This window comes from Pipistrellus hanaki, assembly GCF_964339955.1.
Source record: "Pipistrellus hanaki genome assembly, chromosome: 9".
Classification (NCBI taxonomy): domain Eukaryota; kingdom Metazoa; phylum Chordata; class Mammalia; order Chiroptera; family Vespertilionidae; genus Pipistrellus; species Pipistrellus hanaki.
The window spans coordinates 10,909,261-11,485,976 of NC_140511.1; the positions used below are offsets into that span (position 1 = coordinate 10,909,261).

The 576,716-nt window shown below is 47.6% G+C and overlaps 1 protein-coding gene across 6 annotated transcripts; it reads left to right on the top strand.

The window, feature by feature from the left end:
* The first annotated feature begins 64,933 nt into the window (after positions 1-64,933).
* On the top strand, positions 64,934-402,182 carry CADM1 (cell adhesion molecule 1). 6 transcript variants are annotated; one of them, XM_084893901.1, is made up of 12 exons: positions 64,934-65,099; positions 340,460-340,606; positions 342,411-342,563; positions 349,257-349,394; positions 351,609-351,767; positions 362,446-362,545; positions 365,735-365,907; positions 370,559-370,636; positions 380,502-380,534; positions 387,732-387,785; positions 397,280-397,411; positions 399,294-402,182. In XM_084893901.1, the coding sequence occupies exons 1-12, from the start codon at positions 64,970-64,972 to the stop codon at positions 399,410-399,412; spliced, it is 1,416 nt and encodes a 471-aa protein (XP_084750027.1). In that variant the 5' UTR covers positions 64,934-64,969; the 3' UTR covers positions 399,413-402,182. The 6 variants fall into 6 exon arrangements, with proteins under 6 accessions (XP_084750027.1, XP_084750028.1, XP_084750029.1 ...); XM_084893902.1 differs by lacking the exon at positions 387,732-387,785; XM_084893903.1 differs by lacking the exon at positions 370,559-370,636.
* The last annotated feature ends 174,534 nt before the right edge of the window (positions 402,183-576,716 follow it).

Below are 576,716 nucleotides of genomic sequence, written 5' to 3' on the forward strand. Positions count from 1 at the left end.
GAGACGAAGGGAGAGGGAGAGATAGGAACATCAATGATGAAAGAGAATCATTGATCAGCTGCCTCCTGTACACCCTCCCCCACCCCCCTCACTCCTACCCCCACCCCCCGCCGGGGATTGAGCCCACATCCGAAGCATGTACCCTTGACCAGAATCAAAACTGGAACCTTCAATCCACAGTCTGATGCTCTATCCACTGAGCCACACCGCTAGGGCAAGCCTGCACCTATTTTCACTTGCTCCAGGCTCGCCTGGATTTGAAGTCCTGTGTTATGGGGCTGGACAGAGTGCTGGGAGGCCTGGGAGGCTGCCAAGGGAACGCCCACTCCCTGCGGGCCTGGAGGCTCGTGGTGTGACCTCCGGTCCAAGCCCTGACCCCTGGCCCCAGGCAAGCCCATCGAGATAATTAGGTCAGAAACACAGACACTTGGCTGGCTACCAGCTGCCGCATCCGGCTGAGTTTCCCCTGGGAGGGGGGCAGAGAAAGGAAAAAGAAAGCAGAAGCCAAGCCGGGGAGATAAAATCAGGGCAGGGAGCTGGGCATCGGTGGGGAAGAAGGCGGGCCCCATGAGAACAGGCATCGCTGCGGCTGAGGAGGTCTTACCTTCCGTCAGCTTCTGATTGAAAGTAGTTCTCCTTGCAGCTCAGTGAAAACCTGGCCGTTTACAAGTTCTGTACCTGTTACCGCATTTAATTCTCACAATCACCAGTGCCAGGGGCGGGCCGTGGTGCCAGGCCTGTGTGTCGAAGGGGAAGATGCATATCAGGGAGACTCCAGGCCTCAGAATGGCTCAATATGTGTAGGTCTTGAGAAGCATGGAAAAGAGAGGGATGGAGGGTGACAGACAGAGGAGAGAAAGGAGAGAAGGGAGAGCATGAATGAGTGAGGATATAACAGGTGCTCACTGTTTGTCTAAGGAAAACTGCGTTAGGACAATGAGAACATTACCTTCACACAGCGCAACACAAAGAACTGTAGACCAGGCCCCCAACCTCCTGGTGGGTACCCCACTTCCGCACTACCTGATGGGGCAGCCTCACCTTGCTGGACCAGACTGCTCTGAAAATGTGGAGGTTGGGGTCTATCATGTTGGGGGCTCCTTCCAATTCTTGAATCTTGCATCTCTTTCTTTTTCAACTTCCCTGGCTGTTCAGCGCCAAGTTCGTGGTCACACGTTCTGGCCTATGGCAGCTGGGCAGGACTAAAAGGTCATTCCTTATGCAGGTATTTGTGACAATTACTGCATGTGCAACATCCCATTAGCATGTCACAGGCACTGGCTTTTCATCTTCACCACGACTTTCGGAGGAAAATGGGGCAGGGATGACACACCTCCCCTTGCTGGGAAGAGGAGACATCATAACAGAAAGAACACTGGAAGAGGGATCAAGAGATGCGCTCTCTCCTCCAGGCTGGCCATCCCCTTGCTCCAGATTCTCCCCCGCCTGGAGCACTCGGGCCTCACCGCCTGCAGTTGGACTAGCAGCTGGTCTCTCCCCTGCACCACACAGGGCCCACATGCACGGGCCCTGCCTCACTCTCTGCCTTATCTTCTCTCACTCCCTGCTTTGTTGCTTTGTGTGTGACACTGGGTCTCTCTCTGTTCCCTGAACGCACCAGGTTCCTCCCTCTCAGAACCTTCACCCTGGCTGTCCCCAGGCTGGAGAGCTCTTTCCCATCATTTCGTCTCCAATCCAATGTCACTTTCCTAACCGCTCTGGCTAACGTAATCCCCGAGGTCCTGGCTCCCCTCCCCTTGCTCTCTAGACCCTGCTTTTATATCATTTCTTCACAGATGTAGGAGGAGGTCTGGGGAAGCCCCCTGCTGTTTCCTTCAACGTGGGGATCTTTCCACTGGGCAGGAGACGCTACTGGTCTCTCCCCAGTCGTGGACTCACTGCCCTGCAGGGCGGGTGTGTCTTATCTGACTTGCAACTTTACAGAAGTTGCTGAGACCACTGGCTCAGCCTCTCCCTCTCCTTGCTGGATCTGCTTCCTGCAGAGCTTGAACACAGGTTTGCCCTGGACAGAAAAGCAGGGGTAGTGCTCAAGCTGCTGCCCCTTGGGGTGGGGACTGACCATAGGACTGGATGTGCAAGGCGGTCCGGTTCAGGGACGGCACCTGAAGCCCATGCTGCTGCGCTCCACAGCCAGGTCCCCCGCCCAGCTTCTCTGAGCCCGAGAGCCAGTGTGAGTCTCACCGTCTGACTCGTAGGTCTGTGTCTCTGGCCCAGAACTCAGGCCTGGAACAGCTACGTCACCAATGGGCCAAACCACAGCATTTACCTCTTCTTGAGAACATCATGCTTCTTGACAGAGTCAATTGTTTACATGGCTATTGTCTGCCACCCCTGCGTCGTGCCCCCCCCCCCCACACACACACACACGCCTCTCTCTCTTGCTACCACCCCCTGCAGAATGTAACTCTCTGAAAGCAAGAATTCTGAGTATATTCTGTGCCTGGGACAGTTCTGGGTTCAAGGAGGAGTCCAGGTGCATCAGCTGAATGAATAAAAGAGCCTTCCTGATGCCTCGGACTCCTGGCCTGTGCACAGCCTTAGGGTGGGTGTCCCGTTAATGACTGAGACTAAATGCTCAACTTGCTCAGAAGAACAGGGATTCAGAACTGGATTCACATTGGCTTTTTAAAATGTATTTCTTCTGCTCCTAAGTAGCACATGAGATTCACATCCATGAAGCCTGATTTCCCTGAGGAGGAGAGTGGCACCAAGCCTCAGTCATGCACTGAGGACTCGGCAGGGGGCCGGGCGAGCTCTGCATTGCTGCTTCACTCCACACCCTCTGACCCGCAGGGGAGGCCATTCTTCACTCGAAGAACCACTGGGTGAGTCTGGGATGGAAAGTGACCCTGAACCCTTGCCCCTTGGCCGAGCTTCCATCATTTCACCCGGCCCTCACCAGCTTCCTCAGCCCTAAATCGGAGCCACTGCAGAAGGTTTGAAACCTTAGGGAGCACAAAAACTGCCAGCCTGAGGGGAGCAACAGTAGAAACCTTCCCAAAGCAAGGCTCTGCCTCCTGATCGATGCCAAGAACCTCTCTCTCTCTCTGCAAAGCCCTGCTCTGGATGAAAGAGTGGCCTGGGCCACTCTGACTTCATCCCCAGGAGGGGAGCCCAGGGTAACTGTCCCCCTATTTCTCATAATGAAACCCTGGAGGCCCAGCCAGTCCACCTGCCAGCCTCCTCCTCAGGGCCTCCTGCCTGTGGGCTGGGCACCCACACTGTCTCAGCTCCAGGAAGGCCCTCCCTGTTGGGCCCAGCACCAGGGAGAGCCCCGCCTCCCGCGTCTCTCAGGAGCTGGCAGTTGTCCAAGAAGGGCGCTTCCTGAGCGTTCATGCAATGGGCTTCCACTCCTCTCTCCTCCCCTTCCTGTAAATTTCACATTTGAAACAAATATTGATTTTCTTTACTAATGCTCCTTGCCAGATTGTAAGGCACACCACACACACACACACACACACACACACACACACACACGGCCATCGCAAACAAAAAGCACGGACCTGCTCCCACTTCTGGAACAGAATGAGGAAGGGAGGAAAGGGACATCACAAAGATAGAACGAGATGTGGCTTCTGCCACCGTGGTCAGCCCCGTCCCTCCCTGAGGCAAGCACTCCCACTCCGGGCCATTGGTGTTAACAAGGGGCAGTCTTTAAATTTACAAGAGAGAGAGAGAGAGAGAGAGAGAGAGAGAGAGAGAGAGAGAGAGAGAGAGAGTTCTAACTTTCCTATCTTGTTACCAGAAATGAGCACGAAAGACTGGAACGGGCTGGATTCTGTGGCTGTAAGACTTCCAGCCTCATCACCCTCCCCCAACTCCCTTTTCCCTTGGCTAATAAGTAATCCCTGAGAAGGTCTGTGCACTTTGCTTATTGTGTTTGGCTCAGAAATACATTCTCTTTATCACTCCCAACCTCAGGCAAATGCTTTCTGGTCTCCATTTGTATGCCTGAGCACATGGCGCAATTGGGTTTGATGCCATTTGCTGGGGACCTGGAGGAAGCGGAAGGTCACTGGGCACAGCAAGAACTTGGCTCCTCGGAGGGAACTTCCGTGCCCAAGGCCTAGTCGGTTTCGGCCTCGGACCCAGCAGCCTCTCCCAGCCCCCATGACAGGCCTTTGAGAATCTACCTAGCGCCACACCTTCGTCCTGCTTCCCCAGGGTGTGACCTCTAATCCCCGGAGACCATGCTCACATCCCACAGCACTAGCACAGAGGGCAGTTGATTGAAACCTAAATGGAGCAGAGAAACTGATGCAGAAAGGCCCTGGGTCTTGTTTTTCTCTGCAGCGGGACAGCACAAAGGCAAGAAAGTATTTCCCTTCCTCCTCCCCTCCCCCTAGCCACCCCTCCCCTGGCTTCTGTGTCCTTGAGGTCTAAGTTTCTTCACGTGTTTAACAACATGTACCTCTGTTTTACCGCACAAAGGAGACATGGCCAGCTGCCATTATTTCTGTGGAAACGCGGGGACAATCAAGCGATTAAACAAGGTTTATCATATAGAGAAGGAGCTTGGTGGCTTTTGGGGAAGGGTCTGGATCCCAGGGAGCAGGGGAGGGGGGAAGGTGGAGCAGGAGGCCCAGAGTGTCTGGAGAAATAGAGACCTGAGCCCCAGGAAGCATAGCACCTCCGAGGAGGGAGGACTCTGTGGGGAGAGCTGCGTGGGTGCCTGTGAGCACTGGGCCCCCGGGCCATGGCGTGGGAACACCAGGAAGCCCCAGTGAGTAAGCAGCACAGACAGAATCAGCTGGCCTTGGGGCCTGAGCCAGGAGCACGGCCAATGACCCCACAGACCGAGGAGCACACTGACACCTCCCAGCACCTTTTGAGCGCTAACAAGCCCGACCATTCTTAGACTAAATGTGAGAATGCTCTGAAAACATGCCGACATTGGCAACCTTGGGGTCCGTTCGGCAGGTTTTTATCAGGTGTCCTCCACCCCGCTGATGGGTGGCAGGCCGCTGGACTCAGAGAACCGAGTGCAGCAGTGACCTCTGGGGTCAGGGTGGGCTGTCAGGGGCTCGCCTGAGCTTGGGAAGCTGCTTCAGGACACCTGCCGCAGGCCATCTGACATTGAACAGATCCTTATTAGTCTGATGGCCGCATCCAATTACTGGATTGCTCCCTGCTTGTTTCCTGACTGTCCCTGCATTGCTGTTCTCTGATCCTTGGCTCTCACTTGTGTCTATGAGCCAATGGCCTCCAGTGAGGTCTGGGCGCTTTCGCTCTTCCTGGCTTCGGCCTACTTGCCTTTAGGATGGAGCATATGCTTTTGGTCCTTCCCGTATAAATTTCAGCTACTCATGTGCTCAGCCTTTTGGGGCACCCCTCAGGCTGGCACTGTTTGTGTGCTCCCCTCTCCTCCTCTCTCCGGGTTTTCGAATACAACCAGCTGGGCTATCCTCACCCCGGCCCCAGTCCCACCGCACCATTCACAGCGCCTGTCCCTTTCACAGATGCCTGTAGAGCGTGACCCCTGGCACGTACACCTTCTCCCGCCTGGATCCCTGTCATCGTCCCCAGCGGCTTCAGTCTTCAAGTGGATGACTCATCTAATAACTTAACCCCAAAGGTTCTTGATTTCTTTTACTTCAACAAATTTGAACTCCATTCCAATTAAGTGACCCACTTCCATGGCAACACCCTAGACCTTGTCATCACCTCCGGCTGGTCCATCGCCAAACTCTGAAGTCCAGACAGCCTGCTCTCCAGACGCGACCTCCCTCCCTGTCACCCTCCCAGACCTTTGGTCTCAAACCTTCCCCACTTCTCTCAGCCAGTCTGTCTGCCTTTCCTTCCTTTACCCCCAGATCCAGCCATGTAACCATTCCTCTAAGAAGCTTGGCAAACACGTGGCATTATTTGTGCGAGGCCCCGGTAAAAGTCCTTTCTGAATATTAACTTCTTCTTTGTCATCAGTCTACACAAGAAGAAGATGAAGCTGAGTAACTTTGCCCAGTGCTTTCCTGGCAGAGCCAGCTCCCTGACATGCAGAGCCCAGGGCAAAGGGAAAATTCAGGTCTCGTTCACAAATCAGGGGGGGAATGTCCTTAAAGTACTACTAGAGAAAGCTTTTCCCTTAAAAAATTTTATTACTTGTAAAACGTAATAGGAGAAATCATCATTCTAAGTAAAGTTAAAAATGTTAATTATTAGTGTAAGTTTTACTATTTATATTGTGCAATGCCAGCCTTAAATGCAAATATAAGAGCATTAGCTTGCACGTGCATTTGTCTGTCATCCTTACCAGAACAGGGGGGACACGACACAAAACCAACCTCCCACTTGGTGACATGCACACCCACACTCCGCATCTTCACCATATGGTGAGCGAAGGCAGCCTGAAAGGAGAGGGAGCTGCACGTGCCACGTTTGTTTCCTTTCCTTGGACATCGTGACTTTCCCCATCCGTGGTCGGCCAATACAGGGAAGCAATGCCAGTAAGAGAGGATGCGATAGGTTCCTTGGTTGTGTGTATTTCTTAGAAAGCCCTGCCTTTCGCTGTGCTCAAAGCAAGTTCTGGCTGAAAGGAGAGCCCTGACTAGGGCTGCCGGTGCCCACTTACTCCGTTGCAGGTGTGCTGATATGAAACAGGAGCGCAGCATCTGGTGGGCCACGGTGCCTGACATTAGCAAGACTCGGAGGACACATTGAGCACTTTATGGGGCTGCATAGCTTCCCGGATGCTCCATGCAGGCGAGGCACCAGGAGTGAGGGTCCTGCACATGCTCACGTTTCCTCTGCTCACATGCATGCTCCATGGTCCTATCAGAGGGAACAAAGCACACGTTCAAAGGTAAAATTAAGAACTTCAAGACAGTGTCAGCAGCCCTAGCCAGTTTGGCTCAGAGTGTTGGTCTGTGAACTAAAAGGGTCCTGGGTTCAATTCCTGTCGAGGGCACTTACCTCGGTTGCAGGCTCCTCCCTGGCCTGGGCCCTGGTTGGGGCTCATGCAGGAGGCAATCAATCTATGTGTCTCTCTCACATCGATGTTTCTGTCGGTCTTTTCCTGTCTCTCCCACTCTCTCTAAAAGTCAATGGAAAAATATCCTCAGGTGAGGATTAAAAAGAAAGAAAAAAAAAAAGATAGTATCAGCAGAGCTTTTAACCAAGCACAGGACCCAGAGAGCAGGACTCTATCCAGGGCGCTGTCACACACCCAGAAAGTCAGCCTGCCCTTAATTCTCAAGTGGCGGTGTCAGGATTTGAAGCCAAGACTTTGCTTCCAGAGGGAGGCTCTGAGCCACTACAACCACACTCCTCTCTTAAACAACACCGCCTTTCTCTTTGCTTTGGCCTGTCTTCCTCCCCACTGCTTCCATGTCAGCGTTATTGGTGCCTCAGGCTCTGCGACCTCCTTTTCTCAGACTCCGGTCAACTCGCGTTCCTGTGTCCATTCCTACCCCCCTTTCCAGTCTCCTTAGATATGAGTCTCCTCACTCCCACCCACTAAATAACAGTTTTCTACGTGGATATATTGTTTTCTTAATTACATATTTTCTCCAAACAACATGTCAGAACCGACCTATTGTTGCCCGTGTAAGTCACTTGTTATTTTTCCAATGCCACCACAACGCTGCAGTGAACAGCATGTGTTCCTCACTCTTACAGAATGGTCGCCTCCAATTTTATAGATGAAACAGAACAAAGCAGGCACCAAATCCTTTTTCCCAAATTTATATACGTCCCCGCCCCAGTTCACACTCTCTGGGTTTCCTAGAAGCAGTCTCTGGGAGAGCCTACCGTTCAGGACATGTATTAGGGGTGCTCTCCAGAGCCACACCTGGTGGGAGGGAAGCAGTGGAGACTGGAAGCAGTGGTGCCATCCCAGTGAGGTCTCAGCCAACCCTGTGCAGCTCTGGAGCTGGGATGGCTCTCTGAGTTGTCTGGATTAAGAGGCTAGAGCTGGACTGTCCCATCCAGAGTTGACCCATTTGGTGATATCAGATGCCCTAAGAGAAGGTGTGGCCTTGCTTGAGGCAACCGTTGTCAACAGAGGCAATTCTCAAAAAAGTGGGGAATGCCAAGAAGGAGGGTGAATCATACAGTCCTAAAGGGCATCTGTGGGCAGCTCAGTCCAGCATCTAGTCTCCTTCCCTCACCCCCTCAGGAAAGAGACGATCTCCCGCTCTTCACGAACCTCTTCAGCAGCCCATAGCCGGTCCTTCCTCCCACAAACGCTCCTTATTCTTTTCTCTGCGACGTTCCTCAGATCTCATCCAATTAACCATCCCCACTCTTCCTCACCTCAATTTCTTCTCCGATAGCAGCTCCTTTAACGAAGCCTTACAGAATACTTGTTTCCTCCCATTCAAAAGACCTCTGCTTCCCCAGCTACTGTCCTCTCCTCTTCCTGCCCACCCAGACCTCTCAAAGCGGAGGCTCCATCTGCAATCTCCAGGTCCTCACTGTACATGGACACCCAGACCAGAGCCACCTGGCTGCCACCTCCTGGACTCTCCTGCAGCGTCCCCCATGGAGCCCACTTGGACTGCACATCTTCATGCCCAATGGCTGCACTCAGCCTGACTTCTGGGCTCCATGGGACTCAGCTGGCCACCTCTTTCTTTAAGACATCCCTCCTGCTTGGATTCTTATCACAAGACATACTTGCTCTTGTACCACCATTATTTCTCCACATTCTTCACATCCCTTTCCTGACTCCCCTTCACTAACACCACAAAGACTGTCATGAATCAGTCCTGGATTCTCTCTCTCCCTACTCTTCCTGGTTGATTTCACCCACCCTCACCCATCAGCCAAATACTCTCAAGGCTTCATCCTCAGTACCACCTCCTCTTAATCTTCAGATCCATTCCTTTTGTAAAAATAATCTTAATAACCCACCTACAATGTCAAGTATTAAGCTACTTTTTTAATTATAAAAGTAATGCATGGTTTCTACAGAAGATTGGGAAATATTGGTGAGCAAGATGAACAAAATGCAAAAACCTAAAATTCAAGTTTCCAAGGATAATCACTGTTGGTATCCTGAACTTCAGGACTTTTCTGCCAGTTTCATTCTTTATGGGCTTTTCTGTATTGAAAATTGAATTTTTGATGTAAAATTTCTCATTTTCAAAAGTCTTTATTGTCCTTCACATATGACTTTGTATATTTTGTATCTTTTTCTTTCAAATGGATAAATATAATTCTACATTTTAATGGCTGATAGCATTCCATGGTAAACTGTATTAAAAATTTTTTTTCAACATTTTTCACTACAACCAACAACATGGCAATGAGCATCTTTGTGGCCAAATTTCTGGGAGCAAGCGTACAACCACTCTTAAGGCTATCCATAGATATTATCCAGTTATCCCCAGACAAGATTACATACTGTGTATTCTACCAGCGGTGAGGGAGAGTGCCAGTGTCCGCTGGCCAAGAATACATAGCATTGTTTTTATTTTGCCAATTTTTTCCTACCATTTCAATAGTGTTTTGTTTTGTTTTTTCCTGTTTGCTTATTGTTCATTTGTATGTCTTTCTTTAAAAATTGCATTTTTTAAAATTTTATTCTGTAAGAGATGTTATTTCAGTTATTGGTTTGTAAATACCTCTTAGTATTATTTCTAAGGCCCTGTGAGATGACTACAACTAGATTTCCATTAAGGACTTGAAGATCAAAATTTCCAAAGCCCGGTGATTATCTTCTGCATAAACAACCTTCCCTCCTATCTCCCCTCTCAGTTAAGAGCACCATCATCTTCCAGATTAGCTACTACACCAACTTTGAACATGAGCACATCACCACCCCCTCTTCTAATCCACTTGCAAAGTTGTGTCCATTTTCTCTCAAACAGCCCTCAGCTCTATCCCATCTTCTCTGCTCTCCAAGTCACTGTCTGAGCTTGGTGGTAGTCATAACTCCATGTCTTCTTTTCAGAGGAATAAATGTAATTCTACATTTTAATTCTACGTTGTAATCATCTTCTGTTGGAACCATTGCAAAAGACCCCCCCTGATAGCCAGATGCCTCCTCCTCTATTGCAATTTCCATACTGACACAGGAATACATTTCTTATTCTGGTACAGAATAGCAGAGCACAAAGCTACAAGCGCCAGTCCCCCTCCTAAAAACCCTGCTGTGGTTCCCCAACACTTTCAGTGTAGCCTAAATGACGCCCAATGTGGTTCCAAGTTACTGTTCACATTCATCCACATTATTCTAGTCTTGGCACCCGCAGCCAGTCTTTCTGAAAACTGTTCCCTCAAAATGTCGTGCTCTTATACAACTTTCTGTTTAATCTTTCTTGCCTGGAGCCGCCTGGTTACCGCTCAAGACTTACAGCACATCTTGCCCCTGGAAATCCCTAAGAAATAAGTCAAACATATAAGCTTTGGATCGTTGGCTAGCCGGGAGCTGGGATAAAAAGCTGACCCCTTATAGCTGGAAGCCTGACTCAGAAAACCACTGAAGGAGTTCTCAGAACAGCATGGGACATAAAAGATAAACTGCCTGGGTTCACATCGCAGCTCTGACTTCCCTGGTTCTATGGTCCAGGGAAAGTTTCTCTGCTTTAGTTTCTCCGTCTTTGAAATGGTAACCACAATTACAACTCCTTTAGGTTCTCATAAATTCATATACTTAAAGCATGGAGATGAGTTAGCCATTATTTCATGCTACTGAATAGATGGTACATTTGGGATAACTAGCGTTGGTGTCATCTGACTGTGTGTGATGGTTAATCTGATGAAATGGCATAATGTTGATGTGAGCTCTTTAGAAAATGTAAAGCACTATGAATTGCCTGGCATTGTCCTCATTCCCATTCCATTGCAAACAAGGTAAGTCTCTATACTTTTAAGTATATATCAAGATCTAACCCATAAACTCATTATAAGGACTAAAGAAGGCTTTTTCAAGTTATTTATAGCTCACCTCACCCCAAAATGACTCTGAGTAGTTCATTTCAACCCTAAAACTTACACTGAAGCAGGTGATGCAGGAGAATCCAGGTTCTCCCACTCACCCACACAGGGACTTCTCCGAGGCCCAAAGGCATGTGTGAAGCACTGGGCATTGAGAAATGATCATTATTATCACGTGGATGACAGAGGGCCACAGCAAGGCACCCTGGGCAGGAGGAAGAGGGCAGTGGTGCAGAGGAAGGAACAGAAGGGTGAGAGCTGGTACAGAAGAGCCAGAGGACAGTGGCCAGCTTCGCAGGCAGCCAGAAGCTCAGCCTAAACTCAGACATCAGCAGAGTGATTCCAGGCAGAAGTCGTTCCCAATGCTGCTGGTTAGCCCTCGCTCCGCCCAGCCTTCTATCCTGGTTAACTGCATCTGTGTGTATCTCTTGCATTACGTTTTCCCTTGAGATCAGTGACTTCATCTTTGTAGACCCAGCACTTGCACAGCACTTGGCCATTCAGAATCACATACATGAAATAAATGCAAGAAGAATACCATCTGCCCAGTCAACTCTCAGACATGCACTAAGACCCAGTTCCCTCTCTATGCACTGAACTGAGAGAAGACAAACACGGGTTTCTTTTAGAGAGAAGTAATGAGGGACCAGGATGGAGCCCCCAATCCTGGGGACATTTTGCCAGAACCGTGAGGATACAGAAAGCTCTGCCAAGCTGGCCTCCACATGGACATGTGCTGTTCTACACCCACAGACGCCCGTGAAGTAGCATCTGAAGGTGGTCGTGGTCAGAACTTCCTCCGAGGAGCCGAGCATGGCTGTGAACAGCTGGTGTCCCCAGACCTCAGACAAGGGCCGGCACAGGCAAAGCGCAGTTACACCACAGGGCTGACCTGGGAGCCTACCCCCCAGTCCACGTTACTCCCCCAATTCACGCATCTTAATGGCGACAAACTCAAGTTCACCAGAGGAGCTCAGGTTCCTAGAGCTTCCAAGGATGGTTGGGTTTCTGTACCCACGTCCTTCCCCACGCTCCCTTTCCGGTGCTCTCTCAGGAACTGGACAGTGCTCGGAGGCAAAGTTACCAGAACACAGCAAAACAGAGTGGCTGAGGGTTTCAAAAACTCGACCTGCAGGGACGATAAGGGCTCCTCTCATCCCCACCCCCACCACACAGGCCTTCCTTCCTGCCCCCTTGACTCTTGAGCCAAGGTTGATCGGGACCTGGCAGATTGGGGTCCCAACCCCTGCATCTGGGTGTGTCTTCCTCTTCTTGTTTCTTCTTTCCCTGTGAATGTGTTCTTTCTTGGACCCGGGGGATGAGAGAAACGCAGCAAACAAACGGTTATTTCCTTCGGTAATGTAGCAACTTGTGCTCAGATTAGCCCTGCTGAGCTTAATCGGAGGCATTTGCAATTCCTGCAGCAGCCGGGTCCTTGGAATGCCAACCCAGATAGCATCGCCAGGGGCTGACGGGAGTGTGTCACCGGAAGATGGGAGCAGGGAGTGGCCAGGGGTGAGCACGGAGGGAGTCGCACACAGAGGGCTTTGTGTGATGGCCCTAGAGCAAGTACAACGTGAAACCAAAGAAGAGATAGAAGGGGAGGCCCAGCAAGGAGAGAACGGCCGCTGTGTTAGCCAGGCCCTGATACAATGTAATTTCTCCTCCATCCTGCTGATGTCTGAGGCAGGAAGGTCTGGGAGCTGGGAGCCTGGGAGCCTACAAACTTGACGGAGGGAGGGAGGGAGGGAGGGAGGGAGGGAGGGAAGAGGCCGTGAGCCTGATGTCTAGTTCCAGGCTATGCTCGGTCTCTGCTCGCTCTCATTTGGGGCACAGACAGTGCCGGCCAACCCCAGTCTCCAGCCAACCCTCTCCCAAGCCTCCCTCCCCTTCCCCTGCTCTCCAATCCCAGCGACCCTTTCCTTCTCCTGGCAAGACTGGAGAGGGTCCATCAGGCACAGAGGTGACACGGACACCTGACGTTGAAATAAGCTTTCTGCCCAGAATTCCAAAATGCCCGGAGCCCACGAAGCACCAGCAGCCCTGCGCCCCGAAGCTTGCACTGCAGCCCTCCTGTGGGTGCACGGACCCCTCGGTTAGGACGTCTCCCAGGAAGATCACTCACATCCCTCTGCACTCCGTTCCCGAGTCTACACCCCACAGCAACCTCCCCACCGCCCTTCCTCCCGCTGGCCCAGTTGCAGGAGCACCCTCCGGGGTCAGGCCTTCACTGCCTGCAAGTCAACCCTCCCCACAGCTCCCAGAGGCCCGCCTCCACAGCTGTGATGGGTGCGCCATGTCATTGCTTTGAGAAATTCAGATTGGGCTGACTCAGAGCACAAGAGAGGGGTCACTCCAGTCCCCCCGGTCCCTGTGTCCCAGGGGCCCTGTCACAGAGCTGGCCACATCACAAGGGGGGGACCATGCCGCAGGCCATGTCCCCCGGTGTCAGGTGGACAAAAGGACCGACTCGATTGACACCCCTCCACCCAGAGGCCTGACGCTTGGAAAAGGTGACCAGCATAGGCCATGGCACACATGTATTCCAGCAGGAAGAGGGTGGAACTTTCTCTAAGGACAATGGGAGGGAGCGATGCTAGTTATCTCTTGACCCCTGACCCCGCAAGCTCTCAGTAGAGGACATGGCTCCAACGTAGGGTGAAGGGCTGTGGGGCTGGGCTGACAAGAAACTATGGGCAGCCCACCATTTTTCTTAATTAGCCATGGCCTCTTGCCCATCATCGAAATAAATAGCAGGTGTCCCCTAAGGACACCACGTGGGAGGCACCATTTGTCCCACCCTGAGAGGGAACTGACAAAGTGACGGTGACACAGCAGAAATAATGAAGAAAAATGGCAGCGGCCACAGGGAGGCCTGTCTCAGAGCCTCGCCGTCAGTCCCCGCAGGGCAGCCGCCTCCTCAGGGAGGGCAGTACCGCCCGTGCCCTCTTCTCCGGCAAGTGTCTCATCTTCCCTTAGCCCTAGGCAGGGCAAGGCAGTGGCATTCAGGGCCACCAGCAACCTCTCCCATCCCATCAGGTAGGGCTGAGGCGGGAGGTCAGCACCCTGAATGGCCCCTGTGAGCGCTGCATCACTTCAGATATTTCAAGTTCAGGCAACTCTAATTTGTGTGGACTACCTCTGCCAAACCGGAGGCTGCCGGCCACCGTCTGCCACCGACAGCCTTCCAGCCATTCTCTTACCCTGCCAGCCAGTTGCCAGGTCATCTCCTGTCAAAGGTTTATCTCAGAGCCACCTGTGCTTGGCATCTGGGCCCTATCGCTTCACCTGGGATTTCTCTCCGTCAGCTCTCTCCTCTCTAACCATGATATCAAACTCTCTCCGTCCATTCCCCTCGGGGATTAAAAATACATAGATCTCTTCCATTAAAACCAAAACAACCACGCCGGACCTCCTTAGAGCCTTCACGCCTCCCCATCCGCCTCCCACCTCTGAGCCATGTTTCTGAAGCATCCTCCCTTCTTCCCATTGACTCACAGCCGGCTTCCTGCCTCCTGCCCCTGGGCCACTGAGACACCCTTCCCAGATCACCGGCCACATGCTGGACTAAATCCAGTTGTCGCTTTCAGCCCTCACCACCTTCCTTCCCATGGAGAATTCCTTACCTGACATTCCTTTCCCCTTGGCTTTGGGGGGTCACTCTTCCCAAATTCTATTCTAGTTCTTCAGCTCCTTCTTCTCAGACTCCACTGCAGTTCCTTTCCACTGCCCATCCCCTGACTGGGAATCTTCAGGACTCAGCTCCCCCTCTCACTCTGCATGATACTCCTAGGCAGACACATGGATCCAGCCAGGGCACATGTCTCCATGATTTCCAAATCTGTGGCTGTAGCCCAGACTGGTCCTTGCATTCTACTCTTCTATATTCAATAACCTACTGGAAATCTCTCAGAATGCTTCATAAGCACGCACACACAGCCAAAATTCCTGCTCGGCAATGACTCCATGCCCTGCTATTGTGAAGGAACAGTAGAGACAGGAAGGTAACAGCCATCTGCTTTGCACTGCTTCGTGTAGTCCTCTGTGCTCTGAGGACAACTGGGTAAACATTATTGGCTGGAATCTTGGGATAGACCCAAAAAGTCTAGTGCGTATATGCTTGGACAGAGGCAAACACAAGTCTAAGGGAATCTAAAGATTAGAGTTCATGTAAGGCCAAGGAGAAAGCTATGGCACTGACTATCTATCCACAGCACAGCTCTTGCAATGGGAAGAGGTATGTAGAGAGATAGACCAGCCCCAGAAAGGAAGATCAACAAGCATTCTTAGAGATCTCATCATGGATAAGTTTCAGGGCAGTGTTCTCAGCTGCAAGGGGCTTGGTCATCCTAGACAGGAAGCCCAGATGATTCTAGAGTGGGAGAAAACTCCAGAGTTGGGCATCAGGGCTAGGTCCTGGCGTAGGGACTGAACAATGGCTGAAGCACAGGAAGTGCTCTGACTAGTAGGGTTCTGGGTCTCAAGAGCTCATCTGAACACACCAAAGCCCGAGTCTAAGAAAACTCAATAGTTCAGCCTCACCAGATGGTTAGACAGAGGCCAGTGCCCCGTTGAAGGCTGTATTGGAAACCAGGGTGCGCAGGCTCACCTGTAGATCCCTTTGGGAGGTGGGAAGATGGAGAAAACTAAGGCAGGATAACAACACAGGGAGACTGATAGATAGGTTCCGCACAATGGTTCATTTGTATGCATTTTGCAGAGCCGCGTCTGAAGGTCACTTCTGCCTGGTGAGCTGGCCCTTTCTCTCCCTGGGCGCAGTTTGGTTTGGGGTTGCATATCTGGGGAATGAGCAGACCGGGTGGCTGAGGGCACTTTCTATAGACAGCAACAGTAGTGTGTTGTCCTACCAGAAGGTTTGGCCTGGGACTCATTGAGGAGCCAGAAGCGGTTTCCTAGTGTTTCAATTGAGGCTATTGAAGACGACTGCAGGAAAAAATAGCCGGGGTGCTGTAATGCGTGCACGAGCCGATGCCGCCTAAGTATAGATGCCGCGTGGGTCCTCTGTGTTGATTAGGAGCATCTTTTGTGCGAGGACGAGGCTGCACCCAAGCCCCAGGCCTGCCTCTGGGAACTTGAAGTGGAGTCTGGACAGGCCCAGGATGGGAAAAACAAGAAACAGGGCAGAGGAAGATAAGTGATACTTTCCTTTCCGAATACGAGACTGCCACTGGGTATCAGGCTGCTGGGTAGATGCTAGAGGACAAGCCTGCGCTGAGAGTTCCCAGGTTGGGGGAAGTGAACATGTAAATGAGACATCCTCATATTATAATCCCATGTGGCAAATGCAGTAGGAGAAGGAATGATGGTACCTGGCATGGATGAGCACTTACTACATAGTGGGTAATGTGTGAAATGCTCTACATTAGGGGTGTCGAACTCAATCAGAGAAGGGGCCAAAATCTAAAATCCAGCCTAAATCGCGGGCCGAATGGTTTACTGAACAGTCATAAACTGACAATGTCATAAACTGACAGCGGAGTGCAGTGATGACAGCGCGGTGCGGGCCACATTGCAAGGCCTGGCGGGCTGGATTTGGCCCGTGGGCCTTGTGTTTGACACATGTGCTCTACATGTACTATATCATGTAAACCCTAGGAGACACCATTAGTACATCCATGTTACAGATAAGGAACATCAAGGTGAGGTAACTCATCTGAGATCACTTAGCGACACACTGAAAAGCTGAAATTGAAACCCATGATAAGTGTGCCTAGAGTTCATAATTTAACCCCTCCACCTGCTTCTGCTTCCCTAGTTAAAGGCAGAGAAAGACAACAGAGAGAAGATTCAATTCTTTTTTGAAAATATATTTTTGTTGATTTCAGAGAGGAAGGGAGAGGGAGAGAGAGATAGAAACATCAATGATGAGAGAGAATCATTGATTGGATGCCTTCTGCACATCCCCTACTGGGGATCGAGTCTGCAACCTGGCATGTGCCCTTGGCTGGAATTGAACCTGGGACCCTTCAGTCCTCAGGCTGACGCTCTATCCACTGATCCAAACCAGCTAGGGCATTTCTTCCCAACTGATCTGAAAGGATGAGGAAACTGAGGTATTAGCCCCAGGTCAGTGGATTGGTATCCAGAGACTCAGAGAATCAGTAGCAGCCCCTGTCCTCCCTCCTGCCATGCAGGCCCCGGGCCAGCACTTACCACGCTGCTTAGGACTCTGCATCAAGGGTCCTTTTACTAAGCTGCATGAGCAAGCGTGTCGTGTCTACATGGTCTGCATGTATAAATTGCTTTTGTTTCCCTGCTTGTGGTCTCAGGAATGCAGGATGTAAATGGGGTCATGGAGAGATCACACCTTAAGAGATGGCTTAGGTGCGGCCCTGAGAGATTAGTTAAAGCAAGAAGCATAGAATAACATCTTAAAGACCAGGTTTCAGACCTTCTTTGTTCCAGGTCTGGTCCTGCCAGGTGGCACAATCTTTTCTCTTCATGTTATTTCCTCAACACATCGTCTTCCCTTCCTCCCCGACTCTTGGGGCCTCACACCTCAAGTCTGCATCCATGCTGAGTGGCTGCTCTCCTCCTTACAACATTCCTTCCTGAATTTTCCCTCTCCAGACTGAGTCAATTTACAGGCCAGAGTCCTTCCCTGAGCTGGGCAGAAAAATAGCAAGGAGACAGATGAATGATCCCTCCGCATCTCCCAGGAAATGCCAGCGCAGGAGTGAGACTGACACAGTGGACACTGGGAAACCTGCCTCCGTCCCTGGTGTGGCTGTGCCGAGCATGAACCCGTCAGCCCATGCCAGCACCTAGCATCTGGGGCAGGGAAAGGCCTGGAGCGGCTCTGCTCTCTCTCTCTCTCTCTCTCTCTCTCTCTCTCTCTCTCTCTCTCTCACACACACACACACACACACACACACACACACACACACACAGAGAGAGAGAGAGAGAGTCATATTTTGCTATATATATATGTTCACACAAAGCCATGTCCTCCTGGCCCCGGGCCCGGCCTGTGCGGGAAGGTACTATGGTTGGAAAAGTAGAAAAACACTACACCTTTGTGTCCCTAAGTCCCCAGCACACAGTCCCAGCTCCCTCTAAAGCCCTGGTGGGCTAGGATACCCCCCTTCTCCTTTTCTAATTATGATGGGCCCCAGGGGGCCGGAGCAGAGCGGGAAGGCTGAGTGAGGACGCAGTGGGAAAGGAGGGCACAGGAGGGAGGGAGGGTGGCACCTGAAGCAGAATTCTGTTCTGGAGAGAAACAAGAGCACGACCAGACGCAGGGTGTCCCCTTCCCTGGCTGCATCCTCAGGGAGCTGATCCTGCGGGATTCCCCGGCTCCCTGTAGGGCCTGTGCCACGGGAAAGGGAAAAACCCTTTAGGTCTGAGTTTCAATAGTAGGCCATGATAAAGTTCAATGTCATTTATCCAGCTGGCCCCTCTGTGAAGCTGGGAGATGCAAGGGCTTCTGTCATCACGTGCATGAAGGGAGCCTGAGTTAAAAACAAAAGAAAACAAAAGACTGGACTGAAGGTACAGGGAACAGGCCGCCTTGCTCCTAGCCTATGCTCACTTCACTGCTCTACTTCTTGGACGGCCTTCTCTTCCGTCCTTCTAGGCCTTGGACTGGCCTTCTCTTCCGTTCTTGGGGCTGGAGGATATTCACAATAATGTCTTACGAGTGAACAAACAGAGGCATACAAAATAACCCCTCAGCAATTATAAGGGGAGCCCGCAGTCTTTGGGAACACATGGTGATTGAGGGCTTTGCTCTCAAGAGCTCCACTATTGCCAGGCACTTGCGGAGTGAGCCTGGGGCGGAGCTCAGGGGGTGCCGCCAGAGGAGCCGTGGTCCCACGGAGGAGGCTCCGGGATGGGCGACACACCTGTTATTCCACTCCCGAGGCCAAGGACCACGGGAAGGGAACCTGCTCAGTCGTCAGCGAAGAGAGAGACATGCTGGTGAGCAGGCCTTCTCCAGACAACAGGGTCTGTCTGTCTCAGCCAGTCCCCAGGCCCAAGACTCAGAACCAAGGGGAAGAGCCAGGTCCTCTCCACATGGTAGCGTTTCTTCTCTCCCCAGATGTTTGGCTGTGGTCATGAAGACAGCCCAGCCAAGGGTTTGAAAACAGCAACTGCTCCACTTATGTAAAATGTGATTAAAAGAAATGGCATGGCCCTGCACACGTGCCTTTCTCTTAATTCTTGCCTTGCAACCCTTGCCTTGGCAGACAAGCACAATAGAGCTACTTGATGCATCTTGTGCTAAAATAAAAGTCTAGTCAAAAGTGCTTAGAATCCCTCCAGGCTGAGTTGGCTAATGATGCCATTACTCCACAGGGCCTGGCATTATTTTTAGGATGGCCATTTCCTCCCACATTAAGGCTCATTAGGACTTTTTTTCTCTGTAGTACTCTACCCACACAATAGAGGTCACACACACAATGAAGCCTGGTCTGGGCCAGAGGCAGCTCACTTACTCTTTCTGGAAAGCTGAGTTCCAAATAAGGCCACTTGACCTTTCAGGAAGCTTTCCCTTAAGGGTAGGAGAGCTGGCCAAGGTCAAAGGCTGTCTGGGCGAGACTTGTATCTGCACAGCCTGCTTGCCAATATTGAAAAGGCCAGGTTTGTGCCATCTACACGCCATTGGCCTCATGCCGCCCAGCTACCACAAGTTCAAGACATGTTTAGCCCAGCTCAAATCACACAGCTGAAATAGCCTTGCAATATTCCACCACCCAGGAGACGAATTCTCTGGACTCCCAGAGTATGGCAACCCCTACTTTGCAAGGAAAAAACATTAATCTCTTTCATCAGCATGCACTTTGCCATCAGATGGTTCTAGAATGTGTAACCTGGGGCAAGTTGCTTCCTCTCTCTGAGCCTTAGTCTCCCTGTCACCAAAAGGAAGACAATAATGCCAACCGCACAGGACTGTTGTTAGAGAACAAATACATACATGCAAGGCACTCACTGTCCCTGGCCCAAGGAAGGCACTTATTAAGTGCAACTGTTGTTATCATTCATCATCATCTTCAGAATTCTTATAAATCAACAACCTGTGACTTTGAAACCAAAAAGGCTCTGGATACTGAAAGATTTTTTTCATAACTCACTTGGCAGCAAGACCTGCCCTGAGCTGCCCTGAGTTTCCTTGTGGTCCTCCTTGATCCCACCCGGGATGAATATTTGCTGCCGAAATCGGAGTGGTTTTCCTGTGTGAGCTGCTGCCCTGGACTGCTCAGGGTCTTACATAGCACACCATAGCCGTGCCACGCTACTTTTCTGAAACCTAGAAAATCCTGAATTCTGGCCCCAAAGGGTTTTGCTAAAGGATTGCGGCCGGTCTTTTTTGAGCCTGGCCAATCTCACAGTGCCAGACCCAAGATACCATGGGTCCTCCCTACCTAGAAAAAGACATAACGTGGTGATTTTCTTCCTGGCTGCAAGGCAGTCACCCTTCACCCGGACAACCTTCAGGGAAGAAAATCCCAGGCAGGAAAAGTGGTCACTTACGACCAAATCTGTTACTAAACTTGGATCGTTGATTCTTGGCAAATCTGAACAGAAAGGGCAACAAAGGTAACTGAGAGTGATATTTTTCTGAAGATTTTATGCTCCCATATAAATAGCACTTTGGTTTACTGAACACCTACTATGTGCTAAGCTCATTACAAATGCCCTAAACTTCACAACAAGAACAAAGAAGGTATTATGGACATGTACAGGGGGGAATGTAGAGATGGTGGGAACTCAGATGAATTTCCATTTGATTCCAAAATCACGCCTTTTTTCTCTATAGCTCCGCTTGCTGACGCTCAGATCACCTACGGAAAAAGAACAAAAAGGCAATGCTTATTTTGAATTTAATTTTGTTTCATTGTTATTATACTAGTACTAGAGGCCATTCATGCACTGGGGAGAGGGAGGGTCCCTCAGGCCTTCTTGCACCTTCCTGCATCCTCTAGGGATGTCTGCCTGTCGGCTTAGGCCCAACATCCCTCTCACAGTCCTGGCCTCTCACAGTCTGGAACCTTTCACTCCTTACTGCCCGCCTGCAGCAGAGGAGAGACTCCCGCCATCACTGTGGTCGCCAGCCTTGAGCCTACTGGCGAGCCCGGCTTCTGGCTGAGTGGCCTCCCTCTGTGGTGTTAACCCTGGTGGTCGGTGCACATCATAGAGACCGGTCAGTCCGCTATTTGTTCAATTTGCATATTATGCTTTTATTATATAGGATTTTAGGTGTGTAGCATTATTTCTTTTAAGACTCAGGCCATACATAGGGGGTCACTTTGCAAATTTTGGAAATAATTACTTTTCCTACTGCCAAATGGTCTCTAAGTAGCAGTGGTCTCAGAAAATGGTGTTGACCTGTACTACTCACTCTCTTCCTTTTCCCCTTCTTCAATCTCCTGCAACTGGATCTGTAGGCCAAGGGTTAGGATTGGGGGGTGGAGGAGGTGGACACAGTTTTAGGAGAGGGGGCGTGTTTTGTAGCTATGTTTCCTGTTTGATCCGATGAGGTCATTTAGGCATGAAGGCCAAGAAAGGTGATCTGGTGACCTTGGCCCTGAACCCACGGGGGGAAACATGCCGAGTCACTACACTCCTCCAGCACGCTGAGCGATAAGCCAGCACGAGGCTCTGTCCATGACAACTGCCTTCCCTGGAGCCAGAGTGAAAATCAAAGGCAGCAGCAAGATTCAAAAGCAAGTGTCCAAAACCGGAGAGAGCCGCTCGCCCCCCTTGTGAGGCCCAATAAGACAAAGACCGCATGCGGGGAAGGAATCCATGCTCTGCCGCAGAAGCTGGGCCCTCTCCCCCACGGGCGGCTCCAGAAGCCTTGCCCTGCCCTGTGTTGACCGAGGCCTAAGGCTGGGGATGAAATGATGTCTGAGGGGCTTTGTTACCTCCTTGTTCTCCCGTGAGCCACCGCTTGGTCCCATGAGCAGCACTGCTCCTCTTACATCCCTGCCTTCTGATTGAGGACGAGGTTGTTGGTTAGACGAACAAGAACAGACCTGAAACCCCAGGTGGCTCAGGGCCCGTGGTCCACTGCATGTTGGACGTGTGGCTGGGCTCTGACGAGCCCTGGGGGGTCCCAGGGCTGCCAGGTGGCATGGCTGCCTGTGATCCGTGACGTCACCAAGGTGCAAGCCCCCGCTGGGGCATCCATGGTTGCATCTGTAACATGGATGTTCCTGCGGCATGTTACAGGCCAGGCCAGTGACAAAGCGGCTTGTCTTGGGGGGTTTTCTTTTTGTTATGTAATTCCAGGAGCAGAATATGCCATCAAGGAGATGGAGGGTGTGAGGCAGGAAGCCTGCCCGCGAGGGTGGCCCTGCGGCGTGGTGCACAGCTGGGAAAGTGGTGCGTTCTGGCCACTTTGTCCCTCTCTTTGACCCCCATAGCCACCTAAGGCCATCACCCTGCTCTGCTCCCTCAGTAGCTGCTCAAACACTTGGGAAAGAGTTTGTCTACTACCCACATTTTAGAGACGCGGAGACTGAGGACCAGAGGAAAGGGCTTTTCCAAGGTCCCAGGGGACAGTGGCCGAGCGTCTCTCTGGGTGCTTTCCAGAGCACCTCACTCAGGAGCTAAGACACTCCGACTTCCTGATCCTGGAAAAGAAACCTGTGCGGGAATGCACCTACTCCAGAACCCGGGCTCCTGCTGAGTGCGCAGGGTGCGGGGCGCCAACAGCGAGCCTCCTGCTGGCGTAGGCAGCTGTCCTCAGCGCACCCTCCAGAGCAATGACAGCAGTGAGACTCACGCTCGGGAGGATGGGCTGGTCATGTGTATGTACTGGTCAGCAACAGGGAGTTTTTCCATCCCCCTTTCTCTGCGCCTGAAGGTGGCGGGGTCTGTGAGCAGGAAGGGGGCTCCAAGCTTTTCACAGCTGCACCTGAGGGTCCATCCCTGTCCCCTGCCCCCGCCCACCCACTACCCAGGCACCTCTTGAAGGATGGCTCGAAAGACAGATGTGTGTGTGTGTGTGTGTATAATTCATTTCTTTTTTTTTTTTTTTTTTACAGAGAGGAAGAGAAAGGGATAGAGTTAGAAACATTGATGAGAGAGAAACTGATCAGCTGCCTCCTGCACGCCCCCCACTGGGGATGTGCCTGAAACCCATGTACATGCCCTTGACCAGAATTGAACCTGGGACCTTTCAGTCCACAAGCCGATGCTCTATCCACTGAGCCAAACCGGTTTCGGCAACAGGTGTGTGTTTTTAATAAATGAAGTAGTGACGACTCCCCGCGCCTTCCACTCCTCCTCGCTGGTGGTCCTGGGGCTTCGGGGTCCTTCGCAGCGCACCGTGTCCTGTCCTCCATCACGTAGTCACACATTCTCCTCACTCGGCGTTTTCAAAGCCCCTGCGTGGCACGGCCGGCTCCACAGGCCTCCCACCCCGTCTCCACAGCCAAGGTGAAGTCCCATGTGTCCCCACCGAGCCTGCGGCAGCTCCCTCCCAGGACGTCCCCCCGCGTCCTGCACCGAGAAGGCAAAGTTAGACTGACAACAACACTAACGGAGATTAATTCCTGCATCTCTGAGAGTTAATTCCTGTGATTAGAGGGCTCTCAGAGATGTGCAGTGACTAGGTCCTGAGTGGAAATATTCTAATGACAGCCGGGACCGGTTTGGCTCAATGGATAGAGCGTCGGCTTGGGGACTGAAGGGTCCCGGGTTCGATTCCAGTCAAGGGCATGTACCTTGTTGTGGGCATATCCCCAGTAGGGGGTGTGCAAGAGGCAGCTGATCGATGACTCTCTCTCATCAGTGTTTCTAACTCTCTATCTCTCTCCCTTCCTTTCTGTATAAAATCAATAAAATATATTTAAAAAAAAAAAAAAAGAAATATTCTAATGACAGAAGGCCCCAGGCAAGGAGGGCCATCACACCCAGCAGCTCGCCAGGACCTTCCTGAGAAGCCCTTTGGGGTCAGAGGGCTGGGATAGCAGCCAGGGCAGGGCTCTGATGGGCAAGGCATGTGTGTGAGGCATATGTGTGTGTGTGTTTGTCTATTTCGTTCCACTTATTTATTTATTGTTTCCATTCCTTTCCCGAGCTTCTGGGCAGGTCTTCTCGGAAACCTCCTAGGTTCAGGGAGATGACAGGCAAGGCTGGAGGCGGATCCACCTGGAGAACCGCACCTGGTCAGGTGGAAACGGATGCCTAACCACCTAACCGGGCTGCTGTGTTGGTCCATCCATCCCCCATCTCCCACCCCCGGAATCTGCTTGGGATCATGAAGGAGGAACAAGCTGATGGGACAGCCCACCTCTAGACAGCGGCCCCAGGGCACGTGCCCACAGGACGCAGGGGCAGGGCCCTCCATGTGGGTACAGCCTGCCTTCAGATGGAGCCCCCTGAGCGCGGGGCCCAGGGAAGCGGCAGGCGGCTGGGGAGGCGGCGCTCAGGGGCAGACTGGCCAGCACAGCCGTGTGGCCCTGAAGGCGGCACAGAACTTCCCACAGGCTCGGTCGCCTCCCCCAGAAAAAGGCCATCTTCTTCTCTATTAATTCCATGGCTACAAGAGTTGTCAGAGCCTGGCAACAAGGCCCCTTCTTCCCCTGCCACCCCGCCGGGGACCTAGTAATTGGCAGGTCCTCTGGCTTCTTGGGAGACGTGGAGGCTAGGAGGTCTGCTTGGCGCAGGCGGGGGGCAGAGGGACGGACTACTTTGCCTTCCCTCTCGTGCTGTCCCTGCCCTGCCCTGTCCTTCCTATCTATACACTCACAGCGAGTGCTCCCGGGGCCAGCAGCGGCCCGGGAGTCATCCATAGGTGACCTCCTCCTCCCTGTAGCCACAGGCTCCCTCCGCCCCCACAAAGATGCTCACCAGTTCCATAAGCAGATACGAGTGCCTGCTTTGTTCTGGCTTCCACACCAAGCCCCCGGAATAAGGAGACAGGGCCTCTCTCCTGGGCGACTCACAGCTTACTGATGGAAGGGAAGCTGGCCTTGGTCCGAAGGGAGCTCGCTCCTGGAGGTTTGAGTCGGAGTACCCAGCTCTGCCCTCCTGAACGGGGCCAGGCCGGACGTACAGCTGCCGTCAGCACACTGCTAATGAGGCTCTGAAAGTCTTCGCTTGATTAGGGAGTCCAGGAAAGCCGATTTCAGCTGCAAATGCCTTCATTGCCTCCCCAGCAGAAATGGCTAATACCTGCTTTCTGGGACAAGCTCATCAAAGGGAGATTCTCAAAGCCCCATTAGCAGTTGTGCTGACGCTGCCTGTACATCTTGAAAGGGCAGAGTCCAGCGAAGCTAAAGGAATCCAGCCTGTTTGTCAACACCAGAATGAACCAGAGCTCCCCACACCGTCTCAGCCCACTGCCCCATCCTCTCCTCCCTCCCTCTTACCTGGGGACCTTGGGGGCAGGGGAGTTACAGTTTCTCAGCAGGTGGCTCTGTAGTCACACAATCCACAGCTTCCCCCTCCTTCCTCTGGCTCACCATCCCCCATACCTGCCAGTCTCAATTAACTCAACAACCCCGCTGAAGCCTGAGCACCAGCACAAACCTGCACACCCAGGACTTCCCAGTCTACTGCCAGCTGACCACCTAGACAAGCTCTGGGCTCAGCTCTCCTGGTCCCTGCCAGTGGCTACCCAGGCTGCTAGCCTCTTGAAGCCAACCCAACCCTTTCTCTCTCAGCACCACTGACACATGGTCAGTCGGTCTCCTGAGAGTGAAGATGGCTGTCACCAGAGAGCCTTTGGAGGTGGACAGACCAGCCAGAAGCCGCGGGACCTTGCTAGTGCACATCGAGCTGAAAGGAAGGGCTGCCGTCACAGGCACAAGGCACCGTGAGCACCAAGAAGATGGCCCGGCCTGCACTTTTCACCAACCAGCTCTCCCCCAACCCCAGGCTTCCTATAACCTCATCTCAACTCCCACAGTGACCCGAGATCGCATGAGACGATGCCCAGGACCAAGAAGTATTGGCCTTGCTTTCTCCTTGCGCCCCTGAAAATGAAGGACAGAACAGGAATCGAGGTTTGCTCCTTTGTTTATCGCCCCATTATCCGATAGACAAGCGGAGTGATGTACACCACGTGGGAGCAGGAGTCATTAGAGAGTCTAGCAACAGAGACAGCATCTCAACACCACCGAGCAAAACCTGCTGGACTGTAGCCTGGGCTGGCCCCTGGGAATACAAGGCTGAATAATAAATTCAGTTCCATGGTTTAGTGGGTGAAGACCAACATAAATAGGAATTCTGGGTAGCCTGAAACACGCCTTATTAGCCACATGAACAAATGGCTTTGTTTTATTCCTTGTCTTATTTGATGTTGCTATGGCATCTATCATTGTTGACCACTATCACTTTCTTGAAATTCTCCACTTATTTGGCTTCTGATTTCACTTTCTCATGGGTCATCTTTACTTCTCAGTCTTCTTTATCATATCTTCTTTCTTTGTTTACCTCCCAAATATTGGCACTCCCCAAAGAATTAATTTTTTGCCACTCATTCTGCAACTTACATTCTCCCTGGAAAATATATTTTGCTTCTAGGCCCTGACAACACCAACACACTGACAGCTCCCAAATCCTACCTCCTATCCCGACTTTTCTTGAGTGGCATCTTTATAACTTATATTTGTCAAACAAATATTTCTTTAAAATGCCATGCATCAGTACTGTTCTAGATGCTTTTATAAACATTGATTTATTTAATTCTCCTAATAACATAACAACCCTCTGAGGTGGGTGCTATTATCCCTATCTCAACGATGAGGAAACCAAGACACAGAGAGGTTAAGAAACTTGTCCAAGATCACACAGCTAGGGAGTACTGAGGCTGAGTTCCAATCACATGTGGGCTAGCTCTAGAGGGTGCCATACCAGCTGTCTCTCCACCTCTGCATTGGCTACTGAGCAATCTTGTAGAATGAAGTAAGTTCTTCTCCCCAAGTCCACTCTTTCATTTCTATAACCAAATCTTGCACTTTTGTTAAACCTTCCACTCTCCAGTCTCAAAGAAAGTCACTGCCTGACATATCAAAAATGTTCAGTGAAAGCTTCTGAATTTTATTGAATTGAACTGTTCTAAGCTGAACTGAATTGAAGCATGAAAAGATATCAGAGTGTGAACTTCCACTGGAAAATTGGGGAAGCTTTTAGAGTAGAGCTGACATTGCTGACCAGGATACAGTACATTACATAGGGTGTTACATATTTGCTCTGTAAGTGGCTAGGAGATGAGGCAGTTCTATACCCTCATTGTAGAAATGGTGAATCTCAGGTAGCTAAGAGGAACCTGCAATGGGAGTAATTTGAGACCCAGTGGAAGAGAAGCCTTAGCTCCTAGAACTCGGTGTGGTCCACAGGCTGGTGAGACCTGTGGCACTGGCTTCAAATGGAAGCTTGTTCCCACAGACCTGCTCCGTGAGGATCTGCACGTTAACAAGATGTCCCGGTGACTCACTGTCCTTTGCAGGTGGAACAGCATTAGTCCAGGACTATTTTTACACTGGCCCAGAAAACCAGATTACAGAGGCAAACTTCTGAATCTTCATGCTTTCATTCTCCTGGATGGTAACTACATCTCTCCTCTGGCCTGCATCCTGCTCCTGACAACCTCATGCATATGAATCCATGAAGATTAAGATGAATCTGACTGCGTTTATGTATATTTCTACTGTAGAGAGAAGGCTTCACCCTCAGCAACTCAAAGGACACAGAGCTTAGTGGTCAGAAAACTCATTAGTCAACAGAGCCAAACATCAATAGTACAATGATTGAAATTTCTTTTGAGAGACACATTTTTTAAACTTAAACTTCTTCTAATGCCACTTCTTCAAAATAGACTCACCCAGGCTGTGGTATTTTGTGGAAGAGCCACACTCAAGGGGCCAAAAGCCGCATGTGGCTCATGAGCCACAGTTTGCCGACCATGAGCTAGAGGAATGCTGGTGAATGTCTCACAGATGGTCTTGAAGAGGGTGATTTTGCCCAGTTTCAAGCACTTGCAGTTAATGGGGCTATTGGGCCTGCTACAAGTTGGTCAGACATGCCAGGAAGGGAGTGGTCCAGGTGGCTATTGGTTAAAGTCCAGGAATGTGGAAGCGTTGGATGATCTTGGCCTGAGAGTTGTACTGTGGCTGGATGGGGACTTGAGGCCATAGCCACTTAGCCAAGACTCTCAGTGAAAAGGAAGTCGGGTTCTGAGACCTGGGTTAGTCTGAAAGGTGGGTGCCATTCCATAAAAGGGATGATACGCCGGATAGAACCAACAATGGAGGCTGGCAAACATGATAAAAAATTGGGAAAAGTATAAAAGCATAGGCTACATATAATACGAAAAAAATAGTTAATTCAAATAAAACAACCTTCAGCCACCACAGCCATGGTTGAGGGCTATTTAATGGTTTGACATGGGATCAGAGCATAGAGGAAAGAGCCTCGAAGGAGCTGTCAGCCTGAAGTTACTCTTTTCCTGTCTCAACCCATGGCAGACAATCAAACCCCTTCTCCAACAGCTGGGGAAGACATCCACAGGCATTTTCTAGAGGCAGTTTGTTGCAGAAGGTATTCATGGAACAGGTTTCCATTGGAAGAAAATTGCACCTTCTGAAATTTCTGCATTTGCATGAATATGTATGGTAGCAAATAGGAGCAGGAATAGCTAAAGTAGAAGAAATACAGAAACCTGTGAAGTCTGGAGTGAACAGTTGGGGGCCAACTTCAGTTCTGCAGTTGGCCTATCAGCTCTGCAGCAAGGAAGGGGTGGGCCCAAATTCCACCAGCAGGAGGTGCTGATGGGGACTTGTGCCAATCCAGCAAGCTAAGGCAAGGGGCTCAGAGTATCAGCACAAGGTGTCTAGGGGCCTCTAGCAGTTAACTATAAGTAAGCCATGTTAATCATTCCACAAAGTGAGTCCTGAACTAATTCTCCTTCTTGCTGTTTCCAGAACCCCTTCAATATTAAAGGCAGCTGGATGTGACCAGAGCGAGGAGGTCAGGGAGGCAGCATCCCTGGGACATGATGCCCACTGGGCTGTCCCTTTTCTTCTCTCCCGTGCAGGTCTCCTGTCCGCTTTCTTTTTCTCCGACTGCCACAGTCTCTCCTTTCCTTGGCCTTCTCACTCTTCTGGCTAGCAAATGAAACTGAAGTTTATATCTTGTTACATATTACAGAGAATTTTATGTTTCCTGGTCTTGGTTTAGAAAATGCACCAGTGAAGTAGCTTTCTTTATTTATACATTCAAATAGACTAAATTAACCTGATGTGTATTTTTATGTACCTGCCTCCCATGCCCTTTGCCCTAAAAGATGGCACTTTCTATGCCAAATGGTATCCACCCATGACTGTTACTACTAGCACAGCATTTGCCAAGGACCTTTACAGATGTTGTAGATGCCTCTGAGCCTGCCGGGCCATCCCGCCCTTCAGAGAGTAACAGGAAGCTTCTCATCTAACGCAGTGAGCTGAGGATAGAGCTGGGACACAGACAGCCAAGTCAGGGAGCAGCTCGACTGTGTCCACCGATGCCAGGCATATCTCTGTTTGAAGGTCACAGAACTCCTACTTGCTCACCTCTCACATCACGTGCTTCTGTCTGCAGGTGGTGACAGAGCCTCAAACAAACAAAAACTAAACTAAACTAAAACAGTCATCTTTCAGGGTGTACAAGGAGCTGCTTAGAAGCCCCAGCCTGACTGTCAACAGCCAATCAAAGGGAGCTGCCAGGGGCTCCCCGGAAAGGGGTTCAGTGAAAGCAGAGTGAGGCTGGGAGGCTACATATGGAGAAGAATGTTTCCTATGTGGGAACCCAGACCTGAAGGAGAAGAGGATGGGTTTTGCCATCCCCCCAAGCAGAACAGACCAGAACGGTCCCAGTGGGATGTCTGCAACCAGGGAAAACTTTCTACAATCTGGGGCTCGCTCAGTGAAATCCATTGTCCTCTCCCCATGTAATGGGTTCTCATTAAATTTCCCCCGAAGTCCTTTTTCTCCCCTAGCGATCTGTTTCTTGCAAGACTTTTTATTCAGATATGACAAGGTTGATTCAAATGAATGCTATAATTCCAGTCTGAGGTCAGATTCATGCCATGCCATTCTCTGAACATAAGCCTCTGTTTCCTTATTCGTAAAATGAGAACGTGTACAAATACAATATGTAGTAACACGATAACTTAGCCCCATAATAATTCCACCAGCATTTTAAAAAGAGAGTTCTTGAGACTAATGTAAACTGAAAGGGTTTTTCTCCAGACTCCTCCATAACCTTCTCTGCAAGTTCAGTGCAGGAAGGAAAGAGGCAGGACTACTCGTGACAGATGGCATCATACTGATAGACAGCAGAGGAAGTGCAGAACCCCTTACACTTCTGCCCAACCCCTTACACTTGTGTCTTCTCTACCTCGCAGATGCACATCCAGTCTGGGAAGAGACAATACACTCAAGTAGAAATACACTGAATCTTGATGGGTGGAGAGAGAGTAGAAGAGCAGAGGAGGTCAAGCCTTCCAGCCTAGAAAAGTCACCTCCCAGACAGGTGGGACTGGGAAGAGCCAATCCGGAATCTCAGGGGATGGAGAAAAAGAGTGGTGCCCAGTGGCTGGAGAGGAACACCTTTGTCCCAGTTCTCAGAGAGATTAAAGCTGCATGTGGAAATCACTCTCCGGGGAGTCCCTCGAAATCATCTGCTTCTGTCTGCAGGTGGTGACATAGAGATGGTCCTACTAGAGGTGGGGAAGCAGGGTCAGAAGAAGCTGGCCGGGCCCCACACAGTCAGCCCAGGAGCAACTGGGCTGATGCCCTGCCCGGTTGTGAGAGGTGAGCAGGTTATTTTTAAAGTATCTTTTAATAAAGACTGTATTAAAATATGTGTTGCTTATTCATTCATTCGTTCATCTGTTTATAAACTTCTGCTAGCGTGTCAGAGTCACACAGGCAGAGTCCTTGTTTGGGGCGGGGAGTTGTTCTTTTGTTCAGTGCTGCACCTGAAGCAACGTTCGGCACCTAGAAGACAGTCAGTCATATTGGTGAATTAGCAATATGTGTGCCTAATGAGAGACTAGAAGAAGAAGTAGCAAAAGTTAATGGGGATTGTCTCTGGGTGGTTAGATGTCAGGTGGTTTTACTTTTCTTCTTTATACTAGTTTTTTTCCTCTATTTTCGATATTCTCTATAATGAGTTACTTTTGTAATTACAAGCATAAAATACTATCCTCTTAGAAAAAGTCACACATGACAAATTTATCTTATTTAATATATATTTTTTTTAATTTTTTCATTTTCATTTTATTTTTTTATTTTTTTATTTTAATTTTAATTATTTTATTTTTTTAATTTTTTAATTTTAATTTTAATTTTTATTTTATTTTTTTTACAGAGAGGAAGGGAGAGGGATAGAGAGCTAGAAACATCGATGAGAGAGAATCATCGACAAGCTGCCTCCTGCACACCCCCTACTGGGAATGTGTCTGCAACCAAGGTACATGCTGCTGACTGGAATCGGTCTGGGCTTCACTCCTAAGAAGGCCTCTGAGAGAAGTCAGACCCCCATTTGAGGTAACAGGCCTGAAGCAGGGAACCAGAGCAGAAAAGTAGGCATCAGAGAAGAAATATGGCCACAGTCACAGGGCTGGACCACAGGGCTTACTGGGTCATCTTGAGCTGATGTGGCCTGGTGATGGGGCTGCGATTCAGGGGTCATGTGGGCTCCCTGCCACAGTCCCCATGTCTGAGCGGAGCTGGGCTGGCAGGACAGGGCTCAGGAAACAAGGGGAAACACAAACATTTGAACAGAAATCATTTGGAGAAGGAATCAGATTTATTCCAAGGGGTTTTGAAAACTAGGACTCAGGCCAACAGGAGAAATTATGACTTGGCCCCAATATTCAGCATTGCCCCCCAGTGGAGTTCACACTGGAGGGAAGCAGCGGGATCTCAGGGGAGGACGAGGGATGTGGGCAGAGGTATCTCTTCGGGCTGGCCGTTCTGTATAAAGCAGTGTTTCCCAACCTTCTCTCATGATGAGAATCACCTGGTGGAGTTGTTAAAACACAGATTCCTGAATCCCAACTAAGAAGTGCTAAACTAGAATTTTTGAGAACATATAGGTAAAATTGCATACCTAACTTAGTGCTCTGTATATAAAATCTGTCTTAGAGCACTAGTTAAGTATACAATTTTACCTATATGTTCCCAAAAATTCTAGTTTAGCACTTCTTAGTTGGGATTCAGGAATCTGTGTTTTAACAACTCCACCAGGTGATTCTCATCATGAGAGAAGGTTGGGAAACACTGGTATAAAGTGACTGCTGTTGCCTTTCACCTGAAAAACCCCAAGTCCCTTGTCTGTATTTTTCTTCCCTCAAGGCGCTCCCGGGGATTCCCCCACATGCCTGTCTGTCAGCTATACACTGTGGTTAGGAAGGCCACAGGGGCATTTGCATATAATTAGATTACAAAAGACTGAGGTTTGAATAAACTGTGCGGTGTACGCACAGATAATTTTCAGGTTGAAAGTACATCACTACTCCCCTTATAGTCATCATCTTTGATTTCCTTCTCTGTACCTCCTCCTGCACCTATACACATTGACCCAGATCAAACCTAATCAAATCAGTCACATTGGTAGAGTGCTGACCATGAGCGGTCTCTCCGAGGCACAGTCCTCACCTCAGAGGCCTGGGACACAGACGATGAACCAGGGAGCCAGGGCTGAGGGAACAAAGAAAGCCAGGGCCTTGGATGAACCTGCTGAGGCCACAGACCCCATGCCCATCCCCTTCTGCCCAGGGAGGAGAATAAGGGAGCAAATCCCCCAGATACGCTGCCTGCAACTCTCACTCTACCCCCCAGAGCCAGAATCAGGACAGGGGCGGGTCCTTGTATCCTCAGGGCTTTCACAAAAGAGAAGGTTCTCCCGGCAAGGAGGCCAGGCAGGCAGGCGGTTTTTGGGTGGACAGTGTGGGCAATGTCCCCTAGGAGGAAGGATGCCGACGAGCTCCTGCTGGCCTCAGGGCCTTCGCCTGTGCTGTTCCACGGAGCCCAAAGTGGCGTTCACGCCTCCCCACCTGCTCCCTAGCGCAGCCTCCGGAGCTGGGCACCTGGCTTCCTAAGTGCCTTCCCCGGGAAAGCGTTCCACATGCCCCAGGGGAAGTTGGTTGTCACCCATAACACCTTCAAGCTTTCCTGGGAGACAGCTAGCACAGCTGTAACCAGGAACATTGGTGTAATTGTCTTCTCTCTAGACCAGTGTTTCCCAAATTTCTCTCATGATGAGAATCACCTGGTGGAGTTGTTAAAACACAGATTCCTGAATCCCAACTAAGAAGTGCTAAACTAGAATTTTTGGGAACATATAGGTAAAATTGTATACTTAACTAGTGCTCTAAGACAGATGTTATATACAGAGAGAAGTTTGGGAAACACTGCAGACCACAGGTTTTTAACTGGAGTGCCACAAAAATTTTGAAAACATTTAGTCAGGGGCACTGACTGCTTTTCCCTCAGATTGTCGAATAAAAAAATGACAACAACCAACACAACAATAGCTCTCTGGTGTGAAAGAGTCAAAATTATACCTATTTTTTTTGTCAGATCAGCAAAAGACAATATATTTTGGGGTGTGCCACAGAATTTTAGTAATTAGTTTATGTGTGCCATGAGGTTAAAAGGGTTGAAAAATCACTGCTCTGGACTCTAAGCTTCTTTGGAGAAGGGATTGCAAATGAATAAATGATGAATGCCATACATTGGGGGTGGCTACAGCAGCAGCTAGCTGGGAGCAGGAGATGCAGGCCAATAGAGGCACCAAAGCCAGAGGCTGGGCTGGAGCAGACAGGAAGCCAGAGAGCAAGGCATGGGGTCAGGCACAGAGCAAGCACAGAAGGAGCAGGGCTGTTGGGTTCGGACTCTTGGGACAAAGCTGGCAAATGCTGATTTCAATAGCATCCCTCAGAGGGAAGGGCTGTGCCCCTTCCTGGATGGGAAGCAGGCTGGAGGGAGTAAGGCTCCCCCTGGACACCCTCACTTCCAGCACAAGAAAGAAAACCTTCTCCTGGCAGAACTAGGCATGGGGTACAAATTAGGCTGCACACACGTTTGTGGGATATCTGCCCTCAGACCACAGGGATGTGAGATCCCTACTGAGCAAGGCTGCCTTGTCTAGCTGCCCTGGCCTTCTTCTGAATTCTCTTCCCAACAATCGCTGAAGGGACTCCATCCGCCCCTCTCTCTGCACTGTGCTACCTGATGCCAGAGCACCCCTTGATTCCCAGAGGAGACATCTGGGGGAACTTAAGAGACGGAAGAAGGAGGGTACGTCCCCAGGGGCGGGCAGGGGCAGGTCTCAGAGCTCAGCTGGATATGGGCTGATGAACCGCTTTAGGACAGAGAAGACAGCAGGGGTTCTGAGATGTAGAATTAGACTCATCTGTGCAGGTAGGGCAAGCGCCTAGGGCAGTGGTCAGCAAATTCATTAGTCAACAGAGCCAAATATCAACAGCACAATGGTTGAAATTTCTTTTGAGAGCCAAAATTTTTAAACTTAAACTTCTTTTAACGCCACTTCTTCAAAATAGACTTGCCCAGGCCGTGGTATTTTGTGGAAGAGCCATACTCAAGGGGCCAAAGAGCCGCATGTGGCTCACGAGCTGCAGTTTGTCAACTATGGTCCTAGGGGGAGAAGAACTGCCAGTCCCGCAGGAGGAACACAGAACTCAATAAACACAGTGAGAGGCCGCAGGAGCGGGTGGTAAGAAGTCGCTTTGGGGCTTCAATGGAGAACATGGGGGGTCACTTGCTGGTGGATGGCACAGAGATACATGTAAAATATAAGTCAAACAGAGGCAGCACTAAAAAGTATCAAAAGGCAGAAAGCCATCCCGGAATGTCCTTTTGCAGGTAACAAGGTCAAAGGGCCCAAAGAACTGGAGGTCAGGGCAGGATAGTTAAGCAAGGCATGTCCTCAGCCTCGGTACAAGGAGGCCGATAGCAGAATGTCCTTATTTCACTTAAGGCGGTAAGCATGCTTCTCGCTCTGTTAGCCCAGTTACTGGACAGCGCTACTCTGGAGGCGTGCCAGACTAGCCACTGGTCAGAATGAGTCACAGGGTGAGGGGCAGAAAGCAAGCAGCCAAGGTGGCAGGAGCAAACCCACACTGATGGCCAGCAGCCGCTTGAGTTCTCCCGGGCAGAGTGGAGCTGCAGGTCTGGCCAAGGTCTCTGCTTCGGGGGAGAGGGCTGGGAGTGTGGCCCCCCGTGAGGCCTGCCAGGTGGACGGAATGCTGCTGGTCCCCTCCAGCCTCTTCCACAGCCTGGCTTCTGGCTCAAAGTTCAACGGGCTCCCCTGGAGCAGAAGAGGGAAGTGTGCGATGGTATCAGGGCTTCTAGATGCCCCGAGGGGCGAGGGGCAGATCAACCGCCAGGAGACAGTGACCCACTCTGCAGGTCTAAGTCCTGCCCTGCAGCAGGCAGCTGGCTTCTCCTTGCAGCCTGAGACAGCATCTCTCAGTCTGAAAGAGCCGTGCATATGGCCTCCTGCTTTGTTCTGATATCGTTTAGCTTCTCTTCCTCATTAGAAGCAGTGAGTGTTCTTCCTGTCTGATCCTCCTCTGTCACCTCATTGTCCATGGCAGTTCGGCCCAGGAGGTGCTGCTGAGTGAATGAGAGACTGCTGGGGAGCCAGGGAAGTGACCCGGGGCTCCACAGCCACAGTGCTTTCCGATCCACACTGCTCTGTGTTTCCTGGAGTGGCCGGGCCCCAGCCAGCCGAACCGGTTTAGGAGTGCTGGTCCTACAGTGGATCCGCTTTCCTACTCACACTAAGCAAGGGTGGCACAGCCCAAATCCGGATCAGGCTCCGGTCCACCTGTACGCAGGCCCCTCCCTGCCAGGCCCCAGCCTGGGCGGTCGGGTGTGTGTGAGGATAGGGGGCAGCTGGGGAAAAGCTCTGACAATTCGGAATGGCTAGCTTGCCATGGGTCCCCATGGTCAATGGACACGGCCTGTGCTAGCCTGCAGAACCGGAGTGAGGGAGCCAGGAGCCATTCGTCAAACCCAGTAACTGGGCTAACAGGGCGAGAAGCATGCTTACCGCCTTAAGTGAAATAAAGACAAAACAAAACCAGGGCTAGTGATGGGAATGCATTGATTTCCCTGGTGGGCATAAGCCTCTAATGGGCGAGGAGAACAATAGGCAATGGCTGCTATTCGCTGTGCTTCACTCCTTCACCAGTGCCCGCTGTGGCCCAGGCATTGTTCCAGGTGCTGAACACAAAACCATGAGCGAGGTGGCCAGTGCTGGGAGACAGACGGTGGGAAGCCGAGCACTGAGGAGCACCATAGGGACACACAGAGTGCCGTGGAGCACAGTGAGGGAGCATCTGTATCAACCGTGAGGGCTGGAGTGAGGTCAGGGTAGAAATGCCATCCAGGTTGAGGTGTAAACAAGAAAAGGAGTCACCAAGCTGCTAGAGAGGAAAGAGAATTCCAAGAGGAAGGAACTGCGTGATGATGCCCTGCGTGAAAAGAAAGCGTGGTGCAGAGGACACTGCCGCCATCAGCCCGCTTGGCATGTGCGGGAGAGCGTGGTGAGAGGTGGGGTAAGCAGAGGCCAGCTCATGAAGGATCCTCTATATTAGCTGCAGAAGGCTAAGTTCATCATGCTGTATCGGTGGGTGGCAATGCGGGGAAGTAGACAGTGAAGATGGATGAGTTTTAAGAAGGAGTGTGTGTTCTGGAATAATCTTTTTTTCCTACGGCTCTCAGAAAACATGCCTGGTAATGCTTTCGGAAGAGGTGTTTTTTCATTTCCCCCAGGTTGTTCCTAAATCCTCCTATTCGGGGACACTGTTTGCCAAGTGTGCATGCCCTGACACAGTGCCGGTGCATAACACACACTCACACACAGACACGGTTCCTTTCGGGAGGAGAGCAGTGAGATTTAAGTGACAGAAAGGACATGCTCACTGCTGCCCTGTCCTGACCAGAGGGACCGAGGGAAAAGGCCAGGCACACGGGCCACCTGGGAGAAGCCGTCAGAGCCAAAGGGCTGTCCACCTGTGGCAGAGGCTGCTCTGCACTCCCTGATTCCCATTTCCTCCCTCCTGGGCAGAGTGAGGTATCACCATGTGACTGGACTCCAAACACTGTATGAGGGCAGGAGAGATGTGTCTAACCCCCCCCACCCCCCCGCTTCTCCCCCTCTAATCTTCCCTCTAATCTCAATCTCCTGCCCTTCTTCCAGTTGGGTGAATGGGAATCTGAAGATCTGCAGAGGGTGAGACCAAGAGATGAAGAAACCGGAGTCTCCATATGACCACACAGAAAGCCACTTGGTTAGGGACGGTCTCCCTGGGGTACAGTGTGAGTGAGTAAAGAACTCCTGTTGTGTTGAGCCTCTGAGACTTAGAGGTTTATGGAGCATCATAACAAGTCTTACTTATCCTAACTAATAGGCAGCTTCCTTAGCCCACCATCACCAAACTCATTCCAAGGCAAACTCCACGCCAGGCTGGGTCTCCTTGAGATGACTAAAGGCACTCTGAAGCAGAAAAGGCCCCTTTCTCCCTGTGAACCAGTTCTCCTGCTGAAGAACACACACCCTCCCACTCGAGCGAGTCTTGAGACCTCTGGGGAGATTTTGCATTGCTTGGTCTGATGACCATTTTTAGATTTAAAAATAAAATCTCTAAGAGAAACAAGCGACTGATCACTCATATAACTCTGTGTTCTTCCTGCATATAGATGTTCACACGGGCATGAGCATGAAATTGTTCAGTAGAAAGCACCTAGAGATGAAGTAGTGCAAGATGTAATGTGTAGTCAATGAGTTCTATATGGTGAGGAAATCTTCTGGTCATCACTAAAATGAGGACTTATTCTCTTCCACCTTCCCTTCAAAATAAAAGTCAGAGACTGTGCAACTCCTCCCAGCACCTCCCATGAGCTCAGAGGGCACCCAGAGCAGAGACAGAGTGAAGTTATGGAATAAGAAGTTAATGTTTTCAGAGTTATAGGTAAGTTCGTAGAAAATTTATAGAGTGAATATACAAATGGTTCAGTATGGAATGGACCTATGCAGCAGCTATTATCAACAGCAGTAGCTAGAGTTATAGAGATACTGCTGATGCAGTTTCTGTGCTTAGAAGGAGAACTTTAAGAAGTTGCTGTCAGAGAAGCTGAGAATTTTTTACAATTGATATAAAAGGAAGTAACCATTCAAAATTTGGTAGATAATCTATAGTACTGGGGAGTAGAGCCAGATAAAGAATCAAGAAGTTAAAAAAAATAATAATTCAAACAAGAACTGGGCTTTCTTAGTTAAGATTATTAAAATCCCCCGGTGAGAAGGGAACTGGAGTGAGAGCCATATTAGACATGATGTTCTGCTTGAGGTATGTGTAGAGTTTACTCAGTCAGACAGCGTTCAGGATGATACTTGAACCGACAGACGCTGGCTAATCATTACAATCAAGTTTCTGTGTCCAAGAGTGGGGAGATCAAACCCACAGCCCTCTAAAAGGAGGCCTCAACCAGGTTTTATTCTGTATGTTACACGAAGTGAATGATTGAGTTCTTAGAAAGCAGCTTCAGATTACCAAAGCTGTTCCCCCACAATAACTCTTGTGGGGTTCCAGGTATATGCTTGAGCAACAATGATGGTTTGGGCAGTACTACCCTGTTTCCCCGAAAATAAGACAGTGTCTTATATTAACTTTTTCTCCCAAAGTTGCGCTAGGTCTTATTTTCGGAGGATGTCTTATTTTTGGGGAAACACGGTATTAGTGGGTGTTTCTGCATTTAGGAAAAGCCATGTCTCACCTCTCACTTCCTTTGGTTTCCCAGCCAACTCCAGCTCCCATCCTCCTCTCTAGCACGAGTCCTTGGCTCTCCTTGCCTAGAGCTCCAGAATGAAGGAACCAGCAGCCCGTTGTCACATTGGCTATGCCCTGCCTACCTGGCCTGATTGAGTGGAACACCTTTCTGCCAAGAAGGCCCTGGCCTTCTGCTGCAAGTTGTGACCATCCATGATGACCACCTCTCCTCCCCTTTCAGGCCTCAGTGACTGCCGGGAGAATACTTCTGCCTCACAGGGCTCAGCGCACATCCTGGCAGCCCAGCTGGGCCCCAGCACTGAGGGGACTTGGCGGCTCTCCGGGGAGGTAGAAGGCTTGGAGGGGCAGGAGGAAAGAGCAGAGGGAAGGCCAGAGGCAGAGAGATGAGGAAAAGAGTCCCTGTGACAGAAACTTCAAGACGGAGCTGCCTGAGCGGAGTTGACTACGTGACTGGGAGTAACACTCCCTCTGGACTCATGATACCACGGGAGCACTGGCTCGTCCTTGAGAAGGAGAACTATTTCAACACTCTGTCCCTGGACCCCAAGGCATCCCTTCAGCTAACTACCTTAGAGACGTGTCTTCACTGGGAGGCCGCAGCAGCCTCTGTTACTCCTTAGGAAAGCAACTCAGAAGAGGAAATCAATTGTGTCCAAGGTGATGGGGGGTTGGGGGAGTAGAGGAGATTGGAACGGCTGATCTAGCCTTCAGAGCATTAGCAACACAAAATAAACAAGATCTTATGAGCGCTGGCAGCAATAAGATGATCACTGCAGACTATGAAAAACTACTTGTCAGCTCTTACCACCTTCTCTGCAGTAATGCCACCCTTCCCGGCCCCTCAGAACCAGGTCTCCTAAGTGAATTAGCCGGATACAGACAGCAAATGTGTGATTCCATTTATATAAAGTATCTGGAATAGGCAAATTCACAGAGACAGGAAGTAGATTAGGGCTATCAGGGAGGCGGCAGTGATTACTCAGTGGCGTCAGCTGCTGTTTGGGGAGATGAAAACATTTTGGAAATGGATAGCGGTGATGAATGTGCACTCTGAATGTAATTAATACCACGGGCTTGTACATATAAATGGTTAAAATGACATTTTATGTTATCTATATTTTACCACAATTTTAAAAATTAATAATGTAATATATCAAAACCCATTGAATTATACACTTTAAATAGATGAATTGTATGGTGGGGTAAATTATATGTTAATAAAGCTGTTTAAAAAAAAACTAGGTCTATTAATGACCCTCACCTGCAGGCAGATGTAAGCCTGTTGTAGCATCTTCCTGCCCTGCTCATCAAGCAGCTTATATTTCCAAGGCACTGCTGAGGGGAGAGACGAGGCAGAACTTGTTCAAGCAGCCTGAATCTCCTCCTCCAGCCACCTGCCTGCGTTAGTGCTGGGCATCCCTTCATGTTATTATTCGGTTTTCTTCCTAATACAAACCCCAGAATGTAAGGTGAAGGTTCATTTCTTAGTCTCAGCTTCCTTGCCACACTGTACTCTGGGCAGAGTCTCTGTTTTCCTTTCTACCCAGAGTTCCTTGCCCACCAGCCTGCTAAGCTCCCATCATCCTAGAAGACTCTGCTTTGTACTAGTAAGTCTCTTTCTAACCACCCAAGGTCAGTGGTTCTGATTCAAACTCCGTCCCATTGTCTGGGGTTCAGATTCTTTGTGGAGGGACCTCACTGATGCCCACTGCCCACCTGTCTGAATCTCTAAACCCCCCACCCCAATTTACTTTCCCCATGTTCTTCTCCTTCCTGGAGGGGTACTTTGTACGAACCCCCTATTTTGACTTCCTAGCTGCACTGCAACCAAAAGAACACATTATTCAGTTATTTATGCTTGCAAATGGGTTGGCTCTCCTGTCATATGTCCTAACAAGTGCATCCTGGTACCACCTCGCCTACCTCGCTCCACTATGTGAACTGAGATAATCCAGAGCCATGGCCAAGAATCTCAAGATGTGACAACTATGCCCAGGGCCATATCCCAAACACAGGGGGTCCCACCTCTGCCGGGAGGTCCCTTACAAACACAAAGGCTTCCAGAGTGGGAGCTTGCAGTCTTTGCTCACTTCCTGTCACCACTGGGCCTTTAAACAAACAGATCCCAGGAACCCTCCAGCAGCCTGCAGAGCTCACCTGCAGCAGTGGCTCTCCCGGGGCTGGGCTCCAGCCTCCTGGCTCACACTGCAGATTTTGGGTTTGCCAGCCTCCGTAATCACGTGAGCCCATTAAAGACATAGACTGATTCCTAGGCCATGTCCCCAGAGATTCTGATTTAAATGGTCTGGATTGGTTTCAGGTATGGGAGTGTTTTTAAAGTGATTCTAATGTGTGCCCAGGGTTAAGAGCTACAGATCTAAGGAAACTAGAAAATATAGGAATATGTTCTTCCATTCAGTGAGTATTTACTGAGCACCTACTATGTGCCAGCCATAGAGTCTATGATGCAGTGAATTAGTAAAGTGTCCTGTTCTCAGGGAGTTTCCAATGGTGGGTGGGGAGTGGGGAAGGAAGCAAAGTAGACCAAAGAAGGAAACAAAGTAGCTGGTGAAGTAGAAAATATAAACTATACACAGCAGATTTTTATAACATGTACTCGGGTCTCAGGAACCCTGGATTGAGGTTTTCAGAACACATGGGTAGATTGCTAGCATCGGGGAGTGGAGACTGGGGCCCCACCAGTCTTCGGAGGAAGGCCTAAAGGAGGGATGTACTCTTCAGAGAGTCAGCTCTTCCCCTCTCAGCATCGCAGACCATTCATAACACCAGGTGGGAGCTAAAGACCTGCAGCTGTGTTCCATGGGGGACAGAGCCAATGACAGAGCTCCGCACAGTATAGCTCTTTGAAGAGAAACAGGATCAACAGGTTTGAGGGCAGCCTGCGGGAGGCGAGGGGAAGGACCCTTCCCCCTCCCTCCTTTCCACAATGGACTCTTTTTCTCTCTCTTCAGGCTCTTAGGAAGGAAACAACATGGAGGGGCAGGTTTTCTCAGCTCATCCTGTCTCCCAGGAACTCACCTGGCTTTGACTGGCGGTCCCAGGGGAGCCAGGCTGACTCACACCTTGCCAGCCCACGTGTACCGGATCCCGCCAGTCTGCACAGGGACCTGCAACACAAGGCCAGGGGAGCAGTGGTTTGGCTCACAGTCCAGGGGGGGCTCGCTGCTTTGGGGTGCTCCTCCTCCTGGGAATGGACAGGTGGGGAATGGACAGCCACGTGCTAAGCAAATGGAATAGCCTATATTTGCAGGGAAGAGGATGGAAAGCTACGTCTGTGTTATTTTAGATGGGACTTTCAGGGAAGCTCTGCAGAATTCAGCGGTATTTATTTCAGAAGAGGCCTGGGTGACATAAAACAATAGGCTTCAGATCCCTAATAAATAGGAAGCCTGTCGCCCGCACCTGGAACTTTTACTTTCAGGTGAAGCACCATCTGCCCTCCTCCAACCAGCCCCAACCCAACTCCTCCCTGTGGGCTGCTTTCCAACAGCTGGGGCATAAGCCGCTGGAGCTGGGATCTGGCTCAATACCTTCTTCAGGTAACCATGCTCCTGGCCCACAACTCCCAGGGCTGAGGTCACGCTTCTATAAAGTTTTAACCCCCCAAACTCGGCCCTCGAGGCCTCAAAGCCGCTCTAGGCACATTCATAGGCAGAGCTAAAAACCCTTTCCAGGGCTCAGTTTCACCATATTTCACAGGTTACCAGAGGGAGGCTGGTTTCCCTAAGGTGATCACAGTGCCGGGACCTCCAGCTTGGTGCTCCCCGGCAGCCCTGTTGCCCGGAAGTGGGAGAGCAGTGGGACCCAGAGGCGGCCTCCTTCTCCCCAAATCCAAGGCAGATGAGGTCTGTTCCCCAAGGAGGACCACTGGGCTGTCCTCCCACGTGATTTACTTCAGTCTCTTCTATCGCCTTTAGTTGTGCTTCAGCAATGAGCTAGACAAGGAAGGGGCAGGTCTTGCCCCGGCAAAAGTCACCCCTAAACTCCTGCTTCTGCCCTTGGGGGGGGGGGGTGCGCATGGAGAAGAGCCCAAAATGAGTGTTGAAGGAGAAGGGAGGGAAGGGAGGATGCAGGCTCTCCCAGCCACTCCTCCTGCAGGACGGAATTCAGGGCCAGAGGGCATGATGTAGACAAATTAGATAAAACTCAGTAAAGAGCAACACACACACACACAAAGATGATGGAGAGGCTGGAGGGATTGAGTGATGAGGGGAGATTAAAAGAACTAAATATGGACAGACTGGCTAAATACCGATTAAAAGGAGCGATCAGAACTGTCCGCGGGCATCTGAACACCAGCAGGGAAGGGGGCCACACGGGCAGGCGTGGGGTCAGAGCGGGGGAGTGAGGTAGACCGAGAATAAATGAAGGGAAAGTGTCAGTGGCAAACTGCTGGCTGGTGAAAGAGCCCCTATTTAGGAAGGAGGTGGGGGTGGGAGGATAGAGGGGTACTGGGCATAGAAGAAGGGGACATTGAACATAAGCACCTCCCTCTGAGCCTTCTAAATATATGCCCAACGATGATGTTAAGCAAACCCTGGGGGTGGAGGTCAGGCCCCAGCAGACTGTAGGTATGTCACGGGCTGTGTCCTCACCTAACATCTAAAGCCAGAGCAGTGGGTGCCTGCAGGCCTGGACTCAGGATGGTCAGAAGCCAGGAAAGACCATCAGATGAGGCCTAGGTTCAACACAAAGATCGGGCCACATGACTGCCTAGCCAACACTGACCTCCTATGCCCCTCTTTGTTTTAAAAGTAAAATCCTGAACCAGAAATAACCCCCCTTCTGCAGAGAGAGAGGCAGCTGGTCAGCTTGACAAGCGGAAACGCAGGCTTTCTCGTTAATGTGCAGTCCTGAAGCGGTGATGTATGGCTGGTGATAGATCATGTTGGGTTTCCAGAGAGCAGGGAAGGCGAGCGCCAGAGCCTAATTCATGATGCATGAACGCATTGATCTTCCTGGCTCTGAAAATACAGTGTAATGAACCCCCGCTAACACATCATTTTTATTCTGCTGCACCTCGCTAATATCTAATGATTTCACCTTCTACTGTGATCAAACATAATTGTATGGGAGTTTCAACTTTGTTCTTTGATACCAGAATGCTGCCGCCCAGCACTGTTTTGCTCTTTGCTATTGGTAGAGCAAGTCTGAAACTTACACATATAATGATTAAGATATTAAGACCCCACAGGTGAGCTATCCTGGGGTCTTTTGAGGAGCCCTATGTGTTCATGTGCGTGTGTGTGTGTGCAAGCACAAGAATGTTCTGTTTATATTGAAGACAGAAGCTAATTGAAGGGAGGGACGATATTCAGAGGCAGAAGGCTGTTCCCTGGGATGGTTATACCCTCCCCACCATTGGCTCTGGGAAAATGGCAGTGACTTAGAGTGGAGATCACATGGTAAATGTTTTGTTTGTGGAATCCCATCTGCTGATGGAAGTCACTGTAATAATTTGGTTTGAAGTCCATGAAGCTTCCTGCGGCCTCTCCCAGCCTGTCCCGACGGCCCCGCGTCCTCTGGGCATCTATCTCGTGGTTCTTGGACAGGACTCCCGGTCACGCTGTTCCACTCTCCATTTCAAACAGAGCTTTTTGGAAAGGAATTAATATTAATTTTACAACTCCGGCCATCTGTTCTGGGGTAGTTGGTTTCTGATGAAGGACCAGATATTCACAGCCCTTCTGTGGGTGAGTGGGACTCCCCTTTGCCAGCGCTGCCCCTGCAGGCAGGGCACCAGGGTGTGAGGTCACTTCGGACACTCACCAGCTGTGTGACCTTGAGAGAGTCCCATAACCAGTTACATCATCTGGACCCCAGCTTCCCCCAGATAAAAGTCTAATGTTTTCCTTGTCTGAATACAGTTCACTGAGCCAGCCGATATTTTAAGGTCTCAACATAACCTGTAAGCTTCTTCTCTCTAATGTCTGCAAGAGCCTGCATTTCTCAGAGACCTCACCCTTCCCTCAGCCAGGGCTGGATGTCAGTAAAAGCCTCAGAACTTGGATAAAAAGAGAAACCTGCACTTTTGGTGTCCCTTTTGCCCCCAGTCTTTTTTTTTTTTTTTTTTTTTTTTTTTTTAGGGAACAACGACAAGAGTAAATTAAGTACTCTTGATTGCCTGATTGTTTAGATTCTTTAAAGAACTGTGGCAATATTAAGTTAATGCAAAACTCAGTTCTCAAGGCCGAGCTCCTGCACAGCTTAATAGGTAAAACTTTGACCCCTGTGCAGACCTCTGTCCTCTGTTCCGTAAGGAGCTGCTGGAAGGTTAATACATAAAAAGCAAGCATTCCCGAGAAACACAGCCCGGAGCTTGTGATGCAGGTCAGGGTACAGTATCTGACTGAAATCAATATGCACTTAAATGTTTAGATCATCTGAGCCTCCACTTGGCACAAAGAATCTCTAGAGAGAACCTTCTTAGCAGCAGAGAAATCACTATTCCAGAGCTGACTGTGGGTCTCCTTGGCCATTTGGTTTTCAAGGGAGATGCTGGTGAAAGGGGCAAGGGAAGTCCCTTTGGGATGAATTAGCTTAAAAGTAAATAGTCCCGGGGTAGAGAGCCTTCCCTCACTGCTGGTCACCGCTTCCCAGAACAACTTGGCCCAATTCCTAATTATTGTCTCTCAGTCTCTGCCTCTGGAACAGGAATAATTATTTAGATGCATGAACAAAGTATGTTGAGACTGTTCGGTAGAAGGGAAATATCGTTGTTTATACTCACAGACTTGACAGAGCTAACAGAGAAAAAGCTTTGAACTTTCAGCCATCACATTGTACTGATGCTAAAACTGCAGGAAAATGTCATTTCTTTATTTCCATCTTTGCATTCCAAAACCTTATTAATTCCACAACCAAAACTGCTTTATTTTAGTTTTCAATAAGCATAGATCTGGATTAGAACTAGAATCTTTTTTTTTAATTACTTTGCCAACTTCTTGAGAGACATAAGAAATGGAAAGTGGAAAAGTAGATCAACTTCAAGAAGCTTGGAATCAGGGCCCAGAATGAGGGCAGGGATGCAGAGCTAGACTTGGGGTTGGAGGAGGGGAGCCATACTAGCTACTGTTTTGAGAGAAACAGAAAGCAGATCTATCACAGGATGGATACATATTGCACATACTACACGTGGACGTCGATGCAGACATTCCCTTAAAAGCTAAATGATACAATTATGGCAAAGCTCTTTGGTTGGGAGTGAAGTTTAATTAGAGACAATGTCTGAGATCAGAATAATGTGGGTGGTGGGTGCTTTGAAGGGCTAGGGGTAAATGAGAAGGTTAGAGACAAGGGAGGTCTTAAATTGAAAAGTGAGAGTTCAGAAGGACACAAGGCAGAATTCATTGGTCTTGCTCAGAGATTGTAAAGCAGAACAAGTAACTGAAAAAGCCAGAAAGTCACCTTCCACGAAAAGTTGGGAAATGCCCAGGTGGCCTGGCGAGGCTCCTCACAGGTCTAGGAGTAAGGGAAGGCATCCCCTGGTTTAGCGCACAGATCAGTGAATTTGTACCCACCCATTATTTGACTTTTTAGGACGCTTTACTCCATAAGAGTATTCAATATATTTTTACAAAGCACTTAAATGTTAATGCAAAACCTGGGGGAGGGTGAAGGATGTCAAATAGAAGAGCAACAGTGTCAGGCATGATGTCCCTGCAGAAGGGTGACCCCAGTAATCTAATTTGCTTTAAATTTGAAATGATCCTTCATTCTCTTGTTATAAGGCTCCATGTTGTTGGCTCATAAAGATTACAATTCCTTTTCTTCCAATTGCAATAAATCCAATTTAAGTGCCCTCTTGACTTGAAATTCGTCACAACTACACACAGAGGGCAACACTCCCTTGATGTGCCTCTTGGGGAAGTCTTCTCCACCGGAGAGAGATGATGCAAGACTGTAAGGCCAGTCTTTCTCTTCCCCTTTCTCTCTTTTACCCCCTAAACCTCAATCTAATCTGTGAAAAGAATACTGTGTCTAAATTATGGCTGATTCCTCATTATCCAGCAGTAAAAAGGTTAGGAAAGCCCAAAGCCAGACTGATGGCAGCTTCACATTTTATCTTTCCGCCTGGGAACAGTTCAGTTTCTCAAATTCATTTGAAAACACTTCAGCCCATTCCTTCCAATCTAGGGATTTTAACCTTTTTCTTTCTTCTTCTTCCTCTTCTTTTTTTTTTTTTTTTTTTTTAACTGGCAGCTTAGAATTATAACTGACCAGCCTAAAACTGGCATATCTGTCTGTCTGTCTATTGATCAGTCAAGGGTCTAGTGTCTTACAATAGAACTTGACTTTTGGATAACATTTGGTATTGATTCAGAGCTAAATTGGTTGGCTCTCTGAAGGACTTGGTTGAACTATCAAGGGTTTTCTGAGTGATAAATCATCCTAGTAATTACAGCACTTGGTATGAACTTCATAATTATAAGGCCTCTGTCACCCAAAGATATTGCTTTGACAACCAGTAACTACACCGATCTAGATGGGAAACTTGAGCTTCAAGCTACTGCAAATTGTTATATTGATTAATAGGGACTCAAGGAAGGCAGCCTTCTCATAAAGCCTGAAGATGGGGAGCAAAAACCCAGAGGAATTCCAGTGCTCTAGAAAGAGACTTAGTGCTCTAACCCAGACAGCACTAAGTCTACAAGCATAACCATTATCCACAGAGGAGATGCATCTCAATGACAGACTTCTCTGTCATAAACATTATTACCAGAGAGAGAAATATATGGGCATCAGAAAGATGTGTGCCAAGATAATAATCAACAAATGTTATGACCAAAACAATATTTAATGCTAACTAAAATAAAAATAGTAACGCAAATAACAAAGAATGTATCAGAAAACCTAAACCATGCTGTCTCCCTGGGGCAAGGGAAAGGAGGGGGAAAAGGCAGAGTTAATGTTGGGGGGATATAGGGGGTTCGAGGGAAGGGAGAGAAGAGATTTAACTCCAGAGTGGTTCTAAACATTGGCTATGCATCAGAGGATCTATCTTTTAATACAGCATTGTCCTTCCCAGAAACTCACAGCCAGGATATCTGGGGTGGGATCCAGGAAAAGCTCCCACTACCAGACGCTGTGGTTCATATCCAGGCATAAGAACCATTGCACTAGACTACATTTTAGGAACTAAGAGCAATACCTTATGTGCATCGTGTCTCCAGTAACCAGCTTAGTGCCTGGCTCATAGTGGGTGCACATAATGTTCATTCTAAGGGCTGACCAAATAGCAGACTGACCACTGGAATGAATGAGTGAATAAGCTTGTATGAAGCGCTTACCAGGTGCAGGCTCTGTCCTAGGAGTCTTGCTGACAGCATCATCTATCATTCAGGTTGCCCCAGTGAGGGAGATGCTATTTCTTTTTCAAAATTAGGTATCTAAACTCAGGAAGGCTAAGCAATCTGTCCAAGTTCCTGTGCTGGACTGGAGAAAGAACCCTAACCTGTAGTCAGGCAAGAAAGGCAGGGGGGTGAGAGTGTCTGGAACACTCATCCCAGAACTTGTATAAAGAAGGAGTGGGGGAATGGTAATTTAGTTGAGTGGGGTTTGCATACCTACATGTTTACTTGGGGAACTTGGCAGGGGGGTGGGTAACGGAGATTCTGGGAGGTCCCACTCCAACACCATCCTATGCCATTTCCCAGCAAGTCACTGGCTTGGAGGAAATAGTTTGACAGCCCCCAGTTCATCCTCCTAATGTCTCAGAAAGACAGTGAAGCTATCCCAGAGTTCTCTGAATTCCCTTCATCCTCCCTGTCTGTCAGCTAATGCCGGAAATATATGTGAATGAAGAAAAGGTTTAATTTCCCATAGTTAAATGTGAAAGACTTAAACACAAAGGCAGCCCTATGTTGAAACTCATTCACACTAACACCAATCTACCAACAAGGGTGAATGACTGATAGCAGATCCCTCCTTATTTTGAAAAGGAAAGTGAGGAAAGAGAACACGGACACTTGCCCCTGTGGGCTAAAGGCACCATGTGTACAGATTTGCCTGGGATGAGCCTCACTTACATTCGAAGGGGAAGCTGTGCTCAGGGTGTTTTTGTCACTGGCAGCTGTGAATACATGAAGCTTTTCTTCAAATGATTTGTGAAGGGTTTTTGTTTGCCTTTAAAAAAAATGTGGAATAAAAGTGATCCTTCTCCCGAGGCTTCATTGAGGCTTCATCTACAGAGATACCTCCATCCGTAAAGCCATCTGTAGAACCTTCAATGTGCGGAAGCCACCCCACGAGAAGCCTGGCATTGCAGTCAGAGGCTCAGCTCTGCCCTGCAGGTGAGGGACCCTGAGCAACTCGCTTATTTCTGCGCCTGGAATAGGATTAGAACAAGGGCACTGGCCTCCATGGAATAGTTATTAAGTGTCAGACAGTGTGAGCACATTTCCTGCATCATCTCCGTTCATCCTCACACCACCACCACCACAAAGTACACACTCCTGTTATTTTTTCATTTTTTTAAATGAGTCTTAGAGATCTGAGTGTGGCTTGCCCACAGTAGCACAACTAGTAACTGGGATATTGGATATTTGAACTAAGTCCTGCTGGACATTAGAGTTCACTATTGTAGACACACCATGTTATGATGCTATTTCATGGGGAAGTTATGAGAAGAAAATGAAACAATCTGAGTGTACATGCTTTGGACAGTTATATACACATGTTCCATATATTGTCCATTTAACACTGCCCCAACCTGCCCAGATTGGTTATATTATGTAGATCAAAAATAGGTACATAAGTCTATATCTTGACACCCGTGGTTTTCATAATGTGGCATCCAGGTCAGCATCAGCAGCATCTGGGAACTTGTTAGAAGTGCAAATTGTAAGGCCCCAGCCCAGGCTACTGGGTCAGAATCTCTGGGGACGGGACACAGCAACCTGTATTTCAGCAAGCACTTCTGGTCATTCTGATGCATGGTAAGGATTTTGAGACACTGAGAGCTATTGAGCTAACATGGCAGAGGGCACATTCTCAGCCAGAGACCATGGAGGCACAGACTGTAATACACTCATCCTTTGAGCTCTCCACTGTCCCATGGCTTGTCATCCAATCTTCATTTTGTATTCCGGTTTTGACCTTAATGACTAAGAAAAAACTTTACACATGATAATAGTGACTTTAGCTTAGGAAAGAGAGAATGAGTATTATGCTGGGTGCTAAAATAAAGGACCAGTGTGTGTTCAACAACATGGTCCAAGAAACAGAGAATTATGATGGGTAAATATTTTTTATATCACAGAGGGCATGCATGATAAGCATCACAGCATCCTGGGACAACTGACCAACTTTTCTAGAAAGAGTAGAAGAAAGAAATAGGTCAAAGGAGTCTCATGACATGGGATTATTTGAAGAAAACCAAAGTACTACAGAGAACAAGCTTCATAAGAATGTTTGTGTGTGAACAACCATATTATTTATCATGCATTTGGCAATATAACATGGAGCTTAGAATTAAAATACTTAGGTCCAGTTTCCTTACTGGATTTACCATTAGTAAATGGGTAAAGTACTTAATATTTCCAAGCAACATTTTCCTTATCTATGAATAAGGAACTGTGGGTAAGAATAGCAGCTCCCTATTACAGAGAGTATTAAATTTGATACAGCTCTTAGCATAAACCCTGGCATAGTAAGTGTTCAAGACATTTTAATTATTACTTTTTTAAAAGTTGGAAATTTTTGGAAAATTGATTTGAGAGAAAGGGAGAGAGAAAGAAAAAAAGCGCACTTGAGGAGTGATATTGATTTGGTGTTTCACTTATTTATGCATTTATTGGTCGATTCTTGTATGTGCTCTAACCCTTGGATTGAACCTACAATATTGGCATATCAGGATTATGCTTTAACTATCTGAGCTACCTGGCCAGGGCATATTTTAATTATTATTATTAATAAACATAGTAGCATTATTAATATTGTTTTCTTAAATTAGGAAGGTTTCTTGAAAAAACTGAGGTTTGAGTTGAATACCTAAGGAGAAAGTGGTTGGTGGTACATAATACTAGTAGAATCCAGTACCAGGCTCTAGAAGTTTCTACTGGAGTTTGTTCATGGCTGATTATTGTCTGTGAGAGGACATGTTTATTAACCCTCCGTGTCTCCTAATCTGTGGATTGCTACGCATGGTCCCTTTCCTCGGCCCTCACAATCTTTATGTGACTTCCTGGAGTCTCCAATTCTTCCTCCCTTTCAAAGCTTTTAGACTTGTTGTTAGACTGTGTTTTGCCTCCGTTCTTGCATCTGCACGTTTGATTGTTTCCAATCATCGGTCAGTGGAGTTGAACTTCTCTGGGCTCTGTTTTGTAGTCTTTGGGATGCTTTTGGTGGCTTTGAGGTGGGTGTGCTTCTGTAGGGAGCTATTCTCTAAAAGGATTTTTTCTTTTTCCTGCAGGAAAAACCAGGTTGGATTCCCTTTACAGCCCTTTGCCACCTGCTTGTTGCTTCTTCCATGAAGCCGCTGGGCTCACTCCTTTGGCACCATGCTAACTATAATATATAAGCCTTATTACAGTATAAACCCTAGCAAGTTGCATGATATATGGCAGGTGCTTAATGAATGCCTGGCCATGAAGAAGTTCACATGTCAACAGAAAAGAAGAGAAGACATAGAAAGGTTAGCCCATAAAACTGCAAAGAGATTTGGATAGGAGGTGGCTCCATGAAGAGGGGAAAGAAGCAAGAGAAAGAGACAGTGCGCCTTTGCCACTGGTCTCAGATGTCACCGATGATGACCCACAGAAGGGCGGCCCCCGAGAAGGCGATGTTGGAGTCAGAAAACCCCAGCCCGGCGTTGATCCTGCTGGCACGTGGAGACCAGCACACAGGTTGGGACTTATCTGTCAGCTCCCCGTGAGGAGGACCCCAGGGAAGAAGCGGCACTACAGGGCACACCTCCCAGTCTGCAGAGGGAGGCCAGCAGCTCTTCAGTCTCCTGCCAGCAGTGTCTGGGCAGCTGGCACCCCTCCCACCAGGCTGTGTGTCTGAGCAACTTCAAAGGCCAGGGCAACCATCAAAGGGAAGAGGAGGGAAAAGGCAAAATTAACTGCTCTCCCCACAGCCCCTCTTCTCTAGTAGCAATGTCCTTTGCCAGAACGGGAACCAGCAGCACGCACTGTCACCATCAGATACATGTGTCTGCAGCACGAGCCAGAAGCCGCTTTTCAATCTGGGCCCAAGACATGACTCCTCTGCCACAGGGCCTGCTCCACGGGAGGCTCAGAATCCCAAATGGCGGTCAGGTGCCCCAGCAAGGAGGCAATGGCGTTCTGTTTTGATTTGTGTCCTTTACACTAAGTCGGGATCTGCGTGTCTGTGTTGGATTGGAATGAAACCCATGGAGCAGACAGAAGGAAAAAAGTTGACACATGTACATGGTGAAGCGGGTACATGTCACATCAGGCTGGGTTATTCTAACTTGGCACAAGAATGATTACCAGTCGAGGAAAAAGAAAGGTCCTGAGAAAGTATGGCCTGGTGCAAAGAGCACAGGCTTTTGAAGTCAGATAGATCTGCGCATGTTACTTAGCCTTTCTGAGCTGCAATTTTCTCAATCATGTAATAATAATAATAATAATAATAATAATAATAATAACACTCAGCTATTGCAAGAATTAAATGAGACATCTTATATAGAATAACTGACTTGTAGTGAACATTTAATAAATATAGGTATCTGTATTGGTTCCTTGTGGCTGCTGTATCAAATCACCATAAACGTGGAGGCTTAAATCAAGTCAGATATATGGAGACCGGAAGCCCGCAATCAGTGTCACTGGGCTGAGCTCAGGTGTGGGCAGAGCAGCACTGTCTCCACAAGCTCCAGAGGGAATCTTCTTCCCTCTCCCAGCCTCTGGCTGCTGTGGGTGTATCTTGGTTTGTGGCAGCCTCACTCTAAGCTCCCAGACCAGTACCTTTAAATCACTCTCAGCTCGGTCTTCTAGTCAGCTCCTCTGTGTGTACGTTAAATCTCGCTCTGCCTTCCTCACAAAGAAAACTGTGATTGCATTTAGGGGCCCCTTGGATAATCTCATCCCACATCTAGATCCTCACAGTAATCCCCTCTGCAAAGTCCACTTCTCATGTTAGGTGATGGTTCCTCATGAAGGAACACTCACAAGCTCTAGGAATGAGCCTATGTATTTTGGCGGCCCTTAATCAGCTGCTGCCATGTCCTTCAGGGTTTTGAATGGTAGGAAAGATGTGAGAAAAGAGCTCGAGGAGAGAGGGTATCTTTCCACATGAAGTGAGTTTATATGCAAATTTGGCATCCAGTGCTGATTCTTTTTCAAGTTGGCAACTCAGAATAACAAGGCATCGGTATTAGAAGGTCTATCATTGGGAGGTATAAGTGTATAATGTTTTTTGAAATTTGGTTGTATTTTCAGTGGATTATCTATACTAATAATAGAGAAATATGCAAATTGGCCAGGATGTTGTCATGTAATGACCAATCAGGATGGGGGCGGGACCACAGTGGAGAGCTCTCTCCATGGGCTGGGAGAGTAAGGGAGAGCAGATAGGCAGTCAGGGGAATCAGGCCAGCAGGGGAGAGCAGTTAGGGGGATGAGGCCAGCAGGGGAGAGCAGCTAGGGCCATCACGCAGGCAGGCAGGTGAGTAGGTAGGAGCCAGTGGTTCTGAATTGCGAGAGGAATCCTGGATTAGAGAGGGTGCAAGGCAGGCACCCCCCCTCATGCACGAATTTCATGTACCAAGCCTCTAGTCCTATATAATAAATAGGTAACATGAAAATTGACCTTCACACCATCAAAAGATGGCTTCCTACAACCAGGCTGGCAGGAGGATTAATGAGGGACAACCAAATCACTGAACAGCAGGCTACATGGGACAACCAGGCCACCAGGGAGGGCGTGAGGGGTGACCAGGCCACCTGGGGGACAGTTGGGGGCAACCAGGTGAGTGGGGGGGCAGTTGGGGATGACCAGACTGGCAGGGAAGGGGGGTAGTGAGGGGCAATCAGACTGGCACACAAAGGCAGTGAGGAGCAATCAGGCTGGCAGGGGAGGGCAATTAGGGACAACCAGGCAGGCAGGAAGGTAAGCAATTAGAAGCCAGCAGTCTAGGATTGTGAGAGGGATGTCCAAATTGGAGAGGGTGCAGGCTGGGCTGAGGGTGACCCTCCCCACCTCCATGCATGAATTTTGTGTACTGAGCCTCTAATCCTAATATATAAAAACCTTGGTACACAAGGACCGGGAGGCTCAACCAACAGGAAGTCAGACATGCAGTCAGTGCTGGGTTGCCAGAAGAACCCGGCACTGACTACTATGGCTGCAGGCATGGTGACCCAGCACTTACTGCTGAGGGGGCTGTGAATCAGGCCCAGAGAGAGGCCTGAAGAGAGAAGCAGGGTCTATTCTGTTGATCAGCACTTGCCTCTCTCTTTCGCTCAAGGCCTGGTCAGCAGCTGCACCTCCATTTCTCTCCAGGTCACCTTTCTGATTAGGCCCCGTTGATAGCCCCAGAGACAATGACTGGCATAGAAACTGACCGATCAGAACCAAATCTGGGTCAACTGTGAGAAGCCAATGGCTGCTTGGAGGTGGAGCTTTTGACGCTGATTGGCATAGAAACAGACGAATCAGAGCCAAATTGGCTGGCAAAAAAAGACAGTTGGGGGCAAGATCAGGCCTGCAGGGGAGGGCAGTTGGGAGTGAGATTAGGCATTTGGGGGCAGTTGGGCCAGCTGGGCCAGCAGGGGAGCAGTTAGGTGTTAATCAGGCTGGCAGGGCAGTGGTTAGGGGGTTATCAGGATGGCAGGCAGAAGCAGTTAGGGGCAATCAGGTAGGCAGGCAGGCAAGCTGTTAGGAGTCAGCAGTCCCGGATTATGAGAGGGATGTCCGACTGCTGGTTTAGGTCTGATCCCACAAGAATTGAGCCTAACCCAGCAGTCGGACATCCCTCCAGGGGTCCCAGATTGGAAAGGGTGCAAGCTGGGCTGAGGAACATCCCCTCCCAGTGCACAAATTTCATGCACCTGGCCTCTAGCATTATATAAGATCTTTTGTTTCATTTGCATAGGAGCATAAACTGCTTCTCAAAGTAACTGTAACTGTATAATAAGAAATCATTTAGTCCTATCCAGGTTGATCAGTTGGAGCATTGTCTGGTACACTAAAGGGTTATGGGTTTGACTCTGGGTCAGGTCATATACCTAGGTTGTGAGTTCAATACTCTGTTGGGGCATGCACAGGAGATAACCCATCAATGTTTTTCTCTCACATCAATGGATATTCCTTTCTCCCTACTCTCTCTATAAAAATGAATTAAAAAATCATTTAACAAGGTTTTAAAATGTCTGCCTAGCTCTTTCCCTCTGCATACTATATGCTTTTCATATACTGCCTTGAGTTGTCAGTTAACTTTTCACAGATCTTGCCTCTTTAACACAATTATAAATCCTTTGAGATAAGAGGCCATGTCTTGTACAGATTTGTATCTTTCTTAGTGCCAAACATAGCATATTGTTCAATAACTATTTGCTGGACTGATTAATTTTGAAATACCCAGGAAAGCAATTGTGAAGGAAGTTGAAGGCAGATCTATTCAACATTTGAGCTTCATGGAGAGCGATATTAGGAAAATATACCTTAAACCTTGAGGGAAATATTGATGCTTCTCTTCCCTCATTCCATTTTTCTCAGCTCTCATTAAAATTGTAAATCTTTGTCAAAATGCATTTCAAACTGACCAAAGAGAAATAGCAATAAAGTATTTGAACACAGATTCTATCTCTATTATCCCTTTTATCCAGGGAAGTAGATTGACAATCTGGAATCCCCTCAGCAAAAATTCAAATAGTGTCCCCTTAACCTTTTTTAGCATCAAAATAAGCCTATTTCTGCCAGAAAGAGCCTTTATGATATGCTTATCAGTGGTGGGAAGAAAGGGAGAGCTTCTAAAACAGAATACATTATGCATGTAAGACAGGCTGGCACATATCCTGGCACAAGCGCTCTAAAATATTAATTCCCTCCTGCTCTCCCTTTTGCTTTTTCACCTTAATAAACAAACTTAATAGCCGACAGACTGAGCGACCTTCAGAAAAATGAAAATTCCTTCAAGAGAAAAGGGTTTCACTGAAATGCAAAGTGTCTGTAAATGATGACTTTTATGGGGCTCAGAGGCCTAAGAAGACATCCTGTAAGCACTCTGAGAGAAAGAGGCAGTTAAGCCATTAGTAGGGGGGCTGTGGACATAGTCTTCCTAATGTAACTTCTAGGATGTTCTCCTGGTGGCCTTCGGGGGTTCTGAGCTTTGTGGCTTTGCAGGAAAGCTAGGGAATAAGAATGCCAAGATGTCCTTAAGATTGTCCCTTCCCTTCCCTTTCCTTCCCTTCCCTTCCCTTCCCTTCCCTTCCCTTCCCTTCCCTTCCCTTCCCTTCCCTTCCCTTCCCTTCCCTTCCCTCCTCTTCCCAGCCTCTCCTCCTCTTCCCCTTTCCCCACCCCCTTCTCCTCCTCCCCCTCCTCCTCCTCCTCTTCCTCCCCCTCCTGTGTGTTGCTTTGCAATGCCTTTCAGAGTAGAGGAGCAATCTTTTGAAAATGATGACAATAAGGAATTGGCCATTGTAACCTGATTTAGCACACCAGTTCCATTCGGTTGATTTTTAGCCTGCCTCTGAGAAGCAGGTTGGAGTCTCCCCAGGCCCCCGATGATTGAGTTGAGCTAGTGTAGTGTACTCGATGTTTGTGCATTAGCTGCAGCCCTTTTGCCCTCTGCAAAACAGATCTCTTTTCTCAATTATTCAAAATAAATAAATCAATGATATAGTTCTAAAACAGAGGGGAAAAAACACCTCCTCTCTGTTTCCATACAGAAAGTGCAGTCTAAACTTCAGTGATTTTAAAGCCGATTTTAGCGAGGCGAGAGTCCATCTGTATGGCTCGGCAAATTAATTTTGAACATTTGAAGATAAAAAGGCTGGGTTCCTAGGAATTGGCATTAAAAGTCACAATCCATAGCATTTCAAGGTATTCACCGACCATGGGCTTTTCTGATTCTTCCAGATCCCCCCTTATCACTGGTTTGGAAAGAATAAAAACCTGCCAGTTGGTGGGAAATTAGATAATGAAGAAGTGATGCTGCCATGATGCCACGCCTTTAGGTCCCCGATAGGATTTTTCTTAAATCAAAAGACTGTGTCACTAGGGCAGTCGATGGAGGAAGGGGGAAAGAGGAGGAGAGCTTTTTCTTTTTCATCTTCTGAACAAAACACATATTTGGTAAAACCTCCTGGATGAGCCACAATGCAAACCCAGAGGGTAGAGGAGAGAACTTTGTAAGTTATAAATCAGAAATTCTATTTGCAGGAGACGCCGAGCATATGTATTACCGCGTAGCGCTGGTATCTGCAATAGCAGTGTGATGGATGCCCTGCAAGTTTGAGGAGAGGGGGCAGAGTCATTTAAATACCAGCATGATGTTCCTGGGTCCAGTGGAATTTCCCCTCCTTGGGAGATCTTGAGGAGCGAACTTGGGCCTTGGCAGGGCCTGGCCACAGAGGGCTTCACATGGCTGAGCACGCCCCCCCCCCCTCCCCATCTGCTTCATGCTCAGCAGGAATGCAACCAGATGAAGGCAGTTGGTGGCATTTAACATGTGGATGGTCTTGCTCTACAAAGTTAGTTAGGAAACTAACATCTCAAATGACTTCCCAACTTGGGATTCCTAACCATTCTGAATTTCGAATCGACTTCCTGAGACTTTTCTCCTTCTTTGCATTAACAAGCACAAAACACTCCTCTGGTTGGCTGTGTGAGCCAGGAAGCCAGGTAATTGACTCTGGTGGGAGGCAGGAGTGGACGGCACAGCAGAATACCATCCATCCACAGGCCCTGGGAATTAGCTCTGGGAAGCTCAGTGGCTCTGGGGCCCTGATCCTTGCCTCTTCCTCCTCTGGCATGGGAAGCAGCAGCAGTGCTATTTCTGGGCTAAAGCTGATGCTGACAAGAGGAACACTTTAGATGGGAGATAAATAACAATTACTAGAAATCATAAGGGCTTTTTATTTTATTTTATTTTTTTTTTGGTAATTGAAGTCATGAACTGTACTAATTGCCTCGAAACTATGTTATTTACTGCATTTTATTAACTGTGGTGTATGAGGGTCTGCCTGTTCTGTGTATTGGCATCTAGTAGATATATAGAGGTTTTGGCATAATTGTGTTATTCATCTCACACCAGGCCACATAAATAAAATATATAGAGAGATATTAGTATAGTAACAAAAGTCTTAAAGAAATAGCTTAGCAAGTGACAATGCTGTCAGCGAACATGAAAGACTAAAATTAAGCCTTGCTTTTCTTCAAAACACAATCTTTAAACAAACTGAACTTCAGTTTTCACAGTCTGGGGACCGGTAAAAAGATATTCAAAGCAGCACGTGGGGTTCCTGCGAGCTGATAGAAGGGCATCCTTGGAGAGCCAAAATAACTTTAAAAAAATCTAAACAAAATGCAAACAGGGAGATGATTATTCCTCTTCTGGAACCCTTTTGACAAACCCCTACATTTTCAAAGAGTTACATGGGATTTAGCCTGGCATTGACTTTAATGTGAATTGCATTGCTAAACTACATGCAGTCCTTTGGAAATTTAGGGTTTGGTGTTTTCCTATAATGCAGACAGTGGTTTGATCTAAGTTGACAGAGTATGAAGAACGAATAAACATGGGCACTTTAGTGTGAAAATACAAAATCTTTAAGTAGTCCACTAGTCACGCAGGGATAATCCGAAAGAGGAAGCACATAGACTGTCCAATTCAAAATGAAAGGGAGCGATCTGAGAGTCATTTGAAACCATAGTTCCATCATAAGAACCCAAGGATGGTTTTTTGAGACCAGGCTTCCTAAAAACTTTTCCTGTCTGGGACTACAAGATAGATTATCACGACAATTTCTATTCAGAGCTTGTCCTGTTTATAACAAATATTACAAAAAGTTATATTGCCATTGTCATATTTTAGCAGCATGAGTGATATAATCTCATATTCATAATATGGCTATTTTATATTTGCAGTTTTATGAAAATCTATAGATATCAATGTCTGTTTTTAATGGATCTTGCTGAAATCCGGCTGCCTGGGAAGTTGCGCTGTACTGCAGTGGGCTTATCACAGAGCTAGATCTGACAATTATGACATCATATCAGAGAAATATGACTTTGAAAGTGTGGAGAAAACTTTTGCAGCATCATGACCAATGATATTTTAGTTTGGAGGTAAAAACTAAGGTCTAGATGTGATAATTAGTTGAGTTGCCTCAGTTGCAACAATCCTTCTATGCCACCCAAGGCTGCCTGTCAGTACCAATGAAATTGAATGTCAAATTGAAAAACTCTAAAGCTATCTCTTCCATATTAGAAAATCACTAGCAAATTACATCTTCCTGCCCTCCTGGCAAGATAAGCAAAATTAGCACATACTGTATCTCTCTCCTTATTTTGTCAAACTTTAATCAAACTGTTCACACCAAATGTGAGGCTGGTAACATCCTGAACTTCAGAATTTTATCTTTAATGTCAACTCTTCATAATTTTTGTGAAATGTATTTACTTTACTTTTTTGTAGCAATTGAGATGGCTAATCACCACCTCTCCCTTGGTTAGCCACCTCTTGACTCCCAGCTTAGTCACTTATCTGAGTTCTAAACAAGCGTTTCAGATGATTTATTGCCCGGCTGAATATTTCATAGCCACCTCAAAGCCAACTTGTTCCAAAGTAAGATACTCATCTTCTTCTCACTGCCCATTCCCCAAACAAACAATAAGCAATCACATGAACCTGTTCCATACCTTTATACATATCACGGGTGAATGGTACCAATATCTACTGAAATGCTGAAAGTCAAATGTAGGATCCATTTTAACACTTTTTTAAAAAAATCGTATCAATGGAATACTCTTTCCAGAGTGTAAATCTGACCATGAAATTCTACTAGTTCAGTGGGTTCTCATTACCTCTAATCAACAATCAAAATTTCCTAGCATATCAATAAGGTATTTCCTGCTCCTATATATTTTCCCCAGCCTCTTCTCTTGCCACTTGCTGTCTGGCAAGCTGTGATCAGCCATTCTACTTGTCATTACCCCCCAACTACAGCATGCTCTCCTAAGCTTTTGGGCCTGGCAAATGGCCTTTCTCTCATCACACCTTCCCTCTCTGTTCATGTGCACTCTGTGGAGTCTTGTTCAGCCGCTCAGGGTCAGCCCATAAACATTCTCTATGTGCACTTTCCCCTCATGCACTGACATTCACACCTGCCCCTGAGTTGGGTAGAGTTGGGTGGCTCCTTCCTCTGTTCACAGAGAGGTATGTGCACATATTAAAAATAGTTTTGTCACATTTAATAATTGTGGTACTTGTCTGACTCCCCTACTGACTCTGAGTTCCTGGACAGTAGATATGGTTTCTCATCCATCTTTGTAGTCCCAGATTTAGCAGTGACTGTTCCATTGGAGAGCTCTATGATTTTTTGTCTTTTACTGAATATACATTTGGATCAGCCATGTATAACTAGATATATTTCTAGATATCTGATTGGAAGAAATGATGGCTTGGTCCCTATGGCAAACTTCCTTTCCAGAGGCATCGAGGCTGCTCCTTGGCCCAGGTTATGGGCAGTTTCTGCGATCTACTTCAGCACTTCTCTTTCTCCCAAACTGATATTCACCCCTTTCTATTCAAGAGTTTACTCTCCACTCCGTGAATCTAGAAGAATAAACCTGTGAGCAAAGTGTTTAAGTACTCATTTAGGAATATGGATTTAGCTGGATTTATATTTCATAAAGATTCATAGACTGTGCCCCCAAAGATGAATTGCTTAGTCTTAATATAAGTATAGATGAGCTGTCTACTGGACAAACCAATAATCTCCCCAGCCCATGCCCATTTGCCTCAGTGGAGAGTGCATTAGCCTGCGAACTGAAGGGTCCCGGGTTCAATTACGGTCAAGGGCAAGTACCTCGACGGGCCCTGGTGTGGGAAGCCACCAAATCAATGTGTCCTTCACATCTGTGTATCTCCCCATCTGTTCCACTCTCTTTAAAAATCAATGAAAAAATATCCTCAGGTGAGGATTAAAAAAAAAAAAAAAAAAAAAAAAAGTCTACCCAGCCCAATACTTTAACATAATGCTAATTTACTTTCTGAAAACATTTAAGAAAAAAGAAAAAGTTGACATTCATTATCATTTTAATCAGTTTTGACAATGAATCTGAGGCTTAGGGATTATTTTAGTCATCTCGGGTTGCTGTGACAAAAGGCCATGACTGGGTGGCTAAAGTAACAGACCTTTATTTCTCACTGTTCTGGAGGTTGGAATTCTGCCACCAGAGTTGGGTTCTGGTGAGGACCCTCTTGCTGGCTTGCAGAAGGCTGCCTTCTAGCTATGTATTCACTTGGCCTTTCTCCAGCGCCTGCATGTGGAGGGCGAGAGCTCTGGTGTATCTTCCTAGGGCATCAACCCGATCACAGGGCTCTCACCTTCATGCCCTCATCTAAACCTCTAACCTCTCAAAGTCCCCACCTCCAAATAGCATCATTTCAGAGGGTAGGGCTTCAACACATGAGTTTGGGGGTGGGGTGGAGGACAAAACCCTTCAGTCTCTAAGGCAATTAAATCACTTCCCTACTGGTACTCAGAGAATCCACTAGTAGGCAAATGCTGACTCCAAATATTGTTGTCTTTCCCCTAATAATTTGTCTTTATGGCTTTTTTATACATGGGTACTCAAGTAATTAGCATTTTTAAAGGCAGGATGTTACTAGTTTTCACTGATTATCTGTGATGTATTCCCTAAAACATTGATCTCCCTTCCGTGCTTATTTTTCATATATGTTTATCCATATTTCTCAGCTGAGAGCAAACAATATAGGGCCTCTCTGCCACTCACTCTTTCAAGTTTTCTCAGGGAAAAAAAACATAGAACTGAGCTCTAGGTGCTTCTGGCAATTTTATTCCAACACAAGTAGCGCCCAGATTGTCATTCTGAAAAGTATTTCCGTTCTTTCTTGAAAAATTAAATTCACAAAACAATTGATTATCAGTTATAAATGGCGAAAACACCATCTGGTTTTAAAAATTGGTTCAATCCATGCGGCAAGGGGGAAAATGTTGGAACTTGGAGTTGGCCAGGAGTGCTAGTCCACAAAGCAGAAAATGACGAGCTTTACTCCGAGAAAGCCGGAGTAGTCATAACTTGCATTTAGCGGCTGCGGGAATCTGATACGTGCTTCACATGTTCCATATGTTAACTCCCTTGGCGGTATCTCTAGTGTGAAAGAGCTGGGGTGGGAGAGGCATGTGGGTAGTGGGTAGGGCAGCAGCCGCTTAACCCTAAAGGTTCAGCTCCGGTGCTTTCGGTGGAGATGCAGTGACAAAGATGTCCAGGGCCTGGGAATTTGGATGTGTAAGGTCCTTACACTTATGGCACAGGTGGCATTCTTTCGGTGGAAATATCTAAAGCTATTTGCATTCCTCTGGCGAGGTAAGTCATACGGCATTAGCATTTCCTACAGAAATGTCCCGTGCTGTTCCTTGCCAACTGGAAATTTGAGTAGGTGTTCGTGGGACGTGCCAAGAGAATGAAGGGATGTGAAACCACTCCACCTCTTCCAACGTCCCATACTGTGTTCTCCGTGTGGGAGGGCCGGGCCTGATCAGATTCTCGTGGAGACGCAGCTTCATGTAGAATGTTTTTCCTTGGGAGTAAAATGAAATCCTGTTATTTAAAAAAAAAAAATGTTTCTGAACTGCTGGCATATTTTCACCTTATGTTAAAAATGTATATATGGCTTTGATTCACGCATTATAATGTGAAATGTATTCACCCACTGAACAAATATTTATGGAGGCCCAGTATTGCAGAGTGGTTAATTGCATAAGCTCTGTCTGCACTTGAGAAACTTTGACCTCGGGCCAATGACTTAGTTTTCCTAACCATGTTTAAAAAATATAAAATGAGAGAGAATAATAGTATGTACCATGGGGATTGTTCCAAAAATTAAGTGAGATTATGCAGGAAAAACACTTAATTAAGAACTCAATAAGCCCTAGCTGGTTTGGCTCAGTGGCTAGAGCATCAGCTTGCAGACTGAAGGGTCCCAGGTTCGATTCTGCTCAAGGGCACATGCCTGGGTTGCAGGCTAGATCCACAGGAGGGGGCCTGCAGGAGGTGATTCTTTCTATCGTTGATGTTTCCATCTCTCTCCCTCTTCCTTTCTCTCTGAAACTATATATATATATATATATATATATATATATATATATATATATATTAAAAAAGAACTCAATAAATGCCAAAGTGGTAATAATAACAAATAATATTATTTTGTGCTAGGCTCTGTGCAAGTGTGCCCGAGTTCCTGACATAAGGACCTTACTTTATGGTTCATACCTCACATTGTTTCTATGGCCTCCAATTGCTTATCCTGACTTTGTTGGGACTCTGCTTTGCATTTTAGTCTGATGCAGGTAGATTTACTTTCAGAGACATCAGAATAGGCTGGATGTCACAAACTGGACATGTGGCGACGGTTTCCATGTGGTGATGGTTTCCTGCCTCACGTGGTGCTATTTTCCTGCGGGAGCTTTCCCACTTCTGGAGGGCTGCCTGCAGTGCATGCATGTGGCCTGTAATTAAGAGCAGAAATTCCAGGGTTGTGGAGACAGGGCAGTCTCAGAATTAGTTCATGCATAATGGGTAATAGGAGGCTGTTTTAAGTGTAACTCCTTTGTTGGGTGTGCAGATCTCCACTTCCTTTTTTGATATATTTTATTATTTATTTATTTTTAACATGATGAGGACCCAGGGCCTGGCCAAGTCATTTCGTGCAGCTCTACCAGACTAGAGCTCAGACTCAGCAATTCACATTCAGTAATCTCTTGGTCATTTAGCCACAGATAATTTGTCATGGTTTGTTTTAGCTGTTGTGATATTGATATTTATTATGCAAATTGCATTTCCTACATCTTATTGTTCTGCATCCTATGAATACTTAAATTATTATAAACCTTTACACTTAATACAGCTCGTCCTTCAATTTGATGCTTGAGCAGCAGAGGGTCAGAGCGCACATGATCTTCTAGAGGAGAAGAAAATAAGTAATTAAGAAGCAAACAAACAGGAGAGTGGGCTTCCTGGTTCAAGAGAAAGCAAAGGCAATTTCCAGGAGGCAGGGCGAGTTCAGTGGGGAGCAGCCAGTCTCTCCAGCCAGGGACCCTGGGAGCTCAGAGCACCTGTTGGCCACCTGCCTGATGAGGGCCTGGGGGTGCAGAGCAGGGAGGAGTGGGTTTGAACTCTGAAGGAGGAAGATGGCCCACCGCTCCCAGCCTCTGGGACTGCACCCGGAAGCCTTGAGAGAATAATTTTTGTTGTTGTTGTTGAATGTGTGCATATTCATATGTATTACACACACACACACACACACACACACACACACACACAAGCCAGGGCGGCGACCTTCAGCAAGCCCGGGAGCCTGCTTCGATCCTCCTCCAGCTACCTTTCCCGACAACCTTTCACAAAGACGCGGGCTCGGAAATCCCAGAGCCCGACTCCGGCTCCTTTCTCCCAACTATGCCCCAGCCTGCCGCTAGGTTGCTGAGCAGGCTCTCCCGCTCGCCGCCGGACGTGCAGAGCACGCATGCACTGCTCCCCGATTGTTTTGTCAATCCGGGGACCTGCACTCTCCCTCTCCACTCCCGAACCTCCTCCCGGTTTCCCAGAGACCTATTCCTCCAGTGCAAGGTGAGTGACGGAGATGTGCAACGTCTGGCTTCCAGGCCGCTGTGCTCGGGGTGCCGCGCAGGGGAACCTCCTGGGGAGATGCTCCAGTCATTGGTTCGATATCGCGCTCGCTATAAGCCTCCCTAATAAAGGTTACGGGGAGCCAGAACCGCCCCTGGAGCCGGCGCCCCACGCACCCAGCGCAGGGAGAACACTTTTTCCTAGAGGCCCGGGAAGCGGAAAAAAGAGATTTAACATAAATGTATTTGCATACGCCCCTCCCCTTTGTCCCGCCCCTAGGTGGCGCGGGCGCGTCGCCGAACTCCAGCGCCAGGGGGCGGGGTGGGGGATGGGGAAGTCCTCCGAGAGCCGGGTTGGGCTCTCCGCGCGGTGATTGGCCGGCCCTGGCTCCGCCCCCAGCGCATGTCATTAGCATCTCATTAGTTGTCCGCGCTGGCTCCGGAGGAAGCCGCCGCCGCCAGTCTGAGGCAGGTGCCCGACATGGCGAGTGCTGTGCTGCCGAGCGGATCCCAGTGCGCGGCGGCGGCGGCGGCGGTGGCGGCGGCGCCTCCCGGGCTCCGGCTCCGGCTCCTGCTGTTGCTCCTCTCCGCCGCGGCGTGGATCCCCACAGGTAGGTGCGGGGCCAGGCCACTCGGCCCCCTACATCTCCTAAGGCACCCCAGCGGCCGTCGCCGAGGGGTGGTGGTGGTGGTGGAAACGTTTCCATGACAACCGTCCCCCACTTCCTAAGCCCGGAGCGCTGCGAGCGTGGAGGGGAAACTCGGGGCTAAGATGGAAGGGGCTGAGGGGATCGGTCATTCCTTCTCCCTTGTCCAGCCTGGGTGTGAATTAGAGTCCTGAGGGATGGCTGCACCCACATCGCCTCTCCGCGGCTTGGCGCGGCGTGGAGTGAGAACGGGGAGCCCGGGTGGGAGGGGGCCTGGAGGATTTGGAGGAAGGTGATGGATCCTAGGCACCACACCAACCGTCCAAACTCGCTGTTACCCCCGTAACTTGCAGCCCTTGCCTCTCCCAGGCCACCCATTCACCGCCACCTCTCCCGCGGACCCCCGCTTCTCCATCCCCAGATCCTCCAGGGAGACCCCGCGCCGCTTCACAGGACACCCTCGACTTGCCTGATGGCTCTGCTCTCCCCGCGCTCCGCCTTGTCCCCGAGCCGCGCGCCCCCGGCGCTCTCTCCAGCCTCCCCGCGGCCCCTCCGCCCTCCGCCCGCCGCTGCGGGTCTCCTCGGCCGGCTCCGGGAGGGAAAGTTCCCGGTCCGGCCCCGCGGGGGGCGTTCGCTGCCGCCGCCTCTGCGGTTGGCGCCGGGAGCCCGCGGTCGGCCTGCCCCACGGAGCGGGGACCCCAGATTTCAGCTGCCCGTCCGTCCTCCGAGCGGCCCGGGGCGGCGGAGGGCGCGTTCACGGCCTTTGCGCCACCGGGCACCCTCCGGGCCTCGGGGCGCCCCCTGCGTGCGGAGCTGTCCGGGGGGTTTGCCCGGGGGCGGCCCCGCACGCCCCGCGCTGCCCCCGGAGACGCCGAGCCCGGGCCGGAGGGGCCGGAGCGGCCGGCGCTGCGCGGTGGCGGCCGGAGCGCCGGGCGGGCGCGCTGCGCGGACGGAAAGAAGAGGGCAGTGTGCGCTTCGGCTAACAAAAGGGAGCTCTTCCCCGGCCCGGAGGCCGGCGGGGCTGCCCCCGGCCTCCCGTGCCCGTTCCCGCCACCGCGGAGCCCCGCGGCCGCCCGCTCCCCCGCGTCCCCGGCCTCCTGCGGCGGGCTGGGCGGGAGCCGGGACCCGGCGTGAGGCCGCGGGGGGCTGCGGGGACGGGGGGAGGTGCCGGCGGCAATGCTGCAGGGCTCGGCGCCCGCATGCAAAGCCCCTCCTTGCAGCCTCGGAGCTGCCGGACCCACGAGCAACAAGTGGCGGCGGACGGCGGGAGCTCAGCCCCCACCTGCAGATCCCGGGCCCGGGCCGCGCAGCGCGGAGCCGCCGTGCGGCTCGGGAGCCGCTCCCGGGCCGCCGCGCTCCGCCCGGGCTGTGCCTTTTGTTTACCCGCCAGAGGACACACCGTTACGTAAACACCGCAGGAGACACGCTGAATGAAGCGGGGTGACGGGGTGCTGGCTTTGGGTTTGGGGGATGCCGGGCTGGCTGTCTCCTCCCCCAGAAAAGGCTTCATGCGAGGGAGCTCTGTTCGGGGAACGCGGTGGGGTCGCGGAGGGGTGGGAATCTGGCGAGCAGCTTCAGCTCCAGCGCCCAGGATTTTTTTTTTTTTTGCTTCCTTCCATGCCACGGTCTGTCTCTCCGGATGTTGTTTATGTGTTTTTTTTTGTTTGTTTGTTTGTTTTTTACCCCCCTGTGAATTCTTAATGTATGAGTTAGGAGATAATTGGATGCAGCCGATGCCGGGGTGGTGACAACTTCATCTCGGGTGATGCCTCTGGCTGGATGGGCTCCATAAAAGGCTCCTGGAAGGGGTTCTTCGCGCCGCTGCTGCATGGTGAAGGGCGCCGGTGCCGGTTAAACGTGAGCTCGAGCAGAGCTGGGTCGCTGGCGCAGAATAGAGGCAACAATAGACTGGTATTGGCTGCGAAAAGGGGGAGGGGAGAGCGCCGGTCCGGGGATATTATTGCCTTTTGACAAAAAATGGGAGCCGAGCAATGCCGCTGGGCAGCAGGCAGGACTGGAGGGCACCCCTCCATCCGGCCCGCTCCTGGAAGGCGGCGCCGAGCTGTAACAGGCACTGTATTTGCCACTCTCTCTGGTGAGAGAGAAGTTGCCTTCCGAGCGAGAGATGTGTGCTGACTTGGGAAGGAGCGGTCTGGAACTCGGCCGTGCATGTCAGAGCGGCAAGAAAATTCTGTTGCCAGTTTCCATGGAAGCAGCTTCTTGCTCCCGGTTCCCTCCCTGTTTGTATTTTGGTTATCAGATGGTGTTCACGTTAGAAAGGGATTGGGCTTGATTTGTGGTGAGGAGGTGGGTGGTTTTCAAACCCTTATTAAAAAGTGCCTTTGTGTGTGTGCGTGGGGTCAGTCTGAGGAGGGGTCCTGGTCCTAGCCTACCTGAGAAGATTTAATCCCGCCAGCCCATGGTCACCTGTCACTTTTCTCCCTTCGGCCTCTCATTTGAAGAAGCGTTCGCAGAGGTCTCCAGCCCCGCTGCCAGGATGAGAGAAACCTGTTGGAGCTGGCTTCTAACTTCATTGGCCTTATTGCCTTTACATCCTTGCTGGGATAGCGACCCAGGGCCACTGTGCTCCTGGTTATGTCTTCCCCTGGAACCCAGTCCATCCTCCTCTGGAGAACATCTTCCAGCCCTCCCGTGGTGTTGGGGTGTTGATGAAATGCAGCTAAAACGGGGTCTTCTGAGCTCATTCCAGTGTAAATCGTGACTGTTGGGTTTTAGGTGCATGCTGTTGTTTCTGATCCCGAGCACACCGGTCCTCTCACCCTTTCCAGCATCCCAGAGGCTGGCTGCTGGGTGGGGCTCTGTGGCGGCGCTGGAAGCCCGGAGGCTGTGAGTTCTGCTGCCTGTGGCCTGTTGGGGCTTGAATACCAGGATGGGGACTGTGCAGAAGTGCCGCCCGCTATTGTTGCCTTTCCGTGCACCAAATTGAATAGCCACAGGAGGGACTCGCACTTGTCTGAGATAGCTTTGATAAAATATCCCTCATTAATGCCACTTTATATTTACAGTGTGTCACTGGAAACGCACAAGGCTTCATTTAGTGACTTGTGTGACGAGACAAGCTTGCATTATTTGCCTGGGACGTTTCGGAGGAACAAGAGGCCCATTGAGCCATCTTTAGAAATGAACAAATACGGAGAAAGGGGGGAATAAAAGAGGAGGCAGTTCTCCGGAACAAGAGCTTTATTCATATGGATGTTGTACATGCCTTATCCCGCTTTCTCCCGCCGGCCTCCTGGTGACGGGGAGTGGGACCTGGGAGGAGCCAACAGGCAGGGCACTTGCCCATCCTCTCGCTTCCTGGCTTCGTATTCTTATCCGAGCGGGTCCTCAGCTCCCTGCCTGCTCAGCTCACTGCACCCCCTCCAACCCCTCAACAGGTGACAGCGTTCCTGGGTCTCACAGGGAGACTTTGAAATCCTTCCCAGCTCTGCATTTCAACAGGAGAAAATGCTCGCTACCCGCCGAGGCTGAGGGCTGTTGGAGGACAGATAGATATGTTGGTTGAAGGGAAAGAGATGTCACTTTTCCGTGACGTGTGTCAGGAAGGTGGTTGGTAGGAAATGGCCGATTGGAAAGATGTCTTGCCATAATAATATCGGTCTGACTATTTATTTTCAAGGAAATGCTGTGAACACCAAAACCCAAATTGGATGGTGCTCCTGAAGTTTGCAGTGCCTTCTGCCCCCACTCGCTACATGTTGGCCGCCTACATATGGGAATTCGTATTCCTTGGCTTATGTTGCTAATGATTCTCAGACTTTAAAAAATTGATAATATTGCTGTGAGTGTAAACTGTCTTATTCCCTGGGTTTCTGTGTGTGCTAATCAGTCACTTAGAATTTACATTTTAAAAATGGTGTGTGTGTGTGTGTGTGTGTGTGTGTGTTTAATAATAGGCCCGTTTTTACCTGAGTGACCTTCTTAAATTGGGCCAAACTAACCGATGCTATGATTTGAACAGAAATTTACCAGCATATGAAGAAATTTCTAAAAAATAAATCCAAAGTATTCAAAGCTGTATCTCCTTCTTGGGAAGAATAGTACTGACCATTATGCTGGGCTTTTTAAACTGAAATCCAGCACAGAAAGGAGAAATCACACAGCGACATCTGTTGCAGAATTGAAAATTTGCTGCTTTGAGTTGGAAGCAATTAGTTCCGTACAAGGACCTAATGGTATCAATTACTGTGTGTGTGTGTGTGTGTGTGTGTGTGTGTGTTTGCACGTGTGTGTACTCATACAAATATGTATATATACACACATATGTACATACATGCACACGGAGAAACTCACCCAATACAGTATTCAAATTCACATTTTAAAAGTATTTAACATAAAATGTTCACTTTAGCACCAAAGCTTTTTTTTTTTCTCTTAATGTCACCTGTTGGGGAGTTTGAGATTTTTATAATCCTGGCATTTTTGAAAGGGAGGACATTATTAGAAATCACCTGGTGAGATCCCATGGCTTCGCTGTGAGGCAGCCACAGCCCGGGGAGGGCAGGGCCTCGCTCACCACTGCGCTGAGGCCCGTTACCCCTGCACCTGGACGGGGCCGGCTCCCTGGCTGTCCAGCCCATGGACCTCCTCTTCCACCTCCCCGCAGGGAGGCCCGGGAGGGCGTGGATCACGGGGAGACAGTATCTTGGCCAGGAGTGGGTTGTATTCTGAAGGCAGCAAGATTTATTGCTGTTTTAAGTAATAAACCCGTGGCTCAGAGGAGTGACCTCTGGGAGGAAAGGCCCAGTTCTTGGTGAGGTTGTCTTTGGTGTTGACAAATGATTCCGAAACCTCTGGACTTGATTTGGCAGCCGCAGCGTGAACGCCATCCAGAGCACCTCCACGGGGCGAGCGCAGGCTCCTGTGGCTGTGATGGAAGCCAGGTGACAGCCCTCAGCTTCAGTGTTCCACGCTTCTGACGTGCCTTTCCAAGGGTTCCTGTTTACAGTAGAGCTCTCTCCCCCTGACGAAGGAAAGGGGGTCCTTCATTAACGAACAAGGGCGCAGCCTGATTTCCTTACCAGGGCTCGCCCCTTTTTGCTACGCAGAGGAAAAGCTGAGTATGATTTCTTTCTTTTTTTTAGATATGTTTTTTTGCAAGATGGCTTTTTACATTGGTCATATTTTCTTTACTTTTCCATTTTATTATGAAAAATTTCAAATATGTACACGAGCAGAAAGACCACAATTAGTCGGGAAGTTCCCTTTTTAATTACGCAACCTGTAATGGGCTCGTACTCTTTCACTAGGACGTGTCAGTAAGTCACACCCGGAGGACGTAATTTCATATTATTATTATTTTTTTATTTGTACTTAATTAAAATAAATGATATATATATTTTCATTTATTTATATATAAAGCACAAAGGAAAATACAACATTACAAAAAAATAGAAAAGAATACCAACAAAAAAATGGAAACATCGAATTAAAAAATTATAAATTTTACAAACAGTTATAAAGATTATAAAAAACATATACCGTCCCTCTCAGGGCACAACATATATTTCCAGGACGTATTAATACGTCCTACCGGTTCCCGATAGTGTTTATGTTTGACGTATTTATAGGTCCCGCTCGGTTAACAGGTTAACCCTGTGTGCACATCACCCAGTTCAGTGATTATCCACCTTTGGCAACCCATCCTCTGTCCTCTGTACCTGTCCTCCCCTTCCCAGATTGTTTCAGACAAAGCCTGGACATCCCATTATTTCTTCCATAATTAACCTTAGAACGAATCTCTGTACAGTACAGTTCTTCCCCCCCCCCCCCCCCCCCCCCCCCCGCCCTCCTAGCCACAGTACCGTTAGCTTAATGCACATCTTCCCAACTGGCCCGCTGAGCTTTTGCCCTCCCCTGGCTTGACAGAGGGCAGCACCCAGCGTGAAGGCGTGCATGGTGGGTAAAGCTGAGGCAGAACCCAAGAAGCCAGGGCGTGGTTACCACCTGTATGGAGGAGACCCTTTTTGTGTGGTTGGCTTTATTTTGAGCAAGGTTCTGTTTGGATTGGGTACGGGAGTGTTATTGTTGTGTAAAGACGGTTGTGTAAACACACAGTAATTGTAGCTAATCCAGCCGCTGTGGTGTGCTCTGGGAAGCACCCTGCGGGATTGCCTTTCCAGCTCTCATAATGAATACCTCCTCCGGAGGACTCCTGTGAGCATGGCTGGGGGATCCGTAGCTCCATTTGTATGTTTATCTTAAAATGCCTCCGTGGTATATAAAAGCCTTTGCATTTTTTGAATATAAGGCTTAAAAGAAAAAAAAAATCCTTTTCCCATTTCTGACTGGCGTAGTGCTACACTCTCCCTGTATTCTGTAACTGAAGGGATCGCAAAATTCTCCTGCTCTGCGGGAGACCCGTACAGCAAGCTGTGAGGATTCGGGCGGAATTTTTGTAGGACAGGGCCGCCAGGTAGGGAGAAAAAGATGACTATTTTTACCGATCAGTATTTGCCCCATTGATTTTAAAATAGGAATTTTTAATTTTAACTAGAAATGTTGACATGCTTCAGTATTAATTTCTGAACTACTTCATTTTTTTTTTTTTTTAAAATACGTTGTTCCATTTTTCTAAAGTTCATGAAATGTGAGGCTGTGTGGGCGTGTGTGTGTGTGTGTGCGTGTGTGCGCTTGTGTGTGGGCGTGGGCGTGTGTGTGTGTGTGTGTGTGTGTGTGTGTGTGTGTGTTAAGAGGTTCTTTCTCAAATGTATTTAATGTGGGCTATAAATCAGAAGCATTTGGTTTTTTGGTTTCCAGCCAAACAAGCAATTACACAGGAGATGGTTTGGAGGGGTCTGAGCCGCCCGGCCAGGTGAAAAGCACAAAAGAAGGCCCACATTCGAGGTTCGGGGAGGGGAGCAGCACTACATTGGAATAAACAGCCTTTGTTTGGAAACCCGCAATGAGGGAAGGAACCCACTGGAATGTTTGTAATTACAAGTAGCACCTCCTTGTTTAAATTTCAGAAGCCACAGTTTCTTTTTCAGAGATTGAAATTGCAGGCTCCCGCCAGCAGCTGCTGTTGTGGTTAATGGGCAGCTTCTCTTTGAAGACCTTCCAGGGCTGGTCTGAAAAGCGGGGTGCGAGTGGCCTTGAACGAGGGCGAGAAGAAGGCCGTGGAGGGTCTATGTACACGCACAGCACAGGCGCCGCGTGGCCTTTCCTCCTGCAGAGAGAAACGCGCGCTCGGGTGGAGAGAGAATGGCCCTGAGATGTATGTGACAGGTGTCTTGTGTCTCGAATCTCTTAAGAGAGGTGTGGGCTGGGGAGACTTTTTTCTCTTCGAAGATGTTTTACCGGAATATAGTCATTTGACCCAGCATTTTGATCTAGATATTTCAGAAATGTTAAATAGGCTTGAATGAAAGTGCTCTGATATATATTTAAATGCTACTCAGTGTTTGAAGTTGATACTCCAATGACATGGACCTTTAGAAATGCCTAGAATAAGTATCGCGCTCTTGCCAGTCCTCCTGGGTGAGGTAGCGCTCTGATCCTCCTCAGCATCCAGCAGGGGCTGCAATGCCAGGCTGGAGTTAAGTGAGGAGGTCCCTGGAGGGGGCGGGGAGACATCTGCCCCAACACTGCGGGGCTCATCTGCCCCAGTCACATCTCCCATGGTCCCCGCCCTCTCCCCACTTGGCTAGGATTAACTCAAAAGTTAACATGTCAGAAATGGGACGTTCATCTTTTTCTGTCATTGCCTGTGACACCATTGTCATCCTGATCTCTAAGGCCCCTCACTGTGGAGTCTTTTCCGTCCTTAACTTCCACTCTTGGCTGAAATAAAGTGGGCTCATTGCTTCTCCACAGAGTTCTCTGGACGCCCCACCGCCTGCCTCTGCAGGTCATATAGTGCCAGCAGAAGCTTCCTAGCCAGGCCCCTGGACACTCTGTCAGAGTATGTCCACCTACCATGTGCCAGTTCTTCGGACAGGATCCTGCTGCGTCCCTGTCAGAAACCCTGTCTCACATGCTTGCTTCTTGTATCGGCTCAGCATCCACACTGTGTTGTCTTTCGGCTGTTCCTTCCTCTATTGTTGTCTCACTCCCTCTCTAATTGTCCTAATTTTTTTATTACTTTTTAGCCCAATTCTGATGGGACGGGAAGACTGTGATTCTCCAGTGAACCAGAGGAAGAAGTGGTTCCACTGATCAGTCTTCAGCTGTTGCCTTTTGCGTAAAACTGCGCTCTTATCTGTTTTCCTTAGGTTTATAGGTGTAAGACGCCTGGTTCTCCTGGCTTACCTTGAGAATAAACATCTTCCCTTTGCCTCTTTCAGTTTAACTAACACATCCTTTTTCTGATTTATGGATTTTATTTTTTTTTTACAGTGAGCGGAAGTGTGTAGATATTATGGCCATTATTTCACTGAAAAAATTTAAGGTTAGAATGCAGAAAGTGTGTCAGACCTGTTTGGTGATATGTGTTGAATGAGGGCAAATGACAGGCCGGCAAAGTAAGACCTTCAGACACAAAGGCAAGCCCTTTAGGATAGGAAGGGCTCGAAAGGTCAGGGTCAGGGTCAGGGTCAAGGTCAAGGGGGCTTCACCTGGAGCTGCTGCTGTGCAGTAAATGAGACCAGGCCCCTGCAGATGGCCCACAAAGTGAGCCATTTTATAAGGGTGGTTGGTGCTCACGTATGGCCCGTCTAGTTACCAAGCAGTACCTCCCGGAGGGAAGTGCGCTCAGCCCAGGCCGTGGCTGGCCTGTGTTTGAAATGGCCTGGGCCTCGGGAGCAGTTCCTGCCTGCACAGTCCTCTCTAGAGTCGCACTTAGCTGATGACATTGGGCTGACTTGTCACTGGCTCTCATTGCTGACCCCTGTTATCTTAAGGATCTGTTCACAGCCTTGACCTGGTAACAGTATGTGCCGCAGTTCACCCCTTACTTTTTTCCTTCTTTGGATCCTTCCTCTGCCTGGCTCAGTGTTTGCTGGTAGAAGGTCACACAGCATGATACTTCAGTGATAGGAAAACTTGATGACCCTGGAGCAGTGGTCGGCAAACTCATTAGTCAACAGAGCCAGATATCAACAGGACAACGATTGGAATTTCTTTTGAGAGCCAAATTTTTTAAACTTAAACTTCTTCTAATGCCACTTCTTCAAAATAGACTCGCCCAGGCTGTGGTATTTTGTGGAAGAGCCACACTCAAGGGGCCAAAGAGCCGCATGCAGCTCGTGAGCCGCAGTTTGCCGACCATGGCCCTGTCTTTGGAGACAGTCTTGGGAAAAGGTGTGTATTTGGCTCTTTGCTGAATGTGCCTGTGGTCAGCCAGCATTAGCCTGACTGCCTTATCTGAGCAGGCGAGCAACATCACTCCATCCCTCTTGCGGAACCCCTTTCCCACCCAGTAAAGCTTCACAGACTGGGAGGAAAACACGGTAATCTAGTACTAAATCACTGCCCCAATGGTTTTCTCTCTAAACAGGTTCCCATAAAGATTAACTTAAATGACTTCGAGCTTCACTTTTCCCCTTGCGTGTCCAGCGAGCGCCTGGAGCAGAGACCTCGGTTTCCTTCCTGAGTCAGTAGGCTAGCCACCTCGTGGATGCTGGTGGTTGATCACATCCCTTTTCTGAAGCAACGCTCCCCGACTGCTGCCACGCTGGCAGTGGGCACCCAGAGGAGGTTTCTGAGTGACGAAGCCCAGAGGGTTAGAAAGAGCAGAAACAAGCTGCCTTACAGGGCGCTAAAAATAAAATAAGATCATGTATGTGAACATACGTGAAAAGGGAGTTTTATGTGTATGTGTGGCTTTTATTAAAACTTCCACTGTTTAGTGATGCGGGTTTTATGTCTCAGACCACTGCTGATCATATTTGTAAATCTCATGTGTTTGGGAATCCTGAAACATAAATACCATGCTGATGGGATTAATTCAGCATTTAAGGTGAAACTGAAGAATAACCTGGAGTTTAAAATTTTTTTTTGTAAGTAAATGGAATCATCTAGTATAACCTCAAATTTCTGGACCTTTTTAACAGAGAGGGGACTATATTATTTTACCTAAGCCTCTTGTATTTTAATACACTATATTTAAATTAAGAATTTGGCCCGGCTGGTGTGTCTCAGTGGTTGAGTGTCGGCCTAGGAACCCAGAGGTAACTGCTAGATTCTTGTCAGGGCACATCGATCCCCCATAGGGGGTGTGCAGGAGGCAGCAGATGGATGATGTTTCTCTCTCTCTCTCTCTCTCCCTCTTCCTTCCTCTCTCTCTAAAAATCAATAAAAACGTATTTTTTTAAAATACTTTATGAAAAAATAAAAAATAACTTGGTAAGGCACCTGGTGGGAAAGGAGAATTTAAAAGTGACTTTTAAGCGGAGCACCTGCTTTACACCAGGTGTTATGTTTGGCGTATCCATAGTTGGGTGGGTTGATGTCTGTCTTCCAGAAGTTTACAGTCAATTTTTCCCCCAACTTTTATTTTGAAAACTTTCAAAATCACAGGAAGGATGAAAGACAAGTCCAATGACTGCGTGTACTTCCCCAGCTTCATAGATGGCTACAGCTGCCCATCTGCTTTCTCTCTCTAGCTCTCTGAATGATGGGGACACACATTTCTTTCTCACTGCACCCGGTGGGAGTAAGTTGAAGGCAGTGACACTGCCCCCTGGATGACTTCAGCTCCTAACTCCTGAGAATAAAGACATGTATCTGCGCGGCCTCAGTACCATTATTGGGTTCCAGAAACTCAACATTGATTTAATAATACCGAACATCTAGCCTGTATCCAAACTTCTCTAGTTGTCCCAGGAATACCCTTTCTATGTCTCCTCTTCCTCCTGACCTAGGCCTGGGTTTGGTTTTCCTGTCTTCCTTTCCCTAGTACTGTTTCCGCCCTGTACCTTTGCTCTCGAGGCGAGGTAAAGGGCTGTCTGTCATGGTGTGGACATTTGGATGCGTCCAGACCTGCTGCTTTATAGTCCGTCCCGCAGTTCCTCTGCAGATTGTTGGACCGCGTCCTCCCAGCTCCCTGCACACTGCAGACCTGGGCAAGTACGCTGCACCTCATGTTGCCTCTTCGCTGCCTTCTTACAGAACCACGTCAGAGGGATGTAATGTCAGTTTGTCATGTGATTGGTGATGGTAAGCTTGATCCCTTGGTTAGTGATAAAAATTTAGTTACTTCGTTTCCGTGGACTTATTGATTTGTCTATTAATGTCCCTTTATGATTAATAAATAATTTGTGGGCTATTTTGAGCTGAAGATCCTGTTTTCTAATAACATTTCATCTAGCATTTTTAGCAGCATCGATAAATCTTGTCTGAATCAAACATTATGGGTGTCGTCCCATACACCCAAAGGCTGGAGGTTCAATTCCCAGTCAGGACACATACCTAGGGTTGCGGGTTCCATCCCTGGTCCGGATGCGTGTGGGAGACAACCAGTGAATGCTTCTCTTTCTCTCTCTCTCTCCCCCTTCCTCTCCCTCTCGAATCAATATAAAAACATACTATTGGGTGAGGATTAAAAATATATGTAACGGTAGTTACTAAATTGTGTTTTTTTCTAATTCTGTCATTCCCCGCCTTGGCCAGAGGCAGGTTCGCCTGAAGAAGAGCTTGCCTCGCCTCCTCTCCTTTGATAAGAATCACAATGGACTCAGATTTTAAAAATTCAGTGTGATTACATTTCATTATCATCAAATTTGGCCAGTGGGAACCCCTTTAGTCTGGCTCCGATTCCTTTTGATATATCTCTGTTAATTTTTAAGAACCTTCTTATTTTATGTCACAAGATATCTGAGCTCACATTGTATCTTCTCTGCCCCAGACCTGGAATCAGCTATTTCTCCCAGATGTCCTGGTTTCTTTTTGTATTTAAATATCAGAGGAGCGCTCATTGCTATGGACTTACCTTTGTTTCAGTGGGCAGACTGAAACATATATTTGATGTCTTATAGTTAATACAAAATAGTTTTGGAATGACTCCACTAAGACCGCTATAGACAACGAATTTTTTGTCCTTAACCGTGATCCCACGGAGACTAGGCAGAGTACTGTGTTCATAAGATCACAAGTAACAAGGCTCAACAATCAAATCTATAAAAAGAATTCTTACTTCCTCCCTTACCTTCTGGCCATTCCCATCCATCTTCCTATATAGTAGCCAATCCATTCCTTTCTCAAGTATCATTTCGATTTGTCCTTTAAAAAAAAAAAAAAAAAAAAAAAGGGATACTATTGTTCTTTCTTTTCACAACTTCTACAAGCTGTGTTAACATCTGCTTAAATTCTGTCTCCTTATTTGACAAACCCTGGGTTCTCAGTTATTTTAATAAATTGCCCCCATTTGGCATTATTTTACTTTAGAAGCCTTTATATTTCTTTTAATTCTCCAAATTACTTATATGAAAGTAGGGACCGGTCAGCTCCTTCCCATACAGTGCGGTGTGGCTCTGATGTTTAGTAATGTCACCTATTCTGTCTCGCTAGTTATCTTTACCCTCTCCTTCGCCACTCAAGAGCCATATCTATTTCTCAGGCCTCACTGCCCACTCCGCTCCCTTTTCTAAGTTGTGTCCCTCGTTCCTCTGCACAGCCTTCTGCATCTAAACCTCAATCTGTCCTAAAACTGTCTCTTGGACATTTCCATCTGGATGTCCCACAGTTACCTCAATAACAGTACTGCCAGAGCAGCTATCGCTTATTTAGTGTCTTCATTCATGATCGTATTTAATTCCCACTGTCGCCCCAGGAGCAGTGACCCGTGCTGCTTTATTCCAGACGAGGAAGCGGAGAGGACGATAGATCCCTTGTCCAGAAGGCACAAATAATAAATAGCAAAACCAGATCTATTTCCAAAACCCATAGTTTTAAACACAACTGTATTTTCCTAAAATTCAAGGTGTCTGCAACGGAATTTTACATTTTTTTTCTCCCTAAACCTCCCTCCATCCCGTGGTTACTCTTGAGTAGAAGGGTACCAACATGGACCCAATCAGTTAAATAAATCTGGGAGACACTTCAGGCTTTCTTCCTTTGCTTTCCTTAACCCCTCTGTTAGTTACTAAGTCCTGCCTGCCTCTTGCATTCACTCATCTCTTTCACCACCACTGTTTTAGTTGACCCTTATTCTCATTTTACAGATGATGAAAGATTAAAATTAATATAACTGTCCCTTAATTGGTTTGTTTACCTCTAGTCTCATCCCTTGTGATGCATCCTTAATACTGCTTCTGGACAGATCTTTCTAAAATACACAATAGATTGTCACTCCCTTGCTTGAAATCTCTGCCCGTTTTCTCAGCACCTTGAAGACCAAGCTCGCACTGTGTCGTCATGGCCCGCAGTCCCTTCCTCACCTGACGCCTGTCTTCCTCTCAAGCTCATCTCCTGCCACCTGCACACACCGTGTTCTTGCCTGAGGTGCTGCACACTGTTCTCTACCAAAGTAAACGTGCCCGACATAAGCCATGATCTCACAGGCTCTCTGCTTTTTATATGTTACCAGCGCTTCCGGAGACACCCTCATGTATATGTGGCTGATCTCTACATGTCTTTGAGATCCAGTTCACGATTTTGCAAAGAAACTTCCATGGCTCTTCAGGTTGGTTAGAAGCCTTTTCTTGGTGCCTCTCCTGACTTACCTTCTTGCTTCCCATCAAGCGCCTTCCTCTGAATCGCCCCGTGTTCCTTCTGTATGCCTGTGCACTTCATGTTTGTCCAACTTGTTTTCGCTGCCAACAGAAATGTCCCACCCTCTGGTCTTCCGTGCCAGCATGTTTAAACCCTATGCATTCAAAAGACCCACGTCCAGTGTTTTTCAAATCTAATCTGATTGCCAGCCTGAATGTAATGTTTTCCTTTCAACTTCCATTACAATCTCTCTAGCCATTCCATGACATGTGACACCTTCGACATACATATGGATATGTGTCTGTGGATATATGTATCCTATCCTTTCTATAGGAGGGACTATTGTTCATCCTTGTTCTCGTAACAGAGCGCAGTGCCCTGCATAATATGTGCTCAATAAGTGTTTGTTGAAACAATGAATGAAATGTACATTAGGTATCCATCACCATTAAATCGATTCTGGCCTTTTCAAAATAAGTATGAGCAGAGGACATAATGAAGACTAGTAGAAAAATGAATCCCTCAAGGTGTTTTTTTTCTTCTTCTTTTTTTTTTTTTTCCCCTATTACACAACCTGATTTCAACATGTATGGCATCTCTCCTTTCTACTTGTTCCGAACCCTGATAGTTGGGGTATAGAATTTGTACTGGGCCTTTGTGTTTATAAATTTAACTTCTTGGCTTTTAGAACTGTACCTCTTGGTGGGAGTTGTTTATTCTCTCATTATGGATGAAGAGCTGTTGGAATGCCTGAGCTCTTCATAGTCTGGAGGACTGACTTTTAGTGTGTTTGTTCATACTTGGTTGTTGGGCAATCATTGGAGAGAGATTAGCCCACCAGCCCCGATAGGAAACCTCTCTCTGTTTATTTAACCACTCCACAGCCCTGGGGTGGCCGGACTCTAAGTCATCGCTAAGGCCATGCTGGCACTGCAGAGTTGTAGTGACAAACAAAGAAACGTGTATCTCAGGAGCCATCTGCCCCACTTCTGCTCAGTTTTCATGAGTCTTTTCCTAAAACTGAGAGATATTCTCAGGAGAGGCAGGGGAACACGGAGGTTTACACCTCAGGGTGACGGTTTTCCCATGCAGTAGTAAAGATATATGTGGAGTCAGTGGCAACAGGATCAGAAAACAGATCATAGTGGTTGGATCAGACGTGAGAAATGGCTTGATGCTGTATTTTAAAAACATGAGATGGGTAAGGCAGTCTGTTTGACGAGATGCTTGAGCTATTTGTGTGTGTAGTTGTAGTTGGTGCTAAATAAAACTGTGGCAAAATTAAGCTTGTAAAGTTAATTGTCTACTAACCAATCTAGTTTTAAACAGAAAGATTTCCTGCTGGTCGTTCATGGGAGATGGGGGAAATTTTATATGCAGGCAGAGGGAGAGAGTTTGCTAACACTACCTTTTAATTTAGAAGTTTGGAGTTTATTTTTTTCCTGTGACATAGAGTGGAAGCCACTCTAACCAGAGTGTACTGCTGTAATATTTAAAAAATGCATTAGTGATGCTGGTCTATCTGTGACCTTGTAAAGGCGTTTTTTGAGGGGGAGGGGAGCCAGTTTTTTTTTCTCACTGTCTAAGTGATGTCAGCTTAATAACTCTTAACTCCCTGTCAGAAGTGGGAGGGGCCAGAGGACTCATCAGAACTTGTCTTCATGGCTTATTTCTAAGGTGTTCCCTTCACATTTCCATCCATCCATTTAGAATTCCTTTCCCTGCCTAAGGCATGTATCCAGCCTAGACTGTGTTTGGTGTTTAAAATGCTCCGAGTTAAGGGGAATCGTAGCATTTTATGGAAGCTTCCTTTGTAGCTGTAGAGCTCTGTATTGTCTTAGGTTACACAGCTTGAGATTCTTAAGCATCGAGTATGAGTTATTGCAATTAGTTGAGGTTTTGAGGGGAATGACATATCTCCATGTACCTTTTCCTCTTTGTTGGATGATATTTTTTAGGGGGGTTTGACTTCTTAAGAAATCCTTCAAGGAAGAGGCATTAAACCCTTCCTTTCCACCATGAATCTTGGTAAATATATCTTTATTAGCATAGCCTATTGTCAAGTACTATAAATGGTTTGATAGCGATGTATGGTTTGTATCTTTCAAACACAAATTTTGTCAGTTTATTAATATATAGTATATGATAGATATTCCCTGAGAGAGAAGAGGCTAGTAAATTTCTTCTAGAATTAGTTGAGTAATGTTTCAAGCATCCTATTTAAAATCAATTGCCCTGGGTCCTGCTTATTTCATTATTTTGGTCATTTGCATGAAAACAAGTTGATTCTTTAAATAACAACCCCATTCAGTTTTCTTTTCCTTGTAAAATGTTATTCATCAAGTATTATATTCCATCCATGCAGTAGCATGAATCAGGCCTAAAATAGTAATGGAACTTTTTTTTCTTTTTTAACCAAAATTATCCTCCATTTTTATTTTCATTTACCTATGATTTATCTCTTTATTCTTGTTCATAAAGTGAATGCATACAGTGATATACTTTAATAGAATATTTTTAATATATTAGGATTTTTTAAGATAAGGTCATCACCTTGGAGATTTTGACCTGGACTTTTCATGAAATAAAGGAGCAGGAAAAAGACAGACTTACACAAAAAGATGAATATATAATCTGCTTATGGAATAACTGATAAGAGTAAAATTCATTTTATAACATTTATCTGGTTCTAGTTCCCAAAGCTCCACCATTTCAACAAGCGGATATCTACATTTATACATTGGATAGCTGAGGCATCCCCTTTGAAAAAATGTTCAACTCTTTTGAAAAAGATTTGAAAACCAAGGGCCTAAACAGAATGAGAGCTTTCAGGTTGAAAACAACAAAGCTAGAGAGAATGAATGACGGTTTACTAGAGCATGTCCGGGCTGAGGCTAAAACCACAGGCAGTCAGGAGGAATGCGACTGTAGCCTCAACAGAGGACTGGATTCGGAGCTGGGATTGCAGATCACTGTCATCTCCCTCTTTCTATCAGAAGGTTAAAAGAAGGGAGCTAACATGGAGTTGGAGTGTCTACGTGGCTTTTCATTTAAACGAAGTCTTGCAAACATGGGCAAGGTTTCCACCAAGGAAGATGGGAAGAAAGGACATTCCAGGCCGAGGAAGAGGGAAACCTAAAATGGCTAATGAGAGATGAGATTAGCAAAAGACAGCTGGGGTCAAAATTGTGAAAAACCTTTAATGCCAAGTTTAGATGTAGTTTAGGAGATCACGGGAATTTTGAACAATGAAGAAACATTGAATTAGTGCTGTAGGAATGTGATTAGGCAATGGTTTGTGATCAGATAGAAATGAGAAATTGGTTAGCAGTGTAGTAATTCAAGTAACTAGGGTGGAGGAGGAAGAGTAGAGGTAGAATTGATTGGATTTGGTGGCTAACTGGAGAATGGGGATTGAGGAAAAAATAAAAACTGGAAATGAAGCTGTGCTCTGAATTTGACCTTGACTGGCTTAGGAGAATGGCTATTCAAATGAACAGAAATACAAATATATGTTAGCTTTTATAAGGGAGGACAATTAGCTTGGTTTTGAATATATTAAACTTGAGCTGCCATTAGAACACGGTGGGAATGTTTGGAAGGTAGTTTGAATGTGGTGCTGGAATTTAGGAGAGAAGTTGGGAGCAGAGCTGGAGATAAGACTTGGAAGTCATCTGTGAAGAGTTAATAGTCGAAGTTCTATATTCTGCATTGATTCAGTTATTTATTTGATATAAATGTGTTGAAATGCCCAAAGCGTGCCAAGCATTGCATTAGGTGCTGGAGATGAGTGTATGAGAGGTCCCGAAGGGGTGATGCATTGAGGTAGAATGTTAAGGAAGGTTTGTGTTTAGGAGGCAAGATAAGGAACTGTGTGGTGAGCACCAGGAAGGCCTGGTCAGAGGATGGAGATTAGTGTTGCTGAAAGAGGAGGGATCAGTAGATGGAAGATAGGCCTGCTGATGAAGGATGGAAGTTCGTTAAGTTGCCAGAGTCAGAAAGTGGGGAGAGGAGTGAATTCTCTTGGAAGTGAATTCTAGGAAGGAGGTTGTGTAAGAATGAAGTTAGACTTAGGTAACAGCCAGTCACACAGCTAGGATGTGGCAACACTGGAACCGGATTCACATTTTTTGGGCTGGAACGCCAGTTCTTGTGGGGGACCAGAACACCCGATCGAGCCCTCGCCATGCTATAGGGAGCTGTGGAGTGTCCATGTTCCCTAAAATGTTTTTTTTTTTTTTTTTTTTAAATGCTTGAGGTTGTGATGTTGAATAAAGAACAAATTAATAAACCTCACAACCGTCCTTGTATTTTATGTAAAGAATGACAGCTCTGGCAGGCAGAAGCATGGAGGGAGGATGGTGAGAAGCTGTTTGTCTGGGATTGTGTTTCTTTAACAGCCTCCACCAGAGAGCAAAAACAAATCTTAGTGTAGTACAGGGAGCACTCTCAGGATGGCAGGACGAATCTAGGTCAACTTACTGGCAACTCTTACTCTTCAGGTAGATTAATGTTTGCATCCTGGTTTTCCACATACTGTGCAAAGTCCAGAAAGACTGGGCATGGTTCCTCCGAGAAGATTAGTCAGCAGGGGGCACGGATTAAATGGATGTGTGGGAGCATTTTTCTTTACAGCTGAGTAATGAGAGAATAGCTCAGGCCTAATGTGGTAACCTGCATTTCCTTAACGCTCCCATGTAACAGACACATCTCTGTGGAATTTTTCCATATTGTCTTTAGGAGATGACTGGTCTTCTGGAGGGAATAGGACCAGAAAGTAGCTCAATTTATCAGTGGAGCTCTGGATCTGGAGCTGGCTTGACTAGCTATCATCTTGAGCATACTTTCTCCTGCCATGCCTCTCCAGTGCTGGCCAAGATATCGCTCTGTGATGGTGGAAATATCCTGTATCTGTGCCGACCAGGATAGTAGCCACATGTGTCTGTTGAGCACCTGAAATGTGGCTAGTGTAACTGAAACACTAAATTTAAAAAATAAATATGTTTGCATTGATTTCAGAGAGAAAAGGAGAGGGAGAGAGGGATAGAAACATCAATGATGAGAATCATTGATCGACTGCCTCCTGAACTGGGGATCAAGCTCACAATCCTGACCTGGAATTGAATTGTGACCTCCTGGTTCATAGGTCGATGCTCAACCACTGACCCACACCAGCTGGGCAGAAGCTGACTTTTTAATTTTATGTATATTAAATTAGTAGCCCTGTGCACGAATCTGTGCGCCAGTAGCTTTCCACCTGCCTCCCTCCTGTAGCTCCCCCCACTTCCTTATCCTCTGCCCTCCCTGCCCTCATAGCTTGCTGCCCTGCTCCTTCCTACAGCTCTCAGCCACCTGCTTGTAGCTCGCTGCCCCTCCTGCTGATCCATGATCTGGTCCTTAGGTGGTTGGTCATTACATTTCACAGCATAACAACCATTTGCATATTATATCTTTATTACATAGGGTAGCCATATAGGGCCCTAGCTGGTTTGGCTCAGTGGATAGAGATTCAGCCTGCAGACCAAAGGGTCCTGGATTCGATTTTGCTCAAGGGCACGTACCTTCGTTTCAGGCTTCTCCCCAGCCCAGAGCCTGGTCAGGGCTTGTGCAGAAGGCAACCAATCGATGTATTTCTCATACATCCATGTTTCTCTCTGTCTTTCCCGTTCTCTTCTATTTTTCCTAAAAATGGATGGAAAAATATCCTAGGTGAGGATTAATTTAAAAAAAGCCACATATGGCCGATTGCTACCATATTGGGTGGCATAGCTCTAGACTAAAAAGTAGGATGCCAAATTGTCATGCTCATCAATAGCATTAACTAGTGAGAGGAGGTTGGAAGAGGGATTGAATTAGGGTATTGACATTCATTCCAAATTCAGTAGATTTGTATTGAATCTTGGACTCAGCTTTTGTGGGCATCCAAATTGTGCATTTCTCTCTACTTTTCTCTTGCTTTTCATGTCTAAAAGCTTCTTGAGTATTTTAATCGTCCTTCTTCATTTGAAGAATTGCCCCTTTTGGTTTTACAGGGTGTAGCTCATCTAGCACACAGATTAATAGCTCTATCTTTGTCCTTAGAAAGCTGAGTCCTGAAGTCCTGAGTCCTGTTACATGACTGTACTACCATATGCCCATTCACATTGTCATCTTGTGTGTGTGCGACACTGAGAGTGAGTGAAATGTGAAAAAACATCATTCATTTTAAATAGTTTTGACTGCCAAGTTAATGCGACTCTTAAGCAGAGCTTCATGAGGTCTGGCCATAGTAACTGCTTTTAACTTGATTTAAAGTTCTTAAACATTCTGAATTGCTTCACCTAATCTTTTTATACTGAACGTACAATTTTCAGGCTCTTTTTTATTTTCAAATCCATAACTGACAGCTGCTCAACATCTCATTCAAATAGTTTAAAGAGTTTTAGATAAAAATTGAGACAGACTGGATTTACTGACGTCCATTGGGTTGAGATATTATGGATTTAGAGTAGTGAGAAAGAAAAATATGAAATAATGATTGCACATTCACTGCTTGTCCAATGACAGTGATCTGAAGTTTAATAACTAAGAAACCTGACAGGAAGCAAAAGGACCCTGAGTTAACATCCAAAATTCAAAATAAGAAATGAATATTCCATTTGAAAAAAAAAAGTTTTATGTGTGGCCTCATTTGTTTTATTACATTTCATACCACACTAATATGCTAAGTGTCCAGTCATCCAGTCAGCCATTCAACCAATCAAAGTGTAATATGTTAATGATATGCTAAGGCCGCTCAACTGCTTGCTATGATGTGCATTGACCACCAGGGAGCAGACAGTCAACTGGTTGATCAGTTGCTATAATGTGCACTGAACACCAGGGTACAGATGCTTTGACTGGTAGGTTAGTTTGCTGCTGGGGTCTGGCTGATCAGGACTAAGCGAGATGGACCGAACATACCCTGGAGCCCTCCCAAAGCTGGCCGACCGACCTCCAGCATCCCTCCCCAGCCCCAATCGTACACCTGTGGGGTCCTATGGCCTGGCTTGCGCTCTCTCGCAATATGGGACCCTCTCAGGGGATGTCAGAGAGCCAGTTTCTGCCTGATCCTGCAGGCCAGGCTGAGGGGACCCTACTAATGCATGAATTCATGCACCAGGCCTCTAGAGAGAGAGAGAGAGAGAGAGAGAGAGAAAGAGAGAGAGAGAGAGAGTTGTGTGTTGTGTGTACAGATTCTATTAGACTGTAAGCCTTGAAGGAACTAACTCTTTAGAGGAATCTGTGATGTCTAGAGCACAACAGATATTTCTCAAATGAAATTGACCATTTTATAAGAGAAATAAGGTCATAGGTCTTCCACCTCATATGCAATGACAAATGAAACTATGAAACTGCCCAGTGGCTCAACTCGAGAAGGCTCTGTACTATCTATAGTGAATATAGAGAAACTGTTTGTCCAAGAGTTAAAAAATTAATGTGATTGTACATTTTGTTCTCAGCCTTTAAATGCTTCAGTGAACATAGGGGTGCATATGTTTTTGTGAATAAATATTTTCCAATATTTTGGGTAGGTATCTGGAAGAGGGACTGCTAGGTCACATGGTAACTCTATTATTAATTTTTTTATTAGCTTCTGGACTGTTTTCCCTACTGGATATGCCCCAGCAGCGAATGAGGATTTCTTTTTCTCCATATGTTAATACTTGTCTTATTGATAATAGCCATCCTAACAGGTGTGAGGTGGTATCTCATTTAGTTTTTTTTTTTTTTTTTAAATATATATTTTATTGATTTTTTTACAGAGAGGAAGAGAGAGGAATAGAGAGTTAGAAACATCGATGAGCTGCCTCCTGCACACCTCCTACTGGGGATGTGCCCGCAACCCAGGTACATGCACTTGGTCATAATTGAACCTGGGACTTTTCAGTCCACAGGCCAACTCTCTATCCACTGAGCCAGACTGGTTAGGGCTCATTGTAGTTTTGATTTGCATTTCCTTAATAGTGAAGTGGAGCTTCTCTTCACATATCTTTTTGGCCATTTGTATGTATTCTTGGGAGGAATGTCTGTTCAGGTCCTTTGACCATTTTTTATTGTGTTGTTTGTTTTGTTAGTGTTGAGTTGTTTGACTTCTTTATATATTTTGGATGGTATCTTCTTGTCAGAGCTGTTGTTTGCAAATATCTTCTCATTGAGTGGTCCCTTGTCTAAGTTTTATTTACTCCATGTTTTGAGTAAGTTCCCACTGGATGCCAGGCATTGTGATGATATAGTAGCACAGAATCCCCATGTCTCTCCAAGGCCTGTTGAGAACTGACTGTTATATTGTACTCTATCCATTAGAACATGGAGTTTAATATCAGTAAGTTGTGTATGCCACTTTGGGATCTGCCATCTACATCCTCTGTCTAGACAAGGACTAAGGAGCAGATAATAGCATGTCTGTTGGATAAACATAGGTTTGGCAGGAGTGATTTAGTGTGGAACAGAGGGCCCTTAACTAATTATCATGTTTATAATACCTTTTCCTCTTTCATGTTAATTCAGTAATATAATTGGTAATACATAAAAGATCGGTATGGTTGCCCTGGTACCTGTATTTTTCAGCAAGCGTTTTGTTTGCCACGCAATGCATCATGGGTAAATTAATGGAAATCAGACTGAACGCCATGACGTTTTGTGTTTGAGTTCCCTGTGCACGTATTCAGGAGTGAGCTTTGTCGGGTGCTTTTGGGGTTTGAGTTTGAAGCTGTACAGTGATGAAGTTCTTTGTACTTTTTTCTTTCTTTGGGAGACAAACAGGACACTGGTTACAGTGAATCTATTTGAGTTAAAGAAGAACTTTCAAATCTAGTTGGATTTAAGAGTATTTGAATGATTTTGGGGATACATAACATTTCTTAAAATGACTATTTTTATATAGAATACAGATAAAGTCTATTTTCTGATAAGTGATCAGAAATGTGTTAAAACATACCTTTTGATTTAATTTCTATGCAATTGATTTTGAGTAGAATAAATTATTCTCAAAAACAGTATTAAAGATGAAAATCAAAATAATTAAGCAATTAAAGCAATTGCTACCTTGAAGATTTTTGGTAGTATGAATTAAAGCTAAGTGGATTTTTTTTTTTAAAAGTTTAGCATGTTCTATGACCCCAAACAAAAACCTACTTCAAGGAATTTAGCTTATAGAAATAATTTAAATATATATGTACAAAGATGTAACTACTGGATTGTTTTTAATAGCAAAAGAATTGTCCAAATGTCTGCCAGTAGGAGACTAGTTAAATAAATTTTGGCCTCTGTAACGGAATACTTTGTAACCATTAAAAAGAGTAATGTAGATCTGTGTCTAGGTACAGAAAAAGATTTTCAAGATAAATACCAGTTGGCTGAGAAAAGGCACCTTGCAGAATGTTATATATGTGGAATGACCCTGCCTTTCTTAAAAAAAGTTATATTTTATGTATAATTTGTCGGTAACACATACTATAATTAGTATATTCACTAAAGTGTGAAGAACAGACAAAACTATTAGCAATGGTTATATCTGAAGAGTGGGATTATGAAGGATTTTTACTTTTAACTTATTTGCATATTGTTTGAAATTTCTATAACAAATATGTTATTTTTCTAGTTAGAGAAAAAGTATGATACAAAGCCTGCTGTTTAAAAGGTCTAGAAAATCAGTTGAAATGGGATGCTGCATGTGAATACATTGGCTTTGTAGAAACCTTTTATTTATTGTTTGATTTTGTCTAGATGCCTTGGACTTGGAAGTGATACACACACACACACACACACACACACACACACACACACACACGAAATTCATGGCGGGGGGGCAGGGGAAGGGTCCCTCAGCCTGGCCTGTGCCCTCTTGCAATCAGGGACGCTGCATGCACCAGTGACCATACTTTTCATACAGATGAAAGGCAGCTTGCTGTTGTGTGGGCAGCTACATTTTTTTGCCCTGATTATAAAAAATAGAACATAACATGACCCTTCTGAGGCAGTAGTGCCATCTTTCCCATGTTATGTGTGGAAAAACTGAAGCAGAGAAGAAGTTATATAACTGGCTTTGTCATGCAGTTATAAGAATTAGAATCAGGGCTGACACAAAATGTGCAAGCCAGAGTCCATGCATGTCATCGCTGCATCTTCCTATTTTTTCAATATTAGAGTAGCCTTGCCAGGTTTTCATTTTTAAATCTAAGAGTGTTCCCAATATATAGGGTAGGATTCCTAGGCTTAGTCGGTGATCAGGGCCATCTGTGGGATGATCTGGGGGAATGGGGGGAGGCGCCTGGCTGGCACCCGCCTTGGCTTGTGGCCTGATGGCCCCACCCCCTGATCGCTGCCACCTTTTGGTCGATTTGCATATTAGGGTTTTATTATATAGGATTTTTCTATACCCTATACACTGACTGTTTTTTGACTCTTTTATAGATACCATCAGCTATTTTGTTTTCTCACATTTCAGTTGTTTTCCAACATACCTTTTTCTTTAGATTGCCACTTTGCAAGGTAACCTGTTTATTTTTTTTTATTATCATTTTAAGATAGATTTTTCATTCATGTTTTAGAGAGAGAAGAAGGAAGAGGGAGGGAAACATCAAGAATGAGCGAAAAACAGATTGGCTGCCTCCTGCACACCCTCCTCCTGGGGATCCAGGAGTCAAGAGGGACCTCTTGGTGCATTGGAAGATGCGCAACCAACCGAGCCACACTTCACTTTTAGCTTTATAATGAGAATGTAAGTTACATTCTTGAAATTCTTGCTAGTATAGACACTACGTATCTTATGTTTACTGTAGAAGCCAGCTCCGTGCCAGGACATAATTGATCCTTGATAAATGTATTGATTTGATTCTAATATGAATTCCTGCTAGATACTATAATTAAAATGTACTGAGTGCTTACTATGAGCGTAGTTCATTCAGCATCCGTTGAGTTCTCTGGGGTGTGACTGCCACTGTCAGTGACCTGTTCCCTCGCTTTCCCAGACCCCTCCCTCCTGCTCCCCTTGTACCCTTTACAATTTTTACAGGGTTTAATTTGATTTTAAGGCAGATGTATGGTATTTCAGTGAAATGATTTGTAAAACAAACCTTTCATTTTGAATGTGAATCTAAAATTTTGCAATAATGCAAAATGGATATATAAAGGAAATATTATTAAAACGTCACATTTAGCATCCAGAAGACTAGTCTGTTAAAAAGTTTCATATGGTGTGCTTTTGTGTTGTTCTCTATGCAAAGGGTTTAGTAAATGTGCCCAGATTATAGTGAAGACAAAATTTAAAAAATACTCTGCATCTTCCGTGTGGGCACCTGGAGGTCTAGGTTTACCTTGACGCACATCTGCCCTCTGGATGGAGAGTCTGCTTCCTCTCCTGTGACATCTGCTCCTCTGAGGTTGTCAGTGCGGGTCTAAGGAATACTTTCCATTCACGAAGCTCTGAAAGGAACAGCCACCAAGCTGGTCTTCATTATTATAGTTTTGTGTCTTTTCCAAAAGTTCATATAAATGGAATCACGCTGGTTGCAGCCTTTTCAATCTGGCTTCTTTCACTTAGCACATTGCGTCTGAAATTAACTTCAGTTGTTGCATGGGTTAGCAGTTCATTCCTTGATGTTGCTAAGCAGTATTCCACTGTACAGATGTACCATGGTTTATCTTTTCATGTGTGAGAGGACATCTAAGCTGTTTCCAGTTTTTGCGCTCTGAGTAATGTGGTTATAAATATTTGCGTACAGGCTTTTGGTGGCCATAAATTTTCATGTCTCTTGGGCATATGCCTGGAGATAAGATTGTCAGATCATTCATTAAAATATATGTCTAACTTTTAAAGAAACTGCCAAACTAATTTCCAGAGTGGCTGTGTTATTTTTCATTCTTGCTGCAATGCATGAAAACTCCATTTGCTCTGCATCCTTGTCAGCACTTAATATTGTCAGTGTGTGTGTGTGTGTTCTTAATTTTGGTTCTTTCTATAGATATTGTGGCCTCTCACGTGGTTTTATTTTGTATTTTCCTAATGACTACTGTTGAACATCTTTTCATGTGCTTATTTGCCATCTGTGTATATTCCTTAGTAAAGTATTTTGTCATTAAAAACTTTTATTTTACTGATGAGTATTGAGAATATTGGGCATATGCCCTTTGTAGATGTGTGATTTGCATATATTTTCTCATAATTTATAGATTGTATTTTTGTTCTTTGAATGCAATTGACCCTTGAACAACACTGGTTTGGACTGCATGGGTCCACTTATATGTAAATGTATCTTCTGTTTCTTATGATTTTCTTAATATTTTTTTCCTCTGGGATACATTAGTGTAAGAATACAGTATATAATTCATACTAGAGGCCCGGTGCATGAAATTTGTGCAGGAGGGCGGTCCCCTCAACCCAGCCTGCACCCTCTTTAATCTGGGACCCCTTGGGGGATGTCCAACTGCCGGTTTAGACCCTATCTCTGGGATTGGGTCTAAACCAGCAATTGGGCATCCATCTCACAATCCTGGACCGCTGGTTTACTCACCTGCCTGCCTGCCTGGTTGCCTCTCACTGCCCCCCTGCCAGCCTAATCATCCCTAACTGCCCCCCTGGCGACCTGGTCTCCCCTAATTGCTCTCCCAGCCAGCCTGGTAGCCCCAACTGCCCCCTCCCCTCATGGCCTGATTGCCCTCAATTGCTCCCCCTGCCAGCCTGGTCGCACAGTCCAAAATGGAGGCTGTCTAAACTGTTCTTTGAAAAGATGACTTGTTTCTTCTCACACTATGCATATAAATTCTTTGGTTAACCTCTTCCCATCTCCCCTCCCTTCATCCTTCTGAGATTAGTCAGTCTGTTTCATGCTTCCATGTCTCTGGATCTATTTTGTTAGTTTATTTCATTCATTAGATTCCACATATAAGTGGGATCATGTGATACTTGTCTTTCTATGATTGGCTTATCCTCACCTGAGGACATACTTAGAGAGGGAGGGAGGAACGAGGAAGGAAGGGAAGAGAGAGAGAGAGAGAGAGAGAGAGAGAGAGAGAGAGAGAGAGAGAGAGAGAATGAACTTACACTTGGCTGAGAAGTGAAGTTGGCACCTATCTCCATTTTAGTTATTTTGCTCCTGGTTGAAATACTTGGTTTTAAGTAAATATTTAAGCAATATATCTTTTGGAAGAGTAGATGTGACAAGTAGGTCTCATTGAATTATCTGAAATGGGTATTGTGTTTTTGTATTTTTTTTTTTTTTTTTTTTTGCTTACCTGACTATTGGTTATCAAATAATAATTAGTTGTCAGTATCTTTAACAAGATATAGCATTTTTTCTCTAAATTCTGAGGACTGTATGCAATTTTCCATTATTGTAAAGAGAGCAGTAGAAATATATTTTCCTTGTATGGTAAGAAATAATGTTTAGGATTTGTGAATGTGAGAACACAGATGGGGTAAGAGTGACTTACATCCAGATGGCTTATGCGAGGAACTCAGTAAGAGGTGAGAGAGGGATGCTAATGTGGCAGAGAATAATAAATTAACAATTCAATATTGGCAAACTGAGGGATTTTGAAGAACTTTATATTTAGTTAACTTCTAATTTTTAAAAACTAAGCTTGCACATTGATAGGTTAATAACTAGCCACACACACACACAAATGAGTGTCATCTCTAATTACTTCAACCTAAGCACTTAAAAAAAAGTTTTTTTGAGGTATAATTAACATACATTATATTAGTTTTAGTTGTGCAACATGATTTAATATTTGTATACACTGTGAAAAGATCACCACAATAAGTCTAGTTAATATCTGTCACCATATATCGTCATAAAAATGTTTTTTTAAATTTTTTTCCTTGTGTTTAGGACTTTTAATATGACACTCTGTATATGCTTTTCCTTTTGGGAATCTATTTATTCACTTTTTTCAAAAGGCCGATGACTCCCAAACCTACATCTACATTCCATTATTAAGCCCACTTTCACTCTGTGGGCTCTGATGTCTGCATACCTGTAGATGACAGGTAAGTATTAGGGTGGCCCGTTAAAACATCTTCATTAACTATTTAGTTATTTCAGAATTATAGTTGACATATAATATATTAGTTTTAGGTGTACAACAGTGATTAGATGTTCATATAATTTAGGAAATAATTGCCTTGATAAGTCTAGTATCCACTTGAAACCATATAAAATTATTATATTATTGACTATATTCCCTATACTATACTTTATATCCCTGTGGATAATTTTATAACTGACAGCTTATAGTTCTATTTTTAAAGGTTTTTCTTAATATTAGAGAGAGAGGAAGGAAGAGGGAGGGAGAGACAGAAACATCCATGAGAGAGAACCACCAACATCCATCAGCTGCATCCTGCTGGGGACAAGGAATGGAGCCTGCAACCCGGGCATGTGCCCTGACCAGGAATCAAACCCTGACCTCCTGGTCCATGGTCAGGGCTCAACCACTGAACCACACTGGCTGAGCCAGTTTGTACTTCTTAATCTCTTTGCCCCTTTTTCCTCTCCCCACTTACCCCTTCTTCCCCAATCTGGAAACCATCAGTTTGTTCTCCTTATCTATGAATTTGTTTCTGTTTTGTTTTGTTTATTTAATTTTTTTTTTTAAGATTCCACATAGAAGTGAGATCATATGATATTTGTCTTTCTCTGTCTTATTTACTTAGCATAATACTTTAGGTCCATTCATGGCAATATTTCATTTTTTATGGTTGAGAAATATTTATTTCATAGTATATACATACCATATCTTTTTCCATTCGTCTATTGATGGACATCTAGGTTGCTTCCTATCTTGGCTGTTGTAAATAATGCTGCAGTCAGTGAACACAGGGGTGCATGCTATCTTTTTGAATTAGTGTCTTCGTGTTTTTTTCAGATAAATTCCCAGAAGCGGCCTTGATGGGTCATATGGTTAATTTTGGGGGAATCTTCATACTGGTTTTCCATAGTGGCTGCACCAGTTTGCAATCCCATCAATAGTGCCTGAGGGTTCTTTTTTCTCCACAACCTCCATAACACTTGTCATTTGTTGACTTTTTAATAACAGCCATTCCCACAGGTGTGAGATACTGCCTGATCGTGGTTTTAATTTGCAATTCCCTGATGATTAGTGGTGTTAAGTATCTTTTCTTTCATCTCTTGGCCATCTGTATGTCTGTTCAGGTTCTCTGCCCATTTTTTAATTGGATGTGTGTGTGTGTGTGTAGGCACATACAACTCAGAGTTGTATGAGTTCTTTATATATTTGGTTATTAACCCCTTTATCAGAAATGCATTTAAAAAATGTTTTCTCCCCTTCAGTAGGTAGGATTTTTTCTTTAGTTTGCTGTAGTCCTATTTCTTTATTTTTGCTTTTGTTATCTTTGCCCAAGGAGGCATATGTTACTGGATACTTAAACACAAAACTGACTCTTCTCTCTTCACCTCTTAAATAACAAACCATTCTGGATTTCCTCTTTGTCTTCTATAAGGTAGGCTTTTGGACCCTCAGAACCATTTCTGACCTGGCTTTCTCTGGCCCTGGTAGGATCAAGTCCAGAGCCAATCTCTGATTGCTTCCACCTGGCTGCATTGGCCCTCGCTCCTCTCACTTCTTACAGTGCCTCCCGCGCCTCTTGCCCTCTCCCTTCTCCCTTGATTTACAACTAGCAGCTTAGTGCAATGCCTTACCAGCTCCTGTACATGAACCCCATGCATGCCAAACCAATCTTTCTTGTTTTATTACCACCCTTCATGCTATTCATTCCATCCAGAAGGCTTTCCTTCTCCCACAGGACCTGCAGATTGAAATGGAGGGCATAACTCAACTGTTAACTCATCTTTGAAACGCCTTCTCTGATCTCCTGAAATACAGCCCTCACGGAGCCCAGGCCAGCGGTGTGGGCATGGCCTGGGAACTCGTCACAGGTGCGAATTCTCAGGCTCCACTCCAGACCTAGGAATTGGAAACTCCGTGGAGAAGACAGCAGGGCAGCAGTGCGTGTCTAACAAGCTTTCCAGGTCATTCTGATGCTTCCTTGTTTGATAGCCACTGCCCTCCGTATTCCCATGTCTACATTCTCAGTCCCAAATGCTGAGGAGTCTTTCTCTGCTCCTTATCCCACTTCTACTTTTTTAGCATGCTGGTTTTTTCGTTTTGAACACCCAGGCTCTTTTGTAGCTACTTCTAATTCCTCATTTAACATGTCAGGCTCCAAATTCACTTCCTTGAGAAATGCTCAGTTCACTCTTTGTAGCAGGCGCTCAGTTTCTACTGGGTTCACTTCTGCCTGTTGGCCATGCTGCTCTGTATGGACTTGGGCTGATGGCTCTAAGTATGTTCTGCCTTTTCAACAGGTAGGATGGTAAAATGTGTTCCTCCAGACCGGGATAGGATGTATTTGGTACGTATTTTTGGTATATCAGTTTCACTAAGAGATTTGAGAAAATACATTGAAATAATGTCAAAACAATCCTATCCTATAAAATAAAAGCCTAATATGCAAATTGTCCCCTCAACTGGGAGTTTGGGAATTTGGGAGTTCAGCCAGGGGCAGGGATAGCCAGCCAACATAGGAAGGAAGGCCCACGCTGGTGGCAGGCAACTGCTGGGGGACCCTGCCTGTGCACGAATTTCATGCACTGGGCCTCTATAAATATATATTATCATATGGAATGCAAAACATGCATGTATTTTCAAGGTTAGTGATATCTGTGCCCAGGTAACGTTTGACTGTGTCTTACGCTGCCCAGGGTCTTTATTAATTCCTTCTGCTCTGGTATTAGAAGTATGTTAGTTAAAAAGTCCGAGGCACTTTGGATGACTCCAGGGAATGGGAGCATGTGCCCTGAGTTGCTACAGTGATTGATTCACATGTTTGGCCTTTGTTTTCTCATTTGAAAAAATTAGGATAAGACCGCCTACTTCCTATGATTGTTGTATTGCAAGGATTAAGTGAGATTTGGTAGGTAATTAATGTTATCCTACAATCCGTGACCTACATAAGGGGCTTTAAAAATGGTACTTTTTTGTTTTGATTAACTCAGCTAGGACAGGGCATTTTAAAAAGATGTTCATTCCATAGAAGCCTGTGCTCTCTGCACAGTAGGCCCTTAGTAAGTGTGTTGACCAGCACGTGTGGTGCTTTCTGTTCTGCTCTGTGCAGGCATCCTAATTGTACGGGGCTTTGAAGTTTAGTGTTTTACACTCATTAACAAATGGTAAGAAATATCACTTGACTTTCTGACAAATCTATTCCATTTCTTAAATTTTTCATTGGACTTTAGTTTTAATGGATCATAGCTTACATCCTAATAGTATCTGAGAGGTTTTTATGGTTTTTCCGTAGAATAAATTAGGCCAGCTAAATGGGCTTTTTGACACAATGCCCTACCTACCGAGAGTGTGTTTCATTGTACACGGCCGGTTTAATCAGTGCTATTTGAAGACAGTTTCAAACTACTTTGGTGCTTGGTTTTCTATTTGGCTTTTATTCTCTTCCAGGCCGTTCCTATTAATTGAACCGTACAATGGCCTAACATAGAGAAGGTGAGCAGATGACATGAAAAATTTAATCATTACAGTGGCATTTCAAACAAACGTTATAGTTTACAAAGTACTTCGATGTGCCTTGTATCCTAGCTCCCAATATCATATGAAGTGGGCGTTATTGTTATTATATTTGCTGATTAAAAACTGAGGCTCAGATGAATGACTTGTCCAAGATCACAGAACCAGAGGTGGAACAGAAGCCTGGGAAATCGCTCTGACACCGTTATGATGAACATTCCCACTCTCTCGCGGGTCACCACATGCAGGTAGCAGCTTCCTGCCTTCAGAAGCACTGTCTCCAACAGTGTATCCACGTGGCACCAGAGTCAGACAACTTGGGGTTCAAATCCTGGCTTTACCACTTCTTTCTGTGAAACCTCAGGCAAGTCTAACCTCTCTGTCCAATAGGGGAATAATCGTATTCATCTCATAGAATTGTATTAAAGTAAGTTAATAAATAGAAATCTATTAAAACAGTCCTTGGACATAGTAAGCACCATGAAAGTGTTAGCTATTATTATTCTGACTCTTATCATTATTATAGTGGAGTGGTTGAAGTGTTTTACATGAAAGTACTTAGGCATAAGTGAAATTTATAGGAATGGAAGTCAGAACTTACGTAAAGCACTTATTCTGGCAGAACTATTGAATTCTTCATCCAGCCTCCGTGCACCTCCTCTAGACTTCACACACTGCCCTGGGGGAAATGGACACTTGGAGCACCTGCCCCTCTTTCTAAAAATTGGAATGTTACACGAGATGTCCAGTAAGGCGCCTCCTGCCCCTCCACTTCCGCCTTTCTGGAAGAAACACATACACACCACCCACACGATAACTGTGTTGTTGGCTTTCTTTAGAAACTCTAGTCTGGCTTGTAGAATTTTCACAAGTGGACCAGGTATCCTGTTCATGCAGTGGTGCCTGGTTTTCCTTCTGGCTTCGCCGAAGTACCTGTTCTCAGGGAGCCTTCCTTCTGGTGAGAGAGAGCCAGACCTGGCTGCCTTCCAGCTGCTGCTGCTCCTATCAGGCCGTGCTAGGCACAGCAGACTGCCCCGTGCTCACACTTCCCCCTGGTCATTTTCCGAGAGGCTTTATGCTTTTCCTCTGTGAACATGTATCTGTTTTACTCTTCAAAATTAAAATTCTGGTAAATGTTGGAAATGGGGAATTAAAATTTGTGAAACTGCAAATGAGTCTTAAAGTTTGCACTTGTCTTATGGATAGCATGTGCAGAATGTTTTTGTCTTAATTGCCTTTTCTGTATATGAAAGCTGGAAGCTGAGTGTGCCGCCTGGTTAGGAAATGAAGTACTTACAGAAACATACTCACTTTTAATTCATTAATGGCTATAATCAAGATGAAAAGCTTTTCTTAATAATTAATGTCAAGAGAAGTGTAAACTTACGACAGCTTTATGACTTGTCTCCAGAGGATGTATAGATGTGACTGGGTTTGTGAGTAATTTTTTTTTTCCAGTTCTTTTGATTTTTTTCTTTTGTGGAAGGTCTTATGTTTCAGCCTTGGCTTGCTGTAGAGTTAGGAACAAACCCTGTGTGTCTGCAGACTCATTCACTCTTAAAAGGGTGAGTGTATTTTAAAGTCTTAAGATGACAGAGGTATTTGGCCCCGGTGGTCTTGTTAGGCCTCTCTTTCCATGCCTGACTCCGCCTTTGAGGAGGGGCTTGCTGGCAAGCTGCCTGCTTTTAGAGTGTGTTCCTTTCTCGATACACCTAGAAAAACTCAGAATGGAAATTTGCGGCTTCCTCGTTGGGTGGCCCAGGAGCACGTGGGAAGCACTTTGTGGATCTATTTGTGGGCACCTACGTACTGGTTCTGGCGCACCTGCCCACTGCCCACTGTTTGGGGTCCTGGCTCTTCCCAGGAGAGAGCAGGGCTGCTCCCGCCAGCCCCTCCCCTGCAGGCAGTTACTGATGCTGATCCCTCCCCTGATTGGAGCTTTGTGTCAGGTGCTCTCTCTGAAGTGGTCCGTACTGTGCAGAAGGTTGAAGGCGCATCAGTGACTGAAGCCCAATCCAGATTCTTAACCTGGAGTCCTCGTTGAAGGGTGCAGCTCCTCTCCTGCACTGAGTGTTCACCAGAGCAAGTCCCTCCCGCTTCCTCGTGATATAAAAGCTTTTAGTTCCTCCTAACAGGTGCTGCCACAGTTTATTTACAACCAGTGTGTTCAAATGAAAAGTCCAGAAATATTGCAGTATCTCAACTGGAGTTTTGTCCGGCTGGTTGGGGAGGGACCAGCCGGCGTTGGCTGTAAGTGAAGTGCCTTAGCTTCCTGGAAGCTGGGAGGGGCTTTCTGTTGGGCATGGAAGCAAGCTGTGCAGAACCTGGGCCAGCGGTGGGACTGATTGCCCCCTTGTATCTTCATAATCGTATTCACATGTGGCGAGCTTTCGTGCTCTCTGACATTCCTGATCTTGATGGGGCATGACACACATTAGAACCCTCTGGGCCTTCTAGGCTTGTATGGAAGCACAGACTGGAGGTCCTTTTTGGGAGAATTGGCCAGTGTTTCATTTAACCCCTTCCTTCCCAGCCCGTTTGAGCTCACAATGGGAAAGGTGAATGTGCACTTGAATGTTGATGCAACTTCTTGGTGTGAAGGCTTGTTAAGCTTTTGAAGTTTTTGATTTATGTTTCCATCGCGTTTTCTCCTTCCTGAGAAATCTCCCCAGCGCCGGAAGTGGTTGGGCTGTATTAGTGGATGTTTATGTTGTCCTGTGGCAGCTGGTTTCCTTATTTGTTTTCTCAGGGCAGTTACAGTAAGTGAATGGCATGCCGAATATTTTACTGAGATTTCAGACTATCTGAAGAATACTTTCCGGTTTACTAATTGGTAGATAATACTGAGTACATTGATGTTGACACAAGCAAATGGGTCTGAAATGATTTGAAGTGAACTTCATTAAAAGATGCTCTAATCAAGTCAGCAGGAAATGTCAAACTAGTTCTGCCTTCAGTCACTGGAGACCTGGCACCCTTGAAGACTTGGGGTGCTGTAGTTTTTGTAGCTCTGGTTTCAGGATGACCCAGCCTGCGGGACATGATGGAGGCTTTTTCATAGCTTTTTTTTTTTTTTTTTCCCTCTTAAAGTCTTTGCTAGAAAGTGAGTAACATAAATTATTAACTACGTGTATGGTTAAATGAGCAGACTCTAAAAATCATGGTTGTAAGGCTGGATTCTCATCATGCATTATGGATTAGCTACATGGGAGTTCTGTGTGTTGTCCACTCTGGCCTGGAAGAGAGGAGCTTACCCGGTACCCATTTCAGCAGAAACCTATTCTAGAATTGACACTAATGTGCCCATCAAACACATCAGGAGAAATCTCCCCAAATGCGTTTAAATTCCCAGGCTAACACAGCGTCTGTCCTACTTTCATTCTTGTAAAGAGTTATAGAGACTGCTCCATCACAACTGACCACGGGGGCCCTGGTCTGGTGGCTCAGTTGGTTGTAGTGTCATTTGGTCCACCAAAAGGTTACAGGTTAGATTCCCGGTCAGGGCACATTCTTAGGTTGTGGGTTCGATCCTGGGTCATGGCCCATACAGGAGGCAACCTATCAATGTTTCCCTTTCGCATTGGTGTTTCTCTTTCCCTTCCTCTCTCTCTTTCCCTTCCTCTTTCTCTCTCCTTAAAAAAATAAATAAATCAATAAACATATCCTCTGGTGAGGATTAAAAAAACTGACTAATTGGACACAAAAATCTGAGGCCATGAAATTAAGTAAATAGAACAGTGAAGGAGTGAAGGCGGCTGAGTCAGGAAAGACCTTTCAGGATTGAGATCTCCCTTTTTCCCTCTCCGACTGTGTGATCTATGCAAGTAGCTTAGCCTGTCTGAGCCCTAGTTTCCTTGTCTGTAAAGGGCGATAGGAACATCTCCCCTGTGAGGTTGTGGGGACGTCTGTCTAGGTCTGTGTTTATACTTATGGCTCTGAAACATTTAGCACAGGACTCGCACGTGGTACGAGCCCTTCTAGCTATTGTAACCAATGGAAGTTATTTCTTCTTTGGGTACCTGTGGGTTTCATATACTAAGGCATTAGCCAGACATCTTGTTTCTACTCATTTTAAGTTTATAAAAACCTCTCCTGTCTCTCAGAACATAGCTGCCTAGATGATGATCTGATATTGGATTTGTTGAGCCTGTTACCCCCACGTTCATGCAGGAGAGTGCTGGCAATGCTTGCTGCAGTGATCTCATTTTTCCCTTTGAATTCCACCAAACTGCCTTTTTCCTTCAAGCCCGGACACAATGTGCTGAGGTATAATGCTCCCAGGCAGAGATCAAGGGTTCTAATTATTTCTCAGTAAAAATAATAGGATGCAGGAGTGTGTATAATGCTAATGAAATCTAGCTACATGGCAAGCAGCCTGTTCTTTTGTTCCCTCCTTAGCATCACATCTGCCCGCTAAGTGGCCTTACAGTTTGGGTATCTTCTCGGGAACATTCCTGTGGGCCCGCCTGACACTGTAACCTTGTAAGCCCCGCGCTTGATGGACAGCAGTGCCTCCTGGTAATCACTCTGAAGTGTCCTACTGGATTAGGAGACCGATAAAGTGTGCTGATACCAGTGAAGAATGTTCTGGATCACACAAACAGCGTCCCTCAGTGGGCTGGCGTTGGTTCTGAGCTTCTGGCCATATTGCATATGAATGTGGCCTGTGCGCTTGAGTAGAAAGGGTCTAACTCATTCACCCAGGGCCCACGGGGCAGCTGTGAGTTGGTTCCCTCCATCCCCTCCCCCGTTAATGCCACAGTGTGTTTTTAAAAGGCGGGGGAGGGAAAAACAAAACCAAACCTCTCCCTGGAACGACCCTATTAGCTTTTCACTGCTTCCTGTAAATGGGCTGGAAATGCAATAACCTGTGATGACTGGGAGAGGAGGGCCAGCCTCCGCTGACAACGCCAAATGTGAAATGTCACCCTGGCCCGCGGCTGCGGCCGGTGGGCTCCTGCGGACTGCCCCCCTCGGTGGGCAGCGGGCTTAAGTCAGGCTGAGAAAATGAGAAAAATGCTTAGGGAATGTGACTGATGTCTCCAGTGTGCCCCGAGCTACATAAACCCATTATGTGCTTTAATTTAATGTTCTCCATAAAGATCCAGGGCCTGTCAGGAGAAGGGAAGAGACAAGCCATCCATCTTCCGTGGATTGCGAATGGGATTTTATATTTTTTAAAATACACATCCACCTAACGCATACTTTCCCCCTTCACTCCGTTTTCTCCGGGTCAGCTGCGTTTCCCGTCTTGCCTCGCCTCGGCCACACCTGCCTGTGGGTTGCTTTGCTCAGTGGAATAAGACTAATGTGTGAAATATTTAGCGGGGCTAATTGACGCAGGTGAGGGAGCGGCCGCAGGTGCGGAGAGCCCGTGTCTGTCAGCGCTGAGCAATGCCGCCGCACACGTCCGAGGTGCCTGGCTCACCGAGGCCTGTGGGCGGCAGAGCGTTTCTCTCAAGTAGCCATGGGGCCGGGCTGGGGGGAAGTAACTCGCACCTGGAACTGGAAGAGGGAGTAACCCTTTCTGTAGAAACGTGGCTCTTCTTGCTGTTTTCCTGCTTCAGGTTGGATCCATTTGAACACTCGCCTGCACTTCCCTAACGCAGGCTGACATTTGCTGATGGTTTTAATTGACGAGTGAGGAAGTAGGCAACCCAGTGGGTCAGTGAGAATTTTTTTCACTATAAAAACATAACCTTTCCGAAAGTAGTACCCCGTGGTAGAGAAATGTCAGGTACCTGGGTTTTCATAAAGGAAAGGAAGGCAGATCTGTATTAATTTCCTATAATATGATTATGATAGACTAATGTACATATATACCTCATTCTCTTAGAAATATATTTTTCTATTGATTTCAGATAGGAAGGGAGAGGGAGAGAGAAAGAGAAATGTCAGTGATGAAAGAGAATCATTGATCAGCTGCCGCCTGAACCCCTCTACTGGGATTGAACCCCCAACCCAGGCATGTGCCCTGACCCGGAATGGAACCTTCACCTCCTGTGTGCTCAACCACTGAGCCACACCAGTCAGGTATATACCTCATTCTCTTATTTTTACTTTTTAATCCTCTCCGAGGATGATTTTTCAGAGAGTAGAAGAGAGAGGGAAAGACGGAGAGAAATACCCATGAGAGAGAAGCACATTGATTGGCTGCCTCCTGCACATGCCCCAAGGGGCTGGGGAGGAGCCTGCAACTGAGGTACGTGCCATTGAACTGAATTGAACCTGGAACCCTTCAGTCCCCAGGCCAATGCTCTGTCCACTGAGCCACACTGGCTGGGCATTTACCTCATTCTCTTTTTTTCGTTGGCCACTGTGTGAAGGTGAAAATAATTGTGACACAGATATTTTAGTTTGAATTGATTTTTTTTTAATCGGGGAGGGCTTACGGCATGGTAAGAAATGACTTAAGCGCAGGAAATATAAATATTGTAGCAAATGTTGATGTTGGGCATTAGTCTCGGCTGTTCGTACTTCTGGAGGCAGAGGTGGCTTTGTGGGTAGCCTTGTCTCCATGGCTGCATCAGAAGGAAGTTGGTGAGAGAAAGCAGGAGGCGTCCGTCCATGTGGGTCCCGGGGACCCCTCAGGAGGTCCATCCTGAACTCATGCCATGTTCTGTGTGTTTTCCCGCTGGATCCGTGCTGTCAGCGGCTCGAAGGGCTATAAAGAGCCGGAAATGGAGCCCTCGCTCCTGCCAGCTGTCTCAGTGGCTTCCCTGCAGGGTCACAGGAGCTTCTGTTTCGTGTTATTCATCCCCTGCCCCCCGTCACTCTCCCTTCTGCAGACCACACTGATGTCCCTGCCTCGTCCCCCTCCCCCTCCTCCCCACTCTCTCCTGCGGAATCTCCAGGAAAGGGTGCTCCTGGCGCCTGCCATATGGACTGACGCTCAGACTTGAAGGGCTTCCTTCAGTCTTCCTGCTTTGAAGTCACAGGCTCCGGGCCCTGCAGGGGCAAGGCAGTTAGGTCTTGTTTGATTGGACACTCACCTTGTTGTGCCCGGACACTTTCCAAACGGATGATGGTTTCTAGCATCCCTTTCCCCACTCCTCCCCCTCCTCCTCACCAAAAACAAATTACTTGGAGAATATTTAATTGGTTCCTGAGCTCATGTTTTAATTCTGTGAGGGGAGGTGCGCCCCTCGGCCGCAGAGGTCGCTGAGGGTGGTGGCCCATCTTGCAGAACTCAGGTGCTGCCTGCAGACCCGCACTGCTGCCCCGCAGACCCGCACTGCTGCCCCGCAGAGGGAGCGTCTTTGTCTTTTCCTCTGCTGCCCCAGTCGCTCATAATTAGGGCTCAGCCCTGCCAGCAAGCCTGCTCCTCCTGGTCTCATGGCCCTCCTCTGGTGAAGCAGCAGTTCCTTGAGCAAGTGGCCATGGAACCACCTCCGTCCTGAGATGCTACCTCTGAAGGCCACCCCCAACTCCGGCCTTAGCATTGCCCCGGGCCTGGCCTGCAGCAGTTGCCCTATTATCTCCTGTTTCCTTGTAAAATAGCCCTTTCTGCCGCAGCCCTGCAGCCCTCCCTGATCACACTGGGCTTCCCTGGGCCCAGGCCTTGCTGCCCTTCATCCCAGCCCCCCCTCCCCCCCCAGGCTTCGCCCACCTCTCCTTGTCCACAGCCCGCCTTGGGGTTTGGGGTTCAGGTTCGGGGTTCAGGATCTCATTCGCTCCACAGCTTCAGGGGGTGCTTCAGCCCAGCCTACTTTTTTCATCCCCGAACTGCATTGCCAGCTGCCTACTGTGCTTGCCACCCAGTGGACCCTACTGTCCCTCACACTCCTCTTGTTTAGAACAGAACATGTCTCTGCCTAGTCCCATCTCAGACACCAAACAATTAGACAGTTCCCCGGAAAGGCTGTCCCTGCCCCTCCCTGAAAGCTACCCCATCATCCGTGTGTCCTTGTTCCTCTCTCTCATTTCCACCGCTCACCATCCTCTGAGCCGCTGGGCTCTGCACGTCTCCCAGGCCCCGTGCACAGCGCCACCGGCTCTCTGGCCTCGCTCACGCAACGTGCCCGCAGCAGGCCTCCCCTCGCCGCCTCTCGGGGCAAGCTGCTCACTCCCTATTCCCCATGGCTTTGTCCACGTGGGCCCCACTCGTCCCACTGCGGACGGATTTATCTTCCCCAAACGCGGTTCTGACCATGGTCTGCCTCCAAAGCCTTTCAAAGCAAAATTCCTCGGCCTGCTGGGCTCACCAACTGCTCAGCTGTTCCAACTTGCCATCATCTGCAGTTATAGTTTCTCACTATTGTGAATTTTTAAAATAAATACTTGTCTTCCAGCATATCCTTACGTAGCAGCTGTTTTCAACTGGTGTGCGGCAAGAATTTTTCATGTACAATACCTGGCTATTTATCTTTCCCCCTAGATCACATGTGTCAAACACAAGGCCCGAGGGCCAAATCCAGCCCGCCAGGCCTTGCCGTGTGGCCCGCACCGCGCTGTCATCACTGCACTCCGCTGTCAGTTTATGACATTGTCAGTTTATGACTGTTCAGTAAACCATTCGGCCCGAGATTTAGGCTGGATTTTAGATTTTGGCCCCTTCTCTGATTGAGTTCGACACCCCTACCCTAGATTGTCAAATAAAAAAGTGACAGCACTCAACACAAGAGCTGCCCGGTGTGAATGAATCAAAGTTGCACCTATTTTTGGTCAGATTGGCAAGAAATACTTTTTGGTGTGCCGCAGAATTTCAGTAATGAGGGTGTATGTGTGCCAGGAGGTGAAAAGGTGGGAAATCGCTGTTAGGTAGAGCGAGTGTTTGCCCTGTGCATTTCTCTGCGGAGACCAAGCCTTTCCCAACCCCTGGCTGATCTGATCTATTGTTCAGGAGCACATACATAAAAGCATAGGTGTTAACTGTGTTAACTAAATCTTGTGAGCCACCTAGCACAGGACCACCTACATGTTAGGGGTCCAACAAATATTTATTGAATGAATCAATGAACATCTACACTGAAGTTCTGCCTCAGGTTAGCAGTCTAACCCAAAGTTAATAAAGATTTCTTCCTACTAAAGATCTCTTGTCTGATTGTTTTCGGAGCCTTTCTACTTAGCCATGCAAATGAGTGTGGGTTCACGGGCTCAGGACCTGAGAGAAATTGATCTATACTTGAAATAAATCAGACTGTGGCCAAGCAAGGATTTTAGTAAAAGAAAAATGGGGAACCGAGAGCCAGCGGCCAGTTGTCAATGTAAGTGACGTGGTTCTCTCTTTCTTTCTTCCGGGACATTCCCTGCAGGAGGAGGCTCTACCTGCATGGCCGGGGCAGAGCCTCGGCAGTCCAGTTCAAAGGGCTGAGACAGGGAGAGTGAGATACAGAGGGGAAAAGGTACAGGGCCTGCGCTTGCTAGCTAAATGACTTCATCACCCTTATTATTGCTATTGCTCGGTTTTCACCTTTCATTGTCGCTTTACAAAAGCGGGAGCACGCCGAAACCGGTTTGGCTCAGTGGATAGAGCGTCGGCCTGCAGACTGAAAGGTCCCGGGTTCGATTCCGGTCAAGGGCAGGTACCTTGGTTGCGGGCACATCCCCAGTAGGGGGTGAGCAAGAGGCAGCTGATCGATGATTCTCTCTCATCGATGTTTCCAACTCTCTATCTCTCTCTCTTCCTCTCTGTAAAAAATCAATAAAATATATTAAAAAAATAAATAAATAACAAAAGCGGGAGCACACCTTCAGAGGAGATGTCGGAGTAAGGAAGGGGGAATGCGTGCTCTCAGGCCGTCACGGGTTCTGCTCTGGCACCGGACTGCACGTGGGAGGATGTTGTCAGGCTTCCAGGTAAGGCTGCACAGCTGCACTGTGTTGTTCCGCGCTGTCGGTGAGCGTTGCATCGTGTGACACGCTGCCAGCAGGTGGGCAGCCTGGCCTGTGGGCTGACCTTCAGGGCCATTTGCAGTTATGGCAAACCAGGCCGGGGCGAGGCTCGCTCGGGGCAGCCTGGGTGGCAAGGGCAGGCATGCAGCTCGCCCGGCCCACGTCTGCTGGCTGTGCCCCCGCGCTCGCTGCCAGGAGGTAAGACTGCGGCGCTTACCAAAGCCTGCGCCTGGGCGGGAGCTTCTCCAGAAGCTGCGTCTCCCGGCCTGCGTGCCAGGCTCCGGTGCGGCTTTGCAGGGACCGCCGGCCCTGACTGAGCGCATGTGCCTTTCCAAATCTCAGTCCTCCTGTGGGAGACCCCGGAGGCTTATAGAAGGTTGAACAGTTTACTCACATGCACACAGAAATGGGGTGGCCCGAGTGCGGGAGGCCGGGAGTCTCAGTGTTGGGGGGAAGTACTCGGAGGCCGTTTATTTCCAAAATGTGTTGAACCCACTGACACTGTATGCACCTGCGGCCGGAGTCACACTCCGCTGCTGTCTGAGATGGGAGCAGCCGGTGGCTAAGGGCAGAGTCAGCTTTGTGTGTGAAAGGCTCCATGTACTCTCTAGGCTCACTGGTGAGGGAAGACACTGGCCACAGTGCTCCCTCAGACACTAGCAGGAGGCGAAGGAGCCCCTGCCCATCCCCGCTCTGAGCTGGCTCTCCATGGGGAGCAGAGGGAGCCAGGGGGCAGGGACAACACCTCTGCATTTCTTTTCTGGAGAGAAAAGCGGGTGTGAGTGAAATTCATGTATAATGTTGGGTTTCTCACGGGAAAGTGTTATTGTGACGTTGCAGTTACAAATTTATGTTTAGAAAGTATTCACTTATAGGAAGGGAACATACTTTTTGCGTGTGTCTCAGAGTCCTGCCCCTTGCCCGGCGGGGAGCGGGGGGAGTGTGTGTGCCGGGAGAGGACCGTGCAGGAGGCTCCGCCGGGCAGAGCCATCGGCCCAGACCATCTCGGCGGGAACACTGGTGCATTGTGGCAGCGGCCCTCCCCTCCACATCGCCGTTATAATTATGGAGCCGGCACACTGCTCTGGCACGGTGTGCTTCCCTCCTGAATGGGTGGCATTGTTCTGGGTAAAACAACCCGGGCATCGGGTCCACGCACATGCCGCTTTTTTGGCTCTCGAGAGGTTTCCTTGTTTCCACGATGAGCGATTAGCCGATCCTGTAGCCTCGCTCAGCATTTTTCGCAAAGAGGGTATCTGCTCCTACTTTGAAGGACTTGGATTACAATAACCCGTGAGATCGTTGTTTGTCTTAACTTAGAAATATGTCAATGGAAATAGCGGTTGAGGGAGCTACGGGCCAAGCGCGGAGGACTGGCTGGCGGAAGCGGTGTCGGGCAGGAGGCGTTGGTGTGTGTGTCTGTTCAGTGGCTCCCGAGGTGGGTGGAAGGGGCAGTGCGCCGTGCACAGGGGAAGGGCCGCAGAGCGCTTGGAGGCCAGGACCAGAGACTTCTCAAGGCAAGACGAGAAGGTGTGCGGACAGGGAGGGCCAGCATCCTGCAGATAACAGTTGTCATATCTGTTATAATTGCTGCAATCGTTTATGAGCACGGACTGCCTGCCAAGCGCTGCACTAAGCCTCTACATTCCTTGCTCATGGAGTTCTCTCCGCTCCTCTGGTGTCTGTGATCCCGCTTCCTGACGAGGAGAGCGAGCCTGGCTCCACCGCTGCATTTTCCCGTCTGGAGATCGCAGCCAGCAAAGCTGGGCCTGGGTCCCGCTGCCTCTCCGAGTGTGGAACACACGGGGAAGGCAGAGCTCGTGGTTTTATCCGAGTGTAGAACACTCGGGGAAGGCAGAGCTCATGGTGTTAAAGCCTTTACAATGTGGGTCATGTTCCTTACTACATGGAGAGGCATCCAGGTTTTGGAAAATTAATCAGAGCTCTACAGGCTGCCCCTGGCACGTCAGCTCCTCGCTACCCCAGCCCAGACTGATCGGGGAGGGGGGGAGGTTGTTAGGGGGTGGAGGGGAGACAGAGCAGGCCCACGGTGCTCTCCCCTGCTGCCCCCGGAGGCTGCTGCGCTGGATGCTGAGGGTGTCTAGTTCAATTTCTTTATTTTTTTTTTTAAATATATATATATATATTATTGATTTTTTACAGAGAGGAAGAGAGAGAGAAGAGAGAGTTAGAAACATCGATGAGAGAGAATCATCGATCAGCTGCCTCTTGCATACCCCCTACTGGGGATGTGCCCGCAACCAAGGTACATGCCCTTGACCGGAATCGAACCTGGGACCCTTCAGTCCACAGGCCGATGCTCTATCCACTGAGCCAAACCGGTTTCGGCAAGTTCAGTTTCTTGCTGGAAAAGATTCTTCCCGAATCAGGCTCGTCCTCCATGTGATGCTGACTCACGTGGATTCCTTCTGTGTTCCGCACTGTCCACGTTGGGCTTTGCTGTTTTTATATGTTCTTGCCAGAACGCACTTATTCATTCCCTGTCTTTATTGGTGTTTCCGTTGAGATGGCACTTTCCCATTCTCACCCCCCCTGTCCTGCGGCTTTTAATTTCACAAAACAGTGGCCTGTGGGGCTGACACTCCCGGGCTGGTCCTCCTCAGAGAAGCGGTTTGGGGGCAGGTTTGAAAATCTGTTCGGCTTCCCGTGGCAGCCTAGCATTTAGATTCAAGGAAGCCCTCTTTACATACAGTTGCAATTTATTAATTATTTAAATAAACAGGAGTTTGTTTATTTAAGGATTTTATGGCAAGACAAAAGGTTTGGGATTTTCTCCCCTGCCCTCACTTTTCCGTCCTGTTTTGAGCTGGCCAACCGCAGATGGGTGTCTCATTGGGTTTTGATGTGTCTGCAGATTCAGGCATATTTTCTGGAGATTTTATCCAGGCTAAGCACATGGGTTTTCAAAGTCAAGTGTGAAAATATATACTCAGATGCTTACTGTATGTCTCTATGTCATGTTACTGTTAAAATGAAGACTTTTATGAAATTCTGCTCATTGAGCACCTACGATGTGAAAGGGAGAAGAACGGAGGGGAGAGAGCAGCCCGGGAATGGGAAGACCTGGGTTGGGTGCTGGCCTGGCAGTGATGCGGCTCCGTCACCTTTGCAGCTTCTCACTGGACTCCCCTCTGAGCCACCGCAGCGGTGTGAGGCGGGGATCACGGAGCGCATGCCAAAGCCCACAGGCCCTAGCGTCTGGGGAGCATTCAGGGTGCAGTGACGGTGAGTCTGTGCCACGCGCTGTGCCCACTTTTAGGAATTCCGAGGTGGGCGAGCAGCAGTGCCTGTGCCTCCTGCACGGTGGCCTGGTGACGGCAGAGCCTTCCAGACGCAGGAAGCACGGGGGCGCGGGCAGAGGGAGGTTGGGAGCCAGGGAAGTCCTTCAGTTAAATGGTCAGCTTGTCAGTGCTGCAGTGTGCCTCCTCCCAGTGTTAATGTGATGGGAAATAGTCAATGGACGCCGTGTTATCGAGGTTTATAATACACGGGACCTACAATATTTCCTTCGATTCTTGGGAAATCCCTATTTGACTGACAGGGGTGGCTGTCTCTATGTTTCACTGGATTTGAGTGACTTTCCCCAAATCACATAGGTAGTGGGAGGTTTAGGATAAAAGTTCACGTTTGCGTTTCTGGTCCAGTGCTCTTCCTGCTGTAGCATTCATCTCCTCATATGTTTAATCTATATACATAGGTTAATGAGCCTTTAATTATCATTTAATGAAACTTTAAGCTGAAACAGTTTTACTCAAACTCATCTGACGTAAGATAAAATTATACAAAATCAAAGTGAGGTTATACGTTAGCCTCGTTATATCACTTGTGACCTTGTAATTAAAACCTCCCCCAACAATTATAGCTGTTCCTCCCTATTGCTAGGGCTCTGTAGAGTCCAGATTTCACCTCCAAACTTTACTTTAAGTGCTAGTTCCTTTTTATTTGATATGTCTTATGTGTTATAGAATGGACAAAAAACTGCTTATATGCATTCAGATCTGCCTGTATGCAACCAGTAGCCATATATACCTCGTTCTTACTATTATTCTGCATTAATGACAACAAAAGATAGTTTCATTATACTTGATTCAAACATGTTTGATTTTTGCAGAAACTGTTACGATTATAGTTCTTTTGCCATCACTGATTTAAAAAATATATATTTTTATTGATTTCAGAGAGGAAGTTAGCGGGAGAGAGGGGGAGAGAGAGAGGAGAGAGAGAGAAATACATCAATAGTGTGATAGAATCATTGATTGGCTGCCTTCTGCAGGCCACATACTGTGAATGGAGCCCACAAACTGGGCGTGTGCCCTGTCCGGGAATCGAACTGTGACTTTCTGGTTCATAGGTTGATGTTCAGCCACTGAGCCACACCAGCAGACACCAGCACTGGTGTTTAAAAGCAATGCACAGCAGGAAAGAACGCCCAGATGATTCCCATGCTCTTTGCTCTCTGGTAGCCACGCCGCTGAGCCAGGTGCAGGGCATCCTGGGAAGGCTGAGCGAGGCTCCCTTCCTGCCGGCACCAGGCCGCTCCTGGTCCCGCCCTGCATTTCCAAACCTGAGTGCCAGGCATTTCCAAACGTGAGCGCCAGGCATGCTGTGGCCCTGCTTTGAGGGGAGCTCTGTGAGTGGACAGACAGCTGAAGCCCGCGTGGGGCAGTGCTCCCGGTGCCGGGCACACAGGCTGATGGCCTCTCACAGGGAGGAGCACTGTCGAGGGCTGCTTTCCCTTGGTTTTCAGGGAAGTGTTTTACATTGTCCCTGTGGTCCGGGGAGGCCTGAGGCGGGAGTGTAGGCGCCATGGTGCAGAACCTGCGCGGCTTTCCTGGATACTGAGGGTTTCCTCGGGGCTGCCCTCCATAGGAGGCTTTCCGTAGTTGAGAGAGGCATTGAGGCACCGCAGGGCCTGGCCCTGAGTGGGTAATGTGTGGGCTCTTGACTTCCTGCAGGAAAAGTTTCACAACTCAAGTTCCAGGTGAGTTTTAAAGGACGCTCATTGAAGCTGGGGCCAGTGGGATAAGGAAGGCTGGGGATCAGCCTCGCTGGCTGCCTTGGCTCCCTGAGAAGTCAGGAGAGGGGCTTTGGGGACAGGATAAGGGGGTTTGCCGGGATAAACTGCCACTGCCCACTGCTGCCCTGGTGGCAAACCTGTGGGGTTCCAAGTTTAGGATGCACGCCTGTGGGGGGAAAGGGGAGGTGGGTGTGGGCATGCTCCTGGGGGGAAGAGCTAGCAGGTCGGGACCTTCCATTCGCAGCCTTTTAAAGGCTGGCTAAGTGCTTACAGGGGAGGATCTCAGTAGAATATCCACCAGCTTTGCTGATGGACCAAAATGAGATTTATTCCCTTAAGGAGCCTTTCTTGGTTGTGATTGGCACAGCTGGCACTAACATGGTTTCTACTACGGTATCTGTCTCCCTGCGCAGGTGATTTAAGCTATTTACCTTTTGGGTTGGGAGGAGATGTGTAAACCGTTTACTCTTAAGTGTCCCTGGTTAGGATAGAGCCGTGGTTCTCAACCTTTCTGATGCCGCGACCCTTCAATACGGCTCCTCATGTTGTGGGGACCTCAGGTTGAGAACCGCTAGCAGGGTCTCCTAAGACCATCGGAAAACACAGATATTTACATTAAGATTCATAACAGTTATGAAGTAGCAACGAAAATAATTTTATTGTTGGGGGTCACCACAGCATGAGGAACTGTGTTAAAGGGTCGCGCATTAGAGAGGCTGAGAACCACTGGGAGAGAGTCTTTTTATTTACCAGATGGCAGCAAACTGCTTGGCCGTCAAACTACCTGCCTCAGTTTCCCTATTCCCAGCTTACTAGCCTGCCTGATGTGAGCATTCCAAGGGCTTTGCTCACATTTGAGTTGTTAGTGGATATTATTTCGAGTGTACATGGAGATTTCCCAACAGGCACTGTATTTATATTTTCTCCTCTCCTCATTTCCCCCTTAAAATTATTCTATTCTTAGAGAGACCCCTACTACCCCCGGCACACCTTTTACCCCCCTTTCCAAATGCATTGAAATTTTGGAAAGGAATGATTCAATTATCGAACATTTCAGTGAGGGTGGCTCATAAATTTTGGAGCTTAATGTATGGGGCTTTTTGAGTTTCTATTTTGATTTTGCAGTTGTGAGGAGAGGCCAGGGCTGAAAGCGGTGGCTGGTGTGATCGGGAAGGGTTGGCCGCAGTGACAGACAGCAAGCTGGGAAGGCCGCTCTCCCTTCCAGGGCTTTTCCCACCACCACGGGGTGGCGGGAGGGTCTGAAACTTTCCTCTCCATCACTTCCCAGAAGTTGAGAGCTTTTATTTTATGAGCTGGCAAGAATGCTGGGAAGGGCAGGGAGATGGTTTCTTTCTGTCGGAAACATCAGAAGATGTGGTGCAGGACTTAACCTCGGAGATAGACAGGTGGACAGATACTCGATATGAAGCAGCACCAAGAGGCACATTTTTGGATGACGTTTTCCTAAAGGGACCCTCTGAGCCTCTCCTGTGATGCCTCCCCTGGAGAGAGCTCCTGGAACCCCAGTCCTCCCAGCTTCTCACAGAGGAGGTGGGCCTGGTTGGGGGGGGGGGGGGGGGGGCTGGCTCTCCATCAGGACAGCCGGGCATGCGCCTGACGTCCCTTCTCCTTCTCCCATCGGGATTTAATGTGCTTTTTGGTTTGTCATTTTGCCAAGAGCTTTGAAGGCATTTGAAAGGCGGTGTGATGTAGTGCCTTTCTGTTTTATGAGGTTATACGGAAACTCTCTTCCCTGACCCTGGGGCAAGCCCAGCTTCTCAGGGGTTGAAAATCTTTTAAAAACACAGCGCAGATGTGAGCAGGGAGCGCCCAGAGCACTGCCCGGCGCTCTGGTCCTGCCCAGGAGCTGCTGACTCCGCTGATGGGCCTGCCGGAAACCCTCCACAGACAGGCTGACGGTTTTCTTACATTCCTCCGCTTTGGATCCTGTCTCCGGGAGCCATTCATCTCTGTCACCTGCTCTGCTTCTGCTATTTTTAGCCCCGTGCCAAAGACCCCACCGCTTCCTCCAGTGAAGGAGGGAATTAAGATCTGCTGTAAATAAAGGCTCATCACGGCTCTGTGTTCCTTCTCCTGGGAGAGCTTCCTTCAAGTTTCCCCTCGGAGTCAACTTTAATTGCTCAGAACTGGAGGACTTGGACTCCAGCGGAGAGACCTTTGTCAGTTTTGATTCCAAATCCTAGCTCCTTGGAAAGGAATCCTCCCCCCCCCCCCCCCTTTTCTTTTTGTAAAGAACATTCTAGAAGTGTCCCACAAAAGACTACTTCGCTTCCACCTCCATTCTCTTGTAGAAATGATGAGTTATCGGTCAGTCATTTAAACAAATAAAAATGGATGTGGGGAGTGCCTTCTGCCCTGTCCTCGAAGGCGATCCATCGGGAATGTGCCAGGACTTGGTTAGCACAGGCGGTGAATTAGGTAACAAGGAATTCAACTCGTTTTAGGCTGCTGTGTGGAGGGGGTAGATGTGAATTTGTGATCAGCGAGCTTTTGGTGTTGCAACAGCCCCTGGATGGAGACAGTCAGGCACACGCCCCGTGGAGAGTGCCTCCCTCTGCAGCCAGTGGGCTTCAGGACTGCTGAGACAAATGATGTAATTGTAGGTAAGTAATTAACCCAACTGATTCATGGGATTGTTTTATGCAAATGTAAGATGCTTATAGGCTTGGTTTCTCCCGTTAAGAAAGTGAGACTGCCTGGCTGGTGTGGCTCAGTGGTTGAGCATCGACCTATGCACCAGGAGGTCAGGGTTCGATTCCTGGTCAGGGCACATGCCCTGGTTGCAGGCTCTATCCCCAGTGTGGGATGTGCAGGAGGCAGCTGATGGGTGATTCTCTGTCATCACTGATGTTCCTCTCTCTTTCTCTCCCTCTCTCTCCCCTTCCTCCTTTCTCTCTCTCCCTCTCCCTTCTTCTCTGAAATCAATAAACATATATTTTAAAAAAAGTAGGACTAAAATAAATTTTTTTTATCTCCATGTTGGTCACTCCCACCTTCCCCCTTTAAAAATTATTTTGGGGATTGAAATATTGTATAATAGATATTTATTTCCCAGTAGTGATATTTCTTTTCTATATAAATGTTGTACTTTTTTTTTTTTAAGAAATAGAGAAACAAATAGTGATATATTGCATATGTACAGTGCCCAGAATGGTACTTTTTTCTATTCCTCCAAGTTGAGTTTTGTGCTGGTCTTATTTTTATTTCTGTGTTTGCAGGACTGTCTCTTTCCCCCAAGTGTTAATGTAAACACATTTTATTTTGAGACAGATTAGTTCACTTCCCTCTGGAAATCCATTCCTATAATGTGGTAAACCTCAATATAACTCTCTGGTCCGAATGACATTTCATAACTATGTACAAATCAAACATACTGTTGATATTAAATGACAACATTTGATGCTTTTGTCAACAATTCACTTAAGTCTCATTTCATTAAAATACTCCTGATCTGCCGAGAAGCGCTGTCTGAGCAGACATAGCAGACCACCTCTAGTTCCCAGGTTAAAGTGCAGCTGGTGAGCTGTAATTCGGTGGATTTCATATCTCCTGGCCAAGAGGATTGGAACGGAAATCTAGTTCCCATAATCAGGGGAAACCTTGGATTGAGAGCGCATCAAAACAAGATTTTCAGTTGATTCCCTGTGTAAGTCAGCTTGTCTTTGGTGGTGATTTCCCCCCAAAATCTTAAAATATTTTATTTCTTTCCTTGCTCAATTTTGTTCAGTGGGTGGAGCGTTGGCCCTCAGACTGAGGGGTCTAGGATTCAATTCCCAGTCAAGAGCATGTACCTCAGTTGCAGGTCCCCCCGCTCTGGTAGGGGCACGTGCTGGAGGCAGATAATCGATCTGACTCTCATACATATATGTTTTCTCTCTCTCCCTCCCATCTCTCTCTCCCCTTCCTTCCTCCTTTCCATTCTCTCTAGAAATAAATGGGAAATCCTTGAGTGAGGATTAAAGACAAAACAAACAACATATATTATTTCTTAAAGTGAATATAACTTTCTTAAGGTTAAATAAGAAATTAGCTCTAGCTGGTTTGGTTCAGTGGATAAGACTGAAGGGTTCTGGGTTTGATTCTGGTCAAGGGCACATACCTTGGTTGCAGGCTAGATCCCTAATCCCTGGTCTGGGTGTGTGCGGGAGGCAACCAATTGATGTGTCTCTCACATCGATGTTTCTCTCTCTGTCTCTCTCCCTCCCTTTCACTCCCTCTAAAAGAAATCAATGGAAAATATCCCCTAGTGAGGATTAACAACAATAACAACAACAAAATTAACGTGGTTAAGAAAATTAGTACAGTTCACTACTCTGGCTTACATTATCTGTTCATCCTCATCTTCAGGCCCTTCATTCTTTTAAATTTAATTAACTAATTAATTAACTAATTAATTAACTTACATTCTTTATTGTTGAAAGTATTACATATATCTCCTTCCCTTGGCCCTTCATTCTTGCTTTGAGGCCTTTTGGAGAACCTTTCTGTTTTCTTCTAGCTCTGAGTGCACTCCAGTCTCTCCTCCCAGGATCCTCTTGGCTTTTGGAATTTTCCAGAGTGTGATCCTAATTTACGTGCCAGTCTTCTTAACACAGTTCCTCCTCCGATTGTTTCCCTGGAGCTAGGAACGGAGCCCAGCCCTGTTAGGAACCCCCTCTTCTGTCTAAACCAGCAAGGGCAGGTGCTTTCTGCACTCCATGGTCATGGTGTCGCCACGTTCAAGAACCGCCTCTTTTTGGGGATTGCTGGTGTCTCAAGCTGAAGCTAATAAAGAGTGTGTAATTACATGTGGCCTGTAAGGGTAATTTGAATAAATAATGGCAGTTGCCGCTGCTATATAAATAATCCCAGAACGTTTTCACTCCATATAATTCTTGAAGTTTAGGGCTTAGCTGCAAATCCCTGTCTAAATCCTTTTCGTCTTGCACTTCCTGTGAGCCCTCAGCAAACGCTGGAGAAAAGAGAGAGGGGGCACGAGCCTCGTGGCGGTAACTGGCATCTCACACGACCGCCCGTGGCTAACCTCGGGGCTGGTGCTGGATGTTGACATACTGCGTCGATGCAGAAAGGCCCTGAGCGGAGTCACACGGCGGGACGCGCGGAGTGGTGGCTGTGAGCCTTCGCTCGGGTCCCGGTGACTTGGGGAAGGCAGATAATTAATACAGCCAAGATGACAGGGCCGTCACCGGCGGTGTATTATGAAGCTTAGACATTTCCTTTCCTTATGTCTCTGGGAGAAAGAAATTGCTCGAGCATATGTGTATAGAAGACATAAAACTTACTACAGCAGTATTCTTATTTCCAAATTATTCTTAGAGCTATTTAAAAATCACCACAGAACATGCTTTCCAGTAGCAATTTCAGGGCTCCTTCAGGCTTTTGTGTAAATCCAGACAACTGACACGTGAGCCCGGATTCATTCTGGAAAAGGAAGGGGCCCCCAGTGCTGAGGCTGGAGTCTGGCTACAGTTCCGAGCGGTGGGGGTGGAGGGAAGGGTCTCACTGGACTCCTCGGATCTGCCTCAGCGTTCCTGTCGTGGTGGGTGACAGAAGGGGCATCTGGAATGTGATCATTACTTGAGAAATGTTTATGAATTCAAAACTTGCTAGCTTCGAGTCCCACTAGTGCTCACTGGCAATGAGAGCCATTTTCCATTCCACGAGATCAATTTGGAACTTGAGCATAATTTTATTTCTGCTTTACAGTTCTTAGAATCCTGTTTGGAAATGTCATTAGGAGGATAAGGGATGTAATGAAAAATACGTTTTCTCATGTATCAAATCAAAGTGTGTGGTTATGGACCGAGCTATCTATACTGAACAAGTTAAAATGAATTGGCCTCTTTCCGCATGTGAAGTTGTATAGTGTAAAATCCAATGAAACATTCAATAACTGGAAAGATCGCATCAGCATTGGGGCTGGTTCCTCCTACCATGTTACTGGAGCACAAGTGCAGCTTAGACCCGGGAATCACAGCTGCGATTGGAGTCAGGAACGCGAGTGGCCTGGCGGGAGGAAAACAAGCGGTGACTCTGCCTGGAAACCCCAGCTTGGATGCAGGGGGCAGAGACGGACAGAAAGATGGGCCTTCGGGGACCAGTACTTCATATGAATGGCGCTCTTGTCAGCATCTCCTATTGAAGCTTGAAAGTTATCTTTTAAAACTGGCATCTGCCAGACTCCTCCTTCAGGCAAAGGACCTTATTTTTAGTGTTTGAACTTGCTGGTCAGATAGAACGGGCGCCGACTCCTGTGAGGATGGAAAACAGAGGGTGACATGAAAGGAGCCTTCTTTCTATCCATCGTTTTAACAGCTTTTTATTTTTGTATGTTTGCAAACAAAATGCTTCATTGGGCTGCATTTATAGCAACTCATCAGAATTATTTTAAGTAATAAAATAATATTAAATGTTACTAATTATTATGTTTCCACCATGAGTCAAGTATTCAACATATAATATGTTATGCATTATCTCTTCATTTCCCTAATCTGTATGGCTTTATTTTTATTATTTTGTGTTGCAAATGGAGAAACTAGAGTCCTGCAAAGAAAAATTAGGTGTTAAAGTCATTTTATTAGTAATTGGCAAAGCCAAATATAAGGCCATATTCTTTTTGCTAGTGGATGGCTATTCCAATGGTTTTGCTAAATTTTTATTGTAAAGTTTAAAAAGAAATCTTTATTGTTGAGAGCATTAGAGATTCCTCCTCTTCCCCACCATTGGCCCTTGTACCCGGTTCCTACCCCACCCCTTGGCCACCCTCCTGACTGTGCCCCCAGGCAAGATCTTTGGCTGATCTCTTCCCAGGCCCTCTGAGATCCATCAGACTGTTCCGTGCTTCCATGCCTCTGATTCTATTTTACTCACCAGTTCATTTTGTTCATTAGGTTTCCCGTTTGCTTATTTTGACTTTTAGGTTCAATTGTTAATAAACATCTACTCTTTGCCATTTTTTAAAAATAGATTTTTTATTGATTTCAGAGATGAAGAGAGAGAGAGAAAGAATCATGATGAGAGAGAATCATTAATAGGCTGCCTCCTGCATGTCCCCACATTCGGGATGGAGCCTGCAACCCTGGCATGTGCCCTGACCGGGAATTGAACTGTGCCCTTCTGGTCCATAGGTTGATGCTCAACCACTGAGCCACTCCAGTGGGGCTTTGTTGCCTTTTTATTGTTCATATGTTTTACTCCTCCCCCTTCTCCTCCTCCTCCTCCTCCTCCTCCTTCTCCTCCTCCTCCTTTTCTTCTTAAAGAAGACCCTTAAACATTTCATATAATACTGTTTGGTGGTGATGAACTCCTTTAACTTTTTCTTGTTTGTGAAGCTCTTTATTTGACCCTCAGTTCTAAATGAGAGTTTTACTGGGTAAAATAATCTTGGTTGTAGGTCCTTACTATTTATCACTTTGAATATTTCTTGTCACTCCCCTCTGGTCTACAAAGTTCCTGTTGAGAAATCAGCTGACAGTTGTATGGGTGCTCTGTTATAGATAACTAACTGCTTTTATCTTGCTGCTTTTAAGATTCTCTCTTTGTAGTTAACCCTTGTCATTTTAATTATGATGTGTCTTGGTATGGGCCTATTTGGGTTCCTCCTGTTTGGGACTCTCTGTGCTTCCTGGACTTGTAAGTCTATTTCTTTCACCAAGTAGGGGAAGTTTTCTGTCATTATTTCTTCAAATAGGTTTTCAGTATTCTTGCTCTCTCTCTTCTCCTTCTGGCACCTCCATAAAGTGAATGTTAGCATGCTTGAAGTTGTCCAAGAGGCTCCTTACACTATCCTCATATTTTTGGAATCTTTTTTTTCCTCTCTTCTGATTGGATGGTTTCTGCTTCCTCATATTCCAAATCATTCATTTGATTCTCAGAATCCTCTTCTCTACTGTTGAACCCCTATAAATTATTCTTTATTTCATTTGCTATATGCTTAATTTTAGGCTGGTCCTTTTTCATGTGTTTAATATTCTCACTAAGATCCTTGAATGTCTCATGAAGATCCTTGAGTAACCTTATGACCATGGTTTTGAACTTTGTATCCAGTAGTTTGCTTGCTTCCATTTCTTCCATTTGTGACATGTTTCTTTGTCTCTGCATTTGGCTGCTTCCCTGTGTTTGTTTCTGTGTATTAGGTAGAGCGGCTATGTCTCCTGGAGTTGGTAGAGTGGCCTTGTGTATTACGTGTCCTGTAGGGGCCAGTGGCTCAGCCTCCCCAAACCCAGAGCTGGACACTCTATGTGTGCCCCTGTGTGGGCTGTGTGCACAATCTTGTAGTTGAGCCTCGATTGCTGTTGGAGTGAAGGTCAACTCAGTGAAGGTCACAGGGCCAGTCAGCTCTGTGACAGGGGAGATCTCAGCCTAGGAAAACGACCCCTGTGAGTACCCCCATCTGGGAGAAAGCGGCCCTGAGTCCTGATGCCAGACAGTCCAGCTCCTCACTGTCTGTGTTTGCATCCCTCAAAGCCGCCTGCTCCTTGGAGTCTGAGTAAATCTGTGTGCTGGCCTTTTAAGAGGAACACCTGGGTCTCTGCTATCCTGTGTGTCTCTCATCCACCCTCCCTGGTGATTTTTATAATCCATAGTTATGGGGACTGCTCTTCCCAGCTCTGGAACCCTGGGCTGGTGGTCTGGTGTGGGGCTGGGACCCCTTGTTCCTCACGGGTGGCCTCTGCAGAGATGATTTCACTCCTGATTAAAAAGTTGCCCACGTGAATGTAGGACCAGCCCATTTGGCGCCTCTACCAGTCTCTGTGTGCTTTCTTATTTACTCCTTTCGCTGTAGAACTTCCACTTAGCCAGCCCTCAGGGGGCTCTTAATGATGACTGTTCCGTATTTTAGTTGTAATTTTGATGTGGTTATGGGAGGTGGTGAGTACAGGTGTTTAACTATATCGCCATCTTGGTTCTTGTCTCTAAAGTTTTTAGCAGCATTTTAAAAATTATTCCATAAATAAATAAATTAAATGAATGAATGAATGAATGAAAAAAATCAATAACTAAGTTTGTTTTTCCTGGAATAAAATGAAAGCTAAAATCCAGAAAAATGCATACGTGGAGCGTGTGTGTGTGTGTGTGTGTGTGTGTGAGAGAGAGAGAGAGAGAAAGAGAGAGAGAGAGGGAGAGAGAGAGAGAGAGAGAGAGAGAGAGAGAGAGACAATAATATGCAGTGAGATTATGGAGCTCACTGAGATGTTGGGAACTGTAAAGTCAAGCCTTTTTGAAACATTGCTCTGTCACACCTTGGCTTAGGGAAATCCATGTTTTCATACAGAACACCAGGAGCATTAAGTGGAAACACTGCTGGGAAGTGCACCTTGCCATCTTGAGCAGTAGATGCAACTTCTTAGAATGCAAATGTAAAAAACTGACAGTGGGAAGCTGCTAGCAGCTCACATGTTTATTCTCGGGTTTTCTCCACCAGAGTTTTAAGGACAGACCGCTTCTGATTATGGTTCTTCCAGGGGGAAACAGGTTTACAGGACTCACCCGAAGTGCAAAATGGAAGGTAATTCAGAGCCCTGAGGGGACGTAAGAAAGGAAGGCGCCTCATTGGCTTTGGCAGGGAAAGGTCGGCCGGTCAGACCACGGAGCCCTGAGCTGACAGTGCTGACAAGCGGGGCGGCGTGTGTGTGCCGTGCCAGGCGCGGTCATTATTTTCCTCGGCGAAGTGTGTTGCTCGCAGGTTTGAGTATGTGTCCATTTTGTCAGTAATTTAATCTAGGTCGGGAAAGGCCTGGCGTACGCGATGGTGTAGCAGCCCCCAGGCATCCCTGGCGTGTCCGTTTTAATGAGGAGCCTGCTTTGTGCGTGGGCCCCGTGGCGGCTCACAGTCTCTATTTCGGGTTTTCGCACACTGGGGTCTGCGCTCAAACCGGACAAGGTGCCTGTCCAAAAGGTGGTGAGATCCCCCGCCCACCTTGGGCCTCTGCTCCTTGTTAGATGGGTAATGAGGGGAGACTTGCAGACAGAAGTGAAATGCAGGTGACATGGGCTTGTGTTGGAGGTGACGGCTTTTCTTTCAGAGGAGGAATGATTTTGAGGATTGGAAGTAAAGAACTGGAAGACAGAAACTTACACATTTGAGGATTTTCTGTGTCTTATATTAATTTCGTTTCACAATGTGTGACAATACATGACACCCTGAGTCTTGTATTTTTACACTTCTTACCTAAGATGTAAGCCGGTGCCCTCGCAGGATGAGGCATTGTGGGCTGACGGTGTGGTTCTGCCTTTCAGCTGTCCTGCTCCTCTCTCCCCAGAGTGCTCTCCTCGCCCTCCATCCAGACCCATCCCTTACGCTAAGGGAGGGAGTGCCTCGTGGCTTCTATGCTTTTTCAAAGTATTATAGTTTATTAACGTGAGTTGAGGAATGGGGAAATAAAGTGATTACTATTTAAAAACGTGAAAGCTCCGTACAGTAATGAGTGTGGCTCTTTAGATAAGGTTGGGAGCGTCCTTGCCGAGGAAAAGAAGGCATGCCACGTCTGGTGCCTTTGTCCCGAGGTGCAGACAGGCCTTCCTGAGCTGCGTGCTAAGTAAGGGACCATTAATTGTAGGCAGCCTTCATATTTTTTTTTTCCTCGTTAGATATCTGGCAGAAACTGTTCGGACATTCCTCTCCTAATTTATTCGTTACTCCACTTACACCACATAGGAATTTTTATAGCGGAAATAGGTTCGTGTTCTGGTCAGAGAAGAACAGAGAAGGGATTAGAAAGGATTGCCTTTTGAGAATAGGGTGAGAAGATCCCGATCATTGATAGTTATTGTGACCGCATGGACTGTTCACTGATCATTACAATGGACCAGGCACTTGTCTAGGAAACTGTAATCTGGGCCCATGAAGAGAGAGAATGCACACAGTAACCCAAACAGGGAGAAGTTCACCAGAAACTCACTTACTGGAACGGGATTAGGATGGTGCGGGGTTTGCTAGTAGGAAGGTAAGAGAACTCTCGAGAATGTAGGTGCAGCAGACACAGGCAGCAGCCAGGACAATGGGCAGAGGCAGCGCCCGGGGAGGAGTCCCGTTCTGTCCTGCCACTCTGGGCTCAGGCGCAGGCTGAGGGAGCGGGCACAGCTGCACTGGGGAACTGGCTGGAAATCTGCCATCTGGGGAGAACTTCCGGAGAGGGCTTGTCTTTGGAGGCGCTCTGCGGAGGGGCCTGGGAGCTGCAAGTCCCTGGGTGCTCTGGGCCTGACCACTAGGACTTGGGAGCGTTGGGGTGATTGTTCCGGGCCTGCCCGCTGGGACCTGGGAGCTTTGGGGTGAGTGCTCCCGGCCTACCCGCTGGGACCTGGGAGCTTTGGGGTGAGTGCTCCCGGCCTGCCTGCTGGGACCTGGGAGCGTTGGGGTGGGTGCTCCGGGCCTGCTCGCTGGGACCTGGGAGCGTTGGGGTGGGTGCTCCGGGCCTGCTCGCTGGGACCTGGGAGCGTTGGGGTGGGTGCTCCGGGCCTGCTCGCTGGGACCTGGGAGCGTTGGGGTGGGTGCTCCGGGCCTACCCGCTGGGACCTGGGAGCGTTGGGGTGAGTGCTGGAGGATGCCTTCCCTCTGCAGTGACCCTCCAGCACCGCTGTTGACAGCTTTGCGTTGTGCAGCAGGTAAAGGGAAAACATTGGGAGGGCCCCTATCCCTGTTCACAGAGCAGGCAAAAAAGGGTGCATTTGAAGTTGAGAGGCAGTAAGCCAACAACGAGCAAGGACTTCTGTGCTGCTGTGTTAATCACGCAGGGACCAGAACCAGGTATTGTTTATCCTCATTTGCAGGTAGAGTGATCAAATGATTTGCTCAGGGCCAGAGAGCTAATACATGGCAGACCCACATTTCAAACTCAGCGTTGTCATTTTCCACGGCCCCTGTGCTTGCCACCGGCCCCTGTGAAATACAGTGCCTGACACACCAATCTGGAGACGGACAATCGTACCAAGTACCCCTGTCTAGACATTATACTGCAGACCACGTTCCCTCTGATCCCACACACAAGGGTGGCCATGTGATAGATGTTCAGATTTTGAGTCTTGAAGGAATAACTTGTACCTATTTCCTGGGCGTCCCTAGAGCCTCCTTTTACCCGTATCTCGGCTGTGTGGGAGGCAGCTCGAGTTCAGGCTCCACACCTGCCTGGACAGTTGACGGCTCCAGGGCTCTCACCGGATCTCTCGGGGGCAGGGACAGAGGATGGCGGCTGCTCCTGGCTGCTGATGTGATCTGCTACCCTTTCTCACCCAGCCTCTCCCCACTCCTGCCTCTCCAGGGCACCTGCCTGGGTGGTGTCCTGGCTGACACTGGACCTGCTGATTGGGAATCCCGTGACTTTATTAGGCCGTGTCTACCTCATTTTGGATGGTGGATTTATTCCTCAGATATTTTGTAAAAGAAGTGTCATTTTTATTCTGATTTGCACTCTAATTGTTGGAACTACTTTACCTTTTGACGTTGGGTGAGTTACTTAACCTCCCTGGGGCTTAGTTCTTCGGTCCATTCTTTAATCTATAAAGGGGATGGCCTTTCTCACACTCCACTCATTTTAAAAACACTCAGTGGCCATTTCCCGCTTAACATCTCTTGGCAGCGGTTCCAAACGCATGAGTGTTCAGATGCCTGATCCTGTCCCTGGCAGCTAGTTGATGAATTACAAATAAATGGAAGACGGAGTGATCTACTTGTGTGAACATGGCTTTGGAGTCAGACCCGCAAGGGTGGAAAATCTTAGCACCAAAACTTAGCTGTTATGTGGTCTCAGCCAGTATTTCATTTTTATTTATCCTAGTTTTTTTACTTTGTATAATGAGAACAACAATGTGTGGCCTATTGTACGTATGTAAGAGAAATAATATATGTAAAGCACTTCAGTTGCTGGCACATAGTAGGTCTCTACAAATGGTAGTTATTATTACCCCTGACATGGTAAGCTCCCTGAGGGCAGGAGCCTTGTCTTAGTGGCCGAATTGCTTGTCCTGCGCCCCCACCTCAGGCCTTCAGCAACAGCACCTTTGGAATTGAAAGGCTTCCATCCATTAGGGGAGCACTCTCCAATCAGAATCTCTTTAAGAGGAAAATACTTTCCATATGAATAATCTGCTTGATTGCTCACATTCTTCTGTCTTAAAGCAGTACCTCTTGACTAACAAGAAATTTGATAAAATTACACTTTTCTTTCTGACTGCACGGTTCTTGGATTTTTAAAAACCATCACTACATAGTATAATAGGAATAGTAGTAACCTGATTAGGGATTCACGATGTGGTCATTATTCCAGGCTGTTTGCACTTACAGCTGACACCCTTCTACCCTTCCTTGTCTAGCTGAGAAAGTGGGGCCCCCGCAGGTGAGTGGGGGCAGCCCCGTGGCTCCAGCGCCCCTGTCCTTCACGCCCAGCTGCGTTCCTTGGTTCCACTCTGGTTCTGAGCCACTTCCTCAGAGGTCACGGACGAAAACCCAGTCAAACTCAAGCCAGCCCGAGTCTAGAGTGACAGAGAGTGACTGCAAGGCAGCTTGACACAAATCTGATCTTAAGCCTTTACATACATCTTGGGGGGTTTGCCTTCCCCTTCCTAAATAAGTTCTGAGATCATGACAAGCAAAAGCCAACACATGTGTATTTTGTGTTTTAAGATTAAAATGCCACTGACTCCATGACCTCTCATAGTCCTCTCCTGCTCCTCAACTCGCCCTGCCCGCCCTCTCCCTCCACATCCTTGCTCTTGGAACATGGCAGCGAAAAGGACCTTCAGCTCCATGGATTCCCTCATCCTTACCTAGGACCTAGGGTTAGCCCTCCCTCAAGGGCTTCTGCTCTGCTCACTGACATGATCTTCGCTATTTTTTTTAAACAAGAGAGAGACGAAGATTTTCTACTGACATGTAAGATGTTGGTAATTTCATTTCACAGCATTGGTAAGTAGGGCTGTGGGACCCAAAGCATGTTCCTAGCTTACATTCCAGGGCCCCCTCCTCCTGTTTGTTTGGAGGAGGAGATCCAAGACTTCGGGCACCTGAAGGAAGTGCATGTTCAGATGCCGACAGCTTTCCCCATTTCTCCTCTGCTGCGGGGGCACCAGCATTTTCCCGTCAGGAGAGAGGGGCGCGGTAGGGTTAGGAGCCACGCTAGTCAGCGTGGATAAAGGAGAAAACACAAGTGGTCAGCTTTCACCATGACAAATGGAAACTGTCGTTTAATTTTTATCCCCAATTATACTGCTCCAGGACCAATTTTTCAGGTGGAATGTTGGAGCCATTAAAAAGAAATAAGTAAACTATACCATATTCCATCATCTTTCTGGCAGCTAACCAATGATCTGTGGCCTTATTACATGTACGTTTTTATAAAGATATTTTTCTCTTAAGTTTCTATAGAAGGCTTATTAACTCCTTACTGATTTCTTCTGGAATGCATTTTTCCAAATGAATTCTCTCTGTATCCCAGTGTTGGTTGGAATTTACCTTGGTTTGGCTGCCAGTTATACTCGTTTTCATTTTTTATGTTCGATTACTAGAGTTGCATGGAGCAATATTTCTTTGATTTCAACTGGATCTACGGTACTGATCTTGGCTACAGACCACGCTCGTTTGGATTTCAGAATGCGGTTTATTAGAAACATAAAGTACATACAAAACCCAATCAACCTCCTCTCGTCTCCGACCCTGGCAGGACCGGAAACACTTCGCTACCCCCTTCCCTGCGCCTGGCCTGCTGTCCATTGTTCTGTTGCAGCATTTACCACGCCATGTTTTGCCTTCTCTGGCATCGTGACCGTGGTCCCAGTAATCTGAAATTTAGGGACTATAGGCATCTTTGATTTGGTTGTGTTTATTTATTTATTTAAATTTTCCCCCTTCACAAAAGTAGCAAAATGCTTGATAGTTTTTAAAGATCAATGAAATGCTCCCCCCCCTCCTCCCTTAGGAGAGATTTATAATAAAAAAATGCTTCAATGACATTGAGATATAGTGTCTTCTGGGGACCCTTTATAACCATGTGTTTTGTCATTTTTATTCCATCTAGAGCAGTTTTGCATGTGACAGGTAGACTTTGACTTTTACAGGTGAGAGAAGTTGAGCTCCAAGGTTACTAATGATTGGCTGGACTCTAAGAACTGTAGAGAGAGTTGTCACTGGGATTGGAACCATGACTCCTGGTCTCTGAGCCCAAGAGGTTAGGAAGGAAGCCCGGCTCCCCTGCCCGGGCTCTGTGCAGGCCATGACGTGTACTGTCAAAAGCGGCCGTGGTTGGCTGCTGCATAATTAATATACGAGTGGGGGTGGGAGATGGACAGAACACCAGGCTGTTGGCTTGTGAAGCTGATTGTTAGCTGCGTCTCTTCACATAAGGAGTTTTTGTTTGTTTTGGTGTTCAGATCTGTGCTCCTCTTTTCTCCGAATTAGTAAGTCATGGGTGCCTTTGGCCTAGAGCCAGAGGATGTGTGTGCCTGCTTTATACCAGTGTCCGGATAGCTAACCTGACTAGTCGTTTCCCACAGAAGAGGAACTGAAGTGCATTATGAACAATAAAGCAACCTGTTCTTCAGGTGTACGCCTTAGCATATGTTTAGAGGGTAAATGATACCCTCTGGTATCTACTTATAAAACTGTCACCTGGTCCGGTTACCATTAGAACATGCAAGTAAGCTTATAAATATGCTGATGAGAGGACTCTCTTGGCTGGGAACCTTGTTAAGTAGAAGGTGTTAGATCTTGTATCTGGTCCTCAGGGTACTGGCCTGAACAGCTGCACTTATCCTTGTTAATGCCTGCGGACTCCTGCTTCCGAAGGAGCAAATGGCTCTTTACGAGAGTCCCGATAATATGAGGTTACTTTCAGGCACGGTGTTTATTGGGAACATTAATATCTTAGTCTAGCTGGCAAACAGCAGCAAGTTTGGGAATGTTGTTCCTAGTTGCTTTTCCCTGCTAGTGATAGGAGGAGTCAAGTCAATGAATTAAACATCCGTGAGTGGATCTGTCATAAATCACTGCTTGTTGTCGGTGTCCTTTTAAGGCTACATTAGGTCTTCCAGTGGGGGGAAGAACTCTTGGATTTGGCTGATGGAGAGATGGTAATATTCGGTGTGTCCTCTTGTATTATAAATGAGAACTTCTTTGTGGCTTTTTTGTGGCTTTTTGGGGGCGTGTGGATGTTGGGATTTGGATTTGGTGAGTGCCAGAATCGCAGTGTTGGAAGTGACCTTAGCGATTGTACTCAGCAATAAATCTTTCATTTTTAGATAGCTGAAATAAAATGGTTTTCCACATGTTATGGTATTATCTGCAATGTCCACTCATCGGTCCCTTACTTTCTTCCCAGAGTCTAATCCTTGCCCATCACTGTCCGTTCAGGGTCACATCTTTGTGCACCGTCTATTTCCAGTTCCCTTATATATCAGATGCTTTAATATCCCGGTGTCTTTGCCTTATGCTGTGCCCTCAGCCTTCCTTTTCATCCTAACGTTGAACCACTCAGTTCAGAAGTCGGTGCCTCTGTACACCGGTTCCTCACATTGTTTTTCTATCCTTTTAATCCCCAGGTAGTATTAGCTGGTCTTTCCACTTGTTCACCATTCACCCTCCCCTTCTCAGCAAGCACATGCCTCTTCTGTGCTGCTGCTTTACATATAAAGCCTAGGCATATTATCACTTCCTATTTGTTCACCTGACTCCATGCTGGGCTGAATTCTGTGAAGACAGGAGTCAGATCTTAATGCCTCGTAGAATTTGGGTTCCCAGTGCACTGCTTTGCTGTTAGTCATATATGTTGCTGACTGTGAATTAATTGTTCCTACCAGCTTACAATGTAAGTATCCCTTTTCCTGTTTTTTCTTATAGGCGGAGCTTTTAAGATGGTGGATTACATTTTGCTCTTTGAACTCAGGATCCGTAGGAACTCTCAGGACTGTCAGAGTTGCCTGACAAAGGTTTTCCATAATATTGGGGTTTGTAAAATGACAAGAGGGGTACTGAAGGTGTCCCTGAGCAACTTTCCATTGCTTTCAGAGTCCCTATTGTTTTCTGAAAATATTACTTTGCAGCCTCCAGGTGGTTGGTGTCAATATCCAGCTTACTTTCTATAAAGTCTGATCGTGTTTATAAATGTAGCATCACCATGAATAATTTCCTCATCTGCTCTTGAATGCCATGATAAAATCTCACCCACTTGTCCCCAGTGGTGGCTCCCTCTTTTCTCCAGTGTTTCTGTAGTTCCATGTAGGCGTTAAAATTATTATTGTTAAGTGTTTGGTAGAAATAAAACCACATTCTAGGTTTTTTCTTAATCTTGATTTTGTCGTATGGCATATTCCGTATCTCTGTAAATGTTATCCATTTTATATTTGAATGAGGGGGTGAGCTAAAAGTTATTATTTTCATTGGTGTGTGTTCCATCCATCCTGGGAGGTACAAAACACCCCGCCCTTTTCACGTAACGAGAGAAGCCCTCCGCCAGCAGGTACAGTTTCTAAGCCTCTAGGACAGGCCTGAGAAGGCAGGAACTTCACTCTCGTGGAACCTAGTCATTTGCTTTATTGTTTATATTTTTCAAAAGAAAAAATAAACTCTATAGTTCTATGAGCAGTGTGTGGTTGCTGAAATGACTTTGGTTATTGTCCTTGAGGAGAGAAAGACAAAGGGTCCACAGTTTTCTCAGAAGCTCTGAAGGAACATTTGAGAAGTCAGTCAGTGGATTGTTCTTCAAGAGGTGGCTTCCCACTCCCACGGACCCTCGAGCCTCGTTTGATGGAGTGGGTGGCATGTCTCCGCTGCATTCACCTTTGCTGGCCGCGTGGCGTCGATCTGTGGATACGTGTATTGAGGAAGACTGGTTTCATGTCTATAGTATTATAGTAAAGCATCCTGCTGCTTCAAGATATTCCTAGGTGGGGGTATAATTTCATTCTTTGTAGTTGACTAGGAGCCCAGCACTCAAAATCGCGCGATGCCACCCAACCCCCACCTGCAGCCCTGCCTTGAACCTGTCCACACCTGGCCCAGCCCCCTCACTCTCTGACTTTCTCTGGCCACTTCAAGCCCCCACCTCAGTCCCTCCAGTCACCTGGGGCTGGTCCCGTTTTCTCTGGGCGCCTCCCTGCTTCCACCCCTCTCTGGAGCAGTGCCCCAGCTAATATGCTAGTGACCTGGTCATTACCCGTTAAGGTGTCCTGCTCATTAGCATGTTAGCCCTTTATTAGTATAGATTTGTTTTTTATTCAAGATTTTAGCAAGTATTTATTGAGCTCCTATTGTATGCCAGGCATCAAGTTAGATTTTGGGAAATAATGGTTAGCAATGCAGGTAGGATCCCTGCCCTTCAAGAACTTTTAGTCTAGCGAGAAAGCAGGCAGTTAAACAATCACAGCGCAGTGTGTGCAGCAAGAGAAGCTCTGTCAGGAGATGAAATGTTTGCTGTTCAGCATATTGGTACAGTGGTTATATATTCTGAACCAAAATTAGATTATGGGGAAAAATTATGCCAAAATTAATAACAAATATTTTTTTTGCCACGACTAAGTGTAGAGATAGAAATCTTTAAAATGTAGTTTGGGCATTAAAAAATGCGATTTTTCTGGAACATGTCAGTGATTTGTGAGTACAAAGGGGTGCAGTGTACAATAATTGAAATCAGGTCGCCCTGGTAAATCCAGGACAAGCTGTTGCTGTACTTTCTGCTTTCTGCCACTTGTGGAGCTGAATTTGTGGTGCTTGTTAATACAGGAAACTGATTTTAAAACAAATTTACTGGCATATAATAAAGGCATAACAGAATTTATTAAAATCTGATTTACTTCAGAAATTCTGAACCCTCCTCTAGTGTTTTGATGGGAAAAAATAAACCAGCAAAAAATGAGCCATTGTTCGTGCTCTCGGTGCAGGCATCATTAAAGCCTGTGCTGTGGAGTGTTATGGATTCTGCTCTCAAAACACCACTTGGCTGTGCTTTGTCACCAACGTTGATCTGACAATTTCCCATAGATAACCGAAATGAGTGTACATTCGTGACTTTGCATAATAATTGTATGCCTTTAATATTGCTGAGGTCAGCATGTAGACATTTCTGCAAAACATTAGTTAAAGAATTGGCCCTTTTAAGCTAGTCTTTCAGCAGACCGCATCCTTTGAGGCCACAAATGAAACGTGGAGTGCTGTAGTGCATTCCACACAAATCCGTGGTCCACAGGCAGTGAGGGCAGTCCAGAGGAACTGGATGGCAAGCATGCTCCAAGCAGTGAAGAGTTTCTGGAAGAGAGCAGCTATCTGGTCCATCTCTTTCCCGTAGTCAAGACCTAAACTGCCAAAGATGGGCACCTATCTAGGCTCCATTATTTATTCACTAGAGGCCTAGTGCACGAATTTGTGCACGAGTGGGGTCCCTTGGCCTGGCCAGGGATTGAGGCTGATCAGGGCTTGAGGGAGGTTGGCCTGTGGTAGGAGCTGCGGGAGATTGGCTATGGGGGCACACTGACCACCAGGGGGCAGCTCCTGTGTTGAGCATCTGCCCCCTGGTGATCAGTGTGCATCATAGCGACTGGTTGTTTGGTCATTCTGTCATTCTGTCGCTTAGGCTTTTATATATGTAGATATTTTTATTGATGTTATAGGAAGGGGGAGAGAGAGAGAGAGAGAGAGAGAGAGAGAGAGAGAGAGAGAGAGAAAGAGAAACATTGATATGAGAGAGAAACATTTGTGTGAGAGAGAAACATCATTTGGCCATCTCCTGCACCTACCCTGACTGGGAATTGAACCAGAAACCTGGGTATGTGCCCTGACCAGGAATCTAACCCACCACCTCCTCATATCAAAACAGAAATGTGCTCTCAAATCCCACAGACTTGCTAGTATGAAAACTAGTATGTTACAGTACATTCGGTGCTGGAGACAGGCCACACAGGCCCACATAGGCTCTTTTTAAGTGCAATGGCACCAGACCTTTGGGAACATGGCCTTCCTTATATCCATAATCTTTCCCACTGCCTCATTCCTTAGCTCTCGGGCCAGTTTTCTCTTTGGTGGTAATGAACACCTGGTTAGCCTTTTATTACAAAAGCATTTTGCAAAGTCCCTGGCTGGAAGTAGCGCTGGGGGCTCATGGATGGTGCGTTTGAAAGTCCTTTGGGTTTGGGTAAAGGCTTTGTGTGGCAGGCAGAGGACCCACTGATGCCTCACCTTGCCCCTCTTGGAGTGGGTGCTCTGATGATCATGCTTCACCTGTAATGCTGCTTGACAGGATGTAACCACACGTGACAAATCCATGCGGTTCGGAGCACAGGTGTGCTGGATCTGTGCTGTATGTCTTCCTCTGGCTGGTGCAGCAGAAGGAACGGTCAGGAAGCGCCTCAGTCAGGCAGCTTTGTTCTAGAAAGGAGGCAGTGATGAATTTAGGGGTGCCTGTGGCCCAAGGCCTGCGAGTAGGAGGTGTTTACCAGACTGGACAACAAATAGTCAATACCCAGCTAGACTGGGCTAAGGGAGTTCGGCGCTTTAGAACAAACCATGTTATATTAAAGTTCTCTAATAGTTTATTGGCATCATGGAAAAATATAGCTCATTAAAAATCCCAAGTGATCATTTTAATGAAAACTGTGGCAGTTGTGAGTGGCACTTACCTATACAATTTTTTTAGACATAAGACCGATGGTTTGTTTTTCTTTTTTTCTCCTCCTCCTCCTCCTCCTCCTCCTCCTCCTCCTCCTCCTCCTCCTCCTCCTCATCTTTCTTTCTCCTTCTTTCTTCTTCATTTTTGTACCCTTCCCAGACCCCCCTGAGCAGTTCTGACTGTCTGATCTGTTTCATCCTTTCATTCCGCTGCCTGTAGAACATAGTTGAAAAATAATGCCTGTCCTGTCAGTTTCCAGAATCAGCAGCAAGCCTAAATGCTGCTCCAGGTGGATGTCAGCATTACACGGCTGCTGCCACCGGGCCACGGAGAGACGGGATTAATCCTGAGCTGGGGAAAGGCACGTTTAAAAAAGGGCTAGGCACCTCTGTGTGGGAGTCGGAAGCTCATCCCCCAAATAGACCGAGCAGAACACTGGCCACGGGGAGATTTTTGTTCCAAAGGCACAACTACAGGGTGATTATGGCCTGTTTTTTCCTGGACAATTCTTTGTTCTCAGACTAGGTTATGCTGTTTTGCTGGAAGCACACAGCAGATCAATAGTAATTTTGTTATGGGCCAGATATCAAAACAGAAATGTGCTCGCAAATCCTGCCGACTTGCTGGTATGACAACTAGTGTGTTACAATCTATTCGCTCAGCAATCGGGCATCTCACGGTAGTCCATAGTTCTGTTTTCCTTCACGTGGGGCCTTCCAGTTGTGTATTGCTAGCGGGGATTCTCCTGTTTTTGTTTTCCTTTCTGTATTACATACGTCCTTTCATCAAGAGTAGAAACACCTCCTCAAACTCCCCCTTTTGTCCGCCCTGATAATGAACTGGGTGTAATGTCACCCTGGTCACTTCCGGTTACAGATGCCATTTTTATGGTAATAAAGAAAATCTGTGGTAGGAAAATGGCTCCTAAAGGGAAGCAGGAAGTCTGCTCTTTTCCTTGGTTCCTCTGTAGTCTGACTTTGGAATTCTCGTTTTGGTTTGGTTAGGATTTGGGAGCTAAATATTTTCTGATGAAAGGAAATCACAAGGGTGTGACTTGCTTTGGTATATTCCCATTTCTCTCTCCGGCTTCTCTTCCATGGAGCTGCTGGTGATCCACCAGCTTTTGGATGGAACTAGGATAGCATTCCCAGTAAAGAACACCTTGCTGTGTTGACATGTTTCTGTAGAAATATTTAGAATAAATCAGATAAGCAACAGTTTGTAGATGCAGCTTGGCAGTGTAATTTAAAATGGTGTTTGCTTCATCAGTCCAGAGAGAATTTGGCCTCAGCCTTGCGTCTTGTCTGGTGGGGTCCAGCCCCACGAAGCGAGAAAAGGAAAAGAAGGAAAGCCTTTTCTCCTCAGACCATGAAAGGACCGAACAAGCTCAGAATTATGTGTTCCGTGATTTGCCAGAGGCTCCCAGTCTGCCGGTGGGCAGGTTTAGCATTTGTTACCGTTACCTTGCTTTTGGACAGGAATGTTTGCAAGCGGGAAGAAGCATTGCTGCCAAGGCTGGGAGTTCTCCTAGAACGCATTGCCCCGCCAGGCTTTGTTGTTGTACATGAGCAGATCTAATTGTTGGAGCTGCTCAGCAGATTCCTCCAGCAGACATTGTGCTCACAGGAAGAATGACTTAGATTCCCTTGTCCTTTCATATCTTTGTTGCCGTTCAGAGCATTGAAGCTGATAGGGATAAAGTGAGGAGGGCAACATTCAAGTCAGACTTGGTACCTTGTGTAGCGGTTCTTCAGCTTCCTGCCTGCCCGCTGAATGGGGCGTTTTCAGCAGGAGTCAAGTACACGACCACCGCACCCAGGCTCTGCAGTAGAAGCAGGAGGGGTTGCAAGGCAAGCCTGTGCCTCTAGTCAGAAGGTACCCACGGGTTGTCCGTCATAGAGGCCCTGCTCCCATCCTGCGGGGTGGGTGCAGGGAGGGTGGACTGGATGCACCCGTCCTCCCCTGCCCCCCCGGGGCCCTCCTCTGAGTTGGTTTTGGTAACTGAGGCATACATTGCCAAATCATGGGACGGAGAAGTTAAATGGTCTGTGGAGAATGAAGTTGAAGACCTGGCTTCATGGGACAGAGTTAACCAATTACATCCCTTGTTATCACCTCAGCTGTTAAGTCCAGAAGAGTCAAAGTACTCGGCAGAGGAATTTGAGATGCAGAGTGGAGTCAAGAAGAGAATGCCAGTGGGTCTCCCCCCAAAACAAAACTCAGTCCTGGGTGGGGTTGAATAGAAGTGCATTTACAGTATTACCCAAGAACAGAGCAGCCGCGGAGCCCAGGAAGGTCCACCATGTTTCTGGGAGCACTTTTGGAAAGAGCTCTACTTTACCCAAATTAAAATTTATACAGGACTCAGAAAGACGCGGGGTCATCTTGCCCCTTGGTGTCGCATATAAAGTGGCATTCCTTTATGTGAGAAATATATAAATTATTTATTTTTATTTTTTTAATCCTCACCAGGCATATGTTTATTGATTTAGAGTGAGGAAAGGAGAGAGAGAGAGAGAGAGAGAGAGAGAGAGAGAGAGAGAGAGAGGGAAAAGAGGGGAGAGGGAGAGAGAGAAAGAGAGAGAGGGAGAGAGAGGGAGGAAAGGGGGGAGAGAGAGAGGGAGGGGGAGAAAGAGAAACATCAATGTGAGAGAGACATCCATCACTCACCCCACCAGTGATGGGAGCAGCCACTGGGTCTGCGCCCTGCCCCGGAATGGAACCCGCAGCCTGTGGGGTACCAGAGACCCCCATCCGGGGGCTCTCATCTCTGTCAATGGGTGGAGGGGGTGAGCCTTTGTTGGGTTCAGGCCCCTGTTACCATGGTATCAGTGAGCCTAAACCCTGTTAGAGTGTCTTTGTAGAGTTACTGAAGTAGTACCAGGTGAGGTTTTTTAGAGGGTTTTGTAGGTTTCTCCTATGTTATTATCATGTACTAAGCTTTTTTAAAACCAGAAAACATCAGTGCAGACCAGGGGTGGGCACACGTTTTCTGTGAAGCGTCCGATAGTGAGCACGGAGCCCTGGAGGCCTGTGGTTCCGCCCCGACTATGGCTCAGCGTCTGTGAGGGAGCAGCCTGGGGACACAGGAGCCCGGGCCGCGGGCCCCGACAGCTGTATTCCCAACGCTGAACATTAGAGTTTTGCTTAATTGTCATGTGTCATGAAATGTTGTTCTCCTTTTGATTGTCGTCAACCACTTAAAATATACAAACTATTCTTGGTTCTCCAGCGGAATATGCCCCATGGCCATAGTTTGCCAACCCCTGTTCCAGACCTACTGTGTGTGCTTCCCAGCCCACTGCGCTAGCCAACTCCGAGGCTTTACCGTATTCTAATTAGTCTGGTGGCCCCAGGCCGGGAGAGGGAACACCTATGGTAATCCTCAGAGAACGGGGGTGCATCCCTTTTAATAGGGGCTGGGCAGGAGCTGGGGTGGAGAGCAGAAGGGGTGAGAACTGGCGATCAGGGCTGTGCCAGTGCCTCCTGCTGGGCGCAGCCCTATGGTAAGTGCTAGCCAGGTAAGTGCTAGCCAGGTGACCGCACCTGGTTCACAAGGTTCTGTTAAGGGGGCCCTGCTCTCAGCCCTCTCATCCAGGAGGAGACCAGGCTCGGAGGCTAAGACACTGGCCGGAGGCACCCGGGTCCCCAAGGATAGGAGCAGGAAACATGCTTTGGGCGGTCAGAGCCCGGGCCGGTGCCTCGCCCGGAGGGTCCTGGATGCTCATCGGTGCCCACACCGGAGCGGCGTCCCGGCAGGAGCAGGCAGCGGGGACTAAAGAGCGGTGCCGCCGGAGGCTCCGGTGACCTTGCCACAGCCTGCATCTTGTCAGGCCGGATGTGCTTGTAGAGAGTGATAACCGCAGGCTCGCCCACGGCTTCTCCAGGAGACTGTGCACGGCAGCTGCCCCGCCGCCCACTCCCGCAGCTCTGGCGGCCGCCAGCTCTCCTTCAGAAATAACCTGCCCAAACAGCAAACCACCAAAATAAAAATAATCCGCCGCAGAGGGTCACCCGTGTGCCAGCACCTTCCCCGTCTGAGGAGGCTGTGGACACAAGAAAGGGAATGAGGAAAATGGGGAGCAGGAGGCTGACAGTGAGGTAGAGGGAGAGGGAAGGAGAAGGAGGAGCAGGAAGATGATGATGAGGAGGAAGGTGATGAGGAGGAGGAGGTGGGAAGTGGTGGAGAGGAAGAGGATGGAGAGGAGGAGGAGGTGGGAGGTGGTGGAGAGGATGAGGATGGAGAGGAGGAGGAGGTGGGAGTGATGGGGAGGAAGAGGATGGAGTTGAGGTGGAGGAGGGAGGTGGTGGGGAGGAAGAGGATGGAGATGAAGAGGAGGAGGTAGAAGGTGATGGGGAGGAAGAGGAGGGAGATGAAGAGGAGGAGGTGGGAGGTGATGGGGAGGAAGAGGATAGAGATGAGGAGGGAGGTGATGGGGAGGAAGAAGATGGAGATGAAGAGGAGGAGAAGGGAGGTGATGAGGAAGAAGAAGATGGAGTTGAGGAGGAGGAGGAGAGAGGTGATGGGGAGGAAGAGGATGGAGTTGAGGAGGAGGAGGTGGGAGGTGATGGGGAGGAAGAGGATGGAGATGAAGAGGAGGAGGCTGAGGCAGCCACAGTACAGGGGCAGCTGAAGATGATGAAGATGATGGTGCTGACATCAAGCAGAAGACCCAGGAGGATGATGACAAAGGAGAAGGTCACCGAGACCTCTTCCTTCTCCGATCTAAACGAGGTCACCTTGGAGTCCAGTCCCGCCTGCTCCCCAGGGACAGCGCCCCCGCTGGTGACAGGCGTCTCCCGCACCCAGCCATAATGCGAAGGGAATTTGCCACCAGCGAGGAAAAAGAACCATAGCTTCTAAGGCCCTGCTTTTTATTTTCTTTCTTAAAAGTACTTTTACAGGGAAAACTTGTTTGCGACTTTTATTTACATTTTATGTTTTTCACATATTGTTAGGGTCAGCCGTTTGTCATGACCTGGGGGTGACCAAACCAGCCTGGGAGAGTTCTCTGTCCCACCTCTGACTCCAGTGGTGCGACTATGGTCATTATAATCTCAAAGGAGAGAAAAACAACAACCTTGTAAAATATGCAAGACAACAACACAAAATCTTGCTCAGAGCATTCCAGAGGTTTTTGTGTACGTACTTAGCTGCACTGTAAGGAGCTGGTTTGTATGAGATGGTTGAAAAGGCCAACGATAAAAAAGGCTTCTTTTTTCCTCTTTATTGTCTATGAAGTTGCTGTTTATGTTTTTCGGCCTGTGTGATGGATGCGTGAAACAATGTTGTCCAACAGTAAACCAGAATTTTGTTTTGGGCAGTGGCGGGGGGTGAGGGGAAAGTCCAGAGAAACCCATGCATTTAAAAATGTGGCAACTCATGTACATGCCGGGGTCGCCAGGTGAAGGTCGCCGCTCTGCGATAGTGGGTGTCAGGACAGGAAGCTGCAGGAAGGTTTCTGACTCTTTGCCAGTCATTTACTTAAAAGATCTAAGCATTAAAGTTACTCATTTGAAGTGCTGGCAGGCTAATAAATTCACGGGGCTACTTTAAACATTGTCAGTCTAAAATGTAATTCTGCTAAAATACGTGGGTATTTTCTGAGGGTAGCATTCCCTTGTCCTCCTGCCCACAGATCGCAAAGGAACCACTCACAGTCATTCCAGAATGTCCTCTGGACACGGGACCAGCCAGCGTTTGCACCGTGTAATTCTGGCCCGCAGAGACTTTCCTTGGCAATACCTCTTTAAAAACCATCTCTCCAACTGAGTGACCCCGGCTTATTTTAAGGATGGGAAATGAGGACTTCATTTGGAATGATACCTTAGGTCCTGGGAACCTTCTGGGTCAGTTCACTTGTGCTCACTTCTCCGTGTGATTGAAGATCCTGTGTAACTTGAAACGTTTGCATTTTCTTCCTTCTGTTGGTTCCTTTGGCTCCTTTTCATCCAGCGGCTCGGGTTACCTTGAATTAAATTGGTTTATGGCATGGCGTTTTCGGTAAGACTCTGCGAGCGAAGCGGTCTCGTAACTCAGAAAGGCCTGCCCTTGGAGTGATTTAGCCTCTGGCTGCGGAGGCTTATTGACTGAGCGCCCTCTGAGAGCAGAACCACCGCCGTGCACTCCGCGGCCCCTGCCAGGCCCTCTGCTGCATCCATCCGCTGCGGCGGGCATTTCAGATCCTGGCACTTCTCCTAAGCATTTTGTGCGTGTTCGTACCACAGGGGGAGGTGGGGTTATTGTTGAAATGTTATGTCCCTGGCTTTGCAGAAGGAGAAAAGCCCACTGTACAAGATGTATCGAGACAGAAGTCTCAGTGGTCTGGAGTCTGTGCGTCTGGCCGCCCCCGGGCCAAGGACAGATAGACGGCTGCGTTATTTGTACACTCTTATTGGACTTAACAAAACTCATTAAAGGGATGTTGCACTTGGCAAGGTGGAGGTTGGCGAACATGATTTGGAATGTTAAGTATTTACTGGTTTTGTTCACCGGGTTGGACCAGGCCCATTGGAGCGAGTGGATTGTGCAGTCAGACAGGAGTGCGTTCCGGTTTCCTGTCGAGCAGATAGACTCCTGTTTAAATCAAAATTTGTGTGGACAGATTTCCATTTGTCACGTGTGCGCCGGGCATGTTGCCTGTCTAAAGGAAGCCGTTTTAAGTGGGTGGATGTGTAATGCCCTCAGGCTATCAGGCCTTATTCATTCCAGCAAATCCCTTCTCATGTTACAACCTTGAGGGAAGGTTGGTTAATTGACTCTTCCGAGCAATACAAATATTGGAATCCTTAATCATTCCAATAGCTGGGCAGAGCTACTGCTTTTATGTTTTAAAAACATCTGTTTAATTCTCAGGCATTCATTAAACAATCATTGATCGACTCCCTACCACGTGCCAAGCTCTAGGCTAGAGGCTGAGGATGTGAGAGGGGAAAAGGCAGGGTCTCTGACCTCATAGTCCAGTAAAGAAGGCAGATCCCAAATGGATGATGGCAATACATGCGTCCATGAACTTCAGACGCTTTTATTTAACTAGTTTTTATCTAATGCGCTAGGTGCTGGGATGGGAGGGGAAAGGGACACTGGTTGGCCTCTGCCATCATGCTCCTTCCAGTGCAGGAACAATGATTAAATATATTTAACATAATTACTTGTTAACCAGACTGTCACATAAAGTTGTAAAGGGTACCAGTGTCATGGAGCAGAAACCTATGGTGCAGTGAAAACGTGTGTGAGGAGACATTGATCTGGGCTGCTTGGCCAAGGAGGGCTTCGGCGAAGCAGCAGTGATTGAGCTGGATCTGAAGGTCAGGGTTGGTGTAAGCTAACCTGGCTCTGGAGGCAGGAAGAGCCGCGTCCCAGAAGGAACCAGGTGCATTGAAGGAACTGAAGTCGGAGAGCTGAGGGGCTTGGGGATGTGCGTAGTGACCTGCTGCTCAGGGCCCGGCAGGCGGTGGGGAAGGTGGGAGCTTTGGGTTTTAAGCAGGTAGTAAGCCATAGCTCGAGCCTGGTTGTTTTCTGGCGACAGTGAGGAAGGGTCTCAAGTAGATATGTAGGCAGATATTTAGTTCCAGGGGCTCCTGGCTGGACTAGAGGTCAGTGGTTTGTGTTGGGGTGGGGCGAGGGGAGTGTGGAGAGGAGGCAGTGGAGGCGAGTAGTGTTTCCAGGGTCAAAGTTTGATGATGGATTGGATATGGGCTGTGAGGAAGGAAGGTCACAGTCCAAGGATAATGTAGTCAGAGGCTATTTAGCGACTTTTTATATTGGCTGGGACATTAAATAACATAAAACAAATCCTTATTTTACTTCCAGGTTAAACTTTGTATATATTTTTATAGGAGTTGTCAATCTATTGTCCAGTTTTCTGGTACTGTTTCTATTGTTAGAAAGGAAATGCAGCTGTTACCCCCCCTTCCTTAAGGTAGCGGAAGTACTCAGTTATAACTCCAGAAAGAAGTGCAAAGAGAAGCAGACCCGAGCCAGGAGGCCGGGAAGACACCACCAGAAACCAGCACTTGCTGCCTCCTCTCTTCCCTGCTGATGTTCACTCAGAAAACGCAAAATGATTTTTCTAACATCAAGAATGAGTTAAAGTACTAGGAAGTCTTTTATTCTTCCTGAACTGAAGTTGGAGCAATTTATTTTATCTGGAGGAGAGTATTAAATTAGCTGTCAACTCTGCTACCCAGGTGGATGGCGACTTTTGAATGAAATGACCAAATCTCCAGTCCTGAGGCATTCATTTCAGTCCCTGCTTTCTATTGAAATAGGCAAAACACGAAAAGTTGAGATAATAGTACTAAAATTCCAAGTAATTGCTTTTGTTAGCTCCCCTCACGTTTACTCATATTAATTACCAAAATGGGACGCCCTCTTTGTTTTCCCCGAGCGGGCTGGGAGTGAGCACTCTGAACGCGGAGGCAGCGCTGTCAGTCAGGCAGGGGCCGCACTGCGGGCAGGAGCCGGCTTGGACGTTGGCAGCGTAAGGCTAGGGCCCTGGGCCTGAGAGGTTTGTCATTCAGGAAGACGTGGCAATGTAGGTGGAATTAATTTTTGACACACGTTGTAGGAAGTAGCCTTTCGAAGAAAACGATGAAGTTTTGAGGGGACCCTTAAGCACACAGAGACTGTCAGGCCCGTGAGCACCCACCTTCAGGGCCTCTGTGGGGTGGGTGCCCATGCCGACGCATCTCCACTCCTTGGCTGGGGACAGTGGGTGCTCCGGAATCCTTGGTAACGACCCAGGTAAAGACATGGATTTACTGTTTCCTCCCCTCTTCCTACGTTGGTTTCGCATGACCTTGTTTTCATAGTGACTTTTCATTCATGTATTCCTACACGTTATTGTGCCAAAACATACTTAATAGGTATGTGGGGATTTTTTTTGTGTGTGTGTTTTTTAATATTTAATTTAAACTATAGGTTGGTAGAATTTGGAGAAACCATGAATTTACCCTTTTCAACCTGCTGATTTGTAAATGTCTTCAACCTCTCATTCAGCTCGTCCACACCTTCTCCCCTCAGGATGTGCTGAGTGCCCTCACTGCTCTGGGCATGGGGGATTCAGCAGGAACAAGCCACATTGAGTACTTCCTCTTAATGAAAATTGTTCCAAAATATAGTACACGATTCTCTGCCTTTTAAGAAACCTAGCATATTGAACTGTTTTGCATAAACGACTTGGGACCTTTTAGAATACCAATTAACGCGTTTTACTTTGAGATTGTTTATGTGGATGGGCTGTCCATTCCGCACTCAGAGAGACTGCTGTGCTTTCTGAGTTCTCAGTGAGTTTTTAAAATACTTTTTCTTGTCTCTTCTTTTGTGCTCTCCTTTTCTTCTCCTTTTAAAAAAAATGTGTTTTGATTCTGTTGTAAGCTGGCAAACAAGACAACTGAGAGTATTACAAGTATATGAAATGTATGTTGATGGAATAAATTCTGAGTGCCCATCAGCTTCCGTTTAACAGAGTGAGTGTCCTCCATGGCGTCAGCAGGTCTCTGCCATTTGGGTGACTCAGACGATCCCTTCAGAGCTTGACAGTCCCTCCCTCTGACACTCCTGAGGGCTGGGTTTCCTGGATACCTGGCCTCAGAGATGAGCAATTACTAAAACTATCTTGCCCAAGACATGTTCTTGTGGAATCCTTTGAGGCAATAAACTCTTAATTGTAACTGGTATAATCCTTTTTGGATTTCTGCGTGCACACAACACACACACACACACACACACACACACACATACACACATCTCTTTTATTTTAGTTTTTCTCTACAGCTAAGCTTTGGTGAGTAAAGGCTTTAAACTGACATCTCTACATTCTGTCAGTTGAATATTAAGAATTATAACAAAGCAAGGAATAGTGAAAATAAAAACTGAGGAGCTTATAGACAGTTGCACAGCTCCTAGACTGGATACCAGATTGCATGAACACAAATATTGATTTGGAGAATAAGAGCCATATATAGTTCAGATTCAAGCTATGACAGATGGGGGTTCACTTGCAACCAATTTGATGACTTCTCGGCACAATTCCAAACTCTTACAGAAAATTTACCAGATTCAACGACTGACTCTTGCCATTCTTAATGGATTCACTTTTATATAAATGAATCCCATTTATATATTTCCTCCCATGGCCAATTATCCTGAAGGCGTTATAAGAATTATTATTTTATTGCTATTTTCCCATTTAACTGATCTATTGCCATGTGATGGTAGGGTAGTTATATTGTTAAATTTGCTTTTTCTAAAGGAACCCATAAATACGTAGATATTTTAAATAAACATCTAAATATTTTAAACTTAAATAAATTCACAACCCACTGAGAATTATTTTTCCTAAATACTTTGTCTCTGGTCTTGGAATGCTTTTCAAAATTAACTCTTTCAAAGGAAGTGGAATACATTTGATAGAATTTGTAAAACTCACACATTTTCTTTAATTCTTGACATTCCCTTTCATTACTTTCCAGCTCATTATAAATGTATTTTCTTTTTCTTTAATTTTTAATTTGTCAAAACATGAAAAATATTTCCAGTAAAGTTGAGGTCTCTATTGATCCCCAATTTATCTTAGCTTAGCTAACTTCTATTTTCTTCTCTACTTTTCCATCTATCATCCATCCATCCATCCATCCATCCATCCATCCATGTAAACAAGGTCTGTAAATCATGTCTGGCCGGATGTGTGGTGGCACATGTGCTGACCATTCTGTAGCTCGCCTTCCTCACCAGCAGTGCCCGCCCAGCCTGGCATCCTGTAACAGGCACACTTTGCTACTATCTATTCCATAGCACACACATTGCTTCCGTTTGACAGACCGGTTTTTCCTACTATAAACCGTATTCACTGAGGATTCCTATAAAGGTCTCGATGGGCACAGGAGTGAGAGTTCATTTAGGATAGAGACTAAGAAATATCATTGCTGGACCATGGAGTAGGCACATGTTGAATTTTAATTGATATATTTTATGTCTGGCTACCGGTCATTATAAAGTTTTTGTCAGTAACTAGGTGATTTTTAAAAAGTTTATAGAGTGAACCAAGTCTTGCTCTCATACGGAGCGGAAAGGAAGATGGTTTCAGTAGGCCCCTTATGTTTTTGTGCCCTGGCAACCCCGGCTTTCTCGGAGCTCCGGAACAGATGAAGTGAGGTTTAACATACATGTCCTGGGAGACAGTGTTGGTTTACTCAGCTCTCGCTTTATACATCACCTTTTTCTTCCCGTTTCATCTCAGTCTCTCCCTGTGAATGGAGAGGGTCCTGCCAGTTCAACTACTGATAATGCCTGAATTCTAACTGCACCCACGGCGGCCACAGTGTTCCAGCTCAACTAACTGTGTACATTCTAACCACACCCACGGCAGCCACACCATCCCAGCTCAACTAACTGTCCACATTCTAACTGCACCCACATCAGCCACACAGTCCAGCAGGGCAGAGACTGGGCGAGGAGGACAGGAGACAGAGTGAAGGAAAGAATTTCGTGATTGAAGCCAGCTCTGTTGTCCACGAGGACCTGTTGTGATGCACAGAGTAAAGGGTGTCCTGCTGCCAGAGGTCCTCGGCCGGTTCATCTAGGGTTGGCCTGGAGGCCCAGCCCTTGGAACTCTGAGTAAGAATGGCGGCTGAGAGGCAGCCGGGCCTGTGTTCTGGGAGACGCCTTGTGCTGGTGCTCAGATGCGGTTTCTCTGAGATGTCAGTGTCTGTTGCGGGCCTGCAGGCGGCCCCGCCTCCCCGGCGCCACGTGCTTCGGAGCCCAGGCCGGGCACTTGCTCTCGCAGATCCTGCCTTCCCCTGCAGAAAGCTGTTTGCTCGGCTGACAGACGGGGTGCCTGCTCTGGCCTGCATGCACCTACCTGTAGTTAAAGGGTTTCTGTGTGAAGCCTGCAGGTGAGACCCCACTCCGTGTGGACCCCTGCTCACACACCTCCCTCATGGCCCCGCAGAGCAGTGAGGACGTTTTTAATGGACATTATCTTCTGGTAAGAGGCATCCTGTGGACATCTTCCGAGAGGGCTTACTTTCCTGCAACGTCTCAGGCACTGGGCAGTGCCCTGGGCAGTGCAGTGCATTTGCTCTGGGGGAGAGAGGAGCATGGCGTAGTGTACCTTTTGGAATCTCTGCACATCAAAATGTCCTCAGGAGCAACAATCCCCCAAACCTCTGCTGCAATTGAAACCAAAGCTTAACCTGTTTGAGAGAGAGATGTGGGTAGAATAAAGTATTTAATGCCCAAAGCACATCGAATTTGGGTGAAGAGGATGCATTTTGCAAAATGCCTAGAGATGCCTCGTATGGTGTGGTTACCTAGCAACAAGTGGCAACTATGAAAATGAGGTGCTTATCTGTTGTGGAAGTGGGTGCAGTGAAACTTATTACGCTAGCCTGTTTGCTTGTCATGCTATTAAAATCACAGCTAATGTGGAAAGAGCTGGAGCCTGTTCCCATTTGATACAGAGGCAGTGTTAATGCAGCGGCTGTAAAATGCCAGCGCCTTGGTCAGGAAACAGAAGCCAGGAGCCTCCTTAAACTCCCGGCATTGAGAGGTTGACATCCGATCCATATTACCAAAGATTTCTTCATCAGCAGAGAGCAGACAGAATCTGCAGGGTCATGTACGAAGCAGCTGATGGTTTAGATTTCCAAAAAGGAATCAGGGACCATTGATAGTTTCTCTATAATGACAGCTTGCCCAAGCCCTGCGTCTCCCAGCCAGAGAGTATCTAACCGGCTGCTGACTGTCCAGGGCTTCTGACCACAGCATCATCGGTTTGGCTCATTTACAGAACTGGGTGGCACCGCCACGATCCTAGAAGGTTCTGCTTTTATTTAATTGCTTCAAAACAAGATGCATTTTTTAAAACAATATATACTTGGGTAAATAGATGATTTTTCTTTAGTGTATCATGAATTTTGTTGGTCCGGTTTTAGGAAAGTGGGCTTTCCTACAGGCCTGCCATTGCATTTTTTGTATGTGCTTCGGGTAGCTTCAGATTGAAGCCTTATTTCACATGTATTTAAAGAATTAAACTGAGAAAACCTGCCGGAATGTCCTCCCTGGGTGGCCTGTGACCAGTTACCCCAGGGGTGGAAAAGATGGGAGGACATTCTGAGGACACAGGGAGCCCGCACACAGGACCAGCGCGGTGAGCTGGGTCCCGCCAGCGCTGGGCGTGGCCGTGTGTGCGTGGGTGGCGGATGGCGCTGGTGGTTAGCGGTGCTCTCCTGCAGAATTGCTTTCCCAGGTAATCAGCTCTGCTCGTTTAGGATGTCGCTTCCCCACCTCGGCATGTCAGCTCCAGAAGCAGGAATGATTAATGGCTGTGACTGGCCGGTGCTCTGGAATAACTGGGCTCGGGGCACCACCCCAGCGCTCCCCTGCAGCAGGGGGTTTGGGGTGCTCTGATGCAAAGCAAACAAGATGGGGACTATGACCAGGATGCTTTCTGAAGCTTACCTTCAGTGTGTAGAGTTGCTGTGGCAACGGAGGATTTGCAATTCAGGGGAAGAGAGAGTAGAGTGAGACAAAACCTTAAGTCATGGCTGTCAGTACAGTGGAATGGGTGCCACCAACACCTGGCAACCTCTATTACTTCGACTTGTTTCTTTTCATGCTTGGAGGAATAAAATGCATAAAAAATTAATATGCACAGTAAACCTTTGGTAAAATATGTATGTGCTTTGCATTTCAGATGAGTAAGAACTTCGAGTTCCCCTTCACTTAAATAAATATTAGTTTGTAATGTTCAAAGTGAGCTTGCCGTCATAATCTGATAGAATAAGAACTCTGATACGAGGATGAGGAAAACACCACATTCTCTTTTAGTTAAAAAGTGGGTAGATTGCTCCGTATTTTATTTTTTTTAAATATATTTTATTGATTTTTCACAGAGAGGAAGGGAGAGAGATAGAGAGCTAGAAATGTCGATGAGAGAGAAACATCGACCAGCTGCCTCTTGCACACCTCCTACTGGGGATGTGCCCGCAACCAAAGTACATGCCCTTGACCGGAATCGAACCTGGGACCTTTCAGTCCGCAGACCTACGCTCTACCACTAAGCCAAACCGGTTTCGGCGATTGCTCCGTATTTTAAAATGCTTTGTAACATGTTATAATCTGAGTTCTGTGCCTTCCCTCTCTTTGGTCCCCTCACCTTGCTGAATGGAAACAAGAAAATAAAGTTCCAGGCGCCATGAGGTCTAAAGAGATATGTTTTTCTCTTCCTCTTTATTAAATGATGGGTGTTTTAAGTTTATCCACCCGAGTAGTGTAAAAGCTACAATGGAGGGTTTTCATTATGGGGGGAAAAGTCCACTGAAGTTTCTAAATATGGTGATATCATTTATGCATATTCTGCAATTTCGCCATTTAATGGAACCGTGGGGTTCCCAGCATCAAACTAATATTACAGTTGTTTTCCTTGGGGATTCCCTGGAATGTTGGAAGTGGATGGCTACATACATTAAAATGTATTTATACTTTAGTTGTCACTGAGGTTTAGCTTTTGTCTCTGCTGTATTAAAAATGCACAAGCATTTTAAAAAAACTGCCTGCAGCACTTCCTACATTTATATTTTAGTTTGTTTAGTAACTTCTCATTTTCTGCTGTAGAATAAAATGTTTTGTTTTTTCCCAACCATGTCTTTTAAAACCAGTTAAGCTGAACTTTGCTTGGAATTTTCCGGGGTACACAGAAGCTTTTGAAAATCTGTTTCTGAGTGTCAGAAAAATGTACAGTTGCAATAAAACCATAGCAGTCAGCTTCCTGGCAGGCGCATTAGACCTGGAATGAAACCTGAAGGGCTGATGTGTTAAAGACACATTAAATATTTAATCATAAAGATCAGCCTATAGGTTTCCTCTCATCTTTTCGAAGGGCAAAGAGAACTACCGGTGCTGTTCTAAGCAGTTGCACTTGTCAGAGGGTCCCTTTAATTTCTAGCAGGATCCAGCAGTCTGGGCTGCGGCCAGAGGCAGGGAGACGAGCAGGCCTCGAGGCCGATGGAGAGCTGGCTCTGCCTGTGCCTGGGCCTGCGAGGCGGCCATGGGGTAACGGGAGGTCATCTTCTTGAACATGGGGCCTTTATTCGGGTGGCTTTCAGGGGTGGTGTCATGCCTGCCCGCTTTTCCTTTGAATCAGAGCTTTGAGGCTACAGCTTCCGGTCAAAAGAGCAGATATTCTCACCCGGCTTTTTCAGCATTTTCAGTAAACCTGAGTGTTATGTTTAAATAGAAAATCATGTCGAATAGCCCCCTTTGGGAAATCGTCTGCCCTGCACGGCCCTTCCGGCGCTCGGTGAGTGTGAGAGAAGACACTGACCTATAATTTGTAACCCAGTAAAACGGTTCGCCTTGCCCGGACACACTGTGGACCAGGGAAAGCTGCTTATTTTACGCTTAGCTGTGTGGTTTTTACTTGTATGCCCAGATGTCCTTTAATTTATTTTCTGAGGAACTAATAGCAGTGGCAAGATTTTAGAGCTAATTGCCAGTTTCCAGCAAGGACTCTGTGAAGGGGCTGGAGGAGCGCCCCGGGGCCTGAGCTTGTGGGTTGTGACAGTGCTAATTTGAGCTCTTAATCAGCGCACAGACATATATTTAAGGTGAGGGTCTGGGGAGCCTTATCTGCTGAGATGTGGTCCTTTGTGTCTGGCAGGCCTCATGCAACACATTTCCTTTCTTTTATCTAAGGGATCGAGATGCCTCGCAGCCCGCAGAGGGAGCAGCGCTCCGGGAAGCCCGCCGCCTTCCAGGGGTGGCACACCCGGGTGACATATTTTTAGAATGAGCTTGCCCTCTCCCCCACCCTTCTGGAAACTGAACTTTTCTCTAAGCTCCCTGCTGGTAACATTGGGAAGGAAGTTTCCCGTGCCAATGTTTGCCCGGATGGAAGAGCGTGTTTGCATTTCCTAAGCTGTGTTCCTAAACTCCACCAGTCTGAGCAGTTTGGAGGGCGGACCTCGGGCTGCAGCATTGCAGCCTAGAGGTCGGCTCAGGCGCGCCCCCTGGAGGTCGGAGGACAGGACGTCAGGTTCCCTCTTCCCGGGCTTTGAAGGTCAGTACTGAGGACAGAGATCGCCAGTTTTGCCAAGTGGTTGTTCCCCCTTCTTTCCTCCTTGGGTTCAGGGGAACTGGGAGCCTGCCCCGGCTTGCCTTCTCCGGGCAGCTTTGTCTCAGTGGAGCTGCTCCATTCTCTCTTTCTAGACCTTTGCTTTCCCACGTGAAGATTTTGCCAAACTTGGGCAGGGGCAGCAGGGCCTTGCTTGCAGCCCTGTGCTCTGGCCGTGGCACCACCGTTCTCAGTGCCTGTAACATCAGAGCCACAGTGTAAAAAGTCACTGTAGTGTGATTTAACATAAAGTCAAAAACATGCTTTTATGTGCAATACAGAGTTCAAGGAACAAGGAATTAAAAAAAAATCCTTATATAGGGGAGTCGTTTGCATGAAAGTACCGATGTTAAGGAGTATGACAGGGAGTTAACTGATAGGTGTGTGTGTGATGACCCACCGAGGAGCCAAGCAAGAATGGCTTGTGCCAAGAACCCTCGTGAGGCAGTTTGGGAGGATGCACTCGGCCCCATTCTGCAGCTCTGGCTTTGCCTGGCATCTATGAGCCACGGAGAACATGCACGGGTCGTTAAGATCCACAGCTCAAATGTAAATAATTCAGGACCCACAACTAGTCATTAGGAAACCACTGTGGCACCGCTTGGAGTCAGGTTGTCTGGGCCTCCTCTGGGGGATGACCTCTTGCCTTCTGGTAGAGACCTGCCCGTCTGGGCACAGATGGTTGTAAGAGCGTTTTAATGACCCGTTCTAATGCTGGTGAATGTGTCTTTGGACACCATCGTAACCAGTGGACGAGGAGGGTGGGAACGGCAGAATGATGGCAGCTGAGGAATTAAGTGCCCTGAATTTGTGAGACAGCTGCAGAAACGTGCAATTTGCTGGGCAGGAAATTGTAAACAAAACAGACGGAGTCAATTATTAATACACCTGTGACACCCCAGGATGCCAGCTCCAGTAGAGAAATGGCAGCTTTCGAAGTCCGTGCCCCCTGGAGTGACCTGTTGAGGAGTCCAGAGGTATGCCAGGGCTGCGGGGCGCTCCCTGCCCTCGGGGCCAGGGCCTGGCTCGATGCTTTCACAGCATGAGGAGCAGAGGATGGTCACGCTCATCAGGAGGAAGTCAGGTTCTCCGCTATGGCTTGTCTCCTGCTTGTGTGGTGTCCTATGCGTGTGGGGTCCCGTGTTCTTTGTTACATTACACCCATGGATCTACGTTCTATGTCTGTGGTGGTTACCCACTGGTGTGTTTTGGTGTACTTAGGGAGCTTACAAAATTAGCTTCTCCTTGGAGAGGCTGATTCAGCAGTTATGGTATGGGGCCCTGGGCGTGTGCTTTGTTTATAAGTTCTCCAGATATTTCACACACACACACACACACACACACACACACACACACCTAGTTGAGAAATATGAGTGTCTCAAGGTCATACTGGAGAATGTAAGAGGTTCTGAACCAGGTCATGAGATGTCTCACATTGAATTCCTGGATCAAGAACGAACTCACGACGCAGAGAAATATCGTTATATCGTTAGGGCCTTGGGCACAGTTGAGATCAAAGTGGCTAAGGACAAAAATGTGTCCCCTCGGCCAGTCTCTGGAAGAGCCAAGTGGCTGACTTTGGGTTTGGATGGAAGCCACTTCCTGACTCGAGCATCTGTTCCAGCTCCGGCTCTTGCCATTCCAGGTCCACACCGTTGTCGTGTTCACCCATTCTAACTAATCAGATTGCTAAGTCTCAGGGGCTCATTTTCAGGTTCATGGTCAAAGACTTCTTCATCCTCAGAGGACTCAGTTAATTTCCTACGTTAGCAGACCAGATGGGGTATCTGCTTTATGAACCTGAAAAAATAGAGCCTTTGTTAACTGGGTGATTTTTGCAAACGAAAACTCTGATGATTGTAATTTGTAAGATTTATTATGAGTAGCTTGAGTTTTAAAAGTTCAAAAGGACTATGTCTGCTTGTGGTGTGTCTCTTAGAGGTAGAGAATGCCCAACAGAGGGAGTCTTGGTGCTCTCTTACCTTGTGCTGGGCCTGGGGAGGAGGGCAAAGGTGGAGATGGAGTTTAAAATTACTTGAGTGCTTCAGAGTGCTGAGGGGATATACACACTGCTGAGAAAGGAGAGCTGGGGAAGGATGGAAACCAAGGGGCAGTCTAACAGAGAAGCAAATGGTTGGAAATTCTTTAGGGACTGGAGAAAGCAAAGGTGTGTGATTATGAGTCTAAGGCTGGAATGAAAGGGGAGGGGGATTCTAAATTATAAAAACTTCAAAGGGTCTGTGTGGGAAGTATAATATAATATAAAATTAGAGGCCCGTTTTTATTTTTGGTAATGCACTTATTTACGTTTTCAACCCCATTGATCTTGCCTGTACCTTCAAAAGAACGTTCAGTGTGCATTCACTGTGCAGTCTTCCTTCCTTCCCCTCTGGAGCATTTGCATTCTAAATTATGATTTAATGGGTTCCCGAGTCTTTCATCTTTACATTATGGCGTTGTATGGTTTATGTAAATATTTGTCTTGAAGTGTTTTAAGTACTTGTTCCTGTAAAGTCTCACATTTGAATTGTTTTATTGCAGTCACTCTGTTTGAATTAAGCTCTAATCTTTTCAGTCCTATTGTCAATGTCTCACTCTTGGCTTGGGTTTAATGGAGATAGAATTCGGTTGGTTGCTTCATGTGGTATATTTAATTTAATTTTTCAGGTAGTGATAAACACCGGAGCTTGGGCTATAGGTTCTTTGACATTAATATGTATAAACCCTGATCTCAAATATGGAACAATTTAAAGCATTGCCCTGAATACAACTGGCAGCTGGGTTTTTAAAATGTATGCTATGGAATAACATTTCAGGTTCATATTCTGCTGGGCTCTTAGCTGAAGCAAATCCCTACTGCCTCATGCTTTCCTGAGGCCAATAGAATTGTTTGGAAGTCTGGAAGGGGCAGTAGCTGGATATTTATCTCTCCGCTCTCAGGTACTGTAGGTTTTTCTAAACATAGCCACTCGACTGTAAATAGATCACACGAGGCAGTAGGCCAGTGGACTGTCCCTTCTTGTTAAAGCTAATCATAGAAACCACTTGAGTGTTTCACTCCCCTTACACCCTGCATGATTAAAGAAGTTTCATTTTCTTCTGTGCATTATCAAAATACACCGAGCAGGGTAACCATGGAGCCACAAGTGGGGAAGGCAAACGTTTGTCTCTTCGTGTCGTCATAGAACCTTACTCTGTTAAAGAAAGACGTCTTTGTATGTGGAGGGAAGGAGAGGAGGGGGAACACGTTTCTTTCATGTCAAGTTGAATTCCTTTACTCCTCATCAGTGCCGCTGCTAACGCGCTTCTGAGGGAGGCGTTCGGGAGTCGGAGACGCACTGTAATTTGAGGTTTATGAATGCAGCACCTTTCCACGCGTGGAGCAGACCTGCTGTGTTAGAATCTGAGTTATGTCTGTCAGAGCTGATGCAGTTACTTCAGCGCAGTAATGAATGACTTCACCACGATGTTCCCACAAACAGGGAGCTCCCTCAGTCAGGGATTGCACGATTCAATTAAAAGTGTTTTGATTTGCATTTAACTTTGCAGGAATTGACTGTCAAGGTGATGTAACAGTTTAATGAGCTACTGGGGGGAGCTGTGTAGTCTCCCGTCAGCCCGTTTTCCGGTGAGGTGAAGTCTGTTTCCCCAGGATGGCTGAGGAAAGACGTGTGTTGGACCACATCTTTCCCTAAATGTGCTTCTTTAAGTGCAGCTACAACAGACACATGGGTGATTTTAAAATCTCTGCTTATATGCAATGTGTCCATCTCAAAAGCCACTCCGTCTGCGGACACTGCCTTTGCCACATTGCTTCAGACACTCCCCCCTTCTCATCTCCACTGTCGCGGTCAGTTAACACCCTGGGTCTGAGAAGATTCAGTCTCAACAATTAATTGAATAGTTTGAAAAATCCAGAAGGCTATGTAGAATATTTCCTAATTTTTTTCTTTAATAGCTGATCCCATCTTGTTGCTTGCGTGGATATTTAGACTGAGTGCAAAACCTACCAGTTTTGTTCTGTGCGTGTCTGTAGCCCCCGCAGTGCGTGGCCTGGGGCAGGGGGCCAGGCTTCCAGTCTCAGACTGTAGACCCGGCAGGTTAGTGCTGTGGCTGCATGAAGAGAGACCCTGTGGGCTGGTGTGGGCCGGGACGGCAGAGCACCAGGACAGCAGATGAACTCACGGTGCAGCGTCTTTATCTGCGGCTATTGGTTCTCACTGTCTCTGCTGCTTAAATACTGATAAGGCGAGTCTACAGGAACCCTAGATGTGATATGTGCTACTTGAGTTTCCTGTTCCCTAGCCGATCTATTCCTCCCCTGTTTACAGTCTGAGCAGTTCGCTGCGTGTCAGGGTTTAGTGGTTCTGATGGGCAAAAATAGAAATATGTTGTTTCATATTTTTTTTTTCCACTCTGGAGATTTAACACAGGAAAGCAGCAGACAATTGGCCAAAGATGCACAGCTTTGAATGGGATTCCTGCTTTTTACAGAAATGTGTCTTCGGTTATCTCTTCATAAACGCATGACCTGGAGGTAAAATTTCCTGTCAGTGTCTTCAGTGGAGTTGTGTATTAATGGTTTGACTTGGCATTATCAGCAGAAGAACGATGCCACGACAGTATTTACACCGCACGCCAGACATGGCAGGTGGCACAGCAGATAATAATGAATTGAAGGTCTTCACAAGCCCCATGGTGCTTTGTCACCATCACCTGTGTTCTGGAGGCTCCTTTTACAGGGGCACAACAGCAGTAGGTTGAACCAAATATAGTGAGGTGGGACATGAGGCCTTTTCCCCCTAAGATCGCCCTGCCCTGCCCTTCTTTCATGCAGCTTCTTCCAGGAAGCCTGCCCTGGTTATCGTATTTGGAATCAAACTGTTTGTTAGGATTTCCATTGTTTCTTGTGTTTACAGCTTTACTGTCATGTTTGCCTTGTATGCTAATTTTATTCACTTATGTTTTCTCTTATAACCTTTGAAAATTCACAAAATAAGCAGACTTAAAAAAATCTTGTTTTAGTTTTTAGCTACTTCCTGTAGCATCTGACATACACAAGCAGTAGTTGATCAGTATGATCAGTATGTAATATATGAATGATGAGTGTTTGGTGAAATTAACCATCACCTCATGGACATGCAGGCTGCGTACAAGAATACCAACATTTGGTTAGCTGTTTACTCACTAAACATTGCTGCACACGTAATCTCTCATGTTCTCTTCATAATAGCACCTCGAGTAGGGAACATTCCATTTTGCAGGCGTGAAAATGCCTGAGACAAGGTAGGAGATGATCCAGATGCACGCAGCAACTGTGATTCTGCTGGGATTTGAAACCAGTGCCTCAGACTCAGAACTCTTGCCTCATTAGACCGCTCCGCTGGAAGGTGTGCCAGCTCTCCCTCAGCCAGGCTCCGCGAGCTGTGAGCTCCCTTAGAGTGCAGGCCATACTCAGAGACCCGCCTGTTGCAAGGTAACTGGTGACTGGAAAAGGTCACTGGAGTGAAGTCACTTACAACAGCGACCAGATTTTCAGAGTCAGTGGAGAGAGGTGGGTTGCACTGCATTGTGGAGATTGAAACTAAACATTTGGAATATGTTTTATCCTATATTTAAAAACATTTAAAGTATAATTACAACTCTTTCATTCTTAGAATGAGCAAAGACCACATTGATGGTTGTTATAGCACCAATTTTCTGATAAAGTTGGATGACAGCATGTCCTCCTTTCACTGTAGTTAGTGCTTAGCCTGTTGTCCTGCCAGTTTCCCTCCTGGTTATTGTTGGTTTCAGTCTGCCAGACACTCCTTGGTTGGTGACTTTGCTTGTGATACAGGCAGTCTTCTCATCACCGTCACTGATTTCAGGACCTTCTGCATCTTTGAAAACACAGTTTTATTCTTCAGTCCCTTGTCTTTGTATATGCAGTGTGGAATTTTCCAGGGACCTATAAAGAATATAATTCTCTAAGAATAGAGACAGACTGTAGTGTTAATTGGGTAAGGATTGATTTTACAGGTGGTTGGTGTGGTTTTTATGTTATGATGACTTTTGACTTCTTACAACTCTGGGTGCTCACGTGGTGAATATTAAGATAACTAGGACTCCCTGAACTGATTAAAATACTATACTTAGATATCTTAAAGATGGTCTTCTTTACATAGTAGAAGTGTTGAGGTTCTTTTTCTATTCCCTAATCACATACTTTCATGAAATCAAGAGTACACCAGGTTGATGACTTTTATTTTCATGAAAAAAAATTTCATTAGTTATATGACTGAGGTCACACAAAAAGAAGCAAATGGTTTCAGAAGAGGACTTCATTTCAATGCAACATTACCTAGTGGATTAACAGTTATGTCTTGCGTAAGCGTAGTATTTACGTAAAGGATTACTCCTCCTGCAGGAGATATCATGAGACCCATGTTAGATATTGCCTGCGATGGATTTTAGCCTGTGTTTAAGCCGAAATTCTGGAGCCAGACTTCCTGGAATCATAGCTGTTGTAATCATGTTCAACTTATGTAACCTCACTGTGCCCCAATTTCCCTGTCTGGACTTTTGATTTCATGAACGTATGAGATTAGGGGAAATGGAGATACTTACAGTATCTTCCTCACACAGCTGTTTTGAGAATTGAATGGATTTAATATTTGTGAAGGGTCTAGAACAGTGCCTGGCATATAGTAAGCACTCACTAAATGTTAGTAGTCGTGATTTTATCTTATCTTAGATTATTATTAATATCATAGAGTTTTGCAGAAGGAAGGAACCTCAAGAAAACTGGTTTAAAAATAGGCTGAGAATGTTAGTTCTATCTGTTGTTTTTTTGTCTGAAAAGTAGTAATCTTATAAATATTTATTGAAGGAAGAAAGGCAATTTACTGTTGAATGATATATGAGAGCTCATAATACTTTTGGGCAAACAATTTTAGATTTTCTAGACATTTAAATATTTTAAAAAAATCTTTGAGGATAACTTTTCTATGTATTTGCAGAGAGAGTGAAAGAGAGGGAAAATGGGGGAGGGGGTGGAGAGAAAGAAACATGGACTCAAGAAGGACACATCGATTGGTTGTCTCCCACACATGCCCCACACACAGGAGACCCTTGGGTCCAAGGGCTGAGGCTCTAACCGCTGACCCAAGCCAGCCATTTTAAACATTTAAACGGGTACATTTTGCCAAGCACATCCTCTCTTCCTGCTCATGTCTCTGTATTCTCAGCCCCAGGTATTTCCTCAAGTCTTTACCAAGAAACTTGGGAGGGATCTATTTAACAGCTGAGGAAATGATGGTTTTTAATTTATTTCTAATGTGTAAACACTGGACGTTCAGTGAGAATTTATCTTCGGTTGATTACTTGCTTTGGGTTTTTGGAGTGAGGGTGACAGATGAACAGTAATTGAGGTGTGAATAACATTTTGGAAACAATAAATGATATCATTTCTTGTGGAAAATAATTGCATTCTTCCATTATGGTGCATGGGTATTTATTAGTTATTTTTAATGGGCAAGGGCGCTTATTGCTTATAAAATACCTATAGCTTTGAGTGGGCTCCTGGTATGCTAACAAATGAAGTCATGGAAGTAGGGACCCAGCTAACTGGCAGTGAGGCTGCCCTCAATGTCCATCTATCGATAGTACAAGACAAGTTTCAGCAACAAGACGTGGCTGTCCCTCTCCCTGAGGGAGAATGGCTTGCAGGAGGGCTGTCTCCCACGTGACCACCTGCGGGCCCTCTACCTCCTAATCAGCTGGAAGACCGTGGTTCTTCCTCCCATAGGCATGCAATCAGGAATCCTACTGAAAGGCAGATTCCGTATAATTTTAAAATACTTAGTTTGCTTCATAGGTCTGTTTTTAAAAGCAGATACAGTACTCCTTTCTTAGGTTACTTAAGTCCGCGTCGTAGGACTGTTTGTATGCTATCTCACATTGACTTGATTTACTTGTGAGCAAATAAACAACATATATACACTGGCCAGATTATTATGAACTCTGAATGGATAACAATCTGGCCACTCAGAGTGTGTGTGTGTGGTGTGTGTGTATGTGTGTGTGTGTATTAGAGGCCCAGTGTATAAATTCGTGCTTGGGTGGGGTCCAGTCAGGCCAAGGGCAGGGGACATAGATGGTTGGCTGACCTGCCGGCCAGTTGATCTCCTGGTTGAGGGGACAATTTGCATATTAGCCTTTTATTATATAGGATATACACTGAGTGGCCAGATTACTATGCATTCAGAGATCATCATAATCTGGCTACTTAGTGTAGTACTAAAATGGAACTAGAACATTTCCAGGCTTTACTTTGAACAGATCTTGGCATCTGTCAATTATGGTTTTGTATTGATTTTGTTTTTTTCTGGTAAGGACATGCTTCATAAAAGTCAAACAACAACCATTAGAACAAAGACTGTCATTACCGTCTTAAGTTATTGAGTTCAAAGTATTTTCTATGTCTTAATTTGTTTTTGCTTGGTGTTTTTTTTTGTTTGTTTGTTTGTTTTTTGTTGTTTGTTTGTTTTTTTTAAAAATCAAACTCTGGTTTCATTTCTCCAAACAAAACCAGCAAATTAGGAAGTTCCAGTTTGCCAGTAGGGCATATAAAAAAATCACAGGCAGCAAATCAGAATTGGTTATTACCTTTGACTTTGTGAAATTCTTCTAAAAGAGGACACCCACCATATTCACTTTCTTTCCCCAGGAATTATACTTTTTCTGATTTTCAGGGTGAGATTAAGTCAGAGACTCTAGGTCACCGATGGGTGGGCTTGTGCTGTTGAAACGCCATAGACTGGAGTCAGGCTCTCCTAATTTTTACCACATTTCAGTTTTTATTAAATTTTAAAATGTAAGCACTTCCAATCATGTCATAACTAATATAGTAATGACACTTTATCTGAAGTCAGGAGCATTATCCGGGTCTGATTTGATGTGTGTAAGACACTGCACACTCATTGAGTGGCGCAGATTGTGGTAAATGGGCCTGAAATAATGTTCAGGAAAGAGAATCACTTTATATTCTGTTCTTGACATAAACAGTTTGCCACAGATCTGCATCCCTCTCCCTACCGTGTCAGTGCAGTCCTTCCATTTTTCTTTGCAAGTTTTATGCACATCCACCCGTTTCCTTGATTAGGTTTACATGAGTCCATCACATTTATAGGCTAGGGCTTATTAATATGTGCGATTAAACATGTAATTAATATGTGTAATGGCATAGTGAGAGGCAGGGCGGGGCTGGGCTCTGTGCTGATGGTGCTGACATGTGCTCCCGTGTCCTCCCACGTAAATCGCAGTGGCCTGCCAGGGAGCATGCTTCTCGTTGAGCACAGAAGTCTTTTTGTGGTCTGGGAACAGCTGGGTTATGAATGTCTTTGACTGGGGCTCTGTCAATATTCTTTCCAGGAACCCACGGGAGAAGGGCCTGCTGTGATGTGTGTGACGGTCCTGAGTGTGAGCAGGGGCTGCGCTAGCCGCACTCGCAAGCACACACGTTTCCTGTTGTTATTTTGTGCGACTGACTTAATTAAAGAACTAACTAAGCTCATCTTTTAAATTGTGTCTTTCTCTTTTGTCTCTTACATGTTTGATTGTGTTCCCTCTTCGCTAAATCACCCCCTTTTGCACATCTGAGAGCACCTTTCTGCTTTAATTATTCCATCTGCGCCCATCGGATCCTCGCCCACGTCATTATCACCGCGCATTTCTTAAAGCTCCGTAAACAGGCATGCTGTAGCTCTGCTTCCTCTTTGGCTTTTCTTCTATTGCTCTTTTCCCTCTCCCCCTCCCCTCCCCTCCCCTCCCCACTGTGTGTTTCTTGTTCTCAGGAATTCTGAATTAAACTATGCCAGGAAAAGAACAGTGGCAAGAAGACAAGGCAGCATGACAAAAGGACTGGAGGGGAATAGAAGCAGGCGAGGCCTGGAAGTCTGAGGGAGGGAGAGCAGGGCACCTGAGGCTGGCAAGCTTGGCTTCAGAGCGGCGTGAGCGGTGACAAGAGGCACCCCGAGGCACGGCTCCTTCGTGAGCCAGGAGCCCAGGTCCTGTGGATTGGCGTGCACCCCACACCTTGTGGGCAGGTGGTTCCTGTGCTTCGGTTAGGACCTGGGGGCAGCTTGGGCCCAGTAGCTACCAGCATGTCATTGTGATGTGTGTGTGTGGGGAGGTGTGCTCTCCTGAAGAAGCATGCAGAGTGAAGGTTGGCGTGGTCTCCATTGGGTGTGTTTCCAAGGGGGACTGGGAGCAGATGTGTTGTGGGCTCTGAATGCACTGGGACCATCCATGTTTTGCTTACAGACCCCCTTCTGTGTGGCGCCCTCTGCCCTCTGAGAGCTTCCTGAATTGCTCTGTACACAAGGCAGCTACTACAGCTGCAACTGTTGGGGTTGGACTTCTGCCAGCTTGAAATTCATCCCTGCCCTCCCCTCCCGCTGTATATCGGGAGCAGGCAAAGTGGATTACACACACACACACACACACACACACACACACACACACGTGGAAGCCTTCCCTGAGGAGGACTGTGTTGAAGCTAATGGAGCTCAGATTCCTAAAACTGCATCATTCTCCAAGGGCTTGTGTTGATTCTTCCTCTTGGCAACCAGGTCAGAGTCCTCTCCTTCCCTCTCACTCAGGCGGGCTCCCGCTTCCTTAAAAACCCAGCTCCCTGACGCCCTTTATCTTGGTGGCCCGTGAGTCCAAGAGGACTTGAGTGAATGAAGACTGTTTTTCAAGATTCCTTTCTTTGGATTCTAATATTTAACGATGAAAGAAGAGATGGACAAAACAAAAGGAAACAGCAGGGCGGGGAGGGAAGGATAAAATGGAGAACGTGGCTTCTTTAAGAGGGCTCCTTTGGGGGTCAGCCCCACCTGCCCGGCTTCAGTGACAAGGCTGCGCAGTTTCAGGGTCTCAGGGTCCCGGTTCCTGCGTGCACAGAGAGCAGCTGCCACGTGCTCGCTGAGCGCCGAAGGCCAGTGTTCTTGGAAAAATTGATGTTTAGGGATGCTTTCTTCTGGTCTTGATTGGCTGATGAATTTCCCAGGTAAGCCTCTTCCTCTGACCTCCCCGCTCTGCCTCTGAAGTCTTCGGCCCAGGAGGACCCTCTATGCGACTCCCGGGGTCAGGGTGGGAAATGGCCCCCGTGCACCTGCTCCTGTGCGGGAGGCCGCCGGGCCGCTGGCTGACTCACCCCTTTGAACCGCTGCTGTGTGGCTCCGTATCTGCCAGGCCGTCTGCCTTTGGTTCGTTTCATGTGACCGGATCCAAAGGGAAACCTATTTCATTCCGGTAGCAGCAGGAAAAACAAAATCTTGAGGTTTCTGCCAATATTCTCCTTTTGGAACAGTATCAGAATGTGAGTTCTTTTTGGGATGAGTGCTTTCTGGCCAGCTCTCCGCCCTGCCCCAGCCTCTGTGCGGTGAACCACAAGCTCGGGATCTGAGCAAGAGGAGCCTTCACCGCATCAGTGACGTCTTCCTTACCGGCGCCCAGAGCACAGGTGCTGCGGGGTCACTGCTGGGAGGGGGCGCTCTGTGACTCAGGGATGCCGTCAGCGCAGTGACAGGACGGAGGGGGCTGCCTGGGCGTGGAGGGGGGGTCCTGCCACGTCATGTGATGTTAGATGTGTGGCTCCCCGCTCAGCACACGCTGGCCTGCACAGCCGGACGGAGACCCAGGGCCTCACGATTCCTTGCTTTGGTTTCAGCCCAGATTGTGAGCTGTGGAGGGATTTCACCTGATCAGGCTCAGCCAGCGATCCGTAGCCCAAGGAAATGCGCTGCTATGTTGGGGAAAATTTGCTGTTTGAGGAACTAAGTTGACATTTTTTTTAGGCAAAGGAAAGTTAATACATCGGACTGTTTGTTTTGTTTTTAAAAAAAATATATTTTATTGACTTTTTACGGAGAGGAAGAGAGAGGGATAGAGAGTTAGAAACATCGATGAGAGAGAATCATCGATCAGCTGCCTCCTTCACACCCTTACTGGGGATGTGCCCGCAACCAAGGTACATGCCCTTGACCGGAACTGAACCCGGGACCCTTCAGTCCGCAGGCTGACGCTCTATCCTTGGGGTGTCGAACTCAATCAGAGAAGGGGCCAAAATCTAAAATCCAGCCTAAATCGCGGGCCGAATGGTTTACTGAACAGTCATAAACTGACAATGTCATAAACTGACAGCGGAGTACAGTGATGACAGCGCGGTGCGGGCCACATTGCAAGGCCTGGCGGGCTGGATTTGGCCCGCGGGCCTTGTGTTTGACACATGTGCTCTATCCACTGAGCCAAACCGGTTTCGGCGCTGTTTTTGTTTTTAAGGGGGGCATCATTGCTTTATCCTTACTCCCAATGTTCGCATGGAAAAATACCAGTGTGGCTTTTGCTCATGATGTTGCCCATACCAATATTTCCCATGTCTTTTGATTTTTTTTTTTTTCTCAAGGGACCATGTCTGACTGAAAATCACTTAGGGCTAAAATTGGCCACTCGGTGTTTGAGGCCACAGGTAATTTAACCCCCCTTTAGAGCAAAACCACTTTTTTAGAAATTTGATAGTTAAGGAACTCATTTGCCATTTAAAATGTGTATCCTATCTATACTAATAGAAGGGTAATATGCTAATTAGACCAATGTCCTTCTGGAAGTCCTTCCAGATGGAGCCCTGCAGTGGGGGCCAAGCCACTTGCACGGATTCCGTGCATCGGGCCTCTAGTTCAATATATAAAAGCGGAGACTGTTTAGATGACAACCCATCACTTTTCAGTGTTAGCCGTGAAATCAAAGTTATCCTCCTGTGTGGGTTTTTTAATCATCGCTAACGTGGTCTGCACATTGCTGGGTGCATCCTGTCACGTCAGCGGCACTTACTGAGCACGAGGGCCTGCCCGCACAGGTGCGTGGCTCTCCCCTGGCTGTGCTTTGCTTCCTTTTCCTTCCAGTCCTGGCAGATTTGCAGTGAACGACCTAGTGGTTCAATGTGAAAGGCAGTAAGAAAAGGTTAGGGAACATAGGGTGATTTCCTTTAACTCTTTTCTTTGTGGAATGGTTATGTGACAGAGATGGATTCTGGGCCCTGGCCATGTTACTGACACTCTCAGCCAGTAGCCTCACTGTCTTGGGAGAAGCACAGCGAGGAGGTGAATGGGGAGGTCTCCACTCACACCTGTGTGGCACTTTATCCTAGTGTGCGGACTTCCAGGGAGGACTCAGCACAGTTACACCTGCTGAAACTCAGCAGCATCAGCACATCGCACTGAGTGTGAGAGGGAAATTGCCTCTCATACACCTGATACTGGATTATTAAGTTTTTATCACACTTCCTCAACCACGGGGCGTTTCATAATTATATATTGCTTTTCAACATGAAAATTGCACGGTAATGTATGACCTGGCACTTATTATGGAAAATGTAATTTTATTTAGTTATTTAATCTTCATTAAAGGCATTGTAGATTATCTGATTTATTTTTAAAATTAAACCTCTTGAAAACATCTTCACATCCTAACTATGTTCTAGGGTGCAGCATACTCCAGAGGGATTTGGTGAAATGTTTTCTGAATAGAACTCTTTAAGCAACTGAATATATGGATAATGAGGGAGGGAGTATCTGGGTATTTTTAAGGAAACAAAAGGCCACCTTAATTGTAGAATGTGGCATCTTAGATACCCTGTATGTTTTTGTATCAGTATGAATATCAAGAAACAAGAAATACAAAAATGAAAAAACTGTAAAAACCCATCAAATTTAAGCAAATCCTGTTGGAATCTGTTTAGTAAAGGCCCATAAATTATGCTTATTCTTTTGGAAATTATATATTTTGCATTTATAGAAAAGAATGTGCATAGGAAACACATAACCATCCTGACCTCCTGGTTCACTCGTCAATGCTCAACCACTGAGCCACTCCAGCCGGGCTTGTCTTTCTTTTTCATATGGAGAAAGTCTTTATGTTCTGAATACTAATCCTTTGTTGGTTAGATGCATTTCAAGTATGTGGCTTACTTACCTCTATACTTGTTTATGCTATCTTTTGTTGTTTTTATTTTAATGTAGGCGAACTCAAGATAATGAATCTCTCTCTCTCTCTCTCTCTCTCTCCCTACCAACTTCCCTCCCTAAAAGTTTCAGCTTTGTTTTTTACGCTCAGTTAACCTAATAGAAATTTTTGTGCATGTTATGAATTATGAAGTAATGATCCAGTTTTAGTTTTTGTCCATGAGAATTTCTGTCTCAGTGTCAGCATTTCTAAGCATATATATATATATATATATATATATATATATATATACTTTTTATTTTTATTTTAAGAAATGCTTTTTATTTAAAAAAAATTGAACACAATTTAACTTAAAAAATAATTTCAGACTTTCCAAAATTTTGCAGAAATAATACGAAAAAACTCCATAGGCCTTTCATCCAGGCTCCCCAGAGGTTAGCCTCTGCCACAGCAGGCTGGGTGGAGCTGCCACATTCTCCACAGTAAGGTGCCTGTGTGCTCCTCTTTAACTCCTCCATCTATTCTGGCTCCTGGCATTTGCCAAGTGCTTTTCTATCTCTGTCATCCTCTGTGTTTTTATTATTTTGGAATTCTATCAGCACTATCTATTGGAGAGTCCACTTTTCTCCACTCACTGTCCTTCCCTTTACCTGGTTCCCTGCCTGACCCTGCCCAGGCCCCTTCCTCCGGGCTTTGCACCGTCCCGCCTTCTCGCCGGCAGTACACACTGGTGCTGTTTCCCCTCCGCTCGCGCGGCATGTTGTCAGACTTCTGGGTTTTTGCCAACTTGCTCAGGAAAAAGCATGCACGTCTTTGTTGAGTAACGTTGAGTCTTTCACTTATTTCTGTGTACTCTCTGTGCATACATTGGCCGTGCTTTACTCTGGGGATGATGGCATTTTTCTTCATATATTTTGAGATGCTCTTTATATGTGAGGGATATTATCCTTTTATAAGTTGAAAATATTTGTTGCAAGTATATATTTGTCTTTTGGCTGGTGGCTTTTTTTTTTTTTTTTTTTTGCTATGCACAGTATTTTAATTTTAAAATAAAATTTTATGTAGACCAATTTGTTAATCTTTATTATTTCTGCGTCTGCCTTTTCTCATTCTTGATTTATACTGGAACTCACCCAAGTTTTCTTTCAGTACTTGTGTGACTTTATTTTTGGATTTAGGTTTGTGACCCATTTGTATGTGTACTTGGTATAAATGTGAGATACGGATGCCATGTATTTTTTTTTCCCCAGTGGCTATTCAGTTCTCCAGATTGGATATTAAGAAGTTCATATATTCCTTCTTTGATTTGAGATGTTACCTTATGCTGAGCTGTGTGTTCTGTATCAGTTTCTGAGCTTTCTATTTTGTTTCATTGGTCTGTTGGTCTGCTATGTTGTACTATTAGGGCTAGTCTCCCCCCCACACACACCCCAATCAACTTACAGCATAGACACACACACACACACACACACACACACACCTTTTCTTTTTCAGGTTTTTCTCACAATTCTCTGTTTGGCTTGCTTGTTTTTAATTTTTAAAATTTAGAATTTTTTAACCAACAGATCTAGTTGGCACCAAATACATAGTTGTCAGTTCTTTGCTATTTTTAGATACATCCTTTGTCTACCTAGTCTTGCCCAATTTTTTTGTTTATGTGTCACATGTGCTTAGAAAGAATGTGCCTGCCCTGGCCACGTGGCGGTTGGTTAGAGCGTCGCCCTGGGCACCATAAGGTAGCCGGTTGGCTTCCCTGCCAGGGCACACACCTAGGCCGCGGGTTAGATCATTGGTTGTGACGAGTACAGGAGGCAACCGATCAATGTTACTCTCTCTCATTAGTGTTTCTCTTTCCCTTCTCTCTCTGTAAAATCAATAAAAGATACAGGGTGATGATTAAAAAAGAGAATCTGCCTTTTCTATTTGCTGGGTGCAAAATTTTGTACATATAGTGCACACATTTTTAGGAATTTAAATTTTATGTAGGATTTTGACGCAATTTGAAGCATGTCCAAGAGTCGGGGATATCCTACAGTGTAGTCTTATAGGGTCAGAGGGGAGATTGCGGGGGGGACTTTGAACCCACAGTGTGAAAGGTGTTTACATGTAATTTTCTGGGGAGGGTTAATCAGTCTCCTAAGTATGTTCTTTCATCTCAAAACAGAAAGACTGTTCTTGGTTAAGGTGTGAAATGACTGGAATTTAAATAGTAACCAAGAACAGCCCTGAGAATGGGAGCTATGAAGAGAGTTTGTATACTCTGGGCGAGGGACACTCTGATTGTAACTCCAAGAGCAGAATCTCTGCGTTCACACTAATGGCGCTTTCTCTCTTCTCTCTTCTAGGTAAGTGACAGTCTCACGCCTGGGTCCATCCACTTCGGGATGGTGGATGTTTAAGGCTGGTCCTCGTCTCTGGTGCTGTGGGCGTAAGTTCCTGCGTGCTCTGCTCTGGTCTGGTCTGGGCAAGGTGCGCCTGGACAGGTGAAATAGATGGTTTCCGACGAACCTTTCACCGCTTACTGTTTATCTGTGGTTTGTTAAAACCCTCCGTATGTGTTGTCTCTGAGATTACACAGGAAAGTTAAAAAGCAGGGTTCCTGCTTTCAAGAAGCCTGGATTTCTACAGTAGAAAGAACTCAGGGTCCTGTTGTGTTGAGTTTGAATCCCACTCTTCCATCACTAATCGCCGGATGTTTCTGTCTTCCCCGGTGCCTTTGTTTGTAAAGTGGGTATAGTGATACCCAATCCATCAGATTGCTGGAGGATTCATAAGTCTGGAAGGATGGCAGCTTCTGAGCTTTCTGTTTTGTTTCATTGGTCTACTGTGTGTACTGCTAGGGCTAGTCCCATCCCCACCCCAATCAATTTACAGCATAGATACACACACACACACACACACACACACTCTCACACAACTTTCCCCCCCAGGTTTTCCTCACAATTCTTTGTTTGGCTTGCTTGTTTTTAATTTTTAAAATTTAGTTTCAAACTGTTTCAATATATAGGTATTTTTTTTCCTCATTTCTTCCTTTTAACTCAAATTTTATACAGAAAGAGAGAAGAAGGTGTGTAGAAAGCGAGGAAATAGAGATCAGCGCTCCTCTTAGCTGAAGTGTCTCTGGCTGGGACTTGGGAAATCCGGAGGCCAGGCGCCAGGGCTTTTGCGGAGGAGTCTGCAGTGGGCCTCAGAGGCGCCTTGCGAAGCAGCCTCTGAGGCTGGAACGTCCCAGCCCAGCGAGGCCGGTGAAGTGGGGCTTCGGTATGGCTCACAAGTGGCCCGCGCTGAATTCTGGTGGAAATGCGAGGACTTTATGTTGGGAAACTCTTCCTTTGTTTAATCTAAAATGGAATTCAAACAAGTGACAAGGAATGTAAGCTGAGGCCTTTTGATCTCATAGGATTCCATAAATAATTGTCACATTGTTGTGTTCAAGATGATCTTGCTCTCTAGCCGGTAAACAAGTGAGCATGAGCGGTGGTCGGTGGGGAGGGGGTGTAGGCAGTCTGGCGTGGGACGAGGAGGAGGATGTGCCTCAGAGGGATGCCTGGCAGTTCTGTGTGTGCGGCTCTGATGCGCTCACCCAAGGACAAAGGGCCAACTGGACTGTCCCTCTCACGGTGAGGCTGGGCCGAGGGAGCCCACAGTTCATTGCACATTCAGAGATTAAAATATCTCCAAATTAGTTCCAGTGAATCATTTGAAATTATTTTAAAAGTGCTTTATATTTTAATCAGAGCCTATTCATGACCAGTTAGATTGGATGGTGCGTTCTGAAATTACTTTCCGCCAATGGCGTGCTGAGCCGCGGCCTCAGCGTGTGGGCACCTGTGGAAGAGGCCGTGGGGGCCTGAAAGTGCCAAGGAGCCCAGGAGCAGACCGGCTGGCCAGGTGCTCACTGGCTCAGGGGCAGGGGGAGATCTGGTTCTTGCCGCCTGGCTCAGGTGGGGTGTGTTAAAACTGCTGCCTGCAAAGAGAGCGGGCGGCGCCACAGGATGCCAGATGTCTAGCAGTGAGCTCATTTCTCCAAATATTCAGGGAGAACGATGCTAGGGCATGATTGTAGTGCACGCTTTTATATTTGGATGTAGTCTTTGGTCTGGAGAAATACTGCCTTAGCAGTCTTTCATATGCTCAGAATGTTTATCAGCGTCTTGCTCATCTTTCCTGCAATTAGTGAAGTTGCCGGCCTTGTTACGAGTTCTAACTGCATTGAATGCTTTCTTCGTCATTATGGTAAACATCACAGAGCACCATGCCTTTATTGTCACTTTAGAAGAAAGGTCACATGTTGGTCCCAGTGTGACTTGCATGCCTCTTGCATAAGGTGACCAGGCGTCCTGCTTTTGGCGGGACAGTCCCGCCAAAATCGGGACGTCTGGTCACCTTACTCTTGCATAGCCCCATTCTACAGCCTCCACTGGCCTCTTGGTAATACCGGCGTCTCATCCAGCGAGAGGGGCCGCCCCTCCTGGAAGCTGCTCCCTTGGCAGTGAGGCGGAGAAGCCGATAGTGTTAGTAATTCTGTGCTTCTAACAGCATGGAGTCAAGGTACCGGAATCCGTTGTGGGATACTGTGTGTGTCTGTTAGTTACCAGCCTTCTGTGGGAAAGAATTAACACGGGAGAAGTGAGAGAGATGGGCAGGGTGAGTTTTCAGATTCCAGCACTGAGTAGCAACTGCTAGTCAAGAATTTTTGGCAGTTTGTTAGCATCTCATTTTAAAGCAATAACACACTCAAGTTGTATTCAAACACTGAGATAAATGCATCAACCTAAATTCATGGTTTTGTTTTTTACCATGTAGCTGTTAATTATTGAACATAACGAAGCTTATTCAAAATTCCTTTTCTCCTGCTTGATAGCCATAATCCTGCATTTGTGCCATTGTCATTCCCATGGTAACAGACTAATGTCTGAAGCATGAGATTATTAAGTACAGAGCAGAGCATTAAAATAACACTGAGCTTCTGACTTACAGAGACACTTCCACACTGGGCCAAACTTCAAAAGAGGGAGCGCGGACTAGCGTACACAAAGCCGTTTCCTGGGCCGGCAGGCTTAGTGTTCCCATCGCTGTTTTGGAAGAGGTTTGTGTGAATGACAGCCTCTGCCTTCCTCCCCGGCCCTCAGCCCTCTGGCTCTGCAGCCAAGGCTGAGGCTGGTGTTTGTGATGTCAGTCTGTGCATGGGGTTCCTCTGTCAGAGACGTATCCTGACTTCCCTGCAGACAGGAGGACATTCAGGATGAGAGAGAACAGCTCCAAAGTTAATCTCCAGCATATCTGTTCTGCCAAGAAGCATTCCTTCACCTTTATGTGCTATTTTAAAAACGTTAGGTAAGTGGTGGCTTGTGGAAGGTTGGCCCATTATAAATGTCCTTGAAATCACCAACGTGCCGTAAGCCAGTACAAAGGGAAACCTGTTATCTAGCTTGACCTTGGGTGGAGGTTTACGTTTTTAACGCTATGCTGCAGTAACGAAGCTCGACCCTGTCTGCAGCACATGCACTGATGCGCCAGTTTTTCTGGATCTCTTTTGAGAATGTCATGGATCTGAGATCTAATGTGGCCACATGCACAGGACATGCTTCTTAGAAATCCGATGGATGCCCTTTCCTGCCTTCCACCGCGTAGCAGGTCTGTCTTCCCCTCTCACGGCGATCCCTGGAATCGCAGCCAAGCTCACAGGTGTCTGTGAGGCCAGACTTTGGAGTGCTCGTGGCATGTTAGCATGATGGCCCCTCAGGGCCCGCCATCATCTGGCAGCTGGGACATTCTCCCGTTTATGGCATAGAAATAATCTAAGCTCTTTCCCACGGATGAAGGATTTCTGTGGGCTTAAGCTAAGTACACACATGGTGCTCTGTACGTGATGGACTGTGCATATCATGAACCTACAGTATAAGGGAACATGACCCTTCAATCATTGTTTGGCTAAGGATGTAGGGGGTGGAATGAGCTGGAGGTAAAGCAAATGTTATGTAATGAGTAAAATCTTTTGGATCATGTTTAAATAGTATGTATCATCAGAAAATTAACTTCAGTAAATTTTTTTTTAATTGTAATTACAAGGGTTAGGACTTTTTTTCTTTCCCTCCTTCTCCAGCTTTGAACTTCACAGAGTGTCTGAATGTCCATTCCCTTACTAGAAGAATGACTAAGATAGGGAGGTCCTCTCGAAGCTGCCATTTGTCACTAGAAAGTAGTGGTGATGAATCTACACTTGGTTTTGAGTTTGTGGTAAGACTCTCTCCCTTCTGCTCTCTCGCCCAAATCAGCGTGCTTGAAGGCATGGTGCTGAGCAGCATACACGCAGTCCCCGTATAATGCATGCGCCTTCAAAATGACTTTCTCAGCATTCTGTTGAGCTAGCTTCAGTATCAGCAGTGAGTGTATGTGCTCATGGTTTTCTTTAAAGAACATAGATACAGATTGATGCATTTTTAGTGATTTTTCTCCTTCCTATCTCTATCATCTACCTGTCTATCTCTATCATCTCTCTATCTCCATCTCTCTCTCTTTTTTTATTCCCTGGGGTGATCTGGATGGAAAATCTTGAGGGAGGTAGAAAAGAATTATTTGGTTTCTATACCAAACTTGGGGAGCTTCAAAAACTTTGATGCCTAATTTCACTCCCCAAAGATTGTGGTGTAATGAATTGTTTGAGCGTGTGGCATGGGCTTGGGCATTTTTAAAAGACTCCAGATGGTTCTCATACACAGACAGCTCTGCAGCCCTCTGCTTTCTATGTAGGAAAGGCTGAAAATGGCAAGGCTCAGGGTCACCGATGTGTTTGATTTTTGTCAGTCTGCTTGGCCGCTCCCTACTTTATGTTGATCCCCAGGAACTCTCTCCCTTGCTCTGTGGTAAATACACCATGAAATCACCCAAAGCTCTGACCTGTGTTTTCCTTTCTTCTGGAAGGAGAGCAATTGATGAGCACTCATGGTGTCCGATGTCTTCTTTGGCATGCTAGCTGCTTTTGTCATGTAAAAAAAATTGACTCAAAATTTTAGGAGACTTGGAATTAGGCCTGAAACAAACAAACAAAAAATCCTGCAGGTGGTAGGGGAGAGCAGAGTTCTCATTTTAGAAACTTGATTAGCACTGGAATTTGAACTTTAGTTTTTGACATTTTACACTATGCACCATCATGCTCAGCTGGCATGCAAATTGTTTTCCTGAAGCTCTTTATAAATGATGAGATGGCATTAAAAGAATAGTTTAATCATGTTTGTGTTTTCTCAATATGTAACGCTAGAGGAGAGTCGGAAAAGTAGATTTCTTCATCTCATAAAACAAAGTACCTTTGCAATAAAGTTCTGACTAAAACCTAGCCCAGCGTTTTTTCATTTATCTCGGTTATTGCTTTTCACATGTCTTGTGGTTCTTGTAAACACGATTTTCCCTCTGGATCTAGAGTCAAAGCAGAGGTTATAAAAGAAAGTGTTAGCACCCAAGCATCTTGCTTCTGATGTTCTGATGTTTAGCCGTAAGAAATATATTTGAGCTTAAAGAAAAGTAATAGGCTTGCTTGAATTGTCTACCTTTCCTGTACATTCTTTCACATCGATGGTTAGCCCTGCTACTTGGATTCCACAGAGCTTTGAGGCAATTTCATGAAGCAGAGCTGTCAGATGACCACAAAGGATGCCCACACTTCCGTTGATAGTGTTGTAGATTTCCGAAGGGCACATGCAGATGTTGTGTCTGTAGATCTATATCTGTAAGCACATCTTTGTTTTAAATGTTTGCCTTTGTTTGGGAATAGTCTAAATGTTTGCTTTGCCTGTGCAGATTAGGAAAAAGCGTTTCCACAGAGGGTGGGTAGTGTTTTCTTCTGAACCATCCATATGGATAAAGCTGTTTTCATAAATTCAGCCTTTTCCTAGCAGGTGATTTATCACTGTGATCAGTGACTCCGTATTTGGCTGACTTATTGGAAAGTCCATTTATTTTCAATAATTTTAGTTTATATTCATGGAAGGACAGTGATGATCCCACACATGCCTTATATTTTCTTTTTGTTTTTCAGATTTGTCCCTCTTTCATAGCTTTGTGAGTTATAAGTGTTCTGGTTTAAAAATTCCCTATCATATTTGATACTGCATTTTAAAATAAAAATTTAAATAATATAATTGTGGAATGAAAAGACCCTATACAGGGCTATGATTCATTATTTGCTATTTTTAATTTAAAGGGGATTAAAGATGATTTGCTTCTTTAAAATGCTACGAATATGTTTTTTCGGATATTGCTAACATTCGAACTTCTTTATCAAAAACTTTACTAGTCTTGTTAATAACTCAAAAGCATATTTTACCCTAACTACTCGATGACAGTTTTCATTCATTCATTTTTGTTATAAAGGTAGAACATGTTTATTTTGATCAAGAAAAGAAAATCATTAAAAGTCTAGATAATAAAATCTATCTATCTATCTATCTATCTATCTATCTATCTATCTATCTATCTAAAGCCATTGAGCATTACAGCCATAATGACTGGTCGCTATGATGCCCGCTATAGCCAGCGAACCTGCAGATCAGGGGGTGGGGCCGGCCGGCCAACCTCGCAGCCCCTCCCTCCTGCCAGCCTGTCCCTGATCAGACTCTCCCACCCCAATCAAGAGCTGGCCTCCAGCCAAATGCCCCCCACCCCCCTAGGTCAGACATACAGATTTTTATTTATTTATTTTAGCTGCTAATTCTTATTTCCAAATTACTATCTAGAATAGTGGTTTTAATTTCACTCCTACTGTTGGGAATGGCCATCTTCCTGCACTCTCATTGTGTCAGGAGATCTTAGTTTTAAAAGTCTTTCTTGTCAACTATACTTAAATAAGTAATAACTTTTAAAAGTCTTTGCTAATTACTCAGGAAAAATATCATTGTAGCGTTAGTACCATATTGGTGAGTTTATTTTTCTCTAACCATGTATTAAGCACTTGCTGTTCCTTTAGTGGTAGTATAGGTTCTTAACCTGCTTCTGAGTCAATGCTTAACAATGTGTATGTGTGGTCATTTGTAAATAGGCTTTTCGTAGTAAAGATAATAACCATTTATGTATCCTAATAAAACTCTTCAAAATTTCCCCAAGTTTTGCCTCTTTTGCTAGAATAAGAAGAGTTTCAAGAAATCATTTAGCTTGCCCTAACTGGCTTGGTTCAGTGGATAGAGCCTCAGCCTGCTGACTGAAGGGTCCCAGGTTCAATTCTGGCCAAGGGCACATACCTGGGTTGCAGGTTCAATCCCCAGTGGGGGGTATGCAAGAGGCATCTGATCGATGATTCTCTGTCATCATTGATGTTTCTATCTCTCTCTCCTTCTCCCTTCCTCTCTGAAATCATTTTAAAAATAGAAATCATTTAGCTTAATGAAGGACTCATTCATTTAATAGATATTTATTGAGTATCTACTATGTGCCAGGCACTAGAGTATATTAGTAAACTAAGCAAATATCCCATCTCCGATAGAGCTTATATTCAAGGAGGGGGGGAGAGGAATGAATGAAATATAAACCATTAAATACTAAAAGAACAAATTTTCTAGTGTTTTGAGGGTGAGAACAACCATGCAGTTTTAAATGGGATGGTCAGGATTGGCATAATGAGAATATGACGTTTGGACAAGGTGTGGATTTGTTGTTTATGCTTTAGTAGAATTATTCGTTTAGTGGTGATATTGTCACTGTTGGCCTATTTTTTAAACAAATCAGGTTTAATTCTCTTTTATTAAAACGAATACAATTAGATATACAATTTATGTAAGTTGTTCCCCCCTCCCCGATTTTTAAGAATAGCCAACAGGAGTCACCGTGGTCCAGAGCCTTCCATCTCCATTGCTGGAGGGTTTGGAAGTGTGTCTCACTGCCTGCATCCTGCCTGCGTCATCAATGGGAATTCTGCTTTTGGTCAGGCCCACCGGCTGCAGTAGCCGTGGCTTTATGGCCTCGATATGTCAGAATGCACACAGCTCTCATGAAGCTTTGTGAATGTGAGTTGAGGGAGGAGAGGTCAGAGGTAAAACTGGTGTGGTACTTATTCACCACTGGGTAGAAAGAATTTCATCTGGCCAACACCAAGGCCTCCTGTTCATTGTTATTCCCCCCCCGAGAGAAAACAGGAAGAACAGTGAGAGGATGAGTTTTCCTTTTTCATTATTCAGGGGTCTTCAAACTACGGCCCGCGGGCCACATGGGGCCCGCAGAGGAGTCTGATCCTGTCCGCCAGGTTTTTTGGGCAGTGAGCGCAGCCGAGGTGTTACAGTAGGAATTAGTAGTTCATATAGTCCAGCCCTCCAGCTCTCTGAGGGACCGTGATCTGGCCCCCACTTTAAAAAGTTTGAGGACCCCTGATTTATGTGTTGAAATTTCAAGGGTTCCCACCATCTCCCTCTTTTTCTTTTTTGCCGTCTCCTACTTTTATTTCTTCTCCTTCAGTCTCTGGCTTATTTAGAATGTGGTATTGTTGCTGGTGCTATTTATTCTCCGGCATAACCAGTTGGTTTTTGGAGCTGGGTTCCAAGGACAGTCATATTTCAGAATGGCGCTATGTTGTTTTGTCATTCATTATTCAAGTTTGAAAGTCATTGTGACCGTCTTGCTGATAAACAGCATGAGTGCAAAGAAGAAAGACTGGCAAACCAGCCAGTCCTGAGAGCCGAGCTGCGTGAAAAGGAGCAGGGCAGAGAGGGAAGCTCTTTATCTTTGCTCACTCAAGTTGATGAAGTCGTTAAAGTCTGTGTCTAATTGTACTCATTTTTTATAGTTTAGTGGAGATAAATTATAAGATCCTGGAAACTATTGCACATTGATTTATTTCACAAGTTTGGAGACAATTGTTGATTCATAAAACATGACAGGAACTTTGGGTAATTGTCAATTGTATGACTATTTTTCTTCTTTGCATTCCTATTGCTTTGCTATGACAGTCATTATTTGATTCAGTGTGAAATCTGAATGACAAATTAGTGTATTCTTATGAATGTTCCTCACATAAATTTTAGATGAAATGTTTGACTTTTTTTTTTCCAAATCAAGTTGGCAAAAGAATTTTAATTATTTTGTTGGCTGAGTTATGAGATCCAGTTGAAGTTCAAGATTACTCAAACCAGGCTATCATAATAAATAAATGTAATTAAGATGTTTTCAGATGTGTATATCTTAAACAAGAACTGAGCTATAATAATTGTTTAACTAAGAAACTTCCTCTTTTGTTTTGTTGCACAGTTCTCTTAGTAACCTCTTAAAAAAAAATAGCCAACCTTTGGCAGGGACTGTAGGAACCTCCTGTGCCATTAGAAAATGAATGATGATGCTCTTTCACTTTTACTTTCAACCTTTCAGTTAACCATACATTTTTATCTCATCATTGTCACCTACTTTTTAAAATTTCTGGTGTTTTCTCCCCTCTGCTCCGTCCTCTTTCTCTCCTCCCATCCCTCTTTCCCCCTCTCTTCTCCCTTCTCTCTCTCATTGAATACCACAACAAGCCCTAGGCAGAGACAGGTTCCACAGACAGGATAATTTGGGCTTGACCAGTTGCACCTGTAAAACTCCAAAGTTACTGACTAGGACTGAATGGAAGAATTTCAGCTTGCAGGATGCTACCCAGCATGTGAGCAGGAGTGGTAAGAAATGGGATTGTTGAGCTCAGCGAGGCCCAGTGCTGTAAAGCTGAAGCCACCATTATGCTCCATCCTCCTTAGAGCCTTGCCTCTCTTTCCCCACTACGAGGAGGGGTGAGGTGCAGTGGGATGTAGCTGGCGATCTCACCTCACCATCTTCTGATGCCTCAGAATAAGCAGAAAGGAGGCACCTGTGGCTCATGCATGTGTGTGTGGACTCACAACTAAGTAGGTTCTGCTGAAGACTGCCTTCTAGCATGACTTCCCCTTTCCTTGTTTAATTCCCCATCGTTGGGACCAGAAATAGATCAAACTAGATTTGTATAGCCGAGCATCCACAGTCAGGAGCATTTATTTTATACAGCAGGTGTCCGTGAAGAAATCAAGCGAATTAAACTTACTTCTATTTACTTCTATGTTATTATTCTAAGAATAAAGCTTATTTTATGATAGCGTTATTGTGCAAGCATAGTATATTTGGAATGTGCAGAACCAGAAGGGAGGAAAGTCATCCTTAAGCTATCTCCAGGAGACAGATGACAGTGTTGGCATTTTCTTGAATTTCTTTCTACTCTTTTTTCCTATGACTTCTCCCTTTATGTGTCTCTACTTCACTACATATGATCACACTGTACATATTTTTATTCCTGCAGTTTTCACTTAGTGAAATCACATCATCTGGTTCCAGTTGTCACTGTAGACTTTCATACATATTTAAAGGCTGCCTAGTGGTCTGTGAAAGTTACACAGCATAATTTGATTAACCATTACTCTGCTTTAAAAAAAAACATATATATATATATATATATATATATATATGTGTGTGTGTGTGTGTGTGTGTGTGTGTGTGTGTGATATTTTTAAATGTTTTGCTTTTATAAATAACGTTATGGCAAACACCTTTCTCCATATTTTTTTCTACATTTAGGTGATATTAATAGAAATAAAATGATGAATTTAGAAATACTGCCATAAGTCATTTTAAATTTACTCTGTTGTGGGGAATGGGGTGATTGGTCTATTTTTCTTCAAACTTTTTTTGGAAATAGTTTCAAACGTACTGAAAAGTTGTAGGAATAGTACACCCATATTCTCATTATCCAGGTTCTCTTTTACTAACTTCTGCTCCACATGCTTTATCATCAGGAATGTGTGTGAACATTCCTTCCCTAGTCTTTATATACATTTTCCTGACCCATTTGCGAGTGAGTTTCATACATCATGTCCCTTAGCCTCCAAATACTTGAAAGTGTATTTCCAAAGAATAACATTTATTATGCAACTATGGGTGTGATTATTACATGCTGGAAATTTAACAGTGACATGCTTTAATCTTCTGTCCATATTTCAGTTTGGTCATTTTATATAATGACATGTTTTTATAGCATTGCTTCCCCCTTTAGTACAACATCCATTGCAGGATAACATGTCACATTTAGTTGTTAATGAATACTTTTGTCTTTTATGACAGTGACATTTGAAAAAAACACATAGCCTTTCCCCTCCATTAAAAAGTATTTTTTAAATATATTTTTATTGATTTCAGAGTGGAGGATAAAAAGATAGGTAGGTAAAGAAAGGAGAGAGATAGAATCATCAATGATGATGAGAGAATCATCAATTGGATGCTTCCTGCATGCTCCCTAGTGGAATCGAACTGTGATCACCTGGTTCACAGGTTGGTGCTCAACCACTGAGCAACACCAGCATAGCCTTTTTTTTTTTTTTTTTTTTTTTTTTTTAAATTAATAAAGAGGCCCTCAGCTGGGTTCATGTGATGTTTCCTCTTGAGAAGATGAAGTCAGTGCATTTCCAGCTGGAAAAATGCCTTTGTGACCTGCCCTTAATATACATCCAGAGGTACCCAATGTCCCTTTCATTGGTGATATTAATTTGACTATCTGGTTGAGGTGTTGTCTGATTTTTCCATTATATAGTTACTGTATTTTTTTCTTACAACTGATAAGCAATTTGTGGAACACATTTTAAGGTCAAGCAAATGTCTGTTTTTCTTCAAAAATTCCTTCTTTGGTTTAACTTCTGTTGATAGTTCTTGCTTGAAACAGTCTTTCCTTCAGTGAATTTTTAACTATGGCATCAACATTGACCAGTAGTAGTCAGTATTTTCCTATAAACAACCTTTTCACCATCTGTCCATCATCTATCATCTATCTATCTATCTATCTATCTATCTATCTATCTATCTATCACTTATATTGACTCATAAATTCCCCCTTTTTTGTGGTTTATTACTTAATACTTTCCTTAAGTGTTTTATTCTCAAATTATCTCCGATTTAATCAGTTGGAGCCCCTGGAAGAAAGAATTCTCCCATGTTCTTCAGTGTGCTCCCACGACTTTTTGAGTTTTAACTTCCTTTCTGATACAAGACACTATAGGTTCATCTCTTATCTTCTCTGCTCTAGCCCCATACACAACCATTTCTGGAGGATTTCTGGTCTCCTTTAGAGAAGATCAATATTGATCTTGGACACCAATATTGGGGTGCTAGGTGTGCTGATTACTAATGGAGTTGATGCACGTCTGGGCCTTTTTAGAAGTCAGAGGCAGGAACAGTAATATGCACCTGCTGGCACATGCACATGTTGATATTTAGAAATTAGGAGTTCCGACTAGTACTTCCAAGGTCACACCATTTCCACAGGTGATGCTTATGTCCATCCTGTATCTGCTTCTCCTTTCACAGTGAAAACCCTGGTTCCTAACATGCTCACTCATTTACTTGGCTCTAAGTCAAGTAAATAATTGTGTCACCTATACTACGAGAGAAAACAAACCTACTAAACATATGTTAGGACGTGTTTGCTGGGTCCCCTCTATGCCTTCTTCCCATAGAGTATATAGTAAAATTCTGAGATTATATTTGTATTATTCTTTTTCTCTTCTGCCCTCATAGTAGTTATGTTACTGATTTGAAGTACATGGCTTCGGTCTGCTTTCAATTTTATGTTTTTCTTTTTCCTACCCATGTTCATTTAATATTAATGTTTGAATATTATATATTGAATATTAGTATTGTAAATAATAAAGCACTAACATGTTTCCCAAACTCCAAACTCTGTGTAAAGCTATAGTGACACATCATCATTTATTTAAAGGAAATGTGATTCACTCTCTTAAAGTTTAAAATCATTCTCTTAATATATTCTTATGTTTTTCTAATTAATCATAGTTCTCATAGCAAAAGCCATTCTTTATTCTTGCAGATAACCTAAGTGTTTGTATAGTAGAAAATAAGGAACTGAGGACTTCTGGTGAAGATGTTGGTGTAGGTAAAAAGCAGTACTTTCATTCTCCCACAACCACATCAAAATTACAACTAAACTACAGAACAACAATCATTTAGAGCCGCCTGAATGGAAGTTCAACTAGGGAATTACAGAAGCCACATCAAGACTGGTAGAGGGTGGAGATGCAGAAGGGGCTAGTCCCACACCCACGTGGGGTGCTTAAAAATAAGGGACATTTATCTCAGCTGCAGAAGCTCCCCTAGGAGTGAAGGGTTCCAAGTCCTCGGCCATCGTTCCAGAGCTGGGAAGAGAAGTCCCTATGACTTCTGGTTATGAAAACCAGTGGGGTTTGTGGCTGAGTGAGACTGACCCTGCTGGAGTACCAGGCAGTTCCTCTTAAAGGGCCTGCACATGGACTTTTTGCTGGGGCAGCTGCTTGAAAGGCACCAGGGACATAAGGAGAGTTCTGAATTGTCTGTGATCAGGGAGAGAGCTGGGGGCAGGTTTCTGTCGGACAAAAATGCTGGCAGAGGCCACTGTTCCTTTTCTGAGTCTCTCCCCCAATCCCAGTCCCTATCCAGCCATATCTGAGTTTCCATCAACCTGGCTCACACTGTTCACCCTGCCTTGATGATCCCCTGAGACCCCAGCTCACCCAACTTGTGGGTCCACCCAAACTATTTCTACTGGATTTTCCATATGAATGGCTTGTCTTGGCTTGTTCTTCAGAGTTTACTAAAAACTCTCCCACAAGCAGCATCAGGCATTGCCATATTCTCCTGTACCTCTTGCTACACGGTCCCAAGCGCAGCACAAGTAGCAGCATCTGTAGATTGCTGTGTAGCTCATGCTGGGTGGACCCTGGCAGAACAGAGGCAATGGCTGACCTTGGCCTGCATCTCCCAGGAGGTCCCAGGGCCAGCACACCCAGTGGACAACTTTAGACCATGTCAAAGCACCACCAACCACCTCCACAAGTGACACACTCAGGTGTGGACTCAGTGGGCATCAGAGCCCTGCTGAAGTAAGTCCTGCTCGGTGGTGTTGGCCCCGGCACAGCTGATCCTCCGTGGTGGTCGATGGTCACAGCCAGTCCTTGCAGCTCTTTGGCCTGGAGATAAATCCCTCCCGTTGACCTTTCAACAGCAGTCAAGGCTCAACTACAGCAGGAGGGTGTACACAGCCCACATGGTGGGATAATTGGGGAGACTGCACCATTGGACCCTACAGAACATTATACAAGACCTCTCTACCAAGCCCAGGAGACTTAGCAGCTCTACACAGGAACAAACACAGAGATGCTGCCAAATGAGGAGACAAAGAGACATGTCCCAAAGGAAAGAACAGAACAAAACTCCAGAAAAAGAACTAAACAAATGGAGACAAGCAATCTACTGGATCAGAGTTCAAAACACTGGTTTTTAGGATGCTCAATGACTAGAGATAGCTTCAATAGCATAAAAAAGGACATGGACACCCTAAAAAAGAACCAGTCAGAAATGGAGGATACATTAAATGAAACAAAGAATCAAGTGTAGTGTAGCCCTAGCTAGTTTGGCTCAGTGGATAGAGTGTCGGCCTGTGGACTGAAGGGCCCTGGGTTCGATTCGAGTCAAGGGCACATGCCTGAGTTGTGGGCTTGATCCCCAATGGGGAGCTTCTGGAGGCAGTCGATCAGTTATTCTCTCTCATCATTGATGTTTCTAGAATTCTCTCCCTGTCCCTTCCTTTCTGAAATATAAAATATATCTTTAGAAAAGCAATAGAGTAGATGAAGCCAGGAATCAAGTCAGCAATATGGAATATAAGGAAGCAAAAAAAACAAACAAACAAAACAAACAAACAAACAAAAAAACCCCAGTCAGAACAACAAAAAGAAAAAAGATCTACCCCCCCCCCAAAAAAAAAAAAAAAATGAAGATAATGTAAGGAGCCTCTAGGGCAACTTCAAGTGTACCAACATTCACATCATGGGGGTGCCAGAAGGAAGAGAGAGTAAGAAATGGCAAACCTATTTGTAACAATAATGACAGAAACCTTCCTATCCTGGGGAAGGAAATAGACATACAAGTAAGGAAGCACTGAGACTCCCAAAGATGATTAACCCAAAGAGGCCCACACCAAGACACATCATAATTAAAATGCAAAAGGTTAAAGACAAATAGAGAATCTTAAAAGCAGCAAGAGAAGAGCAGTTAGTTACATACAAGGGAGCTTCCAGAAGGCTGTCAGCCGATTTCTCAACAGAAATTTGGCAGGCCAGAAGGGAGTGGCAAGAAATATTCAGTGTGATGAAAAGCAAGGACCTACATCCAGCAGAGGACTTACTCTAGCTAGCAAGGCTCTCATTTAGAATCGAAGGTCAGATAAAGAGCTTCCCAGACAAGAAAATCACTTGAAATGTTAATGGTTCTTCTTTAAGAAGAAAGAAGACAGATGAAAAATATGATAGTAATAAATACATATCTATTAAAAATAGAATCTAAAAATAAAAATAAACAAGCTGAGCAGAAACAGACCATTTGATAGATGCCAGATGGAAGGTGTTGGGGGGAGGGGTGAAAAAGGTGAAGCAATTAGAAAGCACAAATTGGTTGTCACAGAATGAATAGTCATGGGGATGTAAAGTACAACATAGGGAATGTAGTGATATTCTAATAACTTTGTGTGGTGTCAGATGGGTGTGAGGTTATTGGGATGATCGCTTAATAAGTTACATAATGTCTAGTCATTATTATAATATTATGTCAACTTTAACTGAAAATTAAAAAAAAAAAGTGATTTAAGCCGAAACCGGTTTGGCTCAGTGGTAGAGCGTCGGTCTGTGGACTGAAGGGTCCCCGGCTCGATTCCGGTCAAGGGCATGTACCTTGGTTGCGGGCACATCCCCGGTAGGTGGTGTGCAAGAGGCAGCTGGTCGATGTTTCTCTCTCATCGACGTTTCTAGCTCTCTATCTTTCTCCTTTCTTCTCTGTAAAAACTCAATAAAAATATTAAAAAAATATATTAAAAAAGTGATTTAAATTTTAAAAAATAGAAAATAAACATTTGATTCACAGATGGGGCAAGTGCCAGGTACTTCATGACATACCCTTTCTTACCCTTTTGTCTGCATTCTGCATCTCTTGATGCCTGGTTTCCTGATCCCATCCACTGTTTGATGACCTGCTTGGCATTTCGTTTTTCTGCCTTCTTGACAAGTTTACCAGTGATGAATGTTACAGTTCCCACTCTTCTCGTTGAACTTTGAAATATCTTTGAGCGGTGGACATATCAAGTGTGTGCATTTCTCAGGAGTTGCTCCTGATTCAAAGTCCTTTTTTTTTTTTTTTTAAAGCCAAAATGCTTAAAATATGTTTAATATAAAAGGCTGATGTATTTGCCCATTCCAAATGGGAGAAAACTGTGTACTTCACACTTTGGGTAATTGTGACTGACCCAATTTATAGGCTTACTGAATTAAATATTTGGAATTTGTGGACTTTGCCCATGAGCAATTCTTGTATTCTCTTCTCATTCAAAGTTACATTTGGGGTTCATGGAATGATGGACTCACAACAGTCAATCCCAGATGACTTGAAGGACTGCCCCCTAGTAGCTTTAGGTGGAATGGCGTCCCAGACAGACCTTGACTTGTAAAATGAAGGGCGTCGCACACTTTGCAATTGCTCCTTTCATCCCAGCAGGTAGTTTTGTTAGAGAGAAGCTGTGCAATCTTACTATCTAAATGTGTTCAGTTTTATCCCGTTCTTAAATAGGGAAAATTCTAGTGCACAGAAGAATTAAAGTAGCGTGTACACTAAAGACACTTTAGCACCTGTGTCTGGAGTAAGCTTGGCTTGCACTGTTGTTGCTCTGCGGTTGTCACTTCCTTACCTCGAAGGTGTTGGCATGGATATGAGTGCAGTCAGCCTTTTCCCGCCCAATAGCTGTTCTGAGAGCCTGTCTGAATGGGAGGTTAGGGCTTGAGCTACTTGTCTCTGGAAGGATTTTCTGACGAACAGATTGTGAAGTCTTGATTATATTAGCCACTAGTCTAATATATGCCTAACGGAGGGTTTTTTTTTTCCTTTAGTCCATCGGAGTTTTCTAGCTTTAAGCAGTGAACTTGGCTTTATACTAGATAGACCTCATAGAGGTACATTTTACGACCAACTTAAAATAAAAGCCATTACTTTTGAGATGCTTGTCAGTATTTCTCCTGCTAGAGATGGATTATGGCGCTGATGCTCGGTGGAGGCATTTCCTTACACGAAGCCGGTTTCGCTGTAAGAGAAGTTAGAACATGGAGACCTGTATTACCCGTACTCAGATGGTGTAGGAAATGCTCTGCAGTATCGATAGCATTTTACTCAGGAGCAGCAAATCTATTTCAACAATTATATATGTATATATATATATGTGTGTGTGTGTGTGTGTGTGTGTGTGTGTGTGTGTATTTAACATGTCACGTTGTTGGGTCTTTCATTCCACATGCATTTTATTCGTTGTTTTTATCTTGTTCTTTTGAATTCTATAATCGAAAACTTATCTGTTCTTTTAAAAACATATTTAAAAAATTGAATGTATGCTGTTCTGGTAGCTGGTAGAATCTGAAATTAGTCTGAATGTATGTTTTCTGTAAGGGCTCTGAAGGCAGTAATGGGATCTCTCTAAGCTCTACTGTGTAGGAAGGCCAGTGATCCATCAACAGCACAGTGTTGGATTTGAGTCGTGTATTTAGATTAGGAACGGTCAGAAAGATGGATGGGCAATGTCTTTTAGCTGCATTGTCCCCAAAACATGAAATGAAATCTAAAGACTCAAAGAAGGTTTCCATTACACTAGCAAATGATTTGAACAAGGATTGGGCAGGAGGAGGTCACGGGCCGTGGGGTGCCAGTTGTGGATTTATATTGTTTAAAATGAAAACATTATTTCCATTAACCCCTTTCCACGCACGCCTCCACCAGGGTTGTTTTCAGATTGTCCGTTGGGGGGGTGTTACTTGACAGAAATACCTTACCGCTGGCGTGAATTGCACCGCCTGTCTGAGGGTACATTTTTTCTGTCCAGTACACAATCCAAGGCTTCATCCGGCTGACCTTCTGGAGCAGAGATCTTCAACCTTTTTCATCTCCTGGCACTCATAAACGCATCACTAAACTCCCGCAGAACACCAAAAAGATATATATTTTTGCCACTCTGACCAAAAATAGGTAAAATTCTGACTGAATCACACTGTAGCGCTATTGTTGTGTTGGCTGTTATTATTTTATTTGACAATCTAAGGGAAAAGAGGTCAGCGCCCCTGATGCATGTTTTAGAAATTCTCGTGGCACACCAGTTGAAAATCTCTGCCCTAGAGAGATCCTGGCTTCCCTGTGATCTCCAGACTTGATTTTTAAAAGGTAGCAATGCACTACCTCCTTGCAAAGAAGCATTTATAAATGTTTTCATTAAAAACAGAAGTTATGGGTTGTGTGTTGTGGCTTTCTGTAACAGTCCACACAGGGTCCTTGGGTTCAGGGAGGGAAGTGCTAGGTTTCCGGATGATGCTCAGTAGATTGGCCTTTAACCGTGGGTGTGGGTTTGAGTGTGGCTTTCGCCCTCTCGTTTCACATGGAGATCAGGAGTTGGTAAGCAGAAGACGCAGCATCCTTTTAATGAGTCAGCGGCAGCGTGTGCTCAAAGCAGGTACTTTACAGAGCACTGCTAATTTGAATAAAACAGGAGTAGGTAGATGCTCTGTACATCCATAAGGCACTGAAGGGGATAAATCCAATTATCAGTGCAATATTTAATGGCCATAAAGTTAAACATTTTAAAGGCAGTACCTGGGAGACTGCTTAGTCAATTCTGTCGGTGTTATTTTTGACTTTCCAAAGTCAAGGTGGAATAGCCATACTGATGACAGCTCTCTGCACTCTGGCCTCTGAGGTAGTGGTGGGGACCCTGGGGTCTGTGTTTCTACACAAAGATCCGCATCCCCCACCCCCCTTTTTAGGAACTTTTATGGCGTCCTTTGGTGTACTAGCTCCTGACTTGTTTTTAGTTCCTTACTGTTGGCTTTGGTGTGGAAGGTAATTAGGATGATTGACTAAAACAAAAACAAAAAAACAAAAAAACCAAAAGAACCAGGGTAAAGACCAGCTCTTTGGACTAAAATATTACTTTTAAAGAAAACTGAAGATGTTATTTGACATATTTTAAACATTCCTATCTAAGAAACTATTAGGAGCTCTATTCCATCCCAAACCTATCCTTACAGATTTTTTTTTTTTTGCACTGCATGTTTCTTAAAGGCAAGCTGTGAAGAAAAATGAGAATTTATTAATTCTCCCACCTTTGTTCACTTTTCTACAGCTGAACTCAGCCCGTGACACAGGTGGGCACTGCTCTGCCTGGGTCAGAGGCGGCTGAATCATAAATCTTGTAAGATAATCGATGCCCTAGCAAGAGTTAGAGTGAATGTCAGTATGAAGAGTGCCTTTGTGATGTGGTGAAGCTTTATTCTTCTTGCCTATTAGCGAACACAGGTTTCTAATTAGCCATTAGCATGCTCTCATCTCCTATGGTTAAACTGTAGAATCACGTCTTGTTTCTCCGAGAGTGGCACTAGCTGTCCTTGTTCTTGCTCAGTTTTATGTATTTCTTTCCCCTTTTGTACATCCCTGCTGTGAACTATATGCTCCCCGGACAGTGGATCCCTTTCAGTTGCCTGTAGCTTTTTACTAAAATATTTTTAAATGAATACTATGTATAGATAACCTTTGACCTGATGATGGTTTATCATTAAAATGTTATCAAAGAATTATGCAGTAAGACAACTTCAAGAGAGGTTAAGGAAGCAGACGTGAATGTATTGCATGAATTGTGAGATGATAATAGGACATCTGTTGTGTTTTGTTGTAAGATATGTGAGAGTTTCCAGAGGCCCTGCCTGCTGTGAGTATTTTTAAGGAGTCAGGGGTTTTCCTGGACATCATATAAAGCTTTTTCCTTTCTCTCCCTGGTTTTGCTGCTGGTTTCCCTCAAAAAAGACATGTACTTTATTTTACTCTGTTTTCGAATGCACATCCAGCTTATTCCTAGCCCATGGACAGTTTTTAGGGATGGCACTCTGTGCAACCTAGAACCTTTTCGTGTGCATGGACTTTATGGCTTTAAGTAGATTGCTCCTTGTTTGCTGCAAGTGTCTTGAGTGATTAGGCTGTTAAACCAGCAGAAACCTTTGTTAGTTTCCTATCAAGAAAATAAAGGTGAGAAGAAAATGATTTCTTGCATAATTCAAAAAGAAGACATTCCACATAGATCCCTACCATGCTTCTACTAGGCAAGGCCTTCTATATCAGCTTATGTTACAGCTCAGCACGATAACTAAATTCATTTACACTAGTTCCTGGGTTATGTCGGAGATCCTGTGTGACATCGTAACACTATTTCACCATAACTCATAAGCCACCTACATAAGCACCTCCGTCACTCACATGGAGCATATATACAGCAGTAATGAAGTGACACAGTAAAAAATAAAAATAAAAGAAAGAAAATAAAAGAAAGATAGCAATCCCTGACCTTTACTTGTGGTAAATAAATAATAAAAAACATAAAGCACATATGTACGTATGTCAAAATGACAGCACTTTAAAAATAAATAAATAAATTGAGGCATGGTGCATGAAATTTCATACACAGGAAGAGGAGTCCCTCTACCCAGCCTGCCCCTCTCACAGTCCAGGAGCCCTCAAGGGCAGGAGGCAACCTGGCGATCAGGGAAAGGAGACGCCCCATCACATTGCTGCTGCTGCCACTGCTGGCAGCGCAAGCCTCTGCCTGCCCTGGTTACCTGAGCCTCGAGTAGGTTTGGGTGGCCGGGAAGCGCCATCCAAGGCTTGCCTGCACCTCAGGCTGGCCCTGGGCTGCTGGGGGGCTGAGGGAACTGGGGTACTCTGGAGGCAGGCATGAGTCTGCCACCCTAGCAGGGCTGAGGGGACTGGGTGGCCATCTTGTGGCTATGGGCACCCCCATCTTTGAGGGTGGGGAAGCAATTAGCATATTCCCTCCTTATTGGCTGTGGGGGGGCTTTCATCTTTGTGACGGGGGAGGGTCAATTAGCATATTCCCTCTTTATTAGATAGGATGGGAGATGGTGATGTAACCACAAAAGGACCAACTTTGAGGACTGCCTTGGATTCTTGAAGAGCTTTTGTATGTGGTGCATGTTAACAGAGCTAAGGAGAGAGGGACTTTTAACACCGTCCTTTATAATGTGACTCAACCTGACATGGGAGGATACTTCATTTGTTCACTTGTGATCCACTCAACCCTTAGATTGTAAGCTTAAAAAAAAAAAAAAATATATATATATATATATATATATATATATATATATATATATATATATATTATTGACTTCAGAGAGGAACGGAGAGGGAGATAGAGAGAGAGAGTCATTAATCGGCTGCCTCCTGCACATCCCCCACTGGGAATCGAGCCCACAATCCGGGCATGTACCCTTGACCTCCTTGACCTTTTGTACCCAGGATCCTTCAGTTCGCAGGCTGGTGCTCTATCCAATGAGCCAAAATAGTTAGGGTGATTGTAAGCCTTTTGAGGACAGAAACCCTTTCTTGTGTTTCTACCACATAGTGTATTTTTCTTGTATGATTTTTTGCCATATCTTTATGTTGCCAATATTATTATTTATATGTTCCGTTTAATTTAATTTTATTTTGTTACCCAGCCTCATCCAAATCGGTATTTTCCTTGAAGTTGTAAGTTTGTTAGGCTGTGTTTTCTTTTAGTATGTGTTTAAATTAAAATCTTAAATAATAAGACTTTAAAAGTTTTATTTCTGTATCACTGGGAATTATTTCACGTGTCACACCTGAGAGACTCACCCAGCATTGCCTTCCTTGCAGGGAATCCATTTATGCACTTAGTTTATCAAAGATTCTTTTCAAAAGTTTACATATATGTATTTTCTCATTTAATTACTTTATCAATCTAAGAGGAAGGTGTCCCCATTTTGCAAATAAGAAAACCAAGCCTCAAAAAGGTGAAGTGACATTCCCAAGGTCAAATGGCTTACTAAGAATTAGAACTGAGATATGAGCCCAGGTCCATCAGATTGAGTCAAGGTCAGTGCTGTGCTTGCTCCATGGTACTGCCTCCCAGTAATTAATGAGTTAACCCCGTGCATCTGTGTGAAGGTCTGCTTCCCACTGTTCCCCTCTGGGGTGGGAGGAGTTCCTCTGAATGGTGTGTATTTGTGCTTTCCCTAGGGAATTGCTGGAATTGCGTTTTGCATGGTCTTGGGAGTTACCATCACCTTCCTTTTGGGGCTTGTGTCCCAGGGAGCCTCCCAGCCTCCAGAGAGGGTGGCCTCATTGTTTTAAGTGTTGCTAATTAGCTTAGAACAAATTTAAGGGAAAGCTAGTCTCTCGTCCTTGTTTTTATTGTATGGGGTCCAAATTGTGTTATACTGTGAGATAAAGTTTGGAGATGATCCCATCTCATTCACTACCCTTATCCAAAATGAGTGCTAGAGCCCCCTGATCAGCATGCATGCACAATCAGCTAGCATGTGCTTGATTACTCCAATTAGAGTCTCATGTCCTCTAACTGTTACTGAAAAACCAGAGGGCTTAGGCAACCATAGTCCTTCAGGACTAATTTCCTAGGACTTAAAAGTTGCAAGATATCCCAATGCTTGCTTATTTAATTTATTTTGGTAGTAGAGATTAGAAAACAAGTTTTAAAATTTTACTATTTGCCTTTTGACAAATTCAGAACACATTTAACACTTTCCCTTAAATCATTAGTTCCCATTTCAGATCATCATCAGGGTTTCATTTTCTTGCAGTTGGATGGCGTACCCAGGGATTGTTTAATGGGACCACTTACACTGACGGATGGTTTAATATTTTGAAGATAGCACACAGTAGCGCCTTAAAGAGCATCATCAGGACTGGCATGTGAGGGCTGTGAATTACTTTGCGTTTGACATCAGAGTTAGTGTAAAAACAGTTTTGTGGAACTTCAGGTACTCGCCAAACATTTTATACCTTTTTTCCCTCCCAGATTGTATTTTTCTTGGTTTGCTGTTTGACTTACTTACCATATTCACTTTGTCTTTTCAATTATGGGAAGTGGGGAAATGGCAGAACTGCCTGTCTGCATGTCTGGGTAGAGAGTCTGGCTGCTTGGCTTTTGAATGGGATGGGGCTACTGACTCCGAGTCAGAGTCTTACGAGGCTGGAACCAGGGCATCTTCACAGCGATCGCAAATGGGTTATTTTCACCTTTTGAGTAGGCCTATATCTGTTGATTTTATTATATAGTCTATACTGTATGGGGTGGAGAGGCTGCTGTTTTATTATTCCCTCATAAAATTAATTGGTGCCTAAAACAAATATTATTAAAGATATCTATTTTATAGTATTCCAAGATGACATTGATACAGTTTCAGTGTGAAGTTTATTTTCTGTGTGTTTTATGTCGATAAACTCATAAACTCTGTAAATTGAAATGAGCTAGAATTTTACTTTTAGTCTCAGATGGTGAAGTTGTCAGAAGGAGTGACCAACCACATAGTTCCTCCAAGGACTCAACCAAAAGACCTTTTCCCAGGCCCACAGAGGGTCTCGCTGGTTTCCAGAACCCCGATCCGCCCTCCCCTCCTCGCTGTGAGGAGCCTCGCTTCTCTGCTGCAGCCCGGTCACAGTGCGCCTGAGCCTCTGTGGCTGCATGTTGTCTTTCTCACTGATGTGAATGCTGGCATCCAGAAAAGCAGCTATTTTTGGTCTAACATGTAACTCCATGGTCCCCACGCTGAGCAGAATTTCTCCTTAGTGTGCTGTTTTCTCCCACCTAGCCTTTCTGTAGGGAGGAGTAATACGGTTATTGTCAGTATGTGGATATTTTAATTGAAGAAAAATGAGTTTTCTTTTTTAATGTCTTCAGTATTACATATCTTCAGCTTTATTATCCTAATTTCAGTAAGTTGATAAAGCCAGATAAGGTTAACACCCCTAACCGGACCGGCCTTCCTTTGGCTGCAGGAACGTGGCATTGGGGTGTGTACATTGTGTTGTGCCCACATGTATACACCAGGCAGAACTTCCTACTCAATCTGGAAACTCATGCCGCCCCCTCCAGCTAGCGATATTGATCATTTATTGTGATATCTCCTCTTTTCGGGGAAGTCTTTAAATTCTTAGGCACAGGATTGCTTGAGGGGAGGGATGCAGACGGGCTAACTGGCTGACAGGCCATCAGGCCTGGGTCCCCTCCGTCTGCAGCCTCACGCTTACATGTCTGGGGGGCATGGCAGGAAGCAGGTTAGGCCTCCGCTTCGAGGCTGCGCTCTAGTAAAACTTCATGCGGCTGAATGTGAATTTTGTAACATTTTCATGAATTGTGATACATTATTCTTAAAACAATTCTTTTCAACCATTAATAAACATTCCCGGCCCAGCAGAAGCAGACAGCTGGCTCCTGTCTGAGCCCGTTTGCCGACTCTGGGCGACAGGAGTCTCTTACTGCATTTTCTGTTTGCAATTTGTGGATTTCCTCACTCACCGGTCTGAGGTGGTTTGCTCTGTGTTGCTCACTCATCATCCATGCCCTGGGAGCAGGGTGGAGGGGGGGAGGGGGGAGGTTCCCTAGGGGACGTGGGGTAGTCTGTGCCGGCGCCCAGGCCAGTGCCGGTCCAGCCCGGAGCTGCTCTGCTGCAGCTGGCAGCTGCCCCTCAAGCCAGAGTGCGGACCGTGCAGCGGAACTGGCTGTGTCCTCGTCGCCTCCGGAGGCCATCATGTCCGTTTTCCAGTGCCACCCGCTCCGCGTGGCCGTCACCGACAGCTGAGTCCGAGACTGGCCCCGGGCGGAGTGGGAAGCCGCGGTGGCCCCTGGCCGTGGGGGACATGCCGTTGGCAGCGTGGAGCCCGCTTCCTCCTGCGCCCGCGCTGGGACTCGTGTCAGGAGCGCTCCGGCTGTGTTGTGAGAGGGTTCTTGTTCCTGACATTTGCTGCCAGAACTACTCACCTCAAATTTTTATGAGACAATGAATCATTTAAACTCAAGGTTGGCGTTGTCTTTTCAAAATGGTTCTCAAGAAGGGAAGGATTAATTTATAAGATCCAAATTTTGAGGACTTCTTTTCTCCTATAGTAAACGTTCAGTTTGCTAACAAATCAGCGAGAACTCTGCCATCTGACCTCCTGGCAGCTGGCCTCTTTATAAATGTGGAATTGGCCATTTAAGCTTGCTGTTGGCATCTTCTGCACAGCAGACGTAATCTTGTCATTCTGTGCGATACCTTCCAGACTCATCCTGGAAATAAAAGTGAGCGTACTGGTTTCTCTCTTAAATAGTGGGACTTAATGTTAGTTTTAGGCCTATGCGTTATTGTTGCCGATTAGGAAGGATAATTTGGCGATTGTAACCAGCTTATTTCCAGAATGACTTACTGAGTAAGGAATTTAACTGGCTGGCCCCTTTAGAAGATCAGCTAAGTCCTAAGCAGATTTCCTACACAGATGTTTAGTCCTTGTTTTGCATCATCATGGAAGAAAACTTAACAAAAAGGTGAGTTGCTTGCATTCTTATTTATTCATGTCTTTTTTGTCTTGTGGTCTCTCTCTCTCCCTATACGGTGATGAGAACACATGATACCTCTACGGGAATGTTCTGTTCCCTTACCCTCAGCAAGCAGAACACGCGCAACTGACGTGAACATGATCCGGGGTCTGGGAGCTTTCACACGAGGACCGCCAGCGGTTTTAAGGGGGAACACCAAGTTCTGTAGGTCAGCGTGGAACCATCATGCTTGCAAGGAAAAAAATTAGAATGGACTTCAAAGGACAACTCTGACATGGTCAATTAATAATTAAAACAGTTTTTTAATGAGCTCTGCAATTACCTGTGTGTCCCCGGAGATGATGGTTTATGGCATTATTGCAGTGCCCTTTCTTCAGTCACGGCGCATGACATTTGTAATTTAAAGCCAGCTAGACATTAAAGTGACAGAACTTTCATTAACCTTGTCTGAAGTTTGCTGATGACAAATGACTTATAAAACATGCTATTGTCAAAATACTCCACACATTTAAGCACCTTCCGAGTTCTGTGGGCTCGGAGGCTGTGGCGCCTGAGAGAGACCAGGGCCACCAGCACCCTTAGGATTACCTGACGGGGTCCCCGGTCACTGGCCTATTGCTACCTATTCAGGAAGGTGGGAAGTGCTACAGAGGAGAGCTAATGGCTTTGCGTGGCTCTCTGGTTCTGGCGGCTTTTCCCATCGGGATTTTGTGCCCCGTGGCTTGATTCTCTCAAGCAGTGCTTTATGACTGCTGAATAATTTCTATCTGCCTTGGTTTGTAAACTTTTAAGTCTAAGAGCAGTTTTATTTTTCAGCTTGAAACCATTTCAGCAGCTCTGTTTTGATTTTAGCTTTTCTGATATCTTGCTTTTAAATTCTTAGCCTCTGCTTCTCTATGCCATGCTATATCTCCTTTATTTTTTTTAGGTTTTCTCCTTCTTATTTGAAATTAAACATTCCTTCCCCCACCTCCCCATCAGAGAACCTATGTAGGAACAATCTCTGTTTTGGAATTTTAAATTCCTTTCAGAGGAATATTTTGAAAGTACTGAATGGGATATTAAGAGGGATATCTTTTGATAATTATAACTAGTAGCCCTGCACATGAATCTGTGCACTAGTAGCTTGCTGCCCCGCCCTCCTGTAGCTCCCCGCCCCCCATAGCTTGCTGCCCTGGCCCCCTCCTGTAGCTCTCTGCCCCATAGCTTGCTGCCCCACCCTCCTGCTGATCCATGTTCCTGTCCTTACGCAGTTGGTCTTTACACTTCACAGCGTAACGGCCATTTGCATATTACATCTTTGTTATATAAGATAGTAACAAATATACAGTAATTAACATTCACTGAGCAGCTACTGTATGCCAGGCACTGAGCTAAGAGTTCTCATTTACTCTGTGTAGTAATCAGAAATGATAGTACTACTACTCCACCTACACATGTGGAGACTAAGGCACAGAAAGCTTAAGTACTTGCTCACTGACACTCAGCTTGTAGGCGAGGGAAGATGGTTACTGACCAGAAGGGGACCTGGTCTGGAGAGGTCTGCCTTGGCCAGCCTCAGTGTGTGGCTCTTGATTCTGTGCAGGAGCGATTTCACAGCATGAGGCCAGGTGAATGGGAGAGGATGTGTATTCCAGCGGGGACAGGGGAACAGGGAGGGCTTAGGGTAGAAGCAGCAGCAGGAGAGCCAAGCGGTGCTTTGGTTCCCTGGAAACTTAGTAGGAAAGAAGCGAGCCGCTGGGCTGCGTGGATTTTCTGGGAAGTGCAAGACATAGGGACAGGAGGGAGCCACGGTGGGCTCTTCAGAGCTCACTGAAGTCAGAGGAAAGGGGACCTTGGAGACAGCTTTGGCGGGAAGCCCAGGATGAGCTGCTGCTGCTCCCCTGGTGGCAAGCCTCCTGGGGACCCTTAGAGTTTAGGAGAAAGAAAATAAAAAGCTCAATCCTTAGGAAAGGCACGACATACTCTAGAGCAGTGGTTGCTAACCTCACGGACCTCACGGACCACCAGTGGTCCACAAACCACTGGTTGGTAACTGCTGCTCTAAGCATGTCAAACTCACGGACTGCAAGTGGCCCACAATGAGTATCTGTGCAACTCAGCCAATATGTAAGAAACATTTTTAAAAATACATATCTTATTGTTTTGTTTTTTGTTTTTTTTTACAGAGAGGGAGAGGAATAGAGAGTTAGAAACATCAATGAGAGAGAAACATTAATCAGCTGCCTCCTGCACATCCCCCACTGGGGACATGCCCACAACCAAGGTACATGCCCTTGACCGGAATCATACCTGGGACCCTTCAGTCTGCAGGCCGACACTCCATCCACTGAGCCAAACCAGTTATGGCTGTAAGAAACGTTTTAATAAAAATTTGTAACATAATTTTTACAATATCTTGTTATACATAATCTATAATAATAAAAACATAATATGCTAATTAGGCCGGATGACCTAAGCTGGGCTGTGGGGGAAGCCAGGGTCCTGGGTGCCAGAGGGAAGCTGGTATGCCCGTAGCTGGGGGAAGGAAGGCCTAGTGGTGCACGAATTTCGTGCATTGGGCCTCTAGTTATTAAGAATGAGCTACAATGTTCACTAATGACTGATGACTATATCATGTTGCATTCATTTCCCTTACATGCCTTATGCATGCACAGGCACACCATTTCTCTCCACTAATACCAGCAGCGAATATTTTAGCAGCCCATGGCCACGTCATTAGTCTTAGACTGACTTGTTTGGTGTGCACAACAGGAAATATTTCGCTTTCGGCGAACGAGAAAAATAGGTTTATTTGCGTTAGCTTATTTGTGCAATTACTCAGTGTCTGGTAAGTGAATGTTCAAGAAAAAATACGAATTTTTATTATAAAATGTTCTATTATTTTATGTTAATGATTACGCATTTATTTCAGTCCTTTGTATTTAGCATGTCTCTATGGAAATAAACCTACGCTTCTCTGAAAATTGAAGCTTTTGTTTTTTGCAGCCACATAAACTTAAACCTTGTTTATTTGGCCTTTGAGTTTGACATCCTTGCTCGGTAGAGAGTCTGCCCTGGGTCTTTTGTCTGGAGGCTTTTATCTCTTTTGTGACTGGAAATCCTAGGGGAGAGCTCAGGGAAGGCTCTTACCAGAATATTCGTTAGTTCTCCAGGTGTGTCCTTCAACATATTGATTCATCAAAATGAGTGGATAGAGGGACCAGCATCATTCTCTGGTCAGTTCCATCTTTAAAGAATGTCATGGAAGAGGGACTAGGACCAAGGTGGTCTGCCCCACATGGTGGTGGGTGTGTGAGTCATTTGCTCCTAGGCGTCCTTGGTTAAGGAAGGTAAGACCATTAGATTCACTAGCTGGCTGGAAATTGCTAGAATTGTTTGGCCTTCTTTCATTATTTTGTCCCAGTTTCCCTCATTCCACTTCCCAAGGAATTTGCCTAGCTCCTTACTCCATACCAAAGATCTTGCTTGCAACCATTTATAAACATGGCCTCTTAACTCTGGCTTTTTCAAAATAAATTACGTTTATTTGCTTTGTACAGTACAGTAATTACATGGATGTACTATAAAATTCACGAAGTAAATAAATGTCTACTAGCTAGTATATCAGCAAAAATGAACTTAACCACTCTAAGTGCAAGTTGAGTATACCTTATTTGAAAGAATGGTTGACAGACTTTATAACCACCTTTTGACTCAACTAACAATGTGATATGAAGTGACAATAACTCATTAGTGTTTGCTTTTATTATTAGCATCTTCCCTGCCTTGAATATGTCCTGATTGTGTTGTGGGTCTGTCTTTTGATTAGTTTCATAAGATTCAAGGCTACAATACAACATTCACAGCACTTTGTCTTTTTGCTTTTGATTAAGGTCCATAATTTCTTAAACATTCTCTAAGTATTATGCCAGATGGGTAAAAACAGATTTACACTTGTGAATACACAAAACAGAGCTTATTCTTGTATTATTATTTATCGATTATTGTGTTATTTTCCATATGAACAACTGTAAACCTACTTTTGCCCCACCCTGTATGTTACAAAATATTAAATGCTTCATACTTCCATCCTGTGAAATACATTTCCTGCATTTATAGCACTGAATACCAGGCTAGATTTCTGCATACTACTATGAACTATTTTTTGGTTGAAGTATAATGCTAAAAATATAAATGTACAGTTTAGTAATTATCACAAAATAAACACCTGTAAAACCATTACTCATGTCAAGAAATAGACTTTTGCCAATACCACAGAATTTTCCTTCACATCCTCTCAAAATTGCTACTCTTCTCTCCTTCTCAAAGATAAGACAGATTTGAACTCTAATGCCATAGTTTTGTACTTTTTATTTGCTTTTGACATTTTTAGACTTCCTATTGTAGAAAATGTCAAATATACAAAGGCAGAGGGAATATGTGTTGGACCCTCATGCCCTCATCACTCAATTTGAACAATTATTAACTCATGCCCAGGGTTACTTTATCTAAAACCTCATCCAGTTCTACCTCTGACCCCAGAACCCATCAGTTTAAGCAAATGGTAGGCATTATATCATCTCATCCACAAATATTTCAGTATATTATCTCTAAAATGCTATATTTTCATACCTAAATAAATTAACAGTAACGTCTTTGTATCAATATCTGGTTAGTATTTAAATTCTATAATTATCTCATGTTATCATTGCCTTTTACAAAAATGTTTAATTCAAGATCTAAATAAAGTCCATTTATTACAATTGCATGATAAATATGTCAAGTCTTTTTATCCCTATAGCTTCTCCCTCCCTCCCTCCCTCCCTCTTTTTTCTCTTTTGAAGTTTATTTGTTAAAGAAATGGAACTGTTTTATAGTTTCCCACAGTCTGATTTTTCTACTATGGCCTCGGGATGTTGTTTAACATGTTTGTTCAGTTTGATTTTCTGCCATGGGGGCATGAGTGTATGAAGGGCAAGAATATTGCAGAGGTGACAGGTGATGCCTGCACCTTTTTGCACGTGTGTGATGTCAGTAACGGGATGAAGATTACTGCTTATACTCATTCCTTCTGTAGGGTTTGCAAGATGGAATTCCTTTTTCATAAAGAGAAACTTTCATCACTTACCTTAAGGTGCAGTAATACAGGAAGGACAAGATAAATGATTGGTTCTTTACCTTTACTTATTAATTTTTGAATAACTAAATAGGTTCTCTAGCATCCCTCAGGGGTGATCATGGTTTTTTGTTTGTTTGTTTGTTTGTTATTTTGAACTCATAGCCTTTAACTTACTTATGCTTCTGCCCATTAATGTTATCCTAATACTGCTCACATTACCCTGCTTTGCCAGTAGGAGCCTCTTTATGTTGTTCCCTGAGACCTTTTAACAGGACCCGGGATCATTGTTAACATAGTTCCTTCCTGTTAATGAAAAGATAGCCCAGGTTTACTTCATAAGGATTTCTTTTTATGCCTGGATCCAGCTATTTCTTGTAGGAGCTTATTCCTTTAGTGTGAAATGTTAATTAGAAACCATAATCTGTTCACTAGGGCATACTTACTGCTTACTTACTTACTGCTTTTGGGTAGATCATTGTTTTGAGATCTTTTAAAAGTTTGTAAGAGCTATATATGCTTATGTTTTCTTTTCTTTTAAAAAAATAAATATCTGCTGTAACAAGACAGCTTGATTCTTTTTTTAAAAACGTTTTTTATTGATTTCAGAGAGAGAGATAGAAACATCAGTGATAAGACAGAATCATTGATTAGCTGCCTCCTTCACGCCCCCTACTGGGGATGGAGCCTGTAACCTGGGCATGGCCTAACTGGGAATCTAAGAGTGACCTCCTGGTTCATAGGTCAACACTCAACCACTGAGCCACACCAGCCGGCTCCTTATGTTTTCTTAAGAATAAAATGTATAATAACTTCACCTTGACTCTTTGAACTCAAATTTAAAACTATTTAATTTTTACTTAACATCACACCTTTACTTTAGTCACATATTTGTATTTTCATTAACTGTGCTAAAAATCCTGGTTCCTAATGATGCCAACATTGAAGATTCTCAAAAAGAGATACATCAGACATGAGCTGCTACAGCTGCTGGTAGGTGAAGGTTGGCACTGGCATTTTTAAGTTCTGCAGGTGCTTCTGTTGCTTTCCAAAGTATGAGAACCACTGATCTATTTTAGAAACCAGTTTAAGCTCTCAGTGTTTTAACTGTGCTTCCCATTTTTTCCTAAGAATTCCCCTTTTCTCTTGACTGCCCATAGTCTTTGAGCCGCCCATGTGCCATGTGAATTCTTCTTTCTGGCTTCGCCCAGGTAATAGCAGGCATTTCCCTCCTGAGCCAGTGAGGCTGCGGCTGCCTTTGGCCACTGACTGCTGAGAGGCAGGTGAGCCTCACCGCTGAGGCTCTGCCTGAGGCCAGAGGGAGATCCTCGGTCTGAGCACAAAGCCTGCCATGGAGCAGATTTGCTGTAGGGCAGTTCTGTGTTTGATGAAATATCAGAGCCCTTTATGTGCCTGCGCCCTTGTTCCCTTCCTTCCCCTTATGCAGAAATGCTAATTGACAATCAGAGGAGTAGCAAGTGCATCTCTGAATGCAAAGCCTTTGGAGGCCCGCCTTCCATTCTCCCCAGGCTCTGGCCAGGTACAGGTACGGCCAGGCCTGCCTTCATCCATGGGCACCCGCACCCCAGCGTCACTGTTTGCCTTGCTCCTGCTGCGTATTGAGTTCTGAAATCTGACTCTGGCAGGTTATTTCGTTGCCCCTCTTAGAACAGACTCTAGGTCTATGTGGGTCCGCTTAGCTTTTAATAGATTTATTATGGATAACTGGAGGAAAAAGTTCATTATTCTGGAAATGAATACATCCTAAGATAAAGGTGACCAGACGTCCCGCTTTTGGTGGGACAGTACCACCAAAAGCGGGACGTCTGGTCACCTCATCCTAAGATCACATTTTGGTTTAAAAAATCTAGCCACATCACTTTTGAGAATCCTTTCATTTCATTTAATATTAACGTAGCTCTGTTCTGTGTTTTAAAATGTGCAAACTTTCTCATTTTATTCATGTTTCTTAGAGCAGTGTTTTTCAACCTTTTTTGGGCAAAGGCACACTTGTTTCATGAAAAAAATCACGAGGCACACCACCATTAGAAAGTGTTAAAAAATTTAACTCTGTGCCTATATTGACTATACATAAAGTAATTCTCTTGAATAGGAATCAAATAAACACAAAGAAAGTATTTTATAATTACTTTATTATGAAATATTAAGTAAACAAAATAGTGAAAAATTATAAAATTCTTGTCTCGTCTGCACCTACGGCACACCAGGCAACATCTCCCGCGGAACAGCGGTTGAAAAACGCTGTCTTAGAGGGAGATGAAGTGACCATGGTTATTCTCACTTCATGGTACAGAACAGAACTTCATAGCAACTGTTCCTGTTTGACTCACGTGTGTTAGAAGTGGTGGAACAAATACTCCTGTCTGATTCATGATGTTCTTTCTGTTATAAAACACAATTCTTAAAAAGAATTTAAAGTAGCTTCCAGCATTACAGTGCAAGAAAAATAATTTTAAGAGAGGTCAAACACCAATTAGAAGGAGAGAGTGAGAATCTTGCTAAGTGCCTGAGATGGAATTATTTTTAGGTTTTGGCTCTAAATTGAACTTTCTGATTGTTAGCCAAGACATAAAGGAAAGAGGTTGGCTCATGTTATACTTATCTGATGATAGAAGCCTCATGAATTCATAAGGAATGCCGACATTTTCCTGGCACTGAACTGTGTGAAGAGTGTTCGGTATGATCCTGCTCAGGGGTATTAGTGTCAGTGCGTCACATCTTCACCAATGGTTTTGTACGACATATAAAGATAAATTCCAACGAACCATTGTCATTCTCTCTGTCACCAATGTCATGTGAATTCATTGGCATAGTTTCACAGTTGAGACATATGTAAAACAGTAGAAATACAATGCTTACAGGGAGCATTCATACTAGGTTTTGGTGCTGGTATGATCTATTTTTTCCCATCTCTTTGCTTTTTTAAAAAAATTCCTCACCCAAGGAGATATATATATATATATATATATATATATATATATATATATATATATAGAGAGAGAGAGAGAGAGAGAGAGAGAGAGAGAGAGAGAGAGAAACATTGGGTGGCTGCCTCTCATACCTGCCCCAACTGGGAGTGAACCTGAAATCTCTCAGAGTGAGGGACAGGGCTCAGACCAACTGAACCACGCTGGCCAAGGCGCCATCTCTTTACTTTTAACCTGTTTGTGTGTGTTTAATCCAACCTGGCAATCTTTGCCTTTTAATTTGCACATCAAGGTCATTTATTTCTAATGTGATTATTGACATGGTTAGGTTAATTAATCTTGCTATTTTATTTATTTGTCCCATCTGTTCTTTGTTCTCCTTTTCTTCTTTTTCTGCCCCCGTCCCGCCCCCTTTTGGGAGCTAATTGTGTACTTTTTGTGATTCTAGTTTAGCTCCTCAGTTGGCTCACTAACTATAATTCTTTTTATGGGTATTTTAGGTTTTAGTGTATGTCTTTAGCGTGTCAGAGTCTATCTGCATGAGGTATTATACCACTTATGTGTAGTGTAAAAACACTATATCCTTTACTTCTGTTTCCCTCTCCGACCTTTTTCTGCTACTTTGGCATACATTTTACTTTTGCCATTATGTATAACCGCAGCAACCCATTATTGTTATTTGTGTTTAGAGTCATTTAATTACCTTTCAAATAACTAATTTAAATCAATATTTAAAGAAATCTTTTAAATAATAGAGCATTCTTATACATTTACCCATGTAGCTATCATTTTTGGTGTACTTTATTCCTCTGTGTAGACTTAATTTCCATCTGATATTTTCCTCATGCCTGTAAATCTTTCTTAACATTTCTTATAGTGAAAAATCTACTGATGATAAATTCTTTCAGCTTTTTGTATGTCTAAAAAAGTCTTCATTTTGCTTTTGTTTTTGTAAGAGAATTTCAGTGGACATGTAATTCTAAGGTAACAGGTTTTTTGTTTGTTTGTTTTTTACATATTTTAAAGATGTTTCACTGGTCTTTTGCTTGAGTTATTTCTAATGAGAAGTCTTGTTTCATCCTGTTCTTTTTTTCTATGTATATAAGGTTATTTTTCTCTGGCTCCTTTTAAAGTCTTCACTTTATCACTGTTTTTTGTTTTGTTTTTAATTTACATTCCTTATTGTTTAAAGTATGTCTCCTTTCCCCCCCATTGACCTCTCCCGGGCCATTCCCACTCCCCAGCACATGCCCTCACCCCACTACTGTCTGTGTCCATGGTTATGCTTATCTGCATGCATACAAATCCTCTGGATGATCTCCTCTCCTCCACCTTCCCTCTGAGGTTAGGCAGCCTGTTCAGCGCTCTATATGTCTCTGGCTCTATTTTTGTTCATCAGTTTATATGGTTCATTATATTCCACAAATGAGTGAGATCATGTGGTATTTATCTTTTTCTGTCTGGCTTATTTTGCTTAGCATAATGCTCTTCAGGTCCATCCATGCTGTTGCAAATGGTAAAAGTTCCTTCTTTTGTATAAAGGCATAATATTCCATGTGTGGATGTACCACATTTTTTTTTAATCCACTCATCTACTGATGGGCACTGTTTCCAAATCTTAGCTATGGTGAATTGTGCTGCTATGAACAGAGGGGTGCATATATCCTTTCTGATTGGTGTTTCTGGTTCTTGGGATATAGTCCTAGAAGTGGGATCACTGGGTCAAATGGCAGTTCCAGTTTTAATTTTTTGAGTAAACGCCATAGTGTCCTCCACAGTGGCTGCACCAGGCTGCATTCCCACCAGCAGTGCACGAGGGTTCTTTTTTCTCCACATCCTCTCCATCACTTGTCCTTGGTTGATTTGTTGATGATAGCCATTCTGACAGGTGTGAGATGGTACTGCATTGTCATTTTGATTTGCAGCTCTCAGATGATTAGTGACTTTGAGCATGTTTTCATATGTTTCTGGGCCATCTGTATGTACTCTTTTAAAACGTGTCTATTTAGGTCCTTTGCCCATATTTTGATTGGATCATTTATCTTCCTTTTGTTAAGTTGTATGAGTTCTCTATAAATTTAGGAATTAAATTCTTATTGGAAATAACATTGGCAAATATGTTCTCCTATTACTGGTTTTGAACAATTTTATAATGACATGATTGGGGATGGTTTTCTTCACGTTTTTGTGCTTGGAATTAATAAATTTCTTTCATCTGTGTTGTCCCACACCTTAATGATTATTTTTGTTTTACATTACTTTTCTCTTTCATTTTGGGCAGTTTCTATGGCTTATTCTTGAAAACAAATCTTCCTTCTGATCAGCTGTTAATCCTATGTGTTCTTCATTTCACTCATTAAAAAAATCTACCTCTAGCAGCTCATTTGGACTTTAATATGTGGTGGTTTTTTTTTTTTTAATTGATTTTAGAGAGAGAGAGGAAGGGAGAGAGAAATAGAAACATCAATGAGAAAAAGACATCAATTGGCTACCTCCTGCATGCCCCCTACCAGGGATCGTGCTAGCAACCCTGGCATGTGCCCTGACCAGGAATCTAACTGGTGAACTCTTGGTTCAGGGGTCAAGGCTTAACCACTGTACCACACCAGCCAGGCTCATTGGTACTTAAAAGAAGAAGAAGAAGAAGTCTTCCATGTCTTTATTTGGAACACGTGGAATACAGATATGTTATATCTTTTAATGTCATTGCTAATTTTATCATTTGTGTCATTCTGGGTTGGTTTTGATTATGTTTTATTCTCAATATGGGTCTTATTTTTCTGCTTCTCTTTGATTAGATGCTAAACATTGTGAAGCTTCCCTTATTTGGTGCTAGATTTTTGTATGTACTTTAGAGCCTTGTTCTGGTATGGGGTTATGTTCCTTGGAAATAGTTTGATTTTTTTGGTTCTGCTTTTGAGATTTACTAGGTGGAACTAGGGAAGCTTGTAGTCCTGGGCTAATTGTTCCCACCCCCCAGGCAGTACCTTTCTGAGTCCTCTGTCCAGTGACTGGGAATTCTGAGTTTTGCGTTCTGTCCAGTGGGAACAGGACTGTTCCCAGCCCGGTGTCTGTGCACACGTTCTGCCCAGCTTTCCAGGTTGATTGTTCCCCCGCCCCCAGTAGGTGATCACATTCATGCAATGATTAGGTGCTGGCTGAATACCTGTGAGGGACCTTCTGCAGGTCTCAGCCTCCCTCTCTCTACAGCTCTTCTCTCTTGGCACTTGGTCCTGCACAATCTAACTGTCTTAGTCTCTCTGGACTCCAGCAAGAGTCTTTACCCTAGACAGAGCCCTGGAGACCGTGCAGGGGGGTAGGGTAGAGCCTCATGTGATGTGCTTTCTGTCTCAGGAATCACGTTAATATCGCGCCTCATGCTCAGTGTTTTGAAAACCATAGTTTGTTGTTTGATGTTTCATGCAGGAGGGTAAATCTGGTCCCTTGTTATTCCATATTGGCCGGGAGCTTAAGTCTTGCTTAGTTTTAAATGTAAGTTAAATAGCCAGGAATGTAGGCCGAATCCTGTAATAGCTGGGTTGTGGTAACATTGGGTATTATTCACTGTGGAAGCTTCTGACTCTTCCTTCAGAGATAATTATAAAGAGATCAGAGTAGCCAGCTATAAAACCAGAGTTGAGGGTGCATCTGTATTCATCACCTTGGGCTTCTGTAACAGCAATGCCATCGATTGGGTGGGTTAAACAACAGATGTTTGTTTCTCACAGTTCTCCAAGATCAAGGGGCCTGCAAAGTAGATTTCATTCTCAGACCTTTCTCTTGACTTGTGGGGGGCCGTCTTTCTGTGTGCTCACATGACCTTGTGCCTGGAGAGAGGGCGAGCTCCCTGGTGTCTCTTTCTGTAAGAGCATCTCATCCATCATGAGAGTCCTGTCTTCATGACCTCCTCTAACCTGCTTACTTCCCAGAGGCCCATCTCTAAACACAGTCACACTAGGGGCTGAGGCTTTCAACATAGACTTGTGTCAGATAGAAGCATCCAGTTCATACCGGCAGCTGTAGGGAACCCCAGTTTTTTCTCTGCATAGCTTGTGCCGTTTGTGCTTAAGGCCCCTGGGCCATGCATCCGCGCTGATCTCGTCCTTCGGCTCCTGCAGGCTCTGTGGCTGCATAAGGAACACTTGCTCTGAATAGACTAGAGCCCACCTGAACTCTCCTGGTCAGAAAAGCTTGTTCCCATAATTCCTTAGAAGTGCCAAGAACTCCTGCGGTTCCACTGGATTAAACAGAGCCATGTTATCTCCTGGAATCAGGAGCATCCTGTAGGGAGAGATCAGGGCTGTGCAGCCTGTTGGGAGTGTTGCATCTGTAAGGAGATGGTCCGGGAAGGATAAGTCGTATCATAACATCTTAGTCTTAAGTGACAGATTTGTTGCAAAGAAAATGGAAGTGGATGGAATGAGTGCCCTGTCTCCTTCCTGAGGCAGCATCTCAGAATAATGGGCCGCAGCTCTGTTTCTGCTTGTACTTCTCCCTTCAGTCAGGATTAGAGCAGCCTGCCCAGACACAGTGCCATTTTGTCTCCCTAATCAGAGCTGCGGACAGGTGAAATCCGTAAGGCATTAATGAAAGCAGAAATCTCTGAGAGAGGCGGGTGGGTGCTATGTCCATTGTTAATGTTGTCTGAATGCAAATCTTCTTCTTTGGTTACAGAGATTCCCGGGTGCCAATAAGCCCTTAGATTTTTCCAGAATTCTATGTTGGTGTCAGAATTGTGTGTCTTAATTTGCTGTACAACTTGTTAGCTGCCTTTTCTCTGAACATCTGAGAGAGATTTTCCTTCCCAGTCTTAATCATTGAAAAGTAAATTGTGGCCATTGTTTGTTGACAAATGCATCTCGTGCCAGCTTTCAGTAGCAAATGGGATTGTAAACACTTTCATGTCCGTTTGCGTATTGCTCGTTCTGTCAGCACTCAGATGGACTCCCAGGACTATTTAAAAATAAAATAATGACCTCTTTAATGTTGTGCAGCAGATTTGCCCAAGATGATGCAGATGGTGCCGTGTGCGTGGACTGTGGAAATGGTCTTCTCCTCAGCAGCTGCTCTGCAGTGTGACGGGGCTGATCGCTGACATTTGGGCCCCTTTGCATAGGACAGTGTGCCTCTTACAGTGCTTCTCTGACTGCTTCACTGGGGAAGATAGGCTTCACCTGACAAATTATCATTGTCTGCACAAAACCACAGGGCAAAACAGAACAAAAAACAGTTTTCTTCCCTCTGCTCTGCACCAGGGAGCTGTAAGGCTGACACACTCCTTTCCTTCCTGAGCTGCAGGCAGCAAACGGGGGAGCCACCTGTGCTGTTTGAATTTAACGAAAAGGAAAACGTGGTTCCTCAGTCACAGTAGCCACATGGCACGTGCTTGGTCGCCATGAGGGGCCGCAGCAAGCTCCCAGGAGCTGCCCCGCCCCGTGTCTGCCCGTGAGGTGGTTGCCGTGTTCCCAGCCCCAGAGTCACAGCTACAGGGGCCAGGCAGGAGAGCGCCAACAAAACCGCGCTGCGAGGAGGAGAACTGGGCTGGGTGTGTTCTTGTCACTCTCCGTGCTCCTAAGATTGGGACTGTATTTCCCCCAAAATACTTTTTCACTTTTTTGGTGTTTTCTTTTTAATCCTCATCTGAGGATATGTGTGCTTTTCATTGATTCTACAGAGAGAGGAAGGGAGATGGAGAGAGAGAGAAACATGGATGTGAGATGAGACATCCATTGCTTGCATCTCATACGTGCCCTGACCGGGATGGAACACTGCCACCTGGCTACCCATCCACAGTATTATTTCTCAAGAAGAAGAAGTATATATAGAAGGCCTTACCGGAGAGCTCATATTACAGATCAATCTCTCAGTTACATTTTGAACATCAAAATGGCCCTCACGGACATCTGCTCATGATGCATAAAGAAGTCACTTGGCGAGTCAGATGTACAAAAGAGGACAGGAATGTAACGCAGATTTCGTAATGTAGGCATGGCCGCTCAGGCAGGTGTGTGGGGCACCATTGTGAAAGGCCTTTCAAAAAGCAGCGCAAGCAGCACCGTTTGCCAGAGACCACATTGCTGTGCCTTCCCTAACTGGAAGCTGTCCTGTTAGCCAACTGCTGCTCATGGCGGTGGCGGCGGTGCCATCCATGGGTTTTTCAAAAGTGCTGTGGCTCAGAAAAAGGAGGTTTGCCTGAAAAGTACCCCTAGTGACAATGCAAACACCTGTGCGTCTGGGAGTCAGTCCTTCATGAAATGTGAGAGGACAGAGAGAACAAAGCACCTTTCTAAAGTAAGCGGGCTCTGTCATATTCCCTGTGATTTTGAATATGTACATATAATTACACAAAGAAAATACACCTGGACACTTAGCAGCTCCTTCACAGTCCTGGAAGTTAATGTGGTCAGGCTGTAAAAAAGAAAACCACACCGCACACAAAACAAACACTTCTTTTTTTGAGGGAATTATTTCATATGGAAAATGGGAAATTTTCTTACATTAGGATTCACTTAAATTTGGATATATAAAATGTCTGATTCTAGAGGTGATCTTACTGTTTTATTTCCAAAAATCATTTAAGAGTCTCAGAAGAGGATTAACTTAAATTTATTACAGCAATGGAAGTAAAAGGCAGCTGAATAATCTCCTTAAAATCATGTTAATCTACAAAAGTGTATGCTTATATTTTTTAACAGATTTTTATTGACTTCAGAGAGGAAGGGAGAGATAGAAACATCAAGGGTGAGAGAGGATCATTGACCAGCTGCCTCCTGCACACCTCCTACTGGGGATCGAGCCTGAAACCCCAGCACATGCCTGACCAGGAATTGATCCATGACCTCCTGGCTCATCGATCTATGCTCAGGCATTGAGCCACGCCGACCGGCAGTTTGTGCTTATATTAATATGCTAAAAGTGAACGGGAAAATTAGAATTTGAAATGAAAACAAGTGTTAGCAGTGGCTGATCTGGGCAGTGGCGTTCCTGTGATTGCTTCTGCTCCTTTGTTCTTTTCTGTTTCATTTTCAATGATGACTATGCATTACTTTTATAATTAGAATAGAAAGAAAGCAAATTATTATTTTTAAAAGCACATACTAAAGGGAACTCTTATTTGAAAGTAGCTCCATACTTGTACCTTACGTACCTCCAGCAGAAGGGAGAGCTTCGCACGGGACTCGTTCTGAGAGAGAGTGCCGTGTCTGACCAGCCCTGTTTGATTCATTTCTGACAGGACTCAGAATGTCGTGCAAAAATTAAGTCTTGGCAATTGTCGCGTAAATTCTGAAGCTTTTGTTTTCTTCAGCATTTATGAGTAACGTTTCAAGCCCATCCAAGCTCTGAAGTGCCCCATGCTCCAGCTGCCAGGGTACCAGCATCTCAGAGGCAGGCAGTACCCATGCAAAGAGTGTACCAGTGCTCAGACTTTTCTGCCCGCTTCACGTTAGTTCCTGGTGAAATCATTCGGAGGAATACTTTGGAGATGGAAGTAATTTAGGCCTCCTTTTCTTTTGTCATTGACACACTGTGACCTTGAGTAAGTCAAATCATATATTTCTAGTTCCCTCTGTATTACTTCTCATGTGATAGTTTAAGGAAGCTTTTTTGAGGGGAAATTATTTTGACCTGTTTGGGAGCAATGCATGTTCTGAGAAATTTGAAACAAATCTAGTCTTGGAATGCTGTTTCTCTTCTCCCCCCCCAACCCCCCCCATTCTCCCAACCCCCAGTGGCACTTGTCACATCACCCAGACTCAGTCATAAAATGGCTTATTTCTTCGCCTGTTGTGTGAGCAGAAGAAAGAGACTAGAAAGTCCCTGCCTTTAGAAAGGGGCTTTTCCCAAGGTGTCCCGGGGTGGGAATTCCTGGGAACTAGGAACAACCCTCGTTACCATGTACAGCGTGCGGTACAGGTGACTTGAGTGTAAACGCCCTGCCTGTTGCTTTGGACATCACTTGACACTAAGAAGCTATGCGTCTTGCATTTTTTCACGTTGTACTCTTAGCCAGAGGAAGTAAAACTAAATATTTAAGTGGGTTCCCGGCTTTCCTGTGAAGGAAGCACGGAGACGGACAGTTTGCTGAGCACGTCTCTCTTTGGCCTGGTTTTGTGCAGCAGAGGATGGTGATGTTGGTTCCGAGGCCCCTCACTGCCCAGGCCTCATGCCATCAGAGCGGAGTGTAGGGCGTGCCGGAGCCCTCTGCGGAGGGTTGTGTGATAGCGTGACCCTGGTGATAGAAATAAATATGATTGGCAAAAAGGAGCCGTTAATCTGGATGAAAATATTACCACCCAGTGCATGGATTAATCCTGGTCCTTCCGTGGGAGCGGCCCTTGTGTGTGAACCTACTGTGTGTTTTACAAGTCTCAGCTGTGGCTGTAGGGGGCACTTAGCTAACATCTCCCCATGTTATGGAGACTGAATTTCTAAGTGCTTTGGTTATTAAAACTGATTTTTAGTTTAGACAAGATTAACTAGCAATGTGGGCATTTTAGCGTTTTTAGTTTGGTATCCTATGTAATAAAAGGGTAATATGCAAATTGAACCTAATGACAGGACCACCAGGGAACAACTGGTTGCTATGACATGCACTGACCACCAGGGGGAAGATGCTCAACACAAGAGCTGCCCCCTGGTGGTCAGTACGCTTCCATTCTGCTCAGCTAGAAGCTGGCTCATAGCCGGCCAGCACAGCTGCAGCAGCTGGAGCCTCTCCTGCCTCCTGAGCAGCACTAAGGATGTCCAACTAACAGTGGGCCTAAGCTGTTAGTCAGACATCCCCCGAGGGCTCCCGAGCTGCCAGAGGAGTGTCTGACTGCCAGCTTAGGCCCTATCCCCTGGGGAGTCAGTTGGACATCACCCGAGGAGTCCTGGACTGCGAGAGGGCATAGGCCGGGCTGAGGGACCACCCCCCCCCAGCCCAAATTTTCATGCACTTGGCCTCTAGTTTTGAAAATAAATATTTATAATTTTGCTACTTTTTAGGACACCTGAGCTAATACTATATGAGGTGATTAAAAAGTTAACAGAATTCTTCTTGTGCAGTTTGGCTGGTGCTAGTAGTAGGCTTATCAAAAAATTTATAATTATAACAAATTATAATTATGTAATTCACCTTTTTATGTTAACATTTATATCTATATTTATTGTATACATATATATTTTTAATTTGCCAGTATTTGATATTATACTATAGCAAATAGGTTTGGACCTTTTCTTTTAGAGTTGGAATCCTTGTCATCTTTCCTCTGTAAACTACACCCACAGTTCAGTGTCTATGACTTCTTACCCAGGTCTGCCTAAGCTGGAGCAGTAATCTAAAGAGATTGCAAAGCAGTTTCAGTGCAGTCTATTTAGAATTTTACTAAATCTCACCTGAAACTTTTTTTAAAATCTAACTTACATCTGATTCAATGATACTTTTTTTTATTTATTTATTGATTTTGGAGAGAGGAAGGCAGAGAGGAAGACAGTGAAACATGGATGTGAGAGTGAAGCATTGATTGGTTGCCTGCCAGGCCCCGACCCTGGTTTGAACCTGCAGCTTTGGCATGTGCCTGACCTGGAATCGAGTCCGCCACCTTTCACTGTATGGCTGATGCTCTCCACTGAGCCACACTGTTTAGGTTCACTGGGCTTAATTTTGATAGAAATGATGGGTCATTCTTTTTACATTTATGTTTCTTTGATTTATATGGTATTATCTGTTTAATTACATTTTTTATTGTTTAAAGTAGTATTACAAATAGTAGTACATATGTCTCCCCTCTACCCCCCATTGACCTTCCCCCAGCCTCCCCTACTCCCTTGCACATGCCCTCACCTTACCCCCCCACCACTAGTGTCTACGTCTATTGGTTATGCTTATAAGCATGCATGCAAGTCCTTTTGGTTGATCTCTTACCTCTCCCCTTTTCCCCCTTCCCCCTGCCAGCCTTCCTGCTGCAATTTGATAGTCTGTTCCATGCTTCTCTGCCTCTGTGTTTAATTACATTTTGAAAGTCCATTAACAAACATAACTGAAATAAACAGGTTTAGAAACAAACCCAGTGAGTTCATGGCAAACGCAGCTTAGCTGGGGAGCTAGTCACGCGTGCCCATGCGTGAGGAGCCCACCGGTATGGCTGTTCAGAAGACCCCGAGCGCCGGGTAGCTTGTCCTGCAGAAGGATGCTGTTTAGTCAAGCTCCTCAGGGTTTTCTGTAAACATCTACAAGCAGCTACAGCTGAAAATGGGTCCGGTATTTAATTTCTACCCTTGTCTTCCTTTCTCTTGTCCAACTTAAAATTCAAGTGTGGGTAAGTAAATGCTAATGAAACTGTTGTTAAATGAGACCATGTCAACACGGGTGTAAGGCTGCAATGGGTATGTTACTGTTTGGGGTATTTATTTACAGATGTGGTAGGTTGTATTAGTTGATTGGTACTTGATGCTATTCAAAATTCTTAAGAGTAGATAGTGATATGTGGCCAAATGTAAAAGAGAAAGGGGGAAGTGGAATTGTCATGGACTTAAATGTAATACTGGTGTTGCAGAATTCTAGCAGTATCATGGATCCTCATGCACTCCTACATTGTAGAGACCCATGTGCTTTGTCAGAAGTATATTCCCCGAGTGAATCTGACCTCTACCGAACAAGTAAAGGCTTTTCCCCTCTGCTTTTTCAGCTTCCTCCTCCTCCTCCCCCCCTCCTCCCCCTCCTCCTCCTCCCCCTCCTCCTCCTCCCCCTCCTCCTCCTCCTCCTCCTCCTCCTCCTCCTCCTATTTCTTCTGTAGCCCTCCTCTTCCCCTTCCTCCCTCTTGCTTCATCGCTGACTCCCCTGTAGCAGATGATGGGACAGTGGCATTTATGGATGGGATAGGTGTGTGCTTCTGCTGGTTCAGGCCCAGGTGTTTCCCCTGGGAATGCGAGGAAGGAGGTGAATTAAGCAAATGTTTACTTAAAAAATAAAAAGGAGTGAAAGAATGATACAAGCACCTGTTAATTGGGAGGGTTTCAAGTGTAAAAGAGCTGGAATGATGGACGTGAACATAAATGTTATGATACTTTGGAAAAGAAAACTTGGCCTGAGAAGAGGTTATATTATAGAAGCAAATAATTTAGGAACTGTTGATTCTGAGACTGACACACTCATTGCCCAAGTAAGAATGAACATATCTTAAGTTCCACTGAGAGGAGCTACAGATAAGAGTCAAAATCATAAGAAGCAATTCCAAGGCCACCTGGCACGGGCCCCAGTGAGGAATCTCAGCCTTCCCATTGGGGACCGGCCTCTCCTGGTTGAACTGACCCAACGATCTGTGGCCCTTCAGTGTAAGGAAACAGGTTTCTGTTTTTCTTAAACCTCCTGTGCTGTGCTTTTGTGTGCATTCATCTTATTTTTCCCATTATTCTTAACTTAGTCATCCAGAGTACTGCTTAAAAAGAAAATTACCCTAAAACGGACCTGGCAAACAAACAAATCTATCACTGTCCAGGTTTCTGGATCTTTCTTAACACGTTTCTTGTCAGAAGAGAGGGGGCTGTCTTCTGTAATACTGAAAAGGCATTCCCTGCCGCACTCCTAATCAACCTTGGTCCACGAGTTGAATGATTCCGTAGACTTCAGAGGGCTCTGACATTCAGAGAGCAGCAGCCAACTGTCAGAAACGGCGGGAGCTGGTGGTAATGACCTCCGCTTAAGGTCGCTGGCGCTTGGATGCATGTGGCACTTTGGCGCTAGCTAGGCCACATCCCGCTGGCTGTGGAGCTCGTGCCAGGTTCGCTCTGTGGGGCCAAGAGAATTCTGAGTGTAGTGACGAGAGGCTCCGGAGCTGCGCTCTGGGCGTGTACAATCTGTCCTTAAGGGAAGAGGCCTCTGCACTGGGCGTGTCCATGATTTTTCTGTTGGCGGGGATGTGAGGAGGTCAGTGAGGGAGGTCTGGCCCTTTCACAGGTAGATGACAGCTGTGCTCTGTGTGCCTGCCACCTCGCACCTAGTAGGTGCTTGGTTGTTGAAAGGAAGATCAGCTGAGCCACGATTTCTGGCTAAGAGCACTGCGGAGCTGTCTAATAAAATTAATGCTTGCTTTGGATTTCAGAAGTGGCGATGTTGCTGGTACACATCTTAAGCAATGAGGAAAATTTCTCCTGGGGTCATAAGCATACAGTTCTCAGTGACCTCATAGCTTTATTGATGCTTATTTGTGAAGAAGGATTAAATCTTTGCCTATTTTACCTTGCTTTTTATTCATTTATTGCTGAATAATGGAGGCTCCAGCCATCTGTCTCTGCCAAGAGCTGCGTGGATGGAGGACTGCATTACAGAGATGCTTAAAAAAACACTGTTAGCATGCAATTATTCTCCAGGCATCTCCCTGCAATGGTTTTAAGTACATTTCCTACCAACTAAAGTACAAATTTATCTGTTAATTAAAACTATTTTTGTTGACTGGGTCTTAATGCTCTTGAGGCCTGAGGGAATTGTACTTAGCGATCTTTTCTCCTGAAGATAAGATAGAAAACAAGAAGCCTCCTCAGGTTTAAAAGGTAAAATGCAAAACTGTCAGTTTCCTGGTACCAAGGTACCTTCTTCTGAGAATCAACACTCCAAATGGCTCATCTAGTTAACTCTCGGTGGTACATGTTGGGGCACCGTGAGTGACCTTGTTGGATAGCTGATCTTATTTTATTTTATACCAAGTGCTTCTTAGGCTGTTCTGCCTCATCTGTATTCCACGGGTGTAGGCGTCATTAACCTCAGTGAAGAGTTTATTACAAGCCATTGTTAGAACTTGTTTTTGAATAATATTACTCCATTACTTAAATGAGACAAACTGCCCACACCCAAACTGAATCAACAGAGTTTAAAATGGTCCGGAATATGGAAGGATAAGGTTTGGGTGTATGATTGCGGCAGGTGTGTGTGTGTGTGTGTGTGTGTGTGTGTGTGGTACAGAATGAATTTTCCTTGAGATGAATTTGGTTTGTAGAATTGCTTCCTTCTCAGTCAGATGTAAAATATGGTGAAGTGCCATAAGCAATCATAAATAATGGCTGTCTGCACCATTCAGGGGCGCCTTCCACAAGATACGGGTCACCCAATCTACTCGGAGGCCCCAGCACTGAATCTACTCCGGGTCTCAGATGTTTCAGTGGGGAGCGGGGTAGGCATGGGGACAACCTGAGGGAGGCATTTGGATTTCCTTTATGGGCGGAGGTCAACTGCAGCCCTGCTTCTGCTCCCCATGAGCCTGCCGCCTTGGCTGTGGGAGAGAATTAGCAGGCGCCCAGCTCTGCGTGTCTGGAAAGCTGTCAGTAGCTCGGTGTTAAAGGATTATTGGTTAATGAGGTTGTGGGGACCAGCACCGGATATTGATGGTGATTTAATGTTGTGCGGTGCAGAGGGTGTTTTACATAAAGATGCCTTTTTCCTTACCGTGTCTTCAGCAAGCTCTCCGCTCTGCCCCCACCTGTTAGTGGGATTTGACACCCAAGAAGTAGGGCATTTTCAATCACATGTGTATGTTATTGAGGTCCTTGAAGTGTAAATTCTAGGTTAAAACATAGTGTGTGGACTTTAATGCCAGGGACATTTGAACTGAGAAGATATCAGCGATGGCCGGAGGACCACCGAGGATCAGGGCAGTTTTGTCTAACTGCTGAATTAAAATCCTAAAATACCAACTTCCTGTTGCACCTTGTGTGTGGGCTCCAGGAGCCTGGTGAGGCTTGGAAGTCCGGGCGCCTTTCGGAGGGGCCCAAGGTCACAGCCCTCCCTGACTTTGAAACACTCGTATTTTGCCTTCAGACTGCAACTGCGTTCCCGGGGCTTCTGCTGACGGCAGGGCCGCAGGAGCGCAGTCAGCACAATCAGAGGTTTCGGGCTGCGCTGCGTGGCGGTGAGGATCCAGTCATGGAATGTAAGGAATTTTCAACAGCAAATGGATCTGGCTTTGAAATAGTTTCATCTGCTGCAGTCCCGTAACCTGCCCGCCTTCTGGGTGTCAGCACTAATGCTGGGATTGCATCTGGAATGTGTGTGCCGCCGCTCGTGCACAGCCTGCTGCCATTGATGACCATGGAAGCAGCGTTAGCAGCTTTTGGCAAATGCCCCGTTTCGTCTGTGCCCGAGAACATAAAGCCTTTATCGCGGCGCAATTTCATTTCACTGTGCGTTTTTGGTGAGGACGCAGCCATGGAGTCAGCAGAAGTACAAGATGTGTCCGGGGGCTCATTTGTATTGTGGTTGTACTTACATGATTTATCTGTGTTGGAGTCTTCAGCAACAAGTACAATATCAATGTCAGCCTTTAGATAAGTGGTTTAAGCAGAAGTCACAATAGCAAGGCATATGATTGTATTGCCAACGACAGGCTTGTTTTTGTCCTCCTCCGTGATTAATGTTCTCGGCCGATGTTCTCGGCCGTTGGTTATTGAAGACTTCCAAAAACTTTGGCGTGAAGAACACCTAGGAGCCGAAATACCAAGGCTGTGTGAGGACCCCTGGGGAGCTGTGGCTGCAGCTGGTGTGGTGTCATGGTTAGTGTGTGTCTTATTATTCTCAAGGCTCTCACACTTAGCCCCACCAGGAGACAGATTGTCCCTGAAGCAGTGCCAAGTTCTTGTGAGTGTGTTTGCATGTGCCGTTCTCTTATATGTAAGCCCAAGACATTTAGAACATTCAATAAAGATTGAGTCTGGACTGCCTTACCTCACCCATCCTTTAAAAAATCCTGTTCAGCTTAAACTGGTTTGGCTCAGTGGATAGAGCGTCGGCCTGCGGACTGAAAGGTCCTAGGTTCAATTCTGGTCAAGGGTATGTACCTTGGTTGCGGGCATATCCCCGGTGGGGTGTATGCAGGAAACAGCTGGTCGATGTTTCTCTCTCATTGATGTTTCTCTCTATTCCTCTCCTTTCCTCTCTGTAAAAAAGAAAATCAATAAAATATATTTAAAACACACACACACACACACACACACACGCACACACACACACGCGCACACACACACACACAAATAAAAAGTCCTGTTCAGTGCTGGCACACAGCAGACACTCAGTAAATACTTGTCCAGCTAGCTCGGGCGGATTGTGTAGGAGATGTGCAGTTCTGTGGATGACTGATTGAAAAGGGGGGTTCCCTGTGATCCAGGAAGGGACCCGTTCCCTAAGGAAGGGTGCCTAGGACTATGGCACATCTCTGCCCGGCCGGTCTTCCACCAAGCATGGTGCCCTAGGGCTGGGCTTCATCGAGGCACTCCTGTATGGCAGCCTTTACACTTGGTGCCTGAGATAGAGCATCTCATCACGACATATTAAACTGGTTAGAAATGGAAGAAATTCCGTATTGAGACAGAGGAGAGTTTTTAATCCAATATTTTCCCTGAAATTGCCTGGTCGCTAACCTGTAAAGAGAGCTGCTTGCCTTGAGATGCGGGGCTGGTTCTGTGCGGAGCTCCCCCGGGAGCTGTGTGACCTGACCCCTCCGCTGGGAGATCATCAGGCTCCATGGGGATACATTCCACGTCCTGGAACATCGGAAGGCCAGATTCCCGCGGAATTTCACCATTTTCTGACACTCCGCACAGACGTGTCTCTCAGATGGTGTGTTTTTAAAAATGGTGATGGAGATATCCACCGACAGTTATCCTGAGGGTCTCCTTTGGTGATTGATTCAAGATTACTCATCTTGGTTTTGTTTGCTTGATGTGAGGAGCGCAAAACATTTGTCTTTCTGTTCTGACAATAAAAACAGCGGTCGGTATGAAATTCTCAGTGGGCTTGTGAAGCATTGAATAATAGGGAAATAGTGTCTGGCATGCGGCACACTCTCAGGAAAGCGGTTAATTCTGGATGTATCTGTACTTCTCAGTGCTGATAGGTTTAGTGGGAGATGATTTTTGAAAGAAAAGGTACACATTTGTGTATGGTGGACTAGATGGGATGTAGCACTGATGAATCTCAAAATAATTACTCTGAGTGAAATTAGCCAGGTGAAAAGAGTACATACATACTCTACGATTTCTTTTATATAAAGTTACAGAAAAAATGCCAAGTGAGCAATAGTGAGAAAAAGTGGACCAGTGGCCCCGTGAGAGGCAGGGGGCTGGGGGAGAAGGGGGAGGGACAGGAAGGAGGAGTTGCATGCAGGTGGCCATGGAGACTCCTGCTGGGTAGATGATACATTCTCTGGATGGTGGTGATACTTCCCCAGCAGCATATATCATACCATCATACATACACTGAGTGGCCAGATTATTATGATCTCTGAACGCATAATAATCTGGCCACTCTGTGTGTGTGTGTGTGTGTATTAGAGGTCCGATGCATGAATTCGTGCATGGGTGGGGTCCAGCCAGCCTGGCCAGAGGGAGAGGTCATGGGTGGTTGGCTAGCCTGCCTACTGGTCGAACTCCTGGTCGAGGGGACAATTTGCACATTAGCCTTTTATATATAGCATATACACTGAGTGCCCAGATTATTATGCATTCAGAGATCATAATAGTCTGGCCACTCAGTGTATGTCAGATTGTACTAAACTGTACACTTTAAATACATGGGGTTTATAGTGTGTTAATTATACCTCAATAAGGCTGTTAGAAAAAATAGAATACTTACCACATTATAATCAACTAATTAACTGTTTAGCATATGTCTCTCATGCTACACTGTAAGCGCAAGAAGACAGGCTCCCTCAGTTCTTATTTTATCAGTGTTTTCGGTGTCTGGCTGTGCGTGGTACCTGCTAAGTACTCACTGCAGTGTGATGAATGGATAAATGGCCATGTTATTTACTAGCTAAACCGCAGACAGCTGCTCTTTACTGAGCAATTGCTATGTGCCAGGAACTGTACTCTGCTACAGATACATTATTTTATTCTTCTTTATGAGAGGCAATCTTGATATCCCTTTTCTAGACGAGGAAACAGAGCTTAAACAGTTCAGTAACATGCCCCAGACCACTGGCTACTAGGAGGGAGAAAGCTGAAACCAAGGCTTCTGATTGAAAGTCTGTGATAGCCTCTGCCAAGGCCCTCTGGCATTTCTTCATGGTGTATGTGGGAGCATTAGAAATGAATGAATTTATCTCTAGTTGTGTGTGTGTGTGTGTGTGTGTGTGTGTGTGTGTGTGTGTTTACATTTTAAAACCAATGAATGAACCCAGGAAGGTCTTAGTGGAAGTCCTTGGCCTTCTGTGTATCTTCCCAGGAGCAGAACAAGGCTGTCACCCACAGCTCTGTGAGTCTGGGGGCGTGGCCAGCAGAAGGAAACAGCCGAGGGCGTGGCTTTCTGCTGGCAGGTCTAGCTGCTCTGGAGGCCTGGGGAACAGCTCCACTGTCAGCCTGAGGTTTGTTCCTGGAGTGGGAGGGAAACAGCATATGTTGAAATTGTCTTCACACTTGTGTTATTAGATGGGTTTCTCTAAAAGCTAGTTGTTTTTTTTTGTAGGGCAACATGAAAATTCCAAAAAGGGATTATAAAAATTTTGCATAGTAATATAACATGGTTGGAATACACATTTCTCCCCTTTTGGTTGTAATGCCAACTTGTAAGACCTGTAGAATACAAAGAAAGGTTACATTTCTGAAAATATATAATTTTTTTAGGTAATAGCATTAAACATTTTTAAAAAAGCTGTTTTGGCCCTAGCCTGTTTGACTCGGTGGATAGAGCTTCGGCCTGCAGACTGAAGAGTCACAGGTTTGATTCCAGTCAAGGGCAGGTACCTCAATTGCAGGCTCCATCCCTGGCCCTGGTTGGGGCGTGTACTGGAGGCAATTAATTGATGTGTCTCTTTCACATTGATGCTTCTCTCTCTCTCTCTGTCTTTCTCTCTGGCCTCCCTCCTTTTCACTCTCTCTAAAAGTCAATGGAAAAATACCTTCAGTGAGGATTAACAACAACAACAACAACAACAAATTTTAAAGCTGTTATAACGAGAATTTATCTCTAGTTGTGTGTGTGTGTGTGTGTGTGTGTGTGTATTTAATGCTAGTGCATTACATTTAACAATACTGCCAACATTTTTTGAGTTTAGCTTAAAAAGTAGTAGTTTCCAAACAGTGGTGTTCTCACATACTGCTGGTAGAGGCCACATTAGGGTGTATGTGGACTGCTGTTTTCCCTGAAGTACTACTCAAAAAAATTACTAGGATTGCTTTATAGGGAAGTGGAATATACCGTGGACTTCATTAGATTCAGCATTCATTCACATGCTCTAATTTTTTTGTTTATTCATTCAGAATTATTTATGAAGATTACACCATGTGCCCAGATCTTGTTCGGTGTTGAAAGGTAAATGGGGAATGTTCATAAATGCCTTCTGCCTGAGCGGGCTTGACCTTCTGCCTCCTGCTGGTAGAGTTGCTTTTGGAGATATTAGGAATACCAGGATTGTTAATACCTGTACACTGGCACACTTCAGAGATGTGGTGGGTATGGTTCCAGACCACCTCAATAAAGCAAGTAATACAATAAAGCAAGGCACACAAAGCTTTTGGTTCAGAGTGCATATAAAAAGTAAGGTTTACACTATACTGTGGCCTATTAATTGTACAGGAGCATTAGACGTTAAAAAAAAAAAAAAGACAATGTACATACCTTAATTTAAAAATACACTATCGCTGAAAGCTGCTAACCACCCATCACCTGAGCCTTCGGGGAGTCATCATCGTTTTGCTGGTGGAGGGTCTTACCTTCGAGCTGTGAAAGACGCGGTCTCTGCGAAGGGCACACGGCACAGGAGGTCTGCCTGCGTTCACGCGCAGCTCTGCCGGGGGACAGGCCACCCAGGTGCCGTTGTGTGACCTCCCTGTCCTCATTTTTCATTTTATAAAGCGCACATAGTAACTGCTTCTCCAGGCGGATTGTATGACAAGTGATGTACTTTAGGGAGTTATAAAAATACATAAGTATAAGAAAAATTCAGCGAGCAACCCACTTTCTGAGTTTGTGCATTATTGAGTTAGAGAGGGGTGGGGGAGATTTAAAGTTGAACTGGGTACTTTGCCTGTAACTTGATTTCTCTTGAGATGATTCTGTTTCCTTCTGCTTGGATAATAATAATAATTATTCAAGTTTTTGGTCTTGATAACTTTGATTAGTATAATTCTGGCAAATTAAACTTCTCCAGGATGTACAGGAGTGTTTTTGTTCCAGTAGAAGGGAAATGGACAGGCCCAGGATTTATTTTAATGGCATAGGTGGGTACATTAGAGATGTTTAGGGAAATCCCCTCTACAGTGTTTGGTGAATTAAATGAATGCATAGTATCTTATAATTAAGCTAATGATCACTAATTGGCAGAGAGTCCTTCTTTTTAATGATATTGAGGAATGCCCTGGAGACTGTTGGTTTCCCTTAATTTCAGTGCTAATTCTAAACTTCCAGCCATTACAGTTCTAGAGTTTCCAGGGAAATTTCTTATGCACACAAACTTGCTTTTTCTCATGACCTTCCTATTGCCATTTAAGGTTGAATTTATCTTATGCTGTAATTATCTGGCCACTTGCCTTCAAGGCAAAGACTACGTCACATTGAAGTTTGTGCCTCCAGTCCTTTGATCAGGGCACAGTCAGCTGTGGAGATTGTTGGCTCACGTAGCAGAAGGCTTCATCACCAAGGCTCAGACACCTCCCTGCATTCTCGGCCCGCCCCCTCACCCTGCTTCATCCACTTGATTTCCAAGTCTTGAGAATCAGGGTTGTAAGGTCTCCAACTCAGGCTGATCCAAGCTTGCATCTATCTCTCTTACCAGCTATGTGACCGAAGGTCAGTTACACATGATCTGTCCTTAGTTTCCTGACTTAAACGAGTGAATGGTCATGTTTAATTTATAGAACTGTGAAGAATCTATACTAATAAAAAATTAATATGCTAATTAGACCAGGAGACCTTCCGGACATCCTTCCAGACAAAGCCATGGTGGCAGGGCCGAGGCAGAGGCAGTTATGGGTAATCAGGCTGGCAGGGAAGGGCAGTTGGGGGTGATCAAGCCAGTAGGAGGGGCAGTTGGGGGTGGTCAGGCTGGCAGGGGAGGGCAGTTGGGGGTGATCAGGCCGGCAGACGAAGGCGGTTAGGGGTGATCAGACTGGCAGGCAGAGGCAGTTAGGGGCAATCAGGTCGGCATGCAGAGTGGTTAGGGGCAATCAGGCAGGCGAGTGGTTGGGAGTCAATGGTCCTGGATTGCAAGAGGGATGTCTGATTGCAGGATTGGGCCTAAACCAACAATTGGACATCTCCTGAGGGGTTCTTCTGGATTGGAGAGGTTCTTCTGGCTGGGTTGAAGGATGTCTCTTCCCCCCAACCCCCATGCATGAATTTCGTGCACTGGGCCTCTAGTAATTAAAATAATGACTACCAAAAGGATAGCCACATGTTTGGTCAGTGTAGCTTAGTGGTTAAAGCGTCAGCCCATGCACTGAAGGTCTTTGATTCCATGTCAGGGGTATGTACCTCAGTTGAAGGCTTAATCCCTAGCTCTGGTCGGGGCATGTGTGGGAGGCAGACAATTGATATGTCTCTCTCATATTGCTGTCCCCTCTCCCCACTCCATTCCACTGTCTCTGAAATCAATGGAAAAAAATAACCTTGAGTGAGGATTAGCAAAAAAAAAGATTGGCACATAGTAGGACTATGATGTTAGCTGTGGGCTTGTTATAGATGCTCTTTATTATGTTGAGGTATGTTCCCTCTCTATCCACCTTTTGGAGAATTTATATAAATGGATATTGAATTTTTAAGTGGTTTTTTTTTTTCTTCTGCATTTATTGAGCTGACCATATCATTTTTATCCTTCACTTTGCTAACGCATTATATCATGTTGATTGATTTGTGGATGTTGAACCTGTTCCCAGTCCTAATCTTGGGATTGTACTGCCTTTGGCCAACCATAATAGACAAATTGGAAGAGGGAAGGGACAGAGCTTACGAGAGGAAGACTGATTGTACGCAGCTACATGGAAGTGAGTCTCTCAAAAGTCCGGGCCTTGCCTACCTCTGTTTGCTACAGGGAGTCAGGAAGCAAGAAGGTTAAGAACGCCAAAGCCGGTTTGGCTCAGTGGATAGAGCGTTGGCTTGCAGACTGAAAGGTCCTGGGTTCGATTCCGGTCAAGGGCATGTACCTTGGTTGCGGGCACATCCCCAGTAGGGGGTGTGCAAGAGGCAGCTGATCAATGTTTCTCATCGATGTTTCTGATTCTCTATCCCTCTCTCTTCTTCTCTGTAAAAAATCAATAAAATATATTAAAACAAACAAACAAACAAAAAAGAAGGTCAAGAATGTGCTGAAATAGGCGCCGGACATTAATACTGAGAGGCCCTGCCCTCTTGTAAGCCTCCGTGCCTTAGGAGCTGCTGTCATGAACGGTTAAAAAGCCTTCTTGCGTGTGAGTTGGATGGTAGCTGGGAAGGCAATGGCAGAGGTGAATGGCACAGAGAAAATGAGACAGAAGTTCCATCCTTCCTGCCCTGTTCCATGACCTGAGGTAACTGATCATGTTTGTGATTTTGCCTTTACTTAAAATTTACTCCTTCACCTTAGGTTGCCTTCCCAATTTACGCTTTATTCCTCTCCCTATCAGTTTTTAAGTTACTTGTATGAATTATGACAAGCATACCTTCCATCTTTGATTGTAGTTTTCTTACATTTTAATTACCTCAGTCAGCGTCTGTGCAATGGCTGCTGCCTGTCAGGTATTGTTCTCGACACTGACGGTATACAGTACAGGGCTTGATTTTCAGACCTTGAACAAATTAAGGTCTGCAAACATAGATGCAACACCATAGGGACTTTGTTATTTAGCAAAAGAGGCAAGTGAGTGATGAGGGTAAAAAATGACCCCTGGCCCACTTACTGCGATCATGGTGCCCAAGCTAAGGAGCGTGGACTTGGTCTTAGAAGACAGAGAACCCTCCAAAGGGTCCTAACCAGAGTGTGGCAGGTCAGAGCTGCATTTTTAGAAGATAGTTCTGTGACTTTTGTCGAAGATGGATGTAAAGAAAGCAGTCTTGAAGGAAGGGAGACAGAGGCTGTATCAAAGATCTATTGAAATGGGGCCAAACTGGGGCAGGGGGAGTAAGGACCAGTCTATACATTGGTCTGAAGACCAGAAGGGAGACAAAGCAGCATGATTCAAGGTGACTTTAATTTTTTGGCTTGTTGGATGGAATGGATGCCGTTGATAAAGCCAACGGGCAGCAGGTTTGAGAGGGAAAGTGATAATGTTTTATAGTGTCTTCTTTCCTGGGTTATAAGTTTCTTGAGAATAGGGTCCCCGCATTTGTCCATTGGTCCGTGTATCCATCCATTCATCTGTCTGTCCAACATTTGTGTGTCAAATGGTGGGCCAAAAATGTTGTATAGTTAGTGTGTGAGAATGTGTTTTTGTTCAACTGTATCTGTTTATCCTCATGGTAGCCAGTAGTACATGTCTAGTAATATTTGTTGAAAGAATTAAGTGAAAATGTTCCCTAAAGATTGTGTTCCTTAAGAAAAAAGCCTTACAATGAGTATACTTGCTATTGCCTTTATCTCCCCCACCCCCACCCCATCACACACATATATTTACAGGGAAATATGAACAAGGAGAGGCTCACTCTCTGTGCATGTCAGAATTCCTTTCACACTCCTGGCACATTGAGTAGTTATTGAACTTTGACTTGTGAACTCATAGACAAAATCGCAAAGAGTTGATTCACAAAGGGTGGCATAAGTGTAAATAATGACATGTGGCTGTTACATGTAGACTTCAGTAAAGTTAAAACTTGCACTCTGCAGCTGCACTTCGTTATCGAAGCTCAGGAGCCGCAGGCTTCTGTGCTGGACATTGAGGCGTGGACACTCCCATCGCCGCAGAGCTCTGCTGAGCAGCGCTGTTGCTCCTGGTTTAGCGTGGGTTAAAGCAGGGAGCAGAGCTGGGCTGCATGGCCTTGAAATTTGGCTGTGCCGGGCATGAGCTGAATGAGACTTACCTCTGTCTTGACTGCAAGGTGTGCATAACAGTAATGCCTATCTCATATGATAGTTACAAGACTAGACTACTAGGTGATTTGTGTATGATAGTGAGAACAGTGTCCACACAAATGCCCACCCCCTCACCCACCGTCATCATCTCCTGTCTTCTTATTGAGAAGCACATGCTCCTCAGTATGCAAGAGAAATGAATTCCTTGCTTATTCGCTAATGTTTTTTCCTGGAAACGAGCTCTTGGGTGGCTTCGAGGGGGAAAATGTTTTCTCTGGATTAGCCAGCACTCTGCATAGTCTGTGACAGGTAAATGGAAATGTCAGCGCACCTGTCTTAGAGGCTGCTTTGGAGACCATTCCATATAAATCATCCACTCATTCCTCCCACAAGCGTGCAGGGGCTGCTTCCTCCGTGCAGGGCAGCCTGGCTGTGTGAGCTGGGGCTGAGGAGCACCCCGGTGCTGGCAAGTCCTGCTCCAGGGGACGGCCCCCTCCCTCCATCGCCCCCCAATCACTGCACAGGCTTCCTTCACTGTGTGAGAGGCTGGCACCGAGCTGTTGCACTGAACATCCTTCTATAGGTTTCTACCCTTCCCATAGTTTGTTATGGTAGCTGGGGCCTTTAATTTGTATGCATTATAGTTTTTGAACTCCTAAGGCAGCAGCTTTTATCACTGCATACGTACCATTTGTTGGTGGCGTCAGTGGGATTGCTGATGGAAAGTGGTCCGTGGCATTTGGGAATATGAATAAGCCTCTTAGGTATTTCTTCACTTAGGCCTCTGACCTGCTGCCCAGAGGTTGTGCTTCATTCTCTGAGGAGGCTTCCGTGGTCCTGCCCGCCCCCTGTCTGCCCCTCTCCGGTCCCTCTCTATCCGGGCCCTCTCCCCGGGAGTGGAGGCGGCACTGGACGCCTGTCCAGACTCCTGAGGGGCTTTCGCGCTCTAGGTTTTACCTGGCGATTGCGTCTACGTTTTACTTAAACAGTGTTTGCATATCCAACCTTTGAAAGATTAATCACTTGTTTTACTTCGGTGGAGCACCGCTTCTTTCTTCCGCAAGCACCGGGGTCGGAATGTGCGTGTTATCTGCATAAAGGGTGAAGTGTTTTCTTTTGGGTCTTACTGGAGTGCATTCCGAGACCCTTGTTCCCTGGTTTCAGCCTCACTGATGTGGGCCTGCGGGTCTGCTTGCCCAGGACAGAGGCCGCCGTGTGTGATGCGGGGTGAGCCCTCCGGGACTCCCAGTGGACGGGAGACTTGCTCGTGGTCCCTCCTGCTGTCAACCACCGACCTGCCTTGAGGTTCTTCCCCTGTCAGAGCTGTAGCTCCCCTTTCAGATGGTTGAGCATGTGATACGGAACATGAAGTCTGTCCTTCCCCAGTCTCTGTGCCAGGAAAGTGTTGGGGAAGGAGGAGGAGAAGGGCCACACCAGACCGGGCCGGCGGGCAGGACATGCAGGACTTTGACGGCTTCCTGTTTTTTGAAGTCACGGATAATTTTAAAAGTATTCACTTTTACTTTTGTTTGTTTTGTTGCTTGCAGCCACGTCTATCTGGCAACCTTTCTAAAATGTCATGATGTAATTATTTTAACAGGCACTGTATGCTCCTTTATTTGGGGGGTATTAACCTTTCTAAACAAAAGGAATGTTAATATACACTGGAGACACAACTAATGGGATTTCATTTTTCTTGTTAGGCAAGAGGCTTGATTTTTTTTTTTTTTTTTTTTTTAACTTCTCGTAAAAGAATGCTGCAAGTGAAATAATTGCCTTAAGCTAATCCACGATAGTAATTTTAAACGTGACTTTCCAGATCACTTTTATACGGCTTAGAAAGAATAATGTGATTTTCTTGTTTTTGTTTGCTTTAGCTAAACGGTGTTGAAGGATGATATGAATTCAATGAATTCAACACAAAGCAAATGCTAATTGCTAATGTGCCGAGTTGAGTTCTTTTAAGGCATGAAATATAGTGTTTAATTCATGAGCATTGTTTAATTTTATATAGATTTAGTTAATTTTTTGAAAGTTTGAATAGGACAAACTCAGAACAAATTAGCCAGCTTGCCATTTTCGTAATCACTGTTTGATGTTTAAATATACATGACCCGAATCTGCTGTCCTTTTGATAAAACGGCGGTGGGCACGAGCTCGGCAGGGAGACACAGTGCTGGAGGTTTCTTTCAGGTCCTCCTCTGCCTTGTTCTCTGCCTTTTTCCCCCCTCTTCCCCTTCCTTCCCTGGCTTCCCATGTGATGATCTAGGAGCCATGCTCATGCACTCCCTGAGTCACCTTTGGCCAGTAGCATGCATTCCACGGGATGGCTTTCTGAGATGGCGAAGGCAGTGAGACAGGAGAAAACCAGTTGGGCGAGGTGGGTCTCAGGCCCATGACTTTGGCCTTGTTATTGAGGACCCTCAGGCACTGAACTGCCCAGCCTGAGTTCTACACACATGTGGAGTCAGAATGGAATGTGATCCTTAGTCTGCTGAGGGGACGGGTGGGGAGGGGAGGCAGGAGGACGCTGTGGAATGGAACTGTGCTCTCTGCCACAAAGATGACAGGCTTCTGCTGCTTTGGATTAGAGAGACAGCTGAGTGGATCCCTCTCCTTCCAGCAGAACCTGCCTGTGGAAGGAAAGTGCTGATTTCATCTGGTGACTTTCAGATTTGAAATCCGTGTGGGAACTGGGCTGGTGCGGCAGTCCGCAGAGGCGGGGGAGGTTATTTGCAACCCGCTCTTCGTTACTCCATGGCTTCGGGTCCTCTTCCCTCAGACCCCAAACCGGCCATTGTTTGGAGGCCAGAATTGGTTGGGTTGTCAAGCCATTTCTCAAAGACAAATCTTACTATTTTTATGGGTAGAAATACCTTCCTACAATAAAGAAGGGAGCTTTAATAAAGAGAATCTTGCATATGAAATGCAATCTAGATACATATTCAAAACCATTGGTTAATATTTTAGTCTTTATTTTTAAACTTTTTTTTTTCTGACACCCCTAATTGCCTTGCTATGTCTGCATTAAATTTAATCCGTTTTACTAGGACACAGCGGAGTTTTTGTCCCTCAGGTAGAACTTGGGAGTGATCCGATGGTTAGCACAGGCCTGCGGAGGAGATGCAGTGCGGCCCGCGGTGCGTGAAGGGAGGCGAGCGGGAGGCAGGGCTGACTGCGCATCTGTCTGACTCCTGCTCTGATGTGAGCACCGGTTTCCTTTGTGATAGTGAAATGTCACATTAGCATGTCCCTTTCATAATCGATTGGCTGCCGGTGGCAGGAAGTACACGCACTGAGCAGGGCTCAGCCCTCATCGGCCCGTGACCCTGCCCGGTGTAGTGAGCTTGCCCAGATGACTCTCCTGTCATATATTTTTAATTGTAAAGCACTTGGAAGTAATGATGTTTTATTTCTTTTTAAGTAAGCACCTCAAGAGCGGTGGTGAGCAGTTCTGCTCACAGCACTTATCCACTCTTGAAGAAATTAAAGATTGGAAAGGCCCTGGGTCTCAGTGGCGGCAAAGCCATTTACATGGGTCCGGGGTGGGGTGGGGGAGGGGGGTCCTGTGGAAACTTCTCACGCCTCTTGCCTGCGCACCAGGTGAACAGAACAAAGTCAGTGCTTCGTGCGTGATGGCTGCACATCTTCCAGTGGCCGTAACCCAAGACCAAGCGCTGCAGCGAAGCGGAGGTTTTCTGTAATTTGTATGGTAACTGAGTGCCTTTAATTTGAATTGCACTGAGCTCATCTTTAGGAGAATTGGAACCTGCCTCTGAACTAATTATGATTTACAGAAATTGATAATTTGTCTTCTGCATGTGTCTGCAGGAAGAAGTCACTATTAAATTTGATTAACAAATGACAGATTTCGGCCCAGTAATTTACCATCTTCATTAGAAAACTTCCAATAGTAATTTTTCCACTCATACGAAGTCTATCCGGGAAGTTCCTCTGGAAATCACAGGCGCGTGTGGCGCCGGCATGGGCGACGTCACCTTCACACAGAACCCCTGCCGTGGTCCATCTCAATCCCCACGCACAGCCGGGAGCTCACGCTGCTTCCCATGCTCCCTGCGGCAGGATGCCGTGCAATCAGCTCCTACAGATGAGTGCTCTGTGTTTGTAATACGTTCCTGGAGAATTTCCTCAACATATATAAAAGTGTATAAAAGAAAGCAGAGCATAATGCTAACCTTATTTTTCATGCACCACTTTGCCAAATACGTGTTTGCCTTCCTGTGTAAGCAGGCGGTGGTTGTGTGAAGTGGACGGTAGTGTTGGGGAAAGCTGAGTCAGTCACAAGACATGATGGATGTGAGCGATTCTGAAACCTACCTCGTGTGCGCAGAACTGGATGTGAGACAGTGCAGCGTGTCAGGAAAGCACGGGCGTTCAGCTTTCCCTCCATGGGCGGCGTGTGAGTGTGCGTGTTTTTACGCGGGCGACAGAAAGAATGCGTTCTCCTGAGCAGCCTGGTAGCATGGTCACAGCATTAAGCATGCCCTTTACTGTTTTCCTGAAGGAGAACCTTACCTTCCTCATGTCAAAAAGGAGAGTTAAACGAGTAGCCTCTTAAAGGCCCAGAGGTAGTTCAATTTTATAATGCCACGAAGTAAATGTTCTGTTATCTCAGTAACAGCTCACCAGAAAAGTCTGAGGCGGCTCCTTTCTCAAGGCTGCTCCTGCGTGATGCCAGTAGTAAAACGGCCTGCCACTCTGAGTGATGGGAGGCGCTAACAGCTCCAAACGGGAGAGGAAAACAGCATATTGCACACACCTGCTCTCAGCGTTGTGGGTCTCCTTGGGTTACTGTGGGGAGTGTGATGGGAGGGAGAAGGGGGAGCCTGGGACAGCAGGAAGGTCTGGCAGTGGGTAGCCCTGTCTCGGAGTCTGACTGTCCCCTGGCCCTGGGGCGTAACCCTTGACCTTTGACTTGAGAGTGCAGAGGCAGCACAGATTGTGAACAGCAGCCTGTCCTGGGCTGTGGTGCTGGCCATGAGGGTGAGGGTGTGTTAGTCACTTGTGCTTGCCCTTACTTCATGGGTGTGGCATTGAAAATGTGTACGTAGGTACTCATTCTGTTGAGGTGCCCTCGATTTTGTTCTATCTCTTCGACTTTTTAAGTACAGCAGAGGCATTTTTTCCTGACAATGTGTGGTGGTATTATTCTTTTCAAAGCAGGGCTTTATAAAACCTGATTAAGTAGAAGGGATTACTTTAGGGTTTCCTAACAGTTGTTACTACAGTAATGTTCGCTGTTATAAACTGTAATGGTTTAACAACAGACAAAACAAAGCTTAGGAACCGAGTTGTGGAAGCAGCCCTCGCAGGGATGGTGGGTCCTCAGGGACGCCAGGGGAGACCCTCTCTGTTTGGCCCGATCCAGGCCCCTCCCTGTCAGCTCCTACTCATGCAGGGAAGCCAGGGGACATTGAGTTCCAGAAGCACGCTGGTCAGCTGTCCATTCACCCCGACGGGAAAGAACCCTCATGAGGTGTCTTTCAGCAGTGGGTTCCTAAAATCACTCGAAGTTGGCTTTGCATGTGTATAAATGTAACCCCTGGAGCTTAAAGTGGTTGGTTTTTTGTTTGTTCTCATGCTGACATTCATTCGCAGTCCCTAAGCACGTAGTGCTGGAGTACAAATGCAACCGTGCCATGAGTGGCAAAGCAGGGCAATGTGGCTCCAGGAAAAGGCCGATGGGGTGATACCAGCCGCGTGTGGGTACCTGAGAGGGGGCTGTGTCTGTGGTGCCCTGTCCAGCAAACAGGCCTCTAGGGAGAGGAGCGTCTTCAGACAATAGGATTCCCCTGAGCAGAAGGCGCAGCAGAGTGGTCTGGTCTCAGTGGTGATGATCCACTGACCACGCGGGCCGAGTGGCCGGTGCGATGCGGGGTGAAGGAAGGGCACCTGGAAACCCAACGAAGATGGCTGCAGCTCATGGTTTCAGGGGGACGGGTCAGTGCGCGGACTTCTTCCTTTTTAATTCAGAATTTTAAAAATCAAATTGAAATGCAAACAAGCAAAAGTGAGTGAAAAAAATGCTTGAACATCTGGGCTGGAAAGCAAGAGGGTTCTTGGTCCCGATGGGTAGAGCCCTGACGAACGGCACTCCAGCCACGGGCCTCTGTCCACACAAAGTGCTCCTTGGAAATGAACATGAAGCAAACAGGATGCAAACAGCAGCGACTTAGTACTGGCCAGCTCAGGTGTGGGGCTGGAGGTAAAGCTAAAGGTTCAAGACCGCAGGGCCAAGTCCTCCAGACACCCTCAGAGGTGCCACAGGGCAGGAGGCGCGGGCAGAGAGGGTGTTTACAGAGGGGTGCTCAGCCCCTGGGGGGCGCTGGGCTGCATTGGCCGTGCCAGGAGGAGTGCAGCCTGCAGGTGAGCGCACGGACTTCAGCTTTCCGGTCCATCCGCCCTTCCCCTCAGACCCTCTGTACTTGTCCTTCCCTCGCTGAGCGCTGGCGTTTTCAGAGCAAAAGGGACTCTGTCAGATGTGCTTGTAGGAGGGTGTCTGCGTTGCTGGTCTCTGGTTTTCGGGGTTTGGGCTCCTTTGTTTAGGCCTGCCCTTGGTCTGGTTTGTGGTTTCAGAAGAGCTTAGGAAGCAGAGCTGGGAGGAGTCTAGTTGAGATTCTCCTGTCCTCTGGGCGCTTCTACAGGCCCCTCTTAGCCCCAGGTAGAGCCCACAGCAGGGCCACCCCAGCCCTTCATCCCGACTGTGCTGCTCCATCAGTTCCATGCATCGGGGTTTTGCCTGAGACTTTGCTTGTGAAAGAGTTCCACAACTGAGCAAGACCTGCAAAGGCAGATTTGGGCCAAATTGTAGAGGATCTTGGGCATCTAACAATGGAGAATGTTATTATTTTACCGTTTCTAAAGCTGGAGTCCTGCAAGTTTGCCCACAGGCCATGGGAGTGCTGAGAAAGGCTGAGGTGCAGGGGCTGCGTGGGCATGGGGGTGGAGGGCGCCTGCGGGCCTCCCACATGGTGTGCCGGCGCGTGGTTTGCATGGGAGCAGCGGCCCCAGCCCTGGCCAGCCTGTGGAACCCGCAGTGGCTGTGCCTCCCGGAGCCCCCGTCACTAGAGGGATCGTAAAGTTACGTCAGCGCCCAATGGGGACTGCTGTGGTCAGGTAGTGAATGAATAGGGGACAGCGGCCCCTCTCTGTGCCTCAGCTGCCCTGGTGACGATCCCCAAGGCAATGGGAGAATTGGGAGTTGGTGACAGACCGCTGGGAGAGTCAGGATGAGGGTGAATAAAGGATGGCTGCCAAGTAAGCCTGGCTGATCTGGCTTAGCAAAGTGCCAGTCAAGGGAGGACTGGCCAGTGAACAGAGATGTGGCACTGCAGTTGGGACTGAGATCAGAACCAGTGATTCGGGCCAGAGATGATCGATCTGCATAGATGTGACCGTTGATTGGCTCTTGCCTTTCGATTGGTGGAGGGGAGCAGGAGAGGACTGGGAAGGAAGTTAGTAGGGACCAAGTTGAGCCAATATGTTTATGTTGGTGCTGAACTCTGAACATGGACATTTTAACATCTTGGGTCACATTGCGAGAAGGGCACTTGGCAGTGCTAAGCTTTTGGAAGTAGTTGAGTGTTTAGGGTGCTATGCCTGGACATTCAAATTTTATCAAAGCTCCAATGGCTCTTTCTGTTCATTTTAAACTCTTAAACTCTACCCTGTCTAATAATTGGCAAATCTTAGTATTGACTTGAGATAAATGTCTTCTCTGCTATCTTGAAGTTATATTGATTATGATGCTAAGAATAAATGTAGTCTGAACCTCTGTTAAAACAAGGACTCTGAGTGGCCAAGGTTTTGCCTAACAGCACAGAGAATCGGTGGTGTGGCTGGGGCTGAGCCAGGCTCTGCTTTCCCTTCTAAGTGTGCTCTCTGTTATTCTGTGCTGTCTTTTCTAGAACATGTATGTTAGCGATTTGAACTTTATGTATAAAATAAAGGGTAATTCATGTACATAATCTGATGGAATAATTTGGAGAAATAGAGATACTGGCAGTCCACTGCTTTTTGCCCTTTTACATTTTGCTGCTTAATTCATATATTCATAAATATATTTAAACCAGTCTTTGGATATTTAAGTCATTTCTAGTCATTTGTTGTTATCACCAGGAAAAGGCAGTGTAGGTTAGCCTAGATTTAAACCCAGATTTATTACTTCTTGCCAGTGCGATCTTTGACCAGTTCCGCAGTCTTTGTATCCCAGTGTCCTTCTCTGTGAAATGGGGAGGAGGACGTGCTTGCTTCATAGGGTTGCTGTGGGGGTGGTGAGGGCGGCTGTGTGAAGTGCTTGGGACAATCTCTGGTACGTGGCCAGCAGCTCTCTCTAGTGAGAGCATAGCTTTTGGAGTCAGACTGGGTTCAACTTTTAGCTCCATCTTTTACTAGTTGTTTGACCTTGGACAATCACCTTAACTTCTCTGAGCTTAGATCATATCTACTTTTGGAGAACTAAGTGAGGTGATGTAAAGTACTTCCACAGTGCTTGACTTAGAATAAGGGCACAATATGTGGTAAAATTTTTTATTATTACCATTATAATCGTAATTACGGATAATGCAATAATGAACATCCATACACATAAACCTCTGTGTGCCTTTGCGAGTGTTTCCTTGGGGATGAATTCTTAGATGTGGAATTGCTGTGCTCCTCTAAAATGTGTGGGGCTTTTATCCTCACCGAGGATGTTTACTGAGTTAGAAGAGAGAGAGAGAGAGAGAGAGAGAGAGAGAGAGAGAGAGAGAGAGAGAGAGAAACATTGATCCCTTGCCTCCCTTATGCACCCTGACCGGGGACCAAACCTGCAATCTTTCTGTGTGTGGGATGATGCTCAGCTACCTGAGTCACCTGGCCAGGTCTAAAATGTCTTTAATTTTCTTTTGAAAAAAAAAAATCTTTAATGAAGCATTGCATATTTTGAAAATAGCAAAGTTTTACTGAGCACATACTGGGCACAAGTTACCAATCTAGGCATACCTACTAGAAGATTATGGGAGAGTGAACGGTTCCTTGTCTGTAAGGACCTTATATCTAGTGTGAGAATGAAGAGGTAAAACGAAATAACTGTGATAATTATGCAACAGGACGTGTCTTTGAAAAGGGATAAAGTCCCGTGGAACACATTGATTGGGAAGATTAATCCTGGCTGAGTGCAATCAGGAAAGGCTTCTCGAAAGAGATGACACAGGCGGGTATTGATGAGGCCCGGCGCTCTGATAGACTGAGACAGGGAAGGTTATTCTCGGCTGTGGCCCTCCTGCCTCGGAGCCCTGGGTTGAAGCACGTTCACCAGCCACTGGCTTTGGAGCTTTAGGGACAGTAAGGAGCTTACCTGCTCCTCTCTACTCGCTGCTCCTTCCCTGGATGCTCTCTGTCTGCTGTCATCTGCCTGAGCACAGAGGCAGCCTGTGGACTTCCTGGTTTCTCTTAGAAACAGGACCCTGCACCAGGTGTTACTGAAGACCCACTCAGGCCCTGTGATCCGATCCGGGCCCTGTGATCCAGGCCCCTGCACTCCTAGGTTCCGCCAGGTTACTGTGATCTCATTTTGCTGAAGAAAAACTGGTCCCCTGTTGTAATGAGAATACCCTTTGGTATTTAATGTATCAATAGTTGCAATCCTTAGGGAAAGTTGAAGCCATTGCCATTGTTACTTATTTTTCAGTGACAGTTTTGACAAATGGCTGGCATAATTTAGTTTTGCTTTGTAGATGGGTGTAACTGGAGGTGTTCTATATTAGATCTGCTTTTTTTATGAATTCATAAAACTTTAAGCCTGGAATATTGGCTTAGATGTTCAAGCATTTATGTTGATAAGCAGGAAGTAAATTGCACTCTGATCCAGTTTGTATACTAATGTGCCACCCGGTTGACTGAGTGGATATGGTAATTCTGCATGGCTCGGAGAGCTAAGTTACATATATGAGAGCTGACAGTCATTTCAACACGTTAGACTTGGACTCGAAAAGGTAAGGAAGTTCTGCTACTTCATTTGTGTTCTACAAACAGTCAGAAACAGGTGAGAGAGGATTCTCACATAATTCTCTGCCTCATACTTAGAAGCGGTCTCCTGGATCCAGTGTGAATCAGTGCTGGGAGACACTCCGTTGCTTGTTTCCTTAAAGCTTTCCTGTGACAGGTTTATCATTTTCCATGTTATTTCTAGGTCAGCAGTTAGATTAGTGTCTTATCTCCTCAGCAAAAGCACGGGGCTTCTCTTGGTAAACTTCGTTATCTCAAACTGAAAATTGCAAAACAAGACGTTCTGGATTTCACGTCCCTTGGTGGAGAGCTTTGTCTCCAGAGGTTACCTTCTACTTAACTCTAACTGTTCTGCTTGTGGACTAAATGCCTCTTTAAAACTTTCTAATCTTATTAATCAAAGCTAGTTGCCATTCCTGATTGTTTACTGACTTTTATTTTATTTTATTTTATTTGCTATCATCCAGCAGGAGGCCACTTAAATTGATCAGAAATTCAGTCGGTTCTGAAACTAAAGATACCTTAATGCCTGGCCAGAGAAAAATACTCAAGAAATGTTTGTTGGGAAAAAAGAAAAAAGAAAGAAAGAAAGAAAGAAAGAAAGAAAGAAAGAAAGAAAGAAAGAAAGAAAGAAAGAAAGGGGAAAAAAAAGAAATGTTTGTGGAATGAGTAACTGACGATGTCTCTGACCTAGGAGGGTAGAAATCTGGAAAGAACGTGACAATGTGCAGCTCTCTCTGTCAGCCGGGCACCTTGGGGTTTTCTTCCACTGGAGCTGGGGTGAAGTTCAGGTTTTCTGAGGAATGCAGTGTCATCGGTTCTCACGTAGGCATGGGACCTCGTTAATGTTGCTTTTGGAATACGTTAGATTTCAGAGACTTTATACCCATGCTAGAGGCCTGATGCATGAAACTTGTGCAAGAGCAGGCCCGTGCAGCCCTGGCTGATCTGGAAAGACGTCTGGAAGGTCGTCCGGACAGTTGTTCCACGGTTTGGCCGTTCAGGCGATGTGCATCTTACGCTTTTATTATTACAGATTTTCTTTCATTTGCATGGATTAAAAATTTATTTTTCTGTGACTCTCAGACTGGGAAATTTGATTTTATTTTACCACATGTATTATGATCTGACTTTTTCTCTTGCCACAACCCACCCTAAAATCTAATACATTTCAGCAACTGCATGAGCGTCACCATTAGAAACTGGTTTTAGTATAGCCAGGGCTAGTTGTTGGTCAGAGAGGTCCTGGGAGGAACACATCACACAAGGGATTGTCAGAAAGGTTTGCATCTCCTCACAAGACAGTGGAGCTTACATTGGTGACCAAAGATGACCAAAGACAGCACCCAGTGACATAAAAGCAGCGATGCAGCCATGAGTCTACACTTTTAATCTTAAGATCCGAATCTGCTCAAAAGCTTTTCTCAGTTTTTGAGGGAGGAAGGCCTGGTCGGGGCAGACTCTGGAAGAGCCACGGTCAGGCAGCCGGTGCTCAGCTCACACTGGTTCTACGGCCTCGGCTAAGCTGAATCCCACCCTCATGATGTGGACAGAGCAGACATGATGAATAGGCTGATTTTTTCATTTGGTTCCAGGTAGTTTCGTGATCTTACAGGAAACAATTAAAATGTAGAATACCTGGAAGATCAATCCTTTCTCCTCTACTCTGGTGCACATATTGTGTTATATATTGAAAGGAAACTCATTCTCTAGCTGATGGCTAAGAGACTTGCCAAAATGAAAGTTGCCTAACTGATAACTACAATAACTTTGGATCTAACGCTCTTTTCTCCACTTCCTGTATTCCAATATTACATAGCTGCTGTATGACCATACATCTTTAAATGTAAAATATGAAAACCAAATTCTGAAATAAGTCACATTTGTGAAGAGACAAAAGGTAAGAGCGGCTTTTATGAAGCGAGTATGACAAAAGCTCCATGAAATTGTGATTAGATCTGTTTGCTCTTTTAATGGTAAGATTTTTAGAGGGTGAAAAAGATGGAACGAACCCCTTCAGAATAGAAGGTATGGGATCTTATAGCATATACAGCACTTGCTATGCCCTTTCCCAATTTATCAGCTTTACTGCAGGAAAGATTGAGGAATCTGGACTTGGAGAGAAGCAGAGGGAAATGCCATGGCCCGATTTTAGGAGAGTTGAGCCGTGGCTACAGCAAAGCAGGGACTGTGGGGCCCTTGGCGGCGGGTGTGGAGACCGGGACTGCTGCAGTGTCCTTCCTGTGGGTAAGCATGGCCATGGTCACTGGGAGCCTTCCAAGGGCTTAAGTGGTCACGAAGGTTGGGCTGAAGGATTATTAATATTCTTTTCAAAGGTGCTTGGCCTGCATAGCTCAGTAGTTGAACTTTGACTTGTGAACCAGGAGGGTACATGCCTAGGTTGCCGGCTCAATCCCCAGTGTAGACTGTGCAGGATCAATGATTCTCTTTCATCGTTGATGTTTCTTTTTCTCTCTCTCCCTCTCCTTTCCTCTCTGAAATCAATAAAAATATATATTAAAAATTATTTTAGCTCTGGCTGGTTTGGCTCAGTGGGTAGAGGGTCGGTCTGCGGACTGACGGTCAGGGGCACATGCCTGGGTTGCGGGCTCAGTCCAGTTGTGCAGGAGGCAGCCAATCAATGACTCCCTCTCATCATTGATGTTTCTCTCTCTCTCTCCCTCTCTCTTCCTCTCTGAAATCAATAAAAATATATTTTTAAAAATATTTTAAAAGGCAATAAATTCAAGGTTAAATAGGGAGAGCGCACCACAGTTGCCTAGATATGAATAGTTCTTTAAATCTTTCTCCAAATGGTAATTTTTCTCAAATTTGAGATATAAGCACTATGCAATTTTGTGTTAGGTGAATATTTAAACAATTTAAATGAATTTATTGTATCCCAGCTCTACTACTACTTACTAGCTATGCTTACTAGCTGTGCAATCTTAGATAATTGTTTGAATTTCTCTGTGCTTTAATTTTCTCCTATAAAGTATAGTCAATAATGGTTCCTACCTCTTTTTGTGAGTGTTCAATGAGTTAAAATATGTCAAGAATCGTGTCTAGCTAATGCTCATACTGTATATGTATTAGCCATTAGCTAGGGGTGGTGGTGGTGGTGATGATGTATTCCTCCTCCTCATTCTCTTTATGTTCCTCCTTCCTCACCCTTTAGCATTTGAATTGAGCTTTCTCTCAATTCATTCTTTTGCTCTTCAGAAAGACCAATCTTCCAGACCAGTATTTTATAACCCATGATATTACAGTGCACTCAGGGCCGATCAGGATGCTGCCAGCTTTGTGCTTAGGTTCTTCCCAACCAGCCTCTTGGAAGCTTACAAATCCGACCTCAGTTAAGTGGTGGCCATTGTTTATCTCTGGTTTTCTCTAAGGTGATTTATTACTAGAAGCACTCCTATGATTCTCTTATATTAGAACACTAGAAGCCTGGTGCATGAAATCTGTGCACTGGTGGCAGGGGGCATTTGGGGGGCGGGCGGAGGATGTCCCTCAGCCTAGTCTGCACCCTCTCCAATCTGGGACATCCATCTCACAATCTGGGATTGCTGGCTCCTAACTGCTGACCTGCATGCCTGCCTGATTGCCCCTAACCGCTTCTGCCTACCAGCCTGATTGCTCCCCGGCCGACCCAATTGCCACCAACTGCCCTCCCTTGCCGGTCATCTTGTGGCGGCCATCTTATAATGATGCAAGGACGGGATGCCACCGAGGCTTTTGTTAGTATAGATGTTTGTCTCTTATCAGTTCCTTAAGAAATGGATTTTTTAGAAATCATTATCACAGTGCCATGGACTATTAAGGCAACATTTGTGGGCCTCTAATTTATTTACAGTATTGTGATAGAAATTGTGGGCACTACAAAGAGGGCAAAATATTACACCTTAGCTGCAAAGATACAAGCAATGACATGAAAAGTTCAGTAGCATTAAGAAAGAACATAGTGCAGAGCCCAGGGAAGCTCCAGTAAGGAAGAGCACCCACCCACAGTTTGAGGCAAATGTTGCTGGGCTAAGTGGGTCTCAGCACCGTAGTTGCCAAACCCGTCGAGATGACTGTCAGTGAGAACGGGATTGTAAGCCAGCCAACCAGCAAGGACACACTGGCTCCCAGAGCAGTACATCCCCAAGCAAAGGACTGAGTTCATCTTTATTCAGGCAACTTGTGCATAAGCATGGAGGTGAGCTTCATCACATACAGGTGGGGCATTCCTGCACAGGCACAGTTAGAAACATGCTGCCCTAGCCAGTTTGGCTCAGTGGATAGAGCCTCAGTCTGCAGTTCCATCCTGGTCAAGGGCACATGCCTGGGTTGGAAGCTTGATCCCCAGTGTGGGGCGTGCAGTATGCACCGGTCAGTGTAGACTCCTGCAGGCTGCTGTGGGCAGCCACAGGGGGTTTGAGCCGGATTAGCCCTCTGCTTATCCCTGTAAAGAGGTCTGGCATTCGTCAGTGTCAGGAAGGCATCAGTACGGAGGAAAGTTTAAATCTCGGCCCTTCTGTTAAACTCTGAGCAAATCACAGGTTGATTAGAAAAGCACATCTTATAATTAGGGTGATCTGAGTGGGTTTACAGGTTAATCTAAGCAGTTATGAATTCTAAATAAAAGTTAGTTTATGTTAGGCTGCCTGCGAAATTGTGTCTGTGTGTGTACATACATACATAAGACGTGTAGATTAGTCACAGGAAGACTTCACAGAAGTGTAAAAGGCAGAACCTCAATAGGCAGAAAAGGAGAGGTGCACTGGTACAGGAAGGCTGTGTCTGGTGCATTCAAAACAATCAGGGCAGCCTGGTTTTACTGGAAAGGAGTCTGTGCTGAGGAAAAAGGAAAAGCAGGCTGGTAAGCTAGAAAGATACAGTTATATGGCGAGAATGGAAGTTGTGTTAACTATGAGACTCAGTGTCCACAGCACATCAAATTAACACTAGTATTAAGTGTCATTGTCGATTCTGCTAGCTAAATCTCAACAGGAAAGGAACTAACGGGAGAACATCAGGGCTCTGGTTGCTGGTGCGGATCAGAGCTGCTGGCCCTGGGAACCCCTGAGAGAGGAAGTCGGTCACCTGAGACAGACTTACTTTTAAACTCAGCTCATCTACTTCCCCCGTTAGTGGACAGGTTAGTCAGTTCTTCGAACCTCATCTGCCTCATCTGTAAAGTGCTGACATGAAGGTGGTGACTTTGAAATGTGAGGATTAAATGAGATGGATAATATTTGTAAAGTTCTCACAAATTCAGGCATAGTGAGCACTTAACAATAATAGCAACACAGGCTGTTTCAGCCAGACAGGATAACTTGCTTTTACTTTCATATTGAGATGCTGTGTAAAATGTTAACTATTAGTATTCCACTTTAAGAAAAGTTGGAAAACGATTAATAATAGTTTTTTGCCTTACTACTCTGAAATGTTATTGCTTCTAATTCTGGCTGTGAGATCTGGTACTCCATTTTAAAGGAGTAAATTGTAATATACACATTAGGGAAGGACTTACATTTGGTGTTTACTAAGTTCATGTTTTGGTGCCAATCAATATATTTAGATTTTTTAAGAAGGATAGAAGCCAAAGGAGTATAGATAATTGGAGAGTTAACAAGAAAATTAAACTAAGGTTCTCCTTAGCCAGGTGTGTCAGTAATAGATGCTTTTCTGTGCTGGGAGTCCCTGCTCCCTCTGCCCCAAATTTGTCCCTCAGTGTTTTGGTTAAATGGTGATGTGAATCCATTTTAGTTTGCTTCTTTTCTTTTTTTTAAAAAAAAAACATATTTTATTGATTTTTTTGACAGAGAGGAAGGGAGAGTGATAGAGAGCTAGAAACATCAATGAGAGGGAAACATCGATTAGCTGCCTCTTGCACAACCCCCCCTGGGGATGTGCCCATAGCCAAGGTATATGCTCTTGCCCGGAATTGAACCTGAGACCCATCAGTCCACAGGCTGACGCTCTATCCACTGAGCCAAACCGGTTTCGGCTCCATTTTAATTTTCTATGTCATTCAATATAGTGGAAAGACTACAGACTGAACAAAGCCCGAAGTTTAAGTCCCTCTGTGCCATTCTTGGCCCTGTGAGCTTGCGTAAATAATCCATCGCACATTCCTGAGCCTCACTTTCTATCACTTGGAGAGTGAGGGCACCAACCATACATATTTCACAAGGTGCTCAGAACTGTAGCAGGGCACAGTGCTGCCTTTGTTCAATCTTGACCCTGGCCATGGTGTTGGGCCAGCTGATGAACAGGAAGCTCTCACAGGACTCGGCGTGTTTCACGGGACACTGTTTGCACTGACAGACCCGTCAGCAAGCTGCGGTTTTCAGACTCAGGTGTCAGGCAGACGTTTTCTCAAAGGTGAATGCGCCCGGATTCGTCATCTTACAGGAAACAAGGAGCAGTGTGTGTTGTGGGTGATAAAATTACTTCAAATGAAAATGAGAATCTTAGGAAGCTTTGTATTCTCTACTGTGAACTTGACCGCTTCCTCATACTCTTCCGGTGAGACTGGTGGCGATAGTAATGAAGGTGATGTTTAACAATAATAATGAAGTGTGTCAACACCTGGAAGAGCTGCGTAACTCCTGACTATTTTCCAAATGACCAGTGCCTGGGGTTAAAAAAGTCCGCAAAGCACAGGACAGGACGATGGATGTTAAGGCAGCAGAGTGCGGGAGCCTGCTGTGGCTTTCCTTCCCACATTCTGTCTGCAGGAGGAAGCACCCCCTGCTGAGCTCGGGGCGGTGTCAGAGAGGCCCATTCCTAGTTGGCTGCAAGCACTATTAAAACCCTCTCTCTCCCAACTGCATAGCTCCATGGTGCTAGATTCTCTTCATATATTTCTGTCAAAGCCAGCCTGTCTCACCAGACTGGATGAGGAAGCAGATAGAAGAATCCAGCTGCTGCCTGTTAAGGTAGACATTAAAGCGATTTGCAGAAGTAAATTTTTTGCTTTTCGAATGTAGTTACTTTTACAACAATATATACTATGTACATTAACATGTAATGGATTTATTATTTTAGGTGGATTACTACAAATCTTTATTTTTTTTAAATTTTAACTTCTGCGATGGTAAAAGTTGGTAGCTATTAGCTACATAAACATTGAGGTCTGCAATAATTCTTGAGAGTTTTAAAGGGTCCTGACATTATGAAGTTTGAAAGCTGCTCTTCTAAATTGAGAAATTAAAACGATGATTTCTATGGTTTACCAACACGTGATATACCATCTGGTGACAAAATAGGGAAATGCAGGCATTTTTGAAAAGACCCTTAGAATGATTTGGAATGAGCGCTTCTTGGAAATATTTTAGGGGAAAAGAAAGACATAGTGTTCATATTTCCAAGGGCTATAGCTTAAGATTATATGTGCCCAAAATATTAATTTTTAGGGGGCAAGCAAAAGAGTTAATTCAGTGGCTATTTTTGAAGGCCGTTTCAGGCCGGTCTCATGGTAAAAACACATAGTTTTTATATTCAATGTGTGTATTCCACAATACGCAGAGCCCCCTGGTCTGTGATGGTATGGGCTGCAGAATGCGTAGGTGCTGTTTGCAATAGCGGTAAGCGTGTAGGGTGGTGTTTTCCTTTGCCTGTATGTCCCCACCTCCTGTGGCTGACCTAAAGCTCAGTCACTGTGAGGGACACTGGCCTAAGCAGTTCTTCTGTGTTGAGGGTGCGGGGCCCACGCTGCAGTGGGTGTTCGCACTCGCTGCTCTGGGACCCTGCACCCAGCAGCTCTGCCGCCTGCCCTGTGCAGACCTGCAGAGTAAGCATCGTCCCTGCCTCAGCGTTTCTGAAGGACTACACCAGGGAGTGTACATATGCATAGCCATGTAGAGGACATTTGGACAAATAGGGCCTAAGCCAAACTGACAGGATGCAGCTGCAAGGACCCAGCTGGTGAATAATGAGCACCTACGCTGTGGAGCAGCGTCAGCCAGCCTGGGGGAGCCGCTCCGAGCCATGGGAAAGGGAAGGAACCTCGTTTCATTTCCATTCCGTTCGAGGAGGGTCCACTGGCCAGTGTTTAAAAAAAAACAACTCAATTCAGCCGATTGTTTTCAAAATTACCTGTTCTTTTCAAGCGGTTGTGTGTGGGGACAGCTGTGCCCAGATGAAGGGAGTGAGCCTGCACTAGCTAACTGCTGTCCTCATTGTGTGCCTCTGGCGCCAGGCGCCCAGTGGCCCTGCTGATGAATACTTTGGACACCTGCATGATATGCACACTGCCCACAGGAGAGCCGCCTGCTTCTTTGTGAGGCAGGAAATGCTGTGGAGCCGATGCTGACTCTCATTCTGTGTACCAAAGTGAGATCATACATAGCTCCCCAAGTTCTTAGTCTGATTGTCTTTGAGCATCCGTGCATGCTCTGCAACTGATGCCAGATTTTACTTGAGGTGTGTGTGTGTGTGTGTGTTTGAGAGAGAGAGAGAGAGAGAGTGTGTGTGTGTGTGTGTGTGTGTGTGTGTGTGTGTGTGTGTGAGTGTGTAACTCCGGAGCTTTCATCAGACTCTCCAAGTGGATTGTGACCCCTTAAAGGCTAAGAACCAGCAAAACTGTTTTGTGGTTTCCAACGTGCTTTTACTTGCGTTTTTGTTTGATCCTCCCAGCATTTCTGAGGGAGAAAAGGCAGGTATTCTCTTCTCCTCAAGGAGAGCATGACTGGGGGCTTAAGTGGTTTCAAGTTCCATCTGTAGGCACAGGGAGCCCTAGGTTCCCAGTGAGGAAGTGATGGAATCAGATGGTTGTTTGGGGACCACCCTGGCAATGGTGTCCAGTGGGGAGCTAGCCAGGAGGCCACGTGGAAGACCAGATGACAAAAGTCCATCAGCCCTAAGTTCATGGCAGTCTGATCGGAAAAGAGCCGTGGATTTGCAAAATAATTGAAATCTTTCAGGTTTATTTGCTGGCTAGCATTGGAGGAAGGGAAAGGGAAAGGAGGAAAAGAAAGTTTTTGACAACGACTTTCTGGCCTGCTTGCAATAGAAGTGAGGAAGCAGCAAGATGTATGTTTGATTTTAGCCATGTTGACTTGAAGAACTCATGAGACGTCCAGAAAGGCCAGAAGGCGTTGGCAGTGCCTGTGTGGGACCGGTGAGGTGGTGTGGCGTTGCTTAGACTCAGATTGTGCTGGGTGAGCAGTGAGGGATCAAACAGTGAGAAAACCAGCCAGTGCTCAGCTAGCTGGCGTCAGGGTTTTAGGAAAGCCCTGGGAAATCCAACAATGGCTTTTAAAAAATGTCTCGCTATTCCTGAGTAGAGAAGTAGGGATTAAATATTTCTCGACTCCCTTTATTTACTCTCAGGTCACTCCATTATTTCTGGATGACCTTAAATTAATGACATTTATGTAAATTAGATGCCACTGTAACTGCCTTCACGTCAGCAGGGCACATCAAGCCGAGGATGGGTGGTTGAGGGTATACCAGTAGCTTAATAATCTCTGTAATCTCCCCCGTTTTAGACATGGGAATTGACACCTTATCAAACACACGTGTCCATCTGACTTAGGGAGCCACACCCTGCCTCCCTCTCCCTCCCCTGTAAGGACCTGGACCACGTTTGCTCACTCAGCGCAGCCTCCCTCCTGAGGACATTCCCAACGCCCGGTCTCCTGCTCCCCTCCCTCCGGGGAAGTGGCCATCTTCACTCCACGTCAGCTGTGGACACACATGCCACACTCCGGGCCTGCGCCACTTCCACATTCCATACCCTGTGAGTCTCCTCTTCGAAACGGCCCCCCAACTTCTACCTGCCCCCCGCCCCACTTTTTCAGGAGCCTGCCTCTTCCCTTGTTCCCTCCTTCCCATTCCTTGTTCACGTCACTTGCTCTGTCCTTGTTTTCCGGGGGTTTAGCGGGGGAGGCACATGGGTGAGTGGAGGCTGGCTACGCCTTTTGAATATCCTGTTTCAGTACCAGCTCAGGAATCATCAGATGGCTCAGTAATAGTCGCGTAGCCTATAGATTTTCTCACACAGAGTTCCTTGATCATTTCCAATCCAGTTTCCTTCCTTAGCATCTGTTTCCCCTCCTCCTTGCATTCAGGCAGCTGGACATTGTTAGAAAACCTCACAAAAACTGGGGCAGCTGGATCAATAAATGTATGTTGAATTTAAAAAAAAAATATGAAATACCCTCTCCCTCCTCCATCCACACACCTCAGAACTGTGCTAAGGAAAAATAGATCCGAATTTCATTTTATTGTTTCTGCTGGCTTTTGCCTGGGTGAGTATTTGTAAGGGTGTGTGACTAATTGTACAATATATGTGTCAAAATAGATGGCTCAGGAATTTGGGGTCTTCTGAACTATTTTTATTAGAAAACCAGCCTTGTGTCCCGTTTTTGAAGACTGGTGTAGACTGGGAGAAGATCTTGATAAAAGTCCCCCCAGATATCTGCCCTTTGTGAGCTAGGAGAGGGACTGTGCAAATGCCTTTTCTTCCTTCTCATGAGAGCGATATTTATTTATTTGTTTATTTTGCTGGTGCCGGTTGGCTCCATGGCTCATGAATCCTTTCTTAGGGAAGGAGTCCGCCGCTGGATGCAGTCACTGACAGTGTAAGGTTAGGTCAGGAGTGGGAGTGCCCTGCACAACGTGCGACCGGTTGGGCCTTTGCGATAATTTAAAATTAAATGAGCCTTACGATGGCAGCCTCACAGGCAGGGCTGCCGGCTGCAGGTGGGATGGGGGGGCCTTTGTGTGCAGCTGGACAGGCCAGGGGCTCGCGGCCTGAAAGCACCCTGGGTTAGGGCGGGAACATAACTGGACAGACATCAGCGAGGAGTCTCATGTAAGTTGAACCCCCGACTTCCAAGAGCATGGCGCAGGGAGTGGAAGTCTGAGAGCACTGACTCCTCGTCGCCTCCAAACACCCGTGGCCTGGTCTGGAGAAGGGGCAGATCCCCGGAACCAGCCACAGGAGGGGCAGGCCGGGAGCCCGCTCAGTGCCCGAAGGGGTTTTTCTTGCTCCCTGTGCCTGAAGCTAGGTTCAGTAGTGCCCCCTTCTTCAGCCCCACATCCTGGCTGATCCCCTCACCGCCCACCCACCCCTCCCCAGCACATCCGGCCTCCAGTCCTGGAGTCCTGCTCTCCTGAGACCGGCCTGCTGGCCCTTTGTTCATCTCCATGTTTGGTTCCTCTCCATGCTGTTCATGGCTTCAGCTGACCTGGTAAATACAGAAGCTGCCACCTGCCACTGCTCTGACTGATTCGGGGGTCAGGGGAGTGGCGGTGTGTGTGGTGGTGGTGGCAGGGGACAGGGTGGAGCCTGCTGTCACTGAACAGACTCGTGGCTCCCACCCAGCTGCTGGCGTGGTCTATGCCCTTTGGGGTCGGAGGTCAGGCACCAGGATTCGCACCTGCCAGGAGTCACTTTTTGTCCCCCAAACCCAGCCCTGGGTCCACTAGCGGGCTTTGTTTCCTCCATCGATAAGCTCATAAGGGCGGGAAAGGAGCCGCCCATGGAAGCTTGGCAGAGACTTGTCAGCTCGTTAAGGAAGCTCCAGTTTGGGAAAGAGCTATAAAGCAGGCCTCAGAGTGGTGAGCGTGGTACAGACGAGTTAACAGAAGTCAACTGCTGCAAGGCCAAGTTGTGGGAATCTACAGCCGGATCTTTCCGAAACAGATCTGATTATGAAACAAACTATTAGGAAAGCTGTGCTTTGTAAACTCAGTGAGATATGAGGTTGTGTCTAATAAGTGGAAACTGTAAAGGGGCAAACTGAAACAAAACCCTAATAGGTAAAATAAGTCTTCACGGTACATAATAAAAAGCAGATTTTACTTAGGAAACCCATCTGGACCATAGAGGATAAACTTGAGGAAAGTTCCAGAATGCAGCTGAGAAGCCTAGACAGACAGCGGTCCCACCTAGAAACAAGAGAGGTGACAGAGGAAGATAGAGAAAACATTTGATGATTGTTGGAGGGACATGTTCCATGTCTGAGGGAGCTAGTCTTGGGTATGATGTGCCCTATCACATCCAGGCAGAGTTCTAATTACAGAGCAGTGCTAAAAAATTATCCTGATGATTTTCTCTTTAAATCTATATATCTATATATCTATACATCTATACATCTATACATCTATACATCTATACATCTATACATCTATATATCTATATATATATGTATATATCTATATATCTGTATATATCTATACATCTATACATCTATATATATATATATCTGTATATATCTATATATCTGTATATATCTATATATCTGTATATATCTATACATCTATACATCTATATATCTATCTATATCTATATCTATCTATCTATCTATCTATCTATATATATCTAGATAGATAGATAGATAGATAGATAGATAGATGTAGAGGCCCAGTGCATGAAACTAGTGCAAGAATAGGCCTTCCGTCTCCCGGCTGCCAGCACCAGCTTCCCTCCGGCACCCGGGACCTGGGCTTCCCTCACAAGTCTGGCTTCCTCCAGAAGGACATCCAGTGTAATTAGCATATTACACTTTTATTATTATAGATATATATTGATTTTAGAGAGGAGGGGAGAGAAACATCATTGATGAGAAGAGGATCATTGAAAGGTTGCCTTCTGCCCCCCACTAGGGATCCAGCCTGCCATCCAGGCCGGTGTCCTTGATCAGAATCAAACCCAGGACCCTTCAGTCCACAGGCCGACACACTATCCAGTGAGCCAAACAGCTATATCAGTTTTTTCTTTTTAACTGGAAAACTGGTGATAGAGTAAGGAAAGTCTTATTTGATTATTAGTCTTTAATTGAAAGAAGACAAATGTCATCGTTTGGGGTTACATTGTCAGTAAATAATAGTGTTTTAAGGTTGATTAAAGTTTTTATAATTAGTAGAAGAGACAGGATGCCTATAAAAATCAATATAGGAAACAGAATCAAACAACATAATCCCATCTCACTGGAGAAAACAGAATAGTTTCACATTCCTTTGACCTATCTGCAGCCCCACATTTATACCTTTTTTTTCCTTTCTTTTTAAAAAATTATTGACACTATTACAGATGTCCCTCCTTTCTGCCCCCTTTTGTCCCTCCCCAAGCCCCACCTCATACCCGGCCTCCTCCACAGGACTGTCATTTCCCATTGGCTATCTGCTCTTCTTCACCTCTTCCTGCCCTGAGGTCTGTCACTCTGGTCCATGCCTCCGGTCCTATTGAGTTCCTCAGCTCATTTTGTTCATTAGACTCTACATATGAGTGAAGTAATATGCTATTTGTCTTTCTCTGGCTTATTTTGCTTAGCATAATATTAGGTCTCTCCATGGTGTTGTAGGAGTAAGAGATCTTTCTTTTTCACAGCTGCATAATATTCCACCATGTAACTGTATCATCTCCCTTTTCAAAGAGAGATTGAAGTTGGAAATAGAAATATGCTCTATAGACTTTGAAATAATATATAATTAACTCTTAAAAATCTTTGAAAACTTTTATCTTTTTACTACCGTGTTTCCCCGAAAATAAGACATCCTCCGAAAATAAGACCTACTTACAGGTTTCCTTCTGAGTGAAATATAAGGCATTCCCCCGAAAATAAGGCCCCCCTAGCCTAACATGAGAGATTTGGTCCACTGATTCTGAAAGAAATGGAGTCAGAAGAAATTCACCAGGAAACTCAGGAACTGGATTGTTATGATGATGTTCCAAAAAATGGTGACATGATTGTCATTGAATAAATGAGTAAATTCTTGATACTGTAGAATTCACAGTTTGTCTGGTTTGTGTTGACAACTATTATATTACCGTACCGTATACAGGTAATAAATTTGCTTTATTTTCATTTAACAATCAATGTGTACCGTATTCTTCTTCATGGAAAAATAAGACATCCCCTGAAAATAAGACCTAGTGCATCTTTGGGAGCAAAAATTAATATAAGACACTGTCTTATTTTTGGGGAAACAGGGTATTATTATTTTAATCCTCACCCAAGGATATGCTTTTTTTTTTTTTTTTTTTTTTTTTTTTTTTTGAGAGAGAGAATGGAAGGTAGAGGGAGAGAGAGAAGCATCGATGTGAAAGAGAAACATCAACTGGCTGCCTCCTGTATGATCCATGACGGGATTGAAGCCAAAACTCGGGTATATGCCCTAATTGGAAATTGAAACCTCAACTCTTTGGTTCACAGGACAACACTCCAACTAACTGAACCATACAGGCTAAGGCAAAATTTTAAATTTTTTAAATTACAGTTTACATTCAATATTATTTTGTATTACTTTCAGGTGTACAGTATAGTCATCAGAGATAATCATACACTTCACAAAGTGGTCCCCCCGATATTTCAAATACCCACCTGGCACATTCAGTTAATATAATATTACTGACTATCTTCCCTGTGCTGTCCTTCACATCACCATGACTGTTAGTAACTACCAATCTGTCCTTCTCAGTCCCTTCACCCTTCTCACCCAGTTCCCCAGCCCCCCTCCCTTCAGACAAACATCAGTCTGTATCTATGAGTCTGTTTTTATTTTGTTTGTTTAATTTGCTCTTTAGATGCCACATATAAGTGAAATCATATGGTACTGTATTTATCTTTCTCTGTCTGACTTATTTTATTTAGCATAATATTTTCTAGGTCCATTTCTTTTTACGGCTGAGTAATATTCCATTGTGTATATATACCTCAACTTTTTTATCCAGTCATCTATGGATGGACATGTGGGTTGCTTCCATATTGTGGCTATTACAAATAACACCACAAAAAACATGGGGCTGCATATGTTTTTCAAATTAGTGTTTTGGATATACACTCAGGAGTAGAATTGCCCGGTCCTAAGGCAGTTCAATTTTTAAATTTCTGAGTCACCTTAACACTGTTTTCTACAGTGGCTGCACCAGTCTGCATCCCCACCAACCACACAAGAGAGTTCTCCTTTCTCCACATCCTTGACAACATGTGTTGATGATTTATTAATGGTAGACATTTTGACAGGTGTGAGGTGATAACCTCATTGTGGTTTTAATTTGCATTTCTCTGATGATTAGTGATATTGAGTATCTTTCCATATGCAATATCTATTGGTCATCTGTATGTCCTCTTTGAAGAAGTATCTATACAGGTCCTTTGCTCGTTTTTTAATATGGGTTTTTATTTTTTATTTTTTGGTGTGTGTTGAGCTTAATATCCAAAATTTATAGAGCACTCTTATCAGATATCAGATGTACCATTGGCGAATATTTTCTCCCATACAGCGGGTTGTCTTTTCATTTTGTTGATGGTTTCCTTTGCTGTGCAGAAGCTTTTTAGTTTGATATAGTTTCATTTGTTTCTTTTTTCTTTTGTTTCTCTTGCTTGAGGAGATATATCACAAAAAAATATTGTTGGGAGAAATGTCAGAGATTCTACTGCCTATGCTTTCTTTTGGGAGTTTAATAGTTTTGTGTCTAACATTTAAGTCTTTATTATATTTTGAGTTCGTTCTTGTAATATGGTGTAAGAAGATGGTCTAGTTTCTTTTCTTTTTTTGATATGTATTTGTCTAATTTTCCCAACACCATTTATTAAACACACTGTCTTTACCTCCATTGTATATTTTTGCCTTTTTTGTTATATATTAATTGACTACATAGATATGGATTTATTTCTGGGCCCTCTGTTCTGCTCAATTGATCTATGTGTCCATTTTTATGCCAGCACCATATGTTTTGATTACCATAGTCTTATAGTATAGTTTGATATCAGGTATTTTAACACTTTCAACTTTGTATGTCTATCTCAAGATTGCTGTGACTATTTAGGATCTTTTGTGTTTCCATATAAATTTTTGGATTATTCTAGTTCTGTGGAAACACAATTTTGATAGGAATTTGATGTTGAATCTATAGATTGCTTTAGATAATATGGACATTTTAATTATATTCATTCTATCCATGAGCACTATTCATGCTTCCATTTATTGGTATCTTCTTCAGTTTCCTTCTTGTCTTATAATATCCTAAGTACAGGTCTTTTACCACCTTATTGCAATTATAAATGGGATTGTTTTCTTAGTTTCTCTTTCTGATAGTCATTAGTGGTATCTAGAAATACAGCTGATTTCTGGATATTTACTTTGTAGCCTGCTACTCTTCTAAATTCATTTATCTGTTCTGTAGCTTTTTGGTGAAATCTTTAGGGTTTATTACATATGGCCTTTATTATGTTGAGATATGGTCCCTCTATTCCCACTTTTCTGAGAGTTTTTGTCATAAATAAGTGCTGGATTTTATGAAATGCTTTTTTGCACCTATTGATATGATCACATAATTTTTATTCTTAATTTTGTTTATATGGTGCTCCACTTGGATTGCAGATATTGTACCAGACTTGCATCCCAGAAACCCCCGCACTTGATCATGGTGTATGATCTTTTTTAATATATTGCTGAATCTGGTTTGCTAATATTTTGATGAGGATTTTAGAATCTGTTTTCAGTTTTTTTCTTAGCAGTGTCTTTATCTGGTTTTGAGATTAGGATAATGCTGGCCTCCTAAAATGAGCTTGGGAGTTTGCTCTTGAATTTTGTGGACTAGTTTGAGAGGGTAGGTGTTAGTTCTTCGAATGTTTGGTACAATTCACCTGTAAAGCCGTCCAGTCCAGGGCTTTTGTTTGTTGATAGTTTTCTGTTTTGTTGGTTACAACCGGTCTGTTCAGATTTTCTGTTTCTTCTTGATTCAGTCTTAGAATATTATCTATTTCTACGAATTTATTTCTTCCAGATTTTGTAAGCATATAGTTATTTGTAATATTTTCTTATAATCCTTTGTAAATTTTGGTGTCCATTGTTACTTCTCTAATCATTTCTGATTTTATTTATTTGGGTTCTCTCTCCCTCTCTTTTTCCCTTTTTGATGTGACTCTTAAAAATCTTAAATACTCCTTTTAAGCAATTTGTGTAATATAGGCAGACAATAGTATTTATCTAAAATACTGTCTTGTTGTTGCAAAATGTATGATTAAAAAATAATGAAAAAAGTGTATGATTCATCTGTTATGGCACATAGTAGGCACTAAGGAAATATTTGTTAAAGAATGAAGACATATGTAATTAACTAATTGTATACTTGGAAAATGTAATTTCATCTACAAATAGCTTTATAAGTGATTGCACGGTTTCTTCCTTGTTATAAGAGAGAAAGATAAAAACGTTTATCTGAGATCTGGACAGGCATCTGTCATGAGGTAAGACTTGGAGGGAGCGTGGAGATTAGGGAGCATTTGTGGACTTGGCGAGTGCTGGGGAGCGGGAATCAGAGCGTAAACCAGCACTCACTTCAGGCTCTCAGTGATCCCACAAGGCCAGCTCAGATTGTTGTGGATATTGTCCTGTCAGAAAGATTTGTCCAGTTCGGTAGAAATTCAGAGGTCAACAGAAGTGATTAAGCAGCTAGAAAAATCAACTCAAAAAGAATCTTTTAGTATATAATCTAGGAAAGAATTTGAATCTTTCTAAGCCCAGAGCAACAGAAAGGTAATTTGGAATGATTTGGAGAGCTATAGAACTGATGGTGTAAAATTGAGTAGAAAAGCACTTACTGAGTGTAAGACAGTTTTTAGGGGACAAATAAAAGAACCACGTAGCATGTACGGCAGCAGGGACGATGGTACAGTCCCCAAGGAATCGAATCGTACTGTGTGAGCGCACAGTGTGGCATCATGTCATTTAAGCACAGCAGCATGTGAGCAGGTGCTGAAGGCTTCGTGTATGGGTGGGGCTGTGGACGCTGGTCACATGGCTGGTGGGAGGTGGCGCTGTATTTGGAAATCAGGCTGCAGAGCACAATCACAGTGACTCCCCACTGCTCTTGCTCTGTGGTTCCAGGCAGGGCAGTTGGGTGGAACAGGCATACTGTGCAGAAATCTGACCGAGGAAGCCAGCTGGTCTCCCATATGCTAAATAGGTGATCCCACAAGCCACTTTAATTAAGTAAAAATCATAATAATACCAGTACTCATGTGTTCTAATCAAAGGCGCACTTCTGTTTAGTCTTCTGGATGAATGGATCTTTGCAGAAATAAGATTTGTGTATGAGAAGGCCTTCCTAATGCAAATGTAAAATAAATAAGTAGTAAACTCCCGGACCCAAGAGAGTGAGCAGTATCCAGCAAATGTCAGCCCTTGAAGAGGTTTTACATGCCCTCGAGCTGGCTGCATAGCACTGTGTAGCGGATTAGAGAGATAAACCTGAGTTAGAATTCCCCTTCTATCTTTCATTTGCTTATGATCTCAAATAAGTCATATACCTCTCTGAGGATAACAATACCGCTTACCTCGCAGAGCAGAAAGTTAGATAGGGAACTGAGTAAAGAGAGCTTGCATGTATGCAAATAAATAGTATGTCTGTAAAGATGGCATGTGGATAGCATGCATCTAGAAATAGCATGTATGCACATAATGGCTGTTTGATTAACAGCAGCTAGTGCTACTATTCATCGTTCAGATGCAGTTCTCCGGTAAATACTTAAAGCTACAGCCAAGCAGTGCTGTCAGGTGGGAGGTTTCTACAAAAATTTTATTTTTGTGCAGTCCTCTCAGCTGATGTATTTAACCCCGGAAGTAGAATGCCCCCCTTCTTTCCCCTTTCCACAGTTGGGAAGCTCACAGGAGGCTTCGGGGTTTTAGAGGCAGTAGTTGTCCCCTGAAAACATAGCTGATGACAAATGCCATGATCGCCGAGCTCTAATACGTTAGCAGACAGAAGCATGCTTTTAATATTCATCATCTCTAAGTGCCACCAACTGACATGCAGAGTAAATGTGCAGAGATGGGTGCTGAGCAAAACAGAGCAAGGAAGGGAACTTGCTGATTTGTATTCTAGATGGAAATCTTAAATTAGCTTCCGAGATTTTTAAATGGATTTTTAAATGCTGGGCACATAGGAAATTGAGTTTATATTAATATTTATAAGGTTCGGAAGATATTTAGTGAAATATTTGTATAATTTAATTTTGGTCGTAATCAAGGAGGAAAGCATCGTAAGAAGGACATTGTATTTTAGCTGGCGACTGTTGAGCCTCCTAGGAATACCCTCTGGAAACCAGGAAGACATGCATTTTTAAAAGCCTTCTTTATTAGTTATCGGGACTCAGAAGTCAGAGGTTGTCGGATTGTTTTATGTTAATTTCATTTACATCAATTAATTTAGAAATTGGTTCTGATGATGATTTTTAAAAGTGAGTATTGACCGTTCTGCAAGCGCTGTAATCTGCCCGCCTTCCTGGCCTTTATTGCCGAGAACAGCTCCCTGGCTCCCGGGAAGCCTGCTCCTGCAGTTTGGCTTCGGGCTAATTGAGTTTAATGCAGTTCTGTGTGCAGAAGGTATTGACTTGTGCATAGTATTTAATTTGTGTAAATATGTGTGTATGTAATGTTTTGCCCCTCTGAGTTTTATTTTAAATGTAACCCTTGAAACTGGGATAATAGGAATTCGTGGTGCAGGCCTTCTAGCATTTGCAGGTGCCAACGGTTTAAACTGCTGTAGAAATACAATTATGAGCAGCCGAGAGCAAATCTTGTTTTAAGGTCCATGTGTAATGAATGCCTGTTAGTATCACGGAATACAATTAAAAAGAGGCTTGCCTCTCTGGAGCTGTGATTGGTTCTTCCTGATGGAACAGCGGGGTCCCTCCAGTGGAGTGTATTCAGCTGGCGGCGATGTGGGCTCCAGCGAGCCTGGTCTGCCGCAGGCTCGGTAAAGGCAGGGCAGTCACCGTCGGGTGGGGATGGGACAGACAGAAAGATTAATGAGGGAGCTTCAGACAAAGCCCCACCAGAGAGCGACGCTCTGCCCGTCTTATGTAATTGTGCCGAGTGGAAGCCGGTCTTGGCTGCGGCTGCCTAAAACCGTTAGGAGCTTGGCAGGAAATGTTTGTTTGTTACAAAAACTGATCTGGAGGAGGATAGCGAACCTCGCTTGCCCATCTATGCCCTTAGAGACACGCTCCCCTTCATGCCCGTCTCCCCACTGCTCCCACTGCTTCTCTTTGGCCAGGGCCCTTTCCAAGGCCTCCTGAGCTCTGCCCAGGGCCGCCTCCCAGGCCAGGGCCATCAGGACATGCTGTCTGAGATGCATGCCTGGGAGCTGATGCCTCTGCCACAAGGGCTGAGAGACCCTGAGCCGAGCTGGTGGGAGAGCCTTCTGAGAAGGTAATCCGGGTTATTGTTGGTCACCTGTGGCTATTGTACGTACTGGAAATAGGGTTATTTCCCGTGAATGGTTGTAAAGAGCAGTTTTGTTCCATTTCTTCCTACAGATCTTAACTTAAGGGATCCTACATAGCTTTAAAATGCCATTTTACCTTTGGAAATCTTCTTAATAGCTGCTGTAATGAACCTTCCATTTATATGATGGACACAGGTGCTCCCTGCAAGAAAGCTGGTCACATAGTCAATGTGAGGCCGGGCACTGGGAACAAGAAGCTCATAAATAACGAGGTGGAGGGGAGTAACTTCTGAAATTTAGAGCTTGCCAATACCGGTAAAGAAAAGCTGTCTGGAAAGAGAAATTGCCAACGCACAAGCAAATTCTTCAGCGCTTCAATATAGACACACACACCAGCCTTTTAACTTGGCTTTGTTCCTTCTTCAAGGAGTTTGGCGCCACCTGCAGGAAGCAGGAAGCACAGAAACCAGTCAGCCTCTGCCCCTAGCACCTGGGTTCTCCCCTGGTCATTCCTCATCCTTAGTTTTTATAAATGTGATCACTTGCTCATCACGTAGTGTTTCTCAGGCTTCCTCGTGGCCATGGAGTGAAGCTAAGCCCTGTGATGAAAGCCTGCATCTGTCCTAGCCGTTCGGCAGGCCGTTCCTCGCCCTTAGCTGCCTTTTAAGGCCTCGGTCTGTTTCTGTGGCCATGCCCCTTTCCCACGGACACACCAGCCAGGAAACAGCTATCCATTGGGGGCCCCGAGTGTACGCACGTGTATACATGTGGATACACAATGTAGCATCCGAAGCATGTTTATTGTGTATGTTGTGTATTTGTTTTATTTGTCTTATTTGTGGGGAAACGTTACACATTTTAAAAACCTACACAGCAAAGAAAGTTTAAGGTGCATGATTCGGTTCCGCGAAGTCTAATGGGGGCATGTGATTACTTTTATAGGCGCAGTTAGTAGGATCAATTATTTTCATTCTTTAGTATCTCATCACTCTATCACTGAATTAAATACCCTGTTGTTTCAAACTAGGATGATTTGGCTTGGACGGTATTAAGGATGATGTTGTTGTGTGAACACACTGCAGCCCTTTCTTTTCCCAGGAGCCTCTCTAACCCAGACCCTCTTCAGAGGTCTCTGCCATTGGTTCTGTGTTTGGTTCTCCCCTCTCTGCTCTAGGACACCACCTCACATGTCCCAGACCAAATCCACCACCCCAGGTTGGATCAACTCCATAATTGTTTCTTTTACCAATTTTCTCTCTTTAGAGCAGCAGCCCCCACCACTACATAACTGTTTAACCTCCAGGGGTCTGCGTTGTGTGTTGTTCTCCCTTTTCTTCTAAGCTAATCTTCTATATTAATACAAGGGCAATATGCTAATTAGGCCAGGACACCTTCTGGGAGTCCTTCCGGATGTCATTCCAGACAAAGCCATGGTGGCCGGGCCGAGACAGAAGCAGTTAGGGGTGATCCTGCCAGGAGGGGAGGGCAGTTGGGGGTGATCAGGCTGGTGGGGAGGCACTTGGGGGCAAGCAGTCCAGCAGGGGGCAGTTGGGAGCAAGCAGATCTGCAGGGCGGGCAGTTGGAGGTGAGCAGGCTGGCAGGTAGGGGCAGTTGGGGGTGAGCAGGCCAGCAAGGGGGGGGGGGCAGTTGGGGGCGAGAAGGCTGGCAGGGGGGGGCAGTTGGGGGAAAGCAGGCCAGCAGGCAGAGTGTTAGGGGTGATCAGGCAGGCAAGCAGGTTAGCGGTTAGGAGCCAGCAGTCTTGGATTGCGAGAGGGATGTCCAACTGCCAGTTTAGGGATTGGGCCTAAACCAGCAGTTTGGCAGTCAGACATCCCCCGAGGAGACCCAGATTGAAGAGGGTGAAGGCCAAGCTGAGGAATACCCTCTGTGCATGAATTTTGTACACCAGGCCACTAGTCCTATATAATAAAGAGCTAATATGCTAATTAGATCAAACAGCAGAACGTCTGTCCAGATGACCTTCCAGACAAAAGCCTGGGCTGTGAGGGCTGGCCGAGCCTACAAGGGGCTGCAAGGGCCAGCTGAGCGCTGAGGCAGCTGGGGCTGCGAAGGCCAAGCCCCTTGTATGAATTTAGTGCATCAGGCCTCTAGTGACACCATAATGCACTCACCTAAGATGGCTTCTAGCTACCTCAGCACTCTCCACTGCTGAAGTCCACATCAGCTTCGTTTTGCTGCTTGTTCTGTTCTGCAGCTGGACTTACTCTTCATTCTTCTTGCCATCATTTCATCCTCTTGCATTTCCCATCACTCACTCACTCCCAAGCCATGTATCTTCTTCTCAAGTTCTTATTAGTTGACTTCAGTGGATTTGGGAAATGGACTATTGGCTAGAAAGAACTAGTCAAATTAAAATTTACCCACAGTCACCCCTCTAAGTTATGCTATAGAATTTCAAGACTTCTCTGTGTTTGGACATTTGTGTTAATAAATTTAAACATCAAAAGGAACATTAGGGTAAGAAAATATATTAGTGACTTTATGGAAAATATTACATATTAGTGCTGGAAGATTACAAATATAATACTTCATATATTTCTAACAAATGGTTGATTAAAAGTTGCTCAGAATATATAATACATCTTTTCAAAAAACATATATAAAATGCCCAATAAGCACATGATCAGGGCCAATTGGGCAGGGCTGGCCGGGGGGAGGGGACAGAGGAGGATGGTGGGCCAGCCCACCCCTGGTGGAACTCCGGTCCAACTCCCAAGTCGAGGGGACAATTCGCATATTACCCTTTTATTATATAGGATATGAATTATGATATCTCAATAAAGCTATTATACGCAATCTATTGGGGTCATTAGCACCAGTACATACTTAGTATCAGAATCTGATTCATCTTTATATTGTCCAAAATACTAAACACAGTGCCTTACTAAATCTTTGAAAAATGGTGGGAGGGAGGAAGGATAGGAGCGAGGGAGGAAGAAGAAAGGGAAGGAGGGAGGAAGAAGGATATAGATGGATCTAACAAACAAATCCCTGAGTGGTCTTACAATGTGTAGAAGAGTTTTTTACCAAGTGCTATCGGAAAGGTAAGGAACAAAGAACATGGCCAAGAACTGAACACTGTTCATCGGTCCAGCTGTCCTGTTGTTGGTCTGATATCAGACTGATAGAATCGTGCTAGGTTGCATTTCTTTTTTATTTTGAGTGATAGGTTGGCAAAACATACTTTAGCAACTGTATGTTGTGTGCATGATTCATGATGCTAATACTCTGGTGTGACCTTTATTTTTATGAGCTATGAGAATTAAGAACCTACAGTTTTAGTTTAATTAAGCAGTAAGACACAGCAGATGGTGTATTTGTGGGTGATGATTGCGTTCCTCTGGTTCCCTCAAGCCATGCTCTAACCCCACGGAATGCTTTGCCTAGGGCAGTGGTTGGCAAACTGTGGCTCGCGAGCCACATGCAGCTCTGGAGCCTCAATTTGCCACTTTGTTGACTAATGAGTTTGCCAACAACTGGTCTAGGGTGTTGTGCCTTTGTAAGATTGCTAGGAAGACAAGCATGCGGTGTTAATGTTGTCAGAAAAAGCTTGGGGGGCAGCTTACAGCAGGACTTGAATACCCCAGGACATGCTAGTGGCTGTCGGGACTAGGGTTTTGGGAAGAGGATTCATGACATTATGTGGCTGTGGTGGTTTACTGCCTACCTTTACTCTTCAGTATTTGCAGGTAAGACTTTTATTACCCTGGCGTTCTTCTGTGTAATCTGGCCCAACATTAAGAATGCATTGGAATATGATTTGCATGTTTTAAAGTACTCCGAGAAGAATAGGTAAATGGAGAAGCACTGCGTCCATGGCAGGTTGTTTTATTATGTTTGCTTTTAGTCACTCCGAAGAGCCCAGAGTGTCCTACAGTATGCATTTCCTCCAAGCACTGTGCTCACCGCCGGCGTGTTTACTCCAGAAGATGTGCAAGGCATACACTCACGGAGCGAATGCGGAATCAGGCCGGTGCTCTGCACCGATCACGCAGTTCTTCGGGGAGAGAACCAGATTGCTCAGTTGAATTACTTCCTCCTTGTTAAGGGAGAGACTATCTGTCTAGCTCAGACTCTCTTCCCATTGCTCTCTTTGAAAAACTGAATTACTTGAAAGCTGGAATAAAACTTGTAATTACACAGTATTTTAGATTCTAAGATAATAGGCCTCAAATTTTCTCATTAATGCAATATATGAAATCATCAGAATGAAATACAGTCACTTGCTGGCTGTAATGTTGTTAGAAGTATGAGCTATGTGAATATTTTAAAATATAAATTTCATTGCTTTGGATAGAAGAATCTATTTGTCTCATCTCTTTGCTACAAAGACTAGATTTGGAATTGTAGTTAAATCATGAGCTTCAAAAAATAATATTTTAACAGAGGGTGTAATTTCTCTTTGGGAAAACCCACATTTTATATTGATTTTTTTCTAAATTATATAAAGAGACTATTTCCCCTGATTTTTAAAGGTGTTGTCACCACAAAACTACGTTATCTTACCAGATATTCTTTTTGGAGACCTTTTATAATTAAATGAAGCATTTCTTTTCTGGATTCCTACCAACTTCAATACACTCAAGCATTGAAGATATAAAACTGATAGTATAAACACTGCTTAGCGATTCTTCCTGTATGAATATAAGGTTGTTAACCTTTTAGTTAATACTCACCAGAGTGTACTATAGGGAAAGATCTATAAACATGTATCTGCACAGGAAATCTAATATATAACTAATTTTAGCTTATAAATTATTAATGACTTTGACAGGAGAAATTGCAAATTATTTTTATATGGAAAATAATTTGCAATACTTTATTGCAAAATTATTGTTATTTCATTTCATTCAGAACTAAATTTTCATCTAATTAAATTTTAGAAAAGAAGGAACACTAGACTGTTGCCCATTTACTGGGTATATAAGTACCTTTGCAATTCTTTTGTAGCTCTGTTTAATAAAAACATCCTAATGGACCCCAAAATAAGACCGTAACAGGAAGATTAAATTATACCTTAGAATTTTAGGAATATTAGAATTATTTATTTTAATTCTCTAAAATCAGTAATAGGTTGATTACCATCCAGCTTGTTTACTTTACAATGTTGCTGAATATTTTACATTATTTTCATATTAGAGGAAATAAGAAAATCTGTCCAGGGATTTTTAGCCAGTGTGCCACAGGAATTTTTAAAATATGTAATCCCTGACTAGCCAGGGGCACTGACCTCTTTTCCCTCGGATTGTCAAATAAAAAAGTGGCACCACACAGCAATAGTTGTTCAGCATGAATGAATTAAAATTCTAAATTGTACCTCTTTTCTGGTCAGAGCATTAAAACCACGTTTTGGGGTGCTGCAGAATTTTAATGATTAGTTTATGCGCCCGAGAAGAATACGGTTGGACATCGGTGGCACACACCTGAGTGTGCACCTGCAGCTATAGTCTCTCCCGAGCAGTTCTGCCCTTTTGCTGAGAGGATATAGAATCGGAAAGACTGGCCCTTGGTCCTCACTGTGCTGCTATGAGCTGTGTGGCTGTATTACTTAGGATTTCTTTTGTCTCTAAAAGAAACCCCAAGTGGTGGTGTAAATACTAGTTTATTCTGTCACCTGAAGGAAGTCTGGAGATGGGACTGTAGGGCTCCACCCTGTCTTCAGGAACTCAGCCTCCTCCTTGCTCTCTGCCTCCCCAGCCCAGAGGTGACTTTCTCAGAGGCCATCTGGGGCCCAGGGTGACTGCTGGAGCCTGAGCTGGAGCTGCAGGAAAGGAGGAGACCTCCTCCTGTATAACCCGCTTCCTCCAGCCCAGGCACCACTTCTCCTTAGAGCCCTTCACCTACATGTGAGGGAGGAAGGACGTGTTGTCTTTTCTGTTGGTGTTGTTAATCCTCACCCGAGGATATTTTTCCATTGATTAAAAAAAAAATGTTTTTATTGATTTCAGAGAGGAAGGGAGAGAGAAGAGAGAGAAAAACATCAATGATGAGAGACAATCATTGGTTGCCTCCTGCACATCCCCCTATGGGGATCGAGACTGCAACCTCGGCATGTGATCTACTGGTTCATGGGTCAGCACTCAATCACTGAGCCACACTGGCCAAGGCTGTGTCTGTGAGTTTTTTATTTTTATTTTTGCTTAATCCCTTCACATTTTTCAATAAGTCCCAAACCACTCCTCCCCTCTGACAACTACGGTAGCTGTCAGTCTGTTCTCTGTATCTAAGTGTCTGTCTCTATTTTGATAGTTTATCTTGTTCATTAGATTCCACATGTAAGTGAAATCATATGGTACTTGTCTTTCTCTGACTGGCTTATTTCACTTAGCATAACGCTCTCCCGGCCCATCCATGCTGTCACAAAAGGTAAAATCTCGATCTCGATTTCTATTTATGACCGAGTGGTATTTTAGCATGTACCACTTACCCACTAATGTACCCTTGGGCTGCTTCCAAACCTGGGCTATTGTAATAATCCTGCAGTGAACACAGGGTGCACATATTCTTTCAAAACGGTGTTCCAGGCCAGTGTTTCAGGTTTCTTGTCAATATTACCAGAAGTGGATTGCTGGGTCATAAGACCCATTTTTAATTGAGGGAAGTTCATCCTGTGTTCCACCGGGGCTGCACCCATCTGCATTCCTACATCCTAGCCAATACCTGTTGTTTGTTGATTTATTGACTATAGCCATTCTGATAGGTGTGAGGTGATATCTCATGTGGTTTTCATTTGCATCTCTCTGATGATTAGTGGCATTGAGCATCCATTCATATGTCTATTGGCCATCTGTATGTCCTCTTTGGAGAAATATCATTGAGGTTCTTTGCCCATTTTTTAATTGGATTATTCTTTTGGTGTTGAGTAGTATGAATTCTTTATAAGTTTTGGATATTAGCCAATTATCAGATGTATTATTGGCAAATATGTTCTCCCATTTAGGGGATTATCTTTTCATTTTGCTGATGGTTTCCTTTCCTGTGCAAAAACTCTTTATTTTTATATAGTCCCATTTGTTTATTTCTTCTTTTGTTTTTCTTGCCCTAGATATATCAGAAAAAAAATAGTACTGGGAGAAATGTCCAAGATTTTATTATTTGTATTTTCCTCTAGGATATTTATGATTATGAGTCTAACATTTAGGTCTTTAATCCATTTTGAATTTATTCTTGTGTATGGTGTAAGAAAGTGGTCTAGTTTCATTTTTTGCACATATCCAATTTTCCCAGCACTATTTATTAAATAGACTATCTTTATACCATTGTATGTTTTTGCCTCTTTTGTCAAATATTAATTGACCATAAAGGCATGTGTTTGTTTCTGGACTTTCTATTCTGTGCCATTGATCTACATGTCTGTTTTAATGCCAGTACCATGGAGTTTTGAATACTAAGCTTTACAATACAGTTGGATATCAGGTGGCGTGCTTCCTCCAACTTTGTTCTTCTTTCTTAAGGTTGCTGGGGTTATTCTATATCTTTTGTGCTTCTATCTAAATTTTGGGAATATTTGTTCTAGCTCTCTGAAATATGCCATTGGTATCTTGAAAGGAATTGTATTGAATCTATAGATTGTTTTGGGTAGTTAATGATTTTAATTTCTCCTGTCCATGAACATGGTATATAGTTTCACTTATTTGTGTCTTCTTCGATGTCTTTCTTCAGTATCTTATAATATTCTGAGTACAGGTCTTTTACATTCTTGGTTAAATTTATTCCTAGGTATTTTATTATTTGTGTACTAGTTCATTTTTATTGTTGTTGTTAAACCTCACATGAGGGTATTTTGTTTTTGTTGTTAGTCCTCACCCAAGGATTTTTTTTTTTTGTCCATTGCTTTTTAGAGACTGGTGGGGCGGGGGGCTGGGGGGGGGGGGGAGGATAAGAGAGAGAGAGAGAGAGAGAGGAGAGAGAAACATTAATGTGAGAGAGAAGAATCAATCAGTTGCCTCCCTGTGCCTGGTGACACTCAACCTGAGCCATACCGGCCAGGGCAGTATTTTTTTAAATATATAATTGCAAATGCATTGTTTTCTTAGTTCTCCTTTCTGATAGTTCATTATTGGTGTATAAAAAATGCAACTGATTTCTGGGTATTTCTTTTGTATTCTGCTACTTTACTAAATTAAATAGTTTTTGGTAGAATCTATAGGGCTCTCTACATACAGTATCATGTTATCTGCAAATAATGACATCTTACTTCTTCCTTTGGGAGCAATCTTTGAATAGTTCCTTATTACTGTCAGTACCCAACAATCATCGGGAATAATTCTACACAAATGTTCTTCATGGATTCCCCAACCCTGCCCTCATGTCCTTTGACATTCTCTGAATTCAAGCTGTCTTCATCTACCAGATAACATCCACACTTTTTACGATAGTATTTTAAGTATTTCTAGAATCTGACTGCTGTATTAACAGCTTTTGTCATGTTTCAGCCACCCCTCGGTAGTCTCTCCAAGTCACACATTTCTTTTTCCTCCACTTCAATGAAAAGTCACATCCTCCAAATAGGTCACTGTGACTCTAGTTTTATCTTCATGATAAATGTTGAATAATTCTCAGGCTTTTAATTTTGAACACTAAGGTGTGATTTCTAGAAACCCTTTTTTTATTTCATTTGGCCAGCAGATAGTTAGGCAGACCAGCCTTCCTTCTCATACCTGGCGTCCACGTGTATAGAAATGAGAGATCAGAGGCTCTGGAGTGACAGGGATGGGTGGGGGGAGTTAAGGTCTCTAATGGATGGCATGGTGTGTTCAGCAATTCTCAAGGTATAGGGTTTAGATCTGGAAACTCATTATTTTTACTTTGCTAGACAATAGCATTAGTTTAGCTCCTTAATGTGAATGTTATGCATTTTGCTTTCAAATTAAAATAAAGAAGTAGAGAAGGCTCGCTTTATTGGTATGTGTATGTGTGTGTGGAATGCGTAATGGGGATGTATAATTTAAAATCCCTCTGATGCAATATTTTGAAACTAAGTTTGTAGTACAATTAAAACATATCTTTGCTTATAGATTACTTGGCCTTTTGCCATTTTCATAGGCAATGTCCTACTTAAATAGCCTGGATTGGCTGAGAAAAATAATTGCTGCTATGAAATAATTTTGCAATTACCGCTGTAATTAAGGGCAGTTTGTTAATGAAAGTGCTTGGTGAATAATGACTGCGGGGCACTCCATCTTGCAGCTTCATGCCAGATGATTGGCTCACGTGGCGGAGGCAGCAGGGGAATTAGTGACACAGCTGTCATGGCTGCAGGATGGATGTAAATAGCCTTCGCCGCTGATGATGAAGAACAGTCATTAGCCTCCTGCCCCTTGGGAACTGGTCAGGAGAACAAAAATAAACTTCACACACGATGGTAAAAGCCATTCCTTCTGTCTCCTTTTCTCCGGCTTGAACAATTAGCATTCCGGGAAGTGCGGGGAGCGTGCGGAGGAGCCCCCTGCCCGGCCCAGGCGAGTTAGCGTGATGGATGTCCTCCCACTCGGGCCCTGGTGGTTCACGGTTTATAGCTGCTCTGATTAGCTTACAGGCCAGTTAAAGACTGCTCTTCACAGGCCCATGGGCCCCATTTAAATGCCTCCTGCTCCTCTCCAGGTGTTGTGCGTTCAGCGGGACCCTGGAGGAGCTCCAGGCTGGGTGTCTGCAGGGCAGAGGGGCAGGGGTCGTCAGCTTCCTGTCTCTGGGCTGATCTGCCTGCGGGAACTCTCCATCCTTATGGCGATGACCTGGGTGCCTAGCAGATCTTGCTGGGTAGATTGGAAAAGTCACCGTTGAAGATGGAAGATCCTTTCTTTTTTCTTCTTAAAGTAAGTCCTCCTAGGTTCATAGTTGTATTCATTGGAGTTTTGATGTCATTTTTTCCTGTAAGCTGCTTAAGTAATCCTTTGTAGAGCAGGTTCCTGCCTCGCACCCACTGTGTTTCCCTCGGAGGGCGTGTGGCCTGCAGCACGCTGGCTTTGCTGGCTGGGAAGCAGGACAGCGTGTGGCGTGTGGCTTGTCCTCTCGCTTTCTCTCGCGAGGAAGTCAAGTTCCATTCCCTGTGGAAGGCGTTAGTAGAACACTTCCCAGGACTTCCGGGCTCCTCTCCCTGTCCGGAATCCGCTCTTGAGGGCCCCTGAGGGTAGAGCGTTGGAATTTTGTTCTTATATCTCAGTTGGCCAGACATCCTCGCTAAAGGAAATAACAGTTTTCTAGGGGTGGGGGTAGGGCGCGGGGGGGGGGGGGGGGTGTGGAAGGGGGTTTGCTCAAATTACTTCATGGCAACACTCCGTTTTAAGAATGCGTCTTGCTCCACGTGTCTGAGGAAAATCCCCTGTGTGTGCTCACTGCTGCTCTGATGCCTGTGTCTCCGCTTGGCTTTAGCAAGAGAAGGTGCGGGATGGATGGGGTGGGCATTCTGCCTCAGACTGACCCACACCACGGCCCGAACCTCTGCCTCTTCTTTCCCTTCTCTGGCTGCCACAGAAGGAATGAAAAACGGAGCAAGCGTAGGTGTGGCAAGCCTTGTTCTGCTGTGAAATGCTCTCGTCTGCCCAGTGTTCCCTCCTCCAAGCGTCCTTTCCCCGTGCCCTGGGTAAGTCACTGCTCTGCCCAGCTAACTTGGTTGTGACCAGACACCACGGGGCTCAAGTCAGCCTGCTTGTCTCCAGTTTTGTGTTAAGTCTCTATATGCCGGGCAACTTGGAAACCAGTTAGAGGAGGAAGGACAGCCCCCGGCAGGGCCATGGCTGGCAGGCGAGGTTGGTGGCATGTGACGTTCTGGGCACCTTCACAGAATGTGCGGGCGTGGCTCTGCCTTGTCAGCACTGGGAAGAGGCAGGGAGACTGGCGCTAGAAAACACCCTCCCAGCCCAACCATAATTGCGTTGTGTTAGTCCTTTCTCTGGTTTTCACTAGTGTGGCCTTTGTGGTGGGTCAAGGCAGCTAAATAAAAAAGACATACTGTGTCCTATGTGGGTGTAGCTCCGGGGAAGGGTGGGGCCTCTCCTGCCTTCTAGAGAGATGTGGGGATGGGGAGATGTAGGGGGTGGAGAGATGTGGGGGGAGGGGTGTGGGGATGGATGGGGAGATGTGGGGGTGGAGAGATGTGGGGGGGAGGGGTGTGGGGATGGGGAGATGTGGGGGTGGAGAGATGTGGGGGGGAGGGGTGTGGGGATGGGGAGATGTGGGGGTGGAGAGATGTGGGGGGGAGGGGTGTGGGGATGGGGAGATGTGGGGGTGGAGAGATGTGGGGGGGAGGGGTGTGGGGATGGGGAGATGTAGGGGATGGAGAGATGTGGGGGGAGGGGTGTGGGGGCAGATGGAGAGATGTGGGGGTGGAGAGATGTGGGAGGAGGGGTGTGGGGGCGGATGGAGAGATGTGGGGGTGGAGAGATGTGGGGGGAGGGGTGTGGGGGCAGATGGAGAGATGTGGGGGTGGAGAGATGTGGGGGGGAGGGGTGTGGGGATGGGGAGATGTAGGGGATGGAGAGATGTGGGGGGAGGGGTGTGGGGATGGGGAGATGTGGGGGTGGAGAGATGTGGGGGGGAGGGGTGTGGGGATGGGGAGATGTAGGGGATGGAGAGATGTGGGGGGAGGGGTGTGGGGGCAGATGGAGAGATGTGGGGGTGGAGAGATGTGGGGGGAGGGGTGTGGGGGCGGATGGAGAGATGTGGGGGTGGAGGGGTGTGGGAGGAGGGGTGTGGGGGCGGATGGAGAGATGTGGGGGTCCAGGGATGTGGAAGCTGCACTATCAGGGCAGGAACCTCTTTCTGCCCAGGGCCATGTGAGTACTATCACACCACTCTGGGGCCACACAGGATGATCAACTTCAGAATTGGCCGCTGCATTTGGTCAGACATGTAATTAGCTCCCCCTGATGCCGGGGTGGGGGCCAGACCAAAGGATTTCACAGGCCTTAGCCCCAGGCAGATGCTCCCATCCCTGATAGATATTCAGTGTGTGTTCTTGTTTCTGTTTTATTTGGTGGCATTTTGAATTTTCTTTTATTTTTAACTAAACATGTGAGACTTGAGCTTAATTGAACTTCCAAGCCAACTCTACAGGCACCCTTAGTGCAGTATCTGGAAAGATGCTCTGCAGGTTCTTGGGTATGGTGGCCATGCGGATTTAACAGTCTGCAAAGGGGGGCATAAGGGGGGGGGCAGGCTCTGGGCCTGGATAGGGGGAGAAGTTCCCAAGTAAACCCGAGTGTGTCCTCGGGGCTGTTCTCTGGGCTGGTTTGGGCAGGAGAGGAGCTCTCGTGTTCACGGAACAGACTTGTCGGGTTTCCCTCGGCTCCCAGGACAAGTCAGACCCTCCACAGTTCTCCACAGGGAAAAGCACCACGTCCCACCTGCCCTGCGCCATCCTTCCCATCCGGCAGCACTGACTATAAACACAGCACAAATGCGTGCTGTGGTGTAGGTTTGGTGATTTTGCCCCAGTGGGAGGACATGTGATTAGAACACCCCCTTTGCTGGTGCTAGAACAGCCAGCAGAGGCACAGGAGATGCTGCAGCGTCAGAGGACACTGCCGACAGGACTGCGCTCCGGGCACCTGTTTCTCCCGCACGCAGGCCCGGCTGCTGGGAGCACTCCCAAGCTCAACTGCCCAACGAGTCGGCTCCAGATCAGACCACAATTTTAACGTTTCACGAACTTCCACCCCTAATTTACTAAACAAGTTCTCACTCAAAGCGATCATTTGTTCCAGTGCCAATATGTCATGGTCGACATTGATTTGGCGTTAGCCTTGCTGTCCGTGTGCGGCCACCGTGCCCGGGGATGGATCCGCTCTGCGGGCTGCACTCGGCAGGCTCTGCAAGGACCGCGGGGTGTCTCTCTCTGGTGTCTGTCACACTGGCAGGCTCGGGGGCTCCACTGCCCATGGTGCCCCGCTGCAGGAGCCAGTGCACCCTGTTTGCTCCCACGTGGCACCTGGCGGGCACCTGCAGTGGTTCCTGAGTGATTGGGGAGTGAGTGAGCACTTTCCACAGGATCACGTGGAGTCTTAGACACTCGTCCTGCAGGGCCCACGGGGCTGCCCCTGCTCATGTTTCTGAGACATTAGGGAGGCTGGCTTACCTCAGTTACACTGAGGCATGTCCTTTGATGTGGAAGGGCAGAGGCAGTTACTTTATGTGCATGGGATTTTACATCCGTGGAAGAAATGCTTCACTGGGCACGAGAAGGAAGATGCTTATGTTGGTGACAATAGGGAGCTAAGCTCAGTAACTGAATCGCTTAGTGGTCCCTGATAACGATATCCCCCACCCCCACCCCGTGTCCACCGCTTACCCTTCCCCGACCAGTGAGCATTGCTTAGGGAAGTCAGGAGAATGGCCTGTCCTCCTGCCCTCCCCTCAGCCCACATGGACAGGGACACTCTGGGGCACTGGACTCCAGTGGACTCTACTGGTGGACTTACTGTGAGTGACCAGTTGAGGACATTATCCATAATATTAGCATACACTCGCATCTATCTCTATTAGCAGGGCTCTGGGACTGTGTTAGTGAGGGTAGAAAGCGTCACATGTGCAGTGACATGAGTATTGGGAAAGCTTCTTTCTTTGACTTAGTGTATAGGTTCCTGTCTGTGGACAGCCTAGCTCCTCTGAGCCATTCAGTGACCGAGGCTAATGGTGGCTGTGACACTGTCTACAGAAGCTTCTGGAGTCTTCTGGCCATACAGGTCCCACCACCTGTACAGGACGAGCAGCCTGCTTTTTGGGCCCACATCACCTCTGCTCACATTGGAAAGGACTTGGTCACCTGGCCCACCTGGCTGCAGGGAAGGCTGGGACATGCTGAGGAGCAGGCCAGCCCCTGCAGGTGCGTGGGGAAGGGGATTGTGACTTAGGGGACAGTCAGCAGTCTCTTTGACTTCAGGCTTTTCCTGACCCATTAGCTGTCCGCCAGCTTTATTTTGCAAAGTCCCACCATTGACCTTGGACTTAAACAGTAACTAATGTGATCTATGATGATCATTGACCCCATTAGTTTCTTTGGGCTCAAATTATTTATAAAGATGATTGTGATAACCGGTTAGAGCATCTGGCTCACCTCTTTCTAGTGCAGGGGTCTTCAAACTACGGCCCGCGGGCCACATGTGGCCCGCAGAGGAGTCTGATCCGGCCCGCCAGGTGTTTTGGGCAGTGAGCGCAGCCGAGGTGTTACAGTAGGAATTAGTAGTTCATATAGTCCGGCCCTCCAGCTCTCTGAGGGACCGTGATCTGGCCCCCACTTTAAAAAGTTTGAGGACCCCTGTTAGTGAATATCAAGTCCTTTGTACACACACATTGTTACCTTTGAAATCTCATTGTAAATCTGACAAATACCCATTATTTTATCACACTTGAGCATTTCATTTCTTCCCACAGTTTTGTTTCTGAGAAGCAGAGATATTGTGATAGATTTGCAACCCCTTTTCCATCATCTGGAAAGATATTCTACTTACTGTTGGTATGCTAATCATTATTCAGGAAAACCCAGCAAGCACAATCACCATTGTCTGCAAATATTATTGTATAGTGTATACAGATGGTCACTGTCTATTACAAAATTAGGTTTCAACTCAGGATCTTTGTTCAAGAATAGTTTTTGAGTTGACAGGAGAAAATGTTGTCAATAGCATTGCTTTTTGGCTTCTCTAGTATACCAGAGGCCCGGTGCACAAAATTCATGCAAGAGTAAGCCTTCCCCCGGCTACCAGCACAGACTTCCCTCTGGCCCCAGGGACCCAGGCTTCCCTCCAGTCTCCAGCAGGCACCTGGGACCTGGGCTTCCCTCGCAGCCCCGGCTTTGTCTGGAAGGTCGTCTGGAAGGACGACAGGAAAGATGTCTGGAAAGATATCCGGTCTAATTATGCTTTTATTATTATAGATCTCCTGCAAGGATCTTTCCTACTTCGGTTAGATTTTAGAGACGATGTCTGGCTTTTCTGCTCATGTTGTTCAGCCATCTCCTCTGCTTTGGGATGAAAAATGCCCAGATCTCGGAGACATTTAATCCGGTGTTGAGGTGGCTCTGGTCTCCTCTGTTCCTTCGATGCAAGGAAGGGATTGTCAGAGTCTGGCTGTGCCATAAATGATGTGTTCAGACGGGGTTTAGATGACAGTCATCTGGCTTTTAGAGCATTAGCACAACCAGACGGTTTGGTTTTGTGCTGACACAAATCACCTTGAGTTTTGTTTTATTTTTGGTGAGAGAGGGGCAAGAAATGTCAGCTGTAATCTGAGCAGGATCAATATATGGTCTGTATTTTATGTAAGAGGGTAGTTTCATTTTAAATACGAATCTTGTTGCTCTAGTATTGATACAATAGTAGATGTTTCTGAAGCGTTTTCTGAGTATGATTTACTGTTAGTTTATAGTCCTGTGATTTCTGCTACACTGAGGCAACTGTTAATGGTTTATTTCAGCAGCAATTTTTATAAAACATCCTACCCCAGTGATCAAAACATGAGATTCCGTGCGTACTGCTTGCTAAGTGAGGGGGAGAAAAGCACACCTATGGAGTAATGATATTAATCTGTTTTCAGTGTATTGGGAATGTGCCTAATGTCTACGGCATATTAAATTGAGGTTTTTAAAAAGTAGAGCCCTTTAGACATAAATGACGTAGCACTGGAACAAGAAACAAATCGTGTGTGTTTTCTGATGGTTATCCCGTCGCCACCTCACCCGGCTCACCCACAGCATCTCACTCGCCTGTCGCTTCCTCTCACATCCCACCGTCCTGCCCGTCTCTGTCTGCATCGCTGTCCTCCGTGCTGGACCACCTTCCTGCAGGCTGGGGGCGCGCTCGGTCCCAGCCTGCCTGGCACAGCTGCTCAGCCAATGGCTGGTGCGTGAATTCAAGCAGGAACACGTGTCTTCAACTAGGAAACCATATCCCCATGTCAGTAAGTGGGAACGAATCCAAAGACTCTCCCTCAAAGTCTGTTCTCTCTTTAGGGAATTTTTGTTGCCCTTCTCTGCCCATCTGATGACTTCATCTTTCCTTAAAAATCAAGGAAAGATACAGTGGTAGGTTGGTCAAAATGATAAAACCGTTGCTTTATTCACCTCCTTGAGAAAACAGAAGCTTCTCCCAGTCAGCCCCTTGCTCCCTCACGGAGCCTCATGACTCATCCGTGAACCCGGAGTGGGAGGACCGAGCAGGGGCCTCAGCCCAGCGCTTGCATGTAGTCAGCTCCCAACAAGCACTAGCCATGAAGGCGGTGAATATTAGGGTTTGTTCATTTCCTCAGCAATCTTCCTTGATTAAATACTTGAAATTCCTGTTGCTGGTTTATTGCTGTTGTTTTACTTCCTCACGATCTTGAGTGGAACTGCTCTCACCAGTGCTGCTCCACGTCCCTCTGCGGGTGCCAGGAAGGGCTGTGGGAGGCTGGGCGAAGGCAGTGCTGCCTGGGGTGGGAAGCGGGATGCAGGACGTCGCTCTCTTCCTGCTCTGCGGGGAGGTCACACCGCAAATGGGTTGAGCTGTGTGAAGTGGCATTTGTTTGTTTTTCCCATGTATACCGCATGTACCCGATGGAGTCACTGCTGCAGGACAGCTTTAAAAGCTTGCTCTCAGCGCAGAGAAATGATAAGATGCCACAGCCTGTGGGTTACCTGCAGGCTTGGTGCTCTTTTTTTCTTATTGGATTTCTGTGTCAGAGAACGGGATGTGTGTAAGGGATTCTCCCCCTTTAATTGCAGAGAATATTCTTTATTCTCTCCGTGATCTAGTGATGTGTGCAGGACTGCCTCACTTACCTGGAGGGCGTGAACTGATGACCTCGCTGTCTGAGCACAGCTGAGGGTAGAGAGTAACCGGAAAGGCCTGTGGCGCTGCCATAAAAGATGTAAAAAGTGTTTGCATTAACATTGGTGCAGATTACTCAAAGAATGCCCCTCTGTTTCACCAAGACCGAGATTCCATCAAGTCTATAATCCTATAGAACTTAGATAAAATCTTACCGATCTTATTGACCCCCTCTCCAGGCTCCACACCTCGAAGCCAGATTTGAGGTTCAAGAAGCACTGGATGGGGGGGCTGCCGGCCACAGGCAGCCTCAGGCAGGGCAGGCTCCTTGGTAACCTGAGCAAGACCCCGTGCGGCCTGCATCAGCCGCAAAGGTGACGCTTTATTTCCTCTGTTTGAGAGGACAGGGACCATATAAACTTTTGGGACATTGCCATCAGCATAATTTAAGTAAAAAGGAAGCTTCCCGATGATGGCAGGTGAACTGGGAAGTCCCGCCAGGCGTGGAGCTCCAGGGGTAGAACGCTTGGCCTTGTGATTTTGGTTAAGTTTCCTCTTTGCCTTTCACGATTGTGCGTATATGATCCTCCCCTACCTTGTTTTTCCACCTAAAAGAATGTAATATAAACATTTAGGGATAGCAGAGAAACTGAAAGTGGCTTGAGTATCATATTTACCAAAATTTGTGGTGTTTTTTTTTTTTTTTCCTTCGTTTTGAGCATTCCATCCTGCATTAACTCTCTCACCCAAATACTCCAACAATAACAACAGCCACATGAAAACAATAATATGGGCATCTGCCTCCCGTCCGAGCTGGAGGTGAGGGGTGACTGTCCTGAGCACCGCTAGGCAGGGCAACGCCATGCCTGGCACCCGGAAAGTGCCGGACGATGGGGTGTGCCAGGAAGTGCCAGGGAGGGGCAGGTGAGCAGGATAAGGTGGCGACTGGATCAGAAAACACACTTGGTTTGTTTCTTGCTCCCATGAAACTTAAAGTTCGAGCAGCAATTGTTTGAGGTAGACGCTGTCTTATCCCATTTCAGATGAGGATGTGAAGGTTCAGGGATGTTGAGGGCTTGCCTCCTGCCACGCTGCCTGGACAAGCCAGAGTTGCAGTCCATGTTGCCAGCTCTGTATTCACTGTAAGACTCACTGCTCAGCTTCAAGAGAAACTTGGTATTTTACTGTCCCTGCCATTTTAATGCTCCATAGCTTAAAAGAACTGAGTTCCTAATTGACAAAAATAAGAAGAAAAAAAGGCCTGACTGAAATGTGCTATTAAACTTCTCTGGTTGATTGAATTGACATAACTGCCTAGCTCATAGAAAACGAAATCAACTGAAAGAAAGCACTGATATTTCATGTCCCTCCCGCCCCAATTCATCTACTCTTTCATTTTCTTTTTCACTTTGACAGAATTCTTGGGTTGTATACTGAAAGCCCATGGGTTAAAGCTAATCTGTGTTTAAAATTATGCATTGACAATCTTTCTTTTGGTTTTTCTTTTTTCACATTTTTAGAAGGTTGACAACTTTAAAAGAAATGGCACATTCCTTTAACCCCAAGAATATTTTATTTAAACTTAGTTACTGATTTGGAGAAAGAATAAACAGAACTTTCAATTAAATGTTCCCATGTCACAGAAGAATGAATGGGTAGTGATATGATTTATAGCTGGTATGAGAATAAAGAAGATAAAAGAAAATGGAAACCCAAAATTATTGGTTTTAGCAGAGCATTTCTGATTTAATTCTAAATTGTGAATAAGGTTTACGCCTTGCTTAAATGCTTCTTGCCAGGTTTTAGAAGCAAATATCTACCTTTTATGTAACATGTAGCTAAATTCGATGTTCATTGTTTATGTAGATAATTTAAAGTGAAGAGAGGCCCTTTAAGAGGAACTTATTTATATCTGGAGCAATGCTTTAATATTTGTTGATTAAATAAATAGATGAGTGAATGAATTTCATTTAAAAGTACCCGTGTTTCCCCGAAAATAAGACATCCCCTGAAAATAAGACCTACCACAACTTTGGGAGAAAAAATTAATATAAGATACTGTCTTATTTTCGGGGAAACAGGGTAATGTATTAGCATTTATGTATTATCATTCATGCTCTGTGTACCAGTTATGTTTTATGAAAGTTAGTGGTAAAAGGAATAAAGCATACTACAAAAAAAATTTTTAGTGCCATGGACAGCTGTACCTTGCTACAAGAAAACCGAAATAGGAAAAGTAAAATAAGTTATTTCGGTAAAGACTTCACTCTAGGATTATAATTTTCCATAGGGGCCCCAAAGGCCAGCTTTGTACTAAATGGAAATTATCTTTCATGGTCTTCATTTAAATGCTTCTAGATATATTTAGTGAATGAAAAAAGATTTAGAATTAATAATGGTTTGATTTCTGTATGCGCAAATCTACCTACTGCTGTCTCTGACTTCTTTTTCTGAGGTCTGAACTTCTACCATGGGTTTCCAAAATACTACTTCTGGAAAAGTGGTAGATTTCTTGATCTGATAGGAAAATGCTTTGCTCCAGAATATTGAAATCTTCTTATCTTCTTCTATTGTAATGTTTATAAGTTTCACCTATTAAGGACAAAAACATTTGATAAGTAAAAACAAACACACACATATATACATACTTTGTGTCTTTTACAGTAATCATTTTAGATCACACAGACTTATTTCATTGAGGCTGCTTTGAGCAAAATCATTTTTCTCTTTCTCCTTATGAACTTTATTTGAGTTATATGAATAGCATATTCTCCTTTGTTGGGATAATTTGATTTATTTGGAAATAGCCCACAGTCATTTGGAATCATGTTATGAAGGTGGACATTGGGCTCTTTTCAAGATGCCAGCATAGGTAAATGTGACACTCACATCCTCTCACAGCCATATCAAAATTAATAGTAAACTACAGGAAAACCATTATTCACAACTGCCTGAAATCTAGCTGAAAATAAGTCTTATAATTAAGGTTATAAAGAAAAAGCCACAAGGAGCCTGGTAGGAGGGGCAGAGACCCAAATAGGGAAGGTCTCATACCCACATTTGGTGGTTAAAATTTGGGAGGGGTATCTCAGATGCAGAATTTCCCGCTGAAGAGCAAGGAGTCTCAGCCCCACACCAGGCTCCCAGCCCAGGGCTCCAGTGCCAGGAAGAGAAGGCCTCATTAACATAAACTGTGAAAACCAGTGGGCATGTGATTGAGTGAGATGGAGTCTCCTGGAGACCCAGGCAGTACCCCTTTAGGGCCTGAGCACAGATTTACTCACTTCCTCTGAGCTCAAGCATTGGGGCAATAGGTCAAAAGGCTCCAGTGACATATGGAGAGAAACTGGAGGGGCAGCTTTCTCCCAGACAGAAGTTCTGGCAGAGGCCATTGTTCCTTTGCTGAGCCCTCTTCCCACAGGTCCAGCTAGTGGGCATTGTCTGGAAAAGCCTTTTCCATACAAATGGCCTGTCTTGGCTTATACTTCAGATTTTCCTAAAATATTTCAAACAAGCCCCATACTTCTTGAACTTAGGGGAAGAGTAGAAGAACTTAGTTAGAACTTCAACAAAGAGAAACATAAAAAGGGAAATAGAAAATATAAAACAGAACCAGTCATAAATGAAGAATACATTAAATGAAATGAAGAATATATTCCAGGGGATCCACAGTGGAATAGATGAGGCAAAGAACTGAATCAGAGATTTGGAAGAAAAGGAAGCAGAAAACACTCAATCAGAACAGCAAAAAGAAAAAAGAATCCCCCCCCCCCCCCCCCCCCCAAAACTGAGGATAGTTTAAGGAGCCTCTGGGACAATTTCAAGTATACCAACATTCACATCATTGGGGTGCTGGAAGGAGAAGAGATACAGCCAGAAATTGAAAACCCATTTGAAAATATAATGACAGAACACTTTTCTAACCTGTTAAGGAAATAGAGTCCCAAACAAGTTGAACCCAAAGAGGCCCACACCAAAATACATCAAAATTAACACAAAGAGAGGATCTTGAAAGCAGCAAGAGAAGCAGTCAGTTACCTACAAAGGAGCTCCTATAGACTGTCCACTGATTTCTCAACAGAAACTTTACAGGTCAGAAGGGAGTAGCAAGAAATATTCAAAGTGATAAAAAAAAAAACAAGGACCTAAACCAAGATTAATGTATCTAACAAAGCTGTCATTAGAATCAAAGGACAGATACAGAGCTTCCCAGATAAGAAAAGGCTAAAGGAGTTCATCACCACCAAACTTGTGTTACATGAAATATTAAAGGGTCTTCTTTAAGAAGAAGAAGAAGAAAAGGATAAAGAATATGAATAATAAAATGTCAATATATACATATCTATCAACATATACTTTCAATACAAAAGGATTAAATGCTCTATCAAAAGACATAGGGTGGCTGAATGGATAAGAAAAGAAAGCACATTGACCTTTTCATACGCTGCCTATCAGAAACCCACTTCAGATCAAAAGACATACTGAAACTGAAAATAAAGGGGTGGGAAAAGATAGTTCATGCAAATGGAAACAACAATAAAACAACCTGGGGTAACAATACTTACACCAGACAAAATAAACTTTAAAACAAAGACTAACAAGAGACTAAGAAGGACCCAGCACATCTGGCTATCTATCTAAAGACACCACAACACTAAATTGAAAAGACAGATACATCCATATGTTCATTATTTAAACCTAGGGGCCCAGTGCACTAATTTGTGTACCTTGAAAGAAGCTGTGGGCTGTGAGGCTCCAGTGCGCACAGGGGCGGGTCTTGGCCCATCCTCTGCGCCCCCACCTGGCCCCTTCTGCCACGGGCCCCAGTCCTCTCTCTGCCAGCAGCCCTGCTCCTGCTGCCACTACTCCCACACGCTATTGGCACTGGCCCCAAATGTGCGCCATCAGCGGGTACTAGCGGGCCTGGCACCATCAGCGAGTATGAGTGGCAGCTGCTACCCCAATTGCCCCTCAGGAACAGGAGGAGGTGGAGAAGCCCTCAGGGGCAATCAGGGCCAGCAGCCACCACTCACACATACTGAATGCGTCGAACAATAGGAGCTGGCACCAGGTACTGGCAGGGGGTGTGAGTGGGGCCAGCGTTGGCAGCAGATGTGAGCACCAGACAGGAATGCAGCGTGTGGGAGTGAAGAATTTTCAGTGACCACCAGAGGCTCACCCCGATGACATTGACTGTGCCCTGCCTTGGTCTGGTGCCCCAGCTCACCTGCTCTACCATCCCGCCGCAGCCGATGCCCACCATATTCCGTGTGAACCCCTTGGTGGTCAGCGCACATCATAGTGACTGGTTGTTCCATTGTTCTGTCATTCAGTCTATTTGCATATTAGGGTTTTATATATTTATTTAGCTAAAGTATGGAAGCAACTTAAGTGTCCATCATTAGATGAATGGGTAAAAAAGAAGTAATTTTATAAAGCTATATAATAAAAGGCTATGCAAATTGTTCCCTTGACCAGGAGTTTGACCAGGGGGTGAGGCCAGCCGGCCAACTGCCTATAACCCCTCTCCCTGGCTGGCCCTGCCCCCGATTGGCCCCCAATCCTTCCTGTCAGGATAGGCAGGCCTGACCCCACTTGTGCATGAATATATGCACCAGGCCTCTGGTATATATATAATGGAATATGACTCAGCTATAAAAATGAATGAAATCTTGCCACCTAAAACAACATGGATGGATTTAGATGGTATTGTGCTGACTAAAATCAGAGAAAGACAAATGCCATACCATTTTCCTTATATGTGGGATTTAAAATACAAAATAAATGAACAAATAGAACAGAAAAAGACTCATACAGAGAACACTAGAGGCCAGGGGGCTGGGACACTGGATGAGGGGATTGAGAAGTACAAATGGGTGATTACAGAATAGTTACGGGGTTGTAAAGTACAGCATAGGAAATATAATCAACAATGTTCTAATAACTATGTCTGGTGTCTGATGAGTACTCGATTTGTTGGAATGATCACTTCACAAGTTAGAGAAATGTCTAATAACTGGGTTGTACACCTGAAATATAATATTGTATGTCACCTGTAATTGGGAAAAAAAATAGTTTTTTAAAAAGCAGACATTGTATTTGTGGCTTAAAAAAAGGAGAGAGCCAGGGTCTGACTGTAACACACCGGGCGTAGGTGTGGCACACGGGCTGTCGTGAAGGGAGGGTAAATGGTGTGATTCAGGGGGTGCTGGGCTTTTCACGGCCACGGTTTTGGAAGATAATACACATTTAAATTTTAAATCTGTGAAGCCCCCTGATTTTCCTATGAAGCTTTCACCTCATAAACTAAAGCCTCACCATTTGCAGACGGACAGACTGATGTGCAGCAGGAGGGCAGGGGGAACCGGGGTGCTTCGGGCCTCATTGGCCCTGGAGGACTGAGCCAGAACGGGAGCTGCAGTCCGCCTCAGTGTGCGGTGGGTGACGGGAGGAATCACCCCTCAGCGCCACGGTGGGTTCAGTGTGGGTTTTTGCTTTGGTTTTTTGCTTTTCAGTTGAAAGTCCTTTTAAAGATGTTCTTCTGACTCACTCTCTCGTGTTAATACCTTTTGCCTTTCAATTCATCTCATTGGAAACAGAAACTGGGGTTTGGCCTTCCTATCTTGTCCACCTGGGGGGCATTCTACCTTTTCTGATTGTCTTTGTAATGGAAACTTATGTTTTTTAAAAACTATTTAGGGTCTAGTCATTATACATGCTTGCTTCTGCTTGAAGTTTTTACCAAGCAGGCAGGACCAACCACACTATTAATGGCTTAGAGGCGTATCTTTTTAACGAATACCGCTGCCATGTGGGAAATTCAATTTGCCTTCCAGTATGGGAATCCAGATCAACAGAAATGGAAGCATTTAAAATACATTATAAATATCTTGCAGGGAGTGTTTGACTGGCCTGAGATACTTTCTTTAGCTGTTTTGATGGGACCGCATGATGCAGCGCTGACATCCTGACGGCACGCGCGCCCACCCACTCACTCCATCGATCGCGGTCGCTGCTCCACGAGGCGTATTGATGGGCAGCTTAAATACTTCTCATTTTGAAAAGTGAAGCAGGAGTAATTAAGCGATGCATCTCCAAGTTGGATACCAGGTTCTTAGTCCAGTAATGAATAAAAAGTGCATTAACCAAATTAAAACTCTTGCATGTCTATATATTGGCTATTGATGTGTCTTTGTGAATTTCATTAGAGTATGCTGGAGTCTTGTTTATCAAAGAGCTTCCCAGAAATTTCCCTTGTATGAAAGCTTTTTGTTTACATCTGAATTGGTTAAGGGAAATAGTCCTGTGACCGTTCATCTTTCTCACTAATGTGTGTAAGATAATCCTAATCTTCGGTGACTCGGAAACGTGCAGAACATCAACAGGCCTTTTCTCTCAGTCGTGCTCAGTATACGGATAAATGTTTTCTCAGATTCTGTGCTGTGTCAGTGACTTTGGGAATCTTTAAGACGGTGTGCCGCTAAAGCGAATGCACATCTACTGATGTCTGTTCATCTCAGCAGGGGAGGCATATGTATGTATGTGTATGTGTCTGTGTATTTCCCTCACAGATCTACCTGAAATAAAATGTTGAGGTTAAGTGATGCTTATTGCTGAAAGTTCTTTGATGCAAAGGAAAATGTGCCAGAATTGTATGTGATTGAAATTAGGTACTACACTGCCTGCAATTTTACATTGTATATTCTTTTATTTCTCTGGTAATAGAATTCGGTCAGAACTAAATATCCCGAAAGGAACGACCGGTCTGTGTTTAGCTCTAACATGAGTCGCAAGTAGACCAGTGAGGGCCCCCGCAGTGCCTCGCCTCTAAGGGTGTTTTAGGACCAGGCTGCTGCTCCTCCGAAAGAAACTGCAAGTCAAGATGCCGGCTGCCTATTAGCGGCAGAAAACACAAAAGGGAGGGCGCTGGTGGTGGAAGGAACTAGGTCTTAATAGAACTCTAAAAAGTCCCTCTTCCATTGTGGCCAGCCAATGCTCTATTTTTTTCTTTATCTCGTTGTGCTGTGACTCCAAGCTAGAGGAGAGAAAAGACTCCGAATAAAAAATGTGGATAAGAGGCAGAGACCAAAAGAACAAAAAAGCAAAAATTGATGAGAGGAGGCAGAGGACGGCAAACACAGAAAATGAGAGGAATTTCAAAGCCAGATTGGATGGATTCATGTTGAAACCTGTGAGAGAGAACAGCTCTTTCTGAGAATGCCTCCTGGGTGGAGGTCTGTGTACCTAAGCAGAGACCTGTCAGAGCGGGAAGGAACCCATGAGCAGGAGTCTAGATAGTCTCTGGCCTTCTTGGGGTCGGATGGCAGGGGAGGCTAGAATCAAACGTTTGTCTGTCTACACATCATCGCCATTAAGCACGTGCCAAGCAGTGTCTTGGGGCTCCAAGGGATTTGGGATCTGTTGTGTCTCACTTGCCCGGTTGAGTTCTCATCTCACCAGGGAAGCCTCTGTGCCTCCCGTGTCTGGTTCCTGCGTGGGGAGACAGGCCGAGCAGACCTGGATTGTGGTACCAACTCTCAGGAGTAGTCATCCCTCCCTCTCCCTCTCTGATGAGAGGCGGTAGGCTGATAGGCTTCACTCCATCCTTTACGTTAATCATTGTGCATAAAGGCAGTGATCTCATAGTATCAGACTCCACAAATAAGGACAAATGCTGACTTAGGAAAAAGACCTATAAAAATTTAATCAAGTGGAGCTTTTTATTTATTTTATTTTTTTATTTGAGTTGTGAATTTAAATATATTTGGTACCCATGTTATTAATTTTTATATGTGTATGTAACAAGGGTTTACTTATCTTGGGCAGTTTTAATTCTCCGTGTGTCTGTATACCTGTTTGAAGCACGATACCCAATCAGATTATTTCTTTCTTTGATAATTCTAAGATGAAATGCATAGCAAGCGATATGTCATTTTTAGCTGTCTCTATTTAAGTTTTCTTTGAAGCCAGGAAGTTTGAACATAAGCTGTTTGTGATGCCATAGTTATCTCTCTCCCTGAAGGAAGCCACATTGTATTAACTTTTGCATAGTGTATTTCTATCAAAGCATTTGATCCTTGTTTTTTGCAAGATAATCCCAAGAACTTTTTATTTTGAGAATAGAAAACCATGATGGATTTAATTCATAAAGAGAAGCTGCTGCAAGGAATGTAAATGTAAGCACTTGATAAGGTAGGATTTCCTAGTTGCTATGGCAACCTTTGGGTCATGAGCCTGAGAAAATATAAAATAAGTCCTGAAGCTGTGAAGATGATTATAAAATTTAACTGTCATTCTTCATTTAGAGTTGATGGCAAACATTATTTACTTAAGTTTATCTCAAGGCAAGTGAGGATCTGTTTTTAAAAATCTGAGACTCAGATCACAAATGAATCCGTGTTGCACTTGTCTAACATTATAAAGCACATGCAGCGTTTATTATTCTAAACAGTCTATTTGTACATAATATCCCTGTAGATTTGGTCACCTTCGTATGGAAGCCAACAGTTTTTGTCTCTTGAATTCCTAATGAAAGCTGGAGGATGCAGCTGTATACATTGAGTAATTTTGCAAAAATGTGTGCGCTTTCTGTGCCAGAAAGCAGGCCTCGGGGATGGTGTGGGAAGGAGGACTGTGTGCCTTCTTTCCAGGTTCAAATATAAATAAACTGTGCAGGGTGGACCGGTGCCAGGCAGGGATGTTAATACAGCAGTGTGTTTTCAAAATATATAACAACCCGAGATGAAAGAGGTGGGCTGGAATCTCTCTGTTCAGGCTGCCCCTCTGGCCAGGGCGTGGCGGGTAAAAGCCCCTTCTTCACTAGGAGAGGGGTTGAATACAAGGTGTCAGATTTCCAAATTGAAATATGGGGCTTAACTGTGCGCTATGACAGTTTGAGTTTTTCTTGCTTTGCCTTTTACGGAATGCTGTTAATTTACCTTAATAACCTAGGAGGCCCGTTACAGATTATCCAATCTTGCACATTTGTGAGTCTGTGGACAAACACTATAAAACTATCAGACGCCGCATCAGACAAATGCAGTTTATTGCAGGAAGAAAAACAGACTGGCGTATTGAGAGGGAACACATTTTTACGACCAGATAAGTGCTTCCTTGTCGTCTGCTTGCCCATCGGGAGTGTCAACACATTGTATGGTCTGCAGCAGCCAGTGCCTCACTGACTCTTGAGCAAAAGCACCGTTTTTTTTTTTTAAATGCAGGCACGGAAAACCTCAGTGATAGCATGCAGGCTGATACCCGGTATTGAATTTTTCCCATATCCTTTGCCTCCTTAAAAAAATTCCTCTTCCAGCTTTGTATGCTGAACCTTTACATTAAGCAGCCACAGGATTTACGGTAATGAAGAAAAAAATGCACGCTCGGCTAGCTTTTCTGCACTGCGCCCCTGTGAGCCTGAACCCGGGGTTGTTGGGGCCTCCCTTCTGGAAGATGAGGTAGACTCCTGCCCACACACCCCGCAGCGGGTGCTGCTCCTCAAAGCCCTCTTCTCAGCTGCATTGTTTTCATGTCTTGCGGCAGAAATAGCTGCTCGTTTTCTTTTCTGTTTTCCTTGGGCATCTTGTAATTGCAGCTGCTAATGTGTCTTCCTTTTCAGCAGCACAGAGATGGCAGCCGTCCCTGCTCACACACAGCCCAGCTCCCAGCGGGACCCAGGCATGAGCTGGCGGGGCTCGATGCTCATTGCTCCCTGCACTGCTCTGCCCCCTTCATCATCAGGCCATACCTGGTCTCCCAGCTTCCGCTTGGTTTTTGCCACCGGCCCACGTATTCACCTTGGTTCATGGGTAACGGTAACGTAGCAGCAGCCGCAGCAGTATCAGCCACAGCGGTGATGAGCATTTTTATTTATTTTTTATTTTTGTTTTGTTTTGTTTTGTTTTTTTGCATAATTTTATTTATTTTTATTTTTTTAAATATTTTTTATTGATTTTTTTTGCCCCCCTCCCTCCCATACATACTCTCCCTCACCAGAGTTTTATGTCCATTGGTTGTACTTATATGCATGTATACAAGTCCTTCGGTTGATCTATTATCTCCCCAGAGCATTTTTAAATGCTTAGTATGTGCTAGGCACTGTGATAAGCTCTATGCTGTTTACTTGTGTTTGCTGAATGCTTTACCCAATATAATTTATATACATACGTCCATGCATGTTTTAAATTTTACTTTAAAAGGATCATCTCGTGAGATTTCCATGTTATTCTTTTTGTGGGGTTCTGTAAGTTTTAACACATATGTATGTTATCAAGCTACAGAACAGTTTCATCATGCCCAAATTCCCTCGTGTTAGGTGATAAGCATTTTGAATGCATTTGCTATTTGATTCTTATAATGTTATGGGGTATGTATCATTACCTCACTTTTTTTACTTTTTAATTTAATTTGAATTTTTTTTGGTGAGAAAAGTGAGACTCAGAGAGATGAAGTAACTTAGTCAGGGTTGTGGCCCAGACCTGGGCTTGAGCTTGTGCACACTGTGCCGCACTGCCGCTCACCGGAGGGCTCAGCGCTGGATTGCCAGTGGGACACGAGGGTCTCCGTGTGGGTTTAAATGACACACGGTGATGTTGCATTTTGTCAAGGACCACAGGCATGTCTGTGTGATGCACTCTCAGAAGTCATTAGCAGACTGGGGTTCTGTTGGTGTTTTCTTTTGCCTTGACTTCAGGTAGGACTGGTGAGAGGATGGAATTGACCATTCTCTCGGTTCGGCGGGGAACCATTGACCAGTCGTGCTTTTTGGACGACACTCCCCAGCCCCCGCGCCTCACCGCGGCCTGCTTATTTCCCCGCGGGCTGTCTCCTGCCGCCGCGCGCAGACACCGAAGCCGGGCTTTTCCATTAGCCGTGGTCAGCTCCCACTATCCCATCTCTCTTCAGAAATAAAACCCATTTCAGTCGCTCTGGGCTCTTCTGTGAGGGCGACTCAGCTGTAGGAATAATAACCGGAATCTTTCATCCATGCTTTCACTCTAATGTGCTGATGCTCCAGTCATCCTAAATATCAATATGGAATTCTGCTTTAGACGAGGGATTCTTCTGCCATCATTCAGTGTAAATCCCCTCAAGTGCAAAAGAAACTGTGAGCAATAAAGGAAGTGCTGAGGTTCTATCCGGAGGGGAAAAGTGGAGGGGGATGGGCAAAATGCTTTGTTCAGGGGAAAGCTAGAGCTTCTAGGTGGGGAGAGGAGGTCTAGTCCCAACAGTGTCCCCGACTAGAGTGGTACCTTACACAAAGCTTGACGAGGATGAACGGTTTTGGGTCCAGAGCCTGCATGCATGCTCAGCCGTTCACGGTGGCCGTATCAGTGATGATCCTGCAGAGACTCGGAGGAGACAGCCCCCCCTAACCTCGTTTCCTTTTCCTATTTTCTTCTCGTGATTTTGCTTCTGACATAACCAGGCCTAGGCTGTTGAGACACATCGCGGATCAAAGTGCCACCCTTTGTACAGGTTCAGGAATATCACTGGGGAAGTTTGAAGAGTTCTTCAGCGCAGGCCGGGCCTCCTACTTGCTCCGTGTGATGCCCTTGTCCGTGCTGAAGAAAAAAGATCCACCTGGCACTGGAATGACAGAAGGAAGGAAGCCAGACATCAATGGGAAGTTGTGTTTTGGGTTTTTTATCCCTTAATTTGATTCTTCTCAAAGCGGCATCCAAGAACTCCCTTCTGTCAGAAAGGCGCTCCTGGGTAACAACAGATGGCAGGTCTGTTTTTTGAGGTGAAGATGTGGGCATCAAAAGGCCAAGAGCCAGTAAAAGAGTCTCTTTCTTCTATTTGTGACTATTTCTGATGAAGAGGGTAGGAATTCTGGCTATCACTTAGCTGAGGGAGCCCTGAAACTTGTCCCTAGGAATGTCATGATTGTCATCAAGCAGCTGATTGTACTGAGAGTTTATGTATCTATTTGGCTATTTTTTTTTTTAATTACTATTTAACTTCCCTAACTGTAGCCTAATTCAGGCCGGATCAACTGGAAAATCTTTTGCATTTGCCTTAACAATACAGTTAAAGTCACTAATCTGCAATCAGCCTTCAGTCAGAGAGGGAAGATGACCATATGCTAAGTGTTCTTCCCTTTTTTCTGATTTAGATTCCTGGCTTGCACTTGGTTAATGTTGAACATGGAGTCCAACAGTATGTTCCTTTCATTTTTAAGCATTGCAAATTCCAGGCAGGGCCTCCGCTCTGTCTTCAGACGAATGAGCGCCCCGATCTCGGAGACGCGGCTGCGGTCAGTGCTCCGTCACCTCCATCAGGGACCCTGATTACGGTGGGGACGGCGGCTCTGGAGGCCGAGCCCATCTCGCTCCTGCTGCTTAAGAATGGATAATGCAGTCCGGCCTTAAGACAAATAGGTCAAAGCACGAAACTGCAGGAATCCAAGAATGAATTTCAAAAATAATACAGCGGCCCAGCTCTGAGCTTCCATCTGCTGTCTGAGTATTTTCTGACTGAGAGGCAATGCCTCCTAACTGGCTCTTCTGTGACTTGATACGTGTTGGTGTCCAGGCTTGCCATTCTCACTCACCTTCAGCCCTGGTTTCCAGACCTCACTAAGCGGTATTGGTCATTGAAGGGGGAAAGGTACATACACATTGATCACCGATTTTTGCTGCTAATGAACTCTGGAAAAAAAGTTGTTCTCCTGTGCAGCAGGAAATGATATTTTGGGGAGCATCCCCTCTGAAGATAAAGCAAGTGGCCCATTCTGGACCTGTCAAAAGGAAAAATCGATGCGGTGTTAGCTGTAGCACATGCCACCCTTGAGCATGGGGAGCCTGTGTGCGTCTCCTGTCACCTCTGCCCAGCCGGTGCCAATCAGGCAGCCAGCTGCTCTTCATGGTTCCCTCCAGTCCTGAGTTGAATTTTTTTTTTTTTTTAAGAACTATAACAGAAGCAATGTGAGTTATTGATACCTTGAAAGAGAACCCAATTCAAGGTGACCTTTATGGTTGATCGTTGTTGCCTACAGGACACAGGACGCAGAGTCCTGGTGATCTCCCCCATATTAGTACCCTGAGGGGTGTGGCCTGACAGAGTTCAGGGGGCACTACCGACGGGGCTGGGATACTGCGATTTTAACGGTGGCACAAAGGCTGCCCTCACCCGTCAGGTGCAGAGAGAACCACGGGCACATTCTCGTTTTGCTTGTGCTCTGTGAATGCTTCTGTACTTAGCCAATGCCACGTGACCTTATTGAAGGTGTTGGAAATGGGTTTTGTGACTGTACCTCGTAGTGAGGGACTGGGAAAACGCTGGTGTCTTAGCTGGTTTTCTGACCTGTGACTTAAAATGCCGTATCGTTCCATTTCCTTAGCAGAGGCCCACCATGCTGGTGTGTGCAATTGGATCTCTCAGAGTTGTGCCATTAGAATTGTAATGTGATCAATGATTCATGAACATCTGGAGCCACCGTCTTTCACAAGATGAAGTGATGGCTCTGGAAGGGGAAGCTGTTAGAGAGGACCATCTGTCTCTGAGAGTGGGATTTCCGGGGGCATCACCTCTGTCCCGATCATAAAAATAGGTCTGGTGACTGCATCTCTTCCTCAATCTGCCCTGTCCCTGCCTTCTCCTCCTCTTCTGCCTCTTCCTCTCCCAAACCCTACCGCCAGGTAATCAACAGACTCTCAGAAATGATGCCATGAATCATACCGCTTCTTCTAAACAGAACAGTGCCGTGTACTGGCATCTTATTTGTACTCGGAAAATCCCTGCCGACACATAACAGGTGCCGGTCCTCTCTGCGAATCAGAGGAGGAACCCCAGACAAGGAGCTGAGTGGGTATCCTAACACAGAAGGTGCCATGGTTAGTGCTGAGGCTCATGCTCAACCTCCCTATGTAGATTATTCACAGCAACTGTTACTCCCCAAGAATCCCTAACCACCTCCCGCATTCCTATCAGCGGCTTGCAGTCAGGAAATCTGCCCTCATTTTCACTACTTGCTCTGTGGCAATGAAGGGTACTTACTAATAAGGGCTATGAGGCACAAATGTAGTGGCATTTAGTTCTGCCATTCTTGGGGGCGGAGGCGGCGTCCACGTTAGGGCCCCTCGCCACTCTACTAAGGAACCAAGGGTTAGTTATCCTTGGCCCCAGCGTCCTGCCTCGTTGGCAGTTCACCTGCCCTTTCCATACGTATCGGCCGGTGTTTTGTTTGGCTTTTATATTTACTTCGGAGCTTACAGTTTGTGTCATGTTCCTGGCCCTTGGGGATGTTTTGGATGGCATAGGATATGCTATGGAATATATATATATATATATATATATATATATATATATATATATATATATATATGCTTCTTCATCTCGGCAGAGTCACGGCTGCTGAAATATTTCAGAAAGAATTTTCTGTAAAGATGCATGAGCTGCCTCCTCCGCCTGTGTTGGAAGCACAACACGTATGATTTTATTTGTGGCTTAATCAGCGGGAGGAAATGCCAGGCCGCGTTGACTAGCAGGCAGCGGGCTGTCGGTGTTTGCCTTATTTCCTCTCTGAGACCCGCTGGAGATGAGAGCTGGCAGAAATGCCAAGGAGCTATCCGGGGCTCCGGCAGAGCGGCATCTCTAATGATCAGAGAAGCCTTTTCATGCCGCCGTGTTCCGGTCATGCCGCCGAGCATCTGTCTACCTGTCTGTCCACCTTTAACTGCATCATCCAGGTCTCTCTGATCCTAGACAGTTCCATCAGTGTGCCTCTGCTTTTCCCATTTCTGATCAGTTACCACAACATTTCTGCAAAAAACTAGTAAAACCAGGTGGTTTCGAATAAACTCGAATTGAACCATTTTATGAGAAGTTAATTTTCCATTGCATATCCAGTGAAGCCCTATGCTAAGTTATTCTTCAAAGCCAAAAGGAGCTTGTTCTTCCTAGACGCTGCAATCTGCTAAATACTAATTTTGTTAAAAAAAAAAAAAAAAAAAAAAAAATGGCCGAAGCCGGTTTGGCTCGGTGGTAGAGTGTTGGTCTGCGGACTGAAGGGTCACAGGTTCGATTCCGGTCAAGGGCATGTACATTGGTTGTGGGCACATCCCCGGTAGGGGGTGTGCAGGAGGCAGCTGGTCGATGTTTCTCTCTCATTGACGTTTCTAGCTCTCTATCTCTCTCCCTTCCTCTCTAAAAAGTCAATAAAATATATATATTTTTTAAATGGCAGTAGGAAGTCAGGGATTTAATTCACTGATTTATTCATTAATTTATTTGTCAAATACTAAGTAAGACATACTTATTATGGACTGTGTGTGATTCCAAGATGAGATATTGTTTCCCACTCTAAAAAGTGATGAAATATGTATAGATTAATTATAAGAGGACCATGATGTATTGATTTCAATATGAAAATACTCAGAAAGTGGCAGGACATCCCAGCGGAGAGAGGACTCACTCTGGTTGGGCCCACCGGAAGTGGCGCGATGAAAGGAGGATCTGTTAATCTGGTATTGGCAAATGGGGAGGGTTTGTGAGGTAAGGTAAACCAGTAGGAGGTATTCTAAATGGAGGATCAGATAAAACGAGGTCCAGTCACGTTGAGAGAGTGGTGTGCTGTGGGCTGGTTGACTGACACCTGCTAAGAGTGATCCTGAGAATTCATGCTGTTGGGGATTGTAGGAGGGCCTCTAGAGATTTCAGGGGGATGTTAGGAGCTTTGGGTTTCCGTTAGCAGAAAGCCAGAAGTCACTGAAGACATTTTGGGAGAGGAAATAACAGAGTATGTGTGGATCGCAGAGGGGAGTACCTCAACCGTCCAGCCAAGAGTTAGTGAGAACCCTACTCGGGGCAAACACAGCGGGGACTAGATACGAAGACCTGCCTGATATAGAATGTACAAAGTCAGTTAATCAACGGCAAATCAGAGGTGTCAGATGACCTGAGAGGATGCCCTGATGGTGAGGGAGGGGCCAGGAGAAGGGCAGCTGGGCGGAGCCATGCAGTAGATCCTGTGGGACTTATGGAACGCTTTCATCAGGAGAAATGCCCAGGACTCTGCTGTCAGTGTGAACACTGAAGTGAATGAAGTGTGGTAGGGTGTTGGAGAGAGTTCAGAGTCTTCTATATGGAATTAATAGTTGAATTGTTAGCAAATTTGTGATGAAAATGCGTGTAACTACTTAATGTTTATTAAGTAGTAAGCATTGTGTTTCATCCTATCTAATAAAGAGGAAATATGCAAATTGACTGTCATGCTGTAACAAGATGTCTGCACCCACAGTGGAGGCAGGGATTCCTTAACACAAGATGGCTGCACCCACAGCAGAGGCCGAGTTCCCATAATGAGATTTAAGGAGCAATCAGCAGGGACCTGAGGCTGCGTAGTGCTGGGCTGGGGCAGGAGACCTCAGGCCGCACCCCCCACCACCACCACCACCCAGCAGGGATTGACGGAGGACCTCAGGCCTCACCCCCCCATCCCAGTGCCAGGCCAGGTGACCTGAGGCCTTGACCCCCACCCGGTGGGGCTTGACGGGAGTGGGGCCAACCAGGACTGGATCTAGCCCAATGGGGCTTGGGCTAGGACTGGGTCTCATGCAATTTTAAGGGTGCACCTAGGTGGGCGGGGAATTGACTCTGGTCCCTGTTGCGCGTCCCAGACTCTGACAGAGGAAGATTTTCATATACATTTTACTAATTTTCTTTCATCTCTGACACTTCTATTATAGGGAAAGGGCAAATAGCAATATTAAAATATTTCCTCTAATTAATTGCCTTTTAATGTGCATGAATTTCATGCACCCGGCCACTAGCTGAGCTGATAAAATTCTGTGCAGGAGTCGGGAGCTTTATCACAAATACTTTTTGAAAGTTTTACAGTTGCCTGAGACTCCTTTCTACACTTTATTACTTACAACACATGTATCAAACACAAGGCCCTCAGGCCAAATCCAGCCCGCCAGGCCTTGCAATGTGGCCCGCACCGCGCTGTCATCACTGCACTCCGCTGTCAGTTTATGACATTGTCAGTTTATGACTGTTCAGTAAACCATTCGGCCCGCGATTTAGGCTGGATTTTAGATTTTGGCCCCTTCTCTGATTGAGTTCGACACCCCTAACTTACAAGGACCCTCAGAGGAATCACCACATGGATGGGCACAGATGGGGTGGGGAGGGATACAACAACTGGAAGCAGTGGCTAACGGGGACTCCCGAAGTTGAAGGGGGAGGGTGTTGAGTCAGGTGGTGCCATCTGGTAGGGTGAGGGAGCTGAGAGCAGACGAAGGAAGAAGTTGCTTCAGGAAACCCGCTTCCATAGTTCAGTTATAATAAAATTTGTAAGAACGGAGGTGAGGAGTGTTTGGTGAAGTACAGACCGTATTAATGAGGGAGGCTGGATCTGGGGAAGAAGTTGAGGCCTCCTCTTGGAAATGTTTGACTTGAGAGAGCAGCTCAGATTTCCTCGAGGAGCCTCCTGTGGGGGCTGTAGGAGCCCCCTGAGGCTGCATGGGAAGAGGCAGGGTGCTTTGAGTATGTTCCCAGCCACAGTCATGTGAACGCTGCCCGGGTTATTGCCTGTGCTGCCCACATACTGAGGTCTCTCCCCCTGGCTCCCCGCTGAACTTTGGGCAGGTGTGGGAAGCCACAGTCACCTGCAGCACCGGATCGCCACCTGTCCTGTGCACGGCCTGAGGCGGCGCCGCCCTGAGCTTTGTTTACCTCTCCATTTCAGAGCCTGCTCCGAAAGATGATTCACGAAGAATAGCTGGCCTGATAGTTTTGGAGAAATGGTTGCTTTTTATTCTGTTCTTATGCCTGAAATTGGGACTTGAATCAGAACATGTTGATTATTAATTGAAATCTGCAAAATTCTGGGCAGTTTCTTAGCTTAAGCAGTGTAACAGAACTAATCATAGCCAATTATAATAAATACTATTAAGCAATGATGAGACAAAACCGCTGTGGTTGTCTCGTTCAGCAATACTGACTCCAGAGTAGTCCAGTATAATGTTTATGTGTTTGATCAAATTAACGGTTTGAATTAGATGAGCGTGTCGGGTATAAACTTTAAGTAAAGTTAATTTTTGTCGTTTATGTGGTGTGGAATAAGGAATAAAAACCCCTATGATCTTTATTTTAAATTGATTTTTAGAGAGCGAGAGAAAGAAATATCCATGAGGCTGCCTCCTGCATGCCCCCTACTGAGGATTGAGCCTGCAACCCAGGCTTTGAACCAGCAGCCTTGCAACCTTTTGGTGCTTGGGAGGTCACCCAACCTACTGAGCCACACTGGCCAGGGCTCCCTGAGATCTTTAAAGGATTTTGTGGAGTCTCTATAGGACAGAATAGTTATATTTAATATTTTAGCTATAAATAAGTCATATAAAATGTTGGTTTTCTGCTTATTTCCCTTTTTAATATTATTTTTTCACAATGACAGCTAATTGTGCTGCAGCGTTGGGTAAATGTCAGGTATCCACTTCTCTAAAAGCAGTGAAGGAGGGTAAGCACGTGGCTCTTACAGTATGCAAGAAGCAAGGGGGTTCTTGTCCCCTAAATTAGGATATCAATATTGATTCAACATGTACAGAAAGAAAACAGTATTTCCGACCAAATGTTAAACTTGTTTGGAGAGAGTGGAAAGAGCACTGGTGTCAGGATTTGATGAGGGTTTGCGCTCTCGCCACCCTGCTGAGCGGGCTGGTACCGTCATTTGCTGAACTCCTGCCCCGGCTCCATCCTGCTCACCTGCAAACGGACATGCTAGCGTCCGTCCTGCCTCGCGCACGGCATCCTGGGAGGGTCACATGTGACCTTGGACTCCATGCCCCTAAATGTGCTAAACGTGTGCAGATTATTATTATTTCAGAAGAAACGTCGTCTCTGGATTACTAATTATTACTAAATTAAAATATATTAAGCACCTGACCTGCAGTGGCTCCCGCAGAGAATTAAACTGGCCTTGCATAGGGAGGTGACCAGGTCCCCTTCGTTCATGGTAGGGAAATGGAGGCGCACAGAAATAAACTTGCTGGCTTTCTGTTTTGCACTTAAGCTAAGGTGACCAGACATCCCTCTTTTGGCGGGACAGTCCCGATTTTTAGCAATTTGTCCCACGTCCTGCAGCATTTTAAAACAGTCCCGATTTTTGGAAATTCTTTCCAAAAATGGGGACTTTTTTAAAACCCCGAGGGACATGGGACAAATTGCTAAAAATCAAGACGTCTGGTCTCCTTAACCCAAACCCTTTCCCCTGTCCGTCATTAATGACTTCATACACTCGGTGTAAGTGACATTCAGACGGCCTAAAATGACCGCATGAAGCTACAACAGAGGATTTCCTCTGAGGATGACGGTACAGCCGTGCAGCGGCCTGCCTTTGCGTGTGGCCAGGATGGCCCGCAGCCGCGGTGCCTCCCCGGCGGGGAGCCTGTGTGCGGAGGCCTCGGGCTGCAGGCCTGGGCCAGGCTGTCAGCGACTGTGTACACGGAAGTGTATTACTGCCACGACAGGTCATGGCCCCTCCAGCTGCTGTTTCTGTGGGTGGCAAGATGCAAGACAGGGCCCCCGTTATCATGACGCGAGCATGTTTCTCTCCTGGTGAGGTTTCCGGATCCCTACCAGGGCCGCTCCGAGGCCGGCACTCCTTCCGCGGTCTCCCGGAGTCCTTTTCCCAGCTGCAGGTGTCAGCCACGGTGGAAGAGCAGCATGCAACGAAATATTCATTTTTAATGTTTTTATTCACTCACTGCTCCAGATGACAGGTTTTCCAAGAGCTCTCTGACTCAGTCCCGTGTCCTAAACTGTATGTGATCATTATTAATACATATTTCTGCTCGTGCCCAAGTGGCTGGGAGAGATGTGGCTGGACATTCGGGGAAAGTGATGCTAATTCCAGGGTCCTTTCGGTGGCGTCTTCTGGAAGTGCGTAGCGATAATATCAGCACCACGCCGGCTTCCCGCGGAGGAGGCAGGCCGGCCTGGAGCGCGGGCGCTGCTCTTTGTGAGGGAAAGGTCGGCCATGCGGGTGGGGAGCAGGGAGCCCCCTCGGCAAGGCATCAGAATGAGTCTATCTGATTTTCCTTCACTCGTGACCTTTCGAGATGCCGCTTTTAGATTGATAAGCAGGTGGATGCTTTTAGTAACCAGCGCCGAGTCGGTCTCACACAGAAAGGCTGTCTCTCAGATACAGAGACGTCGCCTCCACAAAGGGTTTTCCTGCCGAGAGAAATTCAGTGATCATATCTTATCTGTCACACGGAGAGAAAATTCACAATCACTCTGTGTTCAATTAGACAATTTTTTCCCCCTCTCTCGGTGCATTAATCATTTTCTGGAACGTTCATCCTCCAGTCGAGGGTTTGGAGGAAGGCCTGGGAGTGGGCACCCCTCCCGGCTGCCCTCCGGATCTCCGGCTCCCCTCCCCGCACCTCCTCCCAGATCAAAGCTGCTCGGTTGCTATAGCGACCCTTCCACGTGGGCCTGCCTTCTGGAAGGAGAGCGGAGTGGGAGCCTGGAGTCCTCAGGCAGCCAAAGGTGATGTGATGGGCCGCAAACCCCTTCCCCCCGCCCGGCCCACCCTAAATGTAGGGTTTTTTATGATGCCTGCAAACTCTAAACAGTCTGTGCCTGGTGTTTTAAAAGGGTGAAGTAGTTTACTTCCCACGGCCTACACACTCACATCTCTCTTCCTCCCTGCTTGTTTTCGGTTCTTAATTACACCATCCATCTTGTTTGTTCTAATTTCCTCCTTTTATTCTCCTTATCCCTTCAGCCATCCATAGTTCAAGCCCATCGGCGTCTTTTATTTTGTCAAATGCTGGTGTTTTATTGGGCTTCTGAGCTGTTTCTGTTTCTCATTTGATGTCCTGCCTGATACTAAAGTCTTCATAAAGCACCCGGGTCACACACGCCAGGCTCCCTCCCCGTCCTGTGGACAGGTTTTCATTTCCCACTGAAATCACAAGCGAGGCGAGGAGCCCCGCCCGCCGCAGCGCCCCTGACTCCGGGTGCGGGGAGCAGGAGCGAGCTGAGCGCCCATCCTTCCAGGCCTGGGCAAGCAGGCGAAGCAAGAAGGATCCGCCAGTGAGTGCCAGCTTTTTCAGAACAGGAGTTCTGCTCACTTAAAATGCTCTGTTTAAAAACGCCCCGGGGTGCATTCAGGAGTCCACGTAGAAAAATGGCCCCCACCGGAGGTCTGGGCCTCCCAGCCGCGTGTACAGACAGCGCGGCACACGCCTGGCGAGCTGGGCCAGTTGCTCCCTTCCACCCTCTTCCCCATCTGCTCACTGTCCACTCTGAGGCCCTCACTAAGACCCCTGGGCTGGGAGGTGGCCACAGGGCTCCGCCCTCATAGAGCTGGCAACCCAGTCACTTTGGACCTTCAGGAGGGGACCTGAGAGAGGAGGCTCAGGGCCCGCCGTGCCTCCCAGAAGCCTCTGGGCCCGTAGGGCTGTGTGACTTCCAGCCAGGCAGAAGTAAGGCAGTGGCCCCCTGCTGGACAGGGCGGAGCCCGGACATCCAGTTACCACAGAAAGTGTTACTACGCAGCGCTGCCCATCCTTAGAGGTGGTAAGCAGGTATCAGGGAGGCAGATCTTAAACAATAACGCTGTCATCTCCAGAAAAGCCATGTGTAAGCAAAATGAGCATCCTGCTCCTGGTAGCTGGGGGAGGGGGAGGGACGGAGGGCTGAGGCCTGTACCTCCTGGCGGAGCTGGAGAGGCAGGTCAGGATTCAGAAGCTGAGTGCCTAGCCAGCTTTTCATGCATCCATTCCACAAACTTTTCTGAGGAGAGACCTTGTAGAGAAGTAAATAAAACCTTTTATCTGCAGTGAAAGGAGACCGGAGTGGAACCTTGACAGCAGGGCAGGGCAGTGAGGGCCAGGACACAGCCCTGGGCGTCTGGCTTCCCAGGGGGTGAGGGGGAGGAGAAGGGAAATGAGCGGGCTGTGTGTCTGGGGGATTCCGTTTGTTTTGTCTTTGATGCATTCTTTTTTGGAGCAAGCTAGTTTAGAATCTAGGTTATATAGAAACAGGTTGGTGATTGCCAATTACATAAAGTATAATCAATTATAAAATTCAAGTGGCAAAGCCTGGTGGTGCATTTGGAATATTTGCTGTAAAAAGGCATTTTCCCGCTGGCTTTCTGGAAGGAAGGACTGTTCTCCCGGCCACGTGTGAGTCCCCAGGAGGTGGGCGGTGCTCTCACCTGGCACTCCTGCTGCCTCCCTGCTGTCTGGGGACACACCGAGCCGCCCTCCCCTCCCCAAGGGCCTTGCTTTATCGCTCTGTGTGCCTGGGACTAAGCCTGCTTCCTCCCAGACATCCATCTGCCTGCCTCCTGCATGTCCTCCAGATTTGGCTCACTGTCACCTCACACACACACACACACACACACACACACACACACACCGCCTTCCTGACCACCCTATGTAACCACCAGCCCGCACACGGCACTTCCCGCCCCTCAGCCTGAAAGCGCTGGGCACCTGGGTACGGAGCCAGCAGAAGGCGGTTCACAGCGGTGAGTATGTGAACCAGAGCTTACTCTTGTAGTGTCTATTGATTACTGCATTATCTCCACATGAGCAGCCGTAGACCTGCTTTGCCCCACCCTGCATTGTATACCGGTGTTTCTTTAGGGTCTGACTCCCATCTTTAGGATGTAAGCCCCATGAAGATGGGGATCTGCACTGGTTCACCGTCATATTCCTAATGCCTAAGAAGTAGTGGCGCATAGTAGGACTCAGTACGTGTATAGTGAGTGAAAACTTCTATGTTGACATCCTATAGATCGCCAAAGGAGTGGTGAGGTTAGCCATTCTTCCGATTTTTTTTTTTTTTAAATTTTGTAAAGGTTACTGAGAAGTGGGCCTTGGAACAGTTGGTCATGCTCTGTAGCCACGTCTCAGAGGCCACTGCCACCCTCACTCCCAGCCAAACCCTGGGCGAGGGAGCTCCATGCAGCCCTCAGACGCCGGGCCACGGGCGTGTCCGAGTGTGTGAGCCAGCAGCATGGCATCTCAGAGGATCCCTGCATTTCTAATTTACATAGTGACTCTGGGCTTGCTTTCTCCTCCCTCCTCCATCGTACACTTCCACAGGATGGCAGCCACTAGCAGTAAGGCAGCCCCTGCGGAGGCCTGTTCCCGCTGCCCCAGGAACCTCGTGCCCGCGGGTCCTTATCCGTGTAGACCACATGTGTCAAACACAAGGCCCGCGGGCCAAATCCAGCCCGCCAGGCCTTGCAATGTGGCCCGCACCGCGCTGTCATCACTGCACTCCGCTGTCAGTTTATGACATTGTCAGTTTATGACTGTTCAGTAAACCATTCGGCCCGCGATTTAGGCTGGATTTTAGATTTTGGCCCCTTCTCTGATTGAGTTCGACACCCCTAGTGTAGACACTTGGGGAAACCTCGTGCAGGGTGCCCAGCCCCTTCCCTTGCACAGTGAGGGGCTCTCAGCAGAGAGCGCACTGGCCCTGCTTCCCTTCGGATGCCTGGCCCGCCCCGTCCAGGAGGAAGGCGGGGCAGGGGTCCCCACGGCACTGGGCAGACGGGTCTGCAGGGGACTGACTGCTCTTCTTCGGTGGGTTTTGTGAAATTGCGGAATGACTCAGCATTTGGGGGATAAAAATAACAGCTCCGAGTCGCTTTTCAATTAGGCGAATGTTCTTTGCTGAAAGGCTCTGTTGCTCTTGAAATGCTCTCCCCTTCTGTGGCAGAGCCTCTGCAATCAGTGGTGATGTGGCAGGCAGTGCGGCCACCCTCCACCCGCCTTGCCCGCTCCCGCCCTGCCCGCCAGCTCCTCCGTGCGGCTCCTCGCCAGGAAGGCAGATTGGCGGAATTGGTCCTTAATGGGGAGAAAGGTAGTTCTGTAAAGACGGGCTCCATCCGGAACCTAACAAATTGTACTATCAGAATGCGCTGTACCTGGTTAGGCTTTGTTTCAGCAAGAAGTCCTAGCAGCTGGGATTGGGTTTGAACAGGCTTTTCTCTTAACATGAAAACATTATTCAGGCTGTTATTGCATAGAGTATGGCAGGGAGGGTGTGCTTCAGTGTGTGCCCATGGCCAGGCCTTGACCTTCCCTTTGCAACGCACGTGGGAGCGAGTGTTGTAGGTGAGCCGGATGCCCTGGCTTTAACAAAGAGGCCTGTCAGTGTTTAGTGGCCTAAGAAAAAGGAAACTCCCTCTGGTTTCCCTGTTTGCTTGTTTGTTTGTTTGTTTGTGGGATGTGTGTGCATGTGGGTGTTTGTGTCTGTGTGTGAATACGGTGGGGGGCGGGGGGAGGTGGGAGAATTACCATATAGCGTTACATTATCTTTGCTGAATACTAATCACAGTGGGTGATACAGGTTTGTCTTACATGCAGAATAAACCTCAGTGGGTCTGGGGCTAGGAACAGGTTTAAGATTGCTAATTTTTAAAAAGCATTAGTTGTGTTATGCCCAGATTTCGTGATCCCCACGGACCACCAGGGAGCCGAGTCCGATAAAAAAAAACAAAAGAGCCTCTTATCCATGCTAGCATGGGCTCTGCCCCACATAGTGGCGGAAGATCATGGGCTTCCACAGGTCAAAGGGTTTTATAAGCGTGGTGATATCACTGCTTTGGCTGACCCTGATTGGTTGGGTGAGGGGCTAGGGTCCAGTTACACAATATGGAGGATAGCTCCACCCTGCCCCACAGTACAAAATGGAATCAGGAGTTAGCCCCGCCCCGCCCCGCCCTCTCAGTCACATCTAAAACACCACTTCCCTTAGAACAACTGAAGAAGACCGATTGTGCTTATTACTGCCTGTGGCTTTGGAGTGTGCGCGATGCTGTCTTAGAGGCTGTAGTGACCATGTGAGGTGATGGGCGCGGTGACGGACTGGAGCCTGGTAATCCTCCCACAGCGTGTCTTCCAGCAAGCAAGCGCACTGTGCACCTTTAACAAAAGCACATGTACAACCTACAGACTGCAGTCCCTCCTTTATCCACGGTTTTGCTCTCCACTATTATAGTGGCCTGTGTCAACTGCAGCCGAAAATCTTAAATGGAACATTCCAGTAATAAGCAGTTCCCAAGTTTTAAATTGTACATGAAGTAGTATGAGGAAGTGTTGCTCTGTCCACTCCGTTGTGTACAGGACATGAGTGGCCTTCTGTCCTTCTGTGCTCCCCCCGCCCCTGGTTCTCAGCCCACTGTCAAGGCCCCCATGCTGTGTTCAGCTCACCTCCTTTTACGTTGTAGGGGCCCCAGGCTCAGAATTAGGATGCTGACGGTTCATATAAGGTGAAGAGAAGCCGGAAAGTGTTTCCTTTAAGTGAAAAGATGAAAGTTCTCAGCTTAATAAGAAAAGAAAAAGATTGCGTGCTGAATGAGCTTGCTAAGATCTGTGGTCAGAACAAATCTTCTCCTCGTGAAATTGTGAAGAAGGTAAAAGAAATTGCTGCCAGTTTTGCTTTTGCACCTCCAGCCGCAAAAATTGCGGCCGCAGAGCACGATCGGTGCCTAATGAAGACAGAAAAGGCACTAAACCTGTGGCTGGACAGCGGACAGAAGACGTGTTCTGACCAAGGGCAGCGTGTCCACCAGGAAGCGCTGAGCCTGAGAAGACTTCAGCAAGGGTCCCCGGAGCGAGTGACACTGCGCGTTTACTGCGCGCGGATGGTCACACGTTCAGGACCAGGTCTGCACAAAGTCTGCCATTACTAGAGAGACTGCCGGTGAAGAGGCTGCCTTCCCAGCAGAGAGAGGCTGACCGGGGTGGTTCTGGCACCGGCCCTGTGCACGAGGGCGCTGCTGTGGGCATGACTTGTGTTCGTTAGTGATACCGTGATACCTCGTAAAGCTGCGGGGGGAAGGAATCATGGCATTTTCTCCTCACAACAACCGTGTGTCTGGTAATTTCACAGATGAAATGGTGAGGCTCAGGGATGGCACCATCACTAAGTGAGAGCAGAGAGCCAAGGTTTCAGGCTCCAGGCCCACGCTGGGGCTCCTGGAGGGAAGAGTCAGGCTGTCCCAGAGGAAGGCGGTGGCTGGAGAGCTGTGGGGTGGCGGGGAGTCGCTGAGCCGCTGGGAGCTGGGGCTCAGCCACCAGGTGCCCTTGGACATTCCTTCACTCTGCCTGCCCATCTATCACAATGAGACCCACTCTGAGTTTGGATGGAATGATAGATGTGAAGGCATCTAGCAGCCATTCAGTGAATGTTAATTTTCTCCTTTCTCCAGCCAAAGGCTAATGCTTTCCCGTATTTACACCCGTGAGCCTCTAGCGAGCTTCCAGGCTTCTGAGCTGGTGACCTTGAACAAGTTAGGAAGCTCATACTACTTCCTCACGTGTAAAATGGGAATGGGAGTACAGCTTCATTGGGCTTTGAGCACATAGGACTTAACGCATCTGTTCCCATCACAGAGAAAGTGAACGCATGTTGGATGGTATGAGCAATAATATCAGCCTTTCTCCTTTAAATTATACATCGCATTAACAAGGGGTGTGTGTGTGTGTGTGTGTGTTTGTGTGTGTGTGTGTTTTCTGTAATGCATCTATTAAAACACTGTAGTAAGTCTTAAAACACTTAATCTCATTTTAAACTTGAGTCTTTGGACTGTATAAATCAGGGGGTTGGCAGTTGGGTTTCTGATTCCTTGGCATTGACTGATCAACATTTGGTTCATTGGTGAGCATTTAAGAACCACCAGTGAGAGCATAAGAAATTAGCAATCCTTCATACTGTCAGGAAGCGTGGAGCTGGAGCTGTCAGAGGCCAAGGGCGGGAGGCTGCACGGGATGGAGCCACGAAGCCGGCTGGGCTCTTTGTCTTCCCCGGCACTCTTGGATGGAGTCCATTTCACTAGGAAGTCAAGACTGGTCAGTTCATTTAATAGGAACAAACTTAGAAAATCCCATTAACCACTTAGACATATGGAAAATAGGAGAACAGCCTCAGCATTTGGCTCAGTGGGTAGAGTGTGGACTCACAGACTGAAGGGTCCCAAGTTCAATTCTGGTCCAGGGCACGTACCTTAGTTGCAGGTCTGATCCCCAGACCTGGTCAGGGTACATGCAGGAGGCAGCCAATCAATGTGTCTCTCTCACATCAATGTTTCTCTCTCCTGTCTCCCCCCTCACTTCCACTCTCTCTAAAATCCAATGGACAAATATCATTGGGTGATGATTAACAAAAAACAAACAAGCAAACAAACAAACAAAAAAAAAAAGAAAGAAAGAAAGAAAAGAAAAGAAAGTTGGAGAACATTAGTTATTGAGCTAACTGCCTTTAAAAATATTAAGGCACAAACTAATACATAACCTCTGACTTCAGTATGCAGCCTAAACATGCCTTTAAATCTTTAGACAATTTTCTTTCAATAAAAATTCATCAGAATGACCATGTTGATTGGATGCTAGTGTAGTGGTGAGAAGACAGGAAAAACAGCATCAGGAGTTGTGGTCAGTGACAGCCTCTAAACACATGAATGAATGTGCTTTATTCTTTTTTGAAGGCCATCTTCCTTTATGTTTTCAAAAAAAAAAAAAAAAAAAAAAAAACCACACACCTATCTGACTGACTCTAACCTTTAAATAATTGGTAAACTGGAGCAAGGAAAGTGGCATTAAAATCCACAGAAGAAAACAGGTTGGGAGGATGGAGCATTCTCCAGGAAGGGACTGGCTGCTTGGGCCCCCGCCTGAGAGGTGAGGGAGGTGGAAATGGAGTGATTTCTGCTGGCTGGGGGCAACATGGGTGTGGTGGTGTTTAAATAACTCACACCCATTTCTGTTGGTAATGATCCAATATAATAAAAGGCTAATATGCAAATTGACCAAACTGCTGAACAACTGGTCACTAGAATGCGCAACTGACCACCAGGGGGCAGATGCTCAATGCAGGGGGGAGTGCCGCTCAGCCAGAAGCTGGGCTCATTGCTGGCAAGCACAGCCTCCTGGGGAGCAGGCCTAAACTGTCAGTTGGACATCCCCTGAGGGCTCCCACACTGTGAGAGGGCGAAGGCCGGGTTGAGGGACCCCCCTGAATGTACAAATCTTGTGTATCGGGCCTGTAGTGTATTAGTGAGTCATCTCGAGGCCTTGAAGTAATGAAGCCATTTCTGGTAGTAGAAAGTTTCAAACTCCAAGTGTGACCTGTCCAACCCCAGCCGCCCGCTTTGCCTCTCTCCCTGCGCCCTGTAGTCTGTGCTCATAAGCCCCGCCCCATCCCCCCACGAGCCCCTGCCCAGAAGACCTATTTCAGCTCAGCAATTCTATCATCCTTTAGGAGCCAGTCCAAGGCCCCAGCCCCCTAAGAGCTTTTCCTCCCTCTTCTTCCCTGAACAGCATTCAATTCCAGAGCCATTACTGAGTGCAAGGCGCTGGGGGCCCGCCCAGAACAGGTGGGCGTGGCCTCTGCTCTCAGGGCTCATAGAGCTGAGGATGCAGGGGAGGCGGGCATCCACCGCAGGGGGTAGGTGCCCAGACAGGGGTGCAGGGTGTTATGGGAGCTCAGAGGGGCACCTTCCCCAGACCCTGGCCGGTATTCTTCCCGGATCTCACCTACCCTGAGTGTCTGGAGTGACTGTAGCAGCTTCCAGGAAAACGGGTATTTGATTCCGTGCTGCCTGGCATTGTTCTCTTTCTTGTCTGCTGTCTCCCTAGCTCAGTGGTAACCCTGAGGGGAATGGCCTTTATTTTGTTTTGTTTTGTTTTATTATTTTATTTTATTTTATTTTATTTTATTTTATTTTATTTTATTCTATTCTATTCTATATGCTGCTTTTTAAAACTGTAGGGCCTTGCATACCAGTCAGTGGGCGGAAACGCAGTAAACACTTGGGCTTTACTCAGACCCTCTGCCTTCCTCTCCTCCTCCACTTGCATAGGGTGAGCTTCCCCTGGCTGTGGTTCCCAGGGTCTGTTCACGGCAAATGGCTATTTCGGAGCTTGTTGCCGGAGAAGTGGACTCCGGAGGCTGGCAGCACTGTCTGTGCTCCAGACCCGGCACTGCCTTCCCTCCCCCCAGACTCTCCAGGTGCCCTTGTGTCATTAGGTCTCGGGCTTGGGCCAGACCTGCCCTGGCCTCTGCAGGCCCCAATGCTTTCCTCTTTCTGGGGCTGTTTTCCTAATGAGGGCTGAGCATAATTCAGAGGCTTAGTTTTAGAAAGTATAGTAAGCAGCGGCCCCATAAAACGTTATGATTCACGACCACTTGTTTTGTTCTCATAATGCAACCTGATCTAAAGAGCCATCCATCAAAGCTCTAAATGCTGTGCGGGTGTCGCGCAGAGAGTAATTCAGCCCCTGGGCGGGGCGGGAGGGGGAGGGGGGGCAGGAACGGAGAAGGAGAGATGGATTCACCTTTGCCTGGGTGTATGGTAAAGGCCAGTGGCTTCTAAGCTCCGTGGGAGACCCTATTTTAATCTAAACCCTGGGTTATTTCTTAACGCCGCTTAGTTTTTCATTCCATTTCGTTGTCAATGTCTGATGATTCACAAGCCCTTCTTCCCTGTAAGTAATTGCCAGGCCCTGGCTGTCCCCTCATCATAGCCTCTTTGCTACCTTCGCCTGTTGAGGGAACCGGCAGATGTGAAGATTCCCTGGTGGAAACCCAAAGTGCAGCCTCCTTGGAGAGCCACCTGGTGATTGTCAGCTCCAGCCATCCCCAGGAGGAGCCTGGGGCCCCTCCAATGCCTGGGCTGGCCCTCACAGCGCAGGGCACCAGCATTTCCCTAGAAGCCAGTGAGAACTGCCCCAGCGCGCTTTTCTCTGCTGCATAGGAACCCACGGCGACTGTCACTCAGATTGCTGATGGTCCTCGGTGAACCCCGGAGGCCACCTGTATTGTGACTCCTATTTGGACACTGACGTCAGGTGCCTTGTCTGGCCTCATGTGTTTCTCTGCTCCCGTAACTAATCATCACACTGTAAGAATTACTGATGGCACTGCTATCCTGGAGGTGAGATGGAACTGGGTTTGAATCCTGGCGTAGGCACCTGCTCAGCCCTGCTCCTCGGCTATTTTCTCATCTGCAGACTGAGGTTAACCACTGAGCCTATCCCACAGGATTACTGAGCTCAGCATGAGTAACCCTTACCAAATACCACCGTAGTACTTGGCATGCAAGAATCAGCAACACCTCAATATCAGTTCTTACTTTCTTTTTAAAAAATATTATTTCAGAGAGGAAGGGAGAGGGAGAGAGAGAGAAATATCCATGATGAGAGAGAATCACTGATTGGCTGCCTCCAGCACGCCCTCCCCCCCCCCCCCCAATTGGGGATCAAGCCTCCAACCTGGGCTTGTTCCCTTGACACGAATCGAACCCAGGATCCTTCAGTCTGCAGGCTGATGCTCTATCCACTGATCCAAACCAGCCAGGGCTAATTCTTACTTTTATTGAGTCTACCAAGAAATAATAATTTGAAGGTGAGTCCGATAAACTAGTTTCAAGAGGATGGCTTGTGTATCTTTGATATTAGATTTCTAAGCTCTGTGGAAGCGGTTTGTAAAGCGATTCAGCGTGTGTTGTAAATAGAAGCAAGTGCACGTAAAAAATGAACCAGTTCTCTAGCCCCATGACTAAATGTCGGGCGACGTGGTGTTTCATCTCTCAGTCAGCTATGGAATGCAGTGTGATGGCTTTAACTTTCCTTCTGCACATCAATTGTTCAGCTGAAATGTAAATCCTTCTTTATATTAAGAAATAAGCTTGTTTCCTGTTGGAAATGGCTCTAGTTGTAGACAACTCGTGTGTTTCCACTTACGGTGTACCGCGAACGGCGTGTTTATCAGGCTCATCTTAGACTCTCAGAGCACTAAAGGACTTCCTTGAAGAACAAGTTTCATTATTTAGCAAATGAATCTGGCAGTAGCCATTCATGAGCTTAAGTTGGATAACAAAGATTTTCAAAAGCCCCCAAACTTTGAAATAAGTTTATGCATAATAGATAATAGGAAATTTCAACCCCTTTTAAAAATCCATTCCCCTCTGAGAGGCCAAAGTGGCATTTATCTTGGTATTCTCTTTAAGTGGAAGTCTTGAGGAGGGACATTCACTAGAGCTGAACTCTTGATGTAGACCCAATACTCCTATTTATTATTATTTGTTTTTATTGGGCAATCCTGGGCCTTCCCTATCGTTTGTGTCTGCCTCCCACTCTCTGGAGCAGGTGGTTTGACAGAACTGCGGCAGGCTCTCCTATGACCCGTGGCCTTAGGAGGCCCAGGCCGGAAGGGATGGATGGCTTCAACCTTTCTTCGCCCTTTTTCAATGAGGGAAACTGATTCTATTTGGACTGGGACTGACTGGGGTGGGTTTCCCCATCTACGGGGGAGTCCAATCCATTTGGAGTGAGCATTAGGTCAAGGTCAGGGAGCCGTGGCCCTCACTGTCCTCATTATTGAGCTCTTACTTCTATTCCGTGGAGGAGCTGAAATTGACAAACCGTCGAGGCGATGCGCAGGTCCTCGCCACGTGCTTTTTAGGAGGGTGCATTAGGGATACGTTACTTGTCATGGCGGAGCTCCTCATCATTAATCTCCGAGAGGCCACATTCGCGGGTAAATCAGCAGACGTGATGATAAAGCCACATCTTGATGGGAACGTCCCTTTCTGATGTCCTCTCGTCTGCCCGGCTGGTCAGCAGGCCGCCTGCTTCCTCCTGACGACGGCCTCACACTGCGGGCCGGAGCGTCCGAGCCAGAGCCGCCGCCCGAGGCCCGCTTTGATTTGTACACAACGTGAGCCGCTGTCTGTGCATTAGGCATGCTGCAATGTTTTCATCTTGTGAGCCTGTGGGGACTGTATTACCTTATCAGGGTGAAGTTCATTCTGTAGGACTGATAATTAATCCCCTGTTCCCTTTCTTCTCTGCCTTCTTATCGGGTGGCTACATTATATACAAATTCCGGCATTTTCATCTCTGTGCCAAAGAAAGCAATTTGGAGATGCAAGCAATAAAGAGCTTATTGTTTAAAACCCCTCTAGAAAGAAAACTGCTCAGACTCCATGTGACTGAAAAAAAGGCAATCCATTCTGTGGCCACATTTACATCTGCTCCCCAACCCAAGTGCTGGAAGAGGGGACCACTGGTGGCACCAGTAGTCCTGGTTCCCGGCAGCACCCAGAACAGGACTCTGCTTGTTGAGATAGTTCCCCTGCATTCCACACGGTGTGCCCTCCCTCTCTCTCTCTCTCTCTCTCTCTCTCTCTCTCTCTCTCTCTCTCTCTCTGTAACATATATATACATATATATGTATACACACACACACACACACATATTATATATAATTGATTTTTTACAGAGAGGAAGGGAGAGGGATAGAGAGTTAGAAACATCGATGAGAGAGAAACGTCGATCAGCTGCCTCCTGCACACCCCCTACTGGGGATGTGCCCGAAACCAAGGTACATGTCCTTGATTGGAATCGAACCTGGGACCTTTCAGTCCGCAGGCTGACTCTCTATCCAGTGAGCCAAACTGGTTTCTCTGTAACTTAAAGCATAGAAATGAGATAGTCTGAAGACTAACTACCCAGGACTCACATCCCTGCCTGCATAGCGAGTGCCGCACTAATCGGGGCTCGTGTGTAACTGGTTAAGTCAGTGTCTTGATGGTAGCGTGCAGGGGGCCAAGTCCTCCTCCTCTAGGAGCAGCTGGGCTTTGTGGAGCCTCACAGCAAGTGGGGCCGTGCTTGTCCCAGAGTGCTGGCTGGGCAGGCTTTATGTGGGGGCAGGGGAACATGGCCACACAATTAGCTGGGTAGGAGCAGAGCATTTCAGATGTGGGAAGGAATATTGTCCTAATCAGTTTAGAAAACGAGCAGTTTTTGCACAAAGTCGATCTTGGATCTCCTCTTGCTTACTTAGCCTGACACTTGTCTGTTAGGTGAACTGTCTTGAGGGGTCAGCAGTGTTAAATTTGTCTGATTTCACTGGCTAACCCATTGGTTGGCATTGACTATACCCCTGCTCCATTTTTGCAGCCTTGGAATGTCGGTGTAATGACACTGTAATTAGAAATAAGTGCTAATGTGTCTGGTTTTCTGATCTGTGGGTTGTTAGAGTGTCTGCCCACAAAACGCCCAGTGGAAGGTGGGTTTGAAAGGGATGGCTTTCTTAGCAACTGTCTTGACCCATCCTGGGCATTTGCCTCCTTCCCAGGGATCTCTGAGGATGTGACTCACTGTCATCTCGATTTAGATGGTCCCCACCTCTGCGTCTCTCTTTGCTCTGGAGCTCATTTTGAAAACGTGGAGCTTCTTGAGTGCTTTGTCTGCTCTTCCCCGCTCGCGTGCCCCCTCTTCTGCCTTTACTCGGGTCCCAGCCCTCCACACTCACTCCAGGCGGCTCCCTAGCCCCCCTCCTCGCTCGCCATTTAGGGATTGACCAGGAAATGGCCCCTTTAGGATTCTAGAAGCCGACCTTTCCTATTTGTGGCTGTTGCACCCCCACCCTCGTGCAGGTCTGCGCCAGCTTTCTGGCAACAGTCCAGGGGCCTCTTAGCTCATCTCTGCACTTTCGTGGTCCCCACTTCCCACCCTCATCACAAATGCAGCATTCAATCCATCTCATAAACCCCAATGGAATTCTTCCTGGAGTGAACGTGATACTGGATACCTCTTTACTGCATTTCCCTGACACCCAGACCCCAACCACCTTCAGTCACTTTGCAGCTTCAGAGATGGAAGGCGCTTCTTTCTCTGACAATGAGAGCCCTCCATAGTAATCACAGACTATGTCCCTCCTTCTTCCATCTTCACTTCTGCATCTTCCTAAAATATTCATTGGGCCTTTATCAGATCCCCCCCTGCATCCTAGTTGTAAAAAAGACCTGTCTTCTCTGCCCTCCTGAATCCTGAATTGCTAGGGGACAAGTTATTTTTCTTAAGCATGCTTATGCCTACCACATGTGATTGTAATAAATGCTGACCAGCCCTAATTACAGGTAGCGTTTGCTATGTGCTAGTTGCTGCCCTAAGTGCTTTGTGCGTTTTTCTCCTATTAGCTCATGAAGCGTGTATCATTATTTTTCTATTTATAAAGAGCATGTGGAATTCAAAAAGGAAAAAAAAAATGTCCCTTCTACACAACAGGGCCAGGCAAGGCTTCGTGGCAATCCACAGGGACAGAGGAAGAGGGGCTAAGAGGAGAACCCGGCCAGTGAAGCTGGCGTGGGAACAAGTGCTGTGCGCCAGCCAGCGGCAGGGAGGGAGCCCAGAGCTCCAGGCCGCCCCTGGCTGGCACAGCGCTTCCTGCTCCTCCTCCATCCTGTTGGCCTGCCCCCACCACGCTAAGGTCCTCGGGGAGGAGGAGGACGGTTCATTTGTGTTTGCAGTTTTAGTGTTCCATGTAAAGTAGACTCACAGTCACTGTCGCTGGATGTGACTATGGAGCAAAAAGTTAAAATGTCGCAACAGGCAGTCTTTTCTCCAGTACAGAAGCCTCCTTCCTACCGGCGGGGCGGGAGGAGCTGAGCCGGGCTGCAGCAGCTGCAGGGGCCTCTCCCTCTCCTCTCTGCCCCTCGGGCCAGCCTGACCCCAGTCATTGTATTGCTTTCCCCTCTTCCTGGGGCTGGGGCGGGGCCTGAGCCGCACTCACTCCTGGGGAAGGACTGCTTCCACGTGGACTCTGCTGCCTGCGCAGCCCCCGTGCCCTGGCACTCCATCCTTCCTGTAGATGGAGGCGCTCTGCCCGCCTATGAGAGACAGCTAGGAAGCATGCTGCTCCCGCCTGTCTCTCAGGGAGCCCCAGCTCCATGGAGCTCTGGCGGCTGAGGGCAGTGCCAGGTCAGTGCTGTGTGGTTCTATAGGGGAGCAACAACACCAGGCAGACCTCACCGCAGCCAGAGCGATTCCCCTGGCGGACTGCGTGGTGGCACGCGTTGCTGGTCAGCAGTATATTCTTGTCTGCTCAGGCTGGCTGCCGGCTGCCCGCTGTGAGGCACTCCCTTGCTGACAAGCCTCCCCCATTCTGTACTTTGCCTCAGGCCCCCAATTTGCTGGATGCAATCTTGTTGAGAAAACGTGGTCTTTATTGGTGTTCTGCACAGACAGTCCTTTGTCCGCTTCTGCAGAGCTAGGAGGATGCTTGGTGCAGGGAGCAGGGGGGACACGGGAGTGGGGTTTGCAGGGCTCAGACCAGACTCTCGGGTAATGTGGAGATGAGGTGAGCAGAGAGGGTAGAAATCGCTCCTCTGTACTCAGGGAGCTTTTCGCAGCATTCCAATCAACGGCTAATTGTCAGAGAAACAGACTTGTCAATAAAAACAGAGCTGGTTTCAAACACATTAAAAAATAAAGAAATGCATATGTAACAGGCAGTTCTTACCCTCCAGATGTGTATGATGTAATGAGAACATAGGACTGATGTGTGTGGGGGTGTCCTCCAAGTCGCCATGGGCTTGTGCGAGTTAACACATCCCTTTTCTTTTTCTCCGCGCGGACGGATGGATGCGCATATCCTGGCGTGTCTTTCTCGGCTGGCCTCCACTTAGCGCTGCCTGTGGACGGGCCGCTTTATTGGCCTAATGTATTCCACCGAGAGAGCGGGAGTGGCCGGCCGCCGAGGCTGCCTTCTGCCACACGCCCGCTCGGTACCGGACGCCCACACAGGTGACTTTTTTCCGTCCTGATCCTGCTGGTGCCCGTTGTTTTAAACAGCTCCTGGATGCAGAGGGGCTGCTGGGTAGCTTTCTAAGGACAAATACAAATGTGTTGTGAGTAGGAATTAAATGCCAGGGAGTCTGTAAAAAAATACAAATCACAGTCATTTTCATTTAAAACAGTCCTTCCATAAAGAAGTGTAGAAATGTGAAATTAATAAATACCAGCACAGGCATTAAATATTCACCGCCTGCTCCCTCCGCAACGGCACCACGGCATCACTTTTTAATGACGGGTAATGATAACACCCATCAATTTTAAATAACCTGCTTCTCCTTCCCACCTCTGAAGCCAGCGCTAGGCAAGCTTGAAATTAAATACAGGTAAAGACAACCACCGAGCTTCTGCTACCCTTGGGCACGGAAGGGACACTGTTGTGTGTTTCCTGGATATTGTGTGGCTAATCAAAAAGTCAGATTAAATGGACAGAAAAAATACATCTGTTGGTGGGAAACAAGAAATGTAGACCCTTAAATAGCAAATGCACCGTTATCTCCTAATGCGTTCTTATTTATCACCTTAGTGAGGCTCACGGAGTTCCCTTACCATAGTTCAAATGAACCTTGAACTCAAATACATTCTTATTTCTTCCTCCCTAAAGTCCCTCTTAGAACACCGTTAGTTGCAGCTATGTGTCACGTCTTATTGGATAAGTTACTTGCAAAATACCAGAGTAGGATCAGGGAACAAATGATTATAATGTCTTGAAATCATATGTTTCTTTTCTATCGCAGAACTGTACATACCTTTTATTTTCGGTCTTTAAAGCACACATTTGACTGACAGATTTTTCTCCCCGGCGTACAGACGGGAGGGAAACAGGAAAGCATTTGTCTTCCAAGGTCCCGTTGGAAAGCAGTCTCCCAGGCTGTCTAGGGCCGAGTCACTTCAGCCTCGTGCAGGACGTGGTGTGTGAGCTGAGCCCTTGGAGTTAAGTGGGCAGCAAAGGGCTGAGAAGGAAGCGGGGGACACGAGGTCGCCCTGAGGCACCTGGCAAACCAGCTGTGAGCCCGCAGCTGTGGCAAGGCCCAGACCATTGTGGTGCTGTGGGCGGGCCTGGTGCTGGGCATGATGCAAAGTGGGAAAGGGTTTTTGTGGAATTGAAAGAACTGGGTTTTCCCAAGAGTATTTGGAAAATTCTCTCTTGAGCTGACTGAGAGAATGGTGCGGGACCATTTAGAGTGGCTGAATCTTGATTGAAGGAGAAGGACCCCTCAGTTCCCTCAGCGGGTAAAGACCATGCTGCTGGGTTGGGGTTCTGAGTCTAATTCCTGGGAAGGGGTTTCAGGGAGGAGCCAGGGCATGTGGGGAAACTCAGCCAGGGACGAAAGGGGGGCGCATGTGATAAGAAGGCCCAGGTCAGGAGAGACACAGATCTGCCCTCCAGCGCAGTTGCTGGGTTTCTGGGAAGCTCTCTGCGGGAGAAGTCCGGTATTTGTGGATCTCTGAAGCGCCGGGCTGCAAAGGGAAGGCCTGATGGTGCAGTTAGCAGTGTGAGGGCTTAAGCCAGGCTCTCTCCTTGGGCTCAGCTTCCTGCCTGGATAAGAGCAGCTCTGGCTCTCCCCTGCTCTGGCTCTCCCCCTGTTGCTGCCTCTTCCCCCTCCCTCCCTACCCCTTTCCAGGTGTTAGGCACCAGCCGGGGAGGACAGGAGGGGCTCTGAGGGAGGACAGGAGGGGCTCTGAGGGAGGACAGGAGGGGCTCTGAGGGACCCACTGTGCCATCATTACCTGGGGCCAGTGGCAAGGTTTCACATTAACAAGTTGCGTGAGACTGAAATGGGGACAGGAAAGAAGTAGACTTTTCAAAGCCCAACCATTTTGTCTTTCAAGAGACAGATTCACCTGGGCGACCACCGGGTGGACCGGGCCTGGGAACTGGTGCCCAGAGGGGAGGCCGTGAGTGCAGCAGCGGTGGCAGGGACAGGCCCTGTGTGTCCCTTTGACGGGCGAGGCTCCCACAAAGGGATTCCTAACTAAGAAGCACCGAGGCCCGTGGCTGAGTGAGCAGCTGAAATCAGCCCTGAAGCTCATCCACAGGAACTCACACGTGCTCTACCTGCGGAGGGGGCTGGCATCCCACACCTGCGTCCCCTTCCGAAGCGGGTGGCTGTGGTTTTCCCGGAGGAACTGGACCTCGAAGCTCCACAGAAGCACCCCGTGGCCGGGGCGCGTCTGGAGAGCAGGTTTCCCTGAGTGGGTATGAAGATTGCCACCGTGGCGAGTGTCTCTCCCTGGGACACTTCCTGGCCGTGTGCTTTCGAAGACGGTATTGAATTTGTCACTAGCTGTGGCCATCTCCGTCTTTCTCCGGGCAATGTTTTGATAAATGCTGATGAGTTTATAACTGTGAAACGGAATGGCATTTGCAGTCTGACACACCCTACCCGCTGCATAATTATATTGCATGGCCCTGCGTGCGGATAGGCATTTACCACTTACTTTTGTGTAAAATGACAATATAAGCCCCCAGGCCTAAATATTTTTTATTACACAAAGATAAAGACTTAATTAAAAGCCAAACACAATTTGTTTTGTATCTGGCATTCAAGGGACCGAGTGTGTGGTGAAACACCCGATGGAAATCCCGACGCTTCCAGAAACAGCATCCTGGGGCTGCTCTCCCTGCCTGGGAAACCTCCGTGAGCTCAGCCATCAGGCTGATGTCTGCTGTGACTTCTCGCCTCCCGTTTCCAGTTAAAAGAGCTATTTTGAAATTTAGCACAGAATTGAATAATGGGTTCCGTTAATGAGGAACATTTAAGAGACATTTCTAGCTTTCACGTGACAGCGAAGGCCCCACCAGCAAGCGGTACAGGTACACTTTCCCCGATAGCGATGATGCTTCAGGCTTGCTGCTGTGGTCAAGCCATTTAATTTTATTTTTTACTCTTTATTTTTTTAATATATTTTATTGATTTTTTACAGAGAGGAAGGGAGAGAGATAGAGAGCTAAAAACGTCGATGAGAGAGAAACATCGACCAGCTGCCTCTTGCACACCCCCTACCAGGGATGTGCCCGCAACCAAGGTACATGCTCTTGGCCGGAATCGAACCTGGGACTTTTCAGTCAGCAGACTGACACTGAGTCAAACCGGTTTCTGCTGTTTTTACTCTTTTTTTTAATTTTTTATTTTTTTATTATGACCTCCAGCATAGAGATAACCATTTAAATTTTTAGAGTGATTATGGCCAAAAACTAGGTGACTTTGTAGGGAAAAGAGTTTTGTTCTTTAGCCTTCACCTTGGAAATACAGCTCTTAGTACCTTTTCAGAATAGTGACTGAGTAGACGGCTGAGAGCTTTCTGGAAAGCAGGCCTTCCGTGATTTCTCCCCACCCTGCTGACCCACCTCCTGGTGCAGGCCTCTGACCCGCTCACCAGGGGGCAGAAGTTCAAGTTGCTCTGTCTGCCTTTCCATCAGACACACACAGTGATGTTCTTTCTTCAGGAAATAAAATGGAAGCAAAACAGGTCTCTTTTCAAGTGTTGGGTCATAGGAATGTTTTTGTTGAATGTGCATACTTCTGAAACCCACTTACTAAGTTATTTGCGACTATCATGAAGTTCATCCTCTTCTTCATATTTAGTGTTGGATCCTGTTGAAAAATTAAGCTCCATGGAATGCTGGAGAGTTAAAATATTTTTAATGTTAATCTCATAATGACCTAGTTGTTAATTCTAAGTGATTTTAAAATGGTGATCTGTTTTCGTCTTGTATATTAAAACACGAGCACTAGTTATTTATTGGGTCGGCAGCTAAGTAATTGCGGATTTTTTAAAGAAAAAGACAATTTTTTCATGGAACTAAATAACTTTATTCTTTAATGTATTGCCCATTTTGATCAATGACCTTTTGCCATCTTTCAGGCAGCATCATAATCCCACGTTCAAAAAACTTCTGTTTTTTATTAGCAAAAAACTGAATCAGGTACGATTTGACATCATCATCATTATTGAAATTTTTACCATTCAAGGAGTTTTGTAAAGATCGAAACAAAAAGTAATCAGATGGTGCAAGGTCAGGACTATATGGTGGATGTGGCAAAACATCCCAACCAAGCTCCATTAATTTTTGCCGAGTGACCAAAGATGTGTGTGGCCTTGCATTGTCATGATGGAATACAACACCTTTTCTATTTGTCAATTCAGGCCACTTTTCTTCAACTGCATTGTTTAATTTCATTAGTTGTTCAATGTAGACATCAGAATTGATCGTTCAGTTGGGTGGTAAGAGTTCAAAGTAGACAATTCCTTTGTAATCCCACCAAACTGATAACAAAACCTTCTTTTGATGAATATCAGCTTTTGATGTTGTTTGAGTTGTTTCACCTGGCCTGCTCCACGATCTTTTCCGCTTGATATTGTTGTAAACAACCCATTTTTCATCGCCAGTTATCAGTCGTTTTAAAAATGGATCATTTTCATTACGTTTCTTTAGCAAATCGCAGCTGCTAATGCGTTGCGTTAACTGTGATTCTTTCAGTTCGTGAGGAACCCATGTATCGAGTTTTTGAACATAGCCAAGTTGTTTTAAGTGATTTTCAATGCATGTATGTGATACATGAAGCTTCTCTGCAATCTCACGTGTTGTACTGTGACAGTCCGAATTGATTATTGCTTTGATTAGGGCGTCATCAACTTCAACTGGACGACCAGAGCGTCTTTCATCTTTGAGTGAAAAATCACCAGAACGAAATTTGGCAAACCAATTTTGACACTGCCGTTCTTTTAAGGCTTCGTCACCATAAACAGCACATAACTTTTTATGAGCTTGCGATGCGTTTTTCCCTTGCGGAAATAAAAAAGCAAAATATGACGAAAATGTTCCTTTTGATTTTCCATTTTTTAACGAACGCCAAACGAAAACTACAAAACAGATCAAAAAACTTTTTTTATTGATTAACAGCTGAATAGCCAACTATCAAATACAAAATGTGTTTTACATTTGTACTACGTCTGCAAACCTAAAAATTCAACTGAAGCCATATATGTGTGAAACCCGCAATTACTTAGTTGCCGACCCAATATATGAAACTAGATAATCCGAAACCCAAGTACTGTAAACTATTTGATATTGAGCCAGAAAATTCTGTTTATAATGAGTGTGCTCAACACACTGCTTTCCGAGCTGGGATTCAGGGGAAGAAAGGTTGCCGCTGAGTGGGATCCTTGGCTGGGAGGCTTAATAGAAATGAGAAATGCTCCGGCTACAATTAAAATGCTGGGCTGAGACTCCTGCTTGTGTCTCAGGTCAGAATTTTAATAACATCTTTGAACTGCTTCCCTTTGCCTTTAACAAGATCATAGAGCAATAGTCTTTGCAAGTTCCTTAAAAAGTGTTCAACAGAAGAAGTGATGTTAAGCCAACATGTAAAATCTCCCCAAGATCCTCAAAATTGATTGGAAGAAGGGGCAGTCATTGTGGGGGGTGAGGAAGCTTGTAGGCTGGGACAGGCGGTGCCGGTGAGTGCTGAATACACACAGAACTCACTGCGGCTAAGGAAAGGGGCACAGCCACATGGAATGCCACACCTCAGTGGATCTTTGGAAGCCAATCCAACCAGCTTATGGCGTGTGTATACCAACTACTTTCCAAAGTTAGCCAAGAATGGTATTGGTAAAGGTTCTGAAAGCTGCCCTAGAAAATGTTTAGCCTCTCTGTATTGCAGAGTCTCTCTTAAGAACCCCCATCTCTAAGAAGGACTTCTGACGATAGAAAGGATGCCAGCCTGTGTTCACCTATCATGGGCCCGAATGCACAGCTGTATGGAGGTGAAAGAGCGGGCCATGCCTAGCCCAAATCTTACAGGCAGAGGAACTTGGTGTGACTGAATTACTTGGCAGCGGCTGTGTCATCTTCCTGGCCCTTTGCGCCCTGGGAGGGCCTGGCTTCTAACTGGGTGCCGAGCTCAGTGAAGCTGGAGCGTGCAGGACTGCCTGCTGTCAGACCAGAGGAGGGAACGCGCACACCGGCTTCTATCCGCACCACGGCTCCCGGACGACCCTGCAGTGACGCGATCGTTTCTCACACACGCCAATGAGCAGCTCACCTGGCCCCGCGGACAAACACGCCGCCGGCTGTGTCCAGGTGTCTGCGCTCCTCCAGGGAAGGGCTCCCGTGCTCCGCGGGCAGCTGAAGCAGAAGGGGTGTGAGGTCAATCCCACAAGGACACGTCCGCCCGGTCCTCAGTCAAGCAAACAGGGTATTAGAGAAAGTGGGAGTGTCTTGTTCTAATGCCAGGGTCAAAGTGAGGAGGACTATATTTTAAACGAATGAATTTAATAAATCATAGCTAGCACTTGCTGCTGACGTTTTTATTGGGAGGAGGGAGCATATTCAGGCAGATAAGAGTGCCTGTCTATCCGTTGGCAAAAGAGATGTCAACATTTGTCCGTAAAGCCTTCTGGTGAATAAACATTGAACTGGAGCTACTCCGTCAGTGATGGGTTTCACGGAGGCCACCCATCCCATTTGTGTGGATGCAGCAAGAATAAGGGGGGAGTGTTCCGGGAGAAAAGGGAGGGGCCCAGGACATATAGCAAATAGATTAATATTTATAGACATCAGCATTGGTCTCTTACCAACATTTATAACTTCAGCAGTGGCAGGTTGAGGGCTGAATCCACATTTTCCCCCTCAGTAAAATAATAAATACGGTGAAGTAGCTCTCAGAACCGCCTTTATCTTGGGCATAAATCAGGACAGTTTGTGTTGCAGGAGAGACTTAAAACTTATACATATGTTGCCCTTTAGGCTACTATTCATCAAAGTGCCTGATAGGAAATCTAGACGAACGGCATTGGTTATGCGTGTGTGCGTATTCTCTTTCCGAAGGAGACAGTGGAAAGAGTGCCGTCATCTTGGTCAGGCCGGCCTGCCGTGCTGCCTAAATGCAGGTCCCTTTCGGGGTGCGCTGGAGAAGGAAACAGTGGGAGCTGACTGCTGCACGCTTCCATACAAATCCTCCTGGCCTACCCTTCCTCACACAGGCCTGATTTCCAGCAGGAAAAGCACGCGCATAACTGCTTGGCAAATGACCCTTTTTGGCGCAGTCAGATTTCTTTCTCAGATACTAGAGCAGAGAAGTTGTTCCTTAAAAGCCTCAGGAAGTCCAGAGAGACCTCCCTTTTCCTCTTGGGGCTGGCTCCTTCCCGGGTGTGTCTGGCTGGGCCTGGCTGGGGATGCTTCCACTTCAGAGAACGCATGCTGGGCTGGGGCAGGGGCTCCGGGCCAGGGGCCTTGATGGTAATGTGTAAGGAACCTCATAGCACTCTGCAGTTCGGAATCCAAGTGCTCGGCTTCTGTGACTGCGGGCCTGTGGCTCTGCCCTCCCTACCTAGGGCCGCTGGCCCTGGATCACATATGGTGTGAGGAGGCACCTGCCGTGCGGAGGCCCAGGAGCGCACACTAAGCAGTTTTCCTCCTGCGTGTGGAATGCAGCTCCTGGTTTTCAAGAACAGCTAATTGGGAGCATACACCTCACTTTGCCCTTGAATGGTGTGCCTCGGAGGAGACCTGAGCACAGGGGCGGGGCCCACAGAGGCGGCCGTGCCCACCTGCCACTGGGCCACCGAGCCGTGGGCCAGCTCCGCCCAGGGAAGGAAGGACAGGCTCAGGCTGTGGGCTGCTTCGGTGGCGGCCGGGGGATTCAGAGCTGGGCAGCTCTCAGCAGCCACTCGAGGTCTTCACCTGCCACACCACCTCTCACTGGAGGAGAGTGGCCCCTGGGTGTGCAGAGCGGCCGCAGGTCAGAGGTTCCTGGTTAGCATGTGAAATGTGGCCACGCTATGTTCACGGCTGGAGAGTGGCTCTTAGATTCCAGTCTGGAAGCCATGTTAAGGTGGAGAAACACTTTGAAGGGGAGCCCCGATCTGAGGCCGAAGCACTCTCCTCCTGCTGGGCGGTGCCCGGCCAGGACGCGGCAGTGTTGTCACAGTGTCCCCTGGTTCTGTGGGGAGGTGGCAGCGGGGCCTGCTGCCTTCAGTGCCCAGTAGGAGTCAGGATGCCATCTCATCGCCGTCGCCTGACTGCCTGCACGGGGCCTCTGGCTGCAGAGTGTGGGCTTCCTCCACCAGAGCCTAAAAGGGCGCTGGCTCAGCCCTGCCCACTGCCAAGGGTGGAGAGGGACCGTCCACAGGGAGGTAGAGGAGGAAACAGGCAATTCCAGCGGCAGGCGGGGCTGGGCCTGCTCCGCCCTCCTCCCCTGCCCTCCCCAGGCCAGGCCGGCTCTGGGTCCTTTCCTCCCGCCCCCTTACCAAGCACAGACCTTACCAAGCCCCTGCCAGCACTCCTGGCTGACTGACACTCTGAAGAGAGCTATGCGCTCAGCGAGGGAGATGGTGACTATGCTGGTAGGGATCTTTTTCTTTGCATGAAGAGGATAGTTAGAGAACAGGCATTTATTTATTATTTTCATTTATTTTTTCATTTTTTTTATTTAAGTATTATATGTGTACATACCTTACTAATCCACCCGCACGCCTCAAGCTGGAATTCACATCCCTAAGTCTGCAAACATCTCAGTCCAGTGGCCAAATCAGAGCAGCTCAGGTGTAAAACTCAGGAATGTCTTCTGAGGACCGGGGCTGTGTCTGAGGCGTTAGCAGCTCTGATGCAGGCCTGGCCTCTCCCCAGCCAGCTGCTGCGGGATGGATCCTGCAAGCTGTGGCTGCAAGGCCAGTGTGTGAGGGATTCCGTGCGAGCCCATCAGCACCCCTGGAGAAACAGCTCTGAGTGCAGAGGACGGAGGTGACTGTGCAGCCGGCAGCAGCAGGCCGCGGCTGTGGGAAACCTCCGCTTCTCGGGCTGATGCACGTTAACCATGTATCCTCAGGAGGAAGCCATCCGTTGCGAACAAGAAGAACCTGACTCAGTTTTGTTCCCTGGAGACTTGCGTTTAGCCCAATGACTGTCATCCATGTGGTCCTGACCTCCGAGGGGTTGTACCTAACCTAAGGTGACCAGACATCCTGCTTTTGGCCGGATAGTCCCCGATTTTTAACAATGTGTCTCGTATCCTGTGGCATTTTAAAAAAGTCCCTATTTTTTTATCCAAAAATCGGGACTTTTTTAAAACGCCGCGGGACAAATTGTTAAAAATTGGGACTGTCCCGCCAAAAGCGGGATGTCTGGTCACCTTAACCTAACCCTTACTTCTCCTGTGAGCGACCTTCTTGACTAAAACTTGCACCCCGCTCTGTTGCCTTGCAATCATCGTATTCGCTAAAGGAACCAGGGGGTTAACCTCGGGAAGGAGGCTTTTGTCAGAGAAAGCTGTTTCGGGTAAGTGTGTGCGGTGGCCAGGGAGATGCAGCGGGCAGAGCGTGGAAGGCTGTGCAGATAACCTACATTCTGCTCGGGAATGTGTGATTCTGGCGGCTGCTAAAATCAGTGCCTGTTTGATTTATCTCCCACAATGGGATGGCATTCTCCTCTTAAGTGGCATTTCATTCGCCAGCCAGGCACTGTAAATTTGAACGGAATATGTAAGTAAATATCCCTCCAGGAGACAGCATACTGCTGGCCTCGTCTGAGACGGCCCAGCTTAAGAAGCAGGCTCTTGGCTTCTGGGAAAGGCTCAGCAGCTGACATGCATCCGCTTCCAAAAGGGTCGTGGGGCAGCCAGCCGGCGGGCGGAAAGTGCCTCTGGGCTGTAAGCATGGAGAGTCCCCCTCAAACAAAGCAACACGGGGCTTAGCGCTCTCCCTTCACCCTCACACACTTCGCCGGACATTCGGTCCATCAGAACTCGGCTTAGAACTGCCTGGTCTGGGCACGTGGCTTCCGGGCAGGGCAACGTGGCATGGAGCTTTTGTGTAGCATCTTTGTATGGCAGAGACAAAGACGGTGACTGTGTCCCATCGAGTCCCAACTGGACCGCGTAATGTTTAATCGGTGCGTAAACATTGCACTAAAAGGCTGTTGGTCTGCTGCTGTGGATAGGCAGGAGACTTAAAGAACAGGGAACAGCCAGCACCGGTTTGGCTCAGTGGAAAGAGCGTCAGCCTGTGGACTGAAGGGTCCCAGGTTCGATTCAGGTCAAGGGCATGTACTTTGGTTGCGGGCACATCCCTGGTGGGGGGTGTGCGGGAGGCAGCTGATCGATGTTTCTCTCTCATCAATGTTTATAACTCTCTATCCCTCTCCCTTCCTCTCTGTAAAAAATAAATAAAATATATTAAAAAAAAAAAAAAAAAGAAAGAAGGAACGGGGAACACCCATGATCACGGAGCAACTTGTATTCTGGTTTATTCATCACATCCTCGTTAAAACCGTTTTCTCTAGTGTTGTGTACTTTTAATATTATTTTGACATTGAATTTTCATCTAATGAAAAGGCAGGTTTCAGGAACTTTTTAAAACATTTATATATTCCCGTCGTTGAGGGGAGGGGGGAAATCCCTTTTTTTATTAAGATACAGAATGCATGTTTATCAAAATTCATCTCAGATTCCACTTAGAAATATAGATATCTCCTGTTTGAAAGAGCTTACTGAACTACAGAGAGTGGCAGATAGTACTGACAGAACAAAGTTATGAATGATGAAAGAGCCAGGAAACGCTTATACACGTGTGGCCGTGAATTAGCTGCTGGCAGGAGAAAGCGTGTGCTTGCTGTTGGCACAGGGCAGGCGGGGGGCCGGGAGCACAGCGGATGCCGCACGGGCCCATGCTGTGTGCTCCCAGCCTGCTCTGGCCCAGCGTGCTTGCTGGGGTGCAGCACACGGCCCCGCCTGGTGTGACTGGGCTGGCACCAAGGTGACTCACCTCACAGGAGTCCTTGCGGGAGGCCATGGACGGAGCAGAGAGGCACAGTGAGGCAGTGCAGAGATCCAGCCGCGACCCAGGGAAACTGGGACTTCACAAGTGCTAGTTATGGTTCCTGTTCTGTTTTGCTTCTGTGTTCCACTCTACGGGACAGTTGCCTAATCCAGGGCACAGCTCACCAACATTATGATCATTTGAAGGACAGGAACTGATTCACTGGACCAGCTGGTGCAACCCAGGCCCTCTGCAAACCCCATAGCTGGTGCTCAGGGCACAACAATGCAGCTGGCGGAGGTTGCCCATCTACCCGCACCTGCATATCTCCTCTGTCCTGCAGTGCTCCTCACGCTTTAGGAGACGTCAGGGTCACCCCGGAAGCTTGTAAACAGCATGCCCAGTCCCATCTCTCTCCTTATGGATTCTGGAGGTCTGGAAGGAGCCGGAGAATTTGCATTTCTAACATATTTCCTTGTGATGTGAGGTGTGGTCCAGGGACCAAAATTTAAGCATTGCTGTCCTACTAGTTGAGTTATATTTTTCATTGGTTTTTAAACCACCTCAAAGAGAAGGTTGGACTTCACACCAAGAGATTAGTCATGAATACACAGCTGTATGTTTTAAATGAAAGCAGCCCTGGCTGGGTGGCTCAGTTGTCTTGGAGCATCATCCTTTATATCAAAGGATTGTGGGTTTGATTCCCGGTTGAGGTGCATACAGAAGACAACCAATCAATGTTCTCTCTCCCATCAGTATTCCTCCCTCCCTCTCTCTCTCTCTCTCTGTTTCTTCACTCCCTCCCCCTTTCCATCTCTTTCAAAATCAGTAAACATACCCTCTAGTGGGGATCAAAAAATAAAATGTTTACAGTATGTACTTTTTTATGTCATTTTTTTGATTGGCCCAATGAACTGCTGGTCCCAAACACGTCTGATGAGACAGCCTGTACTTGGGAAAGCATCTGTGCTCATGGTGTAGCAGGCGTAGTCAATGATGGAGATGGAAGTTTTTTCCACAATTTTATGAAGTGATGAGTGTGGGGCATGTGAAAATGTGAGAATACCTACAGAAAAGCATCCTTCCTCTGCTGTGGTCTCTGTGAGGAGTGACGAAAATGGAGGCACTTCAAACCTACAGCAGCAGGGATGCATCCGCTCTGGCCAGGCCCAGGAGGTAGGAGCCAGGCACCGCTCCAGGCCCTGGAGGGGGAGCAGAAACAGAGCACAGGGGCGGTTGCACTCACTTTGTGGTTTTAATAAGAAAGAAGGAAAGCTCAGTGTTGGTATTGGATTCCTGAAAACAGGGAAGCATCAGGATTCTTTTCTTTTAAAAACTGGCAGAGCATTGTTCTGCAAAGACAAGCATTGTGTACTCAGGAAGGGGAGGGGTGTGGCAGGTTGGAGACCCTCTAGTATACTTTGTTTAAGTGCAAACACAGTCTAATGAACGCATTAAATTTTCTTAATGCTGACTGATTTTTCATAACTAATGCAATGGTTTTATGTATAATACTAATTTCCTTACAAAGAGATGGAGAAATACAATTCCCTTACATCACGGCATTCCTGTTCAGTGACTGGGGTCCCCCACCTCTGGCTTCTCCTCATTTTTAGGTGTGGAAGGGGGAATAGTAAGGGAAGTCATCACCGTTATCATATACCAGCTGGCGTTTATTGAACCCTTAGCGCCAGGCCCTAGGCACATGCATCATCACATGTAATCTTCATGTCTGTCGTTTGCATTGGCTCCCGACACATACTTCCATTTTGTAAGTAACTTCCTTGCATGGTCACACGTTTACACAGTGAACCAGGATTTGAGCCTACAGCCATCTGTTGCTGCCATTACCACAGATGTCTTTGTACAGGTACTTCCAGGGTGTTGGTGGAAAAACTGGTTCTTCTGAACCTGAATTTTGAGCAGAATGTTTTTCTGTGGTCTTGAGATAGGGTGTACTTGTTCTTGGTCACTACAACAGATGACAGAGATGGAATGACTGTTCTGGAACTAAATGTGCTGTATTAGCCCACAGCAGGGAGCCATCCTATATGATAAAAGCCTAATATGCTAAGAGTCCAGTTGTTCAGTTTGTCCGTTCAACCAATCAAAGCATAATATGCTAATGAAATGCTAAGGCCGCTCAGCTGCTCACTGTGACATGCCCTGACTACCAGGGAACAGAGAGTTGACCAGTCGACCAGTTGCTATGACATGCACTGATCACCAGGGGGCAGACTCTCTGAACAATAGGTTAGCTGCTGGGGTCTGGTAAATCAGGACTGAGCAAGATGGGCCAGACATGCCCTGGAGCTCTCCTGTGGTCCCTCCCAGGCCCAAATCATACACTGGTGGGGTCCCTCAGCCTGGCCTGCGCTCTCTTGCAATCCAGGACTCCTTGATGAATGTCAGAAAGCCAGTTTCGGCCTGATCCCACAGGCCAGGCTTTCGTGCACTGGGCCTCTAGTCTTTGAATGTTTGTCTTTTCTAATTGTGTGTTAAGTAAAGTGATTGGACAAACAGTCCTCTCCTGCCTGCTAATCTGCTGTAAATCAACCTTCAGATGTTAATAAAACAAGTCAAGATGACACAGGAAGTTCCACTTGTATTTTAAACTTCCAATTCATCGGGGTCTCCTCCTTTAGATCTTATGTGAGTGTCCTTGGTCTTAATGCAGCTGGGAGATAAAACACAGATAAAAGAGCCATTGTCTCCAAAGAGCATTAATAAGAGGTGGATGTTGGTCCTCATTGAGGAGTGTTTATATATGCGGGAGGAGGGGTGGAGGCAAGGTCTGCAGGGAGCACCTGACTGTTAGAATCTGACTCTATCTCATCTGCCTCCTCTGGTACAGTGCCCTCCCCGCCCAGCTGCCTCCTGGTGTAACCTGGAATTAACAAAGATACATGGGCGTATATTACAGCCCATTCCTGATCTTTCCCTGTTGATGTTCTTATTTTGAAACAGTGCACTATTCCTCTCTTTATCGCTTTCTAAAATCTGTTTCTGAAAAGCTGCTCATCTTCTATCCTTGTCATCGTTGGCCTATTTCTGCTGGCCCCTGATAACTGACTTGTAAGCTCTCCCTGATTCTGTTCTGCTGGATGGGACAGTAAGAGCTCCCAGTGGCCGGAAGGGAGAGGGATAGAGAGTTAGAAATATTGATGAGAGAGAAACATCTATCAGCTGCCTCCTGCACATTCCCCTCGGGGTAGGTGCCTGCAACCAAGGTACATGCCCTTGACCAGAATCAAACCTGGGGCCCTTGAGTCTGTAGGCTGACGCTCTATCCACTGAGCCAAACCAGTTAGGACTCAGCATATTTTGAGGACATCTTTTTAACACTGAAAATGTCATACAGACCAAAATATTTTTATTATTCAATTTAAAAATCACCAGCATCTAGATATTTTGCTACATAGTTTTACTGCTAAATAAAATTCAAAATAATAAAGATTCCAACCCAAAATGATTTGAGTACTCTTACCCCATTCAAATTCTGTAGCCTTCCCTATGATCCAAAGTACACACAAAAACTATAACACTGTTCTTACTTTTAAGGCATTTAGAACCCAAGAGGATTTAGAACTCAAAATGGAAGTAAAAAGTATAACATTCCCACCCCATGCATGTGACTGGGTTGGTTGAAGTGTTGTCCCGTACACCAAAAGGTGGCAGGTTTGATTTCTAGTCAGGGCACATCATAGGCTGCAGGTTCTATCCCTGGGCAGGTGCCTATGGGTGGCAACCATTGGAGATCTCTCTCTCTCTCTCTCTCTCTCTCTCTCTTTCTCTCTCTCTCTCCCTCTCTCTCTCTCTCTCTCTCTCTCTCTCTCTCTCTCTCTCTCTCTCTCTCTCTCTCTCTCTCCTTTCCCACCCCACCTCCTTCCCCCACCCCTGGATCCTCTCTCTCTGGAAACATATCCTTGGATGAGGATTAAAGACAAGTACACCTTCCCACTGAAAACACTGAAAGATGAAACAACAGATTTACCCATGTCACAAAGGTGACCAGGGAGCCCCTACAGCTCTCACAGCTGGGTCAGTGCCACTCCATGTGTTTTCATAGCACCCACTTGTCCTATCTCAGCCCTCCTTTAACCGCCACGTGCCCCACCAGGCTGCGATTCTAACAGAAACAGGAGGTGGCCCAGCATTTCCTCTGGACCGGGCCGCGTTGCCAAGCTCTACCACGGAAGAGTTCACAAAGCCCTGAGCTTCCTGCTGGGGAGGGGAAAACGTTGCTGAAGGAATACACGGAGGAGTGAATCAGTGAACAAGCAAGTAAAAGAAAGGATTCACCAAGACTGGTTTGGCTCAGTGGATAGAGCGTCGGCCTGCGGATTGAAAGGTCCCAGGTTTGATTCCGGTCAAGGGCATGCACTTTGGTTGTGGGTACATCCCCAGAATGGAGTGTGCAAAAGGCAGCTGATCGATGATTCTCTCTCAACGATTTTTCTAATTCTCTATCTCTCTCCGTCTCTGTAAAAAAACAATAAAATATATTTTTTTAAAAAGGATTCTATAACCTCTTTACTTACACTCGAGGTGTAATTCTTTTGTTTATACATTTCTGTTTCACATGTCCTTCCATGAGTATCTATAACTTTTAGGATTGAAATAAAAATTAGGCCCTAGCTGGTTTGGCTCGGTGGATAGAGCGTCAGCCTGCAAACTCAAGGATCCCAGGTTTGATTCTGGTCAAGGGCATGTACATTGGTTGTGTGCACATACCCAGTAGGGTGTGTGCAGGAGGCAGCTGATCTATCTTTCTAACTCTCTATGCCTCTCCCTCTTTGTAAAAAATCAATAAAATATATATATTTTTTAAATTAGAACATTGACAAAGATACTGATTCTTAGAAGGCGTGGCAGGAGGTCCTGGGTGCGGTGCAGAGGAGGAGCGGGTGCTCCGGGAAGTGGGGTCCTCCCAGGCAGGCACCAGCTCCCTGTGCAGCATGGACAGTCATTCCGCACGACTCCCTTTCCGCCCCGTTTCTCTGTGCTGTTAGAGAATGTCTTTGGTGGCGGTGTGGGAAAATAGCATTCATTATAGGTGACTCCTCAGGCTTCCTCTCTAAGTGCTTAAAGAAAAGCATTTGGCCTATATAGCAAGTGGGTGAGTTCTACATACACAATCTGAAAATGTACTGGTAGTCTCCTTGGGAGCCTGGCCGTGGTAGCTCAGTGGATTGAGCATCGTTCCATGGACCAAGAGGTCCTGGGTTCGATTCCCAGTCAGAGCACATGCCTGGGTTGCAGGCTCGATCCCCAGTTAGGGGTATGCAGAGGGCAGCTGATCAAAGATTCTCTCTCATCATTGATATTTCTATCTCTCCCTCTCCCTTCTTCTCTGAAACCAATAAAAATAAATAAATAAATAAATAAATAAATAAATAAATAAATAACGCACTGGGAAATCTTTGTCTCAAGATTGCTTACAAGGTGGCACACAAGCCCCGCCCCTCGTCTATCAGCATCAGTCATTCTCTTGTGGCCATTCGACCTGTTGACGGCAACTGTAGCCATTGTCACTGTGAAAGCCCAGGTCTGACCTAGGCCGTGTAGGTCAGCAGACACAGGACGGAGGCCGCTGACCACACGGGAGCTCCCTGAAAATGTGCTTAGGGAAGGAGACAGTTCTTAGAGTCTCGGGCCCCGCCCAGTGTGCATAGTCCACTGGAGTCTGTCCCAAAACCAAGCCGGGGCTAAGTCCCTGACATTCACACCCGGGGGAGGTGAGCCGTCATCCTGAAGACAAATCTGATGTTGGAGGAGCAAGCTAACTGGTGGAGGCACCAGAGCTTGAGACAGGACTGAGCAAACCGCCCGTGCAAGGTGCAAGGTGAAATGAGGTGGAGACGCATAGAGCCAGGGGTAGGAGAGGGAGCACCCAGAAGCGATCAGATCTTGGGGTGGCGGCAAGCTTGCCCACTGGGAGTGTTTGAGGACCTGTCCTGTAGCTCCACGTGGGCCTCCTGGGATGTGAGGGGCAGGCTTCTGACAGGCAGGTGGGGACCCTGGCCTGCTTTGTTCTGTAGATACAGCAACTACCATTTGGTTGAGCTACAGGCATCTAAAACATTAATAAGACTCTGCTTTTCATGTTTATTTTCTTCACAATTAGGACTCTTCCTAATGAAAGGAAAAAATGAAAAGTTTAAGTGAGCCTGCCGTATCTCCTTACGCTGAGTTAGCCTTTGCTTCCGAAGAGCTCAAATACGCTGGTGATCTTGGCAGTGCGTGATAATAGAAGGAGTTTTAGCCGCTTGAATCAACTTCCAGTGTCCAGGACAAGGGTCAGCAGAGGTGGTTATTCTAAGTGAGCACCGCAGCATTGCGTGGGTCACGTCGGAAATGGTCATCAGATCCAAAGCCGGCTCTGGGGCAGGCCGGAAACAAAACTGTGACACAGCGCATCCCGGAGTTCTTGCTCTGACCCGTTCTCGGGCCTGCCGTGGAGCCTGTTTGCCATGCTTTTCTTGTGGTTTGTGACAGATAAGAACTGTATTGATTCCGGGCATCTGCTGGCAGTAACCTTTGAAAGGGCAGGTGATGCATCACGGCAGAATTTTATCTATCAATATCGGAGTAATAGAAAGACAGGGATGACATCTCATCACAACGCCGCTGGCAGATCATAAATCTGAGCCGATGCTCATTGGTGATGGGCAGTAGAAAGGGGACACGGATTAACACTAGGATAAAGTCAGGGATGTCTAGATGGGAAGGACGCCCTTTGGCCCAAGGGAAGTCCCAGTGGGCACGGCTCCCTCACAGGGACCCGGAAAAGGTAAGAATTCTGACCTGAGTTTACGCAGCTGGTGGTGGGAGAGCCCATCTCAGCCGTGGTTCCCTCCGATGTGAAGTAGACATGGCGAAGGATTCAGGAAGGTTATGCAAGCCAGTTCCCAAAGTATGGTACCTGGATCAGCAGCAACAACAGCACTTGAGATCTTACTAGAAATGCAAATCCCTGGGCACCACCCCCGTCCTGCCAAGTTAGAGACCCTGCGGGGTCCAGAAGAAGCCGAGACCCACAGACACGTGCAACACTGCAGCCCTGGGCCCAGGCAAAGCTGGGGGCAAAGGAACAGCACTCAATCAGCATTTTATTAGAGGCCCAGTGCACGAATTCATGCATGGTGGGGTCCCTCAGGGTGGCCTCGGGATCGGGCCCCAGCTTATGCCCCCAGACTCGCAGCTCCAGCTCATGCCCAAGCCTCACCTGGCACCCGACCATAGCCTAGCACCACTATCTCACCTGCTCCACCATCCCACCTACAAAGCGATGGATTGGGGACAGGACCCCCCCCCCCACCCCCTAGCTCCCTCAGCACCTGGGGGCCAGGCAGTGGCCCTGACACACACCGCCCCCCCCCCCCCCGCACCACCACCACCACCACTGGCCGCTGTCTTCAGGACGATGGGTGGGGTGACCAGGCCCCCGTTCACATCCGCCTTGTCCTGGCACTACCCACTCACTTGCTCCACCATCCTGTCATGTTCTTGCTCTCGTTGGGGCCCATCAGTACCAGTAGTGCTTCCACTGCTGCCAACACCAACCATCTGCCATGCTGCCCCCTGGTGGTCAGTGCATGTCATAGCCAGAGGTCGAACTCCAGGTAGAACAATTTGTATATTAGGCTTTTATTATATAGAGGCCCAGTGCATGAATTTGTACAGGGGAGGGGAGTCTGGACGGCCTGGCCCCAATTGGGGCGAATCGGAGCCAGGCATATCAGGAGGAGGAGATGGTGGGATGTTGGCCAGCCAGCCCCTCCCCCGAATGGGGGGGGGGGTGGCAGCAAGATTGGGGGCTAGTGGCGATGGGGAGGAGCCATGGGTGGTTGGCCAACAGGGCCCTGCCCCTGATGGGAGTGGGGAGACTGATCTAGGGTGGGGCCGGGCAGGGGGATGGGGACTACAGGAGGTTGGCCAGCCAGACCCACCCCCTACTGGCCACAGTGAGTGTCATAGTGATCAGTCATTCTGGTTGTTATGGCGTTAAGGTCACTGGCTTTTTATATAGATAGATTATTTAGTTCCACTGTTCATACTAAAACCTTGTTCTGTGACAAGCTCTGCAGTACTCGTAGCTCATTCTTGCTTTTGATTCTTGGGTGAGTTAGTGGGAAGAGGAACCGTTTTGGGAAGGCAGGCATTGGTGACGTGGGAGCATGCCCAGGACCTGGAAGTATGTGTGCGCCCGGGACTCCGCAGGCGGAGGGTGCGCATCCTGAGGGCTCCTGTTCTGGCGTGCGCCTGGGACACGCTAGTGCCTCTGACATGTCAGGGAGTCTGAGCCCAGCCAGCGAGGCCTGCTGCAGTTCAATAACATAAATGGAGTGTGCCTGACTCGGCAAAGAAACGGCCCTCCTTGGGGCCGGAATATGTAGTCCCTTCTGCACTTACACTCACAGTATTTTTAATCATTTCATGTTTTTGTTATATCCCAAGTACAAGGTGCTACGAAGAGTCCCTGGTGCCGACCGACAGTCACTCAAAAATGGACAAATCTAAAAAGTGAATAGAACAGCCAGCCACCCATTAGGGGTTTTCTTTTATCTTTTTTTTTTTTAATACTTCTTTAAAAAAAGCACTGCCTTATAATGCTGAGAGAGTCGGTCTTGGCTTCTTACTCATGAATAGTAGTAATAAAGTCCCCCCATTGTAGGTCTTTTTCTGCAAAAATTATGGCTGTGCCAGGCGGTGGGGGTTTCCCTGTGTTTCCACGAAGTCCGTAACTCACACCCTGAATGTGACAGGCGTGACTGCCCATAAACCTAACGGCTTTTTTAAGAGACTGGAATTTGGAACATTATTCTCTCTGCAAGTGTGCTTCAATCACCAGCCGGAAGCTGCTCTGAGACTCGCGCCCATGGCCGCAGCTGGTGCCCCAGAGGCCGCGGTGCTGGTGCTTACACGCGGGAGCAGGCGCACATGGCTCAGGAGCGAGGGGCCAGCAGTTGCCTTTGGGACTGATGAGGAACAGAAAGGAGAGCATGCGTGCCCGTTCTGCTGCTCCACCCTCTCCCCACCCAAAGGCAGTGCGAATGCCTTTCCTTTAGGAAGCTGACAGAGGGTGCAGGTCTAGGCATTGCAGCTTCAGTGATGGTGAAGAGCTCCCAGCTGAGAGTTCCCGCTCATAGGCCAGCCCTTTGCTTCTGTTCTTTCTGGAGAGTGCATGCCTCCGCCGAGCAGCTGCTGGGCCTGCTGTTGGCCTTGTCTGGAGACGAGGCGCCCTCCCCCAGCCTCCAGGACAAGCCAGCGGTCCAGGCCACGCGGTGCCCGGGAAGAGGCGTGGAAAAGGGGCTGCTTACCTGTTGGTCCCCCGAGCCTTCCACTGGCTCTTTCCGTGCCTGCTGCTTTTTGCCTCCAGCTCAAGACTCTTATTAGTTCTCTTAAACTAATTTTATAAAAGCAAAATCATAAAAACGCTTTGAAATTTGAAATTCAAAAGTATATTTAATGTGGGATGTGGGTGCCGCTTAACGTTGTGGTATTGTTAGGCTTGTTATCTCCAGTAATGAGAGTGCCTAAGGCCCACGAAGGCCTAAACATTTAGTAACTATTCAACAGGCCTTGTAAGCACTTGCTGTACAAGCTGACTGTGTTATGCCTTAGGAGACAAAGAAATTAATAGCGGCTCGCTGTGAGTCACAAGGCCACTGCACGCGAGCTGAGTTCAGGGAGGTGACTGTTCATGCTGCCACCTGTGTGTGTGCAGTAAATTTGATCTACGAGACACCGAGGGGAAGGCCGGCTGTGATGGGCAGTGTCGCTTTGCTTTGCTTACCCCTTCAGACCACAGAGTTGAATTGCATCCCTTTCGGAGCACAGCTCAGCAGCCTGCTCGGCTTTCATTGGGACCATTTGCTTCGTTTTTCTGTTCCTTGTGTCTTCCTAGCTCAGGGTGGTGAGCAGAGAGCATGCTATGGCCGGGAAACCACAGCAGCAGCCACTTGCCAGGGTGCAGCGTGCAAAACGCTGCCCCTCGGTATGTGAGGGACCCCAGGGTGTGCGAGGTCTCATGGGTGTTCAAGGCCCTGGGGGTTGCGAGCACAGGCGCAGCGGTGGCTTGCAGCGGAGTGGGGAGTGTCTGTCTGCTCCGGCCACAGTTCCCGCTGTCCTCAGCTGCTGTGGGAGGGGTGTCTCAGATGTAAGGTTATCCCAGCCCTTTGCTTCTGTGCTTTCCGGAGAAAAGCACATTCTTCCTGGAAACTTGAGGAAGAATGCTAGCTTCTACTTCCTGTTGACTTTATAAATGGCCCCCCTCCGTTCATCTCCACGCAAACTTGAATTTTTAAAGATTGGTTTTAAGTCAGGAGAAGATGTCCAAGCCACATGTCTCCTGGAGACGGGCCTCCTGGTTGTGGGCGGGTGGGTCATCGCCACCCAGGACCCTGTTTCACCAGGGCCCAGAACCGGGTGTCCGGGAGCTCAGCTCCTTCTGCGGTCTCCTGGGTAAGTTCAGGGCACCCCAAAACCATCAGATGTCCTGTCCTCGAGGTGGAGCTCCTCAGATTGTCTGTGCACAGGGTGACCGAGTCTCTTGTTAGGACGTAGATTCTGACTCAGGTCGGGTGTGACTTTGAGATTCTGCACTTTTAATACTTTTCCAGGGATTTTCAAAACTCCTGTCCACCATACTAACTAGCAAGGCTCCAGTGGAGGTGGGTGGGTGAGACACCCAGGTTTCCTAACCATATTTTTGGTACAAGTGAGTGCTACCAAAACCCTTTCAATATGAACAACAGAAGTGACAGAATGTACGTGCAATTTGCCTTCTAACTCTTAAATGCAGCTCTCTGCTGGTCTTAGAAGGCCACTAGACGTGAGCTGAGTTTGGAAGAGATGCTGAGGAACGTTAGGGTAAGTCCTTTGCCAATGGAAAACCTGCTGATGCCAGAGGCCTATGCCTCCCTGGAAGGATTCTCGACGACTCCTCGCTCTGTTCTCCCACCCCAATCCCTGCCGTCGCTCTGATTCCCTCGCCTGGCCCCTATCAGCTGTGAGAAATCTGGGCAGAAGCTCTTAACTGATCTTCCTGGCTCCAGCCTTTCCCTGCCTCCAGCCTTCTCTCCTTCTCCTCACAGACGTTATCTTTAAAGTATGGGGGTGATTATATCACCCCCTGGATTCAAATCACATAATGGCTCCCTATTAATTACAGGATGAAGTGCAAATTCCCTAGCCTGCATGCAGTGTCCTTCGATATCTGGACCTGGTGACCTTTCCAGCTCATGGCACTTTGTTGTAGACATGCCAGTGCCTTCAGATTTCTCCTCCCTCTCTGGAACCCGCACCCCGTCCTGGCCTCTCCCTCCTCCAGGTTCCCGAAGCAGGTTAGCAAACTATGCCCTGAGTCCCCTCACTCCTCGCTCCCACTGCGCATGGCTGTCCCCCACGGGGTAGGCTGTTGTCTGCCCTGAGCACCACGGGCACAGAGCCCGGCCTGTTTCTTTTCACCAGCCTCGCGGACCTGCCTGAGCCAGGGAGAAGGAAATGTTAGGCTTCAGAATAAAGTATAATTGAAACGAACAATTTCAAAAGCAAAATCATAAAAATGCTCTGAGATTTTAAATTCAAAAGCATATTCGATATGGGATAGGGGTGCCACTTAATGTGGTGGTGTTGACAGGCTTGTTATCTCCGGCAATGAGAGTGCCTAAGGCCCATGAAGGTCTAAACAGCCCTTCATTTAGTAACTACTCAACAGGCATTTTTAAACACTTGCTGTATACGCTGACTGTATTAGGCCTTAGGAGACGAGGATGAAGAAGATAGTATACTATCTCAAGGAGCAAAAGTAATTATTATATTAGTATTTTGAGGGCACACTACCTTACGTGCCAGCTCTCATGCAGTACAGATGCGCTGGGTAGCCCGTTTAGTTTGCAAAATATCCTGGTAAGGGAGATGTTTCTATACTCATGCACGCTTGAGAAACTGAGGCTCAGAGCCCAAGTGACTTTTCCAAGGTTTACCCAACTGGCAGAGCTTCCATTTGAACCCAGATCCAATCCAGAGAAGCAAACACCCCTATAATCAGATGAATGACCATGGAGCTGTCTGAGTTGTGAGTGCCGAGACTGAGGCAAGAACAGCACACGCAAGTCAGAGTTTGAGGGCGGGGTCAGAGCTGCCCAGGGAAGGCAGGCGGCCCTGGCGGGCTCCTGCGGGGGGCGGGCAGGAACGCCTCCATGCCCATGCCCAGCTGCTGTGACAGATGTAATGGATGGGCTTGGAGAGTGGAAATGGCAGAAAATGTTAATGTCAATAACAAACTAATGTCAGTCACCAGCTTTTTATTGACTTGCTTCCTGCATTCAAAGGTATATTTTTACCTAAGAATATATCTATTGGCATCAAAGTATATAACTGTCAAACTAAACCTAATATTATTAATTAAATCTTGTGTGTGCACTATTCTTTCCTCTGTGTCACATGAAGGGGGGAAATTACAGCACAGGCACCTCCCCTCCCCCAATGCCACAGAAGCACACCACTGAGTGGAGGTCAGGTTTTAGGGACCTCAGGCACCCCGGACACCCCGGCTCGGTAGTGAGCAGGAGCAGTCTCAGCACCTTCCTCGGAGCTCTCACACTTGGTCGTGAAGGAGGGACCGTCGGTGTGAAGTGGCAGCAGCCTGGGAGGGAAGCAGGGAGGACACAGCCCGGCAGGCTGAACTTGCTTAGAGAACGGCCAAGCCGGCCTCCAGCTTTCATCAGCACATGGGTCCTCCCTGCACATGACAGAGAAGGCAGGCAGAAAGCTGTGGACATGGTTTTGCTTCTAACGTTTCATGCCATTTCCATGTTGGCCTCAGCGGGAGAGTCGGTTCTGCGGAAAGCTCCTTCCAGGAGCCGTGCCCCCGAGGCCCGCTGGGTCTCTGGGGGGTTGGCCATGGCGGACCCTCGGGAGGAGCTGGTGCTCCCTTCCCAAGCTGGTGCTGGTGACCTCCTCTCCTCAGAGCAGGAGACTACCCTCCCACCCCGTGTGGCCCAGGCTAAGGGGGGCGCCAGAAATACTTCATCATTAGTGCTAGAGATGGACGCCGGCTAAAGGGTCCAGGCCTCTGCATACCACCATACACTTTTCAAGGTTGTGGTGGTTGGATTTACATGATTTCAATGGAGTGATGAAGATGTTTTGCCTAACTCTGCTTTTCCGTCAGCCTTGGAGTGAAAGAATAATGGCAAAAGCTCTGCAGTGGGAAGCCCAGCAGGTTTGGGAGGTCAGAGGAAGGTCCTAAGTTAGACACAGGCTGCGTGTGGACCGTGCTGACGCTGATGAGGGAGCTGGAGGATGCAGCGTGTACCCGTTACTTAGCGTTGCTGGAGCGTACAAATACTGCTGCACACATCTCCTTGCTTGATGCTCACAATAAACCCGAGGAGAGAGAGCTTTTACCCTTTTCAAAGTATAAACCCAGAGTCCGATGTCCAGTTTTCCCAGCTCCACCGCTGGTCAGCTCAGAACTGCAGCAAACTCCTGCTCTCCGAGTCGGATGGTCGTGTTTCTCCCTAGATGGCCCCTCACAAGCAAACACCAGGCATAGCCACGTCCTCTCAGACATTCCTCAGTTCGGTGGTCATTCTCAAGGTGGTGTCATGGTAGCACCGATTTGGGACTCGGCGATCACGGAAGCAGCCTCTGGCACCTCCGTGGGCCCCTCTCCTCTCATGAAGCTCGCGCTTGCAAAGAGTCTTGCAGCTCTGGTGTCTCTTCCCAGGCTCAGCTGCGGCCAGCAACTCAAGAGCCCAGAGCCTTCAGAACCACTGCTTGCTCTATGACGGACAGATGATAGAGGGAATAAATAACTTACCAACGCCAGGGCCTTCGTCACAGGACCCACTTTTCTAGCTAAGAAATTGTCCATTTCTTATCATCACCCAACGCTGCCTGGCTTCCTGGTAGGAGACGGAAGCTGAATGGTGCAGAATTATTCAGCACGATGATTATCAGGGATTCACAGCTGCTACTGAACAAACTATGTTACGCACACTCGGAACACTCTCTAGAATAAGAATCGGAACACTCGCCCCTCCCCGCCCCCCGTTTCCCACTTTCTGTTTCTGTAGTAATGTTAGTCGAAGCTGACATTCACTCCGAGTCCATATCTGATGTGTTCCAACTGATATTCTTGCTTGCTTGTCCTGTCAGCGCTAAGCTTTGAATTTGGAAGGTTTTCAATGGCTCTTGTTGGCAGAAAGAATGCACAAGGAGCTGAAGAGAGAGACTGCTATTACAGCCAAATTTCAGCCACATGGCCTGCCAGTGCTAATGAACGCCCTTGAAACAGATACTGCAAATGCTTGAGGTTGGAGTTGAGTGGCCTTTTGAGTCCAGATCATTCGGCAGAAGAGCCATCTTTCTTTTCTCTAAACACCAAAGGCCCAGTATTTGACTCTGGTATAGAGCTAATTTTATCAGTGTTGCAAATTGGAGCATCCTGATTGCTTATAGCTTCAAATTCCTTCAAACGCTGAGAGTATTGCTTTCATTTTATTCCAGAATCACAGGAATGAGATGTAGCTTCTTCTACTAGTTCCTCCCTTTCCTTTTAGCATTATAAAGCCTCATTGATATATTTCTTTTTAGCATTATAAAGCCTCATTGATATAGTAATATTGTCAATAGCACCAGAGAGCTAGCCTTAAATAGACATTGGTTCAGATGTTGGTTCCAACCACATAGTTAACCTTTTTAAATCTCAGTTTTCTCAGCTCTGTAATGGGGGTGATGATACGATTGAAGCTCAGGGGACTGCTGTGAGGATTAAATGAGATAATGTACAAAATGAAGCATAGCACCTGGCAGGGAGGAAACACTGAAAAACTATGTTAGCTAGTGTTATCATGCAGATGGTTAAAATAACGCCCCCTCCAGAAACAGTGGGGACTTTTTTTTATACTAAAAAAAGTAAATCAGTAACCCTTTGCAAAAGAAAGAAGGTGTTTCTCTGGCCTCCAGAGGTGGGGAAAAGCAGCAGTCACTTCCCTTTTCTTCCCTGTGGCGGTAGCCATTGTTACCTGTGATAGCCTTGGGATCTTAAATATCTTATACTAATTGTCAGTGTGCACTGAAAATCAGCTTATAGTAAGTTGAAACAAAAAGTGCCTCCTGGCCAAGGGGAAAAGGATATTGAATGGAGTACTTAAAGGCAGGGTATAAAAATCAGGGAAATGCACATGCCATCTCAATTGAGACCTGAGGTCGGGGTCGTAAGGAGGAAAGTCAGTGTAAAAAGCTGTAGAGCAGTTAGCAGCAGCAAGTATGACAAACAGTCTGCATGTCTGACACGCTTAGGACTTGGGGGAATTGAGGGGGATCCGTTAAGCCTGTGGCCACAGCACAGCCAGTCGGCATCTCCAGGGCTTTGAAATCTGACATCTCTCTCACAGAGTGGGAGCTTGGTTGTGGGCACTCAGGTCTGTTCCGGAGAGAGAGAGTCTTAGTTCCCTTAAGTCTTTATAGGGGTAATAGAGCCAAATGTTTGTATCTTCCTTTGTGGTTTTCAAATACTTTGATATATATTTTGAGCTATCATCCTGTAAACTTTTGTTTGCGTTATTAATAGCGCGTAGTTTGGGAAATGTAAATATCTCGATATGTGAATTAAATTAAAACGGTGGACTCCCATTATCCAGGCTTAGCTAACTGGGTGATGTAAGCGTGTGATTTGTCAGCTACCAGCTTCTGGCTGCACAAGGCATCCCTTTTGGAATGCCAATCGCTTCCCCTTAGTCCACACTCACGGGCAGCCACGTTTTGTGGAACTGGTTTCCACTTTGCAAAGGAGCCGTTTGGTACCAGGAGAGCCCAGAGAACGTAGCCACACTTCATCAGCTCATCAGCAAGTGGTGGATGCGGAAGACCGCAGAGGGCCTGCCACAGGCTTTGTCTAGCAAAGCAGTGTAGTCTGAAACGGGGGATGCCATGCATATTTGCATTATTACTTTTTCAGCCCCTCCAAAGGCTGTCCTCTCCTTCCTGTGCCGTGAACGAGCATCTCGGAACCAAATCTTGACGGAGGCACTGCTTGCCTGGCCAGCAGTTAGTTCTGGAGGAAGCCTCTGGCTTCAGACTGTTCTCCCGAGTCCAAGGCGCGGGCGGTGGTTCTGTGTCAGTCAGTACTTTGGAGAGCCCCTTCCTCCCGGAGCCTACGTCAGGTGGACCCGCTCACAGGCCCTCCTCAAGGTGATCTCAGTGCGGCCGCACAGCACACACACAGTGACCTCCGGCTTTTGCAGGGCTCCCTTCCCTCCACCTTTTCACTCTCATGGAGCCTGCCAGCTGGAGGGAGTTTGCTTCAGGGTCAGGCTATCTTCTCTCCAAAAGAAGATGCTATCTTTTTGATGAGCAAAAGGGCCATGAAAGCTGTCCACCTACGAAAAGGAGCGAGAGGAGAGAAGTCGGGGGTTTTTACCTTTCCGTGTGAAGAACAAAGGGCTTTAGGGATGATGATTGTGTTTTATGGTTTATTTTTATACTCCTGTTTCTTTTATTGCCCTCGGCTCCTTTGATATGTGCATTTTAACGAAGAAGCTCCTTGGGATCTTGTTTAGTGGGTGGGATCGCCGCACAGGCCGGCTCCAGCCTGGCCTGCACCTCTGCATGGTACGGCTCAAACCTTAACATCACAATCCTTTGGCCCCTTAGTGCTTTGGGCATTGATTGAAAAGGTCTATTGAGCTCAGGGTCTTTTAACAGGAAGGAGGCTAATGCGATGGTTAAAATTGAAATAGCGCAGGCACAGCTGCTGTAACCACTTGCCACTGTCACAGTCTTCCTGGCAAAGGGTCTTCACGCGCCCGATCAATGCTTTCCTTCCCAAGGAGGTGCCCATCCTCTATGGAAATGCGGGGTGGACTGTGCCTGACCTCAATCCTTCAGCCTCCGTGTGGAAAACCAACAGATGGGAAGGTAAAAACAGCTCGATGCTTATTCATCTTGGGTTGAGACTCCGTCACCTTTGGTTGGGATGGAGTGAGGGAGCCTGTTCTCCGAAGGGAAAGAAGTGGCTCCTCTTGCAGATAAGTCGTGTAAGGCTCAAGGACTTCATGGGGATAGCGTTCTTAAACCTGACTACTTCCCAGTTTATTAGGTGACGGTGGAATTAACAACAATCTGAGTAAGTTCTGTTGGGAACTGGCTGTGCTATTCCATAGCTATCTCTCCCAAGGGAGCTGCAGAAGACAAGGGACATTGCAAGCCCCGAGGCTGGGGAGCTGGCCCTCTGTGTGGCTGGATGAGAGCTTGATGCTCCGTTAGCCCAGCTGCCTGCACAGAGGCCAGCCACCCTGAAGCATCAGTGTGCTGGCTGTCTCCCCGTGAGCATTTGGGAGTTAAAGGTGAAATTCCGTCTTTAACCCCCTTGTGGTTATCTGAACAGTGATGAATGAACTGATGTGATTCCCTGCAGACCTTTCAAAGGTGGATGAAGGATGCAATCTGAGCTTTTTTTTTTTTTTAACCCATGCCTTTTGCTTAATACAGCTTTTAAAATGAATGTCCTTTTTTGAATGCTGAGAAAACAAAGAGAATTTCTCCAAAGTGTTTGCAACTTGACACAATGGGCTTAATTGGGGTCGAGAAGATGTTAGGACGGATGGAGAATGCCCACTTAGCTGATAAGACTGAGAAGCAGGGCCCTGTTATGAGCTGTCATCTCAACGTGTATTTAAACTCCAGCAAAACTGAAACATGTTTGCCATATAGATCATAATGACTCCAAAGGAGCCATTATGCTCTATTATGTAATTACATAATCAGAGCATGCATAGTAATCAGCTTTTGGAATTCAGTGCTAATCAAACATACCTATAGTATGTGTTTAAGCTAAAATAGAGAACGTTAATTTGCCATTAGTCAACTCAACAAGAACGTGTGTACAGAATATCCACGAATAGCTTCGTGTTGAGTCAGATGGTCTTTTTTGTTTTGCATTCAGAGTACAGCAACAATTTTAGTTGAAGAAAAACCAGCACTGAGGCCTTCCGCTTTACCTTGCAGTTCAAAAATGTGCCCCACCTTGTACTGATTATAAAAGGAGATTAGATTAAAGTCAGTATTTTTTTCCTTCCCTAAGCTCAAGTGACTCAACAGTAATTATATTACAGGAGACCTTATAAGATCTCTGACCATCTTCATGTCATAGTGTTACAAATACTACATATAAAACAATAAACCTTGAGCATATATTGCTTTTGTAATTAGAATTAAGCTAATCATTGAATGTTAGTTAGAAATAGCCAAGAACAGAAGTGCCTTGATGACCTCTTAGGACAGTGGTCGGCAAACTGCGGCTCACGAGCCACATGCAGCTCCAGAGCCACGGTTTGCCGCTTTGTTGACTAATGAGTTTGCCGACCACTGCTAGGGAAAAACACTTAAAAATTTTTAATAATGTACTAATGTCTTTAACTTGAAGTCAAAAGTTCTGGGTAAGGGTGCCTTAGCAGTGGTTGGCAAACTCATTAGTCAACAGAGCTGCAAACTGTGGCTCTCGAGCCACATGTGGCTTATGCTGCAGTTTGCCAACTACTGCATTAGGAGGTGCGGCCTCCGGGCCTCCCCCTCTCCATGTGGTTGTAGGCATGCGTCCTCCTGGATTTCATAGGGTTTTATGAAGAAGAAGGTGACCCAAATGCTTTGGTCAGTGTCACATACTCCTGCCCACTCAGTTACTTGTTGAGTTGGTTTAGCTTAACTCTAAGCTTACCAGCTATCTGATTTGCGTTCATTATTTTGGATGCAAACAATCAACATATTCAACTTTACTATTTGGGATAGCAAACCACGGAGGAGGGTCTAGAAGGGTAAGAGTAGCTTTGCAAACAGCAGACTGAATTTTAAATAAATGCTCAGGTGTTCACACAGGTTGATGTACTGCCTCTCTTTGAATCCAAGACTTGTGTTTATGTTGAAGAGGTCTCCCCCTTAACCTTGATCCACGGTTGACGGACCCTCTTTCCGGACACTGGTTCTCACTGTCTCTCATCTGCACGTTAGATGGCTAAAACTGTTGCTGTGATATTTAAATGGAACTAAATCCTTTCATCAAAAGCCTTCGTGGTTTGAACTTCAAATAATTTATTTTCAAATTACTTTTATTGTAATTCTTATTAATTCAAATAGGTTTCTGATTTGATATAGAACTGTAAATGCAAGGGACGGTTTAATGAATTGAAAGATAGGATTGAGTCTTTTAAAGGAAATGTACAAAATATGCTGGCAATACTTGCTTAGATAGAAATCAGATCTTAATGGGTTTGTTAATGATTTGTAGTGAACACTGTCTGTACGTTGACTTGAGGGGACTTAGGCAGCTAGGAAGATTTTTCCCTCTGGCTTTCAACAGAACCTTCATTTTTTTCTCTTTTCCTGAAATGTGTTCACTTCTGGTGCTAGCCCTCGGAACCCTCCTTGGTGGTGGTGTGACATGGGTGGGGGTGGTTCAGTCTAGGTGGGGATATAACCAGCGGTTGTAAAAATGGGATCTGCTAGAAACAGGAGTGGGTGAAAAGCCGCTGGGAGCTTGAAGGCAGAGGGCTCACACAACAGTAGAAAATAAGGTTTTCAAAGACATACATGTTTTTTGACTCTTTGATACCTCTTAGAGGGAAAGGCTTAATAATCCCACCCTTTATAATAATGAATGTAAAATTTCAAAATTTCTTGCGGCTTTTAAAAATGAATGCCTCACATTGCTCATCCGGAGGAGGTTTGTGGGGTACCTGTGGTTTGGGGCAGACTTTGGCTGTTTAGACGGCCTCACTGTGCTGCTTTGCGCTGGGTTCAGACTTCATTGAGCAGAGGGGACAGAGGCTTCCCTAACACGGTTCTTACAGAAGAAGTAGGTCGGGCCTTGATCTGCTCCTTCTCTGGGCAACTGTCTTCCAGCCACGAGTCCTCGGTGGCCCTCCGTGTCAGGAAGTTTCCATCGTGGCCACGGGATAGGCCCAGTCCTGCTCTAACTGGGACTTGCCCTCTCATTGTGGACTCGGTGGAGAGACTCCCCGCATAAATGAGGGCTTTATTAAGAGCAGGCGGGGTGGGGGAGGCGTCCGCTGGGCCCAGTGTGCTGAGCAGAGAAGGCAGCAGCGGTAAACAAGGCGTTTTACATGCAGGACACTTCCTCTGTCATCTCCAAGTGTGTAATTGTGTCCTGGATAAATTATCGAAATAAAAAAAAACAGAAGTTGCTCAAAGAGAAATAACCCCCTTGAACAACAAGTGCATGTTCCGCGGCAGCGCCAGGAGAGCCTGGCAACCAGTCCCCATGCCGGCGGGTTCCAGAGTGCTGGGGGGCTGGCAGAGCTGAGTTCAAAGGCCAGCAGCCGCTGGGCCGAGGACACTGGGCAACTTATTAAAGCAGCTCGTGTCTCAGTGCTTCGTCCTCAAAGTGGGGATGCAGGAGACTCCAGGGGTCTGAGAGGGAGGAGGGCCCAGAGCAGAGGGGCCAGCTCAGCGCCTCAGGCTGGGTAACCTTCTCCCTTCCTCCCTCAGGGGCAGCAGAAGGCCTTTCTCAGTTCAGCTCCTGCTGGGGGGTTCACCCCTCCCCCGTCAGGTGGTCACATTGTGGACCGAATAGATCCCGTCAATGGCAGTGCTTCGGGTAGTGCCATTCAGATAGCGTGTATAGTGAACGGGTGTTTCAGGAAAGAATCTGTGCCTTAAACTAATTGAAGGTTGAATTAATAAGGGGTTTTTGAGCCAGCCACGCCCCCAGCCTCACTCCAGTCCTCACCAGCTCAGCTTGAAATGGTCCTTTCTGGTCATCACAATAAATGCTACTGTTGTTTCAGACAGTATGTTTTCTGTCTGGTAACCTGTGCGTGAGTGGGCCTCTCCGGTGCCACAGCTTAGTTTTAGGAATCGTGGGGCCAGTAGGGAAGTTGTTGGAAGCCAGTGGCTGATAGAAATGGAAAGTGGGTCTGGTTCTGTCTCCGGACCCTCACCCCGCTGCGCCGGTCAGCAGTCACAAATGTCCGCATGTGCTGTGTCTGCTCGTTCTGTGTCAGAAAACCGGGAAGATTTTAACAATGGGGTGTTTAAGAAAAGCTGCCTGTTTGTACTCTTCTGCCTCACGTCATAGTGCGTTTTGTAACAACCTAATTGTCATATCGATTTCAAGGGGAAACTCACCACGTCACAGTCGGTCTCCTGTTTGGAAGATGTATTTGAGGATGTGGGCAGAAAGTATTTTTACATGAAGGCTGCAGGCAGTTCAGAGTACCAACACGCATACATTTTCATCCCTGCCATTCACTCCCTGCCTCACGTAAATAGGCCATTATTTCACGTCAGCCATCGCAGTGTCTCACAGCATGGAGCTCTATTTAACGTAACCGCTGCCCAGCTGCCCCGGTAATTTATGGGTGACATCCCTGGGCCACCGTCATCAGCCCAGGCAGGTAGATATCTTTCAGCAAAGTATTTCATTATCACTTATAGTAGTTTTAGATTAGTTTTACAGCCATGTTAACATGGCTAGGAATTGGCATTTTCCGAGACAGGATTTCAGGTCGGCCTTAGAAATTTACGAAGATGAATACAGCAGTGATGGTCCCGCCGTGGGTGTTCCGGGCACAGCCAGGGCCAGCACTGCAGAGGCCCCCGCTCTCCCTGAGTGGCTTCCCCATAAGGACACATTAAGGTGATCTGGTCTTACATTACTTCATTAGAAGTAATAATTAAGAATATTTAGCCAAAACCGGTTTGGCTCAGTGGATAGAGTGTCGGTCTGTGGACTGAAAGGTCCCAGGTTCTATTCCGGTCAAGGGCATGTACCTTGGTTGCGGGCACATCCCTGGTAGGGGGTGTGCAATAGGCATCTGGTCGATGTTTCTCTCTCATCGATGTTTCTAACTCTCTATCCCTCTCCCTTCCTCTCTGTAAAAATTCAATAAAATATATATATATTTTAAAAGAATATTTAGGCTTTCTCAGAAACAAACAACCCCTTGGATTTTGTTTTGTTACCTTCATTGCTTAAAATCATGGTCAACTCTCTCAACTCTTGGGCAAATATTTTGTGGCCTGAATATGAATAGAACATGCCACTCAGAATATGCTAGGATTCCAGGTAAAGACTAAGAGTATCTAGTTATTTCCATAAGAACTATGTATTAAGAGCGCAATCAGATTGCAACTGGCTTTCCATCACAGTAGGTGCGCGGAGCAGTCTGCCAGCCTGGGTGTGTGCAGTGAGTGGGGCCTGCCACCTGTTCGCTTTTTAAGTGGAAGCTTCTCACTTGTGCCGCTAATAAACTTAACTTCCTCCGCACAGAGCCAACTCCCTCACCGCCCAGCGGCCCAGTTTGTATGCCAGCCTCCTCCAGGCCAGCCCCGTGACTTGAGACAGTTACAGCATTTGAATCGCGCAGTTTAATGTTTCCTTTGCTTTCTTACCAGACTGGGTTTCCCCAGGAAAAGGGCTATTGTCCTTCCTGCACACCCTTCTACCAGGACTAGCCAAACCACCTTGTTCTTTTCTCAAATCCGGGAATGAAGTGCTGCCCTCAGAGGAGGGGTTCTCATCCACTGGGAAAACTAAGCAGTCCTTCCTTTCTCCTGGCCACTTTTCCTCCTGCGGCTTCGCTGTCATACTTCAGCCCGCTAAGCTTCCCCTGTGCGGCAAGCCAGGCGGGCCTGCCCTTACGCGCCCCAGCCCCTGGGCCGCGTGCTCACACCCGGATGGGGGATCTCAGGGTGGGTTTCATTTCAGTTTATTTCTCAAGCACCAAGAATTATTTATCTGTGGAGCTAATGATTTCTCCTTATCCCTCTCGTTTCCTCTGTTCTGATCCTTACCAGGGGCTGGCTTATTTCTAGGTGGATTAGGCTGAAAGACAGCTCAGACACCCCTTCGCAAGCTTTCCTACCGTGGCTTGTCGAAAAGGGTCCCCCGGCAGAACCAGGGTTAGCAGGTGGAAACCCTTCATTTGCTCTAATTGCATCTCTTCCCGGGCTGTCTGGTTGTGTATTTTTTTTTTTTTTTTTTTTTTTAGAATAGTATTTACCTTTGACCTTTGTTTCTTAATGTGACTGTTTTGTAAGGGAGTGAGTGACTAAGCTATGCTGAGTTGATATATAATTATATAGAGAGCAGAAACACTGAGCCTTAGTTCTTGTAAACACCCTACCCCCAACATATACTAGTTGCTTGATAACTGTTTGGATTTGACATCTAGAGAAATTATGGTGATGGTGATGGTGATGGTGATGGTGATGGTGATGGCAGCCGCCACGATTCAGTTATATGAGAAGCTAGACACAGTGCTATGTGCTTTATATATATCTATCTCAATCCCCCAACAGCTTTATGAAATAGCTTTTAATTGCATCCCCATTTTGCTGAGAAACTATCCCAAGGTCTTTAAAAGATTTGCCTGAGATCCTTCAGCTCAAAGGCAATCTCTCTTCCTCTTCCTGACCAACCATATACCTTTGCCTGCACTGGGATGGACCGGGGGGGGGGGGGGGGGGGGGGGAATGTAGGTCTCAGTTTTCGTCCACATTGCAGCTTCTTAAAGGCCAGAACAATGTCATATTCTTCTGTATGAGCGATTGGACATTGGACAATGGCTTCATCTTTTGCTTTTCAATTGCTCTCCTACCTGTGCTGTGAAGCATTTAGGGCAGTGATGAGAGACCCTAACTACAATACTAAGGTTGGAAGCACGAAACCAAAGCAGATTTGCAGGTGCCCCTGAGGCCAGTGGGCCAGATGCCCTGCCTTTCCGGCGTGTTCTGAAAGGGGTTTCCGAAGGGCTCAGTGCGGTATTGCCTAGGGCTTCACATAAGTCAGGAGGGTGTGCGTTTCTGAAAGCAGAACTGTAAGAAACTGAACTGTCAGCCTCCTCAGGATTCTATTGGGATTCCAAGGAATTAGAGTTGGTAGGTCCCCATTCCCACACAGTACATATTGAACCTGCCTATACAGTAGACACCCCTTGTCCATGGTTTTATTTTCCATGGTTTTATAATAGTTACAGTTAACCGTAGTCAGAAAATATTAAGTGGAAAATTCCAGAAATAAACAATTCCTATGGTTTAAATATGAGCATTCTGATAAGCATGATGAGATAGCATATTGTCCCGCTCTGCCCCACCCAGAACATGCCTCCTCCCCTTGCCCAGCAGCTCCACGCCGCAGTGCTCCCTGCCCACAGCCGCTTAGCAGCCGCCTCAGTTGTCACATTGATGTTGCCTATCAACACCAGTGCTTGTGTTCAAGTCACTGCGGTTTACTTACCAATGGCCCCAAAGCGCCAGAGTGAGGACGCTGGCGACTCAGTGTGCCAGGGAGCCCTAAAGGCTCCTGTGGTGACCAGGTGGGAGTTCTCCACCTCATGAGGGAAGGAAAACATTCTGTGCTGAAGTTGGTAAGATCTACAGTAAAAACGAAGCTACCATCCCTGAGATTGTGAAGAAGGAAAAGGAAACCTGCCCTAGTTTTCTGTTGCACCTCCAGCTGCAAAAGTTCTGGCCACAGTGCACGTTCAGTGCTTATTGGTTAGGATGGGAAAGGCATTGAACTGTGGATGGAAGCCTTGGATGGAAGACATGTTCTGATTGATGCCATGTGTTGTGACAGACAGCATTGAGGCAACCAGCGAGGGGTCCCCGAAACGAGTGACACCAGGTCACTTACTTTAAGTGAGGGCTGGTCACAGATGCAGGACTAGGTTTGTGCTGGGAAATGTAAAACTGAGAGAGAGAGAGAGAGAGAAAGAGAGAGAGAGAGAAGAGACCACATTCAACTTTTATTACAGTGCAGGTGACCCTTGAATAACCCAGATTTCCATGAACGTTTTTTTAATAAATACATATAGTAGTCTAAATGTGTTTTCTCATTCTTATGATTTTCTGAATAGCATTTTCTCTCCGTTCACTTACTTCAGACTAAGAACAATACAAGTATATAATATACACTTACTACATGTATATAAATACATAGAACATACACAGTACATGTTACTAGAATGTTCACACGATTGTTCCGGTCAACAGTAGTCTAAGAGTGGTTAAGTTTGGGGAGTCAAATGTTATATGTGGATTTTCGACTGCATGGGTGGTTCAAGAGCCAGTTGTATATTGTTATAATTGTTCCATTGTATTCCTGTTGTTTATCTTTTACTGTGACCAGTTTATAAATTAAACTTCATCACAGGTATGCATGTATAGAAAAGAACGTAGTACATACAGGGTTCAGTAGTATTTGTGGTTTCAGGCATCCACTTGGGGGTCCTGGAACTTACCCCTGTGGATAAGGGGGGACCACTTGCATTGGGAATGCTGACAGCCACCAACAACATAAGATTGTTCAGTGGGCCGGCCGTCCTACCTGCTTCTAGTAGGTGGTCCTGTGAGTCTTCTGTGAAGTGGTCAAACAGCTCAGCTGGAGGGCCTGTGAGCAGAGGCTGAGGACACAGGCTGCCCGACTGCGCGGTGTCAGCTCAGCTCATCATAGAAGCGGCACTGGGACTTTTCCACTCACACAGGTCTCGGGGCTGGACCGAGAGCGCCTCACCCTGGGGGCAGGGGGCATCCAGGCTGCTGTCTTGTGCCCCCAGACCCACGTGGACATTAGACTCAGGCTGTGGCCCGTGCAGAGAGGAGGGGAGCTGACCCAGTGCTGCCCCTGGTTTCCCATTCTCAATGCGCCTCCTGCTTCTCATTTTAATTGATCCCATTAACCAAATTTTAATTTATGGAAAATGCTTTCTGATCTTTTCTCTCTCTCTCTTTTTTTTTTAAGGCAATGGGCAGAATTTGTTTACGAAAGACGTGACAGTTATTGAGGGAGAAGTTGCAACCATCAGCTGCCAAGTCAATAAGAGTGACGACTCCGTGATTCAGCTCCTGAATCCCAACAGGCAGACCATTTACTTCAGGGACTTCAGGCGTAAGTGTCCGTCTCTGCAGTGTTCGGCGGCAGCTGATTTCCCTGCGTGTTGTCTTGATAAAGAGATTGCCACAATCCTCTTTTTAGCTTAATGTTAGATGCTTAAAGTTTAGCCAATTCTTCAGGAGGGGAAGAGATGTGCAATCATAATCTTTCTACTTAATAGAAACCTTGAATGGTCCCTTTTAAAAGCAAGGAGGTCTTGCTTTGCAATAGGAATTTATTGTAGCCATTCAAGGCGAATTGCAATTGAGTCCCAATACTTGGCTGATACAAACAACTCAAATAGGGGAAGGCCAGGAAAGTAGGGCATACTGAAGGGTAATCTGTTTGGTTTGAAGATTGAAATTTTCAAGGCAATCTGTACCTATAAAGATAAAACCAAACCTATCATCATAGCACCTCGGTATGTGGAGGTGTCCCTGTACGAAAAACATTGCAAATGGAGGGTCACAGAGGTGAATACTGGACACTTACCTGCATAAACCAGCAAGGGTGCAGATGGGTGCCCGGGCTGGTGGAGAGCCAGAGAAGGTCTTTTGAAACCTGGTTTGAGAGTCTTGGTGCCCAAAAAACAGGTGTGGAGAGTCCCCTTTGCCTTGTCTCCTCCCACCGCAGTGTTCATGACCTGTGGATAGTTGAATAATCTAAAGAATATCTGAGACAATAAAGGAGAGAAGCCAGGTTTTTTATTCTTAGAGTAAATGTTTGTCCTTATGTAATAACCTAGCCTTGGCCAATATTAATATAAGGACTTTAAACATGACTATTCTATATAATAAAAGGCTAATATGCAAATTGTCCCCTAGACCAGGAGTTCAACTAGAGTTTACCCAGGGGGTGAAGCTGGCCAGCCAACCACCCATGGTCCCTCACCCAGCTGGCCCCACCCCTGATCACCCCTGCACCCTGATCCAGGTAGGCTGACCAGATACCACCCATGCACGAATTCGTGTACTGGGCCTCTAGTTCGCTATAAAGAAGTAAGTCCACATACACTGCTTTCCTGTGTTCTGCCCAATTGGCTTCCACTGTTCTTAGGAAACTACAGGGTGATGTCAGTCAAGGCCTCCGGGGGCACCTGGTCACCTTCTATCCCTGTGAAGTTCCACCTCAAATCATATCAATAGCTAGAGGCCCAGTGCATGAAATTTATGCACTTGGGGAGATTTGGGGGTCCCTCAGCTCAGCCTGCGCCCTCTCACAATCAGGGACCCCTTGCTCCTTACCACTTGCCTGCAACAGAGGTGGGAGAGGTGCCTGCCACCATTGCTGCGCTCACCAGCCGTGAGCCTGGCTTCTGGCTGAGTGGCGCCCCCCTGTGGGAGTGCACTGACCACCAGGGGACAGCTCCAGCATTGAGCATCTGCCTGCTGGTGGTCAATGTACGTTATAGCAACCAGTCGTTCTGCCAGTTGTTCCACTGTTTGGTCAATTTGCATATTAGGGTTTTGTAATATAGGATACCAAATACAAAGATACATCCAAACCATTTCAGTAAGTGCTGAACTCTGATGCACTGAAGCAGAGGGCATAGGGGGTGGGGTGAGAGTGTGTGTGCATGTATATATACACACTCACACGTGCACAGGTTACTTTGGACAGGTTGCTTGTCCACGTGTGGTTAGTACAGAAGCCCCGACAGTAGTAACTCGGGAAGTACAAAGGGTACCTCCCCTCTGGGTGCGGGAGACTCGGCGTTTCTACTCTGCCGCTGCCTTTCCGGGCGTCTGCATCTCCCTGCGCTGGGGTAGGGAAGCAGACTGTCCCTGTCTCAGTCACAAACCCTGTGCTTTGTTCACAGCTTTGAAGGACAGCAGGTTTCAGCTGCTGAATTTTTCCAGCAGTGAACTCAAAGTGTCGCTGACAAATGTCTCCATTTCTGATGAAGGAAGATACTTCTGCCAGCTCTACACCGACCCCCCACAGGAGAGCTACACCACCATCACAGTGCTGGGTGAGAGGCAGCGTCCAGGGAAGGGGCTGTTCTTGTCTCAGGCAGGCCCGCCGCCCGTCTGGCGGAATTTTTAAAGTAGCCTGTTTTGCCAGACACTCTGGGGACATGGCCAGTCTGTGCAGACCCCACCTGCTCTGGGGCTGCAGACCTCAGGCTCCAGAAGCAAAGATCAGGAGGATCTGGAACCTCGGATGAATCCCTCACCATGGACAGGCCATTGCTCTGGCTGCTAGGATTGTTCCCTTCTGTGCAGGAGGGGCTCTGCTATGAAACCCGCCTAATGGTTTGTCCTTCTGAGTTACACCTTTAATACTGTCCTCCTTTCCTTATCGCCTTATTGCATATATTCTAGATCTGTGGTCAGCACACTCACACGCCACATGCGGCTCTTTGGCCCCTTGAGTGTGGCTCTTCCACAAAATACCATGCAAGTCTATTTTGAAGAAGTGGCATTAGAAGTTTAAGTTTAAAAAATGTGGCCCTCAAAAGAAATTTCAATTGTTGTACTGTTTATATTTGGCTCTGTTGACTAATGGGTTTGCTGACCACTGCTCTAGATCATGCAGTAGAGATCATATACTTTGCCCCAGAATTGCCACCATTGGACATAAGAGAATTAAGATCTCCCAGGGGGAGAAGGCTGCTGAAGGGCCGCTGGGGCACCTCTGGAGAGTCCGTGTCTTCACTTGAGGGCACCAGATTGTGGCTTTCGGCAAATCCCAGTGGCCAGATTGTCATGTGTGTGTTTTGTCAAGGACCCCCTGTATTGGGGGAGGTCAGAATTCGTCTCCTTTTACACAGACTTACACTCCAGTGCTCACCACCAGCTGATCGGATTTCGAAACCAAGTTTTCAAGGACGCACACTGCAGCGTGAGGCAGGCTCTCTGATTTGCACCTTCGGGGAGGTGATGAATCAAAGTCTATTTGAGGCGGCAGGCTGCAGCTTTCGGTGGAATGATGGGAAGATTAAAGAGGAAAGATAAATATGAAGGACGGTTTTGCTTGGTGTGTGTGACCATATATGTATGTATGGATGTACACATTGAGCTACTGCCTCATTACTTTATTTAAACACAGCTGTAGAATGAATTTTTCTATTCTTTAAAGTAAAACATGTCCCTAACACTTACATACGTGTTCTTGATAAGAGGACTACTGACTTCAGAAAGCCATATTCCAGGTCTGTTCATACAGTTTTGAATGTGGTCTGTGTTAATGACGGCAGCTGTCAGGTGTTCCTGTTTGACTGTAGCTTTGGCCCATGCAGACCTGCAGGAGTAAGGAGCGTGGGAGGTTTGGCTGAGACGGCTGTCCGGTATTTTGGAAATGTACCAAAATCTTGAGCATGCATTGGACCTTTCCTGTGCATCTGCTTGTACAGAAGCATCTGAGAACATTGTTTGCTGATTGGAGTACGTCATTAGTGGCCTGGACCTCAATTTCACCATTCACCCACTTCCCACCATAGTTTATGGCTTTTCAACAAATGACGGCAAAAAAAATGGAATATAGTTACAGATTCTGAATGTCTTGTTACATATGCCTTTTAGTATGAATGTCTTTATTACAAGGAAAGAAATAGTAATAGCAGAGCTTGGTCATCTGCCCAGTGACAAGCACAGAGTGAGAACCAAGAATGAAGGCTGACCCAGACCTCATGTTTTCTCAGACCTCGTGTCTTCTAGCCTAGGTTGCTTTCAGTCAAGTCCTGAACCTGCCTTTCCGGATGTGTTCCCTGGAAGTTTTCAGGAGTGTCTCTGCCCCTTGGGAAGCAGTATATTCCTGTCCCTGTACAGCGTCTGGCACATTCGTCCTCAGGCCCCCTGGGCACGTGGTCTGACTGCGCACACCCAGTGCTTTCTCAGGCCCCTGGCCAGGAGGTCTGACTGTGCACATCTAGTGTTTTCTCAGGCCCCCTGGGCAGGTGGTCTGACTGCGCACACCCAGTGCTTGGGGGTCAGCATGCCAGCACTAGGCTCTGAGAGGTCTACCTATAATGCTTTTGGAGGCCTGATTATTCTAGAAGAAATAGGTTTCTGCCAATTGTATAGAAGCATTAACTTAAATATATCTGAAAGTAATGCTACTAGATACTCTTTCTGCAGATAGTATGCATTCATCTAATATTCTTCCTATTGAATTTGCTGTAGGATTTCTTGATGGAGTAAAATTGTTGTCATCAATGTTTGAGTCTTTCATTTTCCAAAATCTGGCAAATTTCACTGATACTCAATATTCAAGCCTTTCTTCTGCGGTGTGGGATTTGTAGGTACACAGTGAAGAAGAAGGCTGAGTTAGCATCTCCGTTTCTGTCCAGTCCTCTGGAGAGGCCTCCGTGTGGCCACGCACAGATACCCTGCCTCGATGGGTTGAAGATGCTCATGGTAGTGCATCTGTTAGTCGTTTGAAGCATCAGCAAAGAACTCAGCATCATTAGAAGACATAGAGATGGGTATTTGTTAGTTACTATCATGTTTATGTTCTTACCCACATGAAAACTGAAAACCCCTATGACGTTTTGCATGCATTTCTTTCTCCGATTCACAGTGTAGGACTCTTCTATGTGTTGCTGTTCATTGGAGGAGGTGAACAAGAGAGAAAATGCACTGCTTTAAGGTTAATGCAGTTACTGATAATAGTCGCCAGTATTATTACACCCCTGTCCTTCCAAGATTAGTGCTCACTCTTAGGATTCCAGGAACTGGAGGAACTAATTACTTTAAAGGATCTTAGAGTGAGATTTCACGTGCTGATCTGTTTTAGACCCCTCTCATTGTAATTAAGGTGGCATTTTGAAATTGCTGATTTTTTTTTTTTTTTAATGCTGTAGGTTTAATGCTTATAATTGGCACTCGGATAGATTTGGGGCTGGCTAAGAAAAACCATACCATTTCTTTGCTCTTTTCTAGTATTTCCTTCTATGTGACTTTCATTCAGGTTTTTATCCACACGCACTTCCTAGGATATAGTTTTGGTTTTTTGCATTAATGACCGCAGGCAGTTTTTATAGTAAATGTGCCTGTTTTGTGGGACCATGTGTAAGTGTATTCTCTGATTAGTAACAGTTTTCATTTATTTTTTTCTAAATGGATTTTTATACTTTGCTAACCTCTTTTATATTAGAGTAGGCAAAAGGGAAAATAGGGTAGACTTAATAGACCAAAGTAAACTTTAAGATTTTCTTGTTCAACCCCCATTTTTGGAAAGATATACCTAAATCATTTCATTTCTATTTTCCAAAGCTTTCTTGCTTTTAAAGAAAGAAAGAAAGAAAGAAAGAAAGAAAGAAAGAAAGAGAAAGGAAAGGAAAGAAAAAAACTGAGCCCTGGCCAGAGTGGCTCAGTTGGAGTGCTGTCTTGTACATTGAAAGGTTAGGGGTTCGATTCCAAGTCAGGACAGGTACATAAGAAAATCAATCTCTCTCTTCTTCTCTTTCTCCTTCACCCCTCCCCTCTCTCTAGAATCAATAAGCATATCCTCGACTGAGGATTACCAAAAAATCTGAAAGAAGTCACCTTTATAACTGACATCAATATAAGCCATTGGGATTCACATGATCAAATTTCATTTCATGTTTGTAAACCAAACAACTCCTATACTTGACTGTTTCTTCTAGGCTTAGTAAAGATCAGAGACACTGGCTACGGTCTTGGGGAAAGTGTGGACTTGGAAATAATCACTTAACTGCCTCTCAGGCTGCTGTTGTTCACAAGGAACAAGTCCTTTATTTTTCTACATTGGTCACCGTTTCCAACACTTTTGAAGTTTTCCACAAGTTTACCTCAGCCGTCCACGCAGAGATGACTTCAGCTCTTCAGGAAGGCATGCCTGGGATTGGCATCGTTAAGGAAATCGCCCTGAAGGGTTAGGGAACTTTGGAGCACAGTTAACCTTTGAACAACAGGGTTAGGGTCATGACCCCCTCCACCATCAACCCCCCCCCCCCCCCAGAGGAAATCCACAAAGAACTTTTAGTCAAAACTTAGCTGCGAGTAGCCTACTGTTGACTGATAACACAAACAGTCCATTAACACATATTTTGTATGTTATAAATATTATAGACTGTATTCTTACAATACGGTCAGCTAAAGAAAAGAAAATATTAAGAAAAGCATAAGGAAGATAAAATATATTTACAATATTTATTGAAAAAAGTCTGTGATAAGTCAACCCACACAGTTCAAACTTGTGATATTCAAGGGTCAACTGTATATCCTTTGCTAAAAAAGGAAGCATTAACAGGAAAATACTGACAGTAGTTAATCCAGATGAGGACCTGTTTGCTGCCATCACTCTGTCCACCCCAAGCAAATTCCAAGAGGGATTGGTAGTTCTCTGGCCTCGTTTTATCCACCCTTTCCTCATCCCCACTCGGAACCAGCAGACAATGTACTAATGTGGAAAGAGCGTTCCGACCGTCTCAGTCTTAGGGGGAGCATAAGAAACACCAGTGGAGACAAACAGCTGGTGGAGGTGATGAGGAAAGCTAAGGTATCAAAGGCTCAGCATGAGAATGAAGGAAGAATACCCGGCGTCACACAGAAAACAGACATCTGACAAAGATCTCATTGACAGTTGAGACATGCCAGTGACACACTGGGTCTGTCCCATCACACAGAGACCTTCATGTGTGCTCCCGGAGCTCCCTGGCTCCAGGCTCTGACCATCTCTGGGCTTACTCTTTCCAGGAACGGGAGCTCCGTGCATGGCACCATCTTAGCCGCTTGCCTCTGTCATGTCCTCAGGGGCCCACCTCGCACTGGATCTAAGTTTCCTTACACAGAGCGGCATCCCATCAATCACAGTGATTGACTCTCATGCCTTCATTTGTGGGGAAGACTTTGCTAGTTTATTTTTTTACTCCTTGGTTGTTTGCCTTTTATCGTTTCTTATTCTGTTCCTTTATAGTTCGCCAAAATCTTATTATCTTTAGGCTCGGACAGTCTTTTCCTCTCACATTCGCTTAAACAGCATTTTCTTCAGTATCGCTAGTGTACTGCACTCAGAATTCAGTAGTCCTGGTTGGTGCCAGACATCTATTCTGTGTTCCCTGCCAACTGTGTAGGTACATGCAACGAGAACCTAGAAGCTACCTGATTGTCCTCCAGCAGAGATAAGCTACGTTTAGGAAATGGCTAGCTGAAGTTGTTCCGTTTACTTTTGTAACTGCCTTTCGGTGTCTCTAAAATGCTAACAGACGTGCAACTCCTAATTGGAGATTAGACTCTCTCTTTATGCTTATTTTTTCCTAAAGTGTATGTAAGCTAGGGTAGTTCTTTCTCATGTTTAACTACTCATTGGGGCCATATCACTTTAGCAACACATCCAATTGAGCAAATGTGCTGTTTTTCTCTCTCACGGGGAATGGCAAGGAGGCCTGCTTCGGGTCTAGGAGGCACCATCACCGCCACACTGTCTTGCTGAGAAACATATGCAGCAAATCATCTCCTTTTCCACCGTCCTCTCCAGGCATTTCCACCTGCTTTACCTCAGCATAACGGTCCTCCTGTGGGAAGAAGCCTTCCTTTTTCCACATTGGACCAGAGCAGGTGGAAATCCCAAATACGTGCTTTAATCCCATAATTTTTTGAAGCAGTGTCAGATTTATTATTCAACTTGATCACGGGATGGCATGTGTATACATATTTAATTCCTTGTTTCTCTTCTGAGTTGAGGGACTTATTAATCATGTCTCAGAAGTGCCTGCTTCTTCGTGGTGGTCAGGGCACATACTCCTAGATTCATGCCACGAATTTGGCATTCTTACTGACTTCTGTTTCAAGAAGCCGGCGCCTCATATGAAGTTTCACTGTTGCTCAGTGTCATAAAAATAACATAATTTCTTCATCATTGTCATCATCTTACATACTCTTGATTTGATATTTAGAATTTTAGCCACAAAATATTTTTATTTTATTACAGGTATGTTTAATATACTTAGAGAAAGGTGGTTTTAATTCTGGCTAATAAAACTACATGCAACTACTTAGTGGTTTTTTCTACCTTTGGTTTCCAAAATCTGGGGCATTTAGAGTATGGAAAGTTACTGCTAATGAGCGGGCATTTCCTGCATTACTGCATCTTCACAGAAGGATTTTATTATGTGCCGCCCATCGGAGGTAATGATTGCATTCTGGATCTCTGTGAATGGTTCTGATTGAATGGAACTCGTTCTGAGGCGCACTTTTCTTTGGATGCTCATGGTGAGGGATTCTTTTAAGGGACTCCAAGTTTCTGAACTTTGCTGGTTGACTGTAGATTCTTTCATATGACGATTGAAATCCAAGGGTTGAGTTTAAGGAGAAAGATTTCTTTCAGAGACTTCCAGGTAAGGATGACACCTTGAATTGTGTGTAGTCCTCTTTTATCTCTTCTTCTGGTCAATCTTTAAATGACTGTAACTAATCTAACATCTATGTTGTTATAACTTGATCTCTGGTAACTGAGGGGTAAGAGACTGGTCATTTCGTGAGATACTTTAGGACAGAAATTCTGAAGAGAGCGATTGTGCCTAATTCACTTTATTTGATGATGACTTTGTATTTTTCCTTCCCAGTGTCAGTGTGTTTTACATTCCCATCAGAAATGTCCATTACGTGTCTCTCATCTGAGAGCAGTGGTGCTAGTTTGAATGGAAGGCTGCGTGCAGAAGTAGATTCTGTGGGTAAACACACACACGTTTGCTTTGCAGTCCCACCACGCAATCTGGTCATCGACATCCAGAAAGATACGGCTGTGGAGGGCGAGGAGATCGAAGTCAACTGCACGGCCATGGCCAGCAAGCCAGCCACGACTATCCGGTGGTTCAAAGGCAACACGGAGCTCAAAGGTGAGGTGCCGCCAGGCCCCAGGGGCGTGTCCCTTTGGGGAAACGAGGGAATGCAACCCATGTCCCAGAACAAAGACATTCGTCTAGAGGTGGTCTACCATCACGTTCTAAATGTGTGGGGGCAAAGCATAACCCGTGTCCTCATTCTGTGGTGTGAGAGTTTGTGGTGGTGGAAGTCACTGTGACCTGGAGCCACTGTGAGAGCTGCCCCAGGGCTCAGGCCACCCATGCTGTTCCCTCCATTCTCCTTGCGTTCACCCGACGACTCAGGGTGGTCAGAACTCCAAGTCCTCACGTTATCCATTTAAGAAACAACATATGTCAGCCTTTACCATGTGAACTGCACGTCGCCTACCACCGGCTGCCCTGTCAGCTGTCCAGTGTGCCCTCTGCACAGTGGCTGCGGGGGACGGAGACAGTCACCTTCCTTGTGAGTTAGCAGACACCACCTTGCCTGTGAAACCTACCGTTCAGTCGCCCGTTTCCCTGGCTGTGCTTTTGTGCAGTGTCTGGTGCGGTGGCCAGCAGGCGGCCCCTGCACCCTGCTCCCCCTGTCTCCCTGGCTCGGCCATTTCAGGCTTCGGTCCTAGAGCTCAGAGAGCTGCTACCTTACCCTCTGCCTTGGCCCCTCCCTGCTCTTCCTGCCAGTTATCCTAAGCCCTCCCCTCCCCACCCCTCCTGTCAGTTATCCTAAGCCCTCCCTCTCCCCACCCCTCCTGTCAGTTATCCTAAGCCCTCCCTCTCCCCACCCCTCCTGTCAGTTATCCTAAGCCCTCCCCCTCCCTGCCCTTCCTGTCAGTTATCCTAAGCCCTCCCCCTCCCTGCCCTTCCTGTCAGTTATCCTAAGCCCTCCCCCTCCCTGCCCTTCCTGTCAGTTATCCTAAGCCCTCCCCCTCCCGCCCCTCCTGTCAGTTATCCTAAGCCCTCACCCTCCCTGCCCCTCCTGTCAGTTATCCTAAGCCCTCCCCCTCTAGGCCCCTCCTGTCAGTTATCCTAAGCCCTCCCCCTCCCCCTCCCCACCCCTCCTGTCAGTTAACCTAAGCCCTCACCCTCCCTGCCCCCTGTCAGTTATCCTAAGCCCTCATACATGTTAGCATCCGGTTCTTTCCTTGGGGAGGTGGCCTTGTGAGTCGCAGCCAGCACAAAGGACTAGGCTGAGCTCCTGGTCACATGACAGAAATGCCGCCTTATGCCTCCATTCCTCTTATGGGGATAGTGATACCATATACAGCATGTGGTTCTTATGAAGATGGAAGGAGTGAATATTCACGAGGCATGGAGCCAGTGTCTGGATGTGCTTGTTGAGTAGATGAAGGCACCTGGAGGAAAGGAACAGTCCTGAGAAAGGGGGCGTAAAAGTCTCTACGTAGAACCAGATAAATGTGTGTAGCAGCTCAAGTTTCAAAAAGCTCGCTCTGTTTCACTCTCCCGTTCCTGGGTGTGGTTTTGGAAGGAAGGAGTTTCTCATTTCCCCTCTGCTTTTCTGTCTGAGTGAATTGAGCCATTAAATGTGTACCGATATGTACAAAACATTAAAAGAAAGTTAATGGTGCGTCTTGTCCCGGGGAGTGCAGTTAGGAATGGCTGCCTTGGCCTATTCATCCCGTCCGGAAGCCGCCCCCGTGGGCACGGCTCCCCCGTGGGCACGGCTCCCTCTGGCCTGGCGCCCGCGCTCGCTCTGCTCTGCCCGCACCCCGCGCCTGTGGTGGCCTTCCAAAGGTCTCAGAGCTTAAACATTTCAATTACATTCCAATTATGCAGATCCATTGTGTTACTTTCCCCCTTGATTGAGGCTGGGGGGTGGGACAGGGGCATTTATACTTCTCCTGGTTAAGCTCCTGGGGGGTTCTGGGTGAGGCCCTGGAATTTCTAAACCGAATGACAGCCTAGTGGACAGGTCAAGTTCAGATGACCATAGGTGGCATGCTCTTCTCTTCTCCTTTCCTGAACGGAAATGTGTAATGTATTTAAATGAAAATGGTATGTTATGTGTAGTTGAAATGTATCCCTCCCAATATATCTGAAAGACCACCCTGCCGGGTTGAAAGTAGGAAACGATCATTTTCTCAGCCATCTCCCCACAGGTTGTTCCTCTGCCGAGTGGCTTCCATCCTCTTTGTGTGATGATGTGGGGCTGGGCAGGAGAGCGGAGGGTCTGAACCCAGCCATAGACATGCTCTCAGCTGCCGGTTTCTCGGTGTGGTTTCTCCCCAGGCAAATCGGAGGTGGAGGAGTGGTCAGACATGTACACCGTGACCAGTCAGCTGATGCTGAAGGTGCGCAGGGAGGACGACGGGGTCCCAGTGATCTGCCAGGTGGAGCACCCCGCCGTCACCGGGAACCTGCAGACCCAGCGGTACCTGGAGGTGCAGTGTGAGTACCCGTCGGGCCGTGCTGGCTGCTGTCACACATACCCAGACAGAGCGGCTGGTGCTAATACACAACAGCCATGGCTTTCTCAGGGTCCTGAAGGCTGGGGGTCCGAGATCAAGGCTCAGCACGGTCACGTTCCGGTGAAAGCCACTTCCTGGTGCACGCAGGCACCTTCTCGCTGTGTCCTCACACGGAGAAGGGGCTGAAGAGCTCCAGGGAACCTCTTTGAATCCCATTCATGTGGGCTCTGCCTTCATGACCTAAGCACCTCCCTAAGGCTCCACCCCCTGGTCCTGTCCCACAGGACACTGGGGCTGCAGCATACGGATTTGGGGGACACACCAACATTCACGCTGTAGCAGTGCCCCTGTGTTCCGTTCTGAGGGTCCAGAGCAGCAATTGCTTAAAACACTTCAGAAGCCGTTTTTTGAATGCATATGTTTTAGGCAGTATAGATAGAGTTTTTATCTAGTTGTCTTGGTAGAAAAATAAGCAAAGGATTATTTCCCTGAAACACAGCCATATTACTGAGTGCCAATGAGGATTTTTAAAATACTAGATTTAACCTAAATGTGAAACTTTAAAATGATTCCAATCTGCTCTAGCATATGAGTTAATTACATTTTTTTTGATATTGACTATAATCATTTCCATGTCAACTTCAAAATCTAGGGCAATCTCCTCTCCCTGTTTTCTAACCCCATCGTAAGAACTGAAGTTTTTATGGGAGAGACTGTATTTGCATTCGGCAGTTTGCTTGCACATTCTCCGTTCCATTTTTAGCTTACGTGATACAGTGAGTCTAAAAGCGAAAGGAACCCTTTGGGCTCAGTGCCACAGCCCTGCTGGCTTCACCCATAAAAGCCACCTCGTGGTGAGTGAGCTATCTCCTCACTGTGCCCCGTGGACAAAAGGTGTTCTCTCCGTCTTCTCCCCTGGGCTCTCCTAATTGTGAAAAAAATACCTGTTTTCTGCAAAAAAACGGTCCCCACACCAAGGCTGAGCCTGAGTAACCACCTCTCATTTCCCATCAGAGGCTCCTGGAGCTTGGCCTTGGGTGTGCAGGCTGAAAAGGCTGCCGGCGTTGGGTGGGGTGGCAGTGCCTGGGGTCCGGGAAGGAAGCGCGTGGTCCTCCGTGAATCCTTCCGTTACCTCCCCAGGCCGCTGTCACATGGCCGCGACCCGGTGGCTTAACGCGGCAGCAATGCACTGTCTCCGGTGCGGGGAGACCGGAGACCGCAGCCAGAAAGCGGGGTGTGGGCAGGGCCCGACTCCCTCTGACAGCTCCGGGAGGCGCGGCCTGCCTGTTGTTGCTGCTCGAGGCTCCAGCTTCCTTGGTCATGGTTACATCCCTCCCTTCTCTCCTCCATCTGGACGTGGCTCTCCTTTCCTGTTTGTCTCTTATAAGGGCACTGGTCATTGGACTTAGGGCCCCAGACAAGTCCAGAATATTCTTATTTCTAGATCCTTTTTAACTAGTTAAAATGTAAAGTCATCTGTAAAGACTCCTTTCCCAGGCTCCCAGGGTTAGGAAGTTTGGGGACCACCATCCAACCTCCTGCAGCCTCTGTGTGTTTAAACGGAGCAAAACAAGGGATTGGGCAGGTTACAAACAGTTTCTTCTAAAAGACCACCGTCCCATTCCAAGCCTTGCTTATTTACTCTGTGAGCTTGGCTCAATTTAACATTACATAACTCAGGTTTTCCTTGTTAATTCATTTCCTTACTTCATTATGTAGCTTCATTATGGCAGCCGCTTATAATTTTCATATCACTAAAACTATTGTGGTGTGATGTCCCTATAATGGGAAAACATAAATGATCAGATGTTATCTAAATTGGCAGTTAGTAGATTTCTTTTGACTTTGCTAATATGTAATTCACTTAAGCAAACTTAATATCCATTAACTTCCCTTGTAGGGGCCCATTAGCTTCAATAATGCATTAGCTCCTTTGTGAGACCTGCGTGGTACTCTCCCAGTTCCCACCCCCAAACTCTTTCAGTAGCTTCCCCAGAATACCTTCCAACAGCACCCAACCCACCCACCTACAACATGGCACTCACACCCGGTGCTCAGCGCTCTGAGCACTACCCTCCGGCCCTGGGGAGACGTGATAATGATATTTATAAGCTGCGTCTTCCTTACTGTGTAGATTCAGGTGGCCTTTGTCCCTTAAGAAAAGAAGTAAAGCACCACATCTCCATGCATTTTACTTCAGCCACAAAGCGCTGCCAGCCCCTCGCTGCAGGGGAGGACCGCAATGCCTCCAAGAATGAAGACGCAGCTGCTGATCCTGTCTCTCTAAGGCGGCATCTCCTTATGGGAGGCTCTGCTCCCTTCTTCCCATCAGCCACACACACATTCCATCCCTGATGCTCCGTGATTTGGAATGTATGTAAAGAAAAAAGTTTCCTTGCATAAAAGAAGGCTAAGAATCGCAAAGCATTACCGTAATCTGCGGGGAATTGGGAGTCTGGTTTGGCGCCTAAATGAGACTTGCTGCTCAGGAAGGTCGCTGCAGGCTCATTCACACCCCTGCATTCCCAGAGCGCAGTGAGGGCTTGCTGAGTCAGCCAGGAATGCCCCAGTAGCTTCTACAGACGGCGGGATTCTCTCCATCACTCCCACGGCTGCACTCTTAGGAACCCAGCTGCTGTGCACAACAAGGAGCCTCAGGCCTCAGACGCCCACGGTGCTGGGTCACTGGGCACCAGGCTTTCTCCGTCGTTGGCCGTGGTGTTGGTGACTGGGCTCCGTTCTCCCAGGGGAGCCTCTCTCCGCAGACAAGCCGTGCCGTCTGGATGGCCGTGAGGAAAGAAGAGGCACTTTAATGCCTGAGGATCAGTAGCCAACCGGCATGGACGGGGAATCATTTTGGATGCCCTGTGAGAAGGAACTTTAGCCCATTATTTATTTATTGGCTCAGGCCCTTAGAGCCAGCAGTCCTTAACCTTTTATGGGGTCACTGACCTCTTTAAAAACCTTTGATAGCTGCAGACCCCGGAAAAGATTAACAAAGTTACATATTCACTGCATTTTGCTCACGATTTAAGAAGTCTGTTGACCCTCCAGTTTTCCTAACTTCAGTTACTTGAGGGCCACTTTCACAAGTTTTGCCATATCAACACGTTATCTGTGTTCCTGCCCCGTTTAGAATTTATCTTTACGTCACTTTATTGCTTTAGCCTACCCAAAACCCATGTAAAAGATCTATAAAATTATGAGTTTTATTTGCTATGCATATCTAATAAATATTACCTAAATAAATATATAACTTAAAAAGACATACAACTATTAGGGTTTTTTTTTAATATATTTTATTGATTTTTTTACAGAGAGGAAGAGAGAGGGATAGAGAGTTAAAAACATCGATGAGAGAGAATCATCGATCAGCTGCCTCTTGCACACCCCCCACCAGGGATGTGCCCACAACCAAGGTACATGCTCTTGACTGGAATCAAACCTGGGACCTTTCAGTCCCCAGACTGATGCTCTATCCACTGAGCCAAACCGGTGTCGGCCTCAAAGGATTTCTTATATTATTAGTGATAAATATGAACTTATCACCAGGAAATACTGAGTTCACCCACGAACCTCAGAGGAAGAATCGTTCTACTCAGGGTGAATTCGGCTTCCTCGGGGGCTGCGCTGACCTGATAGGATTAGCACTGAGTATACTCACTGGGCTCAGCTGGGCCCATTTTGTCACATGACAGCTTATGGAAACCTCTCTCTCATCTGAGAGGATATGAACAGGGTTAAATGACACATCAGGGATTAAATTCTATATAAATGATGTCCTCCTAAGAATACTATTTTTAAAAAGGAAATGAAGTAATGAGAATCTACATGGTATGCCATTACATATTTTATGTTAAATGCACCAGGAAAAGGAGAAGAGAGAGAAAATGCTCACAGTGCCCCCAGACCGCGGAGAAGACAAGGCCTGAGCTACAGCTTGGAATTGCTTTTGTCTTGTGGATTTAAGTCCTAATTAACTGAACACAGAACTTTGCAGCATTTTTTGTTGTTGTTGTTGTTGTTAGGACCCTGTCTGTATTTTGTGGTATCAGGAGAAATTGTTTTGCCCAATTATGTGAAAAATCAGCCCGAAGTGGAGGCTGTCACATTTTTAATAATCCTTAGATTTTTGTGGTGAGTGTGGATATTAATTGTGCAGTATGCATTGAAGTGATTAACGTCAGTGTAATTTATCATCTGGAGATTTCTGAACATAAATAAACGAGCTGTTTTGTTCACAAGGTGTTGACCCTTTCAAAAGCGGAGAATTGGAGCGGCCCCACCCCCCTTTCCGTATAAATATGAAAGCGCCACAATCAGCCAAGTGTTCAGTTATTTGATTTTCTGGGGCATTAGCTGCTCTTGTTTGTGACATTTCCCTGTTGGGTGCTCGTTTGCAAGCTCATTAGTAAGGTTTTCTCATAGGAGCGTTGTGGGAACGGAGAGCATACAGTAGGGCTCTCGGCTTCCCGAGCTTTCGCGCGCAGCCCGACAAGGACACAGCAGCGTGCAGCTAAATGTTTAAAACAGGAGATAATTGTACTTGCCCGCTGCAATTCAAAGCTCTCTTCCCTTAGCTGTTGGGCAGGAGCCGGTTTTGCTTTTGAATGTTCTGAGCTACGTGACCCTGGGTTCTCTCTGAGCGTTTTTCCTTGCGAGGTGCGCGGTGTTGGTTAATTATAGCAGAGCCGAGCCCGGTGCAATGGGAACCGCTTAGCGCGGCCTCCCGTCCGAGGGGAGCGCACGCTGGTCACATAAGAGCCGGTGTGAGCAGGAACAGCTCGCAGTCTGTGCCCTGAAAGAAAGCTGTCTCAATAGCATCAAGGTGGCCACGCAGCCACAGGAGCTGGGAGCTGGAAGGCACACTGGGACCTCGGCGCGGAAGCCAGGTCGCGGCTCCGATGGGAAGCCTCCCTGTGGACTGAGGTGACCTCCGGCTCTTGAATTGCCGCCGTGTCTGTTGCTTTCGCCCATCGTAGCCTTGCTCGTTAAGATGTTCTTGCTGAACTCCTCATCCTGTGAGGGTTTTGTGTGTGCGTGTGCATATTTGTAAAAAATAAAATAAAAATTAAGAGATAAGTCTTGGAAGGGAGCATGAGCAGACCCAGGGGTGGGTGTTTGGGTGCCTTCCCTGCTCTGATTACCATCTGACTGTCAATCATGGACGTGGACATGTTTCAAAGCGCATACCAATGAGGCAAGCTGGCAGGTATTTCGTAAACCCATATCTCCTTCATCCAGGTCCAGAGAAGGCTAGAGGTTTGCTTTCATTCCCTCCACTGGGGGAACTTGGGCACGGAGGGGACAGTCGAACCCTGCTCTTTATCTGCATCAGAATAAGTATCGCCCCTGTCCTTGGAGCCCTGCAGCGGGGGAGGGAGGAAAACCTGCAAGTTGGAAGCATCCTGTTGGAAGTGGCAGGTTGAAGGTTTCTGGGAGCAGCTTCTGCTCTCAGGTGCACTCTTCACAGCGGATGGCTGGGGTCCGACAGGCCTGCTTCTCTCTGATCGCCCGTCTCGCTCTTTTCCCCCCAACGAAATACACTCTCCCTCCCACTCTTCCTTTCTTTCATTTTGTGTAAAGCAATGCTCCCTAACCATTCCCACACTGCTCTCTAACCACCTACCCCTGCTCTCTAACCACTCACACTGCTTTCTAACCAGTCTCACACTGCTCCCTAACCACCTACCCCTGCTCTCTAACCATTCCCACACTGCTCCCTAACCACCTAACCCTGCTTTCCAACCACCCACACTGCTCTCTAACCACCCACACCTGCTGTCTAACCAGTCCTATACCTGCTCTCTAATGGTCCCACCCCCACTCTCTAACCACCCATCCCTGCTCTCTTATCATCCATATCTGTGTTAGAGTTGCCCTCCTTCAGGGCAGACTCCTCTCCCAACAGTCTAGGCACCATCGTAGGTGCTGATTCTTGCTTCTAACACAAATAGCCCCTAATACTCACCAAATATCAGGTGAATCTTTGCATTGTCACCTACTCCAAGCTGCGGTAATCCTCCATGATTGACAGACTCTTCATACTCAGTGCACCCCACCCGAGTGCACGAGCCAGGCTGTACCTCAGTAAGACCACCCCCAGCCATGGCATACCCCAGTGGGACCCTCCCCTGGCCAGGCTGTACTGAAGTGGGACTCCCCTGCCAGGCTGTACCACAATGAGGACCGCACCCCCCACCCTCCCACCCGGCCTTGGGACATTTGACACCAACATTCTTGAATTAGAATGTCAGGGAGAGAAGGGGGTGCCTGTAGTTCTGGGGGTGACCTGTCTGCTGGCTGAGGGAGGCCTCCCCTAGCCACAGCTCTTATTGCTAGCCGGATGTGAGGATGGTGGCATCGCGCCCTTTAAATAAAGGCCCGATGCGCTGGTGTTGGCCAGCGAGGAGGCTACCGTTAGCATAGGAGAGGGAAACACAAAGCAGATCTTCTGAGAAGATCATAGGCTGTGTGGCTGGCGTGGCACCAGCTGCAGTCTGCCAGCAGCCACCCTCGCCTCTCTCAGAGCTTCCTTTTATATGTGTACATGGCCCCTCTATGGAGGGCAAAGTGCATTTAAAGGAAGCTCATCAAATCAGAGCACCTTTCTCGTGTTGTTTTTTAATTGGCTGCTCCTGTGGAGTGACTGAGGCCTCGGTATTTAGCCCTCGGTGCACCTTTGGCTGATGAAGGGACGCTGGTGCTGTGGCAGCCTTGCTAGGTGTCTTCTACGGGGGAAGGGGGGAGTTCCGGTGTGTTTTTAAAACCTCAGCTTCCTCCACCTAATCGGTTGGCTCTGGGCGAGGCCATCTCTATAATTGTAAAATTCCAAACGTGCATGGATTCTACTGTTGTTCTTACTTCTGGAGCAGCTCCATTTTGCAATGACAGGAAGCTGCTCTGAGCATCACATGCCTGGACAGTTACTGCCCTGGGATAGAAAGTGTCCCCAGGCTTTCAGCCTATGCCCGCACCACCAGCCGATACAGAAAATGGTCACCAGAAAACGGACTGGGCCTTACCTCAGTATTTCAAAACACATCTTGGCATCTGCTTCCGTTTCAGAAAAGATGTGGTGGGGCATAACATGTGATTTATGAACATAATTAAAATATTACTGATGAGCCTGGGCTGTGGAGTCAGACGTCTGACTGCTCTGTGTTTTGACGGTGATTCTGCCGTCAGGATCCTTCTGAGAAATGTTTACGACCCTGAGTGAGAGGTTCCGGCGGTACCACAGGGCTTCCTTCCAGGCTCCTGCTGAGAAGACGCGAGTTCCTCTCCCAGGGGAAGGGACAGGGCCCGGACTGGCCTGTGAGTTGCCTTCACTCAGGGAGGGACCTGGGCACACGGACCTTCCGCTTGGTCCCTCTGGGCGAGAGGAGAGCCCGGCTGCCCTGCGGTCGGTCATACACTGAATGTAGACCCTGAATGTGTCCTCAGAGGAAGGCATGTTTCTGTGTGACACCAGCAAGATGCATGTTTACCTTCTCACGTGGCTGTTGAGGTAACTGTGGCAGCTGCACCCATAAGTACAGCGTGGTGTGTCTCCAGAAACCTCAAGGGTAAATGAGGAAAATCATTTACCAAAAATGAAGGCGCCTTTTCTATGGCATAGTATATGACTTTTAAACATAAGTTCCAGATATAGCAAACGTATAGCTTGTTCTTGTTCTTTCTAATTTATGTGAAAATTGATGACCGGTAAGCAGCCATTAGTAACATAAAGAAACATTTACCTAAAACAAATTCAGTTGTACTGAAAAGGCGGAGGGGATTAGATGTTCAGCACTCTCTTTGTTTTTAACTAGAGGCCTGGTGCATGAATCCGTGCACAGGTGGGGATGGGATCCCAGCTCAAGCCCCCAAGCTTGTAGCCCCAGTTCACACCCCCCAGCGTCCTAGCCCCACAGCCCTGCCTGGCACCCTGCCATGGCCTGGCACCACCCTGTTACCTGTTACACCATCCCATCTGCCAGGAGATCTGTCACAGCCGGGCAACAGCCCCAGTCCCCGCATCACCACTGGTTGCCTTCTGCAGATCAATCAGGCCCCCACTCACACCTGCCTTGGCCTGGCACTGCCCGCTCGCCTGCTCCACCATCCCGCTGCGGTCCCGCTCTCGTTGGGGCCCACTGGGGCCAGCAGTACCTCCACTGCCGCCCACTGCCAGCGCCTCATCGCCGATGCCCGCCATGTTCCGCGCCACCCCCGATGGTTAGCACACGACATAGCAAGCAGTCAAACTCCTGGTGGTCAAACTCCCGGTCGAACAGTTTGCATACCAGGCTTTTATTGCGTAGGGTGGACGTTGAGCATGTAGAACCCTTAGTGGCTATGCTGAAAGCATTCCCTCTCTGATTGCTCGTGAATTACACATGGGGAAAGAAAGCCTTGGATACAACCTCTGCTTCCCCTAAATTGCCGAGCTGAAGTCAGCAGCGCATGGAAAACCTAGCCCTTCCGTGAGTCAGAGATTAGCCCCTAAGCAAACATGACATTTCAGCCCGATTAGGGGCTTTACCTTCAGTCTCACCCAGAATGGTTCACGGTGAGAATGACAGAGGCTCCCGACCACGGACTCTGTCCCTGATGCTGCTTCTGAGAATGAACTCCAAGGGAGCGGGTCTCGTGTGGTCTCTGTTGTTGTTGTGTTTGTTTTTCATAAACTTCCCCAGCCAGCCTCTATGTGTGTGTCCCATCACCAAAACCAACAGGCATGGCGGCATGTAGCTTACGGCAGAGCCCGTAGCTCTCAGAGGAGCTCTAGCGCCCTCCAGCAGTCCGTCCTCGGTCAAGGTCATCCTGCTGGCCTGTGCCTTTCTTTACTGATTCGCTTCCTACACAGTCATCAGCTGGAAACCCTCGCCATTTTGCTGCTAAGCATCTCTTTCGCCAGCAGGTCTGAGAATAGAGCCGTCACCTGCACCTCCTCTGGCACTCAGGCCGGCAAGCCTGTCTCTGAAAAGTGACCCAGCTTCTCGGGAAGCTCTGCCCACTCACCGTGTCAGCGTGGGGGTGGGGAGGGGTGCTTCCCAAAGGCCTCGCGTGCCTTGTGGTTTTCAGCCATAAGAGAGAGATCTCTGATGGGAAGCAAGACCTCTGGTACACCAGGAAAGCAGCCACCCAGGAGAAGGCCTCATGTGCAGCCTGGCCAGCGGGTCCGGCTGAGACAGGCTGAGCCCCGGTCCGGAGTCCTCCCTGGTTCCATAGGAGGAATGCTAATGAGCGGCCACCGCTTGTAAAGGCCAGGGGGCTGTTGTTTGGGCCTGTGATTGCCTGACAGAGGGGAGAAATGGAAATTATTTTGACCTTTCAGCCAACTGATGTCTTGCCCTCTCACATTTATTACGCTTGGGAATATTTTCAAAAATATACATTTACAGAGTCACAGAATTAAATGAGAAACTGATTTAGGGATTAATAGCTTGTTCAGAACAGACAAAAAGTAAAACCCCAGTTTCATCTAGGTTTTATTTGTAAATGTATCTGCCTGGGTATTTAACTCCAAGATCGTCCTCTCCCCTTCTTAGTCCCTGCCCCTCCCTCACTTAGCTCTCATACGCTTACAAACTCTGTTTTGTTTTGTTTCTTGTTTTGTGTGTGTGTTTTTTTTTAAATATATTTTTATTGATTTCAGAGAGGGAGAGAGAGAAACATCAGTGATGAGAGAAAATCATTGATTGGCTGCCTTCTGTATGCCCTCTACTGGGGATTGAGCCCGAAACCCAGACATGTGCCCTTGACCAGAATCAAACCCGGGAACCCCAGTCTGCAGTCCGATGCTCTGTCCACTGAGCCAAACCACTAGGATACAAACTCAGTATTTAAGTGGCTAGTGGAAGTAAGAATAGCCGGATCACCTACCTAAGTACTTCCCTGCACACTTGGTGTTAACATGGATTGTTATTGGAAAACATAATTTTGAATCAGAAATTTCCCCCAACATGCATTTCTTGGGACCCTCTCTCAGGCTTATTTCTGCTCCATTCTCCGCACCAGTGTTCTCATCCACAAAACCCGGGCTGTTTCTCCACCGGTTTCCGTCCCCAGGTCAGGCACTCAGGAGACTGTGGGAACCCTTCCTTTGTGCTTTTGTTTACCTGCGAGAAGTCCGAGTTTAACTATTTGACTACGAGCCACCAGGACTCCCATCTCCCTGTCTGCAAAACCGCTCGAGTAGAACGGGGAATTGTGCCTTTCCCATTTGAAAACGAGCATAGAAGAGGCAAACTCATTAATATGCAGCGTCACAACGCATTGTCGCACAGTAACATATGATATATGATAAAATGTATCAATTCCGAGCGCCACAAATATCTGCGGCTTCACCTCAGCATGAAAGCAAATGAGTTTCCTTTAGCTTGAGTGAGTCTGGAGATAAACTTCAATGTAACGAAATGTATTTCACAGGAAATATTTGATGTGGCACAGTTGGCTTATGAATCTCTTATCTATTCTGGTTCACTCCTTAGCGTTATTAGGCTATTTAATTTGAGCAAATGCCAGGATTACTAACTAATTAGAAGGGAGTTAGCGAAGGCGGCGGGTGGGGCCGGTGGGGGCTGGCACTCCGGGCGGGTGGCAGAAGCTCGCCTGATGGTGCCTGACGATACCATCCTCTAAACATTGTCCTTTGTGTTGTTGTCACACAGATAAGCCTCGGGTGCACATTCAGATGACTTACCCTCTGCAAGGCCTGACCCGGGAAGGGGACGCGCTTGAACTAACCTGTGAAGTCAGCGGGAAACCCCAGTAAGTTCTCAAGGCCAAGGTCAGCCGGGGTGGGAGAATCGGGGGTGTCACAGCAGCAAAGGTCACCACGCAGAGATTGGCCTGTGAGTCTCTCCTGCTGTAAAGGTGGAATATTTTTTCAGGAAGTAAAAGAATATTCAGTGGAATAAATATCTGTGGTTCTTAATGGTGACCTTAGGGGGGGAAAAATGAAATACCAGCTAAGATTGAAATCTCAGCTAATTCCATTTTATAATCAGCACATGATTGTTAAAACTGTTTTCTCTCCTACACAAAAAAATAATCCCAATAAATGGTTGGTGTGCCCACAATCTAATGATATATCTACTGCCCCCGTGTTAATGTCTAAGCCGCCAGAAGGATAGCTTTTAGACAAAAATTAAGCTGCTGTGTTTAGGGCCAGCCGGGGGAAAATGAATATGCCCTACCTTTGATTTTGCTTCTCTTTCCTGCAAAGAAAAGCAACTACTGGGATTATTTTAGTTAGTAAGGAATGATTCAGGAACTTTCCTCAAGATATATACAGCATCTCCCCCACCCAAATGTATACACACCTTAACAGCTAATAGCTCAGTTTTGAAAATGAAATGTATTTTAATAAACACTGCCTTATAATTATTCAAAGTGTGTGTATCTGTTCTGGGGGGATACCCTATATATGTGTGTGAAAAGAACCAACCAACACTCTAGTTTCATTGCAAGTGTGAAGAAGGTGCTTGCCCCTGCTAGACGAATGAAGGCAAATTAGAGAAACTGCGTGTCATCACTAATGCGGCAAAGCCCACCGCAGTGTAGCCGGGGAGGAGGGGGACTCCCTCCCTCGGAGTGAAGATGGGTGTTAACTGCTTCTGAGGGGAAAGAAACCCATGGAACCTAAAGGGGCACCTCGGGGCAGTGCCAGGACCCGCACTCAAACTCCCAGCGTCCCCAACAGCACAGCCTTGAGCTCCCCCTGCTGTCCCCCCGGCATGGTTTTCTCCTCTCAGTGTTGCGGACCAGCGTCATTGTCACCGTCTTCCTGTGAGGAACAGGGAGCATCTGAACAAGAAGCTGTGGAGAGGGCTTTCCCACAGCAGCTAAGGAACGGCCCGTGGTGGGGACGGGAGCCGCGAGCCTGGCCGCAGGAGGCTCTCTTCTCACCCCACCGCTCCAGGGCCGCGTCTCTCTCCCAGGGCCCGGCCTGGCTGCTCTCTGTCCTGGCCGCCGCCCTTTGCAAGGCGGCCTTCGGAGGTAGCAGGCGTCTTGCGCGTCTCCTGGTGTCCAGAGTTGCCTCTCCTCTGTGAATGCTGGGAGACTCGATGTCTCCTCTGAAGACGGCTTGAGCGATGCCCTGGTTAGCAGCTTGCCCTCTCCCAAACAATCCCAGGAGAGAAGATTGTGCTCACGGGCCGCTTGCCGCTTGGGATACCTGTGTTCAGCCACATTAACTGCGCTCCCAGCGTGTGGCTTGCTGAACTATGTTTTGTCTGTTTCTTCTGCTGAAGAAGGTGCTGTGTTCGATGGAATGTGCCACGGGGACCGAAATGACCCGTTTCCTTGGCACATGGATGCCAGAGAGGCTGTTTGTTCCTGTCGCAAAGGAACAGGTGCAAGTCTGAGCAAGCTGGCATCGCTGCTGCTGACCCAACCTGCACGTGGCCTGTTCGCTTCCTCCAGAAATGGCAGAGAGCCGTGGCCCACAAACTTCGGCTCCAGAGCCACCTGCGGCTCTTTGGCCCCTTGAGTGTGGCTCTTCTACAAAATATCACAGCCTGGGCGAGTCTGTTTTGAAGAAGTGGCGTTAGAAAAAGTTTAAGTTTAAAAAATTTGGCTCTCAAAAGAAATTTCAGTTGTTGTATTGTTGGTATTCGGCTTTGTGGACTAATGAGTTTGCTGACCACTGGCCTGGAATGAAAGGGGTCCTTTGACTTGCCCTTAGAGCTGCGCCCGTGCCCAGCACACACCCTGGTGGTGGTCGCAGCTGTCCGGCACAGGACCCCAGTCTGGGCTCAGATGGGCCCGCTGGCCGCTGCCCGCACGGAGCACCTGCGGTGCTGATTCTTAAATGACATACCAGCTGTGCCAGCAGGCACTTGTGTCGTTAAAGAAAATGGTAACCTCAGGTCCCCTTTGGAGGTTGGGATGCTGCTGGACAGGCGCCTGAGTCTCCGCCCCCAGCAGCTCCTTTGTCGCATCGCTGCCCCCGGAGGTGGCTCCTGGAGGTGGCGCCCGGAGGTGGCGCTGGGACAGGGATGTTCCCCTGCACTGGAGTGGGCCCCACTCTCCCTTCAGCCCCATTCAGGTACAGTCCTGTCATGGCCGCGATTTCCTCGATTTCCTTGATTTCCTTGGAGGTCGAAGGAGCCGCCCGAAAGACGCTAGTTGCAAAGATGCTGTGGAAGAATCATTTGTGTGGGCAGTTCTGGCTCTGGTGCATCTTGGGAAATGTGCTTCTTCCAGATGGACCAAATGTGGTACTTAAATCACTCATGCACCGTGCTCCCTGCAGAGTTGGCCCCAGGGTCCCTCGGGGTGGGGATGCCCTGAGGCCTCCAACTTTGGGTGCACACAGGGCAGAGCGGGGCAGGGGGCCTGGCAGAGCCTGAGAGGAGGCACTGCCAGGAAGCACAGCACCACGTGGCCGCGGGCAGCGGGCGGCACGGCTGGATTGGAGGAGGGCAGAGGAAGCGATCGCATCTTTCCACAATGAGAAAAGGTGGTCCTCCCAGAGCAGAGCCCAAGGCATGGGCTCCTCGGGTGCGGAAGCCCGTTCCTTCTTGTGAAACTGGAAATCCATTTCAATATCACACGTGTCTTCTAAGCAGGTGTCTTGTGGTGCCGGTCACCACCAGATTAATGCCTGCATCGCTAGCCCAGGGTGCAGGCTCCCCTCGTTAATGAGAGGAATAACAATGGGTGAGCTCCGTCCTAGCAGAATTGGTGTGAAACCAGACCAAATAGGATGGCTGGTTATTTCCTGATTTGTTGAAGGTAAATTGGAAATAATGAGACTCCCACTTGCGGCGTGTTGAAAGTTTTTCAACACCTGATCACGTTGAAAGAAAATTATATCCCAAACAAATGTTTTGGAGACTTCACAGCTGGTAATTCTGTGAGCGTAAGCTGCCTGCCGTAGTCCCCTCTGATGGTGTCGCCCTGCGTGCGGTTTACCGAGGGCGATGACGCGCCTGTCCCCCCTCTTCCCGGCAGGCCTGTCAAGGTGACCTGGGTGCGAGTCGATGATGAGATGCCCCAGCACGCCGTGCTGTCCGGGCCCAACCTGTTCATCAATAACCTCAACAAGACCGACAACGGGACGTACCGCTGCGAGGCCTACAACGTCGTGGGGAAGGCGCACTCGGACTATACGCTGTATGTATATGGTACGTGCGATGCAGCTCTCCTCCCTCAGCCTCCGCACACGCTGCTGCTGCTTGTAACTCTCTCCCCAGGTCTTTGGTCGAGTGGAAAGCCCACAGCCCAGTTGTTTCCTTCAAGAACTTGAAGATGCAGGGCCTGGGGCAGACCCTGGCGTCTCCCTGGGAGGGCGGTGCCAGTCCTCTCCCTCTAACGAGGGGCCTGCCAGCCAGGACGGCGGGGTCCCCAGGCACCTGGGAGGGAGATGGCGTGAGAACTAACGACTGCAGAATCCAACCTGAGCAGTCCATGCTTTTCAGCTTAGGAAGTGTATTCCCCTGGGTATTTTCTAGGATGCCTGGGCTAGCCTTTCTCCTGCTCTGATGAGCAAACCACCCTACTCTCTGCAGGAACCTGTTAGATTACAAGAAGTTGCTAGGTAGTAAATAAATGGGGAAAAACAGAAGGTCCTTGGTATCTACCTTAACAACCTATAGGTACTGCTTTAGACACCTTTTTTAAAATTTGTTTGCTCTCTTAATATCTTTTTACAGGATCGTTAAAGCACGTTTCAATGAATATCATTCTCTAATCACATTTTAGTGAGCATCCCGCCGTGTGCCGGGCGTTTTAAACCTTTTCCCCACTTACATCTTCCTGTCAGCTGTGTGTGGCGGCCGTTCCCCCTTAGCTGAGGGAGCACCGCCTGTCCGGTCTAACTATGACAAACCGGGTCACTTCTGCTCCGAGGCGGTGTCTTGGTTAGGGTAATACCAGGAAAAAGAGCCATGGACTGACAGGACACAGAATGAGTAACCATAGGCGGGAAAATGCCAGCGTCTCATAAATATCTGAGGGTGTGAGTGCATGTCTTCCTTCTTGTTAGGAGTGTAAATGACCCCGCTATGAGTATACTAGTATACACATATGCACACATGACATACTTATTTACAGCATACTGTCTCTGAACCTGGCTACTTTCCTTGTGAAGAAAATAGAAATCGCATTCTTTTTGATGAGATGGAAGGAGGCTTTACACCCTATCTAGGTGGATATTAGAATAAAATCTATAGCCCACCCCTGAGGTTTGTCCTTAGCATAATGCACAATTCCAGGATCACTTCTAGTCCCCATTAGTAGACCCCTGAGGTCAGGGGGTGCTGGCTCACTGCCCCGTTACCTGTGCTCTGCACACGATGGCATTCCTTCCCCCCGTGGTTAAGGCAGCCAGAGTGGAGGAATGGCTTTCCCAGGTGGGTGCCCTCCTTTTGGGTGACAATCCACAGAGCTACTCCATCCCTCAGACTACTCAAACGATGTGCCACTGGCAGCACTGGCAGGTGCATGCCTCCCTCTTGCTTCCAAACTCGCCCCTCTGTTCTGTGAGGCAGGGTGTGAACCTCAGGTGACCCCCACGTTGCTGTTACCCAGGTTTAGACTTTGGTTCATTTCTCCTTAAAAGTGCAGGTTTTAGAAAGCAGTGACAGATTCCCGCCAGCCTATTATATGCTTCCTTGAATCAGAAGACTCAAATACCTAGAAAAACAATGTTGATTTATTGTACTTGCCGCTCCCATACCTCCAGATGAGAAACACTTTATGGGTTTGGTGGACAGCTCTATGTGGATAATTTGGGGTACTAGCTCATGGCTAGGATCTATTCCACACCATAGTGTGACTGGCTGTTTTACATGCATAATCACCTCTGATCTCCACAGTATTATTAGGAGGGAGGTAAGCATTGTCTTCATCCCATTGTACAGATGATAAAATGAGGCTTAGAAAGGTCACATAACTTGTCCAAGTTCACAAGGTTACTAAGTCAGAGTCTTGGTACTTTGACTCCCAAGTCCACAGGGACATTTATGTCTTTCTTTGTAGTTCCTTTTATTCTCACTGATTTCTACTAGAAAAATCCCCTCCAACATAAGACTGCTTTTTTTGGAATTAACTCCACTGGGCCAGAGTGCATTATTGGAAACCCAAGAAACATAGAGACCTGCATGTTAGGTTAGCACCGTGGTTGGCAAACTACAGCTCGCGGGCCACATGAGGCTCTTTGGCCCCTTGAGTGTGGCTCTTCCACAAAATACCACGGCCTGGACGAGTCTTTTTTGAAGAAGTGGCATTAGAAGAAGTTGAAGTTTAAAAAATTTGGCTCTCAAAAGAAATTTCAATCGTTGTACTGTTGATATTTGTCTCTGTGGGCTAATGAGTTTGCCGGCCACTGGGTTAGCACATGTCATTCACACGTGTCCCCCCCAGAATAGGGCCTTGTCCTTGACAGGGGCCTTGTGGGGTCTACACTGTACCGCCTACCTCTGTGCCCCTCGAAGGCCTTGGACAGCCGGCTAGCATACTCACCTGAGGTGTTGCTAGTCTGTAGATAAAATATTCTAGCAATCTGAGAAGATGGTGAATAGGTTTTCTTTTCAAAGCTGATTTACTGTGCTACTACATTAACTTACAAAGTGCTTTCTGAGCTAAGAGTTAGCATTCCTTTACGATGTTTAATTCTCTGGAAGTAACTTCTGTACCTCGAGAATCTGGCTGCTTCGTGCCTGAGCCCCAATTTGTTTTTGTTCCGTTGCTTCCGTGTGTCAAGCCCAGCTCATTAGCTCCCACTCCGCATTTTTTAAGTAGCGGCTCGTGTTGCTCTTGATGCTGGACACGATCGGAGCATTGCGGTTTTACCTGTTAGCGGAATCTAATTCAGTTAGGTCACTTGAGCCAGATGTGAAGGACAGCGTGTTCCCGACAGTGATGAAAATAATTGAAAACGTGTGATTGTCCACAAAATGAAAAGAACTGTTGACCTGAAGTCTCTGCCCTCATTAGGATGGCCTGGTCCTTGTTTATAACCATTTTTTCAAATCACCTTCAGGTCCTCTTTGATTGACTTGTGGACATCACATATTTGTGCCAATACGTTTACAGACAGGTACAGAAATAGCAGCCTAGAGTGTCAGGGGAAGCCCAGGTACAGATGGGGCCATTTGGTGATACGTGCTGGAATTGAACCAGCACATTAGCTGCCCGCTGCTGGGCAGCAGGCGCCTCTCCGGTGCAGTGGGCTGGGCATTGGAGGGAGCGGAAGTCTTCAGCGCTGGCTCAGGGCCCACGCGCCTTGCTCGTCTGTGTCTGCACCGACACGTGGGGGAGGGGGCAGTAATTGCATCCAGGTGCGCAGCCAGGTCATACCTGTGGCCCCTGAGAGGGTATCAGGAGCAAGATGGAGCATGCTGCCCATTCTTCTTAAAAGGAAGTCTTGAAATCATCAACTTAACGATTTCTACTTGGAGGAGAATGAGATTTTGTTTTGTTTTTGTTTTTAGTGGCTTCCTTCTAGTCTTACATGAGGCTGCTTCAACAATAGTTCAAACCGCTTCTGTCCTCAACTTAAATAAATAATGTCTCCTATAAAACGGAACGATTTGCTGTTGATTCTTCCCTGTCAAATGAGTACATATGTGTATGTCTGAGAGAAGTCTGTGAGGGACATTAAAGCCTCAGATTATTGAGGTAGGGATCACTTTAAACAGGTATTATAACCAAGAACCAAGATAATGTTTTCGTAAACTTTCAGGAAGTTGCACAAAGCCCAGTAAAGGTGCAGTATACCGGTATAATTAAAGTTTTGATGTATTAATTAGACATCTGAGAGCTCACTGGAGATTAAAGGACACCAGATGTGTCAGGGAGAAAAAAAAATGACATGCTTTAGATAAAATTTAAAATCAAAAGCCTTCAAGTCATCTTCTGCTCTGTTACAGCGGAACGGTGGCTTAGTTCAAAGTCTTGCTGACAGTTAACACATTCGGTTTGATCATTTGGGCTTGGAATTTCTCTCCTTCATATCTGCCCTTCCCTTTCCCCCCAAATCATTTTTGAGATGACAGACGGATATACAGCGCTCAGCACCTGACAGAGGCTTCCCTGGGATCCCGGCCCCGAGGGCCAGGCCTCACTGACTCCTCCTTCTCTTGTTCACAAGACTGAAAGCGCTCCTTCGGTTTCATCCTTGTTGTCCACTTAGGTCAAGCTCTTAACAGGAGCAAAGCCAGCTAACTTACCCATATCGATAAGTTGTAAAATGTTACTGGCTTTTAAGAAAGAAAATCTCCTGTGTCTTGGAATGTGGTATTTAGTGGCAGCATCCTCTCTTCTCCGAGTGGAAGTGTGCAGAGAGCAGAGCGTTCTCGCCTGCTGCTGGCTATGTTGATGGAAATGACAGGGTCAGCGTTCCTAAGAGCAGGGACGCAGGAGCACACCGAGGCCACGGGAGCCTGCAGACAGAGCGCTCCACCTGCTCCCTCCCTCCCGTCTGTGACAGTATCAAGTGAACAGCACCCATCGCACCCGGAAGTGGGGAGCTGGTTTAACCTCAGCTTTGAAATTGGATCCAGTGGGATGCCCTATGTTTTTTTGTTGTTGTTTTTTGTCCTCCCTTTCTGCTTCACATCTCCTCATCTTCATTGATATCATTCTTTTCTTAGCTCTTCCCACCAGGGCTTCGTGATGTCATTGGAAGACACAGATCTTTGGAGGAGCCTTTTGGTTTTAAAGGGGAATCATCAAACAAACATCTCGGTGTCCTTGTGCCTTTGTTTTGTCATTACTGGTCATTGTTGTGTTCAGCATTGTGGGTTTGATTTTCCTTTTTTTTTTTTTATCCAGATCCCCCCACAACTCTCCCTCCTCCCACAACAACCACCACCACCACCACCACCACCACCACCCTTACCATCATCGCAGGTATGGTACTTCATTCCCATGGAAATGTCCTGCATGGTGTTGTCTTTCTGGTATGTATACAACGAGGCCTCCATGTCCCCTTTCAGTCATCGGGATGTCATTGCTCCTGCAATTTTGAACTCAACGACTGTATTCTTAGGCTGAATCTTAAGGACCTCCAGCAGATCAGAGATCTTGCAGCTTATCCGTAAGAGAACTCTTTTTTTAAGCATCACTATGTAAGCAGAATGGTAGGGACAATGGCAGCCTGTCTTAGAGGACAGGCTGGTGGCGTAGGCTCAGCCATGGTTGTCGAATGGTAAGTATTCTGGCCGTGCATCTTCTCCTTGTCTCAACTTCATCTTAATCCCCATGAATGAAAACGCACCCCCTTTCACATGCCCGTGTGGCCATGTTCCCAACGCGTCGCCATCCTTCCTGCTTGAGACTGCCTGCTGATCATGCCGCCCGTTCGGGCCGCCTGCGTAGTGAGGAGAGATCAGAGGCAGCCACTGCCTTTGTGGTGCTGGGCACCTGGCTGCCCTCGGAGAAATGTGGAGGGTGGAGCCGCCGTAGCTGCGGGAACGGCTTTCTCTCTGCACCGTTTGAAGCTCCTGTTCAAAGTGAGATTCACAGTCTCCCATTCTGTCACTGAGTGGGGATCCCGCCATGTACCCCTTTCTCAGACCCCAGCGGCTCTCAGCTCATCCGGGAGCCTCAGAGGCCTCTGTCCACCAGGGTAGGAAGGTCTGGGTGCCATGTCCAGCAGACACGCAGGATTTCCTTAGGTAAGGCCTTTGCTGCTGCACAGAAACACGTAATTCCTCCTGTGAGAAAAACTCTTTGAAGGTGACTCTCTATTTCATTTTGTTGTCTGATGAGACTGCAAGGTCTCGGAGCCATGTGCCCACGTAAACAGTCCTAGCACTGGATTTCTTAAAATCCCGGAATATTCCACTCTCCACCCTTCATGCGAACGCTCTTTCCCGCCCAGCCGTGGCGCATCCCGTACGGTGGCTTTCTGGGGACACTTCGGTTCTCACCCGAGTCCCTGAGGTGGATTCAGAAAAAGTCAAAGTCTTCAGTGAAAGGGAGGCTCATCGAAACTGTTTCCTCCGCCTTCTGTGGAGCAGAGAACTGTCAGCCACTGGTGAGGACGTGTTGAATGTTGTTTATAGAAGCAGCAGTGCCTTCACATAGGGTCTTGGGGAAATCCATCCATTGGTGCTGTGTCACTCGGAGCTCACCTCCGTCCAGCTGCGTTGCAGTCCTTGTCTGGGGAGTTCTGTTCAGCTTCTCCCCCTCCTGGGCTCAGGGAGCTCGCTTTTTGGGTGTCGTGGCTGATTCCTCCACTTCCTCGGTGACTGACTGAGGTGCTCCTTCCCAGCTCCCTTTTCCAGAGCAGCCGTCATCCTCCGAACCAGGCCACCGCCTTATGACCTCTGACCTCTCGTCCAAGGTGCCCCTTGCAGGCTGCGCTCGTGTCCCCGTGTTTCCACAGCCCCTGGGAGCTGCCCTGTCGGTGTCATCAGTTTTGTCACCCGTTCTCAGGTCCCGCGTCAGGAGCCCGTACCCGTTCAGGGCGCCCTGCAGCGGTCCATCTGTCCGTCCTGTAGGCATGGCTTTGGTAGCTCCTTGGGGCGGGGCCCCGAGGGAACCAGCAGGCACCCATTCAGGGCAGTGGAGCCCGCCTGCTGTACGGCTCTACCTTCTCTCATTGAGGGGCTCCCTTTGTGCTGGCCTGTCTTTGGCTTTAGCTTTTTCTTTTGTTAAGACCTGTCCTCCCGTTCCCTGAGCCCTCCCCACTGTCAGTCTCAGCGGAGAGGTGCTTGGTTCCCAGCCCCCACTCTTCACTCCGATCCTCAACCCCCAATCCCCGCTGCGCTTTCTCTGCTGCTGTCAGTTCACGCAGCGCGTTGAAGGACCCTTTAGAAACAAGCGCCGTGTTCTGCCCACGTGGAAGGTGCCTGTGACAGGGCCTGTTCCAGCTTCGCTGTGCTCCCGGCCCCTCGGTCAGTCACGGCTGTGCAGGGCGATCTCCCGGGTGGGCGCTGTGGCTCCTGTGTCGGCTGCTGGCCCCTCTGACCACAGTGCTCTCGTGGTCGTGAATTCCCAGAGCAGTGGACAAAAATGGCCACTAACACAACAATGGAGAACCTGGGCCTTAATGGTGTGATCTTACCTGCTCGCTATGTCTTAGCAAGTTGCTTTGCATCTGTTTCTCTTGCCCGGAAAGTACACCCTGGATGTAACACTGGCTCCTTTCTCCAGACACATTGAAGGGTATGAGCTGAATGGTCCTGCGTCCCATTGAGTAAAGTCCAGGCTGTGCCCCGGACTTGGATCAGGTCTTACAAATTGTCCAAACTGAGCCTTGCCAAACGGGCAGCCAAGTTCACGTCCACTCTCCTCTCCTGCACTGCTCTGTACATTGCAGCTACATTAGCCTCCACAGCTTCAACAGCTAAATCAGCGACAGTGACAGAAAGCCTGGACTTAAAGAAGCAGCAGCCCTCAGCCCTCTGTTGTTTTTCTCCCCGTCACATGCAATAACTGAAACCCGCTCCCAGGTCACAGTTTCATTAGGAAAAAATGTACAGATTCGACAGAAAAATATTGGTGAACTCCACAGGTCATAGTTGATTTCTGGTTTCTCTGAAAGGAAGTATTCCATTGCCACCTCTCGTCTTCTGTAACCAGGGCGTTCCCCCTGTTAGGAGGCAGGCTGCCCTTGAGTTCCCTGTCACCCCTCCCTCGGCACAGCCAGCCCTTCCTCCTGGAGACCAGAGCTCCCTCCTGGAGACGCTGAGAGAGCAATGCAGACCCAGTCTGAAGCCCGGGAGCCACAGGCGCGCAGGTGGGAGGAGCAGGGCGCCCGTCCCCCCTCAGCTCCTCCGTGGGCGTCTGTGCAGGCTCTGGAGCTGAGAGGAGTATGTGGCTTCCCAAGCCTATATGGCCATTCACTGCACGAGAATCCCTGTCCCACTTAAAAAGCAAACGCACACCCAGGCACAGACAGGGAGCCCCGCAGAGCCTCGCGGGACCCACCCTTAGGCGCTCTGGTGTCTTGATGTCTTTCATGGGGGTTGATGACCTGACCATCTATTTCCGTTCCCACCATTGCTATTGGCTGGCACCCCCCCTTTTTGAAAAGTCACCCAGGTTGGGGTTTCATTCGGGTGGATCTGTGCTCTCATGTGGAGGAGCACACTGCCTGCCTGGCGTGGTCCCCAGAGTCCGGAGAACAAACACGGCCCGGCTGGTGGGAAGCCCTCGCGAGGTCCCTCCCAGAGACCAGAAACCTGCCTGGGAAGCCTGGGCCGGGGGTCGGCGCGTTCTGTTTAGTTAGGACTTTGCTGAAGGCAGTTGACGTTGGTGTGAGGTCCACACGGGAGGCCTGCTCTGCGCTTGGTGATCGGTGACCACTTCGCCTGCCGGTGTGGTCACCTTTCCCTCCCTCCCCCTCCCTCCGGGCCCGGGGCATGGGCGCCCAGGCCTCTGGACTGCGTCTCCACTGGCCACGCCCTGAGCTGGGCTCCCAGCCGCCGGTGCCCACGCTCGGTCTAACACCTCCCCGCTCACGGCCGCTCAGGCCATGGCCTCGGCCCGCAGGTCACACTGCATGCGACCCCATGCATTAAACACGGAGTCGCCTCTGAATAAGAAATGAGTAGCTAAGGGGCCAAATTCGGAAGCACATTGAAATCTCCCTTCATAGCAGTGACATAGGTCATTTCTAAGTGAGGTTTTCCCTTTTTTTAAGTACATATCCAATTAGAATGGTTTGTTTCTTGGAAAAGAAAACGGCAAGGTTTGTCTAATTGGCATCTCAGAACTGAAAGCCCCGTTTCCATGAGGCAGTGAGTCCCGCCCTCAGGTTCCCATGGCTACCTTGATGCCTGTCCAGTGGCAGGAGCCGTCCTGTGCGCGGTGGGTACCGAACATCAGCATAGGACGACGTGATGCGGCCCGTCTGCTGGGCACCTATAGGGGGGCGGGGTGGGGGGGTGCAGAGCAGGCCCTGGCCCGGTGTGCAGCCTCTTACTCACGCCTGCGTGCAGGTGGGCAGACAGGCGCCTCTGGGGTGGGAAGCTGCCTGTAGGGCCACTGCTTCGGAGCCTGACTGCCGGCTCCTACTCAGCCTCCTGGTGTCTGCTTTCAGGAAGGCATCCCACAAACACCAGGCCCCCTAATGCACTGTGCTAGCGCCTGTGGGGCCGGAAGCCTCCCATAGCCTAACACTGGCTGAGGGGGATGAGGTCGTGCACGTTGGGGTGCTGTGTAGTCAGCAGAGGGAGGGTCACAGGCGGAGACCGAGGCCAGGGTCAGAGGTCAGTGGTCTAAGAATATGTGTGAATAAGAACGGATGGCAGGCACCCTCCCGCCTGAGGGCCCCTTCTCTGTAGAATTGCCCTGAGCAGGTCCTGGGTCCTGCCCCTAAAGCGGTGGTTCTCGGCCAAGGACAATGTTAACGCACCCATCCCTCCGGTGCCCCGCCCCCTCCCAGGGACGGTGGGCAGCTTCTGGAGACACTTTTGGTGTCACCCCTGGGGCACTGATAGCTCGTAATGGATGGAGGCCACGGATGCTCTAAGCATCCCATCATGCACAAGAAAGAATTCTCTGGCCCCAGTGCTGATTGAAACCCTGCCCTACAGGGAACCAGACTTGAATTTTCTAGGGACTTTGCTCTGGCAGAGGAAAAACCCTTCTGACTTTGGGAAGTGAGCCAGCGGAGAGGAGCAAGGTTGGCAAGCGTGGAGGGGGAAGAAGAAAGAATGGCATTTTGGAAATGAAGCCTGAAGGCCAAACTGTGCCCAGCACTGCCGTGTGTGTGTGTGTGTGTGTGTGTGTGTGTGTGTGTATGTATGTGTGTGCTCTGTGTGTGTGTGTGTGTGTACTCGCTGTTCGAACGTACACCTGCCATCGGTGTTGGAAAGGGCTCATAGGTCCTCCCAGAGTGTCCCAGCTTGCCTTTTCTCTGACGCTGGCATCTGCTCTGTGGAGACGGCTTCCCATCCAGCGCCTCCCCAGCTTCCCGATGCCAGTGTGGCCGCAGACGGGAGATTATTAGGACCCCAGTAACCGCTTATGCCGCCTTTTGTGGAAGAACCACCTTTTAAGTTTTGCCCCCAAAGAACATGGCCATCCTTTTCATACCGTTTTCATTTTACTGATAATTGTTAGCCCGTGACAAACAGTATCCTAGCCCAGCAGTGTGGGCCCATAGCGATTGTGAGGGAAGGGAAGAAATTAACATACTATAGTGACGAAGCTCCTATGAGTCTGCATTTTTTTTTAAAGGAATGAGAGACGGAATGTAATGCTACTATCATAATTCCCATACTTTTCTGCCCCTTGATTAAAAATAACTCGAGATAAAGACTTCACATGCTTCCATACTGAAGCTCTACGGACAGTGCAGACAGTAGCATCAGACATGCAGGCTTCTCAGGCTGAGGAAGGGAAAGCTAGAATACGGACTCGGCAGGAAGGGCCCAGGCCCAGGTCTAACCCGGGAACAGCAGCTGCCGCCGCCTCCCTCTCTGTCCATCACCTCCTCGCAGCACCCTCCCTGCCCCGCCTCCCTGTGCCTTGCCCTTTCTCCCACCAGCATTCTCTCACAACATGACACCGGGATTGTTTTCCTTGTTAAATGAAGCCACTGTACAGGTTCCTATGGTTTTCAGAACATCTGGTTTTCCAATGAAAAGATCTCCGGGCACAGCAGCACCAGCGGACACTTCTGAAGAAGCTTTCAGCAAAGCTTGGAGCTGCTTCGCCTTGTCGTAGCTCTGGCCGGGCCTTTAGCTTCACTTTGTCCCTGTCTGCTTCTCCCGCCTCTGAGGAATCAGACTTTAGTGAAAGCACGACACAGGTGGAAAGAAAATTAACCGCAAAACCAGTAGAAAATAAGTTTTGAAGTTTAATTTTCAAGCACGTGCTTTTGCTTCCAATAGATTTCAAATAAGTATAAACAAATAAATAAACAGAACAATGGTTTGTCCAGGGCAGCACAGCAGTGAAAATAAAATGGTTAGGGGGATTCCTTCCCTGCCCTGGTGTCTGGATTAGAGGCAGCTCCCTCACACACACTGAAGGGGAATTCAATTAAGGAAACCATCGGCTCCTTATTAACTTTAGTTAAGAAAGCAAACTGGGGGGAAGTGTATTAAAATGTGCCTGGACTGCTTAGTATGCTTTCATTTAAGCTTATGACAGTCAAAATGGGAGAATTTAAATTCTTTACAATTAAGCGCTGCTCTGGAGCAGATTGGGTTATTATACCGCATTGTTCTGTACCCGGGCCCCCCCTCCACCCCCCCAGCCTCTCAGGGGCTGCATAGCGGAACAGGGGCTGCGCTGGGCAACTGGAGGAGAGAAGGTATTTAAGGTTGTGAATTTAATTTGGTTCCAGGATTTTCATTTTCATTTATGGCCCCCGTTGTGTGTGAGACCACGGACTAATTTATGGATTAGCTTTAAGCCCCAGCCTGTCACACTCGCTGAGCAGTTCTAAGTTGGAGAGAATCCATATGACAGGATTAGCATGTGCCACAGCAGCGCTTACACAGGACTGTTTCCACTGCATATCGCCCAGCTGCCTCTCCGGCAGTGATTTCCTTTCTACTTGGTTAAATGGCTAGTGTCTCCAGTATCACCCATTGTCGGGGCCTTTCATTTTGTGACTGTCATCTACCGCAACAAGAAATATAGACGATGTTTAATTTATTCAAGCCAGGGCGCCAGGCATCGCTGGTGTGGTTGGGAGACTAAGAAGCAATGCCCACGTTTAGTGAAATGGCATCTTCCAAACAGCGGGGTGGGCCCAGCCTGGGGCACCTTGAGGAGTGACTGGCACAAAGGGGCACGCGTGCTGGGTTTTCAAGAACACGGGATTGTTTGGTGCTGGCCATATAAAACAAATGTGCCATACGTTTGCCCTCATTATAATTAACATTTTTAAAAAACTAAAATAGAGACAATAGCTGGCAAAGTCTTTTCCATTTCCAGCCCTGCAGCACCGCAGTCAGCTCAGCCCGCGGGGCCTGGCTGTCCCGTGGACCCAGCTCTGAGGTGACCCCTGACAGGCAGCACCAGAGGAAGTTGGAAACGCCTCTGAGGGTAATTAGGCGCTCTCACTTTTCCAGTCACCACGGCGCTTGTCACTCATATTGGAAATTTGCTGTTTGCAAGTTGCCTGGTGTACACGGAGAGCGGGACCAAGCCCTGCGCGGCCCCACCCGCGGATTCGCAGGAGTGGGCTTGCACATCGCCCCAGTCTTCTGATTAAGATCCCCTTATAATCCCGCCACACAGGCCGCGCCGCTCCGGAGCCCGGGCTGGTTTCTGCATGAAGTCGTAATGCAATTATGAAGGAGAATTAGATTCTGTCACAGTGCTCTCCTGTGGGGAGCACAGAGTCACTTCTAAAGAATTTTTTTTTTTTTTGTAGTTCTTTATTTGAGATAGCCTCCGTTCAGGTAGCACACCAGATGCTCTTAGAGAAACGGGACCGGCGGCCTGGGCACACCCCCTCCGGCGTGTACCCTCTGCAGCGGCCTCCTTTCCGCCACCTCTCCCGCTGCACAGCCGGTCCTGGTGCTGCCGTTACCGGCTGCAGGAACTGTGCTGCCCCACTGGGCTGTCTGAGAGGCGCTTTTTCCTTCTCTCACTCCCTTTCTCCTGCCCTTTTGGGTACAGCTGATGGGTTTCCCGTCCCCAGAACGGGGAAGCACACTGCACTGTGAACTTGCCTTCATTCATGTTCTCTGCCCACCTGCAAGCCAATGGCCAGCTCCACGCAGTCTGACTTCGTCGACACTGGCATGAGGTGGTGATGGAGGGCGACAGTGCACGTACCCTGGGGAGTCACCGGTTAACCCGCAGCTGTTCTCTGTGAGGGCTCCACCCCCTTGCTTTCATTTCCTGCTAACGATACCCCTGGTGAAATGAAAAGATTAGAAACGCTACTCCGAAAATAACGAGCCCAAGCGTTCACTGCCTTTTGTGAATGTTGAGAGGAGCAGTGCTCAGCTACACAGTGTATGGACATGCATGTATAATACATGTTTCAGCACAAAGTGCATTGCATTTGCCCTTGAAGTTGGGAGTGTCTCAAACTAACATTGAACTTGGGTGTTTCAAGTAAAGAGACGTGTGGACTGTGTCACGAGAATCTGGTGTAGATGTTCCAACTGTACAATTTGGGGTGTTTTTACTGCTGTTTTTTGCTTACAGACTCGACTTGTAAGTATCATGTTATTATGTGGTGAACGTTATGCTTTTCTCTCCTTCACCTGTTCTTCAAAAACCCAGTGAAAAGTTAGGCTGAGCTACAGGAGCCACTCAGACTGCTGGTTAGTTCTCGCTCCTGGGAAGGGCTGTGCGTTCTGACGGAACGGGATCCTGAGGAAACGATGCCAACTGCAGGGGAACACCAGTGCGGCTCCCGGGCCGTGCTTGTGAATGGGAAGCACCAGGCTCATTGGACCAAAACAAAACTATGTAGCATCCCAGTGCATTGAAACATTGCCTCTGTTGAGTCCGAAATTGTCCTTTGAAATCTCCAAAACTTGTGAAAATAGTGACCGCTAGCTGCATCATAGGATGGACAGGTCACCACCGCAGTGCTGCCCAGAGCCCCGCCTCCGCGCCAGGGGACATGGGAGGACATGCCCTGGCGAGGCGTAGAACGGAAATGGCAGCTGGCCAGGCGGCTGACATCGGGATGGAGCTGGTGAGAAGAGTGGTGTCGAAGCGCCTGGGGAAAGAATGTCCCTGTGCATTTTCTAGATGTGTGTGCCCCTTCCACTCTAGCCAAGAGGAAAGAGCAAGTTGATGGAGCTGTGAGTTTGCTGTGAAGAGGAGCCAGTAAGGCCGGCCCAGAGGAAGAACATGCACCTGCATCGGGACTAGAAGGAAGACAGACACATTTCCTCCCACAGCGAGTGCACTTGGCAGTGACAAGACCACGTGCAGTCTCCTGAAGCAGCCGCGCAGGCAGGACTCCGGCGGCTCACAGCACGCATGTGCTTCTGAGTTGTGAGCCGAGGGTTGGCTGGACACTTTAATTTTGGGAGTGTCACATGATTAGAAGTGGCATCTGGCAAGTTGACATGGGTGTTTCCATGACAAACTCCTGCTCTTCAAATGTGCCATAGTAAGATCTGCAGAGTGAGGAATGGCTTAGTGGTGCGTGTGTGTACATGTGTGCACATGTGTATACTAGTGTGTGTGTAGAAATTAATCTGAAAACCTTGACCATATTCCTTGCCAGGGCCTCTCAATTACCAGAACTGCCCAGCTAAGCTCTGCTGAAACAACACTGGGTAGAAAACTGGGACCCATATATCCATCTGCTGGCACCAGAGCATAAGCCATAGGTGACCCAAAAGCTGACTCGGGGACCTGGATTCAGGGAGGCCTGACTGACAGTGCTGCCCCCAGTGCCGGCGGGTGGGTGTAGAACAAAGGCAATGTTTGAATGTATGAATGCATCGTTAGCTTCGACCAGCTTCTGTGTCAAGTCCTGAGCCTGATGCCTTAGGAGCCGTCCGCCAGCTACTGGGCTTGCACTGGTGTTTCTCGTCACGTTGCATGTTCCCTGACTACGCCAGCAAGGAGGCGTGTCCTGGCAGGACCCGAGAACCGAGAGGCTTACCGTCCTCCCCACTGGCTCGCAGCTTTGAGCTAAAGGCATGTCTTAAAACAGTGCAACTCACTTCAAATGCTTTTTTGCTTTTCATTTATTATTGCTTGTCATGCGATGTTCTCTGAAAGCTTGCTCATATATTATCTGTTCCATTTTTTTCCATTTTCCCTTTTTTTGCATGCCGTTCCTCCTGTCTCTTCCCTTCCTCCAATCCTCTGTTCCTGTCTGTAGACACAACGGCGACGACCGAGCCAGCAGTTCACGGTTGGTATCACATTACTGTTTATCTACTTGCTCAGCACTGCTGAGAGGCAAGGCAAGCCTGGGAAAAGAGCAATGCAGTCTTCAAGGGCGGCCGTGTTCCAAGTAGACGGATCGCACTAACATGCCACGATTCTTAAAGCTTGAAAGATGGCGAGTCTTGTCATTTCTGTTGTGAGCCCAGTGCCAGAGTGGCAATTGGAGGGCAGCCTCCTTACTGGCTAGATGGCAGGAGCCTCAGTTTGCACGTGTTCCTTAGTCACATTACCTGCCCAACACTGTAATCACATTATCCACCCAACACTGAAGTCACATAACCTGCCCGACACTCAAGCACCGGGAACTTCAAAACACAGACACTGGCCCATAAACTGTAGCACCAGCACTGCAGGCCCAGGCCGGAGTCCCCGCTGCCTGAGGAAGGGCAGTCACCTGTGTCATTAGCAGTTGAGGCTGGAGGTGGGGATGAAGCATCCTGGCAGTCATGGGGGCTGAGGAGGGCCATGCTCTTCGGTTACCTATGCCCTCGATACCCCACGGCCCATTCTGGCTCACCCTTCACCTCGGTGTGCATAATCGCTTATGCTAACATTTGGCAGGAAACATCTCCAAACCAAGAATGACACCATTTGTATATTGTAACAGCATAACCTGGGATTTTTTTTTAAAATCATTTGTGTGTAGGTATCTTGTAGGAAAAAAATATAAAAACGTTAGTTAAGATTTTCACCAAAAGGTAATAAAATCAGAGTAAAGCTCAGGATGGGCAGGGAGACATCCTTCCCCCATTCCTCCGCTGACGAGGTGGAAGAAGTCTGTTAATTCATGTCGCTGCAGTCAGAAAACCACCATCCTGTGTCATCTGTGGATCACTCATTACTCAGCCCAGCTCTCACCGGGCTGGTGCTGTGCTGGGAGACACCATGTCCGTCTAAAGCAGGCTGAATTTAATCATTGGATCCAAGGCGATTGCTCAATAAGGGGCCTACTTAAATCACTGCATGTCCTGCAGGGTTGGAATCTAAATTCCAACTTAAATGGCAAGAGGGGATCAGCCAAGCCTGTGCCGGTCATTCAGCTTTAGAGAAACAGCTCTTCCTCGCTCAGACTGGCTCCTTAAACAGACCTGCATGGGAGGACCTGCCCTCTGGAGATCTCTGAGCAGAACCTGTCCTCCGAGCGGCCTTGAGGGGCAGGCTTGGCGCCTGGACACGCTGGTGGGGGATTCTGAGAAAGCAAAACAAACTTCAGGGTGCAGCCCTCGCTCACCCTGCTCTTCCCTGCCATTTGCACAGAGGGAAAAGTTCATAAAGTAAGTTAAAGGGCCAAATACACTGACAATCATGAGAAATCAATTAGGTATAAACTTCACTTTCTAAGGTTAATGCCCCATAGTGCTTGTTACATCTCCAGGATCGCACTCCATTAAGCTCAGTTATTTGTAGGTTTCATCATTAATTGAGCACTTCCTGACTTTTATCGATTATTCTCAGAGCTTTAAGGCTATTTTAATGTAGTTCAAGAGATTTTCCTTTATTCTTTTTAAGATGCTTTGAGTTCTGAGCTTCCCATAATTAACTCCAGGGTCAGATGTAACCATAAGATTCCTGAATTTCTGAGATCCCTGAAGAAACATTGATCATGTAGCTCCTAAGACTCCAGAGTTCTGTTTTCTAGGCCCCTTCCCTAAAGTCTATGTTCTTATGTGCCTCTAAGGCACATGTGTCAAACACAAGGCCCGAGGGCCAAATCCAGCCCGCCAGGCCTTGCAATGTGGCCCGCACCGCGCTGTCATCACTGCACTCCGCTGTCAGTTTATGACATTGTCAGTTTATGACTGTTCAGTAAACCATTCGGCCCGCGATTTAGGCTGGATTTTAGATTTTGGCCCCTTCTCTGATTGAGTTCGACACCCCTACTCTAAGGGGAGAAGCTGGAGTTGTGTGGGGCATTCACAGTAGGAAACGTGCCCCCTGACCTGGAAAATGGGAAGTTTTCTAGGGCCAGTCCCGAGTGTAGGACACCATTCTGAGGAGGGCTTCCTCTCTGGTGACCTCCTGATGTGATGCAGTGAAGGCCCTCCGGGCAGGCTTTATGGCTGTCCTCAGGCAGTAAGGATAACCATACTCAGATCATACACATATACATATACATGTATGTGTATATATATATGTTCCAAAAACAATGTATACACACTTTACAGTGGATAGCATAATTTGAAAATGAAATGTATTTTAACAAATACTGCCTTTATAATTATTCAAAATATCTATATACATTTTTTGGACACTATATATGTGTGTATATATATGTATGATATTTTAATCATATCTACATGATTCCTTAGCATCAGGAGAGAAGTGAAATCCCAGGCTGATCCTTATATGCTACATTTATGAATACATTCTCCAACTCACCTAAACTCCTCATGGCATCCCCCCAAAAGGATCCAGCCACTATTTTGAATAGCATATTCTTTGGCAAAGAGCTTTAATGAAAACCAAACTATTGTTTAGAACCTTACGGGCCAAAGGGGAAAGTCCCCTGTCGGGAATGAAATGGTAATCGGAAGGTGGCAGAAACTGCAAAGCAGCTGCCAGATTTCCAAGGAAGTGAAGCTAGAAAACGGACTTTATTTGAGTGAATTCTGGCTGAAACCCCACTCCAAGGTAGTTACTGTCTGACGTAGAGGCACCTCAGAACAGCCTTGCTATGTGCACTCTGGAGACCTGGGCCTGGGAAACGTGGCAACTGAAATGACAAGACTCGTCAGGATGGCCAGTGGCTTTACTGGTCTTGAGGGTTTTTATCCTGGATTTCCTTCCATATTTCTCTTCTGTTAAAAGAAAAAAAGACTTTTACAAAAAGCTTTCCCTTTGAAGACTCGTTAAAACACTTTATTCAAGCTTGTGTTGCTAAAAGTATGTATGAAGTAAGCTGGTTGTTTATGTATGTTGACCATTTGTTCTTAGCAATACCTGATTGGAACAATAAGCATGTTTTGTAAGGTTAGAAGTGCATGGGCATGATTCAAAATCAAATGGATTTTCTCCAAAAAGAAACTAAACAGCAATTAGCCACTCCGTGTTTTTAAGGATCTAACTGGTAGGGCAGATAGTGTAAGAATGGAATGTTTAGCCTAAGGTAGCCGGAGGGGTTTTCTCTGGAGAAGGACCCTGAGCCTTTGTGTTTTTGGAGCTCATCCTTGAGGCCTGGACAGGAAAGCTCCTGTGCTGCGTGTGCATGTCGAGCATTGCTAAGCACACCCCGCCATACCCTGGTCCCCCCTGGTCTGAACCCCATGGCAGAAGTGCATGAGTGGCCTCCAGCACGGACGGTGTACCTGTCATGATGGTTTCTGATGTGTGGGTGCGTGCGGCGGTCTTTCCTTGTCTGTTCAAATGTGGGTGCTTCTCTGTCTGTGTCTTGTGCCTTGTTCTTTCTCTGCCCTGTGTGTCCCCTCTCCACCCCACCCACCTCCCCGTCTGAGGGTTTGGGTGACGGCATGCCCATGGTCTGGAATAGTGCTTGTGCTTTTGCTGCACTGCTGTCAGCTGGCCTCCCCCCGATTCCAGGTGTCCCTCCCTCCTCCCTTCCCTCCCTCCCTCTCTCTCCCCTTCCTTCCCCCTTCCCCCTCCCTCTCTCCATCCCTCCCTCTCCTCTCCTAATTTATTATTATCAAATCTAACTGTTCTTTTGCTTTCCACCTCTTGACACATTAGATGCTGACGATTTCATGAATTTTGATCTCCCAAATGAGTTTTTAAATATTTTTAATTCAGCATGTAATTGTGGTAAGACTCAAGCTTGGAACCCCTCTGAAATAATTTTTCCCTTTCCCTCTCAGTTTCTAAATGTTTATACCTTAGTCCACTGCCCTTAGGTAACCGCCCCACGAATCTTCCTTCCCCTGACTTATTTTCTAAGTAGTGAAAGCCATGATGAAATTCTAAAGGCACATGAAATTCTCACCTTTCTATCCTAATCTTGGGGAAATTCTGAAGCCCGTTTTAAAGGAAAGTGGCCAGCAGTGCGCATTATTACAACCTCTATGTCCGCCACCTGTGTGTCCCCCTCTGCACACCTCCGTCTGCGCGTGCAGTGGCATCCCGAGGCTGGTGTTCCGCCAGCTGGGGCTCTGCAGGCACGCGGGCCGCCGGCAGCAGGCGCGGTGCAGGCTGCAGCCGCCTCGGCCCTGGGGCTCAGCTTGGAAACTGTGTGCTGCTGTCAACCGTGAACCAAATTTCTGCTCCTGGGAAGAAGGGAGGACTCTCCACAAAGCTGACCAAGCAGGAAGAGCAGGAGGCCTGAGCTTTTAGGTTAAAACCCGGGGCACCTGACATCTCTCATGGCTGGTGATGGAAGTGAGTTTCCATAGGCGGCCAGGGAGCAGACGCGGGCCTTAGGTAAGAGAGATGTCTGCTGCTTCGCACAGTGGGCCTGTGCCCAGGGCCAGAGGGCCAGGTTTTGTTTCCATTGGATCATTCTATTTTGAAATTTTCTTTTTTAAAAGATAAAGGAAACTCTAATGAACTGAACCCACAAACATTCACACTTTGCTTGACCTTGTCTTTGACCTTGAGTGTATTGAACTATCTAGGATTTCTTGCAGTTACTAAGTTTTAAAATTTTCCTTAACCCGGTTTAAAAATCAAAGAGCTTTCAGAGGCCAGCGGTCTCCACGCAGAGGAGGAATAAGCACGCAGAAGCTCTGTCTGAAGAGGCTGACTGTGCGCAGCGCCTTGCAGCACACTGAGAAGCACAGTCCATGTGTTCTCAGAGCAAAAATCATCATGTTACCCCTTAGGACTTTATTAATTGCTCAAAAAAAATCCCATGGACCAAAAGTAAACGCTCACTTGTTAACAACATTTCAAGAAATGTGCTGAATAGATTTTAATGAGAAGTGATGAAAGGGTTTTAACAGTTGATACAAAAGTTTAAAAAGAAAATTCAAGATGTGCTTTCCTCCTTATTGTTAAGCTGTGAAGACCCCTTTTGAAGACTGTTCTCTGCTTTATAAGATGCACCTCTGTCTTCTCTGATAAAACGAGAGGTCTATAATTTTTAGCGTGGAAGAAAACTACCTCAGTCACAGCAGTTTGGGGAGGTAAATCCTCCATGTCCTCACCAGCACATGCCGTGCTTCAGTAAACGCTCCCTGATTATATTTACTCAGAAATGATCCGACTGTGGCAGAGCACATCGATTCATAAAGTACAATCGTGGTGCAAAAACAAATTTAATGCCACTGACGTAAATGACTTCCTACTTTCAGATGTAATCTGAGCAGTAGATTCCAGATGACTTGGTATATTTTAAAGTTTATGTCATTAAAAATGACAGTTCTGTCTTTAATGAGGTGTATATCAACTGTCTGCTGCTTTTTAATGGGAAACTGCATATCAATGATATTTCATAAACACATTTGTCTTTATTTTTTTAAAATTAGCTCTCTAATGCCCTCTCCAAGGAAACGCGCTTGAGCGGTAGCGCTGCCTACTTGACACATCCTTGGTTAAGGCGGTTCGGTGGCGCCAAGCACGTATGTAGCACGCTTTGCTATTCAGTGGCCACGCAGACGTGAGGGATTAGCCTTCCAAGAAGTGCAGACTCATAATTAACTACAGAGAAGTGCTTTATGTTGCCCATTAATAACAATCACTCAAATAATTGTATTCATCAGTCTTTATCCAATGGATCAAGCCACTTAGACACAAGGACACTTTCAGCCAATCAGATTTCAGAACAAATGGAGAGATGGCGTCTTTCCTCAGCTGCCTCTATAATGCATTGCATTGCTCACCGCTTTCCCTTTAGTTGCCTACGTCCATAGTTGGGAGCCTTCATGGACTCAAAGCCTTCCTGAGGCTCATTGGCACCTGCCCTTGAATATTGGCCTCAAGAGCTGATGATGCGGCCACTTCCTTTGATAGCACCAGCCTAGCTATGATAGTCATGTGGCTTGTTTAGAAAACACCTTACAAAACCCAAACTTCTGTGAGCATTTTTACAAGAGTGTTTCTGCTGCTTTGAGTTTTCTAAAGAGAGTGCCATCGGTCTGCACGGCTTGTTTCCCCAGCATTTCTTTTGGCTGCTTTTGTGCTCTGGTTGGTAGTTCCCTGAGTGTTACTCTCAGATCCTTAATGCAGCAAACACTGGGCATGCCCTCTGTCCTTGGCTACAAGAGAAGGGAAGGATGGAAAAATAAACACGCTGTCCCCTCTCTTAAAGACCTTGCCATCAAATAGGTCCACACCTATCTTCCAAAGTGACAAGTCCCCTTAGAGAAATATTAGTGACTTGTGTGAATTAGAGGGCCTGGAGCAGTGGGACAGACAGGACTGGAAGCAGGACATTGAAGAACAAGTAAAGGCCTCCAGGATTGCCCAGCACTGAGTGGTGTTTAGTAAACGTAACACAGGAGGAATGGGAGCCATCTCCTGGCTGAGCCCCAGCCATGCCTTCTCCACTTTGCTCTTTTAACTCAAATCAGAGCCCAGCTGAGAGCCGTCACAGCCGGCCTGCCCTGGTGGTGAGGGGGATACCGGCCTGTCAGACCCCCACTGGAGCATCTCCTGACCTAACTGCTTTTTCAGCTTTGAGAGTTCTATTTTTCAGGAATACCTCTGATTTTTTAAATTTTCTTTTTTTAAAAAAAACACTTTGCAAATCAGATTTTCTGATGAAGGCTTAGCCTGCAATCTGCAGTGAGCAGATGCTATACCATTTAAAACAAGTGATACAAGAGCATCATAAATTGATCATAAACTGCATTTGTCAGTACTGGCAAAGGATTTCAACTTACAATAAAATGTGAAATGAAACGTACATCAGTATGTAACACGTAAATATATTTGTATTTAAAAGATCTATCGGCATCAACAGTCACAATCGGGCTTTATTTATTTTCCTTTTTTGCATGCTGTTATGAATGAGTGATTTTTAGACATTCACCTTCATATTTCATGTGCTTTGAAAGTGGAGACTGAGGAATCCTTCTGCCTTGATTGTGTATCAATAACAAAATCAAATGATTGGAGAAATGTGCTCACCTATGAATACATTCACGCTATCCAAAAAGAAAGAGATGGCAAGAGATTTGGCTCATGATTCTGAGACACTCATCCTCAGTTCTTAAGTGTTTTGTTTATGTCCCTTGAGGAATGAAAAGAAAAACGATTTGTTTTTACTTGTAAGGCCTTACTCAGTTGCCCAATTCCGCAGAAGAACTGGACAGTGAGGACCTCGCAGGTAAGGGCTAGTCATTAGGTAAGGCACTGCGGTGTCCGACCTGTGGGCGCTCCGTCCACGCCTACAAAATGCCCATTTGGTTTGTTGAGCAATCGATGAGCAATGGTGGATTTTGAGACTAAAGAAAAATCAATGTTGTTCACCCTGTTTTCCTCCCGCCCACCCCTCTTCTCTGTGGCAGTGGCATGTATATTTCACCCAGGGGCTGATGCTATGAATGGAGTGGAGGTCAAGTGCTGGTGGGGGTTGTGTGCAAGCCACGCAGTTCAGTAGCTTTAATTGGAGTTTATGTCCTCGGTACAGGATGGGTCAGGAGGAATCTCGTTGCATTATAAAGCAATTTAAGGATGTTGGGTTATGAGGCAAGATCTTTATTTTTAAAAGCTCGCATTGACCTTTTACTGCCGTGGAGTAGACTAGAAACGCTTCGTCACCGTGTTCTCGGAAGTGGGGTGGGGAGGGACAGGAGGAAAGGGGGCAGTTGTTTGTCACACACCGTGATGTCAACTAATGATCCACCTCAGACCCTTTTCACCGCACACTGAGCTCTTGCAAAAGACGGTTTCATGCTTGATCCCAGGGTTTGGGTGTTACTAATCCAGAATAAGAAGCATATCCTAAAGGGGGGCCATTTAAAATGCTCAGAGCTAAACCATTTCATGAGCTCCCATGAGGTTGCAGGACTTCCCTGCCAACCAGCTGTGGCTCCGGGCTCATTTTGATCAGTCACTTCCTGGCGAGTCAGTGAGGAGGAGCCTCTCTCTTCACTGGGAGGTACCAAGACCTGGTGCTGTAGACCCCTCCCCTCTCCTCCCCCTCCCCAGTCTGCTGGGAAGAAGGCTCCCTGCTGCCCCTTTGTGCAGCTCCCTTGAAGAGCCGGTTGTTGAGATAAAGTTTTAAATACGGGTCCTACTCAGGGAGAGGAAGGCAGCACCCACCACCCAGTGCTTCCAAAGGCAACGGGTGTATGGCCTCCTGTGCTTCTGCCAACCCCCAGGAGGCCCTCAGCTTTCTGTGAGACAGCGCATCTCAGTCGGAGATTAGCTGTTGGATGTGTCCTGGAGTGGGAGCTGCAGGACATATGGACCTCGCTCCCTGCTGTGTGCCTGCGGCATAGTAGGCCCACGTGGATGAATAAGTGATTTCCAAATCCAGTGAATTTAGAGATAAGTAAATAGAATATTGGAAAGACAACCAGCACATCAAGGAAGTGCTTCCGTTTTGCCTCTTATTTGGGGTGTATTTGGAGAAGTTGCAAACCCATTAACCTGAGTTTCTGTTTAAATGCGAGTACACAAGTCCTCCCTGCATAGAAGGCAATGCAGGCATGAGGGGTCTCTGCCTCAGTCTTTGCCACTCTTACTGACAACACCGACACAGTGGCTGTGGCATTTGGATCTTCTCAAGGGTCCTAGGAAAGGGCGTTCCCTGTCCCTGACCCTTCCTGGCTGTGAGCCACAGGAGGATCCTTGCAGAGGTCTTTCTTCTCTAGGAAAATGGGATGGAGCAGCCATCCTCCCCTTCCCCTCTGCATCATCAGTTAAGGGCCAGTCTGGGTCTCTGAGCGCCCTGCCGAGCCAGGCGCTGCCCTGCTGCAGTCCTCTCAATCACCCCAAGTCGGGAGCAATAAACCAACAACTGTTTGTGTTCATCATAATGCGGTTAAATTAATCATCGCGCAGCTCCCTCCCCCGCCTCTGGGAACCGCCATCCCACTGCTCAGGAGCCCGCGCGGGCCGAACGCCATGTCCATCAGGCGGCCAGGCTGCCTTTGCGTCTGGCTTGATGAACTAATCAAAAACTGATTAGCACCTTTGTTCAAGGGGGATGCTGATTAATCAATTACTATTGATTGTGAGCCTGACTTCGCTCGGCAGCAAAGAGACATCTTGAAGGGGCAAAAAACAACCAATAAAATTGAGCAGCTGTCATACTGTTTAAATTTATTAAAACAAAATACATTATTTTTTATGAAGCTGTCTTGAAATGGGTCAGTGAAGGGGAGCATATTGATTGAGAAAGGATGAACTTCTCAAATTTCTATAGCCTAGAGACCGAATTCAATTATAATACAAGACAAACAGGTTAACACCTGCCTTAAACAGTCCATCAATAAATTAGAGTAGGTGTTGCCCGCTTAATGCTAAACCGTGGTAATGAATCATATTTCCATTCATTCCTGCTCTATCTCGGTGGAAATTTCATTCTTTTCTTAATATGGATAAATGGTATATTCTACATTTTCTTCAAAATAACGATAGTCTGTCTCCTCTCCTCCCCTCTCCCCACCTCCCATCAGCACCACCCCCTCAACTCACGACTGTTTCCTCAGCAACACAGGGCTCATCCTCACCCAGCGAGCCCAGCCCATGGCCTGTCTCGTCCATCTGCATTAAGCGCTGTGCTTGTGTATAGCGCCGTGAGTGTTGCAGACCTGGGAGCTTACACAGGTTGACTTTGAACCTCTCACTTGCTTTGTGGGTATTAACTTTACAAGAGTTTTGAATTGTTTTATCAGTTACATCTGATGACAGCTGGTGGGTATTTGCCACCCATGTGGAATAGAATAGCTTTAAGCATCTTTATCTTTCTGTTTTATTTCAAAACTTTTAAACTCTGGTCCCAACTGCCTCAGCAATGGCCGGGCCTCGGGGCCTGTGGAGTGGAGTGCGGTGGCAAGCGCTCCGTGTGCCTAGGGCAGCCCGTCAGTCGTCTGGTTCTGAAGCGAAGGCGTGGACGGGAAGTTCCAGGGCTGCCAAGCTTTCCCAAAGCACTTCTCAGCTCCTGCCCTACAAACGAGAACGAGATCTGGGGAGATCCTACAATGTGCCACTCACACTCCATGGGAGAGTGTGGGTAGAGGGCACGTTCTAAATGGCTTTGGTAGTCCATCCAGGTGAGCCACCTCTGGTCTCCTAGATGGCTTCAAAGAAAGCGTGGTCACACACAGAGCCCGAGTCTAGATAATGGAAGCAGTTAAAGGTCTTTGGATCCAGGTGATCTTCCAGCAGGAACACGTGACCGTCCGGTTAGTGTGAATGTGTTTTGAGGGACTGTTAACTAGCCCCCACCTAACGTGTGGCTCCGGTTTGGCAAATAGGCTATTTCTCTTCACCGGTAGACTAGGTAGTAACCATGCTGACGATAAAACAGCCAGAGCCAGCTGGGCTTGGGCGGTGAAGACGCAGTCAGGGTCTGCCTCATAAACGTAAAATGTGGCGTCGTTTACTCGTATTTATACAGTACTGGTATTTACAGCTTAGAAAGCCCTCACATCTATTGATGATCTCATTTGTTCTTCATTCACTCAACACAACTGACTGAGCTGCTGGCACGTGCCAGCTCTGGGCTGGGCGCCGGCGATGCCGCCATGAGCAAGGCCAGCAGAAGCCGAGCTGCTGCAGAGCCCAGGCGCGGTCAGGGGCTGGTGAGACGGGCTCCGAGCACAGGAAGTCCGTGGTGAACACTGTGAGGGAGCAGAGCCGCAGCGGGACAGTGGAGTGGGTGTGGGCTGGGGAGGGAGGCCCCAGGAACAGAAAGACCGTGGCCAGGATGAGCCAGACCTGGGAAGGTTTCCAGGAGAGGTGGTCCATCTTAGCTCGCCGATGAGGAGACTGGCTCCAGAGGTTGAAATGATGCACTCCAGAGGCAGGGGGAATTTGAACACCTGGCTCCTCCTGCCTCTTTAGGAGCTGGAGGCTGGCTTAAAGTGGTTTTCTTCCCTGGGAATTCCATCCTTCCTCTGCTCTGGGGCCTTGGGAATCCTTCTGCTCTTGGGCCCTTTTCAGTCCAGTCTGTGCATCCAGGACGTGAGGAGGGAGAGTCGGGCCCTCCAGACCCATCAGCCGGACAGCCACGCGCTGACTGCCCTGGATGGTCTCCCAGCATTAAATCCAGTTTCTCCCTTCAAAGCCCCAACTCCCCTGAACTGTGGAACTCCTTTCCCACTGAGATGGCGCTAAACACCATGGGACAGTGCCTGATTGCAACGGTTACCCTGGAGATCCCCTTACTTTCAAATTCCATTTAGTACAAGGCACCGCTGACCAGTCAGATCGGGCCCACCCACGCCAGCTTGTCCATGATGTCCATGATGTCCACTGTGAGGCTCCTCATCACATTGCTGATCTCCCCATGATCCAGCATGCTGCTGTTCCCCCCCTGGGAGCACCGAGACCATCCAATAGGAACTTTCCCTCCAAATTAAAAAGTCGGTGGGCTGCAAGGCAAACTGCGAAGCCGGGGTCTGCAGGTTGAACACTGCTTTCGAGTGACTCTGCCACATTCATTAATCCACCCTCACCCCCCAAATGCCCGAGGTCCACAGAAGCATCCTTCTCCAGAGAGAGATTCCAGCGGGAAACATGCGCTTGAAAATACTCTGCAGCCCTGTCCTCTTGAGCGGATGTATCCTCCTTCAAGGAGAACTCTGGTCCCACCCCAGCGCCTCCTGGTGCTTAAAGTGGAGAAGGCGTCGCCCTCAAAGCCCTGTTCCTGTGAGACCACAGAGCGGGCTCCCTGCGCCTCTCCATCTCCGAACGCTGGCGCTGGGGGACGTCATCCCTCTGCCGCTTGGATTCACTCCATCCGTTCGCTGGAGGAGGGAGAGAAGTGGGTATTAAAAGCCCACGTGTTCCGATGTGTAGCTGGCAACTAGTACTCAATACCTAGCACTTGGATGCTTCACCTGTATCATGACTAGGTGGCCTTCAGCCGCCAGGCTGCAGCCTCGGCCACAGCAGGCAGGTGGCCACAGTCCCCTGTGCTGCTCTGCATAAGGAAGGGCGTGGTGACTTCAGCTGGGCAGGGGCTTATGGGCCTCGCACCATCAGAAAGCCGTGCTGCGTGTTCAGTACCAGCCTTACCCTAAAGAGCTGGTAGGTGTTTGCCCTGAGTCAGTGGTAAGAACTCAATAGAACCTCAGGCTTTAAGAGGGCAGGCACTCCGAGTGCCTCCCTGTGCCAGCCCTGGCTGGGGAGGCCAGCGCATTGCAGAGGCTCGAAGGACCCTGGGAAATGTGTGGTGCTCAGGGCTCAGAGTAGCCAACAGACCACCTGTGTCCCAGAACAGTAACAAAGCCCAGCTCCGCCCTGATGGCAAGGCCAGTGTACTTGCCTGGGGACCCCGCAGGAGCTAGAGCTGAATGTCTCCCCGGATCTGCCACTCAGGCCAGTTTCTGGAGGCTGGCATAGGCAGGAAAAGCTACGCACGCGCCCGATCCTGCTCGCTGGGTGCAGTGTTCTCACCCAGATGAGCACGTGCTGAGCCTGGGCTCACCGTCTCCACGTGGTGCGGGCTGCACACGGTCCTTCTAGAATGTCAATGTGGCCGCAGTTACACTGCACGAATGGGATGCATCTGAAGGGATGCGATCCCATGCAATGCAATACCCAGGATACGGAGTTCCCCTGGCCCACCTGACGCCTCCCCATCACTGAGCAGAGGAAGGTGAGCTGCCCAGCAGCCAGTGTGCCCAGTATTAACATCTTAATGGGCGTGCTGGGCACGTGCTGGATGCATTTACTGCTCTCTGACAAGAGGGAATTAAATGTCAGAAGGATTTGTAGCATCTGTAATTGAATTGGTGCTGAGAAAAGCAAATCTTAAAGAATAACAACATATTAGGATTAGCAAGTAATGTGGCATTTTGTCAGTGGTGCCATTCAGTTCGTTCCCCTTGAGTAGTAAAGTTGTGCTTTTAAGATGCACACTTATTTTTGTTGTTGTGACGGGAGCCGCGATAGGGGAGGAGAACGAGCAGCTGCGTGACTCGGGTGGTGCCCGGGTTTTGGTTTGTTTTGTTTTGTGTTTGAGGCCAGATTTTGTTTTTTCGAGAGATTAGGAAAATCCACTGTCAGGCTTTCCCTTTTCCAACAAGTGACACCCTGATCATTAAGCTGCTTCTGAGATAGACTAATCCCCCCTCCAGCCCTAGGAAGCCGGAGACAGCCTTTCCATCCTATACCCCGTCTCAGAGTTTTCCACACAACTGGCCCATCCAGCAAGACTCCGTGCGGGGAGGCGAGACAGGGCCCGGGGCAGGACTGTGGCAAAGAATAAGCGATCAGAACCCTCAGCAGCCCCCAGAGGAGGGCATGGAGGTGGAGCATCTGACTTGTTCCATAAATTCAAGCAGGAGGCCCGATATCCTCAGAGCCTGCTAAGGTGGTTTGTCACCCGGGAGAGAACAGACGGAGCGTTTCAGGGGAGGGTCTAGCTCTCCCCGAGTTTTCCATGTGCCTCTCGCCCGAGCGGAGTGTTCCCGGTGGGAAGGAAGCAGCACTGTGTGGGACTGTGTATTCCTTATGGTGTCCCACTCGGCTTCTCTGAGGTGGACGACTCGGTGTCCTTTTGTAAAAAACAAAACAAAACAAAAAAAAAAAAAGCCTCAGGCTGCAGCCTGGCTGCAAGGTGCCAGGGTGCCCTCCCTGTTTGCCAGGAGCTAGTCTTGGCCCCCGGCGGGCCCCACCCTTGGCAGCAGAGCCTCTGGGCTCTCACAGACCATGGTCGGGCGCTGGTGTGGAAGGTTATGTTCCGAGACCCTGGCCAGGCTGCCAAGTAGCCACAGCAGCCGGGGCCTGGCCTGGGCAGGGCGCTCTAACAGCAGTGAGAGGCAGCCAGAGAGGGGAGCCCTGGAGGGGGGCACTGCCCCTCGCCAGCCGCCACTTTTCTTGTCAGCCTGGGAGCCAGGGCCTTCGTGTGTCCCACACAGTGCCCTGAGGAACGGGCGGCCGGTCGCCTGGCCAGAGGAAAGGCCTGAGCAGCCTGCCGGCCCTCCTGGAGTTCCTTTGACGTGGGTTGTCCTTTCCGTCCCTGAGGCCAGCGGGAGGCCAGTGGTGAGAGAGCATGCACAGGCGCGAGCTGGGGTAAAGGAAAACAAGAACCTCATGTGTGGGGTGGCAGGAGGCACCAGGGGCTCCCAGCCCGCAGTGTCCCCCGGGATTGAAGCATCGCCACTCTGTCCATCTGCAGTGACCGGAGGCGGTGGCTACCCATGGAAGTGAGCCTTCCCATCGGAGTATGGGAGCGAGCAGGAGCCATGGCCTCATCGGCAAGCACCCACCGTGTGCCTGACCTGGAGGGCGGGCGGAGGTGGCACCGGGTGTGGATGTGGGCAGTGAGCGCGGGCAGCCTGAGCTCCCGCGGCTCCCGCTTCACAGGAGCAAACGCCGAGGGAATCGTGTGGGCTAGAGAAAGCTACAGACACTGCCCGCGAGGTTCTTGTTTTCCTTTACCCCAGCTCGCTCTCGTGTGCGTGCGCGCTCTCTTTTCCTGGGCTTCTAGAACGTTCCTGTGCCTCAATGTGGAGGAGGCGGTCTTCTCCACGCCGGCCTGGTCTGTGCTGGGCCAGCCATCACTGCTGCTCTCTGCTGTCCCCGGCGGGCCCTGCCTTCCCCTCCTGCCTCAGTGCCTGGCACCCTCTCCTCATGGCCAGAACAGCTTAGCTCCCCTCGCCAGTTCCCCCAGGTCCCCGGCATGTGGAGATGAGTTCATTCTCGCTCCCACGGACCCGGACTTCACAGCTCCCCAGGAAGTCACAGTCCGCTGTCTTCCCTGTGGCTTGTGTCTCCCTGTGAGCAGTTTGAATCGGTGCCGTTGGGGTGAGTCTGGTGTGTAAACACAGCCCCTCTGCGCCCCCCCCCACACACACACACACACACACACAGGTGCCAGCATCCAGGGGCTCCCCTAGGGCAGTCTCCCCTTCAGCAAGCCCTGGTGTCTCCTGGAAGTTTCCATGGCCAAATTCCGCCTTGTTGAAGAGAATTCCAAGGCTGTAGCGTGTGTTGTAGGCAGTGCTTTGGCCGGGAGGGGTTCCTCCTCCGATTTCGAGCCCCGCTGGTTGGACACGGTGCTGGGGGCTGGCACGGGGCGGGCGGGTGAGCTCACTGGCGGGCGCACTCACGCCCACCTCCATGCTCCGCTTCAGCGCATCGCCTGTGGCCTGGGTGGCCGCCACAGCTCTCGCTCGGCATTTCTGTTTGGGGTTGGATTCGGGGGTTTTGTCGTCCTTTTGAAGGTAACTTAATGAAACACTTCAAATGCTTCATTTTAAAATGTAAACTCTTTTAATGAAAGCCCTGTCCATGGACCCCCTGGGTCAGGAGTCATTTGCCCACGCCCGTCAGTCAGTCGTTAACCTGAGCGCAGAATTGGAAACATAGAAAGTGTAAACCCTGCCTCCCACCGAAAGCGTGCCATCAGGCCTCGGCTCAGAGGAGCGCCATTACCTTTAGCTGTCACGGATCCGCACACTTGATCGATAAACTTCAAATATTATTAGAGGTGGAGGCTTCAGAGATTTGCTCTGTTCTTTGCCGAGAGTCCGAGATAAATCTTTCTTAAAAATGGACTTGAATCTGCGCTCTCGGTCTCCATTCCTCAGGCGTCCAGCAGCTGCGGGGACAGATTTATAGGCCATGTGCTGCTTGTACTGAAAGATTTAAATGGTAAATCCTTCACATATGACTTCACAAATCATGTAAAGTTAAAAGATTTTTACCGTTTCTGTTGCTGCTGTGCTTAAATTGTAAGGTACAGCCAGTAAATCATTTTAATGGAGGTGTCGTACTTGACTCAATAAAAAAAGAGAGACAATGGTTTAGCTTCCACTCCAAAATGTTAATGTATTAATCAACGGGAGAATAATTGTTTTTCACTGCATTATAAATCCTGGGTGCCATTAGGATTTCAGCAAGGGGTGATGTAGCCAGTCCTAAATTAAAATTGTTTACCCCGCCATACATCCACTCCACACGGCCATCGCTCACTCCGGTCCGTTCCGAGCTGCTCCCCGGCCAAGCACGTCACTCCTCTGTTGGAAGAAGACATCCTGAGGGAGTGATGCTTATGAGGGAGAATTAATTGCGTTGCAGAGTGCTAAATAAATAAAACGGGGGCCGTCCATGGTGACGGACAATCACTCCTCGCTGTCTTTCTGAAATAGGCCTTTAGGTTTTAGATGGAGGCTTACTCCCGCACACATCCTACATGTAGCAAGCATGCCACTTGTCTTTAGTCTCATAATCCTGCTTTATCTCTAGGCAGCTGTGGCTCGGAGCGCCTCGCTTTTCCTCTGCCTGTGCCCAGCAGAGATTAAGACACTGGGCGGGCGGCCCGCCTCCCTCCACAGCTCCCGTTACTGCCCAAAGGTGCCATCGGCTCCGAGCGCGCGCCCTTGGTCAGGGCGGTGCCCTGGTAGACTGGCACCTGGGCAGATAGCGTGATGCTCAGAGCAGCCGGGCGATGGGCCCTTCCTTCCCCGCTCCCGGCCTCAGTGTTCCAGGCGCATTTGCGCCCCCGTGCGGCTCTGGTGAAGTGGCCCGTGGGCGGAAGGGCCAGGGCAGCACTGGCCCGGTCAGTCTGGTCCCGCCTGTAGCTCCTCCCACCTCCCGATTGCTCTCTGTGACTCCTCCGGCCCTGGAGGCCGTGTCCCCGGGGCTTCTGGTGTCTGTGATGAGCTCTACATCCCTCTTCCTCTTCTGCTCCCGCAGACTCCCGAGCAGGTGAAGAAGGCTCCATCCGGGCGGTGGACCACGCCGTGATTGGCGGCGTCGTGGCCGTGGTGGTGTTCGCCATGCTGTGCTTGCTCATCATTCTGGGGCGCTACTTTGCCAGACACAAAGGTAAGCAGGTGCCTGGCAGGCGGGGCCTCATGCCCCACCACCCACATCCACATCCGGGAACTTGACAAGGCTGCCCCGGACGGGCCGTTTGGTTTATGTGTCCACGTGGCCTCTCTGAGTTCTGAAACAGGGAGAGGGAAAGAAAGAAAATCTAGCAGCTGCTGATGACGACTCAGAGAGCTGATGAATAGCAAGCACTCTTTGATTTGGGTTTCTTCTAAATATAAAGCTTTATAGATTGTTATTCTACAATTTACAAATGGGGATAGAGGGGAAACCACAGAGTCGGAGCTGGTGTGTGAGGTGGGGGTGAACCACACGGACATGGAGAGAGAACGCCCGTGACCTAGAGCTTCCGGCGAGCGGTGGCCTGGCTCTGCGCCTGCCCCAGGCTCAGGTAGCCTGCCCACAGTGGCCAGAACTCTTCCTTGGTTTGATGTGCCTGGAAACCCACATAAATATGTATTTTTTTAATTGTCGGTGCCATTGATGTAAATTGCCATGAATCACACACGTATCGGCTGTGCAGTCTTAATGGGCATCACCTTTTCCAGCCCTTCCCTCCTGCCCCCGCTGCCCTGACCCTCCGCTCCCCAGGTAATTTATTCTTCCTCCTCTCCCTCCGCCCTTGTCTCGGCTGTTTCTCTCCGCGCTGTGCCATGAGCTTGTGGGGCTTCCAGTAGATGGACTCTAGGCGCTTGCATACTGCTCGCTTGTAGAACTTGGGTTCAGAGAGGTTCCCTCAAGCTCAGCAATGGAAGTCCAAGGTCCTTGACAACTGCCTTCAGGATCCACAGGGCCAGTCCCAGGCGTGAAACTGTTTGGGATCTGGGGCCTATGCATCCTCCCCCTTCTGCCCACACCCAGGAGTGGGCTGGCCAAGTGCCCGCCGCCTCTCGGGGTTGAGCCAGGAAGTCAGGCCAAAGAGCAGGGCAGAGGTCTGTGCTCAGCTGGGGAGAGCCGGGGAGAGGCAGAGGAAGAGGGGGGGGTGGGGGTCCTCGGGAAACCTGAGGGCAAACGGGTCAGCCTTCTTTACCCAAGAGCCTCTACGAAGGCAGTGTACAGTGGCGCAGGGCCATTGGATGCTGACATAGGCAGGGCAGGCCTATGTCATAACGTACTTTCTTCATGTGAACTCCTGGGACTTGGTGGGAAGAGTGTCACCAACTTTGTACCGTCCTGTCTGTTGTCACTATGGAGTGGCCATGCCAATTAGCAAATCCATGAATCTGCGTCCGGTTATGGTTGCTGTGAGAGAGACTCGCCCGCAGCCTAAGGCAGGCCCAGTCTTGACATACATCAGGCTAGTTCTGCACCTGGAACCCACCTGCTGCGCAAGCAGGAGCCCATCAGACACCCTGGCGAGGGCGAGCGCCTCCTGGCCCCCGGAGGCACCAGTGGCTGTGGAGACAGGAGGCCAGGCTCGGTGAACCCCTCGAGGGGGCAGTGACGTCATCAGGGCCCTAATCCATTCACCGGCTAATTGCTCTTTCTTGCTTTGGTCCTCAACCATGTCTGTGCATCTATCTGGTCATTGGTCCTGGGCGTTGACTGTGTATGTGTTAGCCAGCCGCTCTCCAGCTTCTGCATTTTTAGCTCCCACCCACGTCTTCTCTGCCGGCATCCCCTGGTCATAATCACTGCTCTAATGTCTCATTTGCTGAATTATATCGCAGCGGTTCAGCCTTTGGAGTGGTGCCTTTGGAACCCCGGATCCCCATCTGTCTCACCCACCCCCCGCTCTCTCCTTCCGGCTGTTTTCTCCCCTCCGCCTCCTGCACACCACTGCGCTGATGATGGCCATAAAGCAAGTTGCCATCTCTGTACCACTTGACACAGAGGCCATCAGACAGTCACGGTGCTTTACCCCTTCATCTTGCAGGTACATACTTCACTCATGAAGCCAAAGGAGCCGATGACGCAGCAGACGCAGACACAGCCATAATCAATGCAGAAGGAGGACAGAACAACTCCGAAGAAAAGAAAGAGTACTTCATCTAGAGCAGCCTTTCCTTTCAATGAGGTGTCCCGCTGGCCCTATTTAGATGATAAAGAGACAGTGACATTGGAACTTGAGAGACATTCGTGTGATTTTTTTATGAATGGGTGGAAAGGCGCGAGACCTGGAAGGCTTGGGATTTGCTGTATAAAAAAAAATGTTCTTTGAAAAGTACACTCTGCTGATTGACACCTCTTTTTTTTGTGTTTTTTAAATTTTTATTTCCTTCTACCAAGTCAAACTTGGATGCTTGGATTTAGTTTGGGTAGACTGCAGAAAATTCTGTGCCTTGTTTTTTTGTTCGTGTGTTGCGTTCCTTATTTTCTCTTTGTGCGCATTTATTTTTCAAAAGCCTGTTTGATTTTTTCTTTTTTTCTTTTTCAAAATCTCCCCATTTTGGAATTTGCCTGCTGGGATTCCTTCGAATCTTCCTCCCTCCCCCTATTTTGCTATTGTTTTTACTTTTTTTTGTTTATTGCTGAAGTAACTGCTTTGTGTTCAAAATTCAGTTTCATAAAAGGAGAACCAGCACAGCTTAGATTTCATAGTTCAGAATTTAGTGTATCCATATGCATTCTTCTCTGTTGTTGTAAAGATTTGGGTGAACAAACAATGAGAACTCTTTGCTGCTGCCCATGTTTGAAATACGTAGAGCAGTGAAGACTAGAAACTTAGACTGTGATTCAGAAACTGTTCTGTTTGCTGTGGAACTACATTACTGTACAGGGTTATCTGCCAGTGAGGTGTGTCGCAACGAGGTGGAATCTGTCCGTAATTCTGTGTCTTAGACGGCTCATGTAGCGCCCCCACACTGTCCAGGGGGGTTGGGCTGGAAGGAGCTCCTCCTCTTCCGGTGCCCCGACAGACCTGGCAGGGAGGGCTGTTCCTTTTGTGTAAGTGGACCAATGTGAGTTGCCGCAGGAGGGGACACAGGGAGGGGGAGCGATAGTTCTGCTCCAGCTGTTTCTGTTCCAAATGACTCCATCCGCCTTCCCCAGTCGGCCTTACTTCTCACTCATTTGTAGGCAAGAGCAAGTCCGTGCGAAGGGAGCATGGCTGAGCGGGACAGGTTTCCCCTCTGTGCTCAGCCCGGAAAGGGTGGGATGTGGCCTGCATGTACTGTATATTACAGATATTTGTCATGCTGGGGTGCCCGACTCAAACCCGTGTGAGACTGTCCTTCCTTCCGACCGGGCTCGGCGAAGGCAGGAGGTCCAGGAGGAGGCCAGCGCTGTTCTCACGCTGGTCTGCGTGGACCTCCGAGCTCAAAAGGTCAGAGCAGAGGTGGGGAGCCGCATGCAGGGCTTTTCAGTTACTTAATCAGAACTCAGACGTGAGTGTTTTTATCTTTTTACCTTTCATACACTATCCTTGGCCTCTTTCCTCAGCCTTAAGAACCATCTGCCAAAAAAATTACCAATCCTCGCATGACAGCAGCCATAGTGCATAGCTACTAAAGAAGCCACCCACTGGAGGGCGTCGTGGGCGGAGCCTTGGGGAAAGGGGAGGAGTCAGTTGTTCTCTACATTTTCTGAAGGCGGTTACGTCTAGGAACCTAGAAGTAGCCCTGAAGAACAGAGACGAAACTCTTAACCAGGCGTCCTGGTGAGGCTCCAGACTCCAGAACGCAGTCCCTATGGAAAGATGGCATCAAAAAAGATAGATCTATATATATATAAATATATATTATATAACATTTTCAGTGAGTAACTTTGGATTTTGCAAGGTGCATTTTTACTATTGTTACATTATGTGGAAAACTTACGCTGATTTATTTAAAGGGGGGAGTGTCAACTCTTTGTTATTTGAAAGCGTGTTTATTTTTCTTGTCTTTATTTTAACCTTTGATAGAACCATTTGCAATACGGGGCCTTTGGGCGCGGACTGGCTCGAAAGAGGAGGCCCGCCCAGCAGCCCTGCCTCCCTCTCCCGTCCCGAGGCACTGACCCAGACAAAGGCCACAACCAACGTCCCTTTTTCACGGGATTTTATAACGTGCAGCTCTCTCCCGAGCCCTTAGCTCCCATTCCGACCTAGCGTGACCAGATCAAAGGGTGAGAATCACTGGGCATGTTGGCGACAGGGTTTTTTCAGTCGTTCTTTTGAGGAAAAAAAAACAAAAAAAAACGAAACGTAGCATCGCTCACAGAATTGGCATCTCCGTTTTGGGACCGCCCATCTTTCTGTTCTGAAAAGTGTACAGTAGTGCAGTGTTCCTGATGTAACTTTATGGCTTACAATGTTGACATGTCTCAGGTCCATGTGTTTCGATTGGTGTTTTTTCCGTCTCAGGTAGATTGCTAAGTGTAGGCCCCACACATTGGAAAAAATAAAAAATAAAACAAAGCAAAAACAGGAAATTCTGGATTTTAGTTGTATATTGGTTCATGTATTTTTCTTAAGTATACAGTGCACTGTTTGAAATGTATTGTTGAGTATTACTTTGTACAGGTCGGTCACTTTTTTAGAGTGAAGAAAGAACAAACTTGTTTTTTGTGTTTTTTAAAGGAATATAAAATAATGAAGGATGTATAATTGATGCCAAATAAGCTTGTTCTTTAGTCACACCGATGTCCTATCTCCCTCTAGGCCAGTTCTGTTGCTAAGGTGTCCATGGACGGTGTTACGGTGTAAGAAACTCCATATCCATATGTCCCATTCGCATTTTGTATTGGTTCATGTATACCATTTTTACAAAAGAAAAAAAAAAGAAAAAAAGAAGTACTATAAGGTATCTGTCTTCTTAATAAAAAAATTAATGTTACAAAGTGATCCTTTAATCTCATTATGGACTTTTTAACTAATGATGCTTCACGTGCGAGAAGAGACGGGCCCGGTCCGGCTTCCTCCCCAGGACCTGGCGGACCGGAGTGGGGTGCTCTGATCGGACCTCTCCCGCTTCCCCCGCTCATCCTTCCTGTCCTGTTCTCTCCTCCTCAGTGGCCAGGCGGGCCGGGTGCCTGGCAGCGCGGATCAGCGGTTTGTGCAGGTGCGGGATGCAGCGGCCAGCCAGCTGGGATGGGCCCGCCCTCCGTGGACCCGCTCCGCCCCTCCCCACCCCCCCACCAACTTCACTGTGTTGGCTGCTCCACCTGTCTCTTACTTCGGGGTTCTGTGTCTTAATAATCCATTCTGCCTTCTTCATTTCAAGCTCTCTCCTTTAACGGAAAGACGTGCTGCTGCGAGGGACTGGCCGGCCGCCCACAGAAGATCGTTCTCACTTGCTGTCTAGGCTGCGGGGCCCTCCGGCCCGTGCACTGCGCGCTCCCATCTGTCCTTGCCTTGCAGGCTGGGGTGAGCCGAGGCTGGGCTCCCGGGGCCGAGCTGACAAATGCGCGGATATGTCTGAGCTGCCTGGCGTGCCCTTTTCCCTCCAGGCTCCCAGGGTTCGCTCTCCCCTCTCTGGGCAGGGCCTGGGGAAAGGCAGCCGGAGACCAGGTGAGCTCTAGAAAAGCCAAAGGCCAGGTATCTCATTTCAGCATCCTCCCTTCCGGCCTGTCTCTTGCCCGTCTATAAAAACCAGTCGCCCAGATGTGCAGCGGCGAGCCCCTGCAAGAAACACGGCGTCGGTCCCACCACCCCCGGCAGCAGGAGGTGGCCCTCAGCCGGGGCCCAGCCAGCATGTTAGAAGGGAAGTCAGTGAAGATGGCTCTCCGGAGGAGCCGGGGCCCCAGCCGGACCTCAGAGGAGTCTCCAGGACAGGGAATGAGCCGCAGGGGCCCAGGGCAGTGAGCCCAGCGGCCTCGGCTTGCATGGGTAAATAAAGGGCAATGGGATAAGGTGTGGAAGGTGGGGCAGTCTTATGGCTCAAGGAGTGGAAATGCCAGGGGCCTCTGTCCCATCACAGCTGTGTGGACCGTCTGCTGGAGGGGATGCTGAGGAGAGATGGAAACTGCATCCTGAGGGGGGCCCGGCCTGCTCCACCCTGTTAGCCGAACCTCGGGTCTGTGGGCACATTACATGCTCTTGAACTTGCCTTTGACCCTTTCTCTTCACCATTTGGCAGTGCTGTTATTCCAGACCCTGGGTAGTCACATGGTATGTTTAGTGCCACCCCCGCCCCGTCTGTAACATGAGGTGGGAGTTTCAGCTGAAACCTGGCAGAGACCCAGGAAGTCCCTGCCCAGCGGCACACGGCGGGCGAGCCTGGCCGCACATTCCCTGTGAGTTCCACGGGTATGTGCGTGAGAAGGTGCCAAAAGAGCCCAGGCTAGCGGAGCTTAATGCATTCCTGGGCCTTTGTTCGGTCTGGGAGGGAAGTGGCCATTTCCTCCGGGGAGTTTTCCAGTGTTTGGGCTGCCTGCCTTCCCCAAATATGTCACCTGGAGCCCTCAGGTGAAGTGCACATGTGAACTGGCGTCTCTCATTGTCCCGACTACATGAAGTGGAATTCTTACCCTGCCCGGCCCGACTCGAGAGGTGTTCCTTTGATTCTGTCGTCCAGAACCTTAGAGCGGCCTGCAGCCTGCACACTACAGACTGCACAGGGGAGGGCGCGCTGCAGTATAAAATCCTGCCCAAGGCAGATACGCACACCTTTTTTTCCAGGACTCAAGGGTCCAGCCCTCAGGCGGGAATAACTGGCAGCAGGATCCTTTCAGAGTGGAATGTGCATCCACAGCCACACGTGAATTGTTTGGAAATGTTTCCGAAGGAAGCCCTTGGCTGTCCTGACCCTGCCCAGGAGGAGGCAGTAGGGATGGTGGCCACCACCCAATGACCTTGGGGGCCCAGATGTGAAGTCAACGTGGGCACACCAGACATGAGCGAGTGGCACTGATTACAGGGAGGCTAGGCAGCACCTGGTGCGTGTCTCCCTCGTCCTTAGCCACCAAGTCTGTGTCTCAGACCGTGACATCTGTGAGTCCCTCCTCAGCATGAGCAGCTTTCAGGTTGGCCTGGAAGAAGTCAGCCTCCAGCCCCAAGTTCCGTGCTGTTAATCCCGTCATTCTCCGGGGCCCATGGGGGGTGGCATCCTGGGTAATGGCTAAGCAGAGCCATGTGAGGGGCCTTCCGAAGGCGGTATGGCATGGGAGAGGAAACCATATTGCTCACCTTACCTGTGTTTATCTCAAAACTGTGAGATATGCCTCTGATAGGATTTAATGCACCCACATCACACACCCACCAACACACACACCACCACCACCACCACATTAACGTGTGCTCAAATCAGGATGCAAGGGTAATATGAGTGCCCCAAAACGAAGGCTTGAAAGCAAGAATCTTCTCAATTCATGTGGTCCAATCCTCCACTTCCAGGTTCTTTTTGTACACAGGAAATTATATTTGTTTTGATTTTTATATTTTTTTAATGTTTCGTTCCAAAATAAACATAAAATGTATACTGCCCCTAGTGGCCAGTGCTGGGAAATACAACTCCAGCCTCATTTAAATTTGTAAATCATTCCTACAAGGAACCTGACTTCCAGTCGCTGGCTCTTTGGGTCTCCACCTGCACAACCACCCTCAGCTACCATTCACCTCCGACCTATTCCTTCAGGGTGCTGGGCTGTGGGGCGGTGATGCTGGGAAAGGCATGCTCCGGGCCCAGCACTCCTCCAGGTGCCCTCCAACCCCACAAGGCTCACAGCCGCCTTTCAGCCTCCAATCACCTTCCCTAAGTGCCATCTTCCTCAGGTTAATTAACCACCAGACGTAAACTTGCTGTCAGCAGCAGGAAATGCATCCTGAAGTCAGCAATGTTACGATTGCAGCTCCTACTACTGTTTATCCTGCGTTAGTGTTTACTTAGGGGGGGGGAGAATTGATCCAAAATAGATATTTTAGTCTTCCAGGGCTGGTGTTGGAAGAGCCTAATGCAAGCCTTTGATAGCAAGCAAATATTTAAATCCCTTAGTGGTTGCTGAATGTTGAAATGTGCGGCTTCATCCCTCCTCTTGGTTTGTTTTCTCTATAGTCGAGTATTTCATCGTTAGACTTGCACGGGATGCTGGCAGGCTCAAGTTCAGCTAATCCACAAAAGCTGCTTGCCCAGACACTGCAGACCTGATTAAAAAGTGTTGCTATGGAAGGAAGTCTTCGCACTAATCAGCCTTTGTTAGCTAGTGACCGAATTACTATCCATCTCTCTCTCTCTCTCTTTCTCTCCCTCTCTCTAGGCCCGTTCTCTCTAACCTCTCCCAGAATAAAGTGATGGGGCAGCCATAGTGTTGCAATTAGGAGCATGAATCTTTTATCGTTTGGACAAGGAAGGGAAAATGCCATTCCTGTCAACCGAAATGTCCTACTTGGGTTTTTGCTCCTGCTTCCCTGCCAAAGCTCATTGCTGCTGCTGAAAGCGTAAACCATTCACAGCTGTTCTTGATGGCTTGATTCTTAACACAGCCAGAAATGTAGCCCGGGAGATGCTTAAGACAGTTTATGGAAAATAATAATTTCCTTGCAGAGACACCAAGGCATGGAGAAGGCGTTGCGTCCTGTTAGACCCAGCCAAGATCACCAGTTTCCTCCCTTTCTGCCTTTAGTTACAAAGGCGATTGCTTAAAAAAAAAAAAAAAACAAAAAAAACAAAAAAAAAAAAACACGCAGGGCCTCTTCACTCCTCTGTGCTTTCCCGGTTGGTTTCTATCCGCACCCACAACCTCTGGCTGTGACCGCCATTGTCTCGCCACTCACCTCCAGCAGCCGGGAGACCGGGACGAAGCAGTGCCTACCTACCTACGGGAGTAGCACAGAAAGGAAGCTGCGGAGCGGAGAAAAGCCCGGGAGAGCTCGCCGAGGAGACCTGAGCCTGGGCCCACCAGCCCGGGGGCTCCAGAGACGGGTGGCCAGCCCATCCAGCACCAGGATGGGTCCTTCCCTCGGTGGCATCCCCGTGTGGCCATCGGGAAGGCCAAGGAGTGGTGCCATTAGCTCAGCTAGCTTCAGCTCTGCAGCCCCATCACCGCGCTGCCTCTCGGGCCCAGCCTTAGTTAGCAACCTCTGAGAACGAAGCCCCCTCCGGCAGGCCAAGGGGGCGTGGCCGCTTGGTCACAAACGCTTGGGAGGAGGCGAGGATGAAAGAGCAAACAAATGGTACATCACTGGGTTGCAGCTTTCAAGCTGTTCCTGCCAATGTATGTCCAAAGCCATGTGCTTCTTCACCCCCGAGTGCCTCCCTCCCCAGCCGTGCCCGGAGGGGAAGTGGAGGCAGGCACCGGCCACACCTCTGGCCCTCCCTCTCCAGTTGCAGCCCAGCAGCCGCTTCTCCCCCACTGTTTTCCTTCTCAGCTTCTCCTAAATGGAATCCATTAATCATACTAAATTGTGCAGTGATTCTGTGATAGGGAGAGTGCTGATGGCAAAAATCATTCTCCTTTGTTGTGCCAGGCAGGCAAAAGGCAGAGGCATTAGCTCATTGCCCTGCCTGGCTCCTTGCAAATGCTGACCGTGTGTTTGCCCACGCAGCTGCCTCTCCGCACACGGCTTATTTTAGGCCTGGGCGGAGGCTCTCCCACTGTTGACAGAAAAGGAGGCGCCCAGACACCTCTTCCTGACGGTAGGGACTGCCGGTGAGACATGTCTCTGGCCACTCCCTGAAGCCCTTCCGAGGGAGGGCCCCAGGTCAGGGCAGGGGTGCCCGAGGGGGGAGGTCATGAGTGAGCCGGTTGGCGGGGGACACGGCGCCCCCCAACACGCTTCTGCCAGCTGAATTTCAGAAGCAGCCAGGTGTGGGTACCAAGGAGGCATTTTGCCTTTCAAAACGTGATGCCTGCTTCGCGTTCGACAAGCCTCTTTGTAAGCCACCCCTTCTGAATTAGAATCATTTTCCAAAAGCTCTTAAGCTCTGATTAATGCCGGGACTGTTTTTAACAATCAGCCTGCCAGTCTGCGGCAGCGGCATTGTGGAGGACGGGGAGTGCTCACAGGCCAGCCAGGAGTTTGTTGACAACAAAACCCGAGAGAGCCCAGCCAGGCGGCCACAAAGGACCGAAAAGCAAAGGAACCGTTTGGGCTTAGCGGACTCCCTGCTCCCAGCATTTCCCTCTGAAAGTCTGATTGAACGCACACAATGCACTCAGGAGCCGGCTGCGAGCATGCCTAGGTGAGCGGCTGCCAGCCTGGCTTTTGTGTGAACAAGTGAGCAACACGTGTGGAGGCCCTGGTTTATTTATGGACGCACGTGGCTCGCTCACATCACCCTCAACACGGCCAACATCAAAGACCGGGGAGGAAGCACGGCTGCTTGGCTCTGGGCGGCTTCCTCCCAGGAATGCTGAGCAAGGCCGGGCCGGCCACAGGGCTCCAGCTCCGGGTGACGGGTGACCCAGCGAACTCGGTGTGATGGGTAGATGTGTGTCTCCGTCCAGCCCCTCCGCTGCACTAGCAGTTCCATTGCAGCACTGCCCAAGGAGAGCAGCTTCTGAGGTAGCTTGGCCCGCTCATTAGCTAACGTCCAGTAAACTCCTGCCAACCGGAATCAGACAGGAGCCCCGCCCTGGCTCAGCACGGCCTTAGGGATGCCGGAGAAGTTCCCTCACGGTCCCTGTGGACTTCCAGGCCCTGCCTTCAGAGGCTGACTGAGTAGATGACTGGTGTTTGCTCTCTGGGTCCTGCTCCTGCCTCGGCGAGGAGGGTCCCAAAGGAAATCGTAATCTACCAGGGACCCTCCGCATCCCCACTCTGCTCACTGAGATTCTGAAGGGCCTCGGGGGGATTGCATCCCCGCTAGCACAGCGCCTGCCTTAAGATCAGAGGCTTTGAGGAAATGAGCCTGCTCCAACCACGTTCTCCATTAATAGCACCTTCAGTCACTCAACCTAGAAAACTGGGAGTTGTTGTAGATCCCTCCCTCTTCCCAGCTCCCCTTTGCCTGGCTCCCAGTTCCTGCCCACAGCCCCCCCCCCCCCACACTCCCCCCAACTCCACCCAGCCTCCCCAGTCCCATGGCCCTGGCCTGCCCAGGCCCTGCCTCCAGCCACAGGAATGCAACAGCCCAACCTCCAGCTTACACTGTGTGAAACAGGGTCCCTCCGCTGACCGGAAACTGCTCCTGGTGACCTCTAATGGCTGCATGCACCCAAATCCTCACCCTCTCCCATCAGTTCAGTCTCACCAGGTGACCCCTGCCCAGGCCCTTCTCACTTCCATTCGCACCTCTGTGCCTTTGAGGATTCCAGAAGAGTCCTCCCTCCCTGGAGGCTTCTGAGCTTTCCCAACCTGAGAGTCACACTTTCCTTAATGTGTGTCCTTATCACATTCCTGAACCGTGTGCTCACCTCTCTGTCTCCTTCAATAAAACCCTAAGTTCCTTGACAGGAGAGATTGTGTCTGATCCCACTGAGTCCCCCAGCCATGGCGGGATCTGAGTCTGTGCCCAGGAAGTGGTCAGAGAGGGTTTGTGCCATCCTCTCAGCGGGCCGTCCCTTCCCCCGAAGCCGCTTGCTTTCTTCTTCCTTAACCGGCGATGCCAGTTTCCTGAACCCCTCTGTCTGCTGGGTTACACGGATCGGGTTGGTTTTGATTCTGCTCCCTGCTGTCCCCATCAGCACCATGGCCCCCGTCTCTCCTTCCTTCTCTCTCTCTGGGTTGTTTTAAGGTCAATGTGGACGGTTCCCATGTCCTGTAAACACGTCAGGGCTCCAAAATGCAGAGAAGAAAACTATCAAACAAAAGGATTAAACGTTTAATTAAAAACCTCCAAACCCATGTTTGCAACCAGCACACTGCAACCAACCTAAACTGGTAAGGATGTGTAGATTGTGTTCGATGCGGGTTATAACGTATGTTATATAATTCGGAACAGAGCCTCTGTCCAAAGAAGTCCTAGAGCCAGCAGAGGTTTTGAAACAGCCCCACCCCTCTCTTTTCTTTTGCTCCTTCTTTCACCCTCTCGCCCTCTCATCTCTCCTTCTCTGGGTTTTGCACCCCAACCCTGGGCAGACAGACCGGGCCCAGGAGGGGGCCGGGGGCAGCCGCCAGCTCCGGGTTTGTGTGTGATGCTGGGAGGGTGGCCATGAGCTCTGACTCCCGGAGCTGGCAGCTGGGCTTGGATCCGTCCCACGACCTTGGGCAAATTGCTTCCTCCCAGGGCCCCGCTCTCCATCTATGAAGAGCCTCCGTCCCAAATTGGTTGGTTATTTGTCTGTGAAGCGCGCTGACATCCCAGACCCAGGCATGGGGACAAGCAAAAATACTGCTGCTGTTACAGTGCGTTTAAGACCCCCAATAAAACGTGTTGCCAACTCTTGGAGCTGAAAATGTAAAAGCTGTAATAACTGACGACTGATGCCACTGTTGCTTTACGTTTACAGTATCCTTGCCTTGCTGAGATCACCCCATTTTTTCCCTTTTTCTTTAAAAAAAGAAACGAATAAAGGTTCCTTTGTGAAGAATGGATTTCGCTTAGTAAATAATTTTGACTTGTGTGATTACTTCTGTGACTTCTCCCTAACAACTTGGCGTCGCTGAAAACGCCTCCCCACCCCGTCCCCCCGTCCTGCGGCTCCCCGAAGTAATTGTGCGATTAGGGAGAGGCGGCGGGGCGCCCCGCTTCCCTGTGTCCGCGCGGGGCGTCTGGCCCGGACTCCCCGCTCGCCGGGGCGGGCGAGCCAGCCTGTTATTAAAAAAACAATTATGCTGTTAAAAACTCCGAGCTCCACAAGTGCGGAGCATCGATTGGGAGCGCCGGTCAGTTATCACCAGAAGGTCCTGACAACACACTAATAGGTTTTTCTGAAGATCCAATCACATTTTCTAGGCAGAGGCTTGAGGTGTTCCACATGGGATAATGCTTGTCCTGGCTGGTATCGATTTCAGCGCCGCTCCTCTCCCCTCCTGCCTCACTCCCTCCTGCTGCTGCCACTTTTTTTCTTTTGTTTTTTGCAATAAAGACTTGAGCTTTGTATTCCACGTCCACAGTGTGAGGAAGGGGGAGGAACCCCCAGAGCCCGCTGCCCAGCCAGGGCCTCTCTGCACTGCCTCCTTCCCTGCTCCAGCCTTCCCCTCAGACACGGCATCGCTGCCTCCGGTTCTGCCTCCTCTGACCTTGTGGGTTGTATTCTCACAGCTGCCCTCACACAGCAGCCCTCGTAGAGAGACTTAGTTAGAAAAGTCACAGAGGCTCCCCATTGCCCAGGGAGGTGGACTTCCTGGCAGGGGAGGGTGTTGGTCTGCAGGTGAGTGTGTGTGTGTGTGTGTGTGTGTGTGTGAGTGTGCCTGTGATTGTGTGTGTGTGTGTGTGTGTGTGTTTGGGGGTGGGGGCCCACAGAGAGGCAGGGCGAGCAGACACAGTTGTATAGATTGTTCCCTTGACCAGAGTGTCAGATTTAGGGGGTGCCCAGGGACCAGAAGCCACTTACTCTCTGCTAGCCAAGCCCAGTGCCCTGGTGCCAATGGCATCTGGGAGGAAGGCTTGCCATCTTTAATTCACACAAACATGCAGTATGGCCCACGGTGGCCTGGAGACAGGTGGCGGAGGCCCAGCACCGCCGGGGTCCCAGGTAGCTCACTCTTGCACCCTGTCTATCTGGGCCCCGGCCACACCCCACAAACACCCTTGATGGCCGCACTAGCAACTTCACACACGTCTCACCCGGCCCCACCCTTAGGAAGGACTGCTGTTGTGCTGGTGTGTCAGGCTTCCCGGATGTAAGAAGCAGGCATGCACCCCGCAGCCACTGCTGCCTTCACCTCGCCAGGACCCTCCAGGGCTGGGCGGGGCCACGTGGCTGCCTCTGCCTGTGCCCTCTCTCTTGCTCCTCCCGGCCTCTGGAAGAACAGCCTTTGTCACCAGCGGACTTGGGTTCATCCCAGCATTCCCACTTAAGCCAGTCAACATTGGGCAAGTCTCAGAGTGTGTTCTTCCTCCTTAAAATGCCCACCTCACAGCAGAGTTGCGGGCTTGGAGATGAAAATGCATCAGCAGACTGCAGGCTCCAGGAACCTAATTCCCGGCTTCCCACCCTGCCCGGGCCCCTGAACAGGGTGGCAGCAATAGCCCCTGGTCTGCCTGCAGCGGTCCTCCCTCTCAGGGTGTGCTCCTCTGCTGCCTGTGCCGCATGCAGGGTTGCAGGGTCAGGCTTGCACTTGTCCGCAGTCCCCAGGGCCTGCAGGAGCTGAGCACAGCGGCCATCCACGACCCCTGACCTCCTGGCGGCGACTGCTGCACCGTTGTCTGTCTCCCCGCACTTCCCACCAGGAGAGACTTACACAGACTCACAGAACACAGGCCGGCAGCACCTCGGAGCTTGTCTGGTACACCCCCTGTATACCCCTCTCTGCAGCAACACCCCGAGAAGGACCAAACAGCCCCAGGCGAGGTGTTTGTTACCGACCCCCCTCCCCAGGTGTGGGTGACTGACCCATTCCCAGGTGTCAATGACTGACCCCCTTTCCAGGTGTCAATGACTGACCCCCTTTCCAGGTGTGGGTGACTGACCCCCTTCCCAGGTGTCAATGACTGACCCCCTTTCCAGGTGTCAATGACTGACCCCCTTTCCAGGTGTGGGTGACTGACCCCCTTCCCAGGTGTCAATGACTGACCCCCTTCCCAGGTGTCAATGACTGACCTCCTTCCCAGGTGTCAATGACTGACCCCCTTTCCAGGTGTGGGTGACTGACCCCCTCCCCAGGTGTCAATGACTGACCCCCTTTCCAGGTGTGGGTGACTGACCCCCTCCCCAGGTGTGGGTGACTGACCTCCTTCCCAGGTGTCAATGACTGATCCCCCTCCCCAGGTGTGGGTGACTGACCCCCTCCCCAGGTGTGGGTGACTGACCCCCTCTCCAGGTGTGGGTGACTGATCCCCACCCCCCACTTCCCACCCAGACCCTCAACCAGGTAAAAGGGGCACGCTCCTTACCATCTCTCACCAGCTGCACACTGCAGGCCAGTGGCCCTCCGTGCTGGAGGCACCTGGAGCTCTTTAAAAATTTGGATTTCAGGCTCCACCATCTTAGGGATTCTAAGTTTGGGGGCGGGGCCTAGCAGGGGCTGCATGCCAGGCCCTGTCTGAGTGGTCACCTGCCCACCCATGGGTGCACATTATTTCCTGGTGGGAAAAGCTGAGCCCGGAGCGGTGAGCCTGCTTGCTCAGGGTCACACAGCTGGTCAATATCGAGGCGAGGCAGGGCTTACCCCAGACACTGTGACTCTAGTCCTCACTCCTAACCACCATCCTCACTGCCTCTTTAAAAAAAAAAAAAAAAAAATGGAATTTTTAGGGGAACAAAGTGATCAGAGACCAAAAGGGTGAGTGAAATAGAGGGGCCCAGGCTCTGACTCTGAGCAGACTGCCCTTGGGAACCATCGGTGGATCATCCATGTTACAGCCATCCGCCCCAGCCAGGCGAAGGCAGACCCTCACGGCTGAGCCAGGTGGCACCAGGACCCCCCACAGCCTGGCCGGGAGCGTCTCTGTCCCCTCCACCAGCACCTGCATGCCCCTGCCAGCGAGGGCCCGGCCGGAGCTCCCCATGGCACACAGGTCCCGCTCAGGGAGGCCCTCGGAGCTACACTGAGGCCTTAGCAGGGGCATCTCCCTGCCAAGAGGACCCCGTGGGTCGGGGGAGCGTGCCCGAGGCTGTCCTCACGGGGCTTCCGGCAGGCAGGAGGCCGCCCTGCCCTGCCCTGCCCGCTCCGCGTCCACCAGAAAGCCAGGAAGTGTGCCCGAGCACCAGGACGCAGATGGCAGAGGATGCCTGTGTCTACAATATTCATGAAACGGGAGCAGGGCGGTGCAGCGGCTGAGGCTCCGGTCCCAGGCAGGGAGGCGCAGCCCTGTGTGGTGAGCAAGACTGCAATTGCGGTAGCTCCAATTTACTAACCATTTGCAGAAGATTACATACCTCTCACGTGTCATCCTCTCCTCATCTCACTCTAATGAGCACGGTGCTATCTGTATGTGTAATTTCAGGGCGGGGGGGAGAGGGGCGGGGAAGGAGAGACACAATTTCTAGCCCAGGAGGCAAAGTCGTAGCTAATACATGAGCATCCAAATTACGGAGAGGGGGTGTAATTGTGAGAGCTACCGCTCAAGTCATTAGAAGCCCCTTCCCTCCCTTCCTCCTTTCCACACGGTAAAGCAGATACGCAGGGAGTCGGCTCCTGTGACAGCCAACGTTCCCTCCAAGATGGCAGCCTCCCCTGGAGCCTGGGACAGCAGGGGAAGATGTGTCTCTGCCGACCTTCCCTGCCAGCTGCTCTTGCATGAGGAGGGTGGTGAGTCAGACCAGTAGGAGAACTCCCAGGAGCCAGGTTGCTGGGAAGCAGGCCTTCCCTAAAAGCCTACCGCTAGGAGGGACTTAGGAGTGAGTTAGTGAACCCATCTCTACCTCCGTGTCATCACCTGGTGGGGCAGGTGGGATAGTCATGCTGCCTAATTCGTATTTTTATTTTTTATTGAGACCTTCTATGCGCCTGGCACTCTTTTATGTGCCAGGGAGACAGAGTTGTGAAAAATGGATGTTTCCGCTCTAGTGAAGCTGAGACTTTCCTGGGGAAAGGAAAGCTGATTTGTACTTGGTAGGCGGGATTACCGGACAAGGTCAGCTCCTGCCGCTGCAGGACAAGGGGCGAGCGGGCACTCTCCGGGCGACAGGCCTGACTGCCAGACTCCGGACCTGGGGAAGGCCTTGAGGTGGCTGCCCTGCCTGTGGGGCCGGCCCAGCACCCAGGCCGCCTCCCTCTTCCACGGGTTCCCTTCCTGAGGCGGGGTTTGCCTGTGAAGTCTGAGTGACATCACAGGCTTAGGAAGAGGCAGCAGCTGCCAGCCCCGCTGGAGAACGAGGGTGGCTGAGAGTCCACACCAGTGCTCTCTCCGGCCGGGCGAGCTGTGTCCCTGGCTGATGTTAAAAAGACCGTGGGTCACCCACCCGTCCAGTCACCAGGGCAGCTAAGGGACCCAAGGAGGAGGTCAGAGAGCACAGCCAGTAGGGAGACCACATTTGCAAACCTGGACACGTCCCTCGGGAATGCCTTCCCTGCTTCCCATCTGCAATGCACAGCAGGACTGGGCCGTGGGAAGAAGGAGGTGGGGGGTGGATAGAGACACTCGGCTGTGCTTGTCCTTTCTCTTGTGACACATCAGCCCCCATGAGTTGGGTGAAGCTGAGAAGCGGGGCATGAAGAATAGCCAAAGCCTGGCGATCAGTGTCAGAACCTCTGTTGTGCACCTACTGTGCGCTGCATCCTCAGCCAGAAGTGTCCTGGCACAGAGTTCAATCCCTGACCCCTGGAATGGCAGGGAAGGGTGATGGCACCCATCTGTATGGAGCCTTTTCCTATCCTCGACCCTCTCCCTACCTCCCCCCCCCCTACTCTCCTGTTCTCCCTTCCATGCTCACCTAATTGCCTCTCAACTGTGTGAGGGCTCTGCTCACAGATCTTGTCAATCACACCTGTCTGCTTGCACACACACACACACACACACACACCTGTCTACTCTTTCCTGCACTCCAACCGTTGGCTTGCTCTCCATCTCCCCCCTCTCTCTCTCTTACATGAGCACAGATACCTGGATGCAGGCCAGGAGAAGCTCCATGAAATCAGCAGGTATTGAAACCCATGCTGGGAGGAAGGGGTGTGGGCTGGAGGCGAGGCGGCGCTAGCTCCTCTCCACCCCCCACCCCCACCCTCTCAGCCGCCTCAGGAGCCAGGGCCTCCAGCCTCTTCACCACCCGAGGGAGTGTGGACTATGGACTTTGGTGGAAAACGCTGCCTCCCTTCTCCCCAGTAGGAACCTTTGTATTAATCAGCAAATTTGAGCGGTGCCCCTTCCACACCCAGCCCCCGTGATTTGACAGGCTTCTCCCCAATCTCTTAATAGCTGGCTCTGGTTTCTGCTTGTGTGTGTGTGTGTGTGTGTGTGTGTGTGTGTGTGTGTGTGTATACACTCGCGCGCATGCACGGGTGCACAAGTGTGTGCAAAGGTCCACCAGGTAAGTACATGAAGGGGGAAAGGAGAGGAGAATCTGGGCTAAATATGGAAAGTAAAAGAAGGAAGAAAGAGAGGAAGGAAGGAGATTAGGGAGGGAGGGAAGAGGGGAGGAGGAGTAAGAAAGGAAGGGAGGGAAGAAAGGGAGGAAGGGAGGGAAGAAAGGCAGGAAGGGAGGGAAGAAAGGAAGGGGGAGGGAGGGTGCTGGGTTCCCGGTGCAACGTCAAATTCACGGCTGGCAGAGCGGGTGTGCGGCCCACTGGCTGTGAGTTTGACATGCTTGATGTACACTAATCACCTGCATTGGTGATGGACTGTGTGGCCCCTCCCTGTCTTCTCAGAGTTGTTGTCCATGCAGGATGACCTACCTTCCCAATTTGCCTGGAAATAAGGAGGCTCCTGGGACTTTTTCGGCCCAAACCTGGACCTCTTGGTGATGTTGGACCACCCATTTCTGTCCCCCATCAGCCGTGCTTTAGAGTAAGGCCTTGTCTCTCCAAAGCTGGTTCTGGAGGACCAGATGGAGCTGGCTCTTGGGTGGTGGGAAAGGACCACATTACAAACAAAACGGAGACCTCTTGTTTCTCCGGCCCTGCATTTGTACCTCCGCGGCTGTCTTTCAGAGCGGCAGTTGTTGGGGCCACTGCAGGGGGTGGCATGCTAAGAGCAATCACAGCTACCACCACAGAGGGCTGAGCTACAGCAGGTGTAGCTCCCAGCGCCTGGGGGCCTAACCCTTTCACCTTCCTAACCAGCCTTGCGGAGCTTTACTGCTGTGGCCAGTTATGGCTGAGGAGACTGAGGATAAAGGAAGTCACATCCCCAAGACAGAGCCAGCTGTCCGGTGGGGGTTTGCCCCTGGCAGTCTGTCTCTAGCTGCACTGCCCCCTTGCTCATCTGCAGCCAGGCCTCCCTCTGAGCCCTGGGCCTGGGGGCCCCATCCAGCACCCAGAAGCATGTCTGTCATGGGTTCTTATGGGAACCAGTGGGTTGATGGAAGCCGGGGCAGTGGGCTTTTATCTGGCAGTCACATGATCTGAGAGTGCTGCTCCTGGTCAGAGGGCCAGGGCGAGGGCTTGGGTCCTTAGAGCCACTGAGGCGCTGAAAGCATCCAGGCCATTCATGGGGCTGCCCAGGACCCAGCACAACTCCCGGTCCTTCCAGGGCTGATGGCCCAACCTCGCTCCCAGGGCTTAATGGTCTGCTCCTCCCGCTGTCATGTGGCCTCTCAGCAGCATTCTCCAAGCCCCAAGCAGGAGCAAAAGGAATATTTGATCACAGGTGGCTCTGGCAGCCCACAGCCTCTGAAGTCCCGGGCCAGGTGCTTCCTGCACTGGGAGCACTGAGGCCTCGCGTCCGTGTCCACAGCCCCAGGCAGGCTCTGCAGCCGCCCCTGAAAAGCCAGAGCGACCTACTTCTCCGTGAATGCGTCCCTCCAGGAGAGTGGTGAGCAGTTGGCTCCCACCAGGCTGCCTGGAAATGCTCAGCGCCCTCAGGACCCACCTCCCAGCTCCTTTCTCACAAGAGAGGCAGCGTGCCTCGGGAGGGGTGTGACTTTTGAAACCAGCCAGATGTGGGTTCAGATTCAACCCCCATATGTAGCTCATGTTGACTTTGGCAAAGCCAGACTCTTCGGGTGCTTGTGTTAGGGATGAACACCACCTGCGGGTCTGAACCCAGGTCAGAGGAAGCCCTGTATCCGGGCGGGGGTGTGCCCAGCGGCAGTAGGAGCCTAACAATGCGGCTGGTCAGGAAGCTCAGGGGGGTCCATCCACGCCCTCCGAGGAGGCACACAGTCCACAGTCGATCCCCGACTCCTATATTGCTGTGATTCTTCCACTTCTGGAGAAAAGGATGTTTCAAAGCTTCCTGTTGCATCCAATTTCATGTTTTACCAACTCTCCTTTGTGGTAATTCTTCTTTCGGTCTAACCCGAGTCCCTCATGCTGCAATTCAAGTTGATTGTCTTTTGCCCTCTTTTCAGAAGAGACTGAGAGATCTGCCATCTCCTGAGCTCCCTGGGAAGTCCCTCTCTAGAGAGCCACCTGAGAAGGCACATGGACATTCTTTTAATTCTTATCAGCTGAGCCCAAGGGCACTGGCAGAATCCTGTTATCAGTACTGATTTCTTAATCCATGTGCTTGGAATGAGGAACAAATTAGACCTTGACTCACCCAGGTCTTCATTTGCTAAATCTTGTACCAAAAAATGAGGAGCTTACCCAGATTTTGATGAATAGGATCTGGACACACCCTAAACTCCTTTTGACCTTAAACTCCCCTTTGGAAGCCAATAAATATGCTGTGTTGTCTGTGGTGAGTGTGACTATCTCTCCATCAGAGAGATGGCACCCACCTAGCTCCCAGCTTTATGAATCTATTTCTGCCTCTTGTCTCTTTCTTTCTCTAATTTCTTAATCCTCAGCTCCTCCCCCCAGGAACCTGTCGTTTTTCCTTGTGGGTCTTGGAAAAAGGAGAAACACCACATCCCTCCCAATGGCAGTGCTGCTCCGGGCTATGCCTGTCAAGGCATAGCCATGGGTGTCAGAGCTGGGCCTCAGCCAGACCTGCACAGGGGCATCTGTGGCAGGTGTGGGGACCAGGACCAGTGCCTCAGATTCCATCCATCTGACTCCACAAATTGCACCTGCTTGCCTTCTCTAAATTCTTTGCATTCTAGAACTTTCTTGGATTAAAAGAAGAGTGGGGATGAAATAAAGGGGGAAAGGACTTAACTCCATGCAGGAAAGAGAATGTGACTCCAGCTGCATTTCCAGAGGGTTGAGGGGACCCAGGAGCCTGGGACCAGCGAGGGTGTCGAGGGACAGAGGAGTTCTTGGAGCATTCCTGTGCATGGGGGATGCGTACCCCGTTCCTGCTCATCTGCAGGTGCTGGTGGCACTTCGCAACCGCTTGCCATCCCATAATCAGCATCATTATCTCTGCATAATTTCCCCATCTCTCTGCAACGTGGCCTTTGAAAGGAGCCCGAGGAAGGACCGGAGTTTCTGGGACTGGGAGAAGGGGCGACGTGGCCTTGGTTGCAAATGAAAAATTAAGCCCACATGTTTGCCTTTGTGCTGGCCTGATTCCGTGAAGCACTGCACGTCCCCGCCCACCCAGCCGCCTGCAGGGCAGCAATGACTGTCTACCTCTTCGTAGGCTCACCTGGCGTTTAGCAAATCTATACTGCATTTAGTCTCCGAAAGCACCTGCTTGGCTTTAAATGCCCAACTTGCTATGGAGAGCACCTGCTACTCTCTCTGCTGTTCTCTGACTCCAGGCTTTTGTTTGTTCCCTCCGCTGGGCTCTGCTGGGGAGGGGCACACAGAGTTGTGCCTCTGATTCCAACTGGAGGGGCAAGAGAAAACAATCGGGAGGGACCCAGAGATTAGCTGTTCCCACCAGTTCGCCGGCCCCGCCCCCACCACAGGTGGTCATCAGGCGACTAGAGGGTGGGGGAGAGGGGGAGGAAGGGACCAAGAGGTGGTCAGTGCGCCTCGTAGTGACTGGCCCACCGGTCGTTCTGGTTGTTCTACTGTTAGGGTCAATTTGCATATTACCCTTTTATTATATAGAATTTTTATATAGGATAGAGGCCTGGTACACCAGTGGGTGCCGGCTAGCCTGTCCTGAATTGGACCTGCTGGCGGGGGGGGGGGGGGGCAGCCTGGGCGAAGGGCCTGGGAAGTTTGCAGGCTAGCCACACCCCGGCTTTGTCAGGAAGGATGTCCGGAATGACATCCAGAAGACGTCCGGTCTATCTAGTCTAATTAGCACATTGCCCGTTTATTAGTATAGATGGACTTCCAGCTTCAACAGCGGAATTAGTCCGTTACATGGAGGCTTACCATATTGCATCTGTTTGCTCAGCAGCCATACGAAGTGTCACAGACCGGGAGGAAGGCTTAAGCAAGAGCAGTGTATCTTCCCACAGGTCTGGAGGCCGGGCGCTCAAGACGGAGGTGTGTGTTTTCTTCACAATCTCTCTCCTGTTTTGTAGAAGCTGCCTTCTCCTCCCCCACCCCTCCCACCCAGTCTTCACCTGGTTCCCTCTGTGTGTCTGTCCCAATCCTTTCTTTCCTGAGGACATCAGTCATGGCAGTCATGGTGGACGAGGCCCAGATGACCTCATTTTACCATAATAACCAGTTTAAAGGGCCGTCTCCAAACGCAGTCCCATTCCGAGGCACTAGGAGTTGAGGTTCAATATATGAATGGGGGATGGGGGTTGGAGAGGGGGAGAGACACAGTTCAGCCATAACAGATGAATTGACGCTTACACTTGTGTGTATGTAAAACCACCTTCCAGCAGTGCTCCAGGGCCTGCCTTCGGAGCAGTGGCTCCGGCCCTGGCCTCCCAGCATCAGGGGCCAGTCTCCACCTCTGTGGGCGGAGAAGGGCTGTCACAGCCACCTCAGGCTTTTAGGCTCTTCAGCCTGGTTGTCCCAGTGGCCCCAGATGGGGTCTCTGCTGCCAGGGAAGAAAGCACAGGCACCCCTCGGTTCAGAGGAGCAGGGATCCCCGGAAATGCCAGTCCTGTGGTCTCCCCTAGAATAGAAGTCTCACTTGGAAGTGGCTCCCCTGCCATGAGGAGGGGCTGAAGCCAGGTAATCGGGCTTCTTGACTCCTTTTTGTGAACTAAAGAAGGCAGGGAAAGTCCCCTCATTGTGAGCATTACATGGGATGATGTGTACAAAGCACTTAGTATGCAGAGCTGGCTCTGTAAATAGCTGTTATTATGTTTTAAATCCTCACCTCAGAATGTGCTGAGAGAGAGAGAGAGAGAGAGAGAGAGAGAGAGAGAGAGAGAGAGAAACTTCAATTGGTTGCCTTCTGTAGACTTCCCAACTGGGGATCAAACCCTCAGCCCAGGTGTGCACCCTGACAGTGTATCAAACAGGCAACATTTCAATGCACAGGATGACGCTCAACCAACTGGGCCACTCTGGGCAACAGCTGTTATTTTTTTAAAAATATATTTTATTGATTTTTTACAGAGAGGAAAGGAGAGGAAGAGAGAGCTAGAAACATTGATGAGAGAGAAACATCAATCACCTGCCTCCTGCACACCCCCCCACCAGAGATGTGCCCGCAACCAAGGTACATGCCCTTGATCGGATCAAACCTGGGACCTTTCAGTCTTCAGGCCGACACTCTATCCACTGAGCTGGCGACCCAGTGTGGCCTTGCTCGCGGGTTGATAGATGCGCCTTGCTGCTGTGTCCTCTCATGGCAGAAGGGGTGTGGGGGCTCCAGGGGCCTCTCTCCTAAGGCACGGATCCCATGTATGAGTGCTCCATCCTTGAGAATAAGCACCTCCCAATGCCCCTGCCTCCTGATACCGTCACCCTGGGCTAGGATCTCAACGTAGGAATGGGGGGGGAGGGGGGGAGGCACATGAATTGCAGTCTCTAGCAGATGCCATGAAGATGAAATAAAATGATGTGTGTGAAAGCTTTTTTGTAAACCGTGACATTAAAGGTTGATACCAGGGGAGGACCAGGCCTGCTGTGGAAGGAGACGGCCACAAACAGGGGACAAAGCGGGGCCAACAATGTGACCGTGAAGCATGCCGGGAGGCCAGGTGCTGCAGAGGGAGGGGCAGATGTCAGTGTCCTGCTGTGCCCTTGTGGTCAGCCCCTTCCCCTACACCCGTGGTCGGCACACAAACACACACACACACACACTCACTCACTCACACAAACTCCCGCCCCCAGCAACACCAGCCTTATCCAGATGCCGTGGTGAAAGGATCTGGAAGGCCATTGAGATGTCGCGAGGTACCTCCACTTTGACCCTGTGTCACCCAGGGAAGGAGGCACTGAGGCACCAGGCATGACAGGAAGCTCCCAGGAGAGAAGGCCGCCAGCTCCCGGCACAGGGGCCACTGGTTCCCAAAGCTCTCTGCCCAGCACAACCCCTGGGGGGGAGGGGGGTTTGAATGAAAGAGCACAGGGATGCAGGGGTCCTCCCCAGGCTCCTCTGACTCCAGATGCTTGAAGGGGGCCCGCAAGCCAGGCTCTCGTACCGCACCCCGAGGATTCTGACCCACAGCCAGAGGGGCCTCTAAAGGAGTCACTGCTGCCTCTGGAGCCGGCCCTCTCGAGCAGCCCCCCTTTCTCCCGAGTGTCCCAGCCCCTAGTTGCAAACCATCTCTCCCAGACCCTGTGTCAACTGCTTCTGAGAAGTGATCAGCCTTCTCCAGAGGTATATGTGGCTCCTGGCAGACCAGGCTGCCACGTCCCAGGAAAGCCTGGTGTGGGTGGTGGACAGCTGGCATAGGCCCGCTGGGGCTGGGGTCCAGCCTGCAGATGCCCATATTTGCCCTGGTGGCCTGGAGGCACCAGGATGCTGAGCCTGGCTCTCAGGACTCTGGACAGCTGGCCCTGGACAAGCACCGCGGCTCTGCTTCTGGACGGGATGGGTGGCAGCAGCACGGGGTGACAGGTAAGGACCTCGGTCCTCCTGGCTTTTTCTGCCAAACTGGCATCTGTCACCTTCCATCAGTGTCCTCTCCCATTTGGGTCTCTGCCTGTGTGTTCCTTTAAGTAATAAAAAAGAAGGCAAGGGAAGCAGTCTGTGGCAAGGCTCCAGGCTTCTCTTAATTGCAAATTCCCTTAAGTACCACTTCCCTGGAGCTGCAGGCCTGTCCGCGAGTCAGAACTGCTTCAGCCCGGCTGACTTTAATGGGCGGCAGCCTTCCCAGCCTCTTGGAAATCTCCCGTCCGCTCATTCGCAAATCCTGGCGTGTCCTCACCCTGTGTGAGGGATCTCAAATTATCGGAAAGAACACGTCTTTTTTTTTCATCTTTATATTAAAAGGGAAGAGAAAGGTGTAGGAAAAGGGGAGAGAATGAGAGAGAAGAGGAGGGAGGGCGAGGGGAGGAAGAGTGTGACTGCAATTGCTGCTGGAGGAGGAGCACCCTCAGGCCAGGCTGACAGAGCAGCCGCAGGACTGTAAGTTGGTCAAGGATCAAAATATCTACGGACTCGCTGCCCCAGCTCCCAGGAGCGCACTCCCCTTGCCCGGCCCCTCCTCTCAGGCCCAGACCTCCCTGTGAACAGCAGCACTGAATGGTTTAACCTGGCCTCAAGAGGGGAGCCTTCAGGGCCACATTGGGCCCCAAAGCATTTGTTCTGACACCACTGGAGAAGAATGGGGTGTCTTGCTTTTTCTCTTGGGAAAAAGGAAAGAAGAGTGGAAAAACCCTGACCCTGGGAATCAGTGGGCAGATCCAGTGTCTGGCAATGTTTGTGCAACGGTTTCGCCTTGTGAAAGGGCCCCGGCACGCTTGCCCTAGAATGCTTGGAAGCAATGCAAGTGCATTATCAATGGCCCCAGCCACCCCCAGAGCCACGAGGCTGCTCCCCAACAGCCAGGCTTGGAGTGGGTCAGTGTCCCCGCTGGCTTCAGGTGTCTCCCGCCACTGTCTTCTGCAGCCAGGAGAGGTGGTGTCAGAGGGGAAGCCTGAGCAAGCCCAGGTAGAGATTATGTCAGAAATTGCTGAGCTGATGCAAACACACCTGTTCCGTTGTCCCGGAGCTCAAGGACACAGCTGCACAGGAGGATGTAGGGAGTGAGCCAGCAGATGGGACTGTGCCAGACACTGCATTCTTCCCGACGCAATGGGCCTCTCTGCTGTAGCTGCCAGGTCAGTGACTTGGCTTGGAGGAGCCTTCCAGGGTCACCAGCGACCAAGAGCAGGCTCGTGGTTCTCGGTGGAGTTACCAGGCAGCCACCAGGCCGAGGAAGAGGCATGGCCCGCCCCCATGGCTGCACCAGAGCTGCCCCGAGCTGATAGATAGCTCTGGGCAGGACCTACAACCACATTAGGCTCTGGATTTTTTAAATGTTTTAATATGTTTTTATTGTTTCAGAGAGAAAGGGAGAGGGAGAGAGAGAGAGAAACATCAATGATGAGAGAGAATCATTGACTGGCTGCCTCCCGCATGCCCCCCACTGGGGGGTTGAGCCCACAATCCAGGCATGTGCCCTTTGCTGCAATCAAGCCCGGGACCTTTCAGTCTACAGGCCAACACTACCCAGTGTGCCAAAGCAGCCAGGGCGGCTCTGGAGTTCTTTATCCAGAATGGGAATAGCAACACCTACTCTTTGTGGGAAGGAAATGCAAAATGGACCAGGGAGTGCTTTGCTGAAGGGAAATGGATTTACGGAGACGATAAGGTTCTCTTCATTGCAAACCACGCTGCCCACTTCCGTCTCCCCGCTAGACTGCCAGTGGCTTCCCAGGCCCACTGCCCCGTTCCTCTTGGAATGCTCAGTGCAGAATGTGGCGCTGAGCAGGTGCTCAATCAGTGTTTATTGATTTGGACTAAATTGTTTATTAGGATGTGGGTATTACTGCCCTGGGGACTGCTCCCTGCCTGCCCACCTTAGGCTCCCTTGGAATCCCAAGGGTTGAAATTACCCTCTTTGCCCCTTGTATTGGGCATGCTTTTCCCTTATACGACCTTTGGGGAAAGAACAGCGCCCTTGAGGAAGATGGGGTTGGGGATTGGGCTGTGTCTGGGCAGCCATGGTGGTCACTGCAGGTTGTGGTCTGTGTGAATAGCGCCCCCTGGAGTTGTGCAAACAGGATGCCCTGGTGGAGGAGAGGAGGCTTGCCAACTATGGTGAGAGGCTCTCCCACCAAAAGAGCTGCCACCTGTTGACCACAAAGACCAGAGTCCGGGCCCTGGAGGCTGGCTGGGCTGGGGCCATGGCTTGAAGAAAAGGGTGGAGAGAGCTGAGCCCCCACTTGCCCCACATACAGACTCATTTAAAGCTCAGGTTCTAAGGCTCAAACCAAGTTGCAAGCTCCTCCTAAAACTCCGTGGCATTGAACCTGCCTCCCGCCCGCGAAGGCTGTCTGCGAGTCATCCAGCGAGGCGAAATGCAGTTGGGAGCCAGACATAACTGGGACCACGGCTTTTTGAAGCTGCATAGCTTGCCTCCCTGAGTCCCAGTTGCCTAATCTGTAAAAATGGGGTCACTAGTCCCCACAGCCTGGTTGTGAGGAATCAATGAGCTAGATAAAGAATCCTGTCAAAACCGGTTTGGCTCAGTGGATAGAGTGTCAGCCTGCAGACAGAGGGTCCCAGGTTTGATTCCGGTCAAGGGCATGTACCTTGGTTACGGACACATCCTCAGTAGGGGGTGTGCAGAAGGCAGCTGATCGATGATTCTCATCGATGTTTCTAACTCTCTATCTCTCTCTCTTCCTCTCTGTAAAAAATCAATAATATATATATATATATATGAAAGAATCCACACAGTGGCCAGACCAGGGGGAGAGCCCAGCCCACTCGCTCATCCTCTTCTCTCTGTACCCAACCTCACGCTCATGAGCCCCTGTGCCAGCCGCCTTTCTGTGAAGCGTGGACAGCAATGCCCGTCTCAGGGGCCATGAAGAAGGGTGGGTATGAGGTAGAGAGATGTTCCCTCCCCCCTCATTTCCATCTCCCACTGTCCCCTGCCAACTCGAACGTCCTTTGTCTGGAGAGGACATGCTGGTTGGGTGGGTTTCTGGATATGCGTTCAACCTGCACACAAGTTCCTGCAGCCACGCTCTGTCCCAGGCACAGGAGCACTGGCTCCATCTGCCTGCTCTCGGCGCCTCTCCCGGCCCCGCTCTGTGGCGGCAGTGCCTGACCTTGCTCTTCCCCGGTGCCTCTCTCCTTGGGGGCCCTGCAGCCCCATTCCCGCCAGTAATCCTGGCTCTTGGCTGCCCCGCGCCAAAGGCAGATGGTGTTGAGTAATGGGGCTTCTCCCTCGGTTGGATGGGCCGCCTCAGCAGAGCTGACTTCAGCACTGCGCTGGCAGGCAGGCTGGGAGCTCAGACTCCTCCTCCTCGCTGTGGGTGGGGAGGGAGGAGAGCAGGGATGGCTGTTTTTGGAATCTTTCCTGAAGCTGGGTATTTGTGGGCAGATTGCATTCGGAGCCTCCAGCTTCCCTGCCATTGAACTTCTCCAAAGACATCTCTCTTTGTTTGCCTGTATTTCACTCTGACGGTGTCTGGACGGCTTCTTCCATTTGCTTTTATATATTCATTTGAAATGACTCCTCCAATATTTAATCTTTATCAGAACCTGGAAGCCTGGTATTTATTTTGCAGGTCAGCTGCTCATCCATTTTCCCTGAGGCCTCTGGCAGGAGGCGGGAGATCCCGGGCCCCCGGTGCTGCCATCAGCATTCGTCCCGGTGACAGGAGGACAAATCAAAGCTCCGCGGGCCACGGAGAGAAGATAAATCCGGCAAAAGGCTAACAAGCAAGCTGGCTGTCGCAGAGGGCCTCCGAGGGTCGCCAGGCCTTCTGGTGCGGGGGGCAGCTTGCTACTGGACAGAGTGAGGGGGCACAGGCTGGGTCTGAGTTGGGTTTTTCCAAATCGAGGCACCAGAGCTCCAATTTCTAGGCAGCAGCAAAGGGCAGCGAGGAAGGCGAGCCCACTGTTCAAAGCACGTGGCTTCCACCTCTCACGGGAAGCTGTGGCCTGGCTTTCCCAGTTAGGTCCAGGGACATTTAGGGCTCATATGTCTAGGCAGGGCCCTCGTCCTCTATTCATCTTTAAATACACAGTGAACACTATGGGATACCAAGCCAGCTTCTTAGAACACAAAGGCAGCGTCTGACTGTAAGGGACTTACGAGGGTTTCCAGAGAGCCAGGTTGGCAAATAGTGTCTCTGTCCTCGTCCATGTCTACTGATTGGAAGCCGCTGCTTGGAGGCTTGTATTAAGAAAAGTTGGAAAGCTATGTCTAGGTTTTAGGGGGGAAATGGAGAAATCAGTTAGTGGTACCTGAACCAGTGCATCATCCGCTGCTCCACCTCCATGGAATGGGAGCATTTTTTCAGCAAAGGTTTTTGCAACAGCAGCCATGTGCCCGGCCCTGGGCTCCGAGCTGGGAGGGGCTGAGTATTCGCTTTTAAGCAGAATTCAGTCCAGTTGGGGAACAGGCAGCAGTGGGAACACTGGCCATCCCTTGTCTGAAGTTCTCGGAGGGCTGCGTTCCTGGAAGGAGAGGAAGGTGTGTGGGAGGGCTCGGAGAAGCGCTTTGAAGCTGCAACAGAGAAAGGAGCCAACCCAAGGACCAAGAAGTCTGCCGAGTCATAGGTATTCTCACCCACAGAGGTTCTGTGAAAGCAGGTGAGAAAGGAGGGACCGAGTGAGCTTGTGTGTTCTTTCCTTTTAACCTTCTCTGCCCCTCTCCAAGCAGCCTCCCCTGCAGGGGGCACCCCTCAGCGGTGGGGGCTCCCAGCCCGCCTGGGCGGGTGCATTCCCAAGAACTGCTGGGCTGAGCAGCTCTTCCTGGGAGGCAGGGCGGGCCGTGATGAATATTGCAGATCCCAGATGGAATCCTGTCCACCATTTTCTCTCCTTTTCCTTACCAGCACCGCTCTCCTACAGTCCTCCACCCCTACCCCACCCAGTCCCCAACCTTTCCTTCCCAAGTCAGGAAAATCCGTCAAAACATTTATCAGGAATCGGTGGGAACCAGCCAAGCGCTGTGGAGAGCTAATCTGTGCAGAGCTAATAAGAATGAACAAAGTCACCACAGACGCCGCCATGGGCATCGCTGATAAGGATTTGTCAGAAGAATTGCAGGTGCAATCTGAAGGGCCCTGGGAAGTGGAATGCAAATGCCTCACTTCCCATCCCTCTGCTGGTGGCCTGGGAGCAGCCCGCAGCCCTCAGGACCCTCAGGAACTAGCCTGGACAGACTGGACAGACGGACGGCTAGGCCATCCAGACAGATGGCCAGGGCCGGGGTTCGTGCAGAACCGTGGGGCAAGCCCAGCTGAGCCGGGTGGCCGTGGCCCCAGACTGCACTGTGGGGGCAGAGTCGAGGCCAGAAGGAGGAGGAGTGGGCTGGGAAGAGTTTCTTTCTCCGTTCGTGGGCAGAGTGGGCGTGGTGAGGATGCCAATGGCGCTGAAATTAGACACAGGAAGTTCATTCCCTGACACCTGGAAGCTGCTGGAACTGGGATGTGGGTTTCGAAATGTCCAGCCTGGAGGCTGATGAGGTAGAGGGGGTGGAGCTGTGGAGGCAGACATGGCTGCGAGTCCCAGTTCCAACTATTTCTAGCTGTTGGGCCTTGAGCATGTTCTTAGCTTCCCCGAGCCTTGGTTCCCGCAACTAGCGTTTCCTACCTCATAGGGGCCACTGTGCCTGGCACAGAGGAAGGCCCAAAATGTTACATTATTTTGTTGTTAGTTGTATAGGTAGTTTTGCCTAAAGACAACCTGTAACCTAATGGTGTAATTCAGATGGCAGAAAACTTTTTTTGTAAAGGACAAGTGAATATCTGAGACAGTCCAACCATGTGGTCTCAGTCCCAACTAGCGACCTCTCATACGGTAGCATTTGCATTTCACTTCCCAGATGGAACGAGCTTGGCCGTGGTCCAATAAAGCTTTATTTATAACAACAAAAAGCAGCTGAATTTGGTCTGTGGGCTGGACTTTTCCAGCCCTGGTGTAATGGGGTCCTGGAATTGTTTCAGCCGCATATCTTTTTCTTCTTTCTCTCCTCATTAAACTTTGTTATTTTCACGGGTCTCAAAATTCAGTGACAGATTTTTGGTCATGCTGTTTCCATTAAGACGTACTGATTTTAAAAACTAATAACTTAAAAACTGCCACACACACCAAAGAACTAAATGGTCCTCAAAACATAGAGACTTTGCAGGGAGGCCATGGTCGGCTGTCTCGAGGGCCCCAGGCTTCCTGCAGAGGTTATGGGGTGGGGGGAGGGGCAGCTCCCGCAGGTAGCCAGGCTGTTCTGTAGGCGGATAGTAAGGCCAGGCATACTGTAGGCCCTGGGCGGTTCCTCTGAGAGCATTTCCCTACAAATGAGATATGGCTGCCCTGGCTGTGCCACCCAGTTCCTCTCTTTGCATCTTCCCTGCAAAGTTTATTGTGGGGCTGATGCATTTTTACTGCATCTCCTAAAAGTAGACACATTTTCATCTTTTTCTTGAAATACATATCGTTAAATCTCTCGACCAATTCCTTCGGGCTTATTGGACTTGGAAGCAAGCTGTGAGGAATGATTTGTTTTCAGGCCACAAAGCCACCCCGAGACAGGCCTCTGTCACACCCCTGTAGCCACGGGGGAGGGGCAGGCTTCGGGCGCTGTAAATGAGGTTTTTGAATAACATTGGTTTTCTATTCCCTCACACGCTTTGAAGTCCGATGTTTTCTCAAGGGCTGAGCCTGCCTCTCTCCCAGGGCAAGCAGATAGTCTTACATTTGTGTGGGGCTTTGCAGCTTAGAAAATGCTTTCAGTGTATATATTACCTCTCAGCCCTCACCACCGCTCGCGAGGAAGCTGGCAGAAGCAGGAAAGTCACTCCCGGACCACGGAAGTGGGCACAGAAGCGGGCACGGAGGCTCGGAGAGGCTGCTCCAGGACGCTGGACAGGAGTTCGAGATCAGAAGAGGCAGTGAGGGATGGAGCAGGAGGGGAAGAGAGCCCCAGGGATATCAGAGACCTCACCCCGAAAGCCTGTGAAGGTTTCCTTGTTTGGAAAATGAGTTTTTGCAAATATGATGAAGTTAAGGATTTTGAGATGGGGAGTCTCTTGAACTTCTCCAGTGGGCCTAAACTAAGGTGACCAGGCGTCCTGCTTTTGGCAGGACAGTCCCGATTTTTAACAATTTGTCCTGAGTTAAAAAAAAAAAAAAAAAAAAAAAAAAAAGTCCAGATATTTGGAAAGATTAAAACACGCGGGAAGCGGGACAAATTGTTAAAAATCGGGACTGTCCCGCCAAAAGCGGGACGTCTGGTCACCTTAGAAATGCAATCCAATGTTACCAGAGAAAAGCATGGATAGTCTTTTCGCGTTGCTAGTGAGAGTGGAATCAGCATCTCTGCAGGCCCCATGGGTGGATGAGGGATGGGAGAAAGCTTTATTTCCATGAAATTACATCCTGGGTTTCCAAAGTCCAGATTCCCTTAATCCAATCCTGGAAGAGGCATCGCTAGGATTCAGTGGAGCTACAGGCAGAGCCGGCACCCAGAGCTCCCTGTCCATAGTGGAGGTGGGTTGGCAAAGCGTCTGGCTGGCTGCAATCCCTCAGGCCATCATGTAGCGTGCACACACCGGTGTGAGCCATACCGTGAATGCAGGGGAACCATGAGAATGCACCCCCTAGGACAAGAGTCCTGAAAACACAAGAAGGAATTCCTTTGTTTAGGAGATTCCAGGGCTTGCAGTGGCCACACCTACTCTGGCAAATAACCTGTTTTTATATGTGACTGACAAGCAAGTACCTTCTCTATTTCATAGCCTGCCCTCCTTCCTGTCCAGTCCCTTCCCCCAGGGATCTGCAGGGAACAGAGCAGTGGCCCCCTGGGGAGTGTTAGAATGCAACTTCCTGGCAAAGCTGCACAAATGGCAAGTCCCTAATATTTGGCCTTTCCCTTGCTCCTTCCAATCGCCAATAACCAAGTTAATTACAAGGGTTTAATAGGAGTCCTGGTAAGAGCGAGTCCAAGAGAGAGTTTGCACGCACGCGCTCGCATGTGTGCACACACACCCTCCTCCCCCCACCACACACACACACATGAGAGGCAATGTGAAGACAGAGCAGAGAGAGACCTGAAGATTTGACCTTGAATTAGAGTGATGTGGCCACAAGCCAAGGAGGCCCAGCGGCCACCAGGGCTGGAAGGGATGAGGCACAGATTCTCCCCTGAACACCTGGGAGTGCAGCCCTGCTGACACCTTGCTTTCACCTGATGATCCTGATTTCAGCCTCAGGACTGCAGTGCAGTGAGAGCATGCATTTCTGTTGCTGTAAGCCACCCCATTTACGGTACTCTGTTATGGGAACAGCAGCCACAGGAAACCAATGCATCGGAACAGGCTTGACGAAGGCCTGCCTGTGGATACGCACCTTCACTCCTGCTTGCTGAGCTTCCAGCACAGGCTGGAGAGGCCGTGAAAGTCTCCGCAGATGGCCCAGGAGGAGGACCTCACTCCTCCCACCGAGCGCATGCTCCCCAATCACTCGGAGGCCCTTTGCTTTAAGCAAACTATTGGTGTGAAAGCACTTAGTCCTGCAGGCACGTCACTCCCGTGATTGTGAGAATGAAAGTGGCCATGTTCAGACAGGATGGAAGTCCAGGATCCCAGACTCGGCTCCACCCAAAGAGGGGGTGGGAGAGGACAGTAGATGTTATCTTGAGAAAGAGGCAGGGCAAATGAAGAGAAGAGTGAAAATAAATGAAAATAGAATTGATTTCTTGTGTCTAACAGATTTCCTTTTTCTGTCTTTTTTCCTTCAGAAACAGCATTTGGCATCTGTAATAAGACTGTCTGGTGCTACTCTGAGGATTGGAACCTAGCTGTAGGGTGGGGGTGGAGCTTGCAGCCTTTTTTTTTTGGGGGGGGGGGGGGGCTCCGTCCCACCCAGCCCAGGACCACCCTCCTGTCCTTCCCAGTGACAGAGCCCAGTTCTCTGATCCACAGCCCAGAGAGAGGGGGCACATTTAGGTTGGCTCTAAAATGCAAATATCCTAATTGGTGCCTTATTAGCACCAGCAGAAAAGCCCATTGTTATGAAGAGAAACCTCTTGGTCCCCCACCAATTAATCTTTGGCTATGAGGCTCAGCTCACCCTATCAATGGGGCCTGCTCTGCAGTGGGTGGGAGAAGAGACTGGGCTATGACAGGTGTGCTGCAGTCTCTGAGCTGGAGGAACCTCCTATGGGGGTTCCCCATGGAGGGTGAGGGGAGCAGGCTCAGGGAAGGGAGAGAGTGTGGCACAGATGGAGGCTGCTACGGAGGAGAAGACACGATGGAGGACACAGCAGTGAACGTTTACTGATTTTCTTTCCTTTTGGGGGGTTTGCTTCATCATCTGAGCCACCTTGCTAGCAATATTTGGTGGGAGGCGGAGCATGCTTTTCCTCCTACAATCAAAGCAGGACTGACACAAGCCCTAGGCTGGGCCGATCTGGCCCTCCTATTCTCCACTGACCCCAAGGAGGCAGGAGTATGGAGTATGGAGACTTGTGGCAGCAAGCCCAGCATTGGATGCCAGTGGGCAGGAGTGCCCTCAGATCCAGTTATGTAACCTGATATTACTGGTGCTCTTGACAGCAAAGTTTCTTCCCCTCATCCATTTGTTCTGATGACCTTCCTGATAACTGCGAACTACAGCTATCAGGAAGGTCATTTAAAATACATTTATTTTCTGCTTAAGTCTGCTAGAGTCCGCTCCATTGCTCAGAACTAATGCACCTGACTATAACAATATGTTTTGCCAGGGTTCCTGTTTCGGCATTAAGAAGGGTTCAGCAATCTGGAGAAAGGCTGTGTGTAGATTAAGTAGGAGTCCAGAGATTAAAGATAATTTTGAAAGGCATTGGGGGTCAGAGGAACTTTAGCTAAAGGAGCTAAATTCTCCTTGTCTCAGGACCCCTTACTTTTTATTATCACAAATTGTCCTAAGGCAAGGAGGAGATATATACTTCAAAGGGTAGCGTTTCCTACAGAAGCAATGTCAGATTGGGGAATAGCCTACGGTTGTTCAGATGTTTGGACAACAGGAGGCAATAACATATAGATTGAGATGCCCTGAGCTGCCTGGCAGCAAACAATCATCCTATTCAGGTTTGGGGGAAATGCCTTTAGTCATTCCAACAGGCGATAACATATGTGACTCAGCCCTTGTTGAGTCTTCAAGTTCCAGCAACCTTTTGATGAAACTCTTGAAGTTATGACATGCTAGAACTAGCTTCCGGCAATGTTTCACCGGACAGAACAGAAGGCAAGGAGGGAAATTCAGATTTCTGGAGAGACTGGCATGGGTTAGGTTCCAGGATTGTTCCATTTGATTTTCACAAAATCCTGTGAAATGCCTAATGATTACTTCCTCCACCTTACAGTTAAGGAGGCCGTGGGCTCAGAGAGTTGGCTCATCCATAGGAGGCAGAGCTGAGGTGGAAGCCAGGCTGCTATGCCTCACATCGGGTAAGCAGGGCGAGTTTCACCCCTTTGGAGCTCCTCTTTCTTTGTCTGGATGACCCCCGCTCATCTTGCAAAGCTAGACACTCACTCTTTCTTGGGAAGTGCTGCAGATGCCACACCCGGGCCAGGGCTCATGCCCCTCCTCTTGGCTCCCAGGGTGCTGCACGGAAGTCTTTGACTGGAAACTGTCCTGCATTCCCTAATTCTGGGTGCTTATCTTCTTCTCTGGAAACTCTAAGTGGCCGAGAGTGAGGCCTTTGTCTCATTGTGCCTTACAGCTGTAGCATCTAACACAATGTCTCCTACTTATTTTTGTGCTCAAAACATGCTGATCAAATTGAATAAACACTGATCCAGGTCTGGGCAGTATAGCTCAAACTGAATATTTAAGTTTTCTACTTCAAAAGATACCATCTGATCCAACAGTGGAAACTTCTTTTGTGTTTAAATGATAGAAACCAGAGGCAGAAACTGTCAGGCTCTGTGTAGACCTTTGTCTTCATTAGACTAAAAGGGTTCAAAGATGAATCCAAGGCTGGGATCTTATATATGCTTCCTTAGCCTCAGAACTAGTCATCAGCAAAGACCTGTTAAGGGCTAAGGTAGGTCGATGCTCAGCTCTACGTGATGGTCAGTAACTGCAGAGCGCTCCACATGTCCAGTTTCCCACTTAGAATGTACCTTTTCAGAATTGCCCAAATCTGAGAACTTTTTTAAAATATTGGTTTTAAGGGAAGATACTAGGGAAAAGATAAGCATTCTGAGGGATGGTAAAGGGTGTTAGGATGCTTCCAACTCTTTCAGCCTCTCTCAGCATGTTTACAAAATGCTGACAGCAAGAGAAATCTTGCCTGTACGTGCTGCTGGCCGCTTGCCTCCTGGAGGCCATGTCTGTACTCAGAACAACTTTGATCAGGTGAGCACTCCATCAACACCACCCACAAGACCATCCTGGGCCACCTGTTCTGCATCAAGAGGTGGCCTTGAGAGGCAGCTTTTGTCTAAGAGAGAACTTTCTCCATATCATTATAAAACTCTACTTCCTGTGGCCCAAGGTCCCCACCTGCCTGGAGCTCAGCTGACTGGGCGGGGATGGGGAGGGGGGGCGCGGGCGGAGGGGGGAAGAGAAGAAGATTGTCCTTGGACTGTTCTCATCACTAAATAATTTCTAGCCAGCTACAAGGGAGCCTCTGAGCCAGGTAAAGTGTTGTCTGGAGAAATCTTGCCCAGATATAACATTGAGACAACATTTAAAACCTCATTTAAGTGAACACAAAGAGAGGGCTCCTGGGTAAAAGAGACTTAATTAATCTCGTTTCTATGTAGATACTTTTAATTAAATGCAGCTCCAAGTAGATTGGAAGGGCCAGGCAGTCTTGCTACTTGGTGGAGCTGACTTGAGGGGCCAGCAGGTGGACTCAGGCAATTAGAGACACCGGGAGGTGCATGGCCATTTCAGGGCTAGAAACCTGGGATGTGGCCCTGCCTCCTCCCTCTCTCCATCTTCAAGGCCAGATGTGCCTCTAACACAAGTCCACCTTCCCAATCATGTGTTGGATGCCTTCTTCTCTCTTGACCCCACAACGTCAGCTCTGATTCAGGCCCTTGACATCCTTCCCCTAGGTTATGACAACAGTCTCCTAATTGTTCTCCCTGGCCCTAGTCTCAAACCCTTTCAGTAAGTTCTAACGAGTTTAGATTTTGACTCTTCTTAAAACCCTATTTTCAATGTAATATTATTTCTCTTGGTCAATAACTCAAAATAGGTTCCATTTTTCTGATTAAATAAAGGGCCTTTCTTCCTCACAAATTGGAAGAGTATGGTGGTATCTCAGAAGACTGGTTAAGCCTAGGAATAGGTGTGGTGTCTGGAGAAGGAAATGAAATGGGATGGCTCCAAGAAGGAACCTCCTGGGAGAAACTAACCAGCGTCAGCCAGGCAAAGAGGGGAAATTTGGATCTGAGGCAATGGAAACTGAGGAGACTAGAAAATAAGTGGAATTCTAATCCCAGAAGAAACTTGGAGAAATTTCATGAGCCCACAAGAGCTCAGCCACAGGGAATTTCCATAGGGTAATCTACAGAGGAGGGAACAATATTGTACTGACGTAGGTAGAATTACACTGCAACTGTGGCAAAGATTGATTGCTCACCAATACTAATGTTTTTCTTCTCAGTCCCGGAACATAGCTAACTACATTGTCTACCCTCCCTTACTCTTTTACTGGGGCCATTTAACTGAGTTTTGCCCAGTAAAATGTGGGTGGAAAAGATGCATGCCATTTTCAGACTCAGCCCCTAAAATCTCCTAGAGGTCCTTCACACTACCATATCTCTTTTGCTCAACACCTGGCAGGATGAAGGGCATCCAGGGGAGGACTCTAAAGCTTTAGAAAATAACCAAGATATTACATAGATGGACCCCGAGTCTCTGAATGACGGTGGAGAGCAGTTTCTCCTTCCAACTCTACTGATTGTGACATGATTAAGAAATAAATGTACTTGACATTTACAGAACATTTCACCCCAAAGCTGCAGAATATACATTCTTCTCAAGTGCGCATGGGTCATTCTCAAAGATAGACCACATATTATGTCACAAAACAAGTCTCTACAAGTTCAAGAAGATTGAAATCATATCAAGCATTTTCTCAGAACACAATGGAATGAAGTTAGAAATCAGTAAAAATAGTCAAAACCATTCGAACACATGGAGGTTAAATAGCATGTTATTATACAACTAAAGACCCAGTGCATGAATTCATGCATGGGTGGAGTCACTTGGTCTGGCCAGTGATCGGGTCAATCAGGGCCATCTCACCCAGTCCCACTGGGGCCAATTGGGGTCAGCTGACTCAGGGGAGGTCCTTTGGGAGGTTGATTGTAGTATGTTGGCTGGCCAGGGGAGGTTGGCTATTGGGAGCACACTAACCATCAGGGGGAAGTTCCTGCATTTAACGTCTGCCCCTGGTGGTCAGTGCATGTCATAGCTATCAGCTGGTCATCCAGTCCTAAGGGTCACTTAGGCTTATATATATCATATATATATATATATATATACACACACATACACTAGAGGCCCGGTGCACAAAATTCATTCATGGGGGGGGGGTTCCCTTAGCCCAGCCTGCACCCTTCTCCAATCTGGGACCTATTGGATCTGCTGGTTTAGGCCCAATCCCAGGGAGCAGAACATCCCTCTCACTATCCTGGACTGGTGGCTCCTAATCGCTTACCTACCTGCCTGCCTGCCTGGTCACCCCTAACTGCCCCCCAGCCTGATTGCCCCTCACTGCCTCTGCGTGCTGGCCTGATTGCCCCTAATTGTTCCCCCCTGCCAGCAAGGTCACCACCAACTGCCCGCCCTGTCAGCAAGGTCACCACCAACTTCCCCCCCCCCCCCCCGCTGACCTAGTCACCCCCACTTCCCCGCCTTCCAGCCTAATCCCCCCAACTTCCCCCCTGTCAGCCCAGTCACCCCCAACTGCCCCCCTCTGCCACCCTGGTCACCCCTAAATGCCCCCCAACTTCCTCCCCTGCCAGCCTGGAAACCCCCAACTGCCTGCCCGTCAGCCTAGTTGCCCCACTTCCCACCTGCCAGCCTAATTGCCCCCAACTGCCCCCCTCTGCCACCTGGTCACCTCTGCCACCCTGCCAGCCTGGTCACCCTGAACTACCCGCCCTGCTGTTCTGGTTGCCCCTCACAGCCACCCCTGCCAATCTGCTCACACTATGCAGCCTGCTTTTTTAGTCATTTGGTCATCCCTTACTAACCCTCCTGCTGGCCCGGTTGTAGGCAGCCATCTTGTAAGATTGTGATGGTAGATTTGCATATTACCTCTTCATTATATAGGATGAATGGGTTACCAAGGAGATCAAGAAAGAAATAAAAAACTTGCTAGAAACAAATGAAAATGAGCACCAACAACCCAAAATCCATGGGACATAGCAAAAGTAGTCTGAGAGGGAAGTTCATAGCACTACTACCTCAGAAAACAAGAAAAATAAATAATAAATTATTTAACCCTAAAATTTAAAGAATTAGAAAGAGAACAAGAAAAAGTCCAAAATAAGTAGAACAAAGAAAAATAATAAAGATTAAAGCAGAAATAAATGACACAAAAGCTTAAAAACATACAAAAAAAATCAATGAAACCAAGAGCTGATTCTTTGAAAAAATAAATAAAACTGATGAACTGTTAGCCAGTCTTATCAAGAAAAAAAGAGAGAGTACCCAAATAAACAAAATCAGAAATGAAAACAATGAAGTAACAACTGACATCACAGAAATACAAAGCATTATAAGAAAAGACTATGAACAACTATATGCCAACAAACTGGACAATGTGGAGGAAATGGAGAAATTCCTAAAAAAATACAACCTACCAAAACTGACTCAGGAAGAATCAGAAAACAAGAATAGGCCAATAACAACTGATGAAATAGTAACAGTAATAAAAAAAAAGTTTCCAGTATCTGTAATACTATCAATAGTAGAAAATTTTTTAAAAAGCTTCAAGCAAACAAAAGCTCTGGTCCAGAAGGCTTTACAGGAGAGTTTTACCAAACTTTCAAAGAAGGACTAACACCTATCCTCCTCAACCTATTCCCAAAAATTCAAGAGAAAGAAATACTTCCATGTCCTTTTTATGAGGCCAGCATTATCCTAATTCCAAAACTAGATAGAGACATTACAAAGAAAGAGAACAACAGACCAATATCCCTGATGAACATAGATGCTAAAAATCCTCAAGAAAATATTAGCAAATCAAACCCAGCAATAAATTTAAAAAATCACACAGCATGACCAAGGGGGATGTATTCCAGGGACAAGGCTGGTACAATATTCATAAATCAATAAATGTGACACATCACATAAACAAATTGAAAGACAAAAATCACATGATCATATAAATAGATGCAGACAAATCATTCCACAAAATATCCATTTTTTATTAAAATTCTTAGCAAAGTGGAAATAGATGGATCATATTTCAACATAATAAATGCCATATATAACAAGCCTACAGTCAACATCATACTCAATGGGCAAAAATTAAATCATTTCCCCTAAGAACAGAAACAAGAAAGGGATGTCCATTTTTACCAGTCCTATTCCACTTAGTACTAGAAGTGCTAGCCACAGTGATCAGACAAGAAGAAGAAGTATTGTAAAAGGTATCCAGATTGGAAAGGAGGAAGTAAAACTCTCATCATTTGCAGATGACATGATAGTGTGTGTGTGTATATATATATATAACCAAAAAACAACTAGATTTAATTAAGGAATTTGGTAATGTAGCAGGATACAGACTTAACACCCGAAAATTGATGGCTTTTTTGTTTTAATATATTTTGTTGCTTTTTTACAGAGAGGAAGGGAGAGGGATAGACAGTTAGAAACATGGATGAGAGAGTCATTGATCAGCTGCCTCTTGCATGCTCCCTACTGGGGATGTGCCCGCAAACAAGGTACATGCCCTTGACCGGAAATCAAATCTGGGACCCTTCAGTCCACAGGCTGACGCACTATCCACTGAGCCAAACCGGTTTCGGCTTGATGGCTTTTTTATACACCAATAATAAATTCTCAGAAAGAGAAACTAAAAAAAAAAATACATTGCAGCAACAAAAAAAAATTAAGATACTTAAGAATAAACTTAACCAAGGAAGTAAAAGAGTTGTACTCAGCAAACTACAGGACATTGAAAAAAGAGATAGAGGAAGATATAAATAAGTGGAAGAGTACACCATGTTCATGGATTGGTAGAATTAACATCATTAAAATGTCCATACTACCCAAAACAATTTACAGATTCAAGGCAATCCCTATTAAAATACCAACAGCATATTTCACAGATCTAGAACAAATACTACAAAAAATGTATATGGAACTAAGAAATGCCCTGAATACCTGCAGCAATCTTGAGAAAGAAGAACAAAATAGGAGGAATCATAATACCAGATATCAAGTTATACTACAAAGTCGCTGTAATCAAAACAACCTGTTACTGGCACAAGAATAGGCATATAGATCAATGGGACAAAACAGAGACCCCAAAAATCCAACTAAGCCATTTTGCTCAATTAATATTTGACAAAGAAGGCAATAATGGAGTTAAGACACTCTCTTCAATAAATGGTGTTGGGAAAATTGGACAAGTACATGCAAAAAAAAAAAAAAGAAGAAGAAGAAAAGAAAAGAAAAGAAAAGAAAAGAAAAGAAAAGAAAAGAAAGAAAGAAAGAAAGAAAGAAAGAAAGAAAGAAAGAACTAGATCACCAACTTACAGCATACACAAGAATAAACTCAAAATGGATAAAAGACTTAAATGTAAGTCAGGAAACCATAAAAATTCTAGAAGAAACCAAAGGGAGAAAAATCTCAGACATGTTACAGATACATCTCTGTGGTAAAGGAAACCAAGGAGAAAATAAACAAATGGGACTACATAAAAATCAAAAGCTTCTGTCCAGCAAAAGAAACCATCAACAAACAAAAAGGAAGCCCACTGTAGGGGAGAGGGACACATTTGGCAATGATACATCTGATAAAGGGTTAATATCCAAAATAACTAGTATATAAGGAACTCATACAACTTAACAAAAGGAAGACATATGATCTAAATAAATGGACAAGTCTTCAAAGTGGACATACAGAAGGCCAAGAGACATGAAAAAATGCTCAAAGTCACTGATCATCAGAGAGATGCAAATTAAAACAAGAATTCTTCACACCTGTCAGAATGGCTAACATCAACAAATGACAAGGCTGGTGAAGATGTGGAGAAAAGGGAACCCTAATACACTGCTGGTAGGAATGCAGACTCGTGCAGACATTTGGAAAACAGTATGGAGTTTCCTCAAAAAATTAAATATGGATCTGCCATTTGACCCAGTGAGCCCATTTCTAGGAATATATCCCAAGAGAATCTAAAAACCAATCAGAAAGGATAAATGCACCCGTATGTTCACAGCTTCACAATTTACAATAGCTAAGATCTGGAAACAGCTCAAGTGCCCATCAGTAGATGAGTGGATAAAAAAAGCTGTGATAGCCCTAACTGGTTTGACTCAGTGGCTAGAGCATCAGCCTGCAGATGCAAGGGTCCTAGGTTCGATTCTGGTCAAGGGCATGTACCTTTGTTGTGGGCACATACCCAATAGGGAGTGTGCAGGAGGCAGCTGATCAATGCTTCTCTCTCATCGATGTTTCTAACTGTCTATCCCTCTCCCTTCCTCTCTGTAAAAAAATCAAATTTTATATATATATATATATATATATATATATATATATATATATATATATATTTAAAGCGGTGGTACATTATACCATGGAATACTATGCAGCTGTAAAAAAGGATCTCTTACCCTTTGAAACAGCATGGAGGGACCAGGAGAGCATTATGTTAAGTGAAATAAGTCAGTCAGAGAAAGACAAGTATCACATGATCTCACTCATTTGTGGAATCTAATGAACAAAACAAACTGATGAACAAAATAGATTCAGATACATAGAACCATGGAACAGACTGGAATCTCAGAGGGAAGGCAGGGGTGAGTGGGGAGGTGGGTGGGAAGAGATCAACCAAAGACCTTGTATGCATAACCCATGCACACAGGCAGGAGGGTGGTGAAGGCCTGGGATGGGGGGTGAGGGTGGGCTAAGAGGGGTCAGTGGGGGGGAAAAAGGGGGACACATGTAATACTTTCAACAATAAAGATTTAATTTTTAAAAGAAAAAAAATGTACTATTCAAGCCCCAGAGATTTGGGCATTGAGATAGCAGTTAGCTCTCCTGACTAATACATTAGGTATCCTGCTGGAGGAGACCTAGAAGAAAAAGAAAGAGGTAGACCTAGACCACATTCAGCCCCCACAGCAGGGCCTATGAAGACTAAGCTACAAGGGTAGGGCCACCTCTCAGCCGCATCAGTGTCTCTGCACCTGTCCTCCCTGTAACACCAAGGACGTCCCCGGTGACCAGGAAAAGAAGCATGCACAGGCCCTGCCTTGATGGGGGAAGGTTGGAGTCTTAAATTAGTCATATTTTGGCTGTCATGTCCCTGCAAAGCTACAGGTTTACAACATCAAGCAGTTATATTTGTCATCGCAGATCTGTTAGTTGACAAGGGTGGCAGCTCTGCTTCATGCTGAGGATTGTGTTCAAACCTGCTCCATGTGCCTCTAATTCTGGGAGTGGCAGATTTCCGAAGCACAAGCCCCCAAACCAAACCAAACCAAGCCAAACCAAACCACAAAAGCACACTTAGGCTTCTGCTCATGGTCCATCCACTAACATTCCATTAATAAAAGCAAATCACAACCCTAGAGTCAATAGGGTGGAGATGTTTACGCTGCACACCATGAGCTATACAGAGTAGGAAAGGAAGAAGTGTGGGCAAATCATACAATGTTCCACAAGCACCATCTATAATAATGAAAGCATATTATGCTAATTAGACCAGACAGCAGAACAACCTTTTGGACGTCATTCCAGATGTCCTTCCTGACGAAGCCATAGCTGTGAGAGCTGAGGCAGAGGGGTTAGTGGCGATCAGGCAGGCAGCTGAGTGGTTAGGGTGATCAGGCAGGCAGGCAGGTAGACAAGCTGTTAGGAGCCAGAAGTCCCGGACTGTGAGAGGGATGCCCACCCAACTGTATGTTTAGGCCTGCCAGTCGGACATCCCTCAAGGGGTCCTGGAATTCGAGAGAGTGCTGGCCACGCTGCGAGACACCCTCATTCCTCGCCCCCCCCCCCCCCCCCCCACACACACAAATTCGGTGCACCGGGCCTCTAGTCTTAAATAAGGGAGTGACTTGACTAAATTCAGTGTCCCTCAGCCTGTAGGATGGTGCTTGTTGGAGTGAGGGATGTAAGAGGCTTCAGACAGCTGCAAGGATTGACCAGAATGTTTTGGGTAATGGGAAGTGAAATTGGAGTCAAAAGCCTTAGTTTCTTGTCCTGCTGTAAGAGACCATGGACCTTTGGCAAGTCATTTCTCTCAGGGCCTCAGTGTAATTCTCTGGGACATGAGAGAGGTTGGCAGGGTGATTTCCAACGTTCTTTCCAGCTCGTGCATCTGAGGAGTCTGAGAAACCTGCCTGTGGGATCCTGAGCCAAGCCTGTGAGATCCCATTGTCTGCAGCCAGGCAAACCGCTGGGTGTGCTCTCCCCCAGCAGAGAATAGAGAAGACAATGGTGTCTGCAGAGCCCTTCCCAGAGGGACAGTGGGAAAGAGAGGAGCTTGAGAGAAGACTAGTATATTTCTCTGTGCTCATCTAAAAGCCCTTAGATCAGGCTGCATGGGGCTTGATAATTTTTCCATTAAGAGGAAATAATTTTCTGGGTCTGTTTTGGTTGTATTTATCTGCAATTGACAGCATCATCTGCCACAGCTGTGACATGCCGCCTGTCCCCTGCACTAGGCATGTATTTGCGGGGAGAGGCGAGGGGAAGAAGCCCTAGCATCTTCCGGTTTGAAGGAAGGGGCCAGGCAGCTACCACATGACCTGGTATCTATTTCAGACGACCCAGTTCTGACCTCGGGCACCTCCCACTCCATTTTCTTCCCTAAAAAAGAAGAGTAAACAATAACCCAGGCAAAAAGCCCACCAGGGTGCTGTCTCCGCCCAGCCCCCACCCTCTGCCTATCCCTGCTGCTAAGCCAGCTTGACAATAACCATTCATCACTGAAAAAGAAAACAAAGTACGGAGAAACAAAAACCAATCTAAGGCTGTAAATTGACGTCAAACTTTGAAAAATGGACTGTGCAATGGTTGGGCAGTGAGCCCTCTTCACTTTCCAGAGCAGATGGGGCCGGCACCTCCTGTCACAACCCCCATGGCCCAAGTTCAACACAGAGGTGACTACAGTCCAGGGAGAAGATCTGACTTTCAGAGGTGACATTGGGATGCCGAAGGTGGAGGACTCCTTCAGGAATCTTGGCGAAGAACGGCTCTGGTGTTGGGAACACGCCCACTCTGGGCAAGGGTGATGCTGCTCCATGCCATTCCTAGGGATTCTGGGCTCCATGAGGCTGGGCTATGAGATCCTGGCAGATCTGGCTTCAGGAGAGATTGAAGGAGAAAGAAATCACACACTTCGATGCCTTGCACTTGTACGTACAAAGAGCTTTACCGAGTTCAAAGCGTGTTCGTGGGCATGATCTCACTGCCATCAAGCAGCTTATCCCGTGGCACAGCGGAGGAGAGTGAGGTGTGAGGATAGTCTAGGACTCACCCAGAGTCACACAACTTGTAAGTGACTGGGTTGGACTTGAACCTCATCCTTCGGGCTCAGAGCTGGTAACCTTTCTCTTTGGGACACTTTGAACTGGTGGGAGTCTGAGGCACCATCGACATCACCAAATGCCTGCATTCCTCATAAGAGAATCTCAAGACCAGAGAGGAGAGCTGACTTTGCTGAGGTCCCCCAGTAGTTGATTGGGGCCCGGGTCCAGGGCCAGAGGATTCCTGATGGATTCAGGTGGAAGGTCTGCACCTGTCAAGTCCCAGTGAGACCAGGAACCCTACAGTGGAGACTGCAATCAGATGGGACATTTGTCTCCCAGGTTTTGTCTGAGGACATGGTACCTGTTCATCCACTAGACCAGGCCCGAGGCAGCCCTAGGATGATGGAAATCTGGGAGGAATGGTGATTGGCCCCTAGCTAGTGTGTGAAGGAGGGTCCTCCTGTATCCTCAGGAAGCCACTGCCTTCCTGCCTTCTCCTCTTGCAATCAAGTACCTATGCTCCATGCTGGTCACCCAGTGCCTTGGGCCTGTCCCTAAGGCCTGGAACCAGGTCTTATTTAGCCAAGGGGCACTAGATCCTGGGGTGCCCCATAACCTCTCTGCTCACCAGCAGGCTTCCCACTTTCATGGCCCATGCCCTCAGGACCTGCCCTCTGTAAGGAGAACCAGCTTATCTGACAGGCTCAATGAAGGCAGACTGCAGGGGTTCAATCCTAGGTTTTACCACATGTTTGCCCTGTGTTCCTGGGCCGTTCATGAACTTCTCCTAGCTTCAGCTTTCTTATCTGTGAGATATAAGGACCATAATACTTCATAGGGTTATTGGGAGTTTTAAGTGAATTTATGTAATGAACTTAGCACCATGCCTGAAACATAAAAAAAAATTCAATAAATGTTCGTTATTTTTAGCTTTAATCCTATTCATGCCCCTGTCTTGATGGAGGCTAATGACTCACCACAAAGTTAAAACAGCCGTGTTGTTTTGACAGAGGTCTAACTGAGGAAAGGGTTTATCACAAGGGTATGGATACTTCATTTCCATGGTGGGGCCCTTAATGGTGGGGTCTTCCATCCAACCCCTCAGCACATTGCAGGCCCCAGACATGAGTCACGAGTTGGATCTTTGGTTCTGTCTGCCAACATGCTCTTTGGAACTGGGACTCACCCTCAGCTGGAGCACAAAGCAGGAGGTTTCAGAACCACTGAAAGGGGATGAAGGGGAGGGCGGGGGGTAAAGTGGGAAGGTGGCAGGACCTGTGGCCTGGCATCTCAGCAGGTGGGTAGGACACAGCTGGGCTTTGCAAAGGACTCCACCCTCCCTCTTCCTCCCCCCCCGACCCACACACACATATACCTATTAATGGTGTGTTTTCAGAGAAAGTATTTGATTTCTCTGAACTTCTATCTCCTCATTGGGACAAGACAACAGATAATGTAGATAAAAAGCACTTGGTAAATGATATACTAAGGTATTATTTTGTTCTCTGCACAGCTTTCACCTAAAGTGAAACAGCTTCAGATTTGGTAAATCTAAAGGCTAACACCCATGAATGGTGGCCTTGTTCTTGCCAGAGCGGTGGATGTATGGAGCAGCGACTCCTAGGAGGACACTGCCCTGGGAGGGGAGGGGAGAGGTTACTGTGGAAACAGGCACCTCCCCAGTGTGTGCCCGAGGGCTGCATGAAAGTGACTGTGAAGGTGGTTTGGTCCATCGTGGCCCATGTGAGCTTCTGGCTCTGTTGGGCAGCCTGGCTTTTCTCTTTCAGCATCGCCTTTCTCTGTGCAGCTCTTTTTCTCTCTCCCCCTTCGAGCTTACACTGCTTGCTCCCCTTCCTACTCACCTATACTTCCAGGCAATTTATGCCCAGGCCTCCCTTGCCCTGGGTTTGCAGACTTTCTGCTCCACCACCCACTAGCACCAATGGCTTTCCTCTCAATGCCTTTGCTCAAATCCCAGGAAGAACCTGACCTTTGTCACCCCTCAGACCATCGACCATTATGGATCGGCTTCCCTCAGGCCCGCGCCTACCCTTAGCCAGTCACCTGAGGCTGTGGGGGTTCTGGGCAGAGCCTGGTCCCCGAGAACAGGCTGTAGATGGTTAGGAAGTGATCAGCAATCCTAGGGCCTATAGGCAAGTCACAGTGTCTCAACAGTAGACTCCAGGTTCCTCTCTGGAAAGTGGACTATTTTGTAGATTAGTCAGTTGGTGAAAGTGATCTGGCCCCAACAGCCACTTTCTTCATCCGGGCCTTTGTCTCCTTTCCCCTGGACTAACTCTGACATCCCCCAGCTGGACTCTTCACCTCCAGGTTTGAGGCTCAGACCCCTCATTGGATCAAATCTACTTTTCACGGACTCGCCATGGTGAACATCCTAAAACTTGAATTTAAAAAGCTACAGGATCAAGTGCTGGTGATGATGTGATGGAACAGACATCTTACACTGTACTGATGGGACCGTAATATTTTTTAATATACTTTTGTTGATTTCAGAGAGGAAGGGAGAGGGAGAGAGACAGAAACATTGGTGATGAGAGAGAATCATTAATTGGCTCCCTCCTGCATGCCCCCTACTGGGGATCAAGCCCGCAACCTGGCCTTGTGCCCTTGACCAGAATTGAACCTGGAACCCTTCAGGTCTATGCTCTATTCACTGAGCCAAACTGACTAGGGTAATGGGACTATAGAATTGCTACAGTTTTAGTGACTAGTAAGCTAGCAATGCCTACTAACATTAAAAATACCACAAATGTTGACTCTGCACTCCTACTTCGGGCAATCTGTCCTGTGAAAGTAAAAGCAGGCAGATGTAATACCCGTATGGATAAGGCAACTTATTGCGGCATTAGTTTCAGTGTCAACATAATAAAATAAATACATTTACTTAAATAACCTAACTATGCAACAGTAAATGGTTGAATACATTTCCCTACATTCAGGCACTGGAAAATTACACACATTTTAGTGAATGAGTTAGCTCCACATCTATTGGTGAGCAGGTATGTCACTATCTGAGATAAGCAGCTAGTTTAGTAAAGGCTGTGATGTATTTGCAAAAGGACGATTACTGTGAACAGTGGTATATTTACTTGATAAACACGGAAATGTGGGAAACTGCCGGGTGCGGAACTATGTCTCTTAGCTTTAGTAAGACCAGAATCACCTGAAAGGCTTGTAGAAGATTGCATTTTCCCCCCCAAACACTTTTTATTGAGGTACAATTGACATATACCAGGTTGGTTTCAGGTGTACAACATGATTCCATATTTGTATCTATTGCAAAATGATCACCGCCTAAGTCTAGGTAACAGCCATCACCACATATAGTCACATTTCTTCTCTTCTGATGAGGGCTTTTATGATCTAGTCTCACAGCAACTTTCAAATACGCTGCAGAGTGTCATGGCCTGTGATCAGACGGCATTCTAGCAAGTCGCGATGATGGAATGCTTCCATTTCGGAAGCGCACTTAGCAGACCGCTGGTGGAGGGGAGTCACCGAAGTGGGTGGAAAAATTATGAAAGGTTCCTTTCTGTAACTTTACATCCTCTCCGGGGTTAGGTACACTTAAGTAACTGTAATCAATTTTGAAGAGGAAGGTAGTAAAAGAGAGGGGAAGGTCCTAGAAAAGGAAAGGAGGCCCACATCACTCACTCCCTTTCCCAACGTCCTTTGTGGCTCACGCTGCACAGCCGATAAGGTCCAAACTCAACAGACCTTTCAGGGCTGGGCCCTACTTTTGAGCCCTCATCCCCACTTTGCCCAGCAGTGCTTGGCCAGTCTCCCCGAGTTGCATGGAGCTGCTGCTCCCAATGTGCTCGCTGCTTCACATTGCATGTGTGCTGCCTATGTGAGTTCCTCAAGGGCAGGGGCTGACTTTCTCATCTTTTTTTTTTTTTTGGTTTGTTTGTTTGTTTTTCTTTTTTTAAATCATCACCTGAGGATATTTTTCATTGATTTTTAGGGAGAGTGCGAGGGAGAGGGAAAGACAGAGAGAAATACCTATATAAGAGAAACTCATCAGTTGGTTGCCTCCTGCACCTGCCTTGACCAGGGGTCCAGCTGGGGAGGAGCATACAACTGAGGTACGTGCCCTTGACTGGAATCGAACCTGGGACATTTTGGTCCGCAGGCTGAAGCTCTATCCATTGAGGCAAACCAGCCAAGGTTGATTTGCTTGTCTTTGGCTTCTGAGCACCAAGAACAGTTCTGTACCGATAGAGTAGGTGCTCACTATGTGCTGTTGAATGGGAAGATGAATGATGAATGGTGGTACCCCAAGAGAGCTGCTAAAGTGGAACCTCCTCTCAGGCTGTGGCCTGTCCACCAAGCATTTTCCTGAGGAGTCAGCTGTTTCTAGTGTTCCCAGGTGCCCGTGTGGCAAGGAAAGGCAGACAACTCAGACACCGGGCGGAGTGGGCAGGTGATTTGAGGAGTCTGTGCTCCAGACCCACCTGCTTCTCCTCACAGCTCTTCAGGCCTCCTCCACCTTCCGGAGCCCACTCAGCCTAAGTGGGTAATGGCGCAGGGAGGGTGCAGGGCACAGGGAGGTCCCAGCGTGTGATTTCTCAGGGGCTAAGTCCTTATGCTAATTTCTCTTTAGAGCAAGAGAAGTTTTGTGAATGAATGGGTGTCTATGGATGTGGAAGTGTGGGCATGTGCATGCTCATCTATAATCAATGATAAAGCCTCCTTTGTGCGGACTTCACAGTTTATGAAGCGTTTTACGTCCATTATCCCATTAGGGCCCCATGAAACCCTGTAATTTATGCAGAGTGAGTATTGTCATTTCCATTTTTCTGATGAAGAAAATAAGGTGCTGAGAGTAAAGGGACTTGCCCAGGATTGCATTTTGAGGACACCCACCGAGATACAGAACAATGGCCTCATCTGTTCTGTTTCTGGTGCTGAGGATGGACAGCAGCCTTGAGGGACCCAATTCAGGGATCCTCCTTCCTGGGACCCAATCACCCCTACTGAGGATCACGGGCTCCCACATCCTCATTAGTGAGCCGTCACTCAGCAGGCAGGTATTGGATTCTGTGATGAGAAATATATATTTGCTCTTTGATCCTGGTTCCTGACAGAGAGCTTTTAAGTCCTTGGAATTTCCTGGGTGATAAGAGTGTATTTTTGTATGCTAATGAGGTAGCTGGCAGGAAGCGCCTCCATAGCTTCGAGAGGAGGACTGATCACCAGAAAGACCAAGCCGTGATTAGAAGCTTGAGACTTGCAACTATACCACCAGCAGTGATGACTCCTCCAGATGCTGCCGTGTGGGGATCCCACAGAAAAGGGGTCTCCTTACTGGGCCTAGGAGCTCCTGCAGATGCCTGGAGATGTGCACCACGGTGACTGGGCTGACCAGTCCAGCCTCTTTTCCTTGAAGGTCAGTGCCTAATGTGCGGGCCTGTCCTCCAGGGGACCTTGAGCGCTTGGGAACAGGAGGAGCCTCTGAGGAGAGGGCCAGCCCCTGTGGGCACTGGGTCGGCTGGTGGGGAGAAGCTCAGAGGACAGGCGAAGGTGGTAGAGTGAGGCGGGAAGTGCAGGACTCAACCCAGTGGCGGCTGTTCAAAAAGTGGTGCAGCACCTCTGGGCTAGAGCACGGGACCCACCATAAATGTACATCCTTTATCTACTCTTCAGTCTTTCATTCTCAGACACTTTCTTTTTAGGATCTGTGTTAGGATCTGCTATGGTCTGAATGTGTCCCCACAAAATTCACGTATTGAATCCTAACCCCTTTCTCCCCCCAGGTGATGATGGTGTTAGAAGATAAAGCCCTTGGGAAGTATCAGATCATGAGGGTAGGGCCCTTCTGAATGGAATTGTCCTCATGAAGGGGCAGGAGGAAGCTCCCCTCCGCCCTGGGAGGGCACAGCAGGGAGGTACTGCCTATGACCAGGAAGCGGTCTTGGACTTCCCGGCCTCCAGGCTGCGAGCAATGCATTGCTGCTGCGCTTAAGCAATCCGTCTGTGGGCTTTTGTTAGCAGCCTTGAGGCACCAGACACTGTTACTTACTCTTTTGTCCCTCAACCTCGGGCTCTTCCGAAGGGGCAGTGGAAAAGGCAAGGGTTTTGAGGCCAGGCAAGCTGGTTGAAACCTGCCTCCACTACTTAAGAGTGGCATCATCTTAAACCAGTCCCTTTGCCTCTCTGGGCCTGATATTCCTTGGATGGTAGCAATAGCACCAGACTGACAAGTTCATTGTCAGGACTAAGTGGAATAATGCCCTGAGCTTGGCACATGCAGGCTGGCTCCTTCCCTACTGAATGTGACTCTCCTTTCTCTCCCCTCAGCTATTGGGATGGCCACCCACCCAAGGAATGCTCAAAGACTGCACATGAGTGAATATATAGTTTTCCTTCCTTTAAAAAATGTGTCCTTCCAGTGCAGGGTCTCCACTCAGCGCCAGGCAGGGGCTGAGGCCTGGATGCATTTGATGTGGGTCAGAACCTCCTTGTATCGGGGCTCAATGTTTAAAGGCTATTCTCCTTGTTTGTTTTCCCTCTAAGGGAGTCTAACCCGCCTGACTAGCAGCCTGCCAGGGAAGAAAGGTCAGGGGAGCATCCAAACCACATGACCAGTGATATGAGAGGTCAGGGAGTCTAAACTGAATGACCAGCGATATGCTAGGGAGGAAAGGTCACCCTAGGGGTGAGGTTCCCCAGTTTTGCCCGTTGCTAGGGCACCTGAGGCTTTCCACCCTGGTGACCTGTCCCAGGCACATCATCCTTGCCCTGCTCAGGCCTGTCTGCTGCCCGCCAGGCCCCCACATCAGCCCCAGCTCTTTCCCAGTGGTTGCTGGAGACTCTCCTGACCCAACTTTCTCAGGTTCCTCCGAATCTTATTTCTATCAGGCAGTGACCTTGGGCTACTGAGTCTGACCTTGCAGAGTCGATGTTAGCAAGGATCCTGCTAAGCCGCTTGAGACAGAATCCCCCCACTCTTAATGTGTGATCACCTGTGCCTGCCTTCGGCCACAGTCTCTCTCCCCCGGGTGTCTCCCATTGCTGGTTTCCCATCCACAGCCCCCCACCCCCATCCTGCTTCTTGGTCACACATCTTCACTGGTCTGCACTTGTTCAGAGCTGAGCCCCGTCTCTCTCCCAGGTTGCTAGTGCCCCGAATCAAGGCTTTCTGGCCACTGTAACAGGTGTCAGGATGAGTTCCTCTTTAACGCTGCCTCCGCACCCTGAGCTGGGCAGAGGCTGAGCTGAGCAAAAGCAAGTGAGTCATCTCACGCCTCACACTTCCCACTCCTGTCCTCGGTCCTGACTGGCACCTGAGTGGGAGCTGCTGCAGGAGCGGGTGGGGCCTCAGGGCTCCAGTGCCCGGGGGCGAGGAAGGCTGGAATAAGCTGCCCACAGAGCAGGCTGCGGGCTGCGGCGTCTCCGTGGTAACCGGAGCTGCCAGCCTGTGAGGCCATCTGGGCTTTCACCATGGCCTCTGGTGTACAGGGGTGTCTTGCTACTTTATTTACTTTTAACATTGAATGAACCTGAGGTTGGGCTCCCATCCCACCAGGCTGTCAGACACTTGCCCAGCCTTGCCCTTGGGCCATGATGTGCACAGAACGGCCCCAGCCACGTTCCTCCCAGGCTGCCTGCACTGGTGGCTGTTTCTGTGCTTTCCCACCAGACCCGGGAGTAAGGAGGGACGCTGGCTAAAGCTCCTTGGACACACCAACAAGTCGTTCCCCCTCAGCCCTCTCCTGACTGGCCTTGGAAATCCCTCTGCCCCCTGCAGGCACTGAGCACTCCTCCTTCCCTGTCTGGAAGGCCCGCACAACCCATCCCAGAAGCCCAGGGTGAAGCTGTCTTCCTGTAACCTCTGCTTCAGGACTTGGCTGGCTTCCTCCTGGAAGAGGGAGAGAAAATACTTTCAGAATAAAACAAATTAACATCTCAATAAATCATCCTGCCCGGCCTGGCTTCACCTGCGGAGAGTGCAGGAGTGTTTGTGCTGCCAGGCTGGGAGGAGGAGGAAGGGACTGGCAGGAAGCAGGCCTTGGAGTGGGCATTTTCATAAAAGGGGGAGCACTGCCCGCAACCCCGCCCACTACCCGGGGCCTGAACCCCTCCCTGCAAAGGTCTCCGGGAAGGGGAGCTAGTTCCCCTCAGGGTGCTTGTTTATAGACTTCGAAAGGGTCTAGGGAAGCGTGAAAATAACCAAACTCCTGCTGGAAAAACCTGCTGGGGGCCAAGCAGAGCTTTCTGTCCCTCTGCTGGCCTTGGAATCCAGGCGTGCAGGGCCTTCCTGCGGAGTGAGTCCTGTAGTGACCAGGGCCATGACCATCTCTGTGTGTGTGTGTGTGTGTGTGTGTGTGTTTGTGTGTGTGTGTGTGACAGGGGTGGGGGAGGGGAAGAGGCCGTGCTGAATGGCAAGGGACTAGAGGGAGTGGCTGTGTGCCCACCCACTGAGGGTGCACTATGCTAATGAATGAGGCATCACAATGCCTGCCCGCACCCCCTTGCCCGGGACCCCAAGCTCAGATCACATGCCCATTAACACACTCCTGGAGCGCACTGTGATTGGCATCGCTACAATAAACAGTAAATGAGTGAATAATAATTGGCCAGCTATTTGAAAGTGTTGCTGAGGTTGCCATGGCGATCACACCTTTTATTAGGCTTTATTAAGCTGCAGCTGTGGGGCGTGAGGCGGTGGGAGGCAGCCTGCCTGGGTCCTCGCAGCGGGTCTGACCTGCTCAGTGACCTTTCCCGGGGGCTGTGGGGAGGGCGAGCTCTTTCTTTGGAGCCGCTCACCTGCTGGGCCCTGAGGAGGATTCCTCCTGCCCTCACTCTCCTCTCACAGGGGGACTGCGGAGGGGCGATGCCCTTTTATTTCCCCCTAGCCCCGACCAATGGTAAAAATTAAAATGCAAAAAAATTCATTTTAGGAGCAAAAATTATATTCATTTTAGTTTAGAATAATGACTAAAATCTTTCAGATAAGGTGCTATTATCCCCTCTTTATTATTCCTCTCCCTCCCCACCCTCCACTAGTGAATTCTAAATCCTCTATGCAAGGAACAGATTTTAATGTGAAGCTGCAAGAATAACAGATCATTGTAATTCCTGTCCGTCCACCAAGAACAGCCATGCAGTACCATTCTCTTACGTCGCAGTATAGGATACACATTCTCTCTTTCTCTCTCTCTCTCTCTCTCTCTCTCTCTCTCTCTCTCTCTCTCTCTCCCCTCTCTCTCTTCCCCTCCCCCTCCCCCCTCTCTCTCCTACACACACACACACACACACACACACACACACACATAGTGCAGGGACTTCTTGCTCTGTTGGGAGTCCACTCTGGCTGAATTCTGGTTCCGGGTTGAATCCGTTCCCAGGCACGGGAGGATGGGAGGTGGAGGACCATGGGGAGAGCCAGGCACATCCCTCATGTCTGTGGAGTTCAAAGCAAGCAGCGTGTGGTGACTGCTGCTCCAGCCGCCTGCCTCTGCGGCAGGGAAAGCGTCAGACGTGAAGACGGTCACCATCAAATCAGGGAAACATCAGCTTGAAATATTTTTTTCCTACAAAAGGTGTATCTTATGCAGTCTATAGTTTATTTCAAAATATCCTGGTACAGTTTAGAGCAGAGTTGCCAAATTTTAGCAAATTAAAATACAGAACACATTTAAGTGTGAATTTTAGATCAATATCAAATAATTTCTTAGTGTAAGTATGTTCCAAATATATGTATTTTATCTGACAACCCTTCTCATCCAGATTGGGGGCAATAGGTTAATATGTGAGGAATCTTAATGGGAAATGTGGTGGAGCCCCAGGATCTGCAGTGGTCGGTTCCAGGACCTGTGGAAGCTTAACTCCTCGGATGCTCACGTTCCTTATCTAAAATAGTATAGTATTTGCATATAATCTACACAATCCTCCCGTATGCTCCATTTATTTATTTTTAAAATTTACTTACTGTTTTGAGAGAGAGAGAAACAAAAATTTGCTCTTCCACTTACCAGTGCACTCAGTGGTTGATTCTTGTATGGGTCCGGACTGGAGATTGAACCCACAACCTTGGGGTGTTGGGAGGATGCTCTGACCATCAGAACTACCTGACCAGGGCTTCTCCAGTACCCTTTTTTTTCTAATTTTTTTTTATTGATTTCAGAGAGGAAGGGAAAGGGAGAGAGATAGAAACATCAATGATGAGAGGAAATCGTTGATTGGTTGTCCCTGCACACCCCTTACTGGAGTTGGAGCCCACAACCCAGGCATGTGCCCTGATCAGAAATGGAACCGTGACCTCCTGGTTCATGGGTCTATACTCAACCACTGAGCCACCCTGGCTGGGCTCCTCCCATATACTTTAAATCACTCTAGATGACTTATAAATCCTAAGAAATATTAATATAAATGGTATATAGTTGCTATGCTGTATTGTTTAGGGGACAATAAAGACAAGGAAAAGAAAGTTGTACATGTTCAGCCCAGACACACCATCGTAGGCCTAACTTAGTGTGCATCAGCAATAATGCAACATTTTTTCCAAATATTTTTGATTCACTGTTGGTTGAATCCATGGATGTGAAACCCATAGAGATGGAGGACCACGCAATGAAAACTGGAAAGACTCCCAAGCAGAAGCCACACTCTCTGGGCAGCCACTGCGGAACTTTCAGCTACCGTTACCCCTGCAAACGCCAAAGTCTCTGCGACTAAGCACAATGCCTGTTGGAAATGGTTTTCTTTGGTGAAAGAAGATCTGTATGTTGGCCAGCAGTACCTTACAGGAGCCCTCCCTGCCCTGCATGGCAGGGTATGCCAGTTGGAATGGCACCCTAAGATTTTAAATAGTTCTATTTAAAGCACCAGTCGGAGGATTTTTAAGCCTGACTGCTAACCATCACGAGAATATTGCCACATCTTCCAGCAACAAGCTGTCACAGGACCTCAAAAGTCAGAGGTGGGGGCTTCCTTGCATTTACTGGCTGGGCTGTCTGTCTGAATCCAGCTTGCTTATTTGTATACATGGGGAATCCGCCTGTATCTTGTTTTCTTGTCATATGCCACCTGGGGATGAGAGCATGCCCTCAACTGCCTGAAGAAGGAACCCAATCGGTTTAGGCTGGATGGTAGCAGAAGAGAATTATTCTCAGGAGTACGTGAATAAGGAAAAATGGGGATTTTAGAAGAAGCAAAAAGGGCTAAAGGACTAGCTGAATAAATAAAATGGATTTCTTAGGGGCAATAATTATATTCAAGAAATCTTTTCTTTTTAAAAAAAATTACACTTTAACTGTTTTTAAATGTACATCTTGGTGGCATAAAGCACAGTCACATTGTTGTGCAATCATCACCAATATTATTTTCTGAACCTTTTCATCATCCCAGACCGAAACCCTGTACCCAGGGAACGAAACTCGCCATGACCCCTCCCTAGCACCTGGCGACCTCAACTCTACTTTCAGTCTCCATGAACTGCCTATTTGAGGTACATCATTCAGATGGAATCAGCCAATAGTTCACCTTTCTGTCTGGCTTATTGCACTTAGCATGTTTGCAAGTTTCATGCATGGTACAGGATGTATTAGAAGTTTTCTTTCAAGGCTGAGTGATAGCCCATCGTAAGTATATGCACATTTTGTCAATCTCTTTGTCCTGGGTCAAACATGCAGACAGGTGTCTTTCTGACAGTGAGTATGGGGTTGGGGCGAGAAGACTAGCCTGAGCTCCCATTCCTGGGTGACTGTGAGCAGGTCACACAGCTTCTCTGAGCTCCACTCTCTGTTCTTAAAGGCACATGCTTTCTCTTTCTGTTCGGAGCATTGCTGTGAACATCTAATGAGGCGCCTGGTGTCCTTTTGCTTTCGTCCTTGTTGTAGGCGCTAGAAAACACCGACCAGCAGGACTTTCTCCTCATTTCATTCTAACGCCAGTGATTTCTTCTGCTCTCATGGTTTCGCCTCTTTCTCAGACGGCGCTGAATACAAATACCTGGAGGCTTAGTATCTTGTAGTTCAATTTATTACAAAAACTTTGAAATATTTAAAGGTAAATCCAATTAGTAAAAGTGTAATTACTGCCTGAATAAACTATACTTTAAATTTTAATATGCCAAAGAGGATCTTTTTTATGAGCAGAACAAGCTCTATGTTATACATTTTTAATGCTCCTAAACTTACAAAGTGACATGCAATCCATAAAAGACACACAAAAATTATCACATTCATTTTCACATTCCTCAGCCAGAGCCAACCCATATTACTCAATGGCTTCAACACCCCGACATTCTGCATGTTTAATCACTCCCGTTTTTCTCTGGGGTGATTGATCCACCACAGCTAACGGGCAGAAAGGAGCTACAAGGGGTGAGGCCCCGGAGTTCAAAGGGGAAGGCAGAGGAGAATCTGCACTGGACGCCAGGTGGCCAGCCTGGGGCAGCACCGGGGGTCGGGGCACCGCGGACAGGTGGTGCCCAGCTGGCCTGGCTCAGGTGGGTCCTGGGTCTGGAGTCCTGAAAGCAGTTGCCTCCATCAGAGCTCAGGTGCCCAGTTCTGCGGGATGGAGCAGGGTGGGGTGGGCGGTGGGGAGAAACAGGTGGGGCAGGGCTGCGTCTGGTCTTAAGCAGACTCTGCAGCAGCCTCTGTTTCCCAGCCAACACCCAGCCTCTGATGCTTGCTGCCAGCTGAAGCTGTGGGAGACGGAGGCAAGAGGGGAGGAAAGATGAAGTGCATGTCCCCAAGCAGCCCCCTGCCCACCCCCCTCTCCCCCATCCACGCTGGCTTATTGTCTGCTGGGCTTCCAGCTCTCGGAGATGGAGACTGGAGGCCTGGAGTTGGCCCAGTCCCTCACCTGCAGTTTCCTAAACACATGGAAGGCCAGTAATTACCCAGTAATTACTCCGTTTATTGCCTCATTACCGCTGACCACCTTTTGGCAGGCATTTCCTGGGAGGTTCTCTTCTCAGCACAGGTTTCTAAGCACAGGGAAGGGAGCGGCCGGCCTGCTGGGCCTGCTGCTGCTTGTGCTGCATCCGGCCCCCCTGTCCCCCTCACCCCCACAGCTCCCAGCCCTGGGTCCTGCCCCAGCCCCCGCCTCTGCAGGCACTAATGAGTGGCTGGGTTGGGGGTCACATCTCAGCTACTCCCTCCCATTTAACATCCATCCATCCCACGTCTACAGTCTCCGTCACCATGGAGAAGGCCCCACCAGGAGACTTCTTACCGCCAGCTCTTCCCCTGGACCTTCCTGATTCCCCATCTTGTGCACTTGCTGTGGCCCCAGGTGTGTAGTTGAAAGGGCCAATCTGGGGCCCTTTAGATCCCAGGCCCCTGGCCCCACCTCATCCAACAGCTCCGCATTCTCACCCTGGGATCGGGTGAGCAGCACCTGTGAGCTTGCAGGGTGGGGGGTGGATGATTAAGATTGGGAGCCGGTTTCTCCTAAGCAAGTTGCATGTAATATTGAGGGGTTAGGGGAGAACGGAGCTGGAAAAAAGAACTTGTGCTCAATGGTTGTCTTCTCATAACACAAGTGAGTGAACCCTTGTCATGGGCTCGGGTGGGAATTGGCAGGGACTCATGGCCAAGAGCTCTGGAGGGACAGTGGGGATCATCTGGTCTGCCCCCCTGTTTTACAAAGGAAAGACCAAGGCCCCGAGCAGAGGGGAGGCCCTGCCTCAGATGGATGCTAGGACCCATCCTCTCCACTCCCAGTCCAGGGCCTCTCCCCTGTGGCAGCGCCTTCTTCCACACCTTCCAGTCACTTGTCTGTGTGTGTCCCTGCTTTCCCTGCCAGCGCCAGCGGTGGCCATTGCCATTCTGAGGTCATCGGTCTGGTTAATGGTGGCGTGGGAAGGTCCCAAAGCGGCAAGCTCAGCTCAGGTAACAGAGGGTGCAGTGGCTGCCAGGTGAGACGTGGTTTTTCCAGGATGTGTCCATGATGACCCGCCTTCCGCCTTTCTCCTGGTTGAGCCTGGGGTTCCACTGCCTCCTGTCCTCCCAGCCCCCTGTTCGGCTGGACATCTCACAGTTCGTCCTGCCGCCTGCCTCTCTGGGAGTATGGAGTTTTCCCATCCTTCCAGAAAGATCACTCTTGTCAATGAGAGCTGCTCCTTACACTCAGTGCGGGCCAGGCCTGCTCCTGAAGGTAATGTCCAGGCCCCCAGGGCTGGCACAAAGGGGCGGGCGCCTGGGGCACATACCGGGCTGTCAGGAGCAGGGTGGGACCAGGAGCAGGGTGGGACCAGGTGCCTGAAGCTGTCTGCAGCTTCATCTCTATGGAAGCCCTTGTTGCTAAGTTACCATAGCCCCTTGCATGCAGCCTTATTGCTGAGGAAAGGGCGGTGCACAGATGGCATCAGACGCCATGGCAGTGGGCTCAAGGCCTGAGGCCAGCAGCCTTTGTTGAGCAGGAGTGAGGATCCTCTCTTCTGCCAAGGGCCATGTGGATATTTATAACATCATTCAAGGGCCACACAGGATTATCAACTTACCAATTAGCCTGCTGTATTTGGTCAAACATTTAATTGACTCACCTGTAATGCCCTCACAGGGACAGACCGAATGATTTCGTGGGCTTTATATGGCCCACAGACCAGACATTCCCCACCCCTGGCTTAGGGGGAGGACTTATTCCCTCTGTCCACCCATCCAACACGTCTTTATTAACCACTTCCCATATGCCAGGCTCCATGCCAGGTGGTGAGACCGCTGCTCCCGCCTCACCTGGCAGCCACCGTACCCTCTGTTACCTGAGCTGCAGCTGTCCAGCGCCCCAAGATGAGGATGGCATGGACACTGCACGGTGTCTACTCATTCGACCCGCACAACTATGTAACGGTGTGGTGATCCCATTAGCATCCTCATTCTACTGAAGAAACCGAGGCACAGAAGAGGTGCCAACAACGTACTAACCAACTAGTACATGGCAGAGCCGGAATAAACCCAGTATAGCTGGTTCCCAGGTGTGTCCTTTTAACCTTCAACTCTACCTGAGATTAGTCTCTACCAGGAGCAATAGGAACGCATGGAGGGCTGCAATCGGGTTAGCGTGGTCAGAAGTTTTAAAATGTTAGACGGGCTGTCACGTGGACTGTGCATTGGATTGGCACAAGAGGAGGTGAGGATGGGCCTGGAGGGAGGCTGTGGCAGATCCCAGTGAGAGTGAGGGAGTGAACCACAGCGAGGGCGGGGGCTGAGAACAGTTGGACCTACAAGTCAATGGTCATGGACTTGGTGTAAATTCCTATCTCCCAGCGTCTGCTATGCTCCTTTATGACCCTTGGCACCTGGGGCAAAGTCTTTCATTTTATGGGCACCTTTGGTATTAGAAAAACACAGTTCAGTCAAGTTTAAAATTCAAATCCCAAATCAGATTCAAACTTCATCTGATCTGTTTTTCCCAACCCTAACCAGCCTGCGGATTTGGGGTGGAAATGATGTATGGTCTTGTCTTTCATATTCTTCCCACTTCGGTACCTCTTCTAAAGTGGAGGTGGTGAGCTGGGGCTGGTTGGGGGGTACATCTCCTCCCCCTCCTCTGCTTCTGAGTCTGCCCTTCCGTGTAGAGGCTGGAAGGGGAGGCAGAGCCTCTGTTAGATCAGAAGGTGCCTGGCTGAGAATAGCCCTTACCCACAGAAGGCACTCCCAGGTACATGTAGAGTGAGTGAGTGAACATGCATGTAAGATGAATGAATGAATTCATGATTCCGTATGTAATGTGGTAGTGTTCACTCTACAACAGAAGTTCACAGAGGTCAGGAACAGTGTGTGTGTTTTGTGTATACACAGACAGACAGGCAGGCAGACAGATGATGTACAGACACATACTTATCATTGTGTTTTGCTTCATCCTGTGTCTAGTACAACAGAGACGTGGATGTGGGTTTTGACAGTGATGATTCTAGTGTTCTGTGCTCTGTCCTCCAACCCACCTGTCCAATTCCTAACTCCCCTTCACGATTTTTCTGCCTCAGTAAAACGTCTCGCTTTCTAAGATATTTGGCACCTTTTTTTGAAGTTGCCGAGTGTGGGGGCTGAAGGGAGGCCTCTCCCAAGAATCGGTAGATAAGGGAGCTAGGATGTCTGCCGAGGATTGAGCTTTAAGATCTGAACAGAGCAGAGATATGCAAAGGCACCTTCAGGAGTCAGAATGGTTCCCTGGGAGGCAAGGTTTGACGGGCACCTGATTGAGCATATTAGCGCACCGGCAGGATGCCCTGCTCATCAGAGTGACACTGCCCAGTCATGTGCGTAAAGAAAGAGACTCATCAGGGTGAACATGCAGCACCATGGCCAGCCTGTGCCCCTGGCAGAAGTGGGCCTTGTGGCCATTGCATTTCAGGTATTTTCGTCACACTGGCCCAGCCGTCCCTGGTGGGGAGATGGACAGGCATTTGGTTTCAGTGTGACGCCATTATACATGAGAGGGCTGAGGTGATGCTTCACATGTGTGCTGCAGAGTTAGAACTCAATGAGCACAAGGGATTATTGTGATTATGAGTTGGCTTTCTGCACAAGGGGAGGATGTATTAGTCAAATAAGCAGAAATAATCTGTCATGAGACTATATAGCTCTTGGTAAAAAATGAATGAAATGGCATTCAATCTTCTTGGGAGCTAAGAAAATCAGGGGCTCCACTCTGCAAGATTGACGATCCAGCCTTGGGTGGGGTGAGTTCTGGAAGGGAATGAATGCCCGCTGGCAGCCCCTGGGAGCCTGCCAGCTTGGAATGGGACCAGGCTGGTCCTACCGCCAGCCACCCAGCTTCTTTCTCCATTTAAGCCTGCCCTCTGTAGAAGGCTCAGCTTTGCCACACTCACCAGCAAAGCTGGCAGTGTGTGCTCCCTTATCGAGGTTCTGGGCACCTGCTCTCTGCACCTCGTGGGGCATGGCGCATGTGGGAAAAAGTAAACTAGGGGAGTCAAACTATGGGCTTAGGAGTTCTGGGCTCTGTAGTTAAACAAGTTGTGTCATTCAGGGCAAGCAACCTATCTCTGTGCTTCCGTTTCCTTCTCTGTGAAATGGGTATAGAAAGTGCATTGTTGACTTCATTGGAGGATCATAAAGCTACTGGAATGAATGCATGAAAAGCCCGTGGCACTGTGCCTGTCACCTAATAAGTGCTCAATAAAGGTCAGACCTTGTTGTGAGTTGTTGTTTATCTTTCTAAGCACATGTCCTGTCTCTGCAACTCATTTGTGAGTTCCTTAAGGTAGATACTGTGTGTATGAGCTTCCATTCTTCCATTTATAAATGGAAAGAATAACAACCACTTACCACAGGTTTACTGGGGGAGTAAGTTAAATGAGAAGCATGAAGAGCCCTATTGGCAAACTTACTTTTGCCCACGTGTATATGTATTATGTGTTCAATACATTTTTTGTTGTGGTTATTACTTAGGATGTTGACACTCACTTGCAGGCCCTCTGCTTGGCACAGGCCTTGAACATAGTTGTCTGGATGTCGTGGGATTGGGCGGTGGGGAGACAGGCCGTCTCACACAGCAACGAGACCTCCCAAGGGGGGCGAGTGAATGCACACAGGCTCCTTACCTCATTCCCACGGACTTTTGAAAGTGGCCACAGGGGCCATGGTACATGCTGCCCAGCGATGTGGGCTTACTGTACATTGCTGGCCTTTGCACATGCTGCTCCTCCATCTGCAATGTCGCCCCCTCATCCTCAAGCACAAGCAAATGCTACTTTCTTTGCTCTTTCTGACTTTCCCCTCTCCCCATTGCACATCCTCTTACCTCTATCTGTTCCTTCTTTCTAGCTTTCCATACATGTATCATATAGCATGAGTCAGATCTTATCATTCACCCACCCATTAATTCATCTATTCATTCATATACATATACTAGAGGCCTGGTGCACGAAATCTGTGCATGGGGTGTGTGTGTCTCTCAGGCCAGTCTGCACCCTCTCCAATCTGGGACCCCTTGAGAGATGTCTGACTGTCCCACAGATCACGCCTAAATGGGCAGTCAGACATCCCTCTCACAATCCAGGACTGCTGGCTCCCAACCACTCACCTGCCTGCCTGCCTGATTGCCCCTAACCACTTCTGCCTGACAGCCTGATTACCCCTTAACCACTCCCCTGCCAGCCTGATTGACAGCTAACTGCTCCCCTGCTGGCCTGATTGGCCCTAACTGCCCTCTCCTGCTGGCCTGGTCACCCCTAAATGCCCTTCACTGCCAGCCTGGTTGCCCCCAACTGCCCTCCCCTGCAGGCCTCGTCACTCCTAATTGCCCTCTTCTGCATGCCTGGTCGATCCCAATTGCCTTCCCTTTTAGGCTTGGTTCCTCCAAACTGCCCTTCCCTTCTGGCCTGATTGCCAGAGTGACTGAAACTGCCCTCCCCTGCTGGCCATCTTGTGGCAGCCATCTTTGACCACATGGGGGTGGCCATCTTGTGTGTTGGAGTGATGGTTAATTTGCATATTACCTCTTTATTATATGAGATACACATATGTATACATAGACAGGGTAGGCAAATTTAGTTTAGAATTGTTCATATGGAAAAAGTCATGCAGGTTGTGATTATTACAGTAGCTTTATTCACCCAAAAGAATGCCACTATGGCACAGGGCACTGTGTAGACCTATGTTACCACCCTGTAGAGGACATATTCACATACGTCCATCTCGTGAGCAGGCACTGCGCCTCTGTCAGTGCTGGGTCTTTAGAAGCAGCAGCTGCTGGGTGGATGCTGCATGGCATTCAAGTGGCTGACATGCTCGCGGTGCAGAGGCTCTGTGCTGCTTGTCCAGTGTCCGAGTCGGGGTCGCCTGTCCACGTGCACTCCTGCACCGGGGCCCTGCTGTGGCCAGAGACTACCTTGGAATAAGTCTGTGACTTTGGAGCAAAGAAAGACTGCAATACCCTGGGCCCTTCATGCAGACATGGCAGCTCTAGTATATACACGTGTGCAGAGTGGCAAGGACCCACATAGCTGGGGTGGTGGGAACAGCAGGGGTCTGGTCCCACTGGTCGAGGCAGAGTACCTCTGGGAGGTTAGCATCCCTGTCCTAGTTCCTGGAAACCCTGGAGGAGACATGGAGCTGTTCTGTTTTCTGCTTTGATCCTGGCTGGGACGGAGGTGGGACCAGGCTGGACCCACCAGCCGTGGTCTCTGGGACCCTGTGGATTGCAGACACCGTGAGTGACTGAAACTAGAGGAGGTTTGAGGACCGCCTTGCACTTGGGAGTTTTTAGGAGAGGATCGTGCTACATAAACAAAAGCTCGAGGCTCAAGTGGGCTTTGTGCTTTTCTCTCAAGGGCCAGGGACTCAGCAAGCTGCCCTCTGGCTCTGTGTGGCCAGGCCGCCCCCCTGACCTCAGGTTACTGCTAATGATGAGAGCTGGAGACCAGCTTCAATCTGGTGAGGAGGGAGACGGACCCCGAGGTTAGAGATGTGCTTCCTCTTCTGGGATTTTCCAGTGCGTTTATTTTTAGCAAGAAAAGATTTAAAGTCCCAGCCGCTCATTACAGCTGTTTGCCTAAAGCACCTTGATTCTCAGGAGAGAGTTGAGGGAGGAAGCTTGAAAATGGTCTCTCTGGCCAGAGGCAGCAGGTGAGCCTGGGAGGACCCTCTGAAAGATGAGGAATGTGTGACCCATGGGTCCCTCGTGTACCCACTGCCCTTTGCTTGAAGGACATGGGCTAGGCGTTGCCTCCCGCGTCCTGGGGGTCAGCAGTGGGACCTGGCGGATCTGAGAAGACAGTGCAGTCAGCTGGAACGGGAAACATGCCACGCTCACTCCGCATGCTCCTGTCTCAGGGCCTTGGCACTTGCTGTTCCTCTGGTTGGTGCCCGCCCTCCAGACACCTGCATGGCTGACTCCTTCCTTCCTCCTCAGCTATTTCCTCAGCATCACCTCTTCAGGGAGGTTTTCTCAAGACATGTCTGCATTCCCCCGTCTCCGTGTTGCTTGTCTCTTAGCGCTCATGACTAACTGCCATGAGCTCCCTCATTCTGCTCTATCAATGAGGCGTGCTGAGCTCCATCTGAAGGCTCACCATGGCCGGGGAAAGGGAACATGGCAAATTGTGTGCTGGCTCTTAACACTTCCACAAAAAATAACTCTCGTCTCTTGGGCTCCTTTTTCACGGGGCCAACAAGTCCACGAGTTTCTCTAACACAGCAGGGAGGGAGCCTGCAGTGCTCATGGCCTCCAGGGAGAACTGCCCTGTGTCAACGGTTCTACTGGCAGCCATGCCTGTGTAATAGCCTTCGGCGGCTTTCCATAGCTCCCAGGATAAGGTCCATATTTCTTTATGGAACTAAAAGTCTCTGCGTGATCTGGCTCTGGTCTACCTCTCTTAGACTGGCAGCTTAAATAGAAGGCCACTTCTTCCAGGAAACCCTCCCTGATCACTCTCCCTAAGTTAGGGACTCTTCATTCCATGTGCTTCCATAAACCAGAGCCTCTTACTTAGCATATTACAACATACTTGACTGTATCTGCTACTACAAGTTCTTCTAGTGATCAATCAATTAGACTTAGTCAATCCAATTGCTCACGATCAGTAGTTTAGAAAAGGAAATGGGACATAACAGGATACCTAATAGCGTATCATGTTGATGAGGGTTAGCAATACTCTCTGAAACTTGTGCTTCCGTATTTGTGCATGTGGATCGGTCTTATGTGTTGGGCTGACTTGTCAAAGGCATTTCTTAATTTGGCTTGTTGTCCAAAAAGGTTTAAGGCCACAGCCCTATCAGGCCTATGAATTCCTTGGGGCCTGGGGCTGTGCCTGTCTCATTAGACCTGAACCACCAGTGCCTACCACAGTGTCCTTCCCCAAGCAAGCCTTCAAAACGTTTTAGGAATTAGCTTATGAACAGATTCTCAGTGACCTGAGCTACCAGCTCCTTTGAGTAGGAGCTGTGTGGATGGCTTAGGCTGATTGCTGTTCAGTCTCCTTTCTGGGATGACCAGCTAGCAGCTCTGATTTCCAATGCCAAGACTGCCTCCCACCCTCTCTGTGCTCTCCCTCTCTGCGCTGGACCAATGGACATGGGGAGCACTATGGACCCAGCTGTCCCCTGGGCCCCGCTGGGGAGCCTGAAGGACCGTTTCTGTTCATCAAAGCCCTCTGAGCCTCCTGGGTCATCCTTCTGTACAGGGACAGCGGGACACTGTTCCACTCAGCAAAGCCCCTCAGGAGTCAGGCAAACAGGAGTTCAACCCCATTTCACTGACTCCTGGATGGGCAACTGCAGGTGAGGGGCCTCGCCGAGCCTGTTTCTTCTCTGTAAACAGAGGTAGCAGCACCTCCTTCCCAGAGCTGGTGTGAGGGTCAGGAAGAATGTCTAGTGTCCAGGCCTAGCAGCGCAGGCATCGGAGAGGCCAGGCCTATTTCTCATCATTAACACCCACAGGCTTTCTAAAGCACTTGGCACCCTGTGGGAGTGACTGACTCTTGGAGTTAAGGCGCTGTTTACAACAAAACGCCTCGGGTTCCCGGGAAGGGTACAGACCTGAAGTCGTTACGGACATCTCTAGTGACTTTATTATTTTGTACTCAGAGTACAACGTCTCATCCTTTACAGTGACCCGCCTCCACTGCAAGAGGCTAGCGGGCAGGATGCTACATCTCCGAGCCATTGACTATATCCCGAGCCTGGGACGAGTGCAGAATGAAATGTGGCCTCCTTGCCCAAAAGGGAATGAAAAGCTTTCTCTTTCTTTCTCTGTATGTGCTGCCATGTTTTTATTTGCTGTTCAGTGTGTGCTTATTCAGGCTTGTGATAGTTGTGGGCAAGTACTGGACATCTGCAGGGGCGGGGGGGGGGGGCTGCTGAGGACTGTCCCAGGGTGACCAGAGGTGGGACTCAGGACCACCTGCAAGCTGAAGCTCCATGGTCTCATCACTTACAAATCTCAAGTTCAAAGGTGAAATTATTAAGAATTTCCAGATGACAAACGACCACAGAACATTAAGCCCAGGCACAGGGCTCCCTTCTGAGCACGGGGCCCTGTGTGACTGCAGGCTGTCCATGGAGCAGCCTGCTTTGAGCTCTTCTGAGCGTTGCTGCCAGGATCCCCCTGCTGCTTGTCTTTCGTCTTCCCCTGGCCTCCCATAAACCTCCGTGCTGATCCCAGGTGCCCCTGAGCCCCGAGCAGAGCCCACAGCAGCTGGCACTGCAGCTGCCCCTGCCTTTGCCAGGTTCCCCCTCAAGGTCACTGTGGGGACCACTCACTATGAGGCCTGTTTTTCTCCTCCTGTGCAGCCTCCTGGTGGGTATGGGTCCCTCACCCCATGGGTACAGCCTCTCAGTGGGTGTGGCCTCTTAGTGGTGTAGCCTCCTGGTGGGTGTGGCCTCTTCATAGTGCAAAGGGAGCCAGGACCAAAGGAGAGGAGCATGTCCCCCCTCCCCTTGCCTGCAACTGCTGCTCCTGGTTCTGGTCCAGAGGTCTCCGAGAGTGAAAAACGACTATTTGTGCACATTATTGATCACCTTGCCCTTTCACAGGAAAATGACTAACCTTTCCATCCTGGCAGCCACAGAGCCTCCCTCTGACTTGGCTGGGAGCGACCTGGAGGTTCAGAACGCCAGCCAGGCCTCGGCAACCTGTGCGCACGGAGGCCCTGCCTGCATCCCTGGCCTCCATTCCCATCAGGAAGGGGACGCTCTAGGAGGGAACATTGCAGGTCGAATGACAGGAGTCGGTGCTGGAGGCCTCCAGTGGCTCCAGCCCCTGGTGGAGAAAGCACACGTGGAAGGCACTGAGGCCACAGGCTGGCAGCTTGGGATCTGAACTTTCCAAACCTGGGTTCAAGTCCTGGGTCATTTTCAAGCTGTGACTCTGTTTTCTTACCTGCAGAATGTCTATAAAAATAATTCCTGCTTCCTATCATTGATGTCAGGTGCAAATGAACAAGAAAAATGCTTCTTAAGAAGCTATAAAAATATTTGCTGCTTCGTGGGAGGTATAATTCACACTTGCAATACTGCTTTGAGTATTGGGTACTGTACTGTTTTTAAGTACAAAAGTACTGGTATTTTTCTGGGTGCAAAATACTGTTATTTTTATAATAGTAAAATAATAGGATTTAACTATTATGATTTATAGACTGCTATACTATTACATGCTAGGAAATGTTATATAATGTAAATAAATTTTAAGTACATTATTATTATTTTCTAATAAGTACTAAATACTATTATTTCAAAAGTTTAAAAAGTGTGAAATCTGAATCTTTTCTATCCTGAGACATCCTGGGAGAGGTTTGCTGCATTAAAATTTCTGATCAGCTGAAACTGGTTTGGCTCAGTGGCTACCGCAGGGGTCCTCAAACTTTTTAAAGTAGGGGCCAGATCACGGTCCCTCAGAGAGCTGGAGGGCCGGACTATATGAACTACTAATTCCTACTGTAACACCTCGGCTGCGCTCACTGCCCAAAAAACCTGGCGGGCCGGATCAGACTCCTCTGCGGGCCGCATGTGGCCCGCGGGCCGTAGTTTGAAGACCCCTGGTAGAGCGTCAGCCTGCAGTCTGAAGGGTCCCGAGTTTGATTCCGGTCAGGGGCATGTACTTTGGTTGTGGGCACATCCCCGGTGGGGGGTGTGCAGGAGGCAGCTGGTCGATGTTTCTCTCTCATCAATGTTTCTAGCTCTCTATCCCTCTCCCTTCCTCTCTGTAAAAAATCAATAAAATGTATTAAAAAATACATTCTGATCAAAGAATTGTTGTTTGGAAAGTACTGTGACTCCATCTTTCCTCCTTTAGAACCTTCTAAAGCAGTGGTTCTCAACCTTCTGATGGTCTTAGGGGACCCTGCTAGTGGTTCACGACCCACAGGTTGATAACCACTGCTGCAGAGCCTAAGACCATCGGAAAACACAGATATTTACATTGCAATCCATTAACAGCAGCAAAATTACAGTTATGAAGTAGCAACGAAAATGATTTTATGGTTTGGGGTCACCACAACATGAGGAACTGTATTAAAGGGTCACGGCATTTAGGAAGGCTGAAAAACACTGCTCTAAAGCATCTTCTTTCACTTGCATCCCATTTCCTAGTTTACTACCATGTTTCCCCGAAAATAAGATATCCCCTAAAAATAAGACCTAGTGCATCTTTGGGAGCAAAAATTAATATAAGACACTGTCTTATTTTCAGGGAAACAGGGTAGTAAAGTTGGGCTAGTTAGTGGCTGACGCTGATTAATGATTCCTATGTTCTTCAAAGTCCTATGGGTCTCACCTGCCGCCACAGGTTCCCGAAAGCGTTTTTTTAGACTCAGAGAGTGACAGGAGATAGTAGGAGAAGCAGGCAGAGGTGTGTAGTGTTTATGGAGTTGGGGAGGGCACCCCCTCAGTTCTTCTCAAACCTGACCTCATCCCTGCCCTCCACATCCATCTCCTCTGCTTCCTCCCTTTAACCCACCAGGGCCAAGGGGGCCTCTGAGGGACCAGGACGTGGCCTTCCAACCTGGAAGTGCTTTCTTCCTGTTGGAATGGCATCTGGGGGTAAACTTGGGGAGAACTGCAGCTCAGCCCTCCTTGTTGTAAAATTCCAGTATTGGATATTAGGGGAATCAAAGGTGCTACCTTACTTCGCTGTTGCTGTCACTGTGGATAAAATGTGGAAATTTGGTGTCTGACAGCTCTGCGATTTTTGTGACGTCAGCAAACCACATCAGCTTCCTGAGCCTCAGTTTTTTTTATCTTTAAAATGGGAGTTAAGTCAAATGGACTTATTGCCAGAGTGAATGAGATCAATTCAGAAGTGTGTGTTGTTGAATTTTTTAATTTAAAAAATTATTGATTTTAGAGAGGAGAGAGAGAGACAGAGAGAGAGAAAGAGAGAGAGAGAGAGAGAGAGAGAGAGAGAGAGAGAGAGAGAGAGAGAGACATCAATTAGTTGTTCCACTTATTGATGCAGTCATTGGTTGATTCTTGTCTGTGCCCTGACTGGGGATTGAACTGGCAACCTTGGCATATCAGGAAGATGCTTTAATCAACTAGCTACCCACCAAAGATACCCCGGAAGTGTTTTGGGGGGCACCTGGCGCTGGTGGGAGTCAGCGAAGGCAGACTATTCTCCGATATTGTTACCCTTCACAGTTCCACCTTAGCCCGGGAATAATCTACCTGGATGAGCCACCACTCCCCGCCCCTTTCACCCAACAATGGCTCATCACTTGGTCCAATATCCCAGCCACACAATGTTCGTGGCAATGGCGGTGGTGGTGAATTGTGTCCTCTGATTAACTGTTCCTGAGAAAATTTCTTTGTCTTCACTTGCAGTCACTCATCTCTGTAAATAGAGTGTAATCTATTGTCCCACCTCAGCAAGGAGGGTTCAAAATAAAACACGCTATCTGCCTTCGATGACTCCATCCCTCTCCCAGCCCTGCATGTGTCTAGAAAAGGAGAGGATTCTAGAAAATGGTGAGCGGGCACACCAGCCAGAGGCCCACGCCCACCCGTGAGCGTGCCTGTGAGAACAGAAGGTGCAGGAGAGTGTGGGTGTGACTGGCTGCACTCCGGAGCTGATTGCAGCTTGGTGTGCAGTGGCTGGTCTGGTTAAGTGAAAATTCCTTTCAGCACAGGTGTCTGCCGGTGACCAGGCTCCTGGCAGGCCCTCGGGGAGTGCTGGGGTGAGGCCACAAGAGACTGTGGGCCTCGGGGTCCCTGTGAAGCTCGGGGTCCCTGTGAGCACATGGTCCAATATTGAAGGCCTCTGTGTGACTGGCCGAGGGGTAGCTGTGCTGCTGTCTCAGGCGTTAACACCCACTTCCTCTCCAGGACAATTCATTGAAAGCTGAAGGGGCTCGGCCGGCGCGGGGCTGGCTGAACGTCTTTTAGGTTGCAGACATACAGACGGTGTAAAAGGAAGGTTACACTTGTTTGGATGGGAAATACCATAGCCCTGGCCAGTGTGCTAAGTGTTAGAGCGTCGACCTGGGCACCGAAGGCTTTTGTGTTGGATTCCCAGTCAAGGGCATGTACCTGGGTTGCAGGTTCATCCCCAGCCCATTGGGGCACATGCAGGAGGCAGCCAATGGATGTGTCTCTCTGACATTGATGTTTCTCTCTTTTTCTTCCCCCCTTCTCCCTACTTGCACTCTCCCTGAAAATTAATGGAAAAAAATCCCCAGGTGATGATTAACAAACAAACAAACAAACATCCCAAGGTTCCCACAGATATTACAAAAATGCGGATGAGGAAGCTCACTGTGTGACAGAAGCAACAAAAACAGCAGCAGCAAAGCCTGATGGTCGCTCAGAAGCAGCCCTTCCAGGGGCTCAGGGCTGCCTGCAGTCTGCAGCATTTGCTGAGCCTAGCAAGGTGGGACAGGCGCTCCCAGACTGCTGTGATCCCAGCACTCCCCGAGGGCAATGACACAGCTGGGCTGGGTCCGAATCCCTGCAGCCAGTGGGCAGCTGTGGTTGTGGTTCAGGGCTGGCTCCATCTGAGAGCCTTTCCATAGCAAACTTCGTGGGAACGCACAGCACCAGAGACTAGCTGTCCCAATGTGAGTAATTTCACTTCCACACACTTCCGGGAAGAGCCTTCAAGGCACTGGGTTCTGTCTTGTCCCTGCGTGTTATTTCACTGTCACAACAACCCCAGGGGTCCTTAAAGGTCCATTTTATAGATGGGAACACTAAGGCTCAGGGAAGATACCTTACTGAAGAGCACATAGCTCCGGAGTGGTAGGAGCAGAGTTTGAACCCAGGTCTTTGCTCTTCCTCAGCCCATCATCCCCTTACAGAAAAACTCCTGTGGTCCATCTTCTGGTTTTCACGGCAGAGCCAACAGTGTCAGGTGGTTACACCAGAGTCACATGGAGATTTAGCTTTTCTACTGCAGGGCCCATTCGGAGCTTCTGTGTAAGTGGTTCCGGAGTGGGGCTCCTGAATCTGTGACGTTAACAAGCTCCTGATCTCATCCCCACATGGAAGAGCAGCTGCCCCATAAGTACCTATGTCCCTTCCACTGTCTCTAGTTGCCTAGGATACCTTCTGGCTGGCGGCCCCCCTCCCACCCAGATCCCACCCAGATCGCTGGGAAAATCCTGAAGGTAAAGGTTACTTTCTGACTTTGGCTTCTGTTCCTTTCCTCTATGCCTCACTCTGCCAGTGTCACCCTTGGGACAGCACCTGTGATAGTGGGTGCATTGACTTGGCTAGGCTCTGTACCCAGTTATTTGATCAAACACTAACCCAGGTGTTGTGTGAAGGTATTTCCTAGATGTGGTTAACATCTGCAATCAGTAGCTTTAGGTAAGAGATTGCCCTAAATTATGTGGGTGGGCCTGATCAGAGGAAGGCATTAAGAGCAAAAACTGAGGTTTCCCCCCAAAAGAAGAAATTCTGCCTCAAGACTATAGCATTGTCCTACCCTGTTTGGCTCAATGGTCACTGGAGAGTCCTGGATTCAATTCTGGTCAAGGCCCTGTACCTTGGTTGCAGGTTCAATCCCCAGCCCTGGTTGGGACACATGTAGGAGAAAACCAATTGGTGTATCTCTCTCACATTGGTGTTTCTCTCCATCCTCCCCCCCTCTCTCCCCACCTCCCTTCCACTTGCTCTAAAAATTAATGGAAAAGTATCTTTGGTGAGAATTAACAAAAAACAAACAAACAAACAAACAAACAAACAAAAGGCTATAGCATGAGTTTTCAAGCTGCTAACCTGCCCTGTTGAGCAAAGATGATATGATCAATGAATAAAATGTTTGCCCTGCCCTCAGAGAGCTCACAATCCACCAGAGAGATATAAAATCAACAGGGGACTTATCTACATTATAAAAGAGAAATATGCAAATTGACTGTCCCTCTGCTACACCTACCAGCCAATCAGGAGTGAGTATGCAAATTAACCCAACAAAGATGGCAGTGGCCATGGAGCTGGAGCGAGCAGGAGGCTTGGGTTATCCCCCCCACCCCCCATGACAAAGGAAGCCAAGCTTTCCACTGCCCTGGCTGCCGCTCAAGGAAGGGCTGGGGGCCTGGGTCACCAGGGGGCGTGGCCAGCCTGAAAATGGCCTTCAGTTTCTTACCCAGGCTGGCCACACCCCCATGGGGTGAGGGTCCCTGCTGGGGGCTTGGCCAGCCTCCAAACAGCCATCAGCCCTCACCCAGGCTGCCCCACACCCCAAGGGAACCCCCACCCTAATCCAGGACACCCTTTAGGGCAAACCAGCTGGCTCCCACCAGTGCACCAGGCCTCTATCTAAACTAATAAATGGGTAATTTGCTAATTAGACTTAGAGACCTTCCAGGAGACCTTCTGGACATTCTTCTGGACAAAGCCATGGTAGCGGGGCCGAGGTAGAGGTAGTTAGAGGCCAAAAGAGGAGGGCAGTTATGGCTGATCAGACCAGAGGTGGGGGTATTGGGAGTGATCAGGCCAGTGGGGGGCGGGCAGTTGAGCAGACCAGCAGGGGGGCTAGTTGGCAGCAAGCAGGCCCTCAGTTGGGGGTGATCAGGCCAACAGGGGGGCAGTTGGTGTGATCAGGCTGGCAGGGGACAGTTGGGAGCAAGCAAGCTGGCAGGCAGAATGGTTAGGGGCAATCAGGCAGGCAGGCAGGCAGGTAAGCAGTTAGGAGCCAGTAGTCCCAAGTTGCGAGAGGGATGTCCAACTGCGGGTTTAGGCCCAATCCCTATAAACTGGCAATAGGACATCCTTCGAGGGGTCCCAGATTTGAGAGGGTGCAAGCTTGGCTGAGGGATCCCCCCACCGTTCCCCCCTCCCGTGCATGAATGTTGTGCACTGGATCTCTAGTCTATAATAATAAAAGTGTAATATGCTAATTAGACCGGACATCCTTCCAGGCAACCTTCCATCTTTCTGGACAAAGCCAGGGCTTCGAGGAAGCCCGGGTCCTTGGTGCCAGAGAGAAACCAGTACCGGCAGCTGAGGAAAGGAAAGCCTACTCTTGTACAAATTTTGGCCTTCAGGCCTCTAGTCATTTATAAATAACTTTCACTTATCCTCTCCTTTAAATTCTGACATAACCTTTGCACTTTAAAAGTAACACCATTATTCTCCTGCTAGATAAGAGAAGATGCAGGGGACCCCTTTCTCCTGCCCCCACACTCTTCCCCTGGCTGTGGACTCCCCCTGCCCCATCCCTAGTCTCAGGGCTGGCATTCACTACTTCCTCCTCTGCATTCCCACTGGTTCTTGTTTATGTTTTTCTTTTGACACATTATCTCATATCTTGCATTTCAGTTATTTGTTTACATAAATGCTTCCTCTCTGTATTGTAAGTTTCTCAGGGGCAACACAATGGTTTATTCAGCAAACATTATTCAGCACTTAGGATGATATGGGCGCCGTTTTCCTGGGTAGCGATTCAGTAGTGACTCAGAGTGCGGCTCTGAGCCCAGACCGCAGGCAGAGCTGGTTCCTGGATGCTGTCCTTGGGCGAGCCACTTCACCTTGCTGCGCCTCACCTCCACCTCTGTGAGGTGGAGAGCAGAAAGCTTCTACCCCTTAGGGTCGCTGTAACTGATAAATGGCTTCATTTACATTAAGCGTTTAGAATGCTGGCAGGCACTCAAAACTCTTAGCTATTGATAACAATGATGCTTCTCAGCATCTCAGCAAAGAGTAAACATTTGCTGAGGAAATGTTTGAATGAATAACTGTAGGATCCATATGACCTTGAAATCATCCCGTGTAATATCTGCTGAAAAAGATGGGGTACTCGAGCTGGCAGTGAAGCAAAAACGCACTAATCCCAGCCGGGCTGATAACTGGACAATGAGCTTGGGCATGCCATTTACCCTCTTGTTTCCACCATTTATGCCTTTCATTTCCAGCTCGAAAAGAAAGCCCATTGCAGTAGGTGGTCTGAAAGCCAGGCCTCCGTCCTTGGCACCTGCCTGCCTTCAGTGCCAGGACAGAGGCCCCCTGCTGGCCGGTGTGCTCCAGAGCCTGCAGGACAGATCTGAAGGGCGCGGGGTGCTCGGAGCAGTGGGGTGCTGGCTTCGGCTATTAGCAGTGAGAAGCCTGGTGCCAGATTTATAAAGTCAGCATTTGCTGACGCGTCTATTGTGATGGGCTCAAAATAGCCTTCCGCCTCCGTGCAGGGTATCAGGCCTTCTCCTAATACCCAGTAACTTCGTGCTCAAAACATCAGCCTGCTATTGTGTAACTCCAATGACAGCAGGTTCTTGCTACAAATCCTGAAAGCTGTCTCTTGGATACCCTTAACGTATTCATAACATTGGTATTTATGTATTTATCTCTGAAAACCACAACCTTGGAAAAAGCATTTAGGGGAAAGAAGGCTGTAGTGATTAAAGAAAGCTCTGTTCATTTGAACAGCATTAAATACAACTGGCATAATGACAACTGTGAGATCTGATAGAATATAGAGAAGGCTGCAAATAAAGGGCTTGTATTTTTCCCTGATGTAACATAATGGTCACATTTTTCTTTCACAATGGTTTTGCCGAGATAAAGAACAAATTATACTGATTTGATTGCTACTTAGAAATACTTAAAATTGAAAAAGACAGCAGGTGGGCCTGGTTAGAAGGGATGGTTATTTTAGCATAACAGATGCATGCATAAAACATCGCCCAGCCAATTTTTTAATCAGAAGACCCCCCCCAAACTTTCTCTCTGCTACTTTTCCTTGGGATGTGAGCAAGTGGGAGAAAGGAGGAGGGCATCTCGAGGGCACCGCTGGGTACAAAGAGCCAGCCAGTCCCACAGAAGCGTCAGAGGGGAGGATGTTAGCGGGGGAGGTACAAGCGAGGCCTGGCCGATTGCAGCGGGGGGGGGGCAAGGCTGGACCCCCAGATAGGAGTCAGGGGGGTGCGTTTGCCTTCTCAGCCTTTCACTCCCGAGAACCCCCTTTTTCTGGGGTCTCTACAGGCCTCAGAGTCACCAGGTTCCAGGATGGCAGAAGCCAGGGTTCCCCAGAACCATGCTTTTTGGGTTCCAGTTTTTCTGCTGCCTAGAAACCCGAATTGGAGATTGTGAGACAAATACGTGTTTGTGTGCCACCCGGATGGTGCCTCGTGGGCTGCGGCCTCGCTCCCAGCTCAGGTATCCCCATCTTCTCTGCTGGAAGGCACAGGAGGAAGGCTCCCTCAGCTCAGCTATTCGATAAACGTGAAAGGACGAGCTTATTCCAGGTGAGTAAGCCCTGGCGTCAGGACGGCAGGAATAGCACCGGGTTCAGACAGCTGGTGTGCAGCCGTTTCCGAGCTTAGCTCGTCTTGTTAACACAAAGCCTCTGACCTCTGCTCGCCAGGCTCTCAACCAGGCAGCCGGGCTCAGGCGCCAGGCGGCTGGTTATTTGGAGCCCGGAGCACTTCTGGGCAGGAAGCAGCACGGCCTCAGGGTCAGGATGGGGCTGGCCTCCCCCAAGCGCCCGACTCGCCACCCAGGGCTTTGTTCTTGGTTTCCCAGGGTCGGGACGCCATCCGATTTGTGTCTGCCTCTGAATGTTTAGCCTCAGTTACCGTGAAGTTCCCACACGAGTCAAATCCTCTCTGCTTCTTCCTTCGACTTTTTATTTTTTTTTTAATTGATTTTTTACAGAGAGGAAGGGAGAGAGATAGAGAGCTAGAAATGTCAATGAGAGAGAAACATCAACCAGCTGCCTCTTGCACACCCATAACCAGGGATGTGCCCGCAACCAATGTACATGCCCTTGACCGGAATCGAACCCGGGACCTTTCAGTCCGCAGACCGACGCTCTACCACTGAGCCAAACTGGCTTCGGCCCATTCCTTCGACTTTTTCAAAAAAAGTGTTTTTATTGTAGAATAGTGTCAGATGGACAGAAAAACTGAAAGATATACAAAGAGTTCCGGTTTCCCCACCCCAATTCCCCTTATTGCTAATCTTATTTTAGTAGGAGGCAATTTCCATAATTTAACAGACCAATATTGATTCCTTATTTTAACTAAAGTTCACATTTTATTCAGGTTTCCCATTTCCTTATTTTTCACCAATTTCCAATTTCCTTATTTTCTCCCTTTCTGCTCCAGAAGTCCACTCAGGACAGCACAGGACATTTAGTCAACCTGCCTCCTTACCTGGCTCCTGACCATGACTTAGACTTCCCTTATTTCCGACCTTCACCTGACCTTCACCTGCCTAGGAGTCCTGGCAGGTGTTCTGAAGAATGTCCTCAGTTAGGATTGCCTGATGCGTTCTCGTGGTTGGACAGGGCTGTGTCCTGGGAGGAAGACCACGGAGGCAGAGTGCCTATTCCTTCACATCAGATGAAGGGTATGTGCTGTCACGTGACTCACCACTGTTGATGCTGACCTTGATCACCTGGCTGAGGAATGTTTGCAGATTATTTACTGTAACGTTATTTCCCCCACACTGTACTCTGGAAGAAAGTTGCTATTTGCAACACACATGTGAGGAGTGGAAATTCTGCTCACCCCTTCAGTGCTGGCAGAGTCTCTACATACGTTATTGGGCATTTTTTACCCAGGACATTTGTCTCTTTTCCCCCATGTATTTATTCATGTAGTCAGTATGGACCCAGGGACACTTATTTTATATTTGGGGTTATAAGGAATCATTGGATATTTATTCTGTTCACGTCTCCCCAGCTTCGGCCAGTGGCACTCCGTGGGGTTGGCTCCGGTGCCCCCTTGACCTCTGGTGTTTTGGTCTTTGGAGCACTTTCTCACTTTCTGGTACTATCAGCTTCTCCAGCTCATCTTCTGTATTTCCTGACTCAGCCCTAGGAGCAGCCATTTCTTTAAGGAGCCATGATTTCTTTCACGGAAGAATAGTATTAAAAATCAAGATATAGGTGCCAGGTGTTTCTTAGACCAGTGGTCGACAAACTTATTAGTCAACAGAGCCAAATATCAACAGTACAACAATTGAAATTTCTTTTGAGAGCCAAAAACCAACTACTGCGCATGGGCCACGAAGTTTCAATTGCACTGTACATGTGTGCCTGCACGTGGTATTTTGTGGATGAGCCACACTCAAGGGGCCAAAGGTCCGCATGTGGCTCTCGAGCCGCAGTTTGCCGACCACTGTCTTACACCATTTGAAAGCTCAACTCTTGAGGCTCCCTTTAGTCTTACACAGATCTCCTCTCTTTAGCCATTTCCAAGGTGACTTCTCTATCTTTACCTCATGATTCAGTTGCCTACAACCCAATATTTTCCAGCATCCCGTATAAACCAAGAATGCATGGAATAGCCGTGTCTACAGCCAGTGAAGGAGTGAGGTGCATCTGGAGCCTGATCTGAGGAAGGGCAATAGTATCGAGAGCATTAACATCATGGACAGTCCTGTCCGTCCAGCACGGTATTTAAAGTCTCCCCAATGAAGACTGTAGTTCTACATGCTATAATGACTACAGGCTCCACATGGCCATTGAGACATGTCTGGATGTGAGGACTGTTCCATGCACAGGCCACTAAGGAGGGAAGGACCAAAGACTGACGCAGGAAGTCTGAGTGAGGGGCGATGCTACTTTAATAAAGTATGGCCCAGGACTGTCTCTCAGTGGGGCCATCTGCAGTCATTTGGTGTCTCTGTGGCTGGTCAGACTTTGTGCTTGCTCTGGCCATGCCTTCATTCTTCATGCCTTCTCCCTTCGGTCTTCTCCAGCACTGATTGTGCACAGAGACATGGTTGGGATGCAAAAGCTGCTAGTGCAACCTGGTGCTATCAGGGGTGGAGGTCCTGGGGGTCATCTGAGTGGATCTCCCAGGCAGTGCCTGAGCCTCCTTCATGATGCTCCCAGCTAGGGATTGCCCAGCCTCGGTGTGACTTTCTCAAGATCAGGGAAATCATTGCCTACCCAGGATTTCTCCTACAACTTTGAACAACCGCAACCATGAGAAAAATTGTAATTGCCCCAAATATGTTCCCAGGTGGCTTTCTCCTATTGTTGCTACATGTACATCTCTCTGAAGAGCCACTCAGAATAAGTTAACTTTCCCACTTAGCAGCCTTTTGTATATTTGAAAGTGGTTTTCTTTTTTTTAAATCAAATTCTATAACATGAATGTTTTCTCATATCTTTAAATATTCTTTGAAAACATGATTTTTAAGGCTTCACAATATTCCATTGTAGTTATGCACTATAATTATTTAGCCATTTTCTTATTGCCGGTGTTGAGATGGTTTCCAATTTTTTTGGTTATTATATGGAGCATAAGTCTTTGTATTCCAGTGATTTCCTGAGGGTAGATTATTAGAAGTAATTTACTGAGTCCGAGGGTGGCTGTTAAATTGTGGTTTTGATGGAGAGGGGAGTCTCTCTGGTATGTGGAGGTTTCCGGGCTCACCGTGGTGTGGATCTGGATGCTGATGGCAGCTCTGGGCAGTTTCTGGAAGACGAGCTTGTAGCTGACAAGCGGTCCTCAAACCAGAAATGTGTGCTGTCCTGTGTCGACGTGAAAGTGAGATGGCTGGTGTTTAGAGCAAAAACTTAAAGTTCCATTTTGGATGAGGACAAATTCGTCTGCAGGTGAGACTGCTGTCAAGTGGAAAGTGTCACATGCAGATGGAGCGACGCCAGAAACAAGTCTGTGGGAAGGCACCCTCTGTGTGAAGACCAGCGACAAGCTGTCCAAGGCGCCACCGGAGCAGCCGTCCAGCGGCCCAGCGCAGACTCCAGAAAGGTCAGAGATTCACACATTGCGACAGGAGGAGGGCAGAAGAGTTAAAATTAGATGAAGGGCCAGAGCCACGCTGGAGTGGAATCTGGACCGGGGCTAAGGTCTTCCACAACGCTCTCTGTGCGCTCCGAGTAATGGAGAGAGCCAATGGCATGCAGCCTGATTGTTTTAAAAGAAGACAGATGAACAATACATTTCGAAATCAAATGCTAACTTAGGATGTGGCGTGTGATTAAGAAGAGCACAGGCATTAGCGCCAGAGGGAGCCAGGATTAACTTCAGTCTCTCCCACGACTGGCCAGTGACTTGCATAAGTTAATTAACCTCCGAGCCTTGGTTTCCTCCTCTAGAAAACGGAGATTATGCTTCTCCCTGCATAGGCCGGCCCTGGGGCCACGTAAGACTAGATGCAAATAATGGCAGCGTACCTGTCCTGTAGTAGGTGCCTAGTTAATGCTCCCTGTTCTTGCCGCTTCTGCTGGGAGCTGGGAGCTTAGAGCCCAAGCCTGCCTCGAAGAATTTCAGTACCTCCGAGACCAGGGAGAGTGTGAGCCAGGACCAGAAGTAAAGACAACCTTGCTTTATTTTATTGACACCAATCCCGTTATTCACATAGAATTCATTCCAGAGCACCTGACACCACCAGGCCTGTGATGCCACATGCTGGAGCTTGGAGAGAGTGGGGGCTGCACAAAAGGATGGAGCTGAGACCCCTGTGCAAGTCTCTCAGGTGGGCAAGAACGCATGTTGCATCGGTGCCATCAGAATGGCTGATGTAGGACCAGACCTTTGCGTCTGTCACTTTTCACAGCCTTAGGAAATTGCCGTGAAATGGGCATTTGTGTGGGGATTTTACAGATACAGAGAGTGACAGAGCCACCACCTGAGCTCACAGCCTGTGCTCGCCACCCAACCACGCCGACCCTGAGCATAGACTGGGCCCGTGGCAGTCACTCCTGCGTCTCCTCCGGGTTGCTATTAGAAAATAAAGGTCACCAAAAGAAGTGGTTACTGACCAAAATGTGAGGCTACCCACCTTAGCAACCCACTTGACTCACTGTGATTGGCTCCTAAACATGTGGGACTCTGTTAATCTCAGGTTCCTGCCTTAGGAATGGAGAACAGATGCCACGCAGGCACACAGGCACCCGTGTCCCAGGCACATCAGGATGGAAGTGCTGATGCTTCCTCTGAGCCCTCACAGCTCCCTGAGCCCTTTCTTTCTGTTTCCCCCCTTTATGGAGTCTCGGTGTTCTCTTGGGGACCAGTCAAGGCCTCTTTTAAAGGGAAAGGGGACAGTCTCCCTACTCCCAGCCTCTCAGCATGTTGCAGTTCTGCTGTGGCTTTCCGATCAGGTGGCCCTCCACCCTATTATGGGGTCTGGTCTCTCTCCCAAAAGTCACCAGCATTCTGGGATCCTTGTTTACACTTCTCTCTGATAATGAAGACAATGGTGTCTTTCCACACAGGGAGAGAGGAGCTACCCCCAGTGAAGACACAAAGAGATGCCTGGACGGGAGGTTGGAGGGTCCTGGCTCCGACTGAGGCCTGGATGCCCGGGAAACAGGGGGCACAAGGGACCCTGGCAGGAACTGTCTGGAGAGCACCAGCCCAAATGGCCCTCAGCACCCGCCCGCCCTGCCCGCGCCCCTGTGACCGAGTGCAGAGCACAGTCGGAAAACAACTTGTCTGGCTGTGAGTAATGTCGGGTAACTAAACGCTAATTAACTTGCTATTGCATTTGAGTTAATTTATGGTGTGTTTTCTTCACCAAGTATATTTTAATTAAGGAGACTAAAACAAATGACAAAGTAATTTCCAAAAAATTAATTTTCAGTAAACACGCGCTATTGTTTTTCTTTGTATTGATGATAAAATTTAGAGTGATGTGTCCCTCACCCCCACTCCCTCCTCTAACTGTGAAGTTTGAGCTTAAGCCAAGCTCTTGGAGGCGGGCAAATTAGCAGGCAGTTGGGGCCAACGGGAGAAATTTGGCTCAGGCCTCCAAGAAATCCGCCCACTGCTACCTGCTTCCCTGTGAGCCATTTCCATTCAACACTGGCTGCTCAGGAGTAGGGAAGGGAAGGGTGCTCTGTGCTTGCTCTGGTAGAAATGTTAAACAGGAAAGCAAGCGCTGGGACGTTACATTATTACATTTTAATTAATCAAATCGCATAACAAAATACAAAGAACAGGAGAAAGGGAGTAGGAAGGCATCCGCCTTGCGGACTCCCATGTGCTGCGCTGGAAATTCCGCAGTTACAGTTCCCTGTGCTCCAGATGAGGAAATGGAGGCCCTGAGCCGGTCGACCAGGAAGTCGGATTTGCAGCCAGCTTTGTGGCCCTCGCCCTCTGCTCTCCACATCGTCATGCTGTCTCCCGAAGACATGGGGAACAAAACGAATTTTGAAATGAGTGTGCCAGGCTGTGCTGGGCCTGCTGCCTGCAGGTTGGCGTTGGTACTGATCTGTGCCTGGCTTGATTAGGAGTTGGGAACTGGGGTGGTGATGGCGGGCACCTGCAGCAGATGGATGAGATCAGGGAAGCCATCCAGAGGCCCATCTCAGAGGGAGGCCTAGAGACCAGGGCAGCTGATGGGCAGCTGATATGCAGGGCAGAGGAGGCTAAAGGCTAACGGCTCCTCCCTACTGTCCTAATTGACCCCTCCCCTCCCTGAATCCACGGTGCCCTGGGCACAGGTGACGGAGCACCCTCACTCAGAGAATGAAAGCATCAATTCAGATCCAGGGTCACTGGCAGAGGTAAGGTGCCCGCCTGGGAGCAGAGCCCCTCCCACACCCCGATCCCCAGGAAGAAGCTAAGCAGAGGGTCTGGGGTTTGCAGGGCCCCGCTGTTCTGCTGCAGTCCCTCGGGCTCCTGGGAGAGCAGGCATGTGTCCGGGTCTCTCTGTTTAATCCCGTCTGCCAGGCCTTAAGCTTGACGGGGCCCGAAAGGTCTGGAGTTAAGCAAATACTCGGTGACCAGCGTCTTTGATGAGTGTCACAGGGACGCTTACTCCTGAGGGGATAGCTTATTCCCAGTCCCAGCCTGGGCATGAGTCAGGGGGGTTGGGGTGGGGGGGTTGGCAGGGCTGCCTGGAGCAGAGCTGGCCTGAGAGGCACGTGGGGACTGCACAGGAGGAGAGTCAGCCCTCCAGTGTGAGTCCCAGACTCCCAGCACCCACCCCTCTGCAGTCAAGGCCATCTGAATGGTGAGTTGCTTTGGGAACCCTTCCTGCCTGAATGGGAGTAAGGCCAGGAGAGGACAGCCCATAGGTGCTGGCTATGCCCACGGCCTCGGGTAAACACAGAACTGCGGGGAGGCCAGGAAGGAGGGAGCGAGCCGCTCCAGGGTTCCGGTCTGTGTTCTGGAAGACACGCTGTCCATGCAGCAGGCTGGGCTGGGCACCTCTGCTCCGCTCTGCACCCCGGAGGCAGGCTCTGGAGGGGGCAGATGGGAATCCGAGAACCCCTGTTCCCCCCTGGCTGGAGTGCTGGGTCCAACCGCCCTCACCTACTACCTGTCAGCCAGGAAGCTGGGCGCACCCTGGGCTGGGAGCAGGGTGGGGTGGGGGCCCTCGAGGTGTGGGCTGGGACCTGAGGCAGCGCCCAGGGCTGTGCCACCTCCTAGCTCAGCATCTCAGGCTGCTGAGCGCCGGGTCCAGGTTCCTGATGAAACTCTCAGGGAGAAAAAAATAAATAAAATAAGCATTCTGCAATGAGATGCTTAAGCAATCAGGTGCTGCCGGTGGCTCCTGCAGAGCTGCAGCCCCAGCCCCAGCCCTGGGTCCATCAGCCCTGAGCGTGGCCAACACTTCAGTTCCCAGAGACCCCTCAGGCCCCTGGGAAGGCTCAGCTGTTCGTTCTTTGCTCTTTCTCATCCTCACTGTGCTTTATCACCTCAAACCCAATCTGTGCGGGAAGGAGGAGCCAGCAGAAGGGGTGGAGGGTGTGTGTGTGTGTGTGTGTGTGTGTGTGTGTGTGTGTGGGCGCTAGGAGACAGGCTCTGCTCCCCTGAGAGGCGTGGACTTCCAGAGCCCTTTTGGAGTCTGATGCAGAGACAGCACGCCTAGGCCTTCCTTCTGTCACCGAACAAAGTATTATAGACTAAGAGGAAGGTTGTGTGTGTGTGTGTGTGTGTGTGTGTGAGGGCTCCTGCCTGCTTGGAGTGACAAGTTCCCAGAGGGGTCTGAACACGAAAACAGAAGATGGAGATGATGGTGATAATTGCTATGTGTCAGACACTGATGTAGGCAGCTTAGTTCATTTTCTCACTTAATTTTCATAACAATATATGAGGAAGATGCTGTCAGGCCATTTTACAGATGGGAACAGCCAGGCACTGAGGAGTTGAGTTAAATAACTGCCCAAAGTCATGCAGAGCAGGGACTTGAACGGAACTCGACTCCAGGCTTCTGTGTCAGCACCAGCTGCCTGAGTAACCAACCTTGGGAGGAGTGCGTTGGGTTTCTTACTGAGGCGTGGGTGGCAGCGGGGCCTTGTAGAGCAGGCGGATCCTCACGGAGCCCCAGGAGACGCTGGATCTGTCCAGCTCTGAGCAAAGGGCAGGGTGGCTCCCAGCACAAAGGACCGCACTGAAAGCTCAGGCACCCTCAGTCCCAGGTGAGGCTGGGCTGGGGCTCACTCCCTCCCCTGAACCCGCCGCCCACAGAAACCAGTGTGTGCTGGCTCAGCCAGGCTCCTCTCCCCGTGGAGCGCAGGAGGGATGCTGACCCCCGGCAGCTGTGCAGATGTTGAGCTAATATGTCCATTAAAGAAGTGATTCCAACATTTGCATCCTCAGCGTCGCTCCCTCCCTCCCCTCTTCTCCCCTCGAGGGTAAGGCTCATCTTCTGGAGGGATCCATCTCTCCTGGCAGCCAAGCGAGCTCTTCAGACCAAGAGAGTTTTCTCTGGAAATTAAAGTAATTCATTTTGCATCTGTAGTCACATGCATACTCTCTTATTAAGATGGTCTCTATTTTAATCGGCTTTCTCCATAGCTAATTACCTATACAGATAAAAGGCTATTCCTTGCATGGAGGGCATTTACCCATCAGAGCATGGGCCTGGGCGTGGGCATGGGCATGGCAAGGTCAGGGCAATCACACTCTGGCAAACCATCATCCAAATGCAGGCCATGGGGCCAGGTGGGGTCCTGCAGGGGACCTGGGAGGTGGCCATCTTGCATAGACCAGGAGATAATGGAGGGAGGGGGCAGTGGCTTTCTGAGCCCCCACTTTGCCAAGAGCTGGATTCATCGGGAGTCAGGGCAGCAGCTGCCTGAGTTCCCATTGCAGCTGGCAGATAGGAGTTGGGGGATCCAAAGGCCTCAACTCTCCAACTTCCAGGGAAGAGCTGGGCTTCCCTAGGCCTCACTCTGACCCTTCACTCTCTATTCAGGGCGCTGGGAAATGAACTGTCTGTAGAGACTCTGGGTGTAGTCTCCTATCGCCCGAGGAGGCTTGGAGTCCAACCTTCTAACGTTGCAGGAGAGGGAAAGAAGCCCCGAGAAGAGAAGTAAGCTGCCTGAGGGCACACAGCGACGTTGGAACTTGCGCCAGCTCTCCAGGTCCCAAATGCCTAGTGCAGCAGCGGGTCCGGGCAGGGTGCCCTCTCCTCCAGCCAGGGCTCTCTGAGCCCTCTGCTTTGCATTAATGTTTTCTTTAGGAAGTGGGGATTCCGGAGCAGGGCAGGGTTTGCGGGGGACTTCACTATCTGTATCTGTCCCGAAGCCCATTGAGAGAGACAGGCCTGCAGGAGGTGAGGGCAGAGCATGCCCTGCTGTCAGGGAGGATGAGAGCTGAGCTGTTGATCGATGGCCATGGTGGTGACATCCGCTGAGGCAGTGGCAGGAGCTGGGCCCTTGGAGTCACGTGGGTCAGAGGAGAGCAGGTATGTGTGCATATGTACCTGGTGTGTGTGCACGAGCGTTCGAGGATGGTACACTGGCCCAGGCACAGGGGCGGTGATCTGTAGCTTCTCTGCAGGGGGTGATCAGACAAGTTCTACAAAGGTTTCTGGTCCTCCTGGGCCTTGGTACCAGCTCCCGTCGTCCCTGCAACTCAGTCCCAAGGCTCCCCTCCCTACATCTCCCAGGTGAGCGGAGCACTGTGAGGCGCTTTCTGCTGCACATCTGGGGTTTAGTGGAAAGTGCATGAGTTCAGTCCAGCTTTGCCCCTCATTAGTCATGTGACCTTGGGCCAGTTGCCTGATGTCTGTGAGGCCCAGACTTCTCATGTGTGCGAGGGGATTGCTGGGGGTGATCACACAACACGGAACATAGCAAGGTATTCACCACACAGCAGTCCCTAGTCCTAGGCTCATTCCACGTTTTTGGACTGTAGCCCTCCAATAAAGGCTCCTATGGCCATTTTCTAATAAATCGAAGTCTAGGTAATCCATATTTCCTTAACTCTTCATCATCATTCATGAGTTGGTAGTAGTTTTAGTATCACAAGGAAGGATGACTCCCATAGGGGCTGGGTCTGTGGTAGGGCAAGCCCTCGTCCGCACAGGGCAGAGTGCGGCACAGCATTCGTGTTAGTCTTGACTTTGGGGGAAGTATCTGAACAGCCGGAATCCTTGGCTTCTGCCCAGCTCTGGGGCTTTGGGACCTTAGGGACACCCACAACTCAAGGCTGGCACAGTGGTGGTGTCATTAGCCGTGAAGCCTCCGGAGAGTTACCTGCACTCCCCGGGCTTCATGGGGACAGTAAAATATCTACGTCACAGATGGGACCTCAATGGCTTCATGCACCCGAGGCACTGGAACACACGTGCACACAGTAGGCACTCAAGGAAGGTCAGCAGCTATTGTTACCATTCAGCTGTGTAGCAGACAGGACTAAGTCTCCAGTCCCAGCTCTGCCACTGATTGGCTGTGGGGCTTAGGGTGGCTGCTTCATCTCACCAAACCTCGGTTCCTCATCTATTAAATGGGGACAATGGTACACACTGTCCTGGGTGGCCGTTGGGAGGATTAAATGAGGTTGCAGACATGAAGTATGTGGCACAGCGCTAGGCACATGGCAACTGCTTACCACATTTGGTTGCGTTAAGTGACATTATGTGGGCCCTGCACTGCTCACCGAGATCGTCACGAGGCTCAGGTCCCCGCTGCCCCCTCCCCGGGCAGCCATGCACTCCCAGCCACAGTGGTGCCACCCTAGAGAGTGGGCAGGAAGTGTCCAGACTGGAGGCTCTCCACGGGCATTGCGAGCTGCCGCACCAGCGCAGAGCGCTCTGCTTCTCAGAGTGGGCTCATGTCTTTAATCCTGGCTGGCCCTCGCTGCAATTCCACACGATACGGTGTGTATTATTAATCTCACTGTGGAGATAAGGAAACAGGCTCACAGAGGTTAAGTGATTTATCCAGTCATTCAGCAAGTTAACTGCATGCTCAGGTCTGAAATTCAGGTTCCACGAGAATAATGAACACATATTTATTGCTGCGTAGCTAAGGAGGACTTCCTCACACGCTATCTCATCTGATGGCAGCAGCGGAGCTGCTGGGCTGGGGACTGCTGGCCCCTTCCACCGCCCCAGTGAGGCACCTGCTCATGATCGCCCAGCAAATAAATGAAGCAAATGGGCTTTAAGCCCATGCTCACTGACTCTGAGGGTTCTGTTCTTTCTATGTGCCTTTGTCTCAGTCCTTCCTTCAAAAGCCAGCTTACAACAACACCACCAATAACAGCCCAGCTAGCTGGGGCCCAGGGGGAGTAGCTACCCTCAGACAGGCAGGCCACACTAACTTGTTGACAGCAGCAAGGAGCAAGGTCCCCACACCTAGCCTGGCACCCCCCACCCCCAGCCAGCTCCCCCCAGAGGGAGAGATCGCAGGCTGACAGGCTGCACACGTAGTGCTGTAACACGTCCACCTGCCAAAGGCCTGGCACGGATAATGGGACAGAGTGGAGCACTCACAGCAGATCTGGCTCCAGGTGCCCCGCCTGACCCCAAGGCAGACACCGCCCCAGGAAACAGGAGGAAGGGACCCACCTGGACGCTGCCAGGGACAGAGCCATTTGCCATGATGCTCGCTGCACATTATGCTGAAAGTGTGACAGATTTTTAGAGGCAGCCTGGGCGGGAACCATGGAAACCGCTTAGGGAAGGGAGAAGATGATTGCTGTTCTCCCACTAGTGAGAGAGAGAGAGAGAGGGTGAGGAGAGGGTGAGCGGGAGGGGTGCGCCCTCCCTCCCCAACCGGGCTCAGCCCCTGCTCCTGCCCCCAGCTCGTTGGCTGGTTGTGAGGATCATGCTCCTAAGGATACAGCCAAATGGGTGAAGGGAGGAGGGGACAGCGTGGGGTGGTGAGGAACTATGGTCCCCAAGCCTGACCCCTGGCTCCACACAAACCCGTCAGAATGACAAGTCCCCGGGTTCTGAAGGTGCCCCGGTGCTAGGCAAGGTGCGTGCCTCCCCCACCATCTCCAACCGCTCAGCAGCCCTGCGGGATGGTGCCTCTGTGCGGGTGAGGACCAGGGGTGGGGATGAAGCCACTGGCCTAAGACACAGCTGCTGACAGTTGAAGAACTGGGATCTGGAAGGATCTGTGTCGAGGCTGTGCCCCACTGATTACAACCTGCTTTCTGCCAAGGCAGGGACGTCCCTCTGTAAACGCTCACGAGCCGTTTTCCAACCAGTGGGCGTGCACAGCTGTCCACAGCGGGGCTGTTTGCAGGGGAGATGGGCTGGCTGCAGCGCCTGCTCTGTGTGTGCAGCCAGAGGGACTGGCCCCGGCTGGAAGGCCTGCCTGGCCGTGAGGCCTCATGCCCTTTCCCGGTGCCTTCGTATGGCCATAGCCTTGGCTCACAGGCTGGCAGAGCCCCCATCTTCTCTTCCATAAAGAGGAGGGGAGAGGCACTGGTGTGTGGGCCTGGAGGGCAGCCCTGGTCGCAGAGCTGTTAGTGATAGAAGAAGCTGGAGGAGCCAGAACTCTTCCTGGGGCGGTGGGGCCCAGATGCCATGGGGCGGGGAGAGGCGGGGGGGAGAGGCTCAGCAGCCTCTGGGCACTGGAGACAGTGGGGCTTCCTGGTCCTGCGCAGGAAGTGTGTGTGTGTGTGGGTGGGGAGGGGAGTCCCGGGGAGAGTAGCTGAGGGTGGGGACGGGCACAGAGACCTCATGGGGGCCTTTCCCAGTCTGGGAGGCTGCGCCCTGGGTTGGGGTCCATGAGACGGTGGACGCAGGATGAAAGCTTCTGGGAGGATTCTCTTTACTCTTCTCCTCTGGGAGCTAAGTCAGAGGAAATCCATAAATAACCCCCCCCCTTTTTTTTTTTTTTTTTTTTTTTTGGCAAATTCCAGTTGAAAAAAGATCCCCAGCAGCTGTGGTAGATGGATGCCAGCAGGGCTCCTGTGGGTCTCATTTTTAGGTGCAGCATCTGCTTCCTTCCGTGACGAGGAATCATGTTCTTGTCCTGTTGAGGCGAAGGCCTACGTGTTTGTGATCTCATCCCCACCCTGGGCCACCTTGTCTTCAGCCTCTACCCTCAGTCTTCAGACAAGGCTTCCCCCTCCCAAGACCCTCCCTAAGCCCTGCATTCCTCTTCCCCTCGGTACTAGCTCTCTTTCCTCTCATCGAACATTTCCTGAAAAAGTGACCAGCATTTGTTGTCCTGTTTTTACTAGCGCTCCAGTCCACGACGATGAGTTTATGGACTGTCCATGTAGCTTCAGGTGGGCGATGCTTAATGAGCATCTACTGTGTGCCACAAGCACACCAGGTGTTGGATGCAGCCAACTAGTCTCTGTCCTTGGGACCTGACTCCCCTCTGGCAGCCATTAATGCAGACACCATAATCAAATGCCAGGTGACCGGGGGGTGGGGGGGATAAATGTAAAGAAGGCATGAGACGTGGCACTACCAGAGCAAATAACAGGCAGGTCTGACCTAGTTATTAGGCCAAGGACAGCGTCCTGTGGCCACCTCACAGCCAAATGTAATAGAGGCTTTACAGTTGCAAGATGACTATGGATTGCCCTTGAGGGAGGCTCCGAGGAGTGCTCAGAGGGGCAGCAGAAGAGCTGGAGCAGAATGGTACATACACCTGCAGCCAAGGAGTGAGAGAATTCTTAGAGGGGAGTCTTTGGGTTCTTTCTGACTAGAATGTCTTCCTTCCCTTCTGGGATTGGCCACCATCCAGTCTGTTAGAGAAATGAAAATTGAACCTTTTTTGGCAAAGGCTTCCCAAATTGCTTCACCCCCATCCTGCCAGACCTACTCTGTGCTAAACAGCACTGTGCACATGCTCAGAATGTTGGGCTGGGTGTATTTCTCATGTTCGCACTCCTTCCCTCTCAGGAATGAGGGGAACAAGGAACTAGGCAGGATGCAATTGATCAATCTTCTTGTGCTCCCACCCTCTCCTATCCCTGCACGCACTCAACCTTGCATTGAAGGAAGGGATGGATGGAGGGATATTGAAGGGAGGGGTAGATGGAGGGATGAATGGGAGGATGGATAGATGGGTGAAAGGATAGAAGGATGGAGGGAGGGATGGGTAGAGGGATGGATAGATGGATGGATGGATAGAGGGATGGATGGAGGGATAGTGGAGGGAGGGATAGATGGAGGGATGAATGGGTAGATGGATAGATGAGTGGATAGATAGAGGGATGGAGGGAGGGGTGGATAAATGGGTGGGTGGATGGAGGTAGGGATGGAGGGATGTTTGGGTAGATGGACAGAGGGATGGATAGATGGGTGGATAGACAGAGGGAGGGATGAGGGAAGAAGGGAGGGAGGGAGGGATGGAGGGATGGAGGGGTGGTGGGTGGATGGACAGAGGGAACAGCAGATGCCTCTGAAGTCCTGTGCCAGTGAAATGTTGTGGAAAGAACAACGGCAAAGACTTGGAAGACCTGAGGTGGGGTCCGGCTAAGTCACTAAGAGTTGTGTCATTTTTCGCATTTTTCTTTACAACCTTGTGCCAGTTTTCCAATGGGTGAAATGAGGAAATTAGAAGGTTTGATTTCCAAGATTCCTCTGCACCCTAAGTTCCTATCTATTCTCTGTCTCATCAAAGGAGATAGGACCTCCTCTTGGGTGGAAACAATGTTCTGTTCGATCGGCACGTCTTTCCTGGCTGTCCAGCGTGCTAGAGTACGGGTCTATGAAGACAGGACGAGGAGGTGTTCTTTCTGACTAGAATGGGCAACTGCTAGGTCAGAAATGGTGAAAAGGAACGGCTGCTTTCCCTGATCTTCTTTGCTCTCAGAAGCCAAGGCAAATGCCACTCACCCTATATCCACCGCTTCCTACTTTCTTGAGAAAAGATGTGGCCTCTTCCAGCTCAGCACCTCTGCACAGAAGGTTCTGCTTTCTTTGGGAGATGATGCTAACCTTTAAGGACCTGCCCTTGGTGCTAAGACTAGACTCTAACCTGACAACAGACTTTCCAGTTTTCTTTTTGAAAGGTCCTAAAGGTCCTGTCATTTTCATCACCTTGTCTCTGCTTCTCTCACCACTTCCTCCCTCCCTCAGCTCCACCCCCTTCCTAAGCCGGTGTGAGTCTAAGTGGTGCTGTGTCATAAGCTATTGAGTTGTGTCCGCTGAATGTGTCCTGAGAGAGCCCTGGGACAGGCACATATGCCCAAGGTGAGCACTCGGTGCCCTTGGCCAGCCCACACTCCCCTCGCCTCTTGTGAGGACATCACAGATGCCAGCTGCTTCCATTTGTGTTCATCCTGTGAAGCTCTCAGGCCAGCCGCATGCTGACTGTCTTGCTCCTTCCAGCTGGCTGTCTTGGTAGGACGGCACCCAGGAGTCAGGGTGGAAGAGTGGCTGAGCCCTTATGAGAAGCCCGGGTAGGAATCTGCCGCCTGAACACCTGAGCATGTGGTGTGCGAGGCAGGGTCCCGGCACCAGGGCCTCCTCCCGGGTCCAGCTGCCCCCGGACCAGCAGAATGTGGCAGGGATTGGTGAGGAGTCCGGGCCTGGGCGGGTTAGCTACTAAGGATGGCACTGGTGGGTAGAATGGCATAAACCCACTCACAGATATAGGAGAGCCCAGAAGCTGAACATGCATGAATACCCCAGGGAGCCGAATGCCTCATTTCTCTTCCTATTTCTGATTTGGTACCTTTTCTGTGCTGCTGCCCTGAACTCATCTGGCAAAGCAGTGCCCTTGTCCCTGACCCCAGACACCCTGCTGTGTATCTGGATTTTAAGGGGCCTCACGTGTAAGTTCACTAAAGAGCACCCCTTGACTCAGTCGACCTTCCGGTGTCTCACCACCGCCTCCCTCCACAGGTGAAACCGAGGCCAGAGGGAGCAGCTGGCACAAGGAGCTATGTGGTTCCCACCTTCTTTTGCTCCTTTATTTCACGGCAGTCTCTACTTTGGTTTGGAGTTGGGGACTTTGGACCCACGGCAAAGGGTTCCTTGTGCCCCCGGGTCTGGGAACCATGGCTGCCCTTCTCCAGGGCATATGGTGGTCCTGGCTCCCTGTGACCTTGCTCAGAGGTTGTAGTACCTGTGAGGCCCAGACCCTTCTTCCAAAGTGCCCGCTGGATGCCTCTGCTGCTGATTCTTGACTCTCCCTTCCTTTATAGCTCACATTCAATCAACACCAAGTGCTGTCAACTCTGCTGCATAAATACCGCCTAAGTCAGCCCCGCCCGCTCATCTCTACAGCCATGGCCGTAGCTCAGGCCTCGTGGTGTCTCCCCAGGATAATGGCCTCTTCTCTATCCGCTCTCCCGCCTTCATTCCAGCCCGGCAGCCCACCCCCTGCCTCTAGGACTCTTTCCCGGACCTGAGGTCCCTGCCCTGCCGAAAACCTCCATGGCTCTCCATCACCTGCAGTGAGCCGTCCAAGGGCCTTTCCCACTTGCTTTCAGTCTGCCTTTCTGGACTCCTCTCCTGGAGTTCTCCCTTTCCCATCCTGTACTCTAGCATGCCGAGCCCTTACACCCCCCTCAGGACCTGTGGTGCACCCCTGTCCTCCACCTGCCTCCTTCTGCCCCTCTGCCCCTCTCCCTGCCTGGCTGCCGCTTACCCTTCCTGCAGGCCAGGGCATGTTCTCCCTCCTCCCCGTGTGCCCCGGAGTTAGAAAACCTTTTCTCCGGGTTCCTGTGGCGCATTGCTCACATCTCAGTCACTTACTCTGATCCATAATCACCTGTACACATGCAGTTCTCCCCACTAAATACCCAGCTCCTGGTGCAGGACCCAAGCTCCTAGCATGACAATTGGCATACACTGTAGGTGCTCAACAAATCATGCTGAGTAAATGTTAGAAGTTTGCAAGCCGAGAGTGAAGGGTGTGGGTCAGGGCCCACGAGGAACCTGACTCCTCATGGGTTCCCAATGGCCACCGTCTGTGTGATTTTCAGGGACTCCTAGTGAGAAATGTTTATTCCTGTTTCCTTCTCATGTGCATACCTTCATGAGTCCGATGAAACCCTTTGTGTGTGTGTGTCTATTCCTGCTGCGGATAACATCATCATCACCGACGGCGGCCTGCCGGTGCAGAGCGGCCCTGCTCCTTCTCCCGGTGCCTCTGTCCCACGGACTCGGACATGCCTGGTCTCTGGTCCACTTTGTACAGGTCTGTGAGTGTCCTTGTGCTGGGCTGGAACATGTGACCAGAGAGCGCGGACCCTGGCCAGTCCCTGATCAGCCACCCACTGACGGAGGCCGCTGTGTTTTTGTGGCTGGAGCCGAGAGGACAGCCCCTGTGTGGGTCCTGAAAGCAGGAGTCGCCTCAGCTGCCCAGGGAATAGGGCATTTAGCTGCCCGGGGAATATGGCATTTAGCTGGCTTTTATTTGGCGTGCAGTGTTTTGTCCAACTCTAATGCATGGCTTTATGTGTTTAGCTTGTGTGCAAAGTTTATTCTCATAAACGGCTTATACTCACTCGGTCCAGAGGGACTGCAAGTCCTGGCTGGGGCCTGTGAGCAGAGTGCGATATAATTCTTGTGTTTTATTAACCATAATCGCCAGAAGTCCCCCTTCACAAATATATCTGCATAGCAGCTTTCCTGAATTTCCAATTATTTTAACATTCAACGTAAACTGGACAGAAAATTCATTTCTGTGCGGTTGAGCTCTTTGTTCTCTCTGAGCTGACAGCGAGGCACCTGCTGTGTGACCAGGTCCAGGGCAGCGAGAGGCTGCTCTCGTGACTTTGGCCACCGGCACCGTCTCTGGGGCACGGGCATTGGCGAGGTTTGGAGGAGCTACTTCCCGTTTCCTTCTACCTTTGCTGGGACCGACCACCCCAGCTCCCACGGGGCCTGTGAAAACGGACAGAACACCCCCAGCCGCCAAATGTAGACCTGCCGGGCCCAGTTGTTGCTGTTTTTTTTTTTGTTTTGTTTTGTTTTGTGTGTGTGTGTGTGTGTGTGTGTTTTAATCCGTGTTGTTTCTCTGTCTATTCCTTTAATAGGTGATAAAAATTGATTAAATCTCTGGCTGTAGATGACTTCAGAATATTCGTTGGGATGATATTGATTTTTTTCCTCTCTCTTTATAAAGCTTTTCTATAAAGCAAGCACCTGCCGACGTTAAATTATAAACTTTGGTTAAATTATGAACCTTTTAGCCTTGCATCAGAAGTGGAATCTGAAGCCTGATTTGCTGGATCAAACCACATTAGTTGTGTTATGTTATTTTCTAAAAACACATTTCAGAGAAATAACTCCAATCTGTGTTGCATTTTATAGAGGACGATAATTGAATGGTGGCCGTTTGTAATTTCAGCAATCTCTTAACCTTAATCATATTTAATGGCTTTTCTCTCCAGGCTGACGGGGGAGAGGAAACAGGTTCCAGCGCTGGTGTGCCGGCGGCGGCCACGCGCCCTGGTCCTTGGCAGCCCCGTGCATTCTTCCTCTCGGAATTGGTGGTTCGGGACAATCATTCAGCAGGGAATTACTTTCTCATCTATGAAATAAATGAGATGTTAAACTAGTTTTCTGCTTCCTGTGGTACAAATGTATCAGTGTGCAGCCCCGTGCAGCGAGGAAACAAATGCCCAGGGCCTCGGGCGATGGTGCCCGCAGCTGGAGAGGGGCCGGCGCTGCGGCCGGTGCGGCTGGGGTGGGGAGACTGGGTGAAATGAGCTGGAAAGAAGCGAGGTAGGGTGCCCCCAGGTGCGGGAGGCACTGGCCCCTGGGCACAGCAGAGCTGCGAAGGGAGCAGCTCTCCAATGGAGGTGGGAGGGGGGCCTCTGGGGTCTCTGGGCTGCCACCCCTTCCCACGGAGAGCAAAAGGATCGCCCGGCTGCTGGTGACATGCGTGGATTTACTCACTTCCAATGGGCTTCAGGCCCATTTCCACCCGGGATCTCACCGGCGGTGCAGCCTGCTGGGACACTGGGAGAAGATGGGAGCGATCCCGTCCATCTTAGAGATGGGGAGGTCCAGCACCTGAGAAGGGGAGATAACGGCTATCGAGTTAAGGCTAAAAGCAGGATGAAAACTCCAGTCTGCTGAGGGAGTGTAGTCTGAAGATGCACCAGCCCTGGTCCCGAGGCTCCCCCCACCCCCACCGCCCCTCCACTATCCCCTCTGCCCCCCCTTCCCCTCGCCCCTCCACTACCCCCTCTGCCCCTCCTTCCCCCAGCCCCTCCACTACCCCCTCTGCCCCCCCTTCCCCCCACCGCCCCTCCACTACCCCCTCTGCCCCCCCTCCACCCCCGCTATCGCTGCTGCTGCTGCTGCTGCTGCTGCAAGCAGCCCAGATGCAGGAGATGTGCCCTTGCCTCTCCGGGCCTTCTCCTCAGGCTTGGGGACCTAGCGGGGTCTGATGTTCTTACAGGGCCTGCCTGCTTGGAAGGTAGGCTTCCCAGGAGGTGCCCTCTTCGACACCTGCTTGCTTGTCCTGTCCGGCGCTTCAGAATCCCTGTGGAAATGGGTCCCTGGGGCTTGTCGGTCCCCTTTGGGGAGGAGGAGGTAGAAGACGGGGTTGTGCTTTCTAAGCATCCGACCTGCCCCAGAGTGGGAAGCCTCCCGGAACCAACAGCAAGAGGCGGGGTGTTTGTTTGCTTGTCTGTTTGTTGTTTTGAGCACCTGTTAAATGCCTGATGTTGTGCCAGGAACAGTTAGGTCCATTGTCTTAGCTGATCCTGACAGTGACCCTGCGAGGCAGTTACCATACGCCCATGGTGTTAGCGAAGACACGGAGACGGAGAGTATGGTAACTAGCCAAAACGCACACCCCAAGCAAACCAGGCGCTTGGAATCCATTCTACCTCCCTGGGCTTATGCTTGGCTTCCTTGGAGGAAACCTTATTTCGCCAACTGGGCTAGCTAGGACCCTGGTCACAGCTGCTCTGTTCAGTCTGTGAGTCAGGTGTTTGTGTGATAACCCGATTTCCAGGCAACTGCAGGCTCCACAGGGCGAGAAGCACGGCTCCCTCGGTCTTACCCTTGGGGTCCTCAGTACACGCTGAATGAAGGAATACGCCGCGCTGCCTGTAAGCCCCTGAGCTCCAGCCCAGCCTGTAAGGGAAGGGGCCTTGGGGGAGAGGAAGGCTTTGTCTGCTCAGAGGCGTGCTGGGGCCCGACAGGCTGTGTGACCCCCACTCCATTCCAAAACAAGGGGTTCTGAAGCCCAGCACCCTTGGGCCAGGCTGGCAGCTGGTGTCTCGTTCTGGGGCTCGTTTTAACCCGAGACCCAGCTCTGCTGCGAGAACGGCTTCCCCGTTGCCAAGGCCTAGTGTGTCGTTGCTAATTAGAAAATTGCCTTTGGAAGTGAAATATGTTTCGCAGATGAATTTACGGCACTCCTCGCCGAGGTGTGATTCTCTCGTGCTTGTTGTGAGACAATCCCACCCGGAGGTGGCATATGGAGGCACCAACATCGCTGCAGTCACAACATCCTCTGCGCCCAGCGCCGCGCCCCCTCGTGCCTGGGTGCCTGCACGCAGCTGGGCTGGCCCCTGGGGAGGTTGGGGGCCTGGATCTGCCCACAGGGTTGGGGGGCAGCAGCGGCTCCTACTCCTCGGTTTAGGGCCCTCTGCTGGGTCCCTGCTTCTGGCCAGGGTTCGGAGAGAGGCCTTCTAGAAACAAAGCGGGCCCAACCGTATGCTGGGAGCAGAGCTGAGAACGCACATCTTCACTTGTGTTTATTTAAAAGAGCGCCGTTCTCCCATGAACTGGGAGGGTGTTTTTGGCATGATCAGGGAACAGTCCCTTAGTGTGCCTAATGTACTTGAGAATACTTGACCCCATTAATTTATTTATTTTATTTTATTTTATTTTTTTCATTTTAAAAAATCACCAGTAAGTGGGAAAACACAGGGTAGATCAGCCAAGCGGTCTCCCTGCGCCATGACCAGGAGGATTGGCCGACTGCTGGCCGGTGGCACAGACCTGGGAAGATGCCACTCAGAGGGTCTTTGTGGATGACAACTTCTCACCTGGGAAGAAAGCAGGGGTACAACCAAGGCCCATTGATACTACTCATGCTACTATTACTATTACAGTTCCTACCTAGTATATATTATCTTTTTAAAAACAATCTAGGTTTGTTTTTCTAAAAAATCTTTATTGTTGAAAGTATTACCTATGTCCCCTTTTTTTCTCCCATTGACCCCTTCTAGCCTGCCCTGGCTCCCCGCCTCAGGCCTTCACCACCCTCCTGCCTGTGTGCATGGGTTATGCATATCTGCATGCAAGGTCTTTGCTGATCTCTTTCCATCCACCCAGCCACCCACCCCTGCCTTCCCTCTGAGGTTGGACAGTCTGTTCCACACTTCTATGTCTCTGAATCTATTTTGTTTGTCAGTTTGTTTTGTTCATTAGATTCCACAAATGAGTGAGATCTTACAATACTTGTCTTCTTCTGACTGGATTATTTCACTTAGCATGATGCTCTCCAGGTCCCTCCATGCTGTCTCAAAGGGTAAGAGATCCTTCCTTTTTACAGCTGCATAGTATTCCATGGTGAATATACCACAGCTTTTTATCCACTCGTCTGCTGATGGGCACTTGGGCTGTCTTCCCAGCAGCCCCTAATCCGAAGGGAAGAGAATGACCTCGGGAGGCCAAGCAGCTACCCGGGTGACCCAGCCAGATATGGTGAGCCAGGTGTTAACTTAGAGCAGATGGACCCACAGCCCATGCTCTTCTGTGGAGGGACAGGCCCCGGGGGCAGTGTGTGGTGAGAGGGCATGAAGACAAGGCCAGCGAGAGGGGCTGAGCTAAGCAGTGGCCTTGGTGACTCCTGCGACTGTGGCCATGGTGACTCCATTCTCTCTGGGCCTTCCCATCCACTCCGCCTATAATGCCTGGCACACTCCCCTCAACAATGTTTGCGTGAATGAATATCTGTCCGAACAAAGTGGTTTACCATCAACACTGTCCTCAGAGGCCTCCCAGGGCAGGTGAGAGTAAGTGGAGGTACAAGGCCCAGGCATTCAGAGCCGCTGCCTCTGGAGGCAGAGGACACATCTGTGTCAGGAGCTTCCCGAGAGGACTCCTGGAGGAAGCAGGAGCTCCGTGCCGACTCTGGCAAGAGATCTTTCTCACTCTCCCCTGCCCGTCCTCCTCCACAGTGCCCTTCCTCCTCCCCCTTCCCCCAGGAACCGCATCTTACCTCATACCTGGCATCAACCGAGGACAGGAGGTGGGGAGTGTGGCCCACGTCACCTGCCCCCCCCCCCCCACACACACACAGCATTTTCTTGGTTCTGGGGCCCCTTCCCTAGGGCAGGTGCCATGCTCCAGCTGTGGGCCTCTCACAGGGGTTTGGTCAGTGCCCTGGCTCAGCCACACCCCAAGCCCAGTCCCCAAGGCCCCTCCACGCCCCTCAGCCTGTGGGGTGAGGTGGGAGGTCAGAGGCATTCCCAGGGAGACAGCTGTCTTCGCTCCAGCCCTCGGTGCTGCCAGGCCTCCGAAAGTATTAGAATTGCATTTGTCTCACCACCTGGGAGCATGCTCGTGTGCATGTGCCTGTGTGTGTGTGTGTGTGTGTGTGTGTGTGTGCACAAGTGCGCTTAGAGCTCCCATCTGATAGCAAAGAGAAATATTAAAGAAAGCAATCAGCTCCCTCCTCCCATCAGGAGTACAAATAACTTTGCTATCTGGTGAGCTAATGGCCTGCCGTCCCCTCCCCCGCTAACGAGCTCTTTCCGAGCTGCCTCCCGCGCTCCTAATTGTTTTTAAATGTCTGTGCTAACTGCTTCACGCCGAGAGCATCCATCTGCATGCGGGGAACCGGAGCCACGCCGCCGCGCAGGACGACACATGTTTGCGGTAATTAAAAACATGCTTAAGAGGACCAGCCCTCTGCTTCCAGGCCTTGGCCACAAGGGTGAGGACTGGGGCTACTTCCGGCCTATGGTGGCCTCACGGGCTGGCCGCTGAGCCCATGTCCTCCCGCTCCATGGCTCCAGCTCTCCGCAGGGATCCTCTGTGCAGGTGGCGCTCCTTCCCCTCCCCCTGTGCCGGTGTGAAGCCTTCTGTGCAGGTGTGAGGCCCCCTGTGCCGGTGTGAGGCCCCCTGTGCCGGTGTGAGGCCCCCTGTGCAGGTGTGAGGCCCGCACAGGGCCCACGCTCAGTACTCAGGGCCCCAAAGCCCCCAGTGAGCTGACATTGACGGCCTCATCCAGCCAAGTTCAAGGCAGGCCTGTGGTTGAGACCAAAGCAGGCGGAAGGACAATGGGATGAGTGAACACTTAGTGGTTCCTTTGGTTGCTTTGTGTCCCTGAGGTCTGGTGAGGGGGGTACGGGCAGGGGGGAGCCTAGGGGGAGGCTCTCAATGTGTCCTCGTCCAGAGCCAGGGAAAATGTGGCGGGAGCTGGAGAGACTGGGAACCACGGGACTGCGGTAAAACTCAAGCGAGCTTCCTGCATCTGTGTCCGTTCCGAGGATGGTCCGCCAGGATGCCTGGCAAAGAAACGCAGTCCTGTGCCGGGTAAGGACGTTTCTGTCCACGGGCCGCATGACAATGGGGTCTCACAGGTTGGAGTGCAGCTGGAGAATTCCTCCGCTCAGCGGCTGTGGCTGGCATGGCATCCGGGCACAGCGGTGGCACAAGGTGGAGAGGGGATGCACAAGCGTGATGAGGATGACTGAGGAGCCCTAACCACGGCTCCTGAGGGATGCACGGATAGGGAGTGCTGGAGCTGACATAGCCATGCAGCTGCAGAGGAAGCCAGAGTGGGGAGACTGCAGGCAGGAGAGGACCCTCAGGCACACCCCAGGGAAGCCTCAGCAGAAGCTTTTGAAGACCTCTATGCACTCATTAAAGAGTTGGAGATGTGGCCCCCAACACAGAAAGGTTTTCATTTGCAGAGAGGAGTGCTCATGGGGTGGTTGCTGCTCACAAGCAAATCTACGAGGAGAAAAACCAAGCAAACCAAGAAGGTGCGGCAGACCCTCTTCTGAAAACAGTGACGCCTCCTCACACTGAGCCGCAGGAGGTTCTGGGCTGTAGGCTGGAGAAGCCATCGTTACACCGGAGTGGAGCTCCCCAAGAGCCACTGCCCAAAGGCCTTCCCTGGGGGTCACCGCCACAAGCTGTGGAGGGAAGGCGTGATTCTGACAGTCCTGACACGGTACAGGCCTGGGCTAGTGTGTGTGTGCCTTAGTTTTTAACACAAAGTTTAAAAAATAAAACAAAGGACAGTATTTTAAGAATAGAAAAAGCCTTGTAGAATAAGAATATAAAGAACCCCAAACAAGAGGAATCCAAAGAGGACCACACCAAGACACATCATAATTAAAATGCCAAGGGCAAGAGACAAAAAGAGGATCTTACAAGCAGCAAGAGAAAAGCAGTTGGTTACCTATAAGGGAGCACCATAAGACTATCAGCTGATTTCTCAACAGAAACTATGCAGGCCAGAAGGGAGTGGCAAGAAATATTCAAAGTGACGAATAGTGAGAACCTACAACCAAGATTACTGTATCCAGCAAAGTTATCATTCAGAATTGAAGGGCAGATAAAGAGCTTCACAGATAAGAAAAAGCTAAAGAAGTTCATCGCCACCAAACCAGTTTTATATGAAATGCTGAAAGGTATTCTTTAAGAAGAGGAAGAAGAAGAAAAAAAGATAAAAATTATGATCGACAAATACAAATATATCAACAAGTGAATCTAAAAATCAAGTGAATTAAAAATCTGAGGAACAGAATAAACTGGTAAATAGAATCAGGGGCAAAGAAAGGGAGTGGATTGATAATTATCAGGGGGAAAGGGATATGGGGGGTGCAGGAAGAGACTGGATTAAAATCGTACACCTATGGATAAGGACAATGGCGGGGGCAGGGGAGGGGGGTAAGGGCAGAGGGTGGGGCGGGAACCGGGTGGAAAGGAGCTATGGGGGGAAAAGGAGAAATAATTGTAATAATCTGAGCAATAAAGATTTATTTTAAAAAGAAAGAAAGAAAATACTTTGCACAGCTGTAAAACGTGTTTGAATTTTAAGCTGTGCTATTACGAAAGAGATGAACATTTAAAAAGAGTGAGCACGTTTATAAAGTGTGCAGTATGCTAAGGCTAATGTATATGAAGAAAAGTGCAGCTGGGACAGCGTCTGTGACGTCACAGTAGTGCACAGCGAGGCTCAGCCCCACACTCACTCCCCCCCACCCCCCACAGCGACTTCCGGTGCTGAGCGCTCCAGGCATGGTAAATGCCCTAAACAGTGGAGATGCTTTTTGTCTTTTATGCTGCATTTTTACTGTTCCTTTCCTACCTTTCATACATTTAGCAACACAGATACTTACCCTTGTGAGTACTGAATACACTCAGTGACGCGTTACCAGGTTAGTTCGGCGGGGGGGGGGGGGGGGGGGGGGGGGGTAGGGTGGGGAGGGCTCTCCCGTGCAGCCCAGGCATGCAGCAGGCCAGACCATGCAGCTCCATGTAAGTGCCGCTGTGGTGTTCCCTATGATGCAATTGCCTCGGAACTTATCCGTGCCATGTGCCGCCTGACTGCAAATGCTTCCCGGGAAAGAAAGGAGAGGGAGAACAGAAACACGAGAGCCTGAGGTTCACTGGGTGGATGACAAGAGTAGGACGGGCAGACGTGTTGAGGATGAAGCAGGGGTAGGTACAGGATCGCAGGCATGACTGTATGTCCTTGAACCAGAGAGCCAGGAAGAGGTTAAGGACATCATCCGTGGACACTGCCTTCCTGTGGGGCGGGGCGGGGCGGGGCTGAGGCTGGCAGAGCGGGACTCCTGCTCGAGGGGATCACACTCTGGCGAGAAGAGCGAGGACAGCCTTCAGAGCAGGCAGTGTCCAGCTGCAGGAGCAGTTGGTGCCTGGTGTAGCCGAGAGCAAGGCCCCTGACAGGCTGGTGAGAGGACCCCAGCACCGGCTCCACCCCCAAGCTGCTCCTGGTCCCAGCTGCTGAGGCCTGGCTAACAGAAAGAGGGACCTGCTGGGGGACTTCCCTCCGCTCTGGACTCCAGGCTCAGAAAATTCCTTCCAGCTACAACGGTACACCCTCCCCCTCCCCCGCTGGACAGGAAGGGGGGGTGTGCGCGCGAGGGTGCATAAAAACATAGATAAGTTCCCACAAATACATTTAGCCTACCAGACCCTAACTTCCCGTGGGATTAAGATATGCACCAGCTTCCAACGAAAATTGAACCTTGGTCCTTGTTTAAACTTAAGCTGCCCGAAAACTGTGCATCCCCCAGGTCTCTAGCAACCAGGAAATACTAACTAACTGCAAGGAGAAGCAGCACTCACAGAGAGCAGAGCTCTGGAGCGGCCCATTGCTGGAGGAATTCCGCTCTGTCCTCTGCGCGGGAGGTGAAATTCATGCAGAGAAGCAAACCCAGGACTCCCATCCAGCTCCCCTCAACCAGCTCATTATGCGTGAACCCGAAAGACAATACCTGGTATGTTTTAAAGAGAACCACTCTCCTCACCTCAGGAAAGTGGCATTAACATAATCTGTGGGAGAGAACAATGGGGGAGAAATGGTAGTCATGGTTGATGGAACAGGTAAGTTTCAGTAGCACGATCTGTTGCATATTCATACGATATTGTTTTTGACATTTAAGAACTCAATTATCTGGTGACTAATCAGTCTTTTACAGGATGTTATTTTTGTGACTAAAGCGGAAATACTGATAAGCCCCGAGAGAGCAAGGTGCTCAGATGGCTTCATTAGTATTTTCCGACCCCGGCTTTCCCGGCACGCGTGTCCAGGGAAATTTATCCCTGTGACAGTGAGGGGCCAAGGGCCTGGCTGGAGTCAGCGAGTGCGTGGAGCCCAGATGCTGTGCGGATTGATTCTCTCTGGTGATTTTTTTCGGCCAGTGAGGGCAGCCAGGACTGTGACGAGCCCAGAGCTTTGGGCTCAGAATCAGCTCCTGGCTGTCACAGCCCTTGTAGGTGAGGGTGTGGTGCCTGCCAGTCTTCACCCAAGCCCCCCTTCCCCACCCCTTGGGCACTGGCTCTCTGTGGGCATGGCAGCTTGGGGCTGGAACAGTGGGTTAAGCCTATTTTGGGAAGTGTCCGTGGTAACTCTCCAGAAGCAAGGTCCCTGAGGCAAATTAAAGACTTTGCTACACGTCTTTTCTGCTCCTTCCGTTGAGAGTACAGTCTACTGCTCCTCCTCGGACCTGGGCCGGCCTCAGTGATGTTCTTGACTAATAGAATACAAAAGAGAAGAACATCTGTTTCTAAAACTCAGCCACCAAGAAGTCCAAGCCCGTCCAGTGGCGAGGTCCACGGGGAGGAGCCCACGACCCTGGGGGGCAGTCCTAGTCGAGCTCCCAGCGACAGGCATCTTAGAAATGACCACTCCAGCCCCCCTCAAGCTGTTCCTGTGGAAGCCATGTGAGTCAGAGACCCACTATCCCCACCACACCCTGCCCAGGTGGCAGGATTTTGAGCCAAATCATTGATTTTGCTTTAAGTGACTATGTCTTGGGAGGCTTGTTATGTCCCAACAGATGACCTGGTCCCCAACCAGTCAACAGCAGCTGCTCATTGAGCTGGGGACCAGGGCCAGTTCTCATTCTAGCTGTGCTGCTAGGACTCTGGAGCTAGAGCAAATACCTCCCTCTCTCCCGAGACTGCACGGCCCAAAGGAAGGAATTTATGCTTCAGGGCCAGAGACATCTAAGTTCTCCCCCTCCATCTGGCACTTACTCATGACTTAGGGCAACCCATGTAGCCATCCAGTCTTTGTTCCCTCCTGTGCTGAGCAGGCACAGCCATTCTCAGGGGCAGCTTTGATTTGTCCACCGGTGCCCAGCAATGCCTTAGTTGTGGTGCGTGGTAGCCCCAGTCCTCATCCGCAAAGCGAAGGGGGCGGAGGGGAGCACTTGGACTCTGGAGCTGGGCTCGTCCAGCTCCCAGCTGAGGCTGATGCTGGCACAGAGGGCACCTCTGAGAAAGAGAAAGGCAGAGGCAGCCGGGGGACGCACCAGGCTGTGTCCAGTGCCACTAGACAGATGCCCCTCCCTCATGGAGGGCCCTCCCAGGGGCCCATCTTGGTGAGCCGAGCGCAGGTTGGATTTTAACCCCTCCCTGAGGGCCTTTGGCCACTGGACGACCACCCAGACCAGGGTTTTGTTTTGGTTTCACTTTGAACAGGAGCTATGATAACTTTAAGTTAGACTTGTACACTCTCAGCTCCCACGTCAGCCCAGCGCTGGTCGCTCTCGGACTCCTGTGAGAAACAAGTGAGCAAACATGCCAAGCGCCCAGCAGGGTGTCTGGCACACAGGTGCACGGTGTTATTTTCTTTTCCCTCCCCACACAGGATAATGTTTTCTTTAAACTTTCTGCCAACCCCAGGAGTGTATGGGAAAGCAGAAAAGCTCAGGACAGTGATGGGAAGAAGGGCAGTGACACACTGGAATTGTGCGAGGTCTTCCGGGAAACTCCGTATGTTACCCTGTTTCCCCGAAAATAAGACAGTGTCTTATATTAATTTTTGCTCCCAAAGATGCGCTAGGTCTCATTTTCAGGGGATGTCTTATTTTTCCATGAAGAAGAATACGGTACACATTTATTGTTAAATGAAAATAAAGGAAATTTATTACCTGTATACAGTACAGTAGAACGGTAGTTGTCAACACAAATCAGACAAACTGTGAATCCTACAGTATCAAGAAGTTACTCACTTATTCAATGACAATCATGTCATCATCTTCTGGAACATCATCATAACAATCCAATTCCTGAATTTCCTGATAAATTTCTTGTGACTCCATTTCTTTCACAAACAGTGGACCAAATCTCTCATGTTTAGCAATAACAGTCTTTAAATGAGTACTTCTTGTCAAGGTAGCCTGCTCGCAGTGCATTTGCAATGCAACTGTCAGTGATTTTCTCCCATGAATTTTTCTCCCAAGTCACAACTTCTTGCAGTTTAGGTTTCACAAAGTTTCCATGCTGATTTCTCTCCATTCTATTTTCAATGTAGTCATTAGTTTCCATGGGCAAATTGTCTTTGAATGGCTTGTTTATTGCAATATCAAGAGTCTGGAGATAGGCCTTATTTTCGGGGGGATGCCTTATATTTCACTCAGAAGGAAACCTGTAAGTAGGTCTTATTTTCGGAGAATGTCTTATTTTCGGGAAAACACTCTAGGAGTCTACAGTTCTATGACCTATTTGTCCATCTTGAATCCCAATAGCACCAATTACTGCCCATCATTGGCATCATTTCCACAGTCAGGGGTAGGTGCTGGCTGGCTGATCCAGTACAAGAATTGATGCACAGGTAGATGGCTAAGGATAGGTACCCTCCTAGGGGCCCACAAGGCCATGATTACTTATTTAATTATTGCCACCTTTAACTAATTTTACACAAGTATCTGCTAAATTGTCTCCTCCCCTCTCCAGACCATGAGGTCTTGGGGAGTAGGGCCTGTGTCTTTCATCCTCGTACCCCCGCACCTGGTGCCATGCACATCATCGGACTCAGTGAGTGCTTTCTTCACGCCCTTTATTAGGTGACACAAATGTGCAAGGAATGTTTTGTTATGTAAGTTGTCATTGACTCCTGAGGGCATCTCTGTGTATGGGAAAGCAGAAGGGGATATATGTACCAGGAATTCTTCTAGGGACTTCACCACATCATTTTATCTTTTAAACAAGTTTGTGAGTGCTCTTATACCCATTTTAGAGATAGAGATAAGAAGGCTGACAAAAATTAAACAGCTTATCCAGATCTATATAACTCATGGTCACCCATGAGTTGAGATTTAAATATAGATTTGTTTGACTGTGAAGTCCTTGAACTTTCAACTATACTATGCACCTCCTTCTGGAGAAGCAGAGCCTGGGCGTCCCAGGAAACACAAGAGCCCACGTTCAAAGACTGGGAGAAAGCAGGAGTTGAGGGAAAGAGACAGGTGAGACATCCAGTCAATAAATATTCATGAAGGCTTACTTCGTAAATGCCAGGCAGTATTCTAGCACCCTTGTCACATGGGGCATACCAACGAATGCGTTGGGCAATCTGCCTTTCTCGAGTTTACAATACACGAGTGGTATCACCCAGGAGCATGAGAGTCAGGGCCGGGGTGGCTAGTGCAGGTCCTGGCCGACCATCTGCAAGAGTCCCCGGGCAGGACTCAGGTAGAGGGTACAGGCTCACAGTAAAGAGCTTCTGGGACCCTGGCTCAGACAAGAAAGCAGCCATCCCTGAATCATCAGTAGGAAATGTGGCTTCTGGAACTAGTCCCCACTGGATAAGAGAGTAATCAGGACTTGACATCTAGAGCGCAAAAATGGATACAAGGCACAGAGAGACCCAGCCATTGAGGAGAGATGTGCTAGTCTTCCCCTGTTTGTCTCTCTGGGGCAGAGCGAAGCCGCAGATAGGCTTCAGCAAATTCACGGAACCAGGCAAATTACTTCATTTCAGAAGCTTCCAGAACATGCCACCTCCCTATGGTAGCCATTAGCAGCCACGGTCTCACACCGGCATTTGGATCAACTGCCCACTTACCGTCTCTAACGTGAGTGACCTGAGCCCCTTGGGATGTGAAGGGCATATTTGCTCTGGGATCAGAATCAGAGGGTCTCTACTCAGAATCCAGAGCAAGCAAACCATCCAGAAGCACAATCAGTTCTTCATGATCTGAATGGAGTTACCTTCCCAGACTTTCTTGGGCTTGGGTAAGGTAAAATAATGGAAACCCTAAAAGCCATTTACTTCTGGCCTTGGGATGAGTTATATTATCTTTTCAGTAGGTTTACTTTCATAATGATATTTGATTTAAGATAATGTTAACATTCGGTGGTTTTCCCAAGCACACATCAGCTGGGGAGTGGGCAGAAGGAGGTGGAAAACACGGGCTCTGAGATGCTGGGAGGAGGTGGCAGCTGACTGTGCCCAGTTCAAAGTGTGGGCATTTCTCTAGGGGGCTTGGCGAGGTCAATATTTCACCCTCCAGATTCAACTCAACAATTTTTTTTAACGTGTCAGACACTATGACAAGCACTTTAACATCTCTATTTCGTTTAATCTGCCCAGGGGCCTCATAATGGATGTATTATTACCCCCAAATTGCAGAAGAGGAAATTGGATCTATGTTTCCAGGTTACGTAGCCAAGACTGGAGCCGGGCTTTAAAAGCCCACTGCCCTCCCCACATCTGCTCAGATGTGCGACCCCATCCGTGGAACCGCGTTCAGCGAGTGCCTGTGCGTGTCACCAGGGACATGGAGATGAAGAAGGCTGTGCTTCAGGATGTCGGGCGAGGCACCAAAGCTTTCCTGCCTTCTAACATTCAGATGAAAGCGAGATAAATGCCATGCATTAATCACAGAGAATTTTAAACAAGTCCCGCAGTGGCTGCCATCCAGAGGTTGTATCTGCTTTGGGGAAGGCGGTGGGAAGGGTGGAGGTGGCTGACAAATGCAGGTGTGTCCTGTGTCTTGTCACCATTGTTCAGGCAAGTGAGGATCCTGCTGCCTCCCTCCCCCGAAGACCTCAAACTGCCCTGTGTCCATTTTTACTTATAGATTCCAGGACGTGTTCTCTCTCCCTCCTTCAAGGCCATTGAGAAGACAGAAGAGGGTGGACGATGCTCCCGGGCCTTCCTTGTAATGACCAGACTGCTTTTCATTTCGCTCCGGAACCGCTCCCGCCAGCCCTGCTGACTTCATTACGGTCCTCGCAGCCACAGCGTGGGGGAGGGAGCCTGCCTGCGGCCCGGCTCGGCTAACCTCTCTCCGGGGCACCTTCTTCTTTCTGAGGAGGAACCAGGGGCGGTTTGCATCTCTCCGTAGAAGCCACTCTGTCTTGGACACCATTTCCTGGGCTGTGGAAGTGAGCGGCGACTGTGGCCTTTACAGTAACTGCCAAGCCTAATGGCATCCTGTGATGAGGTTTTACTGTAAACAGCGGAGGGGGTGGAGGGCAGCGAGGCCCTGCTTCCTGCCGGCATCCAGCGCTTTGTCCCATCTCAGCAATAACACTTCTCACGTGGGCTTCCTTACCAGCCGTGCACATTGTTCCGTGTGCGGGACCCTGGGATTAATACCAATGTCGCCTGCTGCGTTTATTGTGCCTCTCACTATTTTTTCTTTCCTTCTGTTTTCTTTCTTTTTTTTTTTTTTGAGAGGAGGCAGGGAAGAGGAGGAGGGACGTGGGAAGGCCTTTGATGGTGAGCGGACCCTGGCCTCAGAGAATGCCTTCCAGGATGCTCATTCTCCCAGCAGGCCCTGCTTTCCTGTGCTCTGGGCCTCCTGCCGTTTCTCGTAGACTGTTAATGGCCGCTAGAGACAAAGCCAGTGCAGATCTCTATCTTAAGTTTTCAGGGTAGCTGGGACCCCAAAAGCCTCACCTTCTGGGCCCTCGCACCAGCCCGAAAGCCCTGTCAGCTGGTCCTGGAGCTGGCACGGTGCCTCAGCTGCTGGGCAGGCAGAAGGCTGAGCAGAAAGGGGGAGAATAGCTGGGCTGCAAACAGCTGACCGCCCACTACCAGTCTCAGGGCTGCCAGCTGCTGGGCACTGCCTTTTCCCAGAGCCCGGCTGAAGCAGAGCGGGGGCAGTTGGTGGCTAGGGCAGGCCTGTCACTCAGTTCTCCACAATGCAGCTTTGAATGGTGGCTGCGTTCTTTATGCTCTCCGCCATCCCCTGCACCCACCTCATTTACTCACACCATCCGAAGGAGAGAAGCAAGGCCATCCCCTCCCTGCTGGCAGGGGACCAGGACCAGTAGGCAGGGATGGCGGTATGCAGGTGCAAGAGTGACAGCTATCTTGTCTGCCCTCCCGCCCACTGCTGCTTGTGCTGCTGAAGACCCCGGGGTGCGGGAAAGCTGGGGAAATGGCTACTGTGTGTGCAAGTGGCCATGGAAGCAGGCAGCCAGTCACCAGATCGCCACCTGATCCAGGCCTGTGCGTTGGCAGTGGGAGCAGCAGTGCATGACTGGGGGTCATCACTCAGACAGGCGAGTAGTGTAAGAGCCGCTGATGACAAAAATGAGATGATGATGATGATGATGATGATAGAAGCAGTCTAGGATTCTGAGGCATTTATCTTCCCTGTCTCTTTCTTATCTTAGCTTCTTTTCAACCTCTGGTCATCTGAGAAGATGGAGAGCATCTATCTTCATTGTTTGCATGTGGAGAAGCCAGGCCCAAGGTCACAGTGGATGCATCTCAGTGGAAGGGGCAATAGGACCATAAGAAGTATGGCAGATCTTTTCTTGCATGCCTACTCTGTGCTGGTAGTTTCATTTGAATGTTGACTGTGACAATGGTGCCATCACCATCCCATTGCACAGAGGAGGGTCCTTGGGCATGCAGAGGAATGTCAGCCTCCCCATGGGCCCAGCTCATGGACTCAAAGCTCACATTCTTAGCCACTGGCCACTGCCCTCAGACCCAGTGTGCAGAAGGTCTGCCCTTCAGCCTAATTGGTAGTGCTTACTCAAACTGGAATGACTCACCCTGCTCTCCAGTAAGACACCAGGGCTCTGGGACAGGAAGGCTAAGGCAGGTGTGTTAGTTTGCTTGGTCGCCATACAGAAGCCACAGATTAGGTGACTCAAACAACAGCAGTTTTCCCCCACCTTCTGGAGCCTGGACGTCCAAAATCCAGGTGCTGGCACGCTGGAGGCTGGTGAGTACGCTGCTTGGCTAACAGATGGCTCCCTTCCCACTGCACCCTGTCTTAGCCTTTCTGCTGTGCCTAGCCATTCCTGCTGTCTCTTCCTCTTAGAGGCACACCAGCTATATTGGGTTAGGCCCCTTCTTTATGACCTATTCAATCTAATTTCCTTCCTAAAGGCCCTATCTACACAGCCAATTTGGGAGTTAGGACTTCAACATGTGAATGGGAAGGGGGGGGGCGGTACATACAATTGATTCCATAATAGTAGAGGGCAAAAAATTTGACTCCCAGGAGTAGTTGAAAATGCACAGGGGAAAGAAGCAAAACCCAGAAAACAAAGGCAGAGTCACACCTCCCTGTCCAATGGGAGCGCTTGCTGTGACCAACTGCAGGGCCTTCTCCTGCTCACCTGGCCCTTCCAGGGCCCGAGCCAGAGGGATTGTGGGAATAAGGACCGTGTGAGCCCATGTTTCATTCTCCTACTTCTCTTGCCCTATTGGGTGTCTGAGACTTACCCCAGGACTCTCCTGGGGCCCTGGACAGGTTAGCCCTGCAGGGCAGATACCGCAGGGAACTTGTAAGGTGTGTGTCTGGGGCACCAGCAAGAATCCCGCTTGGGCGTGGCCTCCCACTATGTCCAAGTTCTCCTGAGGACTGAGCCCCACATGGGAGGGGAGCAGACGAGGCTGAGAACAGTCTCTCCTAAGCTTCCTGCCATCCTGGGGTCAAGGTGCCACAGAGGGGCTTGTGCCCTCACCTGGTGCTTCTTCCGAGCCCGTAAAAGGTGAGGGGAGCGGCTAAGTCTTGTTTAAGGAGAAGCCCCAGCAAGGCTTTGACCTGACCTGTTTGCTTCTGGAGTCCTTTATATAGGACCCTGGCCCCTTAGAGATGGCCAGGCTCCAGTCACCGGCTGTGGGCCCCGCGGGGATAGGGGCCCTCAGCCTGTCCCTGGGAAGCTGCCCCCCAACATCCATACCCCACATCTGGTCTCCTCTCGCAGCTCCTGGCCTTGTCTGCTGCTTCCCTGGACACAGGGGGCTGTTCTTCCTCGGCTGCTGGGGCCAGGGGAGGACAGCTAAAGTACGGTTTGAGGATTATCAGTGAACTTCTAACACCCATGTTCTTGCCTGAGGCTAATTGAGGCAGGTTTGTTCCTTCTTTTGCGTTTTCCATGTGACAATCCTTCCCCAGGCCAACGCCCCCCCCTCCATCCCCCTTCCCATCCCTGTGTGCATGGCTGGAGGAATGATGTCTGAGGAGGAAGCTGTCTGCCAGGCTCGGGAAAGCCCCTGGTGGTTGGTTTTAATCTACAGTAGGAACCCGCGCGTTTTCCTGCGTCCTGGGATGTGACAGGTATTAATAACCCTATTAGCCGCAATCCCATCCGGCGCTATTTGCACCGGCCGCGTCTGTGTCGCAGCAGCCACTCGGTTGCAAGGGACTGTGGGCGTTCAAAGCTAACGAGACTGGCTTCTGTTTTCCTCCTCTGAGCCCGGGGAGTTGACAAATTAGGTTTCGGAAGGAGACCCCCATCCCCCCATGCAACACTGCCTGCGGCCCCCTGCCCAGCGTCTCTGGAGATTCTGCGGGGATCTCACCACCGTGAGGCAGGCACCTGCCCTCCGCCCTCCCTTCCGCTGCATCTGTAAAGCCTTGCCATCCTTCAAGATCTGGTTCAAAGTCACCTCTTCCTTGAACCCTCCCCGGAGACCCTCAGCTAAAAGTCAGCTTCTGCCCAGAACCCAGACAGCCTCAGTGTGGTTCGCCGGTGCCCTGACCTCTGTGTGCCCTGTGTTCTGCACGCATGCACGCTGTCTCCCCTCTTCTCCCAGGTGGCACCAGAGCGCCACAGGCACACTGCCCCCCGCACCCGCTGTGCCTGTGGAACATGCTGCCTGCTGGGTGCAGGGAGCTGGCCACGCAGCAGGGAGTCCACCCAGCAGAGGGGCAGAGCCTGCCCAGCCCGGTCATAGCCCCACGGAGCTGCGGGACCAGGCTGTGGGGACTGGCAGAGGCACCCCTTAGCCCCTTGTGCAGGAAGGAATAGGGGTGAAGCAGGGGGAGGGGGTGACCAGGGCAGGAGGCTGACGGAGGAGCTGCAGCCGGGCACTGTAAAGGGGTCCAAAGTGTTAGCAGGAATGAGGCTGGAAAGGCAGAGTCTAAATTCCAGATGGATATGAGGAGGCCAAGGAAAGCTATGAGAGGCTTTGAGTGGGGACAGGTCAAGGGAGAAGGGGGATAGACAGCATTGCCTTCCAAAGGAATTTCCACTGACCCACGTGGTACTTTTGAGTGAGTTTTAAAATGGAGGCATTTACTCAGGGCATCACAGCTCCAGCCAGCTGGGGATTGGGGGCAGAGGGCAGCTGGATTTAGGCCCCCACGCATGGTCCTCACCTGGGCAGCTGTATCGGTTAGCTATTGCCATGAAATGCATATAACAGACCACTCCAAACCTCCGTGCTTGAAAAGCAATCTTATGTTCTTGGGAATCTGATGGTCACCTGAGGGTTGGCTGAGCTCAGCTGGGTGGTTGTGCAGACCTCCGGAGGCCCCTCTGCAGGGTGTGAGTGGCCGGGGGCAGTGAGTAGGAAGGGCACAGCTGGGGCGGTTCATCTCTGTTCCCTCACCAGCTCCGGACAAACAGGCTGGTCTGTGCCTGGTCTTCCCATGACAACGCACAATGGAGAAAGCAGAACCCTTGGCCAGTATGCTGGCTAGTGTCCCACCTGCCAGACTGCCAAAACGAAAGCCAGCGAGCAAGGAAGTATATCTGGCCTCTCTGGTGAGAGGAGCTGCAGGCACAGGTAAGGGTGAAGAGGTGGGGCCGTTGGGGCATGGAGGCACCCTGGACAGGACACATGCCTGGTATGTGCGCACCCTGCCTCGCACAGAGGTTCTTCCTGAACCCCGAATCCCCTGGCCCAACCTGGGTCTGCACCCCATTCTGTGTCTGCCTCAACAGTGAGACCTTCACCACTCCAGATGTGATGCATACACGGACTTGCTGTCTGTGATTTGTTTGTGCCTCTTCAGGCCCACATCTGACGTTTCTCTCAGGGCAAATCATCTTCCGACCACTGCAGGTGGCACCCCCACCTCTCTCAACCCTGCGAGCGTTCCTCTCTCATGGCCAGCTGATGCCAGGACCGGATGTGGTCCGAAAGTATGGTCAGGAGGCGTTAGGAACTATGAAGGGGGAAATGCAAATGAATTGAGAGAAGAAAGTATGTCCCAGATTTCACGGAGCTGAGGAGCCAGCCCATTCCTCCTGGCAGGTACCTGAACTGAGTTACAAAGGTCACTTTGGACCCATCTCCAAAATACCTCTTGGCTGTTTGTCCTCTGGACGCATGTATGGAAGTTCCCCCAATGTCCACGGTCCTTAAATCTATTCTGATTTTGCTCAGCATTTTCACTGTTTTTGTTGCCCGGGTCCTCTTTGTGTTTAAACCAGCCACTTTCCCTTTATCCTGAGGAGACACTGACACCAGCCCTGTGTGAGATCCCCATTAAGGAAAGAAATGGAGACCCATTCTTCCTAGAGATGCTTCCATTGTGAAGCAACGAATCCAAACATTTAATCCTGACCCCGGGACCCACTTTACACAGACCCCTTTTTTATGCACTTAGCTTCTCTCAATGCACACGATTCCTTCTTGATGGAAACACTCGTATGTTTCCTCAGAGGACACTTTGGGGAATGAGGCCCTTCACGCTGATTTTTTGGGTTATTACACTGTCACATTTTCCCACTTTGCAGAAAGAGCATATTAAGCAAAATAGAGTTCTCAGGTGCAGGGTTTGCTATTGTTAGAGACATAATACTTGGGAAATAATTCCCCCCAATTTTGTCTTCATCGTTTCTCTGCGGTGCAAAGAGAGGAACAATTTATTAACAAGAGGCAAAAAAAAATGTTAGCGCTGCTTATGGGCAATGGAGGCTTATGGGGTCCACAATGTATGTATTTTCAGTGGGTGAGAAGGCAAGACACTTCGGGAGCTGGAGAAATGCATTCCCAGTGGGGAAGGGTTGCTAAGGAAAAAGCCTCATTTGAATTTCACAAAGGCTTTGAACGTCACGGCAGGGCGCCTCCTGCTTGTGTTGCAGACCCTATTGTTTCCACGGCTGTCCGCTGGAGGAGAAAGGAGGTGTGGGGATGGTAAGGGGACGGACGGCCTCAGGATTCTGTGCCCAGGAACCAGAACCCACCTGGCGCCCATAGCCAGGCTGACCTGCACATCTCAGTGATCTTTGTAGCAAACAGCTCGGAATCCCCTGCCTTCTCTGCTGCCTCACCACCTTTGTTTGTCTCCTGGCTTTGGTTTGGGCTCATTTCCAAGTCCTAGCTTGTCCTTAGACTCAGTGCTGGATGTTGGTCACTGTCCCTGAACATGGCTTGTACGACCATGTCTGGCTCCCCTGTCTTCAGCTGCTCTGGGTCACCCAGTCTACAAAACCTCTTATTTGCTGTGGCACAACATGTCCATCTGGGGAAGGACAACTACTTGGCCAACATGTGTAAAGGAACAACTTGCAAGGCCCCGTAAGGACAAGCGACTTGCATCTTAGATGGTAGAAAATGAACTTGAAGGTGAGCTAGGTCACAGGTAGGCATTTAAGGGATGATACAAGCCAATTCCTAAAGCTGCCTAGGGTTCCCTAAGTTATGCATGGCCTTGAACGGGCCCTGAAATCATGTCCTTAAAGCTCACCCAACCCCACGGGAGATGTTTAAGGCTAACTTCAGTCCCTGAAGACCGTGGGCCGGAGAGGTCAGGCAAAGGCGCACGTGGGGCCTGCCTGCAGCCGAGGTTCAACCTGCAGCCTGGCACAGGTGCAGCCTAGCCACACGGGCGTGCAGGCAGAGCGGTGCCCGCTCCATAGGAGGGGCCCAGTGACTCCATTAATGAAGCAAGACTATTGGAATCCAATTGTTGATGGATCAGCACATGCCGGGAACGCTCTCGGCTGCCCTGACTGGGCGAGCAGGGGGTATCATTAAGAACTTCTGGAGTTAATGAACTATGGCCTGAAATTTACAACCTGGTGGTGAGCGTTATGGATTTAGCTCCAGAGCACAGCTCCAGGGAGCTGGCGGCGCCTCCGCTCCTGTGGGCCAGAGGCCCTCCAGGACCTGGCTTTTGTATTCTCCCATTTCTCTGCAGCCCATTAAGGTTGTCCCCAAGTCTTGTTGCTTCCTGCGCCCCCTGGGGGCTGGTGGGGGAGAAACATTGGCTTCCACTTCGGCCTGGGGCAGATGACAGAAAAGAGGAACTGAAGCTGGAGTGCCACTGGTTTTAATTGGCCTGAAAGAACTTGGAGAAGCAGAAAGAACTTGTGTGGGGCAGGTGGGGATGGGCTGTCTCGGCAACCTCATTAAAGCATGCCTTTGTTTATCCGCACACATTCATTTATTAATGACTTCAGTCCACAAAGAGGCGTTGAGTTGTATGAGGAAAAAGGAATTGGGAATTAATGAAGATTACCCTCTGATCTTCTTTGGGAACCAGTTATATTCACGTATACGCACATCACAGCCATTCTAAAAACATTCTCATCATATAGAACTATAAATAATAAGATGTAACAATGCTTCAGTAAAAACAATGTTTCACCTACAAATTATAATACAGACTTGGCTCCTACTATGAGTGGATTGAGAAGCTGAGCTGTTTCCAGGTTCACACACAGAAAACAGACTGCAGGGGGTGGGGTGGGGCAGGTGGGGGGCCAGGCGGGTAGGCAGGACCCCAGGCGTCTGAGAGCTGGGTGACAGTGATGGAGGGTGAGTGACAGCAGGAAAGCGGTGAGAAATGACTGACTTCTGGGTCCACTTTGAAGGCAGAGCCAAAGGATTTCCCAGAGATTGGCTGTGGGGCCAGGTGGGTTTATAACAGCACAGGGCATGGCACGCAGCAAGCACGGCAGTGTTGGCTGTGGCTGTTAAAGGGCAGGGCCAAGCGCAGCATGTGGAGAGGACTTTCCATTCGTAAAAGAGAAGTGGTCACGTGAGTTGTTCAGGAGAGTGTCAAGGTGGTGGTGAGATTTGAATAGGTCCTGAGGCCCCTGTGCAGACCAACCCATGATTGGTCGATCACCAGGATCTTTACCTCCATCACCAAGCTGACCATCACCAGCTTCTGCAGCCGAGCCTTCTGGTAGCAGCGTCTGGAAGGTGATGGGGTATAGACGTAACATGGTTAAGTGCAGCATAGTTAAGGGAGGCACCACCTTGATCTGAGTCACTTCACAAGGCTCTGGGGGCACTTGGAGGTCACCAGATGCAGCAGGGAGAAGTGTCAGTTACTCCTTCCAAACAGCTACATCCCATCCTTTTCCTGCAGCAGAGAGGCTCACAGTGCCTCACTGCTGTGAAGACAGGAGCTGTCAGAGCTGCAGACCCTGGCCCCCTGCTCCCAGGCCTGGTCTCAGACCTTGACTGTGTGAGGGCCCCTCCATCTCATCATGAAGGGCTCTGGCCTCAGCAAGACCAAGAGCCATGACAGGTCATCTGAAAAGCAGAACCATGCTCAGGTCAAACAGTACTTTTGTCCAGATTCAGAGAGGCCAAGGTGAGGAGAAGGGAGTGCTGCAGTGTGAGGTGGGACTAAGGCAAAGGCCAGGGGCATGGAGCAGCGGTGCAGAGGGGAGGGGGCATTCGTGAGGGCAAGTGGGCCTGGAATCACGTTTTCTGGAGTCCCTGGACATCTCTGAGAGTCATTTTTGTTCTTTTTCATAAAAGGAACTTGAAAAGCTCTATCAAGAGTGTCTGGCATGAGTCTTTGCCAGGCTAGCTGATGAGGCCCACCCGGCATGGGGCGGCTCCTGCCTTGTGGCCAGTGTGCTCCCTCCCATGTCCTGAACACTCCCAGCACATGGGCTGTAGTGCGCTCGGCCCGGCACTCGGGGATGCCCTTCTTAACCGGGGTTCTTGGGAGCAGAAATCTTTTCTGTGGCTCATTGGAGACTGCTGGGCGGGGGACCCAGATGCCTATGGGAGAAGCTGGTCTATTGGCCATTGGGTCTGAAAGTGAGGGTGACTTTTTTGCAGAGGTGCACCCAGCAATCATTGTTTACTGCGCTGGAGCATGGGAAAGGCAGAGATGGCCGACAGCAGCCATCGCTGTTTGCTATGCCCTAGCCTAGTGATGTCCTGAGACCCCGCCCAGCCCTGAGGCCCCACCTTGCCCTGAGGTCTCACCCCGAACATTCTACAAGCCCACCCAGGCTCCACACAGCTGCTTTTGCATAAGCAGCGAAAATGCTGAGAAAAGGAAGGAGATTTCAAAGAAAAGAAATGGAGGAGAACAAAAGACTGGATATAGAGTTCAAACCCACGGTTATAAGATTTTTCAAGAATTTCCTAGAAAAGGCCAATAAATTTAACAAGACCCTTGGGGATATGAAAGAGAAATTAAACCTACTAGAAATTAAACATACACTGACTGAAATAAAAAATATACAGAGACCCAACAGCAGACTAGAAGATCACAAGAATCAAGTCAAAAATTTGTAATACAAAGAGGCAAAGGACACTCTTCTGGAGAAGCAAAAAGAGAAGAGAATCCAGAAAGTTGAAGATAGTTTAAGAAGCCTCTGGGACAACTTCAAGCATACCAACATCAGAATTATGGAGGTGCCAGAAGAAGAGAGAGAGCAAGACACTGAAAAACTATTTGAAGAAATAATGACCAAAAACTTCCCCTATCTGGTGAAAGAAATAGACTTACAAGTCCAGGAAGGGCACAGAACCCCAAACAAAAGGAATCCAGGAAAGAGGACCACACCAAGACACATCATAATTAAAATGCCAAGGGCAAAAGACAAAGAGAGAATCTTACAAGCAGCAAGAGAAAAACAGTTAGTTACCTACAAGGGAGCACCCATATGATTATCAGCTGATTTCTCAACAGAAACTATTCAGGCCAGAGGGGAGTGGCAAGAAATATTCAAAGTGATGAATAGCAAGAACCTACAACAAAGATTACTCTACCCAGCAAAGTTACTCAGAATTGAAGGGCAGATAAAAAGCTTCACAGATCAGAAAAAGCTAAAGGAGTACATCACCACCAAACCAGTATTATACGAAATGCTAAAAGGTGTTCTTTATAAAGAGGAAAAAGAAGAAAAAAGTAAAGATAAAAATTATGAACAAAAAATACATATCTATCAACAAATGAATCTAAAATTCAAGTGAATTAAAAATCTGAGGAACAGAATAAACTGGTGAATATAATAGAATCAGGGGCATAGAATGGGAGGGGATTGATAATTCTCAGGGGGAAAGGGGTATATGTGTGGGGGGTATAGGAAGAGACTGGATAAAAATTGTACACCTATGGATGCGGACAGGGTGGGGGGGGGTAAGGACAGAGGGTGGAGGGGAGCTATGGGCGGGGGGTGGGGGAGAGAAGAAACAATTGTAATAATCCGAACAATAAAGATTTATTTAAAAAAAAAAAAAAGAAAGAAAGAAAATGTACATGCTATGCCTCACATGGGTCACATCTAGCCACTAAGGATCAAGGCTGTCGGAGCCTGGCCAGCTGCTGGCAGCCTCTCCCACTCCCTCTGCGATGAGAGTCGATACCAGCTTTAATTTGGCTCCTGGGCTGGGGCCTGTTCCACGCTGCCTCTCCTCAATGAATACTAATGGAACTCCAGATTGTTTTAAGCAAAGATCTGAGCGACGCACCGCCTTTCATCTTGTCAAGAGCTGTCATTTCTGACAGAGGTTTTGGAGTTTCCTTTCTAACAGATGCAATGCGAACTCCTCTCCACACAGAGCTGCAGATGCATCGCTGGCTCCGGGCAATTGCAGAGCAGTCCTCCTGGGAAAGAAAGCGTCGCTGGCCTCCTGCTCCCGCCGCCGCGCTCGCTGTGCCCAGAGCGTTCTCCTGCAGCAGGACAGAAGGAACGAAGAAGGGAACGGGCGGGGGAACAGTGCAGAGGGCATCCGTGGAAGGTGGTGGAAGCCCGGGTTCTCTTTCTTTTGCAAGGCTGTTTTGATCATCTTAAATGTCATTTCCATTATTTCCATAGCCATGGGCCTTTAAGGTTTATAAGAATGGCTTCCTGACCATTTGAACTTCTCTTTAAATGATCATCTTTCCTGGTTTCATTCCATTTTGCATACAAATGCTGTGCATACATAACTGCTACACAAATTGTTTTTTCCTAATGACCCTCTCCTACTGGAAAATTCTCAGTGGCTCCCATGGCCACTAGGTTACCTTCTCCGACTAACCTCTAATACCCTCCCCCCAATTTTCAATCCCACCCATTGCTCTGCCTACCTTTGCCTGGCCCAGTGGCAGGGGCAGAAGGCCAGCCTCTTGCAAGCTCACAGACATATCTCTAAACCAATGAGAGACAGGCCTGTGTCAATGGATTTGCCTTTCCACCAGTGAGCACAGTCTGGATTCATTTTAATCTGAGTGCCCCACGCCACACTAGTGCCTTTCAACCCCAGCCCCAACCCCAACCCCGAGTTCTTAACCACATTGTCCCCAAACTCCAGAGGGTTTGCCAAAACCAGAACCTGGGATGAATATAAACGTTTCTTACTGACATAGAGTGTCTAGCTCAACACCTGCTTCTAATTTTATGGGAGATACTAGAGTGCAACATTTAAGAAGCAGGGCCAGATGGTTTAATGGTTACATTCAGATTCCTTGTCATTTTGGGTAGTTATTTAACCTAATTCTTATTTCCTCATCTATAAAATTAAGATGATCATTGTACCTACTTCATAACTTTGTGATGATTAACTGAGATAATAGATATGAAGTATTAGCATGAAGTAAGGCACACAGTTAAGTCCTCAACAAATATTAGCACACTATTTCTCCATAGCATTGATCAGGTCAATAGATAAAATTAGCACTGATAGACACTGTGCTCTACTGTGATTTAACAGTTCTTTTCCTTCCTTCTTCAGACACCACACCCCAACCAAATATCAAGCAAACCCCACAAAACAGCCTCTTTTCTTTGCTGACCGACCACTAAGCAAGAAAAATTGTTTAGGTAAAGGCCCTGCCTCTCAGGCACCGGCTGGCCTGCCCATGGCCTGGACCTGTTGGAAGCAGACACACTCCCCTTGCTCACTGGTGATGGCGGGGCGGACGGTGTAACATCTGCCAGGCCACTCTCTGGTGCCAGCCAGCTGCCCCTGCAGCAGGGACAGTGTTCTGCGGCAATGGTCCACAGCATTTGGCCCTCAGGGGCCCGGGCTGGCGAGCAGGCCAGGGCTGGGTGGGCTGAGAACACTCAAGGGCAGGGCTGGTGGCTCCTGGCCCAAGTGGCCCATCTGTGAGGCTGGCCAGAGGGCAGGAGGCAGCTTCATGCAGCCCATTCCTAGGAAGGCACCTTCTCTGCTAAAACCAAACCAACCAAACTGCAGCAGACTGATGGAAGCTGAACTCTGGGTATAGGGTGCGGTGGGGCACATTTCGCTGGTGGCTTGGCTGTTGCTGGCTGTGGCTCTGAGGAGATGGTTTGGGGTTCCGTAAAAAATATGGTCTGAGGAATGTTCCCAGTCTCTCTGCGGAAGCCCCTCTGAACCAGGAGGTTTTATTCAGATTGCAGGTTCTCTCTGGGCTCTGGAAAATGCCATCCTCATCTTCCTGTGTTCACTGAGGCTTCTGGCTTCTCTTTCCTTCTCATTTCCTGTTTTCATTCACAGTTAGACTAGGGGCTGCTCCGTGCTCACTGTTAATTTGATACTTCTTCAACCTGGGATTCTTCCCCCCCCCCCACCCCCCCTGCGTATTGCACCTTTCTGTCTAATTTCTCAAATAATATATGGGAGCATTTTCCTAAGATGAAAACAATATGGAAACAAGGGGAGCAAAACATAGAAGTCAGCTGCCCTCCTCCCACACCCACAGCCTGCTCCTTTCTCCAGAGGCACCCTGGTTACCAGAAGGGAGGACTGTCTGTGGTGGCCTGCAAGCCCCCTCTCCCCATTTTTAACGCTATGTCTCCACATGCCTAGGTGAGTTGGGGGTTTTGTTTGGGTTTAATTTATTTTTTATTTTTATAGAAGTTTTATATGCATATAGTTTAGCAAGTCAGCTATTTATCCTAGTTTATTATGAGAAACTGAAGGTTTCCCTCACTCCCTCTCCCTCTTTCCAGAAACAATCCGAATCTCTTAGCCGATTCTTTGGGCATTAGCCCCCTATTGCTAAGTATAGCTCTTACATGACTACTTCTTGAGTTTTGGGTTTCAGGCATAGTCTCTTGACTCTTCATATGGGAATGAGGGTTTGGTTGTCTTTCTCCTTGCCCCCTTACCCACCACCTCCCTCCTTGCACATTCACAGTGAGGTGTAGGTTTTCATTTTTACAACCATGCTAAGCCCCGGGGCACCCTGTGCCTGCTTCCCTCTTTGGACATGTTGTTCCCGGGAATTCATCGTTATCTTGCTTATTTATTTCTCCCTGTTATTGTCACTAATTCAACCTCAAGTATTTCCTCAGTTGCATAAATTTCCTCTCAATAGGTTCAACCGTATTAGATATTTAATCAGTTTCATCTTTTTGAAATATCTCTGGAGCCTCTGACCTGCTGAGTGTGAGCTGACCAATCTCCAGGCCTGTTGCACAGCTATGTTCCTGGGCTTTTCTTTCCCTGTCATCCCGCAAATGCCCTCTGATTCTCTCTTACACATGATTCCATGATGTTTGAACCCCTTGTTTTCCTATTATTTTATTTATCCCTTGTTTTGGAGGTGCTTGTTCTTCAGTAGCTTCTTGAAAGAAGATACATAGAATTAGCCCATTCATTCATTCATTCAACTTCATCAAGCACTTATTAAGAATTCAAAGTAAAACTGATTTTTTAAGTATTGGACACTGTTCTAAGTATTTGAGACTCATCAGTGGGAAAAATCCAAGATCCCTGCATTTGGGAACCTTCCATTCCATCAGAGAAAGTCTGATGACAAAAATAAGCATAATGAATAAGTAAATTATATAGTATTTTAAAAAGTGCTAAGGGCCAAGGAGAAAAAAAAAAGTAGAGAAGGATGAGGGGATCAGACCGTCCTGCCCAAACATCTGAGGAGCCTGAAGCAAGAAAGAGTTCAGGTGAGAACCATTTAATTGGCATCACCCGTGACTTCTATTCTCTCTAGACCTACATTTATACACACTTAAGGGCAATATGAATTGTTTCATATTACAAATTATTCTTCAGCTGCCATGTGCACATGCTGTGGACAACTCTTAATTTGTGAGTATCTTGGAACCGCAAATTGGAATTCAAATAGAAGAAAGAAAATGGATGTACTGTACCGCTGGAAAATGTTACTTTCTTAGGTGAGAATCTATTGCATTCATGCGATCTTGGAGGAAAGATTTGACAAGTTAATTAATTTGTCTCTTGCTTAAATGTTTCTGCTACTCAATTCTCCCTGCACTCCAACGTAGTGTCCCTCTCCGGTGTTGGCAGTGGCTCAACCCACAAGCCTTCATGCAGTCACTTGTACTTCAAGGACATCAGGAAAGAGATGGAGAGATGCATTTTGGGGGCCCGGATGGCGTTAGTCATGAGGGTGGGCATTCACAGTGATAGTACTGGTCCAGCTTGGAGGACCAGAGTACAATTGATGGAGGTGTCCATATATCCTTTAATAATGTGTGTGTGTGTGTGTGTGTGTGTGTGTGTGTGTGTGTAAGTGTGTGGTGGACCCTACAAAACCTAGGCCAGATCAGCTACCCTCTTGCGTGGATCTCAGTGGTGCAGTGGGAGTGGGAGCAGGAGCTAGAGTAGACAGAGTAAGTCAGGATAGACTGTTGAGAAGCTGACATGTGAGAAAAGTCTTAAAGGAGGTATGGCAATTAGCTGTAATATTATTTTGGGGAAGAATACTTCATACAGAGGAATAAATAGAATAGTACAAAGCCCTGAAGGCATATTTATGTGTCATTAGTGTAAATTCACATTTAATTGATAGTTTGTGTATAAAGTTCTAGAAAGAAAAAAATTTTTTTCAAGCATTATTACCCCATTGCATCTACCTTTCATCACAGAAGTTTGGTGAGTCTTTATTTTCTCCTTTCCATATGCCTTGCCCTGTTCTACAGGAAACTCCCAGCCTTCATGGAGCTTATCTGCTAATAAAAGCGGAAGACCATAAACAAAATAAGCAAACCAGTTAGGGTATTAAATGATAATAAATACTATGGAGAAGAATAAAATGGGGAGAAGGGATAGGGAATTCTGGTGGGTGGGGAGTCAGGATGAGTGCAATTTTAGATAAAGTGATCAAAGACTGCCACACCAAGTGACATTTGAGTCAATTCATAAAGGGGCCAAGGGGACAAGTGACTCTGAGACTTGGAAGAAGAGCATTGAAAGTTGTCAGGACACAGAATGCCTAGTGTGCTTGAAGGACAACAGGAGGCCAGTGTGACCGGAGCAGACTGAGCAAGGGGCCAGGGGAGAAGATGAGGAATGTTTAAGAGGTAAGAGGAGTCAGATCACAAAAGGCCTTACAGGCCATTAAAGTGTTTGGTTTCACTTAAAGTTGTATCAGAAATATTTGGCCAAATTCTGGTTTCTTTTGAAGTTGGGACCAACCAATAGGGTATTTTGGGGTGGTATGGAGGTGGGTACATAGGAGTGAGAAAAGATTCAGAGTTGATTAGACTTTTTTTTCTGAACAACAGAAAATAAGGTTTCATCAAAAGAGTTGGGCAAAATTTGAAGGCTTGTATATGTGGGAGGGATGATGGAGGATAGAAAATTGGCCATTAGACTGAGCAACTTGAAAGTCATAGGTGTCCTTAAGATGTGCAATTTCATGAACTTGTGCCTCAACCGGGACATTCAAGAGAAAATGAGTAAGTGAGAAAGTAGAGCCCGCGGAATCAGCTCTCTCAGAGCGTTTAACTAGAGTTAAAAAACCCAAAGCAATGGTCGGCAAACTCATTAGTCAACAGAGCCAAATATCAACAGTAAAACGATTGAAATTTCTTTTGAGAGCCAAATTTTTTAAACTTAAACTTCTTCTAATGTCACTTCTTTAAAATGAACTCACCCAGGCTATGGTATTTTGTGGAAGAGCCACATTCAAGGGGCCAAAGAGCCGCAGGTGGCTCGAGAGCCGTGGTTTGCTAACCACGGCACTAGACATAGAGAGAAATGAGAGAGACTGCAGGAAGGTGGAGCCAAGCTTTTGTATGTTTTTAGTTGACAGAAAATAGGTTTGTATACTAACTAGAAACTCATGGCCTTCAGTTCTGAAAATTTTCTTACCTTATTGTTATCCCAATGTCTTCTTCTCTTTCATTATTTTGGCTTTCTCTTTGAAACTATTATCTGAATGTTGGATTAGCTCTAAAAATTTCTTATATTTTTCTCTCCTGTTTTCTTACTTACCTTTTTCTTCTAATTTCTGATCCCCCCACGCTCGTTTCATCATCTACTCCTATTGCGTTTTAACATTTTCTGTGTTCCTTTCTTAGAGCATTCTATCCTTGTTTCATGGATACATTAGTCTGACAATTTTAATGATATGTAATTTTTTATTAAGGTTTTTTGTCTTGAATTAGTTTTCTCAGTTACTTTTCTTCTAAAAAAATAATTATTTATTGTTGAAACTATTACATATGTCCCCTCTATTCACCCATTGACACCCTCCGGCCCATCCCCTCTCCCATCCCAGGCCTTCAGCACCCTATTGTCATTGTCTGGATTATGCATATATGCATGCAAGGTCTTTGGTTGATTACCTCCCACCCCCCGCCCCCCTCTCTCATCCCCCACCCTCTCCCACCTTCCCTGTGCTATTCCTCACTCTGTTTAATGCTTCCATGTCTCTGGATCCATTCTATTAATCAGCTTATTTTGTTCTTTAGATTCCATGTATGAGTGAGACCATGTGATACTTGTCTTTCTCTGACTGACTTATTTCACTTAGAATGATATTCTCCAGGTCCTTTCATGCTATCTCAAAGAGTCAGAGATCTTTCTTTTTTACTGCTACATAGTATTCTGTGATATAGATGTACCACAGCTTTTTTGCCCACTTATCTACTTGGGCTGTTTCCAGATTTGAGCTATTGTAAATTGTGCTCTATGAACATAGGGGTGCATAGATTCTTTCTGATTGGTGTTTTAGGTTTCTTAGGATATATTACTAGAAGAGGGATCACTGGGTCAAATGGCAGATCTATATTTAATTTTTTACGAAACTCCATACTGTTTTCCATAATGGCTGCACTAGTCTGCATTCCCACCAGCAGTGTACTAAGGTTCCCTTTTCTCCACATCCTCACCAGCACTTGTCGTTGGTTGATTTGTTCATGGAAACCGTTCTGACAGGTGTGAGGTGATAACTCAATGTAATTTTCATTTGCATCTCCCTGATGATCAGTGACTTTGAGCACGTTTTCATATGTCTCTTGGCCATCTGTATGTCTGCTTTGGAGAAGTGTCTATTTAAGTCCTTTGTCCATTTTTTTATTGAATTATTTATCTTCCTTTTGTTAAGTTATATGAGGTCCTTATACATTTTAGATATTAACCTTTTATCAGATGTATCATTGCCAAATATGTTCTCCCTTACAGTGGCCTCCCTTTTTGTTTTGTTGATGGTTTATTTTGCTGTGTAAAAGCTTCTTATTTTGATGTAGCCCCATTTCAGTTATTTTTTTTTCTCTGTCTTTTTTTGAGCTTTGTCTTTTACAATAAGTGCTTTCTCAAATGCTCATAATCCTTGGTTGTCTGACCATATTTAAGTTTGGGGCACTTAACAGCCTATGTGGTGGTTCTTGCCTACGTGCCTCTCCTGTTGGGGTGGTCTGCCATGTGGGGAAACCCCTTCCTCAAGTCTCTTCTTGGGGCTGTAGACTCTTCTGATTTCCTTGTGGTGGTTAAATGCCTGGCTGCCAGTTTACTGGAACTTAAGTGGCGAAAGAAAGTCGGGGGTCAGTTCTCAATTGTCTGATGTAAACTTTTATTTAAACTCTCTGTTTTCAATATGTCTGCCTTCTGCTTTCCAGAGAATACACCTCCAGTTTATGGTGAAGGGACAGACTAAGAATATAGATAGAATCTGCTTTTTAAATAAACTTCCAGCCAGTCCTCTTCTTTTTAAGCCACCTTCAGCCCACTTCCAAAAATACCTGTGTTGCCCATTTTCTGAGCCCTCTGGGGGCTCTGCAGTGTAAATTGAGTTGCTCTTGTCTTTCCTCATCACAGGTTTAGTGTTCAGTGCTCTCCCAACTGCTGCGTCAGGCACTGCCTGCCCACCTATTTCTGAGCTTTCAACATTTTGTTATTGTCGCTTCCTCTCCACTACTCTTTGTCCTTATGGGTTCATCCCAAAAGCTAACATAAAATAAATCTGAAATCTGGGAGGCAGCAGAGCTAAATGTGAATGTCAAATCCTCCATTTTGAACTGGAAGTCCCAAATCATGGACTTTAATTTTTTAAATATTTATTTAGTAGAAATATGAGGAAATTATATTTTCTTTATTAAGAGTATATACTTTTTCTTAATGCTCAAAGTAACATCACATTTAATGGTTTTCTTTTGGCATTTTATAGTTTTATCATCATTTTTAACTGTTGCTAAGCTATCCAGTTTTTTTGTTTTTTTGTTTTTATAATAGAACTATTTTACATGGTTATAGTTATAATCATGTTAAAATATATTTAAATTTCTCATTTTCACTCATTCACAAGCTTACTACTTCTAATTTTTATATATTTACTCAAGCTTTTATTTTGAAAAGTTTCAAACCTATAGAAAGATTGCAATAATAAAATAAGTATTAATAAATATATCCTTACTTGAATTTATCAATTGTTAATATTTTGCCACATTGGTGCTATTTTTTGGTGCTATTTTTCTCTCTCTTGTTCTTGCTTTAGCTCTGTGTCTTTCACTCTATACACATATATTTTTATTTCTTAATTTTTTTACACTTGATCTTAGCCAAAAGGCCGAGAAGCGATTATTTCTCAATTTTTTAAAGTAAGCTGTAGGCATCCTGGCATTTTATTCCTCAACTCTTAGCACAATTCTTCTAAGACCAGGACTATTTTCCTACAGAGTAATATCACCATTACTATTACACCCAATGTGATACAATAATGTTATTTAATGGATAGCCCATTTTCATCTTATCCTAATTGATCCAAATATTTTATTTAAGGTTATTTGCCCCCATCCCCATCCCTAAATCCAATCAAGGATTAGGTACCACATTTGGTTATCATCTATCTTAAGTTAGCTTAGCAGGAATACTACAGAGCCAATGCAGGGACTTCTCATGCATCACACATGGAGGCAGTAGCACAGAATTCCATCATTGGTTTGATCTCTAGGATGAGGTGGTGTATGCCAGATATCTCTAGCTTAAAGGCAAAGGTATAAACTTTTTTATAATTAAGAAATAAACTTGGTAGTGCTGGGGTGATGAGGGATGGGTGGTATGCTGAAGTCTTATAAATATACCATTTCCTAATAATCTTCAACCAGACAATAGTTTTAGCAAAATAGTGGATTTTCTAATTCTAATTTTTTCTGCCTTTACCAGATGGTAATCCCCCATGAAGAATGTTCTTCTACCCCTTGTCCCTTTTCTGTCTCTCTTCAAACATCACTATGAATTTATAAATTTTTAAATTCAATGTAGTATAGCCCATTACCTTCACCAGTCATTTTGATGTTCAAATTGTCCAACATTTTTCTAATCAGAGCCCTTTCAAGACAGCTCCTATGCACTTTGGACATATCCCCTCAGTCTTTGAGTCTCCCTTGCTTTCTAGCACAGAAAATGTTCCAAGCTCACTTTGCAATTTTTCACCACACATTTGCAATCAGTCATTTCTTTAAGGAGCTCTGGATTCATCTAGTGAGCACTGGTATTTAGAAATCAAGTACTAGGCACTGCATTTCATTACCTGCCACCTTTTTGTGTGTGTGTGAGAAAGGAGAAAGAATGTTGCATATGTGCATGCGTGTTTGCTCTTTTATTTTTGCAGAAAGAAACTAAAATGGGAATCGTTCCCTATGGGAAGTAGGTGGGAAGGAGTGAGGGACAGGAGAGAGTGGGAAGCTTCTCTGAGGACATCATTTAACATGCTGGGAATCGTTCTCTTGGGGCCCTTTCAGTGGACACAGCCAGGAAGCATATTTCAAAATGGTGTGCTCATATGGGTACCTCTGATTGAAATAGAGCACTGCCCACACTCACCCATTCCGTGTTTGCTTCTCCCCTCTCCACATCGAGAAACCATCCCTCAAAACATTGCTGCATTCATTCATTTACTATGTACAATTAAGAACTTCAGAATTACTATATCAATATCGCATTTAACTAGCTTATGAAATAAAGTTTTTAATATTTTTTGCATTTTTAAAAAAGTCTTAGAATATATGCCACAATGTGTGTCCATCCAGAATGCTGTGTTCAAAAACCACTTCAAGCAGCTTTCCTTCATGTGATCATGCCACTGTCTTCATTACGACACAGTACCTGTGGCGAGAGGATGTCCTTTATCCAATATTTTATTTTGTTAGGCTCATTTATGTCTATCTGCATTCACCTTTATGGTTTGCTTTTTTCCATCTTTCTTGATGTGATTTTACATTTGAATATGCTAACGGATTACCTGGCTCAATAGTGAAAACCATATTTTATTTAAACCAAAGTTATATTTAGAGAAGCCTTGCCTTCTCCCCATTCCCACTCACTCACTGTAATGATTTTGTTTCTAACTTTTCTTTCTTGAGTTTTTTCCCCAAAACTAAGTCTATTTTGTCACACACAAAAATCATACTTAATCTCTTTATAAATAATATATTTAAAATATATAAATAATATACATAACTCTTTTGAATTTTTTTTTAATATCCAAAATATTTTAAATTAAAAATATATCTTAGAAATCACTCCACATCAATTAACAGAAATCTACCCCACTTTCTGTTATTGCTACACTGTGAGGAAATAAGTCATAACTTAGCTATCCAGTTTTTATTGCTAGGTACTTAGGTTGTTTCCAATACTTTGGAAACAAGTAGTGTTTCAATGAACGACTGTGGACATATATTGTTTTACATCATTGAGGTGTATCTTCAGCTCCTTCCCCTCATCCCCTGGTATTCTCATCAGGTATATGCTATAGCTTTTGTAATTGTCTCACAGTTCTTGGATATTCTGGTATGTTTGTTTTTTTGTTTGTTTGTTTTTTGTTGTTTTAAAATTATGTTTCTTTGTCTTTCAGTTTGGGAAGGTGTTGTGAGATAACTTTAAGTTCACTGATATTTTCTCAGCTGTGTCCAGCCCCCTGAGGAGCCCATCAAAAGCATTCTTCATTTCTCTTTCTGTGTTTCTTACTCTTCCTCAGTGTTGTAATATCTCTGCTCCCATTGCCCATCTGCTCTTGCATGTGGTCCACCTTTTCCTTCAGAGTTCTTCGCATATTAATCATGGTTATTTTAAATTCCTGACCTAAAAATTCCTAAATCGTTGCCCCACCTGAGTCTGGTTCTAATGCTTGCTGTCTCTTCAGACTGTGTGTTTTGCCGTTATCATGCTTTGTCATGCTTTGTAGGACACGCTGTTCCAAGCAAAAGGAACTGACAGGACATTAGTGTGAGGTTTCATGTGTCTCTGGGTAGGGGCTGGGCTGTGTTTACTCTTCCCTGTAGCTGTAGGTGTCAGAGCTTCCAATTTCCTCTGTGTTTTTGTTTTTGTCTCCTCTGTTGCCTTTGGATTTCTCTAGAGGCTTCTTAAATAAGGTCTGAGACTTGTAGTTCTTCCCACTGTATTTCCCTGATATTCTATAGGAGCCCGGGGCAGAGAGATGGAGGGAGGAAGCTTTCTACACTTGTAGGGTTAGATCTGTCTTTTAGTGAACCTGGGCACAAGGCCGTGACTCAACATGCTTCTCAGCTTACCCCCAGCTCCCACCCCCTTTGCTGAGACAGAAGAACTAGAGGAGGCTGGCGTGGGCACTTTCCTTCCCCATGTGAGTTAGGCTCTGGAAAAATACTTTTCCTTGAGGGCAGGCCTTGGTTAAGGAAAACAGAAAACTCTGGGTGCATTTTGAAATTATTAACTCCCCCCTCCCTTCTGTAATTAGAAGGGCTTTTTCTCTGATTTTTACCCTCACTCAGAACCTAGGAGGCTCTTGTAGGTAAAACTCAACATAGAGCCCTAACCGGTTTGGCTCAGCGGATAGAGCTTTGGCCTGCAGACTCAAGGGACTCAGGTTTGATTCTAGTCAAGAGCATGTACCGGTACCTTGGTTGTGGGAACATCCCCAGTAGGTGTTGTGCAGAAGGCAGCTGATTGATGTTTCTCTCTCATTAATGTTCCTAATGCTCTCTCGCTCTCTCTTCCTCTCTATAAAAAAATCAATAAAATATATTTAAAAAAAATAAAACTCAACATAGATTTAGGCCCATTATGGCTTGCTCCCGAGATTTTTGTCTTTAGCTTGCACACATTCAGTCCCCATCGATTAGTCAGTTCCACTGTGCTCCCCACAGTGGTTTCTGCTCCCAGTAAGCTGTGCTTTTCTGAAATTTCCTGTCCAGTGTTCAGAGCAGTTCTCCCTTGACCTCACTCCTCTGATGAACCTGAGCAAATTACTGATTTTTAGTTTGTTCAGCATTTTTTCTTGTTGTGAGGATAAGAGTGATGACATCTAAGCTTTTTATGTGTCTGACTGAAAACCTGAAGTTCATATAAATTCTGGAGGTGTATTCCCCACCCCCAGTTTTATAGAGATATAATTGATATATGTCATATATGACATATTATTGACATCGCATTTGGTTAAGTGTACAGGGTAATGATTTGATGTATGCTTATAGTGAGAAAAGATTACCATAATAAGTTCAGCTAACATCCATCACTTCACATAGACTATCTTAAGAATAAATCCTAGAAGTAATATTACAGATTCAAAGACAGACACAATTTTGTTTGCTTTTGCCAGAGTCCCCCTACATTGGCTCATACTATTTTGTACTGCCACCAGTAATGTGTGAGATTGTTGATTTATCAACAGCCTTGCTAACAGAATGTTGTCAAGAGTTTGAATTCTTGGCAATTTGACGGTGAGAAATGGTGCCTCAATATAATTTTATTTTGTGTTTCTTGTTTTGAGTGAGGTTGAGTATTTTTTTATGTTTAAAAGATAGTTGTATATCCTTACCTGTAGACTGTCTCTCATGCATTTGCTACATCTCTCACTTTTAAAAACTTTATTTTATATTTTAAAAACTGATCTTAGAGAGAAGATGGTAGGGAGAGAGAGAGGAAAGCATCAATGTGCGAGATGCATTGGTTGGTCCCACACCAATTGAATCCCAAACCTGGGTATGTGTCCTAATGGGGAATCAAACTCTCCGCCTTTTTATGCATGTCTCCCCACTCCACGTTCCACCTGCACGGGCAGTGGGAGAATCAATGTTTCCTCTCATTAACTCAGAAAAGCATGTCCTGTCACCTGCTGCCCAGCAGGCCCCCAGTGAGCGAGGCTCAGTCAGGGCGTCCTTGCTCATGGGTGCGGGCACCCAAAGTGCACATTCCTCCTCTGCAGTCGCCCCGACTCTCCCACTGTTTCACTGAGAGGCCATCCTTGCCTCCTCTGGGTTCCCGATCTTGAATGCTGACCAAAGGAACCTCAGTGAGGGCCGCCCCACACCCACCAGGTGTGTCTGTCCACACCTGCTCCCACCTCTGCACCTGCACTAGCCCCACGGAGGAGACCTTGTCAGTTCACTGGCCTCCACAGGAACTGGGCATCACCACTCTGCCCTCTCACTGTCATCTCACAGGCACCCACCCCCACCACCCCAAACACCCAGACACTTACCAAAGGACGTGAGCATGCCGGAGGGAACATGCGCATGTCCTGTGAGGGACATGGGCATGTTGGGGTTGATGGAAGTGTGGCAGAGGGATGGGGGTGGACTTGTGCGTGTTGTGGTCCGGGACTGTTGCAGTAGCACGTGGGTGACAGCGTGCTGGGGGACGTTCACATGCCAGGGGCGTAGGGTTCGCACCCTGGAGGCTATGACTGTGCAGATCTGCAAACCCCCAGGAGGACGTCAATAACAAAGGACCCCGAATAGCTACAGCAATCTTGAGAAAGAAGAACAAAGTGGGAGGGATCATATTACTAGATATCAAGCTATTGTATATTACCAACCCACAGTTCTCAAAACTGCCTGGTATTGACACAAGAACAGACATATAGACCAATGGAACAGAACAGAGAACCCAGAAATTGACCCAAGCCATTATGCTTAATTAATATTTGACAAAGGAGGCAAGAGCATACAATGGAGTCAAAACAGTCTCTTGAATAAATGGTGCTGGGAAGTTTGGACAGATACATGCAAAAAAAAAAAAATGAAACTAGATTACCAACTTACAACATACACAAAAATAAACTCAAAATGGCTAAAGGACTTGAATGTAAGACGGAACCCATAACAATCCTATAAGACTCCATACGCAGCAAAATAGCAGACATATGTCATAGCAATATCTTTACAGACACAGCTCCTAGGGCAATTGGAACCCAAGGAGAAAATAAACAAATGGGACTACATCAAAATAAAAAGCTTCTGCACAGCAAAAGAAACCATCAACAAAACAAAAAGAAACCCCACTCTTTGGGAAAACCTATTTGCCAATGATATTTCCAATAAGGGTTTAATCTCCAAAATTTACAGAGAACCCATAAAACTTAACAAAAAGAAGATAAACGATCCAATAAAAAAATGGGCAAAGGATCTAAATAGACATTTTTCAAAAGAAGACATACAGAAGGCCCAGAGACATATGAAAACATGCTCAAAGTCACTAATCATCCTGGAGATGCAAATCAAAATGACAATGAAGTACCATCTCACATCTGTCAGAATGGCTATCACCAACAATCAACAAAGGACAAGTGCTGATGAGAATGTGAAGAAAAAGGAACTCTTGTGCACTGTTGGTGGGAATGTAGACTGGTGCAGCCACTGTGGAGAACACTATGGCGTTTCCTCAATAAATTAAAAATGAATCTCACATTTGACCCAGTGATCCCACTTCTAGGACTATATCCCAAGAAACCAGAAACACCAATCAAAAAGGATATATGCATCTCTATGTTCGTAGCAACACAATTTACAATAGCTAAGATTTGGAAACAGCCTAAGTGCTCATCAGCAGATGAGTGGATTAAAAAACTATGGTAGATCTACACAATAAAATACTATGCCGTTATAAAAAAGAAGAAACTTTTACCATTTGCAACAGCATGGATGGAACTGGAGAGCATTATGCTAAGCCAGTGGTCAGCAAACTGTGGCTCACAGTTTGCCGCTGTTGACTATTGAGTTTGCCGATCACTGTGCTAAGCAAAATAAGCCAGTCAGAAAAAGGTAAATATCACAAAATCTCACTCATGTAATTTGATGAACAAGAATAGATCCAGAGACAAATGGGAAGGGGGGGAGGGTTAGAGAGCAACCAAAGGACTTGTATGCATGTATATTAGCATAACCAATGGACACAGACACTGGACTGTAGGGGCTTATCCGGGGTGGGAATGGCTGGGGTGGGGGGAGGGTGTCAATTGGGGAAAAAGGAAACATATGCAAAACTTTAGACAACTAAAAATTTTTTTTAAATATGTCCTTAGGATGAAGTCCACCAGTGTAATATGCCTAGCCTAGATGCCTCCAATCTGTTCTCATGTTGCCACATTTTTAATACAAATGAGAAACCAAGAGTCTCCTGGTGATCCATTGCTTCCTGAAGGACCACACCAAAATACAGTGGCTTAAAATAACAATTTCTTTATTCATAACAATTGTATTTACTATAATAATATTTTTTAAAACAACAATATCATGTGTTAATGGTTTTCTAGGTTATCTGGGCTTAATGGAGATGTGTGGAAATAAAGTTTGAGTGGTTTCCTCTTGATGAATTTGTCTACTCTGGTGAGAAAGGAACCAATTTACATTTTGGCATGTATGTTCAGAGTTTAGTGTGGAAAACCGGAATTAAATGACCCTGTATTCCAGTTAATCCATCTTGTGTTTTGAGGTTCCTTCTTGAATAGAGCTCTGGGCAGCAGGTGGCTTGGCAGGCTGAGCCTTATTCGGTGCTTCATCCCATCCCCAGAGCCTGTTGAATTGGGAAACTCCCTCAAGGATATCCTCACTATTATACTTGCCCCAAATCTGTATCTATAGAAAATCAGACTACCATAAATATTAACAGCAAACAGCCCGAGCAAAGAAGGGTCACTGGTGGCACTGGGCCACCATCCAGGACTCACTAATAAGGGTGAAGTGCAGTCTAACACTAAACTTGCTGGCAGCAGTGAGGACAGGCTTTGGCTGATTATGAAATGTGTACTTTTGGGGGCATATAGTGGAGGCAAAACCACCTTCTTCCTTTTGACGTTCTCCTCAGATGTCACTCAGCTGCTTGTGGAGCTGGATTAGTTCCTGAAGCTCCCATCTAAGTTGCCACACAATTAGTGCTTTAAGACAGTAGACATTATTTTCTCACAGTTCTGGAGGTCGGAAGAGAAGAGTCAGGTGTGGTCAGGTGCTCACTCCCTCGGAGGCTCCAAGGGAGAGTCCTTCCCCGCCTCTTCATTCCTGGAGGCTCCAGGCGCTCCTTCATGTGTCCCTGCGCCACTCGTCTCTGCCTTCATCTCCACTTCACCTTTTCCTCTGTGGCTTCTCTTCTTCTCTCCAAGTTCTAGCTCACTCTGCCTTTCACTTATGAGGACACTTGTCCTAAACCCACTTGGAAAATCCTGGATGGTTTTCTCATCTTAAGATCCTTAGTTCAGGGGGTGGGGGGAGGTAGAAGAGGGTAAAGGGGGAATGAATGGTGATGAAAGGAGACTGAACTTGGGGATGGGAAACACACAATACAATATACAGATGATGTGTTGTGGAGTTGTATACCTGAAACCAGTATGATTTTATTAACCAATGCCACCCAATAAATTCAATTAAAAAAGATCCTTAGTTTAATTATATCTTCAAAGACGCTTTTCCCAAATAAGGTGATTCAGTCTGTTAATGTATAAGGTAATATTCACAGGTTACAGAAGTTCCTTGAAGTGTAGGGACTGCGATGTGCATATCAATTCTGTACACAGTTCCTGCTGCCCATGGCCCCCGGGGTTAATTTGTCTAATGGCCTGGGTTTCCAGCTTGTGGCCTTGTGCCTACACATCTGAACTCTTCTTGGAATTCAGAGTACCAGGAGGACAACACAGTGAGGGAGCAGGTTGTGCCAGAAAGACCAAATTTTGACAACACAAAGTGGGCAGTTCTCTCCAAAGGACTGTGTGCCCTCCTCGGCATCACAGCGCAAGATTGCTAAGGTTTGGTTCCCGAGGTGCTCCTTGGCAGGCTGAATCTGAAATGAGAATTGCTCCACTTAGCAAAGAGGATTAATGTTTCATAACAAAAGATAATTGAGTCAATTGTATGCAAAAGAGGTGGTAGTAATGGCATGTATAAAACCCACTTATTTTTGACTATCATTACATGTGTTTAATTCTTATGAAACACCAGTAGCTCTACTGAGTACCTTTGGAGAACTTGACCACTTCCAGAATAAATTAGATTGTGTTAATTAAATACACTTGACTTTGATGAAACTGAAACCTGATAGGCTTTCAAAGAAATGAGGCTTAGCAAGCTTTAGTGAATTTTAATAGAGAGTGAATAGAATTAAATACAAGATCAGGCAGCTCTGGTTTTCAACAACTGGAGTGGTGAGATGACACCAGTCATTTCTGCTGACCTGCCAGAGGTGTATACCCGCTAAAGGCTCATGTGGCCAAGTGGAGAGAACGCCTATGACACCCCAAAAGTTCTGTCTATGATCCTATCCAAGAAAGGTTGATTCTCCCCTATTAAAGATTGATAACTAATGTTACAGATGAAAGAATCAGATTTTTAATTATCATAATAGTGTGGGGCATGAGGTTAACAAAGTGAGATGAAACTGAACAATGAAAATCATAAAGTCTTTTGTTTGAATAGTTAATGGAACAACTGTAGGGTTTTGGATACGTGGCTTTGTAGTAATTCATGTGAAAGCTGGGGATTCAGAATAATCGCAATCTCAGATTTAGACAAGGAAAACAGAGTTGCCTAAAATATTGACCTTGCCTTGGGTTGTATTAACAGAAGAACTTGTGCTCAGAAAGGGTTCAGTCACGGATAAGACCAAGTTGGAGACACCTTGCTTATTAGGCCTACACAGGATAACCACAGACAACTTGAAAACCCCCAGGTCAACTGACCACCATAGGGAAGGCCTGGAAACCATAGTGTATTAGGCATCACTGAAAAAAAACAACAACAACAAAAAAAACAACTGGAGTATTTTCTTGGAAAAGAGTGGATGTGGTTTAGGGAGGACATAATACTTATTTTTCAATATCTAAGGAAATACATGGGAATAAGGATTAAATGTATTCTCTCTTATTCCAGAGATTGGATATAAGAAATGACAGTGCATTCCTCAGATATTCCTTTGATGCAGATAAGAGAAACCAGCTTGAATTAGTTTAGGCAAAAGGGGGATTTTATCATCTCACCTAATGATGGTATCAGAAATGCCCCGACCGAGTGACTTAAATCTCAGAAGACTTTTTCATTTCTACCTCTTTGTGTGTCATCTTCATCCTTTCCAATCACAAAGAGCATATTCTTTCAGAATGTGGCCACCACCCTACAAAAGGAAAGTTCTCCTGGCTCCTGGTGAAAAATAAAGCTCGAAGGGAGAACTCTGGTTGGCCTGGCTCAGCCCACTTGTCCACCTCCTGAGGAGCCACTGTGACCAGGGCTCAGTAGCCTCGCTAGATGCAGAATCCACTCTAGGCTCAGGTGGGAAGATGGCCACACCCAGTGTAGGAGGAGGAGGATGTAGTTGATCAGAAGACAAAAGGGAGGGGTGCTGGAAGACAACACAATAACTATCTGTTACACAGAGAACTGGTTTGTATAAGAAACAGGGAAGGCCATTTTAGGAATGAGAAGTATCCAGGCAGGTAGCCCAGGGCAGCCCTTCAAGCAGCCATTCATGATCCCGCAGAAGAACAGCAGGGACCACAGGAAAGGCACTGTGTCTTTGCCTCACACGGTCCTGTGTCTGCCCCTTTGTCTAACCACAGCACTCATTCCCTTGAACCTCACATTCTCTCTCTCCTAGAACTGGAAGCTTCTGGACTATGTTTCTGCCTGTGTTCTGGTGACATTCACACTTTACCTTGGTTATTAGCCTTTCAGGTGAGACCCAGCCCCTAGTCCCTGTCCTCACGTGGGGCCTTGGGATGGTCCTCTGCGTGTGTGCTCTGGCCAGTGCTCTGCTGAAGACGGAAAGGGGGACATCTGCAGATCTCTGAGAGTCTCTCCCTGCGCCATCCTTTCTTCCCTGACCGTCTGTCCTTGAACTCTAGCTGCCTTGATCTCCCAGACTCTAAGCTCAGACTCCTCAACTCTGAGCCCTCTGGGTCCCCCTTCCTGTGCTGTAGCCTTACCTCTCTCTTCAGGCAGGCCTGGGGCAGTCCTAGGGCTCCTCTTGGCTGTGTCCCATATCTTGGGAATCACTATACTTATTTGCTGTCTATTGAACACTATTGATACATATATTTTGAAATTTGCTTCAAGTGGGTGGGTCAATCCAATCCTGTTAGTTTAGCTTAGGTTTACTATGCCTAAAAGTTTTGTTGAAATGTACGTCTTCCCTGTATCTGGTACTCCTCGGTCTCTTGAGCTCTCTATTTAAAGTTAGAAAAACATTATAATTTGTTTTGCAATTGGTAGAAGCTATGGGATTACATTTTCTCTAAATTAAAGAAAACTTCCTTTTAACTGAACCTTTAAAAAAATATTTTCCTCACTCCTCCTCTCACTCCAAACGGTGCATTTAAATGAGCAGTGTTACATGTATTCATTACCTACTTTAATCATAACAACTTTAACTCAAAGAATAAATTGCAAATTATTTTCTTAAAAAAGCCTAGTGCCTGGCTGTGGTTTCATGTGGACCTATGAACCAGGGGGTCATGGTTTGATTCCTAGTCAGGGCACATGCCCAGGTTGCTGGCTTGACCCCCCACTGTGGGGCTTGCAGGAGGCAGCTGATTGATAATTCTCTCTCATCATTGATGTTTATATCTCTCTCTCCCTCTCCCTTCCTCTCTGAAATATAAAAAAATATTTTTAAAAACAGGTTACAATAATGTCAGTTTTGATCAGAATAACAACAAAGCGTGTAATAGAGGCTCAAGCAGTAGGGCAATGGTTGTTTTTTACTGTGAAACCCTAAACTGTGAGGTAGAGAGGAAGTGACACCAGCAATGGGAAATAGTTGGAGGGCCAGATCTCTCTCTTGTATTCTTTTCTTCTCCCCTTACTTGGTACACACTTAACAGGGCTAGGCTAAATCTCCTCTTAAATCTGACCAATACTTGAATCTACAAGATAGTATATTGAAAATTGGTACAGCACTGTTACTTACCTTATAATATCAATTTCTTAAAAGCATCTAATAAACTAAATTTTAGAACAACTTTCATATTTTCAATAATTTGAACTGTACTTTGAATCAGAGTCCTGATTTCTGTGCGGCTAAGAATCATGTGTAATTAGCACATCAATTATTTGGGTGTAAATGTCTATTCCTAAAGTAACAGTGAGTAGTTCATTAACTTAGACAGTCTCATCACAAATTTGTTGAAACCTCCCTGTAAGCTTTTTAAATAGTACTCATCGAAGTAAATTCCAGTTTAGGACACTGATGAATTATCATAAATTGTAAGTGAGTAAGATCCAGATCAATGAGGCTTTCCTATCAATTCATCCAGGGCGTAGCAGACAGGTTGTCCCAAGAGAGAGTAGATGTGTGGTGAAGGAGGCCCCTGATACATTGCATTCACTGAGGGCTCACATGTGCCAGGCACCCAGCTGAGCGCTATATATGCATGACCCAGTCAATGCTCCCAGCAACACAATGGAATGGTGCTCCATATTCAACAAATGCACAGTTTCCAAGTGGCTTGATAATTCAAGGGAGACACACTTGGAAAAGGTAGCCAGGCAGGTTCCAGCTCAGATTCCCCCCGCCCCCGACCCCCCCAGCGAGACACCCGATCTTTCCCACAGGGCATGCGGTGTGTCTGGGACAGCCAGGGGTGCCCTGCCTGCTTCTCCGCCTATGTCTCCCTGCCTTCCCCCACCTCTCGGCAGCTCTCCCAGACTCCCCACCCATCCCTCAGCCTCTTGGGTCTTGCTCTCTTGGGGCTCATTCAAGCCCATTGTCAAAATGGAGTCTAAATCAGCAGGTGTTACTGGCTGTTGAAGGCCCTGGGAAGTGTTATGTCTTTTGTGAAAATGGCAGTTAAGGTTCTAAATAACAGCAATGGTGGATATTGGAGACAGTTAGAAAAGGGGTTTTGTTGGCTGATTTATAACCAACTTTTGAAATGAAATTTAATAAATCTAGGAAGACATATGAGCCTTTCAGGGCTTGTTATATGAATTGTTTGTAACTGATTTTCCCCCCCAGAGAGCCTTATATCAATTTCTTTTATATATTTCATGTATTCTTGGAAAGGGAGCTCTAAGAATCAGAGTTCCTTTCTAGCCATCTTTGTCTCTTGTTTCTGGACAGATCTGGATCGTTTCATGTTCAGCAGGATTCCCTCTCTTAGAAGGACAGGGAAATGTGGGCAAGTAAGAGACTTGCCCTCCAGCACACCTGTCTTTCTTGCCTTCCTGTGTGACTTGGGGCGTGACACAGACTTCTTTGAAGTGTAACCATAATCTACCTCTCTCGCCCTGATCCAACCCTTACTCACACCTGCATGAACCTCTGGCTCCATAGCCAATAGCCTCTCTCAGAATCTGGCCTCCACCATCTGTTTATTCACAAATGAATAAATGGTATTAATTGAGTGACTGCTAAAGGCCAGGCACTATCGTAGGTGCTGGGAATATAACAGTGAAGAAGAGAAGTAAGGGCCTGCCTTCGAAAATCATTCACTACAGTGGGGGAATAAACAAGAAAACACGTTAGTAAGATAATCTCATTAGGTAGAAATGTCTTGGGATGAGTGGGTGAGCATGATTTTATACAGAGCGATCAGGAAAGGTCTTTCTAACTTCCTGGTGGAAGAAACCATGAGACAAAAGGAATGGCTACTGCAAAGGTCCAGAGGCAGAAATCAATTGGCACCAAAAGAAGGCCATGGAGGCTAGAATATAGTGAAAAGTGGTCCATTTCATATAGGGTCCTGTACACTACTATTAAGACTGGATTTTGTTCCAGATGCAGTGGGTATTTTAGATACTGTTTTAAGAGTACTCTGGCTGCCTGGTGAAAATGAAAAAGACAGGCTATTGAACAGTCTGTCTTCATGATTTAGACAAGAGACCACCGTGGCTGGGGTTAGGGTAAGCAGGGGCCATGGCAAGAACTGGTCAGATTCAGGAATGTTTTGGAGTTGTTGCTGATCGGTCTTCCTGATGCATGGGGTTTGGGGAATGTGAGGGGAAAAAGAAGAATTCCCTGTGGTTCTCCATGAAAATACTTACGTATGTATCAAACAAACAAAACCCCCAAAATGACACAGAAAACTAAGACCTCACCCCAGGTGATTCTCTCCTTTCCTAACCAGACTCAGGTTCGTGTTTAGGCTTTCAATGTCTTTCCCAAGCTGACCTCAACTTCACCCCAGAGGCACAGTGACCTGTTCTCATATCACACTGATTATTCTGAGACCTAAGCCAGTCAGGGCAAGCATTTCCTGGTCACAGTGATTGGTTCAAAGGTGGCCAATCAGAGTTGAACTTGGGGTTTTCTTCGGTCACAGCAGGCTTTAGGCGGTGAGGCTCTTCCTCTGTGTGGACACTCAGGATGAGCAAGCTGCTCTGGTTGCCCGAGGCAGCTCTGGGATGGCCAGCCTGGTGAAAACTGAGATGGGGAGCTGGAGCTCTCCTCCAATCCTTCCTGGCTGCCTCGTTACCGTGCAAGCTGGTTTCTCAGTATTGTAACTGAAAGCATCCCAAGTAATCCCAACTATTCCCCTTGGGGTGTAAGGACATGGCAGGACCAGAAAGCTACTGGGGAAGAGCAAGTTGGAGTGAGGGAGTTACTAGAGCACATGAGTCAAGAGAAACCAGGTTGGAGAAACCAGAAGGCACTGGAATTGCAGTGGAAGAATTAAAACTCCATTGGAAGCAATGAAGAGCAACTACGACTCTGTGGGCAGTTAAAACAGAAATGCTTTGGCTTCTAAAACGAAAACAGCAACTCTTCTCTATTGCAGGGGAGCTTGAAGAGAACAGTCTAGGTGTGGAAGACAGAGAGCAGTTTGCAGATATCTCCGAGGTACAACCAACATCTAGTGTAACAGAAACAGTAAGCACGGCAGAATCAAAGAAAACTTTACAGGAATGAGGAACAATTTAAATATGCAGATCACAGGGGCTCTCTCTGGTCAGAAAGCGATCATGGGAAGTGCCCCAGGCTGCTGCCAGCAGGAAAACAAGGCACAACCACCCACCCGCAACCACAAAACAGGCTGATGATTTCAAGGGTTGAAAATCCTGCTGACCTTTGATTTATCAACTTGGAACAGGAAAGCCAATAGGGAAATTTCAATTTTGGTTTTCAGAGTGGTTTCCAGTTGGCCGACTCAAAAATTACATACTCTGGCTCATTGTTGTTCATGCTCTAAGGTGGTCAAGGTCTTGCAAATTGTGCAAAGTGGGGATAATCGCAAGTGCCTCATATAGAATTTCAATGTCATGGAGAGTTACTTCGATTCTAACAGATATAACCCACATAAAGCATCTTGTACATCTATAGGTTCTTAAACTGTTGGCTATTGTTATAACCAACAATAATAGTGATATTCTTCATGGAAATACAACTACTTGAGGGTGTGCCTCATGTGAAAAGATGGAACAAATGTGTGAATTCATGAAAAAGGAATCCATTACACTAAAGAACCTTAGAAGCATCAAAACTACTTAAACATATACTTCAAATCTGTATCCTAAACAATTTAAATTCATGAGGAAACTTAAAATGATTAATTTTTATAATTATTTCAGAATTATGTACATAAACTTATTTTAATTTTTCAAGAAGTCTTGGTTAATGGATTATTTTCTCAGAAATAAAGATTTTCAAACTGATGACTTTTACCAGTGGATACTTTCAACTTTCAATAGCACATAATCTTTGTGTTATATAAACTATTCCAGAACATCAAATTACATCAATAGCTCTACCCAATGCAGCTTGTGAAGCTACTGAGGGACAAATGTCAAAGTGTCTTTAGGTTTTATGGGTAGAAACTGAATTGCCGGACCAAATTTTTGTCATCTCTAGTTTTCTGTCAACCACCAACTTTATCTCCTTAAAAAAAAGTAGCTAGAATGACCATATATTTGATAATGATTTTCCTTTTCTTCCTTCTTATTCCTAGCTAATTGCTTTAGAACATTGGTTACTTCTCAAATTCTTCCAATAGAAGTCTCAGATCCAGGTTTATGTGACTTATGAATGAGTTGGGGTCTTCAGAGGGCATTACTGATCTTGACACATCAAAGATGGATTATATTCATGAGATAAGATAGCTTGTGACATATCTAGTGGGAGAGAGTGCAGTGTTGGAAGGACATGAAAGAAGCTACTGGAATATTTATATTTCAAAATTGTTCCTAGTTTTCCCTTTCTGAATCCAACCTGGCCTCCATGGCTGGCCAACTTTCACAGCATGGTGCATGCTTCATGATCAGTAACATTTCTTAAGATTCGTGCAAATAGTGCTCACTATTGTTCTATTTTAGTGCAACACATCAAGGGTTAGTTCTACCAGAGGAATGGATCCTGGTTGTCAAAACAGCCCAGCAGTGGAAGAGGGGTAAGAGAGGGAGTAACAGATACCAACTCCTAGACTTACCCTGTGCCCAGGGAGCTACTGCTGTATTGTAACCAGACTTACGAAGTGCCTTGTTTTTCATTCCTTTCTTTCTCCAGAAAAACAAATACCGTCATTGAGACAGTCTAAATATCACTTTTGACACAAATGCCAAAGATTACTTTCTGCACGTTTAATGGCCTGGCCTATACAAAGGTTTCATCAGTAACAATCAAATTACTATTGGGAAAAGTTGTTCTTGCAGACTCTTCAACATAAAATATTAACATCTTAAATATTATGCCATTTGTAATGGGCTAAAATTGGTCATTTGTTGTTGTACTTATGTTTCTTTTTAATATTGAAAAAAATAATGTTTATAAAGTAAGTCTAATATCAGTGAACCCACCATCCAGGATTAAAATGCTAACATTTTGTATTTTTTGCTTTTAAATAATGTGGTGTTTTTTTTTTTAAATAAAATAAACAGAATACAGATCAAACCAAAGTTTCTTTTTTCCTCATCTCTCATTTCTAATCCTCTTTTTTTCTAGAGAAAACATTCATCATGAATTTTCTTCATATCATTCCAGTTCTTGTTTTTCTACTTAAAAAGGTGCATCTATAGAAAATACATACAGTATTGCTTTGGGTTTTTGACTTCTATATAAATCTTTTATATTTTGTGTATCTATTTTATGTTTTTTAGGTATTTTCATGTTGATACACATAGATCTAGTTCATTCTTTTAACTATTGTATTGCATTCCTTTGTGTGTGACTATACCACAATTTACTGATTCCTCTATTTGATTTTTTTTTCCTAAACGTTTTTACTGTCGTAAGCACTATGGCAATTACATCCTTATATGCTTTTTCAAGGTTTATGTTTAGAAGATAAATTTCTAGACTATGGGTATATACTTCTCAGTTTTGTCTGCAGCAGTGATTTTAATAATTGTCCTTGCTTCTTCCCTGATGACTTTTGTTGACTTGGGGCTTCTACAGTAGTCCCCCGTTACCCACAGGGAATAAGTTTCAAGAGCCCTAGTGGATGCCTGAAATCATGGATAGTACCAAACCCTATATTTACTATGTCTATATAGTATGTTTCCTATACATACACACGTTTTCACTTACAGGAAGCCCTTGGCAGCTTCTCTGTGGCATATTTGAAATGCCAGCATCACCACTGTTGCATTTGGGGCCATTACTAAGTAAATTAAGGGTGAGCTGAACACAGCACTGAAAACCACAGTCTATCTGATAGCTCAGACGGCTACTAAATGACTAATGGGTGGGAATACCTACAGTGATACTCCCTGTGCAAAGAGGGGATTCCCGTCCTGGCAGGGAGGAGCTGAACCCTCTGTGATTTCACTACAATATTCAGAATGGCATGCAATTTAAAGGTATGAAGTGTTTCCTTCTGGAATTTTCCATTTAATAGTGTTTGGGCTGCCACTGACCACGGGTAACTGAAACCATGGACAGTGAAACTGCAGGCAAGGGGGACCACTGTGCTCTCTCACGGACTCTGGCTTCACCACCATCTCTCTCTCTTACATCTTCTCAACTTTAAGATCACTCTTTTGGGAAAGCTTGAATGATTGCATCCACTTATATTGTACTTCTTAACAAGTCTTACCACAATTGTAATTCATAAATTTTTGTAAATTTGTATCTCAATAGATCCTAACCTTGATGACAGCAGGGATCTGCCTTACTTATTTCCTTACTCCCAATACCTACCACAGTACTTTATAAATAATAATTATTTTTTAAAATAAGTGTATTTACCCTCCTCCTCCCAAGAAATACTCTGTCTTTCCCAGGCATCCAGAAATCCATTACTATGGGGTGGCCTTGATGGCAGTGGTTAGTAATAGGTGTTTGAGAGCCAAAGTGACTTGGGTTTGAGTCATGGCTCAGCACTAATTAAATGTTTAGGATATTAGGAGAGTTATTCAAACTTTCTAAATTATAGTTTCAGTCTTGGTAAAAAGGGAGATGATATTACTTATTTCACAGGTTTGTTATAATAATCAACTTACATAGAACATATAAAGTATTTAACATTGTACTGAACACATACCGTGCTTCCCTGAAAATAAGACATCCTCTGAAAATAAGACCTAGCACATGGAAAAATAAGACATCCCCTGAAAATAAGATCTAGCGCATCTTTGGGAGCAAAAATTAATATAAGACACTGTCTTATTTTCGGGGAAACAAGGTATTATATACAAAAAAAATTATATGAATAAGCAATTCAAGGGAAAAACCCTAAAGATTAATAAGCACATAAAGAGATGCTGAAACTAACTTGTGATTTAAAAAAAGTAAATTAAAACATCACTGACACATCACTTTATAGTATAGTCGAGACCCAAAGGTTGAGAACCGCTAGTAGGGTCACCCAAGACCATCAGAAAATACAGATATTTACATTATGATTCATAACAGTAGCAAATTACAGTTATGAAGTAGCAATGAAAATAATTTTATGGTTGGGGGTCACCACAACATGGGGAACTGTATTAAGGGGTCACAGCATTAGGAAGGTTGAGAAACACTGGCTTACACCTATTATATGGACAAAATTATGATGATGACACGTGTTGGTGGGAAGGTGGGCCATCAGCATCTTGGCGCAGGGCTGGCGGCAGTAGCCTGGTGCAGCCGTTCTGAAAAGCACTCTGAACTAAGGCAAATCCATGGGGCAATATCCCATATCCAGCTCCTGGTGGGATGCAACTAAGGTAGATTCTTACACAGACCCCGGAGACAGGCGAGGACATTCTTGCAGGGCTACCTGTGGTGGGAGCTGACGGCATCTGGGCATCCGATAGTGGGAATGTGGGCAGGTAAGAAGGGGGTGTGAAGGGTGTGTGTGCGCAGCATCTAAAAGCAACAAATCGTATATATTGATGAAGGGATCCTAAAAACAGTGCTGAGTGAAAAGAAAATATATATAATGCGACATACATTTCACATGACACAAAATGCAAAATACCTGTGATGTTGGAACTGTGGTGGGGTGAGGCGTGGAATAAAGGGAGGTACGTTTTTAAAGCTATGTCATCGTAGAGGGGTCCTGCACAGATGAAAGTGGATGATCCACTCGGACTATGACTCAGCAACTCTCTACACCTGCAGTATTTTTTCAAAAACAACTAGCAAGGGGAACAGCCTGGCAGGATGGCCTGATAAGAGCAAGATGACCACCTGGAACAGTTTCCCTCTGACATGACGGTGTGGGCGATCCACACACTGGTCACCCACAAAACTGGTGAACATGATTTTTATGAAATCATTTCAAGTGCCTGGAAACGGTCACACAGCAAGCGAAGAAATGTTTATTGAAGACTCACTCCCTCCTCCCAGCCCAGTGGGACAGGAAACATCCTCTGAACAGGTTCAGACAAGGGCATGGCTCCCTCCCCCAGCGCCCCGCCCCGGGCGGTCTCCTCAGGAGGCACTGACTGGTCATCCTGGCCCCCTTGTCTGCTGCTGAGACTAATTCCTATCCACATGGTTCTCAGTTTAAAGAGCAAAAGGAATAAGGAATGCTCTCAATGCTTGTATTATCAGGCTCTGTTGTAGGTGCTGGAGATACTCAGGAGGAAAGGGGGCGAAGTCCCTGCATTTGTGCAGCGAACATTTCCGCTGGGAAGAAACATACAATAAACAAACAACAGATACATACATAACACAGCGTCAGGCAGCGAGAGTGTTATAAAGACAGTAAACCAATGTAATGGCTAGAGAATGGCGGAGGGGCCGTGGCGTGCTGTGTTGGATGTTATGGTCAGGAAAAGCCTCTCCAACAAGGTGAATTTTTAAAAAATATATTTTATTGATTTTTTACAGAGAGGGATAGAGAACTGGAAACATTGATGAGAGAGAAACATCAACCAGCTGACTCCTGCACACCCCCTCCTGGGGATGTGCCCATAACCAAGGTACATGCCCTTGACCAGAATTGAACCTGGGACCCTTCAGTCCGCAGGCTGACACTCTATCCACTGAGCCAAACCGGTTTTGGCACAAGGTGCCTTTTGAGCAGACATGAAGGAAGAGAGGGAATGTGACTATCTGGGGCAAGACAGTCACATTCCCTCTCAAAAGCAGCCTGTGCGAAGGCTCTAAGACAGGAGTATGCTGGGCAGATGGGAGGACCAGGGAGGAGGCCGTGTGGCTGGAGCAGAGTGGAAGATGGCAGAATAGTCACTGGCGAGGTCAGAGAGGTAGTCAGGGAACAGGTTAGTTGTGGTGCCCTTATAGTTGTCCCAACAAAAGACAGTGATGTCTTGGACAAGTTAGTAGTGATGGAGATAGGAAATAATTAGTTTCTGGCCTTGCTCTTAAGGTAGAGTTGGCAGGATTTTCTGACAGTTTAGATAGGAATTCAAGTCTTTCTCGACCTTGACATTTTTTAAAAGTACTGCTTTTTATTTTTTCTGAAGTCACTTGTAGTACAAAAGAAATGGCAGCAGAGTAAGTGAATGCTGCACTGACATGCTCCTAGGAACAAATTGGTATTACAACTAAAATACAGAAAAATTTCCTGAATAATCAACAGAAGACTCGCAGGAGAGAACCCTGACACCCGAGAACCGAAAGAGGAGACCACATAGAGACTGGTAGGAGGGGCGGAGGCATGAAAGAACTGGCCCGGCACCCACAGACAGTAACTGAAGTCCTGGAGAGATATCTCAGCTGTGGGCAATTGCCACTGAGAACTCTGGAATCTAATCCCAAAGCTGGACCTCCAAGCAGAGAGCACCAAGACTGAGGAGGGTACTCACATAATATTTGGCTCTGAAAAGCAGCAGGGTGCTGTCAGCAAGGGAGTAACAGCTGAAAATTCACTTAAAGGGCCAACACACAAAATTCCCTGTGGAGCCACCCACCTTGTGCTCTGGCAGAGGGAGAGTGAAGTGGACTGGAGCTGTGAGAGCAGAAGCCAGGACTGGGGACTTGGGGGATTGAACTCAGAAGGCAGACCCCCTAAGTTTCCTGGGCTGAGTCATTCCCTCACACAGTGGAGGACATCTTTCCCACATAGACATCTGCCTTGCCTGGGGGAAGACGATGGACACACTTTATTGGAAAATACTTTGCCCTGAGGCCACTTAAGAGATTAAAAATAATAGCCTCCAGGCAGAAGCAATGGCCCCACCTGTTGAAAAAAACTCACCACACCTGAGGATGATAGCCTGGTGGGCAATTCTAGTCAGAATCCTATCAGTCTGTAGGCAGAGGGGGATCTCTGAAGGTTTGAGTCTATGCCTGATTTAATTATTCAGAAACAGCTTCTAACACTGTCCTACACTAGAGATTGAGAGGTGTACAGGATCTACCTAATACATAGTCACAAACCCAAACAAGAAGCCAAAATGAGAAGGCAAAGAAACAACCCCTAAATGAATGAACTAGAGAATTCACTAGAAGAAGAGATAAATTAAACAGAGATAAAAATCTTATCTAAAATAAAGTTCAGAGTAATCATGATAAAAATGCTTATTAGCATGAAAAAAGATATAATAACTATGAAAAAAGAAAAGTCTGAGATAAAGAATGACATAACACAAATAAAGAATACATTGGAAGGAATATACAGCAGATTAGAGGAAGCTGAGGATCAAATCAGTGAATTAGAAGACATAGTTGAAAATATCACTCAGAGAACAACAACAAAAAAATTAAAAACCAGGAGGACAGCTTCAGCGAGCTGTAGAACAGTGTAAAACATGACAATATTAGGATAGCAGGTGTGCCAGAAGAGGCAGAAAGGGAGAAAGGCATACAGAAGGTGTTTGAAAAACAATGGCAGAAAACTTCCCTAACCTGGTAAAGGAAAAAGTCACACAAGTTCAAGAGGCACAGAGAATCTGGTAAAGGAAAAAGTCATACAAGTTCAAGAGGCACAGAGGTCCATGCTCAGACACATCATAATTAAAATGCCAAAAATTAAAGACAAAGAGAGAATCTTAAAGGCAGCAAGAGAAAAAAAACAACTGTTACTTACAAAGGAATTCCCATAAGGCTGACACCTGATTTCTCATTAGAAACTCTACAGGCCAGAATGGAATGGCATGAAGTACTCAAGGTAAAGGAAAGCAAGGATCTGAGACCAAGATTACTGTACGCAGCAAGGCTATCATTCAAAATAGACAGTGAAATAAAGAGCTTCCCAGACAAAAAAAGACTAAAGGAATTCATCACCACCAAGCCAGCATTATAAAATATGCTAAAGAGATTGCTATAATGAGAAAAAGAAACAGAGAGAGAAACCTAACCATGCAGAATTAAAATGGCAATAAGTAAGTACCTATCAGTAATAACCCTAAATGTAAATGGATTAAATCCTCCAATCAAAAGTCATAGGATAGATGAATGGATACAAAAACATGACCCAACTATTTGCTGTCTCTAAGAGACCCACCTCAAACAAAAAACACAAACAGCTAGGAGTTCACAGAAGAGAAAGAAATGTCAAGAATTACTCTTAGGGTTTAGGCATGGGCAGCCAGATGAATGGAGTAAGTATTGTTAGGTAGGACCTGTGTGGAAAAAGAGGACTAACCCTTGCTATGGACACACCCATCTGAGGCCAGCCCAAGTTTTCCTCCTTTAGTGAGTCCAGTTTTTTCAAGAATTTGATTTGAATGTGCTAAGACTGTAATTCTTATTAATCATCCAATTGGGAATGTAGACTAGAGAGTTGGATAAAAAGTCTGGAAAAGAGGTCAGACCTACAGATTTGAAAGTGAGAAGCAATCAATATACACTATAACTGAAGCCACAGGGCTGGGTGATATTAGAGGAAGTCTGTGGCCAAAGTTTGAGGGCAACTATCACATAGAGGTCAGGGGAATTAGGAGGAACCAACCAACAAAGAGACTGAGAAGGAGCAGCTTGGGGAGAAATTTGAAAAGAGTAGGGTCCCCCAAACCAGGTGAGAGAATGTGTGAAGTTGGCAGTAGAATCAACTGTGCTGAATGCTGCTGAGATGCCAGTGGCATGAGGACTGAGAACTGACATTGGGAAGGTGGGGGCGGTGGACACCTCCTGTCAAAGAAGAGGGAGAGGAGAAAAGACCTTGAGAAGAGGGTGTTATTATAAAGCCACAGAGCAAAGTGGCTGGAAAAAGATATGAACTCAGCAGACTTCTGCGATCTGTATTCTTTTTTTAAATATGAAGAAAGTGGAGTGTTTTTATGTCATTTGGAGGGATCATCTAAAATGGAAACAGTGATGGTGCAAGTGAGAGGCCAAATTCAGGAGCAAAATCCTTGAGTGGACATTGATGGTGTTCCAGTGCAGAGCACAGGTGCAAGAGTGGGAGGCTTCATCACCATCAGGAGCAAGCCCCAGAGGGTGCACATAGAGGTGCAGGCAGTTGACAGTTTGGTGGTGGATGGAAATGAAAATTCTGTTTTCATTGTGTCTATTTTCTCAGCAAAATAAGGAACAAGGTCATCAATTGGGAGTAAAGATTAGGAAGGGTAAAGACTGTTGGAGCTTTAAGGAGAGTGTGGTTATTGGTTAAGATTTTATTCTTCTAGAAATAATGAACACCCATTATAAGTTAGAAATTTGGGAGTCAGCCACCCAGCGCTGGCAACGCTATGCCATTAAACTCTAGGGGCCTAATTCTTTCTGATTTCGGCTCACCATTCCTGGGATAAGGCCCTCATGATCATGGTCTGAAATGAAGCTCAGCTGTCACATTCATAGTCAAGGCTCAGAACGAAGAGAGGGAAGAGAGGGAAGAGAGGTTGGGTCTCTGCAGTCTTTTCAAGAAAGTTTCCAAAAGTTGCCACATGAAAATCCCACTGGGCCAAATTTGACCTTCAAGGAAACTGGGAAATGTAGTCTTACTTCTGAGGAGCCGTATGTCCAACTAAAAATCCTATTACTAAAGAAGGGGTGCAGATTTGATGGGATGAACATCTGCCATGATGTGAAGTAGTAAACTGGGAGAGTGCATAAGGAATTAAGGAAATATAGTAGAGGTTTTGAGTAACCATATCTTACTGCTTCAGTGCAAGTGTGTAGAGAGAAGGGAGTTTTGCCGGATGAGTTTAACATAGGAAGAGGGCGAGAGGGTGAAGTGTATGTTTAAGGCAGAAATTATAGTGATTGAAATCTAAGAGATTATATAGATTTGGAATCTGCACTGAGTAACAAGGTACAGAAGATGAGAGAACATGAGAAGAAGTTTAGACAGAAGGGAAAAAAGAGAAGCCCATGCATAGAAGTTATTGATGGGATTCAAATGATTTTAGAATAGCGGTGCCTGGAAGAGAAGTTGGTGGCTGGAGACTAAGTGGAGTTGGAAGAAAACTACTCACATCATTGGAAGTGAAGAGTTCAGGGTGTGAGAGGCTGGGTGTTGTCTGAATCGTCCATGTGGGTGATGAATGGAGTTAGAAGACAGGAGAGGGCAGCATTGCAATGAGGTGACAGGATGGTTGGTAGGACATTGCAACAGGGGCTGACAGATAGGCAACATGTCCGTGGAAGGAGCTGGAGGTTTAAGGACTGGGTTGGGACGGGGGTGGGAAGATGGCCTGGAAGCAGCAGTGAAAGTCAGGGGAATGCTTGCCACACTCCAACTGTAGTGGTGGCAGCACCAGGGGCTGCCGTTTGAGGGGTTCCCAGGAGAGCAGTGTCTCAGGGCAGAGCCTGACTCAGTGAACAGGAAGGTGATGGGAGTTTCAGAGAAGAGCTTGATCAGCCTCTATTGGGATCTCACTAATGAGAAGATGAGTTCCACAGGATATGTGGTCCTGGGTTTGGAGAGGTGGGTATTGTATAGTACGTGCATTTTTGAGTGGGGATGAGTTAGAGGGGGAAGGGAGGTAAGTGGGGTTGTGGGTTCTGATGAAATAAGCTCCAAAAATCTTTAAGGGGAATTGTATCGTCAGTTCTCCATGTGGCCTCCTCTCAGGATTGGTCTCCCTGGCAATGTCAAGATGAGAGGGGTGAGTGTCTTACCAGGAACACGTGGAGCTCTCGGGGCTTCCCTTCAACCTGAGGTCATGCCATAGTGGGAGTCTGTCCCACAGGGAGCAGGCCGGGCTTTGGCTTTGGCGGCTGGAGTTCTGGACGTGTTCCTGCACCTCTTGTCTATAACTCAGGGAGGTCTTGCAACAGGGGGCAAGGGATGCTGAATGAAAACACACATGGCAAAATGCAAGGCCTGTTCATGATTTAATTTCAGAATAGAGGGGCACTTCCTTCACACAAAATTAAAGCCAGCACCATGCTTAAAATTTAACGAAGAGCCCTGACTGGTTTGGCTCAGTGAATAGAGCGTCGGCCTGTGGACTGAAGGGTCCCAGGTTTGATTCTGGTCAAGGGCATGTGCCTTGGTTGCGGACATATCCCCAGTAGGGAGTGTGCAGGAAGCAGCTGATCGATGTTTCTCTCTCATCAGTGTTTGTAGTTCTCTATTCCTCTCCCTTCCTCTCTGTAAAAAAATCAATAAAATATATTTTAAAAAACTTAACAAAGCACTTCTGTTAAAGTCAGTATTAAGGATGCCCACAGTTCTCGTAATCATTCAACATTACTTTAGAAACCATGTGCATATTAGAAAAAAGACATACTGAAAAGGAAGGTGCAAACTCACTATTTTTAGATATGATTATAAATCTGGAAAAACTGAGTGAAGCACTTAAAAACTATTAACAACTAAAACATGAATTTAGCAAAACAGCTGGTTAAAAAGTTTAGACTATAAAAAATTAATTGATATATTTTATATTATCAATAACCAGTTAGAAAATGTAATGTAAGAAAAACTTCTATTCATAATAATAACAAGAAAATAAAATGTCAGTGAATAAATATGGCAAGAGATGTGTATGTCCTGCATGAAGAAAAACTGAAACTCTAATGAGATTTAGTAACAAAAGTTCAATAAATAAGAAGACACACGGATATTTCACAAGCTAATTAACTTTATAGTTACATCAATCTTCCCAAACTTAAAGTATATTTCATTGTGATACCAGTCAAAACACAGACAGGAATTTTAGGAGGAATTTGACAAAATAATGTTACAGTTCCTCTAGAAAAGAAACCATGGAAAAAGAGCTAGGAAAAGTGTGAAGGAGTTTATAAATAGAGAGATATTAAGACACTGCCAGAAATTAAAATGTGTTATGAAGCTGAAGTACTCTATTTTGGAGTTAGAGTAGAAGTAGAAATACAGTGTCTAGAAATAAACCCCAATAAATTATGGAAATTTAGAATATGCAGAAGGTGGCATTTCACATAAATAGTGGTAGATAGCTTTAAAAAACAAATAGGGTTAGAGCCACTTACTAGAAATTTGGACGGAAAACCCCAGAGCCCTACCGGCTGTCTCCCTGTTGGCTCCAGAATGGTGGCCTGACCCAGTGTTCTTCCGCAGGAAGACTTAACAGTGAAAGCGCTGGGTGACCTTGCCCCACTGGAGCTCTGACATGAGCACTGGCAGCTCATGCAAGGTGTTCCAGGAGTTCTCTGTGGATCCTGAACAGAAATGCAGGGTGGGGGGCGGGGAGGTGGGAGGGAAGAAGAAGGAAGTGCAGAGACCGTGAGACAGGCACAAACCGGATGGTTCCAGTCCCTGTGCCTGGAGCACAGTGCGGGGGACGCAGAGAGATGGGAGTTTCTAGACCTTCGAGGCAGGTCAGGCGGATCACGCAGGGGGCCGCAGCTGTGTGGAGTTGGAGTTTGGTTGTTGAGTGCAAGGAGAAGACGTTGACAGGCTTAAAGCTGCCATCGGTGGAATGATAGGATCTAACTTGTGTTTTTCAAAAGATCACTGTAAAATGGTTAGGATGTTGTGTGTAGTTTATTATAATTTTTAATGCTAATTAAAGAATGATCACTGCCAGAAGGCTTGAGCTGAATAGCGCCTCCTCCTGTAAGGGGCCTGTTTTCACTTTCCAGTTCACCGCCATGCCTTCAGCCCCACCCTGTCATTTTCATTCATGTATGTAACTTTCCGGCCCATTTATGCCATCCGCCTGTGCATTTGTGTTTGCACCTCTTGTCTATAACAAAAGCAATTCCCAGAGGATAAACCATTCAAACACCAACATTTCCAACAGAAGGGAACATGGGTGTGTGTTCCACCTGGAACCAGAAAGGCCATTCTGAGCATGACAATGATCAGAGAGGATAGAAGATGCCTCGTGGGACCGGCACAGATGCTATGGAAACCCTGGAACAGGAAGGAAGGAGAAGCCAGAGGAAGATCAGCAGAAGATATGGCAATTCACCTGGGGCTGTAATGAGACTAAAAATACCTAAGAGGTGTTATTCATTGAGCACACACAATATGCCAGACACTGCGAAAAGTACTTTATACACATTACTTTGTTTATTCTCACAATAGTACACTCACAGGCCAGTCTTATTCCCCTTTAAAAGAGAGAGAGAGAGAGAAACCTGAGCTCAGAATAGTTACCTGTCCAAAGTCACACAGCTGACAAATGGGAAACCTGGCCTGTGATTGCTGGCTCTAAGCTGGATAGCTTCTGTTTGCTCACCCAGCTGCTCTCTGCACCAAACCTTACCCTCTTTGTTCCCTGGAGAATCGGACGCAGGAACTTCATCAATGAGCTCCCCTCGGCTTTCAATTGGGTTTTGACGGTGTGGTGATTGGTGGAGAGCGAGGTTGGGATATTTAGCTCGAGACCTTCCTTCCCATGGCTTTTCACCGTCAGCTGGGTGCCTCTTCTGGAAGCCACAGCCCTTCCCTTTTCACATCTTTCTCTCCTTCTTCTCTTGCTCCTTTTGGCCTAGGAGTGGCTCCCTGCTGCCTCTGGCCCTGCTCTTCCCAAACCTCCTGTGGGTTTCCCTAAGCCTCCCCACACTGGAAGTAGTTCCTATGTGTAAGTAGTTCCTATGCTGAATCTCCTCCCTCTCCGCCCGCCCCCATTCTCCTCCCACCTTGTTTCCAGTGTGCCCTGCTCTTGCTGGGATTTGACTGGCCCAGTCTGATTCTAAGGGGCCAGGATTATTCTTAGCAGGAGGCACACTAGACGGAGGGGGTGGGGATGAGCCAGAACTGTGAGTGGAGGGGGTCTGGAGTGGGCAAGGAGCGGTAGGAAGAGCTGTAAAGATATTCTGGGATCAGATGAGGAGAGTGTCGATTGCACAGCTGAGACTCCTCTTTTAAGGGGCCTGTTCCAACATTTCCTCAGCTTTCAAATGACCACACCTGCTCTTCATGGTCAGAAGTGGGCAGATCCCCAAGGGCCACGGAGCTGAGGTGGGGTGAATTGAGCCAAGTGTGTTTTGGGGTGGGGTGGGGGAGATAGAAGACATGGCTAGGATCCGAGAGAATGACTCCAGTTTGCACCCTTTTTCTTCTTGCTCATTTCCTGCAAGGTCTTTCCCGCCCCCGCCCCCAGGCCCGGCTACCGTTTCTCGCTGGCGGGAGCGTTCGTTCATTCTGGAGACCTCAGTTCAAGATTGATGGCTTCATAACCTGCTCGGAGTCCTTGTGCTACGGTGCCGCGCCATGAATCACTGATGGCACATCACCCACTCCCGCCAAAGAGGACCCGAAGGACACTGCTGGCCGTGGGCGGACGGGGAGCTGCTCCTGCGGGGCTGGGCAGGCAGTGAGGAGGGGGTGAGGCGCTGCAGCTGCAGGACTGCGTTCTGGGTGCGAGAGCCCAGCAGCCTGAGGTCAGTCAGCTCCGGAGGATCTCTGGTCAGCCTGCCCTTCTGCCCAGCTCTCTGGTGTTAGTTAATAGTTAGTTAGCTCTCTGGTGTTAGTTAATAGTATGCCATCACAACCACCACAGCAATGAGCAGTGATCTCCGTTTACTGAATCAGGTGCTTATGCTAAATCAGACTTTGTAGTCACTTGCCAGTTTGATCTTCTTGGCAGAAATGCAAGCTGCTCCCCATCCCCACGTACAGGTGAAGAAGGTGAAGCCGTGAGGGGTGAACCAGGACCCACACGGCTCCAATTTCAAAGCCCAAGCCCTGCCCAGCGCCTGGGCCATGAGAGTGGGCGCCACATTTTAGAGGGCCTCGTTCAGACCCTCCTGCAGTGGCTCCTGTGGGCCCCGTCCGGGAAAGGCTAGCTTAGGCTCTGTCCCGGCCTCCTGGGGCTGCCAGGACCAAGTTCCACAGACCACGTGGCTTAGCCACAGAAATGCCTTGTCTCCGAGTCTGGAGGCTGGAGTCCGAGATGAAGGTGTCAGGGGGCCAGGCTCCCTCTGAAGGCCCAGGGAGGGTGTGTTCAGGCCTCTCCCTGGCTTCTGCCAGTTCCTTGGCTGGTGGAGCATACCCCCAGTCCTCATGTGGCGTCCCCGTGTGCCTGTCTGTCTACAATTTCCTGTAAAGACATTAAAAATCACACAAACAACACCCTCCCGCCCCGTCATATTAAATCAAGGGCCACACTAATGACCTCATGTTAACCTGATCATCTGCAGAGACCGTATTTCCAAGTAGAGGCATGTTGGCAGGTGGTGGGGCTAGGACTGCAGCGTCCTTTAGGGAGATTCCATGCAAGCCGCACAGACACCCTCACATATGTGGAGGCTGCCCTGCCTGCTGCGCGGCGTGGGCTCCCCGCCAAGACAGCGGGCATCCTGGTAGGTCACCAAGGGGAGAAGGGAACATGAGGGGCGTGTGGAGGGGGAGAGTAGAGAGGCAGGGGTCCTTCCTTTGGGGTGGGGGAAGGGAGTGAGGAAAAGGGAGGAAAGGCAGCAAATCCATCTGCCATTTGCTCCCTTGTGGAGAGTTGGTCCCATCAGAGGCTCCTCGGCATCTCCACTCAATGAAACGACGGCTTGCAGCAGCCGCTCATGGCAGCACAGACACCGCTAGCGACGGCACCTCACAAGCATCGCACCCACTGGCTCACCGAACCAGACAGCCCTTTCTTGGGCAAAATCTCTCAGCTGAGGGGCCTGGCTCCACCAGCAGCTCTGTCTTTCCCTGCCCGGGAGCCCGGGGCCACTCAATATCCCGGATGATAGAGATCAATTCCAGGGCCCACAGAGGAAATGGACCAGCTGAGGAGAGGGCCCACTTGGAGATGAGCATATGGGGGGGGGAGGATAGCAAATTCAGCCCCATTTACTGTGAAGCCCTCTAGTAGGAGGAGTCATCTAGAGCAAGCAATGTCAGTCTGCTGGCAGCTGGGAAACTGATGGCATTCCGTCTGCTGGCGGCCCACCCAGCGTCTGTGTCCAGCAAGTCTCTAGTCTGGCTGGCGAGGGCAGCTGAGCGCCTGGGACAGGAAAAGGGTTTGCACTGGATAACAGCATAAAGCTAGGGCACCGTATGTGAATCCAGATGACAGATTTGTAAGTCTACATGCTATTCACTACTCTTCATTCACTATTTACTCAACAAATGTGCAATAAGCAACTACTGGGTGCCAGGCAGGCATTGTGGTGGCTGCTGTGGGCCACATTCGTGATTACATTACAATTTCTCACCTTTTCCTGGTATAGCAAACAGAATTTTGTTGTGGTTAATCCTCATCCGAGGATATTTTTACATTAATTTTTAGGGAGAGTGGAAGAGACTGAGAGAAACATTGATGTGAGAGAAACATCGATTGGTTGCCTCCTGCATGAGCCCCGACCAGGGCCTAGGCTGGGGAGGACACTACAACCAAGGTACGTGCCCTTGACTGGAATCGAACCAGGGACCCTTTGGTCTGCAGGCCAACCAACTGAGCAAAACCAGCCTGGGTGAAAACACACAGAATGTAAGTGATGAAACATCCTGCAGAGTGATGAGCACTCTGGCTGGCATTGTTCTGGGGAACAGGGAAGAGGGACAAGCTCCCTCAGGGAGGGAGACCAGACCCTGGCTGAGGAGTGTCACCGAGGAGGGATGCATGGGCCGCGTTTTGAGGGTGAGTAGCATTTCCAGAAGGCACAGCCTGTTTTCCTTCTCCCATTCACACAGAAGGCCAATGAGGTCGGGGACATTTCCAGGGATCCAGGCGTAAATAGCAGAGCCACATTGGAACCCAGGGCCTGGCTTCAGAGGCCACACTCTTCCTGTGATCCCATTCTTTCCACTCTCAGTCCCATTAGCCTCAGAGCGGGCAGGCTGGAGACAGCACCCAGAGGACTTCAACAGGAACAGCTGCGGTGCTGGGCACCCAGGGGTGCCTGGAGGGGCTGCGGCTCAGGATGCCCACAGGCCTAGACACCACCCAGGCCTCTGGCACATGCTGGGGATGGGCGGCCTCCCGCCCCACATAGGCCCGGCTGCATTGCTTCCTGTAACAACTGAACTGATTAGAAGGCAAGTTCGACTTGATTAGTGATTATTGTCTCAGTGCAGCCGTGGCTCTGAGCCTGATCATTTGGAAGCAGGGAGGGATGTTTTGAGCAAACACGCACGCATCAATCTCATTGCCTGGGTGAAATGCAGGCTTGTCTCAGCCCCTCCCCACATCTGGTCTTTCTCCGCTCTGCTTCCAAACTGGTGTGGGCCCGCCTTCCCCTGGAGAGGGCCCGACAGGCAGGGCAGAGCCAAGGCCTTCCCCAGACCACCGCTCTGTGCACAAGGTCCTGCACACTCTACCCGAACACCGGCGGCCCTCCCTGTGCCATCCCCTGGGTCCGCTCACGGAAGCTAGGCCTCCACCTGCATGAACTTGGGCAGCAAGCGTCCACTCTGCTGTAGTTAGCCGACCTGGGCTCCCCGCTTCCGACCCAGGAGGCCTTGGGAAAGCGGCTTGATTCCTCTGTGCTCACTGTCTCCCCTGCAAATGAGAACAACAATAGCACCCACCCCAGAGACCCAGAGGAGCGCGCTAACAAGGCCGCATGCCTATTACTGTCTTTGTGGTGAGTTACAGAAACCCCAGCTTGGCTTCTGACTATGCGCCATGGGCACACTCCTTGCACCTCTGAACTTGAGCTCCCTCCCTGGAAAGAAAGATATTATTCCTCCCTCCCGGGATATTCGTGCTGATTAAACAAGCCAGTGAGTGTGAAATGCCCAGTGCAGGCAGCGTGCAGGCAGAACGAGGCCTACGGGTGCACTCGGTGGGTCTGAGGGTGCCTGGTGTTGGACACTCACTCAGTCCAAACCCAGACCAGGGGCCCTGGCACGAGGGCCCGGATGGCACTCACTGGAGGTTTGAAGGGAATGGGAGGCATCGTCTGTGCTCTGGAAAAGTTCAACCAAAGGGAGAGAAATGGAACTTCAGACGCAAGGATGTATAAACCCCTGCAAACAAGCACCTGGTGCTGAAGGGACTCAGATGCAGAGGGGAGGAGGCATGAGCTACATGAGAGGTGGACGAGGGGCAGGATGGGTGGGACTATAGAAACCAGGTGAGGGCGATGCCAGGTGGCTGAGGAGGAGGAAGAGAACCCACCAGCCAGATGCGTGCCAGGGATGCTCACCCATCGCCTCATCGACTCTCCCCACAAGTCTTGAAGGAGCAGCACTGGCCCCATGGACACTCAAACAACTGCGTGCAGAGAGGCTCCAGACAGCTCAGGGTCAGGGTCAGGACATGGCGCTGGGACTAGGGCTGCCTTCCACATCTGTGTTGTGCTGCTGTGGTGGGCAGCATTTTCCAGACTTGGATAGTCCCAGCTCGTCTGTCTTCTTCCAGGCCTTGGACCCTAACCTGGGGACTCTGCCCGCCGTGGCATCGCCTCACCCTACATGTGCCAGTGTTCGTTCTTTCTGCGCTCAGAAGGCCTGCCACCGAGTAGGTGCCAACTAAATAGGTCCTTGTTGCACAGAAGCAAGAACACCCACATACAGTTTGCTCTGTGCTGGGCCCCTCTGAGAAGAGGGTGTTGGTGGTGCTTTTCAGCCCAGGCCGGGGCGCGCCTGCCCCTGGCTCCATCGTCCGGTTCCCAGGACAGGCCGACCCTGATCCGGTGCCGCGGAGGCGTCTCTCAGGTCCTGGTGAACGCCAGGTGCCCATCTCTCACCCCTCCTGCACACTCTTTGTCTCTCCCTCTCTTTTCTCTCATTCCCTTCACGCTCCCCTTTCTCTTCCAACTCTTCCTGCTTCCTTTAGTCTCATTCCTTCCTCCTCTCCCTCCTTTCCCCCACAACTTCTCTGCTGTGGGTCTGTCCCCAGCAGTCATGGGCCTGGCTTGGGGAACTCGCTTTTGCTCTAGGACAAAAGCAGAGAGTCAGCTGGGCCATGGATGGCATGTGGGGCTGGCCTGCAGCCAGAGAGGTGGAGAGAGTGTGGGGTGGGGTGCTCCTCAGCCCACTGTGCATGCCTTCCGACCTTAGGCGAGGCGTTTGAACTTGGAGTCCTCTTTTCATGTGTGTCCCGCCATCTCATGAACTACGGTGGGAGTCAAACAGGTCAGACCCGAGCCTGGATGTGGGGGCAGAGCACGCACTGTGCCCCTTGATGCACGTCCCGGCTCTGCCCTGTGACATCAGCCCCTTCCCAGTCCTCGAACCGCAGTTTCCCTCCCAGAAAACATAAATACCTTGCAGCCGGGCCGGTGTTACTCTGTGAATCAAAGACTCCCAGGTTTGATTCTGGTCAAGGGCACGTATCTTGGTTGCAGACTCCTCCCCGGCCCAAGCCCTGGTCAGGGCTCATGCAGGAAGCAACCAATCGGTGTGTTTCTCTCACATGGATGTTTTGCTCTGTTTTTCCCTCTCTTTTCCCCTCTCCCTAAAAATCAATGGAAAAATATCCTCAGGTGAGGATTGACCACAAAAATAGAGATAAGTAAGTAAATAAATAAGTGAATATGCTGCAGATAAGACAGTGAGGAGCCACTGTGGTGACTGTGGGAAAGTGCCTTACAAATGCCAGCTCTTGTGGCCGGTGCCCCAAGCTGTCCTCCATCCACGGTTTCCTCCCTGTAAAGCGCTGGCCACATGCCCAAGGCCAACCGTGAAGGTGCCCTTGCTTCTCTCCCTCCCCCGGGGACCATGCTGCCTCCTCCCGCAGACACCTTCTCCACCAGCTTGGCCACCTCGCCCCAGGGGAGCCCCTCTGAGCAGGCCCGAGTCCAAGAGAGAGAGCGGGGAGCCTGGCCGTGGGGGGCGTGCCCGCAGCCCGGCAGCAGGCCGCTGATTTATCTCCCCACGCACTCTTTGCCATCTGTTTTTATATTGCTTTCAGCACAAGATAAGTGGCTCCCACACAGCGCTGAGCTTCAGAGATTGCGAAGTTCATGAGTTTGCAGAATTTATGATAAGGCCGAGAATTGTCTTAGTGCATCATTCATGTGCGCAAGGTCCAGAACGGATGCCGCTGAATCCAGATGTTCCTCCTTCCCTCCCGTTCCCTTCTCAGGAGGTGGGATGGCCGGCCGGCGTCCCCGCCACTGATGCCTGAGCCTGGAGTGCGCGGAGTTCCACCAGCTTCCGCAGTGACACTGCAGGGAGCATCTCCATGGGAAGGAAGAGGAGGAGGGGAAGGCAGGAAGTGGCTGACTGGTCGCCATGCTCTGTGTCCTACAAGGTGGTTGGCTGACAACTGAGGTGCTCATTGATGGTGAAAACCATTGTCCAGTGTTTTCTTTCTCTTTGAGCTTTTGTTTGTAAAATATGTCACCTTCTAGAGTGGTTATGTATCAGTAATTACAAATGTACATTAAAAAGACCATGAATGGCCCAGCCAGTGTGGCTCAGTGGTTGAGTGCTGACCTATGAACCAGGAGTTCATTGTTTGACTCCCATTCAGGGCATATGCCTGCGTTGTGGGCTTGATCCCCAGTAGGAGTCATGCAGGAGGCAGGTGGTCAGTGATTCTCATTATTGGTGTTTCTCTCTTCCTCTCCCATCCTCTCTGAAATCTATAAAAACATATTTTTAAAAAGACCATGAATGACTCTTTAAGGGGTATGCTTCTCTACTCCACTACTCTCTACCTTTTGTAACTTGATGATATCATCCATTTGTTCACTTCTACTTAGATGGTGGTTGAGCTTTGGAGTGACATTCCTCCAGGCCGGAGCCTCACCCCCTCGCACAGCTGGTTTTACTGGGACAGTGATTTAATGTGTGGAAGCCTTGAGTTCTCCATCTGCAAAACAGAGCACATAGTACAATATACTTCATAGGTTCATTGAGGATTAAATGACCGTGTATGTGAAGGGCATGGTCCCTGGAAGCAGAATAAATACTCACTACAGCCCTAGCTGGTTTGACTCAGTGGATAGAGCATTGGCCTTCAGACTGAAGGGTCCTGGGTTCAATTCTGGTCAAGGGCACATGCCTGAGTTGTGGGCTTGGTCTCCAGTGTGAGGTGTGTAGGAGGCAGTTGATTAGGTTTTTCTCTCATCATTGATGTTTCTATCTCTGGCTCCTTCTCCCTTCCTCTATAAAATCAATAAAAATATGTTTTAAAGAAATTACTCACTACATACTTTATCCTATGATCCATTGTTTCTGTGTCAGGCACGGGCTGAGGGGCTGAGGTGCCTTCAGCTCTCCAGAAAGGGAGCCCAGCATGTCAGGTGGAGAAGGCTTTGGAGGATGTGGTTGGGGGCTGATTGGTGGATGTCAGAGCCAATCAGGGGAAAGGATGGTTGCAGAGGTCCCAGAGGCAGCAGAGCTCAGGGCTGGTTCTGAACCTCCAGGTGGTTGAGTAAGGCCAGACTGGAGAAAACCCGTGGAAAGTGTGCAGAATGAGATGGGGAAGATGCAGGCTCAGCTGGCACAGGACCGTGTGCACCATGCCAGGGATTTTGCCATCCACGGCAAGCCCCTGGAGCTGTTCCCATGATTTCAGTTCAGCTACCACAGATTGAAGCTTCCTATGGGCTAGGTAGTGAAATGGCAGATCAGTGTATTCTCTCATTTATTTTTCACAGCAGCTCTGTAAGGCAGTTCTTAGACCCATTATACAGAAGAGAAAATTGAGATACACCATTCAATTAAGATAGTACAATACATGATGGAGCTGGGATTCCTATTTGGGTCTTTCTGACACTAACGTTCTTCGTCACTATTCCATGTCACCTCTTAGCTTATTCTAATGCCATAACTCAGGATTGGGTGGGCACAGCCTTTATATCAGAGCAAGACTGGAGAGGCATGGAATGGAAGTACCAGGATGGAGTAGGTACTGGGTTTAGGGTTAAGGGTGGCATGCTGAGTTAGCTGGCCATGCTCAGTAGGTTGTTGTTGGCACTGGGGATGAGTCCGAGTTGAAGGGGCAGGTATTTTCAACATGTGGGCAGAGGTGTTTGCAAAGCATCTGGGGCGTTTGCAAGGCCTGACAAACAAGCAAGGGGCCTTTGGGCTCTCCCATTCCGAGATCCTACATTGGCTGCGTGCAGGAGGATTGTTCTGAGAGGTATACCTCACGTGCACACTTAGCTGCCTGGATTGCCTGGCCCTCTGTCTATCGTTCCCTTGTCTCTCCTCCCCTGTTTCTGCTCAGGCCCAGTGCCACTAGGCCTCAACTGGACTTCTAGGCTCAAAGAAGGTGCCCTTTTCTCTGGACTTTTCCTCTCAACTATAGCTTTTCCCTGCTCCCTTCCAGGCCCCTGGCCCTTGGATAAGACCCTGACATGTGCACCTGGCCCCCCAGAGCACTTCTACATACGTGCACCTCCTCACACAGCTTGCCTTTGCATTGTAGGTTGAACAAGACAACACTGAGTGACCAGCCATGACAAAGTAAGTGGAACAAGTCCTGGGCCCAGGAGAGCAAAGTAGTAAGAGGCATGGAATCCAAAGGGGTGCTTGTGAACAGGGCCAGCAGTGGTGTCCACATCTCAGATTGGGACCCCATGCCTGGTCTGATGGGACAGGGGGGAGAGGGGTGCAGAGGTGGAGACCAGGCTCAAAGGGAATATCCAAATCATTAAGGGTCTGAAAATCCTCAGATCGGTGCTGGCGCTGAAACAACCATTATTAACAGAACGCACTTTGGGGTCCCCTCGGTGCCTCCATGTTCTAGGAATGTAGATGCTCAATAATCCTGTCTGAGTTAAACAAGCAGAGCCCCAACAATGGGGACTGGTCTGGGCAGCGCTGGGAGAGTGCTTCCGTGTGACAGAGGAGCGGGAGGGAGAGGGACAGCTCTGGTGGCACGGGGCTGATGCTGCTGAGCCTGGGGGCCCTGCAAGCCTTCTCTTGCTCAGCCCTGAGCCGGCTCTGTGGCGGCTGCGGGCACCCTGCTCACAGACCAGGAACAGCGCACAGATCTCAGAAGACTCAGCCCAGGTCACACAAAGGGTGAGAGGCAGAGTGTTGATTTGAACTCAGGTCTACCCATCTCCGGATTCACACGTTTAACCAGTGAACGAGGCCTCTGAGTGTCTGAGCTCAGCACCGGGCCAGCTTCGGCATTAGCTGGCATTTCCCAGAGGTGTTCCCATTTTAATGACGAGCTCTTGAAAAGAGAAACTACCCCATAACTCACATAGCAGGAGTCTGACTTCCTAGCACTACTTTTCATAGAGGGTTTTTCTTAGATCTGCCAGCTCTGTGCTGTCCGACATGGTGGCTACGAGCCACATGTGGCTCTTGAACGTTTGAAATGGGGTGAGTCCAAATGGAGATGCACCAAGTGCAAAACGCAAGCCAGATTCTGAGGACGTACTGTAATGAGCGATGTAAAAATATCTCACTCATATCTTTTATATCGATGGCATGTTGAAATAATAAAATTTTAAATATATTGGGTTAAATAAAATATCATATTGAAATTAAATGTGTCTGTTTTATTTTGCCTTTATTTCTGTGACTACTAGAAAAATGTAATAATATATATGGCTATAAGGCTTGCATTTGGGGTTTGCATTATATTTCTATTGGGTATACTATTCTAGATGACAACATGCCCATATTCTTTATTTCTTTCACTCAAAAATATTTATTAATGGTGACTACTTTCATATTACATTTCACAAATCTGCATAGTTAGCATATCTATACATATGAAGAGGTAATATGCTAATTTGTCTGTTACGGTGTCCCAGTCATGTCCAGTCTGTGGGCGGGGATGGGGGCAGGGACTTCCATCCCCAGAGTTAAGGTCATGCTGCCTGCGTGCGTCCGCACCCAGCACTGAGGTGAAGCTGCCTGCCTGCATCCCCAGCTAGGGGTGAATAGGGATGAGACACTGCTGCGGGGCCGAGGGAGGGGGGGAGAGGAGGAGAAGAGGTGCAGTGGGGAGGGGCTTGACACGGGACCTCAGGCCATGCCCCCTGCCCCAGCTCTGGGCCAGGAGACCTCAGGCTGCAACTCCTGCCTGGCAGGGTTTGACAGTGGGGAGGGGGGACCTGAGACTGCACCCCCCACACCCAGCATCTAGCCAGGGGATCTGAGGCTGCAGCCCCTGCCCATAGGGGCTTGATGGGGGTGGGGCCGACCGAGTCTGGGTCTCCTGTGTTTTTGAAGTGCATGCGGCTGGTGGGCAGGGACTTGACTCTAGATCCCCAGGCACCCCCCAGACTCTGACAGGAGGGAGATTTTATTGTATATACATTTTACTAATTTTCTTTAATCTCTGACACTTCTATTATAAAGAAAGAGCATATAGCAATATTAAAATATTTCTTCTAATTAATTCCCTTTTAATGTGCATGAATTTCATGCCACTAGTAATAGATATAAAGAGTATATAATATGTAAGTACTGTTCATTTTATAAGTGAAGAAGGTGAGAACCAGGTTAATTAAACCCACAGTCCATCAACCAGTAATTGACAGCCAGCACATGGTCCCAGGTGTGGACTCTGGACTAGTTGTCCCGGATTCAAATCTCACTCTCCCACTTACTAGTTGATGACTTTGTGCATAATACTTAACCTCTCCTAGTCTCAGTTTCCTGCTTTGGGTTTGGAGATAAAAAACATAACTTAGTTAGACAAGTTAAGAAAACTTCGTCACTTCCTACATGTTAAATGACGGTGACAACTAGCTGTTATTGTCCTTAAGGGACAAGAACTGAATCTAAAACTGCTTTGCCCAGGTATGTGCCCTTGACCGGAAATCAAACCTGTGACCCTTTGGTGGGCAGGCTGACATGCTAACCACTTAGCCACACCAGCCAGGGCTGAAATGCCTGTCCTATGCCAGGGGCACTGCTTTGATGCTTTGGCACATGTGATATTAATAAGAAACAAATCTTGCCCTCAGGGGCTCACAGTCTAGTAGAAAAGATGAGAAATATACATCAAAACTATAATACAGAGCAGGAGGAAGTAAATGGTGACCCAAAAGGATGACATGAGGATGTGGAGACAGCTCTTTGTCAAATTGCTTTGACTTGGAAGCAACCAGAGGAGGCCTCTCGGGGGAGGTGGCATTTGGCAGGACTTTAAAAATGCATAAGGCCATGTTAGGCAAAGGTGTTCTGGGGCATCCTGGCTAAAGAGAAGAGAAGTCGCAAAGGCACCAGCAGGCGAAGGGAGGGCGGGCTTGGAGGGTGGTTAGAAATGCTCTGCTGCTGGAGGGGGTGTGGTGAGTGGTCGGAGGGACTGGCTGGACAGCCGGGTGGGTGGGCATGGAGGGCAGGGAATGCCGGGCTAAGGAGTTTGTTTGTCAAGGGCTCATGTTCATGGCTGCTGCACATGTCTGGGCGGGTGGCACACCAAACAAGGGTACAGAGCCAGGGAGAGGGAGAGGTGGAATCCCCCCACCTCTCTCCATCAGCCATGCTTCCCTCCCAGGCAGGAGGCTGTGGGGATGCCCTGTTCTAATTAACCCAAAGGAACCTGAGCCCCGTCAGCTCTGTCGCCAGTTTGTCCCTTTACCCCACTTGCTGATCACTGGCACCTCCATGGCGTCACCTTCCCATCCTTAGCCACTGCGGTGGCTAAAGGCTCCTCCCTGCCTCATCCTGCAGAGGCTCCCAAGGGCTGCTGTCCTCCCTGCTCCCCACCTCCCAACCATAAATGACAGCGCTGTCCCCAGCTGCTTGGGATCATTTCCAAGCAGGCTGGCATCACCGATGCGCCCAGCTCGACTCAGGGTCACAGCAGGAGGAGGCCTGGCTTGTGTTTGTTCAGGTAAAAGTGCCCAGTGCTAGTGTCTGTTGTGCCCCAACCCCAGTCCTGTCCCATGGTGCCTCTGCTGTCACCTCCAGGGAGCCCTGCTCGCTCAGACTGAGTTGCTCACTGCTCCTAACTCCGCCGTCCCCGCTTCTTCCTGCAGCCTATTAACGCCCTATCCCTGGCTAATGTAGCTGAACACACTGTTCCCACTCTCGTCTTGTCAGCAGCAGCTGCACAAAGCCCAGCTCTGTTTCTCCTCTCCTCTCCTCTCCTCTCCTCTTCTCTCCTCTCCTCTCCTCTCCTCTCCTCTCCTCTCCTCTCCTCTCCTCTCCTCTCCTCTCCTTTCCTCTCCTCTGCTCTCAAGACCCATCCCATAATTGTCATCTCCAAATATTCCGGAAAGCTCCCCTGCCCTTGAGCCATCATCAGACTGGATTCTGGGACTCTGGGGCCAGCTGCTTGTCTCCTGAGCGGGCAGCCGGCAAGGCCCTCACCCAGCTGCCATCTCCACCAGCCCATATGGGCAAACAATATGCTCTCTACACAGCCTTTCTAGTCCCACCCCGGACAGCACCCGCTTCCCAGCCCTGCCCGACAGCATCTGCAGGTGCCATAGAAGCAAATCAGACAGTTTGCTGACATGCTAAGCACATGTGGCTTGGCACTGGTTCCGGTCAAATGTGTTTGGGTGTGTGTTATGTACGTTTTCAATTTGCAGCCTTGATTTCACGCCTGTACGTGCCATACACACACTTGCGCTGTTCTTATGAAGCCATAGAGACACAGAGCCACAGAACTTCACAGCAAGCAGGCAGGCTTCTCTGTAGAGCTGCCTCTTCAACCCACTGTCTGTGTTCTCTGATTTTCATGAAATTGTGTGCTAATGAATTCTGGGGTGTTGGCCACAGTCCCTGGGGGAGGGTGTGGGGGTGAGATAAGAAGCATCAGGCATGACCCAAGTCGAATGAGATGGAGGCATTTTGCAAATGGTGGAGAGTAGAGGGCATGAAGATATGCTCCTGTCTGAGGAGGGTTTTCTGGTGGATTTTAAAATATGTCTTATCTGAAGAGAGAGGCTCACTAAGTCCGCAGCAGGAAATCAGACACAAACCTGTCCATTAGAGCTCTGTCTCTGCTTCTGCTGCCCAGGTCTCTCATCACACTAATTCGTCATTCCTTCACTCACCGAGTTTTCCACATATTCATTCATTTCACTTCGATTTGTTTTTATGACTTTTTTTTTCTGATTATAATAGTAATGCATATTCATCCCAGAAATTCAGAAAATCCATTAAGTGCAACGAGAAAAAGAGAGTCGCCTCTTTCGGAAACCAACGCTGCTGACTGTTGAATATGTTGGTGCATTTTCCTTCACGAAGGGGTCCCCCACGCAGCTGCGCCCCTCGGGTACCCTCGCTTCTGGCCCGGGCACGCGGACAACTTCTCTCGTGGTAAATCAGCCTTCACAAAGTAAAGGAGAATGAAGATTTTGCCCAATTTTCAGGGGAAGGCAAAGGAGAAGCATGCAGTACATATCGCACAGCTAAATTTAATTTTTAAAACCTCCCAGTAGAGCTCTGAGTTCTTTGTCCTTAAACTCCATCCTCTGCCAACGGCCTCAACTCCGTGCCTGCCATGAGTCCTGTCACCGGGAACCTTGCTGCACTCTCCTCTCCCCACAGCCTCTGTGTGTCCTTCTCTCTGGAGGCAAAGGACCCTCCATCTTCATGAGCCAGAGAGACATGTGTGTTCTTCCTTGTAACAGACCATTTTTCCCGTTTCACTCAGATACAGATGCATGTAATAGAGGCCCAGTACACAAAATTCATACATGGGTGTGGTCCCTAGGCCTGGCCGGCAATGGAAGTGTGAGTGTTTGGCGTGGAAGGGCAGGTCCCAGCTGACCTCTGGGCCCTGGGCAGCACCTGGGCCCCAAGGCCCCTCCACCTGAGTCACGATGCCCAAGTCCCCGGGGAGTGTGGCCAGACGCTGCGGGCCAGGATGCAGCATGGGCCTCTGGGCCATCCAGTAGCATTGCACTGAAGCCAGGAAGGTAGTGCACTGTCTCCCTGCCGGCCTCACAGACTGGCTCCTGCAAAATCCACCGGGAGCCCAACTGGCCCCTGGGTCTCGGTGGCTGCGGCCCGGTTCACCTGGAAGAGGCCACGTGGGTGCAGGGCAGGCTCCCTTGTGGGGCACCCTGCACCTGGGCTCAGGGGCTTCTCTGGTGTAAGAAAGAGCCCTGGCATCTTGGGGGAGGGTAGCAGGGGAAGTGAAAGCCAGCTTGGCAGACACCCTACATTCTCACCACATCTCCATCCCAGTCACTTCCGCCCCCAGGTAGCCAGCAAGAGGTCACAGCGTGTTCCACCGCCCCCTGGTGGTCAGTGCATGTCATAGCGAGTGTTTGAACCCCCAGTCTCCAGGTTAAACAACTGCACAGGGTATAATTTGCATATTAGGCTTTTATTATATAGGATGTATGTATTCATGTGTGCATATATGTGTACACATTTATATAGGAATTTTGTTAAAATGATATTTTATTGTATCTACTAGTTATTTAACTGCCTTTCTCCCACATAATATACCCGTATTTTATTTCCTTACAATGAAATGTTTTTTGACAATATGGGTTTTCATAGTTGTATAATACTTCATTATATCATTAATGTACTTGACTGGTACTCTATTGTGGGATATTTTTGTGTTTAATCATTTTTGCTATTATATACAGGACAGTGATAAATATCCTATATATCTTCAATTATTTTCTTTGTGAACATCTCCATTTTTTCCCCTTAGGATAAATTTCTTGACTTGGAATCTCAGGGTCAAAATGAATGAACATTTTAAAATTTTCTATAACTTGGCCTCCAGAAGCGTGTCAGCATAGAATACCTATTGAGCATTTACGCGGTACCAAGCACTGTGCTCACAGCTGGAGAGTCAAAGCTATGTGATGTGCCCTAACCTGCTCAGTGGATAGAGCATCGGCCTGCGGACTAAAGGGTCCTGGGTTCGATTCTGGTAAAGGGCATCTACCTTGGTTGCAGGCACATCCCCAGTGGGGGGCGGGGGGCGGGAGGCAGCTGATCAATGTTTCTCTTTCATGGATGTTTCTAATTCTCTATCCCTCTCCCTTCCTCTCTGTAAAAAAAAAATCAATAAAATATATTTAAAGAGAGAGAGAGGTACAAGGTGAAGTAATCAAAGATAAAGGCAGATTTGTGGATACAAACCTACCTAGGGGTATCAGGAAGGCTCCTGGAAGGAGATAAATTTATGACTTGAAGATAAAGGAGCCACTTGCAGGAAAAGTACCTTAGCCGGAAGAAAAAGGGAAATGAAGTCTCCAGGGCTTGAGGGAGCTTGGCTTGCTCCGTGTTTGAGGAATGCAAGAAAGTGATTGCAGAGAGACCTGAGGAGGATGTGGAGAGGCAAGCGCTTACAGGGCACAACAAGGATTTGGAGTTTATTCTAAGAGAAGTGGCAGGCTGTTGATGGATTTTAAGTAGAAGAATAACATGATGCTGCTTATGTTTTAGATTTTTCTTGTTCAGGTTATGGATGGGTTTGCGGGGAAGCAAGAAGAGTGGAAAGCAGCTACTGAAACTGGCCCTGGGAAACGTGATTAGAGCCAAGATCATGGGGGTACCATGCAAGTGGAGAAAAAGAGTGGATTTTGGATATTTCAGACCAGAAATGGTGAGAGTTGCTAATAGCCTGAGTTATGTGGGTGAGAGACAAGGGAAAATCAAGGTGCAGTTCAGGTTTTTGGCTGAAGTATTTACAGTTGGAGGTGCTGTTAACTTAAATGGGTTTGACTGGGAAAGGAACATTCTTAAGGTGGGGAGGAGGTAAGGATCTTATTTTGGATACCCCAAGGCTGAGGTGCCTGTGAGACAGGTAAGAGAGGAGATGTTGAGTAGGTGTTAGGATATATGAGTTATAATTGAGAGAACTGTGGGCTGAGATAGAAACTTTGGAATTACCGGCATATAGATGGTATTCAAGGCCATGGGACCCAATGAGATCACCTGGGAGAAAGGCCCAGTAAGTGTTTTCTGAGTGAATCCATGGAGGTTAAGAGAGAGGTAGAGGCTGTTGATTCCCTCGCTGAACAGGGTGAGGCCAGAGGAGACGCGGGCTTAGCAGTGGGGACGGAGACCACTGCGCTAGGTTTGGTTTGTGAGTTGCAGGTGCCTGCTCCTTTTTCCGTTAGAGATTCCCAGAAAGTGCTCACAGATGTGGGGGAGCTTTGGGGAGAATTATAGCAGAAGAAAAGCATGTAAGCGCCATCGGCCTCTTGGGAGGTTGAGCGATGGGAACAGCTAGGATGGCTGGGAAGACCACGTAGAAGGAGGAGAGAAGGATTGCTGGTGGAAAGACAGCATCCAAAGTGGGTGGAGAAGAGGGGACCCTTCAACAAAGAATGCCTGGAGTTGGGGCAGAGGCGGAGTGATGTGTGGCCCCAGGGTCGGAAAGAGTTCATTGTCAATGGTATCAATTGCTACGGAGAATGGAAATAAGGTCTTTGGTTTGGCAAATTAAAGCTGCCCTTGCAGAGGGCAGTCTCAGAGTCAGGATGGGAGCAACTCGGTGAACAGTGGCTGAAAGGCAGGCTCTGGAGAGGATGCCTTATTTTCCTAAGAGGCTTGATTAGACCCGGAAAAGATAATTCGAGGGGAAGATGGTCCAGAAGAGACTGTGCAGAATGAAGACGGGAAGAGGTCATTGACTACTGACTGAGAATACCTATAGCAGGGAGAGCATGGCCACTGCATTACACACTGGTTCCTCCTGGGGAAAGGGCTGGCTTTGCTTAGGAAAATACTTAGATGGGGTGTTATGGATTCAAAAGATGAGACTCCCAGCATGATGTGGGAAGACACAGCAAAATAAGGAAATAACCAAGCTACTCTGTGTAAGAAATGATTGGGAATCTGGGGTCTGGGAGAGGCAGAAAGAGAGAAGATGGAGGACAGTGAAAGAGAAAGGAGAGAGTGGACATTTAAAAAGGGGGGTGGCATTATAATAAGGTCAGGTGGTGTGGCATGTGTCCCTGACCGAAGCTTGTTGCATGCACAGTCTGAGAGCTGCAGTCCTGGGGGATCCGGGAAGTCAGAGGGACATCCAATCACTGTGTGGAGTGAAAAGGGGAGAGCTATCTCATTGGATAATAAAATGAGTCCCAAACTGAACAAATTCAGAGGTAGCCAGAAGCAGTCTCAACGCCTCCTCCGAGAATCTTTGGAAAGAATGTGTTTTCTTTGACAAGTGGGTTTGGGGATATGGGCTAATTTCATTTGAGTCTCAGAGGATAAGGCTGACTAATTAACAGCAGAGTTTATGCATATCTTGGCAAGATCTGGTATACCAAAGACTTAAATAGCTGCCATCTTGCTTATTGTTCAGAATGACACTAAAAGGTAACTATTAGAGCCCTAGTCAGTTTGGCTCAGTGGATAGAGCGTCAGCCTGCGGACTGAAGGGTCCTGGGTTTGATTCCAGTCAAGGGCACATATGGCAGTTACAGACTCCTCCCCGACCCAGGCCCTGGTCTTGGCAAGTACAGGAGGCAACCAGTCAATGTGTTTCTCTCACACCGATGTTTCTCTCTGTCTTTCCCCCACTCTTCCACTCTCCCAAAAATCAATGGAAAAATATCCTCAGGTGAGGATCAACAAAACAAAGGTAACTACTAGAGTATTTAATAGCTCACATTTCCAGACGAGCAGAGTATGACTCAGAGGGGCTGAGCCACCCATCCGTGATCACACAGCTTGCATTAGTGAAGGAAGGACTCAAACTCAGATCTTCCTGGCTCTGAGGCTCTTTTTATTTCACCAAACTGACTGTGGACTGGGCTGAGGGGAGGAAGTAGAAAGACTTGAAATGTTAACAGCTTGAATGAGAGGGGAGAGAGAGAGAGAGAGAGAGAGAGAGAGAGAGAATACAGGAGGAGGAGGAGGTATTTGATGAAGCGAGGTGATTTCTCTATCCCTTCTCCACCCCTGCCTTCCTTCCATCTGCTCCGGAGATTCGGAGCCTGGCACCAGGCTCCTGGGCAAAAAATGAGAGCAATTAGAGGCCTCTCCTCCCCTGTTTAATTTTACATGCCTAGCCCCTTTATGGAGTAGTTACTCTCTATTTGGCTGAGCAGATATGAGCAATGTTAATTCTGTAATTGGGCCTGCCACCCTGGGTGCTTGAAAAGCATTAGGTACCAAACAGCGTTATTCCGGCTGAAATAGCCACTCCTTCCAGCGGCTGGAGCCCATATGCGGGCCCCGAGGCCTGTACATGCTTCAAATCAGCTTAAACTGCGCACTTAGTGGTTCACAGCGGGGGCCCGGCTCCCACAGCGCTTGGCATTTGCAAGGATTACTCTGGCTATGCTCTGGCTTATTTATGCTAAATGATGATTCCCCTGTGCCCACATGTGAAAACAGGCCTCGATTCATAACTCTCCTGCCTCTGGGTCTGCACTGCAGTTTTTAGGCCCTTAGCGGTCATTGGCGCCACGTCTGTATGGCTGTGAGTGTCTGGGAAATGGCAGCCCGGTGCGCTGGGCAGAATCTGGGCTGGGAGTTGGAAAACCTGGAGGGAAGTCCAGAGGCCACTAAAGAGCCCCGAGGCCTTTGCTTTTCTGGATCTCAGCTTTCCCACAGGCCAAGGAAGAAGGCTGAGCTGGACCAGGGTAAACAAACACACTGCCTGCCCTTTGAGCTGGTGCAGACATGACCCGTGATCTCCTGCCTCCCTGGCAGTGCCCTGGGCGCCGTATTAGTAGTCTGGATTTAACATTACGAGTCAACGTCATTTCTTTCCACGCAGAGAAGAAAGATACCCCACCCCACCCCCCATGACTGTGATTGTTCCGGCCTTAAGGACGGGCTGCCTCAAACCTGTCCCAGACTCAAGGAATCTGTCTTGAGCTTCATTTCATCCAGGATTCTATCATTTTCTTCCATATCCTTTATGGGCATTTTCAGGCCGTCCTGTTGGAAAACTTTTTGGGTTTAATCTGAAAGCTCTCCTGTTAAAAGGCTAGCCTGTATCCCCATTCTTCGGTGGAGTAGAATAAAATTAGATTTTATCATTTGAGGTAGGGAATAACCTGGAAGATCACCAACTAATGGCTATAAACAAGAGCCAACGTTTATTGAGGGCTGACTACCTGCCCATCACTGTATTCGGGGTCTTACATACCGTAGCTTCCTTTCATATGCAAAACAGATACAGCCACCTAGAGTCACAGGCAACCTAGTGTTGATTTGCCTAATGGATTCTAGTCACTCCACTCCATTGGCAGCCTCTGACAACATGTCTACCCTCTGCTTCTGCACTGGAACTGCGAGAACTCTGAGGGGAAACTCCATAACCAAATGACACCCTGAGCTCTGCAGCACAGCTGGCCCATCATTTTGTCACTCACTCTTCTCTCCCCATTGCTTTTTTCTCAAGTTTCCTTCCAACCTTTCCCTTCATACTCTAAGCAGATGTTTTCATCCATCCCTTCATTTAAAAAATCCAAAAGTTGAAGTGATGTCTCTTCACCCTCACCATTTAGAATCACACACCTCTGCCCTGATTCAGTCCCACCATCAGAAAGGATCTTTCTTCCTGCTCACAGCTTGATCTCATCCTCTTCCATCAACCCTGGGCCTCCTTTCCCTGTTCCTTCTCTCTCCTCCATCGCCAACTCCCTTCTACTTGTTCCTTTTAGTCATCCTATAAAGAAACAGATTTCTGAAATTCTGAACAACAATTCCTTGACCCTGGGTCCTTTGTATTTTTATTTTCCAGTCTAGACAGTTGCTTACAAGATTAACTACTCTGCCTATTTGTAAGACTCCCATTCACTCCATTCACTCCACTCACTGGAACTGGTTACTGCCCTCCCTTCCCCTGCCCCATGGCCTGACTGAACTGTTCTGTCAAAGGTCACTTATCAAATCAGGAGACATTTTTCAGACCTTTTCCTGCAATTCTTTGTATCATTAGATGTAACTTCCACTCCCTCTTTCTTAAAATTCTCTGCTCCTTTACTTTCCATGGTTCTATTTTTTCTTGGATTTTCCCCCTAGTTCCTGGATTTCCCCCCTCCCCCAGAGACAACTTTCCAGCTTCTCTTGTCTGACTGTCCTTTAAATGTACTAGTAGTGCTGTGTAGTCCTCCTCTCTTCCCACACAGCTGCCCTTCCTAGAAAATCTCTTCACCTCCTACGGTCTTAACTGCCAGCTTTGTGTGGATGGCCCTCAGCTCTAACCTCTCAGCTCAGCTTTCCGTTCTCTCATCCAGGCGACTTCTTATTCGGGTGACTTCTGTGCATCAATTTGCATGTCCCACAGCACTTCACACCCTCCAATCTACAGCTCTGGGGAGCTTCTCTCTCCATTTCCCTTTACCTTTAGGCCCCCTTACCTACCTGTCTCTGCATTTTTTATACAGCTTCATGGCGCTTCCATGTACTCTGTCCATTTTTCGAGCAATCTTTGTTCCTTCTTCTCATATATGCTTCATTTTCAAAAAGTCACTGTTACTGTTCAAGTTTTTATCTCAAAAATTTCTCAAAGTTGACTCTTCCTTCTTGTCCCAACCCCATTAGACACTCATATTCGCTCACCTGGAACTTGCAACTTCCTAATTAGTCACTTTACCTTCAGCTCTACTACCCTCAAATCCCTTTCTAAATCCCAGGCATCCAGTCTGGCCTTTAAAACACAAATCTGACTAGGTCCCTTTCCTGCTTAAAATCCTTCCACAAACAAAATTGCTTATGGGATAAAGAACAATTGCCCTATTGTGTTTGGTAGAAGAGCACAGAGGTGGAGAGTTGTGGACACTGGAGCTCCACTATCTTCTTGGGTTTAAATTCTAACTTCATCACCTCTTACTTTGGGAAAATTTCTTAATCTAAGTGTGGCTAAGTTATATTTTTGTAAAATGGGGAGAATTTAGATTTATTTCAAGATTAAATGCAATAATACATAGAAAATGCTTTATATCATGTCAGTTATTTATGGTTTATTGTAGTAGTGCCATTACTACTTCTACTATTATTATTATTACATCTTTGTTCATGCAGTGACTTCTCTAGAATACCATCCCTCTATCCTCCATCCCCCTATCTATCCTCTATTCCTATCCCCTCTCCCTGTCACACCACACATACACACACACACACACACACACACACACACCATGAAATCAATGAACTCAGAGCTTAGCCCTCACCAACTCCCAGCTGGCACCAAGCCCCAAGCCTGTTCACACCTGACCCTGGCTAAGACGGCCCCTTTGTGCATTCTCATCACCACCTGTACCATGCTGGACTATACAGCCTGTCAGCCTATAATAAACTCATCCAGTTAGTTATGTCCCCCATTAAACTGGAAGTAACTAGAGAAAAGAGACTAGCACAATTCCTGGTATAGGAACTGTTGTTAACCAAAAGAATAAATGAATGTGTTTTGAAATGTGTCTATGCCTCCTCAATACCAAGAACGCTCATTCTTTTTGTACATTTACTCTTGATGTAGAACCCTATCTTCATCACTGTCCCCCAGGCCTCAACTCTAGTTAATTCATTGCCAATGGTTCTGTTGGCACAACTGGAGGATTAGAGTGGTGGAGGATTTCCTATATATCAATATATATATCATTGACTTTTTTACAGAGAGGAAGAGAGAGGGATAGAGTGTTAGAAACATCAATAAGAGAGAATCATCGATCAGATGCCTCTTGCACACACGCTATTGGGGATGTGCCTGTAACCAAGATACAGGCCCTTGACCGGAATCGAACCCGGCACCTTTCAGTCCGCAGGCTGATGCTCTATCCATTTAGCCAAACCAGTTTTGGCAGGATATTCTTCTTTCTCTGAAATCCTGGAGTCCCCTATAGCCTTTGTGAGCAAACCCACAGGTTTTCCCATGAATGAGGCATCCTGTTAACTCTGAGTATAAGTTGGATACTGATGGGTTCACTACTATTCCACAGAAGAACAGGCTCAGGGGTGGAGGAAAAAGCATAAATAGCCCTTTGAAATGTTTTGTAATTTGCTATGAATCATTCAAAAATATTAACCTATCCCTGTCACTCCAACCAACCTCTCTCTTCATTAAATATACAAGGCAGGCATCCAAATAAGAACTGGTCTTTGGTTTTACAAGAAAAGGGCAGAGTCAGAGCTGAGAGGAGCTAATCGTTTTTGATTAGTTAGTTTCAGACTTCACTGAGTTTTGTTGGGTCTATATTATCTGGATTGTTATTAGGGGAGCTGGAGTTGGCAGCAACCTCGGGAGCAGTAACATTTATATGAGTGCATTTAAGTAGCATAGCCCTATGTGCATGTAGGTGTGCTCATGGTGCCTTGCATGTGTGTGATCCATTGTGCCTTGGGGTGGGGACTGAGACATAGCACATGACGTGCCTGTGTGGGAAAGAGATGAAGGTTTCCGCTATGCAGTGCCAGTCCCTACTCTTCTCCTCTAGCCCAAGCCCCTGAGAGGCTTGCCTGCCTGGAGGTAATTTTATTTAATCTTGGCAATCTTCCGGGATAGACTTAAGTAAACAAGGATCAAGTCACTCACAACCTTAATTAGGCTACACATAAATAATGGATTGCTGGATTAGCCGAGAACATACAGGAGGGATGTGAGAGCAATAAAACCAGCTTTTCTTAAGTGGTCCCTTCCTTCGAGGAGCTCCAGTTTCTCCAACCAGATGTCTGTGTCAGGGGCCAAGGAGACATTTCAGCAGTCCAATTCCCATTCATTTATTCTTTCATCTGCTTCTTCATTTATTTATAACTTATTTATTCATTCCACACATTCTTACTAACCCCTTCTGAAAACAAGATGTGGTGCTAGATGCTGTGGGGGAGGCAGCGGTAAAGCAACAAGAATTCTTTCTCGCTGCTCACAGGTACAAGATGGGCTTGTAACTATGAGTGACAATCGATGGGAGGGTTTCCTGACAGAGCATAGTGTCAGACCGTCTTTCCCAAGGATGATCACAACAAAATCTCCCATCCCACATGCTCTTCTTACACAGTGACCTTGACATTCCCCCATCCCGTGGTGGAGTCTATGACCCTGACAGTCTATTGAACGTGAGCAGAATTCTGTGGCTGCCTTCACCAGTGATGGAAATGATGCTCTGTGACTTCCAAGGCTAGGTAAAAGGCCGTGCACATTGCTCCTTTGGCATGCTTGCTCTTGGAGCTTCGTCACCATATTGTAAGGAAGCCCAAACCAGCCTAGGCCACATGGCTTCAGGCCACAGTTCAGCTGAGGTCCAGACTGACAGCTCGCATTAATCATCAGACATGGGAGTAAAGGTACCTCCAGGTGAGTCCTGTCCCCGTTATTAAGTCACTCCAGTCTTTGAGACTTCCCAGCGGGGGCCCAGACATTGCCACCCACACACACCATCCCTGCTCTGCCCTTCTGGGTTCCTAACTCACAGAACCTGTGAGCGTAATCAAAATGGTTGTTTGAAGTTGCTAAGTTAGGGGACCATTTGTCACTCAGCAACAGTAACTCCGTGGGAGAAAACTTGGCGTCTGGGAATTTTGTTTCTCCTACTCAAGGTTCAACAGTGAGCAAGTCCAATCAAGTCTCTATTTTTAAAAAAATCTCCTTTACATATGTTCTCTCCTCTTCATCTCTATCAATGTTGCTCCTCTTAGCAATGCTAACTCTTATTGGTCCTCATCCTCTGGCCTCATTCTTCCCCCTGCCTCCTTTCTAAATGCTCACACCTGAGCGTTACACGCCTGGCCCTCACAGCATGCCTCTGAGCTAGCAGTAGAACTCCACGGGGGACTTGGCTGTGTGTTGGGGTAAGATGAACATGGCATGTCCTGATTTTACTCACTAGAAAGGGATTGCAAGTATTATTTTTGTATTAAAAGAAACAGATAAATTAAAGCATAGAACCAAAATTCATAAGAATTTTGAAGATAAAACAAAGACTCTGAGGGCATTTCTATTGCAGCAAGAACTTCCTAAGATTACTAGTGGTGTGGTTTTCCTTGCTCCCCGCTGCTATGTGCTGTGTGCCGTGTGCCGTGTGCCGTGTGCCGTGTGCTGTGTGCTGTGTGCTGTGTGCCTGTGGTGAAAGCTGAAAGGAGCTGCCTTTAGCTTTGCAACAGCAATGGTTGAGATGAAGCTCTACCTTCCAACAGAGCATGTGAGGCTGCCACATCCCTAACCTCAGCCTCAGGCTAGCTCCTCACGGTAAGCTCCTCACAGTAATGCATAGGTGTTTACCTGGAGGAAGGAGAGAAGCTTGCAGGGCCCACATAAGAAGAATGCCGCTCTAGTTGGGCAAATGCTTCTTTGCCATAGTTCCGAGCCTGCCATGCTCTGGTGCTTACGGCTTCCTATCTCTGGAGGGACTGGGCTCATGTCCTTCACCTCGTCCCGAAGTTTTTCCCTCACCCTTCTGGAATTAGCTGCTCCGGTCTGGGCTCCCATAGCACTTCGTGCATCTAATATTCAACACGTGGGACTATGCTGGGCTGTGTCTGTGGCCGCCTTAGCCACTAGACTCTGAGAGCCTCAAAGACAATAATAAAGTCCTACTTCAAACAAAACTCTCCACCCCTTGCCGCCCACCTGACATAGTCCCTCTTAAACAAATGGATCTCAATTATTACTTGTTGAAACAAGCTACTCCAGTTACTTTTACCTGTATTT

Coding starts and splice junctions, on each gene's coding strand:
- CADM1 (XM_084893901.1), top strand. CDS start 64,970: ATGGCGAGTGCTGTGCTGCCGAGCGGATCCCAGTGCGCGGCGGCGGCG. Junction 370,637..380,501: donor CACCCTTACCATCATCGCAG/GTATGGTACTTC, acceptor TCCTGTCTGTAG/ACACAACGGCGACGACCGAG. Junction 387,786..397,279: donor GGACAGTGAGGACCTCGCAG/GTAAGGGCTAGT, acceptor CTGCTCCCGCAG/ACTCCCGAGCAGGTGAAGAA.